The sequence below is a fragment of the Hypanus sabinus genome, chromosome 2 (genome assembly GCF_030144855.1).
Source record: "Hypanus sabinus isolate sHypSab1 chromosome 2, sHypSab1.hap1, whole genome shotgun sequence".
NCBI lineage: Eukaryota > Metazoa > Chordata > Chondrichthyes > Myliobatiformes > Dasyatidae > Hypanus > Hypanus sabinus.
This window is the reverse complement of record NC_082707.1, coordinates 146,475,230-146,962,816: the sequence shown is the minus strand read 5'-3', so window position 1 is coordinate 146,962,816 and position 487,587 is coordinate 146,475,230. Positions and strand designations below refer to the sequence as shown.

The 487,587-nt window shown below is 40.8% G+C and overlaps 3 protein-coding genes across 3 annotated transcripts; 2 read left to right on the top strand and 1 right to left on the bottom strand.

Moving 5' to 3' along the window:
• The first annotated feature begins 1,602 nt into the window (after positions 1-1,602).
• Positions 1,603-284,838, top strand: ttc6 (tetratricopeptide repeat domain 6). The gene is made up of 32 exons (XM_059956588.1): positions 1,603-1,833; positions 35,361-36,400; positions 53,394-53,525; positions 55,902-56,147; positions 62,088-62,233; positions 72,694-72,903; positions 102,655-102,814; positions 104,901-105,014; positions 117,919-118,011; positions 124,332-124,424; positions 124,977-125,461; positions 125,561-126,098; positions 131,183-131,312; positions 131,625-131,797; positions 137,065-137,201; positions 139,858-140,027; positions 147,640-147,760; positions 164,495-164,645; positions 175,835-175,917; positions 194,466-194,542; positions 202,523-202,680; positions 208,057-208,197; positions 209,835-209,984; positions 213,091-213,231; positions 220,705-220,818; positions 232,741-232,860; positions 236,799-236,872; positions 239,690-239,900; positions 248,481-248,633; positions 256,111-256,281; positions 278,292-278,517; positions 284,136-284,838. The coding sequence occupies exons 2-32, from the start codon at positions 35,384-35,386 to the stop codon at positions 284,261-284,263; spliced, it is 6,063 nt and encodes a 2,020-aa protein (XP_059812571.1). The 5' UTR covers positions 1,603-1,833; positions 35,361-35,383; the 3' UTR covers positions 284,264-284,838.
• A 95,897-nt stretch (positions 284,839-380,735) lies between these two features.
• sstr1a (somatostatin receptor 1a) lies at positions 380,736-382,627 on the top strand. Its single transcript, XM_059956573.1, has one exon. It carries the CDS (start codon positions 380,963-380,965, stop codon positions 382,055-382,057), a length of 1,095 nt encoding a protein of 364 aa, XP_059812556.1. The 5' UTR covers positions 380,736-380,962; the 3' UTR covers positions 382,058-382,627.
• A 2,324-nt stretch (positions 382,628-384,951) lies between these two features.
• On the bottom strand, positions 384,952-387,621 carry clec14a (C-type lectin domain containing 14A). Its single transcript, XM_059956563.1, has one exon. It carries the CDS (start codon positions 387,514-387,516, stop codon positions 386,191-386,193), a length of 1,326 nt encoding a protein of 441 aa, XP_059812546.1. The 5' UTR covers positions 387,517-387,621; the 3' UTR covers positions 384,952-386,190.
• Between the last annotated feature and the right edge of the window lie 99,966 nt (positions 387,622-487,587).

Here is a 487,587-nt window from a genome sequence, read left to right as displayed (position 1 = left end):
GTACTCAATAAATCCATAATAGAATAATAACCGTTATAGAGTCAATGAAAGACCACACCAATTTGGGTGTTCAGTGTGGAAAAGACAACAAACTCAGCAAATACAAAAAGTGAAGAAATAATAATAAATAAATTGTCAATAAGTATCAAGAACATGAGATGAAAAGTCCTTGAAAGTGAATCTATGGGTTGTGGGAACATTTCAATGATAGAGCAAGTGAAATTGAGTTAAGTTATTCCTTTTGGTTCGAGAGCCTGATGGATGACGGATAATAACTGTTCTTGATTCTAGCGGTGTGAGTCTTGAGGTTCCTGTACCTTCTTCCTGACAGCAGCAGCAGGAAGAGAGCATGTTCTGGATGGTGGGGTCCCTGATGATGGATGCTGCTTTCCCAAGACAATGCCTCATGTAGATATGTTCAATGGTGGGAAGGGCTTTGCCTGTATCTGGGCTGTATCCACTACTTTTTGTAGAATTTTCTGTTCAAGGGCATTGGTGTTTCCATACCAATTTGTGATGCAGCCCGTCAATAATTTCCCAATCGGGATCAATAATTTACTTTTTCTTCTTCTTATTATATACTCTCCTCCACACATCTATAGAAGTTCAGAACTAGAATCAGAATCAGATTTTATATCACCAGCATAAGTTATTAATTTGTTGTTTTTGTGACGGCAGTACAATGCAACAGAAAATGACAGTAAATATTTCTGTGCAAGCATAATAAAAAAGTAGTGAGGTTGTGTTCATGGGTTCAGTGTCCATTCAAAAATCGGATGGCAGACGTGGAGAAGGTTTTCCTCATTCGTTGAGTGTTTGCTTCCTTCCTGATGGTAGCAATAAGAAGGAGCTGTGACCTGGGTGGTGAGGGTCCGTAATGACGGATGCCGCGTTTTTGAGGCATCGCTCCATGAAGATGTCCCGGATGCTGGGGAAGCCAGTGCCCTTGATGAAGATTACTAACTTTGCCTGTCTCTGCAGCTTATTTCGATCCCGTGCAGTAGCCCCCCCCCCACCACACCCCCATACCAGCCGGTGATGCAGCCAGTTAGAATGCTCTTTGCAGTATGTGTAGACATTTTTGAGTGTCAAATCTCTTCAAACTCCTAATGAAATACAGCCGCTGTCTTGCCTCTTTGTAAGTGCATCGATATGTTGAGCCCAGGATAGATCCCTAGAGATATTAACACCCAGGGATTTGAAATTGCTCACTCTTTCCACTTCTGATCCCTCGTTTTACCCTTCCTGACGTCCGCAATTAGCGCTTTGGTCTTACTGACGTTGTGCAAGTTGAAGTGTTAGATGTCACGCCGAATCTTCGTAAACTCCTAAGGAAGTTATCCTTTTGTCCCTACGATTGATTGTCAGCATGAAGCAACAACAGCTTAATAATTCGAGCAAAAAGTTCCAAAATAAAATGTATTAATTGGCAAAATATTTTGGTTTCGGCGCAAACTGCTCATTTCACTGTATGTTTCGATGTACATGGGCTAAATAAGTATATCAGAATCTGGTTATATGAGATAGCCAATACGGATAGCTTTGGAGCCGAGTTTGAGTTCTGTGGAGAAACCTCGGAGCGCTCACTTCCGCAACCGAGGCTCCAGGCGAGGCTTTCAGCTTCCCGGTTCCTAAGCAACGGCGCCCAAGGAGCTCTCACTTCCGCAACCGAGGCTCCAGGCGCGGCCTTCAGCTTCCCGGTTCCTAAGCAACGGCGCCCCAACGGCCGCGACTAACGAGAGGCCTCGAGCCGCACGGCTGAAGGACGCGATGGGCAGTGGCAAGCAAAGCTTTTTGTGAGCAACCCCTGTCTACACAGCTTCCCACCTAAAGGTGAGAGGGAGGAATTAAAAACAAGCATCGCAACCAATTATAGACAGGTAGTTATAAGAGGAGGCAAGCGGGATATACAGCGATGAACTCGGTTCTATTTGTTTGGAAGTTGTTTGCCCCACTGTAATATTTTCATTTCCGCAGAAGACTTAACTAACTGCACCTGTGGTGTGACTTTGTATCTTGCAATCAGGGCCAGATGAGAAAATGTTTTAAATATTCGTATTTTAAGTTATGCAAAACTTTATTGATGGCAGTGTTCACAGTATGAAATTGATTGAAATTGATACTGCAAATGTGGAGGAACTCAGCAAAGTAGTTTTCTTCTCAAAGCTTATGACGATGTTGCTGCCATTTCCAAAGCGAGATCAGAGTATGAACATTGGATATGAGACAAGCTATTTCACCATACCAACCATACATAATCGTCACATCCAGTCCTTACTCGCCACTTAGATGGGCGTACCTCAACGGTATTGGGTCAATTAGAAGTAAAACTATGTGATCCAGTTGGCAGAAGTATCAAGGGCACTCCACAGTGGGAAATATCACGTCATATGTCAGTAAAAATAATCTGATTCTGAATATATTTGTGCTACTGATCATAGTGTCTGCATTAAATAAAAATGCAGAACATTTCATCTACATTTTACTTAAATTTTCTCAGCAACCAAAAATAATTGATATGTGTAAAAGGTATGGAGGGCACAAGGTTTCTAACTTTGGAATTGTTTTTATTCAGTTGCAGTTTGCTCAGGAAAGGTATGTGGGAATGTTGTTTTGTGATGCAAATGTGCATTTCCGAATTTAGCCTTTGGGAATGAATGAGCTGGATACACAGCAGTATGAGTTGAGCATTTCTGTCATGTGATCATAACTCAGTTAGATTTAGCATAGTTATAAGCAGTGGCAAAAAAAAAGAATAAATTTTTAAGTTGGGGGTGAGTAATTTTGCCTGACTAAGAAGTGATTCAGGAAAAGTGGACTGGAAGTGGCTACCTGACATTAAAATAGAGCCATGAACCTTATTTAAAATTTATAATCTTATATACCTCTGTCAAGTTGCCTTGCATCCTCCCTCACTCTAAAGAGGAAATCCTTAGGATAAACATGCTTCCAGTGCAAAAAAAAAGGTAGGGCTACATCTTACTTACAAGGAACATGAGGCCAAGAAAAAGCATTTAAAGCTCACCGGAGCTACCAAGAATTTAATAGAAAAAGCCTAGAGGAAGGTTGAGTGAGCAAAGGAGGATGTGAGGTGACTTGAAGAGGTGCAGAAGATTGTAAGGTGCATAGATAGAATGGACAGCCGGTGCCCTTATTCCAAAGCAGCAATGGCTAATAGCAGAGGATATACTTTTAATGTGCGTGGTGAAAAGACTTGGCTATATTTCCACGGCTTCCGGAAGGATCACTGGGATCCTGAAGAAATAATGGATAAATACCATCCACAAACCCATAAGGAAGCTCAAATCCCAGTGGGTCAAAGATGGCCCGGGACTCAGGGTGGCTGGCATTTACAGAGTTCCCTGTGAATGCAGAGCAGTGCATATCAGCCGGGGGGGGGGGGGGGGGGGGGGGTGGGGGGGGGGGTGAAAGGTGGAAATCCGCAGCAAGGAGCACAGGAGGTATATCTATTTGAATTACCCAGAGATATTGTATTTGCAGTGTTCTGCTACTGCCAATGACCACAGGATTGAATTCAGCGGCACAGAACTATTGTGTTGTACCAATGGCTTTTCGGACCATCTGGTGAAGAAAGCCATTGAAGTAAGACTGGAATTTCAACAAAGACAAATGTCTCACTCTAACTAAGAACTGGAATCTGACTTTAAATATGGTGGGACAGTGGAAACCTGATTGGTTGAAGACTAATCAATTAGGAGGGACGGACGACAGGAGTTCAGTATACATACCATCATACAGGACATGTCTAGGCATTATCCCTGATGAAGGTGGCAGAGCTTGTCATTGAATTGCCAGTTAAAAATCGACACTTGGACCCAGTTGGAAGCCCAGGAAAGGTTTATGCATCATATACGCGGGGAGGTATGAGGTCCTTTTTGTTTTTGTTTTAGATGTTTATTTTTTGTCTTCTGCATTAGTGTGTCAGTAGAAAAGAGCAAATTTTACATCTCCAAACAGTAATATACTGAGAAATTTTTGCATTTCATTAAAGAAAGTAACACATTAAGTCATCAGAATCAGGTTTAATATCACCAGCATATGTCATGAAATTTGTTAACTTTACAGCAGCAGTACAATGAAATACATGATAAATAAATATAGAGAAAAAAAACCTGAATTACAGTAAATATATGTATGTCTATTAAATAGTTAAGTTAAAATAAGTAGTGCAAAACAAAACAGAAATAAAAATGTAGGGAGAGAAACTTGATTAATTTGTCGGTATATAGTCCAGTGTATGATTAAACAAAGATACCAAACAGGTGCTAATGATCAATGACATAATGAGTTGAATGAACTAAACCGATTAACTGTAACAGAAATGGGTGTAGAAGGAATAAAAATGGGTGAAGGACAACCAAAATAAAAGATGAAGGTGTGGCAGATATGACATTTTAACCTTCAAATAATCAATTCTTACACTATGGCAAGAGTGAGCAAAGCAACAAGACACAAGGTGGTCATCCTACATCAGCAAGGTCTCTTCCAAGCAGAAATTTTGTAGCAGACAGGTGTTTCAAGATGTGCTTTTTAAACTCTTCTAAAGAAGCACTTAAACCAGGCAAGGTTGAGGACTAGAATGTAGTGGTTGGCCACAGAAACCTAGTGCAGCAGACAAGAGATGTATCAAATTGATGTCCTTTCTAAATTGGAAGGTCCAGTGCTCTGAATTCACAGAAACCACTGGAACCCAATTACACCTCTCTACAGTCTGGAGAAGTCTTGTCAGAAGTGGTCTTCACGAAAAAGTTGCTGCCAAAAAGCTATTCCTCTGAAGTGGAAACAAACCCAAGAGACTCACCCAAGCAGAAAAACACAAGGACTGGGGTGTTGAACAATGGCAGCAAGTGCTCTAGACTGAAGAGTCAAAATTTGAAGTTTCTGGCTCAAACAGGAGGCACTTTGTCTGTAGAAAAACTGGAGAGCGCTACATGGATAAGTGTCTACAGCCAACAGTGAAACACTGCAGGTTTGTGACTGCATTTCTGCGAATATAGTTGGTGAACTGGTTGGAATTAATGGAATCTTCAATGCTGAGAAGTACAAGCAGATTCTCCTCCATCAGGGAAAGATCTGATTGGTCCTAACTTCATTCTGCAGCAGGACAATGACTCTAAGCAGATGACCAAGGTCATAAAGAATTATCTTCAGTGAAAAGAAAACAAGGAGTTCTTCAATAATTGTATGGCCTCCACAGAGCCCTATTCTCAACATCATCGAGGCTGACTGGGATTACATGGAGAGACAGAAGCAAGCGAAACAGCTAAAGTCTGCAGAACTGTGGCAAGTACTCTAAGAATCTTGGAACAACCTACCAGCCGATTTTCTTTAAAAACTGTATGACAGAATTGATGCAGTTTTAAAGAGTGGTCACACCAAATATTGATTTGACTTAGTTTTTTTTTTACCATTTTGCTCTTTAGAGTAAATTTTTGATATTTAGAAACTTTTCATTACTTCTTAAAACATCTTCGGTTTACAGAATTTTTTTTACATGTGCCTAAGACTTTTGCACAGTACTGTGCATAAAGAACAATGGAAGTGACAAAAGAATCAAAAGGGCCAATGAGAAGTGAAATAATTGAACTAATGAGATTGCTCAATTGTCAATCATCATGGTCTTGATAGACTAAATGGTCTTGTTCTGTGTCACAGTAATGAATATTCTGAAGCTGTTTGCATAAATAAAGAGGACAATGCAGATGTAATAACTGATGTATTAGCTAAAGATGGGGAATTGTGATATTGTGTGGGATTTAAAAAAAAGTAAATAAGTACATGTCAAAATGACTATCAATTAAAGATCAATTGCTCAACAAGATGAAATATATCTAGACTATTTGAGGAAGTGAGAGAAAATATAAGGGGCTGTGTCTAAAATATATCACTCTCATCAGCTGCAGAATTGGTGCCAGAGTTTTGGAAGATTGCTGTTGTATTGTTTCAAAAGAGAGAGGAAAGTGAACTGAGTACAGCCAGTCCCCAGGTTATGACGGGATTGCATTCCTGAAAGTTGTTCACAATGCACAATGCACAACAATAAATAGAAATCAACAATAAAGAGTGTGGGAGAGGATCACAGAAGCAGCTGTGATGGAAGAGATAGCAGGCACAGTAAGAACAGACACCATCCTGTATCACTGCCTCAGTCTGCTCAGCGCGCTCTGCTCTGCTCAGCCTTATAGACGATAGGTGCAGGAGTAGGCCATTGGGTTCTTCGAGCCAGCATCGCCATTCACTGTTATCATGGCTGATCATCCACAATTAGTACCCAGTTCCTGCCTTCTCCCCATGTCCCTTGACTCCGCTATCTTTAAGAGCTCTAGCTAACTCTTCCTTGAAAGCATCCAGAGAATTGGCCTCCATTGCCTTTCTGAGGCAGAGCATTCCATACATCCACAACTCTCTGAGTGAAAAAGTTTTTCCTGAACTCTGTTCTAAATGGCCTACCCCTTACTCTTAAACTGTGGCCTCCGGTTCTGGACTCCCTCAAAATCGGGAACATGTTTCCTGCCCCTAGCGTGTCCAATGCCTTATCTAACAACTAATTGTTGCAGCTGAAATGGGGGTTGGTTGGGACAGTTGGGATAGCACGTGGAAGTGCCTTGTTCCTCGTTCCATTTCCACCTGGCAGATGATGCCTGAAGACCCACCACAATTGGCAAATACAGCATGCTAGTCTAATTGACACTTGTTTGCAGGGGGTTTTCATAAGTTGGGTGACATTGTCAAGGGAGGGTGTTTGTTTAATTTTGATAATGGATACATGGTTGAAATTGATTCCAAGAAATCCCATGACCTTGTAGCTAAGAGAGGCATAGATTAATCAGGGAGCATCAGTATGGATTTATTAAAGGATTGCCTAATTTGATAGACATTTACTGCAAAGATAATGGGAATATTGATAAGGGCAGTGAATTTGATTAAATCTATATAGATTATTAACCAAGGATTTCAACGCCCATGTTGTAGACTGATCAAAAAAGTAAAACGTCTGGAATTCAAGTGAGAGTAGGAAATTAGATCCTCCATTGCTTTACTGGCAGGAAGCAAAGGTTAATGGTTGATGGGTGTTGTCTAAGTAGTAGACTACTAGTTCTTAGGAATCAGCAGTCAATCCCTTGTTTTATGTAAAGCATATTAATGACTTGGTCCTAAAAGTAGGGTACATGATAGAGGATTGTGCAGCTGATACAAAAATACTCTGTAGTTGTAAGAAGGTAAGTTGAAGATTCCAGAAAGTTATCAATGGCCTGATCAATCATACAGTAAAATTGTGAAATAGAATTTAATACAAAGAAATTCAGATTCAGATTCAGACTCAGTTTATTGTCATTTACAAATCCCATTTCCAGAAAAGTTGGGATATTTTCCAAAATGCAATAAAAACAAAAAATTGTGATATGTTAATTCACGTGAACCTTTATTTAACTGACAAAAATACAAAGAAAAGATTTTCAATAGTTTTACTGACCAACTTAATTGTATTTTGTAATTTAGAATTTGATGGCTGCAACACACTCAACAAAAGTTGGGACAGAGGCATGTTTACCATTGTGTTACATCACCTTTCCTTTTAATAACACTTTTTAATCATTTTGGAACTGAGGATACTAATTGTAGTAGATTTGCAATTGAAAATTTTGTTCATTCTTGCTTGATATAAGACTTCAGCTGCTCAACAGTCCGTGGTCTCCATTGTCTGATTCTCCTCTTCATGATGCGCCATATATTTTCAATAGGAGATAGATCTGGACCGGCAGCAGGCCAGTCAAGCACACGTGCTCTGTATCCACAAAGCTGAGCTGTTGTAGCCCGTGCAGAATTTGGTCTGACATTGTCCTGCTGAAATAAGCATGGACATCCCGGGAAGAGACGTCACCTTGATGGCAACATATGTCTCTCTAAAATCCTAATATATGCCTCAGAGTCAATGCTACCTTCACATACATGCAACTCACCCATGCCGTGGGCACTGATGCACCCCCATACCATCACAGATGCTGGCTTTTGCACCTTTCGCTGATAACAATCAGGATGGTCGTTTTCATCTTTGGCACGGAGAACTCGACGCCTGTTTTTTCCAAAAACTAGCTGAAGTGTGGACTTATTTGACCACAGCACACAGTTCCACAGTCTTTCGGTCCATCTGAGATGAGCTCGGGCCCAGAGAACTCACCGGTGATTCTGCATAGAGTTGATGTATGGCTTCCTCCTTGCATAATACAGTTTCAAGTTGCATTTCTGGATGCAGCGACGGACTGTGTTAAGTGACAATGGTTTTCCAAAGTACTCCCGAGCCCAGGTGGCTATAATTGTCACAGTAGCATGACGGTTTCTTAGGCAGTGCAGCCTGAGGGCTCGAAGATCACGCGCATTCAACAGTGGTTTCTGACCTTGCCCTTTACGCACTGAGATGTCTCTGATTTCTCTGAATCTTTTCACAATAATATGTACTGTAGATGTTGAAATACCTAAATGCTCTGCAATCGTGTGTTGAGAAATGTTCCTTTTGAACTGACTAATAATTCTGTCACGAATTTTGGCACAAAGGGGTGAGCCACGACCTATCCTTGCTTGCAAAGACTGAGCCTTTGATGGACGCTACTTTTATACCCAGTCATGATACCTCACCTGCTACCAATCAGCCTGCTTAATGTGGAGCCTTCCAAACCGGTGTTACTTGAATATTCTGTGCACTTTTCAATCTTGTTTTAACTCTGTCCTAACTTTTGTTGAGTGTGTTGCAGCTATCAAATTCTAAATTTATGTATATTTACAAAATACAATTAACTTGGTCAGTAAGACTATTGAAAATCTTTTCTTTGTACTTTTGTCAATTAAATAAAGGTTCACATGAATTAACATATCACAGATTTTTGTCTTTATTGTATTTTGGAAAATATCCCAACTTTTCTGGAAATGGGGTTTGTAGAAACCACAAATGTAATGCAGTTAAAAAATGAGACAACATTCCTCCAGAATGATATCACAAAAGCATATGACAAAACAGACTACACCAGAAAATCCACATAATGTTTGGCAATCACCAATCCAGAGTCTGGAGAGGTTGCTGCGTATTAATATCGTGCTACCGTCTTAGCCCGTTCCCCGGAAAGGAGCTCCAAATTAGATCTAATGTAGTTGGATAAGAAAATGCATAGTTAATAGGAGGATATTGATTGGTGGGGATAAGAAAATGCATAGTTAATAGGAGGATATTGATTGGTGGGGAGGAACAAATAGATCCTGACGTGCATGCTCATTGATGCTTAAAATAGCAGCACAAAGTTAGAATGGCACATTGAATACTTTCCCTTTACTAACCAAGGCACAGAGAGCAGGGAGATTTGGTATATAATACTAATTAGGTAACTGCGTGAGTAGTCCATGCAATTCTGGTCATCAAGTTATAGTGAACTTATAATGAACTCATTGGTGAAGGTGCAGAGGAGAGCTAAAAGGACAAAAAGTTTTTAGATCCATGAACAGTTTGGTTAAATATGATTAAATTCTTTGGAACAGTAAAGCCAAAGGGGAGACTTAACTGAGATGTATGGAATTTTGATAAATTAAGGGGTCTCTTGCCCCTTAATGGAGGGATCAGAAACTGGGGGTGGGGGGGGCATAGACTTAAATAGGTACGTAAAGATTAAAGTATAATTGACAGGTCTAGGAAGAGAATTTAAGATGCTTTGAACATACTGCCAGAAAGAGTGGTCATTATTGAGACAGTCATCACATTTTACAAAAACTTGGAAGTGTACTTGAAAAGCTGTGACCAGCAGAACCTTGGGTCAAGTGCTGGAAAATGGGATCAGGATGGGCAGAATTTTTTTTGGATTGGCATGCATGCAATGGGATCAATGGCCCTCTGTATCCTACATTTTCTATATGTCTATATCATTGGTTAACTATAAAATGCAGTATCAAGAGGGCATTGCATTGTGAGAAGGTTATTTTTACTTTGCTTTGTTCTTTTAGTCTACCGATTTGTGTAGGAGCAGATGCACAGTGACATTTATATTGAAGAAATACACAGGGATGGTGTTAGATAATTTGTGGCACTCTATTGGTTTCATAGGTAAAACTACGTAAAATTGCGTAAAAGAGAACCCCATGTCATGGGAGTTTGTGGCAAAGAAATTTGCTTTAGAGAATTCACAGATCACTATCAAAACTTCTGGGATATGGAATAAAATCTTGTGAAAATTTATATGAAAAATGTAAACAAGTGCACTATTTTTTTCAACTTTCGTTTCTTGATGAATGAAGTGACTTTGTGTTATGCAAAGTATTGGTAAGGACTGTTTTCTAGGAAAGCACACTGTATCTGAGGGCTACCTTTATTAACTGAAGGTTTCTTTCGAGAGCCTTATGTCCTATTATTGTACCATTCCCTAAATTATTGGGGCACTCTTCCATCATTGTCTCCTTTCTGGTTAAGAAATTGAAGACAATTTATTTTGGAGACATTGGTGAGACAGCCTATCATTACCAGTTACATGAAAATGAAGCATTGATTCTTTGAAGCCTATATGTATACTCAGCACTTAAGAGGACTGCTTGGGACTTGGGTCATTATATTTTTGATGCTCAATGTTGTTACAGTGATGCCAGATTAACATTTTAAGTTAACATCTTATTTCATTTGTTGATTGCATTGATTGTTTGATATTGCTTCTGTGCATTGTAATAATTTGCAAAGACCTTGTGGCAAAACAGAGAATGCGGTAGCAACTTTCATTACGTCTTACAGTGCTACCTACGTGGCCAATAATTACAGTTTAATTCCAGCAGATGATATATCATTGTCCGCTTGATGAAGCAAATGTATATAGAGCCAACTGTTGTCCATCTCTTCTAAGATGTAAATTTGTATATGGGTCTTAGCTATTTTTAAACTGAGAATTAATTCCTCTTATGAGAGGATACTTTCTAGTAGGCAGTTTCAAATTTCAAAAAAAATTTATGCCAAAAAATTTGCATTGGAAATTACACCACCTTAATGTTAAGGGGCCAAAAAACACTGACAGAAATGAAGAGCAGATTAAGAACAGATGTCATGACATTGACATTGGCATTCCAATGAAGAAATTTATTATATTTTTGCAAAACTCACTCATCTTTTCCCAACCACCACTGTGATACATCCAGTCTGAAAGTGAGTAGAAATCATTCATCTATAAAATTAGCAATGTGTGGAAATAGATATAATTTCATTCAATTCTTGTAATATAGACAACATTATGTTGTGAACTGTCATTGATTTTCAAGAGTGTTTTACCTTAGTGAATTTGAGGTCCTCTCATGATATTAAGGGTTATATACCTTGCTTTAGGCATTAAGAGAAATTATGATGTGGTTCTATCCTGAATTCCAGTACTTGGTTAAGACCAATGTACTCTGGTGACAAGGAGAAAATTAGTGGAAGGAATGGTGGTAATACTGACTGAATTAGGTACCGTGGAACAAAGTATAAAAAGTAAAAGTAGAATAATGATGGTTCTGGGGCCTATGATTAGGTTTCCCAATGATTATAAGGGCTATCTGACCTAATAGACATGGGGGAGATTTTGCATAGTGGTAATTACCACTGGATCAGTAATCCAGAGACCCAGTTATACACAGGGGACATGAGCTTGAACCACACAATGGCAGAAGTTGAATTTGAATTCAATAAATATCTGATGGCTATGAAACCTTGTGAATTGTCATAAAAACTCATCTGGTTCTCTCATGTCCTTTGGGGAGAAAGCTTGCCAACCTTACCTGGTCTGGCCTCTCTGTGACTCCAGACCTACAGCAATGCAGTTGACTCTTAAATGCTATCTGAAAAGGCCCAGCAAGCCATTCAGTTGATTCCAACTACTAAAAAGAAAATACGAAGGAATGAACCCGGACAGACAACCCAGCATCAACTTAGGCACTGGAAATGACAACAGCAAAACCAGCCCTGTGATCCTGCAAAGTCCTCCTTACTAACATCTGGGAACTTGTGCTAAAGTTGAGAGAGCTGTCTCACAGGCTAGTCAAGCAACAGCCTGAAAAAGTTGTATTGACAGAATCATACCCTACAGTTAACATTCCAGACTTCACCATCACCATTCCTGGCTATGTACAGTCTCACGGGCAGGACAGATCTAGTAGAGGTGGTGGCAAGGTGGTATACAGTAGAGCGGGAGTTGCCCTGGCAACTCTCAACGTCGACTCTGGACCCCATGAAGTCTCATGGCACCAGGTTAAACATGGGCAAGGAAACCTCCTGCTGATTACTATGTCCCATCCTCCCTCAGCTGATGAATCAGTATTTCTCGATGTTGAGCAGCATTTGGAGGAGGCATTGAGGTTGGCAAAGGCACAGAAGGAACTATGGGTGGGGACTTCAGTGTCCATCACCAAGAGTGGCTCGGTAGTAGCACCAAGACCAAGCTGCTTGGGTCCTACTGGGCATAGCTACTAGACTGGAACTAGAGCAGGTGGTGTGGGAACCAACAAGAGGGAAAAACACACTTGACCTCCTTCTCACCAACCTGCCTGCCACAGAAGCATCTGTCCATGACAGCATTGGTAGAAGTGACCACTGCACAATATTTGTGGAGAATAAATCCCACCTCCAAATTGAAGAAACCCTCCACTGCATTGTGTGGCACAACCACCATGCTAAATGGGTTAGACTTCAAACAGATCTAGCAGCCCAAGTCTGGGTACCTATGAGGTACTGTGCCATCAGCAGCATCAGAATTGCACTCAATTACAATCTGTAAACTCATGGCCTGGCATATCCCCCACTCTGACATTACCACCAGGTCAGGGGATCAAACCTGATTCAATGAAGAGTGCAGGAGGGCATGCCAAGAACAACACCAGGCATACCTGAATATGAGGGGTCACCCTGGTGAAGCCACAATATAGGACTACTTGCATGCCAAACACCATAAGCAGCAAGTAATAGAGAGTTAAGTGGTCTCACATCCAACGGATCAGATCTAAGCTCTGTAGTCCTGCCACATCCAGCTGTGAATAGTGGTGGACAATCAAGCAATTCACTGGAGAAGGAGGCTCCACAAATATCCCCATCCTCAATAATAGAGGAGCCCAGCACACCTATGCAAAAGATAAGGCTGAAGCATTTGCAACAATCTTCAGTCAGAAGTGTAGAGTAGATGATATAGGTGGAGGGGCCGGTAGTGCTGAGAAAACAGAGAGTCTGCAGAGAGACTTGGATAGATTGGGGGAATGGGCAAAGAAGTGGCAAATGAATTACAATGTCGGAAAGTGTATGGTCTTGCACTTTGGTAGAAGAAATAAACAGGCAGACTATTATTTAAATGGAGAGAGAATTCAAAGTTCTGAGATGCAAAGGGACTTGGGAGTTCTTGTGCAGGATACCCTTAAGGTTAACCTCCAGGTTGAGTCAGTGGTGAAGAAGGCGAATGCAATGTTGGCATTCATTTCTAGAAGAATAGAGTATAGGAGCAGGGATGTGATGTTGAGGCTCTATAAGGCACTGGTAAGACCTCACTTGGAATACTGTGTGCAGTTTTGGGCTCCTTATTTAAGAAAGGATGTGCTGACATTGGAGAGAGTTCAGAGAAGATTCACTAGAATGATTCCGGGAATGAGAGGGTTAACATATGAGGAAAATTTGACCGCTCTTGGACTGTATTCCTTGGAGTTTAGAAGAATGAGGGGGGACCTCATAGAAACATTTCGAATGTTGAAAGGCATGGACAGAGGGGATGTGGCAAAGTTGTTTCCCATGGTGAGGGAGTCTAGTATGAGAGGACATGACTTAAGGATTGCAGGGCGCCCATTCAGAACAGAGATGCAGAAAAAATGTTTTTAACCAGAGGGTGGTGAATCTATTGAATTTGTTGCCATGGGCGGCAGTGTAGGCCAAGTCATTGGGTATATTTAAGGCAGAGATTGATAGGTATCTGAGTAGTCAGGGCATCAAAGGTTATGGTGAGAAGGCGGGGGAATGGGGCTAAAGGGGAGATTGGATCAGCTCACGATGAAATGGTGGAGCAGACTTGATGTGCTGAATGGCCGACTTCTGCTCCTTTGTCTTATGGTCTTATGATCCATCTTGTCCTTTTCCAGAAGTCCCCAGCATGCCAGATGTCAGCATGCAGCCAATCAGATTCACTCCATATGATATCAAGAAACGGCTGAAAGCACTGGATACTGCAAAGGCTATAGGCCCAGAAAAAGTCCCGGCAATAGTCCTGAAGAGTTGTGCTCCAGAACTTGCTGCACCACTAGCTAAGCTGTTCCAGTACAGCTACAACACCAGCATCTACCTGGCAATGTGGAAAATTGCCCAGGTATATAACCATATAACATATAACAATCACAGCACGGAAACAGGCCATCTCGGCCCTCCTAGTCCGTGCCGAACTCTTAATCTCACCTAGTCCCACCTACCCGCACTCAGCCCATAACCCTCCACTCCTTTCCTGTCCATATACCTATCCAATTTTACCTTAAGTGACACAACTGAACTGGCCTCTACTACTTCTACAGGAAGCTCATTCCACACAGCTATCACTCTCTGAGTAAAGAAATACCCCCTTGTGTTTCCCTTAAACTTCTGCCCCCTAACTCTCAAATCATGTCCTCTCGTTTGAATCTCCCCTACTCTCAATGGAAACAGCCTATTCACGTCAACTCTATCTATCCCTCTCAAAATTTTAAATACCTCGATCAAATCCCCCCTCAACCTTCTATGCTCCAATGAATAGAGACCTAACTTGTTCAATCTTTCTCTGTAACTTAAGTGCTGAAACCCAGGTAACATCCTAGTAAATCGTCTCTGCACTCTCTCTAATTTATTGATATCTTTCATATAATTCGGTGACCAGAACTGCACACAATATTCCAAATTTGGCCTTACCAATGCCTTGTACAATTTTAACATTACATTCCAACTTCTGTACTCAATGCTTTGATTTATAAAGGCCAGCGATCCAAAAGCCTTCTTCACCACCCTATCTACATGAGACTCCACCTTCAGGGAACTATGCACTGTTATTTCTAGATCTCTCTGTTCCTCTGCATTCCTCAATGCCCTACCATTTACCCTGTATGTTCTATTTGGATTATTCCTGCCAAAATGTAGAACCTCACACTTCTCAGCATTAAACTCCATCTGCCAACGTTCAGCCCATTCTTCTAACCGGCATAAATCTCCCTGCAAGCTTTGAAAACCCACCTCATTATCTACAACACTTCCTACCTTAGTATCATTGGCATACTTACTAATCCAATTTACCACCCCATCATCCAGATCATTTATGTATATTACAAACAACATTGGGCCCAAAACAGATCCCTGAGGCACCCCGCTAGTCACCGGCCTCCATCCCGATAAACAATTATCCACCACTACTCTCTGGCATCTCCCATCTAGCCACTGTTGAATCCATTTTATTATTCCAGCATTAATACCTAACGACTGAACCTTCTTAACTAACCTTCCATGTGGAACTTTGTCAAAGGCTTTGCTGAAGTCCATATAGACTACATCCACTGCCTTACCCTCGTCAACATTCCTCATAACTTCTTCAAAAAATTCAATAAGGTTTGTCAAACATGACCTTCCACGCACAAATCCATGCTGGCTACTCCTAATCCGATCCTGTCTATCCAGATAATTATTAATACTATCTCTAAGAATACTTTCCATTAATTTACCCACCACTGATGTCAAACTGACAGGTCTATAATTGCTAGGCTTACTTCTAGAACCCTTTTTAAACAATGGAACCACATGAGCAATACGCCAATCCTCCGGCACAATCCCTGTTTCTAATGACATCTTAAAGATCTCTGTCAGAGCTCCTGCTATTTCTACACAAACTTCCCTCAAGGTCCTGGGGAATATCCTGTCAGGACCCGGAGATTTATCCACTTTTAAATTTCTTAAAAGCGCCAGTACTTCCACCTCTTTAATTGTCATAGGTTCCATAACTTCTTTTCTTGTTTCCCACACCTTTTCTTGTTTTCTTGTTTCCCACACCTTACACAATTCAATATCCTTCTCCTTAGTGAATACCGAAGAGAAGAAATTGTTCAAAATCTCTCCCATCTCCCTCGGCTCCACACATAGCTGACCACTCTGATTCTCTAAGAGGCCAATTTTATCCCTCACTATCCTCTTGCTTTTAATATAGCTGTAGAAACCTTTCGGATTTACTTTCACCTTACTTGCCAAACCAACCTCGTATCTTCTTTTAGATTTTCTAATCTCCTTCTTAAGATTCCTTTTACATTCTTTATATTGCTCGAGCAATTCCTTTACTCCATGCTGCCTGTATCTATTGTAGACATCCCTCTTTTTCCGAACCAAATTTCTAATATCCCTTGAAAACCATGGTGCTCTCAAACCTTTAACCTTTCCTTTCAACCTAACAGGAACATAAAGATTCTGTACCCTCATAATTTCACCCTTAAATGACCTCCATTTCTCTATTACATCCTTCCCATAAAACAACTTAACCCAATCCACTCTCTCTAAATCCCTTCGCATCTCCTCAAAGTTAGCCTTCCTCCAATCAAAAATCTCAACTCTAGGTCCTGTCCTGTCCTTCTCCATAATTATATTGAAGCTAATGCTATTGTGATCACTGGACCCGAAATGCTCCCCAACACATACATCTGTCAGCTGACCTATCGCATTCCCTAACAGGAGATCCAACACTGCCCCATCTCTAGTCGGTACTTCTATGTATTGTTGCAAAAAACTATCCTGCACACATTTCACAAACTCTAAACCATCCAGCTCTTTTACAGAATGAGCTTCCTAGTCTACGTGGGAATGTGGGAACGTGTGGCACGTATATCCTGTACACAAGAAACAGGACAAGTCCAAACCAGTCAATTCCCACCCTGTTAGCCATCAACACCCTGTCTCAATCATCAGCAAAGGATTGGAAGGGTGAGAGTGACAGACACCAACATCAAGGCAGCATTTGACTGAGTATGGCGTCAAGGTGGCCTAGCTAAAATGGAGTCAATGGGAATTAGGGAGAAAACTTTCCACTGGTTAGAATTTTATCTGACACAAAGGAAGATGGTTATAGTGGTTGGAAGTCCATCATCTCATCCTCAGGACATCACTGTAGGAGTTCCTCAGGGAAGTGTCCTAGGACCAACCATCTTTAGCTGCTTCATCAACGATCTTCCTTCTATCATAAGATCAGTAGTGGAGATGTTCACAATTGACTGCATAATGTTCTTCACAACTTGTGACTCCTCAGATAGTGAAGCAGTTCATATCTAAATGCAGCAGGACCTGAACAATATCCAGGCTTGGGCTGACAAGTGGCAAGTAACATTCGAGATACGCAAGTGCCAGGCAATGACCATCTCCAGCAAGAGAAGCTCTAACCATTGTCCCTTGACATTCAGTGACATTACCATCACTGAATCCCCTACTATCAACATCCTGGGGTTTACCGTTGACAGGAAACTGAACTGGTACTAGCCATAGAAACCAGTGCAAGTCAAAGGCTAGGAATTCTGTGGCACGTAACTGACCTCCTGGCTCCCCAAAGCCTGTCCACAAAGCTTAGGTCAGGAGTGTAATGGAAAACTCGCCAGCACTCCATCAACACTCAAGAAGCTTGACATCATCCATTACAAGACAGCCCACTTGGTTGGTACACCTTCCACAAGCATCCTTTGCTTTCACCATTGACAAACAGTTGCAGCAGTGTGTACTATCTACAAGATGCACTGCAACAACACACAGAAGTTCCTAAGGCAGCACCTTCCAGACTCACGACCACTACCATCTAGGACGAGAACAGCAATTACCTGGGAATACCACCACTTGGAAATCCCCCTCCAAGTCACTCACCATCCTGACTTGGAAACATATCACCATTCCTCCATTGTCACTGGGTCAAAATCATGGAATTCCCTCCCTAACAGCACTGTGGATGTATCTACAACTCAAGAACAGCAGTGGTTCAAGAAGGCAGCTCAGCACCACCTTCTCAAGGGCAGCTAGGGATGGGTAATAACTTAGCTGGTGACACCCACATCCCATAAATGAATAAAAAACTAATATAGAAATGTAGAAACATAGAAAACCTACAGCATAATATAGGCCCTTTGGCCCTCAAAGCTGTGCCGAACATATCAGATATAAGTGTAAGTAACATTGCTGAGATAAACATAATCCATGTGGATTGTTGTTGTATGAATGAAAATGGAGCAGGTCCGTTTGTGATAAAGTAAAGACCAGGACCTTGGGTATGGAAATTTCAGGATTAGCACAGTTACTGCCTTTAATTTGGTGCAGAAGTAAACAGATCAGGGAGGTGAACTCGTTTCTATAGGAGGGATCTAGCAATGAGCAGCTCAGTCTAGAGGACACCAGTGCTTTTTCCTTAGCAGGACAGAGATGATTAGCTATTTGTAGCTGCATAGTTAGCACCAGTTGCTCTTTGATTTGAACCCCAGTGAAAGGTTACATTGGCTGTTGGAATTAATTTTAATGACTGGCGATGGGTGATTCTGTGGAGAGTGTTAAGAGTGATTTTTAGGACATGTACATTTAGCAATTGAGGTTGGCTACCTGTCTTCACATCTGAATATGTATTGTATATTTGGAGTGCAGCTGTGAACAATGTGTTCCTAAAGGCAGTGAAACACAAACCAGACAATGCTGATTAAAATTCATTTGGATATCTGTGATGTCGATGCGAATCAGGAGATGTGAAGGTTGTATGTAGTTTCAAAAAAAACATTGTCCATACATTGTAGATATGGAATTGTCCAATGATGTTTGGCACATTAAATATTAAACCTCACTTTGGGCCAGCAGACCTTTCAACCGAAAGCATCTCCATGTGATGTCTGCTGTATCTTGTTTTGTCAAATATCGAATAAAGAAGCTGCTTTGTATCTACCTGTACTTTTCTCCAGAGGCTTCATTTATGCAACACCAGAGAGGGTAGATCTAGAAACAAAAATAACACCAATAGTTTCAAGATCAGAACAGGGAAACAAATTGAATTCAGATCTCAAATGTAGAAATTCAGGAAATGGGAATTCTCAACTACAAGCAGCATGGAATTTAGCCATAATATGTAAAAAGCAACAGCAGGGCAGAGGGGTCATTTAATTTAGGGTTATTTATGAAAATAAGAGCTTTATGACTGGCGAGGTAGGAGGGGAGGACTCTAAGCCAGGCTGAAATGCCAAGGAATGAAACTCCCTCTACCCTCTGTTAGCAAATGTACAGTCACTGGAGAACAAAGTTCAAAGTATTTTTCAAAGTAAATTTATTATCAAAGTCCATACATACCATTGTATATAACCCTGAGATTCATTTTCTTAAAGGCATACTTAATAAGTTCATACTAGGAAAATAGCCATAATTGAATCAATGAAAGACTGCACCAACTTGGGTGTTTAACCAGTGTGCAAAAGACAACAAACTGTATAAATAAAAAAAAGAAATAATAAATAAGGAGTAAATATCGAGAACATGAAATGAAGAGTCCTTAAAATTGAATTCATAGCTTGTGGGAGCATTTCATTGATGGAGCCAGTGAAGTTGACTGAAGTTATCCCCTTTGGTTCAAGAGCCTGAAGGCTGAGGTGTAATAACTATCCCTGAAGCTGGTATAAATCCTGAACTGTCCTGATGAAGGGTCTCAGCCCGAAAAGCCAATGGATGCTGCCTAGTCTGTTGAGTTTCTCTAGCACTTTGTGTTTATTGCTTTCATTTCCAGCACCTGCAGATTTTCTCTTGTTTCTGAGGCTCCTGTACCTTCTTCCTGATAGCAGCAATCAGAAGAGAGCATGTCTTGGTGGTGGGGGTCCCTGATGATGGATGCTGCTTTCCTACACTTCATGTAGGTATGCTCAATGATGAGGACAGTTTTACCCATGATGAACTGGGCCATATCCACTACTTTTTATAGGATTTTCTTTGCAAGGCCATTTATGTTTCCATCCCAGGCCGTGATGCAGCCAGTCAATACACTCTCCACTACACATCTATAGAAGTTTATCAAAGTTAGAGAGGTCATGCGGAATCTTCGCAAGCTCCTAAGGAAGTAGAGGCACTGCCATTCTGATTGAGATTGAGGACATAGGGGCAAGATTATTGTATCAGCAGGAAATGAGGAATTGCTTTGATTGGTGTTTCATGAGACCTGGCTCACTCCAGACATGCTGGATATGTCAGTAAAATCCGAGGGCTTCTTGATGAACCGGATAGTCTGGTAATTCAGAGAGGCAAAAGGTGGGGTGGGGGGGGTGGTCTGTGTTTCATGATAACAACCTTGTGCTTGGATGCAGTGGCCTTGTTGCACTGTTGTTCACATAACCTGGAATATCTGATGTCTAAGTGCCATCTGTACTACATACCAAGAGATGTCCTCTGTGACTTGTTCCTGCTGAACTGGACTTATTTCTAAGTAATTTTCATTTCATGTTCTCTTATTTCTTTCTTTCTGTCTTTCTTAATTCTTTTTTCTCTGTATTTGCTCAGTGTTTTTGCACATTGGTTGTTGTCTTTCATTGATTCTATTGTGTTTCTTGTACTTACTGTGATTGGTTACAAAAAAAAAAAGAAAGTGGATCTCAGGGTTGTATATAGTGACATATATGTACTTTGATAATATTTTGAACTTGAGCTTTGAACTTTATGTTTAATGTGCAGAGTGTAAGAAATACATCGAGTCAATTAGAGGCACAAATAAAAATGGCCTTTGAAACTTGAGTACAAGTTGTTCAGAAATGAGAGTTAAATACAGATATTCTACATTTTGAGTTTTATAGAAAGGTTAGAGAAAGTGGAATTGGAGAATTTCTGTTTATTATTTAATTATAGAATTATATATACTTATATTATTATATACCAGAATATGGATAAGGGAAAACAATCCAACAGTGACTGTATGGTTGGATTAGAGAAATTAGAATAGACCTAAAAACTTAAAATTAAATAAGCGGTATGCTATATTAGTAATGTTTCATAGTTTCTGTGACCTGGAGTTTGCAATCAGTGGGGCAGCAGCAACATTTATCTCTGGATAAATCTCTGGATATCAGTGGCAAGGATTAACTTTTTCAGACATTCTCACTGTGGAAAAAAAAAGCAAAAATTATACATTTGTTTTCAGGTTTCTCAAATGTGATTTGAGTGTGCTGTGAAAGCCGCCCTCTTGTGGCCATAAATATGCTATCAATCAATGCAGAATTGAAAAAAATCTTTCAGTTGCCCTATATTTGGGCCTGATTAGTTAAAACAGAAGTTTTTGAATTGTTTATTTGCTTAACTATGATATGCCTCATAAATATGTGGATTCCAGACTTTAGTCTCAGAGTCATTGAAAAGTACAGCACAGAAACAGGCCCCTTTTTTGTGCTGAACTGTTTAAACTGCATATGAGTCAGAATCAGATTTATTATCAGTTATGAAATTTGTTTTACAGCAGTACAGTGGAAGACATAGTAATTATAATGCTACAAAAAATAAACAAATAGTGCAAAGGAGGAATAGCAAGGTAGTATTCATGGGTACAAACAAGCTGGATGAACTCAGCAGGTTGGGCAGCATCTGTTGACTGCTCCTTTCAACGGATGCTGCCTGACCTGCTGAGCTCATCCAGCTTTTGTACATGTTGATTTGACCAAACCATCTGCAGTGTACTTTGTGTTTAGTATTCATGGGTCATGCACCATTCAGAAACTTGATTGTGGAGGAGAAAAAGTTGTTCCTAAGACTTTATGTCTTCAGGCTGCTGTACCTCCAGCCTAATAGTAGTAATGAACAGAGAGCATTTCCCAGATTGTAAGGGTCTTTAATAATGGTTTTATCACACTCCTGTATGCCTCATTGCCATCTGAGATTTTCCCAAAACAGTGGTGTCATCATCAAATTTATATTTGAGTTATATGTTAATTATACCATAAGACATTGGAGCAGAATTAGACCACTCAGCCATCGAGTCTACTCCACCTTTCAATCATGACTGATTTATTATCCCTTTCAGCCCCATTCTCCTGCTTTATCCTCATAACCTTTGACACCCTGACTAACCAAGAATCTATCAACACCTGCTTTAAATATGCTCAAAGGCTTGGCCACCTCAGCTGTCTGTGGCAATGAATTCCACAGCTTCACCACCCTCTTGCAAAAGAAATTCCTTCTCATCTCGTTTCTAAATGGACATCACTCTATTCTGAGGCTGTGCTTTTTGGTCCGAGATTAATCCACTAAACGAAGCATTCTCTCCACAGCCACCCTGTCAAGACTTTTTTATATTCGATAGGTTTCAATGATGTTCCACCCCCCTCCATTGAGTAAAGGCCCAGAACTGTCAAACACTCCTCATATGTTAACCTTTTCATTCCTGGAATCATCTTATAAGCAACCTCTGGACGCTCTCCAATGCCAGCATATCTTTTCTTAGATAAGGGACCGAAAACTGCTCACAATACTTGCAAGTGCAGTTTAGTAAATGCCTTAGAAAGCCTCAGTGTCACATCCTTGTTCTTACATTCTAGCCTCCTCAAAATGAATGCTAAATTTGCCTTCTTTACGACCAATTCAACCTACAAGTTAACCTTCAGGACATCTGCACAAGGACTTCCAAGTCACTTTGCACCTCCAATTTTGAATGTTCTTCCCATTCAGAAAGGATTTCCAAGGATACCCTTGCCTCGAAGGAGTCTGCTGAAAAGGCCGAGGAGGTTGTTTCAGCTCGCAGGGTTGTGCCTTCCCTGGGTGGGAGCTGCCCAGAGAGTAACTGGGAGGATGGGGGGGGAGTTAGAATTTAAAAAAGGTACGGGTGTTGAAAGCCTGGAAGAGGCAAATGTCCTGTTTGAGTGTGTCCAAGATGGGGATGCACGTGGTGCTGAACCTGGTAACGGAGCTCAGAAGAAGTCTGAGGTAACTGATTCAGTGGAACGGGGCGGCCGTCCTTGTGGGTCAGATAGACTTGGTTCAGTGGGAAAAGGGTTAACCTTGGTAACCGGGGGAAGTGTGAGTCCCCCGGTGTTTGTACTTGAAGGTGGGTTCAAAGTTAACGCAGAATTTAAGAATGGGGGGATGAGGATTGTTATTGAAGGAAACGGAAAGTCTGTAGTTTCCAAATCGAAGGAAAAAATCTTAAACCTGGCAGATCGCTCACAGAGTGAGCCGGGGGATAGCAGGGCCCCCCACTCTATTGTTATGCCAGGATGGGGTGTGAAAAGGCTGCCTTCGACAGGCTACTTGAGCGAAGAGTTCGAATCAAACACCAATAGCCTGAAGGGGACTGATAAAAGGGCCAGCCACCTGGGTAAAATCAAAGAATTGGGTGGAAATGGTCTAAGTTTGGGGCATGGTGTTGCTAAAATAACCCCGATGAACGAGGCGGGCGGGAGTTCACCACGCAAAACTACTCAAGTTCCCCACTGGGGGGCTCGCTGAAAAAGAGGCGACGGGCATTGTTAGACAGCCAAGCAGGTTGAACGGGTTTGCGCCAAAGCCTGTGAATAATAAAGACAGCCCTTTGGAGACCTGCCGGTTAAGTTAAACGACTGAAGCAATTGGTATTTACATAAACTTTGCAAATGCACCTAAGCTAAGGTCACACCTCCTTAGTTTTGTTGCTTAGGAAAAAAAATAAATAGGTGGTTATTGAATTGAAGTCTGATGTACAGTTCAATGTTAAGATATTAAAGAAAGGGACACTGTAATCGTTAACTATTTAGATACTGACTTGAATGTATAACGGTAGTACTCTGTGAAAAGAAAAACTTGTGTATTGTGTTAAATTCAAAACTCCTGTAAGACTGTGTACCACTCTGTTTTAACCGCTGGTAAAAACGTTTTAAGAGGGGAGGTGTTATGATCCCAGCCCCCTCCTTTGTGAGAATCGCAAGAGCACCCATCGAGGGGGGGGGGGGGGGTCAGTAGACCCAGTAGGAGAGAGAGAGAGAGAGAGAAATGTGCCAAATTGCACGTTCCACCCGGGATGCAGAATAAGACGACAGCGACTATTGTCTCATGGAGACCACATGAAAAGCCCTCGGGCAACGTGGGCTGGTTGAGAGAGAGATTGCATCATCCCAACCTGATTGATACCTGCGACCCCGTGAGGAAGTATAAAGGAGAGTCTCAGGGGGACAGCCCCTTCAGACGCACCAAGAAGACATGAGAGAGTGATCCCGCAGCAGCGGGAAGCCATTCTGAAGGAAACCACGTGCGTTAGATTCCGGGATTGGAATTTGTGGCTGGAATCACAGAAAACCGCTTTTAACTAACATCGGGGAGAGGGAACCAACGCTCCCCCGATTTCACGGAAGCTTCATCAAGACCCGGCAAGTTTTTTCTCTTCTCCCCAATCTCTCTCTCTCGGTCGCCCCATGTGAAACCCAGCGATTCTCAAAAGGGCTGAGGCCTGCAGACTTCTGAGTGACTTTTATATTTCCAACGGACAATATATTATCCCCTAGACAACAGTCGAGATTACTTCTTAATGATGATTATTACTATACCCGCGCTTTAGATTGAGTATTGACGACGTGCATTATCTGAATGTTTGTATTAACCTTACTTTTGTGCCCCTTTATAAATAAAAACGTTTGAAAATAGTGACATCAGACTTCAACGGACCTCTCTATCTTTGCTGGTAAGTTATCCAGTTACGGGATATGTAACAGTCCATTCTTCCAATCTTAGTTGTTCTGCAGATTCCCTGCTTCCTCAACACTACTTGCTCCTCCACCTATCTTTGTATCATCAGCAAGTTTGGCCACAGAGCCATCAATTCTGTCATCTGTTTCGTTGATATGATGTAAAAAGAAGCAGTCCCAATACTGACCCCTAAGGAACACCACTAGTCACCAGCAGCCAACTAGAAAAAGTTCCCTTTATTCCCACTCTTTGCCTCCTGCCAATCAGCCATTTTTATATCCACGCTAGTATCTTAAGTTGGTAGCACCATGGGCTCTTACCTTCTTAAGCAGAGTCATATGTGGCATGTTGTCAAAGGCTGTCTGAAAATCCAAATAAACAACACCCACTGACTCTCCTTTGCCTATCCTACCTGTTATTTTCTCAAATAATTCCAATAGATTTGTCAGGCAAGATCTCCCCTTAAGAAAACCATGTTAACTTTGGCCTACTTTATCATGCACCTCCAAGTAGCATGAAACCTCATCCTTAATAATGGACTCCACCATCTTCACAAGCACTGAAGTCAGGCTAACTTGCCTATAATCTTTCTTTTGTCTCCTCCTTTCATTAAGAGTGGAGTGTTATTTGAAAATTTCTGGTCCTTCGGAACTATTCCAGAATCCAGTGATTTTTGAAAGATCATTACTAATCCTTACGCATTCTGTTCAGCTACATCTTTCGGAACCCTGCAGTAGTCCATCTGGTCCAGATGACTTATCTACCTTCAGTTTCCCAAACACCTTCTCCTTAGTAATAGCAATTGCACTCACTTCTGCCTCCTGTCACTCTTGAATTTCTGGCACACTCTAGTGTCTTTCATGATGAAGACTGAATCATAATACTTATAAGTTTGTCTGCCATTTCTTTGTCCCATATTGCTACATCTTTAGCATCATTTTCCAGCAGTCCAATATCCATTCTTGCCTCTCTTTTACTCTTTATATATCTGAATGAACTTTTAGACCAGGTGTCCCCCGTTTTTCAAACGTTCGCTTTATGACACCTCCCTGTTATGGAAGACCGACATTAGTTACCTGTTTTCGCTAAAAGAAGATGTTTTCACTGTTAGGAAAAAAAGGCAGCGCGTGCCCCAAGCAGTTAAGTTCCTCCCCTGGACCTGCGTTCTAGCTGGCATTGCTTAAATACGTGCCTGTGAGCATCTGTGCTTTATGTTGATTTATTTTGTGCATCCGTTAGCAAGATGAGTTCTAAGGTATCAGAAAAGCCTAAAAGAGCTCGTAAGGGTGTTACACTTAGCGTAAACCTAGACATAACTAAGCATTTTGATTGTAGTGAACGAAGTAAGGACAAAGTGAGTTTAGCTTGTGGAAGTTGACAGAGATGATGTTGAAGAGGTTTTGGCATCCCATGAACAACAACTGATAGATGAAGAGCTGATGCAATTGAAACAGGAAAGGATAACAATCAAAACCAAACACAGTAGCGAATGGACTGAAAGTGAAGTCGTCCAGGAACTGAGCGTGAAGCAACTGTGTGAGATTTTCACTGCGAAAAACAACGCTGCAATGATTGCAGAAAAGTACGACTTTAATTTTGACAGGGTATGTAGGTTTAAGGCAGATTTGCAGGATGGTTTGAGTGTTTACAAAGAACTGCATGATAGAAAATGTGCCAGGCTAAGCAGTCAAGCACGCTGTCGTTTTTCAAGCCTTCCACATCAGCCACAGCAGATGACGAACCTTGACCTTTGACATTGAGGCAGGCAGGCATAGAAGAAGGTGACCTGCCTGCCCTGATGTAAACAGACGATGATGAGATGACACCCCAGTCTCCTGTCCCTCCCACCACCCCACCCTCCGATGACTCAGCCTAACACACCACCATCAGTGTGCTCCCTGTCTTCCCAATTCTGGTAAGTGATATGACACTGTACATAACGTTATTTCTACTTTATATAGGCTGTGTATTTTTATGTGTTATTTGGTATGATTTGGCAGCTTCATAGCTTAAAGGTTACTGGAGAGCATGCTTATGTGAGAGCACTTGCGCCGTGTTTCTGCCGAGAGCACTTGTGTGAGGTTTTCACAATGATGGACAGTGCTGCAATGATGGCAGAAAAGTTATTTCTACTTTATATAGGCTGTGTATTTATCATATCATTCCTGCTTTTACTATATGTTACTGCTATTTTAGGTTTCATGTGTTATTTGGCATGATTTGGTAGATTATTTTTTTGGGTCTGTGGACACTCACAAATTTTTCCCATATAAATAAATGGTAATTGCTCCTTCACTTTATGACATTCAGGCTTATGAACCGTTTCATAGGAACGCTCTACCTTCGGATGGTGGGGGAAACCGGTATCCTCTTTGATACTTTTGGCTAGCTTACTTTCAAATTTCATCTTTTATCTCATTATAGCTTTTTTTAAGTTGTCTTCCTGTTGGTTTTAAAAGCTACATTATACAGGTGTTCCCCCCACCTTTACAAAGGTGGAGTGTTCCTATGAAACCTTTCTTAAGCCGAAATGGCGTAACGTAAAGAACCATTAATTTATATGGGAAAAATTTTTGTATAAGTGAAAATCCTCTTTGTAATGCGAAAACAGGTTACTAATGTAGGTCTTCTGTAAAAGCGAAGTGACGTAAAGCGAACATTCGTAAAGCGGGGGATACCTGTATGCCATCTCTTTTGCTTTTATGCAGTTATTGACTTCCCTTGTCACCCACAGTTGCCTCATCCTCTCCTTACAATACTTCTACATCTTTGGGATGTATCTATTCTGTACCTTCCAAATTGCCCCCAGAATCTCCAGCCATTGCTGGTCTGCTGTCATCCCTGCTAGTGTTCTTTCTAGTCTACTTTGTCTAGCTCTTCTCTCATGTCTCTGTAATTCTCTTTACTGCACTGTAGTAATGATACATCTGATTTTTATCTTCCCCTCTCAAACTGCAGGATGAATTCTATTACTGCTTCCTAAGTGTTCCTTTACCACAAGCTCTGTAATCAAATCTGGTTCATTACACTACACCTTTTTGAGAATTACCTTTCTCCCAGTGGGCTCAACTACAAGCCTCTCTTAAAAAGCCCCCTCTTAGGTATTCTGCAAATTCTCTCTCATGGGATCCAGTACCAATGTGATTTTCCCAATCTACCTGCATAATGAAATCCTCCATGACCATTGTAATTTTACCCTTGTTACATGCCCTTTGTATCTCCAATTGCAGTTAATATCCCATATCCTAGCTACCATTCAGTGGCCTGTATATAACTCCCATCAAGGTCTCTTTACCCTTTCAGTTTCTTTACTCTACCCATATGGATTCTGTTAGGGTCTCTGGTCCACGTACTCCGGACTCCGGGCCTTGCAGCCAGCCCTCCTGTCACACAAAGCCATTGGATCATCTTGGCTTAAGGAGGTACACCTGTTGCCTATTAGCGGGCAAGTGTTTATAAGGGGCTTGGGGACTGAGCCTAGTTGTGGGGTCATCCTGCTCCAAAGCTGGTTTAACCTGCTCTGTACCCGGACCACCGGCTCTGAATCCTGTCTGTAACCTGTTCTGCCCTGGTTGCCGCCCTGCTCGGAATCCAGCTCTGCCCTGGTTGCCGGCCTGTTCTGTATATGCTCAATCCGATTGGTCTTGTTCCCCTGCTTCTCTCCTGTGCACTGGTCCCACTGTTCCACCTTATTCTCCTTGCTCATGCTGCCACACTGTCGGTTGCCTTTCCCAAATTACCTGTGTATCTCAGTAGTCCTGCTGTTCACCCTGGACCCAGCTTCCTTCTGATCCCTTGCCTCCATCGGGCAGCTCCGGCTGGACTGCTGCTGCCCGGTGGGGGTTCTACCCCTTCCTACCCGTTGCCTCTGTCGGGCAGGTCCAGCCGGACTGCTGCTGCCCGGCGGGGGTTCTGCCCTTTCCACCCATCTGCCTTTTCCTACCTGTTGCCTTTGTTGGGGAGATCCGGCCGGACTGCCGCTGCCCGGTGGGGGTTCTGCCCCTTCCTATCAGCTACCTCCGTCAGGCAGGTCCGGCCGGATTGCCGCTGGCTGGCGGGGGTTTCTGCCCTTCCCACCTGTTGCTCCGTAAGGATTGTGCCCCGCACCTGCCCAGGTGTCCGTGACTGGCCCAGGCCTCTGTGTTTCCGCCTGGGAGGCAGCCCTGCCCAGGATCCATGCGGCCCGCCATGAGGTATCCTCCTGCCCTGCCTTAACACTGGGATCCTCCTGCCTGCCTCGTCTGAACTCTGGGATCCTTCTGCCTTACCCCTCACATGCCATGGCATGCCCATCCTGTCCTACCCCTAGTACTTCAGTGTCTGTGTCCTGCATTTGGGTCCAATCCTACCCCTGTTCCTGACAGGATTCTACATCTTCCAGTCCTATGTCACCTCCGTCTAAGGATTTGACTGCATTTTTATCAAACAAGCCACATCACCCTCTCTGCCTACCCGCCTGTCCTTTCGATATAATGTATTTTCTTGCATGTTAAGCTTTCAACTATGATCTTCTTTTACCCATCTCAGTGATGCCCACAATGTCAAACTGCCAACCTGTAACTGCACTACAAGAACATCTACCTTATTCCATATAATGTGTGCATACAAATATAAAATCTTCAGTCCCATATCACCTTTTTGATTTTGCCCCCATGTTACACTTTACCTCATCTGTCTAACTGAAATTTTGCCTATCACCTGTTCATCCTCCCAGTCTCACTGCACACTGCAGTGACTTGTATACCAATTATCCCATCCTCAGCCCTATCACTCCAGTTACCATCTCCCTGCCAAATTCATTTAAACCCTCCCCAGCACCTCTAACAAATCTGCTGCAAGAATAGTGCTTTGCTTCAAGTGCAATCTATCCTTTTTGTACAGGTCATCCCTTCTCCAGAAGAGATCCCAATGATTCAAAAATCTGAATCCCTGCCCCCTGCACCACTTTCTCAGCCACTCATTCATCTGTACTATCATTCTATTCCTGCCTTGACAGCACGTGGCACTGAGAGTAATCTAGAGATTACTACCCTGAAAGTCCTATTACCTAACTCGTTATATTCACTGTGTAGGACCTTTTCAAATAGATGGCTTTGTTGCCAAGTCTGCAGATGACACAAAGATTGGTGGAGGGGGGGGGGGGAGGTAGTGTTGAGGAATCAGGTGAGATGCAGAAGGACTTAGACAGATTGGGAGAATGGGCGAGAAAATGGCAAATGAAAAACAATGTTAGAAAATGCATGGTCATGCACTTCGGTAGTAGAAATAAATGTGCGGACTATTTTAAACGGGGAGAAAATTCAGGAATCTGAGATGCATAGGGACTTGGGAGTCCTTGTGCAGAACACCCTGAAGGTTAACTTGCAGGTTGAGTTGGTGGTGAGGATGGCAAGTACCATGTTAGCATTAATTTCAAGAGGTCTAGAATACAAGAGCAAGGATGTGATGCTGAGGCTTTATAAGGCACTGGTGAGGTCTCACCTTGAGTATTGTGAACAGATTTGGGCCCCTCATCTTAGAAAAGATGTGCTGGCATTGGAGAGGGTCCAGAGGAGGTTCACAAGGATGATTCCAGGAATGAATGGGTTAACATACAAGGAATGTTTGATAGCTCTGGATCTGTACTCGCTGGAGTTCAGAAGGATAAGGAGGGATCTCATTGAAACCCTTTGAATGTTGAAAGGGCCAGACGGAGTAGATGTGGAAAGGATGGTGGGAGAGTCTAGGACAAAGGGCACAGCCTCAGGATAGAGGGGCACCCTTTTAAAACAGAGATGCGGAGAAATTTCTTTAGCCAAAGGATGGTGAATTTGTTGTCACATGCAGCTGTGGAGGCCAGGTCGTTGGGTGTATTTAAGGCAGAGATTGATAGTTCTTGATTGGACATGGCTTCAAAGGTTACGGGGAGAAGGCCAGGAACTGGGGTTGAGGAGAAGATAGAAAAAAGGATCAGCCATGATTGAATGGCAGAGCAGACTTGATGGGCCAGTTGGCCTAATTCTGCTGCTATGTCTGATGGTCTTGTGATCTTTCTCCCTTTCTGCATATGCCATTGGTGCCAATGTGCACCATGGCTTTTGGATGTACACCCTCCCTTTTGAGAGTCTTCTGCAGTTGCTCTAAGACATCCTGAACCCTAGCACCTGAGAGGTAACACACTATTTTGGCTTCTCTTTCTTGGTCAAAGAATTTGTCCTCCTGATTATTGAGTATCCTATCACTGTTGCTTTGCCTGACTTTACCCTTCCTTGCTGAGCCTCAGAGCCGGCCACAGTGCCACTAGCCTGGCTGCTGCTGCTGTGCCCTGATAGGTAATCCCCTCAGCAGTATCCAAAGGAGTTTTATTTATGAGGAGAATAGCCAAAGGGGAACCCTGCAATAACTGCTTACTCCCCTTTCTTCTGATGATCACCCATTTTCTCTATGAAGCCTGCACACTGGGTGTGACCACCTCAGTAAAAGACTTATCTATGAGGTTTTCAGCCTCCTGGATGGTCCTAAGTGCATTCAGCTTCAGCTCTAGTTCTTTGTCAGTCAGAAGCTGATGTTACATGCACTTCCTGCAGATGTAATCAACGGGGAGACTGTTAGGTACCCCGATACCCATATCTTATAGGAGCACCATTCCACTGTTTGAATTACCATCCTGCCTACACTGTTTTGCCTCTAACCTTTCAAACTTAAGTTCTATCCTGCACCTGTTCTCGCCAAAGTCTGTTGATCCAAAGCCTAGCCACTCTAACATTAATCTTTATGCCTTTGTGCATATATCAGTTATTCTAGTTGAATTTGAATTTTTTTTCACTTATTTCTAGTGCAGAACCTATATATTATTTTTCCACCTCCTGAATATTCCCACTACCTTTCTTTCCATCATCTCTTTCCTCAAGACTGCACTTATGATTACCAATTCCTGTAGTGCAGAGAATCTGCTTCTAGCCCACATCAAATGAGCCACGAGGAAATTATGCAAGATGAGCCTGCTGAAGCACATGCCTAATTTATTTAGCTAGTCGGGCAGCATCTGTTGAAAGGAGCAGTCAATGTTTCGGGCCGAGACCCTTCGTCAGGACTAAAGGAGGGGGCAGGGGTCCTATAAAGAAGATGGGGGGAGGGTGGAATGTTCCAGGTGGAAAACCAATCAGAGGAATGATCAAGGGGGAGGGGAAGCAGGGAGGGGATAGGCAGGAGAGTTGAAGAAGGAATCTAAGGGGAAAGCACTATGGGTAATAGAAGAAGGCAGAATCATGAGAGAGGTGGTAGGCAGCTAGAAGAGGAGACAGAGTGAAAGTGGGATGGGGGAAGGGAGAGGGAGGGAATTACTGGAAGTAGGAGAATTCGATGTTCATACCAAGGGGCTGGAGACTACCCAGACGGTATATGAGGTGTTGCTCCTCCAACCGGAGTTTGGCCTCATCATGGCAGTAAAGGAGGCCATGTGTGGACATATCTGAATGGGAATGTGAAGCAGAGTTGAAGTGAGTGGCAACTGAGAGATCCTGTCTGTTGTGGCGGATGGAGCAGAGATGCTCGACGAAGTGGTCCCCCATTCTGTGTCAGGTCTTGTTGATGTAGAGGAGGCACTGGATGCAATAGATTAACCCAATAGACTCACAAGTGAAGTGTTGCCTCACCTGGAAGGACTGTTTGGGGCCCTGAATGGTGGTAAGTGAGGAGGTGTAGGGACAGGTGTAGCACTTACGCTTGCAGGGATAAGTACCAGGTGGGAGATCTGTGGGGAGGGACATGTGGACCAGGCAGTCGCGGAGGGAACGATCCCTGCGAAAAGCAGAGGGGGTAGAGAGGGAAAGATGTCCTTAGTGGTGGAGTCCTGTTGAAGGTGGCGGAAGTTGCGGAGGATAATATGCTGGATCCGGAGGCTGGCGGGGTGATAGGTGAGGACAAGGAGAACACAGTCCCTGTTGCGGTGACAAGAAGGATGGGGTGAGGGCCGAAGTGCAGGAAATGGAGGAGATGTGGGTGAAGGCATCATTGATGATGGCAGAAGGGAAACCACGATTCTTAAAGAAAGAGGACATTTGGGATGTTCTGGAATGGAAAGCCTCATCCTTGGAGCAGGTGCAACGGAGGAACTGGGAATAGGGAATAGCATTTTTACATTTGGCAGGGTGGGAAGAGGTATAATCAAGGTAGTTATGGGAGTCAGTGGGTTTATAGATGTCAGTGGACAGTCTATCTCCAGAGATGGAGACCCAGAGATCGAGAAAGGGGAGAGAAAATCTGAGATGGACCAAGTGAATTTGAGGGCTGGGTGAAAGGCAAAGTCAATGAAATTGACGAGCTCAGCATGGGTGCAGGAAGGTGCACCAATGTAGTCGTCAATGTATTGAACGAAAAGGACATTCCAAGTGTCCTCTTCCTTTAAGAATCGTGGTTTCCCTTCTGCCGTCATCAATGATGCCCTCACCCACATCTCCTCCATTTCCCGCACTTTGGCCCTCACCCCATCCTCCCGTCGCTGCAACAGGGACCGTGTTCCCCTTGTCCTCCCTATCACCCCACCAGCCCTTCAGATCCAGCATATTATCCTTTGCAACTTCCGCCACTTTCAACAGGACCTCACCACTAAGGACATCTTTCCCTCTCTACCCCTCTCAGCTTTTTGCAGGGATTATTCCCTCCGCAACTGCCTGGTCCACACATTCCTCCCCTCAGATCTCCCACCTGGTACTTATCCCTGCAAGTGTAAGTGCTACACCTGTCCCTACACCTCCTCACTTACCACCATTCAGGGCCCCAAACAGGCCTTCCAAGTGAGGCAACACTTCACTTGTGAGTCTGTTGGGATAATCTATTGCATCCAGTGCTCCTGGTGCTGCCTCCTCTACATTGGCGAGACCTGATGCAGATTGGGGGACCACTTCGTCGAGCACCTCTGCTCCATCCGCCACAATAGACAGGATCTCCTGGTTGCCACTCACTTCAACTCTGCTTCACATTCCCATTCAGATATGTCCATACATGGCCTCTTCTACTGCCATGATGAGGCCAAACTCAGGTTGGAGGAGCAACACCTCATATACCGTCTGGGTAGTCTCCAGTCCCTTGGTATGAACATCGAATTCTCCAACTTCTGGTAATTCCCTCCCTCTCCCTTTCCCCATCCCACTTTCACTCTGTCTCCTCTTCTCGCTGCCTATCACCTCTCTCATGATTCTACCTTCTTCTACTACCCATAGCGCTTTCCCCTTAGATTCCTTCTTCAACTCTCCTGCCTATCCCCTCCCTGCTTCCCCTCCCCTACCCCTTGATCTTTCCTCTGATTGGTTTTTCACCTGGCACATTCTACCCTCCCCCCACCTTCTTTATAGGGCCCCTGCCCCCTCCTTCTTTAGTCCTGATGAAGGGTCTCGGCCCGAAACGTTGACTGCTCCTTTCAACGGATGCTGCCCGACCTGCTGAGTTCCTCCAGCTTGTTTGTACATGTTGATTTGACCACAGCATCTGCAGTGTACTTTGTATCTAATTTACTTGTTTTTAAGGATCGTGGCTTAATCAAGCATGGGAAGTACAGTATTCTGCATTCATTGTATATCTAGATGCAATTACCTTAAAAGAACAAACCATTCATTCATTATTAGTACTATAGTAAAAATTACAGTAATGGATGTAGTTCTTGCTTTAAACAATGGTGCAATGGACTCGCATAAGGAATTGTAACTACTATTCCTTGAATTTGATATATAAAATTTATGTTACTTATTTGGTGAGTTGCAAAAATAAAACATGTTGAAATCTCTCAAATATTATCTAGGAGGGAGGAATTATTGCTTGGGGTTACAAGTGGTGCAGAACTACTGGGAACTGAACCAGAATACAAGTCATTCTATGTAAATTACAAAACAGCTCTGCTAAGCATCTCAGTGAGCAGAGGCAGCTTGAGGAATATTTTTCTTGGTTTTATTTATCCATCTACTTAGTGACATTTGATTACAAATATTTCATTGAAATATGAAATTGAAATGTGTAGTATATTTTTATCAGGTAATAGAGCTTTACTACACTTGAATACATTATTTCACCATCTATCATGGGCTAGTGATTCTGAGCTACCTGTCACAAACTTTTAAGAAAGATTCATAATAAACAAAAGAGGAAAATTTCCACCCATTTTCTGGATTAAATCTGAGATCCCTAAGCATTTGTTTAATTAAGGTTGACTTTTTGCATGTGTGAGCAAAGAAATAAAAATATTTCAAGTATTTCAAAATGTTAAAAATTTATTTTTCAATCTTGTTTAAATATTATTGAGCTAAGATCTTCAACCTGACATTTTCATTACATTTTTAAGTGAAGAGATCTTTAAGCATTTTCAAAAAAGTGGAATCAAGTAGAATGTACAATGAATTCTTATTTGCCATAGTTCATTTCAAGGTTTTGAAAAAGATAAAGATGGACTGAATAATAATGCTTGGACAAATATTTGAATGTAGTATAGAAAAAATATTTCTTGAACATTCTCTTTCTTTTTAATTTGTTGATAACACCTATGGTTTGATTTGCAAAGTAAGATCAAATAGGAATATTATTTAGGTTTGCATGTCTAGCTTGATTTTAAAGAGATCTTGCTGTAGCTCAGTCTGTGTTGTACAGTGCTTGGTACACAAATAATTTGGACAAAATGTGTGCGGTAATAGAATTAACTGTATAGCTTTTGTCCCCACAGATCAATACTGCAAGAGTCTTGAGATGTCTGAAACCCAGAAGAATTTTGTTTCACATCTCTCTGAAGATGTACAAGTGCAGGACAGTTTATACATGATGCCACAACCAGACTTTCACCATTTAAATAAGACATCATGTACTGTGCTTCCAACAGCAGGAAATCATGTACAAGAAAAGTTCAAGCAGACAACTGACAGCCCTATGCAATTATCTGAAGATACACAAATAAGCAAGACTTTAAAAAGTAATAATGAAGATGACTCCCGGCTACTAAGTCAAACAACCAAGGCAGATCCCCAACGGAAAAATAAGAGATCAGTTGTTGAAAAGGGATATCCATCTAGTAAAAAGAAATTGATAGGTTTGCAACTGCATGAAGTAGATGGTAAAAAAGAGGATGTTTTCAGGTCAGCAATAGCTCCTGTTGCAGGTACGGTTAAAGGTTTATGTATGACAAGAAGGCCTGAACCACCACCTAAACCTAGTTCTTTGAAACCCATTAGTACAAGGAAGTCTCCTACACCTGAATCATCTGCTTTTGTTTCTGAGCAAGCTGGTAAAGTTTCTGCTTCCAGCCCAAGATTACATGGTAGTAATGTTAAAGTTGACTATGACGTTAGTGAAAGAGGTAATATTCCTTCAGACACAGCTGAACAAAGTAATAAAAAGGAAAATCTCAAAAAATTCATTTCTCCAACAAAACAAACATCAGATGACGCAAGTGTCCATCTTGACAAAGAAGATGGCACTCATTCCATTCATTCCCAAGGTTTGAGGTCTGTTTCTGAACTGCTGGAAGAAGCTAAATATCTCACAATGTCAGACACACCAAAAATATATGAAAGAAACTTCCAACTGAGCAAGCCCGAGCAGTCCCTGACCGCAGCCCAACAAACATTTACAGCTAAGGCAAAATCTGTAGATGAAATCATTGCTTCACTGTGGTCTGCGAGACAAACCACCTCCCAGTCTGCTTCAGATCTAAAGATCAAAGGACTGTTGGACAGAGTGCTTGGTTACAGTTATAGCAGTAAAAGTGAGGTAAGTGAACCATAACAGACTTGTACTTGCTTTTAACTGGAAGTTGAATGTAGATTTTCAGAAGTGCAGTACTTTTGATGCAGTGTTTGAGACAAAATCCTCGAGGTGTAATATGTGATGGATCCGATGCTTTAAACTATTTAACAAAACCATACACGTCATGTAATAAGTATATTTCTTAGTTGCAGTACATAAATCTAAATGCACAAATACAGTGTGATTATCATAATGTTGAGGAAAGTAAATTGTAGTTTACTTAGTGGAATAGAATCCCATCAACATTGATTATTTCACTGGGATATGCTGACACTTTATAGAGTCAGTCTCTGCTTTAGGGGCTGGGGTGGCATGCGAAGCTGCATCTTCTGTCCAAGCATCAAGAAACACTAGTCGGGTTGGGTGGATGCAGATGAAGGTAAGGCATGATTCATACTGATTGGTAAGTTAGTTGTTAATATAAGGACAGGCAACACAAATTTATTCAAGGCAAATTGTGGTCAACTAACTTGATTTTCTCTGATAATGTAGAAAATTAATACAAGTTGATGTTGCTGTTGTTGTGAATGTTCAGAAAATTATGGATAATACATTCCTAATGGGTTTGCTAGCAAAATTACTGCCTGTGGAATTAAAAGTGTAGTGACATCATGTATATAGAATTGGCCAAGACCCAGATTGCAGCATGCAGTTGGTGAACAGTTACTTTTCAGACTGAGAGGTGCACCAAGTTGTGTCATCCAGGGACTTATACAGATAAGGGGAATGAGCAAAAAAATGGCAGATGGAATATAATGTTATGGATATGCATGTTCATGCATCTTTGTAGAACGAATAAAGACTATATTCTAAATGGGGAGAAAATTCAGGAATCAAAGGTGCAAAGGGACTTGGGAGCCTCCATACAGGATTCCCTAAAGGTTAACTTGCAGGTTCAGTTGGTGGTAGGCAAATGCAGTGTTAGCGTTCATTTTGAGAGGATTAGAATATTAAAGCAAGGACGTAATGTTTGGGTTTTATAAGGCATTAGTCCAATTGTATTTTGAGCAGTTTCGGCCTCTTATCTAATAAAAGATGTGCAGGCATTGAAGAGGTTCCAGAGGAAGTTCATGAGAATGATTCCAGGAATGAAAGGGCATGAGGTGCATTTGATGACTCTGGGCCTGTACTTGCTGGAGGATAAAACATTGGGGGTGGGGGTTCTTATTGAAACCTATTGAATATTGAAAGGCCTAGATGGAGTGGATGCAAATAAAATGTTTTCTTTAGTGGAGGAGTCTAAAACCAGAGGGTACAGCCTCAGCATAGAAAGATGAATCTTTAGAACAGAGATGAGGAGGAATTTAATTAGCCAGAGAGTGGTGAATCTATGGATGTGGCTGTGGAGGCCAAGTAATTGGGTAAATTTAAAGCTTCTCGATTAGTAGGGCCATCAAAGGCTAAAGGAAGAAGGCAGGAGAATGGGGTTGAGAAGGATAATAAATTGAAAATGTAATACAGTAGAATGGTGGAGCAGACTCGATGAGCTGATTGCCCGAATTCTGCTCCTATATCTTATGGTCTTTTGTACCACTGTTGACAGTTCTCCTATTTATATATACTATTGGCCTAGACATGTAGTCCATTTTAAAAATAATTGTAATGAACAATGAGTAGGATTGTTTTGCAGACTTTTGAAAGGCATGGACCAGTGTTTCTAAACTGATTTTAGCCTAACACCTCTCTAAAGCACATTCATACTTGCCAACACCCCTTCTGGGCATAATATACTTTATAGCTCCTCCACAGTGTAAACATATGTCGACCATATACTAACATAAGAAAAATGACTCTGCTTTAAATTGTTATTTGTCTTTAAACCTAGCTTACAAAGTACCTCTGCACTGTTCAGCAGCTTCAAAATCAATGTGATCATTAAGCTTGACAGCTCTAGCAAGTGTTGAATATCTGGTTCAAATTGTGACAGTAAGACTTAAGATCCCATGTGTAACAGTGTCCAAGCGGTTTCTGTTTTTTGTGAGTAGGTGGTTCACTTCTCTGAAGCTTCTTTCAACAAAGTTGTGGATGGAAACGAAATGAAGAGCAGTTTGGCTCTTCTCCATAGACCAGGAAACTTCATATGACATTGTAGCCACATACCACAAATGCCCACATCTTTGAAAAACATTTTTTCTTCATCATCTTTCTGAATTTTGATAATTTCATCTTGTAAGCTCTCTTCCTGTTCTTCCACCTTGCAGAGAACTGGGTTAATTACCCAGTCCAGAATTTCCATACTGTTTAAATCCTTGAATCAATTCTAAAAATCCTTCTTCAGGTGTAAGCAGTACTCTTGCAAATCACTGTCTATGAGAGGGCCATACTCTCCATGCAGGGAAACCGTAAGAACATTCTTCTTCCAATGTTTTGCTTATATATTTCCAATTTTCCAATAGAAATGGACACTGTGCTTTTTGCCTGAATTAAATTGAAATTCTCACCACGCAGTTTCATATTTAGAATGTTCATTTTGTCATTCAGATTGGCTTGGTATGCCACATCTTCATGTGGAAGTTTAATTTTGTTTCCCAAGCTCTTGTTAACTTTGAGCTTTTGCTCTACCACAGTGTCAAAAAGGTCAAAGAAATGTTTTAAGCAGCAACCTTTTGACAGCCTACACATGTCAGTGTGAAAAAGCAAGCTTTCAAACTCTTCATCATTCTCTCGGCATAGTTGGGGAAATATTCTGCTGTTTAACAGAAGAGATTTAATTTTGTTGATAGTAGAATCTGTATTACATGAGTCATGCTTGGAAAAACTTGCTGGCTGAGGTTTTTGGCTGAGAGATGCTGATGATGAATTACACAATGGATTGCAAACAGACTTGAGATTTCTTTTTTCATAAATGCCATTAGACCAGCATGGTAACCTGTCATATATAGTGCACAAGAAATCACGTTCCTAATCGGAGTACTTTTGTCCTCAATGTACATTTGGATTTCATCCTAGATTGATTCTCTGTTGATATTTGTTTTCAACCTTTTACAAAAGAAATCTCTTCATAAACTTAAACTGTTTAAGAACAGTGGTGAGCACTCAGATACAGCAGGCACTATTAATCTTCCACCAATGGTTTGAGATTTTCCACACTTTACTATCATTTTGGAAATGTTATAAGAAGCAATGAGACCACTATCAAGGTTATTTTAGCTTTCTTGCAAATGACTCAAGTGTGCAATGCTTTTAAAATGCTTCTTTCCTCTTCTGGAACTAAGTAATACCATAAGTAACCTTTTCAGAGTGTCTTTTATGGAAGTCTTTCTGTAATCGTAATGATTTCATGGCTTCATTAGACAGTACAGTATTACAAATAAGACACATGGGCATTGCTGATCTGACGGGAACAGAATAAAACCATACTCCAGGTATGTAATATTGTATTGGCACACTTTCTGTAATTTCTGGTAGGATTAGACTTCAAGGTTTCACCACCTTCAGACTCAAAGAGATCACGCTGTACCTATTTATCCATTATTAACAGGGCTAAATTAAAATTTAAAAAAACACAAACTGGAAATGCCTATTGGATGTTGATAACCGAAGCAAGTTGACACGGATGAAACGATTGTAGCAGCATGCAAAGGAACAGCAAGGTGAAACATGGAAACGTCGAAAACCTACAGTGCAATACAGGCCCTTTAGCCCACAATGCTATGCCCAACATGTACTTACTTTAGAAATTACCTTGGGTTACCCATAGCCCTCTATTTTTCTAAGACCATGGTTCTTGACCACACATATGAAGTTGAGGTCATTTTAAACACCTCAAGTGAAATCCTTGGGGTTAGCTGGTTCTCTGATTGGCTCTATTTCATCATTTTGTTTCAGCTATCACTGTATTGCAGTACAATCTGTTTTCTGTAGAGAAAGTTGAGAGAGTGTGCTTGACTTGCTAGCTGTTAAATTGCATGAACTAATTCCATCCTGTGAGTCAAGGAGAACCATTGGGCACCCTAGTTGCTAATTTGTGCACCCCCAATAATATCTGTTTGGTTGGTAAGGTTGGATGAGATTCCAAGTTTCAGATGCATTGTGACGATGAGTCATGCAGAGCTGTGGTTCTTCCTGCGTTCCAGTCTCTCATCCTTTTCTTTTGGAAGTGTCCACTCTACTAACGGTCACTCAGGTCTTGTGCCTCAAGTTAAGCTGCCGCTTACTGCCCACCCCCCTGAGGACCTTGAAACCCCCCCCCCCCCATGACTTCTATTTCCCCTAATGCTCCCTTAGGACATGTAACCACCCACACTGAGAATCACTGGCATAGACTAATAAAGCACTGGAGGATGAATTGTTGAATTTCAGAACTAAAGTTTGAGAGTAGCAGTATAAACTGAATGGTAACATTTCAAAGCATGAGTAGATCTGAAGCCTCACATTTTCAAGTCTCTAACAAGTATGTTGAGTTCTTGCTTTAGCAATAAAAACCTGGTGGGCAATATCGAGAAAGTTTTTCAATTATTGGTTAGATATCCTATAGCATATCATGTGCAACTGTGGGCAAGATACTAAATATAGGATGTCAAATGTGGAAGAGGTTCCATGAATAGTTCAGAGTCATCATGTTTCTGTAATTTTAAGAAGCAAGATTAGTAAGTTTGCAGGCAAAATAAACAATTGGTAATGTCTTAGATAGTGAAGAAAGTTTTATAAGGATACAGTGGAACAGTGACAGGTGGAATTTAATTCAGACAAGTGAGAGGGAATTCTGGAAGGCCAGGTTCTGGTGTTGTTAATGATAGGGAGCTTAGAGGTGTTGTACTGAGATATCTGGGGTGCAAGTCCATAGCTTACTGAAACTGGTGTTGCAGGTGGATATGGTAGTGCAAAAGACATCTGATAAGCTTGAGGCATTGTGTATAAGTTTCATTCCTTTGTACAAAATGTTGGGGTTAGACAGCACTTAGATTTTTGTGTACAGTGCTGATCATTACACTAAAGAAAGGATGTGGTAGTAAAAGTGACAGTGAAGCAGAGGTCCACCGGGATGCTGCCAGAAAAAATGGGCTGTAGTTATAAGGAGACATTGTACAGGCTGGGTTCATTCCCACTAGAATGTAGGTGGCTGAAGGGTAACCTTTAGTAATCTCACGTGACAAAGTTCAGAATAGAACTTCAATGTTCTTCAGTGTTGTGTGTCTGTGCAGGCATCAAGCGACTTGACCAGGTGAGCAAAGTTGGCAAAGTGTGACAAGGGCCTCAAAACTGGGAATGTTGACTTGAGAGAGAATGTTGATGCTGTTTTGCTTATGGTGAATTTGGAGGATTTTGCAGAGATAGAGTTGGTGATTTTTTTAAATGCCTTGGGATTCCAGCTGTAAATAGTCATTGGCCTCAGAATTATGTTGTAGGGGGTGGGACTGAGAGCAAATAGTCTATCGTACAGCTGTAATTTCTGCTGTCCTTTGTGCTTCTACAGGAACTCATTGGTGAGCCCACTGGTGAATCTTTGATATTCTGCCACATGACCTCTTTTGAACTTCTGCCATTCAACCACAAAGAAACTTCAAAACATACTGAAGCTTGAACAATTGATAGCCAGACTTCCCTATTGAGCCATACTTAACAGATAGCACAATTTGGCCTACTAGCAAACACTTTTATATGTAAAAGATGGTAGAAGTTTGAAACATCCTTCCACAGATGTCAGAGCAATTGTTAAATTTAAATATAAGATTGCTCACTGTTTTGGTAACCAGAGATAGTAAGAGATAAGGGCAAAATGTAATTTGGCTGGATTCCTGCTGTAATCCCATTGATTGGTGACACAGAATTGAGGGAGGAGCCTAAAGACAAACACTCAACATTTCAGGAACAGCTTCTTCCCATCCCCCATCAGATATCTGAATGAACCGTGAATCCATTTACACTGGTTATTTTTTTCTTCTTTTTTGCTCTCTTTTTGCATTACTTATTTAAATTAATTATATATTGTATATGCATTTCTTATTGTAATTTATAGTTAAAACTTATTACTATGTATTACGATGTACTGCTGCCACAAAACAACAAATTTTATGACGTATGCCAGTGATACTGAAACTGATTATGACTAAAGGATTCATTTGTGTTTATGTTCCAACCTAAAGTGCAAATATATCAGTTGTTTAGGGGAAACCAAGGTAGAGAGTTTGTTTAGATACCAATGTGATGGGTCAAAAAATTTCATCTGTGCAGTTTGATTCAATGTACATATTAATACAGATGCTATTTTTACCTTGAGCTTCTACCCTCATATGAAGACACAGAATCTTGACAAAATAACTTTTACTGGTATTGGCTGTACTCCAGTAATATGTGTGAACTGGGGCACACATGACATTCCAAGAATGACATATATGGTAATAATCAGAAAGGTATTCTGATTGGCATTGATTCCTGTTCAGCCTATTAGCTTAGGAACATGAAGTACAATATATATCTATTATCTCAGCATAAAGTAGGAACTGAAGTAATGATATTTTGGTTTGTATACTTTTTTTGTTGTATTTTGCAGAATGTTATTTAAGAGACTTTTCGGGATCCAAATTTATAAACAGGAGAAAATATGCAGATGCTGGAAATCCAAGCAACACATACAAAATGCTGGAGGAACTCAGCAGACCACGCAACATCTAGGGGAAAGAGTACAATTGACGTTTTGGGCCAAGACTCTTCAGCAGGACTGGAGAAAAACAGATGAGGAGTCAGAGTTAGAAGGTCGGGGGAAGAGGGGAAGAAACAAGGTGACAGGTCTCTGCACCCAATTTCACCTATCACTTTGCATTTCTTTCCCCTCCCCCACGTTCTTGCTCTGATTCCTCATCATTTTTTCTGCAGTCCTGCTGAAAGGTGTTGGCCCAAAATGTCAACTGTACTCTTTTCCATAGAAGCTGCTTGTCATGCAGGGATCCAAATTTCTATTTGTTTTGTCTTTGTTTTTAATTGCTGTCTGGAATGTCATCACTTCCACATGCCATTACATTTCTTCCTTTGTTTTCCAAATAGAGTTCAATGATTGTCTGCCTAAAAAGTTAGTTTCAGATTCTTACATATAATTTTCATATTAATTTGTATAGCAACCTGCTGAACTTGCATAAACGTTTGCAATTGATGCCATGCATGTAATATTGATGGAGTGACCTGAGTGTTAATTACTGGCAACAGTAAAACTAAAATTACAAGTAACTTAAAATGTATTTGGACAATATTTTATTAGTATTTCTTTCCTTGGAGAGAAGGATATCTTTCTCATTGATGGGAATTGAACTTGCAACTGTATTACCATGATAAGGCTAGAAAATTATTATATTTCTTTATAAAATTGATAGCCATTTTTGAGTATTGTTGTATGTGAGAAGATGGGCAGCGTAAAGGAGACTAAGTATAAATGGAGTGTGAGTTAGGTAGATCGATGAGCTTGTTAACTATCTGACCAAATATCATTTAATCACTATATTTCAGCTGGAAATTCCCAGCACATCAAGCAGCATCTATGGAAAGAAAGAAAAACAGTTAAATTTTCAGGTTGTAGCTACTTTGTCATAACTGAGAAAGAGAGAAAAAATTAATTCTTGGACATGGAGAGATGGAAATTGGGGAGGGGTGGGTCGAATATTGAAGGAACAAATTTAAAGAAATTGCTAGAAGAATTGGAGAGAAGTTGAGGAAGAAAACAAAGTGAATTAAAAGATGGTGAGAATCTAACTCTCAACATAGATAGGGTAATGAAGAAGGCACTTGGTACGCTGGCCTTCTTCAGTCAGCCTACTGAGTATAGGAGTTAGGAATTTGTGTTGTAATCATATAAGATGTTGATGTATATGTAATGTATAGATGCTTGGGGTATTGAGTGAAGTTTTGGTTGCCCTGTTCTGGAAAGAATGTGATTGAACTAGACAGAATGCAGACAAAATGTACCAGACAACATTTACCTTGCACTTTGGTGCCTAACTTACAAGGGTGGGGGCAAGCTTGTGCAGATTAGGATATTTTGGTTATTATTGGTTGACACCTGGACCAGATGAACTGCATCCTAGTGTTCTGAAAGAGGTCGAGTTAGAAATAGTGGAGGTGTTAGCAATGATCTTTCAATAATCATTGGACTCTGGCATGGTACCAGGGGACTGGAAAATTTCAAATTTTCCTCCACTCTTTAAGAAAGGAGGAAGGCAGCAGAAAGGAAATTTATAGATCAGTTAGCTTGACCTCAGTGGTTGGGAAGATGTTGGAGTCATTTGTTAAGATTGAGGTTACGGAGTACTTGATGACACAGGACAAGCTAGGACAAAGTCAGCATTATTTCCTTTAGGGAAAATTTTACCCGACGAACCTGTTAGGATTATTTGAGGAGATTACAAGTAGGGTAGATAAAGGGGATGCAGTGGATGTTGTATATTTGGACTTTCAAAAAGCCTTTGACAAGGTGCCACACATGAGGCTGCTTACCAAGTTAAGAACCCATGGTATTACAGGAAAGTTACTAACATTATTAGAGCATTGGCTGATTGGAAGAAGGCAGCAAGTGGGAATAAAAGGATCCTTGTCCGGTTGGCTGCCAGTGACTAATAGTGTTCATCTGGGGTCAATGTTGGGACTGCTTCTTTTTATGCTGTCTATCAATGATTTAGATGATGGAATAGATGGCTTTGTTGCCAGGTTTGCAGATGATACAAAGATTGGTGAAAGGGTAGGTAGTGTTGAGGAGACAGGTAGGCTACAGAAGGACTTGGACTGTTTAGGAGAATGGGCAAAATGGTGGCAAATGGAATGCAATGTTGAAACTAGAATGCTCATTCAATCAGATCCCTTCTCATCCTTCTAAATTCTAGTGTATACAAGCACAGTCCTCCGATCTTTCAACATATGACAGTCCCGCTATCCCGGGAATTAACCTCATGAAGCTAAGCTGCACTCCCTCAATAGCAAGAATGTCCTTCCTCAAATTTGGAGACCAAAACTGCACACAATACTCCAGGTGTGGTCTCACCAGGGCCTTGTACAACTGCAGAAGGACTTCTTTGCTCCTATACTCAACTCCCCTTGTTATGAAGGTCAACATGCCATTAGCTTTCTTAACCGCCTGCTGTACCTGCATGCTTACTTTCAGTGACTGATGAACAAGGACACCTAGATCTCGTTGTACTTCTCCTTTTCCTAACTTGACACCATTCAGATAGTAATTTGCCTTCCTGTTCTTGACACCAAAGTGGATAACCTCACATTTATCCACATTAAACTGCATCTGCCTTGCATCTGCCCACTCACCCAATCTGTCCAAGTCACCCTGCATTCTCATAACATCCTCCTCACATTTCACACTGCCACCCAGTTTTGTGTCATCTGCAAATTTGCTAATGTTACTTTTAATCCCTTCATCTAAATAGCTGCGGTCACGGCACCGAGCCTTGCGGTACCCCACTAGTCACTGTCTGCCATTCTGAAAGAGACCCGTTAATCCCTACTCTTTGTTTCCTGTCTGCCAACCAATTTTCTGTCCATGTCAGTAGCCTACCCCCAATACCATGTGCTCTAATTTTGCCCACTATTCTCCTTTGAGGGACCTTATCAAAGGCTTTCTGAAAGTCCAGGTACACTACATCCACTGGCTCTCCCTTGTCCATTTTCATAGTTACATCCTCAAAAAATTCCAGAAGATTAGTCAAGTATGATTTCCCCTTCGTAAATCCATGCTGACTTGGACCGATCCTGTTACTGCTATCCAAATGCGCCGCTATTTCATCTTTTATAATGGACTCCAACATCTTCCTCACCTCTGATGTCAGGCTAACTGATCTATAATTCCTTGTTTTCTCTCTCCCTCCTTTCTTAAAAGTGGGATAACATTAGCTACCCTCCAATCCACAGGAACTGATCCTGAATCTATAGAACATTGGAAAATGATTACCAATGCGTCCACGATTTCTAGAGCCACCTCCTTAAGTATCCTGGGATGCAGACCATCAGGCCCTGGGGATTTATCAGCCTTCAGTCCCATCAGTCTACCCAACACCATTTTCTGCCTAATGTGAATTTCCTTCAGTTCCTCCATTACCCTAGGTCCTCTGGCCACTATTACATCAAGGAGATTGTCGTATAACTTTAGCAATATTATTCCCTCAAAAATTCTGAAATTGCAAAATTCTTCAAAGAGGCAACAACATCTCTCTACAGTCAATTCCAGTAAACTATCAAGAAGTTGAGGTTCCATTCAAATGGCAGATGCAGGGCAGCTCTTATTGCATCAGAATGCTCTTCTTCATTTAGGCAAAATTTGGTATTAGTCACATCATTAAAGCCCAATTTGGCTGCTCTGATGTCAAATTAGAATTGCACACTGATTATTGTCACAATCTGTCTACACTTATATTTGTAGCAAGCATAAAATTAAATGAGCCCTGATATATGTGATAAAAATGGTGTGAGTTTTGCTAAAAATGTGCAGTTGCATGTGATCCATAGCATTTCATCCAAATCAGACCTGCTTTATCTAAGCATGACATGTGACAGAGCATAACTTTGGAGGTCTAGTTGTATTGTTTACACGGGCTTGAGTGCATTATTCTTTTCTCTTCATTATTAAAATATCATGCTTGGTGTGTACCCATCACCTGATGATTAAAGGTCCCTTGCATTATCTAGGAAATGGCTAATTTCAAGTTAGAATGCCAGTAATTACTATGGAGAAAGAAATAGAATCAGAACTTCTGATGCCAAGCTACTAAATTGAAATATCAACTCTTGTGTTTCAGTCTGCAGATGTTTGCCTACCTAATAAGTTTTTCTAATGTTTCTAGTGTTTCTCAAGATTTTCATGTTTGTTTTTTTTTTAATGCCAATAGCAATGTATTTGCCATTCTAAGAAAGTTCCCCAGCACGCTTCAGCCTTGTTTTGGAAGTCTTGCTCTTTGGGCTTCAGGGACGCTACTCAAACTGCAGTAGGAGCATCTCACTGGCGCTTAAGTGAAAGCTAGAAACTCAGTCTCCTTTTGTGCATTGAAAACACATTGCTGATAGTCCGTGTGTACCATGCTGGTAGTGCCAAAAATCCAAATATATTTGAATTCCTTCTCCATAAGTGACTTTAACTAAGATTATAGAAAAGCCATGATTTAAGATGACAGGCAATGTATTAGTTTCAGAATAAGTGGGAATTATCAACAATATTTATTGAAATATCAGTTTGAAAGTGAATTGAGAATGGATCTGATGAAGAAAAGGGTTAAAATGCACTATATGCTTGTTTTAACGCAGGGTAGCACTGTGCTGATATCAGCAAAATTGTGAATTTTGAAGCTTTAAAAGATTTAATTTTTAGATAGCGAAAATGGGGAGAGGAACAAAGTGGTAGTTCATGCGTTTAAGCAATAGGAAAGTATTATTGTCAAATGATTTATGTTCATGGTTATGGGCTAGGTTGGGCTGAAATGCAAATTGAGCTTTAGGCTACTGAGTTGATAGAATAATTAATTAAATTTATTGGAGAGGGCAGGATTATTGTTTTCAGTTGGTCATCTGCTTTCATGTAAAATAAGATACGTGACATAATTTACATGGAGATGTTTGTGTTGTGATAGTTATAGTTCCATACAGTTGTTTTTAAGTTGAAAGTTGGTGCAGATTAAGTGTCTGTACACATAATAGTATTCTAACTAAACTTGATGATAAGATTAGAAAAAAATTAGTCACTTTTTAATAGATGCCTTTACATTTTCATGTTTGCTTGAGTAAGGTTGAAAGCTTATTTTGGGGAAAGAATGAACAATGTGCTTTTCTGGCTAGACACTTGCTTCTCTGTCTGCACTACATCTGGAAATACATTAAAATAAACTGGAAACTAGATATTTCCCATGGTTAATTATTGCACATCTGCCCACGGTTTACATCTATTGACTCATTCCATATGTGTAGATCTTTAAGCTGAACTTATTCTGTGATCTAACAATATCCAGAATGGGGATGATAGCAAAAATGGTCTGATATATAAGGTTCAATTGGAACTTTCACTCTGCACTCTTAATCATACTGAATAAATAAATCATAGAAGACACAATTGGTGTGAAGTGTTTTAGGGTTAGCATGAAAATAAATGAATTTTGTAGGGATTCTATTCTGACAATTTCACTGTGTCTTGTATTGACTCTTATCTCTGGTCGAAAAAATATTCTAAAAATAAGAAAATAAAACTAAATTGCTGTTGTGTGGGCTGTCACTATCACAGGTTAAAGACTCCTAATGCCTTGCCTGTTATAACTACTGGAATATCACTGTTTATTTATCTACAAAAAAACAGTGGAATCCCAGAAGTTAGACATTCAGATGTTCTACGTGCCTTGTACGTAATGTTAGATAGTCAAAGTGGAAAACTATAAGATTATAATAGTTACCTCCTCTGCTATCAAATTTTAATTTCCTTCATCTACTTAAAGTCTGTCACTATTTTGATTCAAAACTGCTAAAAGAATCTCAAAAATATGGGCATTGGCCCTTAGAGGTAATTGGAGCACAGGTCAAAGAGTATCATTTGGTGGTGTGATTACTTCAGGTGTGACCTTAGCAGGGCAATGATACCACCAGTGTTATCCTCCTTTTGGGAGCATAATTTGTCCATGCATTGATGACAAAGCTCCCAATGAAGGAAACCATATAATAGATACAGTGCTCCATATTCTTCATTGCTGGAAGTGCAGCAGATATTGAAACCATTCTGAACACAAAGTTTTTTGGCACAGATATAGGGAATGGTAGGGAAGCAACTAGAAAGGATTCTTTGGGTTAGAATTTATGAGTATTTGTAAAACCATAGCCTAATTAAGGAGAGTCAGTATGGCCTTATGCAGGGCAGGTCATGACTTGCTAACTTACATGAGCAAGTTAGCTCATTGCCTGCCTGGATATAAGTAATCTGATTTGACAAGGTAAATTGGCTTACTATTGCTACATGTACTGAAATACTGTGGAAAAAATTGTCTTTCATGTTTTTCGTACAAAATCAATCCATTATACAGTGCACAGAGGTAGTACAAGGTAGAGCAGCACATCCAGAAGATTAAAATGCATGGGTTCATGGTGGATTGGCCATTTGGATTTAGAATTGGTTTGTTCATAGAAAACAGGGTAGTGGTTGATGGAACTTACCTGACTTTAGGTCTGTGACTTGTGTTCTACAGGGACCTCTGCTGTTTATGATATGCCCAAGGATACAGTGCAATATAGATTAGTTACAAATATGAGCAGTGAAATGACAGATGGAGTTTAATCTAGCCAAGTGTGAGGTGCTGCACCTAGGAAGATCTAATGTGAAGGGTAATGTACTGTTTATGGCAGGACACCTAACAGTGCTGATGAGCAGAAGGATCTTGAGGTGCAAGTTCATAACTCCCTGTAAGTGGGGAGGATGGTAAAGAAGGTGTATGGAATGCATGCCCTTATTAGTTGAGGAATTGAGCTTGAGTTCGGAAGTATTATTCCAAACACAAGAAGAACTGCATATGCCATCTGCTGGAAATCCAAAGTAAACTCAGCAGGTCAGGCAGCATCTATGGAAAAGAGTAAACCGTTGATGTTTCGGCTGATACACTTCTTCAGGATGTTATATTGAAGTTTTATAAAACTCTAGTTAGTCCACATTTGGAGTATTGCTTTCAACACTAGTCATTCCATTGTAGGGAGGATATGGGTGGTTTGGAGAGGATGCAGAAAAAGATTAGTCCATAAAACATAGGAACAGAATTAGGCCATTTCTCCCATCGAATCTGCTTCAACTTTCCATCATGGCTGATTTATTATCCCCCTCAACCCCATTCTCCTGCCTTCTCCCCGTAACCTTTGACACCCTGACTAATCAAGAACATATCAATCTCCGCTTTAAATATACTTAATGACTTGGCCTCTACAGCCACCTGTGGCAATGAATTCCACAGATTCACTACCCTCTGGCTAAAAAAAATTCCTCCTTATCTCCGCTATAAAGGGATGTCATTGTATTCTGAGGCTGTGCCCTCTGGTCCTGGACATAGCTACTAAACGAAACATCTTCTCCATATACACTCTATCTAGGCCTTTCAATGTTCAATAGGTTTCAGTGAGATACCCCCTTATACCAACAACCACAGGCTCAGAATCATCAAATGCTCCTCATACTTAACCCTTTCATCCCCATAACTTTTCTTGTGAACCTCCTCTGGACCCTTTCAAATGCCAGCACACCTTTTCTTAGATAAGGGACTCAAAGCTGCTCATGATACTCTCAAGTGCAGTCTCACCAATGCCCGATAAAGCCACAGCATTACATCTTGGCTCTTGTGCTCTAGTCCTCTCAAAATGAATGCTAACATTGCATTTTCCTTCCTTACTACCAACTCAATCTGCAACTTAACCTTTAGGGAAACCTGCACAAGAACTGCACAAGAACTCTTTGCATTTTGATTTTTTAAAATTTTTCTGCCAGTTTAGAAAGTAGTCTATGCCTTTATTTCTCCTCCTAAAGTGCATGACTATGCACTTTTCCACATTGTATTCCACCTGCCACTTCACTATCCATTCTTCAATCTTAAGTACTTCTGCAGATTTCCTGCTCTCTGAACGCCACCTACCCCTCTGCCTATCTTTGTATTGTATGCAAACTTGGCCACAAAGCCATCAATTCCATCATCCAAAACTTTGATATAATGTGAAAAGAAGTCATCCCAATATCAAACTCTACAGAACACCATTAGTTACTGGCAGCCAACCAGAAAAGGCCTAATTTATTTCCACTCTTAATGTCCTGCCAGTTGGTCAATCTTCTATCCATGCTAGTGTCTTTCCTCTAATACCATGGGCTCTTGTTAAGCAGCCTCATATGTGGCATCATGTCAAAGGTCTTCTGAAAATCCAAGTAAACATCATCCATTGATTCCCCTTTGTTTATTCTGCTTTTATCAGAATGCTTTCTGGATTTGAGGACATTACTATAAGTAGAGGTTGGACATACTTTGGTTGTTTTCTCTGGAATGGCAGAGAATGAGGGGAGATCTGATTGAGGTTTCTAAAACTGTAAGAGGCACAGATAGAGTAGGTGACTAGTATATTTTTTCCAGTGTCAGAATGTCTAGCATAGTGGGCATTCATTGAAGATGGGTGGGAGGTAATGCTCCTTCTAATGTGTAATGAAGTGTGTACAAAGATCTTACACTGTGCAATTTTCTGCATATGTGCACTGAATTTTTAAGTGGAAGTAAACCTGAAGCTATTCTAAGGATTATAAACTGCCAAATTCAGCTTGTTTTGGTTCATTTTATAAAAGAAAAAAATACATATCAATGAGTCTTATTTCTCATATACTGTACAATAGCATGTAATAATATAAATCTTTCCACGTTGCTAAAGTTGTTTGAAATTGTCAAAGCTTATAAAATTACGAATCTAGTTGACAAAATATTAAGATAGGTATTTTATTTGGCCATCATTGCATTTAGCACACATTTTGTAGCTTATAGATGTATTTCTTTTAACAGAAACATAGAAAACCTACAGCACAATACAGGCACTGCGGCCCACAAACTTGTGCCGAACATGTCCCTACCTTAGAAATTACTAGGCTTACCTATAGCCCTCTATTTTTGTAAGCTCCATGTACCTATCCAAAAGTCTCTTAAAAGACCCTATTGTATCTGCCTCCACCACCGTTGCTGGCAGCTCATTCCATGCACTCACCACTCTCTGAGTGAAAAACTTACCTCTGGCATCTCCTCTGTTGGCAAAACACTGTCAATAAGAACTTTGATCTGCTCTGGGTTTGATCATTTTTGCTGTCATTCATCTGCACTCTCACAAAACATATATAGCAGGCCTGTAGTGGGTAATGAAAGATTTTCTCACCAGAGTTTTTGCACACTGTCCATATGTGACTTGCTTGTTAAATGACGCTTTAAAAGGACAAATTTACAAATATCACTCCATTTCTTCCCACTTGCAATTTCTCCATCAACTTTTGCATTGTGACAATTCATGCAGGTAACACCAGTTTTTGTATTATACATAAACATTATTCGTAGCTGCATATTTCTGACCCCATGAGCTTTCGGTGTAGCAGCTTCTGCTGTTTCATTCAGCCATTCTGCTTTAAGTGAACTAGCAGTTTTTTGGTGTTTTGTGTCCTTTGTTTCTCTAGAATTCAACATAATCAATAATTTCTTCAATAAAAACAGTATAAATAAGCCAGTCCTAAAATCTGCAGACAAATCATCGCAGATTCCACATTGACAACACTGTCTGCATCAAAAATTTGAAAAAGAAATGTAATTGTGAATGATTGTGAAATATACTTAATATGCCAACGAAGTAGAGGGTGACAACCTTTTGTGCATGGTTTAAATTCCTTTGTACGTTAGTAGCAAAAGATGTGTGCACATGTACACCTTAGAAGGAACATGGTGGGGGGGGGGGTAACTTCAATGGAAGATGTGTGGGGCAACTGTTTTACATAGAGAGTGGCATGTGCCTGGACTACAATTGCCAGGGGTAGTGATGAGGGAAATATGACAGAAGTATTCAAGAGGTTCTTAGATCAGCACATGAATATACAGAGAATGGAAGGATATGGACATTGTGTAGGCAGAAGGAATTGGTTTAATCGGAGATTTAATTAATAGTTTAATTAGTTTGCCAGAACACCGTGGGCCGATGGGCCTATTCCTGTTTTGTACTCCATGTAGATATAGCTTGCTTTTGATGTGTTCAAAGATAATTAAAGTACAAACAAAAGGTGAGCATTAGTGTATTATTTTTGAACTGAAATATCCTTCATAATTTTGATACAGGATTTAAATATAAATAGGTTTGAGAATTAAATACAGGTTTCAATTGTCAATTCAAGAATGGAATTTTCTTAAAATCTAAAAGTGAATTACAAGGGCATTTCTGCCCTCTAGTGTTCAAGGAATAGAGCGCTAATGTAATATGAATATTAATGTTAAAGTAACAATACCTTATCTTAAAGGAATCTCCAGAAGTAACAACTGTGCATAAAGAAGATAATGTAATAAATTCACAATCTGAGTGTGTAGTGAAAACCACACAATCTGAAGAGGAAGTATTAATGCAAGATTTTCAGCAGATGGCTGAAAAACAGGTGAGAAAGATGTAGTTTAATCATAATGGGACTGTACCAGATAAATATAGCTGTTCGATTGGTATTTTGTTTTCGACAGAAGATGAAGAAGTAATCTATAGTTTATTTAATTTTAAATAATATGTAAAGTTCAACTGACAGCTGATTTGCAACTGCATTGCTGATCTTTATTTATGGAATTATTGGACATTGAATGTTCTTGTGACCCTGTTCTACTTAAGTTTATGTGTTAATTGGATGATCTAGTGTAACATTCACACATGAAGGACTTTTCAAGAAGGAAGGAAATTCAAAGAGCAAATTTTCATTGTATTCCTTTGGGACATTGCTGGCAGCATCGTAAGCTACATTTTTGAAGCCTGGGCCAGCCACCTCCCAATTCTTCTACTGAATTATTAAAGTTATTGCTTATATATGATCCAAGCTAAACAACTATCATTATGGGAGTACCTTCCATGCTCTTGCTAAATTTAGCAAGCTGTTTTGTTTTCAATATCCCAGTGATAATATCTACAATAATTAACATTTGAACTTTCACTAAACTGTTCTTGTGTACCTGTGCTTTCCATTATCTACTACAGATGTGTAGCATGGTCAACTGCACCTTGTAATAAAAACAAATAAATTCTGTAGATCTAACAGGAAAGGAGGACCTGTACTTTGCCGTCTCGTTTTTCTCTTAAATGAAAAATCATGGAACTATAATCATTCCTTTTTAATAGGTCTTTAGTTTTCATTTAGCTTGACTGTTAAGGTGGCAGCAACATCTTTTGTTTACTTGGAAATTGTTCATGTGGAAGGAGCTTTGTCAAAAGCTGACAGAGAGTCAATTTAATGTCTTTTGCAATTTTACCATTTGTTTTATCCTTCATGTTCTCAGATGCGTAGAGATGGATTTCAGCCAGTACTAAATTCACAATAGTGGGTTTCTATTTTAGTTATTCTACATTTTTGCTCTCTACAAACCCATTTATTTTTTACTTTTAAGTTTTTTTTTCTTGTAATAGATGAAAGATCTATAATTTCTTGGAGCAGTTTTCTCACCTTTCTTAAGTACACTTATTAAGCATATATCTCTGCTTCTATGCCTGCTAGATTTCTCAAGAGAATAAAAAGTCCTTCAGGTCGACAATTAGCACTTAAAAGTTCTTTTGACATGCTCCCCAATACCTTGGGAAAATGTGCCATTTAAACTGCAGGACTTCCTAAGTCACACTTTTTCTAGTATTTTCATCTATTCTATTAGAAGGCAGTACAGTGACCTGAGCTAAGGAGTGCCCATTGGTAAATGATTTAAAGTAGGGAATGCCTCGTTGATGGTTACACTGAATCAGGTGTGGCGAGGAGCTATTTAGCTCAGTTATGCCACTGGGAAAAACAGTTGGGCAAACAACATTTGCTTCAGATTACTGTGTATAATTTGGAAAATATTGCATTACAATGTTTGTACAACTATATTTAAGAAAAGAAGTGATTTTATTGGAAAGAGTGAAAAGGAAATTTAGGAGGATGTTGCCATGACTAGGAAACTATGGCTATGATAAAAGATTGAATAAGCTAGCATTTTTCTTTTGGAGAAAACAAGGCTGAGGAAAGACTTATGTCTTTCTACCAATGTAGTTGTTAATGTAGCAGAGCAAGAGTTGGAGTGTATTACCAGGAAAGGCTTCGAACATGGACTGTTCTACAAAGACTCACTCATTGGATGGTTGAGATCTGGAACATTCTGCACCAAAGGTGGAGAAGGCAGAAACAAACATCACATTTGGTCCCTTACCCAATTCATCAATGAACATTTTGAATGGCAGTACCCAAGTACTGATCCCTCCGATGTTCCTCTAGTTACTGCAAGCCAGCCTGAGCAAGACCTATTTATTTTCACTTTATTTCCCAACTGTCAACTAATTTTCAGTCCATGTTGGTAACTTATGCCTAACTTCATGGACTTCAATGTTGCACACTAACCACTCTGGGAGTTTTTAAAGGCCTTGTGAAAATCCACATATACCAGAATAGAGAGAATCTATAATGTCCCATACACAGCATAAACGACAAGATGTGGTATCAATCGACCTTAGCTGCCTGGAAAAAATCAGTAAGGGTGAAATGTACAGAGTGATAGTGACTTTTATCTCTACTGGTAAAGTGGTCCAGATGTGAGGACATACTTGGAGATCTGCCTACTTTCAAAATGTAAGCTGTTAGACTAAACTTTAACTCTGATTGAAGGTTCACAATGAAGAGGAAATTTTTGATTTTACATCTCTGGTGAGTGCCTTGCTTTCTGATGTTGTATTGTGCGTGGTTTTGCAAATAAGATGTTCCCTCTTTAGGACTAATTTTTTAAAAGATTAATATTGTTATTTTACTGTTTAGATTGAAGAAGAGAATATGGGATCTCTTCCAGAAATCGGTCATAAGGTCAAACTGGAAGAAGAAGCCACAAAGGATTTGGATGACACTTTATTAAATGCAGTTAGTTCTCCAGCATCCAAAGATGTAACTACATCTATTTATGAAGAGGAGGCATTTTTAAAACAGAACATCTTTGAAATTACGGAGAGTTTGCAGGATACTCTAACTAATGAAGAAGCACTAAAGATTCTTGCATTACCTACAGAGGTAGGTTTTAATTCCATTTAGAAGATGTTTGCCATTATTCAATCTTGTTGACAGTTTTGACAGTAAAGTCAAGGTATGACAATTATGGACCTTTACCTTGATTCCATTCTATCCCACTTGGTTCTGTCCCTTCCCACCTACATCTACAACACATCTCATGCTCTTGATCTCCTCAGTAAACTTAAATTTCCCTGGCCCTGTCTGCCTCATTTTCACCATGGATGTTCAGTTCCCCCATCGTGAAGGCCTCAAAACCCTCTGCTTTTTTGACAAAGGAACCAACCAATCCCCTCCATCACCATCCTCCTACATATGGCAGAACTTAACCATTTTTCCTTTGGCTTCTCCCACTTTCTCCAAACTTGAGGGGCATGGGCCCCAACTGTGCCTGTCTCTTCTTTACCATGACACTACATTGCCGCTGCTTCATGCACCTATGCTAAGCTCGTCAATTTCATCAGTTTTGCCTCTAACTTCCATCCTTGGTCCATCTCTGACACCTCCCTCTCCTTTCTCAATTTCTCTGTTACCATCTCAGGAGACAATCTGTCCATTGAACCATAGAACATTACAGCACAGAAACAGGCCTTTTGGCCCTTCTTGGCTGTGCCGAACCATTTTTCTGCCCAGTCCCACTGACCTGCACCTGGGCCATAACCCTCCAAACCCCTCTCATCCATATACCTATCCAAGTTTTTCTTAGATGTCAAAAGTGAGCCTGCATTCACCACTTCATCTGGCAGCTCATTCCACACTCCCACCACTCTGCGTGACGAAGCCCCCCCCATGTTCCCTTTAAACTTTCCCCCTTCACCTTTAACCCATGACCTCTGGGGTTTTTTCTCCCTTAGCCTCAGTAGAAAAAACCTGCTTGCATTCATCTATACCCATCATAATTTTATACGCCTCTATCAAATCACCCCTCATTCTCCTACACTCCAGGGAATAAAGTCCTAACCTATTCAACCTTTCTCTGTAACTCAGTTTCTCAAGTCCCTATAAACCTTCTCTGCACTATTTCAACCTTATTAATATCCTTCCTGTGATTAGGTGACCAAAACTGCACACAATACTCCAAATTTGGTCTCACCAATGTCTTATACAACCTCACCATTACATTCCAGCTCTTATACTCAATACTTTGATTTATAAAGGCCAGTATACCAAAAGCTCTCTTTATGACCCTATCTACTTGTGATGCCACTTTTAGGGAATTATGTATCTGTATTCCCAGATCCCTCTGTTCTACTGCACTCCTCAGTGTCCTACCATTTACCTTGTATGTTCTACCTTGGTTTGACCTTCTGAAAAGATATCAGTCAGCCGATATCTTTTATAAACCTATCAATTTCCAAGGTTAACTTGACTATATTTCTTCCTTCCTTATGTCTTGTAAAAATACTATCCCCTTTTCTCAGTTCCTTCACATCTGGCGCATCTGTTCCCAGGATACTGTTTTCTGTATCTGGACATCAGAGATGTCCTCCTTCAAAGAAAGGGGTTTCCCTCCCTCCACTATTGATGCTGCTTTCACTCGCATCTTCTCTATTTCCTGAACATCCTCACTCACCCAATCTTCTGGCCGCCTTAACAGTGATAGAATTCCTCTAGTCCTTACTTACCACCCCATCAGCCTCCACATCTAACACACCAAACACATCATCCTTTCATCCTCCACAACTTACGCCATCTCAAAGGGATCTTACCACTAGATATATTTTCATCTCTTCCCCACACCCCCCACCAACTTTCCACAGGGATCTCTCCCTTCATGATTCCTTTGTCCATTCAAACCTCCCCACTAACCTTCCTCTAGGCACTTATCGCTGCAAGCGGCCTACGTGCTACACCTGCCCATACATTTCCTCCCTCACCTCCATTCAAGGTCCCAAACAGTCCTTCCAGGTGAGGCAACACCATCTGTAAATCTTCTGGCTGTTCTCTATTGTATCCAGAGCTTCCAATGAGGCCTCTTCGACATTGGTGAGATGAGTCATAAATTGGGGGACTGCTTCATCGAGCACCTCCGCTCAATCTGCCAAAAGCAGAACTTCCTGGGCCAAACATTTTAATTTTGATTCCCATTCATGTTCTAGCATGTTCATGGTCTCCTCTTGTGCCAAAATGAGGCCACTTTCAGGGTGAAGGAGCAACACCTTATATTCCATCTAGGTAGCCTCCACAATGATGATGTGAATATCGATTTCTCCTTCATTTCTCCCTCCCCTCTTCCTCTATTCCCCACTCTGGCTTTTTCCCTCCTCACCTGCCTATCATTTCCCTCTGGGTCCCCTCCTCCTTCTCTTTCTCCTACGATTCACTCTCCTCTCCTATTAAATTCCTTCTTCTCCAGGTTTTACCTTTCTCACTCACTTGGCTTTCCCTTCTAGCTAGCTTCCTTCCTCGCCCCTCCACCACCTTTTTCTTTTAACCTCTTACCCCTTCTTTCTCAGTCCTGAAGAAGGGTCTTGGTGCAAAATGCTGCCTGACCTACTAAGTTTCTCCAGCATTTTCTTCAGCAATGATTTCCTTTAAGTCATTGATGGGGTGAAAGCTACCTTGTAGAATGGGAAAAATTCTGCACGGCTTAAGACTTTGTTGAAAGATTTAAAAACTTGTCAAGAACAAATAGCTTTATTTCAAGGGTGGCTGTTGTCAGGAGTTCACTGTAAAAAAGGAAAATGAGGCAAAAAATGATCAAATTTAAAAGATACCCAGTTGAGAACTGGAAGTTTCTAATCTACAGACCCACAGTCAAAGAACAAGAAAATGAATTTCATCAGAATTGCTCCAGTTTTGGTGAGCAGCTTGGAATTGGTTTCTCAATGACGATTGTATCTAAGGGACACTTAAAAATGCTTTTAGAAATAGGTGATGAGCTAACATGATTGCAAAAGATTGGGGCCTTGCTCTTCATATATGAGTGCTGTGAAGAATGGTGAAAATTTCACTTGTAATTATAAGGATGTTATAAACATTGTGAAGTTGTCTTTTATTTAAAATGCATTTTATACCATTCAACCGAATGGAATCTACATACAGTACAAATACAACCTATAAATGTATTATTTTTAATTTAATATTTTGTACTTATTTACCACTGAAGGAACACATTTTGTTATGAACTGTAACTTATAAAAAATGATCATTATGATTTTTTAACTCAAGATGCATTTTAATACAGATTTGATGTTTACTTCATGTTTTGGTTTCAGTTAAATAACTTCAGAGTTGATGGTGAAAAGCACAGTGATCACCAACAGAAACAATCTTATTCAGATATGCTGAAACAGTATTTTCACAGATGTCACTTTGTAAACAAGGTTTAATAAATCAGATTTAATGCAAGAAGAACACGACAGCAATCAGATGTTCCTAGGCCTGGAGAGTTTTAATTATTGGGGAAGATTGGCTAGGTTAAGGTTGTTCTCTTTCAAATAATTGAAGTTGAGGAGAGATTAAACAATATGAAAGGACTGAGTGGAGGGGAAGTAAAAAAATAAGACCTGCTTCTCAGTTTTTAAATAACAAGGTAACCTCAAATTAGGGTAATTAGTTGAAGGACCAAAGATGAGTCGAAGAAAAATATTTTTATCAGAACTCAGTGGACGTTGTCAGGGATTCACTGCTTAGTGTATTCAGTACAAAGGCTAGCAAATCAGTTTGCACTTGTATAAAACTTCTGTGAGGCTACGTATGTAGTATTATGTACAGTTCTGTTTGCTACATTACAAGAAGGGTGTGGTGACTTTGGAAAGGGTGAATAAAAGGTTCACCAAGATGTTGCATGGATTGCAGAGTATTGGCTAAAGTCAGAGATTGAACAAACCAATTTTCTCTGGACTGTTGGAAGCTGAAGGGTGACTTGATAAAATTATGAGAGACATAGGTAGGGTAGATACATAAAAAATAGGAGCAGAAGTAGACCATCTGGCCCATTGAGCCTGCCCCGCCATTCAATAGGATCATGGCTGATCTGTCTGTAACTCAGCTCCATCTACCTGCCCTTTCCCCATAACCCTTAATTCCCCTACTATGTAAAAATCTTTCTAACTGTATCTTAAATATATTTAGTGAAGAAGCCTCAACTGCTTCCCTGGGCAGAGAATTCCACAGATTCACCACTCTCTGGGAAAAACAGTTCCTCCTCATCTCTGTCCTAAATCTTCTCCCCTGGATCTTGAGGCAATGTCCCCTAGTTCTAGTCTCACCTACCAATGGAAACAACTTTCCTACTTCTATCTTATCCATACCTTTCAAAATTTGTTATGTCTCTATAAGATCCCCTCTTATTCTTCTGAATTCCAGAGAGTATAGTCCCAGGCGACTCAATCTCTCTTCATAAGTTAACCCCTTCAGCTCTGGAATAAACATGGTTAACCTCCTCTGCACTGCCTCCAAAGCCAGTATATCCTTCCTCAAGTATGGAGACCAGAACTGCACACACTGCTCCAGATGTGGTCTCACCAGTACCCCATATAGTTGCAGCATGACCTCCCTGACTTGAATTCAATCCCTTTAACAATGAAGGCACTTGCAAGCCAACTTTTTGCAATTCATGCACAAGCACCCCCAAGTCCCTCTGCACAACAGCATGCTGCAATCTTTCACCATTTAAATAATAATATGCTCTTCTATTATTCCTTTCCAAGGGGATGATCTCTCATTTACCAGCGTTGTATTCCATCTGCCAGACCTTGGCCCACTCACTTAACCTATCTGTATCCCTCTGCAGACTCTCCACATCCCCTGTACAATTTGCTTTTTCACTCAGTTTACTGTCATCAGCAAATTCTGCTATGACTACACTCCATCCCCTCTTCCAAATCATCAATGTAAATGGTAAACAGCTGCAGGCCCAGCACCGAGCCCTGAGGCACCCCACTCACCACTGACTGACAACCGGAGAAACACCATTTATACCGACTCTCTGCCTTCTATTGGTTAACCAATCCACTATCCATATCAATACACTTACTCCAACTCCATGCATCCGCATCTTATTTATAAGTCTCTTGTGTGGCACCTTATTGAATGCCTTCTGGAAATCCAATTATACGACATTCACCTGATCCCCTCTGTCCACTGCACTCATTATGTCCTCGAAGAACATGAGTAAGTTTGTCGAACAGGACCTGCCCTTTCTGAATCCAGGCTGTGTCTGTCTAATGGAACCGCTCTTTTCTAAATGTTTCGCTATTTCTTCCTTAATGACAGCTTCAAGCATTTTCCCGACTACAGATGTTAAGCTAACTGGCCTATAGTTGCCCATCTTTTTAAAAAGTGGCATTACATTTGCTGTCTTCCAATCCACTGGGACTTGCCCAGAGTCTAGAGAAATTTGGTAAATGATTACCAAAGCGTCTACTATAACCTCTGCTAATTCCCTCAGCACCCTGGGATACATCCCATCGGGACCAGGGGGACTTATCTAGCCTCAGGCTCTCTAGTTTGCTCACCACTATCTCTTTAGTGAGTGATTTTATCGAGGTCCTCACCTCCCATTTCGTCCATAACATCATTCTTTGGCATATTAGACGTGTCCTCCACCGTGCAGAACGATACAAAAGTTTAAAGTTTTCCCAATCCTCCAGTCTCCCACTACTCTTTGTGAATTTGTGCACATCTTTGTACACAGATAGTTCGAGTCGTCTTCTCTGGGTGGAAATGTCAAGTACTAAAGGTGAGGAGGAAAGTTTAAAAAAGATGTGGAAGGCAAGTCCTTTTTTTAAGACAGAGTGGTGGGTGCATAGAGAATGCTGCCAGGGACTCTGATGGAAGCAGATATAATAGCAACATTTAAGAGGCATTTTAGACAGGCAGGAAATGCAGGCATGTGAGATTATATTAAATTGACATCACAACACTGCAGGTGTCATGGCCCAAGATTCTGTTGTGATGTTGTACTATTGCATGTTCTATATTTTGTCTCATTTCTAGGTTACATATTCTGATATAGTTAATGCTAAAGGGAGTGCATTTGGATCATTGAAGAAGTCTGCTGGAGACCAGCAAATCCGTGTTGAAGAGAATGAGAATCTTCTGAAACAAACTTCAGTGCTGGCCACGTGGACTCCAAAGAATAAGTAAAATACTGTGTTTTAAGCTTCAGAATGAGTCTTGTGTAGAACTATTATGAACTAAAGTAAAAATAGTTTAAGACTCTATAACCTTGAAACTGAACTCACTTGTATTTGATCACAAACAAGAGAAAATCTGCATGTGCTTGAGAATTTCGAGCAACACACAAAATGCTGGAGGAGCTTGGCAGGTCAGGCAGCATCTGGGAAAAGGCTCTTTTCCTAGATGCTGCCTGGCCTGCTGAGTTCCTCCTGCATTTTGTATATGTAACTTGTATGTGATTTTTTTAAAATCGGTAAATTGGGCATAAAAGTAATTTTGCCCTTTTCTGAAATATTTTCATCCATTTCCTGTTGTGGTCCTGTCCTACAACAGGACAGGGCAACTGCCTATTTTCTGCTCCCCAATGCACTTTGTGTGCCTCAAGGCAGCACAAGCAAGCGTGGTTCTTAAAATAATGTCAACGTTAGAAATTTAGATTCAAAGAACTAAATAATATGAGGGGTATACTGAAAGAAGAGAACCATGCATGAATTGAAACCCCCCTTGATACATTTGTATGTTTTTTTTTTGATTTTGTTTGGCAGATAGCATATCTGTTAATTTTAAAAATGACAAGAGGTACTCATTTGTAAAGGCCAAGGCTTCTGAGTATTGCTAACTTAAACTTGCAGGTCTTTTGATTTATGAGCTCAGTCCTATCACTGATCTTTGTAATGTAGTGTGATGTTCTTTGTAGTTAGGCAGAGCCTGGCCCAAAAGATCTTACTAAAAATGTTAACTAAGGCTACGTCCACACTACACCGGATAAATCCGTAACCAAAACTTTTTCTCTTCATTTTTACCCTTCGTCCACACTAAAAAGGTGTTTTTGTCCCCCGAAACCAGAGCTTTTCAGAAATGCTCTCCAAAGTGTGTATTTTTGAAAATGCCAGATTGGCTGGATCAGTGTGGACAGGATAACCGGAGAAGTCTAAAAAATGCTGTCAGACGGTAGCACGCTATTTCATTGTTTTCTTGAACGCAACTTAACAATTTCAGAACAGATGGCAACAAGGCTGATGCCAGAAGAATTAGAAATGTACTCACCAAATACTTTGACCCATAACTTACTGAATAAATAAGTATACTCACTTTGCCCTGTTTTCTGTCCTTGCTCGTATGAAGGTGGTTTACCTATTTATGCAAGTACTTCTCTGACAATAGATGTGTAACAGCTTAATGTAACATTGTATGGAAATACAAGATAATACTGATGCAGACATGTTTTATACATTTAACAAGGTGCTTTATTAATGCAACAGAGTTAGTCAGTTTTTCAATGTTCATAGTCAGCCGGGTCAAGCTGACCGTGAACTCCCTGTCGGTTGCCTCCATACGCTCCAGTATTTGTTTTTCTTTTACTTTTAAGTTCTCCTGCACGAAAGCCAACAGCTGTCTGTCGTTTTGTTTTTCTGCTCTGTAACTACACAAATGCGCAATTTACGGCGAGATTTGACACCAAACATGTGGCTTGTTTTTGGGAGATGTGCCCTGCGCATGCACAGGAGGAGGAGATTTGCTGAAATCTCCATTTCAATGTGGATAGAGATATTTTTTTAAAACACATAGTGTGGACACCTATCGTTTTTATGCGAAACCGGCATTTTCAAAATTATCTGGTCTAGTGTGGACGTAGCCTCAGTAGGTCAACATGCAAATGAACCAAAGATCAGGTTTTAACATTTCTATTGCAAGTAAACTGTGATAATGTTTTCTTAAGGCAAGGTTATTCCAATTTCAGAATTCCTTTGCAATTACAGAATTTGTGGTAGCCATAGCACCCTACGAAGATTTAAAAAGTGAATTTTTGAGTCTTCTAACTTAATAACTCTAAGGATGAATTAGATTCCTTGCCTTTTCACTTCTCTGTATATAAGCTTTTTCACATTAATAATACATCTTAACTTACAAGCCTTACTTTGGATGCTTCAGTGTATAGATTTCAATTGCTGTAATTATTCATCTAGATACTGTTTATGCATCAGTTGGTCATGTGGTTTAAATGAAACTTTTGTTTGCTCTTTTCCAATAATACTTTTATAATTAGCAGCACTCTACAATGGCCACATCTTATTTCCTCCCAAACTTTTAAATCTTAGCTTTTGTATCCAATACACCCTGAAAGAATTTGATTGGAAAGCAGTCTTTATTTGGGTACTTACAGATCATAGATGGTCTGCACTCCCATATACATAATTCAGAATAGACTCATGGGGAAAAGATTGCTCATGAGCTGAGAAGGTGATATTCAAGTGACCATCAGGACATTGTTTAGAATAGGAAGATTTAGATTGTTACTATATGAAGTCTTATGATTAAATCCTTTTTACAGTATGATTTAATTAGGTTGAGAGTATGTCTACCTGACCAACATTTGAAAAGGTTGTATTCTATGTTGATATTCTTGCAAGCATTTGATATCAGGTTGAGTCAAGTTATGCAAGGTGGTGTTATTTATGCCACTTGACTCAATGCTTTAATCATGTAAGGAATATTTGGTTGGTACAATGGGGTATGTTTTCTTTCTTGGCCAATAGCAGCATATAAAGAAGTTTGACAAGTCATATTTTTTCAGCCTTATGCAAATAGGCTATGGGTCATGTATAGAAAATTATAAATATAATGGATTCTGGTTATTTGGGGCAGCCACTTATTTGAGGCAGTTCTTGAACAAAGATAATCCAGAAAACAGCCAGGATTCCCATTGTTTATTTGGGTCACTATGCTGCTTAAATGGGACAGGAGATTGTTGTCAAAGAGTTTCTAACTAGCATCTTTCACATGCATTTGTGTGGCTGCTAGGCACTACGTCATCCTTAGAGCAAACAAATTTTATATAGTGTCAGTTGTGTGTATTTGTGTTCAAAAAGCAGTGGTTTTTATCACATGGTTGGCGAGAAATAACCAGTAAGGTAATTACCAGTAAGGTAATTCAGAACTGTTTTGCTCACTGTGGTTTCAAGCATTCAGACTAGGAGATTCCAGAAAAGGCCAGGAGTAAAAAGAAAATGATTTCACTGCTTCAACAAATTAGGAACTATGAATAATTTGAAGGTATTGAATGCTACAGTGTTACAATGACAATGATGAATTGGAGGAAGCAGTGTATGAAGGCAGTCCATTATCTGCACTGATTTTGCTCGTGCACAATCGATCAAAAGAACGTGCAGTGTACACTGGTTGAATTCCTCTGTTGATAACTGTTAGGAATTAATATTTAGTTTTATATTGTTGTAGAAGTATTGGCAGTTTGGGCAGACTAGACTTCATTCCATGGAACCTAGGAGCCTGAGGGTGACCTTGTAGATCATTAGGGCATAAGCAGGTGAATGCATATAGTCTTTTTCCCCAGGGAAATGGAATCAAAAACTAAAGGGTGTACAATGAGAGGTGAAAAATGTAAAAAGGACCTGAGAGGCAACTTCTAGGAGGGCCAAGATGGCCTGTTTCTGTGCTGTGATTGTTATATGATTGATTGTTTGTTATATGGTTCTTCATGCAGAAAGTATAGGTATGTGGAAGGAACTATCAGAGAAAGTGCTTGAGGTAGGTACAGTACAATAACAATATTCAAAATATATGTGAACGTTTTCATAGAAAGGAAAAGTTTAGAGAGATGTAGGCTAAATGCAGACAAATGGGATGAACATAGATGAGCATCTTGGTCAGCATAGATGAGTTGGGCCAAAGGCAGTAGAACTCAACAACTATACTGAAGTTACATAGAGTCAGAGAACACTACAGCACAGAAACAGAACATTTGGCCAATCTGGTCCATGCCGAACTATTATTCTGTCTAGTCCCATTAACCTTCACCCAAATTATAGCCCTCAATACCGCTCCCATCCATGTAGTTATCTTCATTTCTCTTAAATGTTGAAATCTAACTCGCATCTACCACTTCCATTGGCAGCTCATTCCACACTCCACCATCTTCTGCGTGAAGGAGTTCCTGCTCATGTTCCCTTTGAATATTTCACCTTTAACTGTCAGCCCATGACCTCAAGCAACCTTAGTGGAAAAAGCCTGCTTGCATTACCCAATCTATCATGTATAAACAAGCTGGAGGAACTCAGCAGGTCAGGCAGCATCCGTTAAACGAGCAGTCAATGTTTCGGGCTGGGGACTGAAGAAGGAGGGGGCAGGGCCCTATAAAGAAGGTGCCAGGTGAAAAGCTAATCAGAGGAAAGACAAAGGGGTGGGGGAGGGAAAGCAGGGAGGGGATAGGTAGGAAAGGTGAACAAGGAATGTAAGGGGAAAGCACTATGGGTAGTAGAAGAAGGCAGAATCATGAGAAAGGTGATAGGCAGCTGGAAGAGGAGGCAGAGTGAAAGTGGGATGGGGGAAAGGAGCGGGAGGAGAATTACCGGAAGTTGGAGAATTCGATGTTCATACCAAGGGGCTGGAGACTACCCAGACAGTATATGAGGTGTTGCTCCTCCAATCTGAGTTTGGCTTCATCGAGGCAGTAGAGGAGGCCATGTATGGATATATCCGAATGGGAATGTGAAGCAGAGTTGAAGTGGGTGGCAACCAGGAGATCCTGTCTGTTGTGGCGGACCGAGCGGAGGTACTCAACGAAGTGGTCCCCCAATCTGCGTCAGGTCTCGTCGATGTAGAGGAGGCAGCACCGGTAGCATGGGATACAATAGACAACCCCAACAGACTCACAAGTGAAGTGTTGCCTCACCTGGAAGAACTGTTTGGGGCCCTGAATGGTGGTAAGTGAGGAGGTGTAGGGACAGGTGTAGCACTTATGCTTGCAGGGATAAGTACCATGTGGGAGATCTGTGGGGAGGGACATGTGGACCAGGCAGTCGCGGAGGGAACGATCCCTGTGAAAAGCGGAGAAGGATAGAGAGGGAAAGATGTACTTAGTGGTGGGGTCCTGTTGAAGGTGGCAGAAGTTGCGCAGGATAATGTGCTGGATCCGGAGGCTGGTGGGGTGGTAGGTGAGGACAAGGGGAACACGGTCCCTGTAGTAGTGACAGAAGGATGGGATGAGGACTGAAGTGCAGGAAGTGGGGGAGATGTGGGTGAGGGCATCATTGATGACCGCAGAAGGGAAACCACAGTTCTTTACATTTGAGATGTCCTGGAATGGAAAGCCTCACCCTGGGAGCAGATGTGACAGAGACGGAGGAACTGGGAATAGGGAATAGCATTTTTACATTTGGCAGGGTGGGAAGAGGTATAGTTGAGGTAGTTATGAGAGTCAGTGGGTTTATAGAAGATGTCAATGGACAGTCTGTCTAGAGATGGAGACCACGAGATCGAGAAAGGGGAGAGAAGTGTCTGAGATGGACCAAGTGAATTTGAGGGCTGGGTGAATTGACAACTGCATTGGTGCTGCTTCCTGTACCCATGCTGAGCTCGTCAGTTTCATCGACTGCCTCTAACTTTCACCCAGCCCTCAAATTCACTTATAATTCAGGTCCTCAAGTTCTTGTAATCTCCTTGTGAATTTTCTCTGTACTCTTTCAATCTTGCTAATATCTTTCCTTCACACAATACCCCAAATTAGGCCTCACTAATGTCTCATACAACTTTAACATGACATCCCAACTCCTGTACTCAATACTTGGGACTTATGAAGGCCAATGTGCTGAAAGCTCTCTTAATGACTCTCCATCTATGATACCGCTTTCAATGAATTACGATCTGTATTGCCAGATCACTCTGTTCTATCACACTCCACTGTGCCCTACTGCTCACCATGTAAGTCCCACCCTGATTCGTCCCTTATCCCATCCCTGACACATTTAGTTCATTTTTATCTCTCTCTGCCCATCACTCTGCCTGTTCTCCATCTCCCTCTGGTGCTTTCCCCCCCACCCCCTTTCTTTCTCCCGAGGCCTCCTGTCCCATGATCCTTTCCCTTCTCCAGCTCTGTATCACTTTTGCCAATCACCTTTCCAGCTCTTAGCTTCATCCCACCCCCTCTGGTCTTCTCCTATCACTTCGCATTTCCCCCTCCCCCTCCTACATTCAAATCTCTTAGTATCTTTCCTTTCAGTTAGTCCTGACGAAGGGTCTCGGCCCAAAACGTCGACAGCGCTTCTCCTTATAGATGCTGCCTGGCCTGCTGTGTTCCACCAGCATTTTGTGTGTGTTGTTTGAATTTCAAACATCTGCAGATTTCCTTGTGTTTAAACTTCACACTTGTCTGCATTAAATTCCATTGCCATTTTCAGCCCATTTTCCCAGCTGTTCCAGATCGTGCAGCAAGCTTTATATCTTTCCTCGCAGTTCACTATGCCCCCAATCTTGGTGTCATCTGTATATTGCTGATCCAATATTCCATATTATCATCCAGATTATTGATATAAATGACAAATAACAATGGACCCAACACCAATCGCTATGGTACACCACAATTCTTCAGACAGAGTGGAAACCATCCTCTACCACTCTCTGACTTCTGCAAAACCCCAATACCTAATCCAATTTACTATCTGATCCTGAATGCCAAGTGACTGAACCTTCTTGACCAACCTCCCATGTGGGACCTTGTCAGAGTCTTTGCTAAAGTCCATGTAGACAATCCACTTCCTTTCCTTGATCAACTTTCCTGGTAACTTTCTCAAAAAACTCTATGAGATTGACTAGATATGACCTACCATGCACAAAGCTGTGTTGACTATCCCTAATCAGTTCTCGTCTATATCACACTGCTTATATATCCAGTCCTTTAGAATACCTTCCAATAACTTACTCATTACTGATGTCAGGCCCACTGGTCTATAATTTCCTGGCTTATTCTTAGAGCCTTTCTTAAACAATGGAATAATATTAGTTATCTTCCAATCATCTGGCACCTCACCTGTGGCTAAGGACATTTTAAATACTTCTGCTGGGCTCCTACAATTTATGCACTAACCTCCCACAAGGTGCAGGGGAACACCTTGTCAGGCCCTGGGGAGTTATCCATCCTAATTTGCCTCAAAGCGAGGACCTCCACCTCTGTACTCTGTATACGGTCCGTGAACTCACTGCTCTTTTGCTTCACTTCTATAAACTCAGTGTCCATCTCCTAAGTAAATACAGATACAATCAACCCATTTAAGATCTCCCCCATCTCCTTCAGCTCCATGAATAGATGACCACTCTGATCTTTAAGGAGGCTAATTTTGTCCCTTGCTATCCTTTTGCCTTTAATATATCTGTAGAAACCCTTGGGATTCTCTTCCACCTTGTCTACTAGCACAACCTCATGCCTTCTTTAGCGCTCCTTAAGTGTTCTTGAACATTTCTTATACTCCTCAAATACCTCCTTTGTTCCTTGTTGCCTATACCTGCTATGTACTTCCTTCTTCTCCTTAACCAGGGCCTCAATATCTCTCAAAAACAAAGGTCCCTTAAACCTGTTATCCTTGCCTTCTATTCTGACAGGAACATATGAACTCTGTACTCTCAACATTTCACTTTTGAAGACCTACCACTTATCAAGTACACCATTGCCAGAAAACAACTTGTCCTAATCCACACTTGCCAGATTCTTTCTGATACATCAAAATTAACCTTTTACAAAATTTGCAATCCCAACCCAAGGATCCGTTCTATCCTTCTCCATAATTATCTTGAAGCTAATGGCATTATGATCTGTAGATTCAAAGTGTTCCCTTATACACACTTATGTCACTGTGACCTCTGATACAAAATCTCTGTTAGGAAACAGGTATCTCCTTCCTTCCTTCCCATGATATCTTCGAGTTGATAACAGCTGGCCTTGGGAATTCATCAAACTTTGGTATTCCAAACTGTCTGTAAACAACTCCCCTCCCCTAGTACTAAAATGTTCCAAACTATCAATACAACCTTCCCCAAAGTTAATATATTCCATGTTCTTCCCCATGCTGAATATACATGAGGTACTTATTTAGAACCTCACTCATATCCTTTGGCTCCACATGCAGCAAAAGTGATACTGTAGTTAATAGTGAGGAAGAAAGTTTTAGGTTACAATAAGGTATCAATGGACTGGTTAGATGAGGAAGTGTACAGAGTGGTAAATGGCATTCTCTCCAAAGTGTAAGGCAATGCATTCTGGGTTGTTTAATAATAGAAGAAAGTTAAAATTAAAGTGTAGGTTGTGGAGTAGTGTAGTGATGGAAGGATAATGAAATACATATTTCATAAACCTCTTAAGGTAGCAAAACATTACCCCCACTCTGAGCATACTATGGTTGCATTGTTTACCATGTGAAATGCATTGTAGCAACACATTGAGTTCGTAATGACATTCCCAAATCTACAACCTCTTTGATCAACAAAAGCACCATCAGTAAGCTCTACTCAAAAATTCACAACATCCCAACATTAAAATACATCACTATTCCTTCATCATTGGCTCAAAATCCTAAAACATCAATGCTTACAGCTATAAACATTTACTACCTAGATTTCAGAGTTCAAAAAGAGGGTTCACATCTACATTGTCAAGGGCAATTAGTTCTAGATAATTGATGCTGGTTTTGCCTTCTCTTCAAACTATAAATGAATAAAATAAGAACTGTGCATGAACTCTGTTGGCATTTGAGCCAGCTCTTTTTGGTAATTTTGGAATTCTGAGTTTTCTTTGCCCCCAAAACTGACACCCATTTGTCAAAATTAACCAAAGGAAACCAGGAGATGAATGTTCAGTGACCTTAGTATAGCCTCAGTAGCAGGTCAATTTCTAACCTTTTATTTCCTAACTAAGATTTGAATAAATAAAATGAAAAAGTCATTGGTAAACTTTAAAATTTTCTCCCTCAGTTTATGATGGAATAACAGATTAACATCTTGTGAACAAATAATTTAAAAAATCATGGTGGTTAACAGTTTAAATTAATTAACAATAGTTCAATGTGTGTTTGCATAAATTTACTGTTTTTCAACTGTTTCCAAATATCTCTCATACATGGAAATGGTGAAAAAGGTCTTTTTTGATAGTGCCTGCTATATAAGCACCAATGCCCTTGAACGGAAAAAACTTGCAAAACGTAGTAGATTGAGCTTAGTCCATCATGCATAAAGCCCTTCCCATCACTGTGCACATTTACAGGGAGCGTTGTTGCAGGAAAGCAGCATTCATCGTCAGAGACCGCCCCCCCCCCCCCCACTATTCAGGCCATGCTCTCCTCCCATTGCTGCCATCAGGAAGGAGGTACAGAAGCCTCAAGACCCACACTACCATGGTTCAGGAACAGTTATTACTCCTCAACTATCAGCCTCATGAACCAGAAAGGATAACAACACTCAACTTCCCACACTCCAACACTGAACGTTTCTTCAACATATGGACTCGCTTTCAAGGACTCTTCATCTCATGATCTCAATAAACAGTACATTGCTTATTTATTTATTATTTTGCTTGTGTTTTTTTGTTTCTTTATATTTGCTAAAAATTCCCACAAGCAGATTAACCTCAGGATTGTATATGGTGACATATATGTACTTCAATGATAAATTTAATTTGAACTTTGAACTTTATTGTAGCAGCTGTCAGGTGGTCATCCAGGCAGTCTTTGTGTGAACCTGAAGCTGGTTATGGCTCATGGTCAGCTTGGCTTTGCAAAACTATCCCAGTGATAATGCTCCAAAGTTGTCAAGATGATGGATGCAAAAGGGTGGTATGAGCTTAGGGCCAGCACCAAGGGACTCTGTAAGATGATGGCTGTGTTCAGTACAATTTCTTTTAACTCTGTAGTGTGTCTGCTTTAAGAGGAACCTAACAAATAAGGAAATAAAAAATGTTCCAGTGAAAAGTACATATATTGTAGATATTGTTGTATCTCTCATCCACTTCCACAGTATTCCCATTGTCTGGTTCATGGAAACCATGATTCTTGATTGATTATAAAAGATTATAAAACTGCCATTTTGGGCTAGCTGTATATGTGGCAAGGTGGTCTGAATGTTGCAGTTGTAGGTATTATAAGTAGTGTACAGTTCCACATACTCAGAAGCATTCTAGTAATGCATGCAGGAGAGTGTTGAGTTACTTCTTAAGAACAATATCTTATGAAGCTCCTGCAAGCTTTTCTAGATGTTACCAATCTCCTGGCATCTTTGTACAGTAAATATACCTTTACTTCATCCTCAGGTGTGAAGAGAACACAGTTAACTGGGTGTACATACCCCCACTCAGAAGCTTCTCTTTCTGCCATTTTCTCCCTGCATCTGCATGATTTCACAATGTTTACACTAGTTTGCCAAGCTGCATTAATTTAAATAGCATGGGTGAATCCTGCAGCACAGAATCAACACAACTCTTCAGGAACAAGTGTTATTTTTGCAAGTATTTATGCACAAGATTTTTTTTAGAAGTTAAAAGCTGCTAACAAATTTTTTTTAAACTTTAAGTATAATTTATTACATTGGTGTATTTGTGCTGTAAAATGCAAGCATTATTTTTTTATTCATGTGGATTTTTCCCTAGAGATCAAGGATATCAGACAATCCATCATCTTTGTGTTGCTGAACCTAGTCACCTACTGCCCATTGATTTGCAACATGCTTCAAGGCTTTATTTTACTCCAAGCAGACTAGGACATGGTAGTAGTAAACTTCCAGAATTCGTGCAGCAAGTGGAATCAGATATTTGTTCAGATGATGACTTTTCTTCCCTGGAGCAACAGAAGATAGCAAGGTAACCACAATTATTATATTTGGTTTTAAATTCAACGGTTTTGAAAATTCACTCTGGATACTCTTTGGCTTCAGCATAGAGATATATAATTATAAACTGCAGGATCAGCTTCTGAATATTACATTTTTCAGTGTACAGATCAAAGTTATCCACTGACAAGCATGACCATATTCCCATTTTAGAACTCTGATATATCAAAGAAACTGTAAAGTTGGGAGAGAAGAATGTGAGGATACTTCCATTCCTTTATTGTTCTTTCTACTTATTCTGATAGCTTTCTTTTCTTAAAAAAAAGGAAGGCACAATCTGAATCTTGAGCCCTTAACAGTGCCTATGAAACTCATTATCAGGAGTTGAATCTGATCTGACTACATATTGAAACAGCACACACAAAATGCTGGTGGAACACAGCAGGCCAGGCAGCATCTATGAGAAGAAGCACTGTCGATGTTGCCATGTTGTTGTAGCCATGGGCACCCGCATGGGTCCCAGTTATGCCTGCCTTTTTGTTGGCTTTGTGGAACAGTCCATGTTCCAAGTCTGTACGGGTATCCATCCCCCTCTTTTCCTTCACTACGTCGACAACTGCATTGGCGCTACCTCCTGCACGCATGCTGAGCTCGTTGACTTCATTAACTTTGCCTCCAACTTTCACACTGCCCTCAAATTTACCTGGTCCATTTCCGACACCTCCCTCCCCTTTCTTGATCTTTCTGTCTCCATCTTTGGAGACAGCTTATCTGCTGATATCTACTATAAGCCTACAGACTCTCACAGCTACCTGGACTATTCCTCTTCCCACCCTGTCTCTTGCAAAAATGCTATCCCCTTCTCCCAATTCCTCCATCTCCGCCACATCTGCTCTCAGGATGAGGCTTTCCAGGACAAAGGAGGTGTCTTCCTTTTTTAAACGAAGGGGCTTCCCTTCTTCCACCATCAACTCTGCTTTCAAATGCATCTCTCCCATTTCCCGCACATCTGCCCTCATCCCATCCGCCTGCCACCCCACTCGGGATAGGGTTCCCCTCGTCCTCACCTACCACCCCACCAACCTCCAGGTCCAATGTATAATTCTCCGTAACTTCTGCCACCTCCAACGGGATCCCACTACCAAGCACATCTCTCTCTCCCCACCTCTTCCTTGCTTTCCACAGGGATCGCTCCCTACGCGACTCCCTTATCCGCTTGTCCCCCTCAACCCTTCTCACCGATCTCCCACCTGGCACTTGTAAACGGAACAAGTGCTACACCTGCCCTTACACTTCCTCCCTTACCACCATTCAGGGCCCCAGACAGTCCTTCCAGGTGAGACGACATTTCACCTGTGAGTCAGCTGGTGTGGTATACTGCATTCGGTGCTCCTGGTGTGGCTTTTTATATATTGGTGTGACCCCACGCAGACTAGGAGACCATTTCACTGAATACCTATGCTCGGTCCGCCAGAGAAAGCAGGATCTCCCAGTGGTCACACATTTTAATTCCACGTCCCATTCCCATTCTGATATGTCTATCCATGGCCTTCTCTACTGTCAAGATGAAGCCACATTCAGGTTGGAGGAACAACACCTTATATACGGGCTGGGTAGCCTCCAACCTGATAGCATGAACATTAACTTCCGTTAATGCCCCTCCTCCCCTTCTTACCCCATCCCTGACATATTTAGTTGTTTGTTTTTTTTTCTCTCTCTGCTCATCACTCTGCCTGTTCTCCATCTCCCTCTGGTGCTTTCCCCCCCACCCCCTTTCTTTCTCCCGAGGCCTCCTGTCCCATGATCCTTTCCCTTCTCCAGCTCTGTATCACTTTTGCCAATCACCTTTCCAGCCCTTAGCTTCACCCCACCCCCTCCGATCTTCTCCTATCATTTCACATTTCCCCCTCTCCCCACTACTTTCAAATTTCTTAGTACCGTTCCTTTCAGTTAGTCCTGACGAAGGGTCTTGGCCCGATACGTCAACAGTGCTTCTGCTTATAGATGCTGCCTGGCCTGCTGTGTTCCACCAGCATTTTGTGTGTGTTGTTTGAATTTCCAGCAGCTGCAGATTTCCTCGTGACTATATATTGAGTCTCATTGAAGGGATAAGAACTTCCAGTAGACTTCTTGCTGAGCTCAGTCCTACGCCAGTAACCATGCTTGGTGGATGCTCTTGTGCAGATTTCACAGACACTGTTGAATCCCTAGTATGTGACTAGAGTTAGTCACGTCTGGGTCCAAGCCTTTTTCTGGACCAATCTGACAAACCACTGCTTCATTAAATATTACAGCAGGACTATTTCTGTCTTTCCTTCAATTGTTTTGCTTTTCTTTCTGTACATTGGCTTCTATTGTGATGATAAATTAGAGCATAAATAATTTGTATATTGGAGAAATAACCTGTGAAGAATTCTATTTTCAATTCAAATTTTACAAGTGAGTTATTATTAAGTTTACAACGATAGAGATAGGCATCAGATGGAACTGTAGAATTGTTGTTTACTTTTAAAAGGGATGGGGTCAGTCATGTTGTATTACTGGATAAATGATGTAGAAAAATGGATAAATAAATTAGAGAATGTGAATTGAACCAAACTAGAATAGTTTGAAAAATTTAGGTCAATTTAAAAAGAAATTAAAAGCTGGCTAATGCAATTGGCATAAAAAAACCAACTGATTATTACTTTGTCTGGCATATATATTATTCCAATCCCACACCAATTATAATTGGCTTTTAATTACCTTCTATAACGGCTGTACAGGATTACAGGAAATTCCAGTACAACTTCAATGCATCTGGTGATGTATGATACATGCCAGACTTGGCCAGATTCTGACAAAGAATCAGAAAAATAAACATTATTCCTGCTTTATGCTTGTATTCTCGATTTTGATCCCTTTATCATAGACTGAACTTTCAAGAATGAGGTTCGAATTTCATATCAAAGCAATATTGTTTTATTCAAGCTGGTAACTTTTATTGAGTTGGCAACTGAATTATTAACAATCAGAAGGTTAAAATTTGTTTCATTCCCTCTTTCTATTCGCCTGAACTATAAGGTTCTTCCTTATCTGGAAGTTCTGAAGACTCCAGACTAAGGTAAAAATGTGTTTAGTATGCTACAGAAGTTTAGTGCTTTCTGGCTCAGACGTGAATAAAATGTAGGTGCTGTGGGAAATTGATGGAATTTGTCTCTGAAAATTGTTCTGAGAGAATTTCCACTTCAGGGCTGTGTAATTTATAATTACACATATACCATTTGACACCTTTCACTGCATGTTTTGATATACAGGTGTCCCCAGTTTTTCGAACATTCGCTTTACAACAACTCGTTGTTATGAAAGACCTGCATTAGTACCTGTTTTCACTAACCAAAGCGGATTTTCACTTTTACGAGAAAAAGACGCCCGCTTTATATGTGTGTTTACCCCGAGAAAGTCTACAATGACTGAAGCCTTGTGTGGGCAGTTGTGTGCGCATGTGTGTACGTGCGTACGCATGTGTTTACATATGCATGTACGTACCCATGCATGTATGTGCTGATTTTTTTTCTCTAAATCGATTTTGGCTCGCTGTCTTTCCGATTTTGATAAGTGAAACTACACCATACCTACAATATTTCTACTTTATATAGGGTGTATATTTATCATATCATTCCTGCTTTTACTATATGTTATTGTTATTTTAGGTTTTATGTGTTATTTGGTATGATTTGGTAGGTTATTTTTTGGGTCTGGGAACGCTTAAAAATTTTTCCCATATAAATTAATGGTAATTGCTTCTTCGCTTTACGACATTACTGTTTAGAAATGGTTTCATAGGAACGGTCTACCTTCGGATTGTGGGGGATACCTGTCCATGTAACAAATAAAGCTTTATTTTCCCATTTGTCATCACATTTTCTGTTCCTATTTTTAGCAAGGTTTGTATTATTCAGCTACTTAACCAGAGTGCTTCTTCAATGCAAATGTGGAACATCAACAAGTTCCTTGTAAATATCCAACTGTTATCTCATTGATCACATTCATCATTGACATAGTAATAAAAGTGACAAGGCTGAAAAAATCTCCATCTATCTAACATAATTTTTTTTCTATTTTGTAGTTGATATCTGCCCTCATTCTTTTTTCCAGTTTATTAGACCTTAAATTTTTCTGCATTGAAAATAATTCACTTATTTTAAGCTAATTCTGCCAATGTCTTAATTTCTTACTTTTTTTAATTCCTCCATATCGACAATTTTCTTTGAATGGAGTCATATGCTAATTTAGAAATTGTGTCCGTATCATTAACAAAATTTGAGTACTATCATTCCAAGAATGGTTGTCATAAAATCCTATTTTTCATTTGCATGAAACAAACACATTTCCACTCTTGTTCATCATGATATATGGTTGTAATGCTCTGGAATTGAAACAATCATTTGGGATAAAATAGTTAAACCACTAAGGCAGTGTTTCCCAATCTTTTTTAGCCCAGCACCCCCCTAAAGCACTTTCATACTTGACAATGCCCCTCTTAGGCTCAATATACTTTCTGATTCTCCCATAGTGTAAAAACATGTCTACCATATGCTAACATGAGAAAAATGATTCTGCTTTAAATTTTTATTTGTCTTTAAACACTGTACCTGTGTGCAGTACGGCAGTTTCAATATCAATGTGATCCTTGGGTTTGATGGTTTTTAGCAGGAGTTGAAATACAGAGAAGGCAGAGGACTGAATGTATATCTTGCATCAGTGGAAGTTATCTGCAGTATACTGGACATTCAAGAGTGTAAGGGAAGTGAAGTACATGAAGTGAAAATTAAGACTGAGAAGGTGCTCAGGAAGCCTAATGCTCTGAGAGTTGATAAATCTCCTGGACCTGATGGAATGCACCCTTGGGTTCTGAAGGAAGTAGCTGGAGAGATTGCAGAGGCATCAACAATGATCTTTCAAGAATTGGTAGATTCTGGAATTGTACCGGATGACTGCAAAATTGCAAATGTTACTCCGCTATTTAAGAAGGATGGGAGGCAGCAGAAAGGAAACTATAGACCTGTTAGCCTGACATCAGTGGTTGGGAAGTTGTTGGAATCGATTGTTAGGGATGAGATTATGGAGTACCTGGAGGCACATGACAAGATAGACCAAAGCCAGTGTGGTTTCCTGAAAGGAAAATCCTGCCTGACTAACCTTTGAGTAAGTTACAAGCAGGGGAGATAAAGGAGATGTAGTAGATGTGGTGGAACTTGGATTTTCAGAAGGCCTTTAACAAGATGCTGCACATGAGGCTGCTTAGCAAGATTACATCCCTTGGAATTACAGGGGAGTTACATGGGTGGAGCATTGGCTGATTGGCAGAAAACAGAGAGTGAGAATAAAGGGATCCTATTCTGGCTGGTTGCCGGTCACCAGTGGAGTTCCTCAGGAGTCGGTGTTGGGACCACTGCTTTTTACAATGTATGGCAATGATTTGGACTATGGGATTAATGGATTTGTGGCTAAATTTGCCAATGATACAAAGATAGGTGGAGGAGTGGGTAGTGTTGAGGAAACAGAGAGCCTGCAGAGAGACTTAGTTTAGGTGAATGGGCAATGAAGTGGCAAATGAAATACAATGTTGGAAAGTGTATGGTTTCACTTTGGTGGAAGATATAAACAGGCAGACTTTTATTTAAATGGGAAGAGAATTCAAAATGTAGAGATGCAAAGGGACTTGGGAGGTCCTTGTGCACGATACCCTAAAGGTTAACCTCCAGGTTGAGTCTGTGGTGAAGAAGGCAAATGCAATGTTGGCATTCATCTCTAGAGGAATAAAATATAAGAGCAAGGATATGATGTTGAGGGTCTATAAGGCACTCATGAGACCACACAGAGTATTGTGTGCAGTTTCGGGCTTCTCATTTTAGAAAGGATATACTGACATTGGAGAGGATTCAGAGAAGATTCATGAGAATGATTTCAGGAATGAAAGGGTTACCATATGAAGAGCATCTGGCAGCTCTTGGGCTGTATTCCCTGGAGTGCTGGAGAATGAGGGTGGTGAGTGCGTGGAATGGGCTGCCAACAATGGTGGTGGAGGTGGATATGATAGGGTCTTTTAAGAGACTTTTGGATAGGTACATGGAGCTTAAAAAATAGAGGCCTATGGGTAAGCCTAGTAGTTTCTAAGGTCTTACAAATGAGAAACATAGGGCATTGCTAATCTGACAGAAATGGAATAAAACCATACTACAGGTATGTAACATTGTATTGACACATGCTCTGCAATTTCCATTTTTTAGCCAGATTAGAATTTAAGGCTTCACTGCCTTCAGACTCATAAAGATTGCATCGTAAGTATTTATCCATCATTAACATGGCCAAATTAAAATAAAAAAAACATAAACTGGGAATACCTATTGAATGTTGATGATGGCAGCGAGTTGACACGGATAGAATGATGGTAGTGGCTTGCAAAGGAATGGTGAGGCAAAGATGAAGACAATCATAACAGCAGAAATTACATTAACAAGGATTCAGATTGGAATCTGAAAATTAGTTAATTTTCTCCCATTGCTCAGTGGGTATAAGACAATGAAGTTCTTTTTCCCATTCCTTCTTAATTTTTTCTGATACCTCTGGCTGTATTTTCATGATCATATTATAAATGATGTCTACTAAACCCTTCTGACAAGGATTCAGAGCTAAAATTTTTTCTGTAATGTCTGATGGACATAATTTCAGAAAAGACTGTAACTCATTATTCAAAAAAGTTCTAACTTGCAAATATCTAAAAAAATGAGTTTTAGGTAAATTATATTTATTAGATAGCTATTCAAGGGACATAAAACTATTATCTAAAAATAGATCAAGAAAACATGTTATACCTTTTGCTTTCCACAAAACAAAGGCTTGATCCATAAAAGAGGGCCGATAAAAAAAGTTAGATATTACAGGACTTGATAAGATAAATTTATTCAAGCCAAAAAATTTATGAAATTGAAACCATATTCGCAATATATGTTTAACTGTAGGATTAGTTATTTGTTTATTCAATTTAGATAAAGAAAAAGGAAGTGAAAATCCTAAAATTGAAAACAATGAAAAGTCTTGTACAGATTTACATTCCAAATTTACCCATTGTGAACAAGCTGCTATAGTCGATTCTTGTGTCCAAAATATTAAATATCGTATATTAACTGCCCAATAGTAAAATCTCAGGTTTGGCAAAGCCAAACCACCCTCCTTCTTAGGCTTCTGTAAATATTTTTTGCTTAGTCTAGGATTTTTATTCTGCCACAGATAGGAAGATATTTTGGAGTCAATAATATCAAAAAAAGGTTTAGGAATAAAAATTGGTAATGCTTGAAATAAATGTAAGAATTTGGGTAATACCATTATCTTAATAGCATTAATTCGACCAACCAATGACAAAGATAATGGAGACCACCTGGTAACAAGTTGCTTAATTTGGTCAATTAAAGGTAAAAAATTAACTTTAAATAAATCTTTATGTTTTTTTGGTAATTTTAATACCCAAATAAGTAAAATAATCTGTGACAACTTTAAATGGTAAATGTTTATAAATTGGAACTTGCATATTTCGTGGAAATAATTCGCTCTTATTAAAATTCAATTTGTAACCAGAAAAGTTACTAAACTGAGCAAGCAAGGACGAAATAGCAGGAATAGATCTCTCAGGGTCGGATATGTATAGTAACAAATCATCAGCATATAATGATAACATACGTCCCTTCCCCATGAGTAATAGCCAAAATATTAGGTGATTCATGAATGGCTATAGCTAAAGGTTCCAAAGCAATGTCAAATAGTAAAGGACTTAAAGGACAGCCTCGCCTTGTACCACGGAATAACTGAAAAAAGATCTTTGATTATTGGTAAAGACCGAAGCCAAGGGTTTATAATATATTAATTTAATCCATGATATAAATTTTGAACTAAAATTAAGATGCTGCAACGTATTAAATAAATATGGCCATTCAACTCTATCAAATGCTTTTTCAGCATCTAAGGAAATGACACATTCTGGTATTTTGGGTGAAGGAGTATAAATAATATTAATTAATTTGCTAATGTTAAAAGATGAGTAGCGGTTTTTAATAAATCCAGTCTGATCTTCAGAAATAATTCGAGGTAATATATTTTCTAATCTAGTGGCCAAAATTTTACTAAAAATCTTAAAATCCGTATTCAGCAAGTATATAGGCTGATAGGATGCACATTCAGTGGTGTCTTTATCTTTTTTAAGAATTAAAGAAATAGAGGCTTCATAAAAAGATTGTGGCAATTTACCTATAGTTAACGCATCTTTAAAAATTTTACAAAGCCAAGGAGAGAGTATAGAGGAAAAGGATTTTAAAAATTCTACAGTATAACCATCCGGACCAGGAGCTTTACCGGAATTCATTGAAAAAGTAGCCTCTTTTATTTCAGTTTCCGTAATAGGTGCATCTAGGAATACACTATCCTCTGTTGTTAATTTTGGGATATTCAATTTTCTTAAAAATTCATCTATTATAGAAGAATCCTCAACAAATTCTGATTGATATAAAGAATTATAAAAATCTTGAAAGGCTTTATTTATCTTTTTATGGTCGATCGTCAGAGTGCCATCTCGTTTACGAATCCTAGTAATTTGTCGTTTAACAGGAGCAGTTTTCAATTGATTAGCCAATAATTTGCCAGACTTATCACCACATACATAAAACTGGGTTCTAGATTTAATTAACTGATTTTCAATTGAAGAAGATAATAACAAACTGTGCTCCATTTGAAGTTCAACTCTTCCTTTATAAAGTTCTTTGCTGGGGGTCACTGAATAAATCTTATCAATTGCTTTGATTTTATCAACCAATGTTAATATTTTAGAATTAGTTTGTTTCCTAACTCCAGCAGAGTGTGAAATAATCTGTCTAAAAAATAAATGCTTTAAAAGTGTCCCATAAAATTCCACTAGAGATCTCTGCTATAGAACTTGTTGAGAAAAACAAATCAATTTGTTGTTTAATAAAATTAAGAAAGTCTAAGTCTTGCAGTAAAATAGAGTTGAACCTCCAAGATTTAGCATTAGTAGACGAGTCCATTGTCTTAATAGATAGCTTCAAAGGTGCATGGCCAGAAATGGTAATGGAGTCATATTTACAGTCAATAACATCTGTAAGTAAATGGTGATCAATGAAAAAGTAATCAATTCTTGAATAATTATGACAAACATGAGAAAAGTATGAAAACTCTTTGTCATTGGGGTATAAAAAACGCCAAATTTCAAAAATTCCAGAATCAATCATAAAGGAATTAATAAGAGAAGCCAATTTATTCGGAAGAGCTTGGGTGGGCTTAGATCTATCCATGGAGGGGTTTAAACAACAGTTAAAATCCCCACCAATTATCAACATGTACTGATTCAAATTAGGAAAAGATGTAAATAGACACTTAAAAATTCAGGACAATCAATGTTTGGAGCATAAACATTAAATAAAACAACTTTTTGATTAAAAAGTAGACCAGTAATAAGCAAAAATCTACCTTATGGGTCTGAAATTGTTTCATAGTGTATAAAGGAGGTTGAAGAATCTATAAAAGTGGAAACGCCTCTTACTTTAGCTTGGGAATTCGAGTGATACTGTTGTCCTTTCCAAAACCTAAAAAAGACATTGATTATCCACCTTCATCACATGAGTCTCTTGTACAAAGATAATATTAGCATTCATTCTGTGGAATACTTTGAATATTTTTTTCCGTTTGATCGGATGATTTAAACTATTAGTATTCCAAGAAACAAAATTAATAATCTTATCCATATTGCCAATATTTATTACAATTAACACATAAGGTTAAAAATAAGATGAACTCATGAATCCAGAAGAGGGACCGGAAGTCATGACACTGCAACCATTTTTGTAGTTTCGAATCAGCCCATGAAGTAAAACTAAGCATGAAGCAAGCAAAAAGAAAAATCCCCCTCCCTCCACCCTCAAAACCCCAAGAAAAAAGCCAAAAAGAGGCAAGCAAATGATCTAATACTAAATTTACCCCCATGTCTCAAGATGGCAACTGAAACAAAAAAGTTAAATGAAAGATACCAACCACCCATATTATAAGAAAGGGTTAGTATAACAAATATTAAAGTATAAAATTAGTATTATATATATATAAAACAAAAACAATTAAAACAATATAACCCATAAATGGATAATACTGTATTAGTGTTTTAAAAGAAAGTCCTTAAACTTATTCAGACACATCAAAATGGATGTGATGCATCCAAGCACTAAGGTCTTTCGGGGAAAAGAAACAACATCTTAGAAAAGTTTTTTATTTAAAAAAATCTTAATATTTAAATGTTAAAAATATAAAAAAGTGTATATGAACTTAAAAGAAAACCCTAATGAGTTACTTTCAAAACTAACAGAATAATAATATAAAAAGAATAAACTCAGAATAAACCAAAAACGGACTTTTTCCGTGTGTAAGATATACGAGTAAGCCATCACGTAAAAAAATCATTTTATAAAAGATCCAAATCTATAAACTAATTATTACATTAGTCAACCCGTAGTAAAAAAATGTATTATTCTTCAAGGAATCTTTGAGCATCTGCTGGAGATTTGAACAGCCGATAAGTCCCATCTTTGAGAGTAACTCTCAATTGTGCTGGAAATAACAGCGCTTGCTTGTAGCCTTCCTGATGAATTTCTGACATAACCGATTTAAAAGCCATTCTTGCCCTTAAAACTTCGAGACTATAGTCTTCCATGTTACGAATGTGGAGCAACTCTGATGGGCCGAAGGGTGCAAAGTCCCCTCCCCTCCTTTTTTAGAATCGCAAGATTGCTATTATTTTGGGTCTGAGACCAAGGAAATGAGAGAGATACACATCATGTCAACAATGAGAGAGAGAGAGAGAGAGAGAGAGAGAGAGAGAGAGAGACGCAGGATCACAGCAAAGGCAGTAGTTATAGACAACGCAGAATACACAACAAGGTGGAATGTCTCCTAACAAAGCGGAACGGAACCACTGATTACTGCTATTGTCTCTTGGAGAAGGAATTGTGTATTGAGTACTGTACTATTCATTGAAACCCCTCAGGGGACAACCAGAGTGGTCTGGTTGAGGGATTGTATCATCCCAACCTGATTGACATCTGAGTGAGGATAAAAAAGGGGTCTGGGGAACACCCCTCAGACACACCAGGAGAAACGTATGAAACCAGTGGGGGGCTTGTGTGTGTGTGTGTGTGTGTGTCCATCCTTGCCTGGGTGGCGAGTCCTCCACGGAACAGTCTAGCTAAAGGACAGATACGGACCAAGATCGTACCAAGGTAAGTCAGCAAGTTATTCTTCTATCTCTCTCTCTCTCTCTCTCTCTCTCTCTCTCTCTCTCTCTCTCTCTCTCTCTCTCACTCTCTCTCTGTTGCAGCACAGCGACAAACAAATGATGGCAGCCTGTGTGAACTGAAATGAACTTTAGATTTCCATTGGACAATTCATTATCCCCTAGACAATGATAGAGCTTGTTTCTTATTGATTATTATTATAATACCCGCACTTTTAGGTTTAGTATTGACGACGTATATTATCTGTATATTGGTATTGATATTATTTTTGTGTATTTTTACTAATAAATACTGTTAAAAATAGTATCACCAGACTCTAACAGACGTCTCTATCTTTGCTGGTAAGTAACCCAGTTACGGGCTTCATAACATCCAGAATACGGAATTAAAATCTTGAAAGCTGATCATACCCTTTTTCCGGGCAGCCCAAATCAAACGTGTCAGAAGCAGTAACCAGGCTGAAGAAACAATGGCTTGTTACCAAGGTGCCTGTGAATCAATTACAGTTTGATTTAGAATGTAAAGGTGCCCCACACGCTATTGTTATTCAAGGGTGTGCTGTGAAGAGGCAGAATTTGAAATGTTGTTTGGACAAAGAAGGATCACTTGCAGATATTAAACTGAAAACTAATAGAATGAAGGGTCCTGAAGATAAAACTAATGACTTGCTTAAAAATAAAGAATCATGTGGATGTTCAGAAAATGGGCTACGTTTGGAAAACATTGTTGATAAAATAACTCCTATGAAAGGAGCATGCAAAAGCATATTCCACACAGGTAAGCAAGCTAACCATGTGGGAGTTAACTGGAAAAGGGGCGAGGGTTGACCGGATGCCACTTTAAATAACAGGATCCAGTTTTAAGGGATTTTGACAAAGCATGTAAATAATAAAGACAACACCATGGAAGATTGACTGTTAAGTTTGAAAGTAAAATAAAGATTAGTATTTGCATAAACTTTTGTAATATACACATAAGCTAAGACACAACTCTTTAGTTTTGTTTTGCTGAAGAAAAGGAATAAAAATAGGTGGTTATTAAATTGGATTCTGATGCTACAGGAATTTATTAAGGTACAAGATATTAAGATATTAAAGGAAGTGACAATGTAATCGCTAACTGTTTAGGTGCTAACTTGAATGTATAACTGTATTACTCTGTAGTGAAAACTCTTTTGTATTGTGTTAGATTCTGAAATTCTGTAAGACTCTGTATTAGTTAATTTTTACCTGTGGTAAAAATCCTTAGAAGGGTGGGGGTGGTACGAATGTGGAGTGTTACGAAATTCCCATAACTGGATCACTTACCAGCAAAGCTAGAGAGGTCCGTTGAAGTCTGATGGTACTATTTTTAAAAGTATTTATTGATAAAGGGCACAAAAAGAAGATTAATGCAAACATACAGATAATATACGTCGTCAATACTAAATCTAAGCGCGGGTATCATAATAACCCATAAGAAATAACTCTATCATTGTCTAGGGGTTACTGTATTGTCAGATGGAAAGATAAGTCACTATCAGTTCGTTCAAGCTGCAGCGTTGTTGGGTTTAAAAGTGATGCGGTTTAAACTTGCCCAAGTCTTTTATGATGTCAATCTGTTGAGTCAGGGGAGCAGGTTTCCCTGTTGTTAGCTAAAAAGCTGTTTTCCGTGGTTTCAGCCACCAATTCCAGCCACGGAATTGAATGCACGTGGCTTGGTTTCCGATGACCGTCTGCTGTTACGTGGTCGCTTAACGTTTCTTCTGGTGCATCTGAGGGGTTGTTCCTACAGCCCCTCTTTTATTCTGACTCGCAGGGTCATAGATGTCAATCAGGTTGGGGGTGATGCAATCTCTCCCTCAACCAGCCCACTTTGCCTGAGAGCATTCACGTAGCAGAGCATCTCAATCCACAAATCTGTCTCCAAGAGACAATGGCCATGTCCCGTAGCTTTACATCGCTATGGGGGGGAGAAACGTGGCATCCTGCATGTCTCCCCCTCATGTCTTGGGCCCCCTGTTTGACTCAACCCAACAGTGATCTGGCGAATCTCACAAAGGAGGGGGCTTCGGATGTAACAGGAGAAACTCTGATGGGCCAAAGGATGCAAAGACACCCCCCTCCTTTTTTGAGAATTGCAGGATTGCTATTATTTCAGGTCTGAGACTCAAGAAATGAGAGAGATACACATCATGTCAATAATGAGAGAGAGAGACACAGGATCACAGCAAAGGCAGTTGTTATAGACAACACAGAATACACAACAAGGTGGAATGTCTCCTAACAAAGCAGAACGGAATCACTGATTACTGCTATTGTCTCTTGGAGAAGGAATTGTGTATTGAGTACTGTACTATTCATTGAAACCCCTCAGGGGACAACCAGAGTGGTCTGGTTGAGGGATTGCATCATCCCAACCTGATTGACATCTGAGACCCCGTGAATGAGGATAAAAGAGGGGTCTGGGAAACACCCCTCAGACACACCAGGAGAAACGTATGAGACTGGTGGGGGGCTTGTGTGTGTGTGTGTGTGTCCATCCTTGCCTGGGTGGTGAGTCCTCCACGGAACAGTCTAGCTAAAGGACGGATACGGACCAAGATCGTACCAAGGAAAGTCGGCAAGTTATTCTTCTATTTCTCTCTCTCTCTCCAACAATTGCAACACAGCAACAAACAAAAGACAGCAGCCTGTGTGAACTGAAATGAACTTTAGATTTCCATTGGACAATTCATTATCCCCTAGACAATGATAGAGCTTGTTTCTTATTGATTATTATTATAATACCTGCACTTTTAGGTTTAGTATTGACGACGTATATTTTTTGTATATTGGTATTGATACTATTTTTGTGTATTTTTACTGATAAATACTGTTAAAAATATTATCACCAGACTCCAACGGACGTCTCTATCTTTGCTGGTAAGTAACCCAGTTACGGGGTTCGTAACATCCAGAATACGGAATTAAAATCTTGAAAGCTGATCATACCCTTTTTCCGGGCAGCCCAAATCAATCGTACTTTGGTATGAGGATAATGGATCCAGAGAATTACTTGTCGTGGTTTCAAACCTGAAGCTGATTGAAAACAAGAAATGTGATGTGCACGGTCAATTATTGGAGGGGTATCCAGTACTTCTGAGCCGAAGACATCCATTAAAAATTTGGAGAAAAGTACAGTGAGATCACCGTTCTCAAATTTTTTCCGGAATCCCAATTATCCGGAGATTTTGTCTTTGAGAGCGGTTTTCATGATCAGTGATTTTAGATTTATAACGATCCAGCAGTTGAGAAGTCGAAGCTTGCTGTTGTTGCAGAGTTTCAATTATGCGATCTCTCTGGTGAGCAGCATCTTCAAGAACTAAAATACTTGCTTGTTGTTTTTGTGAATCCAGTGTAAGTGATTGAAGTTTCGCGTCACGTGTCTTTAAAATTTCATTGAACGTAGAAGGCTTTGAGGTTAATTTATTCTCCAGTTTTTCAAGTCTGTCGTCCATAAGTTTCGCAATTGCTTCCAAAGTTAACAGTTCTTTCGTCTGTTTCAATTCCTTTGCTTTAGACATTTCAACGAGTTGAAAATGATTCAAACAATTGAAAAAGATTTCATACGTCTGAACCCCTTTAGAATAGGTATAAACAGATCAATTAGGGGGTGCTTGTAGGTGAAAAAAAAAGTAAAAGGATTGGAGCGAAGCCTAAAACCACTTCACTCCATAAGCGCCATCTTGAGACTCTCGCTAATTTATGTATCCCCAACAATGTCTCTTTGTTTGGATGAAATTGCTGAGTTTGAGATGCATTGTGATGAGTGCTCGCCGACTGCAGAGCTATAATTCTTGCTGTGTTCCAGTGCCTCATCCTTTTTTAAAACTATTTGCTCTACTAACAATCGGTGAGATCTCATTCCTCATTAGGATGCTGCTTACCGCACCCCCCCCAAGAATCTTGAATGCCCCCCAATGACTTCTGTTTCTCCTTATGGCCCCTTAGCACACATAACCGTCCCCACTGAGAATCACTACAGTAAGGGAAGCAACTAATGCTATTGAGCCAAACAGATTGCTAGATTATATCCACACCTGTACCATGATACACAGTGATGCAAATATGTATACCACATAGCTCTACATTCAATACAATAATCCCCTCAAAACTAATCAATAAGCTCCAAGACCAAGGCCTCAATGTTTTCTTGTGCAACTGAATCCTCAGTTTCTTCATTTTTGGACCTCAGTCAGTTTGAATTGGCAACAACATCTCCCCAATCTCCATCAGCACAGATATATCTAAAGGCTGTATGCTTAACTCCCTGCTCTGCTTGCTTTACACTTTGACTGTGAGGCTAAGTACAGTTCCAATGCCATATTTAAGTTTGCTGATGAGACCACTGTTTGGACCAAATTAACGGAGGTGGTGAATCAGCATATAGGAGGGAGACTGAGAATCTTGCTGAATGATGTCACAACAACAACCTCTCATTCAGTGACAGCAAAACTAAAGAGCTGATTGTCAGCTACAGGTGGAGGAAACTAGAGGTCCATAAGCCAATCCTCATCAGGGGATCAGAGGTGAAGAGAGTCAGTAATGTTAAATTCCTTGGTGCTATCAGTCCTGGGTCCAGCACGTAACTGCCATTACAAAGAAGGCATGGCAGCGCCTCTACTTTCTTAGAGGTTTGCACAGATTTGGTCTGTCATCTAACACTCTGACAAACTTCTATAGATGTGCAATGGAGAGTATACTGACTGGTTGCATCACAGCCTATCTAGAAACACCAATGCTCTTGAATGGAAAAACTTCAAAAAGTAGTGGATACCCAGTCCATCACAGGGAAAGCCATCCCCCCCATTGAGCACAGTTACAAGGAGGAGAACAGCATCCATCATCAAGGACCTCCACCATCCAGGCCATATGCTCTTCTCTCTGCTGCCATCAGGAATAAGGTACAGGAGTCTCAAGTCCCGCACCACAAGGTTATGAACAGTTAATACCCCTCAACCATCAGACTCTTGAACCAGATCACCCCAATATTGATCCGATTGCACAACCTCTGAACTCATTTTTAAGGACTGTACAACTTGTGTTCTCAATGTTTATTTATTTATTATAGTTATTATTTATGTTTATTTGCACACTGGTTGTTTGTCTGTTCTGTCTTGTGTGGTTTTCATTGTTTCTATTCCATTTCTTTCTACTTACTATGAATGTCCACAAGAAAATGAATCTCAGGGTCGTGAATAGTGACATATTTGTATTTTTATAATACATTTACTTAGAACTTTTTGAACTTTTATTGGTGCAATGTTGCACTTAACATAATTATAAGTTTTGGTTATTGGAGTAAAGTTGTTTTCTTTTTGAAATTTTGCTATTACCATAACCAGTTAATCTAATGGCAGCACAATAATATTTTGGCCTTCATTTTAAGATGAATATAGCAAAATACTTAATAAACCAAACTGCATATAATTAACATTTTCTGAATAGTAATTAAATATTTAAAATTTATTGACTTTTGTTGCATTGAAGTGATGTGTAACTGTCTGAAGGCAAGGTGCTGGTATTTTAGTTAAATCTGATCAATGGACTGTGGGTGACATTTCTAATCGTCAAAATTAGAAATCCAATAAACCTGAACAATTATAGATTTCAGAAAGTGAAATTGGGCTTCTATCATAAGATATTGAGAAATATCTAAAGTGTCCTTAAATCTAGATATATTATCATTATTTTATTAACAGAAGATCAATATATAGTATGATTATTATAATCTAAACTCTCTTTTATTCACTTAATTTAACCGCTTATTTTGAATATGGAAAATAATGATCTAGATAAAAGTGGATCAAACATAGATCTTTCTTGTTTAAACTTGTAGTCAGCCAAAGCTTAAATGGGCTTGGTTGTGATTGCTACTACAATAAATTATGTGGGTATTGCTAATAGTTATTTCAGTCAGCAAGCGTTTGCTGATACATCATCTCATCACTTTCAGTTTTATTTTCATTATAGGAAGAGGCAGATAACTGTCTTCATCTTTATTCACTGATGGGAAATAGATATCACTGGCATAGCTGTCATTTAATGCTTATCCCTAGAAGCTCTGGGAAAAGTGGGCCATTTTACCTTTAGTTTGGCAGCAAGAGACTATAAAACATAGGAGCAGAATTAGGCTATTCGGCTCACTGAGTCTGCCATGCCACTTCATCATGGCTGATTTATTATCCCTCTCAATTCCATTCTCCTGCCTTTGTAACCTTTGAATATATCAATCTCTGCTTTAAGTATACTCAATGACCTGGTCTCCGCAGCTGTCTGTGGCATAAAATGTCAGCAGATTCACCACCCTCTGACTGAGAAATTCCTCCTCATCACTGCTCTAAATGGACATCCCTCTATTCTGAGACTGTGCTCTCAGGTCCTAGGCTCACCCACTATAAGAAATATCCCCTGTTCATCCACACTATCTAGGCCTTTCAATATTCAATACATTTTAATGAGATCCACCCCCTCAGAATAATAAGCTCCACTGAGTACAGGCCTGGAGCCATCAAAAACTTCTCGTATGTTAGCCATTTCATTCCCAGAGTTCTCATGAATTTCCTCTGGACAATCTCTAATGCCAGTACATCTTTTCTTAGATAAGAGGCCTGAAACTGCTCACAATATTTCAAGTTTGATCTGACCAAAGCTTCAGTATTACATCCTTGCTTTTATATTCTAATCCTCTCAAAATGAATGTTAACATTGCCTTTTTTTCCACCAATTCAACCTACGAGTAGATCTGCAGAGCATCTTGCACAAGGACTCTCAAGTCTCTTTGTACCTCCAATTTTTTTCTCTGTTCTTCCCTGTTTAGAAAATAGTCTAAGTCTTTATTCCTTCTACCAAGTTGCATGACCATATACTTCCCTTCACTATATTCCATCTGCCACTTCTTTGTCCATTCTCCCAATCTGTCTAAATACTTCTGCAGACTCCCACCTTCCTCAATACTACCTTTCTCTTCGCTATCTTCATATCATCTGCAAACTTGGCCACAAAGCCATCAATTTTGTCATCTAAATCATTGACTCATAACGTGAAAAGAAGCAGTCCCAATACAAGTCCCTGCAGAGCACCACTTGTTACAAGCAGCCAAACAGTAAAAGTCCCCTTTATGCCTCCTACTAATTAGCCAAACTTCCATCCATGCTAGTAACTTTTCTGTAATAGCATAGGCTCTTATCCTGTTAAGGAACCTTATGCATGCACCTTGTCAAAGACATCCACTGACTCTCTTTGTCTATCCTGCCTTTTATTTCCTTAAAGAGTTCTAACAGAGTTGTGAGGCAATATTTCTCCTTAAGAAAACTATGCTGACTGACCCATTTGATCATGTGTCTTCAAATATCCCAAAACCTCCATCCAATGGATTCCAGTATCTTCCCAATTACAAAAGTCAGGCTAACTTGCCTATAATTTCCTTTATTTTGCCTCTCTGCCTTCTTACAACTGAATAGCTTATGCATGGCTTTTGGAATTGTTATGAACCCATAGGTTTCGTTTACTGTGGACTGTCGCTGTAAGTGCCTGAGTGTGGTGGGACTATGACATCAGTTGCCGGCTGAAGCAGTTTGTTTCGAATTTTTACACAGACAGAGAGAGAGAGAGAGAGAGAGAGAGAGAGAGAGAGACCTTCAGTTGTAAGAAAGGAGACTGGACAGACAAGCTGTAACTTCAGCTTGTCACTGCGATGGTTTGGAACTCTTCGGTGCCTAAAAGATTGGGTTAACATTGGCACATGGTGCACAATGAATGTGGGACTGTCACTTCATATAATCCATAGGAATGGATTTTGGGATATCAATGGGACCACTTGTGTAGCCCTTGCCTGGGTATATTGTGTGGTAACCACTGGAAGACAATATTCCTGTGACAGGTCACTTTTGGAGATATTTCATATGTGGATTTGGAATGTCACAACGGACAAGATCTACGGCGTCTGTTATCTCATTTTACCAGCGTGGAACCTGTGGAATACTTCGTACTTACCTTCTCTCTCCAGTACAACGTGGATTACAAATATCTCTCCCCCATGTTGTGGATTACTGAACTTACCTACTTTATCATCTCAAGACTCTAAGCCTTATTCCCCCAAGCTCAATAGTTTGGGAGTTATATTTACACACACATATATACACATAACACTATTAGCTTTTGTTTATCTTGTTTAAGTTACTATATTCTAAGTAGTTACTAATATAGAGAGTGGTTTTTACCATTAAAACCAGACTCCATGTGTAATCTATTGCTGCTGGTTCATTTCTAAAATGTTACATTTCATAACAGAATCAACAAGTTTGGTGTAGGAGTCTTTTTATTATTTTTAACCATACATGAGTATATTAGTACCTTTGGAACTTATGAAATGGTATTGAGTTGAGTAATTCTATGATTTTGATTGGGTGGCAAGAAATGGTGGTATTATTCCTTCAGTTAATGTAGGGCTTGAAGTTGAACTTGTAGGAGGTAGCACTTAAATGCATTTGATGAGTTGTCCTTCTTGCTGGCAATGCCTGCAAATTTTACATCAATGTAGTAGTCTCCATTTGGTGAAACTTATTAAAAATGGAGTATTGTAGTATAGATATTCCTTGGGAGAGGACTGGAATGAGACCTTGTTGAGTTAGTAGGCACAGCATAAGTATATATTGTCACAAACAAGGGAAAATTTGCAGATGATGGAAATTCAAGCAACACACGTAAAATGCTGGAGGAACTCAGCAGGACAGGCAGTATCAATGAAAAAAAGGTGTAGTTGACATTTTGGGCTGAGACCCTTTGGCAGGACTGGAGAGAAAAAGATGAGTATATTTAAAAGGTGGGGGGAGGGGAGAGAGAAGCATGAGGTGATAGGTGAAACCAGAAGGAGGGGGGATGAAGTAAGGAGCTGGGAAGTTGATCGGTGAAAGAGATGCAGGGCTGGAGAAATTGGAGTCTGATATGAGAGGACAAAAGGCCATGGAAAAATGAAAAGCGAGGAACACCAAAGGGAGGCGATGGGCAGGCAAGGAGATAAGGTGAGAGAGGGAAAAGGGAATGGTGAAGGTGGGAAGGGCATTACTGGAAGTTTGAGAAATCGATTTCATGCCATCAGGTTGGAGGCTACCCAGACAGAATGTAGGGTGTTGTTCCTCCAACCTTTATATGACCTCATCACAACCCACAATACCTTACAATAAATTGGGAAAAAGTGGGATGAGGAAATGGCAGAAAAATAAAGAATGTTATGCTTGTCTTAATGCATGAAAATATGGAAAACCTCCTGGACTTAGTGGAGGTTCAGAGAAAATGAGGAGATCCAATTGTGATTGTAATCAAAGTCACCTGAGAGACACCGAAGCTGGTGATATAGCAAGCAGGCACCATTCTGAAGACGTTCTCAGTAGAGGCTCACAAACTCGAAGTACATCACAGTTTTATACCCTTAAGATCAATGGCAACAGTAGGTGATTCAATAGAGTTTTAATAGTTTCAATGACATCATTTATTTCAATGCTTTGGGTTGACAGTGCTTCCTTTGAATAGCACATCTACAGTGGGAGACACCGCTGAATGTTCAAATACTTTTCTAATTGCAAGCTTCCCTGAAGTTAGGTACAATAGTGCAAATTACTTAAGCCCTTATTTGCCTGGATTACACAGGACAATGACTTATGTGCACTATTTTGCAAACCATATCTCTTTGTCTGTAGGCTAGCTTCTATTTACTGCTTACAATTTACAATAAGAACTGAAGATTATTTCTTCTTGAATTATTATTTGTTATACTCACATAACTCCAGAATACTCCCTAACTTACCCTCCTCTTGGCTCCCAGACAGAACTCTATGCCAGGAAGGCCGAACATTAATGAGGATCTAATTAAGTAAGGCAGCAAAACTACCCTTCTCTTGGGATCCCTTCTCCAATTACTAATCTATCAGGTCCCTATGTGTACCAACACTATCTAACATCCCTAACAGGCTATCTACAAGACTGCGCAGAGATGGCATTAAAACATTCTAGAAATTTGATCATATTCTCTTTGCCCCATCAGTATCTTAATAGGTAAAACTCAGAAGTGGCTGTCAGTAGTTACTCTGTGTAGGGACACCAGCAGGTGACTGAATCAGGTTCACAGGCAATAGTTCACATTCTGTGCCCAGAATCAGAATCAGGTTTAATATCACTGACACCACACACAAAATACTAGAGGAACTCTGTAGGCCAGGCAGCATCTATGGAAAAAAAGTACAGTTGACGTTTCGGGTCGAAACCCTTAGGTAGGTTATCAGCGGCAATGTTATGAAATTTGATGTCTTTGTGGCAGTAGTACAATGCAATACATAATAATAGAAAAGCATTTGTGAATTACAGTAAGTGTGTGTGTGTATATATATAAATAAGTAGTTCAAAAATAGAAATAAAAAATAGTCAGGTAGTGTACATGGGTTCAATGTCTATTCAGAATTTGGATGGCAGAGGGGAAGAAGCATTCCTGAATCATTTAGTGTGGGCCTTCAGGCTTCTGCACTTCCTTCTTGGTGGTAGCAATGAGAACAATGGATGACCTGGGTGATGGGGGACCTTGATGATAGATGCCACCTTTTTGAGGCATCACTCCTTGAAGATGTCCTGGATTCTACAGAGGCTAGTGCCTATGATGGAGCTGACTAAGTTTACAACTCTCTGCAGCTTATTTTGATTTAGTGCAGTAGCACCCCTGCCCCCATACCATACAGTGGTGCAGCCAGTTAGAATGCTTTCCATGGTGCATCTGTAGAAATTTGCGAGAGTCAATGGTGACATACCAAATCTTCTCAAATTCCTATTGAAATATAGCTGCTGTCATTTATTTTTTGTGGCTATATTGATATGTTGAGTTCAGGTTAGATCCTCAGAGATATTGACACCCAACAACTTGAAACTACTCACTCTTTCCGCTTCTGTTCCCTTCATGAGGACAGATGTGTGTTCCCTCGTCTTACCCTATCTGAAGTCCACAATCAGTTCTTTGGTCTTACTGAGGTTAAGGGCAAAGTTGAAGCTGCGACACCTCTGAACTAGCTGATATACCTTGCTCCTGAAAGCCTTCTTGTCACCATCTGAAATTCTGCCAACAATAGTTGTGTCATCAGCAAATTTATAAATGGCATTTGAGCTGTGCCTGGCCGCACAGTCATGGGTATAGAGAGAGTAGAGCAAGGAGCTAAGCACACATCCCTGAGGTGTGCTAGTGTTGATTGTCAATGAGATGGAGATGTTATTTCCAATCTGCACAGATTCTGGTCTTCCAGTTAGGAAATTGAGGATCCAATTGCAGCAGGAAGTATAGAGGCCCAGGTTGTGGAGCTTTTTGATATGAACTATAGGAATGATGGTGTTAAATGCTGAGCTGTAGTCAATAAACGTCATCCTGACATAGGTATTGGTATTGTCCAGGTGATCCAAGGCTGCATGAAGAGCCAATGAGATTGCATCCGCTGTAGACCTATTGTGACAAAAGGCAAATTGCAGTTGATCCAGGTCTTTGCTGAGACAGGAGTTAATTCTAGCCATAACCAATCTCTCAATGCATTTTATCACCATTGATGAGAGTGCTATTGGGTGATAGTTGTTAAGGCAGCTCACCCTGCTCTTCTTGGGCACTGGTATTATTGTTGCCCTTTTGAAGTAGGTGGGAACTTGCGACTGTAGCAATGAGAGATTGAAAATGTCTTTGAATACCCCCGTCAATTGTTTGACACAGGTTTTCAGAGCCTGAACAGGTATTCCATTGGGGCCTGTCGCCTTGCTTGGATTCACTCTCTTGAAAGACAGCCTGATGTCAACCTCCAAGACAGAGATCACTGGGTGACTGGGTGCTGCAGGGATCTTCATAGCCATGACGGAAGGTTATCAGAATAATCTGACAAGTCTCTCAGTCCCTTTGATTGATATATAAGATGGTTTGTGATGGTCTCTACTTGAATGGCTGCAAGGACCTCACCCTGTTTGCCCACCCTCCCAAAATGTCCTTTAGATAGCCTGTCTGACCTCTGAAAGTGCCCAGCTCATTTGTGTTCACTCCCATTCTAAGCTGAGTGGCTGCCTTGAGACGTTATGTGCAATTCTTCTCTTTCTCAGTCTGCCTTGCTTTCAAAGTTGTGGATCTTGATGTCTCTGCCATAACTTGGATCCCTTCCCATCTATTTTCCCTATCCTTATCTATATAATTATCATCTACCTCCCAGAACCAGCCTTCATTACAAAGTACAGTTACCATTATCCTTTAACACTTTATTCACAGTTTACTGACACACTCTGTTTGTGTGTCTGTTCTATTTTATCTGTGGGTCTACTTCCATCAGGTGTGCTCAGATGTGATGCAGTAGGCTACTGTTCATCATTTAGGTTCTTTGTAATGACACTGTTAATGGATAGACTTGATCCCTTGTTCTGTCTGTGAGGGAAACAAGACTGTTTCCACTGGCTGCCTTGCTGGGTCTGTACGCAGACAGAGTTGCCATTTGTCAGAAGCATCACCTGTGTTTCTATCCACTGGGAGCAAACCCTATCTTTGCAGGCAGCTCCCTTACCATGACTTTGTCACCTGGGTGCAGGGGACTATCTTACCTTCCTCAGTCTCTCTTTGAACAGCAATATCTTGCTGCTTTTGCTTGATCCCTCAATGGTCCTTCACATTTCCATATAATTTGACTAAATTGGCTCCCGTAGCTTTTTCCTGTACACCTTCAATTTCTGTTGACTTGTTCCTCTGTTGCTCTCTTTTCTCCATAATCTGCACTTCTATTCCCTTTCTGCATCTTTCTCTGCCCTTTCTGGTAAGCCTTTAATCGCTGCTGTCTCTGCAGGCAGCTCCACTGCTTCTAATACTTGTTGCTTGTATTTACCCCCTACCCTTGGGACTTCCTGACATAATTCACATACATTGTTGTGTATCTTGCCCCTGCTTGGGGTTGCTGCTCTGTGAATCATACATGTTTGCTGTCCCTGTCTTGCCCATGTTATGTCTCCCTTTCCTGTAAAGAATGATTAGCATCTGCCTTACTTAGAGTGTCTATCTCCAGACCTCATTGTTGGGCACACCCAAAGTTTTGTAGGAAGCTGCCCTCCCTCAATCTCAAGTAAATGAGGCTCATTTCTCTCTGCTTTCATTGTTTCATCTCCTGCACTGGTAATGTAAATTACCTCTCCAGTTTGAGCAAGGGTAGATCAAATATCAAAACTGATGATCCTGTATCCACTAACATTTCACATTGTTGACTCCCACTGCAATTTGCCTAGTGCCATAGTAGGTCTACAGTGGATGCAATCTCATTGGCTCTTAACACGGCCTTCGATCACCTGGACAATCCTAATACTTATGTCAGGATCAGGCTGCTGTTTATTGAATACAGCTGAGCATTTAAACACAATCATTCTTACAGTTGTCATCAAAAAGCTCCAGAACCTGGGCCTCTGTACCTCCTCTTGTAACTGGATTTTCGGTTTCCCCACCAGCAGACCACAGTTTGTGTGGATCAGAAAAAACATTTTTATTTTGCTGATAATCAACACTGGCACATCTCAAGGATGTGCGCTTAGGCCCACTGCTCTACTCTCTCTACACCCATGACTGTGTGGCTAGGCACAGCTCAAGTGCCTTTGATAAATCTGCTGATGACACAACTATTGTTGGCAGAATTTCAGTTGGTGATGAGAAGGTATACAGAAGCAAGATACATCAGCTAGTTGAGTGATGTTGTAGCAACAAAACCAAAGAATTGATTGTGGACTTTGAAAAGGTTAAGATGAGGGAACACATACCAGACCTCATCAAGGAATCTAATGTGGAAAGGGTGAGCAATTTCAAGTTCTTGGTGTCAACAGCTCTGAGAATCTGTACTGGGCCCAACATATTTATGGAATTACAAAGAAGGTATAACAGTGGCTATATTTCATTAGGAGTTTGAGGAGATTTGGTATGTCACCAAAGATATTTGCAAATTTTTACAGATGTACTGTGGAGAACATTCTAACTGGCTGCATCACCATCTGGTATGGGGGTCGCACTACACAGTATCGAAATAAGCTACATCACCTAGCATGTGCCCTCTTCTTATCGATACCATCAGGGTGGAGGTACAGGAGCCCGAAGGCACACACTCATGGGTCAGGAATGGATTCTTTCCCTCTGACAACAGATTTATATGTATAACATTGAATCCATGAACACTACCTGACTACTTTTTTCCCTCTCTTTTTGCACTACTTATTAAATTTAACTTAAAAATATACTTCCTACTGTAATTTACAGTTTTTTGTAATACTGTTATATTGCTGCTGCATAACAACAAATTTCATGACATATGCCAGTGGTATTAAACCTGATTCTGATTTTGATGTTAGTAAACCTCTTGTATATATCCGTGAGTGACGAGTACTGACAATGGTACTTGTTGCAAGCTATTTGACTTGGATGCTAGCTTTGTAATCTAGTCAGCAATGAAATTGAACAGTGAGGGTGCTGCTTTCATATCTGCTTGTTTTGGTGGCTGACTCTCACACCTGTCTCTCCTTTTACAACACTGTCTCAAACTATGGCCTGATAGGCTACAGCTGTAACATATCATCTCATTCTATATCTGTTTTGGCAGTTTCTTGCTAGGTGTCCCAGTTGCTAACATACAAGTCAAGGTCGACCCCACTACTAAACCCAAATCTACATCTTCCTGGTGGCCAGAGTTGAGGCCTTCCTTCAGCATTTTCAGGAAGACTGGATCATCCCTTCCTGCATTGTCCAACCCAGAGTATTTGTCAAATGCTCAATATTTACACTCTAAATAATCCCCCTACATAATCCTTCAGCTCTCTGAACCACCAATGTTATCATTCCCCAGTTACTCTCATCATCAGTCACTGTGTCACTTCCTCCTTATTACAGCTGTTCCCACTAGTTGCCCATGTACCATTCCACCCTCCCTGAGCCATATTATCTCACTAGGGCATTTTGCTTTTATTTGCACGTGAACTTCAATATTTATCTTCAAGCTTGCACCAAAATTCTGAATTCCCACAAGCAACTTTAAGTGAGGGGAGGTCAGACAAAATGCTGTGCTTCTCCCTGGGGTGAAGGGTCTGTGAATGGTGTTAATTAATGTCAAGGGTTGGATCTGGTCATCAGGATTCTCGATTCGTTGTTTGACCTCAGTAGGTATCATCCCAACAGATATAATTCCTATATTAAGCAAAATGTAAGGGATGGATAAAAAATTAATCAGTACATTTTTGAAACCACAGAGTATGCACTCTGTGCCATTGAACTCATGATATCTTTGTTGTATTCCTTTCAATATGGTACATGCACCTCTCTGGCATCCTGAACAGTGAGTCACCACCTTTCACAACTGGTGGCCATCTCACCAAGCTACTCAAAAACTGTCTGAAAGCTGGTCACTTACGCAAATACACATGCATACACATGCACTTCGTAGGCCTGAACAGATTTAAGCATGGGGTGCTACTGTTAAAAATACTAACCCCCCCCCCTAGACTGCTGAAGTTGCTGGCTACACAGTGGGTCTCAAATGTATCTCGAATGAGCCCCCAAATGTTGTGACTGTGATGGAAGTCACCAGAGGGACACTGAAACTGGTGATACAGAAGTCTTTATTCATCACACAAGCAGGCATCATTCTGGAGATACTCAGTGGAGGCTCACAAACTTATTACATGATATACCTTTAAGATCAATGGTAACAGTATGTGATTCAATACATTTTCAATTGTTCCAATGGCATTGATTACTTCTGTATTGACAATGCTTCCTTTGAATTGCACACCTACAGTGGGAGACAACCCTGAATGTTCAAGTATCTTTTCTAATTTCAAACTTGGCTGAATTTTGTAGTTACAATGGTGCAAATTACTTAAACCCATATGTGCCTGGATTGCTGCAGGTCAATTAACACAGCCTCATTGTCTGACTCATATCCAAATGTCTCATGCTCACCATTTTGCAAAGCTTAGTCTCTTAAAATGAGAAAATTTGCAGATTCTGGAAATCAAAGTAATACACACAAAATGCTGGAGATACTCAGCAGGCTAGGAAGCGTCAATGGAAAAGGAGTGAACAGTCGACATTTTGGCCCGAGACCTTTCATCAGGACTTGGAGATGGTGGATACCCTAGTAGTCTTCCAGAATTGCAGAGATGCTAGTATAGTTTCTGGATATTAGAAGACAGTAAATGAGCTCAGTGGCCACTTTATTAGATACAGAAATGTAACGTGCTGTGGTGTTTTGATACTGTAGCCCATCTGCTTCATGGTTCGTTATGTTATGCATTCAGAGATGCTGCTCTGCACATCACTGTTGTAAAGTGTGGTTATTTGAATTACTGTCACCTTCTTGTCAACTTGAACCAGTCTGGCCATTTCCTTCTCCCCTCTCATTAACAAGGCATTTCTGCCCACAGAATTTTGGTCACTGGATTTTTTTTTTTTTGCACCATTCTCTGTAAACTCTAGAGACCGTTGTTCCTATAAATCCCAGGCGATCAGCAATCTCTGAGATACTTAAATTATGGTCAAAGTCACTTAGATCACATTTCTTTCCCACTTTGATGTTTGGTCTGAACACCAACTGAACATCTTGACCATGCTTTGATGCATTCAGTTGCTGCCATGTGATTGGCTGATTAGATATTTGCATATTAACAGTAAGGGGCACGGAATGCCTTATCGTGGCCATTGAGTGTATATGCTGCTGAAAAGGCAAGTGAGAAAAAAATTGGAAATTTTAAACTTCGTAAACTAATAATACTATTGACTGTTCAATATGGATGCTTGAAAGTGAAAGAACGTTTATATAATGCATATGAGGAGAAGTTAAATTCATGCAATTTATGTTAATTAATTTTTGGAAGAATGATGTCCTGCAGAACTGACCATATTCTAAGATTCAGTGAAAATCTTTGTTTTGAATGCCTTCCAGGTGGGTTATTCCAAACATAAGTATATTGAGATAGTGCAAAAGGAAAAACTATAACAGAATGTAGAATATAGTTTACAAAAAAAATGCAGTGCCAGTTGATGGTTAAGTACAAGATCACGACAAGGTAGATTGTGAGATCAAGGCTATTTTGATTGTACAAGAGTCTTATAACAGCATGATCAAAGCTGTCCTTGAGCCTGGTGATATGAGTTTTCAGTTTTGTGTTCTCTACCCTTTGGGGGTGGGGTGGGGTGAAGAAAGTTGACTTGGGGAGAGGGTTTTTTTATTGTATTGACTTCCTTTCTGAGATAGCTGGAAATGTTGATGGTCAATGGAGGGGAGACTGGTTTTCTTGATGGATTTGCTGTGTTTACAGTCCTCAACAACTTCTTGTGGTGTTGGACAGATATAACCTCAAAAGATTGCACTGATATAACTGTAACATTGGCAGATACTTAAGAATATGTAAAGCTGACAGTTATATTCTAACCACACCAAACAGGATAAATCTAATCTCAAGTTATTGCCATAACTCTATCCTTAATTAAATGAAATGTATTTGAAGGCATCATTATCAATGCTATAGGCTAGCATTTACCAATAACAAGTTGCTAATTCTCTGTTTGGTTTCTGCCCCTTTCCTGTAAAGCTAATTTTATATGTGCTGAATATTATTCTTTGAATTTTAAAATAATTTAAATATTTTATTTTGCTTTTAAACTATTGGTTATGATATTTCATTTTCAGTATAAAATATGTCTATGGTCCAATCTTTTAAAAGGTCTCTGTTAAACAGGAAAGCTTTCTGTTTAAAAGGTCAAATTAAGAACAATTTGCACCTGATTAGTAACTGTCTGTCAGGACTCTGCAACTTGATTGACTGTTCAGCATGTTTGATCACATTATTGTCTTTGGGAGTTAAGAATTCCCTACAGAAGCAATTTGCTTCAGGAAAGGAGATGCATGTTGCAGAGCCTACTCAGTGGGAGGGTATTTGTGAATCTAGAAGCAAGTACTGTCACTTTCAATTCACTGAAATGTCTGAGCTGATATTCTGGAAAGTTTACTGCATTGCCTTGTTGCAGGATGGTAAAATTTGATATATACCTTTCATGTTAACTGTGTATTAAGTTCCTTCAGAATATTGATTGAACTTTTATGTGATCTGTTGAAGAAACAAGAAGAATGAACATCTGTCATTTCTTATTAGTTTTAACTGTAACATTTCATTGTTCAGCTCAGTATAATTTAAACTTAAAATTCAAGAAGCTGTAGTATAAATAGTGTCTGCATTAACCTGTGAAATTGCATAAGCATCGCAGAAATACCTTACTAAATATGTATTGATAACATAGAAAATACCTACTTCTATAGCATTTTGTTTTGTGTTACTTGGTTACTGTGTTTTGCTGCAAGTCTTCTTGTTCATGCTATTTTCTTAAGTTGAAACTAAAATGTTATTTCCTAATTTTAGATATGTTTATGAAGGAATTCCTGTATCAGAGGTGATTCAGGAAGATTTCCAGGATAGTATTAAGTTATTGCCACCACTTTCAGCAGAATATTTGTATGAATGGCAAAGGATTGCAGAATATTACGTGGAGAGACCTAGACTGATACTTCTGGGAAAATCGGTAGGCAATTAAAGCATTAATCTTGTTTTTTAACCTCATAAAATATAAAGTTGTAATAAATGATAAGCTTTGACTGTTTTCAGAACTGATGTAGAGTTATTTTAACATTACTGTTCAGTAAAATACCATCTTAAAAAGTTACTACACAAGAGCTCATAACATTGAGTGTAATGTGTCAACTTAGAGGATTGTCAAAAGAACAAATAATATGGAGACAATAATTAATTTCTTCTCTCACTTGTGGATCTTTATAATTCTCTACTCCAGAAAATGGAGGCTGAATGACTGAATGTATTCAAGATGAAGTTAAGACACATTTTCTTCTATATTTGTAGACATTGTTAGTGGGAAACAAACAGGTATGTGGAATTTCTAAGATAGGATCTCCTATGGTTACATTGAATGGTGAAGTTTAGCATAAGGGGACATATAGTCTATTCCCTCTCCTTTTTATAATGCTTTCGATTAAGGTTATTTATTGAAAGATAGAGGTGTTCTTTGTGTATGAAGAACTGTACAGTTATTACAGACCCAGGAACTACAGCAAAGCATAGCCTCTTATCCAAGGATCTTTGGTTCCAGCAAGCCTCTACAGACTATTCTTATAACCCACAGAGTAACTTTTATGTAGTACTGTACTAATCAAGATTATAGACTTAAAACCTCACTGCTCCTACTTTTGAAAAGACAGGAATGTCGTTTATTCATATCTAGTACAGTTGCAGATATAACCATATCATGGGTCTTCTTATGATGTTGAACCTTTGGAACAGGATTAGTGTGATTGAAGACAGAAAGAACTGAAAATTCTGGATTTTGGAGCAAAAAAAAAACATCCTGCTGAAAGACTTCAGCAGACCAGGTACCATCTGTGGAAGCAAAGGGTTAGTTGACATTTTTGGTTGAGAACATGCATCAGTTGGGCGGGTCATTTGCAGATGTCAAAGAACAGATATGTATGACAAACAAGAGAAAATCTGCAGATGCTGGAAATCCAAGCAACGCACACAAAATGCTGGAGGAACTCAGCAGGCCAGGCAGCATCTATGGAAAAGAGTAGTTCAATAGGTTCAAAAGGTACATTTAATGTCAGAGAAATGTATACAATGTACATCCTGAAATTCTTTTCCTTTGCAAGCATCTATGAAAACAGAGGAGTGCCCCAAAGGATGAACGACAGTTAAGCATTTGAACCCCAAAGAACCCCCCCAGCTCCCCCCTCACGTGCACAAGCAGCACAAAGGCAATGACCCCTTCCCCCACCTGCATAAAAGCATCAGCGCCCTCCACCGAGCACTCAAGCATGCAGCCAAAGCATCAATAAAGACACAGACTTGCAGTACCCCAAAGACTACTCGCTCAGCCAGTAATTTGACATACAACAGGCTCTCTCTCTCTCTCTTCAATAAAGGAAAAAGCGGTGTCCCCGTTTCACAGTGAGAGGGAAGGCATAACAAACAACTCACTGATTTATGGAGTTAAAAGTCTGTTGTGTCACTTTTACTGAGCTCTGCTCCGGGAGAGCTCAGGTCTCCGGATACATAGCTAGCCTGGTGCTCACGATGCCCATGATCTCCCATGATGCCTCAGTCAGGGAGACTGCCTTGAATCAGCCCAGCTCCCTGATGGCGCACGAGTCTTCCAGACTGCGTCCTTGGCATGTCAAAAAGCAGCTGGTTGTGGGGCTCGGAAGGCACGAAGAACTGAAGTCAGCGTGTAACTCCAGGTCAGGGTCTTCAAAAGAACCTTGAAAAACTGAGTGTTAGTTTTTCCAAAGTTTCATGTGTGGGTCTTGATCTGGCCCCCGTTTCCTTCTTCCATAATCTCCTTCCTCCCCTGCATTGTTCCACATTATGGCATTCATAGATGGAAGCCTGATTTGCCATCAATGTTTAGGTTTGCAGTTTGGAAATTGTAATTGATAGTGTTCAAACCACACAAGTTAAATTTAGGAGGTCAGCACTGAGTACAGGTAAATTGTTAAGTGAAGACAGAGTTTTCAACATCTTGATACATTACTGCCATTCTTTGCTTTTACAATAGTTTCTTGCATAGATATTTGACTCTTTGTATTTGTTTTGAATAGATGAAAATCCACAAAGATGCCACAAAGCTGTTTTGGACACCAGCATTTCCCAAGTTTGCAGTTCCTATTTCACGTATACAGGAAATCCTGTACCCAAAGTTGCAAATGGAATCGGTAATAAGAAAAATAATCAGATATTGTGCTTTTTTCCATTTTGTTATTCTTTATGAGAGGTTTGGATGTAAACCTTGTATTATTACTAACAGATAGATGAATTAAACAAAGATAAATGGAATTCATGATGTCTAGCTTAACCTAATCTTGAACTACCGAAAACTAATATAGATTCAGGAAGTTCAATAGTGTCTCTTTCTTCTGTGTTCTTAGATTTCTGGAAATGGCAACTAGATGCCCGGGTTCAGTTTATTAAATAATTTCTTTGGATTATTGTATGATATAGCAAAGAAAGGTGTCACTTGGGCCACATGTCTAAAAATGGAAGTAAAAACAAAATTGCAGATGCTGGAAATTTGAAGTAAAGACAGAACATACTGGGAACATCCAACATATCAGGCAGAATCTATGGAAGTAGACAGTTAACATTTCAGGTCTGAGACCTCTTCATTAGAACTAGTCATTTGCATAGAGGGTCTGGTGGAGAAAAAAAAATATCTTTAATAAGATGAGACCAAATGGGGTTTATGGCAGTTTGATGCAGATTATGTTTCTTTATTTGTGTTATGTGCTGCTAACAGCAGGGCTGTGAGATGTGCCCAGCAGTCAGGCTGCATTAATGAACAGAAAAAAAGAGCCAAATGCACATGGCAAAATTAAAATCCAAGACTAATGTAAGGTGATTTATTGGATACAAAATCTACTAGTCAGAGGATATCAGAGTGTCCTGGTACATGGATGTGTTCATCAAATTCCATATTCCAGGTTGTAGAGAAATGTACAATATTTTCTCCTAGGAGTTGTATTTGCTCCTAATTTTAATGCATCCTTTAACTAATGAAGGCCAACACACCACACACCTTTTTAACAATTCTATCAACTTGAGCTGCAACTTTGAAGGATCTATGGATGTGAACCCAAATATCCTTCTATTCCTAACCCCACACTGTCTACAACTCCACTGACCTTCATGTCATATACAAACTTACTAACACACCTTTCTACTTCCAAATCATAAACTTCACAAAGAGTAGGCATCTCAGAACAGATCCCTGTGGAACACCATTGGTCACTGACCTCCAGTCAGAATATGCTCCATCTAATATCACCACTGTCTTTTATGGGCAAACTAATTCAGTATCCACAGGGCCAAATTTCTTTAGATCGCATGCCTTTTTTCTGAATGAGCCAACCATGGGGAAGCATATCAAATGCCTTATTAAAATCCATATATACCACATCCACTGATCTGCCTTCATCAATATGTTTTTCACATCTTCAAAGAATGTAGTCAGGCTCGTGAGCTATGACCTGCCCCTCACAACACCACGCTGATGATCCCTAATTGGACAATGTTTCTGCAAATGTTCATAAATCCCGTGTCTAAGAATTCAATATTTTGCCTACCACTGAAGTAAGGCTTTCTGGTCTATAATTCCCAGGATTATTCCTACTTCCTTTCCTGAACAAAGGAATAACAATTAACATCCTCCAATCATCTGGTATTACTCCTGTGGCCAGTGAGGATGCAAAGATCATTGCCAAAGGGACAGCAATCTCTTCTCTCGCTTCCTATAGTAACCTGAGTTAAATCCTGTTCAGCTCTAGGGATTTATCTACTCTAATATTTTTCAGAAGTTCCAGCACATCCTCTTTCTTGATGTAAACATGTTCTAGCATGTCAGCCTGTGTTCCCAAATGTCAAGGTCCCTTTTACTGATGAAGACCGAAGCAAGCTCCCTAGCTCCCCCAGCTCCTCGAATCCAGGCATATGTTTTCTCCCTCAATCTAGCCATCCTACTTTTCTTCACATATGTGTAGAATGCCTTGGGGTTTTCCTTAATCCTACTTGCCGAGGCATTCTCATGCCCCCTTCTAGTTCTCCTAAGTCCATTCTTCAGCTCCTTCCTAGCTACCTTGTAATTCTCTAGAACTGTGACTGATTCTTTGCTTCCTCTTGACTAGGTGTTAAGTGTTTCTTGAGAACATGGTTCCTTCACCATAAATCCTTTCCCTGTCTCATTAGAGCCAAGCTATTCAGAACCCCATGCGAATGCTCCTTAAACAACTTGCTCAGCTTTGTGTATTTCCTTGAGTATATCCATCACCAATTTATGCTCCATTCTTGCCTAAGAGCATCATAATTCTCCCTCCACCAAATAAATACTTTGCAGTAATGTCTGCTCCTTTCCCTCTCCAAGGCTATAGTAAAGGTCAGAGAGCTGTGGTCACTGTCACTGAAGTGCTTACCCACTGACTGACACCTGACCTGGTTCATCACCTGGCACCAGATCCAGTATTGCCTCTCCTCTAGTCAGTCTGTCTACATATTCTATCTGGAATCCTTCCTGGACACACCTAACAAATTCCACCCCATCTACATGATGGGGTGCCAATCAATATGAGGAAAGTTGAAGTCTTCCATGACAACAACCCTGTTAGTTTTTGCACATTTCTAAAATTTGCCTCCCAATCTGTTCCTCAGTGTTTCTGTTGCTATTGGGAATACTCCCAATGCAGTGATTGCTCCTTTCCTGTTTCTGACCTCCACCCACACTGATTCAGTAGATAATCTCTCCATGACATCCTCCCTTTCTGTAGCTGTGATCCTATCCCTAATTATCAATGCCACTTCCTCACCTCTTTTACATCCCTCCCTCTCTCTTGAAACATCTAAATTCTGGAACATCTCACAGCCATCCTTGCATTTGCAACAGCTAAGTCTCTGTAATGACCACAACATCATAGTTCCATGTACAGCCATATACTGACCCATGCTCTGTTTATCACCCTTATTCCTGATACTTACATTAAAATAGACATATGTCACTCCATCCCCCTGTCTGCAATTTTACCTTAACAACTACCTATCCTGTCTGATAGTATCTCCACATGTTGCATTACCTGTACACCAACTGCCCCATCCTTTGACCTATCATTCTAGTTCCCTTCCCCCACCAAACTAATTTAAACCCTCCCCAACAGTTCTAGCAAATCTGCCTGTAAGAACATTTGTGCCTCTGAATTTCAGGTGCAGCCCATCCTTTTGTACAGGTCATATCTTTCTCAGAAGAGATCCCATTGAATCAGAAATCTGAAACCCTGCCCTGTGTACCAACTCCTCACCCACACATTCATCTGTCAAATCATTCTATTCTTACCTTCAGTAGTGCATGGCACAGGCAGAAATCCAGAGATTACTACTCTTGAAGTCCTGTGTCCAGTTTCCTACCTAGCATCCTGTATTCTTTCTTCAGGACCTCATCTCTTTTCCTATTTATATCATTGGTACATTGTGACATTTATATCAAATGTATACATCTTCTGGATGTTCACCCTCCCTCTTTAGAATGCTATAGTCCTGATCTGAGGCTGACTGCAGCTTTTTAATGGTAAGTTGCTCCTCCAATGATATCTAAAGAGGTAGAAACAAGAGAAAATCTGCAGATGCTCTAAAGTTGGGCATGCCCTAGTTCTCATGGGTTTAGAAGAATACCTTAATTAGACCACGGTTGTGATCTCAGGATTGCTATTCATGCCATGTGCTAATGAAGCCAGAACTAGGAAGATTATACAGTTGGGTAAGTGGCTAAAGAACAGGTGTAGGAGGGAGGGCATAAGATTTTTGGAACATTGGGCTCTCTTCTAGGGAAGGTAGGAACTGTACAGATTGGAAGGTTTCCACCTGAATTGGAGGGGAACTAATATCCTAGCAGAACAGTGTGTTAATATTGCACGGTGGGGTTTAAACTAGAGTTACAGTGGGATGGAACCAGAGTGCCAGAACAGTTATTTGAGAGGTTGTGGAAGTAGATGTTGGTAAAACCTCAGACAAGTTTAGGAGTCAAAAGGTTGAGCACAGTGTGACTTGTGTCCTGAGCTGAATATATTTCAATACAAGAAGTATCAGAGGAAAGGCAGATAATAATGCTGAAAATGAGGTAGATTGTTTTGAGGCTTAGGCAATGTGTAGTTAGGAGAGGCTATTGATAGGGCAAAACTGCAGTCAACAGGATGAGTTGCAACGTAAAAAGCCATCAAAATCAAAAAGGGTGAATACAGGAGTGAAGATTTTGCATTTGTAAGCATGCAGTATACTGAGTAAGGTAGATGAACTTGCAGCACAGTTGTAGATTTGCAGGTATGTTGTTGTAGGCATCACTGCATCATAGGTGAAAAAGGATTATATCTGGGAGCTCAATGTTCAAGGATGCACATTGTATCGAAAGGATAGGCAGGAAGGCAGAGGGGAGCAGTGTTGTTCTGTTGGTTAAAAAATGAAATTAACTCATTAGAAAGAGGTTACATAGGCTCGGTAGGTGTTGAATCATTGCGGATAGAACTAGGGAACTGCAAGGGTAAAAAAAAACTTTGATGGGAGTTGTGTACAGACTACCAAACAGTACAGTACTACTAACAGTACACCCTTACTAGGATGTGGTCTACAAATCACAACCAGGAGATAGAAAATGCATGCCAAAAGGGCAATGTTATAATAGTCATGGGGGATTTCAATATGCAGGTAGATTGGGAAAATCAGGTTAGTACTTGATTCCAAGAGAGGGAATTTCTAGAGCGCCTATGAGAGCAACTTGTGGTTGAGCCCACTGGGGGATCAGCTATACAAATTGGGTGCTGTACAATAAACCAGCATTGATTAGAGAACTTAAGGTGAAGGAACCCTGAGGGGAAAATGATCATAATATGATCAAATTCACCCAGAAATTTGAGAAGGAGAAGCTAAAGTCAGGTGTATCTGTATTACAGTGGAGTAAAGGGAATTGTGGAAGCATGAGAGAGGAGTTGACCAGAATTGATTGGAAAGGAGTACTAGCAGGGATGATGGCAGAGTAGTAATGGCTGAAATGTCTGGAAGCAATTTGGAAGGAACAGGATATATTCATCCCAAACAGGAATAAGTATTCTAAAGGCAAGTTGACATAACTGTGGCTAATAAGAGATGCCAAAGCCAACATAAAAGCTAAAGAGAGGGAATAAAATAGAGCAAAAATTAGTAGGAAGTTAGGGAATTGAGAAGATCAATAAAAAAATTATTGAGTAGGTAAAGATAGAATATGAAAGTCAGTTAGCCAGTAATATTAAAGAGGATACCAAAAGTTGCTTTAGTTACATAAAGTGTGAAAGAAAAGTGAGGGTGTATATTGGACCAGTAAAAAGCGATGCTGGACAGGTAGTAATGGGGAACAAGGAAATGATGAATGAACTGACTAAGTATTTTACATCAATCTTCCCCATGGAAGACACTAGTGTATATAGTGGAAGTTTCAGCTGTTAGGGGTAATGGAGTTTATGAAGTTACCATTACTAGAGAGAAGGTTCTTGGGACACTGAAAGATCTGAAGGTAGATAAGTCACCTGGACCAGATGGTGTACTCCCCAGAGTTCTGGAAAAGAGGACCAAAGAGATTATGGAGGCATTAGTAATGATCTTTCAAGAATCCTTAGATTCTGGAATGGTTCTGGAAGACTGGAAAATTGCAAATGTCACTCCATTCTTCATGAAGGATGAGAGGCAAAAGAAAGGAAACTATAGGCCAGTTAATCTGACCTCAGTGGGTTGGGAAGATGTTGGAGTTGATTATTAAGGATGAGGTCTCAGGGTACTTGGAGGGACATGATAAAATAGGCCATAGTCAGCATGGTTTCTGCAAGGGAAAATTCTTGCTTGACAAATCTGTTGGGATTCTTTGAAGAAATAACAAGCAGGATAAACAAAGGATAATCAGTTGATTTTATGTACTTGGATTTTCAGAAGGCCTTTGACAATGTGCAACACACGAGGCTGCTTAACAAGCTATGAATCCATGGTATTACAGGAAAGATTCTAGCATGCATAAAGTAATGGCTGATTGGTGGGAGACAAAGAGTGAGAATAAAGGGAGCTTCTTCTGGTTGGCTGCTGGTGCCTAGTAGTGTTCCACAGAGGATTGTGTTGGACCAATTCTTTTTCTGTTATATGTCAATGATTTGGATGATGGAACTGATGGCTTTGTTGCAAAGGTTGCAGACAATATGAATACAGGTGGAAGGGTAGTTTGATGTAGTAGAGGGGCTATAGAAGAACTTAGGGACATTAGGAGAAGGGGCAAAGAAATGGCAGATGCAATACAGTGTTCAGAAGTGTAGGGTCATGCTTTTTGGTAGAAGAAATGAAGGGGTTAAATATTTTTTAAATGGAGAGAACATACAAAAAACTGAGGCAGAAAAGGACTTGGGAGTCCTTGTGCAGGATTATCTACAGGTTAACTTGCAAGTTGAGTCAGTGGTGAAAAAGGGCAATGCGTTGTTAGCATTCATTTCAAGAGGACTAGAACATAAAAGCAAGGATAGACTTTATAAATCACCGGTGAGGCCTCACTTGAGGTGTGAGCAGATTTGGGCCCTATATCTTAGAAAAGATGAGCTGAAACTAGAGAGGGTTCAATGGAGGTTCATGAAAATGATTCCAGTATTGAACAGCTTGTCATATCAAAAGTCATATCATGCTCTGTGCTTGTATTCACTAGAATTCAGAAAAATGAGGGGTGACCTAATTGAAATCAATCGAATGGTGAAAGGTTTGCTCAAACCTGAGCAAATCTAAGCGCAATGAGTAGATTAATTGTATAACTTTACACTTACCTGAGTAGTTATTTGACAGAATAAATTAATATGGAATAAGTTAATGTATATATAGTAAATAGTTGATAATTTACTTAGCTTTGTTTCTTTATTTCTCATCTGTAAACTCCACAGAAATATCTATCCTTGTTTGAGCCAGATCTCTGGATTTACTGTTTATCATAATCCTGTTTAACAATTTGAGATAGCAATACCTCATCCTTATATACAGTTATTTGGTACTGATGTTTGTATGAAAGAGATTTTCCAAGGCAAAACATTTTAGACAATGTCCCCTCTGTAACAAAACAAATAATTTTGAAAATTCTCAATTGGTTTGCCAATGTCAATGGCGAGGAAATGTATTTTTTGATAATCTTTCAACTGCCTGAACAATGATATCCCACACCACGTGGAGTGATTCTCAGTCTTAACTTAAATGAGATCTAATAAAATCATCTTACCTCAGATTATCTGCTAGATATTATCTTAAGGCATTGCTATAAACTGGGAGAAGGAAACCCACATCACTGAGCAGTGAACAGTCTGGAAGATCTTTCATTGTCTGCCTCATGGATTCAAAGGTCTTAGGATTATGGGCTCTTGACTGGGTAACTTGGGTCTAAATAAACTTGAAACACTCAGCACATCTTTGGTAAGGAAAATAATCAATATTTCAGGTCCAAAACCATTCACCAGAACTGGGTAAGAGAAAAAAATAGTTTTTGATAGGAGGGCAGATGACAAAGTGATTTGCAGATCAAAGGAAATAAGTCTGATGAGATGAACCACATCTGTTAGTGGGGGCATGTAGAACATTATGCTTCTTTGTATGTATGATGAGTGATATATAGGGTACATATAGGAGATATATATAGGGTACCTCTTCTGGGGGAGGTATGATCTGTTCAAAAGAGATGGGTTACACCTGAACCTGAGGGGGACCAATATTCTTGTGGGCAGGTTTGTTAAAGCTGTTGGGGAGGGTTTAAACTAACTTGGCGGGGGGGTGGGAACTGGAGTGAAGGGAGTCAGGAAAGGACTGATGGTAAAAAAAAGTAAAGATTGTCAGGAAGGGCAGACTTAATTGTAGCCAATAGGTTGAGTATCAAATCATTAGGAATGCAGAGTCAGAAAGGACAGCAAATACACTACTCAAGGTGTTGTATCTAAATGCATGTAGTATAAGAAATAAGATGGATGACCTTGTTGCAGTTCACAGATTGCCAGGTATAATGTTGTGGCCATCACTGAATTGTGGCGAAGGATGATTGTAGCTGGGAACTGAATGTTCAAGGTTATACATTATATTGGAGGAATAGGAAGGTAGGCAGAAGAGGTGGTAAGAATGATAAAGAATAGCATCAAATCAATAGAAAGATGTGACATAGGATTGGAAGATGTTGAATCCTGGTGGGTTGACTTAAGAAACTGCAAGGGTAAAAGGACGTTAATGGCAGTGGCTGGGAGGTGGACCACAGGTTGCAATAGGAAGTAGAAAAGGTGAGTCTAAAGGGCAGTGTTATGGTAGTCATGGGAGATTTTAACATGAAGGTCGATAGAGATAATCAGGTTGATTATGAATCTCAAGAGAGTGAATTTGTTGAATGCCTATGTGATAGGTTTTTAGAACAGTTTGTCGTTGAGTATACTAGGGGATCAACTATACTGGATTGAGTGTTATGTAATGAACTGGAGGCGATTAGGGAGCTTAAAGTAAAAGAACCCTTAGGAACCAGTGATCACAATATGAATGTGTTGAACTTGAAATTTGATGGGGAGAAAGTAAAGTCTGATGTAGCAGTATTTCAGTGGAGTAAGGGAAATTAGAGTGGTACGAGAGAGGAGTTAGCCAAAGTAAATTGGAAGAAGCTGCTGGCCGGGATGTCAGCAGAGCATCAATGGCATGCATTTCTAGGAAAATTGAGGAAGGTGCAGGACATGTGTATTCCAAAAATGAAGAAATACTCATGATAAAATACTACAACCGTGGCTGAATAGGAAAGTCAAAGCTATTGTAAAAGCAAAAGAAAGGGCATAAAACAAAGCAAAAATTAGCAGGAAGATAGAGGATTGGGAAGTTTTTAAAAACCTACAGAGAGCAACTAAAAAAATTATTAGATGAAAGAAGATAAAATATGAAAGCAAGCAGCAAATAATATCAAAGTGGATAGTAAAAGCTTTTTCAAGTATGTTAAAAATAAAAAACAAATGAGAGTAGATATAGGACCGATAGAAAATGAAGCAGGAGAAATAATAATGGGGGACAAGGACATGGCTGATGAACTAAATAAGTATTTTGCATCTGTCTTCACTATGGAAGACACTAGCAGTATGTCTGATGTTGTGTGAGGGAAGAGAGGTGGGTACAGTTACTGTTATAAGAGAGAAGGTGCTCAAAAAGCTGAAAGACCTAAAGCTACATAAGTCATCTGGACCAGAGGAACTACACCCTAGGGTTCTGTAAGAGGTAGTGTTATAGATTGTGGTTGCATTAGAAATGATCTTTCAAAAAAAATCATTGGAGTCTGGCAAGGTGCCAGAGGACTGGAAAATTGCAGATGTTACTCCTGCAGGAGGAATGCAGCAGAGAGGAAATTATAGACCAGATAGCCTGATCTCAGTGGTTAGGAAGATGTTGGAGTCGATTGTTAAGGATGAGGCGATGGAGTACTTGGTGACACAGCACAAGATAGTACAAAGTCAGCATGGATTTTCAGGGAAAATCCTGTCTGCAAATCTTTCGGAGTATTTTGAGGAAATTACAAGCAGGATAGATAAAGGGAATGTAGTGGATGTTGTATACTTGGACTTTTAGAAGTTCTTTGACAAGGTCAAGTCAAGTCACTTTTATTGTCATTTCGACCATAACTGCTGGTACAGTACAAAGTAAAAATGAGACAGCGTTTTTTCAGGACCATGGTATTAAGACACAGTACAAAAACTGGACTGAACTACGTAAAAAACAACACAGAAAAAAAAACTACACTAGACTTACAGACCTACCCAGGACTGCATAAAGTGCACAAAACAGCGCAGGCATTACAATAAATAATAAACAAGACAGTAGGGCAGTAAAGTGCTAGTCCAGGCTCTGGCTATTGAGGAGTCTGATAGCTTGGGAGAAGAAACAGTTACATAACATACAAACAAGCTGGAGGAACTCAGCAGGTCAGGCAGTATCCATGGAAACAAGCAGTCAACGTTTCAAGCTGACTCGTCGTTCTTGCTGATGAGACCCACCATGGTCGTGTCATCGGCAAACTTGATGATGTGGTTCAAGCTGTGTGTTGCAGCACAGTCGTGGGTCAGCAGAGTGAACAGCAGTGGACTGAGCACACAGCCCTGGGGGATCCCCGTACTCAGTGTGATGGTGTTGGAGATGCCGCTCCCGATCCGGACTGACTGAGGTCTCCCAGTCAAGAAGTCTAGGATCCAGTTGCAGAGGGAGGTGTTCAGGCCCAGTAGGCCGAGCTTTCCAATCAGTTTCTGAGGGATGATTGTGTTGAATGCTGAACTGAATTCTATGAACAGCATTTAAATGTACGTGTCTTTTTTGTCCGGGGGGATAGGGCCAGGTGCAGGGTGATGGCAATGGCGTCATCTGTTGAGTGGGTGGGATAGTACACAAACTGCAGGGGGTCCAGTGAGGGGGGCAGCAGGGTCTTGATATGCCTTATGACGAACACTTTCTGATGATGGATGTGAGTGCAACAGGATGGTAGTCATTTAGGCAGGATGCTGAAGACTTCTTCGGTATGGGGACCGTGGTGGCAGCCTTGAAGCATGTTGGAATGGTGGCACTGCTCAGGGAGATGTTGAAGATGTCAGTGAGAACATCTGCTAGCTGGTCTGCACATCCTCTGAGCACTCTACCAGGGATGTTGTCTGATCCAGCAGCCTTCCAAGGGTTGACCCTGCACAGTGTTCTTCTCACATCGGCCATGGTGAGACACAGCACTTGGTCATTTGTAGGAGAGGTGGACTTCCTCACCGCCATGTCACTTTATGCCTCAAAACAGGCGTAGAAGTTATTCAGTGCATCTGGGAGGGAGGCATCACCTGCACAGTCAGGTGATGTTGTCCTGTAATTGGTGATGTCCTGGCTGCCCTTCCATATGCACTGCATGTCGCCGCTGTCCTGGAAGTGGCTGTGGATTCGCTGGGCATGTGCACGCTTTGCACCTCTGATAGCCCAGGACAGTTTGGCCCTTGCTTTTGTTAGGGCTGCTTTGTCGCCTGCTCTGAAGGCGGAGTCACGGGTCCTCACATGAGGCTGCTTATCAAGTTAGGAGCCAATGGTATTACAGGAAAATTGTTAACATGGTTAGAACATTGGCTGATTGCTAGGAGGCAGTGAGTGGGAATAAAAGGATTCTTGTCTGGTTTGCTGCCAGTGACCAGTGGTATTCCTCCGGGGTTGGTGTTGTGACCACTTCTTTTTATGCTGTATAGCAATGATTTAGATGATGGAATAGATGGCTTTGTTGTCAAGTTTGCAGATGATATGAGGATTTGTGGAGGGGTAGGTAGTGGTGAGGAAACAGGTAGGATGCAGAAGGGCTAGGAGAATGGGCAAGAAAATGGCTAATGAAATACAATGTTAGATAATCCGTGGTCATGTCCTTTGGTAGTAGAGATAAAAGTGCAGACTATTTTCTAAACAGAGAAAATCCAGGAATCTGAGATGCAGAAGGACATAGGAGTCCTTGTGCAGAAGGTTAACTAGCAGGTTGAGCTGGTGGTGAGAAAGGCAAATGCCATGCTAACATTCATTTCAAGAGGTCTAGAATACAAGAGCAAGGATGTGATGTTAAGACTTTATAAGGCACTAATGAGGCCTCACCTTGAGTAATGTGAACATTTTTGGGCCCCTCATCTTAGAAAAAATGTGCTGGCATTGGAGAGGTCCAGAGGTGGTTCACAATGATGATTCTAGGAATGAAAGGATTATCATACAAAGAACATTTGATGGCTCTGGGCCTGTACTCGCTGGAATTCAGAAGGATGAAGGTTGAAAGGCCTGGACAGAGTAGATGAGGTAAGAGTGGTTTCTATGGTAGGAGAGTCTAGGACAAGAGGGCATAGCCTCAGGATACAGGGGCGGCCTTTCAAAACAGAGATGTGGAGGAATTTCTTTAGCAAAGGGTGGTGATTTGTGGAATTTGTTGCCACATGCATCTGTGGAAGCCAGGTTGTTGTGTGTATTTAAAGCAGAGATTGATAGGTTCTTGATTGGACATGGCATCAAAGGTTACAGGGAGAAGGCTGGGGACTGGGGTTGAGGAGGAGATAGAAATAAAAAATCAACCATGATTGAATGGCGGAGCAGACTGGATGGGCCAGATGGCCTAATTCTGCTCCTATGTCTTATGGTTTATGGCCTTACATGGCTAACAGACCATACAAAATGAATAGGCTAAAAAAAACTGAGCAAAGTGGTTAGCCAGTTTTGAAACAGACGAAGAAAAAGTGAACAACTTGCAGTTAGGAAATTCAATATTTAATCCAGAAGGCTGTAATGTGTCCAGATGGTAGATAAGCTTGTATTGGGCCTGATTCTAACCATATATCTTTCTCTGTGGGGTATGGGATGGGGTGGTAGGGATGCACAGAGAGAAAGTACAGAGTGAGAGCAAGATAGTGAATTAAATTGGCAGCAACGAAAGCTCAGGGTCATTCCTGTGGATTAAATGTGGTGATCCATAAAGCAATTGTCCAGTCTGTGTTTGTTTACTCCCATGCAGAGAAATGCTAGTGAATTGCTGTTTTACCTAGAAGAACTATTTGGAACTTTGATGGAGGGAAGGAAAGAGGTGGAAGGATAATAAGCTCTTATATAGTTCCAAAAATGCAACAATGCTTTTTCTGCAGATCTTTAACTAGCAATCTGACTTTGCACAAATGTTGAACACTCTCAACAGCCATATCTAACCAAGATATTTTTATTTGTGCACTGTTTACATCACATGAAGTCCTGTAATCTTGCCCATCTTCATGCTGTGTACATTGGGTGTTGCAGCAGGAACATCCATACCACCACCTACCATGTCATTTTGTCCGTTAAACTTACTTTCATTATTCACAGCTTAAGCTTGAGAGTAATTGTTCAGACAAGAATAGGTTTTGATCCTAGATTTTGAAGTCAACAATGTTATGCTAGCATCACTATCAACATTCAGACCTAATATTTTATAAAGTTGATTTATGTTCTGAATTTAACATATGGACTCTAGCTGTGAGGATATAACCTTATTGAATAATCTTTATACTAAATCTATAGGATCAAGAGAATCCTTGTGACTTTCATATGAATCAGGATGATGATTATGATGTTGAAGAAGAACAGGAATATTTGGAAGATAAAGCCGCTCTGGTATGTATCGCTCCTTTTACGATTCTGATATGATCAATCAGATTTTTTTTTTGAGCTAAAAGTTGATTCTTTTTGGATGCTTGCATCCAGAAACAACCTGCTGCCAAGTGCAAAAGTTGGAAAAGTGGAATGGAGATTGACTCTGCTGGGTGACTGGGACTATTCTGTGATTTCAGGCCCTGCCTTGAAGCTTGTTCATTATCGGTCCTGATCCTTCAACAGTGACTATGCCTGTGTCAGATGTAATTAATGTCACAACACAAGAAAGAGAGTTGTTAAAGGTCACCTGGTCAGAATTCAGGTCAGATATGTTCCAGTGAAGGGGTAGAAAAGACTCCGGTGGCAAGGAAGGAAGAAATTAAACAGAGTATCTGGAAAGCCAAAAAATGCCATAACGTGCCCTTGACAAGTTAGGTTAAAGAAAATCCCAATGTGTTTTATGCATCTTTAAAAACTTATCCATAGCTAGGGAGAGGGTAGAAACAATCAAAGACAAAAGGTGGTCATTTATACTCAAACCTCAAGACCATAAGACATATAAGAAGAATTAGGCCATTCAGCTCACTGTTCCTTCATGGCTGATCCCAAATCCCACTCAACCCCATACACCTGTCTTCTCGCCATATCCTTTGATACCCTGACCAATCAGGAAATGATCAACTTTTGCCTTAAATATACCCATGGTCTGGACCTCAGACCATGTAGTCAGAGCAAGCGTTCACAGATTCATCACTCACTGGCTAAAAAAATTCCTCCTTACCTCTGTTCCAAAAGGTCACTCCTCAATTTTCAGGCTGTACCTTCTGGTTCTGGATACCCCCACCATAGGCAGCGTCTTCTCCTCATCCACCCTATCTAGTCCTTTCAATGTTTGATAGGTTTCAATGAAATCCCCATACAATCATCTAAATTCCAGTGAGTACAGGCCCAAAGCTGCCAAACGCACCTCATATGTTAATCCCTTCATTCTCGGAATCATCCTAATAAACCTCTTCTGGACTCTCGACAATGACAACAGATTCTTTCTGAGATATGGGACCCAGAACTGTTGACAATACACCAAGTGTGGCCTGACTAGTATCTTGCAAAGCTTCAGTATTATCTCCTTGTTTTTATATTCTATTCCCCTTGAAATAAATGCCAACATTGCATTTGCCTTCTTTACCACAGACTCAACCTGTACATTTATCTTCTGGGTGCTTGCATGAGGACTCCTAAGTCCCTTTACACCTCTGATGTTTGAAACTTCTCCCCATTTAGATAATAGTCCGCACTATTGTTCCTTTTACCAAAATGCATTATACATTTCCCAATACTGTATTCCATCTGCCACTTTTTTGCCCATTCTTCCAGTTTCTAAGTCCTACCTCAACAGTGCTTCCTAGTGCTTCCTCAACACTACCAGCCCCTCCACCTATCTTTGTATCTGCAGACTCTGCCAGAAAACGATCATTTCCATTATCCAAATCATTGACATTCTCCAAAGCAATGTGAAAAGTAGCAGTCCCAATACTGACCCCTGAGGAACACCACTAATCACTGGCCACCAACCAGAAAAGGCCCCCTTTAATCCCACTTCTTACCTCCTGCCTGTCAGCCATGCCTCTATCCATTGCAGTTTCTTTCCTGTAATGCCATAGGATTTTAGATTGTTAAGCAGCCTCATATGTAGCACCTTATCAAATACCTTCTGAAAATGTAAGTAAATGATGTCCACTCCCTCTCTTTTGTCCACTCTGTTTGTTACTTGCTCGAAGAACTCAGATTTGTCAGGCAATGATTCCCTTTACAGAAACCATACTGACTTTGACTTATTTTATCATTAGTCTCCAAGTACCCTGAAACTTCATCCTTAATAATAGACTGCAGCACTTTCCCAGCCACTGAGTTTAGGCTAACTGGCCTATAATTTCTTTTCTTTTGCCTTCCTCTTTCTTAAAGTGTGGAGTGACATTTGCAATCTTCCAGTCCTCCAGGACCATGCCAGAATCAAGTGATTCTTGACAGATAATGACTAATGCATCTGTTATCTCTTCAGTAACCGCTCCCAGGACTCTGGGATGTAGTCCATCTGGTTCAGGTGATTTACCTACCTTAAGACCTTTGAACTTGCCTAGCGCTTTTTCCTTTGTAATAGCAATGACCTCCCTCCTGCTTCCTGACACTCATGGACCTCTGACACACTGCTGGTGTCCTCCACAGAGAAGACAGATGCAAAATACCCATTAAGTTCTTTTGTCATTTGCCATTTCTTTATCCCCCGTAACTACCTCACCAGCATAACTTTTCAGTGGTCTCACCTCACTTTTACTCTTTATATAACTGAAAGTACTTTTAGTATCCTGCTTTACATTATTGGCTAGTTTACCCTCATATTTCATCTTTTCCCTTCTTATAGCCTTTTTAGTTGCCTCTTGTTGGATTTTAAAAGCTTCCCAATCATCCAATTTCCCACTCATTTTTGCTACCTTATATGCCCTTTCCTTGTCTTTCATGCATTCCTAAACTTCCCTTGTCAATCACGGTTGCCTCCTCTTACCATTTGAGAACTTCTTCTGTGGGACATATCTATCCTGTGCCTTGTGATCTATTCCCAGAACCTTCAGCCATCTCCGCTCTGCCGTCATCCCCGCTGGTATCCTCCTCCAATCCACCTGAGCAATGTCCTCTCTCATGCTCTGTAATTCCCTTTGTTCCAGTGTGATACTGATGCATGTGACTTGTGCTTCTCCCTCTCAAATTACAGGATGAATTCAACCGTATTATGATCACTGCCTCCTAAGAATTCCTTTACATTAAGTTCCTTAATAAGATCTGGGTTATTACACAATACCCAATCTAAGATGCCTTTTTCCCAAGTAGGCACGAGTTTGTCCACCTTATTCCGAATGCTACCTCATTTAAATACAGCATCTTCAATACTGCATTCTTCGCCCTTTTGAATTTTGCCTCTGTGGTACAATTTAACTCTTTGCTCTGTCTGCATTTATACCCAATCATTGTCCTTCCTTATGTTCATGTTACATCCATCATGTACTTGTAAACCTGCTGAGTCATCCTCAGCTCTATCATACTGGTTCCCATCCCCCTGCATTATCAGTTTAAACCACTCCCAACAGCTCTAGTAAACATGCCCGCAAGAATATTTTTCCCCCACAGATTCAAGTGTAACCCATCCCTTTTGTACTGGTCCCACCTGCCCCAGAAGAGGTCCCAATTATCCAGAAATCTGAATCCCTGCCCCCTGCTCCACACAGCCACATCTTCAGCCACGCATTTATCTGCCACCTCATTCTACTCCTATCCTCACTGTTGTGCGACACAGACAGCAATCCCGAGATTATTATCATCGATGTCCTGCTTCTCAGCTTCCTTCATTACTCCCTGTATTCTTTTTTCAGAACTTCCTCCCTTTTTCTACCTATGTTGTTGGTACCAATATTTACCACGACTTATGGCTGCTCACCCTCCCTTTTCAGGATATTGTGGACGTGTTCAAAAACATCGTGGACCCTGACACTTGGGAGGCAAACTACTAACCGTGTTTCCTTTTAGTGTCCACGGAATCGCGTATCTGACCCCCGACTATAGAGTCGCCTATCACTGCTGCCATCCTCTTCAGTTCCCTGCCCTTCTGAGCCTCAGGGCCAGATTCAGTGCTAGGGGCATAGCTGCTGTGGCTTCCCCCAGGAAGGTGCCCCCCAACAGTACTCAAAATGGAGTACTTATTGTTGAGAGGGATAGCCACAGGGGTGTTTTCCACTTTCTGACAATCTTCTTTCCCTCTCCTGACAGTCACCCATTTATCTGTCTCCTGTAGCCTTTGGGTGACTACCTCCCTGCTGCTCTGGTCTATCACTACTTCATTTTCCGTAACAAGCCGAAGGTCATCGAGCTGCAGCTCCAGTTCCTGAACGCAATTTCTAAGGAGCTGGTGCAGGTATGGCCATCAGGGAGGATGGAAGTCTTCTGGAAATCCCACATCTGTGTGGATATTCAATAATCACATTGTACCAGAAACATACAGTAGTTTTAAAACAAAAGTACTATACTTCCTAAATCATAATTCTGAGCCTGTGTTGATAAGTACTCTTACCCCATGTCTTTCTGCTTAGAAAATATTCATTAGAATTATAAAACATAAATGCCTCCAATTTTAGCTGTATCAATCCCTCCTTCCAGAAGTTCTCTAAACTCTTATATTCTATTTCTAAGCTATATGCAACAATACTACAATGTAAAATTTTATTGAATACTAACAGTTCTATTTTGCTACTTCATCTCCCTCATTGGGTTCAATTTATCACACTCCTCCATCATAACAAATGCGAGAGCAGAAATTTTCTCCAAATATACATCAGAAAGATTAAAGTGACAGCATCATCCTTTGACTACTGTTTTCATCCGTAGTGTCAATTTGAACTTGAACTGGATCATTCACCACCTTGTTAATTTGTTTGACCCATCAAGTGCTACAAGTTTTTGAGACCTAATTGTTTCATCCAATTCTTCATTCTAGATTAACACTTAATCTTATGTGAACCGTTGTCTTTGGTACTGTTACGAAATCCCGTAACTGGATCACTTACCAGCAAAGATAGAGAGGTCCGTTGAAGTCTGATGGTACTATTTTTGAAAGTATTTATTGATAAAGGGCACAAAAATAAGATTAATGCAAACATACAGATAATATACGTCATCAATACTAAATCTAAAGTGCGGGTATAATAATAACCAATAAGAAATAGCTCTATTGTTGTCCAGGGGATAATGTATTGTCCGATGGAAAGATAACAGTCACTAACAGTTCGTTCAAGCTGCAGCATTGTTGGGTTTAAGAGTGGTGCGGTTTAAACTTGCCCAGGTCTTTTATGATGCCAATCCGATGAGTCAGGGGAGCGGATACCCCCGTTGTTAGCTAAAAGCTGTTTTCCGTGGTTCCAGCCACCAATTCCTGCCAGGGAATTGAATGCACGTGGCCTCCTTCAGATGACTTCCTGCTGTTACGTGGTAGCTTAACGTTTCTTCTGGTGCATCTGAAGGGGTTGTTCCCCAAACCCTCTTTTATCCTTACTCACGGGGTCTCAGATGTCAATCAGGTTGGGATAATGCAATCCCTCAACCAGTCCACTCTGGTCATCCCCTGAGGAGCTTCAATGAATAGTACAGTACTCAATACACAACTTGGTCTTCCGGAGACAATGGCCAATAGCTTTACATCTCCGGGGAAACGAGGCATTTTGCACATCCCTCTCTCATTTCCTGGGCCCCTCTTTGACCCAACCTAGCAGTGATCTTGCGATTCTCACAAAGGAGGGGGCTACGGACGTAACAGTACCAATACCTTACATTGCCTTACCATAAACTCTGAAATCATCTCCCCATATTTAAAGTGTTGTTAAAATCAACTGGTAGATCCTTTTAAGATTCAGGCAAAAAAAACCAAATTTCCTTTATTAAACATCTGAGTATGTTTTGCCACATTTTAGGTCCTTATATAAATGCAAGTTGTTACTGTGAATAATGAATAACTGGGTAAGTGAGCAGACCATTGGCAATTGGAGTTTAATTCAGATACGTATGAAGTGTTGCATTTCTGAAGGCAAATTAGTGCAGGACATTCATAGAGAATGGCAGGGCACTGGAGACAGTTGTAGAACATAGGAACCTAGGAGTTACAAGTAGTGGTTCCATGAAAGTGGCATCACAGAGATAGACAGGATGGTGAAGAAGACTTTTGGCACACTGACCTTCATCAGTCAGAGAATTGAGTACAGCAGTTGGGATGTTATGCTGCAGTTGTAGAAGCTGTTGATTGGGCTTCATTTGGAATATTTTGTTCCGTTTTGGTCACCTTATTATTAAGAAAGATACAATTAAGCTGGAAAGAATGCAAAGAAGGTTTATGAGGATATTGCTGGGAACAAAGGAGCTGAGTTATGGATTAATGATAGGATTAATAGATAGATAGGATTAATGTGCAGTGTTTTTTTCCGGGGTTTGGGAATCAAGAACTAGAAGGCACAGGTTAGAGACAGAAGGGAGAGATTTGATAGGAACCTGACAGGCAGTGTTTTCACCTAGAGGGTGCTAAGTATATGGACTCAGCTGCCAGAGGAAGTGATTGAGGTAGGTACATTAACAACATTTAAAAGGTATTTGGACATGTACCTGTAGAGGAAAAATTTAGAAGGATAAAGGCCAAACATGGCAAATGGGATTAGCTTCGATGGGAATTTTGATCGGCATGGATGAGGTGGGCAACTGGGCCTGTGTCCATGCTGTATTACTCTATGACTCTATTTCTGTTTTTATTTCAGCTGAGAACAGTCCTGAAAAAGCATAAATCATTACTAGATCTACGACCATTTTCATTTTATTCTTCTGACACATTTAAAAATGGTGACTTTAAGGTACTTTTGATGAATTTGAAGAATAAAATTTGTGTCTTTTTTTGCTTTTCTTAACCATGTTGCTGAACTCATAGCTTTCTGGATAACAGGCAATTTTAATTCTTTCTGTCAAATATGAGAAAAATGTGCCAACTATATATACGTATATGTACAGAATTGGTTGAATGTCAAGGTTGGTGTGGTCTTTAATTTATTGTATTATGATTATTATTCTATTGTGGATTTATTGAGTATGCCCACAAGGAAGTGGATCTTTTTTTTGTATATCACGACATATATGTACTTCGATAATAAATTTATTTTAAACTCGTTACGGATGTTATTTATAAATATTGATTTCTAATGCTTTATATGGTCCCACTGTCTTTATAAAATCTACTTACAATGCATTATTTTATTCAATTGGCAAATTTGAAACCGTGTCTTTTTCATAATTAATTTACTATCTTCCTTATAAAATGCAGTAACATCTTTGTATTAACTTGGTTTTATATTTGGTACAGACAATGCAGTAAAGTAAAATAAATTCAGTTTATTTTTGTTTGTATTCAGGCAACAATTCCTGCTCATCAACTTGAAACAAGGAACAATGAATTTCTACTTACAGATTTGAACGAGACTGATGACAAACCTTTGATGCGCATTTATAAGTCTTCACCAAATCTCTGTGTTTATGATGCCGGGAAGACATTGAAAATATCTAGTCCTTTTCATCAAACCATTAAGGAGATTGAATACCAGAGAGAACACCTACTAGAGTCTTCATTGACTAGAATTCAAGAACGTACACTTTCAAAAACAAATTCAGAAGATTTGATTACAAAGGTTATTCAATTGCAGGTTTCCAAATCAAAAAGCAATATATCCTTTGAGAATAAGCAAGTTCCAACTATAAATTTTGAAAATGTTGTGGAAACAAATATTGAAAAAAAAACAACTCAAAAAGAAGTTGAAGCATATATGAGAAAACCTGTACTACCTCGGAAGTTAGCTTTTGTTTCCAATGCACTTTCAAAGCCTCCAAGCATTCTCACAAGGTTACTACAATTTATTTTAAAACAGTAAAGTTATGACATTGTATCTAAAACTAAATCATTGTATATAATGAATGCCATGTTTTAAACCCTCTTAAACAGGTCTGCATCTTTGCCATCCCGGATTTGTTTGAATGCGATCAATGGGAAAACATCTCAGCCTATTAAACTCAAGCGGAAGTACAGTCTTCCTTCCTTAATTACCTTTGAAGCATTTGTGAAAACACAAGGAGGAATTGCTGACAGAACTCCTGTTAGAGAGTGGGTCAGAAATATATGGAACAAGTGGTTTGATGAGGTTTTGCCACCTTTGAAACCACCCAGAAAAACAGTTACTGATCAAAATGATAGACCCCTGCTTTACAAAGGAAATGATTCTCAGCCTGTAATGGCCAACTTGGGAGAGATACACTTGCAGAACTTGCTGTTACCAACTGAATCAGAAAAAACAGTGGTGTATCCTTTGTATTCTGAGGTCTCTACATTTCAAAACACTCAGGCTGCCTTGCTTTCTGAAGTTAACAAACTTATAAACCTCATAAATGTAAAAGGTGGATCAACTGCTTTTAATTACTGTCGGCGAGGAGCTTTGTATAGAAAATTAGGACAGCTGCAGTTAGCCATGGAAGATTTAAATAAAGTAGGTATACAGTGAGCTTTTGATACTCGATTTTTAATAATATTGCTGGATGTTGTTCGGTATTGCCTTCCATTCAGTAAAATATAATGTAGCATTTAGTCTTTTAATGTTTGCTATTTGTTTTTATCTTAAGTGTATACCGTAAATATAGTATGTCCTTTAATAGCATGAGCTAAAATATCTGAACATATTCCAAGATAATCTCTGATACATGGGCAAATATATGAACAAAATTTTCATGCAGCATGGTCACTCAAAACAAATGATTAGTCAAATCTTGGTTTCTTAGACTAATATCTTGAGGAATGAACAAGGAAAGGGACAGTTAGTCCGTTATCATATGATAAAACTGGATTATTACTGATCTTATTGTATAAAGTCTAGTATAGTTTCAAATTTAGATTGCCATTGAAAAGTGATTTTGAAATAAAAGCATTTCAGATGCATGAAGACAGAATGGAGAGTGGAGTAGCTCGTAGAGTTCATGCATTATAGTACTTGAAACCTGATTTCAGTCTTGATCTGGGGCACTGTTTGTGTGAAGTTTGCACATTCTCCCTGTGAACATGGGTTTCCTCCACGTGCTCTGCTTTCCTTCTACCATCACAAAGATGTGGGTTATTGGATAAATAGGTCACTGTAAATTGCAAGTAGTTTGCAACTGGATGTTAGAATCTGAGGAAGGCTGATGAGAAAATAAGATTAATGTAGAATTAGTGTACATGGATGATTGATGGTCAGTACAGATTTAGTAGGCTGCAGGGTTTGTTTTTATTGCTGCATTTCTCTATGGCTCTCTGTAACTCTAAAATAGGTTAGATCAGCAGTGACAAACATCAAAGAAATATTTCATAAAGGTCACAAAAAGTATATTCTCGTGAAATGGAAAAGCTGTATGGAAGGATGCATTTGGCATGCTAACTGAAGAGATTATGGATAGCAGTAAATTAAGAGGAAAGGTGTACAATTTTGCAAGGATTTGTGGTAGATTCAAAGGATTGGCAATTTATAGAAACCAGAAAATTATGACAAGCATTATAAAGAGGGAGAAGATAGGATATGAGAATAAAGTAGTAAATTATATACAAATAATAAGTAAGAAGTGAGATATATATGAAGAGCATCCCAATAATTATAGAATAATCAAGGGATCGTAGGAAAGGAATTGAAGCAATCTCCATAATTAGAGAAAAAGTGCAAGGCAAATTAATGGGACTAAAGGAACTAAAGGCAGACAAGTCTTGACGCAAAAGCCTGTATCTTAACGTCTTAAACAAAATGGCTGTAGAGGAAGTGAATGTGAATGTTTTTATTGTGATTACTAAAGCTTCCCAAATCCCAAAGATGACCCAAAGAACAAAGTATGGTATGTTGCAAATAATAGCTTGAGAATTGCTAATAGAAAGAAAATGTGAGTAGCATCACAAATGGTTGATTTACATCAAAAATGGCCAGTTCTGACATGTACAGAGACAATGTATGTTAGAGAGTTGCATTTTATTTATTTTACTTTTAAAATTTTATCTAGAGATGCAACACTTTTGGCCCTTCAAGCCATACTGCCCCACAACTACCAGCAACCTCTGGCAACCCCAACCTAATCACAGGACTACAAGGACTACTACCTAATTACAAGGACCGGTTAACCTACATGGTGCATCTTTGGAGTGTGGGATGAAACCAGAGCACCCGGAAAAAACAAAAACATTCCACAGGGAGGACATAAAGCGACTTCACAGATGACATTGGAATTGAACTCCAAACTTCAATATCCCGAGCTGTAATAGTGTTGTGCTAACCATTGCGCCACCATGGTGCCCAGTCTAGATGGCTGTAATGTCCTATGTGATAGATGAGGTGCTCGTCCTCAAACCTGCCCTAAGCCTTTTCAGAACACTTAAGCAGGTCATAGACACGCAGGCCAGGGTTAGAACAGACTGAAGAATTAAAGTGGCAAGCAACAGGAAACTCAAGATTGCTCCTGTGTACTTAGTGCAATTGTGTTTCGCAAAGCAGTCATCCAGTCTGTGTTTGGCTTCTCAGTAGAGAGGAAACCACGCTGTAAAATACTGTACAGTAGATTGACAGAAATGCAAGTGAATTGCTACTTCACCTGGAAATACTGTTTGATTCTCTGATAATGAAAAAATAGATGGAGGGGCAGGTAGTGTTGAGGAAACAGAGAGAGAGAGCAGGACTTAGACAAATTAGGAGAATGGGCAAAGAAGTGGAAGATGGAATACAAAGTTGGGAAGTGTATGATAATACACTTCGGCAGAAGAAATAAAAGTGTAGACTATTTCTGAATGGGGAGAAAATTTAAAAATCCAAGGTGCAAAGGGACTTGGGAGTCCTTGTGCAGGATTTCCTAATGGTTAATTTGTAGTTTGACTCAGTGGTGAGGAAGGCAACTGCGATGTTAGCATTCATTTTGAGGGGATTAGAATATAAAAGCAAGGATGTAATGTTAAGACTTTGTTATGGTATTGGTGAGGACTCACTTTGAGTATTGTGAGCAGTTTTGAGCCCCTATCTAAGAAATGATGTGCTTACATTGGAGAAGGTTGAAAAGAGGTTTATGAAAATGATTCTGGGATTGAAAGGCTTATCATATGAGGAGCAGTTGATGGCTCTGCACTCGTACTCATTAAAATTCAGAAGTATGAGGGGGATATCATTGAAAACTACTGAATGTTGAAAGGCCTGATAGAGTAGATGTGGAAAGGTGGAGGCATCCAGGACTAGAGGACATAGCCTCAGAATAGAGGGATGTCCATTTAGAATGGAGATGAGGAATTTCTTTAGCCAGAGAGTGGGAAATCTGTGGAATAGCCAGATCATTGGCTATATTTAAGGAAGAGGTTGATAGGTTCTTGACCAGTCATGACATGAAGGATTACATGAAGAAGGAAGAAGACTGGTCCTTAGAGAGAAATGGATCAGCTATGATGAATTGGTGGCGCAGACTCGAAAGGCCATATAGCCTAATTCTGTTCCTGTGTCTTATGGAAAAGGGTAGAAATGAAGGGATGGATGTTGAATTTCTACACTCATATGGGAAAGTGCCGTGGAATGTAGAGCGTTTGATAGGAATTGAGATACTGGTTGGAGAGCCATAAAGGGAACTCTCCTTTGAAATGCTAAAATGGAAGGTGGGGAGTGGAGATGAATCTGATAATAGAAACTTCCTGGTAATGACATTAATTGTGAAAGATGATTTGTTGAATAGTTAGGTGGAAGGTAAAGACATGGGTAAAATGTATTCTTGGGGTTTCTGATCAGAGTGGTAATCAAGTGGTAAGCTTGTGGGAGTTGAAGGATGAACAATTAAAACTACAGGCACTTAATACATTTACTTCTAAATTTTTAAGCATTTTTTTGTTTTGAAATACTGAAATCAATTTATCTCATTGTTTACCCTTACTGTTTGCCAATCATTTAAAATCTTTTTTATTATTATTGCTCTTTGTTGGGGTAGACACTTTTGAACATCCATGATAAGTTAACCCCCACAACTGAAGAAAAAGATCCCATCTCCTTCAGTCAATTCATGTGACCTAAATATCTCAACCCTAAGCCCATTGTGCCAGTCTGTCCTCTGGCCTCTATAAATCCTTTTCCAGTCTGTCATCCATTTACTGGAAATTAATTCAGCTGACCCATGTTTTTTACTAGTTCAATATCATGTCCTTGGTTTGGTAGACTAAACAAATAGCCCACAACCCTGTATACTTTGGCCCTCTCAATTTCACGCACATACACCAAAGTTTCTATATTTTGTTTCCTCTGTAACTCTTTGCTTCATCATATATAAAATTCTGCAAATATTTATCAGATGTGTGTGTGTGTGCGTGCTAGCGAGCTAGAAAGAGAGTGAGAAAAGAAAAAAATGTTTCAGTGACTCTTTCTTGCATCATCAAAGGGCCACTAACCTGAACTACTAGCTCTGTTTCTCTCTTTTCAGGCATGCTGAATGGTCTGCTGAGTACTTCTATTATTTTTTTGTCTTTATGTAAGATTCCTAGCATCTGTATTTTTTTCATTTTCATCTCAATTCCTTTTCTTCAGACTTTCTTCTGAAATTTGTGCTCTGTTGTATCGGCCTTGTATTTATCCATTCCAGAAGATAGTCTTTATTCTCTTGAAATACTGTATATTGATATTTGCCTCGTGTCAATAAGTGTAGATAAAGGTGCATCTGAACAGGGCAACAATATGCATGTGTTTCTAATCAAAGTTGTGCTATAATAGCTGAAGGGAAAGCTGGTGTTTCTCCTCCATTTCTTCAATGTTTATAACGCCAAAACAATTTCTAATTGTCTTTTCTTTTGTGCAGATTATAATTAAATTCAGCATATAATAAAATTGAATAACTTTTATTTTCTGTTTGATAAGTATACAAATCTGTACAGTTGCAGAATATCACATTGTTTTATATAGAATATAATAGCCATCTGTTCTATTATATAGAATAGACATTTTCAGGCACCGCCTCTTTTAAGTTATCCTGGATGACAGGAAGAGTTGTTCCCGTGATGGAACTGGCTAAATCTACAACACTCTGCAGCCTTTTTCTGATCCTATATGTTAGAGGCTCTATATCAGGCAGTGATGCAACCAGTCAGAATGCTCTCTACTGTACATCAATAGAAACTTGAAAGAGTCTTTCATGGAATATTGTTGGTGACATATTACTTGGTGACATAGTTTCAATTTATGTCAAAGAACCATGAATTTATAACTTATTGCAGCAATCAAGTGATTTTGTAATATTGGAGATTCTGAACAAAGTCTATTGGTTTTTCTTAAACTTGAACTTTTTGTTTACTGTGTACATTATTATTAAAACACAAGGTTAGACTAACATTAGCAGTATGATGAATATACTTGAATGTGTTTATTGTAAGAGTATATTATATTAACAGAAATATATAAAGTCACTGTTTATATGAATTTATTCTAATGGTTTGAATACTTCATTAATTCCAAACACAGTATCAGTTTACTACTAATGCTTATCCCTATTAATTGTCAAAATTCATAACAAAAATTCAGTAATAATGCAATTGCTTTTATCTATTTAGGCCATCCAGTTAGAACCAATGCTACTTGATGCTTATTGGCACAGACATTTCATTTATCTTCTACAAATGAAAACATCTGATGCATTAGATGATCTAAATTTTGTACTTAAACACAATAAAAGTCATGCAGGTATGATAAGACACAAATTTTCTAGATTGTTGAATACAATATATTTATGACTGGAAAATGTACATTTAATGTTATAAATTCTGAATAACTAAATAAATGCATTTCCTCTTGGTTTGTTTCAAATGCCATTAATATACATTGTAGAATTAATATATGGAACATAATATGTAAAAGTAGACTAATAGTTTTAAGCAATCTTTTAGTTTGCATTTCCTGTCCTGTCCTTCAGATGTAGCAATGAGTATTTTTCAAAACAATTTTTGTTTACGTCCTGTTTAAATAATTATTTGCTATCTGTTTTTGCGTCCTTAGATGCTTACACGTCAAAGGGAGATATATATAGAAAAAAAGGGGACATTATAATGGCAATCATAAATTATTCTCAAGGACTCAAGTGCAGACCTGATGATGATGTTTATTTTCGAAGAGCTGAGATGTATGAAGCCAGTAATGATCTACTTCTGGCTATGGAAGATTATCGCTTGGTAAGTTTTCTTATATATTTTCTCAAACAAGTACAGCAGTCACATAGGATTGCAAAATTTTACATGAATGTAAATTTTCAGTGGTTTCTTCCTTTTTTCAAATGCCATAAAACAACAGAAATTCATTATCAGTTGTCTGAAAATTGTCACTAATATATAAAGTCAATTAAAATATTATATAGAATTCATTATATATTAATAATAAACTCTAAGTTATATTCTGGTTGACTTCATGTTTATATATTAATGTTTAATATAATATACAATATATAAATATAATAATAAGCTGTCTAAGAAAGGGATAACAGTGAGTTATGGCATGTTACTGAGTGATAAGCGGAGCATAGTATTTGCAAAGATTAATGCAAGCATAATTTTTATTCATTATTAACTTAATTTTAATTTCAGGATTGAAAAGTCTGATTCAGAACTAACAGATAATATTACACTGGACTGTATAGATAATACAAAGATATATATTGATAAACTTGAAAATGGATATGTTATTGAAAATGCACTTAGAAATAGAGAAATGTTAAGTAATATATTTTTGTTAGAAAAGTCCAACTAAATCTTACATAGGATTTAATAATATCAATGAGATAGAGAAGCAGAGAGCTCTTGCAGTAAAATCTATGAATCATAAAAGTAGCCCGTCACATTTTTATTCATTCAAGGTTGTTTAATGTAATTTCCAGTACACAAGTCTAAAGGAGAATGAAATAATTGTTACTCTGGATCTGATGCAGCACAAAAAATATACAAAAGATAAAGAACATAATAATAAAACACAATAAACATAACTACACGCAACAGCTTTTTACACACTCACACTCACACACACGTATTCACCCCTCTTGGAAGTTTTCATATTTTATTGTTTTACAACATTGAATCAAAGTGGATTTAATTTGGCTTTTTTGACACTGATCAATAGAAAAAGACTCTTTTGTGTCAAAGTGAGAACAGATCTCTATAAAGTGATCTAAATTAATTACAAATATAAAACAAAGTAATTGATTGATTACTATATCATCACTGTTGTGTCCAATTGGTTTTAGAGACACGTAATCAGCTAAGGTGTTGGAGTTATCTATAAACCTGTGTGCAGTCAAGGTGTTTCAATTGATTGTAGTGAAGATACATCTGTATCTGTGTAATGCCCTGGTTCATGTTTTTACTGTTATGCTGTATGTATTTTGTTTTGGCAGTTCTGTAAGAGCAGTTTGTTTGGGTTACTGTTGAAGATAAGGGATGATGTGGAATGTGTGCCATCCAATTAGCAAGTGGTTTTCTTGATGAAGGACAATAAGGTTGGGCTTGTTTTTTTTTGTGTTTGGCGGGAGATGAAGAGAGAAGATGCTGGGGAGAACAGTCGTAGTGTACGACCCAGTGGGAAACCTGTTTGAGATGGTTTGTGTGCGGCATTTGGAAGCTAGTGTGAGTCTTCATGCTGACAGGGGCCCAGCTCGTGAGTGACAGAGAAGTTCAAGATGAGCTTCAACTTGTGCATATTTGATATTTAATTAGACTGGGCCCTTTTCTTTTTGTTATTCTTTACTAACCTTTTAGTTAAGTTAAGATTTATAAATATAATTATTTTAATCGTATGTAGTGTTGTCTGTTATTTCGCGGCACCAGTTTGTAACAGGGTAGCAAATGACACAGCATCCACACAAGCTGGGGGTTTAGGGTGGGAGAGCACTTCAGTCTTACTAGTTTGGCAGGTCGGAGGTTGTTTTCCCTAGACTTACGCAGCCAAGGAAACCAGAGTGTTTCATTTCAGGATCGATTTTGTTGGATGCTGTGTGATTGTCCTGAGCATTGATCCAGTGGGTTGTATATTTAAGTCTGTGTTAAACTATTGTTCGGTAAAGTGATTACAATATGTGGTTATGGATGCTGCAGGGTTTGAGCGGTGGTTCGAATCCATGGAGTTACTGATAATGAATATGTGTGTGTATTGAGTGGGGTAGATATTAATATTCCTGACGAATTGTTAATTCGAACTCTAAATATTGTTAAAGCCATAGGAGCAGTCACGATTGTGGGGCGGAGGTTTGATAAAATGGTGGGCAAAGACTTTGCTTTAGTTTAGACTAGTGCCAATGTAATGGCGGTGTAACTGCCTGGTATTATTGGGGCTTTCGGAGAGGGGGGTGGGGGGCCGTGGGTTGTCCATACATTCCGGGAGGAGGAGAGTGTAGGATAGTGGGCTGGATTGTAAGCCGAGTCTCTCGTCGCTGGGGGCGGAGACTTCAGAGACAGGTTTCTGCGGAGCAAGGGGAAAGAGTGATCTGATTTGGAATGTCTAATGAATGCCCCAGTGAAGAATGAGATTTCTGAGTTGGTACCAGCCCTTACCACCCTGGCAAATAAGTGGCTTGATGACCAGGCAGAGGGTCCTAGCTATTGACAGCTGAGAATGTTCTCGGGTGAAGCCCAACCCTGAGGGGGAAGAGGAGTATGAGGCTTGGGCGGAGCAGACCTCTCAGTGGTTAGATGAGTGGCAGTGCTCTGATGACATAAAAAGACAGTGATTGGTTGAGAGTTTGAGGGACCGGGCTGCTGATGTTGTGACATCTGTAAAGGTCCAGAACTCCTTTGTGGCCTACATGAAAGTGCTAGAAAAGGTGTTTGGCATGATGGGAAGCTCAATGTAGCTTATGACGGGGTTTCAGAACATGTTTCAGGAGAAGGGGGAAGAAGCTTTCTGCCTACATTTTTTGGCTAGAGAGGCAGCTAAATTGTTTGTGGTGTAGGAGGGTCATTCAAACGGCTGAGATGAATCAGCCAAGGATGGAGCAAGTAGCAAAAGGCACCCACTTGCTGGATCTGATTGGTTGGGGTCTCCGAATATCTCGTAACACACACCCCCTCCTTTATTTGTTGAGCTGATCAGAGAAGTAAGAGAGGAGGAGAATGCAATGGAGGCACTGGAGGTACAGTCCTCAGTGGTGGTCCCCTTGGTTGAGGTGACCACTGATAACCCACCCTGGGTAGTGATAGAGCAGTTTGTGGCAGAGTTTAGGACTGAGATGTACCCGGTTGTTACCAGCGAGTGCAGCCCGTCCCCCATATGATAGAGCTGATAGGGAGGCGGATCCCCTAAAGGGACAGGCTACGCAGAGGGCTGCTAGGGGCTGGGGTCCTGTGAGAAGGGGAGCTGGTATTGTCTGTTATAACTGTGGTGAAGAGAGACACGTGGCAGAGTGTGATCAGTGGGAAACCCTTTGGAGAGTGAGCCCCCGGGCACCTAAACAGAATGACCCAATGAAGGAATGGCCTGGCATATCGCGAGGGAATATGTTGCCTGCAATATATCAAGGAACACCTAAAGCAAAAAACCCTATTCCTGAAGGCTCAGTGGGGCCAAGCTTCAGTGTATTGCTATGGATCGAGGGTATTTGTGCTAGAGCCATACTTGACACCAGTTCTCAGGTTACTCTGCTGTACCGTTCGTTTTACAACTGGTATTTGACCCTTGACGCCACTCAGTGCGCTAGAGATCTGGGGTCTTAGTACGAATGACTATCCATACGATGGCTACTTGTCATTGAAGCTGGAGGTTTTGGAGGCTGATGTGGGAGTAGCTGAGGTCTTTGATACATAAATATTGGCTTGTCCGGACCCGGTCGAGAGGGATGAATCTTCAATTCTCGTGGGGACGAATACTCCTATTGTGAGGAGGCTAGTGGGAGCCTGCAAGGAGAAAGTTGGAGAGAGCTTTCTGAAAGCATTGTCTATTCACCTTGTGTTCTGAGCTGCTTTTGAAGAAGAGCATGGCCACACTGGGCTGGATGATGAGCATAAGCAAGGGACTGTATGGCTCACCCAGTCAAAACCAGTCATGTTACAGCCTGGGGAAGTAGTGAGAGTGATGGAAAACCCTAAATTTCCCAGAATTCCTGAGGCCGAGGCCCTTGTGGTGGATGCTCCAGAAGACCACGAAGAGGAGTCAGGCTTACCTGCTGGGGTACTGGTGAGGCCCGAACTGCAGAAGCCCTCGGTTGTACAGGTGAACAGGATGACAGTGAGTGTCAGGAGGTCACCCTCAGGCAGGAGATGCCAGTGGCGCACCTCTTCCTGGTGACAGAGCTTGAGCAGTTTTGTAAATAAGAATGGGGAAAAATGCAGTGTCTAAACATGCAAAGCTGATAGAGACTTATCCACACAGCCTCAAGGCTGTAATTGCTGTCAAAGGTGCATCTACCAAATACTGACATAAAGTAGAAGAGTAATTATGTAATCAATTATTTTGTGTTTAATACTTAAAATAAATTTAGATGAATTTGTAAAATCTGTTTTCACTTTGACATGAAAGAGTCTTTTCTGTTGATCAGTGTCAAAAAAGCCAAATTAAATACACTGTGATTCAATGTTGTAAAACAAATAAGACATGAAAACTTCCAAGGGGTTGAATACTTTTTATAGGCACTGTATGTCAATAATGTGATGCTCGGCACAGGAGTGTCTGCACATAAGGTGACTGACAGAAAATAATAAAGTAGTGGTGGTTGGGCGCGTGGAAGGGTGAGTTAGTAGGCAGACATGTTTATCAGCCTTACTGCTTGGGGACAGTAACTGATTTTGAGTCTGGTTGTTATAGCCTCCTCCCTCATGGGAGTGGAACAAACTGTTATGGAGCAGGGTGTGTGGGATCCTTCACAATGCTACTGACCCTTTTCTGGCACCTTTTATATATGTCTTGATGGCAGGTAGGCTGGTGCCGATGATGTGTTAGGCAGTTTTGACTGATTTTTGAGCTTTCCTGCCTGCCGCAGTGTAGTTTCCATACCATGCAGTGTTGCAACAGGTTAGGATGCTTTCTGCTATGCATCTGTTGAAAGATTCGAGTATAGATGTGCTCTTCAGCCTCCTCAGAAAGTAGCGGAGTTGGTAAGCTTTCTTGATTGTGTAAAATGTTTTCTGGAACCATGAGAGTTTGTGCAAGATGTGCACTCCCAGGAGATTGAAACTGCTCACAGTGTGCACTGTTGTAAAAAGAAGTGTGAATGGTGCCAGTTCCCCTGAAGTCGATAACCATCTCCATTGTCTTGTTGTCATTGAGGAACAGATTATTATACTGCAAGGAGTAATTGTTGTGCAATTGTTTTTGGTTCCTTAAAAATTAATGTGGCCATTTTGATGTTAAACCATTAGCCAAATTTTATATTTTAATAAAATAATAAGTAGCTGATCAAAAAATGATGAAAGAGATTAATGCAGGTACTAATGTCATAATTGATACTTTTATTTAATTCTAGGCTTTTACCTTAAACCCCAAAAGAACAGATGCTATGATGAGACATGGCCAATATTATTTTAAGAATTCTAGCTGGCCTACAGCCATTAAAGATTTTACAGAATTAATTGAAGCAGAGCCTAACAATTCTCAAGCAAGGTAAGCTATGTAACTTTAAAATAATTTTAAAACATCCTTTCTATAATGCACATTTTTAAAGATAAAAGTATGTTTGCTGTATATTTCCAATCTTTTCTGTAAGCTAGTGGAATATTTAGCTAATCCTCATAAATAGTGTTAATTCTGTTTCTTCTTGATTTCCTTATGCCTTCTATCAAAATGATGGTAGTTGATTGGAAAGCCAATATGGAAATTTAAGAGTCAGTGTAAGTAATAATAATTAAGTTTATGTTCTAATATCAATACATGTTTTAAATCAGGCATCATACCAAGAATTGTGATGTAGAAAAATATTTTCAACTTTTATTTCAGTTCATTTTTGGAAATTGTTGCTGTTTTACTTCACAGCAATACAGAGTGTCACCACCTTTTCTTGACTTTCACTAGCATTACCACTATCAATATCTTTGGGATCATCATTGATCAGGATTTCAACGGGAACAGTTAAATAAGTACAATAGCTACAAGAAATAGCCAAAGGCAGGGTATTTTGCAGTGCGACTAGCCTCTTGACACCCTATGACCATTCCGCCACCTAGAGGACAGAAGTCAGGATTGTGATGGTGCTCTGCTAGAATGAAATCAGCTCTAACAACATGGAGTATTGTGTGCAATTCTGGTTGCCATGCTGTAAGAAATATATGATTAAGCTAGTGAGAGTGCAGAAAATATTCACAGAAATATTGCCTGGTCTGGAAGGCTTAAGTAATGGGGAGCCTGAGACTGTTTTTTCCTGGAGTGAAGGAGGCTGAAGAGGTTTTTTAAAATAATGAGGGGGTATAGAGAGGGTAGATTGTCACAGCCTTTTTCCCAGGATAGAGTCTGAAACTGGAAGCTGCAGGTTTAACATGAGACGGGAATATTTTTAAGTGGATCTGAGAGACAATGTTTTCATATAGAGGGTGGTGGTTATATGGAGTGAGCTGCCCATAAAAGGTAGTGGATGGAGCACATTCTGCCTGGAGGTCGATGACTACTGGTGTCAGACTCAGCGGTTCAAGCAAAGGGATGATTGGTGTTTCAGGACTGAGTGAGAGAGATTATAGCTAGTACATAGATGTGAAAGTGAGGAGGTGCAATGGACGTAGAATGGGAGCTGGTGGGGGAGAGGTGGATTAGGCAGTTGGGAATTGGTTGGGAAAGGGATGGAGTAGGAAAGATGAATCATCTGTCCATCATCCACATATGTATCACCTAGGTTGATAGGTATGTGGTTGATGGGCAGATGGAACCAGAAGGGAATTGGTAATGAGTCTAAGCATCAAATAAGAGAGGGAAGGAATGGAAAATGTGAACAAAGAGAGAGCACTGGGGTGGACAGGTAGGAATGTGAAAGGAGCATAGTGCATTGTAAGTAAGTGAACATTTATTGCATTCATTGTAAATTCGCAGCAACAAGCAAAAAGCTGGCAGACTTAGTGGATCAGGCAGTGACTATGGAGGGAAATGGACAGTTGTAATTCGGGTTAAGCCCCTTCACCTGGACTTTATTTACCTCTAGAAGATAATAATAATATGCATTTTTCTATAACCCAGTAAAATTATGAACTTTTCTGGAATGTTTTGTGAGTAAGCTATTCTTAAAGCTAATTATATCAATTTCCTTATTGATTTTAGTTAGATACAAAGAGTAAAATGAAGTTTGTTAAGAAATTAGACTGAAGGCTATTTAGTTTATACACTCTTTGATGAACTGTATGATAGACCCTTGTTTCCAATGGACAATGAAGGCCTCTGCATTGTCACCCACAGTATTATTAGCTCTTATGGGAATTGTCTCATTTTTATGTCCATTGTATGAAAAAATAATGCAGCTATACCAAAATACTGCCATATGGGACTTATTTTTGAATCTGTGTTAAGGCAGTTGAAATCTTTGACAATTATTTATGTCATGGCAAAACTTGTCCACATACTTCCTCTTATTTTCCCTCTGTTTTGACAATGGCTGCTGTATAAAAGCACAATGACAGCCAGTAGGGAAATAATCATAAGTCATAGAACAATACAGCACAGTTACAGTCTGTTTGACCCAACAAGTCCATACTACCCATGCTGCCCACCCAACTAATTTCAATTTTTCCCTATAGATCTGTGCAATGGACTGCTATTGATAAAAAATCAGTTGCGCATGAATGTAATCAAAACCTTTAATTTTCTTGAAAACAGTGTGGTAATTGACTGAGTGTATAGGATCATTGCAGTCAAGGTCATTATAGACATGATAACCTACTTTCTTCATCCATCCCAGAGCACAAAACAAGTATTAATCTTGGGGAAATGTTATTTATTTTAGAAAATGCAGTACAGTATAATTTAACAACGTTATGAATGTATGAACTGTAGACTAGTACTAATATTTCCTACTGACATCAAGAAAAGGTTGGAAAATGTAAGAGAATGCTGATACTAATTAGGAAAATGAACAATATAAATAGATTTTTGACAAGTATGCTTTGGGTGCTCCATTCACATGATTATCACAATTGATGCTTTTTATTCATTGTCAACTGACCATGATTACATTTTATTCAAGGAATAAGATTAATTGATCACCTATGCACAAGCAAAATGGGCTGAATAGGTTCCTCCTATGAATGTAATATGTATTTCTGAGATTATTTTTCTATTTTAGGAATTATCGTGGACAAGCATATGCTAAGCTAGGATTGTTCAGAGAAGCAGTTTTGGACATGTCTGTTGCTATTCATTTGAAACCTGACAACTGGGTGGCTTTCTATCACAGAGCCTGCCTATTACGAAAGGTTCATCCACATAAAGCTCTACAGGACTTCAGTGTTTCAGGTAGAGTGTATATTAAGTATACAATATAGTTAGTGGTTATACAAATAATATGAAAAGCTGATTTGTCTGCTGCAGATAAGATACTTAGAAATTGTAAACAGCCTAATAATGATGACCATGAAAACTACAGATTTTTGTTAAAAAAATCCTTCAGTTCAAGCAATCTATGATCATTATGTTGGCCCATTCCATGTGATTGAGTTTTAAAGTAACCCAGCAAGCTATGTAATTGTACTGTTATAGCTGTGTGCAAACAGAGAAAGAATAAAGCTGGACAAACTACCTAGTAAGGAGTTCTCAGTTCTGTCAAACTACCTCTCACAAATACGGTATCTAGGGAAATAGTTTCAAATACATAGAACTGTTCCATGAACTTGTTAGGCAACAGTCTGACAAAATTCTACTCTCAGTATTATGTGCTACTGGCAGAGTCCCTTGATGAAGTGTAATATGGAGGCAGCCTGGAAAAGGATGATGAATACAGGACTAAAAGCGTTTTATTTGAATGTATACAGAATAAGGTAGATGATCTTGTAGTGCAGTTAGAAATTCGAAGGTGTGGCTTTGTGGGCATCACTGAATAGTGCTGAAAGAAGATCATGGAACTTAACATCCAAAGATAAACCTTGTATTGAGAAGACAGGCAGAGGGGTAGGGGTAACTCAAAGTTCAAAAGTTCAAAGTAAATTTATTAATGTATATATCTGTCACCATATATAAGCATGAGATTTATTTTCTTGTGTGCAATCATAGTAGGTACCAGGAACACAATAGATTCAGTGAAAGACCACACCCAACAATGGACAACAAGCAATGTGCAAAATAAAACAACAGACTGTGCAAATGCAAAAAGAAAGAGAAAAATACAGGTCGACCACTGATTTTCCAGCACCCTCGGTTCCTGAGCCTTGTTGGATTAATGTTTTTGCCAAATTAAAAGAGGTCACAATATAATAATGGCAAAATAGACTGTAGAAGCTTAAAAAGAATTATTAATTAAACAAAATTAAATGTAAATGTATTAATTACTGTGCTTACAAAGAATGTTGCTTCTCGGTTATCTTTTTAAACATTTTATCCAGGTGGAGTTGTTTCATGTGTTTTGAACTCTCCCTGTGTAACTTTTCTTGCACCAAATAAAAATTCATTGGCGCTTGTTCCACCACAAAGGTATGTTTCTCTAACCCTTTGATTAAATCACCCAACAGCTCAATTAACTTGTCATTAGTAAATCTTTCAGGTTCATCTGTTTCATCACCATCCCTGCCATCATCACTTGCAGTGTTTTTATTAGCATTCAGAATACTGTCTATAATTTCCAAGTCTGTAAGGTGATATACAATAGGTATTTCATCATTGACAATCATCCACTCACGTAGATTTTCTTCATTAAGACTACTTAATATATCCTTGAAAGCAGGTCCTGTAACACTTCTTGCATACGCAAACAATCATGAACAACTACTTTTTCTTTGGTACACGAAATCCTGTAAAATTATCGGCAAGCTTTTCTTCAGGCACATTATCAAACATCAAGGCAGGTCACAGCTTATGCCAGCCATTCTTTAATGTTGAAGTTTCTACCTTCTCCCACCGCCAAGCAATGAACCAAAGAACATCCTTCATGTTAAATTATTTAATTAATGTCTGTACAGAATTGCCAGCATTCACCTCATCTAACAGACGTTTCATGAGAAGTGCGCCTTTAGAGAGCACAGTATTCCTTGGTCTTGGGGTTGGATAAGCAATGTACAGTTTAGTGGTAAATACACTGTAAAACATGATTCTTACACAAGAGTTCAGCTCTGGAGTGAGCTGAACAGTTATCCAAAAAAAGAAGAACTTTGCAATCTTCGGGTAGGCTTACGGATGGGCAATGCACTCAGGCTGCTGGCACAAAATATATTTTAAACTACTCTAACATAATATCGGTGGTAATCCAGTTATTTTTATTCGTGCAATGTGTTACTGGGTAAATTTGAACACCTTTTAAGGCCCTAAGGCATTTACTTTTTCGAACGCCAGTGGTTTACATCTGTGAGTATCTACAGTGTGGAACCACTTGTCCTTAGATTGCTTGAATCCTGTGGGATCTTTTTCATCTTCTGTTGCTAATGTTCTCCTAGCTGTGCATCGCCAGTCTCATGCAATTTCATCTGCATTATGCACCTGCTTAGGACAGAGGTTTTCGTCAGCAATGAGCTTCACAAATTTGACCACTTACTCGGTAGCTCTTTCATAGTTTGCAGACCATTTTTCTCCACACACGTTATGCATGGAAATTCCATGGTGATTCTTAAACCTTTGTCACCATCCTTCACTATAGTCACATGCATGTTCTAATTTAAGTTCTTTATGGAACAACTTGATTTGTTATCATACTGCTCAACAAATCAATTTCATCACTCCAACTCTGGTAAAACCATTCAGTCATCATTCGATCATGCTCAGTGCTCTTATCAACTTTTATAGTTTTTTAATGCTCATTTGCTTTAGTGAATCACTGATTTCTTTGGTGTTTTATATCATACACAGTTGATGAACCAATGCCAGTTTACACACCTAAACACCTTATTCCAGTTTTAAACATTTCAACCTTCTCTTGGATTGATATGTACTGATGTTTACGTTTGACACCACCACTGTTACATACACTTACCTTAAAAACCAAACCTAGGGTTAAATTTACATAAAATAAGCACAAAATATTGGGACTACTGCCAAGCACAATGTGAACAATAAAAATAGTGTGCTTTGTCAAAATGAGTCTCGCCACAGATGGTGTTGCATGTGCTACGCACAGTGCCATCTGGTGACCGGCAAGTAAACTACATCTCATAATTTCACCCAAATTAAAAGAGGTGCCAAACCATCAGTTTCCAGAAAATCAGTGGTTAACTTGTATAACAGTAATGAATGAATAAATAAGCAATAAATATCAAGAATATGAGATGAAAAAGTCCCTGAAAGTGAGTCCACAGGTTATGGGAATAATTCAGTAATGGAGTGAGAGGAGTGAAGTTATCTCCTCTGGTTCAAGAGTCTGACATCTGACGGGTGACTATTATTCCTATACCTGGTGTTGTGAGTCCTGAGGCTCCTGTACCACCTTCCTGAAGGCAGCAGTAAGAAGAGAGCATGGCTTAGATGGTGGAGGCCCTTGATGATGGATGATGCTTTCCTGTGATAATGCTCCATGAAGATGTGTTAATTGTGGGGAGGGCTTTACCCATGATGGACTGAGCTGTATCCACTAATTTTTGTAGGTTTTTCCATGCAAGTGTATTGGTATTTCCATACCAAGCCATGGTACAACCAGTCAATGTACTCTCCACTACACATCTACAGAAATTTGTCAAGGTTATAGATGACATTTCAAATATTTGCAAACTTTAAAGAAGTAGAAGTGCTGCAGTGCATTCCTTGTATTGGCACTTGCAATGCAGGACCCTCTGAAATGATAACACTGAGGAGCTGCTGACTCTCTCCACCTCTGATCTCCCAATGAGGACTGGCTCACAGACTTCCAGTTTCCTCCTCCTGAAGTCAATAATCATCTCCTTGATTTTGCTGACATTGAGTGAGAGGTTGTTGTGGCACCACTCAGTCATATTTTCAATCTCCCTCATATATGCTAATTCGTCACTGCCTTTGATTTGGCCAGTGACAGTGGTGTTGCCAAGAAACTTAAATATGGTGTTGGAGCTGTGCTTAGCCCCATAGTCATAAGTATAAAGTGAGTAGAGAAGGGGTTAAGCACAGAGCCTTGTGACACACCAGTGCTATGGAAGGTTATGGAGGAGATGATGTTGCCAATCTGAACTGACTGGGGTCTGCAGGTGAGAAAATTGAGGATCCTGTTATGCAAGGAGGTATTGAGGCCTAGGATTTGAAACTTATTCTGTGGTTATTATTAAACATAAATGCTATTAGTAAAAAATGAGTTCAAATTCTTAGAATAAAGTGAAAAAGCACCCAGAAGATGTAGAATCCTTGAGATAGATTTAAGAAACTGCAAGGGTAAAGAACCCTAATGGGAGTTATATACAGGCCCAGGATATGGGATATAACTTACAATGGGAGATAGTAGAGGCATGTAATAAGGGCACTGTTACAATACTGATGGGGGATGTCAATATGCAGGTAGATTTGGAAAATCAGATTGGTGTTGGATCCCAAGATAGGAAATCTGTATGAGATGGCTTTTTGGAGTGGCTTGTGGGTGTTGGTGTAATGAACCAGATATGATGCTGGAGCTTAGGATAAAGGAACTCCTGGAGATTGTGATCATAATATGATAGAATTTACTCTGCAGTTTTAGAAGGAGAAGCTGAAGTCAGATGTATCAGTATTACAGTGGAGTAAATGGAATTACAGCCGCACGAGAGAGGAGCTGGTCAGCATTGATTGAAGGGTACCCAATGAGGAATGATGGCAGAACAACAATGGCTGGAGTTTCTGGGAGCAATTCAGAAGGTACAGGATAAATATATCCCTAGGATGAACAAGTATTCTAACGGGAGGATGAGACAACCATGACTGTCAAGGGAAGTTATAGGCAGCATAAAAGCAAAAGGGAAGGCATAAATTATTGGGAAGTTAGTGATTGGAAGGTTTTAAAAACCAACAGAAGGCAACTAAAAAATACAAAAGGAAATAAAAGATGAACTAAGAATGTAACCTAATATAAAAGAGGATATCAAAAGTTTTTCCAGATATATAAAGAGTAAAGGAGAGGTGAAAGTAGATATTAGACTGCTGGAGAATTATGCTGAAGCTATAATAATGGGGGACAAAGAAGTGGCAGATGAACTTAATAAGTATTTTGTGTAAGACTTCACTGTGGAAGACATGAGAAGTATGCCAGAAACTTGAGAATGTCCAGTGGAAGAAGTGGGTGTAGTTGCAATTACTAAGGAGAAGGGGCTTGAGAAGCTAAAAGGTCCAAAGATAGATAAGTCACCTGAACCAGAGTTCTGAAAAAGGTATCTGAAAAGATTGTGAAGGCATTAGTAATAATCATTCAAGAATCACTAGATTCTGGAATGATTCTGAGGACTGGAAAACTGCAAATATCGCTCCACTCTTTAAGAAGGGAGGGAGGCAGAAGAAAGAAAATTACAGGCCAATTAGCTTGACTTCAGTGGTTGGGAAGGTGTTCGATTCCTTGATTACTGAGAAGGGTACTTGGATGTGTATGATAAAGTAGGCCAAAGTCAGCATGGTTTCCTTAAGGGGAAATCTTGCTTGACAAATCTGTTGGAAATCTTGAAGAAGTAACAAGAAATAACAGGCAGAATAGACAAAGGAGGTTCAGTGAATGTTCTTTACTTGGATTTTCAGAAGGCTTTGCTAAAGTGCCACACATGAGACTCCTTAACAAAGAGGCAATGGAATTGCAGGCAAGATACTAGCATGGATAGAAGATTAACTGATTGGCAAGAATCAGCGTGAATGAAACCTTTTCTGGTTGGCTGTCAATGACTAGTGGTATTCCGTAGGGTTGGGCTGGGACCTTTTCTTTTCACATTATATGTCAACAATTTGGATGACAGAATTGATAGCTCTGTGGCCAAGTTTGTGGACAATATGAAGATAGGTGAAGGAGCAGGTAGTGTTGGGGAGCAGGGATCTTCAGGAGGACTTAGTCAGGTTTGGAGAATGGGCAAAGAAGTGGCAGGTGGAATATAGTGTAAGGAAATGTATGGTCACGCATTTAAAAGCATTGACTATTTTCTAAATAGGGAGAAAATTCAAAAATCAAGGGAATCCTTGTGCAGGACTCCTGAAGGTTGTCTTGTCACCTTGAGTCAGTGGTAAGGAAGGCAAATGCAATGTTAGCATTCATTTTGAGAGGATGTGATGCTGAAGTTTTGTAAGTTATTGGTAAGACCACACTTGGAGTGTTGTGAGCAGTTTAGGGTCCCATATTATTAGAAAAGATGTGCTGACATTGGAGAAGGTCCAGAGGAGATACACTAGAATGATTCTGGGAATGAAAGGGTTAACATTTGAAGAGAATTTGATAGTTTTAGGCCTGTACCAGTAGTTTAAAAGAATGGGGGGGGGGGGATCTCTTTGAAACCTGTCTTATATTGAAAGGCCTAGATAGAGTGGATGTGGAGAGGATGTTTCCGCTACATAGTGGGTGAGTGTATGACCAGTTGGTGCAGACTCAGAATAGAGAGCAATGTCCATTTAGAACATAGATGAGAAGGCATTTGTTTTGGCATAGTGTGGTGAATCTGCGGAATTGAGTATCACGATAGCTGTGGAGGCCAAGTGTTTGAGTATATTTCAAGCGCAGGTTGATAGGTTCTTCATTAGTCAGGGTGTTAAAAATTATGGGGAGACAGCAGGAGAATTGGGTTGATATGGAATTGCAGAGCAGACTCTATGGGCTGAATGGCCTAATTCTGCTCCTATGTCTAATGATGTATTACAATTCCTGGACATGTTTTGTCCTACTTGTAGAATAGACCCACCAGAGATTGGAGCACCATGAAATATTACTCGAAAGGAGTAACCCTTAGTGTTCTCATTATGGGCTCTGAACCCCATAAGTTTCATGGTAGTAGGTCTAGTATCATGTGGATCGTGGGTAATATTAGGGTTAATATTGCCAAAATGGAGCTATCAAGAAATTGTTATGAAGGAATCGATAACAGGGTCACACAATTGATTTGTGGGATGATGGAGGTTAGATATCTGGGAGTTGCTGGCTGGGTGCTTAATGTAAAATTCGACAGATGTTATGTGATACTGTCTTTATCAGTGAGAAGCAGGACTAGTCAAGAAAAGAATAATAGCCTGTGGAGATGAGTAATATGGGGTCCTAAGGAAAGCCAGCTAAGTATTTACTTTCAGAGGATGCTATCTGAGGAGCAATCCTAGTGCTATCTTGAACCCAGCTGTGAATGAAAATAAAAAAAATGGAGATCCTGAAAATTTGAAATAAAAACAAGTTCTAGAAACACTTTGTGGATCAGCCAAAATCTGTAGAAATAAGAACAAAGTTGAAACATTTTGTTTGGGTTCATTGTTTTCTATCATTAATCTGGGTTGTGAATACCTGCTTCTGCTTGAATGACCTGTAGATGGCACCGACCAGGGATATGCTATGAAAATTACAGATACAGCATACTTGCCTTTTGGATGTTACTACTCAAGTCCCGAGCCTTCTGTGCTTTAGTGCATTTAAAACTTGGAGGATTTGCAACAAAAATGATGGGGCATACAACTAGCATAAAGTCCACAATTTTCAATAGTTTTATTTTTCTTTGAAATTAGATCACATTGTACAAACAGGTACTACACACTCCAGTACAGGTGTCTCCCCCCACCCTTTACAAAGGTAGAGCATTCCTATGAAACCTTTCTTAAGCCAAAATGGCATAAAGTGAAGAACCATTAATTTATATGGGAAAAATTTTTATAAAAGTGAAAATCTTCTTTGTAATGTGAAAACAGGTTACTAATGTAGGTCTTTTGTAAAAGCTAAGTGGTGTAAAGCGAACATTTGTAAAGTGGGGACACCTGTATTTAAATTGATACGCTGTACTTTTTGTATGCTTGTTAAACAGATTTAGGAGTTTATGTGCTTCCTTTACAGTGCTTATCAATAATGACATTGAGAATTTGAATTCATTTTTACATCGTGGAATTTTGTACACTGAGCTTAGTCAGTGGAAAGCAGCAATATGGGACTTTAACTATGTACTCAAGCTTGACAGGTACCTACTTAAATCTACTTTCACTTATATTGTAAACTTATTGGATGAGAAACTCATGTGATGTATTGTTTTGCAGAAAGATAACATTGTGACTTCTGGAATTTTCAGTCTGATGGACTGAAGTCTCAATATGTCAATAGTTTATGAGAGAAACAACCTATAGAAACAGACAATCTAAAAACAGAAAATGTTGGAAGAACTGAATAAGTCAAGCAGCATCCATGGGGAAGAAACAGACGGATTAAGGACACTTCTTCAAAATGGGAAAAGTAGAAAACAAATGTTTTAAGAAGCAGAGTGCAGCAGGGATAGAAAGAATGGAGGGAATATCTGTAGCTTTATTTATTTATTGGATAAAGGGAATTAATGCTTATGTTGCTATAGGGCTGCCAACTAAGTGAGCTGATTTGTCCCGCATATCATTGAAATTCTTCAGTACTGTCTCATTTGTACACTACCAGTTCAGTACAGGAAGTTTCATGATATTCTTAAATCTCTCTTGCTAGCTATCACTTTGGTGACTTAATACCTTCTTCTTAGGTTACATATTCAGGTGGAATTATAATTTTCCTGCTTCTGATAATGATCTGTTGCAGTTTATGGATACCAAGTAGTGAGTTGCTAGAGTCATGGAGTTATGAAGCACAGGAAACAAGCCCTTTGACTAAACTCATACATGCCAACCAAGATATCTATCCAAGCTAGTATGATTTACCCTCACATGGTCCATATTTCCTCTACACCTTTTCTATCTTTGTACCTATCTAAATGTCTTTTAAACACTGTAATTTTATCTATCTCTACAGCTTCCTAAGGCAACTCATCCATTGTCCCATCACCATGTTTGAAAGCAATACCCTTTGGGTCCCTTTCAAATATTTCTCCTTTCAATTTAAATCTATCTCTTATAACTTTAGTCACCCCTACCCTGCTAAACAGACTGTGACTCACCACCCTGCCTACAACCATCATGATTTTATATAGTGCTAGATGGTTACTGCTCACCAACCTACTTTCTAGGGAGAAAGGTCCCAGCCTCTCTCCAGTTCTGGTAACATTCTTGTGAATCTTTTCTGTACCTTTTCTAGCTGAATGATATCTTTACTCTAGCTAAGCAACCTGAACTATATATAATGCTCCAAGTGTGGTCTTACCAACAACATGCACAGTTGCAACATGATGTCCCAGCTCCTGTACTCAGTGCTGACTGATGAAGGCAAGTCTACCAAACACCTTCTTCCCCATCCATTCTCCCTATATTGCCACTTTCAAGAAACAATGTAACTGTACTCCTAGTTCTTCTGTTCTACAATACTTTCCCTACCATTTACTCATTTAGTACTGCCTTGGTTTATCTTATCAAAGTGCAACATCTACCACTTGTTCCAGTTAAATTCCTTCTGATCTATTTAGAACCTGCTCAATGTGGTATGGTGGTTTTGCCACATGACATGATAGAGAATACTCTCAAGATATAATTTCATCTCCAGGATTAGAGTAGTCACTCCTATCAATAATCTCACAGAGAAGTGCTCTATAACAAATAGGCCAATGACCACAAAGTTACTTTTTCTCTCAAACTGGTATCTGCCAATAATATCTTGTAGGACTTGAAGAGATTACTAGTAGTTCCAGACTACTGTTGCTGAGAAATATGGAAATTCCCCAACGTGAATATATTTAGTGACTGTGCTCTACCATCATGCTGTGTCCAATTAGTTTTCAACATAATGTAGAACTCGATCAATGGGTGTCTTCTTGACAGTTTTTGAGGGCATGTAATGTCATAGGATCGCAAGTCTATATTGAGAATCTCTGAGTCAGAAATGAACCTTTCTGGCTTGCCTGCAGCTGAATACCAAGATTGATATTTGTAAAGAAAATCTTGAAGATGCTTCACCAAAATAAGAAGCACCAGCAAACCATGACAAGGCTGGTAAGAATAAGTATGTGGGACAATGTGTGGGTAATGATGTGGTTTGTGGCAACCTGAACAAACTGTAATTTGTGAAGGGTCAAATGTGAGGAGGTCAATTCTTCAGCTAACAAATTATTATATTGTAGTATTAACAAATGATTGTTTTCCTACTAATACACATGTCAGTAACTAAACTTACTTGTTGATTCACTGGAAACAAGCAAACAAAAACGCTTGTGACAATTTTTGTTCTCTGGTTTTATTTCAGTACTCACGACCTGTAAGAAGGCTATTTTTAAGAAGTGTAAAATGCAGGTTATAAAATATGTACTTGTTTACAGGAGAAGCTGAATTTAATTCACCTGGATTCATATAATCCTTCAAAAAGAAACATATCATTTGTCTTATGCTGAGTATTAGCAGATGTACGCAGGGGAACAATTACATGCAAATACTAAAATCAATTAATGTCTTTTTATTGAGCTACTGGAGCAGCAGAGCTGGTTCAGGGGAATGTTAGTTGGGATCATGAAATTTTCCCCCAATTAAAATAAGCTAATTATATACTCAGTTATTATTTATCACACATAATTTATTTTCTTTTAAATTCCTGTTTAACTATAACGCTACAGATCAGGAGATCTCATATGTACAGCAATATTGTTTCAGAGGATATACCAAAGCTGTGCTGCAACAAGGTGAACAATTTTGGATTTCAAACTCCAGTCCCACAAAACCTTCAACTGCAATTTTATCAGGGCGAATCACTAAATTATCAGCCTTTCTTTTTATTAGCAGTGCTGTAACTGTAATGTCTTCACAAGGACATAATTACAAAAAAAAAGGTGCTGGAGAAAGGGAACATTTTGCATACAGCTCGCAAGAGAATCATCAGATATTCCCATTTGGAACTATTACATCTGAAATCTGTTGCCACAGATGGGCAGATAAATGGGCAGACTCAGGAATCCAGACCACCTCAGTAACAAGTATAGCAGCTGTAAACTCGGGGGTGGTATCCAATGTCTCAGAAAATACTGTTGCCAGGAAGGCCCATAAGATAATAAGATATAGAAGCAGAATTAAGCCATTTGGCCCTTTGAGTCTGCTCTGCCGTTTCATCATGGCTGATCCATTTCCCTCTCAGTCCCAAACTCTTGTTAGCAGCACTTCTCTGGAATGCATATGTGGGTATTGTCCCATCTCCTCAAAATTCTGATACAGTGGAGGGTATTTCATGATGCTATTCTACCCAGTCCTACTCACTTGTGATGTTGTCAAGGAATGACTTAACTTCTTTACTCGTCAGTGGTTCTCATGCAGTCCAGACAATTTCCTTAAGGTTTTAGGGGTTGGTGGGTGAGGGAGATGGTATGGAATCAGCGCACTTAGGAGGCTCCATTGGAGGTTGAGAGTGGAGATGGGGAACCAAACAATATTTGAAACTGGCAGAGGTGTGGGTGGTAGGCAGCACTTGATATTGGAGTATTGGCTTAGTATTACCACATGTTCCGAAAAGGACTGAAAAACTTAGTTTTCAAGCCATCCATGCAGACTATTTCAAAACAAGTGCATGGAATGGGCTGCTGGTGGTGGTGGTGGAAGCAGAAATGATAGGGTCTTTTAAGAGACTCCTAGGTAGGTATATGGAGCTTAGGAAAATAGAAGCTATGGGTAAGCCGAGGCAGTTCTAAGGTAAGGAAATGTTCAGCACAGCCTTATGGCCCAAAGGGCCTGTATTGTGCTGTAGGTTTTCTATGTTTCTTGTTTTTCTTCATATTCCGTCATGCCCTGACTAATCAAGAATCTTTCAACCTTTGCCTTAAATGTACCCAATAACTTGGCTTCCACAACTACCTGTGGCAAGGAATTTTCACCACCTTCAACAAAATTTGATCATTAAAGAAAGTTTTTCATTCTGCTGCATTACAGCATCCCAAAATGTCAACCCCTCCTCAAAACTCTGGTTTGCTTTTCTCACCCTTACCCATCCAAAAAAGGAGATGCACCACTTGTCCTTTTACCCGGTTCTTCCCACTATCCAGGGACCAAATTGTTCTTCCAAGTGAACCAACAATTCACTTGAAGTCCAGGTAAAACTGCAAGTTCCTAAGGCCACCCCTCCCTGCCATCTTCCCGACTAATGTTCAATCTGGATTATAAAACCGAAAACCTCAGATCAAGACTGCAGTACCAGAGGGGCATCAGGGATTGTTGTGTATTCTGCTTCTCAGAGATGACACACGCTCCAGGCCAAGGGCTGCTTCATCAACCACATGGAGTTGATAGCAACATCAGGTAAAGGCAGAGGCAGTGGTGTTCGCTTCATAATTAACTCACAGACGTAGCAGTTCATTCTCATTCCTGCTCCACTGACCTGGAACATCTGGCAGTCAACTGTCATATACGTTCAAGATAATCCTTGGGTTTGTGGCTTGGACTTATTTTTTTAGGTTTATAGGAATGATTTGAGGGGACAGCATGGGAAGTTAAGATAGAGATAGGATTGCGGTTTATGAGAAATCAAGGACATTAAATAAAGAGCCAGAGGTCAGAGTGCTCCACGGTCGGAGGCCAGTGATCTCCAGGTTGGAGGTTTGAGGACTGTAAGCCTCGAGAACAAGGATGGGTGATTCCTGAAGTCAGTGACTCCTGGAACCAGAGGCCTGAGGTTGGTTGGCTGATTCTGAAATCAGATTTGCATGATTGGCAATTCCTAAGTCCTCAAGTCTGAAGGTTGAAGCCCAAATATTGAGGACCTTATTCGCTGAGACCAGAGGTCTGAAGCTAATGTCTGCAAGTCCACAGTCACAGTCTGGAATTGAGGCTTGGAGGCAGCCTGTACTGGGATTGAAGTTTGGAGGTTGAAACCCCATTGTCGGTGATTTCAAAGTCATATCCTATGATTGACAAGTCAGGAGGTCAAAGCCCCTAGGTCATTGAGTCCAGAGGTCCGAGGTCTGTGAGTTCAGGTCATGGTCATGAGGTTCCCCAGAGGTGGCTTGTCTTGAGGTTGGAAGCCCGTGTGTGTTTGTGGGTAGGCCAGGGGCATGTTTTGCTGTTATTGCTTGTTGTATGTTGATTGCATGTTGTTCTGAACATTGTGGACATGCAATGTGGGCGCTGGAAATTGTGGTGTCACTTGAAGGCTGCCTGGTGCACATCCTCAGATTATATTGGTTGTTAATGCCAATAGTGCATTTCATTGTATGTCTTGATGTACATGTGATAAATAATAAATCAATCTAAAAATCTGTATCTAAAATCTACTTGCTGAGGGAGTTCTCCATCATCATTCTTTAATGGTGTACTTTCCACCCTGATGGATATTAAGCTGATACCAGAGGGGCTGAGCATTATGATCAACAGTCATGAAACTGCAACCTTGATCCATTTCTGATCTTTAGGATGTCTGCAACCTGGCTAGCTTTAAGAAGTCTCTGACCAACAACCACCAACATGTCACTTGCAGAATTAGAGGAGCTAACGTGCTCAATCACTGTTACACTGCCATCAAAAAACACGAACTATACTGCCCCATGCCTGCACTTTGGCAAGACTGATCACTTCTTCCAACAAATATCAAGTTTTACACCAAGTGAAACTCCTTTACATAGCCGTTTAGATCTACAATTTGTACTTAAGCTTGATGGCCCTGTTTCAGACATCTTGAGACTAAATAATATGGAAAACTCTTGAAAAGAAAACTACTGGATAGCACAATTACCGACTGTGCTGAAAAATGTAACACATTATTTGCACATGTATTAAAAAGTGCGAGTTGAAAAACAAGACAAAATTTGCTGCTTCTTTCACATTTTGTGTTTATTTCTTCCCCCCGCACTTACATTTCAATCCTGTAAGAGTTAATTTTATTACTATCTTGGTTTTTTGGGTTGTGATTTATGAATTCTCCAAGGGTGAATTTTCATATCTCAAATTCCTGTAACAGGGGCTCACCTGTGTGGAGCTTAGCTAATTTTTTTCTCTCAAGATAGATGGGCATTAATGCTGTAACCCCACCTGATGTACCACTGTTCACATTACAATCTTTGAAGATGATTTCAATTCATTGTCAGTTCACTGGTCAGATTCAACTCTTCAATACAGGTTCACAGACCTTTTTCAACACATATCTCTCTTTGAATTACGATGCAATTACTGCAGTTACATCAATTACATTTAACCTGTTGATCACATGTTCACTTTCAACATAAGTTTCCATGTGGTGGGAGGAACAGAGCTATTATTGCATTTGGATTGAAACTGAGTATTGAATTATATATTTGTACTACGATGGGATTGTTCATTTTGCATCCCTAGTGACACTACAGTAGCAATGCTGATTGGCAGCGTAATATCTCTGGTATTAGTTTATAATTTGCTACTAGGATAACCAATTTGCCTATTAAAAATAATGACTTTATTTATTCCAAATACCATTCCAAGTGTTTCTTTCTTGATTTGCACTGACTTTTGTGCAAAGGCAAAGTGATAGGGTTTCCTTTCTCAGTATTCAGCATTTATCATTAAGTAACTTGACACATCAGTTGTAAACCTCAATTTCAGACAGAACTGTAACAAATGATAAGAAATTCATTTCCTTAATTTTTCTTACTTCTAACTGGGGTAATCTTACACAGTGAATAGTAGAGCACTGAGGAGTGTGCTAGAACAAAGGGACCTGGGAATAGAGGTCCATAATTCATTGAACATGGTGTCACGGGTAGATAGGCTGGTAAAGAAAGCATTTGGCACATTGGCCTTCATAAATCAAATCTGTAATGAGTACAGGAGATGAGATATTATGTTGAAGTAGTTTAAGATGTGGCAAGGCTTAATTTAGAGCATTGTGTGCAATTTTGGTCACCAACCTACAGGAAAGATGGAAATAAAATTGAAAGAGTACAGTGAAAATTTACAAGGATGTTGCTGAGTCTGAAAGACCTGAATTATATGGAAAGATTGAATAGATTAGAACTTTATTCCTTAGAATGTAGAAATGTGAGAGGAAATTTGATAGAGGCATACAAAATTATGAGGGGTATAGATGAGGGGTAATTGCAAGCAGGTTTTTTTCCACTGAGGTTGGGTGGGACTGCATCTAGTGGTCGTTGGTTAAGGATGAAAGGTGAGAAGTTTAAAGGGACCATGAGTGAAACTTCTTCATTCAGAGGTTTGTGAAAGGGTAGAATGAGCTGTCTGCACAAGTGGTGCATGCAAGCTCGATTTCAATATTTAAGTGAAGTTTGAATAGGTACGTGGATAGTAGGGATATGGAGGGCTATGTTCCTGGTGCAGGTGGATGGTGTAGGCAGTTTAAATGGTTCAGCACAGACTAGATGGGCTGAAGAGCCTGTTTTCATGCTGTTCTTCACTATGCACTCTTTTGCTCCTGACTCCACATCATTTCATACCCTTTAATATTGGTGATGTAATGGTGTGAGTACCATCAAAGGTCAGGAACAAATCATGCAAACTATGGGAGCATTCCTCTGATTGGAATGAAGACACCTGCCTCTGGAAGGCTAAAGGGTGGGGAAGTATTACACTTGATCAGAGAAAAAAAATAATCATAACCTCCAATGATTAAGTTCCATGGATACTCTAGTTGAATCCCTGGGTTAGCCTACCCTATTCAATTCACATTGTATCAATAATATTCCACTGTCTCCCTTCCAGGGCCTAGAACTTTAATCTTACAACACACACAAAATGCTGGTGGAACGCAGCAGGCCAGCCAGCGCCTAAAAGAAGAAGCACAGTCGACGTTTCGGGCCGAGATTCTTCGTCAGCACTGTTTAATCTTACTATGTTTCTGGCCTAGCTATAGTTTGAAAGTGCTGAGCACCTCTGTGCATTAATCTTTAGCCACCAGGCTAACCTATTCAACTTAATATCTGGTGGATCTGAGTTGGTGTCAGATAGAATGACCCAGTACATTACTTATCTGTGATGTGGTGGGAGGCAGTGACATTGATATGCACATAGTAATGTTAAACAGTGTGGTCAAGCCATATTGAATTGAATTCAAATTTAATTATCATCCAACCATACATGAGTACCCATGAATACAGCCAAATGGGAGACCATTACTCCAGGGATAAGCTGCAAAATACAGTACCAACAGTCACATAGCACAAAGAACACATAGCACATACAACCATGCAATCAAAGAGCCCAGGCTTGAGCGATCAATGCTGCAGGAATCTGAATTCGACCACAATAGACCTTGTCTTCTCACAAACGCGAAAATCTGCAGATGCTGGAAATCTTTGTGTGAGAGCTTGTCTTTTGCCAAGCGAACACTGGAGACAGCAACGACTCCAGCCTGGATGCTGCACCACATCACCCTTGGTGGAGCGTATCAGCTCTGTTGCCTCTCCTTGCAGCTCTAAACAGGTGACACATTGGCTTGAGCCCCTGAGTCCACTGAATACCGCAAAATCTGCAGTCGACCACAATAGAGTTTGCTTCTGGCGAGCAAACACTGGAGGGTGGGGGGCTGGGGGGCAGCACGGACTCCAGCCTGGAAGCTGCACCACACTGGCCAAGCAGGAGTGCACCAACTTCACTGCCTTACTTCTGGTGGCTGTAAACAGGTGACACTGCAGCTTGAGGGCTAGAACTCACTATAACTGAGGCCATGCAGCTCCCCCACTGTCTGTCCTTGCTGTCAGCCAATAAATCAATGAATCAAACTTGCAGGATTTCACATTAACAATGTCCAAAAGGGTCTTGCAATCACAAGAAAAGCGACCCAGGTGGTCACTCTCTATTAGACTTCATGTCTCCTTCGACTCAGGCATCAGCACGATGTGCCGCTACTTCATTTTCTTCAGTAATGAGCAACTCACTGATGGGATAGACCTGCAGAACTTTAAGTTCTTAATGCATAGCAAGATCTTGTGATCATAAAAAATACATTTACAGATGCATGTAGGTAGATTTTCAGATAAATCTGTTCTGCAGAACTTCATAAGTAAGTTTGATGAAGTTATATTCAATTTTTTCCTAAAGCTGCAAGAAAGAACTCCAAGTCTAACTGCAGTTCCCTAAGCCTGTCCCTCCCTACCATCCTCCTGGCTAATGTACAATTTCTGGAGAATAAAACAGAAGACCTGAGAGCAAGAGCTATCCAGTCCATGCAGTGGATGAAGCAGCCCTTGGACTGGAGCACTATGTCCAGAGTGCTGGAGGTGAGAAATATATCTGAGAAGCATAGTACTTAACAGTCTCTGATGTCCCCCTGGTGCTGCTATTTATGGCAAGTATCTGGAAAATAATTTATTTGCCCTAAATTTCTTTGCAGCTACAGCATTCATTACTTGCCTACATAAGTCTTCATTGATCACATATGGATCATCTTACCACCATCACCAACTATTCTATCCTACCACTTGGCTGTGCTGCTGCTTTCCTGTATACAGGCAGAGACTGAAGAGCATGCCACCGGAGATGAAGATTATGAAGAGTTGGTAAAGAGATGTAGAAGAACAAATAATACAACTGCATTGAATCAGTAGACTGGGCAACAGATTTCACATCACATGCCGCTGATAATAAACCTGATTTTGATTCTGAGACCTGAATGCATCTGCCACAGTTATCACTGACATCATAAGGAACTGCATGGAAGAGTATGTACCCACAACAACTACCATTTGAGTCGGCACAGTCATGCAGCAGATTGCATGATTCTAGTGCAGCTCAGGATGTTCTGGAGTTCAGAGTTCACTTCCAATGCTGTCTTTAAGGAATTTGTATGTTCCCCCGTTACAGCAACTCATTGATCTGTAAGGGTCTTTTCTGCAAATAAACAAACAAACAAACAAACAAATAAATAGACATTTTGAGTCTCCCAACCAGAAGCCTTGGATGAACTGGGAGACTTACAGTCTGCTGAAGGCTAAACACCATATCTGCCAAGATAACCAAGGGCTTGAAGAATTCAAGGGCTTTTTCAACCTCGCCCTCTGTGGTCTGTGGTTCCCACCTGCTTCAAAAGAATATCTACTTTATCAGTGCCTAAGAAGGGCTGGTGACCACCTCAATGACCACCATATTGTAGCATTAGAATCCACCATAACAATGTGCTCCAAGAGATTGCTTATGACATGAGTGAACTCCAGATTCAGAAATGACATGGATCCTCTTCAGTTTGCCTATCACCACAACAGGTCAACAGCAGATGCCTCTTATTGTCTGCTCACTCAGATCAGAATCAACACTAAAAACTCCTCCAACCTTATCACCAATCCCCAAGACCTGCACCTCTGAATTCTTTGCAAATAAATCTTTTAATTTCTAATCAACAGATCTTAATCAGTATGGATTAGTAACAATATCAATGACCCTGATTGCCTCACAATGGATGTCCAACCCCTATAGACTTCTTTCCTCATCAGGTTCTTTCTGAACAACAAACATAACCAGTTCCCCTCCACCACCACTCTTCTACGTCTGGTGGAGCTGGTTTGCACCCTCAAGAATTTCACTTCCTTCTCCTCCCACACGGTGTAACCTTGGGCCCATGCATGCAACCCAGCTAAGGCCGCCTTTTTGTTGGCTATGTGGAATGGTCCATGTTCCAAACCTACACTGGTAAAGCCCCTCAAACTCTTTCTGGGCAACATTGGTGACTGTATTACTGCTGCTTCCTGCATCAATGCTGATCTTGTCATTCTAAGTAACATTACTTCCAATTTCCATCTTGACCTCAAATTTACTTGGTTCATCTCTCTCACCCTCTCCTGTTTCTGAATTCCTTTGCCTCTATCTCTGGAGACAGACTATCTATTGATATATTTTATAAACCTATCTTCCCATCCTGTCACCTGTAAAAATGGTATTCCTTTTTCTCAGTTCTTCTCTCTCTACTGCATCTGTCCTCAGTGTAGCCCCTTCATTCTAGAACATCTGAATTGTTTTACTTCTTCAAAAAAATGGGGTTCCTCTTCCACGGCTATTGATGCTGCCCTTACCTGCAACTCCTCCATTTCCAGCATATCTGCCCTTAGCCCATCCTCCCACTGCCATAAATGGAATAGGGGTCACCTTATCCTTAACTACCATCAGACAAGCCTCTGTATACATATATCGTTCTCTCACTAAGCACATCTTTCCCTCCACGTCCTCCCCAACCCTCTGCTTTCAGTAGTAATCACTCTCTATATGACTGCCTTGTCCACTTGACCCTCCCCACTGATCTTCCTCATGGCACTTATCCCTGTTAGTGGGACAAGTTCTACTCCTGCCCCTATACCATTTCCTTCACCACCATTCAGAGCCCCAAACAGTCCTTCCAGGTGAGGCAGCACTTCACCTGTGAGTCTGTAAGGGTCTGTATATTGTGTCCAGTGATCCCAATGTGGCTTCCTCTGTATCGGTGGCAACCTCTTGCACTGCCATGGACTTGTGTTTGATTGTTTTTTCATATACTAACATATTGCTTTTGCACATTGTTTTTCACTGGTATAATTTAATGTATGTTATATTTTGTGTGATACCCTTATCAGTATGTCTGTGCTGCTGCCCCAAGCAAGTTGATCATTGTGTCTGTCCCTTACCATGCTTGTGCACATGATAATAAACTCAATTTGATCTGACTAGTGAGAACTTCCCTGTGGAAGCTGTGCCAATCCCCTCATTGACAGACATGGCACAGCATATAACCACATAACCATATAACAATTACAGCATGGGACCAGGTCATCTTGGCCCTTCTAGTCCATGCTAAATGCTTACTCTCATCTAGTCCCACTGGCCTGCACTCAGCCCATAATCTTCCATTCCTTTCCTGTCCATATGCCTATCCAATTTTACTTTAAATGACAATACCAAACCTGCCTCTACCACATCTACTGGAAGCTCATTCCACACAGCTACCACTCTCTGAGTAAAGAAATTCCCCCTCATGTTACCCTTAAACATTTGCCCCCTAACTCTCAACTCATGTCCTCTTGTTTGAATCTCCCCTACTCTCAATGGAAAAGGCCTATCCACATCAACTCTATCTATCCCCCTCATAATTTTAAATACCTCTATCAAGACCCCCCTCAACCTTCTATGCTCCAAAGAATAAAGACCTAACTTGTTCAACCTTTTCCATGTAACTTAGCTGCTGAAACCCAGGTAACATTCTAGTAAATCTTCTCTGTACTCTATTTTGCTGATATCTTCCCTATAATTCGGTGACCAGAACTGTCCACAATACTCCAAATTTGGCCTTACCAATGCCTTGTACAATTTTAACATTACATCCCAACTCCGATTTATAAAGGCCAGCATACCAAAAGCTTTCTTCACCACTCTATCCACATGAGATTCCACCTTCAGGGAACTATGCACCATTATTCCTAGATCACTCTGTTCTACTGCATTCTTCAATGCCCTACCATTTACCATGTATGTTCTATTTGGATTATTCCTACCAAAATTTTGCACCTCACACTTACCGGCATTAAACTCCATCTGCCATCGTTCAGCCCACTCTTCTAACTGGCCTAAATCTCTCTGCAAGCTTTGAAAACCTACTTCATTATCCAGAATGCCACCTACCTTAGTATCATCTGCATACTTACTTATCCAATTTACCACCCCATCATCCAGATCATTAATGTATATGACAAACAGCATTGGACACAGTACAGATCCCTGAGGCACACCACTAGTCACTGGTCTCCAACCTGACAGTCAGTTATCCGCCACTACTCTCTGGCATCTTCCATCCAGCCACTGTTGAATCCATTTTACTACTTCAATATTAATACCTAACGATTGAACCTTCCTAACTAACCTTCCGTGTGGAACCTTGTCAAAGGCCTTACTGAAGTCCATATAGACAACATCCACTGCTTTACCCTCATCAATTTTCCTCGTAACCTCTTCAAAAAACTCAATAAGATTTGTCAAACATGACCTTCCACGCACAAATCCATGCTGACTGTTCCTAATCAGACCTTGTCTATCCAGATAATTATATATACCATCTCTAAGAATACTTTCCAATAATTTACCCACGACTGACATCAAACTGACAGGCCTATAATTGCTTAGAACCCTTTTTAAACAATGGAACCATATGAGCGATACGTCAATCCTCCGGCACCATCCCCGTTTCTAATGACATTTGAAATATTTCTGTCAGACCGCCTGCTATTTCTACACTAACTTCCCTCAAGGTCCTAGGGAATATCCTATCAGGATCCAGAGATTTATCCATTTTTATATTCCTTAAAAGTGCCAGTACTTCCTCCTCTTTAATCGTCATAGTTTTCATAACTTCCCTACTTGTTTCCCTTACCTTACACAATTCAATATCCTTCTCCTTAGTGAATACCGAAGAAAAGAAATTGTTCAAAATCTCCCCCATCTCTTTTGGCTCCACACATAGCTGTCCACTCTGATTCTCTAAAGGACCAACTTTATCCCTCACTATCCTTTTGCTATTAATATAACTGTAGAAACCCTTTGGATTTATTTTGACCTTACTTACCAAAGTAACATATCTTTTAGCTTTTCTAATTTCTTTCTTAAGATTCTTCTTACATTCTTTATATTCCTCGAGCACCTCATTTATTCCAAGCTGCCTGTATTTATTGTAGATATCTCTCATTTCCCTAACCAAGTTTCCAATATCCCTTGAAAAGTATGGCTCTCTCAAACTTTTAATCTTTCCTTTCAACCTAACAGGAACATAAAGACTCTGTACCCTTAAAATTTCACTTTTAATTGATCTCCATTTCTCTATTACATTCTTTCCATAAAACAAGTTGTCCCAATCCACTCATTCTAAATCCTTTCGCATCTCCTCATAGTTAGCCTTTCTGCACTGGCAAGGATTCATGGCATCCTTACCAGGCATTGCACATGGCTTACATTGTGGAAATTGCAACTTATATTGGGGCCAAAAGATCGGAAAAGAATAATAGTTCTTTCCCCCTGAAAAACCCATCCTTTAACCAGCAGTCATAACTACCAAGGTATCATAATAAATGCATGTGTTTATTTTGAGAATGTTTAGTTGAGCTGTTACTCTCATGTTCCTGGCTACCAATGTTTTACTATTTATCACAAGGTTTCAATACTATTTCACAAGCAATCTAAAGCATGGGAGGTGGTAAGCAGAAGGTATATGTTTTTGGTGGATAATTCATTATAGGAACTGATGTTCTAGGACCTTCCTCAATTATCTGCTTTTTATTACACCAGTATTTGAATGATAATTTAATTAAAAATGAGTGCAGCACTGAAGATGTTTAATTTCCTAGTGAAATATATGTGAAATTGGAGGTAAACGTGTTGATTGGTTCTCTATATTTGTTTTAGTAAGTGCCAATATGCTAACTATGGGTGCCAATCTTGGTATTTTTCCTATGACTCAGGTCCTTGACTCTGAAATGTACAGAGGAAAGGGTTCACTACTAATCAGCAGGCCATTGGTGATTGGTTAAAGGTTTTGTTTTTTGGACACCCTTTTCCTTAGTTAGCTCAAAATTGTAGTGGTGCATGAGGGGAATCAGTTAACCCTAAACCTGCAGAAATGGAGTGGAAGCAGGTTATCCTTGAATCCAATGGACTGCCAAGATCCTGCCAGTCAAATATAGTTTTAGAACTTTCTTTTACTCCTTCCATCTTAAATATTTGAATAAATTTATTTTGTATTTTTAATTACCATGATTCCTGATTAAATGTTTGCTGATCTTATTCTGTATTATACTGTGATAATCAACAGAGTCAACCCTTGAAAGCTGTTTGATCTTATTATGTACCTGGCCATGTGCTGATGACTGTGCGGGCCAGTTAACAGAGGTTTGAAAAAAGCATTTTCAACATCTCTCTGGAATAGTCCACTGTCCCCTCAGGCTTCACAGCAGCCATCATCATCTCCATACCCAAGAGGGTGACAGTGACCTGCCTCAACAATCACTGTCCAGTGGCACTGACCTCAACAATAAAGAAGTGCCTTTAGTGGCTGGTTATGGATCATATTAAATCTCATCTTCCTACTACATTAAGCCCTTTCCAGTTCTTTTATTGCTCAAATTGGCCCACAAACAATGCCATAACCTCTGCACTCCACTCTGTTCTGTCCCACCTGGAAAATGTTGCCTCCTATGGCAGGATGCTGTTAATCAATTTCAGATTGACAAATAATATAATCATACCTCAGAAACTGGGGGGGTAAACTGTCCTCGTTGAGTCTCATGCTTCTCTCTGTAATTGGATCCTGGACTTCTTGTCAGAAATGTTGCTGTCAGTCTGTGTTGGCAGAAACATCTCTAGCTCTATCACAGTGCTTCCTAGGGCTGTGTGCTCAGCCTGCTGCTGTTTATGTTGCTGATGTATGGCCGCACTGCTAGATCCACTTCAAACCGAATCATCAAGTTGGCAGATGAAACAACAGTGGTTAACCTCATTAACAACTATGATGAGACAGCTTACAGAGAGGAGGTGAAGTGTTTGGTAAAATGGTGTGAGCACAACAACTTGAGCCTCAGTGTAACAAGGACCAAATAGATGATCATGGACTTTAGGAAGGTGCAAACTGACCACTATTCACTGCACATGTTGGTCCTCCATGTAGAGAGTTAGGAGCACTATATGTCTTGCAGTGCACGTAGTAGACGAGCTCACCTTATCCCTCAACACCACCTCTTTGGTCAAAAACACAGTTGTGCCTCTACTTCCTGAGAAGATTGAGGTGAGTAAGGCTCCTCCCCCATTCTCCCATTGTAACCAATTTTTACAGGAGCACCATCGAGAGTGCCTTGACCAGCTGAATCACAGTCTGGTATGGGAATTGCAAGGCATCTGACTGCAAGTCCCTACAAAGGATTGTGAGGACTGCTGACAGGATTATTGAGGTCTCTCTTCTACCCATTAGAAATATTTATCAAAGGTGCTCTTAGCATTGTCAATAATCCCTCTTATCCATCCAAAAATCTCTACAATCCCTATCATCAAGCAAGAGGTACTGTAGGATTAGAATAAGATCTGTTTGTATGGGAAACAGCTTCTTCCTCCAGACTGTAAGGCACTGAACTCCCTGCCACCACCCAAGTATCGTCACGTATGAAGCTCCAGTAGCATTATACTGTTTTCTTTTTAACTTGTGTTATAAATGCATCTTATTATTTGCCAATTTATTTGTGGTAATATTACTTTATTGTTATGTGTTATGTATGTATTGTGCACCTTGGTCGAAAGAAAGGTTGTTTTGTTTGGCAGTATACAGTTGAATGACAACAAACTGAACTTGAACTTGATAATGCTGAAGTGATCTAAACTGTGTGTGCAATAAGTCAACCACTGTTCATTTTACTGAAGTTAATTATTGTTAGGATTATTATCAGGTTTATTATCATTGGCATTGTTGTTAATTTTTTGTTGTTTGTGACCACAGTACAGTGTAATAAGTAAAAAGTTACTGTGAATTACAATAAGAAATACAACAACAATCAAAAGCGTGATAGTTTGTAAAGATTTCCATGATTACAATATCTGTTGACATTAATTTTGTACATTCGTTGCTAAGAAGTGACCATATGAAACTACCTCTGACCCAACAGTATTTAGTGTCAGGGTTGTTTTTTCACTAATTGTATGCTGTTCAGTGTGCCTTAGCAAAATTCAATCATGATGATGTTGCTCAAACTCTATTGCTCTCACTATAGGTGAATATTTTCAGGTTTACCTCCAATGAATATAAATAAATGTTAATTGAATAATGAACTTAAAATTTTAGATGCTGAATATTATGAGTAAATCAAAGCTTTTCTGTATGATTAATATACTTGGTGCTTTATTTCCAGAGCCGTTTGTTTAGCTCATATAAATCTTGGGCTTATTTTCCTCTTACAAACGAATCACTATTATGAAGCAATCTGCAGATTTACAGATGCCTTAAAAGTTGAGCCAACTTCCACAAAAGCATATGTGTGTCGTGCAGAGGCACACCATAAGGTATGCATGTGCTTGAAACAAAATTGTTAAACCTGAATTTTGCTGCTCGGTTAAGTGCTTTTTAATCACTTACATTTTAATTGATAAATCACAATGATTTCCTCATCTAAAAATAATTTTATTGAAAATTAAACTGAAATACTTTCATTATGCTTGGTAATCTTGAACTGTGAGGGATAAATCAAGTGTTCATTTTGCACATTGTTTGTGCCTACTTCGAATACAAAATATTTTGTATTAGTAGGATGGCCACTTGTGATGTTTCCCATAGTTAGATAATCTACTGACTTTATGTATGCCTCTGGTTGTGCATAAACATTAGAAGCACAGTTAATTTTCAGAAGTCACACAATAAACTTTCTATTGCTGCAGTATTATGGCAAATTATGTAGTTTGCATGAGAAGGGAGTCAAGCTTGTCAATTCTAACTTCCATGAATGACTGTAATTTAAATAGATGGCATGGTTTCTAACAGGTGCAAATTGAGTCTTGTTTAAGAAACTACATCTAAGAACGAAATGTATCACATAGTATGACTTTAATCCATTGTTATATGAGCCACCATTGACATGTGTGAAGCTGTGAGTATATTACCTTAAGGAAAGTAGATAGCTCTCTCACTCTCACTCACTCTCTCTCACACTCACTCTTTATTTGCTCTTGAACCTATAGTAATGCTAAGGAGCCTACAGGAATTCGATTGGTTTGAATTTAGGAAGTTACTGCTTGAGGAAGAAGCAGGGCATTGATCCATTTCACAGCAAGTAAAGAATGGCGGTGTGAGGAAGCAGACCAGAAATTATGACAGATGAGTTAGTGAGCTAAAAAATACTAAACACAGTTAACTTGTTCTGCATATGGAACAAGTAGAGGTGTTTGTGAGGGTGTATATTATTTCTGAGATCCTGGTGGAAAATGCAGAAAGAGTAGCATGGCAGTATAAGACCAGAAGACCATAGATATAGGAGCTGAATTAGGTCATTTGGCCCATGAGTCTTCTGCTCCACCATTTCTTCATGGTTGATCTAGTTTTCCCCTGACCAGTCAAGAATCTATTGACTTCTGCCTTAAATATACATAAAGACGGCCTCAACAGCTGCCTGTGGCAAAGTGTTCCACAGATTCACCACCATCTGGCTAAAGAAATTCCTCCTTACCTCTGTTCTAAAAGGATGCCCCTCTATTCTGAGACTGTGTCCTCTGGTCTTAGACTCATACCATAGAAAACATCCTCTCCACATCCACTCTATCAAGGTGTTTCACCATTAGATAGATTTCAATGAGGTCACTCCTCATTCTTCTGATTCCCAGTGAATACAGGCCCAGAGCCATCAGATGCTCTTCATATAACAAGCCATTCAATCCTAGAATCATTTTTGTGAACCTCCTTTGAATCCTCTGCAGTTTCAGCACATTCTCTCGCAGATAAGGTGCCCAAACCTACTCACAATACTCCCAAGTGAGGCCTCACTAGTGCCTGATAAAGTCTCAGCATTACATCCTTGCTTTTATATTCTAGTCCTCTTGAAATGAATACTAACATCACATTTGCCTTCCTCACCACAGATTCAACCTGCAAATTAACCTTCAAGGAATCTTGCACAAGGACTCCCAAGTCCCTTTGAACCTCAGCACTTTTTGTATTTTCTCTCCATTTAGAAAATAGTCAACCCCTTCATTTCTCCTACCAAAGTGCATGACCATATACTTCCTGACACTGTATTCTATCTGCCATTTTTGCCCATTCTTCTAATCTGACTAAGTCCGTCTGTAGCCTCTCTACTTCCTCAAACTACCCTTCCACCTGTATTCATATTATCTACAACCTTTGCAACAAAGCCATCAATTCCATCATCCAAATCGTTGACATGTAATGTAAAAAGAATTGGTCCCAACACAGATCCCTGTGGAACACCGCTTGTCTCCGGCAGCCAGTCAGAAAAGGCTCCCTTTAATCCCACTCTTTAACCTGTCAAATCAGCCACTGCTTTTTCCATCCTGCAATACCATGGGCTTGTAGCTTGTTAAGCAGCCTCATGTGTGGCACCCTGTTAAAGGCCTTCTGAAAATCCCAGTACACAACATCAACCAATTCTCCTTTCTCTATCCTGCTTGTTACTTTTTTTAAAGAATTCCAACGGATTTATCAGGCAAGATTTTCCCTTGAGGAAACCATGCTGACTACAGCCTATTTTATCATGTACCTCCAGGTACCCCAAAGCCACATTTTCAATAACCAACTCCAACATCTTCCCAACCACTGAGGTCAGACTAACTGGCCTATACTTTCTTATCTTCTGTCTCTCTCTCTTCTTGAAGAGTGGAGCAATATTTGCAATATAACAGTCTTCCAGAACCATTCCAGAATCTAGTGATTCTTGAAAAATCATTACTAATGCCTCCACGATATCTCAGCCACATCTTTCAGAACCATTGGGTGCACACCATCTGGTCCAGGTGACTTATCGACCTTCAGACCTTTCAGTTTCCCAAGCACCTTCTTTCCAGTTAAGGTAACTTCACACAGTTCATACCCCCTGACAACTGGAACTTCCACCATATTGCTAGTCTCTTCCACAGTAAAGAATAATGCAAAATATTTATTTAATTCATTCACGATTTCCTTGCCCCCTCCCCATTACTAACTCTCCAGCATCATTTTCCAGAAGTTCAATATCCACTCTTGCCTCTCTTTTATACTTCATGTAACTGAAGAAACTTTTGGTAGCTTCTTTAACATTATTGGCTAGCTTACTTTTGTATTTCATCTTTATCTTTTTAATGTTTTTAATGTTTTCCTGTTGGTTTTTAAAAGGTTTAGAATCCTCAAACTTCCTACTAATCTTTGCTCTATTATATGCCCTCTCTTTGGCTTTTATATTGGCTTTGACTTCCCTTGTAGCCATGGTGGTGTCATCTTTCTCTTAGAATCCTTCTTACTCTTTAGGGTGAATATATCCTGTGACTTCCAGATTGGTTCCAGAAATACCAGCCATTACTGCTCTGCTACCATCCTGGCCTGTGTTCTTTTCCAATCAAGTCTGGCCAACTCCTCTCTTGTGCCTCTGTAATTCCATTTACTCCACTGTAATACTGATACCTATCAGGGATTGTCTACTGAGTCTCTGTGGGTGGAAGTTATGAACAGCTAGGGGTCAATAAATCTACTGGGTGTTTTTTTTATACACCACCCAATAGTAACAGGGACATTGAAGAGCAGATAGGGAGACAGATTCTGGAAAGATGCAATAATAACAGGGTTGTCATGGTGGGAGATTTTAATTTCCCCAATATTGATCGGCACCTCCCTGGAGCAAAAGGGTTTAGATGGGGGGTGGTGGAGTTGCTTAGGTGTATTTGGTGTGTTCACAAAGCTTTCCTGACACAATTTGTAGATAAGCCTACAAGAGGAGAGGCTGTACTTGATCTGGTATTGGGAAATGAACCTGGTCAGGTGTCAGGTCTCTCAGTGGGAGAGCATTTTGGAGATATTGATCATAATTCTATCTCCTTTACCACAACGTTGGAGAGGTATAGGAACAGATCTGTTAGGAAAGTGTTTAATTGGAGTAAAGGGAAATATAAAGCAATCAGGCAGGAACTTGGAGGCATAAATTGGGAACAGATGTTCTCATGGAAATGTACAGCAGAAATGTGGCAAATGTTCAGAGGATATTTGTGTGGAGTTCTTCATAGGTACATTCCAATGAGACAGGGACAGGATGGTAGGGTACAGGAACCATTGTGTACAAAGGCTGTTGAAAATCCAATCAAGAAGAAAAGAAAAGCTTACGAAAGGTTCAAAAAACTAGTTAATGATAGAAATCTAGAAAATTATAAGGCTAGCAGGAAGGAGTTTAATAATGAAATTAGGAGAGCCAGAAGGGGCCATGAGAAGGCCTTGGCAAGCAGGATTAAGGAAAACCCCAAGGCATTCTTTGAGTATGTGAAGAGCAAGAGGATAAGACATGAGAGAATAGGACCAATCAAGTGTGACAGTGGAAAAGTGTGTATGGAACCGGAGGAGATAACTGAGGTACTTATAAACCAGAGAGTCTTACTTCAGTGGCTGGTAAGTTGATGGAGAAGATGCTGAGATGCAGGATTTAAGAACATTTGGAGAGGCATAATATAGCATGGCTTTGTCAATGGCAGGTCATGTTTTATAAGCCTGATTAAATTTTTTGAGGATGTGACTAAACACATTGATGAAGGTAGAGCAGTAGATGTAGTGTGTTTGGATTTCTGCAAGGTATTTGATAAGGTATCCCATGTAAGGCTATTTGAGAAAATAAGGAGGCATGAGATCCAAGGGGACCTTGCTTTGTGGATCCAGAATTAGCTTGCCCACAGAAGGCAAAGAGTGGTTGTAGACAGGTCATATTCTGCATGGAGGTTGGTGACCAGTGGTGTGCCACAGGATTCTGTTCTGGGACCTCGTCTCTTTGTGATTTTTATAAATGAGCTGGATGAGGAAGTGAAAGGATAGGTTAGTAAATTTGCTGATGACACAAAGGTTTGTGGTGGTGTGGCTAGTGTGGAGGGCTGTCAGAGGTTCCAGTGGGAAATCAATAGGATGCAAAAATGGGCTGAGAAGTGGCAGATGGAGTTCAACCCAGATAAGTGTGAGGTGGACCGTTTTGGTAGGTCAAATATGATGGCAGAATATAGTATTAATGGTAAGGCTGTTGACAGTGTGCAGGATCAGAGGGATCTTGGGGTCTGAGTCCATAGGACTCTCAAAGCTGCTGCACAGGTTGACTGTGGTTAGGAAGGCATATGGTGCATTGGCCTTCATCAATCATGGGATTGAGTTTAGGAGCTGAGAGGTAATGTTGCAGCTATATAGGACCTTGGTCAGACCCCACTTGGAGTGCTGTGCTCAGTTCTGCTCACTTCACTACAAGAAGGATGTGAAAACTATAGAAAGGGTGCAGGGAAGATTTACAAGGATGTTGCCTGGATTGGGGAGCATGCCTTACGAGAATAGGTTGAGTGAACTTGGCCTTCTCTCCTTGGAGCGATAGAGGATGAGAGGTGACCTGATAGAGGTATATAAAATGATGAGAGGCATTGATTGTGTGGATAGTCAGATGCTTTTTCCCAGGGCTGAAATGTCTAATATGAGAAGGGACAGTTTTAAGGTGCTTGGAAGTAGGTACAGAGGGGATGTCAGGGGTAATTTTTTTATGCAAAGAGTGGTGAGTGCGTGGAATGGGCTGCCAGCAACTATGGTGGAGGTGGATACGATAGGGTCTTTTAAGAGGCTCCTGGATAGGTACATGGAATTTAGAAAAATAGAGGTCTATGGGTAACCCTAGGTCATTTCTAAAGTAACTACATACCAGAAATTCCCTCTCCTGAAATTCAGCACCGCCCTGATTTTCCCAATCGACCTGCATATAGAAGTCTCCCTTGACTATTGTAACATTGCCCTTTTGCCATGCATTTTCTATCTTCCACTGTAATTTGTGGGCCACATCTTTACTATTGTTTGGGGGTCTGTATACAATTCCCAGAAGGTTCTTTTTACCATTGCATTTCCTTAGCTCTATACACAATGATTCAACACCTTCCAACACTATGTCACCTCCTTCTAATAATTTGTTTTCATTTTTACCAACAAAGCTATGCTGCCCCCTCTGCCTTACATCTATCCTTTCGATACAATGTGTATGCTTGGACATTAATCACTCAGGTATGATTCAGTGATGCCTACATCATACAATGTGCAAATGCTGCAAGTTCATCTACCTTATTTTATATACTGTGCCCATTCAGATACAATGCCTTCAGTCCTGTATTCACCCTTTTTGATTTTGTCGCAACATGCTCAACCTTTTGATTCCTAACTTTGTCTGCGTTACCAATATCTGTTTCCACGACCTCTCCACTAACTGTTCTGGCACTCTGGTACCTATCCCCCCCCCCGCAACTCCAGTTTAAACCCCACCATGCGGCATTAACAAATCAAACCACTAGGGTATTAGTCCCCTTCCAGTTCAGGCACACACTGTCCCTTCTGTACAGATCCTAACTTCCCTGGAAGAGAGCCCAATGATCCCAAAATCTTATACCCTTCTTCCAACACCAGCTCCTTGGCCACGTATTAAACTGTATAATCTTCCTAATTCTACCCTCACTAGCATATAGCATGGGTAGCAATCCTGAGATCACAATCCTGGAGGTACTATCCTTTAATTTAGCACTTAACTCCCTGAGCTCCCTATGCAGAACCTCGTCATTTGTTCTACCAATGTCATTGGTACCTACATGGACTTCTGGCTGTTCACCCTCCCATTTTAGAATGCCGAGGACATGATCCGAGATATCCTGTACCCTGGCAACTGGGAGGTAACATACCATCTGGGAATCTCATTCTCACCCACAGAACCTCCTGTCCTTTCCCTTAACTAATGAATCCCCTATCACCATAGTGTGCCTCTTCTTCCCCCTTCCCATTTGAGTCACAGAGGCAAATTCAATGCTAGAGACTCGACACTGTGACTTACCTCTGTTAGGTCACCCCGCCCGACAGTATCCAAAGGGAAATGACTGCTGTTGAGGGGTACTCTGCACTGGCTCCTTAACTACTTTCCCCTTCCTGACTGTCACCCAGTTTCCTGTGTCTTGCATCTTAGATGTAACGAGCTCTCTATGTGTCCTATCTATCACCCCTTCGGCCTACTGAATGATCCGGATTTCATCCAGTTCCAGCTCCAACTTCTTAATGTGGAGTGTTAGAAGCTGCACCTGGATGCACTTCTCACAGTTGTAGTGGCCAGGGATACTGGAGGTCTCCCTGCCTTCCCACATCCCACAAGAGGAGCATTGCACTATCCTGCTTGTCATCTACTTAGCCTAGCAGATATAAAGAAGAGAAGGAAAAACTTGGGCTTTACTTTGCTTTCTCTGAGTGAAGCCTCTCTTCACTGAAGCTTCAAAGAGCGGAAGCCTTAAAGTCATCACTCTGACTGTCCACACAGACAATGAAGTGGAGTCAGTCATTGCTGGTCGTAAGGTCAGGAAATGAATGAAATTTTAGTGATTCTACTAGCAGCATAGTAGAATTCTGACAAGGGCTTATAATTTCAAGATGTTTTTTGTTGAGGCAGTGTAAAATTACTTAGTGTTTCTACTGGCAATGAGAGATCAGGTGGAGCATATAAAAAGCTAGCATGTTAAGTCCCCTTCAGAAATTAATGCACAAAGTGTCGATGAAGAGTAGCAGAGGATACATAAGGTTTACAGAGAAAAATCCATGCAACTTTTTGGCTTGCCAGTGTTATATAATGCCTCCATCTATCGGGTGTAATTACTCACATCAAAACATGAACCATTAATTGCATGTGCTTACTGTATCCTCATCTCCAGAGGAGAAAAACTGAATAAGTGCAAATGTCACGTGATTTCAGAGATTTCTGTTTGACAGATATATCACTCTAATTTCCAATCATAAGTCACTGGTAGCAATATTTAGATCACAGTTGGCAATTCCAACAATGATGGCATACCTACTATTCTCTATTGAGCACTGCACATCAGAGTAGAACTCTAGATTCACTTAGTCAGCTACCTTATGAGCCAGAAATCACTAATTTGGAGCAGGGTATTTTCAGTTACAAGGTGTTGATGATTATTTTCTAGTGATGATAGAAAAGACAAAGACCGCTCATAAGAAATGTGCCTTTTATTCAGGTGGACTGAATTGCAGCTGGCAATGAGTAAAATTGTTTTTTCTGGAGTAACTGGAATAAGACCATAGGATATAGGAGCTGAATTAGGCTATTTGGCCCATTGGGTCTGGTTCACCATTCAATCCTGGCTGATTTATCTTCCCTCTCAACACCATTCTCATGCTTTCTCTCCTTAACCTTTGACCCCTGAGGAATCAAGAGCCTAACGACCTCCACATGAAATATACCCCAAATGACCTCCACAGCTGTCTGTGGCAAACAGTTCCACAGATTCACCACCCTCTAACTAAAGATAGCTCTCTTCACCTCTGTTGTAAAGTGACGTCCTTGCATTCTGAGCTTGTGGCCTCTGTCCCAGACTTGCACACTATTGGAAACATACATTCTATATCCACTCTAGCAAGACTTTTCAATATTTGGTAGGTTTCAATCAAATGTCTCTTCTTTAAACTCCACTGAGTAACAGCCTAGAACTATCAAACACACTTCTTAGACATTAACCCTTTCATTCCTGAGATCATTCTTGTGAACTTCCTCTCCAATACCAGCATGTTCTTTCTTAGATATGGGCCCAGTGGGTGCCACAATAGTGCAGTAGTTTGCAGGACACTATTACAGTTTTGGGTGGTTCCAGAGTTCAATTACGGCGCGGAAGTACAGCACACAAGTACAGTACAGCATACAGCCTATTGGCCCATCTAGTCCATGGAGGACGATTTTAAATTGCCTCCTCCCATCCACTTGCACCAGGATCGCGGCCATCCATATCCCTACCATCCATGTACCTATCCAAACTTGCCTGAAATGTTCAAATCAAACTCATGTGCATAATTTGCACTGATAGCACTCTCCACACTCTCATGACCCTCTAAGTGAAGATGTTTCTTCTCATGTTCCCGTTAAACTTTTCACTTTTCACCATTCACCCTTAACTCATGATCTCTGGTTGAGCTCCACCAAACCTCAGTAGAAAAAGCCTACTTTCACTTACCCTATCTATACCCGTCATAATTTTGTATATTTCTATCATATATCCTCTCAATCTACTACGTTCCAAGGAATCAAGTCCTAACTTATTTAATCTTTAGAAGAATGAGAGGAGATCTTATAGAAACTTACAAAATTATGAAAGGGATAGATAAGATAGAGGCAGGAAAGTTGTTTCCACTAGTAGGTGAGACTAGAACTAGGGGACATAGGCTCAAGATTCACGGGAGTAGATTTAGGATGGAGATGAGGAGGAACTGCTTTTCTCAGAGAGTGGTGAATCTGTGGAATCCTCTGCCCAATGAAGGTTGGATATATTTTTGCATAGTAGGGGAATTAAAGGTTATGGGGAAAAGACAGGTAGTTGGAGATGCCCCTGGTCAGATCAGCCATGATCTTATTGAATGGCAGAGCAGGCTCAATGGGTCAGATGGCCTACTCCCACTCTTATTTCTTATGCTTTTATGTTTCCTTATAATTTAGATCATCCAGACCCAGGAACATCCTAGTAAATTTTCTCTGTACTCTTACAGTCTTATTTACATCTTTCTTGTATGTTGGTGACCAAAACTGTACATAATACTTTATGAAGGCTGATGCGCCGAAAGCTTGCTTTACGACCCTATCTAACTGTGACACCACTTTCAATGAATTATGGACCTGTATTCCCAGATCCCTTTGTTCTATCACACTCCTCAGTGCCCTGCTGTCCACTGTGTAAGATGTACCCTGGTTGGTCCTACCAAGGGGCAACACCTTGCAGTTGTCTGCAATAAATTCCATCTGCCAATTTTCAGCCCAGTTTTTCAGCTGGTCCACATCTCACTGCAAGCCATGATAGCCTTCCTTGCTACCCACTACACCCTCAATCTTGGTGTCATCTGCAGCTTTGCTGATTCATTTAATCATATTATCATTCAGATTGTTGATATAGATGACAAGAAACAATGGACCCAGCACCAATCCCTGCAGCACTCTACTAGACACAGGCCTCCAGTCAGACAGGCAACTATCTACAACCCTTCTCTGGTTTCTCCAACAAAGCCAATGTCTAATCCAATTTACCATCTCATTTTGAATGCCGAGCAACTGAATCTTTTTGATTGACTTTGTAAAATGCCTTGCTAAAGTCCATGTAGATAACATCCATTGCCATGCCTTCATCACCTTTCCTAGAAATGTCCTTGAAAAAACTCTATAAGATTGGTTAAACATGACCTACCATGCATGAAGCCATGCTAACTATCCATAGATATCTCCTAGTCTGTCTGTCCCTTTGAAGACTCCCTGCTTCCTTAACATTCTCTGCTCTTCCACCTACTATATCTTTGTATCATCCACTAACTTGACCAAAAAGTAATCAATTCCATAATCTAGATTATTAACATCTCATGCGAAAAGTATTCGACCCAACACCAACACCACTAGTCACCAGTGGCCAACCAGAGAAGGCTCCCTTTATTCCCACTCTTTGCCTCCTGTCCTTGCTAGTATCTTTCCTATAATACTATGGGCTCTGATCTCATTTAGCAGCTTCATGTATGGCACTTTGTAAACAATACCCACTGACTCCCCTTTGTCTAATCTGCCTTTTATTTCCTTAAAGGCAATTTCCTTAAAGACTTGTCTGGCAAGATTTCTCTTTAAGAAAACTTGCTGCCTTTAGTCTCTTTTATGATGTGTCTCCAAATACCCTGAAACCTCATCCTTAATAATGGACAACCACTGAAGTCAGGCTTGTTGACTTTTCTGTCTTTTGCCTCCCTCCATTCTTAAAGATTGGAGTGACTTTTGTTATTTTCATGATCTCTGGAACCATTCCAGAATCTTGTGATTCCTGAAAGATCACTTACTAATGCCTCCACAATCTCATCTGCTTCATTTAGAGTCTTGGGGTGTAATCCATCTTGTCCATGTGACTTCCAGACCTTTCAGCTTCCCAAGCATCTTTTTAGTAATAGTGACTACACTCATTTTTGCCCTGACACCTGAATTTCTGGCATACTGCTGATATCTTCCATAGTGAAGACTGACACAAATGATTTATTAATTTCATCCGCCATTTCTTTGCCCCCTATTACTACCTCTCTAGTGTCATTTTCCATTGGTATATTATTCACTCCACTTCTCTTTTTCTCTTTACATATCTGAAAAAACTTTTGGTATCCTCTTTTATATTTTTGGCTAGCTTACCTTCATATTTCATCTTTTTTCTCCATATTGATTGAAGGACTTGTTATAGAGTCAAGGTTGCAAGAAGTAGGTGGACATTTCAAGGGTATCCATACTCAGCTTTTGGGAGCTGTTCCCATGTGACCAGAGGCTTTGTGTGCTGGTTTGGATTGATCAGGAACATTGCAAAGTTAATGAAGTTTTGCTCCTCAGAGCTGTGTATTTTGTGATTAAATTTTTGTAAAAAATAAAAATGGCTCTTTTGTTCATCAAAATTTCAAAGAAACTAATAGAACTGATGACATATTTTATGACTGAATGTATTTGTGACAGGTACATAATCTGAGAAATGCTTTGAAAGATATAACGTGCGCCATCCACCTTCAACCTCAAACACAGAAACTGTACCTCTTAAGGTGAGAGTAAAAGATTACTTTTTTAACCTTTTCATAGATCAGAAACAGAATCAGAATCAGTTTTATTATCACCGGCATGTGACGTGAAATTTGTTAACTTAGCAGCAGCAGTTCAATGCAATACATAATCTAGCAGAGAGAGAAAAAAATAATAAATGAAATAAAACACAATAATAAATAAACAAGTAAATCAATTACATATATTGAATAGATTTTTTAAAATGTGTAAAAACAGAAATACTGTATATTAAAAAAAAGTGAGGTAGTGTCCAAAGCTTCAATGCCCGTTTAGGGGAAGAAGCTGTTCCTAAATCGCTGAGTGTGTGCATTCAGACTTCTGTATCTCCTACCTGATGTTAATAGTGAGAAAAGGGCATGCCCTGGGTGCTGGAGATCCTTAATAATGGGTGCTGCCTTTCTGAGACACCACTCCCTAAAGATGTCCTGGATATTTTGTAGGCTAGTACCCAAGATGGAGCTGATTAGATTTACAACCTTCTGCAGCTTCTTTCGGTCCTGTGCAGTAGCCCCTCCATACCGTCAGAATGCTCTCCATGGTACAACTATAGAAGTTTTTGAGTGTATTTGTTGACATGCCAGTCTCTTCAAACTCCTAATAAAATATAGCCACTGTCTTGCCTTCTTTATGACTACATCAATATGTTGGGACCAAGTTAGATCCTCAAAGATCTTGATACCCAGGAACTTGATGCTATTCAGTCTCTCCACTTCTCATCCCTCTATGCTCCTTTGTCTTACCCTTCCTGAAGTCCACAATCAGCCTTTTTGTCTTACTGATGTTGAGTGCCAGGTTGTTGCTGCGGCACCATTCCTCTAGTTGGAATATCTCTCTCCTGTACGCCCTCTGTCACCACCTGATATTCTACCAACAATGGTTTTATCATCAGCAAATTTGGAGATGGTATTTGAACTATGCCTAGCCACACAGTCATGTGTATACAGAGAGTAGAGCACGCACCCCTGAGATGCGCCACTGTTGATCGTCAGCAAGGAGGATGTTGTCACCAATCCGCACAGACTGTGGTTTTTCAGTTAAGAAGTTGAGGATCCAATTGATCATGTACTCATAACAATAGCAATAAGCATGAAACAATCATATTTAGATGCTCACTATGTTCTCAACTTTTGCAATGGGACAATACAATTGGCTGGGTAAAAATCAAACTGGAGAAGCCGTGGCATTTGGTTTCTGAGAGCTGGGCTCCAGTATCTACTTCTGAAGTGAGAACTCCTCAAAACTATGTATGGCATCTCATGATATAACATTCTGTTTATTTTCTTTCTCAAAAGTCAGGTGAAAGTAATTTAGCTGCCAATTGTGGGCCAATTAAAATTTGAGCGCATAAGGAGGCGTATTAAAGGAGAGCAAAGTTCTAAGTAAATTTATTATCAAAGTACATATATGTCACCGTATACAAGCCTGAGATTCATTTTCTTGTGGGCATGCTCAATAAAAACATAATAGAATAATAACCATAATAAAATTAATCAAAGACCCCACCAACTGGGGCATTCAATGACTGTGCAAAAGACAGCAAACTGCAAGTACATAAAGAAATAATAATAAATAAATAAGCACTAAATATCAAGAACATAAGATAAAAAGTCCTTGAAAGTGAGTCTACATGTTATGGAAACATTTAAATGATGGGGCAAGTGACGTTGAGTGAAGTTATCCCACTTGCTTCAAGAGCCTGATGATTGAAGGGTAATAACTGTTCATGAATTTGGTAGTTTGATTCCAGAGATTCCTGTACCTTCTTCGTGTTGGCAGCAGCAAGAAGAGATCAAGTTTTAGCAGGATTTTCTGTGCAAGGTCATTGGTGTTTCCATTCCAGGCTGTAATGCAGCCAGTCAATATACTCTTCACTGCACATCTATAGGAGTTTATAAAAGTTTTAGATGTTATGCCAAATCTTTGGAAACTCCGATAGGAGTTTAGGTGCTGCTGTGGTTTCTTCATAATTGCACTTCTGTGCTGGGTCCAGGACAGGTCCTCAAAAACACTGAAGAATTGATGCTCAATGATGACAGGCTCATGGACTATTGGTTTCCTCCTCCAGAATTCAGTAATCAGTTCCTTAGTCTTGCTGACATTGGAATAAGAGGTTGTTGTTATGGCACCACCTAGCCAGATTTCCAATCTTCCTACTATTTAGGCTGATTTGTCACCACCCTTGATTTAGACTACAATAATGGTGTCTTGAGCAAACTTGAATATGGCTATCGAGTTGTGATTAGCCGCACAGTTGTAAGAATAAAACAAGTAGAGCAAGGAGCTAAGCACATAGCCTTGTTGTGCACCTGTGCTCAACAACCCAAAATATTCACTCCCCTTCATATCTGTTTCTAGCTCTCTTGCAAATAACAATTCTTGAACTATGCTTTCATCTTTTATAAAGTGAACTTAACTAAGAAGCAAATATTTGTTGCATGGCAAAGTTGACTCATCCAACTGCAGAGCAAATTCTAAGCATGTTGAACAATGTGTCTTCCTCATTCTTAGAGATTTCATCAATTCATCTTTGAACAGAGATGTTGCTGAGTGGAAATGCTTGAATTACTTAGTCTGGTGACTCGTGCAAAACTGTACTTGGAAGCTTCCTTACTGTTGGCAGAATCAGTTCTTCTCCAATTGTATGGGACATTCTAGATTTAGCAATGTACAATGAAATATTGTATGAAGCATGCAAGTCATCACTGTTTCATTGTGAAGTGCTGGAAAACATGTTTTGAAATGTTTTCTGTTTCATGAAGTGACTGAAAATAAGCCAAGTTTTTGTTTGCTTTATCAGAGAGTATTCTTTTCAAATGTTCACAGAGCTGGATGGTTTGATTGCCTCATTTGAAGAAAGAAAACTTTTTCACACAACAGACACATTGGCTTCTGCTGGTTGCTTGGCACTGGGATACTGTAAATCCATATTTCAGATACTCCGCACTATACTGTCCACACTTTTTTGTTTGGTCTGCTTCTGCCATTTTCATTATGGATTATTAATCACAGTCAATTGCCCATTGTTTAAGTCCAGCTGCAAGGGCTGCAGTTAGTAAAGGGGAAAGTTACAATGTCATCATAACTTGGGCAAAGCCTGACTCTTTGCCTGAAGGTCCATAAAGTGGGACAGTGTTATCTGGGTTTGGCTAGAGAAATGTGGTCAAGACCATTTGAAGGAAGATTCTGAACTTTACCCCATTGAACATCCTTTCCTAATTCACAGGAATTGCATTGCTGCATAATTAGAATATTGGACTTGTGCTAGTTAACACTGTAGTACAGAAGTGAATGGCACTAATGTGGGAGCTGATCCCGGAAAAGGCATGATTACTTCAGTCCAGATTTCTCATGGTATACCAAATATAGAAGTGTCACATTAATTTTCAACAACTGTAACACGCTTCAAGCAAAGCCTTAAGGAAACGATGGGGTAGCAAAAGATAAGGTGATTATGTGATTATGAAGCACTAAGGATCAAATGCTTATGTAACCCCCTGGGTCGCCTCAGGCTCGCTCAGTTCGTTCTCGTCTGGGGGAGCAGCCTTCGGCCCCGCCAAACTGGGTAATCAGCTTGTGTGGATGCTGTGTGATGTCCCCGCCTCGCCAAAGAACAAACAGGACACCATATGCAATTAAATGATTACAGTTTATAAAGATTACTATAACTATGTAATTAATAATGATACAGTATACATGAAGGAAAAGAAAATAAAGAAAAGGCGCCAAACTTATCAAAGTCCAAACCACTTTGTGCACAACCGTTGGAGCTCAATTACTGAAGTCTTCTGGCCACCATTCGATCCCCTCTGAACTCCTCGACTCGCAGATCAGGACCACCTGAAGTGGTCAACCAAGCACATCTATCTTCGTCTCCTCTCCTCAGGGTACCTCCTGGCCTTGGACCCCCGCTTGGGGTCCATTCCTCACCCAGTTTACAGCATCACGTCTTCTCTGTCTCACCCCCTCGCACCGATCTCCCCAAAAGCCCGCCAACAATAGCTTACAGACTCAGAAGAAAGAACACCATTAATCCCAATCGGTTTACAAAGGAATACAATTCTCGTTATCAGTAAATTTTAACCCAAACAAGCTTCTAGCACTCTTGCAACAAAGAAGCATTCCTACTTTTAACAAAACAAAGAAGCCATTTTGATTAACATACGCAGTAACAAAGAAAAAGAAGAAACCCCCTTTACACTCTCCCCCAACCAAATAAAAGTCATATCCTCATGACTATTAAATAACTCGCACTTCCGGTTAAGATGGCAGTAGCTTAAGTCGCTAAAACTATTGCTCCGCTCCATTTCATATACCTGCATTTATTTCTTACTCTTCCTCCCACTATTGAAGTTGCTGGCTGCACAATGAGTGTATCTAAGCCTACTAAATCGGCAAAAAAAGACACTCCATTGGGAGCAACCTTGAGTGAAATTGTTTCGCTGTTAGAACAAACCCGACAAGATATGTTTTCTCAATTTAGTTCATGGGAACTGAAACTGGATAAAGTCAACTCAACACTGGAGAATCACGCTCAACGTTTATCACATGTTGAAGAAGTCATGGAGAAACTAAACCATCGTTGTAAAGACCTGGAAAGAGTTTGCTCTACCCTAAAGGAGCATTATAGCAAGTTAACTCTTAAAGTTATGGACCGTGAAAGCAGGAGTAGACACCAAAATCTTCTAATTCTCGGCTTGCCTGAGACTGTTGAAGGGGGATTTCTGGTCGAATTTTTCTCAAACTTTCTATTTGAGATTTTTGGAAGCGAAATACTTTCCAGTCCTCCAGAGATTGATCAAGTGCACCGTATCTTTACATCTCGCTCAATGGATGGCCAGAGACCACATCCAGTGATAATTCGCCTCCATCGTTACCAAATCAAGGATTTACTAATTAAAGAAGCTCGCTGATGTAAAACACTTCAATATAGAGGTCATGCTATCTGTTTAGTAGAGGACTATGCACCTGAAGTTATGAGTCAATGTGCTGAATACAGAGGAGTAATGAAAGTTCTCTACAATCATGGACTTCATCCGTCTCTCACCTATCCAGCCCGGCTCCGAATCAAGCTTAGGAACAGCGATTTTAAACGTTTCGATTCAGTTGCAGAGGCGCAGACCTTCATTGTTAGTTAGCCTATCTGCTACTTCGAGTTCCTTAGATACGATATGATATGATTTTTTTTTCTTTTCAGCCTTTTTCGTTTCTGTTTAGATAACAGTTATTTTTTTTCTAATATTCTAATCTTTATTTCTATCTTTTTCATTATCCATTTAACACAATAAATTTCGATACGATGGATTTCTATTTTTCAGTATGGGCATTTTCATTTTCCTTAAATAGAGCTGATTGTGAAACTATGTAATTAGACACCTCTTAAAGGACTTTGGAGACTTTATTTCAAAATGGAGTCGGTGTCGCATTAAAAAATTGATATCGATTCGTGAAGTGACGACGTCATTGAATGTTTTTTTGTTTTTCTTTTCAGACATCAGTCTCCAATTTTTACAAATCTTGATATTTTCTTTTTTAAATTTAAAACTGTAGCTGTTGTTGCATCTATTTAATTAGTAGCTTAATTATGTTGCATTGTCCTATTGAAGTGTTTTTTTTCCATTTTCTCAATTTTAGTTTCTATCTTACATAATTTTAGTTCTTTAAAGGTGATTTTTTTTTCTCTCCGGTTAGATTATTTTAACCTTAAGCAGCAGTTGATGCTGTACCTTTAAACTCAGTTTCGGGTTTGGATCAAATTCCTCTCAAATGGATTTTTTGTTGGTTTTTTTTCCTGTGTTTCAAGATGCAATTTGTGTTTTTTTTTTCTTATTTTTATGATTCGTTTGGATTACTTACATTGACGTTAAAGTTTTTTTTCTGTATAACTGAGTTTATAGATAATCTTTTTTTCGGTTTATCAACTCTAGCGGGAAGGTTGGGGTAAAGTTTTTTTTAGACCATTATTATACTTTAAGATTTACAAACTTTGAATGTATTGTTTTTTCTTGTTAAGGTAAATCTTTGCTTGTAACTCTTAAAGCTTTTTGGTGTTTACTTACATTGCTGTATCAACAGTTGGAGTGGAGATAATTAAGATGTTACCTAATTGGAAGTCCAGTAGGGGGTTATTTTTTCCTGGGGAGAGCTTGCTGCTTTATATTTGCAGCTTTCTTGTTGTAGGTTTAGAGGGTGTGAGTGGGAACTCCAATGCTAATATTATATATGGAATTTTGACATATTTGTACTGTACAGGATGTAATTTCATCCTGTTTTTTTTTTCTTCTATACTTTTGCCCCAGAATTCCATATAAATTTCAGATATAGTTTAATGCCTGTTATCTTTTTTTTTCTTACGTTCAATGGTTAGTCCATTGAACTTTGTCAGCTGGAATGTTAAGGGTTTGAATCATCCAGTTAAAAGGGGGAGAGTGTTCACACATCTTAAACAGCTTAGAGCAGAGATAGTCTTTTTACAAGAAACACATATTCGTCACTCAGATAATTCTCGTCTTATGGCACGATGGACAGGACAACACTTTCATTTAACTTTTCAAGCTAAGGCGAGGGGCGTTTCAATTCTTATAAACAAAAATGTTTCTTTTGAGCTTCATAATAAGATATCTGATCCTAATGGTCATTTTATTATTGTTTTGGGGAAGCTTTATAATACACGGGTGGTCTTAGCCAACCTTTATGCTCCTAACTCGGATGATGTAGGGTTTTTTGACCGTTTTTTTTCTTCATTGCCAGAACTAAGTTCATACTCTCTTATATTGGGTGGTGACTTTAACTGTTGGCTGGATCCAGTTTTGGACAGATCTCCTTCTATCCCTAGACAATTAAGTAAATCTGCTATATTTATTCAATCTTTTCTTTCTAATTATGGAATTTCTGATATTTGGCATTTCTTTCATCCACATGAAAGAGATTACTCCTTTCTCTCACAAGTTCACCATACATTTACTAGAATCGACTATTTTTTAATTGATAATCAATTGATTCTTGTGACTATAAGAGTGTATTGATTTCAGATCATGCCCCACTTACATTGTCCATAGTTCTCCCCGGCCTCCCTCAAGTAAATAAACACTGGTGTTTTAATCCGACCTTGTTGTTGGATAACGACTTTGTATAATTTATGGAGGATCAGAGAACTTTCTTTTTAAATACCAATGCACTATCTGAAACCTGTAGTCAGGTAGTTTGGGATGCAATGAAAGAATATCTAAGGGATCAAATAATTTCCTACACAGCAAATTTGAAAAGAAAGACTCACAAAGAATGTTTAGAACTGATCAATCAGATTAAAGCTATAGACCAATTATGCACCCAGGTCAAGGATCTGGAGTTAGATAAGGAAAAAATTGATCTTCAAACCAAATTTAACCTTATTTCTACTTATCCGATTGAACACCAACTTTTGGGCAGTTGGAGTAAGTTCTATATTCACAGGGATAAATCTGTTAAGTCCTTAAGTTAACCAACTGAGGCGCTCTAAAGCAAAACAACACATCACTAAAATTCGAATGAGCAATGGGAATATTAGTGTGGACCAGTCTGAAATTAATGATACATTCAGGAATTTTTACTCTCAACTTTACACCTCTGAATCCTTTAATGGTAATACTACTGTTATGCAATTTTTAGATAGTCTAAATATTCCTAAACTTTCTTCTGATCTTAAACATAAATTGAATGAGCCATTATCCTTAGAGGAAATACCCTCTGCTATTTCTGACTTACAGCCTGGTAAATCTCCTGGTCCTGATGGGTTCTCAACAGAATTTTATAAATCATTTTCCTCATTGCTCTTATCCCAACTTAGTTTAGTTTTTTCTGATTCTTTTAAACAAAATAAATTGCCTGCATCATTTGATGAGGCTTGTATCATTCTTTTAGCAATAAAAAGCAAGGATCCATTAGAATGTGCTTCATACAGGCTGATTTCTCTATTAAATATAGATGCTAAAATTTTAACTGAGGTTTTGGCCCGTAGGCTGGAGACTATTTTACCCTTAATTATCTCTGAGGATCAATCTGGCTTTATTAAAAATTGCCTTCCCTTTTTTCAATATTAGACATCTTTTTAATATTCTATATTCATCTTCATCAGGGACCCCTGAATGTGTTATCTGTCTTGATGCCGAAAAGGTGTTTGATCGAGTGGAGTGACACTATTTATTTGCGGTTTTTGAAAAATTTGATTTTGGATATAATTTTATTAAGTAGATTAAGTTACTATATTCCCATCCAATTGCATCAGTTTTGACTAATTCCCAGCAATCCCAACCATTTGCTTTTAAACATGGCACCCGACAGGGATGCCCTTTAAGCCCTCTGTTATTTGATCTGGCTATTGAGCCATTGGCAATTGCGTTTCGCAGTTGTACTGAATTGACTGGGATTTGGAGGGGCAGTTTTGAGCACAAAGTCTCTCTATACGCCGATGATTTGTTACTTTTTATATCAAACCCAACCACCTCCTTACCTTTGTTGTTTTCACTTCTCAATAAATTTAGTCAGCTATCCGGATACAAACTTAATCTACATAAGAGTGAACTTTTTCTGATAAATAAGGAAGCACAAGAATTAGAATTTCACAATCTCCCTTTTAAAGTAGTAAACAATTGTTTTACTTATCTTGGTATTATCGTAACAAGGAACTATAATTGACTGTTGGATGAGAATTTCAATAATCTTTTAAATTTTACAAAACAGATTAGCACAGTGGTACCTCTGTCCATGTCTTTAATTGGGTGAATTAATGTAGTTAAAATGAATATTCTCCATAAATTTTTATACTTATTTCAATCTTTACCTATATTTATTCCTAAAGTTTTTTCTGATTCTTTAGGTTCTATTATCTTGTCATACCTATGGAAGGATAAACAGCCCAGACGCAATAAAGCTCATCTCCAAAAGCCAAAAAGAGAAGATGGCTTGGCGTTGCCTAATTTTCGTTCATATTATTGGGCAGCCAATATTCATAATGTTGTCTTTTGGTCCTACTTTTATAATCAGTCTGTTTGTCCAACATGGGTGGCAATGGAACTAAACACTTATAAGAAATTATCTATTCCAGTTTTACTTGGATTTGTTCTTCCTTGCCAATTGCCAAAATCTATTCTGTAATCCTGTAATCAGGCATACTCTGAGAATATGGGCTCAATTTAGAAAATACCATGGTCTAACTAAGGTTTAAGAATGGTGACATATAGTGCAAAGATAGGGAGAATGATGGAGCAAAAGTTTGGAGCAGCTAAACAATTGCCATCTTCGAGTCAAAAATAGAAAATACCATGGTCTTTATAGTTTTTCCTTCTCTAGTCCTATTCTATGCAATCATTTATTTCAACTGTCTATGCAGAATTCCACATTCCAAGACTGGTGTAGGAGAGGTATCAGGCGTTTTGAAGATCTTTTTATAGACAATCGATTTGCGTCTTTGAACAGTTGTCTATAAAGTTTAATTTACCGAATACTCATTTTTTTAGATACCTTCAAATTAGACATTTTATTAGCCCTTTAATACCACATTTTCCTGAACAACCTGATAAAAATGTTGTAGACTTGTTTCTTCAAATGAACCCCTTGGGCAAAGACGTAATTTCTACTATTCCTGTTAAATTTATGATTCTCAGATGAAGAACCCCTTGTGATAAAATTAAAACTGCTTGGGAGCATGACTTAGGTTTTTCTTTGTCTGACAAGGTTTGGGATTCAATTCTTAAATCCGTCAGTTCAATCTCTTTATGTGCTCATCATTGTCTCCTGCAGTTTAAAGTTGTCCACAGGGTTCATATGTCCAAAACCAAATTGGCGAAGTTCTATCCTGATATTAGTCCCTGGTGTGACAAATGCAAAGGAGGTGAGGCCTCCCTTTTCCATTTGTATTGGGCCTGTCCTACTCCGGAAAAAAATTTGGAAAGATGTTTTTTTTAACTTTATCTTCTATATTAAATTGTCATTTGGAACCTGAACCTTTGATCGCTCTTTTTGGTATTCTTTGAGACCCTGACAAGCATTTGACCTGGACTAAACAACAAACATTGTCTTTTGCCTCTCTTCTAGCCAAACGAGCAGTACTTCTTAAATGGATAGATGTAGCTCCCCCTACCCATGCTCAATGGCTTAGGGATATTATGTCTTGTTTAGATCTCGAAAAGATTCACTACTCACTTTCTAATTCGGACATAAAGTTCCATAGGGTGTGGGGATCTTTTCTCGAATATTTTAATAACTCTCACCTAGATTGACAGGTGCTTGTTCTTTTTTCCTTTGATAATCAGACCCTACATTTCCAGCTTTTTTTTCACTTCTGTTTTTTTCTGATCAGGTAGCAGGCTGCCCCCCCATCTTTTTTAAAATTACGATATGTAGTTCTGGGGTAATAAAAGTGTATCTCATATAATGGTTGGCTTGGTGATGGATTGGGTGCTTTTCTTTCTTTTTCTCTTTTTTTCCCTTTTTTACTATGTGTGACTTGCTCATTTGTTAAGAAATGTATTATTGTTATTTTTGTTTATATGGCAAAGATCCTTCTATATATGTTAGTGATTTGCTTTTCTTCATTGTAGTTTGTAGAAAATTATAAATAAAATACTAAAAAAAATAACTCGCCACCTTTCCTGCCAACACACCCTAACCCAAGCACAAACAGTAAATTTCCTCTCCACACAGTAAACCTCACGCCCTGTTCTTCAGGTGCTATGTAGGCCAACTTATCTGGGAGTTCCCCAACCCTCTGAGATCTCCGTACCCCCTTACCTAAACCCTTCAGGCTCGGACACAACTGGGAATACCTTTGGCCCGCTACCAACTCCTCTCTCAACCTCTCACTCATGCCCCCCCACTGCACACTTTGAGCCCCCTGCTGCCCACAGCTAACCCTTCCCACTACACCTGACTCAATGGGAGAAGGGCCAAGGGTCTGTTCCTCAATCGAGGGGAAGTCAGCAAAAGGCAGCATGTACCACACATCCAGCACATCATCCGTCGAATCTGTATTCTTCCTAATTTCTGCGATCGGTAGCTGCTGTTTGATCTTCTCCAAACGGAAACATGTGGCCTGCACTGCCCCTGCAGTCTCCTCAACCTCCTGCAATCGAGAGATCAGCTTCTTCTCTGGCCCCTCCAACTCTCGCCACAGGCTCAGCAGTTGTGACTCACGCATCCCAGCCATCTCAATCTGGGACGCAGTTACTCCAACAGCTTCTTCCACCCCAACCTGAAAAGCAGCAGTTAAAGATTGGTCAGCCTCCAGTTCAGTATTCACTGCACTTATCTCCAGCTTTTTCTTCATCATGACTTCTTCCAGATAGACTTTCAGGCTTTGCACTTTATTTGAACTGTCGATGGTCATCTTCAGGTTCCCTTCAAGCATCCGCTTCCCTCTTCCGAGATTTGTCTGCAATTTCTTCACCCCCACAATCTCCCCTCTCCAGGCTCTCAGTTTGCTGTTGCCCTCAGTCAGACAACTTTCTTCATTTTCTCCAACTTGTAAGTCCTCCCACTGGTTCCAGATCACTCTCTCCAGTCTCTCTGTCTTCATTTCAAACTTGATTCTGTAGAGACAGTCACTCACAAGCTGCGACCTTCACCAGCCCTGGCACGTGTCCAGAAAACACTTTTTAACTCTGTAGTTCTCAGCCGCTCCTGCAACGACCTCACTTCATATTCTCCCGAGGCAAATCCAAATACCAGGAGGTCATCCACATCTGCCAAAACTCCAAACACCTCCACATCCCCCATGGTCTTCCACATGCCCCGCAGGAAGGTTGCAAGGGCTCCAGATATGCCTTGTGGCATCTTTTTGGCCCAGAAGAATCCTAAGGAACTTATAACGACCGTCTTCTCCTTATCGGCCCCACTTATCGGGATCTGGCAACATCCACTCCTCAGATCCAGCACCTTAAACCACTTCGCACCACTCAGATAGGCCATCGCCTCTTTGGCCCTCAGGGCTATATTCTGATCACTGACAGTGTGCCTCTTCAGCGCAATATAATCTACACACATGCTGCCTACGTCTTCCAGGGCTGTAGGGGCCAGTTGCCGCAACCTCTTTCTCACCGAGGTGACTTCAGCGGTCAACTCCCCTCCCTCGTGGTATTTCGCAGCATCCACTAAGAGGGTCTCACCCTCAGATACTTCCCCCAGGCCGTGCCACCACCGGCTCTTATTTGAATTCGGTACCGGCCCAATGCTGCTACACACGTCTGCACAAGCAGCTCAAAACTTGGCGCATCGACAATGCCTCCAAACAACACTCACCCGCCTCCTCTAGGCAGGCCCCCAAGTGCACCAGCAGGGTATTGGTTCTCTCCAGAACCAAAACGCTTCCCTTCTCAACAGTGTCCGGACACATCAGCATTAACAATTCACAAACCTCAGTCACCCCCACATTTGCCTCTAAGAATTCCATTTTCACTGACCAACAACCATCATCTAGATAATCACCGGCACTGGTACCCCAAATCTCCAGTGCCCTCAATGTCATCAAGTGTAAATGCTTCCAATAACGGTTATAAAACAAACTGTTTTATATCTCTGGATGCTTTCAAGAAAGAGCTAGATAGATATCTGATGGATAGGGGAATCAAGGGATATGGGGACAAGGCAGGGACTGGGTATTGATAGTGAATGATCAGCCATGATCTCAGAATGGCGGTGCAGACTCGAGGGGCCGAATGGTCTACTTCTGCACCTATTGTCTATTGTACAGCAACTTAACCGGCGCCCCGGTGTCGAGGATGGCTTTAACTTGGCTTCCATCCATCCGTGACGACACCTGAGTGCATGGTCCCTCTAAGCCTTCAGGAATAGGGTCTGTTCCTTTCTGGAGTTCCTTGGTACATTGCTGCTCCCCCAGAGACCCCAAGCCGTTCCCCCACTGGGCCTCCTCTAAGTTTCCTGACACCACTCAGATCAACTGAACAACTGAGGGAGGAGCTGATCCCCTTGGCAGATCCCCCTGGCACCGCAAGCAATTTATCTGCCCCCCTAGCCAAAAGGGATACCCTAAAAACTTTCCACCAATCTCCTGCCAAGGATATGGTAAGCCCCCCAGCTGCGGCATTTCCAGTTGAACCAAACACATTTTCCCACACTTTCCCAGCACTGGCAGCTGTCAGTTCAAGGTAATTGCACCCGACAGTTCTAACAACGTCACCAGCCCGACTACTCAAACTTTCAACCATTCCCTGTCGCTTTCCCTCAGCCGAGCACTGCCACTCACCCAACAACTGAGAGGTCTGCTCTGCCCTTGCCTCCGCCCCTTTAGGGTTGTTGGTTCCAACAACCAGGCAGAGCCTACCATAGCTGGAACATATCCACCAGTCCTTCCCCGCTCTCCTAACAGCATGGACAGCCCATGGCCCCACCACCATTTCGTCAACGCTAGTTGGAACTCGAACAATGCCCTCCAGGGCACCAAGAGCCACCTCACCCAACAGTCATGCAGAGATAACCAGCAATCGCACACCCGCCCTTCGCCGCCGACATAATTTAAAGAGGGCGATCACACAGATTCCACAGACGAGCACCCCACAATGTAACCCCCTGCGTCGCCTCAGGCTCGCTCAGCTTGTTCTCGTCTAGGGGGAGCAGCCTTCGACCCCACCAAACTGGGTAATCAGCTTTGTGTGGATGCTGTGTGATGTCCCCACCTCGCCAAAGAACAAACAGGTCACCATATGCGATTAAATGATTACAGTTTATAAAGATTACTATAACTAAGTAATTAATAATGATACAGAATACATGAAGGAAAAGAAAATAAAGAAAAGGCACCAAACTTATCAAAGTCCAAACCACTTTGTGCACAACCGTTGGAGCTCAATTACTGAAGTCTTCTGGCCACCATTCGATCCCCTCCGAACTCCTCGACTCGCAGCTCAGGGCCACCCAAAGTGGTCAACCAAGCACATCTATCTTTGTCTCCTCTCCTCGGGGTACCTCCTGGCCTTGGACCCCCGCTTGGGGTCCGTTCCTCGTCCAGCTTACAGCATCGCGTCCTCTCTCTCTCACCCCCACGTGCCAATCTCCCCAAAAGCCCGCCAACAATAGCTTACAGACTGAAGAAAGAACAACATTAATCCCAATTGGTTTACAATTCTCGTTATCAGTAAATTTTAACCCAAACAAGCTTCCAGCACTCTCTCGCAACAAAGAAGCATTCCTACTTTTAACAAAACAAAGAAGCCATTTTGATTAACATACACAGTAACAAAGAAAAAGAAGAAACCCCCTTTACAATTACAATAAATAAATAGTTTAATAAATTAAGCCTTGCCACCGAGCACCCCTCCACCACCTTCTTTATCTTTTTCCTCCCATTAGAAACTCCCTCTATCCTCGGGAGTGGGGGTGTGCGATAACATCCACTTGTGAGCCACCTCTTTAGAATGTACTTCTTGTGGATCAGTGGCTGGACCTGTAGATAAGACTTTAAATGATAATGTTGTTGGGAGGGTTCTGGTAACTGGAAATTTAGGAATTTAAAGCAGAAGTATGAGATAATTATACAGCACAGAAATATGCACATAACAGGGACTAATCATTTAAAAGTTATCACTTAACAGTAAAGAAAGGTTAAGATGGGGAAAATAAACAAAATACAAGGCTTTTTAACTGAACACAAAGATTTTATAACAAATATATTAAACTTGTGACATAAATAGAGGTAAATGGGTTTTAGCTGTTGGACTTAAGTACTGTAGTGTGTTTACTAAGGCACTACATGGTTAGTCCAGAAAGTTGGAACACATGGGATCCAAAATGAGTTTGCCAATCGGATACAAAATTGGCATGATAGTAAGAGACAAAGGGTGGTGATAGTTTTAATTTTCATACTGGAGACCTGTGATCAGTGGTGTGCTTCAAGGATTGGTGCTGTTGTTTGTCATTTATCTTAATGATTTGGATGAAAATGTAGGTAGCATTATAAGGAGAGGTTGCATTGGCATACTCTGATGCAGTAATTTGAATGCACAGGAATGTAAGAAGCTGCAGAGAGTGGTGGACTCTGCCCAATAGCACCATCCATCATTAAAACCCCCACCATCTAGGCCATGCTGTCTTTTTGTAACCTCCATCAGGCAAGAGCTACAGAAACCACTTCAAGAACAGCTACTTTGTCCAAAAAGGTTGAATTTTAGAACAAGACCAAGTAGAATGTAAAAAAGTACCGATTTCTTGGTTACATCGGAAACATTGATCAGATAAATTTGGGTTTAATTTATTTATTTTTTGTGGTGTAATATATAATTGATGTAAAAAGTTATATTGCACTAATCTTAACCGGACATTTATTGTATTTGTCATACTCTCAAGACATATTCTTGACCAATTTTTTTCTTCAATTTTAATATTCAAGTCACTTTCCCATTTTTGTCTTGACTTATGGACTCCTTGTTTAATTGCCTGTTTTTGAATCAAATTATATATTCAAGAAATGAATTTTTTAATCTTTCCTTTTTGAATTAAAGTTTCTATTTCATTAGATTTCGGCAATAACACTGTTTGACCTAATTTTTCTCTTAAATAAGCCCTTAGTTGAAAGTAACAAAAAAGAGTATTGTTTGATACTTTATATTTATTTTTTAATTGATCAAATGACATTAATAAACCTCCTTCAAAACAATCACCTATATATCTAATCCCTTTTTGAAACCAATTACATAAAAGTTGATTATCCATTGTAAAACGAATAGAGTTTTACTGGAACAAATTATTGGAATACAACTTCCACATAATCCAATATTATTTTTATTAGGTGTTATTGAAGGGATAAAACCGATCCCCAAATTGAATAAATATCAGAAAGAATTTATAAAAATTGTATTGGCAGTAGCCAAAAAGGCTATTGCAGTTACTTGGAAATCAGATACATATTTAAGTATAGATCGTTGGAAGAAAGAAATTTATAGCTGTATTCCACTTGAAAAAATTACTTATAATTTAAGAGATAAATATGAAACATTTTTTGAAAATTTGGCGCCCTTATTTACAAAAGACAGGATTAAATATATAGATGCTCCAAAGATGAAATAATTGGTTAATGGGGAAAGAAATAAATATATATACTAAAGTTATTACGAACTCCATGGAGCATGTGGGGATCTTCCAATATCCAGGAACTCTTTCTTACTTTTTTTTCCTTCTTTCTTTCTCTTTTTTTTCTATAAGGATGCTAGGGGGGAGGGGTTAAGGGGAGGGGGGATGGGTAATATACTTCTTTTTCTCTACTTTTATTTTGTAACTACTTGAAATACAATAAAAATAAGTTTTTAAAAAAAGAACAGCTACTTTCCTTCAACCATTTAGTTCATAAACCAACCAGCAAAACTTTAGTCACTACTTAATTGAGGTAGCATCACAGTCACATAGTATCATACAACCAGTATTTACAAGAAAAAAAGTGAACATAAATTATACACAACTTTTACAAAAACATACAATCAGAACAAAAATGTCCACTCTGATCACTTAGCACTAAGATGGACATTTTTGTTCTGATTGTATGTTTTTGTAAAAGTTGTGTATAATTTATGTTCATGTTTTTTTCTTGTAAATGCTGGTTGCATGATACTATGTGACTGTGATGCTACCTCAATTAAGTTTTTCATTGTACTTGTGCATAAGACAATAAACTGAACTTTGACTTTTGACTATTTTTCTGTAGGAAGCTGAGGGGTGACTTTATAGAGGTTTATAAAATTGTGAGGGGCACAGGTAAGGTGAATAGCCACAGTTTTGTCCCCAGAGAAAGGGAGACTAAAACTGGAGGGCATATGTTTAAAGTGAAATGGGAAAGATTTAAAATGGGTCTGAAGAGTAACTTTTTCACACACAGGATGGTGTGAATATGGAGTGAGCCGCCAGAAGAATCTGTACAGGTAGATACAATTGAAAATATATATACTTGTACAGGTATATAGACAGGAAATATTCAGAGGGATATGGGCAAAGTACAGGCAAGTGGGACTAGCTTAGTTTGGCATCTAGGTCAGCTTGGATAAGTTGGATTAAAAGGTCTATTTTCTATGCTATATAGCTCTATGACACTATATTGTTGCAAGATTACTCAGGCTGGTAAACTGAACATTCTGAGGTACTCTGCATTTCACAGTGATAGTCAGAGTAGTAGTATTAGGAATTCTGAGGGGTAGGCCTGATAGTAAAGGATGACATTAAGATTTTGTGAGAAGGAATTTGCTCAGAAAATCACAAATAGGAATCAGTTTGAGCATAGACCAACACAGCACGGGTCATTTATCCCACGATGATTTGCTGACTCTTTAACCTAGTTCAAGATGAATTTAATCCTTCCACCCAACATAGCCCTCCAATTTTGATTTCATCCAAAATGAGTCTTTTAAATTGTCCTAATGGATCTGCCTCTACCACCACTCCCAGCAGTGCTTTCTACACACCTATCACGCTGTGTACGAAAAAAAAAGCCTTCCCCTGACATTCCCCTATACCTTGCTCCCAACACCTTGAAGTTATGTCCCCTTGTATTAGCCATGTTCACCCTTGGAAAAGTGTCTGGCTGTCCACTCCATCTATGCCTCTTATCACCTTGTACACTTCTGTGAAGTTACCTGTCATCCTTCTTCTCACCAAAATGAAAAACCTTACCTCGCTCAAGCTATCTTCATAAGACACACTTTCTAATCCAGAAATCATCCCAGTAAATCTTTTCTACACCCTCTCTAAACCTTCCACATCTTTCCTATTATGAGGCAATACTCCAAGTCTAACCAGAGTTTTATAGAGCTGCAATATTACCTTGCATCTCTTGAACTCATTCCCCTGACTAATGAAGACCAACACACCATACACCTCTTAACCATCAACATTTGCATATGGATGTGGGCCCCGAGAACTCTCTGTTCCTCCACACTGTTAAGATGTGTGGAAATGATGAATAATCAGCTCAGAGCATTTTGGAGAAAGTACAGTGTGCAATTAAATTTCTCGGAATAGGAGCTTAAACTTAAATGTGAGAAACAAGTTGACTAAACTAGATTGGGAAAGCCAAAGATGTATCCGAATTTTTATTTAAATCATTTCCTCATGAATTCCAATATTGTGGCTATATTCATCACCATGATCTCATGATATCAAAGCTTGATTTTGTTTCTCATCATTGCTCTGTATTCATTCCTCTGTGCTCCTTTCAGACTTCTGCTGCTTGGTAACCAATTCTATTTTTGAGTTTTGAATTCCTGGAACTGATTGGATGTACACTTTCTGGATCATTTCCACAAGAGTTACAATTTGGAAATGGGTTGGGATCATGGTTCAGAATTTTTAGATGTCTATCGCATCCTTTTCTTGTTCAAAACCCAACTGCTTTTGTCCGTTGCAATAGTTGTATTTTTGAAATGTTAGTAGACCAAAATTATTCCATGTTGTATGTAACAATGGTAGTTCAGTGAAACAGCAAATATAGTATAAGTTGTAGCAGATTATTTTACTATAAATATAATTAATATTTGATTTTTTTATTCTTTTTGTGTTCAAGAGGACAATATCTACTTGAAATGAAAAAATTTGAACTTGCAAACTTTAGTATCCTATATACTGCTGAAATCAATCAAGGTACATATTTGTATAATGATCATGTCATCAAAATTCCTTCATTTGTGTTTAGTTAGAAGATTTGTATAACTTGGTTTGATTATTTTATTACCCGTTTGCAAACCATGATTTTGCGACAGATGCAGTTGACAAAAGATCTGAATTATTCATTTATCTGAAGTTAAATAAGTAGATGGGTGGATATAATGTGATTTTAAGATCTGTTCTAATTAATTCCATAGTATAATGCTGTTTTTTCGTATTTTTTTTGCAATAGATCTTTTTTTAGCAAAAATACAAGAGAAGTGCCTATTCCAAATGAATTTAAAACCTTATATTTATGACAGATCTGAAGGGATTAATATAGCAATATTATCAAAGGAGATCAGTAAATAGTGACAAATAATTTTAGCAATGGTAGGTTATGATGTAGAGTTCAGAATTAATTTGGGTCAAGCTTTGAGAGACTTTGAACTATATATAAGGCCATAAGACCATAAGATATAGGAGCAGAATTAGGCCAGTTGGCCTATCAAGTGTCCTGCTCCATCATTTCATCATGGCTGAATCACTTTTCCTCTCAGCCCCAATCTCCTGCCTTCTGCCCCTATATCCTTTCATGCCCTGACCAATCAAGAATCTATCAACCTTTGGTCTTAGACACTCCCACCAGAGGAAACATCCTTTCCACATCCACTCTATCAAGGCCTTTCACTATTTGGTAGGTTTCAATTACACCACCCTTCATTCTTCTAAATTCCGGTGAATACAGGCTCAGAGCCATCAAAACACTCTTCATGTGACAAGTCATTTAATCCTGGAAACATTTTCGCAAATCTCTTTTGAACCCTCTCCAGTTTCAGCACATCTTTTCTAAGATAAGGGGCCCAAAAGTGCACACCATACTCCAAGTGAGGCATCACCAGTGTTTCATAAAGTCTCAACATTATAACCTTGCTTTTATATTCTAGTCCTCTTGAAATGAATGCTAACATTGCTTTTGCCTTCCTCACCACAGATTCAACCTGAAAATTAACCTTTAGGGCATCTTGCATAAGGACTCCCAAATCTCTTTTTGCCTCAGATTTTTAATTTTCTCTCCATTTAGAAAATAGTTAACTATTTCATTTCTTCTACAAAAAAAAATGCATTACCATACACTTTCTGACGCTGTATTCCATCTGACATTTCTCTGCCTATTCTCCTAATCTGTCTTAGTCCTTCTGTAGCCTCCCTATTTCCTCAAAACTGTCTGCCTCTCCAGCTATCTTTGTATTGTCTGCAAACTTTTCAACAAAGCTATCAATTCCATCATCCAAATCATCGACATATAACATAAAAAGAATCAGTCCCAACATAGACCCCTGTAGAACACACTAGTCACTGGCAGCCAACCAGAAAAGACTCCCTTTATTCCCACTCTTTGCCTCCTGCCAATCAGCCACTGCTTTATTTGTTTTAGAATCTTTCCTATAACACCACGGACTCATAACTTGTTAAGCAGCCTTGTGTGCAGCACCTTGTTAAAGGTCTTCTGAAAATCCAAGTATGCAACATCAACCAATTTTCTTTTCTCTATCCTGCTTGTTATTTCTTCAAAGAATCCCAATAGATTTGCAAGACAAGATTTTCCCTAGAGACAACATTTTCCCATGCTAATTATTGCCTATTTTATCATGTGCCTCCAAGTACTGAGAGACCTCATCTTTAATAATGGACTCCAACATCTTCCCAACCACTGAGGTCAGACTAACTGGCCTATAGTTTCCTTTCTTCTGCCTCTCCCCCTTGTTGAAGTGTGGAGTGACATTGGCAATTTTCCAGTCTTCTGGAACCATTCCAGAATCTAGTGATTCTTGAAAGATCATCACTGATACTTCCACAATCTCTTCAGCCACCTCTTTCAGAACCCTAGGGTGTACACCAACTGATCCTGGTAACAAAGCATTCACTGCCTTGGAAGTTTTCATGTTTTATTGATTTACAATTTCGAATCATGGTAGATTTAATTTGGCTTTTTTGACACTGATCAATAGAAAAAGACTCTTCTGTGTAAAAATGAAAACAGATCTCTACAGAATGATCTAAATGAATTACAAATATAAAACATAAATTAATTGCTTACATAAGTGTTCACCCTCTTCAAGTCGGTATATAGTGGATGTACCTTTGGCAGCAATTACAGCCTTGAGTCTATGCAGATAGGTCTCTATCAGTATTGCACATCTGGACACTGCAATTTTTCCCCATTCTTCTTTACAAAACTGCTCAAGATCTGTCAGAGTGCATGGGAATCATGAGTGAACAGCCCTTTTCAAGTCCAGCCATGAATTTTCAATTGGATCGAAGTCCCTACTCTGACTTAGCCACTCCAGAGCATTAACTTTCTTGTTTTTAAGCTATTCCTCTGTAGCCTTGCCTTTATGCTTGGGGTCATTGTCTTGTCAAATCTTCTCCCATGTCTCAGTTCTCTTGCAGGCTGCATCAAGTTTTCCTCCAGGAATCCTCTGTATTTTGCTGCATTCATTTTACCATCTAGCTTCACAAGCCTTCCAGGGCCTGCTACAGTGAAGTATCACCACAGCATGGTGCAGCCATCACCATACCTCATGGTAGCAATGGTGTGTTTTTGATGATGTGCGGAGTCTGGCTTACACCAAATTTAACATTTAGTCTGATAGTCAAAAAGCTGAATTTTGGTTTCATCAGACCATAAAATCTTCTTCTAGCTGACTTCAGAATCTCCCACGTGACTTCTGGTAAACTCTAGTTGGGAATTCAGGTGAGTTTTTTCAACAATGGCTTTCTTTTTGCCACTTTCCCATAAAGCTGCAACTGGTGAAGCACCCGGGCAATAACTGTATGTGCAATTTCTCCCATCCCAGCCACTGAAGTTTGTAACTCCTCCAGAGTTGCCATAGGTCTCTTGGTAGCCTCCCTCACTAGTCCCCTGTTCGCACGGTACCTCAGTTTTTGAGGACAACTACTCTAGACAGATTTATAGCCCCTGTCATATTCTTCCCATTTCTTGATGATTGAATTAACTGTACTCCAAGGGATATTCAGTGACTCGGAAATGTTTTTGTATCCATCTCCTGACTTGTGCTTTCCACTAACCTTTTTGCAGAGTTTCTTAGAATGTTCTTTTGTCTTCATAGTGTAGTTTTTGTGAGGATACTGACTCACCAGCAGTTGGACTTTCCAGATACAGGTGTATTTTAACTTTGTTGTTTTTAAATTATTTCTGTGCAGCTTTGGCTTTATGCTTGGGGTTATCTTCTTGCTGGAAAATAAATCTCCTGAGTCGCAGTTCTCTTGCAGACTTCATCAGGTTTTCCTTCAGGATTTCCCTGTATTTTGCTGTATTCATTTTACCCTCTACCTTCACAAGCCTTCCAGGGCCTGTTGCAGTGAAGTATCCCCACAGCATGATGCAGTTACCACCATATTTCTCGGTAGGGATAGTGTGTTTTGGATGATGTGTGGCGTTTGGCTTATGCCAAACATACTGTTTAATCTGATGGACGAAAAGCTCAATTTTGGTTTCATCAAGCCATAAAACCTTCTTCCAGCTGACTTCAGAGTCTCCCACATGCCTTCTGGTAAATTCTAGGCGAGATTTCAATGTGAATTACTTTCAACAGTGGTTTTCTCTTTGCCACTCTTGTGTAAAGCTGTGACGGGTGAAGCACCCAGGCAACAGTTGTTGTATGCTCAGTCTCTCCCATCTCAACCACTGAAGCTTGTAACTCCTCCAGAGTTGTCATAGGCCTCTTGGTGGTCTCCTTTAGCAGTCCCCTTCTTGCATGGTCACTCATTTTTGAGGATGGCCTGCCCTAAGCAGATTTACAGCTGTATCATGTTCTTTCCATTTCTGGATGGTTCACTTAACTTAACTTCCAAGGGATATTGAGTGACTTGGAACTTTTCTTGTATCTATCTCCTGGCTTGTGTTTTTCAATAACCTGTTCGCAGAGTTGTGTGGTGTTTTCTTTTGTCTTCATGGTGTAGTTTCTGTCAGGATACTGACTCCCCAGCAGTTGGACCTTCCAGATACAGGTATATTTTTACTACAATCAATTGAAGCACTTTGACCACACACAGGTCGCCAAAGGCAGATCTCCATTTAACTAGTTATGTGTCTTCTAAAACCAATTGGCTGCACCAGTGATGATTAGGTGGGTCATATTAAAGGAGGGGGGGTGAGTACTTAAGTAGTCAATTATTTTGTGTTTTGTATTTGTAATTAATTTAGATCACTTTCTAGAGATTTATTTTCACTTTGACACGAGTAAGTCTTTTTCTGTTGATCAGTGTCAAAAAAGCAAAATTAAATCCACTCTGATTCAATGTTTGAAAACAATAAAACATGAAAACTTCCAAGGGGTGTGAATACTTTTTATAGGTACTTTATCTACCTTCAGACCTTACAGTTTACCAAGAATCTTCTCTCTAGTAAAGGTAACTTCACAGAATTCATGACCCATGACACATGGAGCTTCCACCATACTGTTAGTATCTTTGACAGTGAAGACTGATACTTATTCAGTTCATCCGCCATTTCCTTGTTCCCCATTACTACCTCTCCATCATCATTTTCCAGTGGTCCGATATCCACTCTCACCTCTCTTTTACGCTTTATGTATATGAAGAAACTTCTGGGATCCTCTTTAATATTATTGGCTTGCTTATTTTCATAATCTGTCTTTACCTTTTTAATGACTTTTTAGTTGCTTTCTGCTGGTATTTAAAAGCTTCCCAATCCCCTGACTTCCCATTATTTTATGCACTATTATATGTCCCTCTTTGACTTTTATGTTGGCTTTGACTTCCCTTGTCAGCCATGGTTACATGGCTTCTTCCTCTTTGGGATGGATATAACCTGTGCCTTCTGGATTGCTTCCAGAAATTCCAGTCATTGTTGCTCTGCCGTCATCCCTGACAGTGTTCTTTTTCAATCAATTCTGGCCATCTACTCTCTCATGCCTCTATAATTTCCTTTACTCCTCTGTATTACTGATACCTCTTACATTAACTTCTCCTTTTCAAATTTCAGGGTGAATTTGATCATATTATGATCACTTGCCACTAAGGGTTCTTTTACATTAAGCTATCTAATTAGTTCCAGTTCATCGCACAACACCCAATCCAGAATAGCTGATCCCCTATTGGGTTCAACCACCAGCTGTTCTAAAAAGCCATCACATAGGCATTCTAGAAATTCTACCTCTTGAAATCCTGTACAAGCCTGATTTTCCCAATCTACCTGTATATTGAAATTCTCCATGACTATTGTAACATTGCTCTTTTGGAATGCATTTTCTGTCTCCCACTGTAACTTGTAAACCACATTCTTACTACTGTGCCCACAGAATTTCACCTCTGTTCCTCTGACTTAGGAATCTCCTATCAACACTGCAGTCCTCTTCACCTTTCTGCTCTTCTGAGTCACAGCACCAAACTCAATGCCAGAAACCTGGTCACTGTTGTTTCCCCCCCAGTAGGTCATCCTCCTCAATAGTATCTAAAGTTATATACTTATTATTGAGGGGAATGGCCACAGGTATGCTCTGCACTGGTTGTGATTTTTCCCCTATTTCTCCTGACAGTCACCCAGTTACCTGTCTCCTGCAAGCTAGGGGTGACTACCTCCCTGTAGCTCCTGTCCATCACCTCCTCATTTTCCCGTATGCATTGAAGATCATCAAGCTGCAGCCCTGTTCCTTAATATGTTCTTTCAGGAGCTGCAGCTTGATTTACCTGGTGCAGATGTGTTTATCTGGGAGACTGGGTGTCTCCCAGACTTCTTGCATCCCATACACAGTTAAAAAAACACTGACCCTGGAGCCATTCTCGCTGTAGTATGCACTCATAGATGAGGAATGAAGAAATAAGAACAGAGAGAGAGTAACTTACAAGACAATCTACCTCACTCAAGCCTGATAAGCCAAAGTCACTCTAAAAACTGGCACAGTCCAAATGTATGCCCACTCCGCTTGTACTTGAACTATTCTTATTGGCCCTTTCTAATGACTCCCTCTTGCAAATTGGTCGCTCCTCAAAATCGGAAAAAAACTGCTGCAGCACTCTGCCTTCAAAATCTTGATTGCCACCATGATTTAAAAAGCTCTTTTCATGCACCTCTGGTGTAGATTGTCCAACTAAAAGGAGTATGCATCATATGGAATAAAATGGAAGATGAGTTCATGGAATCCATACAAGAAGCTTTTCTAGATTAAGATATTGAAGAGTCAAATAAAGATAAATGCTTTCTTTCGATCTTGTTTAGTGCACTGAAAATAAATGAAGCACAATTATGTTATAAAGGGGTCTTTGAGGAAGAGTAAAACATAATGATTGAATTATATATCAAGTCTGGAAGTGATGTAGTTCAATACAAATCTAGGCAAGATAAGCAATAAAATAAAGAGAATAGAATTGCTGTGGTTGATTGGAAGGGAACATTGAAAACTATAACAAAGAACAGGCAAAGGTTAATAGTCAAAGCAATTATACTTAAGTTGCAAAATGAAAATTCCTTCAAGGCACAAAAACCTAAAGCAAAAGTGATTCATCTGTGACTGACCAAGTAAAGTTATTATTCAATAAAAGCAAGACGATTACAGGAAAACTCCAAAACCCTCAGGACTGTGCCAGATTGGCAGATTCTTAGACAGACTCCAGATTCCAAACCCTTAGATGTTACTTCTAATGATAGATTCAGCTAGTTCAGTTTGTTAATATATTAATGGAAGTAATATCGAAGAGGAAAATAGTAATAAGTTAGAAAATAACAGTATAATAACATTTTCAGTGAACCAACCAGGTGTGTTTGGTGAGCTTGAGGAAAACATGGGAATAGGGCTCCATTATGTTTAAAGGGAGTATACCAACAGAGCCATGGGAGTGTGGAAACAAGATTTTGTGGAGGCAGATACCAAACAATCAGGATTTCCAAATAATGTGTTAGTGAGTCATCAGACTTTTATTGTAAATACTTTCCAGAGAACGTAATAATCTAAGGAATGTGATTATTTTAGAACTCAACAAAAGAAAGCCAACAAATTGATAATGAAAGGCAAAATAGAGTACTACTCTAGATAAGTAGAAATGTAAACACGAATTAAGAATTTTTATTAGTTCTGTTGAAAGGGAAGGATTATTGAAGGTACAAGGGGTGATTGATAAGTTTGTGGCCTAAGGTACAAGGAGTCAATTTTAGAAAACCTAGCACATTATTTTTCAACATAGTCTCCTTCTACATTACACACTTAGTCCAGCGGTCGTGGAGCATACGGATCTTGGACCTCCAGGAAGTGTCCACAGCAGTGTTGATTGATAAGTATGTGGCCTAAGGTAGAAGGAGATGAGTTATTAACTTCAAACTTACTGCGTAGTCACTCAAAGAGTTCAGCTACATGTGCATGTAACGAGAGCTGTATAACTCATCTCCTTCTACCTTAGGCCACGGACTTATCAATCTCCCACTTGTGGACACTTCCTGGAGGTCCAAGATCCGTATGCTCCACGACCGCTGGACTAAGTGTGTAATTGTAGGAGGGGACTATGTTGAAAAATAATTGTGCTAGGTTTTCTAAAGTTGACTCCTTCTACCTTAGGCCACGAACTTATCAATCATCCCTCATAAATGTGGTCCCATATAAAGAGTCAGGTGAATTTATAACAGGGAATAAAGAAATATCAAAGGAATTAAACTATTCCTTTACACCTGTCTTCATCAGATTAATTGGCAGATAATGTGGCAGATTAATTTAAAATGATCATTTTTGCTCTATTTAAAATTTGTACATATAAAAGCAAATTAATATGACATTATTTTGTCAAATTATTTGTTGCTCTACATATGAACAAGAAGATGTATGTTTGTATTGGTTGTAGTATTTCATAAAACAGAGTTCTGTAGCTAATAACTTCATCAAGGTTTTATGATATAAAGTCATATAATATTGTCCTAATAAATCTTGTTTTGGCTTTCGCTAGATAACACAGCTCTTGACACTTCACCAGTTCAACAAGCTACAGTACAAACCTTTTTAAAAAATTATGATAAAGCTGTAGATAGTCTGGAAGGACTTGAAAAATCTCCTTCAATTTTGACCTTACTTGGAAAAACTAAAATGAAAGCTGGAAAACATCAGGTAATATACATTTACTAATGTTTTCATCACTGTGACATTATCAGAAGAGGGATATGAGATTTTAATGTCATGTGACATTTTAATGTGAAATGGGTCTAGGTTGGACTATGTTTATGAAAATGCCATCTTGTTAGGAAGACATTTCTGAGCTCAAATGGAGATTCTAAGCACCATTTGAAGGAGGAATGCTTCTGGAGGTATCAAAGCTAAAACCTAGGGACAAGATACTGGAATATGGAGCAACAGAATGCTTGGGGAACTCAATGATTCAGACAACATCTATGGAGAGAAATGGACAGTTAACGTCATAGGTTCAGACTGTTCATATCCAGATGACCCACTGTGTTCTTCCAGAAGTAGTATCAAAACTATGTTGCCCTTTGTACTGGTGTTGACATTAAAAGCTGCCAAAGGATTATGCACAGTCTTTTACCCACAGTTGGGGATTCATCATCCCTTCATTATTAATCAACAAACTTCAAGACCTGGGCCTCTATACTTTCCTCTGCAATTAGATTCTTGACATCCTCATTGGGAGACCACTGTCAGTGTAATTTGGTAATAAAATCACCTCCTTGCTGACAATCAACATAGGCATACTTTAAGAATGTGTGCTTAGCCCACTGCTCTACTCTCTCTGCTCTCATGACTGTCTATCTAGGGACAACTCAAAACCATCAATGAGATCACTGCTGTTAGCGAATGTTGACAGAAGGGGCAGCATGGTAACATAGTGGTTAGCATAGCATTTTACTCGTGACTGGGGTTCAATTTCCACCACTGTCTGTAAGGAGTTTGTAGGTTCCCCCTATTATGTTTCATCCCAGTTTCCTTCCACAGTCTAAAGGTGTAACGGTTGGTTGGTTAATATTCATTGTAATTCATCCTGTGATTATGCTAGGGTTCAATCGGGAGTTGCTGGGCGGCATGGCTCAGCTCAAATGGTTGGAAAGGCCTATTCTGCGCTATATCTCCATAAATTAAAAAAAAATCTCAGGTGGTAAAGAAGAGGCATGCAGGAATAAGGTAGATTGGCTGGTTGAGTGGTGTCAAAACAACAACATTGCAGTAAACATCAGCAAGACTAAGGAATGAATTGTGGCCTTAAGGAGGAATTGGCTTTGAATTAGCTCCCCACCACCAACCCCTCTATCTATTACCTCAATCACTGGACTGTACTATAAGCACTTTAAACCAGTTTTTATAAAGCTGTTTACATTGTAAATACAAGCTGGTATTTATGTATTTTTGCACATTTATTCCATATCTATCCTTCTAACTTTATTTTTATTTAATTCTTTATAATTGTTGAATGTTGTGCCACATACAGTGGATTGTGGTTAATTGGGCCTTTGGCTAATTGTGACCTGACCTCTGTGACTTTCCCCTGCTAGGTTGCACCCCCCCCCCCCACCAACAGTATCCAAAGTGGTATAACTGTTGTTGAGGGGGATAGCTACAGGGGTACTTTGCACTAGATTTAACCTCTTTCCCCTTCCTAACTGTCACTGAGTTTCCTGTGTCCTGCACCTTGGGTGTAATTACCTCTCAGTATATCCTATCTTTCACCCCTTCAGCCTCCTGAATGATCCAGAGTTCATCCAGTTCTAGGCCCAACCCCTTAATATGGATTGCTAGGAGCTGCAGCTCGATGATGTTCTTGCAGGTGTAGTTGTCAGGGACACTGGAGGTCTCCCTGCCTTCCCACATCCCACAAAAGGAGCTTTCAACTATCCTGCCTAGCATCCCTACTTTTCCACCTGTGCAAATATAGAGAAGAAAACAATAAATAAACTGGAAGGAAAATCTAACTTCAGCTTTTTTGCCTGCTCCAGCTCCTCTCCTCACTGAAGCCTCAAAGAGCTAAAGCCTCAAAATCACTGTCCGCTCCAATGATGACTGCTCCACTTGCCCCTGCCTTATTTTAACTTGTTCATCCTAATCAATCCTGATCGCTGATTGGTCACTGCTCAAAACATCAAACAGCTGCAAGTCGCTGCCTTATGTACTCAATTGGGAAACCTGAGTGAGCTGTGTCTTCTCAAACTTAAGATCTCCGAATGGCTGCTGCTCAAAATTATAGTAAGCATTAAACTAGGAAATAGAACATAGATTAGGCACAGCCACCTGAAGTAGCCAGAGGCCGAACAGATGACTAAAACTGATCTTTAACCAACTGCCAGAGTAGTGTAGGCAGGAGTATAGCCTACAGTTGAGGCCACAGAATGTCACAGATTTCACATCAATTATTTTAATAAACCTGATCTTGCAAAGATAGCTCTAAGAGCAGTTGAAATAGAAATGTACGTCTCTGCAGAGACTGGGAGAATAGTTTTCAGTAATGAGTCTTTCTTTGGCAAATTACTTAGATTTCTTAGACATCTGGATTTGTATTGATGCCTGTGGTCCAGGACCAAGCCTCTGAGCAAAACTGCTGAAAATATCCATTGTCAGACAGGATGGATCAATACCTGTTTCAGTGGAGATTAGAAATAAGTTTTAGAATAAGCAAAGATCTTCCCACATATTTTACAGCAGAGAACAAGTAAGCATGTGGGTGGTCATTGACATAGAAAAGCAAACATCATTTTGAAAACCTTATTAGTTTGTACATGTTCAGTGATAGATGAGTTTTAGAAAATAATCACTGAGCTTCATTCTGCATAGCTGAGAGATGGCATTGCACAGGGAATAACATTATATCATTCTGCTGTAAACATCCAGTACCCACGCAAGAAAGCTGGTAAAGTGCCTGGTTGGGTGTGGTGATTGTCTTTTACTTTGAGATTGTATTTGTATTGTGCTAGATTTTTGAGAACTGCTGTCTGCTGACTCTAATTGCATTATAAATGGCTGTGAAAGTGTTCACTGTCCTTAATTTTCATTGCCCCAGATAGTTCCAATTCCCTCGTGGATATTCATTCAGTATTTCTCTGTCATGTGCTCATATGTAAAGTAGCTTATTCATGAACTGCATGACCGATAAAGATAACAGAATTGCCCTGGCATGCAATTCTGTCATCTTCATCTGTGATGATACAAGAAAATGAACAGGCTCTGGAGTTTGCACTATTAGCTTTCTAATGGAGTTGAGTACCATTGACTACAAGGGGAGAAAAATGTATGGCTGGTAATGTGTTATAGGGAAATACGAGTTCCCACATGGACCTCTTCTAAGCAGCCACTGAATAGTGCATGACTTATAAATCCACAACGTAAGAGTCATCTCTTAAGTGTTCTTATCTTTATGTTCTTATAAAAATACAAGTGTTTTTGATGGTGGATGACAGTTAAATTTAGTGGTAATTTAGCAGTGCTGACATTATAGAACATAAAACTTTGTAGCATAATACAGACCCTTCAGCCCATGATGTTGTGCTGACCTTCATCCTACTCTACGTTTCTATCATCCATATGACTATCTAAGAGTATCCCTAATATATCTGCCTCTACCACCACCCCGGCAGTGTGTTCCATCCACTCATCACTCTCTGTGTAAAAAAAATCTTACCTCTTATATCCCTCCCATACTTTTCTCCAATCACTTTAAAATTATGTCTCCTTATGTTAACTATTTCTGCCCTGGGGAAAAGTTTGACTATCTACTTGACGTATGCCTCCTATCATTTTGTACAACTCATCAAGTCACTGCTCATTCTCCTTCACTCCAAAGAGAAAAGCCCTAACTCATTCAACCTATCCTCATAAGAAATGCTCTCCAATCCAGGTAGCATCCTGGTAAATTTCTTCTGCATCCTTCTTGAAGCTTCCATAATTTTCCTGTAATGAGGTGACCAGAACTGAACATAATATTTCAAGTGTGGTCTAAACAGGGTACTATAGAGCTGCACCATTACCTCGTGGCTCTTGAACTCATTCCCCAGCTAAAGAAGACCAATAAAGCATACACCTTCATAACAACCCAATTAACTTCCATGGCAAATTTGAGTGATCTATGGACATGAACCCTGGGATAGTTCTGTTCTTGCACATTGCTAAGAATCCTGCCATTAATGCTGTATTCCTAATGTAAATTTGACCTTTGAAATGGGATCACTTTATACTTTTCCAGGTTGAACTCTGTCTGCCATCTCTCAACCCAACTCTGAGTCCTATCAATACCCCTTTGTAACCTAAGCCAACTTTCTGCATTGTCCACAACACCAACTTTTGTGTCATCTGCAGATTTACTAATCCATGTTTCCACTTCCTCATCCAAGCCATTTATAAAAATCATAAAAAGCAGGGGTCCAAGAAGATCCCTGTGGAGTAGCCTTAGTCATTGACCACCAGGCAGAATTTGCTCCATCTGTAACCATGAGCAAGCCAATTCTGAATCAACACAGCCAAGTTTCCCAGGATCCCATGCCTCCTGGCTTTCTGAATGAGCCTTTTGAAAGACCTTACTAATATCTATGTACTCCACATCCCCTGCTTTACTTTCATCAATGTGTTTTGTCACATCCCTGAAGAATTCAGTCAGGCTTGTGAGTCATGACCTGCCCCATATAAAGCCATGCTGACTATCCCTATCCAGATTATGCTTCTCTAAATGCTTGTAAATCCTGTCTTTCAGAATTGTCCCATTAATCTGCCCACTACTGTAATAAGACTCACCGATCTATAATTCCCAGGGTTATCCCTACTCTCTTTCTTGAACAAAGGAATAACATTTGCCACCTTTCAATTATCTGGTACTACTCCTGTGGCTAGTGAAGACACAAAAGTCATCACCATGGGCTCAGCAATCTCTTCCCCTGCTATCAATAGTAACTTGGAGTATATCTTACTATATATGCTGTTATAAAATATACAAATAAAATATATATTCTTTCAGCATGAATTATACTGCAAAAATTATGTTAAACAATTCAAAGTGACTGACATAATTACAAAATATAACAATTCATTCACAGAAATTAGTCATATCTGATTGGTGTAAGACCTTTTTAACTATGCCATATTTAATATCTTATAAACACTAATTTGGTTTTGATATTCCTTAGTGGGAGTTATGATTAACAGCCAGACTTTAAGCAAAACCTAACACGTTTATGCTACAACCCAGCAACAACATTTAATATCAAAATTAAGTATTTGATTATCTAGCCCACTCAGTGTGATTCAATGTAATAAGCTTGTCAAGGCAATATTGCATGTTTGTAAATTCTTTCCTATGTTTAAAGTTGTTCATTTAAAAATTTTGGAGAGATTAACAATTTCTTCTGTCATTTTGATGGCACTTATTATTCTGTCCTGTATCCCTTGTTCTCTCTAGACCTTTTTCCTACACTACAATATGTTTCTCCAAACATTCTCAAATCTTCCAATCCCAATACTGATTTTATATAATAAATATTATATTTGCAAATGTAGGAAGCCCTGATCAACTTTCAGAAAGCTTTGGATATTGAACTTGAAAGATGTGAAATACAAGTTATGAACCCATCAATGGAACTTGCAGAATTACATTATCTCATAGGTTGCTGCTGTTCTGAACTGGATAAGCTGACAAAGGTAAGAATATTTGCCTAGAAATTGAATGGTGCTTGCACAGATGTCTTACTCAATTAGTACACAGTGACTCAATGAGCCTGCCTCCAAAGAAATACGAGTCTAGGTGGTTGTGTGTGCTGTGGAGCAGGCCTTGCATTTTAAAGGTCATTCTTTTGTGGCAGCGGGTGCCAAGGAGGTAGATATCTGGGATTGTTGCCTGGTATTCAGAAAACAGAGAAGGTTGGTTGGAGCATTCAGGTTCAAAGGGGTATGGGTCGGCATGAATTTAAGGTAAAGGGGTAGGGATGATAGGCTTTGTGATGGTGGTGGTGCTAGGTTTGTTTATCTGGAATTTTACTAAAAGTGCTCAGTAGGTCCAATCAGTAGTCAGCAGTTCAATTGGCAGATCAGAGAGGAAATGGGTTAAGAGTTGTTCTTAGATGGGGTATTTGGTGCTGCCTTCCACTCACCACCAAAGGAGTGCTGCATTCAATATTTAAGTAGTATGTGAAGTAGTTCTCAGTATTAGCAGTGCTGGATACCACTGTCTATGTCCAACCCCTTTATGTTTTGTTTATTAGATGTATAGAAAATCCAAAAGGAATAACCACAGATGTGATGCTGGAGGAAATTTGCTGCTTTATAACTGAAATCTGAAAGTAATTTTTTTATTGAAATTGAATCGTATTTTTAAACTTTTGTAGCCTGGGGAAAAATACACATACGCAGGACAACAAATACTTTTTCAGGTCTTAAATTCCTTTATCTGTTTTAAATGTTTTATTGCAGAAAGAAGGTATCAGAATAAAAACACAAAATAAATTTTAAAAAACTGTTCCTGCTATTACAATCTCAGCTTTACTTCAGACCACACCCTTGTTACGTATGCAGTATGAAAATAACTAAAACGAAATATACAAAACTATACGGTAGTGGCAATTCTAACAGAAACAATACAATGTTAGAATCCCACCAACCTTGTACCTTATACACTACATTGGAAATATGAATATATACATCTCATCTTAATTAAGAGATTTACTCACATTTGGCATACACGTGTTTAACTTCCAAGCACATATAGGCTAGACCTTGAAATGAGTTCTCCTCGCTCACGCTATGTGCACAGAGATTAACACATTCACATTACTCTGTTGCATTCACATTTGGTCATGAAACAATAAAGAAAGTCAAATAAACTTTTACAATATATTGCCTTGTAGTTGAATTACCAAGACTAACCTAGTAGACCGATTAAGGAACTTTGCAATTATGCTATCCAGTGCTGATCAATTTACTTGCGAAAATCTAAAGCATCCACATGTAAAGTACAACAAATTACTGATATTCTAGATTTACAAACAAGTATAAATGAATTTCCATGGATATTATCAAATACTATTCACCTTTTCTCACCAAACTTGGGAAAAGCATTCGAGCATCGTCCTTTCTAGGACATGATAACTCTTCGTTCTATTCCACCCATGCAAAATGGCATCACTGTTTTCTCTTAAAGGTACAGGCTGCTATTTTAGCATTACAAAGATGAATACATAAGTGGACTCTAACAATAAAAAAAATGGTTACACCTGGTTACATAAATATAGTTAATGCTTGTTAATACTTCTTCCTCAGAATTACTCTTTGATACTTTTCAGGCAGTGGATTCATTTGATAAGGCACTGAAAATATACCCAAAATTTGCTAAAGCATATTATCAACGTGGCCTGTGCAGAATGAAGCTTCATGAAATTAATTGTATCTATGACTTCCACAGAGCACTTGCAATCAACCCTGGACTTTTTGAGGTATTGAAGTTTTCCTTGTAATTGCTTTGAACATAATTTATTGATAATTTAATGAATCAGTTAATAAATATTCAATTTATGACTGAGAGATGTTGATACAGAATTTATAATTTTATAACCCTCCAAAATTTATAACCGTTAACTTTTTATAGCAATAGAATATATTTGAACTTTTGGATGGGAGACCCACTGAAAGAGCCAGTCTGCAACAAACCCTAACAGTAGAGGGTAGAACTAGATAGTTTAGTTGCCAATTAATGCATCATACTATAAAACACATCAGACAATGACTTTGCCTAACAACTATATTAATTGCAATTAGTTCAAACAACTCAAAAGTGAGCTATATGGTTTTACAGCCCTTTTAGTTCCACAACTCTTTAACTTGCTTTCACAATTTCCAAAATCTACTATTTGTGTTTAGATATTGCCACTCTTGTTGAACCTGCCCAGGGTTTGATCGTGCTGATTTATTCTCTGAGTCCCTGACTCAGGGTTGTTTTTTTCAGTGGTTAATCTCCATTGTCACTGCTGCAGGTCATCCCATAAGACAACTTTTCATATACCTTCCAAACATTGTTTAATTCTTTAATGCCTCTGACTCAGAGGCTATTCTAATCCTTATTCATATAAATATACAGTATGTTTCTTTAACTTCAAATTCTTGCTAGCACGTTCCACTGTTGTGAATGTGATTTAAGTCACTGGAGAATCTGGAGAAGTCATGGAAATTAAAGTCTTTATTCACCATGACAAACAGACATTCCTCTAAAGACTCTCTCAGTAGAGTCATAAATTCAAAGGTACATCACATTTTTTATATCCTTAAGATCAATGGTAACAGTAGGTGATACAGTACAATTTCAATAGTTACAATACCATTGTATACTTCAATACTGTACTTTGGGTAAACAGATGGGTCGTTTGAGGTACATTTTTACAATGACAGTACATTGTAATTGATAAGACATTTTTAAAGATACAAACATCTTTGTTGGGAGAAACTAATTGAAACAGATATTCTGAAACTTCTGATGACAGAGTGCCAGATGTCCAATTATTGATATTTGATATGCTAAGTGATTGTATCAGTGTTGTCTGCAAGCTTCCTTGAATGTGTTTACAATGATGCAAATGACTTAAACCCATAGTTGCCTGGATGGATGCAGGCAATTAACATAACCTCATTTTCATACCATTTGGCTGTTGCTTATGGAAAGGTCTCATGGTCACCATTTTGCAAAGGTGTGCTCTTAACTTTAATTTATTGCTTGCGATTTATAACTTACAATAGGAACTGAAGACTGGTTCTTGCTTGAATTAAGATCTGCTTTATTCACAGAATACTCCTTAACACCACAATGACCTCAACCATTGTTTCCTGAGTTATTTGAGTGTCTGTGCTTTGGCAGTTTACAAGTCAGTTCCACTAAATTTCAGTTTGCAGAACATTCCCACTTGCTTGGCCTGTTCTCTGGATCATTTACAGTGGGGTAGTGCACTTGGCTATAAATCTGTCTTGAGTTACGTTCACATGCTGATAATTGACCAGGAGTTAATCGTGTAACCCACCTTCCACTGTGCTGCTTTGTTATATGGCACTCAGCATCTCATTCTGCCCAACAAAGTGGCTTCTCAGAGCCTGATGGTATATTTGACATTGCTCTGGCTGCTATAGTGTAAGTGAATCAGTCAGCTGACCAGCCAAACAAGTTACTATCTTCGCTTTTGAGTACTTGTTATTTTTTAAATAGATTAAACACTACTTGAATGGAAATTCACAATGAATGCAGAAAATTATATTTCAAGTGAGTGCAATAGAATTATAAGGAAATGTAAAACATGTTGGAGGGGAAATGAATTATCAGTACGGAAGCACTAATTTTATGTGGACGTTCAAGAATGGAAGCAAGGAAAGTTATATTTTGCAACAGATGCTAATATCCGATCAGTAATTTGCTAATTGAAGCTACTGTTTCTTCAGCCCAAAATGTTGACAGTGCTTCTCCCTATGGATGCTGTCTGGCCTGCTGTGTTCCACCAGCATTTTGTGCGTGTTGTTCCCTTTTAAATGCCATTTGGGCTACTTAATCATCAGGATATTTCATTCATGGGATATAATTTTATCTTTGATAGTTGATCTGAGAACTACAGTACTGCATTAAGATAAACCCCAAAAAAAATTCAGGAGAAACATCTATTATCAGTAAATGATTATAATGTGGAATTTATTACTATGTATACAAAGAACCGGCTGATGGTGTAGTGGCATCAGCACTGGATTTCAAAGTAGATGGTCCTGAGTTCAAACCCAGCCAGGCCCCAACCTGGGCAGCATCAATATCTGCGTAGAAAAAAGGCCTGGCAATCTACTTCTGTATCTTGCCATGAAAACCTTGTGGACTCTATGGTCCATGAGATCATGAGGAGTCGGACTTGACTTAACGACTGAACAACAAAATAAAAAGTTGAGGTGAATAATGTGAAACTTTTAAAGAGTAGTTGAATTAAATAACATGAAGATATAAGATCATGCTGAGAGGATTAGATGATTTGATTACTTCTGTGCTATACATCATATGTAGCCATTTTGTTTGTCAGGGCTCTGGCATTTAAACAACAACCAAAGTGTTCAAAGCTTGCTGGATGGTTAATGCTTCATAAATCAGAAATACTGTTTTGTTTGTATTGATCTCTGTCCACTTGTGAATTTGTTATTGATGTTAGATCAACAGAGTCTCAAATTTAGCCTTTTGCCAGGATTCTTTGTGTCCCACCAGCAGGATCCCTTCCCTGCAGGGACCATATTAGTCAAATCCATAAAAAGTAGAAGCAGGAATCAGATGTTCAATCCCTCCTGTCAGAGACCTAATTTCCTACACTTCTTGGAAAGAAGTTTGAAGAATATAAAAAAAACTTAGTGAAAAAGAAGTATAGATCAATCAATATTGTTTTCCATATTCAACAAACCTAGAAACTGTGCCTCAGAAGAAAAAGAATTGCTTTATGGCATTATATATAAAAGGTTATTTCATGTACAATGTTCCCAATAACTAAGAATTACAAAGCAATGGTCTTTTTATAATAATCTCCGTTATTTCTGTAGGTCTACCTAAGTCGAGCTGTGTACTATGCAATGCAGCGACGCTACCTTAAGGGTATTCTAAGCTGCAATGAAGCACTGAAGCTTCAGCCCCAGAGCGTAAGAGCCTTTCTTTGTAGAGGAGCACTGAAATATTGTGCTAAGGTATTGTATGTATAACCCTTTTGCTATTTATATTAGTAGTTTATAGATAAATGATTTGATGGCAGTGTAATTTAAGTTGTTGAATCAAAGATAAACTTTCAACTAAATCTGTGGAAATATTAGCTGGTTGATATGAGATACAAACATTTGTTTTCAACCATCACAAATGCAAAGACAATCAATGGTGAGGTGAAGATGCTGGTAATGGTAGAGCTAACCAAACACATAAATGAACAGAGGCAGGACATACATTACTATAAGGGGAATAATCATTTGAAAACATACATTTGCTGCATATACTAATATTCATTTTATTCTTGGATCCTGCATGGATTGTGGGTTTAAAGGCATTCAATCTGATAGTTTGGAACACCTGCTCCTCCTGACACACAGCTGTCAGCTTTATCATGCAAGAGAAACACAATGGTGATTGTCAAAGTGTTGACAGGAATATAGCTGCCATGGTAAAAAAAAATGTGTGTATGTACACATCTTCATATGCTTATGTGTATACAAATTGGAGTTCACCTTAACCTTGACCAAATGAACAAGGTTAGGGAATTCTCAGTGCAATATTTTAAATTTCTTGGGAAGTTATTCTTATCTCTGGTGGTCATCACCTAATATCACCATTTCTCAGTGTGGGTGGTTTTTCTGTACAACATACCTCTCCATTTTTCAGTCTTTCCAACTACAACACCAGGGTTGTAGTTTCATGCACTAACATGAAAGTTTGCATATATTTCATGTCTTACAGATTGCCTATACTTTTAACTGGATTTTTAATCTGGAATCTAATGCTGCAAAATAAATCTGAACAGCTGATGAGCCTATCAACACTACCTCATTATTTCTTCTGGTTTTTGCACTACTTATTTACTTTGTAAATTAGATGGTGACAATAAACCTAATTCTGAGATTGCTTGGCTATTTTTTCAGGAGCTTGGAACACAACGATTGAGCCTCTCAAAACTTACAGCTGTCCAGAAATGACTTCTAAAATGACCAAAGATCTTGGCTTCTTTGAGATAAAGTTGGATACTGCTTTGACTTACTACCTGCTTTTCAGTTACTTCTCTTACTCTCTCATTCTCCCTCTTTTTTCTTTCATTCTGTCCTCTTGCTGTTTAACCAAGTCTCTCTATCCTATCTTCTTCCCCTCTTGCTCACTTCTACTCAGCTCCATTCTCCCTTGTTTCTTCTTTCCTTGTCCACTGCTTTTCAAAGGCAAACCTTTTTTTTGATACTGTTCAAAAATATTGGTGTTCTTTTTATTTTGGAAATTCTTTGATAAGGAACCACACAAGATAGCCTTAAACAAAATAAGAGCCCATAATATTGGAGTTAACATACCAGCATTGACTGAGGATTAGTTAACAAATAGAAAACAATGGGTAGAAATACATGGGTCATTTCCAGGCTGGGAAATTTGACTGGTGGGATTTCAGAAACCTGAACTAGCGTCTTGGTTGTTTACAATCTACTTCAGCATTGTGGAATTGGGGGATTAAGTGTGATTTATCCGGTAGTGCTGATAATACAAAATTAGGTGACAGGAGTGTGAGGAGAATGCAGGGAGGCTTTGGGACAGAAAGCAAAATAAATTAATGAATGTCAAAGGCAACGCACGTAGAATATAATGTGGAAAAGGTTGAGGTCATAAACTTTGGCAAAGAGAATGAAAAAGATGAAGTAAAATTTAAAATAGTACAAGGTTAAAAGGCACCAATGTTCAGAGAGACCTGGTTCTTTATGTACATGAATCAGAATCAGACTTTAATCGCCAAGTACCTGTACACATACAAGGAATTTACTTCTGGCAGATGTTGTCTCTCTGCTCATAACAGATGATAAATATAAATGAAAATATAGATTATACATACAAGTAGTGCAATCCAAGTAATAGTTAGCCGACAGTTAACCGGCAGTTAACTGTTCAGCAAAGTGACCGCAGTAGGGAAAAAACTTCTCCAGTGCCTATTAGTCTTAGTCTGGAGGGATCTGAAGCGCCAACCATACGGAAGCAGCTCAAACAGTCCGTGCACAGGATGGGAGGAGTCCTTTATGATGTTCCTCACCCTCTTCTTCAACCTGGAAGAGTACAGGTCCACAATAGAGGGCAGGGAGGCTCCAATGATGCGCTCGGCAGTCCTCACTGTGCGCTGTAGTCTGGTTCTATCCTGCTTGGTGGCGGCTCCAAACCACACAGTGATGGAGGTGCACAGGACAGACTTAACACCAGACTCAGCAAGAAGCAAGAGAAAAGAGAAAGAGAATGTGTGCAAAGAGTGAAAAAATATTGCTTCAGTTGTACACAAACCTGGAATAATGTGTAGAAATCTGGTTCCCCTAAGACAAGGATAAGGATTGGAAGCATTAGCTATTAAGGGAATCAATGATGTGGAGTTATAGTAGGATTTAAAATGTTCAGTAATAAAAGATACCTGATGTCACAGCATAGGGGAAACAAAGTTTAGGTTACTTCTGCATATCCAGTTTATTCATCTATTTAAGGGTACAAGTGCCCTTATATGGTCAAACAGATTATCACACACAAAATACCCCCCCACACAGAAAAGGCTTTTATCATTATAATAAATACAGCATTACTTCTACTAAATAATGTTTATTTTCTTAATCCACAAAAACTTGAAAGCCATTGTTAACTTTATATTTGAGGCTATGACTGGCCACTGATTTGCTAATAGTTACTTGGATTTACTTGTTCCTGTTTAAGGATTATTTCTGTGATCCTACAACCTCATCATTTACTTAACTGTGCAAATTTGAAATACACAATATTCATACAGTGCAAGGTTCGATGAACTATCAATTTTTCACATTTGCTGTTAAAATAGATTTTGTTGGTAACAATTGGTGGCATTCTCACCTGAGTTAGAAGATTGCGGATTCAGTACACAGTCCAATAACTCAAGTTTATCATTCTGGACTGTAATGTGAAGGAAGTGGTGTGAAAGGAAATGCATTGTCAAATACATCAAACAAAGATTATTACAGCACCAGCAACCTGGGTTCAATTCAGCTGCTGTTTGTAAGGAATTTGCACATCCTTCCCATGACCTCTGGGTGCTCCAGTTTCCTTCCACTTTCCAAAGATGTTTGGGTCAGCATGTTAATTGATATATGGTATTAATTATACATGGGTATAATTCGGTGGCGAAGGTATATTTGGGACGGAAGGGCCTGTTACCCTGCTGTATCTCTAAATAAATAAAGCCCTAAATCAAAATGGTGGCACAAAGCATTTTACAACAAAGGAAACATGCACAGATCCAATATAACTACGCCAATAGTTATTGTTTGTCACTATAACAAAATAGATTGAACTAGAAATTTATCCATGTAACTCCAGAAATAATGATGTAGTGGTACTGAAGAAAAGAACAATTTTACACACATTTCTGTGTGTCATAGCAACCTTTGGAAAATTTGTTTCTTAAACTTTAAATTGGGATTTTCAATCTCCCTGGCATTTTTATTCCCAGTGCAAGGCTGCCAAATGAGGTCAACAGGATCCATAATTCCTCTGGTCTGAAAAACGTACAGTTACTATTTACTTGTTGAGTAACAAGGCTTTATTTAACTTGTTTTCCCTGAAATATTTCAAGAGCCAAATATCCAGCTGCATTATTTGCCCTGTCTTCAAGTGTCTTCAACCCTACTAAAGCAAGAAAAAGGTGAGGGAAAAAAAGAACCCATTAGGTGTTCAACCCTGGAGCCATGCGTCATACAAAAAGCTTCTAAACATAAGCATCATACCGCCAGCATATGAAAAAAAATATAAGTACCTTGACTATTTGTCCACAGATGCCAAAATAAAGTTTACTATTAACTTAAGCACCACACACAAAATGCTGGAGGAACTCAGCAGGCCAGGTAGCATCTAAGGAAAAGAGTATAGTTCACTGTACTCTTTTCCATAGATGCTGCCTGGCCTACTGAGCTCCTCCAGCATTTTGTGTGTGTTGCTTGGATTGCCAGCATCTGCAGATTTTCTATAGTTTGTGATTTTACTCTTAAAATCTTCTGGCTCAGGACCTTTGCCAGATCTCACTGTTTGCTGCTCATTACTTCAATAGTGAGACCGCTGAAGCTCCATGCCCAAGAAGGGATTTCATCTATCTTTTCTTCTGGCACAGTCAGAACATTCATTACCAGCTTCTTCAAAGTATAGGAATCAGATATTACATTTATGTCCATACAGACATTTGCCTGACAATATGCTGCCAGCAATAATTGCTCATGCTGCTGGAGTATCTGCATGACCTGCATTCACTAAAGATGTACCTCTTGCAGTCATGGTTCTTAACTTGCCTATTCAAGTCTCTCTGATACCCATTTGAGCATTCTTCCATGCCCACCCATCATTACAGTATTCATTCATTCATTCATTCATACATAATAAACAGTAGCAGAAAAAGACCATTTATCTCTTCTGTCTTTTCTGCTGTTTAGTAAGATCATTGCTAATCTTAACCCTCAGCATCAGTTGCCAGCAATAACACAATATTCCCCATTTACTTTGCTCCAAAAAGCCCTAGCTCACTTAACTGTTCCTCATAAGACACGTTCTTTAATCCAGGCAGCATCCTGGTAAATCTCCCCTGCACTCTCTAAAGCTTTCACACCCTTCCTATAACAAGGTGGCCAGAACAGAACATGATACTCCAAGTGTAGTCTAACCAGAGTTTTATACAGCTTCAACATTACCACACAGCTCTTGAAATCAGTCTTCCAACCAATGAAGGCCAAAACACCGTACACCTTACTTAACTACCCTATCATCTTGTGCTGCTACTTTGTGGGATCAGAAAGCTTGAAACCCAAGATCTCTCTGTTCCTCCACACTGCTAAGAATCTTGTCATTAACTTTGTACTTTGCCTTCAAGTTCAACCTTCCAAAGTGTATCACTTCACATTTTTGCAGATTGAACTTCATCTGTCACTTTTCTGCCCAGCTCTGCATCCTGTCAATTTCTGTTGTAACTCATGGTCTTACCCTTCCTAAAGTCCACAATCAGCTCTTTCATCTTCCTGATGTTGAGTGCCAGGTTGTTGCTGCAGCACCATTCCACTAGTTGGCATATCTCACTCCTCTATGCCCTCTCGTCACCACCTGAGATTCTACCAACAGTAGTTGTATCATCAGGAAATTTATAGATGGTATTTGAGCTATGCCTAGCCACACAGTCATGGGTATATAGGAGTAGCACACACCCCTGAGATGCACCAGTGTTGATCGTCAGTGAGAAAGAGATGTTATCCCCAATCCACATAGATTGTGGCCTTCCAGTTAAGTCAAGGATCCAATTATAGTGGAAGGTACAGAGGCCAGGTTCTGCAACTTCTCAATCAGGATTGTGGAAATGATAGTATTAAATACTGAGCTATGTCAGAACAGCATCCTGACATAGGTGTTTGTGTTTTCCAGGTGGTCTAAGCCACGTGGAGAGCCATTGAGATTGCATCTGCCGTTGACCTGTTGTGGTGAAAGGTAAATTGCAATGGGTTCAGGTTCTTGCTGTGGCAGGAGTTCAGTCTAGTCATGACCAACCTCTCAAAGGATTGCATCACTGTAGATGTGAGTGCTACCGGGCGACAGTCATTAAGGCAGCCCACATTATTCTTCTTAGGCACTGATATAATTGTTGCCTTTTTGAAGCAAGTGGGAACTTCCACCCGTAGCAGTGAGAGGTTGAAAATGTCCTTGAATACTCCTGCCAGTTAGTTGGCTCAGGTTTTCAGAGCCTTACCAGGTACTCCATCGGGACCTTCTGCCTTGCAGGGGCTCATTCTCTTTAAAGACAGCCTAACATCAGTTTCTGAGACAGAAATCACAGGATCATCAGGTGTAGCAAGGATCTTCACAGCTGTAGTTATTTTCTCCCTATGTGGACTGAATATCCGAGGTGAGAGCAGGAGGCAGCCTTGTAGGCTCCACAAACATTGATACCCTCGGTCCTAATCAACAAGCTCCAAAACCTGGACGTTTATACCTCCTTCTGCAACTGGATCTTTGACTTCCTTGCTGGGGGGGGCACAGTCAATGTGGATTGAATATAGCATCTGACAATTAACACTGACACATCTCAAGGATGTGTGCTTAATCCGCTGTTCTACTCTCTCTACATCCTCCACTATGTGGCTAGGCACAGCTCAAACACCATCTGTTGGCAGAATATTTGCTCCTGTCTGCCTCCTCGTCACCATCTGAAATTCTGCCTGAGCTGGCTGAGTTCTGTTGCAACAACAATCTTGAACTCAACATCAGTAAGACCAAGGAATTGTGGATCTCTGGAATGGGACATTTTGGGAACACACACTAGTCCTTATAGAAGGATTAGCAGTAGAAAGGGTGAGCAGTTTCAGGTTCCTGGGTGTCAATATCTCAGAGATGCTATGCTGGACCCAGCATATTGAAGCAATTATAAAGAAGGCATAGCAGAGGCTATATTTCATTAGGAGTTTGACAAGGATTAGTATGTCAACGAAGATAAGCGCAAATTTCTACTGATGTACTGTGGAGAGAATTCTAACTGGTTGCATCACCATCTGGTATGGATGGGCCACTACACAGAATTGGAAAAAGCTTCAGAAAGTTGTAAACTCAACCAGCTCCATCATGGGTTCTAGTCTCCCCAGCATCCAGGACACCTTCAAATGGCAATGCCTCAAAAAGGTGACATCCTTCATTTTTGGAACCCATCACTCAGGACATGCTTTCTTCTCAAGGACGAGGTATAGGAGGCTGAAGACACATACTCAATGGTTCAGGAACAACTTATGTCCCTCCAAAAGGAGTTTAGGCCTTCTAGATGAATGGCTGAGTCTGGAATGATGTCTGGAGCCATGTTACTGTCAGAAAAATGGTTCAAATGCAGATGCAAGTAATTTTCTAGTGAATGGATTTTAGCAAGCACAATTGTCAGGAGTGCAGGCCTGCAGGGATCCACATTAAGTTTTGCTCAAATACCAGCATAGTCTCTGAATATTTTTAAGGTAGGGGCAAGTGGACAAAACAAGACCAGCGGCAGATGGAGATGCAGAATTGAGGTTGCAGTGGAATCATCCACAATCTAATTTATTTAATGGTGCAGCAGGTTCAAGGTACCAATTGTCTTATCCCTACTTCTAATATGAATATTTGCATCCTATGCAGAGAATGCCATGCATTGTAGATGCGAGGAAGTCCCCATTAAGAAATTGGAAAGAGTTCTTGTCAACCTTTGCAAAAAATGAACATAAAATGTCATTCCTATAAGGCCTGAACAAAATAATACAATGCATCATTATCAAATCTCTGCATATTGAATTCTGTCTCTCTATTCAGTTTTGATTAGTGATTGATGTGTTATTTTCTGTGCAGAAAGGAACACTGCTTTCTTCTGATCCAATATTTCCAGTAAACATTTTGCTTAGCATTTATTAATGCACATTTACTTTTCACTGCAGGTTTATCACTTGGCAATTAATGACCTGACTACAGCAATAAACATTAATGAGACCTGCATCTTGGGTTACTTTAACAGAGCTGTTTGTTATCAACAAACAAATGATTTTCAAAAGGTAAATATGGAAAAGGCAAACAGAACTTCATGAGGCTGAATGAAATACAAATTTAAACTCTGTAGTATAACCTATATTTATCGGAAGTTCCAAGTATCCTGCATTGTTTCTCCTATTAAAAACTAAAAATTAATATTGTTAAGAAACAAGTCTTTGCAAAAAGTTCTGATATAATTGACGTTAGCCTATTTCTGACCTGCTGTATATTGCAATGCATTTCTGTTGATGTTAGCCACTTTCCATACTTCCCAGTAGGGCTTGGTTGTGTAAGCCTAACAATTAATTTGAGAACACCAGAGCTATGCTTGATCTCATCTTTCCTCAGTATACAAATGAGCATGCTTTTCTCATAGGAGTAACTGGATTATTATTAAAAATATTGGAGACATGCCTGGTCACTTCCTTGCTTGGCCTCTGCTGTACCCTCAGCTGAGAATGTAGTAATATTCAAAAGATTTTTTTTCAGTGGGGTTTGATAATGATTATTTAGCAGAATCATTATACAAAGCTGCTTCTCATTATTTTATGTTAATCCTGATGCTATCCAAAGTTCACATTTCAAATTAAATTTATTATCAAATTACATATATATCTCCATATACAACCCTGGGATTCATTTTCTTGTGGGTATACTCAATAAATCTATAGGAGATAACCATAATAGGATCAATGAAAGATCACATCAACTTGAGTGTTCAACCAGTGTGCAATAGGCAACAAACTGTGCAAATATAAAAAGAAACAAATAATAATAATAAATAAGTAAGCAATGAATATTGAGAACATGAGATGAAAATCTCTGAAAGTGACCCCATTGATTGTAGGAACATTTCAATGATAGAATAAATGCTTAGTGAAGTTATTCACTTTTGTTCAAGAGCCTGATGGTTGATGGGTAGTAACTGTTCCTGAACTTGGTAGTGTGATTCTTGAGGTTCATGTACCTTCTTTCTGATGGCACCAATGAGAAAACAGCAGAGCCTCAGTGGCAGGGGTTCCTGAAGATGCATGCTGCTTTCCTGTGACAGTGTTTGTAGATGTACTCAGTGGTGGGGAGGGCGTAACCCATGATGGACTGGGCTGTATCCACTACTCTTTAAAGCTCTTCCATTCAAGGGCACTGGTGTTTTCATACCAGGCTATGATGCCGCCAGTCAATATACTCTCCATTACACATCTATAGAATTTTATCAAAGTTTTAGATGTCATGAGAAATTTCCATAAACTCCTAAGGATGTTGAGGCACTGCTGTTCTTTCTTGGTAATTGCACATACGTGCTGGGCTTAAGACAGATTATCTGAAATAATAACACCAAGGAACTTAAAGTTGCTGAATTCTCCAATGAGGACTGACTCATGGACCTCTGGTTTCCTTCTCCTAAAGTCAATAATTAGCTCCTTGGTCTTGCTAAATTTGAGTAAGAGGTTGTTGCTATGGTACCACTTAGTCATATTTTCACCCCCTCCTACGTATATGCTGTTTCATCACTTCCTTTGATTCAGCCTATGACAGTGGCTTCATTAGCAAACTTGAATATACCAATTGGAGTGAGTAGAGCAGAGGCTAAGCACACAGCCTTGTGGTGCACCTGTTTGCAAGCGAAGAAATTGTGGATCCAATTGCATAAGGAGGTATTGAGGCCAAGGTGTAGGAACCTATTGATTTGTTCTGAGGGGATGATGGTATTGAATGCTGAGCTGTAGTCAATAAAGAGCATCCTGATATATGCACCTTTGCTATCCAGATACTCCAGGGTTGAGTGAAGAGCCAATGAGATGGCATCTGCTGTGGACTATCCCTTAGATTTAGATTTTAAAATGTGACTTAGCCTAAACATTTCATTGCAGAACTGTTTGTCCGGGCTCTAGGTGGCTTACTAATTGACAACATGACTGACAGAAAGATCATACATTAAATGCTGAATGTAAGCAGATACAGTAAATGTCAGAAACAAAATACAGTACTATAATGTGCCCATCAAACACTTTACTAATGTAAATAATGATTAATAGGGATTGTTGAGAAGAATGGAAGTATTACTACTGTTATTATATTTAAAATGTGCATATCTCTCCACTGGTAAGACAAACCTTCTAACGTGATCCGCCAATTCAGTTGCTTACACAAGATCTCATCCTGTTATTACTCTTTATGGTGCTATCACTTATGAAAGACATTGCTATTCTTATATCAGATTTCGCTTCTATTCTGGATTGCTGGTGAGTTGTCAATGTGCCGGGCTCCACCATTAAATCAAGGATAGATTTCAACACCTTCCAATAAAAATGGATAGAGGAAACCATTCTATGGAGATTAGAAAATATACTAGAGGAAGAATGGTTTGAATGGGGTATTTAACTTCCTTGTAGATCTTTAGAGAATGTTCAGGGTATTTTATTGCAATAATAGACAAAAATATTGATTTGTTTGAGTGTACACATTGGAAAACAGGCTTAGTGTAGAAAATTTAAATACACTGACAAAAAGAAACTGTACAATTACCTTGACCAAGCACCATTAAAGCAATACCCCAGGAAAGGTGGCACTGTCCACTTCACTATTTTAATTTTGTAATTACTTTTTCAGAAATAAAAACTTAAGTGAATTATGTTTTGTAACCCCAGAAACCAATTGAAAGAAAAACATGGGAGCCGGGTAACTGTTTACTTAGTTTTTAATTTCCTTTTTTTAGTGAGGCACTCACATATGACTTATGCCATTCACGTACTTCATGTAGTTGTAGGAGTTGACTTTGGGACTGCAGGAAGTGGTTCTGACAGCTCTGGATGCCTTTTTTCTCTAACAATTGTTAAGTACCCCGTAACTGGGTCACTTACCAGCAAAGATAGAGAGGTCCGTTGAAGTCTGATGGTACTATTTTTAACAGTATTTATTGGTAAAAATACACAAAAATAATATCAATGCAAACATACAGATAATATATGGCATCAATACTAACTCTAACAGTGTGGGTATGATAATAATCAATAAGAAATAAGCTCTATCGTTGTCTAGGGGATAATGTATTGTCTGATGGAAATATAAAAGTCATTAGCTCATTCAGTCTGCAGCCTTTGGTTGGAGTCAAGAGAGACAGATGTTTAAACTTGCCAGCTTTTCCTTTTTATGATGTTGATCCTTCGAGAGTTCCGTTTTTTGTAGTCGGTCCTTTTAGCTAAGCCGTGGATGCCTGCCAATTCCTAGGCCAAGGAAAAGGATGGACACACACACGAGCCCCACCGGCTGTCGCTATTAAATGCTGTCACGGGATTTCTAGCATTTCTCCGGGTGCATCTGAAGGGGCTGTTCCCCAGACTCTCTTTTATCCTGACTCACAGGGTCTCAGATGTCAATCAGGGTGGAGGGATGCCTCCCCTCAACCAGCCCACTTTTGGTCATTCCCTGAGGGCTTCAAATAAATAGCATAGTATTCAATACACAATTCTGTCTCCAAGAGAAAATGGCCGTTACCCGTCACTTTGTATCGCTGAGGGGCCAGGACATTCCAAAAGGCTCTCTCTCATTTCCTGGGTCTCCTGACCTGACTTAATAACAATCATGCAATTCTCGAAAAGGAGGGGGCTACTTTGGGACCCTTCGGCCCCTCAGAGTTGGGCACAGGCGTAACACAATTAACTCTGCTCTTCTTGTCTGATCGATTTGCCATATCCAGATGACATCAGATGCAATCTCCACTGTGTAGGAGGGTGGTCCAGTTTTGTCCTTAATCTTTCCAAGTATACACTTTTGATCATCTCTGTAGTCCCTCACCAAGAGTGCTTGTACAGGAGTGAAACATCGAATCTCCTTGTTTGAGGAGCCCTGAATTTGTCTCAGTTGCTTGTCCTGCATACTCCTTCTGAGATTGGGTTTGGCGATATCCAAGCGTGAATGCAAGGAAGGGCCCAGGAACAGAATAGCTGATGAGTTATTGGTTGTGGAGTGTGCTGCATTGTGATATGTGAGGAGGAAATTGGTGAGCTTCTGATTCAGTGTTAGTGTATTTTGTTCTGCTGACATTGCTCACAGTACATTCCTTAGACTCTGGACAAACCTTTCCGTCAAGCCATTTGTATCTGGGTGGTACAGTGCAGATGTAATATGTCTTATTCTCTTCATTTTCAGAAATGATTGAAACTGTTCCACAACAAACTGTGGTCCATTGTCACTGACTAAATGTTCTAGAGCACCAGACATTGAGAAGAGGCTTCAAGACATATCAACAGTGTGAGAGGCTGTTCGGAACACTTCTGGCCTCTTTGTAACTTTATCAAATTCTACCGTGAAATTTGTGCCATGAATGGTTTGGCAAAATCCACATGAATCCTCAGCCAGGGCAATGCAGGTCATTCCCAGGGGTAGAAAAGCACTGTTTTTGGCACCTTCTGTATGTGTTAGCATCCCAAACAGTGCATGGCAAGCTGGTTGATCTGTTGATCAATCTCAGTCTACAAGACAGCTTCAACCCAATGCTTTCATTTTGATGACACCTAGATGACTGACATGTAGCTCCTCCAATATTTCAGCTCTCAGCTTGGATGGTACAACAACTCTTAATCCCCACATAAAGAAACACCCATCAAGGGCAAGTTCATCCCAGCACTGGTAAAAATTGAGGAACTGGAATTTCTGCTGCATATTCCAGCCATTTTGGGTTGTCATGTAGACCAGAGACAGTGTGGATCTTTTCTAGTTTCACTTTGGATTATCTCTGCCATAATAGGGAGACTTTTGATTTGCATTAGGGAGAATACTTCAAGAAGATCGTCTTCTTTTGTAATTGTTTCAAGTATTTCCTTTTCCAAGGGTAAATAAGACAATCCATCAGCATTTCTATGATTAGTTGTCCTCTTGAATTCGATCTTGTGATTGCGTTCTCCAAGAAACAGATTCTATCTCTGCATTAGTGTTGCTGCTGCTGTTAGTAGGAGACACTTGTGTGGATTGAAAATGGATACTAGTGGTTGATAGTCAGTAACGAGGGTAAACTTTCTCCCACACAAGTACTGGTTGAAACATTTTACACCCCAAACCAGACTCAAGGCTTCTCTGTCAACCTGTGCGCAATTCCTCTATGTTGGGGTTGGGAATGTGATGGAAGAGCTTGAGTGTTGGAAATAATGGTTCACTTCCATCACATAACATGTGATATGGCTGCACCTATACAATAACTGTGGCACATCCTTTGGCCTTAGGGCATCCCCACACTTATGGAATGCTGTGACCGTAGTAAGTGATGCTTGATCAAAAGAATTCACACTTGTTGCATTATCTCTGAGCCCATAATCTTTTTTCTTTTTAACACTGTCTTGAGATGTTTGAGGTGTTCCTTGTCATCTCATGGGTAGCAATGATGTCATCCAGGTAATACTGAGTGCCTGGGCAGCCTTGCAGCACCTTAACAACAGCTTTTCCAGAGTGCAGATATAGATGATACTCCAAAAAATAAGCCCATTATGGCGATAAAGTCCTTTGTAAGTGTTTATGGCGAGAGACACTTTGGACTTCTGTTTCATCTCCCTCTAAGCCCACTTTGCTGAAGTGCTTCCCTCCAGAAAGGTTTCCAAAGATATCCTCAATCCTGGGCAGAGGGTATTATTCTACTTTCAGTACTCGGTTGATGGTGACTTTAAAATTACCTCAGATCCTGATAGACCCATCCTTCTTGGCTACTGGGTCTTCTGGTGTTACCCATGGGCTCCACTCAGCCTTGGAAAGAATTCATTCAGCCTCCATGCAGCCTAGCTCACTAGCTACTTTATCATGTAAGGCATAAGGAACTGGAGGGACTTTGTTGTAAAACTTGGGTGTGGCATTTTTACATAACACTATGTTACCCTTGATGTGTTTGAGTTTTCCAATGCCAATCAAGTTGTAGGTGTCTCAGCCAATCACGGCCCCACAATGCTGTTTTTACCACATACGAGCCGAATATAGCTTGTTGGTTATTGTATTTCACTGTTACAAATGTCATTCCCACAGGAGTTATCTCTTCTCCAGTACTGTATAAGTTCTTAGCAGGAGATCTTCAGTATCTTTTTTTTTGAATTGGGAGCAAGTTACAGCTTGTAATTCAGCTGGGAGCTCAGAGAATTCGACCGTGTAGGTAGGATTTAAGCCTACCTGGTCAATACCTGTGGAGGAGGGGGAACTGCGCAGGCGCGAGTGACGTCAGCGTCGAGCGCGCACTTTAAAAGGCAGGACTTCTTTTCAGAGCGGGCAGCGGAGTCCGTGGAAGCAGAGTCCTGGGCTTTGGCTAAGTGGGCTTCGGCGTAAGGGGACTTCGGTAAGCTTGTGTGATTGCTCGCTGAGGGGAAGAAGGTAAGGTCGCTAGGTGCTTTTTAGACTTATTCTATCAATCCAGTTCAGGTATGGGGGAGACAGTCAGAGCAGTGGTGTGCTCCGTATGCAGTATGTGGGAGGTCAGGGTCAACACAGTTGTCCCTGATGACCACACCTGCAAAAGGTGCGTCCAGCTGCAGCTCCTATCAGACCGAGTTAGGGAGTTGAAGCAGGAGCTGGATGAACTACGGATCATTCGGGAGGTGGAGGCAGAGATAGATAGGAGTTATCAGGAAGTAGTCACACCAAAAAACCAAGAAGTAGGCAGATGGGTGAAGGTCCAGAGAGGCAGGGGGAGCAGGCAGAGAGAGCAGAGCACCCCTGCGGCCATTCCCATTAACAATAAGTATACCGTACTGGATACTGTTGATGGGGATGACCTACCAGGAATGAGTTGTAGTGGTCCTGCCTCTGGCACAGAGGTTGAACCCTCAACTAGAAAGGGGAGGAGGGAAGAGAAGAGAGCGATAGTTTTAGGGGACTCTATAGTTAGGGGGGCAGATAGGAGATTTTGTGGGGCAGATCGGGAGTCTCGGATGGTATGTTGCCTCCCTGGTGCCAGGGTCCGGGACATCTCAGATCGGGTGCAGGCTATTCTTGAGAGTGAGGGCATGAACCCAGATGTAGTGGTCCATGTAGGGACCAATGATGTAGGTAAGGTGAGTGAGGGGGTCCTGCTTAGAGAGTTCAGGGAGTTAGGAGTGAAGCTGAAAGGCAGGACCTCCAGGGTGACAATCTCGGGATTGCTACCTGTGCCACGTGCGAGTGAGGCGAAGAATAGAATGATTATGCACATTAATACGAGGCTGAGAGCATGGTGCAGGAAGGAAGAGTTCAGGTTTTTGGATAATTGGTCTTTGTTCCAGGGACATTGGGATCTGTTTCGAAGGGATGGTCTACATCTGAACCGGAGGGGTACTAACATTCTTGCAGGAGTATTTGCCAGTGCTGCTCGGGGGGGGGGGGGGGGGTTTAAACTAGATGTGCAGGGGGCAGGGATCCAGATCCAGAGGGTTGGTCAGAAGGTGCATGGGGTTAAATGTGTACAAGGTTTGGGTGATCTTGAGAAGGTCATCAAAATTCAGGGTGCAATTTGCCCGATGGAAGTTCAAGGAGCTGGGTTAGGTACAGTAGACAGTGTTTTAAGCAAAGAGAGGAGGAATGGGCTAAGAATTCTATACTTGAATGCGTGTAGTGTCAGAAATAAGACAGATGAGCTTGAAGCTCAGATGAAAATGGGGAACTACGATATTGTTGGGATAACGGAGACATGGCTGCAAGGGGATCAGGCCTGGGAATTGAGTGTACCAGGGTATACGTGCTATCGTAGAGACAGAAATATGGGAAGAGGGGGTGGGGTGGCCCTGTTGGTGAGGAATGAGATTCAGTCCTTAGCAAGAGGTGACTTGGGAACAGGGGAAGTAGAGTCTGTGTGGATTGAGCTGAGGAACAGTAAGGGTAAAAAGACCCTAATGGGTGTTGTGTACAGGCCCCCAAACAGTAGCGTGGATATTGGGTACAAGTTGATTAGGGAGTTAACATTGGCATGTGCTAAAGGTAATGCAGTCGTTATGGGAGATTTCAACATGCAGGTGGACTGGGAGAATCAGGTAGGTGCTGGACCCCAGGATAGGGAGTTTGTGGAGTGTCTAAGGGATGTATTTTTGGAACAGCTTGTGCTTGAGCCAACCAGGAACGAGGCTATTTTGGACCTGGTGATGTGTAATGCACAGGAATTGATAAGTGATCTTGAAGTAAAGGAGCCATTAGGAAGTAGTGATCATAACATGATACGTTTTTATCTACAATTTGAGAGGGATAGGGGCAGATCAGAGGTGTCAGTGTTGCAATTAAATAAAGGAGACTACGGAGCCATGAGGGATGAGCTGGCCAAAGTTAAATGGGCAGATGCCCTGGCAGGAAAGACAGTGGATCAGCAGTGGCAGATATTCTTGGGCATAATACAAAAGATGCAAATGCAGTTCATTCCAATGAGAAGGAAGGATTCAAAGAGGGGGAAGGGGCCACAGTGGTTGACAAAGGAAGTCTGAGATTGTATAGCATTAAAGAAAAAGAAGTATGACAGGGCTAAGATGAGTGGGAATACAGATGATTGGGAAAGTTTTAAGGAACAGCAGATCTTATCTAAAAAAGCAATAGGGAGAGAAAAAATCAGGTATGAGCTCAGTCTAGCCAGGAATATAAAAGGGGATAGCAAAAGCTTTTTTAGCTATGTGAAGAGAAAGAAGATAGTTAAGAACAATGTTGGCCCCTTGAAGAATGAATTGGGAGAAATTGTTATGGGAAACAGGGAAATGGCAACAGAATTTAATGCATACTTTAGATCTGTCTTCACCAGGGAGGACACAAGCAATCTCCCAGATGTATGGATGGGCCAGGGTCATAAGATATCAGAGGAATTGAGATAGATTGACATTAGGAAAGAAACTGCGATGAGTAGACTGGTAGGACTGAAGGCTAATAAATCCCCGGGTCCAGATGGTCTGCATCCGAGGGTTCTAAAAGAGGTGGCTCAGGAAATTGCGGATGCATTGGTAATCATTTTCCAATGTTCCTTAGATTCAGGATCAGTTCCTGAAGATTGGAGAGTGGCTAATGTTGTCCCACTTTTCAAGAAGGGAGGGAAGGAGAAAACGGAGAACGTCAGTCGTGGGGAAGATGCTTGAGTCCATTATTAAGGACGAAATAGTGGCACATCTAGATGGCAGAAATAGGATTAGGCCGAGCCAGCATGGATTTACCAAGGGCAAATCATGCTTGACTAATCTGTTGGAGTTTTTTGAGGGTGTAACAAGGATGTTAGATGAGGGTAAGCCAGTAGATGTTGTGTACCTAGATTTTCAGAAGGCATTCGATAAGGTGCCACATAGGAGATTGGTGAGTAAAATCAGAGCTCATGGCATTGGGGGCAGGGTTTCAACATGGATAGAAAACTGGTTGGCAGATAGAAAGCAAAGGGTAGCAGTGAATGGGTGTTTCTCAGACTGGCTGGAGGTGACTAGTGGGGTACCACAGGGCTCTGTATTGGGACCACAGCTCTTTACGATTTATGTCAATGATTTAGATGAGGGCATTGAAAACTATATCAGCAAGTTTGCTGACGATACTAAACTGGGTGGCAGTGTGACATGCGAAGAGGACGTTAGGAGAATACAGGGAGACTTGGATAGGCTGAGTGAGTGGGCAGATACTTGGCAGATGTCATTCAATGTGAATAAATGTGAAGTTATCCACTTTGGAAGCTGGAACAAGAGGGCAGAGTATTGTCTGAACGGTGTATAGTTAGGTAAGGGAAAAATGCAAAGAGACCTAGGAGTCCTAGTTCACCAGTCAATGAAGGTGAATGAGCAAGTGCAACAGGCAGTGAAGAGGGCAAATGGAATGTTGGCCTTTGTTACAAGGGGAATTGAATACAAGAGCAAGGATGTTCTTTTGCATTTGTACAGGGCCCTTGTGAGACCACACCTGGAATATTGTGTACAGTTTTGGTCTCCAGGTTTAAGGAAGGACATTCTGGCAATTGAGGAAGTGCAGTGTAGATTCACTAGGTTGATTCCTGGGATGGCAGGGCTGTCTTACGCAGAGAGATTGGAGAGATTGGGCTTGTACACGCTGGAATTGAGGAGATTGAGAGGGGATCTGATTGAAACGTTTAAGATAATTAAAGGATTTGATAGGATTGAGGCAGGAAATATGTTCCAGATGTTGGGAGAGTCCAGTACCAGAGGGCATGGATTGAGAATAAGAGGTCAGTTATTTAAAACCGAGTTGAGGAAGAGCTTCTTCTCCCAGAGAGTTGTGGAGGTGTGGAATGCACTGCCTCGGAAGACGGTGGAGGCCAATTCTCTGGATGCTTTCAAGAAGGAACTGGATAGATATCTGATGGATAGGGGAATCAAGGGATATGGGGACAAGGCAGGGACTGGGTATTGATAGTGAATGATCAGCCATGATCTCAGAATGGCGGTGCAGACTGGAGGGGCCGAATGGTCTACTTCTGCACCTATTGTCTATTGTCTATTATCTATCTTTGAAATGCTGTGCAATAGCTGAAACAGCCGAGCCTGTGTCTAATTCCATTTTAACTAATTTGCCTTTCACTTCTGATGTAAGCCATATTGCTTGTCTCTTGTTAGTTTTCTGATTGAAAATCTCAAGGCTAGCCAGTCCTATGTCACTCTCATCATTATCAGAGCAGCAGCATGCAGATTAATGCTCTCTTTGAAGCTCCAATGTGATTGTTCTACTTTTATCTTCCCTGTGCAATCCATTTATTTTTGTCTGCCTGACAGGCCCTTTTATGTGTCCTACTTTGTGGCATCTTCTGCAAGTTTTGCCTTTAAATCTGCATTGGTCTGGTGTATGTGAGCCCCTGCCACAAATGTAACCCAATTTGTTTGGCCAGACAGGTTTCTGTTTAGATGTTACAATTCATTTATGCACTATCATTCCTGACTGCAATTCAATTTCATCTCATGCTGTTGTTTCCATTGATACAGTGATTTCAAATGTTCTTTTAAATGTGAATTGTTCAGTTAGGAGCCATTTTTGAATGCTTTCTTGTAAATTCCACAAACTAAACGATCTTCCTGTGCATCATTAAGCCTATCACTGATCTAACCATGATTGGACAATTTCTTCAATTTAGCCACATAAGCTGAAATAGATACCCCTTTGTTTTGATTCCATTTATGAAACCTGAAACATTCTGAAATCAACAATAGTTTCAGTCTAAATGTTCCTGCATTACATTGATGTTATCAGCAAAGCTCCTTTTGCTGGTTTGGTTGGAGCAGTTAAACTTCTAAGCAAACTCCATGTTTTTCTACCTGGTGCACTCAGCCACACTGAGATTCATTTTTCATTGGCTAATTTATTTGCTTCAAAATACTGCACAATTTGTTCAGTATACATTATCTAGTTATATGTTGTGCATTGAAACGTGTCTATCTTTTAGATGTTTCCAGCTATTTCTGTTTTTTTTTAAATGTATTGTTATCACTGGGGACTCACTGTTTATGAAACCATGAATTTCATACATTTTATGCTTTTTTTAAAACACGAATTCTTTTGAAGAGAAAAAACATGCTGCACCTTTTGTTTTAAATTCTAAGGTCTCTCCCTCCTTTCAAAGAAAGGTAGTTGGCTGGGATTCATTTTAAGACTTTCATGTTGCCACATTTACATTTTTTAACTCCAGAAACAAATCAAAAGAAAACCATGGGAGTCGGGAAATCGGTCCACTTTGTTTTTACTTTGCTTTTCTTTAGTGAGGTGCTCACATATGGCCTGGTGGCATAATGACGAATGCCATTTTCATACTTCCTATATATAACCTGTAATGAATTATATAAACAAACAAGAATGCTTAATCAAATAATATATTTACAATATATCTCCAATATTGCTGAAATATTAAATACACTACATGAATATTCATTGATAGGTATAATTGAAATACTCACAGACTCTATTCAAAAATGCCTATATCTGTAGCTATAATTCTTGTCCATATTTTCATTGCAAACGTGTACTCTAAATAAAGTACTTTTTTTTAGGCACTAAAGGACTATGGAATAGTGCGGCTTCTTGGGAGCAGAAAGAAATTGAATTTGAAAGTACTAATTAATCGTGGTCTCCTATATTTGAGAATGGAAGATTACTACAATGCATCACAGGTCAGTACACCAAAGAAAAGAGAAAAATATTGTAAAATTTTGGGTATTAAAAAAAAAGATTTGGTAGAATGGTTTCAATGATGAGTGTTTGTAGGACAAAGGAGGCTGAGAAGAGACATTATCGAGATGGTGGCACTTTCACTCTGCCTCCTCTTCTTGCTGCCTATCACCTCTCTCATGATTCTGCTTTCTACTACCCATAGTGCTTTCCCCTTAGATTCCTTCTTCACCTCTCCGGCCTATCCCCTCCCTGCTTCTCCTCCCCCACCCCTTGATCTTTCCTCTGATTGGCTTTTCACCTGGCACCTTCCACCCTCCCCCCACCTTCTTTATAGGGCCCCTGCCCCCTCCTTCTTCAGTCCTGATGAAGGGTCTTGGCCTGAAATATTGACTGCTCATTTCAATGGATGCTGCCCGACCTGCTGATTTCATCCTGCTTGTTTGTACGTCTTAATACTCATGAGGACACAGAACGAATATCGGGAGTGTGGTGTTATGTGTTTCACCAAGACATGGTTACACAAGCAAATCCTGGATCCCAACACTACTGTGAATGGGTTTTCAACGATACGAGCAGTCAGAGTTAATCTACAGTATGGTAAGAGGAATGGAGGTGGGCTTGCTGTGCTTGTGAACAACAGATGGTGTAATCCCAGTCACATTTCTGTGAAAGAATGAATCTACAGTCCAGACATTGAACTGCTTGCTGTGAGTTTGTGCCCGCTTTGTCTACTGTGTGAGTTCAGCCAAGCCATATTGCTCGTGATCTACATGTCCCCTTCTCGCCTCAGTGCTGATATTGTGTGTGATGTCATACACACTACCATCGCGAGACTCCAGACTCAACACCTCAATGCGTTCATTGCAGTATCAGGAGTCTTCAACCATGTTTCTCTCTCGACAACCCTACCAACTTTCGATTAGTTTGTCAAGTGTCATATAAGAGAAGATAAAACACTGGATCTCTTGTATGCAAATATTAAAGATGCATACAACTCCACAGCTCTCCCCCCACTGGAAGGTCAGATCACAACCTGGTTCGCTTCATGCTCTCATATAAGCCCAAAGTACTGCAACAGCTAGTTATCATCAAGGCAGTACAGAAATGGTCTCCAGAGACCATCGAGGCCTTGAAGGGCTTCTTTGAGGTTACTGACTGGAATGTGCTTTGTAAACCATATGAGGAGACATTAACGGACTTACTGATTGCATCAATGGCTATATCAACTTCTGTGTGGACACTGTAATACCATCAAGGACTGTTGGCTGCTTCCCTAACAACAAACCATGGGTCAGCATTCATATGAATGCTCTTCTTAACCACAAAAAGAGAGCCTTTAGATTAGGAGACAGGGAGGAATTGAAACATGTGCAGAGGGAGCTAAACGAGATCAATCAGAATCAGAATCAGGTTTATTATCACCAGTGTGTGACATGAAATTTGTTAACTTGGCAGCAGCAGTTAAAGCAATACATAATATAGAAGAAAAAAATAAGTAAATCTGTTTCAGTATACTTAATACAGTATACATATATTGAATAGATTAAAAATCATGCAAAAAACAGAAATACTATATTATTAAAGTGAGGTAGCGTTCAAGGGTTCAATGTCCATTTAGGAATCAGATGGCAGATGGGAAGAAGCTGTTCCTGAATCGCTGAGTGTGTGCCTTCAGGCTTCTGTACCTCCTACCTAATGGTAACAGTGAGAAAAGGGCATGCCCTGGGTACTGGAGGTCCTTAATTATGGACACTGCCTTTCTGAGACACCGCTCCATGAAGATGTCATTGGTACTTTGTAGGCTAGTACCCAAGATGGAGCTGACTAAACTTACAACCCTCTGCAGCTTCTTTAGGTTCTGTACTGTAGCCCCCCCCCCCCCTCCACCCACTCCCGCCCCCGTATCAAGGTGGCTGAAGAGGAAAACAGGAGAGAACTGTAGAACAAGCTTGGACAGAGTAGCACCTGGGAGATGTGGAGAGGTTTGAAGAACATCACTGGCTTCAATCAACCTAGTTGTAGAGCCTCAGAATGCAGCCATAACTTGGGTTAATAAGATAAATCAAGTCTTAAATAGGTTTGATAATTGCCCTCCTGTTCACACCACTCTCAGCAAATCAGACTAGGTGTTGAGACACCCAATGCTCCCTTAGCACCAACGTCTCCCCGCCTCCCTTCTCCGTTCAACACACAGATGAACAACGTAGGCTACCACTGCCTACATCCCTTCCTTACCCAGCCTACCATCCATACCTCCACATACCAACAGCTATCATCCCAATCTCCCCCAGCCTCCACCTTCCACCAACTTCCCAATCATCATCGATTCACCTTCATAACTGAGCAGGTGAGAAGGGCTCGGGGGAAACTTGGACCCAGCAAAGCATAAGGACCAGATGGTGTGAACCCCAAAATCCTGAAGAAGTTCTCCAGAGAATTTTCAATCAGAGTCTCAGCCTGGAATAGGTCCTGACTGTGTGGAAAACATCATGCGTGGTCCCAGTACCCAAGAAGAGCTGACCAAAAGTCTAGAATAACTACCGTCCAGTGGCCCTGACCTCACACATTATGAAGATCCTTGAGAGGCTGGTCCTGGTTCACCTCTGACCACTGGTCAGATCAGCCCTCGATCCCCTGCAGTTTTTCTACAGTCAAATGGACACACTGGAGGCTGTGGTAGAACAAAGGACTCTGTGGAAAATCCTGGCAATTCTGGACCATGTTTCTCACACTATGCATGCCATCTTGGCTGAACAGAGGAACACTTTTAGTAATAGACTAAGACAATTGTACTGCACCAAAGAACACTGTATGAGGTAATTCTTATTTATCCTTGGCCATTAGGCGCTATAATGTGTCAAACTATAGCCAGGGAAGTGATGAGCCCCTTCTTTTAGACTGCTTGAGGTAACTTTTTTTTATTCTTTCTTACTTCTAATATTTGTACATCTGTGAACTTGTAATGTTACTGTGACACTGTAATTTCCTTTAAAGTATCAATAAATAAAGTATCTATCTCTCTATCTTAATGTCAGTTTGTACCTTTAAGGGGAAAATATATTGTGAATGGTATGGATGCTGGGCACTAAGTCAATCTGAGAAATTTTAACATGGAAAAGTAAGCTCCAAAGAGGTTGAACATAGCATGATATTTCAGCCAAAAGCTTGCATTGCAGAATGAGCCTTGTCCATAACTAAACTATTTCAGCACAGTAATAATGCAAGCAGCAATCCAAATGTGTGGTAAATTTCCCAGCCACACCTTGGCAACTAAATTGGGCAAATACAATTTAGCTAACTGCTGCTGCATGAAGTATTACCTATTAAAAGCAAAAGTTTGGACACTGAGTGCAAATAGCACTTATTCATCAAGATACTTCTAACATGTAATTTTAGCTTTGCTAGTACCACTTGACTCCACCTCACTTATGTATTTCAAGGATAAAATAATTGAATTTAAGAAGGAAGGTGGGAAGAATGAGCTCTTTTTATTTAAACATGTATTTATTTAACATTTTCCTAATTTTAAAGTTTTGGAATAACAATTTTAACAGTACATTAACCTTTCAAATAGTTTCTGAATCTCTTAAGTGTTTGTAATCTTCATCTCTTTGAGAGTTTTGACAACAGGTAAACACTGCAAACAGTCAGCAAGTCAGCCGGCATCTCTGAAAAGAGACAATGAGATAAAATTTCAGGTCAAGACCATTGTCAGTTAACCATCTTTAACACTGAAGTTGCCTAACATGCATTGCTTTTGTCACTTTAGATTTCCAATATCTACAGGTATTTGGGATCCCTTTTATGGTAAGTGCAGTAAGAGGACAGACAATTAGCATTCAGTAAACAACCTGGGAAATTAAATAATCTGAAACTGAATTATTAACTCATCTTCCCATAAGATTAATTATTTGACTAAAGCTATTTTTATTTGTAGGATTTTAAAGCAGCAATTGTAGAAGATCCTAAAAATCCTCTCATTCATCATGCAGTGGCAATCTGCTATCATAAGTAAGTTACAATAAGTGTTACTGTAAGCAGCTACTTATGCAATCTTCTTGAGGTTTTTATAGAAACCTTTGAAAGTTCTATTTTCAGTTTGCAAGCAGATGAAAAATACCTTACTGTATAAAATTGTAATATGAAACAATTTAAAATTTCTCATGGAATTGGGAGAGGATAAATGAAGCTCCAATAATATTTCTTCCCAATGGTTCAGCATCTACAGTGGTGCTCGAAACTTTGTGAACCCTGTAGAATTTTCTCTATTTCTGTATAGTTATGACCTAAGATGTGATCAGTTCTTCACATATCCTAAAATTAGAAAAAGAGAATCCAGTTATAGGTCTTTATTCTTTGGAGCGTAGAAGGTTGAGGGGGGACTTGATAGAGGTATTTAAAATTATGAGGGGGATGGATAGAGTTGACGTGGATAAGCTTTTTCCATTGAGAGTATGGGAGATTCAAACAAGAGGACATGAGTTGAGAGTTAGGGTGCAAAAGTTTAAGGGTAACACGAGGGGGAATTTCTTTTCTCAGAGTGGTAGCTGTGTGGAACGAGCTTCCAGTAGAAGTGGTAGAGGCAGGTTCGGTATTGTCATTTAAAGTAAAATTGGATAGGTGTCTGGACAGGAGAGGAATGGAGTGTTATGGACTGAGTGCGGGCCAGTGGGATTAGGTGAGAGTAAGTGTTCGGCATGGACTAGAAGGGCCGAGATGGCCTGTTTCCATGCTGTAATTGTTATATGGTTATATTGTTAAATAAATGACTCCAAAAACATTATACTTGTTCATTTATTTATTGAGAAAAATGATCCAGTATTACATGTATTTGTTGAAAAAAGTATGTCTTGTTGGAAAAAAATGTGAGTCTTTGCTTTCAGTAACTGGTGTGAACCCCTTGAAACATAATAACTTCAACCAAACATTTCAGTTAACTGTTAATCAGTTCTGCACATCACCTTGGAGGAACTTTAAGCCATTCCTCCTTACAGAACTGCTTCAACTCTGGAATGTTGGTGGGCTTCCTTGCATGAACTGCTTGCTTCAGGTCCTTCCACAACATTTCTATAGGAGTAAGGTCAGGACTTTTTACTTGACCATTCCAAAACACAAATTTTCTTCTTTTTAAACCATTCTGTTGTTGATTTACTAGTCTTTTGGATCGTTGTCTTACTGTATTATCCAGCTTCTATTAAGCTTCAGGTGATGGACTGCTACCCTGACATTCTCCTGTAAAATGTCCAGGCCCTGAGGCAACAAAGCAGCCTCAACCCATGATACTCCTTCCACCATGCTTCACACTTTTTCCTCCAAACAGCAATGTGCATTTCTACAAAAAAAAAATTGTGTCTCAACTGTCCACAGGACATTGTCCCAGAAGTATTGTGAAACATTCAGGTGATGTTTTGCAAACTAGAGATGTGTAGCAATTTTTAGTTTGGAGAGCAGTGGTTTCCTCCATGGTGTCCTTCAATGAACACCATTCTTGTTCAGTGTTTTTCTTATAGTGAACACATGAACAGAGACTTTAGCAAGTTCTAGAGATTTCTGCAGGTCTTTTGCTGTTACCCTTCTGTTCTTTTTCATCACCTTCAGCATTGCATGTTGTGCTCTTGGTGTGATCTTTGCAGGATGCCCACTCCTAGGGGAGTGGCAACAGCACTGAGTTTACTGCATTTGTAGACAATTTCTCTCACTGTGGATTGATAAACATTCAGTTCTTTAGAAATACTTTTGTAGCTTTTTTCCAGCTTCATGCATCCCTATACTTGAGAAGAGCAGGCTCTGCCAGTCACTTGACTTTATGTGCCTTTTTTTATAGGGCATACCTCCAATCATTGATTAGAACACCTGACTCCAAATAGCTTTTGTAGAAGGCATTACCCCAGAGGTTCACATACTTTTTCCAACAAATGTATGTAATATTGAATCATTTTTCTCAATAAATAAATAAATTTTTTTTATGTATTTTGTGTTATTTATTTAATTGGGGTTCTCTTTATCTGGTTTTAGGACTTGCATGAAGATCTGATCCCATTTTAGGTCATATTTATGCAGGAGTAGAGAAAATTCTACAGGGTTCACAAACTTTCAAGCACCACTGTAGCACATCAGGTGATATTTGCTGTGCTCCCTTCCCATTTTGTTGGATTCATGCTTCCCACATTCCTTTTAATTTATTCAGTTCTCTGCAACTTTTTTATATTATAATAAAAATCAATTATGATTTTCTGGACTATTGTTTCCACTAATAACTTCAACTATCTTTCTTACAACCTAAATAGTGGTTTAAAAAAAGAGAACTAGATCCCTTGGTAGGATGTTGTGCCGCAAGAACCCAAAAAAGAAAGAAATGAATGTTTTTCTAATCTATCCTTAGAATCCTTCTGACTAGTTTTTTTTTATCCATAACTTTTAAACCAGTTTTCATTTTTTGTATCAGCAGTTTCATATTTTAATGTACTTTAAAGGGGAAAAATCTTTGGCTCCCATTCAAGGCATTTTGTAACCAACAAATCACAGAATTATTGTGCATTGGTCCTTGAAAAATCCGGAATCAGTGACAGTTTCAAAGAACTTTCCAGATGTAAAACCACCTTAATCAAATCAATGTGTATGAAAATATGCAGTCCTACTGGGACATAGCATAACAAACTGAAGGTAGAAAAGTTTAACAGATTTGCTCTTCTGATGTAAGGAATAAAGATCTACAGCATACTACTTCTATTTAAACAGCCTATTTCTAGCAATTATCATACTTTTGTATAGTGATAAAATAAGCCACATTGCAAAAGAATGAACAATTTATATGTAATCTGTTTGAAGAATCCATTATTTTGAAGAAGCTGTAAACTATTTCAATCAAGCTGTGAATTTGGATCCATTTTTTGTGGATGCATATTATGGACGTGGAAATGTATATATGGATTCTGGTCATCCAGCTGGAATAAAGCAAGCACAGAAAGATTTTGTTCGAGCACTTCACTTAAATCCTAAATGTGTGAAAGCCAGACTCAATCTGGGATACAATTTACAGGTATGGATTACCTTTGGAACTTATTGCAAAAAAAATTTACTATTTATGTAGAATTTTAACTTTTGCTAAAATAGGAACAAGATTATCATTTTTCTTTTGTTTTAAATTATTGCTTAGAAATTATCTTGCATTGTGTGATATTAGGTGTAAAAGCAGCTTTGTTTTCCAGAGGAGAATGTGATAATATTATTCTGTCTCAATCACACCACTGTGGTAATTCTATCAGTCTCTTCCCTTTGCACATCTCACCAGCATAAATGACTGTTTTCTAATAGGATATGCAAATGACATCATTTTCTCATGCATTGCTTGTCTGGAACACTACCATACGAAACTTCGTTAAGTTCTTCAAAAATGCATTTGCTGTTAGTCAGTCACGGGAGAACTGAGTTGACATAATGTTCTTTACTAAAGCAGCTGCATGATTTAAAGGGCCACTCAAATATTTTTTTTTAATCAGACCTGTGTTATCTATTGTAGAAGAGTTGGTTCTGAATATTGTAGACGCTGATTATTAAAAATTGTTCCTACTAACCACAATAGCTTAGGGTAGGGGCACCAGAATTTCATTCTAGAAATTTCCATACAGAGTATTTTGTTTGGGTGTGCTGCAGGAGCTAGATCTGCAGATGGCAGAGGCAGTGCAGATGTAACTGAGAATACTAAAGACTTATGCCAAGGAGGAACTATTGCTGCAGACGTTGTTCCAGGAATAACACTCTATTCCTTTAAGAAGTTGGGATCAATGATAATTATTTTGTCAATTCTGATGCACAAAACTCCAGTGATCTGCTCATGCCTGGATTTCTTACATGGCCATCAAGTTCACACTTAGTCTCTGTCCCAGCATCAAAATAATTCTAGACAATTATGGTTTATCTGTTTGCTACTCACTACGGCACCAGGATGGTTATAAATGGTCTCCATTCAAGTAAGAAGGAACATCAAGCCAAATAGGCTCATAGAAAATAGGAACCATTCAATAAGATCCTAACAAATCAGATCTTCTCTTCAGCCCATTTTCTACACAATGTTATATTTCTAGACTACAGGGGAATGAATCCCAGCTTTGAATATATTCAATGACACAAACTTCAAAATTCTCTAGGACAGATATTCCTCCCTGTCTTCATCTTTAATGATTGATCCTATATTTTGTAGGTAAATCCATGGTTTTAGATTTCCCCACGAGGTGAAGTGTCCTCTCCGCAACTATCCTGTCAAGAAAATCCTCAGAATCTCACTTATCTTAATAAGATCATTTCACCTCTTGTGCTTCTAATTTCCAATGAAAACATGATCAACCTTTTCTTAGAAGGGAATAATTTAATCTCAGACATAACCTAGTGAACCATTTCTGAATTGCCTCTCATGCAAGAATATTCCTCCCTAAATAACGAGACGAAAACTCCAGGTGGTGCTCTAGTGTGGAAGACTTCTCAGCTTTTAAACTCTTATACTCTTTACTTGAAACATTAACATTTTTTCTTTCTCCACATACTGTAGGCAGCCTGAGCTGGTAAGCAATTTCTGCAATATCTGCCTTTGCTTCGGATTTATAACCTCTACAGTTTTGCTTTGTTTTTCAAATGCTTTGGAATGTAGTGGTACTCAACTGCAGTGTAAAGAGCACTGACAGGACTCAGCAAGCACAGAAAGAAGGGAGAGCTCTTTGGTGAATGCACAAATCTCTTGCATTCTTGGACAGTTCATCTTGCCTTACTTATTTCAGGGGACAGCTTTGCCCTGAGGGCTAAATCTTAAGGGGCAAATGCTCTCTTGTCTTTTACTGACTTCTTGTCAGTGTTACTGCCACTGCAACTGAACATCATTAAAATGAAAAATACAGCTTTACCAGGTGCCTGAAAATTAAAACAGAAGGTTCTAAAATTTTAAAATAAAAGCAGTAAATGCTGAAAATACTCATCAGGTCAACTTGCATCTGAACAAAGAGAAACAGATTTAATGTCTCAGGTCAAAGACCTTTAGTTCACTCTAGATCCTTCACAGCTATCATCTGCTTTCATTAAGGAACCACTAAAATAATGGTCAGCTGTGATTGTTAAATAGCTATATCTTGTTGCTGCCTCCTGCACGCATGCTGAACTCATTGACTTCATTAACTTTGCCTCCAGTTTTCACCCTGCCCTCAAATTTACCTGGTCCATTTCTGACACCTCCCTCCCCTTTCTTGATCTTTCTGTCTCCATATCTGGTGACAGCTTATCTACTGATATCTACTATAAGCCTACAGACTCTCACAGCTACCTGGACTATTCCTCTTCCCACCCTGTATCTTGCAAAAATGCTATCCCCTTCTCGCAATTCCTCCGTTGCATCTGCTCTCAGGTTGAGGCTTTTCATTCCAGGACGAAGATGTCTTCCTTTTTTAAACAAAGGGGCTTCCCTTCTTCCACCATCAACTCTGCTCTCAAACGCATCTCTCCCATTTCCCGCACATCTGCCCTCACCCCATCCGCCCACCACCCCACTCGGGATAGGGTTCCCCTTGTTCTCACCTACCACCCCACCAGCCTCCAGGTCCAACGTATAATTCTCCATAACTTCTGCCACCTCCAACAGGATCCCACTACCAAGCACATCTTTTCCTCCCCCCCTTTCTGCTTTCCGCAGGGATCGCTCCCTACACAACTCCCTTGTCCATTCATCCCCCCAACCCTTCCCACCGATCTCCCTCCTGGCACTTACCCTTGTAAGCAGAACAAGTGCTACACCTGCCCTTACACTTCCTCACCATTTAGGGCCCCAGACGGTCCTTCCAGGTGAGGCGACACTTCACCTGTGAGTCGGCTGGTGTGGTATACTGCATCCAGTGCTCCCAGTGAAGCCTTTTATATATTGGTCAGACCCGACACAGGCTGGGAGACAGTTTCGCTGAACACCTACGCTCTGTCCACCAGAGAAAGCAGGATCTCCCAGCGGCCACACATTTTAATTCTATGTCCCATTCCCATTCTGATATGTCTATCCATGGCCTTCTCTACTGTCAAGATGAAGCCATACTCAGGTTGGAGGAACAACACCTTATATACCGGTTGGGTAGCCTCCAAACTGATGGTATGAACGTTGACTTTTCTAACTTCCGTTAATGCCCCTCCTTCCCTTCTTACCCCATCCCTGATATATTTAGTTTTCCCCCCACTCTTTTTTTCTCTCTCTCTTTTTTCTCATCACTCTGCCTGTTCTCCATCTCCCGCTGGTGTTCCCCTCCACCTTTCTGTCTCCCTAGGCCTCCTGTCCCATGATCCTTTCCCTTCTCCAGCTCTGTATCCCTTTTGCCAATCACCTTTCCAGCTCTCAGCTTCACCCCACCCCCTCCGGTCTTTTCCTATCATTTCGCATTTCCCCTCCCCCTCCTACTTCCAAATCTCTTGCTATCTTTCCTTTCGGTTAGTCCTGACGAAGGGTCTCAGCCCAAAAAGTCAACAGTGCTTCTCCCTATAGATGCTGCCTGGCCTGCTGCGTTCCACCAGCATTTTGTGTGTGTATCTTGTTAAATGTCTCTCGTCGTTTTCAGAATCATAAAATAGAAAATAAGATGGATCATGGTATTTCTTAAATTAATTCTGCTCCAACTTTTATGATTTATGTTTGTACCATTAACTTGGTATGATCTATATTGGCTACAATAATTGGATCAACTATATGTCTTTTGTCTTTGAAACCTGTGATTTATTTTGTTTTGCAAGCCTTAGAGGCCAAAAATCTAATAAACTACATCATGCAGACAAAATGCAAGTACTACCATTTGTTCATCAAGGCTCCATTCAAAAACAAAATCAACCATCACGACAGGTGATATCTGTAATATAGGTGCATCCCTGATATTGGAATTTTTCAGCATTATCAAATGATAAAGGCTAGCTAAAGATGCAGCATTTATGTGGAGCCATTAAACTGTACAGAAAAGGAATTTATTTTGTATAGAGAGGTGAGTGGGATCTGTAGAGATAGAAAAACTGGACAATAATGCCTCACCTTTGAGAATTAGTAACTTGCAGGATTAACTGTGGATTGCATTGCACTGCTGTGTTAAGTTAACAAATATCATGACATATGTTCGTGATATTAAACCTGATTCTGATTCTGCATTGGTTCCCATCTATGAACACAAATCTGCATTGGTTTTAGTTCAGTCCATCAATGTCTGTGTCGGAAATGAGCACCCCTGACTGTAACTTCATTTTTTAAAAATCAGTTCTTCAGAGCCAGGGCAAAGGTCATTTAACAAGTTTATGCTGAAAGTATTAGGAGAAAAGGCTTTGGAAATCAATAGTATATTTCCCTTTCAATGGACACAGTGGACATGTATGTTATATTATTCCTTTCAAAACTAGAACATCCAGAGGAACAGAAATTTGTCTTAACATCTAAATTCTGGGTTTCTTTTAAGGTCCTATGGTTGTTTAACAGCTTCCAATTGAAGGATCAAAACTGCATCAAGATTAACACTGAACAATTCATGAATCTGTAACTTATGAGGATTCACTAATCGTGATGTTTTCATAAAACCTTTGTAGTACACGTAACATCGACCTGATGTTTGGATGATTTAAGCACTGGGCCTGATTGAAAAGGTCAGGGTATCAGGTCCAGAGGTGAGATGAGGGTCAGTTCTGCCCAGTTCTACTCACTACTCGACAACATTTACTCAGCTCCATGCTGAACTGAGGCTGTGGCCTGCTCCAGCTGCGGTGATGCCTGGCTTCACGTCTTTCATAAAACTTCAGTTCTGAAGCTATTTGCTTACCTTTATTGTTTGCATGATTCTCTCTCTCTCTCTCACACTCACACTCATTTTTCTAAATGGGATCCTTTGTGTTTTCTTTCTTTTGTGGCTGACTGTAAGGAGACAAATCTCAGGGTTGTATAATGTTTACATACTTTGATAATAAATGTAATTTGAACTTTGAACTATGTTTTCAATTCTTGTTTACGGCACTGTATTCCCATTAAACTTGATTTCCAGCTCAGATTTACTGATCAAGTACTTTGTGGCAGTGTATCCCCATCCTGTCATAAGGTGGGCATTGAGAGCAGACCCAAATGCAATACACAGACACTGAAGTACTAGGTTCAAGACTAGGTGTGTAAAGAAAGCAAGGGAAGTGGGGAAGAAACGACGCTGGACAAGACACAGGCCCTGGATGAGACTAGGAAACAGGGCCTGGGCTAGGACTAGACTAGGAAAGCAGGACATGGATGAGGAACTAGGAACTAGGAACCTGGACAAGGACTCCAAACCAGAGACTGGACAGGGACCTGGAACCTGGGTCTTGACTCGAGCTTGGACTCCAGATCTAGTCGAGGACAAGACGTGGCAAGGCAACAGGACTGGACGCGGGACTCCAGGGCTGGATGAGGACGTGAAGCTCAGACTTGGTCTTGGTCGAGGGAGAACAAAGCAGAAGCGGGGAGAGATGTAGCTGGACACGGACACTGGCCCTGGATGAGACCAGGACTCAGGGCCTGGGCTACAACTTGGACTTAGACATGGACAGGAACCCCCTCAGAGCCTTGGACATGGACTGAAACCCCCACGGAGCCTTGGACATGGACTGAAACCCTCTTGGAGCTTTGGACATGGACAGGAACCCCCTCGGAGCCTTGGACATGGACTGACACCCCCTCGGAGCCTTGGACATGGACTGAAACCCCCTCGGAGCCTTGGACTGAAACCCCCTCGGAGCTTTGGATATGGACAGGAACCCCCACGGAGCCTTGGACATGGACTGGAACCCCCACGGAGCCTTGGACATGGACTGGAACCCCCACGGAGCCTTGGACATGGACTGGAACCCCCACGGAGCCTTGGACATGGACTGGAACCCCCACGGAGCCTTGGACATGGACTGGAACCCCCACGGAGCCTTGGACATGGACTGGAACCCCCACGGAGCCTTGGACATGGACTGGAACCCCCACGGAGCCTTGGACATGGACTGGAACCCCCACGGAGCCTTGGACATGGACTGAAACCCCCACGGAGCCTTGGACATGGACAGGAACCCCCACGGAGCTTTGGACATGGACAGGAACACAGAACACAAAGCCAGGACCCCTCCTTGGTGACAGGACATAGGGCTGGAACTCATACTCAGACACTAAACACAGGGACATAGAGACAGTTCCAAGCTCAATGACTGATAGTTACTTCTGTTGGCGTGGCAAGGCTCCGGTCTCACTCCAGCGGCTGAACTTGACAGTGATACAGGCAAGGACGTCAGCAAGGCTTCAGGCATGGGTAGCTGGCAGGGCTATAGGCCAGGCTTCAGAGGGAAGGAAGGGAACAGTCCAGCCATTACGAAACAGTCCAGCCCCAGGGTAACAGCAAAAACGGCCTAATTTACCCAACGGAGGCAAGGACAGGAAGAGACAGATCCACCCATAGGGTAATGGCAAGAACAGCCTGACAGGATACCGACAAGTGAACCACCCCCTACACGCGAACGCAGGGCCACTTACATTCCCGGCTGCAAGATGAGAATCAGGTGCCTATGATTAAGCCCAAATGAAACAAGGGACAGCCGGAAGACCCGGACTCTGGAGTCCACGGACCGGACCATGAACCAGAATGCAGACTTCACGGACTGGACCATGACACATCCTTTGTTCATCCCATTATGGAAGGAATAGTTATCCATGAAGGATACCCACAATGGACCATCATCTGACTAACATACCACCAGTGAAGCTTTGTAGCAGGTTATGGTGTATTGACCAAGAATCAGTGGTAGTAATAGACATACTGGCAAGTAGAGCAACACTTTTGTCCTTCAGAATACCAGTTTAGTACTGAAGACTGGGCAGACAATCAATTACAGATCTGTAACTCAGAGACCAGACCAAGAGCCTTCAACTCCCCGGTACTGGACCAAAATCCTACTAAACAGCTTGACAGCTCCACAATGGCAGCTGTGTTCTAAAAGTTGTTAGCCTTCTGTAAGAATAGCATGGTGATTTTGGAGTAAAAGCTACTGTCTTGCAGCTCCAGATGTGATCTTGAATTCTGTCTGTGTGGAGTTTGAATGTTTTCCTCGTAACTCTGTGGGGACTTTGCCAGTCCTTGCTCTCACCTTTTCAACCATCCACAACTTTTGCAATCCCATTTAGTTTTATCCACAAATTAGGAAGTAGTTGTCGAGGAAGAAGCACAGTTCACATTTCAACTGAAATTTGAGATCATGTAACACTATGGTCCTGAAAAAAACTTTGTCTCATTTTTACTATGTACTGTACCAGCAGTTATGGTCAAAATGACAATAAAAGTGACTTGAGATTTTAGAATGCAGAGAAAGTGGAAGTGGAGAGGACAAAACTAAAGAGAAGATCTATGATGAATGGAAAACAGAAGAGATTAAGTGAAGATGAAAGCAGTCACTTAGCATTGTTCTGTCCAATGCAGAGGAAACTAGATAATGAACAATGGCTGACTTATTTGATCACATATCAATCACTTTTACTAATAATCACTTTTTCACTTGAAAAAGACTGTTTGTGGCTCAAGTGTAGGAAGAGATCTATAGTTCCATGGGAGAGTGGTGGAATTTAAGGAGTGAGCAAGAGCTTCCTAAAGAAATTACATAGTGTGGAAGGTTCAAAATTCAAGGTTGTTTAATGTCATTTCTAGTATAGAAATGTAAAGAAGAATGAAATAAATGTTACTCCAGCTCTGTGCAGCACAAAAAAACACAATAAGACACAAGAACACAACAATAATAAAAAACACAATAAATATAAATAAATGATATCGTTTATATACTAGATTGATTGTATGTACTTAAAGTGTCACTAGAGACAGGAGTGTCTGTACATAAGGTGACAAACAGGAAATGATAAAGTAGTGATGGTTGGGGGTGTGGAGGGGTTGATCAGACTTATAGCCTGGGGAAAGTTAATGATTCTGTCAATACAAAATAAATGAGAAGATGCTTTGGAAAAAGCAGTTGCTGTAAAAGAGATGTACAGTTTGTACGTTGTGGGGAACGTGAAGAGATTGTTGATTTGGAAGCTATAAAGTATTTAAGTGTGTGCATTGTGTACATGTGCCTGTATATATATTGAAAATTCAGCCTAATATGTATAAAAAGAATGTGTAATGCAAGATAAACTCAAACACTGCCTTTGTCTATCAGTTATATTAGAGCATAGAAATTATTCATCTTTACTCTGTAATTGTTCTTGAAATTTTAAAACTACAAAATTTGAAAAGAAGGACCATGGTTATATTGATGCATTTAAAAGAAACTGTAAAAATGCTACATCATAGGAACTGTCAATGTGATGAAATCATAGAAGAATGCACTTTCTGAACCATATATATATGCCTAACTAAATCTGTTTTTTTCAACTGAAAACAAGAATTGGTGTATTATTTACAAGTGTCATATTTAGAAATGCGATTTTCAGCTATTTCTGGTAATAAAGGAGATTTTAAATGCCCAAACACTCAAAAAAAATTCTGTGATTAGCTTATATTAAATGCCACAAATTGAAAATAAATTATCTTATTTAAATAGATGTCTACCTTAAATGAAACCATTATTTTCTCCTCTTTAGGTACTGGGTAAATTTCAGAAAGCTTGGATTCACTTTGCAATCGCAATTGATGTTGATCCAAAGTTTCAGGATGCTTACGAAGGTCGAGCAGTAATCAATCTCCAAATGAATAATACATTTGGAGCATTACAGGACATCAATGCTGCATTGAAGGTATACATAATTATGCCTATAACTTAAGGCATCAAGCAACAGAATAAGATACTTCAAAATGCACATTAGTGCATGGATTCTTGCATTAGTTAGCAGAATTGTTCTAAAATCCAGAACTATTTGGTGGGGCCATTAACATCATTTTCACATGGTGCTAATAGAGCTTTTGAAAACTCCATTCTACTGGGATCTTTAACTGGGATTTTGAGGGTCTTTAACAATCAAGTTGACACATGGCCAAGTGGTTAAGGCGTTGATCTAGTGATCTGAAGGTTGCTAGTTCGAGCCTCAGCTAAGTGTCCTTGAGCAAGGCACTTAACCACACTGCGATGACTTCGGTGGCCAAACTGTATCGGCCCTTGCCCTTTTCTTGGGCAAAATTGGTGGCATGGAGAGGGGAGACTTGCAGCATGGGCAACTGCCGGTCTCCCATACAACCCTGCCCAGGAAACTTTCCAAGGCACAAATCCATCTTGAGACTAATGGATGCCTATATTAACAATCAAATGCATTATATCATTTTTAAAGTACCACATATAATACCACTGGAATTTTGACAAAGTAAGTTATTAAAGTGCATATCATTTAGTGAGGTATCGCTCAGAAAAATGTGTGCTAAAGTAAGTAAACCAGTTAATTTAAAGCATTTGGTCACTAAGGGTTGAACAGACATGCAAATAAGAACTATGTAGTCCAGAGGAAAACATTTTAGAAACAGAAAGACAGCAGTTTAGCCCTCTTTGAAGGAGGGCCAAATTACAACACAAGTATTGACAAATAAGGCATTCAACAGTGTCCAAAAATGGCAGGTTCAGACAGTGGTGAAATTTGGGTACATTATCCTAAGGCAAAAATTGCAGTGTTATAATTGGAAGTTGAGAAAAAGTGAAAACTGGTGACACAATGATAACAATTTTCCCTTCGCTCAAGCAGCCATTGGTGTTGTATTGAAGATTTATTGACTTTAAACTGATAACAGAGAAAGAAAAGAAAGTGACTAAACTGATAATATGTTTTTGCCTCTGGATAGAAGTTAAACATACTCTCAATTTTTTTTCTTCCATGTAAATTTGTAATAATTTCATTTGTTAGGAATTCTTTGGTTACAGTAAGGCGATATTATTAGATTAATACACTGAAAAAGTTCAAAACCTGTCATTGAAGTTTTTGAATTTAAATTAAGTTTATAAAAAGAATGTAGAAATATAAATCAACTAACAGTAACAATGACTCTGAAGATAGCAATAATAACTCAGATGTTTCCATGAAATTCTTTGGGGATAGAAACCAGCTACCCTTATCTGGCTTTGACTTCATTAACTTTGCCTCCAACTTTCACACTGCCCACAAATTTACCTGGTCCATTTCTGACACCTCCCTCCCCTTTCTTGATCTTCCTGTCTCCATCTCTGGAGACGGTCTATCTACTGATATCTACCATAAACCTACAGACTTTCACAGCTACCTGGACTATTCCTCTTCCCACCCTGTCTCTTGCAAAAAGGCTATCCCCTTCTCACAATTCCTCTGTCTCCGCCACATCTGCTCTCAGGATGAGGCTTTTCTTTCCAGGACGAAGGAGATGTCTTCCTTTTTTAAGCAAAGGGGCTTCCCTTCATCCACCATCAACTCTGCTGTCAAACACATCTCTCCCATTTCCCGCACATCTGTCCTCACCCCATCCACCCGCCACCCCATTCGGGATAGGGTTCCCCTTGTCCTTACCCCACCAGCCACCAGGTCCAACATATAATTCTCCGTAACTTCCGCCACCTCCAACAAGATCCCACTACCAAACACATTTTTCCCTCCCCCCCTTCTGCTTTTCGCAGGGATCGCTCCCTACGCCTTGTCCACTCTTCCTCCCCCCCATCCCTTCCCACTGATCTCCCTCCTGGCATTTATCCTTGTAAACAGAACAAGTGCTACACCTGCCCTTACACTTCCTCCCTCACCACCATTCAGGGCCCCAGACAGTCCTTCCAGGTGAGGCGACACTTCACCTGTGAGTCGGCTGGTGTGGTATACTGCGTCCAGTGCTCCCAGTGTGGGCTTTTATATATTGGCGAGACCCGATGCAGACTGGGAGACCATTTCGTGGAACACCTACGCTCGGTCCGCCAGAAAAAGCAGGATCTCCCAGTGACCAACATTTTAATTCCATGTCCCATTCCCATTCTGATATGTCTATCCATGGCCTCCTCTATTGTCAAAATGAATCCAAACTCAGGTTGGAGGAACAACACCTTATATACCGGCTGGGTAGCCTCCAACCTGATGGCATGAACATTGACTTCTCTAACTTCCGTTAATGCCCTTTCTCCCCTTCTTACCCCATCCCTGACATATTTAGTTGTTTGCCTGTTCTCCATCTCCCTCTGGTGCTTCCCCCACCCTTTCTTTCTCCTGAGGTCTTCCGTCCCATGATCCTTTCCCTTCTCCAGCTCTGTATCACTTTCGCCAATCACCTTTCCAGCTCTGAGCTTCATCCCACCCCCTCCGGTCTTCTCCTATCATTTCGCATTTCCCCCTCCCCCCTCTACTTTCAAATCTCTTACTATCTTTCCTTTCAGTTAGTCCTGACAAAGGGTCTCAGCCCGAATCATCGACATCGCTTCTCCCTATAGATGCTGCCTAGCCTGCTGTGTTCTACCAGCATTTTGTGTGTTGTTGTTGTTTGAATTTCCAGCATCTGCAGATTTCCTTGTGTTTCCCCTTATCTAGTCAGCCCACACGAATATCATCCAACATGCTTGTAGGAGATTCCTTTAATACCTTTCGCAACTGGTTCATTAAGACATACGATCATTTCAAAAGAATGCCTAATACTAGCTTTAGAAAAATACTGTAAATGATACTTAGCGGTGATGTTAACATTATGGGGAAAATAAATTGAACAGCAATTAAAGAAAAATGCGATAACAAGCTATTACAACAGTCCCATAGTGATTTATTCAAAGGTCTTGCTTTTGATTGTCGGTGCTTCGAAAAAAGCAACAGATTATAATAAATATCATTTTACTTCAAGAAATAGGAGTAGATCATTTAGTCCCTTTTGCCTTTAGTTAGTTTAGTTCATGTGCACTAATTAGTTTCACATGATTTTCTATCTAACAATCGATCTCTCCTTCTCTCTCAAGTATACTCAATAACTGATCTTCCACAACCCTTTTCAGTAGAAAATTTGAAAGATTCACTAGCCTTTGGTTGAAAAATTTGTATTTATTTCTGTCTTGAATGGCCAACCTCTTATCTTCAAGGGTTCGAAAGTTCATTTATTATTAAAGTATACTACTCTGAAATTCTTCAATTCTCCGGGCAGCTACAAAACCAAGAAAGAAAGGTAGTACAATCATCAACTACCAGATCCAACCTCCCTGCAAAAAAAATGAACAAAACGGAACAGGCACATTAACACCAAAATCTCTTCTCCCACACAAAAACTGAACAAAATGGATCAGGCCTATCAAACCACCCCTACAATCCCTCCTCCTGCACAAAAATATCTAACAAAATGTATCAGGTGCATCAACCCCCAATTCCTCCTCCCTGCAAAAAAATAATCTTTTTCACCGATTAAAGCTCCCGCTGTTCACCGATTAAACCGATGAGGGAGATTGAAGCATTGAAGTGAGTGCAAAGGGCGAGCACCGGCCACCCGTTTTTTGATCAGTTGCTCTGTACCTGAGAGGGGAGACCCTGCTGCTGCGCCCAGAGAGTGTGCCCAGGATTTTTTTTGCATTTTGGATGATGACTTTGGAGTATACTTTTCATTCTTATCGTTTTTATACTCTGTTCTTTTTCTTTTGAGACTGTGATTCCTTGTTCTAGACATCCTAGCAGACTGAAACAAAATTACTGAACCTACTCTATAAAGTTCTGAAGGTATTTTATACTTTTCAATGAAATTACCTCCTATTCATCAAGGTTTATCTGAATAGATCCAAACTGCTTAATCTCTTTTCAAACATTCAAACCTGTCATTCTAGGAATTAATGCTCAATGGGAATGCGAAGCACTGATTTTGCTGCTAAGTGTATTTTGACAAATCTTGAGTCTCCAACCGGAGGGATGTAACCATTGGTGAAATGGCGGTAACAGCACTGACTCTGTCAAATAGATATAACAATTACTGCTTCTCTTTAAAAAGTAAAGGGTTAGCAATGAAAATTATTTTCAGCTCTAACAGAAAGTAAATCATTTTACAATTGACTTGTGTTATGTACCCCATAACTGGGTCACTTACCAGCAAAGATAGAGAGGTCCGTTGAAGTCTGATGGTAATATTTATAACAGCATTTATTGATAAAAATACACAAAAATAATATCAATGCAAACATACAGATAATATATGTTGTCAATTCTAAATCTAAAAGCGCGGGTATAATAAGAATCAAGAAGAAATAGCTCTAGGGGATAATGTATTGTCCGATGGAAATATAAAAGTCACTTTAGTTCGTTCAAGCTGTAGGATGCAGCCTCTTTGGTTGGAGAGAAAGACGGAGGTTTAACTTGCTCATTCCTTTTATGATGTCAATTCTTCGAGAGTCATTGGGAGTTGGGTTCCCCGTTGGTAGCTAAAAGCCGTTCTTCCGTGGTAAAAGCCACCGGTTCCGGGGCAAGTGGAACCGAACGCACGTGGCCTCCTCCCCCACCGGCTTCCGCTATTACAGGATCGCTAGCGTTTCTTCTGGTGTGTCTGAGGGGCTGTTCCCACAGACCCTCTTTTATCCTGACTCACAGGGTCTCAGATGTCAATCAGGTTGGGGGTGATGCAATCCCTCCCTCAACCAGCCCACTTTGCCTGAGGGCTTCCACGTAGCACAGTATTGTAATTCACAAGTTCGTCTTCAAGAGACAATGACCGTTTCCCGTAGCTTTATATCGCTGGGGGAACAAGACAATCCGCATGTCTCTCTCTCATTTCCTGGGTCTCCTGACCCAAATTAATAGTGATCTTGCGATTCTCACAAAGGAGGGGGCTATCCCGCACCCTTCGGTCCCTCAGAGCTGTGGTACATTCATAACACTTGATTAATGTCATTGTCTAAATCAGGATTGACCATTAACTAATACTAAACCAGATGTATTGCTCATCTCCAATAATGATCAAAAAGGTAATGCAGAACTACCTTACCGTGCTGTTACAGAAGATATTGCCACAGTGCAAAGCAGTTTTGACACAATTCATTAGCCTTTTGCTTTTTCAGAAGACAGTTAAGAATGGTCCTTTTGATCTCAGTTGATTTGCTTCCTTGAACATTTTAATAAAATAAATGGAATCAGGATCACTATTTCAAATAAGAACTTGTTTCAGTTTCACTTAATTAAGTATCTAAATGTTTCCGTTGCTGTAATAGGTTTTTTAAGAGAGAGAGAGAAAATACATTTCAACTCATGAGAGAGCTTAGGCCATCAACTTTATGTTGTTGATACTTCTTTTACAAGGTCAAGTTGCTAGCTCGGCGCTCAAACCAGCACGGATGGAAAACGTGCACGGGAGCCAGCTGGATTCAAACTCAGGACCTTTCACCCCGAAGTCCAATGCTGATGCCACTACGCCACCAGCCAGCGTAGTCAACCGTTAGACAAGAGTCCGAGCCCTTCCTTGTACGCACAGGGGTGAGGCAGGGGTGTGTGCTAGTGCTCTTTAACATCTTCCTCTTGTGTGTTACCAAGCTTCTCCACGAGATTGAGGATAGCAGTGGTGTGACAGTGGACGTCAGATTAGATAGCAACCTCTTTAACATCAGGAGGCTCCACGCAACCACCAAACTCTGTAGAGAGCGGGTCCTTGAGCTGCAGTATGCAGATGACTGTGCTCTTGTGGCCCATACTCCGGAGGATCTTCAGATTGTCCTTGCTGTGGTGGTGAGAGCGTACAGCAGGATGGGGCTGACTGTCAATACCACCAAGACAGAAGTGGTTTGCCAGTGGAGTACCAGTGTCCCACCCACCCTACCTGCCTTCACTGTTGGTGATGAAACGCTGTCAGTAGTGCCATCTTTCAAATATCTGGGGAGCATTCTCTCCGAGGATAGCGGCATGGACAACGACAACCAGAGTCGCAGTAAACAGGCATCTGATGCCTTTGGGAGACTTTGGCGTAGAGTCTTTCAGAACAAGAGCCTTCGTCCCTCCACAAAGGTCGCTGTATACCAAGCAGTCTTTGTCACCATCCTCCTTTATAGTTGTGAAGATTGGGTAACCTACAGCTGTCACATCAAGTCACACAGCAGAGCGCTTCCACATAAGCTGCCCTCAGCACATCCTGGGAATTACCTGGCGTGAGCGGGTGCCTGACACTGAAATACTTGTAAAGACCAACTGCAGAAGTATTGAGTCCATGATCACCCAGCATCAGTTGCAGTGGCTGGGGCACATGATAAGGATGCCCCCATGTCAGCTACATCATTGTCGACGCTCAGCTGGAGGGCCGAAGAAGCACTATAAGGATCAGATGAAGAATGCTTTAAGGAAGTGCAGGATCAGACCTGAGGACCTGGAGGATGTTGCTGCTGACCATAACACTTGGCAACAACTGTGTAGGGATGGGGTTCATATATTGGAGATGGAAAGAACAACCCGAAGACAGCAGAAGAGAGCCAGGAGAAATGGAGCCATGGTTGCCATCATTACCACATATACATGTCCCACCTGCAATAGAATTTGTGGGTCCAGGATAGGACTGTATAGTCATCAAAGATCTCACCATTAAAGGAGTGGACAACGTCATCGGATTCCGATGGACAACCAAAGAGAGCGAAGAAGAAATAAGTTTTTATACTCAAGTCTCAGATTTCTCATAAAAGTTTCCATGTGCGTACATTTAACTTACAACTTTTAACCTGTAGAAACACTTTAGATCCTTGCCTGTTTAATCAAGATGATATTTTACCCTTTATTCATAAAATAATTCCAGCATCTTGTAATTCATTTCACTTTTTCTTCATATTTACTTTATTCCAATGTGTGATTGTATCTTAATGCATTTTAACTGGTCAGTGTGTTGTAGAAAAGTTTAAAACCTTTTAAACTTTTAAGATAAATAAGAAAGAAAAACAAACTTACTCAAGAAATTCTGTATTATAGGTACTTGATAGTTGGCAATGATAATGGTGGGTCCACAGGCCTGCTTCATGGGGCTTTGTCACCCCTTAACTCCTTGACTGCACTGTTCACTTGTCATGACAGTATCCTGGAGGTTTCCTCCTTCCTGTGCCTCATATTTGGATGCAGAACTTTAAAGCATTCCAGATTTATCCTCTGAACAATTGTAGCAAATGTTTACTATTGCCCTGGCTTAGATATGTTTACTCATTGTCGACTCTGAATATTGGAGTTACCATGTCTGTTGGTTTCATAAGGTTATTTTCATCTCCATTCCAGAATTATTGTTATTTACTTTATAATGCATATGTTATTATTGCTAAGTAAATTACCTCTTAAATAAATAGTTTATCAATTAATCTTTCAGATCTACAACTCTGCGAAGTTGCTTACAAATCGTGGTGTGATTAGCCAGTTTATGGGAGATCTATCCAATGCTATGAGTGACTATAAGAGAGCAATAGCTCTCAATCCAAGCTATTCACTGGCTTATTTTAATGCAGCCAATCTTTATCTCTACAACAGTCAATTTCAACAGGTATGAAATTGTATCTGCATAAGTATTTTAAACCTTAAGTACATTATATCCATATTGCCATTAATGATTAACTTCAGATCATTCTGCCACTTCTCATATAGTCATACTCATTACCTGGAATGATGCTAACTGATGGTTCGTAGTTCCCTGCAGAACTGCTGGAAAACAGCTGCTCATGCTTCAGCACCTCTCAAACTCATCTGACAACCTTATGTCACCATTAGACTCATCATTAAATCCACTGCAGGATAATATTCCTAAATAGAAGCTTAATATATTTCCCATTGAGACCAGAGATAACTGGCATAAGAATGTAAAAAGTGGGTAAATGCTTTTAGTATTTATGGTTTAAATTAATTGATAATTTAATATACCAGAGTATTTAAGTATTTTTAATGTTCCTATTTAAGTAGCTTTAAACATGTCTTCTGCTCATAAATGTGTCAGTGGATGGGGATGGAATGTTATGGTCAGCCTGTCCAGCTCTCCACATCCAGAACAGATTCAGGCACCAGAATCCTAAACAATTATTTTGAAATGGAGCCTTAAAATTGCTGCACCTTTAATGATTCATACTTTATTCCTGTATCAGAAAGTAAATTAAAAAATGTTATTACTGCATAGTTATTTTACTTCTCAATCCTTCTGAGGCATAAGTAGCTTTTCTGACTCTTAATATACTCAAAGGTAAACAAAAGCTTAACTGCCTTGCATTGGACAACTATTTTTCAGAAAATAACATTTAATCAGTGAAATCCTGTTTTCCCGTTGCTTATTTGTAGGTCCTTCATTTACTGATTTATACTTTAAGGGTCTCATTTATATGAAACAATAGACAATAGGTGCAGAAGTAGACCATTCGGCCCCTCCAGTCTGCACCGTCATTCTGAGATCATGGCTGATCATTCACTATCAATACCCAGTCCCTGCCTTGTCCCCATATCCCTTGATTCCCCTATCCATCAGATATCTATCCAGCTCCTTCTTGAAAGCATCCAGAGAATTGGCCTCCACCGTCTTCCGAGGCAGTGCATTCCACACCTCCACAACTCTCTGGGAGAAGAAGCTCTTCCTCAACTCTGTTTTAAATAACTGACCTCTTATTCTCAATCCATGCCCTCTGGTACTGGACTCTCCCAACATCTGGAACATATTTCCTGCCTCAATCCTATCAAATCCTTTAATTATCTTAAACGTTTCAGTCAGATCCCCTCTCAATCTCCTCAATTCCAGCGTGTACAAGCCCAATCTCTCCAATCTCTCTGCGTAAGACAGCCCTGCCATCCCAGGAATCAACCTAGTGAATCTACGCTGCACTTCCTCAATTGCCAGAATGTCCTTCCTTAAACCTGGAGACCAAAACTGTACACAATATTCCAGGTGTGGTCTCACCAGGGCCCCGTACAAATGCAAAAGAACATCCTTGCTCTTGTATTCAATTCCCCTTGTAACAAAGGCCAACATTCCATTTGCCCTCTTCACTGCCTGTTGCACTTGCTCATTCACCTTCATTGACTGATGAACTAGGACTCCTAGGTCTCTGCATTTCTCCCTTACCTAACTCTACACCGTTCAGACAATACTCTGCCCTCTTGTTCCAGCTTCCAAAGTGGATAACTTCACATTTATTCACATTGAATGACATCTGCCAAGTATCTGCCCACTCACTCAGCCTATCCAAGTCTCCCTGTATTCTCCTAACGTCCTCTTCGCATGTCACACTGCCACCCAGTTTAGTATCGTCAGCAAACTTGCTGATATAGTTTTCAATGCCCTCATCTAAATCATTGACATAAATCGTAAAGAGCTGTGGTCCCAATACAGAGCCCTGTGGTACCCCACTAGTCACCTCCAGCCAGTCTGAGAAACACCCATTCACTGCTACCCTTTGCTTTCTATCTGCCAACCAGTTTTCTATCCATGTTGAAACCCTGCCCCCAATGCCATGAGCTCTGATTTTACTCACCATTCTCCTATGTGGCACCTTATCGAATGCCTTCTGAAAATCTAGGTACACAACATCTACTGGCTTACCCTCGTCTAACATCCTTGTTACACCCTCAAAAAACTCCAACAGATTAGTCAAGCATGATTTGCCCTTGGTAAATCCATGCTGGCTCGGCCTAATCCTATTTCTGCCATCTAGATGTGCCACTATTTCATCCTTAATAATGGACTCAAGCATCTTCCCCACGACTGACGATAGTTCTCAGTTTTCTCCTTCCCTCCCTTCTTGAAAAGTGGGACAACATTAGCCACTCTCCAATCTTCAGGAACTGATCCTGAATCTAAGGAACATTGGAAAATGATTACCAATGCATCCGCAATTTCCTGAGCCACCTCTTTTAGAACCCTCGGATGCAGACCATCTGGACCCGGGGATTTATTAGCCTTCAGTCCTACCGGTCTACTCATCACAGTTTCTTTCCTAATGTCAATCTGTCTCAATTCCTCTGATATCTTATGACCCTGGCCCATCCATACATCTGGGAGATTGCTTGTTTCCTCCCTGGTGAAGACAGATCTAAAGTATGCATTAAATTCTGTTGCCATTTCCCTGTTTCCCATAACAATTTCTCCCAATTCATTCTTCATGCAATTAAATTTTAATTTCAATTACAAGATGATATTTCTATAAGGTCTTCACTAAATTCTGAAACAAACTCCCAAAAAAAAATACCAGGGTTCCAATTCAATATGAACTTATCTAGCTTGGATTTGAATTTTAGTGAAATTGTCAATCAACCACATCATAAAGGAAATAGAGGCTGAAATTTTCCTGTTAATTTAGTTAAATATAATTTCTGTTTCTGTGGTGACAGCCATGTTAAACAGTAAATATTATTTCTAGTATTTAAATGGCTTTTTCTATCCAAAATGTTGCATTATTCCAAATTATATTGTAAATACAGATGCATTATTAGTCTGGATTATACATGCAAAACATGCTACCTCCCTTTGGACTCCCTATAAAATCCAAATCCTGCTGAAATTAGCTACCATCTACACCCGAGTGTATGACTCATAGATCATTTGCCAGCTTAGACCTAGCCCGTGATCTGTTGGCCCATTGATTTCAAAGAATCTGTTTCCAAAGGGCAGATGAGAAGAAAGAGAAAAATCACATTATAATATTAGTTTTTAATTATAAAAAAATTCAGACATTAAAGTTTTAGCTAGTTAATATTTTTCATTTCTTTATTTGAGTTTTTATAGGTTTTAATGATTTCTCACTTTATCTCAATAATGAGCTTTTAATAGCAAGCATAAAAGAGCACTCTGAATTGCAGTTTGTATTTCCCGTCTCAAACTTGGTGCATTTACTCGGCTTCTATAACTAGTTCATGTTTGCTGGCTTCTTCAATGTTGTTTAATTGGTGAATTGTCCATTCTTGTATCAGAGTTCGCTGTAGAAAAACAGCAAAAAAATACGGATGATTATAGATCACTTTTATTCTTTTTATTTAAAGTAGTCTTTGCAACAGAATTGATCACCGGGTTGCACCAGTTTATTTCAGTATTGGTCTGAATAACGCTTACATGCATCATTTTAGCCATTCAAAATATTTTCACTAACTTTGTTAAATTCTTTCACTGCTCAAGTTTGAAGCCAGAGCCAAATTGTTAGAATCACTCAAAACTGAAGTAAAAATGAATACAGTTCTTAAAACCAAATCTAGTTGCATGCTATTTTTAGAAATCTGCAGACTTTGGGATTACCATTACAAAACATACCTGCTTTGTAGGCAATCTTTTTGCCCTTTTGTTTTTCCTTTTGATGATGGATTTCTCAATAAAATTTGAATTAAAATTAATAGAAGATTTTTGAGAATATGATCTGGATCTGGTTTTACGAGGAGCTTCAGTCTTTCCACTGAAATGCTTGAGAGAACTGGATGGTGTTGAATCATGTTCTTTAGTGACTTTAACAGTAGTAGTCTCTTCCATTCTGGATTGACAATTCTCCTCATTGTCTGATGTGGGGGTTGGAACACTCTCTTCAAATATTATTGACAGCATTGTTCCTCTAAAAGTTGTAGACTTACTTGACATACTTGTACTCCATTGGCCAGCTCCTGGTTTACAATCAGTGTCAATTATTGTGCTGGGCTGAGATTTCTCAGGATTTAGAGGCAACTTTTCCTCAAAACATTCAGCGTTTAACTGCGCAAATTTAGGTACAGGAGAAGTTGTTGACGTTGCAGATTTGGGTAAAATTGAATCATTAAACATGTTCTGCAATTCTGGGTCGTCATGTTCTATCCTGGAAAGATCAATACTTTTTTCCAAGTTCTCAGTCCTTTCAAAGTATAGTTCTTCAGGAGTGCTATATTTCTCGGAGAATTTACATTCGGCTCTCAATCTTGCCATATTTGAAAGGGAAATTTTTTTCAGTCATACCTTTATTGGTTAAGGAGAGAACAAAACAAACATAGCGTAAAATGACCTTAAGTTATGCTTTTCTTCCAAATAACTTTTTCATGGGATGATTTGGTTTATTAGTAACTAGTGGAAATAATTGTGAAGTCCATCATAACACACACGATGCAAGTGGAACTCAGCAAATCAGGCAGCATCTATAGAGAGGAGTAAATGGTAGAAGCTTTGGGCTATGATCCTTCATTGGGACTGGAAAAGGAGGAGGAAGAAAGCCAGAATAAGGTGGTGGGGGAGGGGGGAAGGAATACAAGATGGGAGGTGATAGGTGAAGCTAGAGGAGGGGAAGTGAGTGGGTAGGGAAGGGGAATGATGTAAGTAAGAAGCTGGGCGGTGCTTGGGGGAAGAGGTAAAGGGCTGAAGAAGAAAGGATTTTATAGGAGAGGAGAGTAGACCATGAAAGAAAGGGAAGGAGGAGAGACACCAGAAGGAGGTGATAGGCAGGTGAGGAGAAGTGAAGGGGTAAGAAGGAAATGAAAAAAATAGAGAAGGGTTAAGGGAAGGGAAATGACTGGAAATTAGAGACATCAATGTCATACTGTCAGGTTGGTGGTTACCCAGACAGAATATGAGGTGATGCTCCTTCAGGCTGACAGCGGCTTCATTATGGCAGCAGAGGACACATTGAAATAGGAATGGGTACCGCTTTGTTGAGCACATTTGCTCTGTCCGCAACAGGCAGGATTTGCAGATGGCCAACCATTTTAATTCCACTCCCCACTCCCATCCTGACCTTCTTATTCCAGCTTCTTCCTCTTTCCTTTCTAGTCATGATGAAAAGTCTCATGATGAGACCACACTTGGGAGTATTGTGTGCAGTTTTGGGCTCCTCATTTTAGAAAGGATATATTGACATTAGAGATTCACGAGAATGATTCCAGGAATGAAAGGGTTACCATATGAGGAACGTCTGGCAACTCTTGGACTGTATCCCCTAGAGTTCAGGAGAATCGGGGGGGGGGGGGGGGTTCTCATAGAAACATTCTGAATGTTGAAAGGCCTGAATAGATTAGATATGGCAAAGTTATTTCCCATGGTAGGGGAGTCCAAGACAAGAGGGCACGACTTCAGAATGTCCATTCAGAACAAAGATGCGGAGAAATTACTTTGGTCAGAGTGTAGTAAATCTGTGGAATTTGTTGCCATGAGCGGCTATGGAGGCCAAGTCATCATGTTCATTTAAGGCAGAGCTAGATAGGTAGAGTAGCCAGGACATCAAAGGGTATGGGGAGAAGGCAGGGGAGAGGGGATGACTGGAAGAATTGGATCAGCCCATGATTGAATGGCAGAGCAGACTCAATGGGCCAAATGGCCTACTTCTGCTCCTATATCTTATGGTCTCAGCCTGAAATGTAAACCATTTATTCCCCTCCATAGATGCTGCCTGATCTACTGAGTTACTCCAGCATTTTGTGTCTGTTACTTTGGATTTGCCAGCATCTGCAGAATCTCTTGTGTTTATGTCTGTCCAATTTTCATTCAACACAGAGAGCCATGGTTTTTCATTTTACCAGTTCAAAAACATTGGCATAGAAACAAGCCCCATTCACAAAATTTTCCCACATCACCCAAGCATATTAATCACTCTTAGGTTTCCTCTCTTTCTAGAGAGCAGTGGAAAATTTTGGCAAGCTTTCCTACAATATCTAACTCTGGTTCCCTGGGTAAAGTAAAATACATTCCATTTATATCAGGTTGACACATTCACTTTAAACATAGTCAGTTTTATTTCTACATTTTATCAGTTTCCATTTCATCCATTATTTTTGTTATCTCCATTTCAATCGAGATTTGGCAGCAGCCTCCACCTGAGTAATACCTAATGCATTTCAACAATGTCTACTGCCCCTCTGCACATTGAGCATTACTTTAATCCTCATCTTTCACCGATTATCTTCTTATTACCTGCTTGCATTTACAGGCCAGTGGAAGATGATTGGATTTTCTGAAGCTACCTGTCATTCTCTCAGACTATCATTATTCATCTTCTTCTAATTTTCCCTTTCATTTTCTATTTTTATCCTTGCTTTTCTTTTTTCCCCCTCACTTTCTCTTTCTTCTTCAGCTTTGGTTCTCTTTGTGGAATGTATAGCCTACATCTGAAACATGTGCTCATCAAAAGTCACTATTATTCAGTTACAGTTTTACTTGTCTGTGTTTGGTTTCAACTCTCTCCTAGTTTATTCCCTTCTTATTTCACCAATTAGCCCACCTCCAATTTAAGACACATATAATTTCAAAAGTTCCAGTTGCAACAATAATAAAACCACTTAAACCTCTAAGTGGAATCCCCAAATATAAGCAACACACACAAAATGCTGGTGGAATGCAGCAGGCCTGGCAGATTCTATAAGAAGAAGCACTGTTGATGTTTCGGGCCGAGACCCTTTGTCAGGACTAAATGAAAGGAAAGATAATAAGAGGTTTGAAAGTAGGCGGGGGAGGGGGAAATCCAAAATGATAGGAGAAGAGCGGAGGGGGTGGGATGAAGCTAAGAGCTGGAAAGGTGATTGGCAAAAGGGATACAGAGCAGGAGAAGGGAAAGGATCATGGGACGGAGGCCTAGGGAGAAAGAAAGGGGGAGGGGAACACCAGAGGGAGATGGAGAACAGGCAAAGAGTGATGGGCAGAGAGAGAGAAAAAAGGGGAGGGGGAAATAAAAATCAGGGATGGGATAAGAAGGAGAGGAGGGGCATTAACAGAGGTTAGTGAAATCAATGTTCATGCCATCAGATTAGACATATGGATAGACATATCAGAATGGGAATGAGATGTGGAATTAAAATGTGTGGCCACTGGGAAATCCTGCTTTCTCTGGCGGACATGGCCTCCTCTACTATCAGGATGAAGCCACACTCAGGTTGGAGGAACAACACTTTATATTCCATCTGGGTAGCCTCCAACCTGATGGCATGAACATTGATTTTTCCAACTTCCGTTAATGCCTCTCCTCCCCTTCTTACCCCATCCCTGATTTATTTCCCCCTCCCCTTTTTTTCTCTCTCTCTCTCTGCCCATCACTCTTTGCCTGTTCTCCATCTCCCTCTGGTGCTCCCCTCCCCATTTCTTTCTCCCTAGGTCTCCCGTCCCATGACCCCACCCCCTCCTGTCTTCTATAATTTTGGATTTTCCTCTCCTCCTCCTACTATCAAATCTCTTACTATCTTTCCTTTCAGTTAGTCCTGACGAAGGGTCTCAGCCCAAAACGTTGACAGTGCTTCTCCCTATAGATGCTGCCGGCCTGCTGCGTTCCACCAGCATTTTGTGCGTCTTGCTTGAATTTCTAGCATCTGCAGATTTCCTCGTGTTTGTGTCCCCAAATATAAATGTTCTTTAATTTATCATATTCAACCTTCAACTTATCCATGATAATCCCTTAGTCTATAGTGATACACAGCACTGCTCCTCATTAAGTGGTCTTTTGTAGCAATACTATTAAATCCTAAGATCACTTTCCTTTATGAATAATCTTCCACCTTTCTACATTATTCTTCCACCTGTACAACTTACAAAAATTCATACCCATCTCTATTTCTATAACATGACATAAATTATTGCTTGAGCAGAAAGACCTATTCGGCTCAGTTTACCAACACTTTCACTTAGATGTTGCTCTGTGAGGATCCATGGTTTTCCAATTCCATTCATTAATGAAGGTTCTCTATCGCTGTATAAGAAAGGTGAAATTCCTTCTTGTATCAAACTAAAATAAAAATAGAACCTATTATTTCACACAAATATTTTTTATAAAGTGGGACCCTTGTATTCAGTAGTATCTTAAGGATTAACTCTACTTATCCTTCACATGGCAGTGTTCTCTTGTACTATCCAGTTGTGAAACAATATGTTTTGTATGCTACAAAAGGTACCTTTACAGCAAATATTCAAATTAATTTTCCTTTTTTCGCACCTGTGGTCTGAGAGCACAAAATGTAGAAACATTTATTTTTGTTTTCACTGTAATTTATTTTAGATAGTGCCCAATTATTAACTGCAAATTGAGAAAGATGTAATGTTCTACATACACCATGAGCAGTGGTTTGTTTCAGAACTACTTGTAAGGCTTATAGCAAGTTTTTCTAAAAGAAACCAATAAAACAGATAGGAAAAATTAATATTCAATAAACTAAATACTTATTTTTCAAATATTCCAATTTAGTTAAACATAATAAACCATATCCTAAACAAATTTTAAGATGCTTTCAAATATTAATATATTTAATAATGGAAGTTAAATTAGCTTATTGTTAATCTCAGAATTATGATGTCATGCAACACAAAAACAGACTCAATTCAAAGTTCAAAGTAAATTTATTATCAAAGGATATATACTGAATATCAGCATATACAACCCCGAAATTCATTTTCTTGCAGGCACTGAATCCACTGTAATTATCATGCACCCATTTACACTCATTCCAAGTATGAGAAAATCTGCAGATGCTGGAAATCTAAGCAACAGACACAAAATGCTGGAGGTACTCAGCAGGCCAGGCAGCATCTGCAGTCATTTCATTTTGTTCTCCCTATATTCCATAAAATTCCCAGAGATTTAATCTTTCACCCACATATATTTAAGATTCAAGTTTATTTATCACATGTACATTGAAATATACAGTGAAATGGGTTGTTTGCATTAACAACCTACACCATCTGAGGGTATTGTTTGTTAATACTAAGTACAATTTACAAAAACCAACTAGCAACTCATTTGCCTCTGGAACATGTGAGGAGACCCACATGGTCACAGGAATAACCCATGCAAACTGGAGGCATGGAAAGAGCCAGATTGCTGGAACTGTGATACAGCAACTCTGCTCAATGTGCCACTATGTCTCCTATGCAACTCAGAAGTAGTAAACAAATTGAAACTGTATTCTGCATAATGAAGTACAACCCATGTATTTCAAAGCTTAGTTACTGAAGATTTCTTTTTCCAGTGAACAGTTACTAGTGTGAAAAATAGGTAAGTAACTGCTTTATAATTAACTTAATAGATAATCCTGAAAAAGTATTAAATCTATTTCGTTTAATTTTTGTGCCTGGATAGCAGCCCACATCAAGATATTCATTACATATTGGTATTATTTAGTAATTAAATGTCATTATATTAATAATGAGATTTTACTCTGGCTTTCTAGTACAATTTAAGTATTTGTTTCTAAAAGATTGAGCATTAGGTGTGGTTAGGTTTCATTTACCAGTTTTTTGTTAAGTATTAGGTGTTGTGTTGTGTTGTTTTGCTTATTAGTTATAATTTTGACAATTGTTTGATGTTGGTTCATGTTTTCAATTCACACGTTTATAGAAGTTATCAATTACTTTGCAAGGTCTGTTAAGTAAGAACAACTGACATTTAGACCATGCCTTTAATATAGGAAAACTTCAGTAAGTATGTCAGGGGATATTATCACACAGCCAGATAAACAGATAGATTTCAGAGCAGATGCGCAGTTGAAGTGATAAGCATTAAAGAATGACACAAAGGGGTAAAGAGGCAAAGTTGTTTCAAGTAAATTACAGAGCCTGGAGGTGAGACACTAAAGGCAGAGTCACAAGTAGTTGTCTTACATCAAGGATCAACAAATAGTTTAAAAATTGTAAGAGTCAAAATGTAACCTTTGCTTTCCTTCACTTCTCCTTTCCAAACATGTCATAATAATAATGGGAAAAATTCTTCCCCTAACTTCATTTGTTCCAAGACCAACTCTGCCTAACTTTGTAACTAAAATCCTTTATTCCAAGATTAATTCTTGTAAATATCTGCATTCTGTTAAGGACATTGATATTTGCCAAGGTACCATTGGCAAATACTCTCTCAGAATGTCTGTACCTTCAAAGACCTTAAATAATAGTTCTCTCTTTCCTGGTATACTGTTTACTGTCATTAATTTACATTGCCTCTTAGATATTTGCAAATATTTTTGAGGATGATTGGACAGGAATAGATAGTGATGGAAATGGTGAACTTGTCAGAGAGGCTTGAAAACAAGTATAATAATTTTATAACTGAGCAGTTCATTAACAGGAAGCCAAGATAGAGGAGAAGACACTGGGTGATAGGTGAATAGGACTTTGTTCCAGCTAGGATAAAGGCTGGTGAGTTGTGGATGAGCTTAAGTTTATGGAGGAAGAGAAAACAGCCTGGAATACTTTTAAATAATTAAGTTCAGAAATAACAACTGTTCCAGCAGCAGCTAAGATGAGGCAAAGTGGAATCTGGCAATTTCCAGGTGAAAATTGGTATCACAATGACCTTGCATCTGTACCCCATGCAAATAGTCAAGATCACTTTCAGAACAGTTGCCAGACTGAGGGAAGTTATTGGCAATAAAAGAATTGAATTGGTGGAACAAGCTTTTTAGCTAAAAAGAAAATTGATACTATTTCAGTACTGAATGAACAAGTAGTTGTCTAACTATATGGAGTAATTGCAGGGTTCAAGGCAAATGATGAAGGGAAGCTGAGTGTTATAGGTGGCCTTGAAATTAGAAATGCTTTTGACCTATAATCAGTCTAAATTTCAGATATGACAAAAAAATAATTCGAGCTATCTCTATTCATGGGCATACAAGTTGCAACAATGTTCCACCTATTTCCTCAGTAGAAAGTTTAGTTTATTCATTGACAATGCAAAATAGAAGGACATACTGAGGTATGCAGTATTGGAAACTGGAACAACAATGAAACAGTTAAGTTGTCTAATGTACATTTTGCTCCATTACTTCACCAGCTAATTGGCTAAACAGAAAATTTATCTCCCCACACCATCCCTATCTATTCATATCCCTGAACTAGTTATTGCCCTAGTTCTTCAGAAGGAATGCAAGATTATGCATTTCATTTTTAGCCCTACACAATTAAAACCATACGCATAAAATGTCAAATAAAACATGCTTAAATAGATGTTGTAGCGACTGCCTGAAAACAAACTAAAAGTCACTAAGAGGCTAAGTGAGGGAATATTGCACTATTTGACATGCTTCCAACTAACTGAATTCTAAATACGAACAGTCAACAAAAACCATGTGCTCCCTACTCACCCCGTCTATGCTGCCATGCAGTTCTACAGGTGACTATATTCATTTATTTCTACCACCACCCAACATTGCACACCCTTTGATAACTGCCGCCCAAACCCACATGACAAATTATACTCAAAAGTATTGCTTCCTCTGAAAGTTTTTGTAGTTATAATAGACAGCTTGAGGACGAACCAAGTATAATTTCAAACTACTTGTATCATGTAGGAATTTGGAGAAACTAGAAATTAACTTTAATTAGTCAACAAAAGCAAACATCAAATTCAGAGAGAGGGCATATAATAGAGCAAAAATCAATCGGAAGTTAGAAGATTGGGAAGCTTTTAAAAACCAACAAGAGGCAACTAAGAAGTCATTAAGAAGGTAAAGATGGAATACACAAGACCCGAAGACACAGGAGCAGAATTAGGCTATCTGGCTCATTGAGTCTATTCTGCCATTCAGTCATGGCTGATACTTTTTTTCTATCTCCTCCTCAACCCCAGTTCCTGGCCTTCACTCCGTAACCATTGATGCTATATCCAATCAGGAACCTACCAATCTCTGCCTTAAATACACCCAATGACCTGGTCTCCACAGCTACATGTGGCAACAAATGCCACAAATTCACCACCCTTTGGCTAAAGAAATTTCTTCACATCTGTTTTGAAAGGGCACCCCTCTATCCTGAGGCTGTGCCCTCTCTTACCATGGGAAACATCCTTTCCACATCTACTCTGTCTAGGCATTTCAACATTCGAAAGGTTTCACTGAGATCCCCCTCATCCTTCTGAATTTCAGTGAGTATAGACCCAGAGGAATACAAAAGTAAGCTAACCAATAATATTACAGAGGATACCAAAAGTTTCTTCAGACACATAAAGTATAAAAGCGAGGCGAGAGTGGATAAGACTGTTGGAAAATTATGCTGCAAAGGTAGTAATGTGGGACAACAAAATGGCAGATGAATTGAAGTATTTTGCATCAGTCTTCATTGTGGAAGACATTAGCAGTGTAGTAGAAGTTCCAGGTGTCAGGTAGCATGAAGTGTGTGAAGTTACCATAACTAGAGAGAAGGTTCTTGGGAAACAGAAAGGTCTGAGGGTAGATAAGTCACCTGGACCAGATGGTATACACTCCAGACTTCTGAAAGTGGTGGCTGAAGAGATTGTGGAGGCATGAGAAATGAACTTTCAAGAATAATTAGATTCTGGCATTGTACCTGATGACTGGAAAATTGCAAATGTCACTCCACTCTTCAAGAAATGAGAGGGGCAGCAGAAAGGAAACTATAGACCTGTTCGTTTGACATCAGTGGTTGGCAACATTGTTTATCAATTGTTAGGCATGAGGTTACAGAGTACCCGGAGGCACATGACAAGATAGGCCAAAGCCAGCTTGATTCCCTGAAAGGAAAATCTTGCCTGACTAACCTGTAATTTTTTGAGGAAATTACATGCAGGGTAGACAAAGGAGATAAAATGGATGTGATGTACTTGGATTTTCAGAAGGCCTTTGACAAAGTGCCACACATGAGGCTGCTTAGGTAAGATAAGAGCCCATGGAATTACAGGGAAGTTACTAGCATGTGGGGAGCATTGGCTGATCGGCAGAAAACAGAGAGTAGGAATAATTCTGATGGCCTATTCTGATGGCTGCCGGTTGCCAGTGGAGTTCCACAGGGGTTGGTGTTGGAACCGCTGCTTTTTACATCGTACGTCAATGAGTTGGACTATGGCATTAATGGATTTGTAGCTAAATTTGCCTATGATACAAAGATCGGTAGAGGATCAGGTAGCATTGTGGAAACAAAGAGCCTGCAGAGAGACTTAGATAATTTAGGGGAATGGGCAAAGAAGTGGTAAATGAAATACAATATTGGAAAGTGTACGGTTATGCACTTTGGTGGAAGATATAAAACGGGCAGACTTTTATTTAAATGGGAAGAGAATTCAAAATGCAGAGATTCAAAGGGACTTGGGAGGTCCTTGCACATGATACCCTAAAGGTTAACCTCCAGGTTGAGTCTGTGGTCAAGAAGGTGAATGCAATGTTGGCATTCACTTCTAGAGGAATAAAATATAAGAGCAAGGATATGATGTTGAGGCTCTATAAGGCACTCCTGAGACCACACTTGGAGTATTGTGTGCAGTTTTGGGCTCCTCATTTTAGAAAGGATATACTGACGTTGGAGAGGATTCAGAGAAGATTCATGAGAATGATTCCAGGAATGAAAGGGTTACTGTATGAGGAACCTCTGGCAGCTTTTGGGTTGTATTCCTTGGAGTTCAGGAGTATGGTTGGGGGGGGGGGGGGTAGATCTCGTAGAAACATTCCAAATGTTGAAAGGCCTGAACAGATTAGATATGGTAAAGTTATTTCCCATGGCAGGGGAGTACAAGACAAGAGGGCATGACTTTGGGATTGAAGGACATCCATTCAGAACAGAGAAGCGGAAAAATTACTTTAGTCAGAGGGTGGTAAATCTGTGGAATTTGTTGCCATAAGCAGCTGTGGAAGCCAAGTCACTGGGTGTATTTAAGGCAGAGATAGGTTCTTGATTAGCCAGGGCATCAAAAATATGGGGAGAAGGCTGAGGAGTGGGGATGACTGGAAAAATTGGATCAGCACATGATTGAATGGCGGAACAGACTCGATGGGCCTATATCTTATGGTTCAAATAAAGTTCATGAAAATGATTCCAGGATTGAATGAAAATGAATTCCAGGATTGGTTCTAGACCTGTATGCACCAGAATTCAGAAGGATGAGGGGTAACCCATTGAAACCTATCGAATGGTGAAAGGCCTTGATAGAGTGGATGTGGAGAGGATGTTTCCATTGAGGGAACATCCTCAGAAGAGAGGGATATCCTTTTAGAATGATGAGGAGGAATTTCTTTAGCCAGAGTGTGAAGAATCTGTGGAATTCTTTGCCACAGGCAGCTATGGAGGCCAAGTCCTTATGTATATTTAAGGAAGAGGGTGATAGATTCTTGATTGGTCAGGGCATGAAGGGATATGGGAGGAATCCAGTATTTTTAAGCACAACCTGGACAACACGTGGTTATGCCCACCATGTTCCATCTCTTGATCTACACTCCTCAGAAAGATGTCTGAGATATCGAGATTCTTTGCTGCTATAACAGGATGCTTAGATTCTTCAGGCATAGCTGATCTACTAAGTTGTCTAACAACTCTCAAGATACCACCTTCAAGTACTGAATTGAGCTTGAAAATATGGCTGTTCTTTTTCACACTTTCTCCCTTTTGCAAACTTGAGAATTCATCTGGAAATCTCTTTCTTTGGCAAAACCCAGTGATCTCCATTTCCACCTCTCTGAGCTCCTCCACTGAAAGACTGCCTCAGCCAATCTGACCTTTGGCTCTTTCCATCTCTCTCTCTGCACCCCCCCCCCCAAGAATGCCTTTGTTTTTCATACAAAGACTGAGCAAGTGTGATGTTCTATTGCTTCCTCTTCTGACTAAGAAACAAGAGCAGGTTCTTAAATTTAAGAATTTAGGCCACTGTCTTCTTCAACATGTCCAAGACAAGAAGTGAAGGTTTATATATGTTATTGCATCCACCTCTTCTTCAGTCTGCACAACACTCATTGTAACAGTCCTCTTGACTTCCAGATCATCTCCAGAACAATAAGAAATATTCCCTTTTAAGCTGAAGAAGATAATAAGGCCCTGTTACCCATGTCTTATTCTTCAGGAATGTTTCTACCTTCAACCCTCTAAAGGTCTCCTTGGCCAGATTACTTGAAGTATTTACATACCTTCATTGAGAATCCTGTAAGATCTTAAGAATTTTTGAAACCTTGTTTGCAACAAATGTTCAGAACCTAGAAGTTTTTTTCTAAATATACTTAAGTATAGAAGTAATATCAGTCCAAAAAGCTGAATAATGAAGCTGTATGTGCAACTCCTTCCACCACAATGAGTTCACTTTGTGAGTCCAAAACCAGCCTTAGCACAGATGAATACGAGGTTGTGATAGTGAGACACCACTTCTTCCCTGGAGGACATTGACACAAGGCAATTATAACATAGAAGCAATGCAAAACCTAATCGAATGTCTCTCAGCTTAACTGTTCTTTCTTTGTCTTCTGCATATTTTCTGGGGACAGAGTTGGTACAGCTTGGTGATGACATTGATCCAAACACATATGCCACTATCTAAAGTCCACCATATCTTGGGTGAGGTCACCGTCAGCCCACCTGAGAAACCTCAACAGATCTTCATCTTCCATTAGTACTTTAACCGGATGAAACATTGATTCAATATCTGCCATAATCATCCCGGCTCTTTTCTGAATCTGGTCATGACTCTAATCAGTGAGCTAGTAAGATCTGGTCCCTGTAAGAGCTGTACATAAAGTGATTTTTTTCAAGAAGTTGCTTCATAGTCCTACTCAATACGAAGTTTCCATTTTCTGGGGTGGTAAACACCATGGTGATGATACATTCGACTTTTTCATTACTGTTCCAAATTCTCCACAGGCACTCTTTTGGCATATCCTTTAAAGATGTCATCCTTCATGAAAGCTGTATGGTCAGTGTGAAATGGCAAATCCCTCTTAAACCTCTTCCTTAGATTTAAAGCACACTGCTCTGCCATGTTCCTATTATTTGATATGTGTTTCACTGCTAATGTAATGGTCCTTCTGTAGCAGCAGTGTTTGGGTAATGCTTAGAGATAACATATGCTTTGAAATGTGAGCCATTCGATCACAGTAGTGGGTTCTTTGTGTTGAGCCAGGGACACTGGGGTGAGGTGGGGTCCTGTGTGCGGCAGGAGAAGAAGAGAAAAAATGCTGGAGAGAACCGGTCATAGGATTTGATGCGGCGCAGGACTGTGATCTGAAGGAGCCAAGGAAACCAGCAGGGTTTCACATGTCAACTTCCTTCTTTCTGAAAGGCAAACTAATCTGGTAATGACCATCAACCAGTTTTGCAGAATTTGCAACCAACTCCATGAACTTGTGGTCTTCTCTGAGCCAGTTTGTTCATCTTGACTGCATTCAGGGAAGTTTGCCTGGAACTGCTGCTGCCAAAGCTCAACCAAGTTCAAAACTGAGATCCTCTTAACTGTCAGCTCTGGCTGTGCATAGTCTCTTCTATCACTATTGTCTCCTTTCAGTGATCCATTCACAGTCCAACTCAAGATTGTTTGAATTGTGTAGTGGCCATGATTAACACCGCAAATCATTGGCAATGGCTCAAATGCTTCAAGCACATTTGTTCCTGTCAGCAGCTCAATTTCTGAATCAATCTCTGGCAAATGAACATATTTCAAGTGAGACCATCCCTGGAGATTCCTCTATTGCAGAATATTCATACTTTGGACAGGCATACATACTTTGTGTACAGATGCAAGCTAGTTCACAATAATTTTCACCATCTAAGCTAACCACTTCCAATCCTGAAAGAATGTAGCTACTCAACCTTTTCTTGACCCATGGTACATAAGAAAATGCATGTCCTTTTTCCGTGCAGAAAACTGCTATAATCCCTTGATCTAAGAAAGCACGAGTAACCACTGTTATTACCCTTCTTCAACTTCACTTGTACTGGAACTATGGGAAGTTTACAATCATGATTGCCAGTCTTGTAAGGCCACTGGATCCCAGCACACTGCCCTCTGCTGTGTCTGATTCTGCTCCCCTTTCCTTTGAGTGGATGTGATGTAGGCTGGAATGTTTTAAACTGCATACCTTGCATGAAAGACGCATCCTGCAACCTTTGCTGATGTGTCATAGAGAGGTGCAGCAGAGAAACAGACCCTTCGGCCCATCTAGTCAATGCCAAAAGCATTTAAGCTGTCTACTCCCATCGACCCGCACCGGGACCATAATCCTCCATACTCCTACTATCGATATACTTCTCTTAAACATTGAAATCAAGCTTGCGGGCACCACTTGTGCTGGAAGCTTATTCCACACTCTCATGACTCTCTGAGTAAAGCAGTTTCTCCTCATGTTCCTCTCAGTTTCTTTATAACAGTCAACATATTGGCAGGCATGCGCAGCTCACACATGTACTACTCTTCTTCCATGGCATTGCAACAATCTCCAAGAAAAGGACTCATCCTGAAGAGCTTTCATGTCCTCAGATTTGATGGATACCCTTGAAAAAGCCTTTCCCATGTAAACAGATGCAATTTTGTGTTTAATACCAAAATGCTTCTGCAGTAGAGCCTTAGTGTTGACATATCCTCTCTTCGGGTTAACATGCTGGTAACTTCTAACAAGTTCCCTAGGGTGATTCTTAGTATACTAAGGGATCACTCTAGGAAATAGAGACAGTCACTATGGCTGTTAGTCTTGCATTCAAAACTGTTTTCAAAGCTCTTCCTGCAATGGATCACCGAAGATCTATCTCTCTCTTTCAGGCAAAGATTAAAGGTATTGTGCCAATAAGGTTGTTGTTTCTTTTTGCTTCCTCATATCAAAAATTCTGTTTCAGTCTCTATTGTTTGAAACAAGAGTGTTTCCATTCTGTAAGTGAATGTCCCCATTGAGCTGCTGGACATGACATAGGTTCAGGGTGCCTCAATAATGGAGGCAGAGAGTAAACACACAGAATTACCTCTTCGGGGGGGGGGGGGTTTGCTCATGTTTCTCAGTCACTTGAGGAGCAAATAAATCAGCATTGACATTGAGTTTTTGTTTTCCTTTGTGCCTTTTCAATATAGGAATCCATGCCATTGAACTGTCCTAATTGTAGCACTTTCAGCACTCGCCACACTTGAAGCACTTAGCACATTAACTTTAGCCATATGTGTAGAAATTTCTTCCTCCAACTTCAGTTGTTCCTTCTTTTTGCATAGCTGTTCCTCTTGTTCTTCCGGCACATGTTTGTCCTCCAACTTAACCTGTTCCTTCCTTTTCCATAGCTGTTCCTCTTGCTCTTCCAGTGAATGTTTGTCCTTCAATAATCGTTGACATGCCATTAACACAGCTAAATCAGCCTCTACTTTAATGTGTTCAGAGGAGGTAGTTGATACAGACGATGTTCTTCCTGTAGCAAAGCTCTGTAAGCTAGTTCTTCTGCTTTCAACATTTGACACTGTCACTTTGATTACATCATCTTGTATGCCATCTGTTATATCCAGAGTCATAACTTAAGAAACATCATCTATTGGAAGGTAAGGCATGTCTTCATTTAGTGCAGCAGCATCAGATTGAACATAGTCATCAATGTGAAATGTTTGAACCAACCATTGTTTCATATCCTCTTTGAATGTTCTGCTGTGTTTATTAATGCTTGTTAAACTATTCATTTTGTTTTCCCTGTTCATCTTTGGGAAGTAAAGGAATCACTGTGATGTAGGTTAGTGGCAGCTTCATAAAGGTTAATCAAATTTTCAAAATGAGTTTGCACCTGTGAGATATTTTCTGTATTTTTCATAAGATCCTTAATTAATAGTATTAAATCTTCAATTTTGTTCACCTTTGTTTCACATTCCTTTTGAAGGCGTTCAATTTATTCACCAAAGCTTTGGTTGTGAGTTTAACTTCTCCTTTGCCAGCCTCCATTTGGGAGCCACTAACATCAGTCCCATCTTTTGATCCACTCATGTTGCTTTCTTCATATTGCGCAATGCGCAATTCACAGCATATTTGCAAAATGCACTGGTGGTATTCGATTCAATCAACACAGGCAACAAGCAAACTATTTGCTCATCCACAGCACACCAATCAAACCAAACAGAAAGCTTTCAATTCAACTGTTAGCAACCAGGACAATACTTCAGCACTCACGAATTTTGCAAACTGCACAACGAACCAGAGTTTTGAGCTCTTCAATAAGACAGATCGACAAACCATCAGGCTGACACTACCTGATCGAGCAACTGACCATTCAAACTGTGTTCAATCCGCAAATATTCAGCACGAATCAACACAAGGCCATAGGCAGGCTTACCGCTTCAGCTGCTCACATTGCCGACGTGCCTTCTCAGTGTTGTGATGGTAGTTGTCACGGATAGCTAGCTGGCCTTTCTTTGCATTCCTTATTCGCCAGCAGGTCTGAGCAATCCTCTTCATTCAGAATGTGAAACATTATGCGAAGTGGTTTGTGCTGATGGCTTTGCCATAAACTGCTGTTTGTTTGGTATATAAAAAAATTTGTTGACAAAATGTAGCGACTACTTGAAAACAAAATAAGAGTCACTTAGAAGCTAAGAGAGGGAGTATCACAGTGTATTATGCGCTTCCAACTAACAATTCCAAGTCAATAAAATACCTTTAATCCTTTATTACAAACCAGCAATAAAATCATTTGGCTCTTCTGTATTTCATTTTTAACAAACATAAACGAGATGCGTGTAATTGAATCAAATTCAAACCAGGAAAAGTTGTCAAAGACGAACAGTCAACAAAACATATGTGCATCCTATTTAACTCTACTCTATGCTGCCATGCAGGTCAACAGTTGATGATATTCATTTATTTCTACTGCCACCCAATGCTGCACTGCCCAGTGACTGTTAGCCAAACCCTTGTGACACAAATACAACACAGGCAGACAATAAGTAGATACATGGCTCCTACAGATATGCATTGGGAAATATTACAGATGATTTTATGAATACAGTGTTCCATTTAATGTTTGGTGTATTTTATGAAAAGAATGGGACATATCACAAACAGCTTTGTCCTTTGACAAAGAAATACACTGTTTTAGTGATTACTTATGGATATGTTCTAGGTCTTGATTAATAATATGCTTTGGGTAAATTGGTTCATTATTGTCACATTTACCGAGGTACAATAAAAAGTTTAGTTTTGCATACCATCCATAAATCATTTCAGTACAATAATGCATTGAGGTAGTTAGAAGTGCAGCACAGAATAAGCCCTTTGAGCCATACCACCCAGCAATCCCTAATGTATCCAATTTCCAATGACCAATTACCTGCTAAACTGTACGACTTTGGACTGTGGAAGGAAAGCGGTGGCCTAGAGAAAACCCACACATTCCACAGGAAGGAAGTATAGACTCTTTACAGGTGACATTGAAATTGAACTCCAATGCCGTGAGCTGTAATAATGTCGAACTAACTGCTACGCCACTGTAGCACACATAGTAATATGAAGGAAGACGACAGAATGTAGAAACATGTGTTACAAGTACAGAGAAAGTGCAGTGGAGGTAGAGAATAAGATGCAAGGCCAAAATAGTCATGAGGTCAAAAATCCATCTTTTTGTATTAGGGACTGTTCAACAATCTTATAACAGCAGTGCAGAAGCTCTCCTTGAGGTGGTACATACTTTCAGGGTTTTATACCTTCTGCCCATTGGGATGAGGGAGAGAGAATGTCTAGGGTGAGGAGGGTCTTTGATTATGTTGGCTGCCTTACTGAGGCACCATGAAGTGTAGACAAGTGTGCATGGAGGGGAGACTGGTTTCTGCGATATGCTAAGCAGTGTGCACAACTCTCTGAAGTTTCTTGCAGTTGCCATACCAAACTGCTGTTCATCCTGATAGATGCTTTCTACAGTGGATTGATAAAATTGGTAAGGTGTTGACAAGTACATGTTGAATTGCTTCAGCCTCCTGGAGTAGTAGAGGTGTTAGTGAGCTTTCTTGGCCAAGGCATCTATGTAGTTGGACAGGCTATAGGTGATATTCATCTTAGGAACTTGAGCTTTCAACCCCTTCAGCCTCAGCACCATTGATATATACAGGAGCATGTACACCACACTGCCCTTCCTGAAGTTAATGACCAGCTCTTTTGTTTACCTGACATTCAGGGAAAGGCCACAATACTACACTCTTAGATTTGATCACTGTGGTTGTGTCATCTGCAAACTTTAAAGGGAATTAGAATGGAATCTGGCTGGAGTCATAAGTGTATAGGCAATAGAGTTGGAGGTTGAGGAGAGAGCCTTGTGGGGCAACAGTGTTGAAGATAATCATGACAGAGGTGATCCTGCCTATCCTTAATGATTACAGTCTATTGGTCAGGAATTCAAGGATCCAGTTGCAAAGGGAGGTGCTAAGTACCAAATCTGAGTTTGGAGATGAGTTTTCTTGGAATTATAGTAATGAAGACAGAGCTGTGGTCAACTAACAGAGTCCAACTTACATGCTTTGGAGATGTAGGGCCAGAGGAATCTGCCATGGACCTGTTTCAGCTGTAAGCAATTTCCAGTGGACTAAGATTATTTGAGAAGCTGAAGATATGTGCCATGACCAGCCTCTCAAAGGTCTTCTTGTTGGTGAATATCACAGCCGTTGGATAGTAGTTATTTGGGAATGTTACATTATTTTTCTTAGATACTGGGATGACAGTAGTTTTCTTAAATTAGGTGGTAACCTCAGATTGAAGTAGGAGAACTTAAAAATATCTGCATTTACCTCCACAGGCTGATCTGTATAGGATCTAAGAACATGGCTGGGTACACCATCCAGGCCAGATGTTTTCTGTGGGTTCACTCTGTATGAGGAAGCACTGGATAGAATTACCCAAGCTGCGCTAAGTAGAAGGATTTCCAGCGTAACAACTTTTAATTATCTCAACAAAATTACTTTGCAGGCCCATAACCACTACACTAGGGCAATTGATCTGCAACCTGGAGACGAATCTGCTTTGCTGAATCGAGCAATTTGCCGTGTTATGCTTAGGCATGTCAAAGAGGCACTGGAGGACTTTGAACAAGCTATTAACCTTAGTCCTTACTCAGCTCACATATACTTTAACAGAGCAAACCTATATGCCACGCTAAAGCAGTACCAGGAAGCTGAAAAAGATTATTCACAAGGTAAGATAAAGCATATACGTTCTTTATATGTATTTTGTAGAGTAATAAGTGCAGTAAGATCCAATGAAAAATTCTCATAAATTTTCCCTGCATAGCTATAATCAATTAAAAAGCTGAAATTAACACTGCATTCTACTGTGTCACGTGCAGATGATCAACCATACAATAGCAAAACCAAAAATAAGAATACACTATTTTAAGAGTTTCCATGGCCATTCAAATGCCTCAGTGTTTTGTCCCTCTTTGCCCGCACCTCAGTGAGTTCTGCATTTTCCATGATGCTGTACTCTTCCTCTGTCACCTTTGTCTCTGACTGAGCCCACTTCTTTGGCAAGAGTTCCCCACCCTACAGCAATGACCCTTTCTCCCATCTCCAACTCTCTTCCTCTTGTTAAGAACTTAAGAACATGAGAAATGGAAGCAGGAGTAGGTCATCGAGGACCTCGTACTACATGCTGGAGAACTCAGCAGGTCAGCCAGCATCTGTGGAAACGAGCAGTCAACGTTTCGGGCCGAGACCCTTCATCAGGACTGAAGAGGGAGGGGGCAGGGGCCCTATAAAGAAGGTGGGGGGAGGGTGGGAAGGAGAAGGCTGGTGGGTGTCAGGTTAAAAATCATAGGAAAGATCAAGGGGTGGGGGAGGGGAAGCAGGGAAGGGATAGGCAGGAAAGGTGAAGGAGGAATCTAAGGTGAAAGCATTGTGTAGTAGAAGGTGGCAGAATCATGAGAGGTGATAGGCAGCTGGAGGAGGAGGCAGACTGAAACTGGGATGGGTAAAGGGAGAGGAAGGGAATTCCCAGAAGATGGAGAATTCGATGTTCATGCCAAGGGGCTGGAGACTACCCAGATGGTATATGAGGTGTTGCTCCTCCAACCTGAGTTTGGCCTCATCATGGCAGTAGAAGAGGCCATGTATGGACATATCCGAATGGGAATGTGAAGCAGAGTTGAAGTGGGTGGCAACCGGGAGATCCTGTTTGTTGTGATGGACGGAGCAGAGATGCTCGACGAAGCGGTCCCCCAATCTGTGTTGGGTCTCACCGATGTAAAGGAGACTGCACCAGGAGCACCGGATGCAATAGATGAACCCAAGAGATTCACAAGTGAAGTGTTGCCTCACCTGGAAGGACTGTTTAGGGCCCTGAATGGTGGTAAGAGAGGAGGTGTAGGGACAGGTGTAGCATTTACGCTTGCAGGGATAAGTGCCAGTTGGGAGATCTGTGGGGAGGGACATGTGGACCAGGCAGTCGCGGAGGGAATGATCCCTGCGGAAAGCGGAGAGGGGTAGGGGGGAAAGATGTGCTGAGTGGTGGGGTCCTGTTGAAGGTGACGGAAGTTGAGGAGGATAATATGCTGGATCCTTGTCCTCACCTACTACCCCACCAGCCTCCAGATCTTCTCTTCTGTGTCACAGCACCAGACTCAGTGCCAGAGATATGGTTGTTGCAGCTCTCCCCGGTAGGTTTTCCCCCCACCCAATGGTATCCAAAGTTGTATACTTGTTGACGGGAACAGCCACAGGGGTACCCTGCAATAGCTGCTCATTTCCCTTCCTTCTATTGACAGACACCCAGTTACCTGCATCCTGCAACCAAGAGGAACCTGCTGCAGAGAGGAACCTCTCTGTAGCTCCTGTCTATCACATCCTCATTCTTCGGTATGAGCTAAAGGTCATTGAACTGCAGCACCAGTTCCTTAATAGGTTCTCTGAGGAGCAATATATCAGTGTACCTGGAGTAGATGTGGTTATCTGGAAGAGGTTGGTCTCCCAGAGTTCCCACATTTCACACACAGAAAAAAAAACACTGCCCCAGGAGCCATTCCCATTGCGCTCACTGTGCTCTAATGATGAGGAATGAAGAATAAAGTAGAAAAAAAGAAAATTACCAGATACTTACCTCACCAAAACCTGATCTTGCCTAAACCTGATGAACTAAGGCTACTCTAACACTGGCCCACTCACAACAATGGCTGCTCTGCTTGCACTTCCCTTTTTTTTTTGCCCTCTAATGAATCACACTCAGTGATTAGTCACAGTCCAACTCTGAAACATTGTTGTAAAGCACTGACTTTTAATCTTGAGTGTAAACTTAAATGAAAAAGTAGTTTTCTTCATGTACTTCCACTCAGTTTTGGGGCGCAGTTCAACTCCTAACGTCGCAGTCTCCTTCCTGATTCCACATCAGTTTCTATTCTATTTGTTTGAGAACGATCTTGGTGTGAAAACAAGAGACTAAATCTCATCCATGTCTTTCAGCTAGATGTTCATCTTTCTGATTGGCTATCCCCAAGATAATCTGTTCATAGCTGAAGTAATAAACCCAAGGTTACCACACATTTTAAAATTCAGTCATACTCCACATGTATATTAGTAGGCCCCTTCCGTTTCCCAATTCTTCTTCATGTTATGGATCCCATTGTGGAATATGACTGAATCTTCTCCATCCCTTCCCAAATTCTTCTGTACCTTGGAGGTATTGCAAGTCATCTTATCTGACCTACTAATTATTGAATCCCATATTGCTACAACTTTGGAAGAAGTCAAAGTTGCATAAAATTCTTTATATTCTTTTGCAACAATAATTTTACAGTGTAAGCTAAGAGGAACACCATGGAATACACAGAAAAGCTCTCCCGTTAATGGAATAATCTCTTCAATGTTGGGGCCTGGACCCTGTGCTTCTACCAATCTTTGCATGAATATAGCATAGAAAGAGCAGCCGGTAGTGATACTGGCAGAAATAGACAATAGACAATAGGTGCAGAAGTAGACCATTCGGCCCTTCGAGCCTGCACTGCCATTTTGAGATCATGGCTGATCAATTACTATCAATAACTGGTTCCTGCCTTGTCCCCATATCCCTTGATTCCCCTATCCATAAGATAGCTCCTGCTTGAAAGCATCCAGAGAATTGGCCTCCACTACCTTCCTAAGCAGTGCATTCCAGACCCCCACAACTCTCTGGGAGACGAAGTTTTTCCTTAACTCTGTCCTAAATGACCTACCCCTTATTCTCAAACCATGCCCTCTGGTACTGGACTCTCCCAGCATCTGGAACATATTTCCTGCCTTTATCTTGTCCAATCCCTTAATAATCTTATATGTTTCAATCAGATCCCCTCTCAATCTCCTTAATTCCAGTGTGTACAAGCCCAGTCTCTCTAACCTTTCTGCGTAAGACAGTCCAGACATCCCAGGAATTAACCTCATGAATCTACACTGCACTTCCTCTACAGCCAGGATGTCCTTCCTTAACCCTGGGGACCAAAACTGTACACAATACTCCAGGTGTGGTCTCACCAGGGCTTTGTACAAATGCAAGAGGATTTCCTTGCTCTTGTATTCAATTCCCTTTGTAATAAAGGCCAACATTCCATTAGCCTTCTTCACTGCCTGCTGCACTTGCTCATTCACCTTCAGTGACTGATGAACAAGGACTCTGAGATCTCTTTATATTTCTTCCTTACCCAACTCTACACCGTTCAGATAATAATCTGCCTTCCTGTTCTTACTCCCAGTGGATAACCTCTCACTTATTCACATTAAACGTCATTTGCCAAGTATCTGCCCACTCACCCAGCCTATCCAAGTCACCCTGAATTCTCCTAACATCCTCATCATGTCACACTGCCACCCAGCTTAGTATCATCAGAAAATTTGCTGATGTTATTTTTTTATACCTTCATCCAAATCGTTAACGTAAATGGTAAACAGCTGTGGTCCCAATACTGAGCCCTGTGGCACCCCACTAGTCACCAACTGCCATTCTGAGAAACACCCATTCACCGCTACCCTTTGCTTTCTATCTGCCAACCAGTTTTCTATCCATGTCAATGCCTTCCCCCCGATGCCCTGAGCTTAGATTTTACCCACCAATCTTCTATGTGGGACCTTATCAAATGCCTTCTGAAAATCAAGGTACACTACATCCACTGGATCTCCCCCGTCTAACTTCCTGGTTACATCCTCGAAAAACTCCAACCCTTGGTAAATCCATGCTGGCTTGTTCCAATCCTATCACTGCTATCTAGATATGCCACTATTTCATCCTTAATAATGGACTCTAGCATCTTTCCCACCACCGATGTCAGGCTGACAGGTCGATAGTTCAACGTTTTCTCCCTCCCTCCTTTTTTAAAAAGTAGGCTAACATCAGCCATTCTCCAATCCTCAGGAATGAAGTACAGACATCCAGACAAGGGCAATGAATTTGTGGTCAATCCTCCTGGGTGAGAATTATCCATCTCTTACACCATCTGGTTTTGTGTCCAGGTTGTGGGAGATTTGGTCCTTCACAATGCCAGTCAGCAATACATTAGCATATTATATTAAAATATTATAACCTTTTGAACACAACCAAAAATGAGCAAAGAGTTCACCATTTTTCCTTAAAGGTAGGTGTATAAGGATTTAGGAAACAACATGTTGATTAGAAGAAAGAACCTTTTCATAGCAGTGTCTATGAAAAAGAGTAATGTCGACAATTTGGGCTGAGACTTTACTGAAGGGTCTCAGCCCGAAATGTCGAGTGTACTCTTTTCCATAGATACTGTCTGGCCTGCTGAGTTCCTCCAGCATTTTGTGTGTGATTTTAATGTAGAATCTCATTTGTGTAATCCAGTACCAAATATATGGTTCAATTGATCTTTGAGAACTGTGCCATGTTTTGAAATTTCTTCTATCAACTCAAAGTGTGCACAAAATTATAAAATTGAAAAATTATGTTTACTATCAAAGAAAAACAGAATAGGTCATTAGCTTAATTTGTGTTACAAATTAGTTTGAGTTTAAAAAAGCAATTCTTTAGGATAATCCCAGATAAAGCAAAAGCAACTCAATATTACAATCCTCAAAATTATTTAGGCAGCATTATGACAATGTAATACTGCAATACAAATTAGATCAAACTCCAGCTCTTCATAAAGTCCAATTTATAGAATGAAACATACAACTAAAATTTTCACATCACATCTAGGAAAATGTAGAAAAATAAAATGAAACATTGAGGGAAACCCTTTTTAGTATTGTTTGGAATATCCTTATTTGGCATTTTCTGTTACTTTTCTGTTTTTTTAAAATATGGATGGTTCACTGGATTCCTACATTGTTATTTTCCTTTACTTTAAAGTGCAAACTTTTACCACTACATTGCAAGAATATTGTGTCCATAATGACAGACGAGAAAGCTCGTTGAACTCAACAATTGTTTTACTGTGATAAACACAAAACAAATTAGCCTCATGCAGACAGGAGAGGTGACCATCACACACTAGTTACAGTTAGGGTGACCCACATATACACAAGCGAATAACTGTATAACCCAAGCTATCATGTAACAATAAATGAATGAGAACTTCCCACCAGAATCCCACAAAAGCATTTTAACACAAGAACAATAAATAGTACTGGTCAGTAGAAATGCAGGGCAGGCTGTCAAGCAGGCCCCCCCCCCCACCAGAGCATCACAATATTAAATCATGTTTCCATTCTTAGTAATACTCCTAAAATAATTAAAATAATAATGAAGACAAATCTTTTCAACTTCAATTATTCTCAGAATGATTGCTAAAGTGGTATTGATTATATTTTAACATGCTTTTTAATCATACTTTTGCAGCACTACAACTAAAACCAGGTGATGCTCTATTTTACAAACTCCGTGCAGATGTCCGAGGCCATTTGGGTTTGATTGAACATGCTATTACTGATTACAAAATAGCTATAGGCATCCAAGAAGATAAGTAAACAGGGTGTCTTTTTTATGATTAGTACAAAGATACTTTATACTAAGTACTTACAAAAACAATGAATAAAAATGAATAAACTTTTTAACAGATTTCTTTTGAAGTGTACAAATGCTTTAGTTCTGATGACAGATTATAAATAAAATTAACATTATATAAGGCAACATCTGCTCTTAAGTATTTCACAGCAATGTTTGAAATTACGTTAATTGTTAGAAAGATTACATACTGTATGTCCTATTGTTAAAAAACAAATGTAAAATAATTTCTCTCATGTGGTTTCATTTTCTCACACGGATAGATACTCCTTGTGTTGCTAAATTGCTTATTTTCTTCCTTGATATGAACATAAATTATGACCAATAAAAAAATTAAGAATGAGTTTTGTGATGATGTAAGATGTAAGAAGTTCTTTAAATTAAAAAATAAAACTTCATTATGAAAATAAAGCTTCAATATTGAAGTTGTCAATATTTGTTGAATATTCATTTTGGTGTGTTCCTATATAAAATTTTGATAATATTTTGTTATCAAAACTCCAGATCTTCAAAGGACACAGTGAACAATATTGGCCGTTTTGATACAACAGTACTACTCATTAGGGATCTATCAGAATGTTAACTCAGTTTTGTTTGGAAGTTAGTTCCTGAAGGTTTTTTTGCTCATTTTTCATTATACTCTAGTTTGCCTTATGTATTTTGTAGATTATCTTTACTCTTGCTTTAAAATTGACTTATTTTTATTACTTCTTTCTGAACTCTATGATCTTAAACTGTAACTGAAATATATATCATCTGTTTAGACCCATGGCCTCAACCTTTCTCTGCACACATAATTATAAAAGAAAATCATACATTTTTCTCAGAAGCCATTATGGATCCAAATCTCATAACTGAATCCTTTAGTATCCTTATCCCATTTGTAAAATCCCTATTTTATTTAATACTTGAAATATTTCTGAACAGTTACATGATTGCACAATTGAATAGGGATCTACAGCATATTGTTAGCAGTACTGTTACATTAAACCTATTGCACTGTGACACTCACGAATACGTGACTTTCTGTGTAGAAAACGTGCAGTGCCAAGAAAAAGTATTCACCCCTTGAAGTTTTCATAGTTCATTGTTTTACAACATTGAATCACAGTGGATTTCTTTTTTTTCAATCTATTTATTGAGTTTTTCTAGACAAATACATAGAGGTCATAGTAGTACAAAGGGAGTGGGATTACCTTGTTGGCAATTAATACATGTGAGTAGAAACTATAGGTAACACCAATATAATTGACCTCCCAGACTCTTAATATAGACAATATACAAGGAAATAAAAAGATGGGAAAAAACCAAATTGAAAAACTAAAAACAAAGTGAACTAAACAAAACAGAACTAAAACTAAACAAAGCTGGGCTATTCTGTTATAACAGATAAAATCATTAATGTCATCAACTCCGCTCCTCTACTCAAATTAATAAATAATATAAAGGAATCAGAAAAGGTCAAATTACATTCTATGGAAGTATTAGATAAATGGCCTCCAAGTTTCTTCAAATTTAACCAAGGGATCAAAGGTACCACTTCTAATTTTTTCTAAGTTTAAACAGGATATGGTTTAGGAAAACCATTGAGAAGTAGTTGGAGGATTCATCTCTTTCCAATTCAATAAAATAGATCTTAGAGCTGTTACGAATGTACCACTGCTCTGAGGGGCTGAAGGGGCGGGAGCAGCCCCCTCCTTCCGGAGAATCGCAAGAGCATTATTAATTCGGGTCTCGGACCCAGGAAAATGAGAGACAATGTAACGGTTTTGGCCATTGCTCTGAGAGACACCTGTGCGAAGTGCATGACCCTGCTACGTGACAGCTACCACGGATATGGACACCCTCAGGCGATGTGGGGTGGGGATTGCATCACCCTACTTTGATGGACATCTACAACTCTGCAAGTCAAGATAAAAGGGGACTGCAGAAGGCGGTACCCCAGCGACGCACCAGAAGGACTCCATCGCTCAGCGTTCCCGTGATAGCTGGAAGCCATTCAAAAGCCACGTGTGCTCCGTAACTCCTTTGCATGGGGAGCGGGTGGCTGATGATACCGAGAAGGATTTCAAACTAATAACAGGAAAACAACGCTCCCCTGATTCAACGGAGTTGCTTCATCAAAGACCCAGGCAAGTTTTTCCGTTTCTCCTCAATCTCTCTAAAACACATGAAACCCAGCGATTCCCCAAAAAAGACTGAAGCCTGCAGACTTCTGAGTGACTTTTATATTTCCAATAGACAATATATTATCCCCTAGACAACAGTTGAGATTATTTCTTAATGATGATTATTGCTATACCGGCGCTTTAGATTGAGTTTTGCCGATGTATATGTTCTGAATGTTTGTATTAACCTTACTTTTGTGCCCCCCTTATGAATAAAAACATTCGAAAATAGTGCCAGCAGACTCCAACGGACCTCTCTATCTTTGCTGGTAAGTTATCCAGTTATGGGATACGTAACAACTTGGGTTTCTCGTCTCAGGATTTGACACCAAATTGGGAGGCCAGTGAATCGGGCTTGTAAGTCCAAAACTTGAATCTGGTTATGCGGGTAGCCAGACGGGAAACCAGCAAAGATGGACGTGGGTGAATTTATGAAAAACCCGACTGTGGGGGCGCTAGAGGCGGCCACCAAATCAGACTTGTTAAATTTGGCGAAGGGGTTGAACCTCGCAGAAGTGAGGTCGTCCATGAAAAAGCGGGAGGTGCGAAGGGCCATAACTCAGTATTACATTGGGAAGAATGTATTTGAAGATGAGGTATTGGAAGATATCCCTGAAAAGGTACCATCAAGTGGGACGGTTCAGTTAGAGGTGGAGAAATTAAGGTTGGAACATGAAATTAAGTTAAAAGAGCTGGAAGCGGCTGAGAGGCAAAGACGGCATGAAATTCAGCTAAAGGAGCTAGAAGCAGTCGAGAAAGAGAAAGAACGGGCTGAGAAAGAGAGGGAACAGGCCGAGAAAGAGAAACAGAGGCAACATGACTGGCAACATGATAAGGAACGAGCGAAGAGATCAAGGGTTAGACCGAGCGGAGCGGTTTAATGTTAGTAGGGAGTTGAGATTGGTGCCCCCTGTTCGAGGAGACAGATGTCGTTAGTTATTTCTTGCTTTTTGAAAAGGTGGCAGTAAATCAGAAGTGGCCAAAAGAGCAGTGGGTGGCATTGTTACAAAGTGTGTTAAAGGGGAAGGCCCAACGAGCATATGCGGCGTGGCCCCTGGAGGAGGGAGAAGTGGAGAATTATGCTGAAGTAAAGGAGGCCATTCTCCGGGCTTATGAATTGGTACCCGAGGCCTATAGACAAAAGTTTAGAAATTTAAGGGTGGAATCAAACGTATACCGAGCTAGCCCATGAGAAGGGGGTGCTCTTGGACCGTTGGTGCACCGCGGAAAGGGTGGACGAGGATTATGGGCGTCTCAGGGAGTTACTTTTGATTGAGGAATTTAAAAGTTGTGTTCCGGAGGAGATCCGGATATATTTGAATGAGAGGCCGACTGGGTCCGTCGCAGAATTTGCTAGGTTCGCAGATGAATATGCCCTAACTCACAAGACAAAGTTTTCCTCGACAAAAAGTTACCCGAGAGACCGTGGGAACGGTAGGGAAAGCCTGCCGGCTAAGGTAGAAACTCAGCCGGGAGCTAGCCGGAAAAGTGAGGATACCAGGCCAGAAACCTGGAGATTCCCTGGTTTGACCTGTTTTAATTGTGGAAAGGTGGGACATATTGCATCTAAGTGCCCCGCTCCGAGGAAGAAGCCAGATAAAGGGAAAGCAGCTATCCCTATAGGATGTATCACGTCGATCGGAAAATCGGCGAGAGGGCCCCCGGTAGATGGAGTACAGGAGGGGCGTGAGAAGTTTAGTTCCAAAGGAACCGTGTCCCTGGAGGAGGGAGGCCCACAAATTCCGGTACGGATCTGGAGAGACAGTGGAGCTGAGCTATCATTGATTAGCCGTAAAGTGCTAGAGTTCAGACCTCCAACGGGAGAGGTAGTCCTGAGAGGCATAGGAAAATGGACCCTTGCATAGGGTCCTTCTAGATTGTGAGTTGGTGTCGGGACCAGTGGACCTGGGGGTCCTGCCGGAGTTGCCGGGGGAAGGCGTGGATGTCCTTCTGGGGAACGACCTAGCGGGAGGGAAAATGGGAGCAGCCGTGAAGCTGACAACCCAGCCTGCGAGGATTGAGTCAAAAAAGACAGCTGAGAGAGAGAGAGAGCAGTTTAAATCTGGCCGGTTTTGATTTGGCCGACACGTTTTTACCGACTCTGTACCAGCGAGGGTTCGAGGAAGGTAAACCGGAGAGTAAGGAGGGGGGAGAGAGTAAACAGGGGGAGGTAGACCTGCCCTTAGCCAGACGAGAGTTTGTACGGGAACAGGAAAGTGACAAGGAGCTGATAGCCTTGAGAGAGTTGGTTCTTTCGGAGACCGAGGTTGAAACCGAGCCCGAAGGTTACTACCTGAAGGAGGGTGTGTTGATGAGGAAGTGGAGGCCCCCCAAGGTGTTGGTCGATGAGGACTGGGTGGTGGTACATCAGATAGTAGTCCTGAAAGCGTATCGGGACGAAATTCTGAACTTAGCTCATAAGGGACCGTTAGGTGGGCATTTGGGAATAACGAAGACAGTGGATCGGGTTCAAAGAGAGTTCTATTGGCCAAACCTGAGAAAAGAGATTACTGAATATTGTAAAAGGTGTCATACCTGCCAAATGGTGGGTAAGCCGAACCAAGTTATCCCTAAGGCACCCCTCCGACCGATCCCCGCGTGCAAGGAGCCTTTCTCCCGAATCATTGTGGATTTTGTGGGACCCCTACCTAAAACTGTGAGGGGACAGCAGTATATCATGACCATGATGTGTGTCGCTACACGATTTCTAGAGGCTGTGCCTCTGGGTAATATTAGGACCGCTGTGGTGGTGAGGGCCCTCATCAAATTCTTTACCACAGTGGGGCTGCCTAAGGAGATACAATCGGATCAGGGGAGTACCTTCACATCTAATGCATTTCGGCAGATGATGACCCAGCTAGGGGTCAAACAAATTCTAGCCTCCACGTACCACCCGGAATCCCAAGGGGCGTTGGAAAGGTTCCACGCTACACTAAAGACCATGCTTAAAACTTATTATCAGGAGAACGTTCGAGACTGGGATGAGGCTTTACCCCTTCTGTTATTTGCCGTCAGGGATACAGTCCAGTGCTCACTGGGGTTCAGTCCGTTTGAGCTCGTTTTCGGTCACAGGCCCAGGGGCCCTTGAACCCTCCTGAGAGAAAAGTGGTCTAGCCCGACCGTTCAAGTCAGCGTGATCGACTATGTTCTGAAATTCCAGGAGAGGCTGCATAAAGTACGCGCCTTGGCAAAGGAAAACCTTAAAGAATCCCAGGAAAAAATGAGCCAGTGGTATAACCCGAGAGCGAGAGAATGAGAGTTTTACGTAGGCAACAAGGTTTTGATCCTATTTCCGGTAGTTACCCATCCCCTTCAGGCGAGGTTTCAATGACCATATACAGTGCGTAAGAAAATAGACTCGCTAAATTACGTGATTGAAACCCCTGATTGGCGAAAGCCGACCCAGTTAGTTCACGTGAACATGATGAAAAGGTACCATGACACTACCCCTGCGGTGGTCGGTGCGGCCATGAAAACCGATGAGGTGGGGGGGATGGCCCAGAGGGACCAGAGCGGTTTGAAAAGATAGGTATAGTCCCCACCAGATTGGAGAACTCTATGGTATTGGCAAGCCTTGCGGATAAAGTTAGACACTTAAAGCCTGAACAGCGGGAGCAGATAATACAGCTCATTAACCGGCATGCAGACTTATGCCCAGATGTTCCCCAAAGGTGTAGTGGGACGCAATATGATGTGATAGTTACCCCAACCCAGCCCATAAAACAGGCACCTTATCGTATGAATTCTGAAAAGAGCCAGCTAGTAGGAAAGGAGATTGAACATATGCTAGCTGCTGGGATAATCTGCGAATCCTCTTCCGCCTGGGCTTCTCCTTGCGTGGTTGTCCCAAAACCGGACGGTACCATAAGATTCTGTACCGATTACCGGAAGGTCAACGCGGTCACCCAGACAGATGCTTACCCTTTTCCCCGGGTGGATGATTGCATTGACCAAGTGGGGAAGGCGAGGTACATCACAAAAGTTGACTTGCTAAAGGGGTACAGGTGCGTTCCTTTAACGGATAGGGCTCGAGAGATTTCCGCCTTTGTCACCCCATCCGGGTTGTACGAGTACAACATTATGCCGTTTGGGATGAAAAATGCACCAGGGACATTCCAGCGGATGATAGACACTGTGATAAAAGGGTTAACTCACACCAAGGCTTATCTTGACGACGTGATAGTTTGGAGTGACACCTGGGGGGAGCACCAGGAGGCTGTAGAAAGTCTGTTTACCAGAATGTCGGCAGCCCACCTTACAGTAAACCTTGCCAAGAGTGAATTTGGTCACGCCACTATCACCTATTTGGGGTATGTGGTGGGAGAGGGACAAGTGGCTCCTGTGCTGGCGAAGGTACAGGCTATTTCTGAGGTTTCTGTACCCTAAAATAAAAGGGCCCTGAGGAGGTTTTTGGCATGGTGGGATACTATCAGAAACTCTGTAAAAATTTTGCGGACATTGCACTCTCCCTTACAAAACTCCTACGGAAGGAGGAAAAATTTGAGTGGGGTCCCTCTTGTCAGAATGCTTTTGAAAAGTTAAAAGCCGTATTGTGCCATCACCCGGTGTTAAAAGCACCCGATTTGTTAGCACCCTTCTCCTTGGCAACGGACGCCACTGATGAGGCTGCAGGAGCGGTCCTCTTACAGCAAGCAGGGGATGGAGTGGAGCACCCGGTAGCATATTTCTCTCGGAAGTTCAATGTACACGAGAGGAATTACTCTACCGTAGAAAAGGAATTGTTGGCAACTTGTGTTGGCGATACAACATTTCGAAGTGTACATTTGTCCCGCGCAAAAACCCCTAGTGGTCTATACCGATCACAACCCGTTGGTATTCCTGGTCAATATGGAAAATAAAAACAGGAGGTTGTTGAGCTGGAGTCTGATGCTGCAGGAATTCGATATTAAGATACAGCACATTAAGGGGAGTGATAATGTGCTAGCGGATTGTTTATCTAGATGCTGAACTAAGTGTATAACTGTATGGCTCTGTAATTAAAAGAAAAAGCTTGGGTATTGTGTTAGATTAAAAATCCTGTAAGACTCTGTACAACTCCGTTTTTAACCGCTGGTAAAAAACGTTTTTTTTTAGAGGGGAGGTTTTATGAATGTACCACTGCTCTGAGGGGCCGAAGGGGCGGGAGCAGCCCCCTCCTTCCGGAGAATCGCAAGAGCACTATTAATTCGGGTCTCGGACCCAGGAAAATGAGAGACAATGTAACGGTTTTGGCCATTGCTCTGAGAGACACCTGTGCGAAGTGCATGACCCTGCTACGTGACAGCTACCACGGATATGGACACCCTCGGGCAATGTGGGGGTGGGGATTGCACCACCCTACTTTGATGGACATCTACAACTCTGCAAGTCAAGATAAAAGGGGACTGCAGAAGGCGGTACCCCAGCGACGCACCAGAAGGACTCCATCGATCAACGCTCCCGTGATAGCTGGAAGCCATTCAAAAGCCACGTGTGCTCCGTAACTCCTTTGCCTGGGGAGCGGGTGGCTGATGATACCGAGAAGGGCTTCGAACTAATAACAGGAAAACAACACTCCCCTGATTCAACGGAGTTGCTTCATCAAAGACCCAGGCAAGTTTTTCCGTTTCTCCTCAATCTCTCTAAAACACGTGAAACCCAGCGATTCCCCAAAAAAGACTGAAGCCTGCAGACTTCTGAGTGACTTTTATATTTCCAACGGCAATATATTATCCCCTAGACAACAGTCGAGATTATTTCTTAATGATGATTATTGCTATACCCGCACTTTAGATTGAGTTTTGCCGATGTATATGTTCTGAATGTTTGTATTAACCTTACTTTTGTGCCCCCCTTATGAATAAAAACATTCGAAAATAGTGCCATCAGACTCCAACGGACCTCTCTATCTTTGCTATCCAGTTACGGGATACGTAACAGAGCCATTAAAGTAGCAAATGCAATTATCTGCTGAGCTTAAGAGGGCAGATCAATCATCGGTAAACCAAAAATTGTAGTGATAGGGTAAGGTTGTAAATCAACATGCAAAACTCTAGAGAATGTATCAAAAATATCTTTCCAATATTTTTCCAAAAGAGGGCAAGACCAAAACATATGAGTGAAAGAGGCTGCCTTAGAATGACATCTATCACAGATCGGATTTATAAGAAAGTAAAAACGAGCTAATTTATCTTTAGACATATGAGCCCTATGCACCACTTTAAATTGAATCAACGTATGTTTAGCACAAATAGAAGAAAAGTTAACTAATTGAAAAATTTTCTCCCATTTCTCTATAGGTAAAGAAAGTTCAAGTTTCTTCTCCCATTCATTTTTAATTTTATTGGATATATCTGACTGTATTTTCATAGTCATATCATAAATGATTGCCATTAAACCCTTTTGATAAGGGTTTAAGTCTAAATTTTTTTCCATGATATCAGTTGGATATGAAATTGGAAAAGTAGGTAACATCGTATTTAAAAAATCTCTGATCTGTAAATATCTTAAAAAATGGGATCTGGGCAAATTATATTTGTTAGACAACTGTTCAAAAGACATGAAACAGTTATCCAAAAATAAATCATGAAAACATATTATACCCTTCATTTTCCATACCAAAAAGGCTTGATCCATGACAGAGGGTTGAAAGAAAAAATTAGATATAATAGGACTTGATAAAATAAATTTATTCAAGCCAAAAAATTTACAAAACTGAAACCATATTCGTAATGTATGTTTAATCGTTGGATTAACCATTTGTTTATTCAATTTAGAACAAAGGGAAGCGAAGTACCTTACTGACATTAATATCCACATCTTGTGTCCAAAATATTAAATATCAAATATTAATTGCCCAATAATAAAATGTTAAATTCAGCATTGCCAGGCCACCGTTGTTTTTGGATTTCTGCAAGTATTTTTTTTACTTAACTTAGGATTTTTATTCTGCCATATACAAGATGAAATTTTAGAGTCAATAGTATCAAAAAATAGATTTGGGAATAAAGATTGGTACCGCTTGGAAAAGATATAAAATTTAGGTAAAATAATCATCTTAATAGCATTAGTTCAACCAATCAGTGATATGGACAATGACCATTTAGTAAGCAATTTACCTGGTCTATTAAAGGTAGAAAATTGACATTAAATAAATCCTTATTTTTTTAGTAATTTTAACACCTAGATAAGTAAAGTGATCCGTAACCAATCTAAATGGTAAATGTCTGTAAATTGGAACTCACATATTTAGAGGGAAAATTTCTCTTTTATTAACATTCAGTTTGTAACCAGAAAAGTTACTAAACTGAGCGAGTAGGGATAAAATAGCAGGAATGGATTTCTCAGGATTTGAAATATATAGTAACAAATCATCTGTGTATAATGATAACTTTTGTAGCACATTCCCACGGGAAATGCCAAGTATGGTAGGTGAGTCATGAATAGCAATAGCTAAAGGTTCCAGGGCAATATCAAATAACAATGGGCTAAGAGGACATCCTTGCCTAGTGCCATAAAACAACTGGAAAAAAGATCTTATTGGTAAGTACCGAAGCCATAGGGGTATAATATATCAATTTATTCCAAGATATAAATTGTGGGCTAAAATTAAATTTCTCAAGCGTACTAAATAAGTATGGCAATTCAACTCTATCGAATGCTTTCTCAGCATCCAATGAGATAATGCATTCCAGAGTTCCAGATGAGGGAGTATAAACAATATTCATTAATCTCCTAATATTAAAGGACGAATATCGGTTTCAAATAAATCCGGTCTGATCAACCGAAATCATTTGAGGCAAAAATTCTCCAATCTAGTTGCTAATATTTAAAAGATCTTAGAATCCACATTCAATAAAGATCTAGGCCTATATGATGCGCATTCAGTGGGATCTTTATCCTTTTTAAGAATTAAGGAAATAGAGGCACCATAAAAAGATTGTGGTAATTTACCTACAAATAATGCATCCTTAAAGATTCTACATAACCAGGGAGAAAGTATAGTAGAGAAGGATTTTAAAAAATTCTACTGTATAGTCATCTGAGCTGGTTGCTTTACCTGAATTCATTGAAGAAATAGCATATTTATTTGTTGTTCTGTAATAGGAGCATCCAATACTAACTATTCATTAGGTGATAATTTTGGAACATTCAATTTCATTAAAAATTTGTGCATTATAGTGGGGTCATCAGGAAATTATGATTGACATAAGGAGGTGTAAAATTCTTGAAAAGATTTGTTTATCTCATCATGATCAATCATCATAGTTCCATCTCGATTACGAATTTTAATGATCTGGCATTTAGCCGAAGCAGATTTCAATTGACTAACCAATAGTTTACCAGATTTATCACCACATATATAAAAATTATTCCTAGACTTAATTAATTGATTTTCAATTGAGGATGTTAAAAATAAACTATGCTCCATTTGAAGTTCGACCCTCTTTTTATAAAGCTCCTGACTAGGAGCAACAGAATATTTCTTGTTGATTGCTTTAATCTTATCAACCAACATACAAATCTCTTTATTAATTTGTTTTTTCAGTCCAGCAGAATATGGGATAATCTGCCCATGGATGTATGCTTTAAAAGTATCCCATAGAACCCCGCTGGAAATTTCTTCCGTAGAGTTTGTTGAAAAGAAAAAAATCAATCTGTTCCTTAATGGAATTCACAAAGTTTGAGTCCTGTAGTAATACAGAATTGAATCACCGTTGTCCAAAGCTAGAAGGTGTATCCATTAATTTAATACAGAGTTTCAGGGAGCATGGTCAGAGATGGCAATGGAATCATAATTGCAGTCAGTGGCAGAGGGAATTAAACGAGAGTCAATAAAAAAGTAGTCAATTCTAGAATAATTGTGGTATACATGGGAAAAGAAATAAAAACTCTTTATCCTTTGCATGTAAAAACCTCCAAATTTCTGAAATTCCAAAATCAAACATAAAGGAATTAATAAAGGTAGCCAATTTATTCGGAAGTGCCTGATTAGACTTAGATCTATCCATTGAAGGATTTAAAGAGCAATTAAAATCTCCTCCCATTATCAACATATAATCAGTTAAATTGGGAAGGAATGTGAATAAGTGTTTAAAAAATCAGGATAGTCAACATTTGGAGCATAAACATTAACCATAACCACATTTTTGTTACAGTAATTAACAAAAATCTACCATTTGGATCCAAAATTGTTTCGTAAAGAACAAATTAAATTGAAGAATCTATAAAAATAGAAACTCCTTTCACTTTAGCCTGAGAATTCGAATGGTAATTTTTTTTCCAAAACCTAAAAAAAAAGCTGATTATCCTCTTTCCTCACATGAGTTCCTTGTGCAAAGATAATATGGGCATTCATTCTATGGAAGACTTTAAAAAATGTTTTCCAATTAATTAGATGGTTTAAACCATTTGTTTATATGAAACAAAATTAATAATCTTATCCATCATAGTAAAACCAGTAATATGGTACGTAAAGGGTTAACCAGAATACAAACTCATGAACACGGAAGAGGAAGAATTGTTCAAGGAGGAACCAGAAGTTATGACATATCGGACATTTCAGTAGTTTCAAAATCGCCCAGGTGAAAACATCTAATCCCAGAAAGAAATACCCCCTCCCCCCCCACAGACCCGGTAATAGGCCAAAGATTGGCCAAGAGATAAGTTAAGGCTACCCGCATCTCTCCTGATGGCAGCCCAAAAGATAAAAGTTTTTAAGGAAAAGCCACCCAAAATCCCAAAAACATACGAAGAAAATTATCAAAGAGACCAAGAAAAAAACTACCGTGATTTTGAAAAATGTTTAAATCATAAAACAGAGAAATACTAGTATTTCAAAAAAAAGGAGAAAACAAGCGCCAATTCATGTTGTTGGTTACTTTCACGCATAAACAATTGAAAATTATACTGCAAGAAAACAAGGTCTTATGGGAAGAAGAAAGTAGGCCGACATCTTAAAATGTAAAAAAAAGAGCGAATACATCTCCATTAAAAAAAATTGAACACCAAAACATCTACTAAATAGTTTCAAAAAATAAAAAAAAAGCAGAATCCCAAAAGGGAACAGAAAACTTAATCTAGAAACACTAAAAATACCTACAGTACATACCAAAAAAGAGAACCCTCGCATTCTAACTGACCAGATCAATAAGCTGGTAAATAGCTTAAAAATTTAAGTATAAGCCAAAAAAAAGCAAAACCTTAATTAGGCTGTAGCAGAGGAAGTTTGTTGGTCAAAAAATTTTTGAGCTTCGTTTAATGACTTAAAGAGACAACAGGAATTATCAGAGAGAACAATTCTCAATCAAGCTGGGAACAGGAGGAATGGTCTGAGACCCATTCGGAAGAATTACGACATCAGAGCCATTCGTTCCTTCAGCACCTCAGGGCTGAAATCTTCAATGAAGCAGAATTTGAAACCTTTAAATTCGAACATGCCTTTCCTCCGAGCAAGACACATCAAACGTTCCTTGATATGAACATAATGGAGACGAGCAATAACTGGTCATGGTTTAGAACAGTTAGAAGATTTTGGACACAGTGTGCAATGAACGCGGTCGATTAATAGAAGGGCATCCAGAACTTCTGAGCCAAACACATTGAATAAAAATTGAGAAAAGAACTTGATAGGATCACTCTCCTCAACATCTTCAGGGAGACTGATTACCTGTAGATTCTGTCTTCAAGATCGATTTTCAAGGTCGGTAACTTTAAATTTATAATGATCCAGCTGTTGAGACAGTTAGATTTTGTTCCAGAGTTGTAATCCTCCGATCTCTCTGTCGAGTTCCTTCGTCAAGCTCTGAAATCGTTGCTTGCTGTGGTTCAAATTCACGTTTGAGTGATCTAAAATTATCCTCACCTGTCTTTAAAACTCCATCAAACACAGAAAATTTTTGAGTAAGTCTATCATCTAGAAGTTTCCACATTGTTTCAAAAATAAAAGGAGGTTGCTTAGATTGTTTCGGATCACCATCTTCTTTCTCATTAGGATCCAAATCTTTCCCAGTTTTTGCTTCTCGTGATCTGGTATTCATTTCCAGCAACTTAAAGTCAAAATCTAAAAATGTCTATAACATAAGCCTTTTAGTGTAAGTATGAAACAAAATAAATAAGGGTGGTTACAGGTAATAGAAGTAAAGGGAATGGAGCGAAGCCAAGTTGAACCTCATGCCATGAGCGCCACCAGGAGACCTCTGAATCACAGTGGATTTAATTTGGCTTTTTTGACACTGATCAACAGAAAAATACTTTTGTGTCAAAGTGGAAACAGATCTCTACAAAGTGATCTAAATTAATTACAAATATAAAATACAAAATAATTGATTGCTTAAGTATTCGCCCACCCCCCTTTAATATGACACATCAAATCATCACTGGTGTAACCCACTGGTTTTAGAAGACACAAAATTAGTTAAATGGAGATCTGCTTTAAGAGATCTTTGTGCGGTCAGGGTGTTTCAAATGACTGTAGTAAAACTACACCTGTATCTTGAAGGTCCAACCGCTGGTGAGTCAGTATCCTTGCAAAACCTACACCATGAAGACAAAAGAACACAACAAGCAAATCCGCGAACATATTACTGAAAAGCACAAGCCAAGAGATTAATACAAGAAAATTTCCAAGTTGCTGAATATCCCTTGGAGTACAGTTAAGTCAATCATCAAGAAATGGAAAGAACATGACACAGCTGTAAATCTGCCTTGGGCAGGCCATCCTCAAAATGAGTGGCCATGCAAGAAGGGACTACTGAGAGAAGCCACCAAGAGGCCCATGACAACTCTGGAGGAGTTTCAAGCTTCAGTGGTTGAGATGGGAGAGACTGAGCATACAACAACTGTTGCCTAGGTGCTTCACCCGTCACAGCTTTACACAAGAGTGGCAAAGAGAAAGCCACTGTTGAAAATAATTCACATTGAAATCTCGCCTAGAATTTACCAGAAGGCATGTGGGAGACTCTGAAGTCAGCTGGAAGAAGGTTTTATGCCTTGATGAAACCAGAATTGAGCTTTTTGACAATCAGACTAAACACTATGTTTGGCATATGCCAAATACCACACATCATTAAAAACACACCATCCCTACCGTGAAGCATGGTGGTAACTGCATCATGCTGTGGGGATGCTTCACTACAGGAGGCCCTGGAAGGCTTGTGAAGGTAGAGGGTAAAATGAATGCAGCAAAATACAGGGAAGTCCTGGAGGAAAACCCGATACAGTCTGCAAGAGAACAGGGGAAACTATGGAGCCATGAGGGAGGAGCTGGCCAAAGTTGACTGGACGGATAGCCTAGCAGAAAAGACAGTGGAACAGCAATGGCAGGTGTTCTTGGGAATAATGCACAAGGTGCAAAATCAGTTCATCCCCCAGAGAAGGAAGGATTCAAAGGGAGGAAAGGGGCCACAGTGGTTGACAAAGGAAGTCAGAGATTACATAGCATTAAAAAAAAAGGAAATATGACAGAGCTAAGGTGAGTGGGAGGACAGATGATTGGGAAGTTTTTAAGGAACACCAGAACTTAACTAAAAAGACAATATGGGGAGAAAAAATGAGGTACGAATGCAAGCTAGCCAGGAATATAAAGGAAGATAGCAAAAGCTTTTTTAGGTATGTGAAGAGAAAGAAGATAGTTAAGAACAATGTTGGGCCCTTGAAGAATGAATTGGATGAAATTGTTATGGGATACAGAGAAATGACAGAAGAATTTAATGAGTACTTTAGATCTGTTTTTACTAAGGAAGACACAAGCAATCTCCCAGATGTATGGATGGGCCAAGGACATAGGGTAACAGAGGAAATGAAACAGATTGACATTAGGAAGGAAACAGTGATGAGAAGACTGATGGGACTGAAGGCTGACAAATCCCCAGGTCCAGATGGTCTGCATCCTAGGGTACTAAAGGAGGTGGCCCTGGAAATTGCGGATGCATTGGTAATCATTTTCCAATGTTCCTTAGATTCAGGATCAGTTCCTGAGGATTGGAGAATGGCTAATATTATCCCACTTTTTAAGAAAGGAGGGAGGGAGAAAACAGAGAACTATTGACCTGTCAGCCTGACATCGGTGGTGGGGAAGCTGCTAGAGTCCATTATTAAGGATGAAATAGTGGCATATCTAGATAGCAGTGATAGGATCGGGCCAAGCCAGCATGGATTTACCAAGGGTAAATCATGCTTGACTAATCCGTTGGAGTTTTTCGAGGATGTAACCAGGAAGTTAGACAAGGGAGATCCAGTGGATGTAGTGTACTTCGATTTTCAGAAGGCATTTGATAAGGTCCCACATAGGAGATTGGTGGGTAAAATCAAAGCTCAGAGCATGGGGGGAAGACATTGGCATGGATAGAAAACTGGTTGGCAGATAGAAAGCAAAGGGTAGCGGTGAATGGGTGTTTCTCGGAATGGCAGGTGGTGACTAGTGGGTTTTTGGGACCACAGCTGTTTACAATTTATGTCAACAATTTGGATGAAGGCATTGAAAATAACATCAGCAAATTTGCTGATGATACTAAGCTGGGTGGCAGTGTGACATGTGATGAGGATGTTAGGAGAATTCAGGGTGACTTGGATAGGCTGGGTGAGTGGGCAGATACTTGGTAGATGATGTTTAATGTGAATAAGTGTGAGGTTATCCACTTTGGGAGTAAGAACAGGAAGGCAGATTATTATCTGAACGGTGTAGAGTTAGGTAAGGGAGAAATACAAAGAGATCTAGGAGTCCTTGTTCATCAGTCACTGAAGGTGAATTAGCAAGTGCAGCAGGCAGTGAAGAAGGCTAATGGAATGTTGGCCTTTATTACAAAGGAAATTGAGTACGAGAGCAAGGAAATCCTCTTGCATTTGTACAGAGCCCTGGTGAGACCACACCTGGAGTATTGTGTACAGTTTTTGTCTCCAGGGTTAAGGAAGGACATCCTGGCTGTAGAGGATATGCAGCGTAGATTCACGAGGTTAATTCCTGGGATGTCTGGACTGTCTTACGCAGAGAGGATAGAGAGACTGGGCTTGTACACGCTGGAATTAAGGAGATTGAGAGGGGATCTGATTGAAACATATAAGATTATTAAGGGATTGGACAAGATAGAGGCAGGAAATATGTTCCAGATGCTGGGAGTCCAGTACCAGAGGGCATGATTTGAGAATAAGGGGTAGGTCATTTAGGACAGAGTTAAGGAAAAACTTCTTCTCCCAGAGAGTTGTGGGGGTCTGGAATGCACTGCCTCGGAAGATAGTGGAGACCAATTCTCTGGATGCTTTCAAGAAGGAGCTAGATAGGTATCTTATGGATAGGGGAATCAAGGTATATGGGGACAAGGCAGGAACCGGGTATTGATAGTAGTTGATCAGCCATGATCTCAAAATGGCGGTGCAGGCTCGAAGGGCCAAATGGTCTACTTCTGCACCTATTGTCTATTGACTCAGGAGATTTGTTTTCCAGCAAGAAAATGACCCCAAGCATAAAGCCAAAGCTACAGAGAAATAGCTAAAAAACAAGTAAGTTAACACTATCCTCGAGTGGCCAAGTCAGAGTCCAGACCTCAATCCAATTGAGAATTTGTGGCTGGACTTGAAAAGGGCTGTTCACTTGTGATCCCCATGCAATCTGACAGAGCTTCAGCAATTTTGTAAAGAAGAATGGGGAAAAATTGAAGTGTCTAGATGTGCCAACCTCAAGGCTGTAACTGCAACCAAAGATGCATCTACTAAATACTGACTTGAAGGGGGTGAATACTTACGCAATCAATTATTTTGTGTTTCATATTTGTAATTAATTTAGATCACTTTGTAGAGTTACTTTTTCACTTTGACATGAATGTATTTTTCTGTTGATCAGTGTCAAAAAAGTCAAATTAAATCCACTGATTCAATGTTGTAAAACAATAAAACATGAAAACTTCAAGGGAGTGAATACTTTTTTAAAAAAAAATCGGCTTTGTACATGTTTTCTGCACAGAAAATCATGTATTCGTGAGTTTCATAGTACAACAGGTTCAATGTTATAGAGTTCTTGAACCAAAGGGGACAACTTCACTGGCTCCATCACTGAACTGTTCCCATAACCACTTTCAAGGATTCCTCATCTCATGTTCTCGATATTTATTGCTTATTTACTTGTTCTTTTTTTTCTTTACTGTATTTTTGTATTTGCAGTTTGTTGTCATTTGCACATTGGCTGTTTGTCCTTCCTTTCATTGTCTTCCATTGATTCTATTGTGTTTCTTGTATTTACTGTGAATCTCTGCAAGAACTGAATCTAAAGGTTGTATATGATTATATATGTACTTTGATAATAAATTTACTTTAAACTTTGATATTTTGGTCTCAATAATCAAAAGTAATTGTGGTGATTGTGTGTACTGAATGAGTGAAAATAACCAATGACTCCACAATTCCAGTCTATGATAATCTGGGAGTCAAAGGATATAATAGAGTTATTCTGTAATATTTTACCAAAATTTTCTGAAAATAATGAGCAACAGGTTATTAGCTTCATACCTTGTAGGAAAAGCCTTGGACTTCTAAACAACTGAATCAGAGAATAAAAGCTCTGCTATGATCTTGAAAAAAAATATTTAAACACCTTGACCTGAAATCAAAACCTCAGTTTATAGATAAAAATTCCTGAAATAAAGCCAGTGATTTTTTCCAAAACATTCCAAACCACAACCAGTATATTTAAATTCAAAGTATGAAAGGTTAATAAGCTAACTCATTTGGAGCTCAGTGTACTGATTGCAGAATGATTTGTACATAAATGAGGACCTAATCATTTACGAACACAATTACAACAGTGGAAACCTCAAGCAGACGGTCTTGACCCTGACTTGTGCAGTTGGATCCTAGACTTCCTGTCAGGTCATCAGCTGGTTGTAAGAGTGGGTTCCCTCACCTCCAACCCTCTGACTCTCAATACAGGAGACCTCAGGGCTGCACACTGAGTCCCCTCCTTTACTCCCTGTATCCCCATGACTGTATCGCCACCCACAACTCCAATCTGCTAATTAAATTTGCCGACAACACTACATTGATTGGCCTTATCTCAAACAATAACGAGGCGGCCTACAGGGAAGAAGTCATCTCTCTTACACAGTGGTGTCAAGGAAACAACCTCTCCCTCCATGTAGCAAAACCAAAGGAGTTAGTAGTGGATTACAGGAGGAATGGAGACAGACTAACCCCTATTGACATCAATGGATCTGGCGTTGAGAGGGTAAACAGCTTCAATTTCCTCAGCATCTAAATCACCAAGGACTTCACATGATCTGTACACACCAGCTGTGTGGTGAAAAAGGCATAGCAGCACCTCTTTCACCTCAAATGGTTGAGGAAATTTGATATTGGCCCCCAAATTCTAACAACTTTCTACAGGGGCACAATTGAGAGCATCCTGACTGGCTGCATCACAGCTTGCTATGGGAACTGTACCTCCCCCAATTGCAGGACTCTGCAGAGAGTAGTGCGGACAGCCCAGCACATCTGAAATTGATTCCGGATATTTACAAGGACAAGTGTGTAAAAAAGGCCCATAGGACCATTGAGGACCTGAGTCACCCCAACCAAAAACTGGTCCAGCTGCTACCATCCAGGAAACGGTACCGCAGCATAAAAGCCAGGATCAACAGGCTCTGGGACAGCTTCTTCCATCAGGCCATTGGACTGATTAACTCACACTGACTTGAATGTACCCTATATTACATTGACTGTTCTATTTATTATAAATTACTAAGATTGCACATTCAGGTGGAGACGTAATTTTAAGATTTTTACTCCTCATGTATGTGAAGGACGTAAGAAATAAAGTCAATACAATTCAATGATGAAACTATTAAGTAGCTCACTTTCAAATCAATCCTTGGCAAAAAAGAAGAACTGACAGATTTATTAAACAGAAACAAAAGGAGCGGAAAGCAGACTGAAGGAAGGTTATGTCCGATCTGTAGACCATCTGATTAACTCACAGTGAAATTAAAGTTCCATTCTGATAAAACTATAAAAAAGTGTATTAGGAATACATAGAGGAAATGCCAAGAGTGAAATTATCAATGAAAAGGCAAAGAAATTGGAGTATCATTGCCATGAAAATGACAAGAGTCCAAAGGCAGACTAGATATCAGAAGTACATCTGCAGAGAGTGACTATGGGTGGCACTACTTAGAAAAAAAGAAATCTATCCTACAATCCAGATCAGGAAGAAAACTTACAAACAAAACCTTAAAATAAAACTGGATACAGGAGTGTGAAGGAACCTCATAATCACTCAAATTATACAAAACGATTGTCTGGAAGTATGAAATGTGATCAGAAAGATTATATCTCAAAATATAGTACTGTTCTGTTGCTGATGTGTGGAGGAGTTAACATTCTACAACTTGGAATTGCCCAAACCTTTGTGAAACACAAAGAGATGCAAGTTAACTTTATGTTCAATGTCACAGAAATTAAAAGCCAGGCATTCTGGATCTGAGGACTTATGAGAAACTGAACTTCATTTCAAATTTTAGAATGCTGCTTATTTCTTTTTGATGTGTTTCCACATTTTTCTAATATTTAGCAAACTTGTGTAAATCATATAAGACATAGGAGCAGAAGTAGGTCATAGAGTCTGCTCCACTATTCTATCTCAGCTGATTTGTTATCCCTCTCAACCCCATTCTCCTGCCTTCCCTCTGTAACCTGTAATGCCCTTACTAATCAGAATCTATCAAACTAAATATAGCCAATCACTTGGCATCCACTGCCATGTGTGGCAATGAATTCCACAAATTCATGACTCCCTGGCTAAAGAAATTCCTTTTCTCTATTCTGAAGGGACACCTTTCTAATCAGATGTTGTGCCCTCTGGTCCTATACTCCCCCAGTATATAAAACATCTTTATCATATCCACTGTCTTAGGCCTTTCAATATTCAAAAGGTTTTATTCTTTGAAACTTCAGTAAGTACAGGCCCAGAGCCATTAAACTTCATTCAATGCCAGTACATCCTTACTTAGATAAGGGGCCTAAAATTACTCACATTACTCCAAGTGTGGTTTGGCCAATGCCTTATAAAGCCTCAGCATTACATCCTTGATATTATATTCTGGTCCTCTTGAAATGAATGCAGACATTGTATTTGACTTCTTTATCACTATCCCAAGCTGAAAGTTAACCTTCAGAGAATTCTGCACAAGGACTCCCAAATGCCTTTGCACCTCTGATTTCTAAATTTGATCATACAGTTCCCTACATTGTATTCCGTCTGGCACTTTTTTGCCCATTCTCCTGATCTCTCTCAGTCCTGATTCCTCAACACAATTGGCCCCTCCATCTGTTTTTGCAACATCTGCAAACTTGGCCACAAAGCCATCAATTCCGCTATCCAAATCATTGGCATATAATGTAAAAAGAAGCGGTCCCAACACTGATCCTTGTGGAACACCACTGGTAACTATCAGTCAAACTGATAAGGTAATAATATGGGCTCTTATTTAAGAACACAACTAATAGAAACAAGAGTAGTTTTTCTAAACCTCAGAGCATACTCCACCATCCATCAGAATCATGCCTGATCTTCTACCTCAGTATCATTTTTGTCAGTGTATTTCTTGCTTCTCTTAATATTCAGAAATATATCAAGATGTGTTTTGAATAAACTTAGTAACTAAACTTCTACAACCCTTCAGAGTAAAGAATTCCAAAGATTCACCTCTCTTTCTCTTCATTCCAGTCTTAAATGGTCTCCTGCCTATCCTTGTCCAGGAATCTGAATCTCGTCCAGCCACTGAAAATATCCTTCCTGAGTCACCCTGTTAGCACTTTACAAGTTTCTGTAAGTGCTTGTATTAGGGGAAAATAATGATACTTGGAAAGCCTTGAATCATACAGAAGCCTGAAAGCACACACTCATTCAGAAATAGCTTCTTCCATTCTACCATCAGTTTTCTGAATGGATATCGAATCCATGAACACTAACTCACTATTTAATTTAATACCACACACACATGTACATAGATATGCTTACTGTAATTCACAATTTTTATTATTCTGCATTGCAATGTACTACTGCCATATAATAACAAATTTCATGACACATACAGTGATAGTAAACCTAATTCTGATTCTTTGGAAAATGTCAGGAGCTGATGCTTTTGCTAATTTATTTGAATTACTGATGGAGAGTATTAATCATTTGAATACTACTTTAAAGCATTGCCAACACAATCTGCTTTTTACGAAGTGACATATTAAGGGCTGTGAAAATCTGTCAGTTCATCTCAGCAAATCATCAACTGTAGTGTGTATCAACCTACTGTTACTTATCTATTGATTGTTATTTTGGGATCTTCACAGATCCAAAATAGCATTATCTTTAATCACTATACAAAAAAAAACTGGAATAGCTCTTCCCCAACCTTATCCTTTAGGATGGAGTAGAGAGTCACAGTTTGAAGAAATATCATACAGCATTTTCTGTCGAGCACATTTTGCCTTATATGCCTTGAATAATATCTTTCATTACAAAACATCTCTGGTTTCTTGCCAAGCAAAACCTATTCAGAGAATTTATCTCCACTCTTTATTTCCTACTAATTTAACTTGATTTTTTTTTCCTGCTAGTTCCAGGCTGATTTTTGGCTTGGTACAGAAGAGGAAATTTTCATAACTTACACTGTTTCTTCCTCTAGCTTCACACACTCATACGATCTTGATCCTTTCTCCAGTGTAGGTATGAAGAACAACAGATTATACATTGAGCTTTATTGCACCAATTGGTCAATTACATTTACATTCCTACTCACATATCAATCACCAGTATTGCAGTGCCAGCATAAATTTCCATTGGCATTTTTTCCTTCAATGTTACCTGATGTATGGAAAATTTCAATAGAAATGTACAGCATCAGCAGTCCAGATCATCACCTTCTTTGCCTTGTCTATGCATGTGCCCCTTTGCTATTATTCCCAATGAGTTTCATGCTGCTTATTAGCCTTAGTAGGGGGAAAATGGCATTTTTCTTCCCTTCTACAAAGTAATTTGCACAAAAAAAAGTTCCAGAACTTTTAACAGACTCAATGATGATCTTATAGAACTACTGAAAGAATCCAAACTGCCATTTATCATCACAAACAATCTTCAGGAAGAATTCAGCTGGTCAAACCTCAGCTGTGCGAGGAAAGGAACTGTTGATGTTCCAGGTTGAAGCCAAAACATGCTAGCCATTTTTCCTTTCCACCTCTCAGTCCTGATGCAGGGTTTCAGCCTTAAAGGTCAACCATTCTTTTTCCCCCACAGATGCTGCTCGACTCACTGAGCTCCAGATCCCAGCATCTTGTATCTGCCACATTACTACTATATAGACACCCACAGCATAGCAAATTTTAAACCGTCCCATTCAGGCCTGAAGATTTAATCATTGTGAATGTTGTGGGATAACGTCGTTCCTGACAAGGGGGATCATTCTGCTTGGTACGAGAGACCTGTGGCTGTGAAAATACCTCGGGTTCTGGGGCTTCCTCCTTTTAGGCAACTTCTGGCAAGGACAAATTCATCCTGGTGATGGTAAAAATGGGGGAACTGGGATTTCTGCTACACATTCCAGCTATTTCAGGTCAACCGGAGATGCTGTAGTGTCTTTTCTGGTTTCTCTTTGGATCATCTCTACTGTAATAGAGATACTTTAGATATAGAGTAAATGGGATAATCCATTGGCCTTTCCATGATTAGTCATTCTCCTGGAATCAAACTTGTAATTGTATCCTTCAGGAAAGAGAACCCCTATCGGCATTAGTACAGTTGTTGTTTGTGGAACAACCTTCTATGGATTGAAAATGGACACTCGTGGTTGATGATCGGTAATGACCATGAATTCTCTCCCATACAAGTACTGGTCGACACGCTTTACACCCCAAACCAGTCTCAAGGCCCCTCAGTAAATCTGTGCATAATTTTTCTTTGCAGTGGTAAGGGAATTGATGCAAAGGCTATGGGGCGTTCACTCTCATCACTCATAACATGTGACATGACTGCACCTTTCCATAAGCTGAGGCATCACCGGCAAGCTACACTGGACCATATGGACCATCGTGTGTGAGTACGGTGTCTGATGTTACCAGTTCCTTTATCATTTTGAAAGATAGCTTACACTGCTTTGTCCATTGCCATTTCTTGCTGTCTAGAGTAACGTGTTTGGGGAGGGGTGGCGGCACTGTAGCCAGGTTTGGCAGGCAGGCACCTGTTATGGTAATTGTCAAATCATAAAAAGCACCACAACTGTGACACATACTTTGGGTTTGTGGCATCCACCACTGCTTGAATTTCCTCAGCACGCTTGTGTATTTCTTGTGCGTCGATTGTGTGAAGACAGTAAGTAATGCTTGCTTTAAAGAATTCACATTTGCTACATTATGCTCTGAGCCCATAATTTTCACACCATTTTGATATTTTGGAGATATTCCTGGTCATCCTTACTGGTAACAATGGCCAGCCTTGCAACACTTGGTCCATAGCTTTTTGCCAGAGTGCAGGTACAGACGCCACTCCAAACACAAGACTAATTTAGTGATAGAGCCCTTTGTGAGTGTTTATGGTGGGAAACACTTACAACTCTTCTTCCATCTCCAGTTGTAGGTAGACCTCAGCTAAGTCTACTTTACTGAACTGTTTTCCAGGTTTATAAGGGTATCATCTATTCTTGGCAAGAGGGAATTGGGCTACTTTCCATACTGGGTTGATGGTGCCCTTAAGATCACCGCATATCCTGACAGTCCTAATCTTCTAGACTACTGAGACCACTGACATTGTCCATGGGCTCCACTTAACCTTGCAAAGAATTCCTTCAGCCTCCATGTGATCTGGATCACTGGCTACTTTATCATACATGGTATAGGGAACTGGACGGGTTTTTCACAAGTTAGATGTGGCAGATTAACTCAATTTTACCCGTTCAATTAATAGACAATAGGTGCAGAAGTAGACCATTCAGCCCTTCGAGCCTGCTCCACCATTCTGAGATCATGGCTGATCATCTACTATCAATACCTGGTTCCTGCCTTGTCCCCATATCCCTTGATTCCCCTATCCATAAGACACCTATCTAGCTCCTTCTTGAAAGCATCCAGAGAATTGGCCTCCATTGCCTTCCAAGGCAGTGCATTCCAGCCCCCCACATCTCTCTGGGAGAAGAAGTTTTTCCTTAACTCTGTCCTAAATGACCTACCCCTTATTCTCAAACCATGCCCTCTGGTACTGGACTCTCCCAGCATCTGGAACATATTTCCTCCCTTTATCTTGTCCAATCCCTTAATAATTTTATATGTTTCAATCAGATCCCCTCTCAATCTCCTTAATTCCAGCGTGTACAAGCCCAGTCTCTCTATCCTCTCTGCGTAAGACAGTCCAGACATCCCAGGAATTAACCTCGTGAATCTACGCTGCACTTCCTCTACAGCCAGGATGTCCTTCCTTAACCCTGGAGACCAAAACTGTACACAATACTCCAGGTGTGGTCTCACCAGGGCCCTATACAAATGCAAAAGGATTTCCTTGCTCTTGTACTCAATTCCCTTTGTAATAAAGGCCAACATTCCATTAGCCTTCTTCACTGCCTGCTGCACTTGCTCATTCACCTTCAGTGACTGATGAACAAGGACTCCTAGATCTCTTTGTATTTCTCCCTTACCTAACTCTACACAGTTCAGATAATAATCTGCCTTCCTGTTCTTACTCCCATAGTGGATAACCTCACACTTATTCACATTAAACGTCATCTGCCAAGTATCTGCCCACTCACCCAGCCTATCCAAGTCACCCTGAATTCTCCTAACATCCTCATCACATGTCACACTGCCACCCAGCTTAGTATCATCAGCAAACTTGCTGATGTTATTCTCAATGCCTTCATCTAAATCGATGATGTAAATCGTAAACAGCTGTGGTCCCAATTAACTCTATTTTACCCTTGATATATTTGAGTTTTCCTGTGCCATCCTTGAGCACTCCTGTGGCATCATCCACTACCTTACTTAATTTGCTTTCAGTTGACTCTTACAGTGCCTATGAAAGGTATTCAACCCCTCCCCCCAGAAGTTTTCATGTTTTATTGTTTTTTAATATTGAATCACAGTGGATTTAATTTGGCTTTTTTGACTCACATCAACAGAAAAAGACTCTTTCATGCCAAAGTGAAAACAGATCTCCATAAAGTGATCTAAAACATAAGATAATTGATTGCAGAAGTATTCACCCCCTTCAAGTCAGTATTTAGCAGATGTACCTTTGGCAGCAATTACAACCTTCAGTCTGTTGAATTGGTCGTTATCAGCTTTTCACATCTGGAAACAGTAATTTTTCCCCATTCCTCTTTACAAAACAGCTCATGCTCTAGCAAATTGCATGGGGATCGTGAGTGGACAGCCCTTTTCAAGTCCAGCCACAAATTTTCAATTGGATTGAGGTCCAGACTCTGACTTGGCCATTCCAGGACATTAACTTTGTTGTTTTTAAGCCATTCCTGTGTGGCTTTGGCTTTTTTCTTGGAGTCATTTTCTTGCTCGAAAACAAATCTTCTCCCTAGTTGCAGTTCTCTTGCAGACTGCATCAGGTTTTCCTCCAGGATTTTCCTATACTTTGCTGCATTCATTTTACCCGTAACCTTCCCAAGCCTTCCAGCACCTGCTGTAGTTAAGCACGCCCACAGCATGATGCAGCCACCACCACGCTTCACGGTAGGAATGGTGTGTTTTTGATGATGTGCCATGTTTGGCTTACCCCAAACAGTGTTTAGTCTGATGTCAAAAAGCTCAATTTTGGTTTCATCATACCATAGAACCCTCACCCAGTTGGCTTTCGAATCTTCCACATGCCGTCTGGTAAATTTCAACAGTGGCTTTCTTTTAGGTACTCTCCCATAAAGCAGCGACTGGTGAAGCACCTGGGAAACCGTTGTTGTATGCTCAGTCTCTCCCATCTCAGCCACTGAAACTTGTAACTCCTCCAGAGTTGTCATAGGTCTCTTGGTGGCCTCCCTCACTAGTCCCCTCTTGCACGGTCTTCTCAATTTTTATGGACTACCTGCTCTGGACAGACTTAGCACTGTGCCATATTCTTTCCATTCCTTCATGATTGACTTAACTGCATTCCAAGAGATATTCTGAGACTTGGAAATTTTCTGATGTCCATCTCCTGACGTGTGCTTTTCAATAACCTTTTCACAAAGTTGCTTGGTGTGTTCTTTTGTCTTTTTAGTGCAGTTTTTTGCCAAAATATTGACTCTTTTAGTGCTTTTATTACTGCTCTTTTTGAAACTGCAACTTGACTTTTTTAAAATCTTTTTCTCTTTTCTGTGCAGATTTTTGTTTGCCCGACATGTCTTTGCATGTGTCCTACTTTGTGGCTTTTTTTTTGCAAGTTTGACCTTGAAACCTGCATCGGTCCAGTGCACGTGAGCCCCTGCCACAGTGGTAACACTATTTTTTATGGCCAGGACAGTTTCTGTTTAGATGTTGCAATTTTGTTCACACTCACTTTCATTCTTAACTGCAACTTAATTGTTTCTCTGTCTGTTGTTTCCATTGCTCAACAATTTCAACTGCTCTTTTAAATGTAAGTTGTGCTTCAGTTAGGAGCCATTTTTGAAAGCTTTCTTGTAAAATTCCACAAATTAAACCACCTCTCATTAAGTCCATTGTTGAATTGAGAATGGTCAATCTCTTCAATTCAGCCACATACATTGAAAAGTACTCTCCTTCCTTTTGATTCCACTTATGAAAGCTAAAGCATCTGCAGTCAACAACATTCTAAGTGTTCCTGCATTACTTTCACAATATCAGCAAAGTTGATTTCGTCTTCTTTGTTTAGAGCAGTTAAACTTCTAGGCACTCCCCAACTTTTCCTCCGCTACATCAACAACTACATTGGTGCTGCTTCCTGCACCCATGCTGAGCTCATCAATTTCATCAACTTCGCCTCTAACTTTCACCCAGCCCTTAAATTCACTTGGTCCATCTCGGACACTTTTCTCCCCTTTCTTGATCTCTCGGTCTCCATCTCTGGAGACAGACTATCCACTGACATCTTCTACAAACCCACTGACTCCCATAACTATCTTGACTATACCTCTTCCCACCCTGACCAATGCAAAAATGCCATTCCCTATTCCCAGTTCCTCCGACTCCACCGCATCTGCTCCCAGGATGAGGATTTCCATTCCAGGACTTCTCAAATGTCCTCTTTCTTTCAGGATCGTGGTTTCCCTTCTGGCGTCATCAAAGATGCCCTCACCCGCATCTCCTCCACCTCCCACACTTCAGCCCTTAACCCATCCTCCCGTCACCACAACAGGGACAAGGTTCCCCTTGTCCTTATCTACCACCCCACCAGCCTCTGGATCCAGCATATTATCCTCCGCAACTTCTGCCACCTTCAACAGGACTCCACCACCCAGCACATCTTTCCCTCCCTACCCCTCTCAACTTTTCGCAGGGATCGTTCCCTCCGCGACTACCTGGTCCACACGTTCCTCCCCACAGAACTCCCACCTGGCACTTAACTCTGCAAGCGCAAATGCTACACCTGTCCCCACACCTCCCCCCTTACCACCATTCCGGGCCCCAGACAGTCCTTCCAGGTGAGGCAACACTTCACCTGCGAGTCTGCTGGAGTCATCTATTGCATCCGGTGCTCCCGGTGCGGCCTCCTCTACATCGGCGAGACCTGACGCAGATTGGGGGATCGCTTCATCAAGCACCTCCGCTCTGTCCGCCACAACAGACAGGACCTCCCAGTTGCCACCCACTTCAACTCTGCCTCTCATTCCCATCTAGATATGTCCATACATGGCCTCCTCTACTGCCATGATGAGGCCAAACTCAGGTTGGAGGAGCAACACCTCATCTATCATCTGGGTAGCCTCCATCCTGGTGGTATGAACATTGAATTCTCCAATTTCCGGTAATTCCCTCCCCCCCCCCCATCCTAGGTCCCTCTATGCCTCTCCCCTTTCAACTTTCTGCTTCTTTATCTCTACAGTTCTTTCATGCTTATCCCCTCCCCCCTTTATCCTTCCTCTGATTGGTTCTCCACCTGGCACCTCTAGCCCTTCCCCCTCCCCTATCTCAATTACTAGGCTTCGGCCCTCTCTTCCCCCCCCCCCACCCCGTTCCTGATGAAGGGTCTCGGCCCGATACGTTGGCTACTCTTTTTTCACAGAAGCTGCCTGACCTGCTGAGTTCTTCCAGCGTCGTGTACTTAAACTTCTAAGCAAACTGTTTCCCTTTAAATCCAACCCACTCAGCAAAACTGGTACTTGCTTCTCATTGACCATTTCATTTGCTTCAAAATACTGTTCAATCCGTTCAGTCTACAAAATCCTGTTACCTCTTGTGTTTATCTTTTCAATGTAGCCAGCAGTTTTTGCTCTTTTTAAAAAAATTATCACCTGGTACTCATTGTTTATGAACCCATGAATTCTTCTATTTTTTGCCTTTTTAAAAAAATCTCTAACATCTTTTTCCCTTGTGAAGAAAGTGTGCTGTTCTTTTTTAAAACTTGAACGTCTCACTATGTTTTTTTTAAAAACGCATGTCTCACTGGGCTTCAACAGTTAGGTAGCTGTCTTGTGTTTAGTTTAAAACCTCACCGCCACTGCTACATTTTGCAACTCCAAAGTATAAAACTAATGGGAAGAAAATCAAGAGAGTCCAGAATATGAGTCTAACTTTAGTTTTACTTTAAGAGAGGCACGTATGTATGACATCAGGTCCTGTCGAAGGGGCTCGACCCGAAACGTCAACAGCACTTCTTCCTATAGATGCTGCCTGGCCTGCTGCGTTCCACCAGCATTTTGTGTGTGATGATGATTGAAAGTTGTTTCTCATACTGGAGAAACTGTCTGGTGGTGTGTCACAGTTGTTGGTACTGGAATCTTCATTATTTGTCATTTATATAAACAATTTGAATATGAATGTAAAAGGCATGTTTGATAAGTTTGTGGATGATTCTAAAAGAGGTGGTATTGTAGATGTCACAGAAGGTTATGAAAATTTACAGGGTTATCTTGATCAGCTAGGTACAGTATGTGGGCAGGGGATTGGCAAATGTCTTTTAATACAGATAAATGAGAGAAATTGCATGTTTGGGAGATCAAATCAGGTAGGGCATTCTGCTTATCTTGAGATCACAGGATGTGGCGAGGAGCACCAGATTTAAAAAGCGAGCAGAGCACATTGAGACTTACCGCTCCAGTTGAGATTGATTGGGTTATTAGGAAATTGGCAAGAGCCAACAAAAAGTAGGCAAAGTGGCTACTTATTGAGTGAACAGAGTTAGAGTGGGGAACTGAGGCTTCGGCGAGGAGAGGCTGAGCATGGGGCCCTAGAGTGCACAAGTGTAGAGTCTGAGGTCTACTAATAGTAGTTACTTAAAAATGCACTAAATTACAACTAACTAAATAGAGGAGGGGTGCAGGATCAGGTGATGTGTTGCAGCTGCATGGTGTGGGAGCTGGTGGACCTCGTTGTGGTTCCTGGTGACCATGTTGCAGCAAACGTTGGTTGCTTGTGGAACTCGAGCTCAAAGCTGATAACTTGTATCTGAGCTTCAAACATTGCGATGCATCGAGTGGAACAGACGATGGGCTGATTGGTCTAACACTGCTCCTATATCTGAAGGTATTATATACAAGAATTGGTGTAATGATTTGTTTAACATTGAGATTGTTACATTAAAATAAAAATTGCAAAACAAGTTCAATGACTGCTATTGCATAAGATGAAAAGCAAAGCATTACGGTATGTTAAGTCATAGAACAAAGTTCAAAGTAACTGGAGAAAAGAGTCATTAAATGAGAGTAGTTATCCCCTTTTGTTCAAGAGCCTGATGGTTGAGGGGTGGTGACTGTTTTTGAACTTGGTGGTGTGAGCTCTGAGGCTGTTGTACCTTCTACAGCAGTGAGAAAAGAGCGTGGCCTGGACAGTGAGGATCTTCTGCTCCTCCAACTATGGAAACCCCTATCACGACTGCACTCCTCCCTGCTTCCCTTCGGAGCCGCACAGACCTAGTTTCCCCCATTTGGTAGTTGTCCCCCACCCCCCAACAGCATCTTCTGCATTATTGAAGCATTGAAATACAGAAGGGAACATTTTATAACATTTATGCCAGACTCCAAGCCAATTAATAAGAACGTTCCATTCAAGGATGAGCCTAGTCTGCAAATAGCAGACAATGACAATAAAAAATAACTTGATCTGCAAAAGAAGAAATTGGGTTTGAGATGAGAAAATATAAAAAGACATTTTTAAACACCATAGTTAAGATTTTAAGCAAGTTGAGGAAATTGGTAGAAAGATCTGAAGAAAAAGAACAGAGAGAAGCCAGAGCAGCAGCGACTCAGGGGCTGAGCTCTGAGGTTACAAGGAAATAATTATGCTCATTATCTTTGCTAAAAATGCTTTTTTTATGCATCACGTTGTATTTACTTAACAAGTCTGTGGCTTTAGAAACAACAGGCCTGTAACTATACGAGTTGATGCATGAAGTGATAAACCATGGAAAAAAAGACCCTTCACTTCAGCTTGCCCATGCCAACAGTGTTGCCCATTGAGCAAGCACCATCTGTCTGAGTTTAACCTGTATTTATCTAAACCACTCCTAATCGTGTACTCTCCTAGATGGCTTTTAAATGTCCCGAATGTGCCCACCTCGAGCAAAGTTTTGACAGCTCATTCCAAGTATGCACCAAATTTGTATCAGAAGATGTCTCTGATGTCACTTTTAAATCTAATCTTAATCCTGTGCCTTCTCTGGAAAAAAGACTATGTGCTTTCACCCTTTCTAAACGTGTCCGGTTTCTATACCTACTTATAATGTATCTATTAAACTTCATGTAAATACTCCAATCTGTTTTTTCAGAGGCTGATAAAGCATTAATGAAAGCATTTTCATTAAGTCAGATCTTCCATAACACCAGGAGTCCCTGTACATGCTAATCATCATTTGTTCTACAATTTGGATTAAACATTATTAGATTAAATAGTTCCTGATTGGCTTGCATTATTTGTTTTTAGCAAAATAATGTTTGTAGTTGGTTAGGATTCTGTGATCAGTTGCTCATTGCCACATACCTGGGCACAAAGAACTCCATAGCACTTTCCAGATCACTTGTTTCTTATTTACCTAGTTAGTAGAATTGTACCATTCACAGCACAGATGAAGTTATCAGGCCCAGTTTATCTAACCTACCCAAAAATAACTAGCTTGACTCCACTTCCCAGCTGCTGATCCATAGCACAACTTTTAGCTTCAGAAAGCTATGTTGAGGATTTCTGACTCCACAATCTCTTCAGGCATTGAGTTCCACACCTATCAATGAATGGAATATATTTTATTTACTTTTCTTTTATCCTGCTGTTAAGTAACTACGATTTCCAGTTACTGCTTACTCCATTTGAAATAGATAGTTCTGATATTTAAATAAAAACAAACTAATGGGAAAATTGAGCAAGTCAGGCAACATCTATAGAGAAATGGATATTAAATTTTTTTTTGTCTGAAAGAGTAGAGGGAAAATAGCCAGTAAAAAGAGATGAGGAGAAAGGATGGAGCAAGAGCAAAACTGACTAATTTTTTTTCCAGCTTTTGTTTTTGCTTTAGGTTCCAGCATCTGCAGTCTCTGGTGTCCTCATTCTAATTCACCCTCTCTAGGCCTTTGTATAATATGCAAAACAATTAAATTTCCACACTCAAAATGCTGGTGGAACACAGCAGGCCAGGCAGCGTCTATAGGAAGAAGAACAGTCGACGTTTCAGGCTAAGACCCTTCGTCAGGACTAACAAAGAAGAGATGGTAAGAGATTTGAAAGTGGGAGCGGGAGGGGGAGATCCAAAATGATAGGAGAAGACAGGAGGGGGAGGGATGAAGCTAAGAGCTGGAAAGTTGATTGGCAAAGGGATACACAGCTCGAGAAGGGAGAGGATCATGGGAAGGACTAAATGGTCTCCCAGTCTGCGTCGGGTATCTCTAAACAACTACTTTCTGTCTGTCAGGGAAAGCAGGATCTCCCAGTGGCCACATATTTTAATTCCACGTCCCATTCCCATTCTGATATGTCTATCCATGGCCTCCTCTACTGTCAAGATGAAGCCACACTCAAGTTGGAGGAACAACACCTTATATTCCGTCTGGGTAGCCTCCAACCTGATGGCATGAACATTGATTTCTCTAACTTCCATTAATGCCCCCCTCCCCTTCTTATCCCATCCCTTATTTATTTATTATTTCCTCTTTTTCTTTTCTCTCTTTTTTCTCTTTCTGTCCCTCTCACAATCACTCCTTGCCTGCTCTCCATCTCCCTCTGGTGCTCCCCCTCCCCCTTTCTTTCTCCCGAGGCCTCCCATCCCATGATCCTCTCCCTTCTCCAGCTGTGTATCCCTTTGCCAGTCAACTTCCCAGCTCTTAGCTTCATCCCTCCCCCTCCTGTCTTCTCCTATCATTTCAGATCTCCCCTTCCCCCCCCCCACTTTCAAATCTCTTACTATCTCTTCTTTCAGTTAGTCCTGACGAAGGGTCTTAGCCCAAAACGTCGACTGTACTTCTTCCTATAGATTCCCACCCTGCCAAATGCAAAAATGCTATTTCCTATTCCCAGTTCCTCTGTCTCCACTGCATCTGCTCCAAGGATGAGGCTTTCCGTTCCAGGATATCCCAAATGTCCTCTTCCTTTAAGAATCATGTTTTCCCTTCTGCCATCATCAATGATGCCCTCACCCACATCTCCTCCATTTCCTGCACTTCGGCCCTCACCCCATCCTCCCGTCACCGCAACAGGGACCATGTTCCCCTTGTCCTCACCTATCACCCCGCCAGCCTCCGGATCCAGCATATTATCCTCCACAACTTCCGCCACTTTCAACAGGACCCCACCACTAAGGACATCTTTCCCTCTCTGCTTTTCGCAGGGATCATTCCCTCCGCAACTGCCTGGACCACATGTCCCTCCCCACAGATCTCCCACCTGGCACTGATCTCTGCAAGCGTAAGTGCTACACCCGTCCCTATACCTCCCTTCTTACCACCATTCAGGCCCCCAAACAGTCCTTCCAGGTGAGGCAACACTTCACTTGTGAGTCTACTGGGGTAATCTATTTCACCTGGTGCTCCTGGTGCAGCCTCCTCTACATCAGAAAGACCCGATGCAGATTGGGGGACCGCTTCATCGAGAACCTATGCTCCATCTGTCACAACAGACAGGATCTCCCAGTTTCCACCCACTTCAACTCTCCTTCACATTCCCACTCGGATATGTCCATACATGGTGTCCTCTACTGCCATGATGAGGCCAAACTTCGGTCAGAGGAACAACACCTCATATACCATCTGGGTAATCCCCAGCCCCTTGGTATGAACATAGAATTCTCCAGCTTCTGGTAATTCCCTCCCTCTCCCTTCCCCCATCCCACTTTCACTCTGTCTCCTCTTCTAACTGCCTATCACTTCTCATGACTCCGCCTTCTACTACCCATAGTGCTTTCCCTTTAGATTCCTTCTTCACCTCTCCTGCCTATCCCCTCCCTGCTTCCCCTCCCCTACCCCTTGATCTTTCCTCTGATTGGTTTTTCATCTGAAATATTCGCCTCTCCCCACCTTCTTTATGGGGCCCCTGTCCCCTCTTTCTTTAGTCCTGACAAAGAGTCTAGACCCAAAACGTTGCTCCTTTCAACGGATGCTGCCCAACCTGCTGAGCTCCTCCAGCTTGTTTGTACATGTTGATTTGACCAAATCATCTGCAGTGTACTTTGTGTTTCCTATAGATGCTGCCTGGCCTGCTGCGTTCCACCAGCATTTTGTGTGTGTTGCTTGAATTTCCAGCATCTGCTGATTTCCTCATGTTTGTTTTTTTTAATTTCCCCACTGTCTACTTTGATCAAAAAAAAGAGCACATACTTCAATGTTTCTCCTCTTAACAAATATTCTTCAAGTTAGGCAATGTCCTTGTAACTCTCCTTCACATCCTCTTCAAAGTAATTATTTCTTACTTGTGTGATCTTTTGGGATCTATGAACATGCACTCCAAGATCTTTCGGTTCATCTATACTTCTAATCTGCCATTCATAGTATATTGCTTTACCATGTTTGCCTTCCCCAAAATGTTTTGCCTCCCATTTCTCAAGAATGAATTCCATTTGCCACTTTAAATCCATAACTAACAATTTGATCTCTTCCTGCAAACTCCAATTTACCTTCCTCACCATTATCCACGCTGCCAGTTTTGTCATTATTGGCATGTTTCCATATATGGTCACTACTTTTAATGTCCATGTATATACACATTCAACAGAAAGAAAAAGGCCTTCAGCAGAATCCCACGACATCCAGCTCTCGTCGCTGAAATGCTAGTCAATTATCCTCTGCTTTCTGCCACAGCGACAACTTTTAAGCCAATGTATGATTACCCTTGCGTCCCATGAACTTCAACTTCTTTCATGTGGATTTTGTCTGATGCTAAAACTCAGATACCTCCTTGATCTTCTTCATTCAAAAAAATTCAGTTAAGTTAAACATGGCTCTCATTAATGATTCTGTGCTGAATGGCCTATATTGATCTGTTCCACTCTAAATGCTAATTGATGCCTTTGGAATTTTTCAAGCCAAGGGTTTTGTTGTCAGGCAATCTATCACTTTGGTAATCTTTCAGCATTCTGGCACCAACCCTGGTTTCAAGCATTTCCTACTATTCTGATTCTACTGATTCATTCAGAGGGTAATTTCACCATCACTGGCCATTCTTGGAGTTAGAGATCCAAGCCTTGACCAGCAATCAAATGGTATCTGAGGACAGTAATTCTGATTCTACTTTCATGCATTCAACTGTAAGAAAATTGACACTGTAAGAAAATTGCAGTGTACAGACCAATGGCAAATATACTTCTCATGGCTGAAAATTTTGTTGTGAAAGCTGGCCTGAACATTAAGCTATGTTCTCTGTTTCTATATCAAAAGTGCTTTTAGTTATGTTCCCTAAAGGAAATAAATCTCAAACATCATGAATATCCAATTTATGGAAGCAAATTGGACCAACTGAGAGATGGTTTTGATCAGCTGCCTTTGATAATCCTTCCTAATGTTCTTTCACATAATCTGAAGTCAGGAAAATTTATTCTCTGTAATTTTATTGTGTAATTTTCTTGAGTAGTTGAATGAAGCTAATGGGAATGTACATCAAAATACATAACAGACCATTGATCTGTTATCACATATTTAACATCTCCACCAAATTTGAAAATTCAAAAAACATACTTGCCCTCCCAACCTGCTCATCTCCTCTCCCAGTTCACAACCTCTATTCCATGTTTTGTCCACTCCTATCAGATTCCACCTGGTTGCCTCATCCACCAATCACCTCCCAGCCTCTCATATCATTGCCACTTCAATCCCTCCCCCACCCACCTATCTTTCTCCCTCACAAGGATCAACTTATTATCCACCAGCTCGAGCTCCTCCCCTCCCCCACTCTGTTATTCTGGCTTCTCCCCCCACATTCTTTTCCATCCTGATAAAAAGGTCTCAGTCCAAAATGTCATCTGTTCACTTCCCTCCCATGTTCCACTAAATTTCTACAAAAAAACTAATTGATTCATGACTAATTAATTAAAATTTATGATATGCCAGGTGCCAATATATGGTAAGGAATTGAATAACATCTTGCATGCATGTAGTTTCACGATTACTTCAGGAAAATGACTAGACATCAACTGCTGTTTCTTTTCTGCCTTGGTTTCTGAACTTGTACAAGAAAACTAATTTACCAGACCATTGCATTCAACAGTCTAGGGATGCTAACCACATATACACTTAAAATTTTAAACCACCCAAAAGCAACATGAACAGAGTATAGCAATTCCAGCTTAAGTTATTTAATACATTCATTCAACTAAGTAAAAAAAAATTGCAATGGACAAATAGGAAATACAAATTACTGAAAGTAAATAATCTCAAAAATCATAGTTGCATTAGAAATTATTAATACATTACTTTACAAGATTGAACTAATCAATTGGCCTAAACAAATGAATGGGTCGTTACTTCACAGAAGTTGGCCAGATTAGGTATGATAAGCGCCTGACGATTTGGAGTATAACTGGATAAATCTTGCTGCTTGTGTCTTATGGTTCCAAGGAGAATACTTGTATTCAGAACAGAAGTGTAATTCCAGGACACACTGTGACAGATGACACTGTATATGCCAAAATATTCCGTGTCTGGAATCCAGTGGTAAATTTCAGTTTTTCTGAGCATTGCACAGGGAATATATAACTCAACTACTGCGTCAGGACCGATATGCTGCTGATTTAAATCAGCACTCTGCTGATTTAAAAGAGACATCCTGGGTGTGTGGATTAAGAGGCAAAGTGGGAGATAAATTACTTTCTAAATTATTTTATTATAGTTTAACTTTTAAGTTTTTATTTACATTCATTACAATTTTATTTTTTGATGATTTTGTATTTTTATTTATTTTTATTTCAATAACTTTTCAAGTACTCGGACATTTAAAATCAGTTTCAAGACAAGATAGAAGAACTTAATGTCAGAGCTTAAAAGTTCAAAGATTAAAGCAGGATCTTCATAATACATCCCCTGGAGACAAGCTCGCATTTGGACTTTGCCTCCTGACTTATGGGCACAGAGCAGCAACAAAGTTTGCCTTCTACCTCTGGCCCAGGTGAATATGGAAATACAGGGACCAAGGGGGGCAGTGGGCTGGGTCCAGCACATTCTCTCTAATCAGGTCTTCTGTAACTTGATGCTCTTGATGAGCTGAAAATTAGCCGCATGTCGGACACTCAAAGCTGCTGCACAGGTTGCCTCTGTGGTTAAAAAAGCATAAGGTGCATCAGCCTTCATCAGTCATGGGATTGAGTTTAGGAGTTGAGAGGTAATGTTGCAGCCACATAGGACACTGTGCTCAGTTCTGGTCACCTCACTACAGGAAGGATGTGGAAACTATACATAGGGTGCAGAAGAGATTTACAAGGATGTTGCCTGGATTGGGGAGCATGCCTTATGGGAATAAGTTGAGTGAACTCAGGCTTTTCTCCTTGGAGCGGCGGAGGATGAGAGGTGACCTGATAAAGGTGTACAAGATTATGAGAGGCATTGATCGTGTCGATAGTCAGAGGCTTTTTCCCAGGGCTGAAATGGCTAGCATGAGAGACCATAGTTTTAAGGTGCTTTAGTAGGTACAGAGGAGATGTCAGGGGTAATTTTTTTTTAATTTAAAAACGCAGAGAGTGGTGAGTGCATGGAATCGACTGCTGGCGACAGTGGTGGAGGCGGATACGATAGGGTCTTTTAAGGGACTCCTTGGATTAGTACGTGGAGCTTAGAAAAATAGAGGGCTATGGGTAAGCCTCGGTAGTTCTGAGGTAAGGACATGTTCGGCACAGCTTTGTGCTGTGGGTTTTCTATGTTTACAACCCAGATCAAAATATTATTGGTGATACCTTCTGACAATAGATATATATTTCTTGGAATTAATCCACATTTGAAGCAGGTGGTCAGGCTAACATGATGAATTATAAAATCATTCTTTCTTCACTCTGATCTGTGATAGCTGTGGTGAAAGTTTCACTCTGTATATTGGATAAGGGTAAAGTTGGAAAGAATTGAGCAGTCTAATTTGTTCACAGTGAACATGAATAAATGCAAAACAATTCTTTGGATCCATAGCTGAAGAGTGCACAGGAAAAACATAATTGTAGCTACAGTTGCAAAAGGAAGATAAAATTTTGGACTTGAGTACAACCTGCAACAGGAAAAATACTTAAAGTAACTAATATAGTCAGTCTTTCATTTTTATTGATTTTGTTTGGGACTAATTTATGTCAATACATTACTTCTAATAGAGTTCTAATTCTAATCCAGTTTTTGCCACAATTTTGAACTATCTCTGCCGTCCAAAATGAAGCCACTTCATAAATTTTACACCTCAAAGATTATAAGTGTCTTGGGTGTATTTCTGTTTATTATGTAAATCCTGAAATGATATTTACTTCAAGATGCTGTATTAATCCAATATACACTTGACTTTCATCTCATTTGAAAGCGAGGTGAAGCCAGGACAAATATTTTAGTCTTCATTTAGAGATTCCAAATGAAGCCACAAGGGCCACAATATGCGAGACAATAAAATATTTAGTATCAACAGCATAAAACATTCAGTGGGACACCACTGAGATGCATATTGAGACCTTTTTTTGAAAGCACATGCATGGGAAAGATTGTGTAATAATATAAAATGGGTGACAGTTATTTGGCTGGTGGTTACGGATCTCACTTGATTTTATACCTCCATTAGAATAAGTAAAATTTTCCTATCCAATGATTGCAAAGGATTGAGATGTTATCCCAGTGTTTTATTCCAGTTAAAAAAAATACAGCATTTCAGAGTACAACAGACTGCAGATGCGGGAATCTGCAGCAACAACCAGCTGCTGGAAGAACTCAGCAGGTCAGCCTGCATCAGCGGAGAGAAATGGACAATCCACATTTCAAATCGAGCCCCTTCATCTTGACTTAAGGCACCTTTCTGATTTCACTAGTCAAAAATAACCCCTTAAAATAAATGTTATCAACATTAAAATGGATTAACTGTTTCATCCATTTTTCCAATTTATTATTACACCATCCATAACTTGGAAATGGTTGAAATCAACACCTGATGAAGTTGTACTCCTCAAATGCAAGCAAATTATTGACATATTTCTCCGGAAGAGAAAACAATTATGATTCAGGAGTGAAATCTATAATTTCTAAAACTGACACAAAAGGTGGCAGTATTGCCAACGGTGAACAGAATATTAACAGATTGCATCACAATATCAATAAGCTGATGAAAACGACCAACACAAGGCTGAAGAGATTTAATGCAATTTGATGGGTTAAATGAGAAGATCTAATAGAATGCTGTTCTAAAAGGTTTATTTTTTTTAAAAAAAGGTTCAGAGAGACTTGGAGGTATTCATGCACAAAGCATTGACAAAGGCAGGGTAGATAAAGAAAGTGGTTAATAAGGTATATATTATTATATGGGGCTTTTTCAGCTAGGATAGTGCATAAAAAGCGGGTACGTTATAGTGACACTTTATGCTACATAGACTGGCCTCAAGTGCAATACTGTATTTATTTTGGCCACATTAGTATCACTGATATATGCTGTAAAATTTGTTACATCAAACTACCATAAGTTACAATAAGTCTATAAAGTGCAAAAAGAGAGCAAACTAGTGAGATAATGTTCATGGACCAGAGGGGAAGAAGCTTTGAGTGTGCGACACCACATCCTCCCTGATTGTAGTAATAAGAAGAAGCTCTGCCCTGAAAGGTGAAGATCCTTGATGATGAATGCTGCCTTCTTGAGGCCCCACATTTTGACCATGAACTTGATGGTGGGGAAACTGGTGCCATGTTGGAACTGGCTGAGACTACAACCCTCTATAGCTTTATTCAGTCCAGAGCATAGGAGCTCCAAACCAGGTGGTGATGCAATCAGTTAGAATGCTCTCCACAGTACCCTTGTAGAAATTTGCTGGAGTCTTTGGTGATGTACCAAATCTCCTCAAACTCCTAATGAAGTGCCTTCTTCATGATTGCATCACTACATTGAGCCCAGGATAGATCCCCTGAGATGAAGACACGCAGAAACTTGAAGCTCTTCATCTCTTCTACTGCTGACTACTTGATGAGGACGGGTGTGTGTGGGGTGTGAGAATGGGGGGGGGGGTGTGTTCTTACGACTTTCCCTCTTGAAGTCCAAAATCAATTCCTTGGTCTTACAGATGTTGAGGGCAAGGTTGTTCAGGAGGGTGTGACAGTACTAGAAAGGGTCAGCAAAGAAAAGAATAATGAGAATGGTTCCTTGTGATTAGACAACAGTTTCTAACATACATTTGAAGTGATATTTTCTTTAGAATAGAAAAGGATAATGAGAGATTTGTTAGGGGAAGGATCTGAATAGAGTGGACAGTTCCTTGTAAATGAAGTGAAAAACTGCAGGAAGTAAAGAGGGAGCAAAGTGAGAGTGACATTAAACACTGCAGCATGTTGATGGATTCTGGAATCCAATGGCCACAGATGTAATGGAGAGAGAATTGGACACACTCACTGGCCGTTTATTAAATATACTTGCTCATGAATGCAAATATCTATTCAGCCAATCATGCAGCAGCTACTCAACGCATAAAAAACATGTAAACATGGTCTAAAGCAGGGATTCCCAACCTGGGTTCAAGGACTCCTTGGTTAATGGTAGGGGTCCATGGGATTAAAAAGGTTGACAGCCCCTGGTCTAGAGGTTCAGTTGATGTTCAGTCCAAACATTAGAATGGGGAGGAAATGTTTTATAAGTGACTTTAATTGTTGATGCCAGACAGAAGTATTTCAGAAACTTTTTCCACACACAACAATGTCAGAAGATAACAGAGAATGGTGTGGAAAAAAAAAACACACCCAGTGATCAGCAGTTCTATGGCGAAAATGCATTTTTTTTAAATGAGAGGTCAGAGATGAACGGTCAGAATGGTTCAGGCTGACAGGAAGGTGACATTATCTCAACTAACCATGTGCTAGAACAGTGGTGTGCAGGAGCATCACTGAATGTACAACATTCCAAAGCTTGAAGAGGATGAGCTACAGCAGCTGCAGAACGCATCGTGTTCCACTTCCGTACTGAATGAAGTGACCGTTGTGTGCATATCCAATTGCAGAGAAAGATTTGCAAGCCAATGGAGTAGGGGCTGCTGGGATTATAGGCAGTGGCTGAACTCACAAGTTACTCTGATAAACATGAGCAAAGAAGTCTCCTTTGGGAGTTTTGGTGCACAAAGAAGCTGCTGCTTTCATTATATTACCAACACCATATCTCAAACCTGTGTATTTGGCATTTTTGTAATGTCCCAAAGGGAAAGTAACTGCACTCTCAAATACTTCTGATGACATAGGGCTAGTCAGTCAGTTTATGGAAAGACATGTTCTACAAGAGTCTATTTTGTATACTATCCCTAGAAAGGGAAAGGCACAAAAGCAAATGTGTGCTTTGACAGCTTTCAATGGGAAAGATTCTTGTACCACCAGTGATAGTTTCAAGCATTTAATTAAGAATTCAGTTAATGCCTCGCCCTTAGATATTTCACAAGCAATGGTTAGCCTGGAAGCAAGCATGGAACAGCTTCTATGAAAAGCAAAGCAATAAACAGGCAATAAACAAATGTTGGCCTTTAGCTGCACCTTGAATGATTCTGTGGAATCTTTTATGTGCACTGACAAATGGTCTGCTGTTTAACATTTAACTTCATTTGAAAGATGCCACCTTTTTTTACTTCAGTGGTTGGTAAGTTGATGTAAAATACCCTGAGAGGCAGGATTTATGAATACTTGGAGAGGCATAATAGGATTAGGAATAGTCAGCATGGCTTTGTCAAAGGCAGGTTGTGTCTTACAAGCCTGATTGAACTTTTTGGAGAATTAGTCATATTAGTCATATGTGTTTAGTCATACATTGATAAGGGTAGAGCAGTAGATGTAGTGTATATGGATTTCAGCGAGGCATTTGACAAGGTACCCCATGCAAAGCTTATTGAGAAAGTAAGGAGGCACGGGATCCATGGGGAAATTGCTTTGTGGATCCAGAATTGGCTTGCTCACAGAAGACAAAGGGTGGTTGTAGACGGGTCATATTCTGCATGGAAGTCAGTGACCAGTGGTGTGCCTCAGGGATCTGTTCTGGGACCCCTTCTCTTTGTGATTTTTATAAATGACCTGGATGAGGAAGTGGAGAGATGGGTTAGTAAATTTGCTGATGACACAAAGGTTGGGGGTGTTGTGGATAGTGAGGAGGGCTGTCAGAGGTTACAGCAGGACATTGATAGGATGCAAAACTGGACTGAGAAGTGGCAGATGGAGTTCAACCCAGCTAAGTGTGAGCTGGTTCATTTTGGTAGGTCAAATGTGATGGAAGAATATAGTATTAATGGTAAGACTCTTGGTAGTGTAGAGGATCAAAGGGATCTTGGGGTCTGAATCCATAGGACAATGCTGCTGCAGATTGACTCTGTGGTTAAGAAGGCATATGGTGCATTGACTTTCATCAACCATAGGCTTGAGTTTAAGAGCCAAGGAGTAATGTTGCAGCCCCATAGGACCCTAGTCAGACCCCACTTGGAGTACTATGCTCAATTCTGGTCACCTCACTACAGGAAGGATGTGGAAACTATAGAAAGAGTGCAGAAGAGATTTACAAGGATGTTGCCTGGATTGGGGAGCATGCCTTATGAGAATAGGTTGAGTGAAATCGACCTTTTCTCCATGGAGCAGTGGAAGATGAGAGGTGACCTGATAGAGGTGTATAAGTTAATGAGAGGCATTGATCCTGTGGAGAGTCAGAGGCTTTTTCCCAGGGCTGAAATGGCTGCCACGAGAGATGCTTGAAAGTAGGATCAGAGGGGAAGAGGAGATGTCAGGTAAGTTTGTTTGTTTTTTTTTTGACACAGAGAGTGGTGAGTGCATGGAAAAGGCTGCCAGCAAGGGTCATGGAGGCAGATATGATAGGGTCTTTTAAGAGACTCCTGGAGCCTTGAAAAATAGAGGGCTATGGGTAACCCTATACAATTTCTAAAGTAAGGACATGTTCAGCACAGCCTTGTGGGCCAAAGGACCTGTAGGTTTTCGATGTTTCTATGGTTCTATGTTTGGGGAGCACCTCCACTACATCCAGAAAACGAGGAACTTCCCGGTGGCCAAACGTCTTTAATTCACGTCCCCATTCCTGTTCTGATATGTTGGTCCATGGCCTCCTCTTGTGCCAAGATGAGGCCACCCTCGGGGTGGAGGAGCAACACCTCATTCTGTCTGGGTCGATTTCTCCTTCCAGTAAAAAAAATTTCCTCCCCCTCCCCTCTTCCTCATTTTGTCATCTTACCTCTTCTCACCTCCCCTGGGTCCCCTCCTCCTTTCCTTTCTCCCACGGTCTACCCTCCTCTCCTATCAGATTCCTTCCTCAACTGCCCTATACTTTCCCTACCCACCTGACTTCACCTATCACTTTTGATCTGCTCTCCGTCCCCTCCCCCACCTTTTTATTCTGGTATCTCTCCCTTTCCTTTCTAGCCCTGAAGAAAGGTTTTGACCTGAAATGTCGACTGCCTATTCATGCTGACTGACCAGCTGAGTTCCTCCAGCATTTTATGTGTGATTTTCTTCAGGACATGCTGATGAGTCTGTGTACGTTATGAGCTCATGCAAAGCACAAGTCCACAACCTTTTGACTCAACAGTAAACATGTTGCCAACATAGCCATTCTGGCATATAACATAATCGGAACTTAAGAAAGACTGCAATGTCTTATAGTCAGCTTCCACTGCACACATTGCATAACTGACCCTAAAATTTCATGAAGCATTTAGATGGTAATCGAGTGTTGTATATTTAGTAATCAGATATACTGGATGAATAATTAATTCATGTCTTTGCACCTTTTTTTGTCAGTTAAATAGAAAAACATGTTGATTTTGTTTACTTCATTGAAATATGTTTCATAAATATAATGGGATGTAACATGTTTTTTGGAAGTGGATTTGAATTGTGCATTGATTACTTGAAGGAAATGTAGGCCCATTATGAATGGGATGTCAAACAAGAAGTTAAATAACACTGATACAGTGAATGCATCACAACTTATTGTATTACAATATATCTTTGCAATTGAATAATTTAAAATTCTAAAATTATATACATTATAGCATTTACTATAAATAGTTAAATAAAGTCTTCTAAATTGTTGACAAAAAGCGTTAGTTCTGTGACATAAGATTCTTGTAAAGAGCATCTTTTAATAATGGTGATTCTTATATTGCATCCTGTTACATGAAATTTGTACTGTAACACTAAGGAAATTAAAATGATTGATTTGATACATTGATACCATGAGAACAAATAAGGCATCCTGGGGAGCATATGCAAAAAGTTTTTGGGAATCTGGAAAATATAAGCATTATAGAATGAAAGTGGATTTCAAACCGTGGTTCACTGGTATCCGTTTAAAGGTGACACCATTTAAAACTGCAGAATGGTTTCAACATTATTGTCAAGGTTTTATTGCTCACTGTTGATAGCCTGTTCTAAAGCCAATGTTCCGTTGAAGGACATTGACAGTGCTACCTGCAGTATTTTAATGCTCCACTGATGTCATTCATTGTCCTCTGTCATGCTGACCTGCAGTTAACCTGGGATATTGCTTAAGGCATAAGTTAAAATAAAAATGAATAAAAATGGAAATTAATATCAAATCTATCAATGAGTAAGAGGAAAAAAACAGGTTTGCAGACTTCTGCTGCGTAAAGGGGTAGCAGTCACCATGTTTTGGTGGGTGGGGGGAGTCAGATTGCACTGTCTTGCTCCACTATTTAAGTTTTGTCTGTGTTTTAGCACAAATTAGCATACAGGGCTGCAGATAGCGCATGCATAGCAACCCCTATGGCACCAAAATCTGTCCTCAATAAATGCTACTGGCTGTGTAGTGTTGTGAACTAGAAAAATGATAAACAAAGATTCTTTTTTTTGCCCAGGAGCTCCTTCCCATTATTTTCACAAGATGGGAACTTACTGCAGCTTTCTGCACCGACTGCTTAATGTAAATTTCAATTTCACTGGGGTCCTAATGATGTTGTGGGAATTCAACATTAGTACATAAAAATTACCCTTTTGGCTTTGTACAGATGTATTTGCCATCTGCTCAGTTGATTGGGAAACATCAGCTTGTGGTGCCTGCAGATCAGGTAAGTAACCTGTGTAATTTTAACTGTATCTGCCCACAGTTGGGCAGATATAGTTGAAAATAACTTCTGAGGTCATTTTCACTGATTCAAAGCAATAATTGTTAGCTTCTGGGTTTCTTAAAGGCTAGGAATGCTGGAATTAATACGTTTTTTTATACCTAATGTACAGAATTAAGTTTTCCAAGAAGCAGTACTCAAAGGGCAACTGCTGTTTATAGTGAATGTGTTTACAATTAGAGTTGTGTGCACGCCTCATGTCCAAATTGGATCCTAGAGCAATCACAGAGTCATCAAAACATGGGAGCAACACTACCCAATTTACATTCAGACCTATCTGTGAGAAAGCTGTTTAATAACGAATTACAATGGGAATGGAATGGTTTCTACCATGCTTATGAACAACATTAATCACATCAGTATAGAGATTCATTTCTGCCTTGGTTTCAAAACTTGCCAGGAAGTGAAGAGTAACATCAGCTAGGTGAAATAGCAAATTCTTATCTCCTGCCATGTAGGTGAACAACTGGAACGTTACAAAAACAGATTAGCTTGTGGAACTTTGTTTGTCTCATGTTCTGTGTACAAAATGCAATATTGAAATCCTTCTGAAGAGGTCCTAGCACTTAACTTCAAGGTAGACCTTGCACACAAAAGGAAATGAATGTGCATAAATAAATGACATAAGGATTTAAAAAACAACAAAGGGAAGTGTTTTAGAAGACCTATATCAGTATTTCTTCTCTGATACTGGAGAACAGGCCAACAATTAAAGCAACAAAGTGTATTTTAAATAAGGAACTTACAGATATTTCTCTTCTGTGTGTTTCTCCTCTTCAATCAGCCTGCTCAATGTAATAATTGAGATGTGGTGATAATTAGTCACATGGTTCAAGTCTTAAAGGGGTTCACACCCTATGTTACCACTCCTTTTGAATGCACTAAGGGTAATTGTTTTCAGAGGGGACTTGTCAAAGTGCCCCATTGCTGAAAGGACAATAGTTGATCATAAATCAACAGACAAGCAAAACATCTGTTAAGTGAAGTCATGTGGCTAAGAGAAGCTAAGAGAAGCATTGGTTCTTATTCAATAAATTCTGACAAAGGGCTATATTGGCTTTATTTAATCTTTGTACAAGAAGTTCTAACCTTGCTATTGAAATTGTACAAGAAGAAGCTTAGTGTATAACCAAAGCTCAAGGTGAAGACATGGAAATTGAAGGATTTAAGGAAAAAATAATGTTAAAACGCATATGTTAGAATGGGCGAGACAAGGACATTCACTTAAAATGTTAACAGTAATGAAATAACACGTCAAAACCAGAATTTAAAAAAATTCCATCAAATAAAGAGTGTTGAAAACCTAACGTGAACCTAACGTGTGACTGACCTAGCTGGTCTGGTCAAAGGTGACTTCCAGGATATTGGTGGTCGGGAACTTGGTGCTGGTAAAGCAATTGAATGCCAAGTCTGTATGATTGATGCTGGCTAATGTCTGATATTTGCCGAACAAATGGCAGCATTCTTTAAGGTATTAGGAGGAAAGTTTAAGGGGGAAGTCAGAGGCAGGTGTTTTTTTTAAAAACACAGGGAGTGGTGGATGCATGGAATGTGCCACCAGGGGTAGTGGTAGAGCCAGATGCATTATGGAGATTTAAGAGAGTCTTAAGTAGATATATGGAGGATAGAAAGTTTGAGGGCTATGTGGGAAGGAAGAGTTAGATTGATCTTGGACTAGGTTAAAGGATTTGGTGAACGTTGTGGGCTGAAGGGCCTGTACTGTTCTGTACTGTCATACACTATAAATGATATTAGCCACTTATCAGACCATACCTGGTTGTGATTTCTGTCTTGCTGCATGTAAGCATAGGCTGAGAAGATATGACTGGAAGGGAATAGTGTGCGATCTTCAATAGGCGTCCCCACAGCTGGCCTTATGATGCAAGGAAGATCACCAATGAAGCATCTGAAGAGCCAAGAACACTGTCCTGAGGGACACCTGCAGTAATGTCCTGTGACTGTGATGTTGGATTTCCAGCAACCACAACTTTCTTCTTTTTGTATATGTCCTAAAACTCTCCCTCCGCTGACTCCACTTTTACTAGGATTCCTTGGTGCCTCACTTGATGACTCTCACTTCCTGGAATTCACTCTGCTGTTCATGTTTGGAGCAAGGGAGTGATGAGTAGTACCGATGTAACTCAAAGCGGAACATTGGTGAGCAGCTTATAGTTAATTGTGGATTGACAACAGCTTCTATCACTTCGCTGATAATTAAAAGTTGACAGATTGAGTAATGAGCTGCGATAGATTTTTCTTGCTTTTTATAAACATGTTGCATCTGGACAGAGCTGGGTAGATTCAAGTGTAATCGTATTGGATTGCTGCTGGAGAAAAGTCTTAGGTGTTACACCCAGAGTTTTGACCTCTTAGGCTTCGCTGTATACTGTGTCTCACCTGTATCTTGGCAACATATTGAGAGATTAAATTGATTTTAAAGACCAGCTTCTTTGGTGGGGATCTCAGGTACAAGCTAAGATGAATGTAGTTATGCATCTCTCAGTTTTGTCTCTATTATTCACCTGCTGGATCCTGCTATCAATGAGATTGACATTTTTATTATGCCTTTTGCTCATGTTAAATGTTTAACTGTCTACCACCATTCTTCAGTACATACTGCAGGACTAGAGAGATTCAATCTAATTGGTTGTGAGATTGTTTAGTTCTTTCTGTTGAGTACTAATCATATTGAGATCCAGAGCAAACTTGAAGGTTCATTTGCTTTCTCCTGGTCTGCCACAATAGTCCAAGCAAAAGCATCAGCTTGAATGTCTTCCTCTCTCACATTCTTCTGGCAGCAAGTCTTTCAATGGAAGCAGGTGTGAGCATGAACATAACTTCAATAGTGGATCATTTGGTTTGGTCTCTCAAAAGAAGATCTCGCAGTCACACAACCTAGTAGCAAAAGACCAAGTGACATGCTACTGAAGGTCACGTATCATAGTTGTGTATGGAATATGGAATTCTTTTCGGAGGTGGTATATTGCAGAGCTAATCTGTGTATACATGCAGTGACATTTATATAGAGTCACTGTTGCCCTGCATCACGAACAAATCTGACATTCTTGTAATCTCATATTATTCCTCTGTGACAAGAGAGAAAGAAATAGATTCAGCTCCCTTTGATCTGGAATTGTGAATAGAAACCATACAATCTTGTATCTCTGTATCTACTCTACAAGAATTACAATGCATAAAGTCTTATCAGTGCAGTGACCTTAACAGCTGCTGGGATTGCAGTTCTCGTTATGTGTTGAGACCATAACGAGATATAGGAGCAGAATTAGGCCAATTAGCCCATTGAGTATGCTCTGCCATTCCATCATGGCTGATTTATTATCCCTCTAATCCCAATTCTTCTGCCTTCTCCCCATAACTTTTGACATCCTAACTAATTAAGAACCTAATTCTGTTTTAAATATACTCAATAACTTGGCCTCCACAGCTATCTGTGACAATAAATTCCACCAATTCATTACCCTCTGGCTAAAGAAATTCCTGCTCATCTCTGTTCTAAATGGATGTCCCTCTGTTCTGAGGCTGTGACCTTTGGTCCTAGACTCCCCTCACTCATCCTCTCCACATTCACTCTATCTATGCCTTTGAATATTCGATAGGTTCCAATGAAATTACCACTCATTCTTCTAAAGTCCAGTGAGTACAGGTCTAGAGCCATCAAAGGCTCCTCATACCTTAACCCTTTCATTCCCGGAATAAATCTTGTGAACCTCCTCCAATCCCTCTCCAATGGCAACACATCCCTACATAGGTAAGGGATCCAAAATTGTTCACAATATCAGTTGTATTCTAGTCCTCTGGAAATGAATGCTGCCTTTCCTACCAGCAACTCAGCCTGCAAGTTAACTTTTAGGGAATCATTACTAATGGCCCCACAATTTCTTTAATTCTTCACAGCCATTCCACAGATTCAGATGAAAGGGTGCCTCATCAAGCACCTAGGTAGACACATCGTATAACTGGGGGGTTTTGTTCTTCAACTCCTCCTTGCTCCTCCGCTGGGTTGTGCTGATCAGTTTGCATTCTATTCCTTCTTCGGTTTATGCAGAATCTGAGAGAGCTCACAAAACACTGGATACTGGCAGGAGGATTTCCCTGATGACTATATCTAGAACCAGGATTCTATTTAATGGACTGCAGGATAGTTCCCATTTCAAGCAGAGATGAATCATCCAGTTTTGCAGAATGGAAAAATGCCCTTCGGCCCAACTGGTCCATGCCAGCCAAGGTGTCCCATCCAAGTTAGTCCAGTTTGCATTTGGCATATAAACTACTAAACCTTTCCAATCCATGCACCTCTTTAACTGATATAGAGTCATAGAACACTACAACACAGAAAACAGGCCCTTCAGCCTGTCTAGTCTGTGCTGAACCATTAATCTGCCTAGTCCCATTGACCTCCTCCAGGACCATAGCCCTCCATTCCCGTCATCCATGTACTGATCCAAATTTCTCTTAAATTTTGAAATCAACTCCACATCAACCACTTGCGCTGGCAGTACATTTCACACATGCAACTATTTCTGAGTAAAGAAGCTCCCCCTTATGTTCCCCATAAACAGTTCACCCTTCACCCTTAACCCCTGATCTCTAGTTGCAGTCTCACCCAGCCTTGGTGGGAAAAAGCCTGCTTGCATTTGCTCTATCTACACCCATCATAATTTTGTATAACTCTATCAAATCTCTCTTCTATGTTCTACATTCTAGGGAGTAAAGGTCTAACCTATTCAACCTTTCCCTATGACTCAGGACCTTAAGTTGTGGCAACATCCTTGTAAATTTTCTTTGCACTCTTTCAATCTTATTTACAGCTTTCTCATAGATAGGGAATGAAACTGCACATAATACTCCAAATAAGACCTCAGCAATGTCTTATACAATTTTAACATAACATCCCAATGCCTGTACTCAATACATTGATTTACGAAGGCCAATGTGCTAAAGCCTTCTTTGTGACCCTTCCTACCTGTGATGCCACTTTCAGGAATTATGGGTCAGTATTCCAGATCCCTTTGTTCTACCGCACTTACTCCTCAGTACCCTTCCACTCATCATGTAAGACCTACACTGGTTGGTCCTCTGAAAGTGCATCACCTCACACTCATTTGCTTAAAATTCCATCAGCCCATTTCACCAGCTAGTCCCGATACTGCTTCAAGCTTTGATAGTCTTCTTGGCTGTCCACTACACCCCCAATCATGGTGTCATCTGCAAATGTGTCAATCCAGTTTACCACATTAGTATCCATATCATTGACATGGATGACAAACAACAGCTGATCCAGCACCAATCTCTGCACACACCATGAATCAAAAGTCTCCATTCAGAGAGGCAGCCATCTGCAACCACTCTGGCTTCTTCCAATCTTTATTATCTCATCTTGAATGCCAAAACGACCTGAACTTCTTGACCAACCTCTTATGCAAGACTTTGTCAAAGGCCTTGCTAAAGTCCAGGTAGACAACATCCACTGCCTTGCTTTCATCAACATTCCTGGTAACGTCCTCAAAAAACTCTCTAAGATTGGTTAGACACGACCTACCACGCAAAAAGCTATGTTGTCTATCCCCAATCAGACCCTGCCTGTCTAAACACTCATTTATCTGGTCCCTTAGAAAACTTTCCAATACCTTTCCCATTACCAATGTTGTGTCGACTGGCCTATAACTTCCTGGCTTAATTTAGAGCCTTTCTTAAACAACAGTACAATATTAGCTATCCTCCAATCCTCCAGCACCTCACACATGACTAAGGATGTTTTAACTATCCCTTCCAGGGGCCTCTCTGATTTCAGCATGTCTCCCATAAGGTCTGAGTGAACACCTTATCAGGCCCTGAGGATTTATACAGTCTAATTTGCCTCAAAACAGCAAACATTCCTTCTCCATCATCTGTACAGTGTCCACAACCTTACTACAGAATTTGATGCTGTTTAGGTCTTGATTCTATCCAGCTTAGATCCCAGGGTCTCCCTTTGGCTGCATCCTATCCAGCAATGAACTGGAATAAAAAATAGAAAACATCATTGATTCACTGTGTATGGTTTTGCATGGTCCTTCGTACATGCAGAATGGATTTGATGCTGTTTAGGTCTTGATTTGATCCAGCTTAGATCCTGGTGTTAGGCCTTTTAGGCTAAATTTTCTAGAGCTTATTTCCAGAGGCATATACCATGCACAAGTTGAGATGGTAGCAGAAGAGCCATTGCAGAGCGAAGGGAATTTTCAAATGATTGGTTACTCTGAAGTATGGAAATGAAAGTGGTGCTCTGTAGAGTGTGAAAATGTAAAAAATTGGATGAAGTTAGTGAAGTTACAGGATTGGTCAAAGTTCTGAACTGGCTTTAAAGTGATTTGGGACAGCCTGAAAGGAAGGAGAAAACTGAATAAATGTAACTGGTTAGAGTATTTGGGGAAAATATGTAGGCAGGGCTGCCTCCGAGTTACTTTTTGAATGCTGCATTGAAGTGGAAGATTAGTAATATTTAATTAGGTAGTTTTGACAAAACCTGCTGGTGGAAGAAACAGATACAGCTCCTTTAATCTGCGTTACGATCATGGCGGAACCAATCCTGGCCCCATCACCACTTTTCTGCTCTTTGCCCATGACCCTTGACTCACTTAGCAGTGATTCCTGATCAGCATTTGAATACCTTAGTATCCATAAGTCTCAATTACATAATCAACAGTCCACTATTTCAGAATCAGAATCAAGTTTATTATCACTGGCATGTGATGTGAAATTTGTTAACCTAGCAGCAGCAGTTTAATGAAATACATAATATAGAAGAAAATAAATAAAAATAATAATAATGAATAAATAAATCAATTACAGGATAAGTATATTGAATAGATTAAAAATCGTGGTCAATAATGCCCACCATGTGGGAATGGTGGGAGAAACTGCTGCAGATACTCAGCAGGTTAGGCAACATCTGTGGAGAGCGGAAACAAATTCAAGGTTCAAGTCAATGATCCTTTATCAGAACTAATTAAATATGTAATGTTGATGTTTACTGGTAATTACTTTTAAACGTTAGACAAAGATGTTGTTCAGTGCAGTTTTTGATATATCCCCTCCGTGTTTGCACATCTTAAATGCAAATCAAACAACAATATTATAGACTTGGTTTGGTAACCAGGATAAGGACACTTATGCCTTCATCTGATATGTATATTATCCCAAACATTCACAGTATTCAGAATCAAAATCAGTTTTATTATCACTGAGATATGTCATGTAATTTGTTGTTCTGCAGTAGCAGTGCAGTACAATACATAAAAAATACTACAAATTGCAATAAGAATATGTAAAAAATGCAAAAAGAGAGAAAATAGAAGCAGTGTTCATGGGGTCATGGAGCATTCAGAAATCTGAGAAGGGAGGGAAAGAATTTTTCCTAAAATGAAGAGTGTGTGCCTTTCGGCCCCTGTATCTTTCCCCCCCTCATGCAGACCACCCAGATAGTGAGTGCAATTTCCCTTTAAGAAAGTGAGGCTACCAGGCTTCCCTTAAGGAAACCATGTTGACTTTGGCCTCCAAATACCCTGAAACATCATCCTTAATAATGGACTCTAACATCTTCACAACCACTCACATCAGGTTAACTGATCTTTATTTTCTTGTCTTTTTCTCCACTTCTTAAAATAACATCTGTGATTTTCCATTCCTCTGGAACCATTCCTGATTCTACTAATTCTTGAAAGATCACTGGTGATCCTTCCACAATATCTTTAGCTACCTGCTTCAGAACCCTGGGATGTTGTCTACTTAGTCCAGGTGACTTATCCACCTTCTGACGTTTCAGCTTCCCAAACACCTTCTCTTTAGTACAAATGGCTACACTCACTTCTAGCATGTTGTTGATGTGCTCCACAGCAAAGGGTGATGCAAAATTCTTCTTCGGTTCATTTTCTATTTCTTTGTTCCCAACATCATTTTCCAGATGTCTGATATCCACCCCTGTCTCTCTTTCACACTGTATAGATCTGAAAAAAAATCTTTTTGTATCCTCTTTTATATTATTGGTTAGCTTACCTTCAGGCCTTACCTTCAGCTTATCTTCAGTAGTGTAGCAGTTAGCATAATGCTATTACTCCTCCAGTGACCTGGTTCAATACAGCTGCTGTCTCTAAGGAGAATGCACATTCTCTCCGTGACTGTGTGAGTTTCCTCCAGCTGCTCTGGTTTCCACCCACATTCCAAATGCAGGTTATAGAGTCATAGAACACCACAGCATAGAAACAGGCCATTCACCCCTTCTAGTCTGTGCTGAACCATTAAACTACCTAGTCCCATTGACTTGCATGTGGACCATAACCCTCCATACCCCTCCCATCCATATACCTAACCAAATTTCATTTAAAAGTTGAAATTGTCTCTGCATCCACCATTTGCGCTGTCAGCTCATTCCACAATCTAACCTCCATTTGAGTGAAGAAGTTCACTCTCATGTTTCCCTTAAACATTTCACCTTTCACCCTTAACACATGACTTCTAGTTGTAGTTTCACCCAATCTCAGTGGAAAAATCTCCTTTTACCCTAACTATCCCCTTATAATTCAAATCTCCCCTCAGTCTTCTATATTCTAGGGAATAAAATCGTAACTCATTCAACCTTTCTCTATAACTCAGTCCCTCAAGTTGCAGCAACATCCTTGTAAGTTTTCTCTGGGCTCTTTCAATCTTATTTACACCTTTCCTGTAGGTAGGTGATCAAAATACTCCAAATTAGGCCTCATCAACATCTTACACAATTTCATCATAACATCCCAACTCCTGTAGTCAATATTTTGATTTATAAAGGCCAATATGCCAACAGCTTTCTTTACAACACTATGGCGGCGCTTTCAAGGAATTGTGGATCTGTATTCTCAATTCTGTCTGTCTACCAGACTTCACAGTGCCCTAGCAATCACTGTGTAAGGCCTATCCTGGTTGGTCCTCCCAAAGTGCAAAACTTCACACTTGTCTGCATCAAATTTCATCCGCCAGTTTTCAGCCCATTTCACCAGCTGGTCCAGATCCTGCTACAAGCTTTGATAGTATTCTTTGTTGTCCAGTCTTGGTGTCATCCGCAAATTTGTTGATTCAGTTTACTACATGAGTATTCAGATCATTGATATAGGTAGCAATGGACCCAGCACTGACCCCTGTGGCACACTGCTAGTCACAGGCCTCCAGTCAGAGAGGCAACCATCTACTACCATTCTCTGGCTTCTTCCGTGAAACCAATGTCTAATACAATTTACTACCTTATTTTGAATACCAAGTGATCAAAACGTCTTGACCAATCTCCCATGTGGGGTCTTGTTAAAGTCCATGCAATTTAACTATCCACTGCTTTGCCTTCATTAACCTTCCTGGTAATTTCTCGAAAAACTTATGTTGGTTAGACATAACCTAACATGCACAAACCATGTTGACTATTCCTAATCAGTCCCTATCATCAAAATACTTGTGTATTTCGTCCCATAGAAAACCTTCCAATAACTTTCCCACTACCGATGTCAGGTTCACCAGCCTATAATTTCCTGATTTATTCCGAGAGCTTTTCTTAAACAATGGAACAAAATTAGCTATCCTCCAATCTTCACCCGTGGTTGAGGATCCCTTAAATATCTCTGCCAGGGCCCTTGCAATTTTTGCACTTGTGTCCCGCAGGATTCGAAGGAACACCTTGTCAGGTGCTGGGGATTTGTCCATCCACCTTAATTTGCCTCAAGACAGCAAGCACCTCCTCCTCTGTAATCTGTATAGGTCCATGACCTCGCTGCTGCTTTGTTTCTATAGGCTCCGTGTCCAAGTAAATACAGATGCAAGACACTCCTTCTCCTTTGGCTTCATGCATAGATTAACACTCAGATCCAGAGGACAAATTTTGTCTCTTGCCATCCTTTTGCTCTGGATATACCTGTAGAAGCCCTGTGGATTATCTTTTACCGTGTCTGCTAGGGTAACCTCGTGTCTTCTTTTAGCCCTCCTGATTCCCTTCTTAAATGCTCTCTTGCTTTTCTTCGATGCCTCAACCTCATTGTTGTTGCCTGGCTATTCCTGCTATACCCTTTTAGAAAGCCAAGCTTCCCTAAACCTATTATCCTTGCCTCTTATTCTGATGGGAACATACAAACTCTGTACTTTCAAAATTCCACTTACCAACCACACCTTTGCTTGGAATCAACCTGTTCCAACGCACACTGGTACAATTAAAATTGTCCTTTCTCCAGTTTAGAATCTCAACCCGACAACCAGGCTTACCCTTTTCCATAATTACCTTGAAATTAGTGGCATTATGATCACTAGATGCAAAGTGTTCTCCTCCACAAACTTCTGTCACCTGTCTTGTCTCATTCCCTAACAGGAGATCTAATGTTGCACTCTCCTTAATCAGTACATAGAAGTCCCAACCAGAGAAAGTTTTCTGAACACATTTGACAAACACTTGCCCATTCAGCCCTTTTACAGTGTGTGAGTCCCAGTCAATATGTGTAAAGTTAAAATCACCTACTATCACAACCTTGTATTTCTTGGAATAGTCTGCAACTGCCCTACAAATCTGCTCCTCTAAATCTCACAGACTCCTGGGTGGTCTATAATATAATCCCAATAACGTGGTCATACCTTTCTTGTTCCTCAGTTCTACCCATGAAGCCTCACTGGACAAGTTCTGAAGTCTGTCCTGGTGGAAAACAGTGTGACATTTTCCCTGACTAATAATGCCACCTCTCCTCCTTTAATCCACCGCTCTATCACATCTAAACCAATGGAACCCCAGAACACTGAGCTGCCAAACCTGCTCCTCCTGCAGCTAAATCTCTCTAATGGTTCCAATCTCATAATTCCATGTGGTGATCCATGTCCTGAGCTCACTTGCCTTTCCTCCAATGCTCCTTATACATAGTATGTATACATATATACATAAATATACATAGTTCAGGACGTTATTTCCACCATGCTCAACCTTTTGATTCCTGACTTTGTATGTAGGCTTAAAAATGTCACTCTCCACAACCACTCCACCATCTGTTCTGCTCCCCACCCCCTCTCCCATGCAGCATCAGCGAACCTTTCTTCTAGTATATTGGTCCTCCTTCAGTTCTGGTGCAAACCTTCCCTTCTGTACAAGACCTGCCTTTGCTGGAAGAGAGCCATATGATCCAAAAATCTGAAGCCTTCCTTCCTGCACCAACTCTTTAGCCACGTGTTAAACTTTATGATCTGTTATGGTTTTTCTATTTCTGGTATCAGAAGCACGTGGCAGTCCTGCGATCACAACACTGTCCTTTAATTTAGTACCTAACTCCCTGAACTCATTTTGCAGGACCTCGTCACCCTCCCTACTCGTCATTGGTACCAACATGGACCACAACCTCAGGCTGCTCACCCTCCCACTTAAGAATCCTGTGGACTTGTAATCCCTGACTCTGGGAGGCAACCAACCATCCGGGAACCTCATTCTTGTCCACAGAGCCTTCTTTCTGTTTCCCTAACCAATGAATCCCTTATCACTACAACCTGCTTCTTCTACCCTTTCCCTTCTGAGCCACAGTGCCAGCGACCTGATTGCTGTGGCTTTCCTCTGCTAGATCATCCTCCCCACCCAACGGTATTCCTGTTGTTGAGGGAAATGGCCACAGGAATTCTCACCCCTTGCTGATTAATCCCCTTTTTCCCTCCTGACAATCACCCAGTTGGGTACAACTAGCTCCCTGTATGTCCTGCCTATCACCTCCTGATTCCAAATTCATCCAGTTCCAGCTTTGACAGCTTAACATGGTCTGTTGGAAGGCGCAGAAAGGATGCACTTATGGGTCTAGTTGTCAGAGACATTAGAGGTCTCCCTGCCATTCTACAATCTGCGAGAGTAGCATTCCACTGTCCTGCCAGACATCCCCACTGCTCTAAATGTGCAATAAGAAAGAAATAAAGAATAATTAATGGAAAAAAATTACCTAAGGCCTATGCCTCTCCTCATCAAAGCCTCAATGAGCCAAATCCTCAACTCCCCACTCTAACACTGGCCCACTCACACAATGACAGCTCCTGTTACGAACCCCGTAACTGGGTCACTTACCAACAAAGATGGAGAGGTCCGTTGAAGTCTGATGATACTATTTTTAACAGTATTTATTAGTAAAAATACACAAAATAATATCAATGCAAATATACAGATAACATACATCGTCAATACTAAATTTAAAAGTGCGGGTTTAATAATAATCAATAAGAAATAAGCTCTATCGTTGTCTAGGGGATAATGAATTGTCCGATGGAAATATACAGTTCACTGCAGTTCCACAAGCTGCCGTCTTTTGGTTGTCGCTGTGTTGCACTTTGTTGGAGAGAGAGAGAAATAAGAATAGAATGGGAACAGTTACCGCTACGGGTTTTCCAACCTTTATGATTTCGATCCTTCGAGAGTTCCGTTGGTGTGGCTGTTCACTTGTGGCCTCTCCTTTAGCTAAGTCGTTCTTCCGTGGTGAGCCCGCCACCCAGGCAAGGGAGGACGCACACGAGCCCCCACCGCTGTCACTATTAAACGCTGTCACAGGATTTCTAGCGTTTCTCCTGGTGCGTCTAAAGGGGTTGTTCCCCAGACCCTCTTTTATCCTTACTCACGGGGTCTCAGATGTCAATCAGGTTGGGATGATGCAATCCCTCAACCAGCCTACTTTGGTCATCCTCGAGGGCTTCAATGAATAGTACAGTACTCAATACACAATTCCGTCTCCAAGAGACAATAGCCGTTATCAATGGTTTTGTTTTGCTAAGGCCAGGACACATTCCAAACCTTGTGGATTCTGCGTGTCTCTCTCTCATTTACTGGGTCCCAGACCCGAATTATTAGCGATCTTACGATTCTCAAAAAGGAGGGGGCGACATTGTACCCTGTTGCTGCACATTCATAACACTCCATTTCAACCTAACTTCTTTTAATTTGTTTATCAGTTCTTGGCAATCTAATTATGTGCAATCCGATGTCTCCTCAGGAATTATGATGTGCAAAATGTTCCAACTGCTCCTGCTCACTTCTTATAAATTCTTTCTCCCTCTACGCAACCCAGTGTCTCCTCGAGACTGTGGTATGGAAAAATCTTTTAAAAGTTTCTATTCTTAGAGTACTGTGGAGGCAGAGACTGACAGACTTTGAACTGCAAAGGAGTTGAGGGGCATGAGGACGATAGTGGTGTTGAGGCCGAGGTTGATAAAGTAGTAGAGTGGGCTCAGGGCTGGTTGGCCTACTCTTGTGTTGAGTTCATAGCAGGAATGCCACATGTGTGAGGAACTGATTGGAATGGAAATATCCTCAGCACCTACACTAGTACACCCTCTTGATTTTAATAGCTTTGCAAAGTTTAGCTTTTATTTCTTTAGAAGCATAGCAACAGTCTGTAGAAAGTAATTAGCAACCGATTTGCATGTAATTGATGACTCCTATAACTGGGAGAGGGTGCTGGAAATAGCTGTGTGGCATACAACCTTTTGGGACAGAATTTTATCAGTAGATTTAATCACATTTTTCAGATGACAGATGGTCAGGGTGGGGAAGAGACATTATCTTCCTGAATTCATTAAAATAATTGAATACTGCAGCTGCAGCATAATGTTTTTGAAACTATGACCTACCTACAAAAATTATTCTGTTAATGAGTAGTGACTTGCACGGCATGTGTTCAATTCCATGCTTCACTAACTTGCTAGTTCTGGTCTTGCATCCAATTGTTTATAGTTTACTCAAAGTTCAAATCTGTGTCCCCACGTTCTGTGGTGTCGTTTTATTGTGAATAAACATTGATACTGCTAATCAATTGAAATGGACAATATACGTTTTGGTTTACACAATTCCTTGTTGATTATTGTGCCATTCACGTGGAACAAATCTAAACAGATTAAGGTATGTAATCAACACCTCGTGGGGAGGAGCCAGCAGAAATTTATCACATACTGTTTTATTTATTAGTTTCCTAGGATGCATTTGGAACCTACAACCAAAAGAAAAATTCCATTCTGTGGCCATTTCCTGATTAAACACAAATAAACTGAAAACCAGAAATAAAGTTAGTTCCTGGAAATGCACAGCAATGGAAGTGCATCGTAATAACATCAGGACCCTACTTGCATCAGAACATTAAGCGATCTGCTGTGCCGACCGAGCACTGCACGGTTTTAAACAGAATTGATATTTAATACATAAAGTAGATTATCTGTTTTACATTAATTTCAAAGGTATAGAATATTCTTAACTGGATCTGTTCCCAAGCTTATGAAGAGTCTCGGCGTGAAATGTTGACGGTTTATTCCCCTCCATATAGGTGCTGCCTAACTTGCTGAATGCCTCCAGCATTTTGTGTGTATTGCTCACAATTTGCAGCATCTGCAGTATCTTGGGTTTGTTGTCCTCCGGGAGGCACTGTGAGAAGTGAGGAGGGCAGTAACTAACTTTGAGAAAACCTTAACAAGCCGTTAGAATAGTTAGATTCAGGTGACTTTTGGTATGGAAAAGTGCAAAGTGTTTGGTTTATTTATAAAGAAAGAAGGGCAAAATAACCTAACAGATGCACCTTTAAAAGGAGGAGAGGAACTGAAAGATCTGATGATTTATGCAGAAGGTAGTTAGTAAAAGTAGTGAACAAGACACCTGACGAAGGGTCTCGGCCCGAAACGTCGACAGTGCTTCTCCCTATAGATGCTGCCTGGCCTGCTGTGTTCCACCAGCATTTTGTGTGTGTTGTTGTTTGAATTTCCAGCATCTGCAGATTTCCTCGTGTTTGAACAAGACACCTGACACTTAAAAATTAGATAGAGTAGAAATGCTAGTCAAATGAACCTCCATAATTACTGAAGAATTGAGTCAATTATAGGCACTACAATTTAGGAAAAATCTGAAGGTCTTGGAAAAGATGCAGATTATTCACACAACTTCAGTTATGTGCAGAAACTAGAAATGTTAAGGTTGTTCTGTTTGAACAGAACAGGTTGAGAGGGCATCTCACAATCTCACACTGCACTCCATTCTGATATAGACTCAATACTTCTGCACACGTATTGAAATAGGTTAAATGAGAGATTGTTCCCATTGACGGAAGGATCAGAACTAAAGGATTTAAACAAAGGTGATTGGTAAGAGAACAGAAGAAAATGAGACGTTTTTAGGCTGGGTGTAGAATGTACTGCCAAGGGTGATGGTGTGGCAGATTCAATGTACTGTTCAATCACAATAAGTATATGGATGGAAAGGATTTGAAGAGTTGTAGTGCAAGGGTGGAGCAAATGGGACTAATTCCATTGCTCTTGTGTTGAATTGCTATGGACCCTGTAGCCTAATTACATCCCGTGTTATAAAAATTCTATGATGATGTGTAAGTAGACTGTAGGAATAACTTGCCATAATTTACTCTGCAAAAAGTTTTTCTTGCATGAAATGTAATGATAAATGTTTAATTCACAAAAACACACATGGACAGCTTGAAATTGCTGGCATGGTCAGGTTTATCAGCAGTAATAGACAGCAATGGTAGCAGCAGCAGACATCTTTGCCTATCTGCAGATAACATACTGTATATTTAATTGCCCTTTAAAAGGCTCTGTCCTTACTGCATTAAATTAAATTATGTCAGAGACACAGCAGGAATTTTTGACTCAGCTACCCACTGCTGTTCCAAAAGCAATTTGTGTTGCCTGGTATTAATTTCAAATTGACTGTCATGAAACTGACATTTACTGTAATGCATTCTTGTTGAGATTCAGCTGCTATGTCATCTGTAAACTCTGGTTCATCTCTGAATTTCAATAACCTACCTTAAAGAATCCAGCTTCATATCTGTGTCAACTTTCACGTTACAGTTTTACTGAGGCAAACAGAAACAACCTCATCTAGGAATAAATGTGTGCACTTCACTAGACAGGAATAGGTATTGAAATGGGTTAAATGATCCATCGTTTAAAAAAATCTCCCTTGACAGATTAATGAAAAGAGCATGTTACTTTCAAACAATGAGATTTAAAAAGGCACAGCAACTTTTTTTAATGATTTTACAATATTGGTGGTGGGGGGCACTTCTTAATTACTGAAGAATTTTTTTTAATGTAATGATGACAACATGTTGCATGTCCTTTGTATGCAGGACTGTAGGGTAATCATGACTGACAGTGTCGGAATAAAGGATTGGATAGAATAGATGCCAGTGGTCTGAGAGGTGCATCTGCTGAAGTTCACTCTGGTCCCTGAAACCACTTTGAACTGATCACTAATGCACATCAATCTGTGAATCAACAGTAGTTCTAGGCAAAATCAGCATTCATCCATGTACATACAGTTAAATGCAGAAATAAAAGCTGCAGCCAAGGATTCACTGCTTCTCCACAGGGTGTACTGATTTTCACCTTAACAGTCACCACCATCCTTTGAGGCGACTAAGGCAGGTTCTCGCCTAGTTAACTCCTGATGGTTCTGGTTGTTCACTGCCTGGTTTGGCAAGAAAGGAAAGATTGAAAAGCTGACAGAGCCTGGAGGCTGGAGTGGGGGCTGCAGCAGTGTCTGTGAATACAGAAAGTGAATGTTAAATATCAGTGCTGAGCGATAGATACTGCTGGTAGGTCAGTCTTAGGACTGTAATCCATTGAGTAGGGTGCTGGCATGTTGTGTATGTGGAAGGATATGGCATTTGGGAATGTAGTTACCAGCATTTCTGTGACATGACAACTTTTGTATCTGGATTCTCAGCTCCATTTCCTGGCATGATCCTCCTCGACTTCCTATCTACTCTCATTGCGTGAGTGAAGAGGATATTCGGATATTTATAGGCTCAGGATATTTCTCCTGCTTTGTATCTTCTCCATTAAGAGTTCCAATGCAGCTTCTAAGATATTGTCAGACATCCTGCAATGTTTCCTGAGCCGGATTCACTTTATTACTATGGTCGCAGTAGGAGGTGATTCTTAAGAGGTGCTTTCTCACTTTGAGCAGAGCCTGCTAGCTTTAACTGGAGTTGGTCCCCATGCTATTGACTCTTTGTCAATTCATCTCAATAGAGTTGGAGTTGATGGAACATCAATATTGAACAATAACATTGAAAAAATAATAAAATGTTTGAAAGCTATCTACACTGTAATGTAAAGGAAACACAATAAAACTGCAGGTGCTGTAAATGTGAAGTAATACTTTTATTTTTTTAGATTCTCTATATATCATCATTTTCCTGAGCCACCACCATAACTACTTATCTGGTCTCCCCTGACCCCCATCAATCACAATTATTCCCTTGGTTCTCTTCATGAACTTTGTTTCACCTCCCACTTCCCTGTGACATGAAACATACTTAATTTCTGACTAATCCAAGTTCTGACACAAGGACATTGACCTTACCCCCCCCCCTTACCCCCCCCCCCCCCCCACTTAGCTGCTGCTTGGCCTATTGAGTTTTAGCGTTCTCTACTTTTATTTCAATCATCCACTACAATTGCCACTACATTTTCAGGGGCTACTGAATTTACCCTCAAGGATATTTTGATCTACTTCATCATTAAGTAGCTACAAGGTGCATTTATTTCAACAATTTCATGGACTGACAATGGTAAACAAATTCAAATTAGAAGTTAATAATCATAGATTCATAGAACACCACTGCTCAGAAATAGGCCCTTCAGCCCATGTCAAGCCATTTATCTGCCTAGTCCCATTGACTTGCATCTGGACCATAGCCCTTCATGATCTCTAGTTGTAGTTTCATCCAACCTCAGGGGAAAAAGTGTGCTTGCATTTTCCCTATCTATACTTCTCATAATTTTATGTACATTTTCCAAATCTCCCCTCAATCTTCTACATTATAGGGACTAAAGTCCTAATCTGCAGTATTCAATCTTTCTTTATAACAGAGCTTCTCCAATCCTGCAAACATCCTTATAGATATTCTCAGCGGTCTTTCCATCTTATTTACACCTTTCCTTTAGGTAGGTGACCAAAACTGAACACTAAGGTCCAAAAGTTTCTTCAAATATGTGACGTGTAAAAGAGATATCGGATTGTTGGAAAATGATGCTGAAGAGGTAGTAATAAGGGACAAAGAAATGGTGGACAAACTGAATAAGTATTTTGCATTCATCTTCACTAGCAGTAGACACTAGAAGTATGCCAGAAGTTTGAGATTGTCAGGGGGCAGAAGTGTGTGAAGTTACCATTACCAGGTTGAAGGTTCTTGGAAAACTGAAAGATCTGAAGGTAGGAAAATCACCTGAAACAGATGGTCTACAGCCCAGGGTGCTGAAAGAGGTGGCTGGAGAGATTGTGGAGGCATTAGTTATGATCTTTCAAGAATCAATTGATTCTGGCTAGGTTCTGAGGAATGGAAAATTGCAGATCTCCCTCCACTCTTCAAGAATGAAGAGTGGCAGAAGAAAGGGAATTATAGGCCAGTTAGTCAGTGTTTGGGCAGATGTTGGAGATGATTGCTAAGGATGCATTTTTGGGGTATTTGGAGGCATGTGATAAAACAGGCCAGAATGGTTTCCTTCAGGGAAAAACTTGCCTGACCAATCTGTTGGAAATCTTGAAGAATTAACAAGCAGAATAGACAAAAGAGAACTGCTGGATATTGTGCACTTGGATTTTCAGAAGGCCTTTGACAATATGCCACACATGAGGTTGCTAAACAAGTTAAGAGTCTATAGTATTAAAGGAAAGATACTGGCATGATAAAACAGTGGCTGATTGTCAGGAGGCAAAGATTGGGAATAAATTGAGTCTTTTCTGGTTGGCTGCTGGTGACTAGTGGTGTCTCACAAGGTCTGTGTTGGAACTGCTTCTTCTTCATTAATATCAATGATTTGGAGGATAGAATTGATGGCTTTCTGGCCAAGTTTGCAGACGATATGAAGATAGGTGGAGGGGCAGGAAGCTTGGAGAAAGTAGAGAGGCTACAGAAGAACTTAAACAGATTAGGAGAATAGGTAAAGAAGTAGCAGATGGAATTCAGTGTCTGTGATAAGGAAGGCTAATGCGATGTTAGGACAAGAATATAAAAGCAAAGATGTAATGTTGAGGCCTTATAAAGCACTGGTGAGGCCTCGCTTGGAGTATTGTGAGCAGTTTTGTGCTCTTTATTTAAGAAGAGGGTTCATAGGAGATTCATGAAAAAGATTCTAGGATTGAAAAACTTAAACTTCTAATTTGTAATGACCAGTGTGCACAAAACTCCTGTGCTGTGTAATTTTTTTCATGTGTGCACTGAATTTTTAAATTGGAGTAAACCTGAAGCTATTCTGAGGATTTTTAACTACCAAGTCCAGTTGTTGTTCATTGTTTAAAAGAAATCAAATAATACACATCAGTGAGTCTTATTTCACATACTGTGTAATAATATCAATCTTTTCACATTTTTATTAAAGTTGTTTGAAATTGTCAAATAAAACTTATAAAATTACAAAGCTGGTTACAAAATCTGTACTCTTTACAAAACATACATCGCAGACCTATAGCAGGTAATGAAATATTTTCTCCCTGGTGCTTTTGCACACCATCCTTATGTGATTTGCTTGTTAAATGATGCTTTAAAAAGTCAAGTTTCCAAATATCACTCCATTTCTTCCCACTTGCAAATTCTCCAGCAACTTTAGCATTGCAACAATACATGCAGGTAACTCCAATTTCTGTATTGCATCCTTGTAGCTGCATCTCCCTGACCTCATGAGCTTTCAGTATAGCAGTTTCTACTGTTTCATTAAGCAATTCTGCTTTAAATAAACTAGCAGGTCTTTTGCACTTCATGCCGTTTGCTTCTTTGGAATTCAACATAGTGAATCAATAATTTCTTCAATGAAAACAGTATAAATAATCCAGTCCTGAAATCTGCAGACAAATCATCACAAATTCTATGTTGTCAACACTGACCACTTCAGAAACTGGAAACTGAAATGTGATTGTGAACGATTGTGAACGATTGTGAAATATACCTAACATACCAACGAGGTAGAGCGTGACAACCTTTCTGTGCACAGTTTAAATTCCTTTGTGTGCTAGTAGCAAGAGTTATGTGTGCACGCACATCTTAGACCTTTAAAGGATTGTCATAGGAATGTTTAATGGCTCTGGGCCTCTACTCACTGGAATACAGAAGAATGAAGGGTGACCTCATGGAAACCTATTGAATGTTGAGAGACCTCAATAGAATGGAGGTAGGGAGGAGGAGTCTAAGACCAGAGGACACAGCCTCAAAGGGGTGTCCTTTTAGAACGCAGATGAGAAGAGTCTTCTTCAGTCAGAGAGTGCTGAATCTCTGGAATTTGTTGCCACAGGCAACCGTGGTGGCCAAGTCTTTATGCATATTTAAAGCATAGGTTGATAAATTTTTGATTAGTCAGGGCATGAAGCGATATGGGACTGAGAGGGAAAATGGATTAGTCATGATGAACTGGTGGAGTAGGCTCAATCAGCTAAATGGTCTAATTCTATTCCTATATCTTATGGACCTATGCAATGTCTTATACAATTTCAACATAACATCCCGACTCCGGTACTCAGCACATTGATTTATGAAAGGCAATGTGCCAAAGCCTTTTTTTTATGATCCTATCTATCTGTGATGCCACTTTCAGGAATTATGGATTTGTATTCCCAGATCCCTTTGTTCTACTGCACTCACTCCTCAATAGACAATAGACAATAGACAGTAGGTGCAGGAGTAGGCCATTCGGCCCTTCTAGCCAGCACCGCCATTCACTGTGATCATGGCTGATCATACACAATCAGTACCCCGTTCCTGCCCTCTCCCCATATCTCTTGACCCTGCTATCTATAAAAGCTCTATCCAACTCTCTCTTGAATGCATCCAGAGACTTGGCCTCCACTGCCTTCTGGGGCAGAGCATTCCACATATCCACCACTCTCTGGGTGAAAAAGTTTTTCCACATCTCTGTTCTAAATGGCCTACCCCTTATTCTTAAACTGTGGCCTCTAGTTCTGGACTCACCCATCAGCGGGAACATGCTTCCTGCTTCCAGCGTGTCCAATTCCTTAATAATCTTATATGTTTCAATCAGATCCCCTCTCATTCTTCTGAATTCCAGTGTATAGAAGCCCAGTCGCTCCAATCTTTCAACATAAGACAGTCCCACCATTCCGGGAATTAACCTTGTGAACCTACGCTGCACTCCCTCAATAGCAAGAATGTCCTTCCTCAAATTTGGAGACCAAAACTGCACACAATACTCCAGGTGGGGTCTCACCAGGGCCGTGTAAAGTTGCAGAAGGACCTCTTTACTCCTATACTCAATTCCTCTTGTTATAAAGGCCAGCATGCCATTAGCTTTCTTCACTGCCTGCTGTACCAACATGCTTGCTTTCATTGACTGATGTACAAGAACACCTAGATCTCGTTGTACTTCCCCTTTTCCTAACTTGACTCCATTTAGATAGTAATCTGCCTTCCTGTTCTTGCCACCAAAGTGGATAACCTCACATTTATCCACATTAAACTGCATCTGCCAAACATTTGCCCACTCACCCAACCTGTCCAAGTCACCCTGCATTCTCATAACATCCTCCTGACATTTCACACTGCCACCCAGCTTTGTGTCATCAGCAAATTTGCTAATGTTACTTTAATCCCTTCATCTAAATCATTAATGTATATTGTAAACAGCTGCGGTCACAGCACTGAACCTTGCGGTACCCCACTGGTCACAGCCTGCCATTCCGAAAGGGACCCGTTAATCACTACTCTTTGTTTCCTGTCAGCCAGCCAATTTTCAATCCATGTCAGTACCCTTCCCCCAATGCCATGTGCCCTAATTTTGCCCACTAATTTCCTATGTGGGACTTTATCAAAAGCTTTCTGGAAGTCCAGGTACACTACATCCACTGGCTCTCCCTTGTCCATTTTCATAGTTACATCCCCAAAAAACTCCAGAAGATTAGTCAAGCATGATTTTCCCTTCATAAATCCATGCTGACTCGGACTGATCCTTCTACTGCCATCCAAATGTGTCGTAATTTCCTCTTTTATAATTGACTCCAGCATCTTTCCCACCACCGATGTCAGGCTATAATTCCTTGTTTTCTCTCTCCCTTCTTTCTTGAAAAGTGGATCAGCAGGAACTGTTCCTGAATCTATAGAACATTAGAAAATGATTACCAATGCATCCACGATTTCTAGAGTCACCTCTTTAAGTACCCTGGGATGCAGATCATCAGGTCCCGGGGACTTACCAGCCTTCAGACTCAACAGTCTATCCAACACCGTTTCTTGCCTAATATAAATTTCCTTCAGTTCATCCTTTACCCTAGTTCCTTTGGCCACTATTATATCTGGGAGATTGTTTGTGTCTTCCCTAGTGAAGACAGATCCAAAGTACCTGTTCAATTCGTCTGCCATTTCCTTGTTCCCCATAATAAATTCACCTGTTTCTGCCTTCAATGGCCCAATTTTGGTCTTAACTATTTTTTTGCTATCCACATACCTAAAGAAGCTTTTACTATCCTCCTTTATATTCTTGGCTAGTTTACCTTCGAACCTCATTTTTTCTTGGCGTACTGCCTTTTTTGTTATCTTCTGTTGCTCTTTAAAAGCTTCCCAGTCCTTAGTGCCCTTCCACTCACCTACACTGGTTGGTCCTCTGAAAGTGCATCACCTCACACTCGTCTGCATTAAATTCCATCAGCCATTTCTCAGCCCATTTCACCAGCTGGTCCAGATCCTGCTGCAAGCTTTGATCATCGTCCTCTGCTAGGGCCCCTGCAATTTCTGCACTTGCCTCCCACGGGGTCCGAGGGACCACCTTGTCAGACTCTGGGGACTTATCCACATTAATATGTCTCAGTACAGCAAACACCTCCTCCTCTGTAATCTGTATAGGGTCCATAACCTCATATTGCCTCACATCTATAGAAACTGTATCCATCACCCGGGTAAATACAGATACAAAAATCCATTTAAGATCTCCCCCATCTCTTTTTGCTCCACACAGAGATTACTATCCTGATCTTTCAGATGACCAATTTTGTCCCTTACTATCTTTTTGCTCTTAATATATTTGTAGAAGCCCTTAAAATTCTCCTTCACCCTGTCTGCTAGAGCAACCCCATGTCTTCTTTTAGCCCCCGATTTCCTTCTTAAGTATTCTCTTGCATTTCTTATACTCCTCAAGTACCTCATTTGTTCCTACCTGCCTATACCTGTTATGAACCTCCTTTTTCTTAACCAGGGCCTCAATATCTCTTGAAAACCAAAGTTCCCTGAACTTGCTGTCCTTGCCTTTTATTCTGAAGGGAACATACAAACTCTGTGCTTTTGAAGGTCTCCCGCCTACCTTTGCCAGAAAACAACCTGTCCAAATCCACATTTGCCAGATCCTTCCTGATACAATCACAATTAGCCTTTCTCCCACTTAGAATCTCAACCCAAAGACCTGACTTGCCCTTTTTCATAACTACCTTGAAATTAGTGGTGTTTTGAACACTAAATGCAAAGTGTTCCCCTACAGAAACTTCTGTCATCTGACCTTTCTCATTCTCTAATAGGAGATCCAGTACCACACTTTCTCTAGTTGGGACTTCTATGTACTCATGGAAACTTTCCTGACACATTTGACAAACATTTTCCCATCCAGCCCTCTTACAGTATGGCAGTCCCAGTCAATATGTGGAAAGTTAAAATCAATGTCTATTACAACCTTATGTATCTTGCACAACAGTCTACAACCACTCTACAAAATTGCTCCTCTAAATCCCATGGACTGTTGGGTAGTCTATAATATATTCCAATAATGTTTTCATATCTTTCTTATTCCCTAGTTCTACCCATAAAGCTTCACTAGACAACTTCTCCAGACTGTCCTGACTGAGCACTGATAACATTTTCCATGATGTGTAATGTCACTCATCTCCCTTTAATCCCTCCTGCTCTATCATGTTTTAAGCAACAGAATCCCAGAACATTAAGCTGCCAGTCCTTCCCCTTCTGCAACCAAGTCTCACTACTGGCTACAATGTCATAATTCCACGTGCTGATCTGTGCCCTAAGCTCATCCCCCTTTCCTACAATGCTCCTTGCATTGAACTATATAGACACCTCAGAACATTAGTCCCACTGCACTTGATCTTTCGATTCCTGGCAATGTATGTAGACTTAACAATATCTTTCTCCACAGTCACTCCACTAAGTGTTCCAGTGCACTGGCTCCCGTCCCTGCATCTCTAGTTTAAACTGCCCCCCTGCCCCTGCAGCACTAGCAAACCTTACTGCTGGGATATTAGTCCCTCCTAGTTCAGGTGCAAAATATTCCTTCTGTACAATGTCCACTCTCCGTGACCTGACCATTTTCAAGAGGCATTTAAAACCAGGGAGCTGCCATTCAATTCATTTCTAAGATTCACCTCCTTCACATCGTAATTCAGTAAAAACTGAGAACATCATGTTCTCATCAGAGTTCAGGCAGCCTATCAAAAACTGTAAAAAAAAAACAAGACTAGTTTGCTGCTCATGTCATGACAGGTCTCAAGATTTAAGTAACATGGGATCCGATCTGGCAACACGCTCCTTATTTTGATTCTAACTCAAATCAAGTCTCAATGCAGTTATCTGTCTCTCCTGATCCAATAAATTTAGTGGGAAGGTTGTGACTTACAAATATATTTAAAGCCTAGTTTATGTAGGTATTGGACTGGAGTGCTGTTCAACATCCTTCCTTCATGTAATAATGGCCATCACCTCACTGGTATTGTCTCTAGGATATTAATGTGCATGGCAGACACTAAGTGCTTGCAGTGCTTCTAATTCATCCTGCTGAGCTTGTAGGGTAGTCTGCAAGACCTGCTGCTCCTCCTGTGGGAAATTAAGTCCTGAAGATGTGACCTGATATTAAAACCAAAGATTACAATTTTGGTCTCCATAGGCATACCAAGTGAAACCAAGTTAAAAGTAAACAAAGCTATATTTGCATGACCTTGAATTTTTGGATATATTTTCAATTTTATTAGGGAATTTTAATTGTGGGTTTATCTGGACTCAAGAAGAACAATGCGAAGATTCACAAAATTGTATTAACAAGTGATACTCATTTTCCAATTTTCAGCTTATCATGAAATTCTCTGAAATAATTCCTCACTTTTTAGCCTGCCAAGCTAAATTTGATGAAAATCTATTCTCGGTTTCTTAAAAAATGTATGGGCATCTGGAGTAGTAACAGCGCCAACATACAAATAATGCCAGGTGCAGTTTGATTATTCACTGAACAGTATTCATCTTTACAGCCTGGGTGTAACTGGATAACAAAATTTACTATAAAAGCATGTCCTTTTTCAATCATTTTATGATTGATTTAGGTGTTAACATAGAACTATGCAAAAGATAAAGTCTTCTCCAACACAATAATGAAAAGCTACTTGAGAGTATGTTGTAATTCAAAGTCATCTTTTAGCTGAAATGAAAGTATCATGTATAGAAAATATGAATTATGTGCATCTAACCAATAAATGTCTTTTGCTGTGAAAATGTAACCATGCATTTTTGACTTTAAGATTAACCTGTCAATGGGTATGAATTACTGACCAAAATTATTATTTGTTTCTTTCCTCTTACAGCATGTATTTTAGGTTTAATCTTTGTTTAATTTGGAGAACAGATTTCTAAAGCAGTTTCTAGTAAGTCATAGAGTCATAGGAAACTACAGGACAGAAACAGACCCTTCTGCCCATCCTGTCCATGCTGAACAATTTAACCTGCCTAGTCCCATCACCCTGCACCCAGACTGTAGCCCTCCATACCCCTCCCACCCATGTACCTATCCAAGGTGTTTTACCCAGCTTTAGATAACGAGCAATGTTGCTATCAGAGTCAATTAGCTTTGTCTAAGGAGGAGTTTGGCAAGTTGATTCAGATTCTGTTTTATTATTGCATGGAATTTGTTTCACAGCAGTAGTACAGTACAATACTCTAAAATTGCTATAAATTACAATAAGAATATTTCAAAACTAAATGGTGCAAAAAGAGATCAAAATAGTGAGGTAGAGTTCATGGACAATTCAGAAATCTAATGGAGGAGAGGAAGAACCTGTTCCTAAAACGTTGAGTGTGAGTCTTCAGGCTCCTGTACCACTTCCCTGGTGGTAGTAATGAGAAGTGAGTATTCCTTTGGTAAGGGACTTTCCATGATGGAGGTGACTACCTTTTGCAGCCTTTTCCGAACCTGTGCAGTGGTCCCTTTGTACCAGATGGCAATGCCAAGAGTCAGAGTCCTCTCCACGGTACATCTGTGGAAATTACTGGACTCTTTGGTGACATACCAAATCTCCTCAAAGTTCTAATGAATTATAGCCGTCAGCATGTCTTCATAATTGCATCAACATGTTGGGCCCGGGATAGGTCTTCACAGATGTTCCTAGACACCTAGGAACGTGAAGCTACTCACCCTTTCCACTGCGGACCCCTCAATGACAGCTGCTGTGCCTATTCCCAATTTCCCTTCCCAAAGGCTGCAGTCAATTTCTTGGTGGTCTTACAGGTGTTGTGTACAAGGTCGTTGTTGTGACACCACTCAACCAGCCATTCTATCTCACTCCTGTATTGTCAGCAAAGTTATAGATGCCGTTTGAGCTATACCTGGCCACACAGTCATGAGTGTAGAGAGAGAAGCAGAGTGGGCTACGCAAGCATCCTTGATGTGTGCCAGTGTTGATTGTCAGTGGGGAGGAAATGTTATTTTCAATCCACACTGTTGCAGAAGCCCAGATTTTGAAGCCTGGTGATTAGTACTGAGCGTAAGATGGCATTGAGCAATGAGTTGTAATCAATAAACAGAAGGCTGACATAGGCATTGCTATTGTCCAGGGGGTCCAAGGCTGTGGACCACCAGTGAAGGTGCATCCACTGTAGACCTGTTGTGGCGGTAGGCAAATGCAGTGGGTCCAGGTCCTCGCTCAGGCAAAAGTTAATTCTAGCCAAGACCAACCTCTCAAGCATTTCATTGTATTAGAGTGAAACTGGTTAATAGTTACTGAGTCAGCACACCAGGCTCGTCTTGGGCAGAGGTATGACTGATGTCCTTTTGAAACAGGAGGAATTTTGAACTGCTGGTGAGCGGGTGAAGATGTCCTTGAACACTCCAGTGAGTTAGTTGGCACAGGTTTTCAGTGCCGTGCCAGATACACTATCAGAGCCTGATGCCCTGCTATGGTTACACTCTTGAAATATATTCTGACATGGACACCTGACACAGATATCACAGGGTCACTAGACACTACAGGGATCTGCACAGATATAGACGATAGTGTTTTTCTTCCTTTCAAGGCATGCATAAAATGTTGAATTTACCCATCCAGTGAGGGGTTTATTATTACAGCATATCTCATATTCAGAATCTATTTGTGAAATGTGGATGCTGTTCATATGCATGGTATTTAATGACCATCCTGAATTTGCTCTGAAAATCAAAACTGCAAAAGCCGAAAATCTGAAACAAAGGCAGAAAATTCTGGTCAGGTAGCATCAGTGGAAGGAAAAACATTTAGTGTTTTAGGTACAAGCCCCTTCATTGGAACTGGTCTGCAATATGAACCGTTTCTCTTTCCAAACACACTGCCTGGCCTGTTGAGTGCTTCCAGCATTTTGTGCTTTTATTTATAAATTGTCTCCATTAGGGTAGGGACTTGCTGCCAAATTAAATTCCCTGCAGTCCAGTGCTGAAGCTGTCGCCACAAAGTTGTTATGCAGAAAGTGCTGGGGTTATCTTCCACTGTTCAAGGAATAGCAATGTATTACAAATAAGGTGGAATGATGAGACGATGCTTATGTTGGGGAATAATTTGAAGGTAATGGAATTTCCACATTCCTCTTGCCCATATACCTGTTAATTACCTGCTGTTGAAGAAGTCTGTGGCTGCACCGAAACAAGATCAAGCACAATGAGACCAAAACATATAGGAGCAGAATTAGGCCATTTGGCCCGTCAAATCTGCTATGCCATTTCATCATGGCTGATCCATTTTTCCAAACTCCTGCCTTATCCCCATTTCTCTTCATGCCCTGACTAATCAAGAATCAGTCAATCCCTGCCTTAAATATACCCAGTGATTTGGCCTCCACAGCCGCCCGTGGTAATGGATTCCACAGATTCACCACTCTCTTTCTAAAGGATGTCCCTCTATTATAGCCAAGGCATTCCTAGTGTTGGAGAGGATGATGGATGGGACGTTTGTCAAGTCGACTGCTTTATGCTAATGCTGAAAATGATGACTATCTGAAAATGATGGAGGAGATTTTACCTTGGCTTTCAGATTTTATTTCCTTGCTACAAGGAAGGAGGTAATTTAGCCCAAAGAGGTTATACCAGCTGTCCATCTATACCTGATTCTCTTATCACCCTGTTACACTGCAGGTCACTTACAGTATTCATTTAATCTACTACCTGCCCTGTAGGTGCTGAATAAATTTTTGAGGTCCAATGATGAGTTGCTCACTGCAGAACACGTAGAACCTTACCTGTTCTTGTAGAGCTGATGGTCCATATTTTGTAGTGTGTGTCCATTGCCTGTCTACTTCTCAGACAGCCAGCTAACCCACATGTACCCATGTTCAACCCAGACTGTCAAACCTGTGGTGAGGGCTGGTGTGGCTTTGGACCTTGGTTACCTAGGGAGCACTCAGCCCAAAATCAGGCACTGCTGATGGAAACAGCAAGTCAATTTTGGGCAGAATGAGCAAGTATATAGACTGACACTGGGGCACTGAAGAAATGCCCTGGCCAACAGCAGGGACAATGCTGGGGACAGCACAGAGGGAGAACCTGGGCTGAAACTGTGGCAGCACTATAGGAGCACCTGGGCCAACATCAGCACAATGCTGTGGAGCTGCATGGAGTACACCTGCCACTTCCTGTGTACTTGACCAGCCAGTATTCTCCATGGATATTGGATAGCAAAGCTTTTATTGTAATCGGGCCACATGAAAGCTCATGAATCTGCCCACAAACCCAGCATTGATGGCAAAGCAACGTCACAAAGGTGCTAGAGCTTTTGGAATCCTTCTCAGCATTAATGACACTGAGAATCATTTTGTTTAAATTGACATGATATTTTTATAGGTAACTTAATAAATGAGGTAATCAAGAAACTCCTTTAAATATTCACAAACTTCATACCATGCCAAAGAATGAGCACAAGTTTGAGTTATTTTCCCATTTTTGATGTCATCCAAGGTGCATGAGCTTGCAAATGGTGCATCAGTTTTAACCTTTCACAGATCCTTGAGCAGATTCAATAGCCAGCACATTTCTCTCAGCAAGTTTGAGATTTTGATGTTTGAGAGCCTGTGTGCGAAGGACCAATCTTGCTGCTCTTTACATGAGTAAATATTAGCTGTTCACTGCAGACATTTACCAGCAATATTCAGCACAGTATTTATTGCAAAAAAAAAGAGCCAAACACTATGGATGCTGGACTTCCAAAATAAAATTAGAAAACGTTCAGAATTCTCAGCATTGCTGTCTGCTATGCCTAGTACTTCTCATTTCAGTCCAGACATGAGTGTTGTCCAAGTCTTGCTGCATTATTTGAGAGATCGAACAGAACTCAGCAATCACCTCCTCAAAGAACTGTGATGGAAGGAAAGGTATTATCAGCAGCTAAAGTTGTTTGAGAATTCATGCTGTGATATCCTAGGGCCAGGTATATTGGTCTCCAACGGTTTTTGTCATCTTCATTTGTGCAAGGTACAGTGAAGCCAGTAGAATCATTCACTTTAATTTTAATTGTTCGATCAATCAAGTCATTAATTTGCCATCATGTCCTGTTCACACCATATGTGATACTCAAATGGCAAAGAAAGACTTTGCCATCATGTTTGTTTCGAGCATATGTGATACCTGTGTGCCTCTGTTGCTGGGTCTTTCTTTATTGTGGTATTGGGATTGTAAATATAGAATGGGCTTGATACATCCAATGGCAGTACGTAATCTTGTGCAGTGCAGTTGAATTTTTATGTATCATCGTGTAACTACTATCTTGAAGATTGAGGTAAACACCAGATGGGTACATTGTTAAATATCACATTGGGCCCTTGTCATTCAGCTAGTTTGAATGCTTCTCACTTTAAATATTAAAAGAATAAATGGAGTTTGGGTGATAACAACATCAACCTTAAGGCGTGGCACAGTAACGTGGAAGTTAACCTAACACTATAACACCAACAACCAGGGTTCGGTCCTGCCGCTGTTTGTAAGGAGTTTGTACGTTCTCCCCATTACCGCATGGATATCCTCAGGGTGCTCCAGCTTCCTGTCGCATGCCCTAACTCATTCCAGATTCACATTAACTCACCCTTCCCTGTGTCTCTCAGCCGGCTAGATCCCAATTAACTAACCAGCTGCAGATACACTGAGCCCTGTCTCTCTCCGGGTCTCCAACACTTTACCATGTACACGTTTGTAAGTTAATTGATCACATGAGTATAATTGAGCAGCTCGGGTTTATTGGGTCAGAAGGGCCTGTTACTGGGCTGGATCTCTAAATAACAAAAATAAAATTGGCCTACCCTGTAATTTTCTATCGTGGGGAAACAATTTCATTGGTTTCTTACCTGACAACTCTAACGTATTTCTAATTACTGTACCACTGAGCCAGGGACAGAAATGATGGATTGTCACTGAGAGAAACTGGTAAGATATATTGTGGGAGTCTGCAAGTCAAGCCAAGAAGGGTGTAATATTTGCAGTGTGGTTACTAGTGTTCACCTAGTATTTTTGTCAGGAACCCTAGGCCATTTTTTTGGTCCTTAGAGAGCTTTGTGGGCACAGTTTGTAATTCACCGACATTTTACTTAGTACATAACCACTTCCTGCAATCAGCTGGTGAATTTAATGTTTTATTTATTCCAGTGTTGATTTCTCACTCTTTAAACAATGATCGATCAGTTTACATTTTAAGTGATGATGCTTATTTTGTAGTATTTGGAAATTTGGTGCCATTATATTCACAAATAGCAGGCCCAACATCAGCATTATCACTAACTGGGAACTGCCTGGCTCTGATTAGCATTACTTCAATTCTCTATTTCCGATTTGTATCAAGACATCAAAAAATCTAGCATGAGACATACTGTCTGTTGGCCAGGAGACTGAAAAGCAGGTAGCTAAATTGAAACTATAGATGTGCATTCCCCCAGCAGTTAAGAACACTTAAATGCTTGCAATTTGGATTTTTCTAGACAAGGTGAAAAGGTCTCATTTAAAGGATACAATTAAAAGGTTTGGAATTGTTTCATGTTAGCTTCATTTGGGCATATCTCCAAACAGTTATTTAGATATAACGGGGCAATAGCAGTGAAAGTGGCGGGAGGAGGGCTGAATTACATCACGTTACAAGCAATTATGCAGTAAAAACTGCTTCTGAGTAAGAACTATATAATTTTCTCTAAATATAATGACAAAGTGTTCCATTCATTCTGCTGTCACCCTGATCAAAAAGCTAACATAAACATTCTTAAATTCTAAGCCTGACTGCAAAAGGAGTCTGATTTATTTAAGAATCCTTTAATCAGAATATCAAATGATAGAATACATGTCCTTACTTGATTACACTTTTGATATTAATACTCAGATATCAAGGAAAGATTAAAGTGCTGTTTGATGTGGATGATTTACACAATTTAGAAAGAAATCTAATTAATTGTCATGTACATAACTTATCAAAGCTACAGATTTCCTTAGTACCAAAGCAGGCAATTAGTGCTTAAACATGCCTCATGGGAAAATAACAATGCGTCTCACTCCCCAACATATACCTCTCCTGTGGACAGGTGGGAATCTAATTCATTCACTTTCAATAATAATTACTCACCCCTGCTCTCTTGCATTCCCTAGTTGCATAGCAGCAGCTAGTAATTTCTAAAGGGGTGCTCTATTTGTGTGGGAGCCATATGAAAATTAAATCTGACTTGGGAATATTTTAAGAGGGAAGGGAGCAGGTTCCAAAGATTTTGGAAGATGTTGTAGGAGGACCATTGAAAGGGATGCAAGGTGAGAAAGCTGCCCTCTATTGGCAGGAATAGTGCCTCAAGAGGCACTCCAAACACAGGTCAGAAGATGGTCGTAGGCTTGTACAATTGAGATACAGTTTATAAGTACAGTGTACTCCAGTTAATTGGGCCATCGGTTAATCAGGGCAACTAGTTACTTGGGACAACTCTTCAGGAACAAAAGCTAATCAAGAAAATAGCTAGGATTCCATTTGTTTATTTGGGACACTATGTCATTTAATTGGGACAGGGAACCGTTGCTGAACATTTTCTAACTAACATCAGTCACGTGCACAGATGGCCATTATACATTATCTTGTGCTCAGAACGAACACCTTTTTCAATAATGCCAGCTGCTTGTGTTTTATGTAGAATAAGCAGTTTTTTCCCACTGATAGGTGGTGAGAAATAAGCAGTAAGACAACTCAGAACTGTTTTTTTTTCTCGCTGTGGTTTTGAGCATTCAGGCTTAGGGATGCCAGAAATAGCCATGCGTGAAAATGAAATAATTTCAATACTCCAACAAGTTAGGAACTACAGAGAATTTGAATGTTACAATGAAAACTATAATTTGGAGGATCCAAATATCTAAAGCATTGTATGTAGGCAGTCAATTATCTGCACCAGCTGTTTGCGCCGATCTTGTTCACTTATAGTCAGTCAAAAGAACATGGCAGTGTACGCTGGCTGTATTCCTCTGCCTATAACTATTAGGAACTAATACAGTTTTATAGTACTATAGTGGTATTAGTAATGTTCTAACTTGTTCTGTATTTCACTTAACTACATAATTTGTTACTCAGTTAAAAAGTCTTTTTTTAAAAAAAAACTTATTAACTTTTGCCATGAAACTTCAGCTAATTGGGTCAGCTGCTTAATTAGGCCAAAATGTGCTGGTCCCGATGTGTCCCAACTACCAGGAATCCACAGTACTTCGGTGTCCTCACAGCAGTAGTTACGGTCAATGAAAGTGTAAACACTGTTTTCCCATACCTTTTCTTCCAAGGAAAATACTACCTTCTGCACCCAGATATGGGAGCAGTTATTTGTTCAGAAGCTTAAAATTAGCACAACGTTCTTCAGTACCTATCACTCATGAAAACTTTTGAAAATAAAATGAGCCAAATACCCTAAACTGTATTTATTAGTCACGGTATTGCATTTCATTTTATCCTGCATTACAAATATTTCACAGATGTTTAAATGATGGCATTTTTCTGCCGCTTCTGTACTCCTGTGGCAAAATTGCATTAACTTTATGAACATGTTACAACCTGACTTCTGATTCGGATTGAGTATAGATCCGTTTACAAGCGGGTTACAGGAAGCTTACGGATCTAAGTATAAGAGCTTCCTGTAGCACAATTGCACAAAAATTGAATGATTTGATATTCAAAACCTCTGTGATATGTCCTACATATATTTCCACATATTGACTGGGACTCTCATATTGTAAAATGAGACGGGATAGAGTTTGTTATACATGCTCAGGAATGTTTCCTAAATCAATATACAGAGGTCCCAGCTAGAGAGAGTGCCATACAGGATCGCCTATTAGGGAATAAGACAGGGTAACTGCGTTTAGGGAAACACTTTTGACCTACTGATCATAGTTCTGTGAGTTTCGAGATAGTTATGGAGAAGGCTAATGAGTCTTATCTGCCCAGGTTTGGAATCAGTTTTCCTTCTCCTAGGCTGGTTGCCAGCCAAGGCTGATGAGCCCTGCCCACCCACCCAGGTATACCACTAGGCATTTGGTTGTGCCATGACATAGCAAACTCAGTAAGAACAGGAACACCATGCGAAGGTGTTGCCTATGAGCACAGCAGTGTAGGAGTGGCCACATGTGAGTCACCTCCTGCATGGTAAGCCAAACAGTGGTCCTGCGACAATCACTACACCCGGAAAGGAGAGGATGTGAAAGACACTTCACCTTCCCTAAGTGAGCAGGACGTCCAGCCCAGGATTCATCCAACATTTATGCCAGGCGGTCCAGCTAGGAGAAGGAACGCTCCTATACTCAACCTACAGCCTTGCGGTTGCCGCAGTTGTTGCAGCTCTCCATGCCATTGTGGAATGTCCCCCGGCCTAAGGAGTGGAATTGGTCCATGCACACCCATCCTCACTATAAACCTGTGCATTTCAGGTGGGGGGAAAAGTCCAACAGTGATGGAGAAGAGGCAAAACAACAGGTGTTAGATGGCACTAGCAATCACAGTCTCATCTCCTCTATGGTCATGCTGTTGCTCCTGAGGACTCTTATTCCCTCCTGATCTTCACAAGCGAAGAACCAGTCATCATCATCAGGGAGAAGGATAGGACTAGTCCTCTGGTTGAGATTCTAAATTGTACAAAGGCCTATTTTGTTGGCATCAGAACGAATCTGGCAAGGGTGGATTGGGACAGGTTGTTTTCTGGCAAAGGGTTGCTTGGTAAGTGAAAGGCCTTCAAAAATAAAGTTTTGAGAGTACAGAGTTTGTGTGTTCCCTGTTAGAATAAAAGGCAAGGAAAACAGGTTCAGCTTAGTTTTTGAAGAATATTAAGGCTGTGGTTAAAAAAATGTGTAGCAGGTTAAGGCACCGAGGAACAAATGAGGTGCTTGAGGAGTACGAGAAATGCATGAGAACACTTAAGAGAGGAATCAAGAGGACTAAAATAAGGCATTTGGTTACTCTAGCAGACAAGGTGAAGAAGAATCCCAAGGGATTAAGAGCAAAAGGATACCAAAGGACAAAATTGATCCACTTGAAGATCAGTAGGGTCATCTATGCATGGAGCTGAAAGAGAGGAGAGAGATCTTAAATGAATTTTTTGCATCTGTATTTACTTGGGAGATAGACAGTCAATAGGACTTGAGAGCAGAGTAGTCATGGACCCTATACAGATTATAGAGGAGGAAGTGTTTGACAACTTGAGGCATATTAGGGTGGATAACTCCCCAGAGCCTGGCAGGTTGTCTCCTCAGACCTTGCGGGGGACTAGTTCAGAAGTTGTAGGGGCCATGGCAGAGGTATACAAAAAGTCTTTAGCCGTGGGTGAAGTGCCAGAGAACTGGGAGGTAGCTAATGTTGTTTTGCTGTTCAATAAATGCTTCAAGAATAAGCCTGGATCAATATTAATATTCAAATCCATTTCCCATTTTTGTCTTGACTTATGGATTCCTTGTTTAAGTGTCTGTTTTTGAATCAGATTTTAAAAGAAGTAAATTTTTTAATTTTTCCTTTTTGATGTTCCAATAAAACTCTTAAATTTATCCAAAAAGGTTGAATTTTGAAACAAGGCCAAGTAGAATATAAGAAAGTACCAATTTCTTGATTACATCGAAAACATTGATCAGGTAAGTTTGGGTTAAATTTATTTATTTTTTGAGGTATAATATATAATTGATGTAAAAAATTATATTGTACTAATCTGAGTTGAACATTTATTGTATTTGCCATGCTGTCAAGACATAGTCTTGACCAAATTGTTTCATCAATATTAATATTCAACATTTATATTAATATTGATGAAAAAAATTGGTCAAGACTATGTCTTGACAGTATGACAAATACAATAAATGTTCGACTCAGATTAGTACAATATAATTCTTTACATCAATTATATATTACACCGCAAAAAAAAGATTAAACCCAAACTTACCTGATCAATGTTTTTGATGTAATCAAGAAATTGGTACTTTCTTACATTCTACTCGGTCTTGTTTCAAAATTCAACCTTTTTGGATAAATTTAAGAGTTTTATTGGAACAAATTATTGGAACACAACTTCCACACAACCCAATATTATTTTTATTAGGTGACATTGAAGGGATAAAACCGTAACTTAAATTGAATAAATATCAGAAAGAATTTATAAAAATTGTATTGGCAGTAGCCAAAAAGGCTATTGCAGTTACTTGGAAATTGGATTCGTATTTAAGTATGGATCGTTGGAATAATGAAATGTTTAGCTGTATTCCACTCGAAAAAATTATTTTATAATTTAAGAGATAAACATGATACATTTTTGAGTATTTGGCACCCTTATTTACAAAAGATAGGATTGTATATATAGGTGCTCTGATGATAAAGATGTTGGTCCCTTGGGGGAAGAAATAAATACATATATTAAATTTATTTTGAATCCCATGGAGCATGTAGAGACCTTCCGATAGCCAGGCAGTCTTTCTTTCTTCTTTCTTTTTTTTCTGTTTTTTTTAGGTAGGGGTATGTTACGGAGGGAAGGGTTAAGGGGAGGGGGAAGGATAGATATTATTCTATGTAATTAAATTTGAAAATTGAATACAAAAATTTCTTTAAAAAGAATAAGCCTGGAAATTATAGGCTAGTGAACCTGACATTAGTAGTGGGAAAATTATTGGAATATATTTTAAAGGACCAGATATATAAGTATTTGGATAGATTGGGGCTTATTGGGGGTTAGTCAACATGGCTTTGTGCATAGTAGGCCATATCTAACCAATCTTTTAGAGAAATAAGGTTGCATGGGAGCTTTGGTCCAGAATACTTGGTCACATAGCATTCAGAATGAGGTAGTAGATTGGATTCAACATTGGCCTTACCAGAGAAGGCAGAGAGTGGTAGTAGATGGTTACCTCTGACTGGAGGCCTGTGACTATGGTGTGCCACAGGTATTGGTGTTGGGTTTATTGTTGTTTGACTTGTATATCAACAATCTGTTTACTAATGTGGTAAACTGGATCAGCAAATTTGTGGATGAAACCAAGATTGGGGATGTAGTGGACAGCAAAGAAGATCATCAAAGCTTGCAAAGGGATCTGGGCCAGCTGTAAAATGGCAGATGGAATTTAACGCAGACAAGTGTGAGGTGTTGCAGTTTGGAAAGATGAACCAAGTTAGATTTTACATGGCACTGAGGAATGTATTAGAACAGAAGGAACTGCAAATACAGATCCATAATTTCTTGCAAGTGGCATCACAGGTAGATAAGGTTATAAAGCAAGCTTTTGGCACATTGGCTTTAATAATTTGATTTGTGAAATCTAGGAGTTGAAATGTTACATTGAAGTTGCAGAAGACATTGGTGGGGTCAAGTTTGGAGAGTTGAGTGCAATTCTGGTCACCTACCTACAATAAAAATATGAATGAGATTGAAAGAGTACAGTGAATATTTACAAGGATGTTGCCAGCACTTGAGAACCTGAGTTACAGTTAAGGGTTAGAAGTACAGATATGGTAAATGCAAATGGGCTTTTTGGGTGAGACTAGAATGTGAGGTCATAGACTAAGGGTGAAAGGTAAACTATTTAAGGGGAATCTGAGGGTGACATCATCCAGAGGGTGATGCAAGTGTAGAAGGAGCTGCCATTGGAAGTGGTGTATGCAGGTTCGATTGTAGCATTTAAGAGAAGTTTGTTCAAGTATGTGGATGGGAGTGGTATGGAGGGCTTTGGTCCTGGTGTGGATCAATGGGTTTAGGCAGAATATCAGTTTAGGATAGGCCAGAGGGGCTGAATGGCCTGTTTCAGTGCTGTACAGCTCTATGATTCTGTTATCCTTTTATGTTTGATTGTTACAACCCTTTGCTGTAACAATGATGAGTGAAGGTGGCCATCTCTAATGATCAAGATGAGACCTGGTGATGTTACTGATCTAACAAATGACCCCTGGGTCTCCCTGGGATGAACCAGTAATGCAGATTGAAAGCTGTCTTGCCCAGTCAGAACTCTTGAATGCTGTGGACAAGGATATGGGTCATTGAGAAATCCATTGAAGAGAGCACCTCCAATGGTTCAGGGTTGGTGTGGTCTTTTTGGGCTAAGCTCCCAAGAAAGTTTCAGAAATTGATCCAGCACTATACCATCTCCTGAAGGTCTTGGCTATTAGACAAGCAGTCACAGCACCTCATTGATTGCCAGACATCCAAGAAGAGCAGAAACATCTTTCAACTAACAGTTGAGAATACTGAATTTCTTTTAAGACCTTCACCACTGATTCCTTCCCTACATTTGATAATTTTCAGAATTTGAGCTAGGATGTTCACAATCTTGGTGTTTGGAGGTTTGGCCCCCAAATCCGGCCTATCACTAAAACTGGTCCTTCCCCCTCCACACCATTGCCGGCACTGCCTGACTCAAGTCAACTGCTGTTGAAGCTGTTATCCACTTGCACATTTTGTATTCCAGTGGACTGCTGGTCACCTCTGTTGTTGTGATTAATGTAGACCTGAAAAAAGCCCACGTTCAGTTGTTGTGTATTACGTTACACCAAACCTGGCAACCGTATTCCATATAACTATATAACCATATAACAATTACAGCATGGAAACAGGCCATCTTGGCCCTTCTAGTCCATGCCAAACACTTACTCTCACCTAGTCCCACCTACCTGCACTCAGCCCATAACCCTCCATTCCTTTCCTGTTCATATACCTATCCAATTTTTTTTTTTAATGACAAAATCGAACCTGCCTCTACCACTTCTACTGGAAACTCGTTCCACACAGCTACCACTCTCTGAGTAAAGAAGTTCCCCCTCGTGTTACCCCTAAATTTTTGCCCTTTAACTCTCAACTCATGTCCTCTAATTTGAATCTCCCCTACTGTCAATGGAAAAAACCTATCCACGTCAACTCTACCTATCCCTCTCATAATTTTAAATACCTCTATCAAGTCCCCCCTCAACTTTCTATGTTCCAAAGAATAAAGACCTAACCTGTTCAACCTTTCTCTGTATATTCTCTGTATTCACCCTCACTACTTCACAATTCAGCAAAGCTTCAATTAAAAAGGCTTATTCTTATTTTCAAAGTGATCTAAATTAATTACAAATATAAAACGTAAAATAATTGATTACATAAGTATTCAACCCTTCAAGTCAATATTTAGTAGATACACCTTTGGCAGCAATTACAGCCTTGAGTCTGTGTGGATAGGTCTCTATCAGCTTTGTACATCTGAACACTGCAATTTTTCCCCATTCTTCTTTACAAAACTGCTCAAGCTCAGTCAGTTTGCAGGGGGATCATGAGTGAACAGCCCTTTTCAAGTCCAACCACAAATTCTCAATTGGATTGGGGTCCGGACTCCGACTTGGCCATTCTAGGACATTGACTTTGTAGTTTTTAAGCCATTCCTGTGTAGCTTTGGCTTTATGCTTGGGGTCATTGACTTGTTGGAAAACTAATCTTCCAAGTCGCAGATCTCTTGAAGATCACATCAGGTTTACCTCCAGGATTTCCTGTATTTCCCTCTTACCTTCACAACCCTTCCTGGGCCTGTTGCAGTGAAGCATCCCCACAGCATGATACAGCCACCACCATGCTTCGTGGTAGAGATGGTGCGTTTTTGATGATATCTGGTGTTTGGCTTATGCCAAACATAGAGTTTAGTCTGATGGCCAAAAATCTCAATTTTGGTTTCATTGAATGATAAAACCTTCTTCCAGCTGACTTCCGAGTCTCCCACATATCTTCTAGCAAATTCTAGCTAAGCTTTCATGCAAGCTTTATTCAACAGTGGCTTTCTCTTTGCCACTCTCCAATAAGGCTGTGACTGGTGAAGCACCTGGGCAACAGTTGTTGTATGTGCAGTCCCTCCCATTCAGCCACTAAAGCTTGCAACTCCTCCAGAGTTGTCATAGATTGCTAGGTGGCCTCTCTCACTAGCCCCTTCCAGCATGATCACTCAGACTTTGAGGACAGTCTGTTCTAGGCAGATTTATTGCTCTGTTGCATTCTTTCCAATTCTTAATGTTTGACTGAACTGTACACCAGGGAATATTCAGTGATTTGGAAATTTTCTTGTATCCATCTCCTGACTTGTGCTGTTCAATAACCTTTTCATGGAGTTGCTAGGAGTGTTCTTTTGCCTTTATGGTGTAGTTTTTGGCAGGATACTGACTCACCAGCAGTTGGACCATAAGACCATAGGACAATAAGACATAGGAGCAAAATTAGGCCATACAGCCTATCGAGTCTGCTCTGCCATTCCATCATAGCTGATCCCAGATCCCACTCAACCCCCTGCACCTGCTTTCTTGTCATATCCTTTGATGCTCTGACCAATCAGCAAATGATCAACTTTCACCTTAAACGTACCCACAGACTTGGCCTCCACCACAGCCTGTGGCAGAGCATTCCACAGATTAACTACTCTCTGGCTAAAAAATTCCTCCTTACCTCTGTTCTAAACAAGGCAGTAGTTCATTGAAAAGCAACAGAAAATAAAAAAGCTAGCTTCAGTTGACTATTTCACCCATCTAATTGAGAGCTACTATGTTTCATGAACAAATTAAACGTGAAGAATTGATGGTCTGTATTTTAAGCATGAAAGATTTATTGTTACTTTCTCCAGTTTAAGAATGAGTACTAAACTGGAGAAAGATGCAGATGATCAATTTTTCTGCTTGTAATAATACTCTCTGGTTTGATTTATCCTGGTTTTTTAGGGTGGGATAAAAGCTGCCTCTCTGCAATACCTTCAAAAGGAAAGAGAAGATGCTAATCCAATCAGAAAATTGGCTAATTTTCAAGTGATCTTGTACATTTGACTGCATGGTCTAACTGATGGCCCATCCCAAAAAAGTTGCTAAAGGCACCAACTATTTTCATTGTTGGCTTAAAAGAAATAAAGTCGGAAATCTGCCAGGACTGAATGGGCAATGGTAGGCAACCTCCTGACTGTTAAATATGTCTGGTAAATCTATCCATTCATGATGCAGTGAGATCATATTAACGAGATTTAATTCCTTCAGCTGGTAAAAGGGAGAGTTCAATTGTGAATTTAATATTGTCTGTGTGGATCTTAGAAAAGTTATTAATAAGGTCTCATAAAAGTGGACTGATCAAAAAAATTAAACACCAGGGGATCCAAAACAGATTAACAAATTAGAACTAAGGCAGGTTTGTGAAAGGCAATGGTTGACAGGCGTTCTTATAGTAAGAAGTGGTGAGTTTCACGGGTCTCTTTTTCTAATAACTGCTAATGATATAGGGCTAAATATAGCAGCATTATAACAGTCTGCACATAACCTAGAGAAGTGTGAGGTAAAGCATTTGGGAAGTGTGGCAATTAAAGGGATGTATAGTAAATGGGAGATGGATATTGAATGATTTGGAGTGTATGCCCACAGATCCAAAAAAAAAATGCAGCACAAATGAATGATGTAGACAACGAGGCATTCAGGATGCAGCAATTTATTAGCCTGGGTGTATAAGATAAAGGAGATATATGCAGTTCCAGTATAAATACTAATTGTTCACAACTTGACCATCACACACAGTTCTGGCCGTTACTCCTTGGCATATCCTCTATTGCCATAGCTGCATGTCAAAATTTTGAAATATATTATCATTGCAATGAACGTTTCTGACAACCAAAACATATCAAAACTGTTTAAGAATACTCACAGGTTGAAATGTTTTAAAGTTACAATACTGTGCAAAAGTCTTAGGCACATATATATAGCTAGGCTGCCTAAGACTTTTGCACTGTACTGTATTTGTCAACATGGAGCTGAGGGCAAGCTTATAAATCTGGCAGGAGCAAAGGAAGCTGGGAATGGCAAGGGTGGAGCGTCAGGGGAGAGGTGTGGAACAAACGGCAGAGGAGGAGAGCCATGGTGGAGAGTGGAATAGGTGCGGACACACCAGGCCCTGAGACACCAGGCAAGGTCGTTCAATTCCAAACCGTTGGTTTATTGATCATTACAGTATGTCTCTGTAATGCTTCCCACACCTTCTCCTCTCCCTTCCTGTTTTCCCAAACATGATTCGCTTTTCCCTGCCCCCTTCCCACTCTCACCCACAACAGAGACTCATATCAGAGTCAAGTTTATCATCACTCACATTTGTCATGAAATGTGTTGTTTTTTATTTACAGCATCAGCACTCTACTGGAAGGTAATGAAAGAAGTGAAAACTACATATACCAAAAGAATTGTACTTGAAGCTTTAGAAATCTATGATTGTTCTTTATGGTGTTTCTATTCTGTTACTCAACAAATAATACTAGTCCTAGAAGAACTGTATACTGTACTGTATTCGGTGCTCCCGATGTGGCCATTTATACATTGGGGAGACCCGCCGCAGACTGGGAGACCGTTTCGCCGAACACCGACGCTCAGTTCTCCAGCAGTGGCGGGATCTCCCTGTGGCCACACACTTCAATTCCACAGACCACTCCCACTCTGACATGTCTGTCCATGGCCTCCTCTACCGTCAAGATGAGGCCACACGCAGGTCAATGGAGCAATACCTTATCTCCCACCTAGGTAGCCTCCTACCTGCCGGCATGAACATCCAACTCACAGACCTCCGTTGATACCCCTACCCCACCTTACCCCCATCCCTATCTATAATTTCAGTCTGGTTCTCTTTTTCTCTCTTTTCCCCCCTCACTATAATCTCCCCCCAGCCCTACCTTTCTTTCTCTTTTATTTCCCATAATTCTCCACCTTCCCCCTAGCCCACTTCCCTCCAGCCTATCACTTCCCAGCTCTCTACTTCATCCCTCCCCCCACTTCTTATCCCCCCTCGACCATTCCATGTTACTTCACTCCTGATGAAGGGTTTCGGCCCGAAACGTCGTCACTACCTCCTCCCATAGATGCTGTCTGGCCTGCTGAGTTCCGCCAGCATTTTGTGTTTTTATTTAGTCCTAAAAGATGATATTTTTCTTTGCAACAAGAAACAAGTTACAAAGTACAAAACTGCAATGCATGAAATCAAAAATAAAATGTATAATTCTGAAAACACTTCACAAATCAGGTAGATTTTTATTTCACATTTATGACACTTTGGTGGACCCCTGCCACTTTCAGAAATAAATGTTTTGAGATGTAATATTCTCACTGGTCAGAATTGCAGGCTCTGCACAGTCTGCCAACTACTCGTGAGGATCACCTTTAAAATTTAAAATTAGGGCAGTTTTTGCAGCCCTGTCTCACATTTAGCACTACACCCTATGAAGGTCTGGTAACAAAAAAAAATAACACTGGGAAATTTTATGTCAGATCATTTCCATACTTAGAATATGCTTTCATTTTTGTAGAAAGCAATGGATTTGAACTCTGCTCCCATATGTCATTATGTCAATGCCCTCTAAGTATTTGGATTCATTCTGACAATACTGTTTTGAAAAAAATGGAGTAGTTTTTTTCCCTGTTCAAGACAATAGTTACCTCTCAAGACACAACATGTTGGAGGAACTTAGCAGGTCAGGCAGAAACAATGGAAGGAAGTAAACAGTTTACATTTTGGGCTGAGACCATTCAATTGTCCAGATGAAGGGTAATAGCCCAAAAAGCTGACTGTTTATTTCCCTTCATAGATGCTGCCTATTCTTCTCAGTTCCTCCAGTATTTTGTGAGTGTTGCTGAAGCTTTCCAGCATCTGCAGAAGCTCGTTCGTCTCCAATGGTTGCCTCTCAACAAGTAGTACAGAAGATTCCAGCACCTATGCAACCCTGCTATTGTAAATCTTTTCTTCCTATGACACTTCAAAGCTAGTTTTCTAAAAAAAAAATCAATTTGGGATGGGCAGAAATCATAAAGGCAATAATATAAATATATGACTTGCTATTAAATGGTGAGGGGTTAGTGTTGGCCCACCAAATATCTAAACCTATTATGATCCAAATGTTTTAAAGCTTTACAAATTTTAGATCCTAACAAGTCTTAGAATTTAAGATCTCTAGTGTAATATTGCTGCAAGACATAAATATTTGTTTTCAATTATATCAGCTTTTTATTATTCTAATAAACAATGTAAGTATGTTAACTTCTTGTAGAGGCCAAGTCATTGGATAGATTTAAAGAGGATATTGATAGGTTCTTGATTAGCTAGGGCATCAAAAGTTACAGAGAGAAAGCAGGAGAATGGGTTTGTGAGGGAAGATAAATCAGTCATGATTGAAAGCCAGAGAGCAGCCTCGATGGATTGAATAGCCTAATTCTGTTCCTCTGGTCTTATGATCCATTCAACTGTGCAAATGATCATCAATGTTTGAAAATCTGTGTTCCTAGAGGATTAAAAATTGTTGATGTATTGGATGTTTAGTCTTAAGACATGCAAACCAGTTCTATCTATCTCTGCTACATTATTTCCTCCTCTAGAATAATGAGTCAATCAGAGTTTCCAGCTCAAAGTATACTTGTACCCAATAATCACTCCTAATGAAATTCCATCTGGACAGTTCCTGAATCATACCTCTTCCTTAATGCTTCTTTGTTCCCTGTCATGTTATCACCATACCATCCTAGAAGGTGAAAGAATAATCTGGAACACAATTTGACTGCATCACTGGCATTGCGAAAATCAACAAGTCTTTGCAGGAATGTATAATTGACCTCTTTGTTTAATATCCTATTTCTGTAATATTTCTATTGGAAACGGGATAAACTAACCTATGTTCACGTTATCAGAGATATTGGAAATTTCTTGAGTGTTGTTAGAGTAAGTGGCGAGTTTTACAGTATATTGTACTCTGACTTGTATTCTTTTAGGTAGTGGAAAAGCTTTTGAGGAGGCTAAAAGTGAGTTTTTCTCTAAGTATGGCCAGGCTTGGATATGGGCTCATTAATATCCATGTACATCAACCACTGAAAGTTGGCATGCAGGTCTAACTAGCAATTAGAAAGGAAAATGGTACGAGTACACTAATAGAAGGGGGATCTGGGGGAAAGAGTAAAGAAGACTTACTCCAATTACATAGCGTCCTGTAGTGACTACATATGGGATATAATGCTGAGGTGCCTTTTCACTTACAAAAGTATTATCCGCTTGTAACAGAGGGAATCAAAGGTTTGCCAAATCAATTCCTAGGATGGCAGGTTGCCATATGCAGAGAGACCATACAAATTGGGTCTATGTACTGTTGAGTTTAGAAGTGTGCGAGGTAATTTCATTGAGATATACAATCTTCTTACAGGGTTTTACAGCTAAATTGCAGAATTGATATGTCCCCCAGCTTGGTGCTTAAAATAATTGTTCATAGTCGTAAAAAAAATGAGTCACCCATTCAGAAGGGTAAGAATTTTTTTTCATACAAAGACATTAATCTTTTGCAGTTCCTTATCCTAATTTTCAGTAGAGGCTTAGTCACTGGGTATGTCCAAGATAGCAATTAAATTATTTTTGAGTATTTAAGGAGATCTAATGAGATAATGGATCAGGAAGAAAGGGCAGTTGAGTCTACAGATGCTTCCATTTCTTGTTTTGATTCCTGCATAACTGGGAAAGGAGAGGGCAGAACAGTGCCTGGAAAAGGAAGATTAGAGGAACCACATCCACCTTCATATTCAGAGAGTAAATCTTCGAAGTGATGCTTTGCAAGCACCAGAAAGTGAGATTTCTGTGTTTTAGAGAGGGTGTTTTTAGTGAAAGGTGCCATCTATTGCAGCCACACTTGCATTCTCCAGTGTGCTGGAGAGACATGGAGATGTAACTATTCAGGTCAGTTCTCTGTTGTTCTGTAACTATAACACCGAGAGAGATGGAGAGAACAAACTACATTTCACGTTCTATTGCCAAAGCTAAAAATTTGGAGAGACTGTGGGGCCCAGCCGGATTGTGGAACATTTTACAACTAAGCGTGCTGTTTTTTTGCATGCAGATGCAGAATTTGGTTTATTATAACTGACATATGCAATGAAATATATTGTTTTGCAGTATGGCACAGTGCAAGGCATAAAACTTACTGTTCCAAAAATAAACGGTGGACAGTAATGATGTGTGCTCTTCACCATGCAGGAGCTAGGTGCCGAATCTGCTTTGGCTATGAAATCAAAACTGTTTCCATTGCCTCAGGCTCTAACCTGTGTGCGGTGTGCACTCACAGTCAGTTAATATCTCACACACCGTGTCAGAATTTGTGTTAAGAGGTGGTCTGTCTGTGGGTGCTTACCGTTCACACACCCCACCCAGCACCCTAACAAAAGTCCCGCTGTGAGATCCAGTGCTGTGAGCGGGACTTGAAGGGGCAAGGATCGCAGGGCCGTGTGTGGGGTGTTGGTGACTGGGGCACCCAGAGAAAGTAAGCACCTATAGCTGAGCCCCTCAGCAATGTCTGACTTGCTGAATGTGCTTGAATATTTCAGACAGTTGCAAACATTTAAAAAAGAAATCACAAACTATTTTTAACTTGTTAAAACTATCAACGAAAAATATGAAAAGCCAAAAAAAAATGATTAATAAATAGTTACCAATGTCATCCATGGCCACTCGAACTTATTGTGACATTGGGATGGCTGCTCACTGCACCTCTTTTACGCTGGTACCGGAACTCCAGATGGGAGGAGTTTTGAAGTGGAATATAGTTCGTGTCCACCAATAAAGGGCTGATAAGAAGCAAAAGTTGGAAGTAGGTACGTGGGGTAATATCCATAAACCCAATAGATTGGCAGCATTTCTCTGTTAGCTGGAACCTGAGGACATAGGATATGGGTGTGTTGGAACACATGAAAACTGAGTATGAGCGTGATTGATAGCAATGATCTGTAGGTAAGTAACGTGAGTGTGGTGAATTGAGTGGAGTCTGAAGTTGTTTTTGTTAGTGACCTATGACATTTTTAAATGCATCACCTAGCTTGATTACTAATGTAACTGCATCACAACTCCAGACCTGGCACTGACTACCGTATCTTCTGATTGTCCTGCCTTCCAAATATTTACCTAGAAGGACAATGACATCCAACATCCCTTCCCCCACTACCAACTTACCAGAGTACAGAACATCTCTCTTTTCCATCTTCTCTTGCAAAACCTCTTGTACAATGTCCACTGTCCCATCGATGCTATTTTTCAGCGGTTCCTAGATCTGGAGGGTACTCCAGTGCCCTCTACCTCCTCCCCCGAGAAAGCATATTCCCTTTAGCACTGCACTCTAACTTTAAGCATCTTGGTCTGACTTTAATGGAGTGAGGCATACACTGCGATATCCTAAGGTTGGAACACCAGTCGTACTGCAGTGTGGTTGCTGCCAAGCTGGATGTTGAAGCTGTTAAGTGAGCAGTGTGCTGGTGTGCTGCCTGCATTGTAATCAATGGGCACTAGTCATTGTATACCATGAGCCTCACAACTATTTTGAAGTTATGTAATTTAGAGCCCCCGATCCCCACCCCACCAGTCACAAACACCACTCATCTCCAGACAAAATCTGTATAATACAACTCCAATGAACAGAAATGCTTGAAATTAGCTTTTTATTAACCACATAATTATATCATAAGTTTTAAAAACAATGGGTCAGATATTGTTCTGAGAAGCAAATGACATCTCACAGACACATTCCATGGGGTTTTGCACTGTAAATTGCACTAATTGGGAATCCATTCTGTACACTGCCCTTTCTAAGAACCTTGGGAGTTCTGTAATCAATTAATGAATTAGATCAAGATAACTTACATGAGGTGAGCAGTCAAAATGCGGAGAGTTAATTTGAATGTCTAATGCTCAAAAACTGAAATAACGAGGAAGAATAATGGGATTAAGAAAAAGCAATAAATTTTTTAATTATTTTGTAGAGTATCAAATAATTAACAGCTGTAGGAATGAGATTTCACACTTGACAAGTGAATTAAAGTTAATTTTCAGATGTTTTAGCAGTATTACAAATTTAACAAGCATTTCAAACTAGTTCCACTTAAGTAGACAGGTTTTAATGTTTCTGGTGTGTTTGATGATTTTCTAATAGGAAATATACCCCATGAATTGCATTTCACAGCTATCTCCACAGTGTCCTGTCAGAAGGAATTTCTGGAGTGCAGAGCAATTTTGACAGGAAGTTATTGTTCTTGTGTTTGATGAGCAAGTCATCTTTATACAGGTTACATTTTAATAAATGTGCTGTAAGAGTCATCTTTATTTTTTTACAAAATAACATTGACTAGCCACGACTGTACTAAAACATTTAACTACATTCCATTGATTGAGAAAACAGAATTGCTTATATATGTACTACTGTACCATTTCCATTCGTAATTAATCTTCAAATCCAGTACTATTTAATTTGCTGCCAATCTTTGACAATATGTTGAATCTCCAAAATTAAACATCAAAGAAATTGGGCCTTTCCATTTCTTCATCCATTCCAACCATGATACCTAACAACGCTCATCTCATTTGCCTGCAATTTGCTTATATCCCCCATGCCTTTCCTATCCAAGTGCCCTTTAAAGTTTGTAATTACATCTGCCTCCACTATCTCCTCTGGTTGTTCACTCCAGATTTGCATCACCCTCTGTGTTTAAACCTACCCCTCTGATCTCCTTAAACTTTCTTCCCTCTCACTTGTGCTCTCTAATTGTAGATTCTCCTGTGAAAATTATTCTATCTATCCTATCGATGACCTTCATAATTTTTTAACCCTCGATAAGGTCACTCCTTAGCTGCATACATTCAAGTGAAGGTAAGTGCAGCCTGCCCAGTCTCTCCTTAGAAATACAACACAGCATCCCAGACAACAATGCTGGTGAATCACTTCTGCATTCTATCACTACCACAGTGCAGAGAGCAAAATTGGACAAATTCTCTAAGTGGTGGTTTTGGCAATGTTTTGTACAACTGCAACATGAACTCCCAATCTTTTACTCAATGCTTCACACAATGAAACAAAGAATTTTGAATCCTATAGCCAAACACCATTACTGTTTGAATGTTGTTATTCACTTTTAAAAGTTGTTAAGGTACCATATCATTGAAAACTTTAAAATCTTCTATTACTTAGTGAGTTAAATGCTGCGTAATTTTGTATGGACAAATCCTTATGGCAGAGGCAATGCTTTTATTTTAAACTAGGTTTGGTAATAAAGTAACTGGAATATCTATCTATCTAATCTATTTTATCTGTCTATCTGATAAAACAGGAAAAAGGCCCTTCCAGCCCTCCAAGCTGCACCACCCAGCAATCCCCTAATTTAATCCCAGCCCAGTCACCGGACAATTTACATGAACAATTAGCCTACCAACCAGTAGGTCTTCGGACAGTGGGAGAAAATCCAGCTAGTCACGGGGTGAACTTATTAACTTCTTCCAGGCAGTGGCGGAAATTGAACCCTAGTCATTGGTACTGTGAAGCCTTGTGCTAACCGGGACGCTGCCTCCCTTATACTTTGTTCATTATAAAATTATGGGAATTTGCAGTTATTATTATATTAGTTAATATTTACATCGATATTTGTAATAAAATTAGATTGGACAAATGCTAAATTCAGGTGACTGTTTATATGTTTGTTAACACGGATTCGAATTGGTCTGCGAGACAAAGTGAGGCGTGCACAGTAAATAGCCGAGTTTCTATTTTGCGGCTGAGTTGAGACGCCTGGACTGGCCGCCAGTAGGGCCAGCACTGCAGTAAAGAAGGTTCCACACGTTCTCAAAATATTGATTGCTGGCGAATCCCTGCCCTCAACTTCCCCCGGCTGAGAAAGCTTTAAGATTTTTAAATGCTGCAGAATGTCCCCAAAACTTTTATACTCACTAAAGTTTAACAAACATAAAGAAAAACCGATCCCCCTTTTTTTCATAGTTTGACAATCCCTCTAAGTTCAAAGGGGTTACGGATCCTTCGGCAACTTTAAATGTTAATGAATCCTGGTTGAGCTGTGCTCTACAGGAAGACAGGAGCAGCACGAACTCACCGATTTCCTATTACGGGTGTGCCGGCAGGAAAAAAACTGGGAGATCCCGTATGGTAACCTGAGCACAAAATCCCGGACTTGCAATTATTTAAACAGGTAAGTGCCGGTAGTTCCATGTGGCAAAATCATTAAAATATATTTCTTATGCATTAACTAACAAAGAAGGTCTTGCCAGTTTCTTTATAATCGATCGCAGTGTAAATTAAAGACATTGTTTACATGTGTAATACAGCATTTCGCTCACTGAGCAACAGGATATTTTAAAGTTTCCAATAATGCAGCAGAACTACTACTTTCAAAAGTGAGTAATACTTCGAGGGAAAAAATGCATATAGCAGATGCATATAAACAGCGTGTTCATTTGTTCCTACTACAGTGATTTTTGGAGTTTAATCATTCAACTTATTAAAACAATATGAAAATTATCCACATTTAAATATATGAAGTTCTTACAAAGTAGTTTCTAGGGATTGTGGTTCCCCTGGCTGTAGTAAAAGTGTTACTTTAAGGGATAGTCCATCCTTAGCTGACATGAAAAGAGATTTCTTCATCCACAGACTAGCGAATCATTTGGATTCTCAAAAGGGGGGGCTGTGGTGGCTAAGTATATCAAGAATATGTTTTAAGAGTTTAGGGAAATCAAATGATATGCGATTAATGCAGGAAAGTGACAGTGAGGTAAAAGACGTACGTTGGGACGATCGCGAGGAAGCGAATGGCCGGATCCTTCCGTTTCCTGTTCTTCTGTTCTTATTTAATTGAATCCAAAATACCCAAACCCCGGCCAATATCGTTATCTTTTTTAGCAAGTAAAGGTGAAGTTGATATAAATAAATTTCTGAGTGAAAGAGCATGTTTGGTAAGGCACATCCAAATGTCAATCTGCGGTTCCCGCCGTGTAACAGCGAAGATAAGGTATAAATGCCATTCTGATCAAAGTCTGGTGATTGTAACAACATTTTTATGAAAATTAAACACATTGCTAGATTAATGACACGGAAACGGGAAAGAGCGCACCCGGCGATCGATTACAGTTTGAACATTTGAGTCAGAAATTAAATTAGTCATGAAATCAAATGTTGTGCACCGTACTCACAAATACAGCTCTGCAAACAGTAGTCATGGGTGATTACTGGTATTTGTTTTAAGAAATTGCCTCCTATGGAGGCGGTTGCTTCTGGTTTCACTTTCACAGGGCTATCAAAGCATTGCGAATTTCATCGCTCACTTGTTCAGACGAGGTTGCAAAACGCAGAAATGATGGGGCTAAAATAAAATCATTGCGAACGGATCGAAGCCCCTCGTATCCTGCTAAATATGGAATCCAGAGAAAAATAATCAGATATATTAATGACCGGCTTTGGTTCAGGTGACAGCCTCAATTTACACAGTTAGTCTGAAATAGGCTGCCATGCAATAAGTTATTCTGATTGTACAGTTCATCTTGTTTAATTGTGAGCCCGTAGGTTTCCCACAGCACTGTCTTTCTCGCATCTAACTTTTACAGTGCACAGCCGAACGCCGGTCTATGTGCATTGCTCAGTTATCGCGCATTGTATGACAAGCTGGACACGTGACTCGCAATTTGCACCAATACCTGAAGAAATCGGAGAGTTGGCTTTCGTGATTGATTGTTTGCATAAAGCTGCGATCCGCGTAGCTCATACAAAGTCAGCTGCGCACCCACCTTACGGGCATTGGATCCACTGCACGATCTCAGGTCTCCGAAAGCGGCGTTGTGCCTTGCGGCGGACAACCACGCCACCTCTAGCCGCAGTACAATAGTGAGAGCTGCCAGGCTGCCATTGCTGATGTTTGCCTGTTAATCATTGACCTGTTAAATATACAGCAGCTTGTCTGCGAGAGAGGATCGGGCATCGTCTCCAGACTTTTGCTGGAGCGTCCGACACTTGAGAAGTCGGAATGGTCGGAACGGATAAAAGCAAAGAGGAGATGTCGTACGCATTGCAGGCGAGAAACGGGCAAGCGAGGATTTGAGAAGGAAAGCCTTTACGATAGTTTCTGAGGATACAGTATGTTGTCCAATGTCTCTGCCAACCCAGACGATGTCATGAACGGTGCCAATTTTACGCACAATGGGACTACAAGCGGCGCGTCTAGTCGCGCTATCTTCATCTCATTCATCTACTCCGTCGTCTGCTTTGTTGGATTGTGTGGGAATTCCTTGGTCATATACGTGATCCTAAAGTATGCCAAAATGAAGACGGCAACTAACATCTACATCTTGAACCTGGCCATCGCCGACGAGCTGCTCATGTTAAGCGTGCCATTCCTGGTAACATCCACCTTGCTGAACCACTGGCCCTTCGGCTCGTTGCTCTGCCGCCTGGTCCTCAGCGTGGATGCGGTCAACATGTTCACCAGCATCTACTGTCTCACTGTTCTCAGTGTGGACAGGTACATCGCGGTGGTGCACCCCATCAAAGCTGCCAGTTACAGAAGACCCACCATAGCTAAAATAGTCAACCTGGCCGTGTGGCTCCTGTCCATACTGGTGATCCTGCCCATTGTCATCTTTGCAGACACGGCCCCCAGCTCTGACGGCTCGATCATCTGCAATATGCAGATGCCAAAGCCTGACAGGCAGTGGCTTGAGGTGTTCGTGGTCTACACATTCCTAATGGGGTTTCTCATCCCCGTTGTTGCCATCTGCCTATGCTATATTCTCATCATTGTCAAAATGAGAGTGGTTGCCCTTAAAGCAGGGTGGCAACAGCGCAAGAAGTCGGAGAGGAAGATCACCTTGATGGTGATGATGGTGGTGACTGTGTTTGTGATGTGCTGGATGCCATTTTACATAGTTCAGTTAGTGAAGATATTTCTGGGACGACAGAATCTGACCGTCAGCCAGCTCGTGGTCGTCTTGGGTTACGCCAACAGCTGCGCCAACCCCATTCTTTACGGCTTTCTCTCGGACAACTTCAAGCGGTCGTTCCAGAGAATCTTGTGTCTCCGGTGGCTGGACAATGTGGTGGAGGAGCCCATAGATTACTATGCCACGGCCCTCAAAAGCAGGGCGTACAGCGTGGAGGAGTTCCAGCAAGATCAACTGGAATCAGAGAGTGTCTATCGCAATGGCACGTGTACCTCAAGAACAACCACCCTCTGAGGAATCGCGGGGCAGCGAGGAGAACCCAACAAAGGTGCTCTCCTTTGGCTCGATAACTCGATTAGTGGGACAGATTTCTGCCTCTCTGTTCTGTTTTCTGGTCGCGTCCCCTGCTGTAATGCTTTAGGTTGTGAAGAAATATAACAGGTTTAGTAAGGCCGCGATCTCTCGCCTATTTGAACTGTTCAGTCGCTTTTATATGCAATACATAATATGAAATTTCTCTCTAATTCATCTTAAGCTTAATTCAGATAAGAATTGTCGCGTTTAAACCATGCTGGAAACTTTGTGTTGATGTTGGCTAGAATCGTTTAAAAATGTTGCTATGTGCGGACTTCTTCGGTGTGTCAATGATGTAGTATTTCAAAACTGATTAAATTAAAGTTCCCCCCCCCCATTAATTTCTCACCGCCTTGCTACACGATGGCCAATGACTCCTTAAAACTAGACAGTGAGAGGTAGTTTGTAATATTTGTTTGACTGATGCTACAGGATTTCTGCCTTCTTTCATCAAAGGACTCTTATCTTTCATCGCCCATAAAATTACGCTCTTTAGGCAATTAACTGTTTTTCTTTAATGGCGCTCTCCATAAAAAAAACTAATTGGCAAAATGACGTTTGGTACGTAAGAACTCACTTGAGCCTTAAAGCCAAACAATACGATGTTATTACTGTTCTGCGCTTTATTCAAGTGGGAAGCCATTCTGGGAGAATAACTTTGGCCCATCCAGATTGTGAGCAGTTTCGCTTTGGGTCGCCCTTTAATACCCGCCCCACCCCCATCAGGTTGCGGCAGCGTTAAATACGCAAACACGAGGAAATCTGCAGATGCTGGAAATCCAAGCAACACACACAATGTACAGGAAATGTACAAGAAGTACAGTCGACTGTGCTTCTCCCTATAGATGCTGCCTGGCCTGCTGCGTTCCACCAGCACTTTGTGTGCGCGGCATTAAATACAGGGGTTTTTAAAAATTTAGTTAGGGAAATTAATTTGCTAAGGAAATTCAATTAAAGTTGATTGCAAGTAAATTAAACACGGACTTCGAAGTAAAGAGAGCTTTATTCACGATATCGTAGGGACTGGAACTCCAAATAATACAGAGAGCACTGCTCCTTTTATAGATGTACAAATCGATTGCAAAAGCAAAGGTTGTTTGATTAACACTGTGAATTACAAAATATAAGCTAGGTTCACACGCAGTTCTCTTGTGATAAGCGATACCCATAGCAACAGCCCTTTTTAAAAAAAAAAATCAGTCCTGTATGCAACTTTGTATTAACAGTTTGTCTCGTTTCCTTACAGGGTAAGTATCTGCAAGCATTTATTCTAAGACTGGTTCTGCTAAAATATAAAGCCATATCTCCCACAAACTAAGCCGGAAACTGGTTTCCTAATTCGAAAACTAATATTAACCCTTTGTCTATCAAAATCTTTAACTCACACAATTTTCCTTCACATTTACAATATTAAGATCTAAAACGTCCGTGCTTTTCCGTCAATACCTGATGATTCATCTTTGACCGAGTGAACAAACAGATATACATTCCTAACTCTCACTACATTGAAGCCTCAAATAGTCAGCAGACAACTAATTTATGGTTCGGACGGATCATTTGACTGTGAATTGATAACTCCCCCCCCCCCCCCCAATGCTGCTTTCTTACTACAAACGCCACGTATGCCCCCCCCCCATTGCGTTTAGGAAGACTACTGCTGAACTAATAAATTGATAAACATCCTCCCTGAATTACTTAGCTCTGAGAAACTCCGGGCTTTGGCCGAATTCTTGCAACGTTCCTCTAGTTAGTAAGTATGAAAAGGCACAATCAAATTCATGCTAAGATTTACCGGAGAGAATGCGTAATCTCTTTTCCCATCTCTGACACTTTCCCCCCATCTCTGGACGTCTTTACCAACCTTCTGAACTTCACAGTTATCTTGACCGTACCTCTTCCCACCTTGCCACTTATAAAACTGATATTCCCTGCTCTCAGCTCCTCCGTCTTCGCCACATCTGTTCTCATGCTGACGCTTTCCATTCCAGAACATCTGAGATGTCCTTTTTTCCAAAACACGGGGTTTCCTTTCCACCACCTTCGATACTGCCCGCGTCTTTTCCACTTCTCGCTCATCTGCCCTCACCCCATTCTGCCGCCGTCACAACAGGGATGGAGTTCCACTTGTCTTAGTGCCGCACCAACTTCTGTGTCTAGCACAACACGCTGCGTAATATCCGCGATCTGCAACCGATGCTATCAGAAAGCACAACAACCCCCCCCCCCACCCCGCGCTTTTCAGAGGAATCGCACTCTATGCGACTCCCTGTCCACTCTCCCCTCCCCACTTATTCCTCTCCTGACACTTATCTTTCAGGCGGAGCCAGTGCTATGCCTGCCCCTGCATCCCCCTCCCTCTGTCGGTATCCGGTGCTGCTGGTGCGGCCTCTTCCACAACGGCGAGATCGGACGCAGACTGGGGGACGGATTGTGAAGTACCTTTGTTCTGCTAAAGACTGGACTTTACAGTGGCCACCCAACTCATTTCGACTTCCCATTCCCTCCGCTGCCATGATGAGGCCAAACTCAGGTCGGAGGAGCACACCAATTTAATGTAAAGTCCGTCTTGGTAGCTTGCAACCTCGCGTCATGAACATCCCCGCCCTTTTTTCAATTTCCCATTCGGGTTACCCTCTCACTCTTACTCTTTTCCTCACCTGCCCACCACCTCCTTCCGATTCCCTTCCTCCCTCCCTTTTTTCGGAGGTCCACTATCCCCGTCTATTAGACCTCTTCTTTGGCCCTTTATCACGTTCACCTATCACCTCCCAGCTTCCTACTTCATTCCCCTCCCCACCCACTTACTTTCCTCCCTTCACCTATCACCTGCTAGCTCACCCCCCCCCCCCCCTCCCATCTTCTTATTCTGCCTTCTGCTCTCTTCTTTTCCAGTCGTGATAAAGTGTCTGCCCGGAACATTATTTCCTGCCATCGACTCTGCCCGACCGGCTGCCTTTCCCCAGTATTCCGTGTGTGTTGCTCAGCATTACCACGATCTCTAGAATCTCTCGTGTTAATATCTGTCGTTCATTTTCATGAGGAAACAAGGCAGTAAATCCTTCGGCATGGAACACACTAGTGATTCATATCCAAGCTGCAATCTCCTTGATGGTCACTGATGTAATATTGCCTGGCAGGGCCTCTCAGGAAAATCTTGTTTAAAGAATGTGTTCGCTTCAAAACCGATGCTGTGTGGGTTTTTATTTTGCCACAATGTGCCCTGCGAATGTTGACCACTAGACTGGATCGATCCATTCTCTGACTAATATAAATAGTACGTTTATGTTCCGCGGAGATCGTCGTTAACTTCTTTAACATTTAAATTCAAATACACATATCCATTTAATATAAACTCGCAATAAATTTGGGGTGCATCCCTTTCCTCTGGTGTGGAGTGTTCGTATTTTAACAGCATCCGTGCAGCCGCGTGTTTCCTGGAAACGAGATTTACTCATCAGATCAATGTCAACAGAACTACGTGGTTTGTGTTGCCTATTGAATTCTCGCGCCTGTTGGCATATTTGCACAGCTAGTAACTAAATGACCACGTTTTCTGTATGTCCCAGTCACTGTAATGTTTATACAAATCTACTGGAAGCATCCAAGTCAGCCAGAGGATTACAGAGTAATTCACACAATTTCAGTCGGCGCGCCGAACCATTCCGCTTGAGCAATGGACAGTCGTCGTTTTGGACTGAGACCCTTCAGCAGGACTGAGACGTCAACTGTTTGTTTCTCTCTATGAGTGCCGCCTGATCTGGAGTTCCTCCGCCGATTTGCGTGTGTTGCTACAGATCTCCAGCAACTGCTCTCTCTCTCTCTCGTATCTCCATTTGAAATACCTAGGCATATATATGATTCAACATACAATGGATAAGTAACACAGGCACCATTTCTGTCGTCCAGCCTTTTAGAACTGTCTAGTATTACTTGAGTTTCCTTTACAGGAAAGGTGCTGGCCACTTTGACTGACCATTGCACTTTAAAGAAAGATCTAACGCACATTTAAGTGAACTTGGACACTGGGCCAGTTATGGGTCACAGCGTTAGACAGAGCACCTCCGTGTGGTTCCTCACTGTGCTACCGAAACACTTATTTCACCATTTTCCTTGGGCAAGTTAAACTCTTTTTCACTCGCCGGAGGTGTCTCCATGTAATGGTTTTCATTTGTAATATTTATGGTGGTATTCTCTGGGGCGTTTTCGTCTTCTCGGAGCGCAGAATCCGCATTTTTGATTTCCATTCGAAATGCCTGAAGTTGCTTTTCCTGAGCACCCTTGTTCTCCCGCTTCATGATAATTATAACCGCAACTGCAACCAGCAGCATCAGAGCTAGGACCCCAATAAAAACTTGGTAGAGCAGGAAGGGCGCGTTAGAGCGGGCCTCGCTCTCTAAGCCTCTGACATCTGAACGAAAGGTGGTCGTAGAATTGTCAGCATGGCCGGGCAAAGTTATTGATGAAGTGGGCGCTGATATTGAGGTAGCAGGGGAAATGGGGTTGGCAACTGGGATCTCAACTTTCAGGAAAGTCCCGTACGACGCGTTGAAACTGTTTTCCAAGTCTGCCTCGGAAACGCATCTGTACAGATGAAGATTCGCTGAGAAACCCTTGTCACAGAAACAGAAGTCCTCCTCGGCCGTCCGAAAACATCTATTTTGACAAAAGTCATTTTTTGTAATTTCCCCACAGCTGTTGCATAGAGATTCCAAGTTTCCCGAATATAACCATTTAATTTGCCCCCGCTGTAGCCCACATCTCACAGCAACTGACTTGCCATTGCTGCAAGTAATGAGTGCAGCCGAATCTCTGGGAACACGAGGGAAGAACTGGCTGCGAGTGTGTAAAGGAAGGCTGTAAGCGACCGTTCCCACATCAGCACTTAGGCTTTCGCACAACTGATACTTACAGATGAAACCTTCGCAACTTTTGGCGTTACACGCTAAAGCATTCCACTTGAGTTGTACTCGTGTTGTGAAGTTTGCCACAAGTGCCACGCATCTGTCGTGAGTGCAGGTTTGCAGCGGTTCCTCGATCCAGGGGTTGTAGGTGGAACTGTCATTCCCGCTGATCCATGTAAATCCTCGCAGGGGCTGTTCAGCGATGTAACACTGTTTGACCTTCAGGTGAAGTCCAATCCACAGGTAATGGGGCTGGAGCGAGGCATTCGCATTTCTTGCTAAAAGCTGCCGAATGTTCTCTGCTTCGCGCTCACTCTCCATGGAGGTAAGAACTCCTTTGTTAGCTTCACACCTCTCCTTTGCCCGGGCAAAGGAACCTCCATCCCAGTGCAAACTGTAACACGTCCCGCCGTTGCAAAACGTTTGTGTTTGGGAGAGAACACCAGACCTTTCCAAGTAGTTCTGGAGCCAAAGCAAAACGAAGAACGAACGAAGCATGTCAGCTCTCCCCGAAGCTGTTTGCTTTCGCACAACTTTCTCAAATCCAAAGTAAAAAAAAGCTGGCTTGACTACACTTGATGCGGACTTCCCGCTGGTCGCAGATCTAGCTGAAGTACGCCCCAGCTCCAAGGGGAAATCTGATAAACGTAGTTCAAATTGTGTATCCGGTGGCCTGACGACAGGAAATAGGAACTTTTGGTAGGCACACTTTAAAGGGACACTCAGCAAAAAAAAACCTGCAGACATGGAGGCAATGTTTTGCTAGTCACTGGAAGCTAAATGGGCTGAACTGGACATAAGAGAAGATAGAATAGATTTTTCTTATATTAAGGAACCAAGGGAATCAATGCAGGATATCACAAATACTTAAAATGGCCAGGGTTGTTAGCGGACAGAGTAAGGCAGATAATAAATGATCCGGCGTTCATACAAATTGGTGCAAATATGAACTGATGGCAACTGCACAATACTGTGTGAGAGCGGCCAGTCAAGGGGCCGATATAACTGACTGTTACAGGAAGGTGTATAGTTCCAGTCAAGTTTTTATTTCAGAAATTATAAATAGACGAATGAATCAATCAGATAAGCAACAATAATGGAAAGTCTGGATTGCTGATGTTCTTGAACCTTTTTTAGTATTCAACAGATTAAAGTGTGGATATGCTTAATAAGATAAAAGTCTATGGTATTACAGGAAAGTTACTAACATTGATGGGAGCATTGGCTGATGGGCAGGAGGCAGAGTGGGAATAAAGGTAACCTTTTCTGATTGGCTGCCCTGACGTGTGGTGTCCTGCAGGGGTCAATGTTTGGGACTGCTTTTTATTACTTTGTATGTCAATGATTTGGATTATGGAATTGCTGGCCAAGTTTGCAGATGCCATGAAGATAGGTGGAGGAGCAGGTAGTGTTGAGGAAGCTGTGAGGCTGTAGAAGGACTTGGGCAGATTAGGAGAATGAGCAAAGAAATGGCAGATGGAATACAGTGTTGGGAAGTATATGATGATGCAGTTTGGTAGAAGCAATAAAAGCATAGACTATTTTATAAATGGGGTGAAAATTCAAAAATTTGAGGTGCAAAGGGACTTGGGAGGAAGACAAATACAAAGTTAGCACTCATTTCGAGAGGACTGGAATATAAAGCAAGGATGTAATGCTGAGGTTTTATGAGGCATTAGTCAGACTGTTGTGAAAGCATTGTGAACAGTTTAGAGCCCCATATCTAAGTAAGGATGTGCTGATATTGGAGAGGGTCCAGAGGAGGTTTACAGGAATGATACCAGGAATAAAAGGGTTAATATATAAGGAGCATTTTATGGCTCTGGGCCTGTACTATCTGGAAGTTAGAAGGAAGAGGGATAATCTCATTGGAACCTATCAAATATTGAAAGGACTTGATAGCGTGGATATAGAGAGCAAGTTTCATCAGTGGGAGAGTTGTGGACCAAAGGACTTAGCCTCAGAATAGAAGGACGTCCCTTTAGAACAAAGATGAAGAGGAATATCTTTTGCCAGAGAGTAGTGAATCTGTGAAATTCATTGCCACAGATGACTGTGGAAGCCAAGTCATTGGATATATTTAAAGTAGAAGATCAGAGTTAAAAGTAAATTTATTATCAAAGTACAAATGTTTGTACATATATGTCACCATATACAACCATAAGATTTATTTTCTTGCGGGCATACTGAAAAAATCCATAAAAGAATAATAACCATAATAGAATCAATGAAGGATGGCACCAACTTGGGCATTCAACTAGTGTGCCAAAGACAACAAACTGGGCAACAGCAAAAAGAAAGAAATAATAATAATAATAATAATAAGCTATAAATATTGAGAACATGAGATGAAGGGTCCTTGAAAGTGAGTCCATAGGTTGTGGGAACACTTCAATGATGGGGCAAGTGAAGTTGAGTGAAGTTATCACCTTTGATTCAAGAGCCTGATGGTTGAGTGGTAAGGACTGTCCCTGAACCTAGTATTGTGAGTCCTGAGGCTCCTGTACCTTACTCCTGATGGCAAGAGTGAGAAGAGAGGATGGCCAGGGTGGTAGGGATCCCTGATGATGGATGCTGCTTTCCTGTGACAATGCTTTGGGTGATGTGCTCAATGGTGGGGAGAGCTTTACCCCTGATGGACTGGGCCATATCCACTACTTTTTTTTTAGGATTTTCCATTCAAGGGCATTGGTGTTTCCATACCAGGCTGTGATGCAGCCAGTCAACATACCGTCCAATAAACATCTATAGAAGTTTCTCAAAAATTCAGATGTCATGCCAAATCTTCGCAAACTCTTAAGGAAGTAGTGGCGCTGCCATGCTTACTTTGAAATTGCACTTGTGCTGGGCCCAGGACAAATCCTCTAAAATGATAACACAGAGGAATTTAAAGTTTCTGATCCTCTCCATTTCTGATTCTCTAATGAGGAGTACCTCATGTACCTCTGGTTTCCTCATCCTGAATCTCCTTGGTCTTGCTGACTTTGAGTAAGTGGTTGTTGCTGTGGCACCACTCAGCCAGGTTTTCAGTCCCCCCTCCTGTATGCTGATTCATCACCAATTCGGTCTATGACGGTGGTGTCATTAGCAACCTTAATATGGCATTTGAGCTGTGCTTAGCCACACAGTCATAAGAGTAAAGTGAGTAGAGCAGGGTGCTAAACACCCAGTCTTGTGATGCACTTTTGCTGATGGAGATTGTGGAGGAGATGTTGCTGATCCAAACTGACTGGGATCTGCAAGTGAGGAAATTGTGGATCCAGTTGTACAAGGAGGTACTGAGACCAAGGTCTTGAAGTTTATTGATTAGATTTGAAGGGATGATGGTATCGAATGCCAAGCTGTAGTCAATATAGAGCATCCTGATGTATTCATCTTTGCTGTCCAGATGTTCCAGTGCTGAGTGAATAGCCAATGAGATGGCATCTGCTGTAAACCTGTTGTGTCTCTAGGCAAATTGGAGCAGATCCAAGTTGATTCTCAGGCAGGACTTGACCAACCTCACAAAACACTTCATCACTGTGGGTAAGTGCTACTTGATAATAAGTCATTGAAGCCGGTTACTATGTTCTTCTTAGGCAGCGGTATAAGTGAAGCCTGCTTGAAGCCAGTGGGTCTGACAGAATGCCAAAGCGAGAGGTTAACAATCTCAGTGAATACTCCAGCCCAGACTTTCTCAGCCTTTTTGACCTTTGAAATAATTTTCAGGTCTCAGGGAATCCCTGTATAAAAATTATGATATTGACAGTTCACAGTACATTGTAGCGTGATCAGTAAGTTGTAGATATAATAATCCAAAAATAATTGTCAAAGCTCTTTTGAGTAGAGAATGAACTTTCAACCAACCTTTCTTGAAAAAAGAACAGGTAGTTAAGCTTAGCTTATCTTTCTTCAATTTAATCTCTTTCTTTTCCATTTGTAAATTTTATAAACTCATAAGGCAAATATAATAAGGTAAATAACTGGCTTAAACCAAAATAAGATTTAATTTTTCTAAAGGTAGACTTTGTAGATTTAATTTAAAGAAAGGTTGTAAATTGATTTTAATTATTTACAACATGAATATTTATTGACAATGTTGAATAGTAACTTTTTAGTAAAAAACCATAAGCCAAAGCAGTATGAATAAAAGTATAGCCTAAGACAATTTTATACAAGACTTTTCAAAAACATTTTCTTACTACATGACATGATCAGGCTTAAATACAGGTCTACCATGTGAAACCTGTGCTTGTGTTTATTTTTGCTGCACAAATATTCAATTCTGGTTCAAACTTGAGGTAAGGACACATGGATTTCACTTTCAACTGAAACGAGATGATTTCTATCCTCAAAGCTTGCTCACACATGTAAGAAGTTGAAAACTGCAGCAAAATGTTCATTGCTTTCCTATGAATGACAGGATACTCTTCTTTCACAGAAATCCAGAACTTGTCCAAGGGCAGGTCAGTAAATATCAGACTGCAGCTCACAAGATTCTTCCTCTTCCCTCAGAATTTCCCTCGGGATCATTAAAGTATGTCTGTCTGTCTTTTCTCAAAGTCAAATTCTTAGGCTGAGTAGGAGATTCAGAGAAAGGGTCCCTCACATAGTCATACACTTGTATTGAAAGGGAGGAAAAATACTGTTCAATTTTGCTCTGCAGTTCTTCCAGGTGGCTTTCAAGAAAATTCGAGACTTTCTGATAACCTTCCTCACTCTCAAGCCCAAGCAGCAGTGAAAATGAAATTTCTGCTAAGTAGGCTAGCTTCTGCAGCCATTCTTCATCTTCAAAGCACTCAGCAAAATCTGGCCCACTAATTTTTGTTTTGGAAGTGCTCCTGCAATTCACCTTTCAGTTCAAACACACTATTGAGAATTGTCCTCTGCTAAGCCACTAGATTTCTGTATGTTGCAGGAAACTGGTGTGCTCTTTGTCCAGGTTTTCACACAGGTTTTTAAGCATTCTTAAGTGAACTTGTCTCGTTTTATAAAGTTAACCATTTTTGTAGCATCATCCAGAACTTTTTTAAAAATTTCATCTCCAAGAGTTTTTGATGTCAGCACTGCTCTGTGAAGAAAGCAGTGTTGTGACAGTGTCAGGATTTTCTTTTTTTACAAGAGAAATGAAAACTCTTATGGAGCTAACCATCAATGGGCAACCATCAGTACAGATGCCGACACAGTTCCTCTAAGACAGACCTTTTGTTTCCAGATATGAGGACAAAATATTAAATATATCTTGACTTTTGCTTGTTTCAGGCAGCTCTTTGCAACAGAAAAAGTTTTCTTGAATTTCACCATCATTTACAAATCTTACAAATGCTACAAAATGACATTTATTGGTGAAATCTCTTGACTCATCAACCTGGATAGAGAAGTTGTTTTTTTCAATTTATTGCACAAAATCTTAATTGCCTGAAGTTCAAAAAATTGTTTATTTTTTATATATCACAACCTCTCACGGAACCCCTAACAATTTCTCAGAGAACCCCGGTTGAGAAACCCTGCTCCAGCCAGTAGATCAGCACAGGTCTTTAGTACTTGGCTATTTACTCTGTCTGGGCCAGATGCTTTTTGTGGGTTCACCCTCTTGAAGGCTGCTCACACATTGACCTCAGAGACTGAAATCACAGGATTATTGGGAGCTGTGGAGTTTGTGATGGTTTCTCCATGTTTCAACGGTCAAAGCGAGCATAGAATGCATTAAGAACATCTGGAAGCGAAGCCCTGTTGTCACCTATGTTGGTTGATTTTACTGTATAAGAGGCGTCAGCATTCAAAACCTGCCATAACCGTTGAGCATCCTTCGTTTATTCAAGTTTTGTCCACAATTACAGCTTCACCTGGAAAATGGCTTTCCATAAATTGTACCTGGACATCTTTTAACTTTCTTGGTCACATGACTTCAATGCCTCTGATCTGTCCTCAGCAGACTGTAGATCTCATGGTTAATCCAGTGCTTCTGGTTGGAGGAAACTGAATGATTTTGTAGGGACATACTTGTGTCAACTGCTTTTATAAAGTCTGTGACAACCATGGTGTATTCATTCAAATCCATTGATGAATTCTTAAATAAGGTCCATTCCACTGACTCAAGCAATCCCATAGCCATTCCCACAGCCACCTCCTGTTGTACCCATCTCGGGAGCTTTGATCTTTAGCCTCTGCCTCTGTGCAGGTAGGAGAAGGACAGCCAAGTGATCAGATTTCTGGAAATGTGCTCTGGGCATGGAACAGTTGGCATTCCTTATCTTAGTATAACACTCATCTAGTGTGTTAGGACCTTTGCTGTTACAGGTTATATGCTAATGGTTATAGGTCAGGGATTTCTTCAAACACACCTGGTTGCAGTCCCCGACTATGATTTGAGATGTGTCAGGATGGACTATTTCTTGTTTGGAGGAGGTATCATGCTGTGTGTCCGGCATCTGATTATAGTCGATGGCTGGTAGTATGTAAACTCTGGTGAGGATCATGGATGTAAATTCCTAGGGTAAAGAGATAGATTCTTGATTAGTAAGGGCATCAAAGGTTATGGGGGAAAGTTTGCTAATAAAGTTAGATAAGGATGTGAATAGGGAGGAGGATGTTAAGAGGTTTCAATTGAGAATATGGACAAACTAAATGCGTGATCAACAGAAAGATAGATATGGGGAAAAGGTTGAGGTTAACTGCTTTGAACAAAACATAAAGAATAGAGTATTTGCTGAAAGGCGAGAGACTGGGTAGTGTTGATGTTTATAGGGACCCACATTGCTTGAACACAGGTCTCTGAAGGCCAACATGTAGGTACTTCAGGCAGAGCAGCAATAACCTCCCTGCTCACTGACAATCAATACAGGTGCACCTTTAGAACCTGTGCTTACGCCACTGCTCTACTCTTGCTGCACTCATGACTGTGTAGCTAAGCACAGCTCACATAGCATCTATAACTTGCTAATGACACCACTGTTGTTTGCAGAATTTAGGTGAGTGGTATTGCAACACAACCTTGCACTCAACATCAGCAAGTAGAAGAAAATTGATCGTGGGTATTAGGAAGGGGAAATTGGGAGAACACACACCAATTCTCATTGATGTGCCAGTAGTGTAAAGGGTAAGCAACTTTGAATTCCTGGGTGTCAACATCTCAAGGATCTATTCTGGGCCCATGTCAACGATACAATCACAAAGCAGGCATACCAGTGGCTCTATTTTATTAGCCTGTTGAAGAGATCAGGTATGTCACCGAAGACTTGTACAAATTTCTACAAATGTACCATGGAGAGCATTTTGACTGGTTGCATCACAGCCTGGCATGGAGCCTCTAATGCACAGGATCACAAGGAACTGCGGAAAGCTGCAGCTCAGCTAGCTCCGTCTCAAGCACAACAGTCCCCGTCTTCAAGGAGCCTTGTCTCAAGAAAGTGGAATCTATCAATAAGGACATTCACCTTCCGGGACAAGCCCTCTTCATATTACTACCACGGGGGAAGAGGTTCAGGAGCCTGAAGAGCCACCTTCAACATTTCAAGGACAGCTTCTTTCCCTCCTCTACTATCAGGTTTGTGAATGGACCATGAACCCATGAACATTACGTCATTAATTGTCTTTTACACCGTTAGTTATGTTTGTAATTTTCATGTACTGCTGGTGCAAAACAACAAATTTCACAACTTATGTCAGTGATAATAAACTGGATTCTGATTCAAATGACATATTATCCATTATAATGAGAGGGTCTGATTATAGAGATCAGGAGCCTTAATGTATTGTAAGGGGCCTTCCTGAAAGAGGGTGTTGTGTACATTTTTGTTTCTGCACTTACATAAGGGAGTACTGGCCACGTAAGAGGAGCAGAACAGATCCGATGCTGCATCTTGACCTGAAATGTCAATCATCCCTTTGCCTCCCAAGATGCTGCTGACCCGTTGAGTTCTTCCAGCAAAGATTCACTGTATCTATTTCAGGATGGCACATTTGCCACATCAGAATGTTAGGAGAGATTGAATAGACTTTGATAATGTCCCCTAGGGTTTAGGAGAATGAGAGGAGATTTTATCATAACTTACAAAATCGTTAAAAGGCTCAACTAGCAACATGAAGGGTGGATGCTTCCCATTGACTGAGGGGTGTAGAACCAGGGAGTACATTTTGGGAAGGGAAGGAGTAGGCTAATTAGGAAGAATTGAGCCACTTAAGGATAACAGCAGGTAAAGTGCTCATTTCTGGTATTCTGTGCTAAAGAGAGATGTCAAAGGTATTTCATTAGAATTATTTAAAGAGGGCTCTGATCAGTTTTTGAAAGATTGGAGGATTCAGGTTTATGTGATCTGGCACAAGAAAGGGCTGAGGCCTGGAATAGATCAACCTTGACCATATTGAATGATAGAGCAGACTTAAGTGGCCAGGTGACTTACTCATAGAGCCTTACAGCATGGAAGCCAGCCTCTTGGCCATACTTGCCTATGCCAACTGTGTTATCTAGTGAGCTAGTCCCATGTTTGGCCTATAGTCCTCAAAAACTCTACTATCCATGTACTGAACTGGATGGCTTTTAGATGTTGCTAATGTGCTTGCCTCAACTATCTCTGGCAGCTCATCTCAAATACGTATCATCTATTGCATGCTGCCATGATGTTCTTTTTAAATCTTTTCCTCTGACCTTAAGCCGATGGTCTCTCATTTTTAGCACTGCCTCCCTGGAAAAGATACTGTGCTTTCATTCTGTCTGTTCCCCTCATGATCAGGTCACTTCCAATCTCCTACATTCCAGGGAATAAAGTTCTAGTCTATGCATACACTCCTGCAAATCAGGCAACATCCTGGTGAAATTTCCTGCACTCTTTCTAGCTTAATAACAATTTTCCTATAAAAGGGTGACCGAACTGTGCGCAATGAAGTGAGGCCTCATCTACATCCTATATAACAGCAAAACAACTTCACAACTCCCTCACCCTGTACACTGACTGATGAAGGCCAGCATGCCAAATGGCTTCTACTCCACCCTCTCTATCCAAGACCTCTCTATCTAGCTCCCTCTGTTCCATTCTCCTACTCCTGTTCTCTTGTATTCTTGTGAATGAGGTAAGGCACTTGAATAATGGTGAGACTTTGCGATTCTCTGTCCAGATGGCTTTGTGGGCTCAGTCATTGTGTTAATTTGAAACAGAATGATGGTTTTTTGGATCTTCGGTGAATCAAAGGATGTGATGATAGGGATGGAAAATGGCACTGAGGTTGAAGATCAGCTGTGATTTTATTGAATGGCGGAGTGCGTTTGAAAGGCCAGGTAGTCCACTCTTATCTTATTCCCTATGGTATCTTTATACAGCTCTATATGCTTTGGAATAAGTTTGACAGCAGCTGTAATTTTATATATCTAGAATAATTTAAATGAAGGGTCATTTAACAAGTGATGAGCAGTAGCTTCTAAAAATATGCTTTAACCAATCACACTTCATCTACTGATATTAACTTACACAACTATGTTGCTATGTGACAAATGATCTTGGTACATTTATTGTTGCCACCTAATTCGCATCATGACTCTATTCCATTCAAATTGTTAATTTCTTTGAATGTTCACTGTTAAAACCTCATACCTAGCCACTTGAAATTCAGATCTAGGCTTGAGTGCATAATCTTCCTGGCTGACACTAACTTCTGGTGTCGGTCTGGACTGAGGGAATGTGCTGTGGATACTGGGTCAGGAAGTTTGAGGTGAAATCTATGTGGTGGGAATACTACATTATTGAAAGTGCTTTCCTAGTGATGACTCCTGAGAGGATTTTAACCAAGTGTGTTGTGTTTTGAAAAAGGGAATGCCATACTCCACTCATGTTATTGATTTGCTGTTTAGTTGTTGCATATCTGGAGATGAATTGATATGTAAACTTTAGTACGTCATAGTTCTTTGAAGACCAGCTCTTTGACCAGTGCAAGGAGATAATTGAGAACCATTGTTTCATATTTCATGTCTGATAGAAAGTTACCTCTGATAATCTTCACCATTTATCAACTTCCTAATGTATCCCTCATATCTGAAAGGTAAAGACACATTTTCTGCAGAGAACCAAGATCTTTTTCTGCAGAGCTAACTTTACAAGAAGATCATGACTAATTCATCAGTACAAATACTTCAAAGGCACCATCACAGTAATTTCCATAAATAAATGACAATTCACTGAACATGACATGCTAAGGTTGCCTTCTGATGACTCTTCTGAGGAAAGTTCATTGACCTGGCACGTTAACTTTTCTTCTCTCCACAGATGCTGCCTGTCATGCTGTGAATTTCAAGCTTTCACCATTTTCATGTAGGGTTAACTTCAGCCCCTGTTTATTGATGGCCCTTTTGTGAGCTCAGAGAGGAATCATGGGACCCACATAGTCAATACTCTTGGTGATTATAATACCAAAGGTAAGTTAGCAGAACTAATACGGGTTCAGTCTTTGGACTTCGGTGTCCAAACTTGGAGGAATGCTTTTCTTCATCCAGTGATTTTGTCATTGTCATTTCTTAATGAACAGACCCAGACTTAGAGTCATGGGTGTTACTTACCTGCCTGATGAAAGTCCAATTATAGACCCAGGGTTCAACAAATATCCAGCCAACTAGTTTGAATAGAGCAAATATTATTATTTGCTTTGGTGTGGGGTGGTTACATAACCAAGTTAATAATCTAGATGCCTGAACTAACAAACTGGTGCTGTACATTCAAATCCCATTATGACAGATTAATTTTAAAAACAGTAATTAATTTTTATAACAGCCTCAGTAATGATAAAGTTATTGACATAAAGCCTCTGATTCATTAATGTCATTCAGGATAAGAAATGTGCATCCAACTCTAATAACTATGAACGTTCATCTGAAATGACCTAGTAAGGCTATTCAGCTGCATCATAACCTCTATGACACACCGCTTCCTGCAGCTGTTTGGAAAGATGTGATAGGAAGAAGAGAGAGTCACAGCACAGGACCAAGCCCTACAGCCCAACTCATCCATGCCAACCGAGGAGTCCATATCTCTTTAACTCTTTGCCATCTATGTGCCTGTTCAAATTATTTTAAACATTTTATTATACCTGCCTCAACCACTTCCTCTAGCAGCTTGTTCCATATATGCACCACCCTCTATGTAAGAAATTGTCCCCTTGAGGTCCTTTTTAAATTGCTCCCCTCTAGATTTTGATTTCCTTTCCTTGTGAAAAAGAGTTTGTGCATTCACTCTGTCTGTGCCCCTCATGATTTTATACACCTCCATAAAGTCACCTCTCAGTCTCTGATATTACAAGGAATAAAGCCTTAGCCTGTATAACCTCTCCCTATAATTCAGGCCCCTGAGTCGTGGCAACAATCTCATAAATTTTCATTGCACCCTTTCCAACTTAATGGCACCATTCCTATAACAAGGTAACCAAAACTGTACCTAAGTAACTGTACCAAGATCCCTGTAATTTTTGAGACTTCTGTTGTTGGATTCAGAAGAGCAAACCAGAGTTCTTGGTAGTGATAGTTCCTTAAGAATGTTAAAAGGGGAGGGTACAGTGATTTCTGGAGGTGTCATCAAGCCAAGGTATGAAGATTAGTTCAGTGAAGATCAGTGAAGGCTCAGATGAGCATGCAAGGAGAGGCACCAGATGTCCTGGAGAATGAAGTCAACATGCATGTAAATCAGCAAAAATAATGTGGAGCAGACAGAGCTAAGTTATCCCACAACCAGCAGATCAAATCAAAATTTTAGGGGCACAAGAGATTCTGCCGACACTGGAAATCTTGAGCAACACACACAAAATGCTGGAGGAGCTTAGCAGGTCAGGCAGCATCTATGGTGGGAAATAAGTGACATTTTGAGCCAAGACCCTTAGGTCTCAGCTCAAAACATCCGCTGTTTATTTCACTCCATAGATGCTGCCTGACCTGCTGACCTCCTTCAGCATTTTATTGATATGTGTGTTGCTTAAATCAAAACCTTACAGTCTTGACACATCTCATCATACTTTAGAGAACAGTTAAACACCAAAGAAGAGCAGGATGCTCCAATAACATCTACATCCCCAGCTTTGACAGGACCCAGCAATGAGTATCCACGGAACACAAGTGATATTCAGTAATGATATATAATTCCATTTGTAACTCCTCAGCAAATGAAGTGGTTCATGTACCTAGGTCTAGACAATTATTCAGACGTGGCCAATAAATGTCAAATAAAATTTATGCCACAGCCAAGGCCCCACCGTCAGCATCTTGAGGGACATCCTTGACCAGAAACTCAGCAGATATAGCACTTAATGCGAGTCAGAGACTGGTGGACACACCAATTGGTACACTAAAGCAGTTCTACCATCCACAACTTTCACAACATATACCAGCAATATGGAACCTAATTCTGATTCTGAAAATCAAAAGTGACAGCTTACTCTCCTCTTGTCTTGTAATCTCCAGCAGTCCTCAACAAGTTTGACACCCTCCAGAACACAGCAACCCACTTGGCTGGCATCCCATCAACCATTATAAATACTCATTCCATCCATTGTCTTTAAAAGTCCTTAAGATACATTAGCTCTCCTCAGTTTGGTCATTCCATTGCAATGTCAGGCTATTTCCATTTATCATTTGTATTCCATTCATTGAAGAAATGACCGACCACACACTTTATAGGTCTGGTTTGATCGGTGTCTGTCATCAGCCAAATTAATCTTTCAGCCTTTGAGCAAAGCTGGATGCTCATATTGGGGAAGAGCTTTACATACATGATGCCAAACTTTTAAATGTTTCATGAATGAGAGAGAGAGAGAGAGAGAGAGAGAGAGAGAGAGAGAGAGAGCGAGAGAGAGAGCGAGAGAGAGAGCGAGAGAGAGAGAGAGAGAGAGAGAGAGAGAGAGATTATCATTACTTGGCACATGGTCAAGTGGTTAAGGCTTTGGGCTGGCAATCTGAAGGTTGTTAGTTCAAGCCTCAACTGAGGCAGCGTGTGTGTCCTTGAGCAAGGCACTTAACCACACACTGCTCCTGCACGTTTATAGCCCAGTGATGGTGGTTGGTATAGTATGGACAAGACAAGACTGACGAGGTTCTGTCCACCTTCCCCTTAATGCTGGGGCCCCTGTTTCACATCAGAACAGAGTCAATCTGATATCATCAAGGACAAATATCATTCAAAACATTTTGTGGCAGCTGCTGAACTGCATCACAGGTGCTCAGCATTGTGTTAGTACTCTGTAATACTTAAGCATGGGAATTTGCTGCACCGGATTCCAGGGACCAGTGTTTTTTACAGACAGGCAGAGTTTCCCGGGGAAAACACATTTCAAATAGCAGGAAACTACAATGGAGTATGTTAAAAGGTTGGAGCTGTTGGCAATTTGCCTTGTCCTAGACCTAGACCAAGGAAACAAATATCCTTTGGGTGGATAAAATAGCAGAGGAAAGGCCAAATAGCTGGTTGGAGATGCTAACTTGATCACATCAGAAATATTTTAATACTAAAACTGAAATGATTTCTTTAAGGGTGCTCCTAGTAAGCATGCATTTTATTTATTGCTCCTGTAAAACAGGAGATGGAGCATGAAGGGTGGATGGTTTTCAAGGACATGGAATATTTCATTTTGAAAATAATCCCAGGTCACTTGTAAATCAATAATCATTTAATGAAACAAAGCAGTGGTTACAATAATATTTTTAAAACTATTTCAGTACCTGGATGTTTGTCTGTACTGGAATTTTTTGCCCATTATTTATTGACTTAGAGAACACAAGACATTAAGAGTAGGAGTAAGCTACCTAACTCCTCAAGCCTGGCCTAGCATTCAATGTGATCATGGCAAATTTACACTGGCCTTAACTTCTCTGTCAGCTCGCATATCTCTCAATTCTTCAATCTTCCAAAAATACACTAGGTGACAACTTTATTGGGCACACCTGCTATTAATGCAATTATCAGCCAATCATGTGGCAGCAGCTCAACGCATAAAAACATGCAGACATGGTCAAGTGGTTCAATTGTTGTTCAGACCAAACACCAGGATGGTGAAGAAATGTGATCTAAGTAACTTCAATTGGGGAATGATTGTTGGTACTAGACATGGTGGTTTGATTATCTCAAAAACTGCTGATCTTCTGGAATTTTCACACTCAAGTCTCTGGAGTTTATTACAGAGAACGGTGTGAAAAATTTTAAAAAAACATCCAGTGAGCAGCAAATCCATGGGCAAAAATACAAATGTGTGGCTGTTGGATACTACACCATGTTTAGAGCAAATAGTTTTTAAATAGCATCAGCTGTGTGCACTTGCGTTTAAAAAACAGTGATTTTTGTCACTGATAGTTCGCAAGAAATAAATTGTAGACAATTCGGAAATGTTTTGCTCACTGTGGTTTCAAGCATTCAGGCATGGAGATGCCAGAAATGGCCAGGAATGAAAATGAAACAATTTTACTACTTCAACAAGTTAGGAACTATGAAGAATTTGAACAGTCTATCATCTTAATTGTTACCATGAAAGTGAAGATCTGGAGGATGCAATCAGTCAGTCCATTATCTGCACTAGGTGTCTGTGTTGATTTTGTTCATTTACAGTCAATCAAAAGAACGTGGCAGCAGACACAATATGAATTCCTCCCTCAGTAATTATTAAGAACAAATACACATTTTTATCTGTAGTTCTGGAGCAGTACTGATGGTATTATAATTTGTTCTGTATTTCATTTAAATACATAATTTGTCACTCAGTTAATCATTAGCTTGTCTTGCCTATTTTTGCATTTTTACCTATTTCCATAAAACTTTGGCTGCTTAACTGGGCCAAAATACACTGGTCCTGATTTTTGTCTCACTTAACCAGAATTCTCTGTATAAGAAAAGTAGAGTTCAAGTTCAAGTTTAATTGTAATTCATGCATACATGAATACCCATGAATTCAGCCAAACAAAACAATGTTACATCAGGGCCAAGCTGTTAAACACAGTGCCGACAGTCATACACAACACAAGGCACACATATGATGGGAGTAAAACACAGTACAAAAAAAATAGTCCAAGTCCCTGTGTCCATGAATGTTGCAGCAGTCTGCATTTGAACACAATACATCTTGTTTTCTGCTGAGCAAACACTGGAGAGCAGCACTGACTCCAGCCCGTATGCCATGCCACACTGCCTCCGGCACTCTAGTGGAGCAGACGGATTCTGACGCCTCTCTTCCTGATTGGCTGCAAATCTGCTACACCGCGGCTTGAGGTCTGGTCCTCACTACAAACTGAGGCCACACAGCTCCCCCGCCACTCACCAATAAAGCAGTTAATCAAGGCCTATAGTACTTTAAGTTGTTAATGTTTAGCAGGATGTTGTGATCATAAAAAAATACATTTTAAAAAGACTATTACACCTTTGGTTTTGTTAGAAGCTGCTGTGTCTGAACACACCATACAAACATTACCAGAAGTTACTATACCATTCAGTAAAGTGTTGAGATCAAAGGCCTTCTCACCCTTGTAGGCAAAATAAATACTTCCCATTGGACCTGAATGCACATTCCTGCGAATGATTCAAAGTTCAAAGAAAATTTATTATCAAAGTACTTGTATGTCACTATATATTATCCTGACATTCATTTCTTGCAGGCATTCACAGTAGAACAAAGAAATGCAATAGAATCAATGAAAAACTACACACAACGACTGACAAGCAGGCAGTGTGCAAAAGAAAGCAAACCGTGTAAATACAAAAGAAAGAAATATATAAATAACACTGAGAGCATGAGTTGCCGAGTCCCAAATGCGTGGTTCTGTTTGAAGTATCTTCTCTTTGTCCATGTACTAATTTGATAAGGTAACAAAAAAATCTGGAATAGCATTTCTTAGATTAGCATCCATGTATTACACGTGGTAAGTAATATTAAATATTGATAATTTTTAGAATGTTAATTTTTGATATTTTCTTTCATATGGTTAGTTTTTCTTGCATTTCCTGTCTTTCTTAAAGTCTTTTCTTGCTACAAATAGCTGTATATCTCAAACCAATCCCTTCTGAAAAAATTCTGCTGAAAAATAAGAATGTTATTTAATTTGAGACATCGTTGGATACAATGCTAATCTTTTTCAGGAAACCTTTCTTTGTGTTTGTGAGGAATTGCAGGAAGTCTATCATGCCTCTCGGAATTAGCTTTCAAGTTTCTTTTGTTTAACAATTCATGGGATGAGGGACGCTTTAGCTCAGAGTAAGGAGTACAGGAATCACATTTTAAGGTTGTGTATATAACCAAGAACAATTTAAGGAATACAGATCAGTAAGCATATTTCTAAATCAAATGTTTTAACATCTAAATGTTCTACTTAGGAAAACAGCAAATGAAAAACATGAAGTTTGTTTAGATGGGAACACATTTTGAATGTTACTTGAGAAGTTCATGTTAGCCTCTTGCTTTGCAAAGTCACTGTGCTTTACTTATTTACATACAATAATGCACAAAAAAGCATCATGTTCACATCAGCTCTAAGCAGAGCAATTCCATCTGTCCTGTTTCTCTTCTCCTAGTTCTTTATACCCCTACAACTTTACCTACTCTGGCCAGTCAAGCACCAGCATGTCTTTAACATGTGCAGGCAGGAAACCAGAACTCTTGGGAAAACCCATGCCATCACAGGGATAGATTTTCTCTTTGGGATGGTGCAAACACCCCACACGTAGCCTCTCAGGTAAGGATGGAACCTGGGTACTCACACCTGTGAGGGAGCACACATATGCTTACCACATTTCCTGTCTGCTTCTTGGCTGAGGCTATGCTACTTGCTTCCTTCCCAGCAAGGAAGCAGCCGGACAAACTAGCTGTCAGTCAGACAACAACCTGGTCAAACAATTTAACTAACCCCTGCGGGACTTCAGGAAACCTATACTTACAGGTTTCCATCCAGAGAATGCTGTTACAGTAATATTGGGGAATTATAAAAATAGTGTAAACTGCATTTCTGCTGGTTTAATGCTCTTTTCCTGCTCGATTCAAATGCACAGCTCCAATGCCATATTTAAGTTTGCTCATGACACCACTGTCGTTGGCCAAATCAAAAGTGGCATATAGGAAGGAGATTGAAAATCTAGCCAAGTGGTGCCACATCAACAACCTGTCACTCAGTGTCAGCAAGACCAAGAAGCTGATTATTAGCTTCAGGAGGGGAAAACTGAAGGGCCATGAGCCAGAGAGGGTCAGCAACTTTAAATTCTTCGGTGTTATCATTTCTGATCATTTGTTCTTGGCCCGGCACATAAGTGCAATTATGTAGAGAGTATGGCAGTACCTCTACTTACTGAGAAGTTTGTGATTTGGCATGTAATCTAAAACTTTGACAAACCTTTATAGATGTGTAATGGAGAGTACATTGACTGGTTGCATCATGGCCTGGTATGGGAACATCAATGCCCTTGAATGGAAAATCCTACCAAAAGTAGTGGACACCATCTAATCCATCACTGGTGAAGCCCTCCCCCAACGTTGTGCATATCTACACACAGCATTGTTGCAGGAAAACAGCTTCCATCATCAAGGACATCCATCACCCTGCCCATGCTCTCTTCACGCTGCTGACACCAGAAAGGTGGTACAGGAGCCTCAGGACCCACACCACCAGGTTTGGGGACAGTTATTAACCCTCAGTCATCAGCATCTTGAACCAGAGGGGATAATTTCACTCAACTTCATCTGACCTATCACTGTTCCCACAACTTATCAAAGTTCCAAGTAAATTTATTATTAAAGTACATATATGTCACCATATACAACACTGAGATTCATTTTCTTGTGGGCATACACAATAAATCTAGAGAATAATAACCATAACAGAATCAATGAAAGGCACTTAACATGGGCGTTCAACCAGAAGATAACAAACTGCAAATACAAAAACAAAGAAACAAAATAAATAAATAAATAATACCTATTGAGAACCTGAGATGAAGGGACTTGAAAGTGAATCTTTTGGTTGTGGAAACATTTCAATAATTGGGCAAGTGAAGTTGAGTGAAGTTATCCCCTTTGATTCAAGAGCCTGATGGTTGAGGGGTAGTAACTGTTCCTGAACCTGATGGTGTGAGGCTCCTGGACCTTCTTCCTGATGACAGCAATGAGAAGAGTGCATGTCCTGGATAGTGGGGTCCCTGATAATGGATGCTGCATTCCCATGACAGCTTTTCATGTGAATGTGCTCAATGGTTATGAGAGCTTTACTGTGATATCTGCTTTATCCTCCTCCTACATGCTGATTCATCACCACCTTTGATTCACCCTACAACAGTGGTGTCATCAGAAAACTTGAATATGGTATTGGAGCTGTGTTTAGCCACACAGTCATATGTGTTAAGTGAGCAGAGCGGGGAGCAAATCACACAGCCCTGCGGTACACCTGTGCTGATGGAGATCGTGAAGGAGATTTTATTGCCAATCCAAATTGACTGAGGTCTGCAAGTGAGGAAATCCAGGATCCAGTTTTTACAAGGAGGTACTGAGACCAAGGTACTGAGAATGAATCTGCCAGAACAAGCGCGATCTCCCAGTGGCCACCCATTTTAATTCCACTTCCCATTCGTGATAAGGCCACACACAGGTTGGAGGAACAACTCCTTACATTCTGTCTGGGTAGCCTCCAACCTGATGGCATGAACATTGAGTTCTTGAACTTCCGTTAATGCCTCTCCTTCACCATTTCCCATCCCCTTTTCCCTCTCTCACCTTATCTCCTTGCCTACCCATCACCCCTATTAGATTGCCCCTTCTCCAGCCCTGTATTTCTTTCACCAATCAACTTTCCAGCTTGTTACTTCACACCCCCCTTCCGGTTTTACCTATCACCTCATGCTTCTCCCTTTTAAATCTACTCCCCACCTTTTTAATCTACTCATTTTTTTCTCTCCTCCTGCTGAAGGGTCTCATCATGAAATGCCGGCTGGACTGTTTTCCATAGACACTGTCTGGTCTGCTGAGTTCCTCCAGCATTTTTCGTGTGTCTTTTGAAGCTTATTGATTAATTTTGTGAGGATAATGGTATTGAATGCTGAGCTGTGGTTGATAAAAAACATCTTTGTTGTCCAAATGTTCCAGTATGGAGATGTGAAAATATAGACTCACTTTCAAGGACTCCTCATCTCGTTTTCTTGATGTTTATTGTGTATTTATTTATTATTATTAATATTTTAATTTATTTCCTTTTGTAGTTTCACAGTTTGTTGTATTTTGCACACTGGTGCTTGTCCGTCCTGTTGGGTACAGTCTATCATTGATTCTATTACGTTTCTTGGATTTTCTAAGCCTGCAAGAAAATAAATATCAGGGTTGTATATGGTGAACATATGTACTTTGATAACAAATTTACTTTGAACTTTGAATTTCAAAATTTTATGATTTTGACTTTTATAAAATTGATGTTCCTATTACAAATTGAAATGCCAGGGTCTGAATCAGGCAAATTCAGTCAAATGAGAAAACTGTAGATGCACATTCCTACACCTTAACCATTGCATCCTGATATCATTTCTACAGGAATTTTGTGAACAAACCTGTTATCCACCTCTGTATCTGATCCTGGGGCATTCCTTGGAACAACCAAACCAACAATGAAGAAACAAACATGCATGTTTTGAAAATTCAAATTATTATCTGGTAATATTGCAAAAAAAAACAAATGTGTGATCCTGAGGTGAGATTTAAATATTTGATGTAAATAAAAGACTTGAATTTCAGCATTCATGTTGCAAATGCAGATGAATCACAAAGCCAGTGATATGCATTCCAATCTTGTAAATAAGCCAAGAGTAGACTATCGCCTGTATAACTAGATATGCTCAGTGTGTAATGACACAAGATAAAACTGTCAGAAATAAAATACTGCTAATATAAAGCCTGAATTAGCAGAGATTGCTTTTATCCACAGCCGACCTTTATCGTAGACTGTTGCACATGAACCAAATTGAGCTGCCACAGGAAAGGACAGGTCAGTGCTGCCTGAAGTGTGAATAAGTCAAGCAGCAAAAGCAATAATTGTATTAATCTGAACTGTCACAATATATTTCTGGATCAATTTCCCAGAGGAAACAGTCCCATAATGTAAACAAAAGGAGCTAAGATGCAGCTCTCTTTAAGGAGAAAATAAACATTTTAAACTAGAAATGCAGGCAAAGTAATGGTAGATGGAAATTGACTCTGACAAATGCAAAGAGATGTACTTTGAGAATTTAAACCAGGACTGGACATACATAGTGAATGCCAGGTCCTGTGGAGGATTGTAGAATACACAAACCCAAGGGTACAAATATCCTTGAAAATGAAAACACTGGTGAAGAAGGCATGCTTGCCTTCATTGGACAAAACACTGAGTAACATCATGTTACAGCTGGTGAGACCGCACCTGAAGTATTGTAAGCAGTTTTATTGTCATACTTGAAGAAGGATGTGATTAAGCTAGTGAGGGTGCAGAAAATATTCAAGAGGACTTTGCTGGGACTGGAAGGCTTGAGTTACAAGCAGAGGCTGGATAGGCTAGGATTATATTCCCTGGAGTGAACTATGCTGAGGGGTGAGCTTATAGAACTCTATAAAATCAAGAGGAGCATTGATAAAGTGGGTAACCACAGTCTTTTTATTTCTAGGGTAATAGAACTTTCAACTAAAGCTCACAGATTTCAGACGAGAAGGGAAAGATTTAAAGACTTAAAGGGCCAAATTTTTCATGTGGAGGTTGGGGGATATATTGAATGAGCTGCCAGAGGAAGTGGTTGAAATAGGAACAATTATAAATCTAGGAGACATATGGACACGTTCATGGATTGGGAGAACTTTGAAGTATATAGGGCATGCAGGTGAATGGGACCAGCTCAGGAATACAGCATGCATGCAAGAGTTGGAAAGCTTGTTAGCATACTGTATACTGTAAGTAAATGACCCTATGGAACACTGCAGGGTACCTTTAACAAGAACCATGAGTGAATCAGCTGTGGGTAGGTAAATGGAATGGTAACTTCCATTCCATTAAACACTGGACTATGTATTGTTTGCCCTTTGAATCAAGGCAAAGGAAGCTGGAGTGGCTTGAGTTTTACAGTGTGATGCACCATCAATAACTCACACTGAGACGTAGGCGAGATATCGGCTTTTATTGACTGGAAGAAGGAACCAGGAGTGAGTGTCTATCATACAAGGTCTTGGAGACTGAGGCCGAGCATCAGGCCTCAGATCGCCTTTATACAGGGGCCTGTGGGAGGAGCCACAGGAGCAGTCAGCAGGGGCGTGTCCCGACAGGCACATAGTTCACCACACAGTGCAGGGTCAGCTTCTCTTGATTCTATACATAGATCTGCCTCTATTGCTGAAGGCATCTACATAGCCATACTTACTAAGGCATCTCTCAAAGAGTTCTTCCCTCAACTTTTCGTGTCCAATTCCAGTGCAGCTTAAGTTGTGAAATCAGTTTATGAGGCTCAAGCTACATGATTTTGAGTTCCTTCCCTTGAAATTCCAACTTGCTTCACTGCTGCACTATTTTTGAAATAACTTATACACAGCAAGGTTTTGTGGTTTTGGCTCAAAGAAAGGTAAGGAAACCATTTGCTGAATACTATCAAAGAGCCTTCTCACCCTCCACAACTAAAAAAAAATTGGTGTTCTTACACTTTGAAATTGACTCATTAACAATAGTGATAAATCAAGGGCACGGAATACAATCAGTCCAGTGGATCTCAAACATACAACAGTGGTCGTAGAGCTACTGAATAACCTGGGCTGCATACTAATATACTCATCTTTAAAATCATAATATAGGGAAGCAGCATTTTGCATTTCCTTTGTTTAAGATTGAAGCACAAGAGAAAAGATGGTTCATGGATGTGGTTAGGCCAGAAGTAGTGTATTGTAATAAAAATGGAAAATACTGTATCTTCTGTTTCTAATTCAGATTTTTAGGTCTGCAGTATGATTTACTTTTAATTTACTGGGTGCAATCTAGAATACCCTACTCCAGAAAGGGCATTAAGATCCTAAGTATCAAGCCACATGAATTTACCATGTTGTCAGTTGTTATAAGGAGGATAGATTTCAAATACTGTGACTATTTCTAGTGCCTCACAGAAGGAACGAAGATTTATTTGAATATGCCTTGTCTGATAAATTGGACATAATTAACTAACCTCCAACCTTTCTGTAAGGTAAAAATTTGCTTAGACGCAATGATTTTCAAATAAATTGCAGGAAGTGCACTGGTGACATGAAAGGTATTAACACTTCAAATAAGGTTATAAATGGAGATAGATCGGGCGTCCCACAACACACCCATTGATAAATTGTAATCTTCCAATAATGAACTTGACTTATAAAGTAAAGATGCTTATTTTCTTTTTTATCATGATTAGGCTTACTCTCCAATTGCAAATTCTTCTTAAAGAACCTACTGAGAACCTACAGGTTCAACTTCAATATAATTTGATTGCTATTATTCACTGCAAATAATTCTAAGACAGAAGGTTTGTTGGGAACATTCACCCTTACTTAACTGCGCTAAATATTTAAGTCTAGCTGAAGAAGTGACTTCAATTAAAAAAGGAACTGGAGGCAGAATATACAATGCTGATAAGATTACTAACCAGAGATGAATTTCTAGGCAACTGTACTTATAAAATAGAAATTAAACCTGTGCAAGCAGCTTTGTCATTATGGAACAGCAAGCAAGGATCAAGCATTCGGGCTTAGATCCATTTCACCAGATTCCTGCTCAAGGTGCACATTATAAACAGTTTAACCAGTGTACCTGTGTCTCACAGCTCTCTCAATGAAGTGGTATTCCCCTTTAAATAAACTCAAGCGCAATCTTTTAGCATATAAACAGAAGATGTTGGAAATATTCAGTGAATAAGACAGCTTCTGCAGAAAGAGAATTAAGGTTAACATTTCTGTTTGATGGCCCATCATCAGCTCTGTCACCCTAAATTTGGCACGTGCATAATTATATGTTAAGATATCACCTCAAAAACATTTACACTTCTCAATATTACAAATTATTAGATGTTATATAATGTATTGAAATTCTTTTGTAAACAAGTTCCAATAGCCGGGTAAGTCACTCTGGAGCCCATGCCTGGATTCATCATGCAGTGTGCCAGTTTGGCTGCACAAGCCTTTTTTAGTTGGAAAATCATAGACACAACAGATTCTGCAGATGCTAGAAATCCAGAGTAACGCACTCAAAATACTGGAGAAACTCAGCAGGTCAGGCAGCAGAAGAATAAACAAAGTTTTAGACCATAAACCATGACATAGAAGCAGAAATAAGCCATTTACTCCACCATTCAATAATGGCTGATCCTTTATCCCCTCCTCAGCCTTCTCCCAACAATCTTTGGTGCCCTGTCCAATCAAGAACCTGCCTTAAATGCACCCAATGGCCTGGCCTCCACAGCTGCCTATGATACAAATTCTACAAATTCACCACCCTCTGGTTAAAGAAATTTATCTGCATGTCTGTTTTAAATGGATGCCCCTCTATCCTGACGGAGTGCCCTCTTGTCCTAGACTCTCCCACCATGGAAAACATCCTTTCCACTTTGGTCTTTGGGCCAAAACCCTTCACCAGGACTAGAAAGGAAGGGGGAAGAAGCCAGAATGAGAAGATTTGTGTGGGGAAGGAGTACAAGCTAGCAGGTGATAGGTGAGACCAGGTGTAGTGGAAGTTGGGTGGGTGGAAGAGAGGGGGGGTTGTGGAAGAGAGGGGTGTGTGTGGGAGTGGGTGGAAGAGAGGGGAGTGGGTGGAAGAGAGGGGTGTGTGTGGGAGTGGGTGGAAGAGAGGGGGTGGGTGGAAGAGAGGGGAGTGGGTGGAAGAGAGGGGAGTGGGTGGAAGAGATGGGGTGGGTGGAAGAAATGGGAGTGGGTGGAAGAGAGGGGAGTGGGTGGAAGAGTGGGGAGTAAGTGGAAGAGAGGGGAGTGGGTGGAAGAGAGGAGAGTGGGTGGAAGAGAGGGGGGTGGGTGGAAGAGAGGGGGTGGGTGGAAGAAAGGGGAGTGGGTGGAAGAGAGGGGGGTGGGTGGAAGAGAGGAGAGTGGGTGGAAGAGATGGGGTGGGTGGAAGAGAGGGGAGTGGATGGAAGAGAGGAGTGTGGGTGGAAGAGAGGGGAGTGGGTGGAAGAGAGGAGAGTGGGTGGAAGAGAGGGTTGGTTGGAAGAGAGGGGTGTGGGTGGAAGAGAGGAGTGGGTGGGTGGGTGGAGGAGAGGGGTGTGGGTGGGAGTGGGTGGAAGAGATGGGGTGGGTGGAAGAGAGCTGAGTGGGTGAAAGAGATGGGGTGGGTGGATGAGAGGGGGGTGGGTGGAAGAGAGGGGAGTGGGTGGAAGAGAATGGGGAGTGAGTGGAAGAGAGGGGTGGGTGGAAGAGAGGGGAGTGGGTGGAAGAGAATGGGGAGTGAGTGGAAGAGAGGGGTGGGTGGAAGAGAGGGGAGTGGGTGGAAGAGAGGGGTGTGGGTGGAAGAGAGAGGAGTGGGTGGAAGAGAGGGTTGGTTGGAAGAGAGGGGTGTGGGTGGAAGAGAGGGTTGGTTGGAAGAGAGGGGTGAGGGTGGAAGAGAGAGGAGTGGGTGGAAGAGAGGGGTGGGTGGAGGAGAGGGGAGTGGGTGGAAGAGAGGGTTGGTTGGAAGAGAGGGGTGAGGGTGGAAGAGAGAGGAGTGGGTGGAAGAGAGGGGTGGGTGGAGGAGAGGGGAGTGGGTGGAAGAGAGAGGTGTGGGTGGAAGAGAGAGGAGTGGGTGGAAGAGAGGGGTGGGTGGAGGAGAGGGGAGTGGGTGGAAGAGAGAGGAATGGGTGGAAGAGAGGGTTGGTTGGAAGAGAGGGGTGTGGGTGGAAGAGAGAGGAATGGGTGGAAGAGAGGGTTGGTTGGAAGAGAGGGGTTGGTTAAGTAAGAAGCTAGGAGGTGATAGATGGAAGAAGTAAAGGACTGAAGAATGAAGAATCTGATAGGAGAGGAGAGTGGATCATGAGGGAAACAGAAGGAGGGGTACCAGAGGGAGGTGAGAAGAAGAGAAAGGGTATGTGAAAAGCCAGAATGGGGAATGGAAAAAGAGAGAAGGGAGAGGGGGAGAAATTACTGAAGTTTAAACAATTGATGTTCATGCCATCATGGTGGAGGCTACCTAGACGGAATATGAGGAGTTCAAAGTAAAATTTATTATCAGAGCACATACATGTCACCATATACATCTCTGAGATTGTGGACATGCTTAGCAAATCCATAGGACAGTAACTGTAAACAGGATCAATGCAGAACAAACTGTGCAAATGCAATATAACTAAATCGCAATAAATAATGACAGCATGAAATAACATGATAAAGCATCCTTAAAGTGAGACCATTGGTTGTGGGAATACCAGAAACAAGATGAGTGTAGCTATCCCCTTTTGTTCAAGAGCCTGATGATTGAGGGGTAGTAACTATTCTTGAAGCTGGTGGTGCGAATCCTGAGGCTCCTGTACCTTCTACCTGAAGGCAGCAGCAAGGAAAGAGCATGGCCTGGGTGGTGGGGATGTCTGATGATTGATACTGCTTTTCTACAGCAACATTTCATGTGGATGTGCTCAGTTGTTGGGAGGGCTTTACCTGTGATGTACTGGGCTGAATCCATTACCTTTTGTAGGATTTTCTACTCAAAGGTATTTGTGTTCCCATTCAAGGCTGTAATGTTACCAGTAAGCACACTTTCCACCACAGATCAATAGAAGCTTGGCAAGGTTTATGATAACGTGCAAAATCTATGCAGATTTGTGAGGAAATAGAAGCACTGTTGTGCTTTCTTTTCAGTTATATTTATATAATGTGTTCGGTAAAGGTGGTCTGAGGTGGTGAAACACAGGAATTTAAAGTTACTGACCCTCTCCACCACAGATCCTTTGATAAGTACTTGTTCATGGACCACTGAAAACTGCCCTCCTGAAGTCTACAATCAGTTCCTTGGTCTTGTTGACACTGAGAAATTGTTTTTATGACACCACTCAGCCAAATTTTCATCACCACCTCTGATGCATCACAACAATGGTGTCATTGGCAAACTCGTGTCTGACATTGGAGCTGTAATTTGCCACACAGTCATATGCGTAAAGCGAGTAGATAGGGGGGAAAGCACACATCCCTGTGGTGTACCTGTGCTGATAGAGATTGTGGAGGAAATTGTTTTTTTTGCCAGTCCAAACTGACTGGGGTCTGCAACTCCCGGATCCAGTTGTACAAGGGGATATTGGACAAGGGTCTTGCTCCTCCAACCTGAGAGTGCTCTTATTGTGGCAGTAGAGGAGGCTATGGACTGACATGACTGACAGGCTATGGACTATGGAATGGAAATGGGAAGTAGAATCAAAATGGGTGACAGTCAGGTCTCACTGATGTAGAGGAGGCCACACTAGGAACACTGGATGAAGTAGATAAAACCAAACACTTGCAGGTGAAGTGTTAGGCCATAAGACATTAAAGCAAAATTAGGCCATTCAGCCCATTGAGCCGGCTCCACCATTTGATTATGGCTGACCTATTTCCCTCTCAACTCCATTCGCCCCATAAAATTTCATACCCTGACTGATCAAGAATTTATCAAACTTTAAATACACTCAATGACTTGGTCTCCACAGACACTTGCAGCAATGAATTCCACAGATTCAGCAACCTCTAACTAAAGAAATAATTCTTCATCTCCTTTTGAAATGGACATCCCTCTATTCCGACATTGTGCCCTTTGGACCTCGACTTCCCTATGATGGGAAACAACCTCTCCACATCCACTCCATCTAGGCATTTCAACAAGTGATAGGTTTCAATGAGATCCACCTGCATTTTTCTAAATTCCAGCAAGCACGGGCACAGAGATAATCAAATGCTCCCCATTTAACAAGCCTTTCAAAAAACCTCCTTTGAACCCTCTCCAATGTCAGCACATATCTCTTAGATAAGGGTCCAAAACTGCTCACAATACCCAAGGTGAGGCCTCACCAATGCCTTATAAAGCCTCAGCATTAGATCCTTGTTTTTTTTTCTATTCTAGTCCTCTCAGTAGGAATGCTAACATTGGTGGGGTGGGGGATGGGGGTAGAAGTGTTTCACTTATAAGTGCCAGAAGGGAGATCAGTGGGGAGGAACAAGTGCACACAGGGGAGTCACATTGAGAGTGATCCCTGCAGAAGGTGGAGAGTGGAGAGTGTTGAGGGTGAGTGGTGAGAGAGAAAGATGTTTTGAGTGTCAGAATCCGGTTGAAGATGGTGGACGTTATGGAGAATGATATGCTGGATGTGCTGGCTCATGGGGTGGACAGGCATTGATGAGTGGAATTCTATCCCTGTTATGTCAGCAGGAATATGGGGTGAGGACAGATGTATGGAAAAAGAAGATGGAGAGGACTGAACAAACAGAATCTCTTCCCCAAGCATCATTGCACAAGACAGTGTTGGCTCCAACACAGGATTCGGCTTCAGGTCAAGGCCTTCAAAATATTTTCAATGTCCTAAACAGTAAGATACCATATATTCTAAGACCATTCAGAAAGATTTCAAAACTTTAAGCAAAAATTAAGCTTTATGAAAATACCATAAAATACTTACAAATAAACAAGAACATTAAAATACAGTAAAATAATTCTACTGTTTCAGCAAGCAGGCTCGAATGAATGAGGTTGCTAACTGTATGTCCTTGGCATAAGGCCCAGATTCAAAGCACACCTCAGCACCTCTAAGTTTTACCATTGGGCTCAGTGGTGGGTCCATCTGCTGACTTTAACAGGCTCCACTGACTGGGCTGTTAAATTTGGTGACAAGCAGAATGTATTATATTCTGTCCTTCAACAATCCAAAGAGAAGCCGAAAACTTTCCACCAGGGTGGTAATCAAAAATGATCATTGGTGTTGAAATGCACTAGTATAATTGCCAAAGAAGATAGATTATTTTAAATAATACTTATATTTGTGTTACATAAGTATATGATGAAGTAAGTAAATTGGAAAATTGGCTTATTATTGTCACATGTACAGTGAAAACCTGCCTTGCATGCTGTTCATACAGGTGAATTCACTGCAACAATGCAGTGAGATAGTACAGAGTTAAACAGTAACAGAATGATATAATGCAGAATAAAATCTTACACTGACAGAGAAAATACAGCACAGATAAACAATAACATGGACGTCATAGTGAGGTAGATTGTAAGGTCAGGGGTCCATCTTATTTTCCTAAGAAACCATTCAGTTAGAAGCCGGATAGAAGCCTAGAGGTTCAAGCTTCAGAAATCAGTCAGGTTTCATATCACTGGCATATGCATGAAATTTATTGCATTGTGGCAGCAGTACATTACAGTACACTGTACTCTATAAATTACAGATAATTTACACATAAATAAAGTGCACATATTAAATATTGTAGGGTACAGAACAGATTAACCAGTGACACTTTGAATATGATGCAGCAGGGAGTTCAGAACCCTAATGGCCTGAGGGAAGAAACTGTTTCCCACTCTGACTGTTCTTGTTTTATGCATCGGATTCTCCTGACTGATGGTAGAAAGTCAAAGGGGATGCTGGATGGACGGTGGGATCCTTGATAAAACTAAGGACCTCGTGTATGCAGCACTCCTGATAAACGTCCTCAATGGAGGTGGGGAGACCCCCATGATCCTCTGAGGTATTCTCACAGTCCTTTGTAGGGACATCGGGTCCGATACTCTGCTGCTCCCATACCAGATGGAGATGCAATTTGTCAGGATGCTCTCAATAGAGCTCCTGTAAAATTAATTTAAGATGGGGTAGGGGGTTGCAGGGGAGCCTCACTTGCCCCAATTTCCTTAGGAAGTGGAGGCACTGCTGTGTGTCTTCTTGTTCAGGGAGGTGATGTTGAGGGACCAGGTAAGATTATCCTTGATGTGAACACCCAGGAACTTGGTACACTTAACTCTCTCTACGTAGGAGCCATGTATTCGCAGTGGGACATGTTTCATCTGCTCTTTCCTGAATTCCACGATAATTTCATTGGTCTTCATGTTCAGACTTACGTTGTTCTTCTCACACCAATCCACCATCCGCTCCTCTTCCACTCTGTACAACTCATCATCGTTGTTGACGGGGCCAACCACTGCTGTGTCATCCACAAACTTGATAACACGGTTTGAGCCGAATCCTGCAACACAGTCATGCATCAGCCATGTGGGCAGAGCACACAGCCCTATCCTAATGAAACGTAGCTGCTGTCATGCCTTCTTTGTGGTTGTTCCTCAGAGATGTTGACACCTAGGAACTTGAAACCACTCATTTTTCCACTTCAGATCTCTCAATGTGGACTTGTGTGTGTTCCCTTGACTCATCCTTCCTGAAGTCAACAATCAATTACTTGGTCTTACTGACATTGACTCCAAGGTTGCTACTATGACACCACTCAACCAGCTAATTTGTTTTGCTGCTGTAGGATAGATGCCATTTGAGCTGTGCCTAGCCACACAGTCATGGGTATAGAGAGAGTAGAGCAGTGGGATGAACATTCTCTCTACTGAGTCTAGAGAGAAAAGAGCGGTGGGTTAAGAAGGCATCCTTGAGGTGTGTCTGTGTTGATTGTCAGCGAGGAAGAGATGTTATTTCTGAAAAGCTTTCAGGCTTTTGTATCTTCTCCCTGATGGGAGGGGGAGAAGAGAGAATGTCTGGAGTGAGTGGTGTCTTTGTGTTGGCTGCTTTACCAAGGCAGTGAGAAGTGTGGATAGAGTCCGTGGAGGGGTTCAAGATCAAGTTTAATTATCATTCAACCATACATGAATACAGCCAAGTGAAACAGAGTACATCCAGGGCCAAGGTGCAAAGCACTTTACCAACAGCACAGCACAAATAGCACATATGGTCACAATATCAGAAAAACAGCCACAAAGAAAAAAGTATATATAGCCCAAGTCTTTGAATGGCATGACTGTAGAATTGGTGGTAAGTTGTCCTGGTCCAGCTTATTCTTCCACTGATTGAACACTGAGCGAACATCAGAGAGCAGCATCGATCAAACGGTGGCGGGCAGCTTCAAGCAAACATTCGAGGGCAGCGTCACCTGAAGGGGCCAGCCCCCCCAACCCAAGTATGGATTTCAGCGCGCCCGCCAGGGTCTCACCCATACTACCTCAGCTTCCCTTCTCCTGGAAGCTGCGGCAAGTGTCCCCGCGACCTCAGCCTAGACCTTATCACAAGTGAGGCAACAGAGCTCCCCCGCCAATGACCCAGAGAACGGGACTTGCAGTATTCTACGTTACCGATGTCCAACAGGGTCTGGTGATCACAATAAAATTGTCCAAGATAATCACTCTTGCTGTGCACCGTCCAACAGTGCAGGACAAGTCTAGGTGGCAACACAACAACAGGATGCTGTAAGTCCAGCCCCATCGCTTTCGAGCATCTCACTGATGGAATAGTCCTGATGATCTTTGTATCCAGCAGCAGCATGTGATCATGAGAAGGACATACAAGATGAACAAATACACCTTTGGGTGTATTCAGAGTGGCTGATGAGTCTGAGTGCTTGGAATTCCATGATGTGCTGGGCCGTCTCCACAACCCTCTGCAGTTTCTTGCAGTCACGGGCAGAGCGTTTCCCATACCAACTTGTGATGCATCCAGATAAAGTGCAATAAAAATTAACAAAGTCAAAAGGAACATGCCAAATGTCTACTGTGGAAGTAGAGGTGCTTGTGAGATTTCTTCGCTGAGACACCAATTTGGTTAGACCTAGAATAGGTATTGGTGAAGTTCATCCACATAAACTTGAAGCTCGCAATTTCTAGACTGTTAATGTTAATGGAAGAGGGCCACCATCCCCCTTCCTGGAGTTAATGACCAGCTCTTTTGTTTGGCTGACATTGAGGGAAAAGATGTGGCCATGTCATGATGATACTAGGCTCCCTATCTCTGTCCCGTACTCCAACTCATCTTTATTGGAGGTACAGCACACTATCTTCTGCAAAACTGCAGGTTGTGTTTGAGCAAAATCTGGCTACACAGGCATGGTGTACGGGGAGTAGAGTCAGAGACTGAGGACACAGCCTTGTAGGACTCGAGTGTTTATCATGGCGGAGGTGTTGCTGCTGATGCTTACTGATTGCGGTCAGGTTGGCAGGAAGTCACAGACTGCTCTGGGCTTCTGGATGAACTAAAATGAAACTTAACTTTCAAACTCATCATCAAGATTCAGATTGATCTAGAATCAAAAAATAATGCTCTTTTACTGTGTTCATCTCACCAAACATTCTTAAAGAATTAATTTACAGAACTTCAGAAACAAGAATATATAAAAGTTAAGTACGAGACTCTCCACTTTTCAAAATAAAAAAGAATAGTTTTCGTGGAAAGTTTATAAAGATATATTAAAAATCAGGTACCATATGTCTAATTTCATAATCAGCCCACAAAGTAGATTACTAAGATTGGAAATGTGTGGGTGCTAAATATTTGGCTTGAAGTTTTTACTGTAGTAGCAACCTAACATCATATCATTCATCTTACTTTTAAGTACAGTGGTTTCCAGTTAATTGGGCCTGCAGTTAATCAGGGCAGCTGCTTATTTAAGACAATTCTTAAAGAACAGAAACTAATCGAGAAAATAACTGAGATGTCCTTTGTTTATTTGGGACACTATGCCACTTAATTGGGACTATTCCCATGAAACTTCAGCTAATTGGGACAGCCACATAATTGGGCCAAAAGTGTGCTGGTCCCAAAGTGTCCCAATCACCTGGAATCCACTGTATCTGTGTTTGCATCTTTACCTTGATAACTACCAGTGGGTTATATTTCTACACATTGCAGTCACTCTTATTATGTTTTTCCATCAGATTGTTGATTGTGACCTTAGACAGTCTGAAATAATTGTTTCATATTCATGTATTACACAGGCCTGTTGTGGAACTGGCAAATATGTGTGATCATTAGGGGTGAAGCCTTGTGGTGGCTGGCGGTCGGCAGGTTGGATAGAGACCAGGGGTTACAATCTCAAAACAAGGGGTTGTCCTTTCAAGACAGAAATGAGATGTAACGTATTCATGCAGATGGCTGTGTGGATCCTCAGCATTCTCTACCTAAGAGGTCTGTGGATACGCACTTCAAAACAGAGATTTATAAATACTGAGCAAATGAGTGTGAAGAAAATGTCACAATAACAATCTCGTGGAAAGGCAGAGGAGGCACAGGGAACTAAAAGGCTATCTCCTATTTTCCTTTCTGATGCTCCTAGATTCTAGGGCAGGCATTTTGGCGATAAGGGTTCAGAAACATATTGAAGTGCAAAATGTAAAGACAATGAGAACCGTCTTTGAGGTAGCACTTAGTGATTGGTCATCTGAAGCTGATAGATCTTTCTTAACCAATGCTACTGAAACTGGCTTATTTTGTCACGTGTACTGAAATATAATGAAAAACTTTTGTTTGAATGCCATCCAGACCGATCATTCCATACGTAAGCACCTCAAAGTAGTAAAACGGGAGGCAGAATGAGAATATAGTGTCACAGTTACAGAAAAGGGGTAATGCAAGTGAAGTACAGGGAACACAACAAAGTAGATTGGGAGATCAAGAGTTCCCCTTTTAATATATCAGAGGTTCATTCAAGAGTCTTGTTACAGTGGGATAGAAGCTGTCCGTAAGCCCAGTGTTAATGACATTGAAGGCTAACACAGTGACTTCACATCTTTATGGCAACATCTTATGCCGCAAATTATGATCACAAACCCATAACAAATAAGATTAAATTGTAAATGTACCTTTTAGTGCTAACCATTGAACTGTTCAATATGAAATTCAAGGAATTTATGTATGTTGCCTTATTGCAAAGCATCCATTTAGGAGCAACAAAGTGAAATTGCTCTATTTTCTAAATTAAATGTAATACTTTACTTCACTTGGATTTGCGATTGAAATCGAATAACCTTCCAAGAGAGAGAAAGGAAAGGAGCAAAGTCCTGCACAGAAACAAGCTGTAGATTCGTCGGAAGCAATGCAATTGTCATGCTCTACTGAACTTTTCAAATGACATGGCTCAAAAAAGGTAGTAATTCCACAGCAAGTATTGCATAGAGAAATTGATAAAGATAACTAGGTGCATTAAAAAGCTTTACATATAAAACCCTAGAAAATGGCTTGTATACAAAATCACAGCTATGAACTTGAATCATGAAGTTTGAAAGACAAAGCATTTTTTTTAAAAAGTCTGCAGAATTTTGTGGCAGAGTTCGGTTGGTGACAACACCTTCCATTACTGCTGCTGGAGAACAGGTTAGTGGGATAATTGTTAGCCAAATTAGATTAATGTGAATAGGTCACACCAAGTTAATTAATTTTCTACTTAATTAGGTAGATCCCTTATTTCTAATTACTGGAATAGTGCAGTGGCTGAAGGTCTGATCTCAAGAGTAATTTCACCTTAGCACACTCTCATTGATAGTGAAAATACATTTTGTAACATCTAACTCCTTAAGAGACCAGGACTCTATTTGCAGTTTCTTGCTTAGGGCCAGTACTTCACATATAAGGACTTTAAGATTCTCCCTATAATTCTACCAGTACCCATTTAGAAATGGAATAGAATAACTAGGAAAATGTGGGAATTAACCAGGATTAGAATTGATCCTATCCCAAAAATAGGCTTTATTAGTGTTGGTGGAATATTGATAGAACCTCTGGTAGTATCACAGTGAGATATTTGTTGAACCTTATTTCCTTTAAATTATGATAGAAAGGTTTCATTATAAAATTGCCAGTTTAGCTGAAAATAAGATAGATACATTGCATATTTTTAATTTTTAATGTTTTCTTAGTGTGTTTAATTATTTTGTTACGAACCCCGTAACTGGGTCACTTACCAGCAAAGATAGAGAGGTCCATTGAAGTCTGATGATACTATTTTTAACAGTATTTATTAGTAAAAATACACAGAAATAATATCAATGCAAATATACAGATAATATACGTCGTCAATACTAAATCTAAAAGTGCGGGTATAATAATAATCAATAAGAAATAAGCTCTATTGTTGTCTAGGGGATAATGTATTGTCCGATGGAAATATATAGTTCACTCAGTTCATGCAGGCTGCAGCCGTTGGGGACCGCTGTGTTGCAATGGTTGGAGAGAGAGAGAGATTTGAAGAAAAACTTGTCGGCTTTCCTTTTATGATTTCGATCCGTCAGAGGCTCATTGGTGTGGCCGTTCACTTGTGGCCTCTCCTTTAGCTAAACCATTCTTCCGTGGTGAGCCCGCCACCCCAGGCAAGGGAGGACGCACACGAGCCCCCACCGGCGTTCGCTATAAAACGCTGTCCCTGGATCTCTAGCGTTTCTCCTGGTGCGTCTAAAGGGGTTGTTCCCCAGACCCCTCTTTTATCCTTACTCACGGGGTCTCAGATGTCAATCAGGTTGGGATGATGCAATCCCTCAACCAGACTACTCTGGTTGTCCCCTGAGGGTTTTCAATGAATAGTACAGTAGTCTATACACAATTCCGTCTCCAAGAGACAATGGCCATTATCAGTGGTTCCTTTCCACTGAGCCAGGACACATTCGAAACCTTGTGTATTCTGCGTGTCTCCCTCTCATTTCCTGGGTCCTAGACCCGAATTAATAGTGATCTTGTGATTCTCAAAAAGGAGGGGGCGACTTTGTACCCTTCGGCCCCTCAGAGTTGCTTCACATTCATAACAATTTAAAGCGAGATAAGTGGTTTGAGTGTTGATTATTTTTTAAATGTTTACGTAAATTATTTCATTCCCAATATTTTAAAAATCTGGTTAGTTTTGACAGACTCGAAGATGGTGCAGGGAGGTTTCCCAGAGTTTTACGGGCAGAATTTGTCTTCCTGCTCACATCACTGCCAAATGTTTGTGGTCCTGCTTCCAATCAGGGAATCTTCTCTGACCTCAACACTGCAAGGATAAACAAGGATTTAGCTAAGTCCAGGGGAGGGCAAAGACAGTCAGCAAGAATGATGGAGGATCCATACCAGTAAAATATGGGCCAGTGTTTATCCTAATGGACTCCAACTTCTTCAGCAATGCACATGTGATAACTTCCTGGCACTTGGATTCAGAATGCTGTTAATGGCACTCAATAGCCTGTTACTTTTAGAATAGAGCCATCTAGTGTGTGGGGGGCTACTCAGTATAAGAACTGAGTAACCCTCCTAAGATCCAAGATGGCTGCTCACATAGTCTGCAAATGTTGAACCACCTCATGATGTTTTAGGACTTTACTTGTTTAGAATCACAATAGGTAAATACAAAACCTATAGAATATGAATAGAATTTCAGCTTTTGCAAAAATGGCAGATTTTATTTAATTGGCCAAGAGAATTTTTAAAAGCACCTGTGTATGTCATCAGCAAAATACATAACAGGGAAGAATGCCGTGGGACATCACTTTCTGGTGGTCAGTGTAACTATCTCAGCTGTGGCTCAGTGACTCTTGCCTCTGAGTGTGAAAGTCGTGTGTTCAAGTCTCAGTCTGGAGGCTTCAGCACTTAGGAGCTACTGTGTTTATGAAAGTGAGATGCTAGGAGCTGGAATATTTTTCACCCCTGATTGCAGCGATATATGCAATGGTTTAAATTTGACCACTATTGGAGGAATATGTCAAACAGTCAAATTTTATCATGAGTGCACATGTCTTTAACATTAGATGATATTTCTGGTGCCCAGTTCTGATACCCAAAGAAATTGCAATGAATTATCTGATCTTTATCATATTAAATTGTGTGAGAGCTTTGCTGTGGGGACTTTGGCTAATATGTTTTTTTTTGTTCATTGGAACAGTAGGTCTCTGATTATAATGCTCTTGAGGAAAGGGACATACGGTACCACAGAAATACACATCTTATTAATTGCAGTTCACACAGTGAATTCTGTTTACTTTGAATATTCTCCCTCAAGCTGTTATTTTTTTAAGTCCTTTTCCTTTTGGATTATTGTAGAGCCAGGGCATTTTCTTGTATTGCTGTATGTCTTAGGCTGTGCACATACATACGGCTTAATTTAATTTTATTTTGAAATGGTGATAAATTATCTGAATCACATAAAAGATACCTTTTATATAACTGAGATTATTGAAATGTATGGTGCCAGTACATTCATTTGGCCTTTATATTATGAAGAATTCAACCTGGTCAATTAACAGTTTATTATCATTTCACCGCATGGATTTTTCTTACCGTGCCTCTCTCTAATTTTATGTTATATTTGGTTGACTTAAGTGTAATTGGAAGGATCGAAACTGTTTTCTTCATTTCCTTGTTCACAGCTCTACTGGCACCAAGAATAGGAATGAAAGCAAAGCACAAATTCTGTCAACCAAGTCATTGAAAGAACCATGCTGATAGCAAGCATAGAGGGCACACATAAAGCACTCAAAACAAAATTTAAATTGCTAGAAATTTTATACTATTAACTCGACACAAAACTCAGATCATGGCAGTAACATCAGTGACTGGAGCATTCATCTTTTAGCTGGTCACCTACAAAATATTAAGGCTATTTTCCTTTTATTTCTTGGCCCATCATGTCAGCTCAATGTTCAGCTGAATGAGTTTTATTAGTCTTAATTCAGATCAAATGAGGGAAAAAAGCATTCTGTGCTAAATATCAAGAAGAGGAAAGGGAAAATGACATGCTGTCAAGGTCCTCAACAACCTTCAATTCCCTAGCCCTGTTCGCCTCACTTTCACCATGGATGTCCAGTCCGTATACACTTCTATCATCCATCAAGAAGGCCTTAAAACTCTCCCTGCTTTCTTGACAACAGACCCGGCTAGTTCCCCTCCACCACCACCACCCTCCATCTAGCTAAACTGGCCCTCACAGTCAACAATATCTCTTTTGGCTCCTCTCAATTTGAGAGCTCTCCTCTCAACCTTAAGGTGCAGCCATGGGCACCTGCGTGGGCCCCAAATATGTCTGCCTTTTTGTTGGCTACATGAACCAATCCATGTTCCAAGCCTTCTGTGGTACTTCTCCTGGACTTTATCTGTGCTACAGTGAAAACTGCATTGGTGCTGTTTCTTGCACCCATCCTGTGTTTGCCAATTTCATCAACTTTGCTTCTAACTTCCACCTACCCTTAAATTTACTTGGTCCATTTCTGACCCCTCTCTCCTTTTTCTCAATCTCCCCATCTCCATCTCTGGAGACAAACTGCCTACAACATGTTTTATAAACTTACTGATTCCAACGGCTATCTTGACTATACCTCTTCCCACCGTGTCTCCTTAAAAGTGCCAGTCCCTTTTCTCAGGTCCTTCAACTCAATCTGCATGTCTCCCAGACTAGGCTTTCCTTTCCAGGGCAACAGAGACATCCTCCTTCAGAAAAAGGCAGTTTCCCTTCCTCCAACATTGATGTTGCCCTCACCCACTTCTCCTCCATTTCCCAGACATCTCTCCCACCTCATTTTCCTGCAGCCTTAATAGAACAGATTTCCTCTTGTCCTCACCTGGGTATCACATCTCCTGGGGCCTCTCCTCCTTCCCATTCTCCCATGGTCCACTCTCCTCTGCTATCAGATTCCATCTTCTCCTGCCCTTTACCTTTTCCACCTATCACCTCCTAGCTTCGTACCACCCACCCACCTGGCTTCACCTATCATCTTATAGCTTGTAGTCCTTCCCCTCTCCTCACCTACTCATTCTGACTTCTTTCCCCTTCCTTTCCAGTCCTGTTGTAGGGTCACAGCCCAAAATGCCAACCGTTTATCCATTTTATAGATGCTGTCTGACCTGTTGAGTTCCTCCAGCATTTTGTGTGTGTGTATGTGTGTTGCAAGGGAAAACAACATTGACCACGTCTGCACACAATCTAAAGCAATTTCACCAAATATCAATTTCCAATTTAACAGTCATAGACATGCTAGCACCTTAACTCCGGAGCTTGTTGGAGATCAAGTTTCGAATTTAGGCTATTTATTACAGAAGGCACCTGACCTCAGCCTGATAGTGCTGACTTGAAACGCTGGTAAATGGCAAATTGGTTTATTATTGTCACATACAATGACAACTTTTGCTTTGCATTCCATCATTGACACCCCCAAATATATCTCCCTACCCAATATATTGTGATATACACTCAGTGACCACTTTACTAGCTACCTCCTGTACCTAATAAAGTGGCCACTGTGTGTATGTTTGTGGTTTTCTGCTGCTATAGCCCATCCGCTTTATGGTTCAATGTGTTGTGCTTTCCTGCAGACCACTGTTGTAATGCTTGGTTATTTGAGTTACCGTCAACTTCCTGTTAGCTTGAACCAGTTTGGCCATTCTCCTCTGACCTCCTTCATTAACCAGGCGATTTCACCCACAGAACTGTCGCTCACTGCACCATTCTCTGTTAAACCCTTTTTTACTGGGTGTCTCTGGAAATGCGGCTCGTTAGCCCCTTGCTAACAGCCTTTGGATTCTGCGGTAATAAGCCCACCTTTCATATGTTTAAGCTTCATATGTTTAAGTATATGACTTTAGTCCCGCCAATCCATGAGATTGGGATGTCTCGCCCATCCAGACTCCAGTCTGTGTGAATGCTGTGTGATATGCTGCCCTGCAACAGCCAGTCAGCATGAAGTAACAGATCGCACACTGCATACAGTTATAAAGTATATTTGTGAATGTTAAACAAGGAGTTAGTAAAGAAAAGAAAGAAGAAAAACAAAAGGGCCCATTGTATTTAAACAGTCAAACGTGCACAGATTGGAGTTCACATCTTCTAAAAGCCATATTCACTGATCCTCGGTAGACCTTCGCACCTGGGCTCCATCAAATCGCATTTTCCCACTGGATCAAATCCTACGATTGGTTCTCTCCAGCGTGTATTCTGATATGTCTATCCATGGCCTCCTCTACTGTCGAGATGAAGCCACACTCAGGTTGGAGGAACAAAACCTTATATACCGGCTGGGTAGCCTCCAACCTGATGGCATGAACATTGACTTCTCTAACTTCCGTTAATGCCTCTCCTCCCCTTCTTACCCCATCCCTGACATATTTAGTTGTTTGTTTTTATTCTCTCTCTCTGCCCATCACTCTGCTCTCCATCTCCCTCTGGTGCTCCCCTCCCCCTTTCTTTCTCCCGAGGTCTCCCGTCCCATGATCCTTTCCCTTCTCCAGCTCTGTATCACTTTCACCAATCATCTTTCCAGCTCTTAGCTTCATCCCACCCCCTCCGGTCTTCTCCTTTTATTTCGCATTTCCCCCTCCCCCCACTACTTTCAAGTCTCTTAGTATCTTTCCTTTCAGTTAGTCCTGACGAAGGGTCTTGGCCCGAAGTGTCAACAGTGCTTCTGCTTATAGATGCTGCCTGGCCTGCTGTGTCCAACCAGCATTTTGTGTGTGTTGTTTGAATTTCCAGCATCTGCAGATTTCCTCGTGTTTGCTCTCTCCAGCATATTCTCAGTTCATCTCCTGCTTGAAAAAAGACAAAGACCCATCACCAGTGACAGTCACAAAACCGCTCCCCCAGCCTTCTCTAGAACCTTCTCCCCATTCCACTCTCCTGATTGGATGGCCAACATTCCCAAGCATCCCTTATCTCCAACAGTAACCCAAACATTGCTTCTACAGAAATACATTACATGAAATACCCTACAACATTAGCAGTAAAACCTTTAGCAGGGTGTTACATCTGTAAACTCTAGAGACTGTTGTGTGTGAAAATCCCAGAAGATCAGCAGTTTCTGAGATACTCAAATCACCCTGACTGGCACCAGCAATCACTCCATGGTCAAAGTCACTTAGATCACATTTCTTCCCCCATTCTGATGTTTTGTCTGAACAACAACTGAAATTCTTGACTACGTCTGCATGCTTTTGTGCACTGAGTTGCTGCCACGTGATTAGCTGATTAGATATTTGCATTAACAAGCAGATATTTAGGTGTACCTAATAAAGTGACCACTGTTGTATATTACTGCTGTGCTTGTCCAGTAGTGAATTGGCCACAAGGAGATAGAACAGTCATTCAACCATTAAAGTTATTCCAGGGTGGTTTACATTTGAAGGGTTACGATTATCTGAGGAAAGTGTATTTGGTGCAGAGCTCTCATTTGCTACAGAGATGTAGAAATCCATTTAAACAATTGGGAACAGGGATTCATTCACTGAAGTTTCATTACCTGCTGAATATGGGAGGATCTACAAAGAGTTGTGATGAAAAATAAGCATCATCTGATTTTTCCTGGCTGATTATTGGTGATAACAATTGGAGTGTGAAGAGGGTCGCTTGGTTTACATTGATCACACATGAAATGTCGTGCATCATGGTGACTTTAGACTTAGAAAAACCTGAAATTTATCATCAGAGATGTGATCCGGACCTCAAGACCAAGTTGTAGGCCCATTGCTTTTGTCTTCTATCCTAATTTCCTCGGTGGCCAGATGCTTGGGTTTATAACTACCCCTTGAATGCCTCGCTCAGCAACTACATTCTGGAAAAGTTGGTCAATCTTAGCTTTAGCATGATCAGGAGTTTGGCCACATGCCCATTTAGGTCTCCCTTTCTCAAAATGACGAACGGTAACAAGCAAGCAAATGTTGTCCGGACACTCTTCACAGAACATAGAAACATAGAACATAGAACAGTACAGTACAGCACAGTACAGGCCCTTCAGCCCACAGTTGTGCTGACCCTTAAACCCTGCCTCCATATATCCCCCACCTTAAATTCCTCCATATACCTGTCTAGTAGTCTCTTAAATTTCACTAGTGTATCTGCCTCCACCACTGACAAAGGCAGCGCATTCCACGTACTGGTGGTCATTGCGTTGTGCTTTGAGCTGTAGGGTTATGTTGGTATGGGCAGAAGCATGTGTTAAATAAATAATATCACCACTAGTTGAATACCTGACAGAAGAAAATGTGTGCTTTGAATCTCACACCTATCTCACATGCATAAATGCCCTGTTTATTTCTGTAAATGGTATGACTTTATCTAAAAATTATCACTGCTATGACTTCCTCCAGATAAAATTCATTTTAGATCACAGAGCACCTAAAAAGCCAGTGCTACCCAAATCAGATTTAGGTCATTTTAATCATGTGAGAAATCAGAAAATCTGCTTTCAAAAATCTATTTGTTAATTGTTGAAGAAAAAACAAAACAGCTCTAAGTAACGGTGATACAGGCAAAGGAGTTCAGAACTCTGTAATTTGAATGGTTGATGGAGGGAGGATGAGGCTTCAAGAACATCCCTATCCCCAGTGAGGCCAGGTGCCAGCAGATGATTTCTAAGGAAAGTCTGAAGCATGTGTTCAGATGAAAATATTAAATGAATGATGCATCTCAGCCTCCTCCTGAAATCTCACCTTCACAGAAGTCAGATCCCAACCAATTTGATTCATTTCAATTCTCAAGGTATGACTGAGAGCATTGGATAGGACAAAGACCACAGGATTAGACAACATGCCAACTGGAGTAAATTCTGGAAAGAGCTACACCTCTAGCTGAGCAGTTACAACACTTGCATTTACCCAGTGGAGTAGAAAATTGCCCAGGAAAACCCCATAGCAATAATAAGAACAAATCCATTCAGGCCGAATACCATCCATTCAGTCTGCTTAAAATCTTCAGTAAAGTGATTAAAATAATCATCAACTGTCCCATTAGATGGTTCAATTCAGATCAAAGGAAATCAAAGGGAAAACTCCTAGTGACTGGAATCACACTGCCCAAAGGAAGATGCTTTATTAAAAACCTTGATTCCGTTATATAGGGTAAAGTGGCTCTTGAACCGACTGGTCCTGGGAAAATGTTAACTGAGTGGTGAGTAGATGCCACTTCATGAAATTGTCACTATGGCTTCCATTAATTGGTTTCTGATTGAAAGTAGACTGATTGGTCATTAGTGTCATTAGTTAGGTTGGATTTCTCCTGCTTTTTGTGAGCAAAATAGTGCACAATATGAGGTCAATGCCAATATTGTATATTTACAAAACAGTAATATCTTGGCTAGAGAGCTGTTTCTGGAATGGGGTATTCAGTATCAGAGCTGAGATGTTGACTAGTCCCATAGTGTTTTTGTCTCTGAACCCGGCACTTTCAGCCATCATCAGGGGAACTGAATCAAAATGGCTGGGAAGTGGCTTCTGTAATGGTGAGTATATCAGAAGGAAGTCAATTGCATCTAACAATAGTATTAGCTTCCAATATTCTTCTATAACTTAGAAGAATACCACTTCTGTTAATCTATTTATTCGATTTATATTGTTGTAATCCAGAGCAAGTGTGGAAGCTTAATCCAAATAAATATTGATAATACAGAGACAATCTTATTTTATCTTAGATTCCCATAAAAAAAATCTGTCCCTTAATAACTAGCACTAACTTTCTCCCTGGCAACTGTCTGAAACTGATGCAGACTCTATGCAGCCAGGATAAGCTTGTACCACATACAGTATTGCCTGACGTTGTCCAGTTTATTCACTACAGAAGCACTCCTCTACATCATTAATATCTCCATATTTCATTACTGATCATCCTGGCCTGCTCAGTCTTCTGCAAAATACAAGTCTTTTGCAATGTGGCAGCATCTCTGGAAAGAGAAACAGTTAACGTTTCTACACTAAGGCCCATGTAGCAGATTACACAGATGTGCAATGAAGAATCATCTAGTGCCTCCAATCATGGAAACCCAGCACTTTGTTGGATCTGCTGAGAATGCTTAGTGTTTGCCTCAGTCAAGTGCTGTCTTGGTGTTGAAGTAGTCACTCTCAGCTCACCTCCAGCCCTCAGCTCTTCTTGGGCAAAGGCTCCAAGTCTGCCCAGGAGTGGAAATGAAGATGCTGAAAATCTGAAACTAAAAAAAGAAACAGTAAATATTGGCAAATCTTTATTAGACGGGCAGTATCTATGGAAAGAGGAACGATTAAGTTGTCGAAACGAAGGACAATATGCCTATCTCTAGAAATCTCCCAACCAACACTTACAGATATACAAACTTTTAAAATATAATCCATTAAATTATTAGTTGATCACAGAAGTATAACTGTCTTTCAGGGCTATTATAGAGAAAAGGAGGGGTGGTGCTGGATTCTGATGACTTTACCACCTCTACTTATCACTATAATCATCGCAAGACTGTCAGCAATTAACTCCATCAGGTCAGTCTTTAAAATCAATTGCTCCATTGTTTGTAGCTGTGCCTTCGGATACTCAAGATCCCTAAACCCCATTTTTATTGTTACTCTTCAAAATCTATCTCTTTTACAAGTTTGTTCACCTGCCCTGATGTGCCTTTTCGTGCATCCATGTTCAAATTTCTTTCATGTTATTGTGAAATCCTTGGATGTGTTGCTGAGTTAGAGACACTACATAATGTGTTGCAGGACATTAAAGTCAACAGCATAGAAGATAAAGTAACACCTTTGGGCATTGTACATAAACACCAAACACTGGCAAATACAGCAAAATCGTTATTCCAACAAAAGCAGGAAAGGATCCTATCTAATTAACAGAATCAGGTTCAGATTTATTATCATTGACATATGACATGATGATTGTTTGGTGGCAGAAGTAAAGAAAAATCTACAAATTATAATCAAATCAAATGAAGTTTGGTTGTCATTCAAACCATACATGGATACAGCTGAATGAGACAGCATTCCTCTGGGGCCAAGGTGCAAAAACATACACATGCATTCAAAATAATGAGAAAGGGTAAAAAAGAACATAGAAGTCCCTGAGCGACAAATCCCACAAATTGATGGGTCCTGGCAGTCCAGCCTGTAATGCCATCGATCTAACACTGGAGGGCTCCACTGACATGTGAGGCCACCCCTAGATGAGCCTGGACGCCAGGATACAACGCAAGCCCAGGGACTGAGGCCTAGTCCTAGCTACAATGGAGGTGACATTACTGTCTCTCCAGCAAACAGAGGAAGCAGGCCTGCAGCAATCAATGTCCAACGGGGTCTTGTGATCACAAAAGATATATCCAAAGCAGTCACTCATGTTTTCACCACATGCCGCTTTTGTGCCAACTCAAAGGCACCAACTCCAGTGCCTCCTAGTAGCATGCGAACCCAATTCGACTCAACCTCTCTGGCCCAATGGCTGGTTCTTATGAATCCACAGCCAGCTACTCCAAACAATGAGCAACTCACTGATGCAGTGGACCTGCTGCACAGGTAGTTACCAGAGACAAGAATAGACGTATTATGTATAAAAACACATTTACAAGGTAAAAAGCACCTGAGAGACATGATGCCATCTTAGAGGAAATAAAGAGTGCAAAATTAGTGATAGTGTTCGTGGATTCAAGAACCATTCAGAAGCTTGTTCCTAAATTATTGAGTGTGGGCATTCATCTTCCTATACTTCCTGCCTGATGGTAGCAATGGGAAGAGGGCATTTCCCAGATGATAAGAGTCCTTAATGATGGATACCTTCTTTAGGCACTGCCTCTTGAAGATGTCCTTGATTATAGGGATGTTTGTGTCTGTAATGGAGTCTATATGTCCTGCAGCCTCTTGTGATCTGATGCACTAGAGCCTGCATATCAGGCTCTGATGCAACCTGTCAAAATGCTGTCCACCATACATCCATATCAGAACCCAGAATCAGGTTTAATATCAGCGACATACATCACAACGTTTGTTGTTTCATGGCAGCAGTACATTGTGAAACGTAGCAATAAAAACTATTAATTACAATTTGTATGTATTAAAAATAAATAAGTTGCCATAAAAGAGAGGGAGAAAATACTGAAGAAGTGTTCATGGGTTCATTATTCATTCAGATATCTCCTTAATGGTAGCAATGAGAAGAGGACATGTCCTGGATGATGAGGGTTCTTAATGATATATTCCACTTTGTGAGGCATCGCCTTTTGAGGGTGTCCTGCTGGGGAGGCTGGTGCCCATAATAGAACTGGCTGAGTTTATAACTTTCTGCAGCTTTTTTTCTGATCCTGTGTCATGACCCCTTCTTACAAACAATTTTGCAATCATTTTGAGTGCTCTCCATGGTACATCTGTAGAAATTTACAAGTGTCTTTGGTGACATACCAATTCTCCCGCATGGGTGAGGCTCAATGCTCAATCATGATTGGCTGGATCTGAATTGTCTATCCCTGACTGGTTAGTTTGAATTGGCCTTGTTCTAATTGGATGATTTTTTAGACCATGCCTCTTTAGGAATGTGTGGTCCCAGACTGGAGCTATCTCTACACTCTTAGAGCCTATATTTAGGTCCTCCACATGCTCCAACTCTAGTGATTCCCTAATTTTTCTATTGTAAACATTCTCTTCCTTGCCAAGGATGTTGGCCTAATCAAACCTTGGTTTACATGAGCACGATAGGCATTGTTTAGTGATCCTATTTCATTCTGCTCTCCAGTTTTTAAGAAACTCTTATGTTCTGCTATCCTGGTCTTCAATGGCCTTCCAGTCTCACCAATATATACTTTTTGGCATGGTGACACAACTCCCTGACACAATTTCTTTGGTCTTCTAGATGCCACTTTGCTTAGCCTTTTTCTAATTGTGTCCTCATTTTTTGCTATTAACTGGTCATCATACTTTTGACAAATTTGTCTTAGCTGCCACTGTATGGCACAACACCCATTCAATCTGGAGGCTGTCTTTGTTGTGATGTTGTATTACACTTTATTCCTTTCTCATTACATGCATAGGGTAGCTATTTTTCTTGAATGTTTCTCTGATTTTCTTGCACTCTTCCTCCTTCGCAGCATGGCACTAAAAGCAAATACCTTGTGCACAACTAGAACTGCAAAGGAGGAAGATTAGGGAATCACTAGTCATGGAGGATCTAAATGTAGGTTCTGAAAGTGTAGAGATAGCTGCAGTCTAGGATCACACATTCCTAAAGAGCATTTGGCCTAAAAAATCAACCAATCAGAAGAGAGCCAATTCCAACTAACCTACCAGGAATAAGGAATTCAGTTCCAGCCAATCAGGGTCGAGCATTAAGCCCCTCCAATGCCCTGCTTCCTCAAGAGGATATAAAACAAGGTGTTTCTATGGGTACTTGTCATTTGGAGCATGAGGAGAGTGGTTGGGTTTACCATTGAAACATTACAATCAGTATCTGCAAGAATCTTAATTTTTTAGGCCAATGGGTAGTATGGATAGACTTGATAACCAGTCACAAAGCTTCCATAGTCAGTTCCCTTTCATTGGTCTTGGTTGAAGTTACTTCCATTATAGGAAATGATTCTTCATCATTGACCAACACCAGCATTTAAACAAGAATGTTTTTTTTCTCATTTCTCCCCTCTCTTCTCTGTCTCAACCTTTGATCTTGTCACCATTACATTAAACTTGTGTTGCTTCATCTTTGAACTGTATTTGGATTGGGTAAATATTGTCAGACAGTTAATACCAATTAATTGAGTTTCTTCTCAATCTTTGCACCAAGGAGAACAAATTCAAGTTTCCAGCATAGTTTGAGATCCATCATCCTAAAATAATTCTAATAAATGGTTAATGTATACATGCACATATGCTCAGGGACCACTTTATTAAGCGCAGCTGTACATCTGCTTGGCAATGCAAATGTCTAATCAGCCAATCATGTAGCATCAACTCAATATATAAAAGCATGCAGACATGATCAAGAAGTTCAATTGTTATCCAGACCAAACATCAGAATGGGAAGAAAATGTGATCTACATAATTTTAATTGTCGAATGATTATAGGTGCCAGACTGGGAGGTTTAAGTATCTCAGAAACTGCTGATCTCCTGGGATTTTAGGCACAACAGTCTCCAGAGTTTACAAAGAATGATGCAAAAAACAAAAAAATCATCCAATGAGTGGCAGTTCAGTAAGTAAAATAGCCTTGTTCCAAGGAGAATGGCCAGACTAGTTCAAGCTGATGCAAAGGCAACAGTAACTCAAATAACCACACATTACAACAGTGGTGTGCCTAAGCACATCTCTGAACGTGCGTGTTGAACCTTGAAGTGGATTGGCTACAGCAACAGGTGACACCTTCATCCCCTCAGTCGAGAAATAAAAAGCTCTGAATCAACAAGCTCTGCACCTCCCTCTGCAACTTCGCTTGGCTTCCTCATCGGGAGATCATAGTCAGTGCAGATCGGAAATAAACAGCTTCTTGCTGTGTTACATACCCCGTGGGTATCTTGTGACTGTCTTACAGGATGTAATTGAGCATCTGGCGAGCATGATGTAATGGTCTTGTGATGGTTGGGTGATATAATTTCCCGCCAGTGTGAGGTCACACGATGTAATTTTCCCACCAGTGGGAGGTCATGTGATGGCCTGTTCCAACAGGTATAAAATGAGAAAGCCTTGCTGTGATGCAGATTAGTTTGTTGCTTAATTTGTCAGTTACTCCGTTATGCTGCGTATTCATCTCATGATGCAGTTTTCTTTTAAAATGGAGTTTTACTTTCTGTCTTAAGTTTCAAAGGTTATTGCCGGCAGTTTCACCAAACATTGCCAGTTGTGGTTTGGTTTTTGCCTTCGCAATTCAGTTGGAGAGTGAAGAATTTACACGTACGGGAACCAGAAGGATCGAGTAAAGTTGGTGTCGTCCGCGGTAATACAGGATCAACCTTATTAGATCTTCGTTCAAAGAAATAGTAACCTGCATCTGAGATAGCCCCTGTATTGTGAAAGCAGAAAGGGTTGGGTGCACCGTTATTCGACAAGGGAAAGGTCAGTTCCTTAAAGCCATTTTTATTTCCTTCATCATAAATCCTTCGGGCAAGGCATATTTCAGCTGGGATCAGCAGTAACATCAAGTCGTCGAGGAATTTGTTACTTCAGGAAAGTCTCTCCTAATTGACTGTATAAATCACTTGGACTTTCGTAGTTACCACTTTAAGAAATGTGTTCGCATTTATTGCTTTAAGAACTGTTCGAGTTGCTGTATAGCAGTTAACTTCCGGTTAAGTTAGTCATTTGTTTATTTTTCATTTTTATTGAGCAGAGTTTAAATAAATGTTTATTTGTTTATACAAAACCTGTCTCAATTCTATAACAGCTGAAAAGCAACACTGGCGCACCTCAAGGATGTGTACTTTACCCACAGCTCTACTCTTTCTACACTGACGACTGTGGAGCTAGACACAATTCAAATGCCATCAATAAGATTGCTGATGATGCAAGCTGTAGTTGGCAGAATTTGAGGTGGTGACAAGGAGGCATAAAGGAGTGAGATAGATCAGTTGGTTGAGTGATGTCGTATTAACAATATTGTGTATTTAATATATCAGTAACATTTGAGTAATATTGTAAACGTATTGTTTGGTTAAGCATTCTTGCTCATTTAAATAATTTGTTACGGGTTATATATAAATGTACATGAATGGCATACATAATTACGCCAATACATCATATGTGCATTCCTCGCTTAAAGTAAAAACAAATATAAGATGATCTCCTGGGCTCCCACCTTTGTCTTGCAATTAGTTTTATGTTTTGGGTTACAAAACAGCAGTGGCAATGAGAAAGTTTTAAGTGAACCCAAGTCAAACTTCTACCTGGGGAAGCACAGCAAGACATTCAGGTTAAAAACAAAAATGCAGTGAGATATTTGCATTCTTTTTAAAAAAAAAAAGCAGTGCAACATATATTCTTCAGAAGGGACCGACATGGTTGAGTTTTTAAAAAGGCAGAAAAGGGGCAAATTCATGGTTCATAAATAGTGAGTACTGAGTAATAATAATCTTAATTTTTAAAAAAAAAAAGCAGAAATGGATGGCTAGGTCAGGAAGATAGACATGTTTGATTGCATAAGGGGATAACTGGATGTTGTATACTTAATGGATTGAGGAGTATTTTGAAACAAATTAAATAGTCAGTAAGAAGAAAGTACCAGTTATGTTGAGTGCATTGGATTTAAAGACATACGGTTTCCTTGGAATTTTAACAGTTCTAACCAAACCAGCTGAAATGATCTTTACTGATATCATGAAAGTAATGTAAGAAAATTTAGAACCAAACCTGTTGCTGATTGCAAAACACTTCAGGTTTCATAAGTGGAATCAAAAGGAAGAGAAATCCATTTCAGAGTATGTGGCTGAATTGAAGAAATTGATTGAACATTTTCAGTTCAGTGATGGACTTAATGATGCATGAGAGATTACTTAGATTGTGGAATGTTACAGGAATGTATTGAAAAATAGCTCCTAACTCAGGGGTCAGCAACCTTTACCACTGAAAGAGCCACTTGGACCCGTTTCCCACAGAAAAGAAAACACTGGGAGCCGCAAAACCCGTTTGACATTTAAAATGAAATAACACTGCATACAACGTTTTTTTTGCCTTTATGCTATGTATAAACAAACTATAATGTGTTGCATTTGTGAAATTGATGAACTCCTGCAGAGAAAACGAAATTACATTTCTGCATGCAACAAAAACATTTTGAACTCCGAAAAAAAGACGTTGGGTTGAAAGTTACTTTTAAGTAAAATATTCAATGTCTATTTGAGTCCTTCTTGTATTTATGAAAAACGCCGAACTTAAATTTTCCGCCAGCAGCAAACCAAAAATAACGTCAGCCAGCTGTCATCCTGAAAAATGAAAGGACTATTTCACTGAACAATGAAAAAATATGAATATAAGTAAAATAATAGGCAATTAAAATATTTATCATACTTGGTTAATGGGATTTCTGCTCCTGGACCTCAGCGCACAGCGTCTGCACATCAGGGCTGTATGATGTCACCTTCATCTTTACACAGGATCGCAAGCTGTCATCTGTGAGGTTTTCAATATCACTCCATTTGTGTTTCTGAGCAAGAACGGCCTTCTGACGGGCAACATCTTCAAGGTCTGCTGTCAAGCGTCTAAACTTGGACACCCATATGTCTTTGTCGGCTATGTCGGCCAGTTCCATCTCAAGATCAGGTTGACTCACACCTGCCAATGCAGTCGTATTCAGTAGGGAAGGATCGATGCTTAAGGGAGTGACCGGGAAGGATAATGTGTTTTTTTCCTCTCTGAACTCACAGAAGCGTTTCCCAAACGATGTTTGCATTGCGATGATTGCAGAATGTAAATACTCCGAAATTATCATGTCGTGACCTTGTTTGAACTCTCTCAAATTGGGGAAGTGAGACAAAGTGCCTTTCTGTAAATCTCTGGCAAGCACTGTCAACTTGCGCTCGAATGCCAAAACATCCTCCAACATGTGCAGGGCTGTACGTCCTTTCCCCTGAAGAGCTGTGTTCAGCGTGTTCAGGTGCGCTGTCATGTCTACCATGAAGTGTAGCTTTTCCAGCCACTCTGGCTGTTCCAGCTCAGGAAAGGTGAGCCCTTTGCTGCCCAGGAAAGTTTTCACTTCTTCCAGACACGCGACAAAGCGTTTCAGCACCTTCCGTCTGGACAGCCAGCGATAAAAACACGTTGTAGCGGTGTCAGTAAACTGCAGTCAAAGATAGCTTTATTCGAACTAAACAGCCTTGCTTTTCAGCTTCCCTCAACCCAGCCCCCATGGACGCAGATGCTGCAAAAGACGCGTACTCACAAACCCCCGTAGGCTATCTCCCTTAGCCGGAATGCTGGCTAATTGTGAGCCGTTTCGGATGTGGCAGGAAATGTGTCGCTACACTTAGGTTGTACAAGATCACCATAATTACATTTCAAAAGCTAACAAACTAACATAAAATACATTTTAATTAAATACTGACCAATTATTTCCCAAAGCCACAGGGAGCCGCAGCACAGAGGTGAAAGAGCCACAAATGGCTCGGGAGCCGCAGGTTGCCGACCCCCGTCCTAACTGAAGCACAGTATACATTTAAAGGACCAGTTAGAATTTCTGTGTCAATGGAAATAGCAGTTAGAGATACAAATGAGTTGTGAACAAAGTGAGTGTGAACAAAATTACAATGCCTAAACAGAAACCTGACTGGCCAAACAAATTGTGTTAATATTGTGGCGGGAGAAAAACTTGCAGAAAACACAACAATGTAAAACACATGCAAAGAGCATGTGGGGCAGACAGAAGTAAATGGACTGAACAGGGAAGAGAAAATAATTAAAGTCAAGTTACGGTTTCAAAAAGAGTACTAGTCTGCATGCTGTTGATGACAATTCTGATAATGATGAGAGGAACACAGGACTGAGTAACCTTGAGATTTACAATGTGAAAGCTAATAATAGACAAGCATTATGTCTTACACCAGAAGTGAATGGCAAATTAACTAAAATGGGTTTGGACACTGGTTCAGCTGTTTCAGTCATTCCACAAAATGAGTTTGATTTGCATTTCAAAGATACCGAACTGAAGCCTGCAGATATCCAACAAAGAGCTTATACTGGAGAAGAGGTAACTCCTGTGGGAATGATATTCATAGCAGGGAAATTCAATGACCAACAAGCCACATTGAGTTTGCATGGGGTAAAAACAAGAGGGCCAGCATTGTGGGTTTGAGTGGCTGAGACAACTACAACTTGGTTAGAGATGCATTCACCAACTGCATGCCACATCTCCTGCAAAAGAGTCCATTAATTAAGAAAGGTATTGGATGGTGCCACAGCAGTTTTTAAGGATAGCATTGGAAAACTCAAACATATCAAGGGTGAAGTTGTGGTAGATGAAAATGCCATACCCAAGTATTGCAAAGCGCACTCTGGTTCCTTATTTCATCTGTGATAAAGTAGCTAGTGAGCTAGATTGCATGGAGGCTGAAGGGATTCTTTTCCAGGTTGACTGGAGCCCAAGGGCGACACCAGCGGTCCCAGTAGCCAAAAAGAATGGGTTTGTCGGGATCTGTGGTGATTTTAAGATCAACCCAGTGCTGAAAGTAGATTAAAACCCTCTGCTGAGAATAAAGGATATGTTTACAAGACTTTCTGGAGGGAAACACTTTAGCAACGTGTAATTAGCTGAGACCTACTTACAGATGGAGATGGAAGAAGAGTCCAAAGTGTTTCTCACCATGAACACTCACAAAGGGTTTCATTGCTTGTCATTGGAGTAGCATCTACACCTGCACTCTGGCTATGAACCAGGTGCTGCAAGGCTGCTCAGGCACTCACTGTTTTCTGGATAACATCATTGTTACTGGTAAAAATCATAAGGAGCATCTCTAAAATCTCAAGACAGTACTAAAAAGATTAGAAGATTATGGGCTCAGAGCACGAGACAACATTTGTGAATTCTTTAAACTAGGCATCACTTACTGTGATCACGCCATTAACGCATAAGAATTACACAAGTGTGCTGAGAAAATTCAAGCGGTGGAGAATGGCCCAAGGACAAAGGACATGTCATAGCTGTGGTCCTTTTTAGGATTTGTCAATTACTATAACAGGTTTCTGCCAAACCTGGCCACTGTGCTCCACCCCTTGAAGTCATTACTACAGATCAGGAAGAAATAGCAATGAACAAAGCAGTGTGATGTGGCTTTCAGAAATGTATAGGAAATGGTAACATCAGACACTGTACTCACATATTATAACCCACATCATCCAGTGAAGCTTATCATGAACTGTTGGGGATGCCAACATGCAAGGAAAGGTGCCTAGATCTGTCAGAACCACTGCCTGAAGTCCCAGAGTCAACTCCTACAACCACCGTGGAGGAGGCAGTAGAACCTGAGATTGTTTCTCAGCCAAGTCTCACCTGCCAGAGTGCCCTCTTGTCAGGAAAGACAAGAGTAAGAAATCCTCCACAGGGATTGGAACAGTTTAAAATTTACAATGCTGTGGCCGTCTATATAGTAGCTGTATTACATACATTGAGATGTATTCTGTATTGATTTGGAGCTTATAGCTAAACAGGGAGGAATGTTGTGTATTTAATATTTAAGTAATATTGTAAATACATTGTTTGATTAGTTGCTATTTTGAGCAACTTTGAATCAGGGCGGCCTGCAGATAAATACACTAAATGTGCCTGGATTCTTTTGATTTTGTGTATTATATTCCATGTTTTTTTGCTTTTTTTGTTGCCATTTGCATTATTTGTTTTGCATGTGGAAAGGGATTAATGATTTTCTTTGAATAGATTCTATGGTTTTCTTTGTTTCGTGGCTGTCTGTGGGGTAGGCAAATCTCAGGGTTGTATACTGCATACATACTTTGATAATGAAAGTACTTTGAATCTTTGAAATCATGAACATGACCCAGGACCACTCAATGTTGAAAAGGCCTACAGAGCAGAAATTGTAAAGATGGACAGAATTTGACTGGGATCCAAAGCACTGGTGGTGTGATGTTATTCTATGAGCACAGGCGATCAGATCGGGTTATAGAGTGATCATACCTCCTACTCTGTGAGGAGGTTAAACCAAACTTGAAGACAATGGCAAGAAGCTTGTTTTTTCTGGCTTATCAGAAAAGTGTTCTTAAGCCATGGCATGCAGATATGGACCTCCAATCAGTTTTGTACATTCAACTTGGGGTGCATTAACCCGTATGTTTCACTTGAATCACTTTGTGTCAGTACAAGGAAATGTTCATTCCCTATTTCACAAGCATCCACATGCATGCTCAGAAAAGGCCATAACCATGCCTGCAAATGACATTTTTGTAAGTAGATCCTTTTTTTTTAATTTTTTTATTGGTTTTTCAAAACATTTTACAAATTAAAAACCCCAAATCCCAATGAGGAACATTAAAACTGTGCAAAATTGAGCATACAATAACAATATGCTACAAAGGAAGAGAATTTAGCAAAAAAAAAATCACCTAAAGTCAAGTAAGCTTAGTGTCCTCCCCAAGCCCCACAACACAAGAAAAAATAACAGCAACTCCAGACCAACCACAACACAATATAGAGAGTATAAGTCAGGACAGCCGAGCTCCCAGACTGTGAATACACTCAGCAACTGAGGATAATAATGCCTTCTACCAGAAAACAAAAGGAGCTGAAAGCAAGGGATCGAAAAGAAAAAAAACCCTAGTCAAGAGGAAGGTTATGAAAGTACTCGATAAAAGGTCCCCAGACCTTATGGAACTTTAGATCCGAATTGAGAACTGAATAATGAATTTTTTCGAGGTCCAAACAGGCCATGATGTTGTTAAGCCATTGAGCATGAGTGGGCGGGGCAACATCTCTCCATCTGAGGAGGATCAAGCGTCTAGCCAGAAGGGAGGCAAAGGATAATATTCGGCATTTGGTCGGACCCAGACATAAATCTGTCTCGCCCCAAAAACCGAATGGAGCAATTAAGGGGTTTGGTTCTAGGTGCTGATTCAGAATACACGATAACGTAGTGAAGACATCTTTCCAGAATTTCTCCAAGCTAGGACAGAACCAGTACATATGAATGAGAGAGGCCACGCCCCTCTTGCATTTATCACAGAGTGGGCTAATGCTAGGGTAGAATCGAGAGATTTAGACATATGGGCTCTATGAACAATCTTAAACTGTAAAAGGCAGTGGCGAGCACAAAGAGAGGTTGAGTTAACCGATTTGAGAACTGAATCCCAGCTCTCCTCAGATAAGGAGATGTTTAAATCCTGCTCCCAGGCCAGATCCATTTGTTTACCAGTAATTTTGTCACTGCTCAATGGGCCAGTGCACAGCAGATAAAACTTAGATCCTTTATCTCTTCTGGATGAACTCTCAGCTGATCTATTTTAAGTCAGGTGTTAGGAAGGAATGAGTGCACATTTGATACCACAACATGTCCTGCAGTTTGCAAACCAGGCAAGCTCTAAGTTTCAATTTGCTCTGTCAGCAAATTTCATGAAAAGAAATAGCATTAAATCTTCCTTCATATCATCAAGTACAGACTTCAGGAAGAGATGCACCAAACCTAAGCAAGATCAGCAAAGAATCAGAATCCTTTTTCAGTTTGGTTCAAAACTGAATATTGCAAAGTTTGGTTTGATAATAAAATTTATAGGGGGAACAAAAAAGCTCTAGGGAAACTGCAGATGCCGGGATCTGCAGCAAAAGCCAAGCTGATGTAGCAAATCAGCAGGTCAGGCAGCATCTGTTGAGACAAAGTATAGTCGATGATCTGAAAAAAAATTACTACATTCTGGCAACACACTTTCTGCGCAGGCGAACTGGCTCACAAATAGCCAGACTTTGGAGAGACTTTGGTAATGCACCTCCGATGTCATTTCTGCCCAGAGAGGGCGGGCGCTAGGGATTTAAATACCAGCACCGCTAAGTTTGAATAAACTAGTCTCGAAACGACTTACCGACTGCGTGTCGTTATTTCAACGCTGTGTGTAGCAAGCACATCGCTACATTGGTGACTCCGACGGTCCAAACAGGATTTGGACCAAAGATGACTGATTTTTCATCTGTTCACGCAGTTTCGCTGAAACTGCCGACTTTCTGGACACTGTGGCCACGCGTGTGGTTTAGCCAAGCAGAAGCCCAGTTCCAGATTCGGCAGATATCCTCTGATTCCATGCGTTACTACCAAGTGGTGAGCGCCCTTGACCAGGAGACGGCCACCCAGGTTGCAGATTTCATACAGTCACCCCCGGAATAAGGCAAATATGAAGCATTCAAAGCGCTGCTCATTGGGACCTTTGGCCTCTCATGGCGTGAGCGAGGTGCCCGCCTGCTTCACCTGGACGGTTTGGGATTGATGCACCATCAATAACTCACACTGAGACGTAGGCGAGATATCGGCTTTTATTGACTGGAAGAAGGAACCAGGAGTGAGTGTCTATCATACAAGGTCCTGGAGACTGAGCCCGATCTTCAGGCCGCAGGTCTCCTTTATACAGGGGCCTGTGGGAGGAGCCACAGGAGCAGTCAGCAGGGGCGTGTCCCGACAGGCACATAGTTCACCACATTCACCCCCCCTTCGTTTGAAAAAGTCCTCATGTAGCGAAGGTTCTTACAAGTCAAGCCGATCAGGCGGTCGAATCTGTCGCTGCGATCTACGTAGCACCGGCTGTGACCGCATAGGTGCCGGCAACATTGGCGATTGCACAGGGGACGGGGGTTGCGCGTGTTCTTGCCCACTAGGCGCCGGTGATCCCTCATGCATGTGCGAGGCGCCAGGTATAAATGCGTACGAAACGCCCGGTATACAAGTGTCATGAGGAGTCTGTGTAGGGCCTGGTGAGTACGGTGTCACCTCTGGTGCAGGGTTCACAGTTACCGGAGAGCCTTCAGGGTAGTGGTCTGCTGCACCTGCGGGTGCCAGGTCGCGGATGGAGACCGTGTCCTCCCGCCCATCAGGTAAGACCACGTAAGCATACTGGGGGTTCGCATGGAGAAGGTGAACCCTCTCCACCAGCGGGGAGTATTTATTGCTCCTCACATGTTTCCGGAGCAGCACTGGCCCCGGGGACGTCAGCCAAACTGGTAGGGTGGTCCCAGTGACAGACTTCCTGGGAAAAGAGAATAGGCGTTCGTGAGGGGTGGCATTGGTGGACGTACATAACAGAGAGCGGATAGAGTGCAGTGCCTCAGGGAGGACCTCCTGCCATCGAGAGACCGGCAACCCTTTGGACTTAAGGGCTAAAAGTGTGGCCTTCCACACTGTGGAATTCTCCCGCTCCACCTGGCCATTACCCCGGGGATTATAACTCGTGGTCCGACTGGTAGCAATGCCCCTAGCTAGCAAGTACTGGCGCAGCTCCTCACTCATAAAGGAGGACCCTCTATCACTGTGGATATAGCAGGGATACCCGAACAGAGTGAAGAGCTGGCGCAGGGCTTTTATGACGGACGTGGCAGTGGTGTCGGGGCAGGGGATGGCAAAGGGGAACCGTGAGAACTCGTCAATAACACTGAGAAAATAGACATTGCGGTCAGTGGAGGGAAGGGGGCCCTTAAAGTCAACACTCAGGCGTTCAAAAGGGCGGGTGGCCTTGACAAGTTGTGCCGTGTCAGGACAGTAGAAGTGCGGTTTGCACTCGGCACAAATTTGGCAGTCCCTGGTCATCGTCCTGATGTCCTCCAGGGAGTACGGCAGGTTCCGAGCTTTCACAAAATGGTAAAATCGGGTGACCCCCGGATGGCAAAGTTGTGCATGAAGGGCGTACAGCTGGTCGAGCTGTGTGCTAGCACATGTTCCCCGGGATAGGGCATCAGGGGGCTCATTGAGTCTGCCAGGCCGGTACAGGATATCATAGGTGTAGGTGGAGAGTTCTATCCTCCACCGCAAAATCTTATCATTTTTGATCTTGCCCCGCTGTTGGTTGCTGAACAGGAACGCAACCGAGCGCTGGTCGGTCAGCACAGTGAATCTTTTGCCAGCAAGATAGTGCCTCCAGTGCCTAACAGCCTCCACTATGGCCTGGGCTTCTTTCTCCACCGCGGAGTGCCGAATTTCAGAGCCTTGGAGGGTGCGAGAAAAGAATGCTACTGGTCTGCCTTCCTGATTAAGGGTAGCAGCCAGAGCGAAATCGGAGGCATCACACTCCACTTGGAAGGGAGCGGTCTCGTCCACTGCATGCATCGTAGCTTTGGCAATGTCCGCTTTAATGCAGTTGAAGGCCGCGCAGGCCTCAGCAGAGAGGGGAAACGAGGTAGACTTGACCAGGGGGCGAGCCTTGTCTGCGTAATGGGGGACCCATTGGGCGTAATAGGAAAAAAACCCCAGGCACCGTCTGAGGGTCTTGAGAGTGGTGGGAAGAGGGAGCTCTAACAGGGGGCGCATACGTTCGGGATCAGGCCCAATAACCCCGTTTTCCACGACATACCCAAGTATAGCAAGGCGGGTGGTACCAAAAACACACTTGTCCCTGTTATAAGTAAGGTTCAGAGCTGCGGCCACTTGGAGAAACCGTTGGAGGTTGGCGTCGTGATCTGGCCTGTCATGACCACAGATGGTGATGTTATCCAGATAGGGAAATGTGGCCTGCAGTTGGTACTGGTCCACCATCCGGTCCATTTCCCTCTGGAAGACAGAGACACCATTCGTGACACCGAAAGGGACGCGCAGGAAGTGATAGAGCCGGCCGCCCGCCTCGAAGGCGGTGTAGGGGCGGTCCTCTGGGCAGATGGGGAGCTGGTGATAAGCAGATTTCAGATCTATTGTCGAGTACACCTTATACTGAGCAATCTGGTTGACCATATCCGCGATGCGGGGTAGGGGGTATGCGTCAAGCTGCGTAAACCTATTGATGGTTTGACTATAGTCCACCACCATCCTATTTTTCTGCCCAGTCCGAACAACAACCACCTGGGCCCTCCAAGGGCTTGTGCTCGGCTCAATGATCCCCTCCCTGAGCAGCCGCTGCACCTCCGACCGAATGAAGGCCCGGTCCCCCGCGCTGTACCTCCTGCTTTTGGTTGCCACAGGTTTACAGTCGGGGGTCAGGTTGGCGAACAGCGGTGGGGGAGGGATCTTGAGAGTGGAGAGGCTGCAAGTGTCGGTAGCGCAGCTGTTGGCCTGGTTCTGGATGGGATGTGTGTGTCCGTGTGTGTGTGTGGTCAGTAGCGGGGTATGTGAAGAAGTCCCACAAAACTGAGGATTCTTGACAGTGAGTGGTGGGAGGGGCCCGTCGTATACCATAGTCACACTTTCGAGATGGCTCTGGAAGTCCAGCCCCAATAGCACAGGTGCGCACAGATTAGGCATGACCAGCAGTTCAAAGTCCCGATATTCTGTGCCTTGCACCACCAAAGTCGCTACACAACCCGCCCGGATGTCTGCGGACTGCGACCCAGAGGCCAAATGGAACCTCCGACTGACCGGCCGCGTTGCAAGTCCGCAGCGTTGCACTGTGTCCGGGTGAATAAAACTCCCAGTGCTGCCCGTGTCAAACAGGCATCCAGTCCAGTGCCCCTCCACCTGGATGTCCATCATGGATCTTGCAAGCTGGTGTGGGGCGCTTTGGTCGAGAGTCACAGTGGCCAGAGTTGGATCGTCGGGGTACCCGGTCAGCATCGGAGGGTCGGGGGCGGGGCATGCTGACGCCGACAAAGATGGCCGCTCACATCCGGGGCACCCGGTCAGCATCCGAGGATCGGGGGCGGGGCGTGCTGACGTCGACAAAGATGGCCGCCCACATCCCGGCATGCAAGATGGCGGCCCCCACGTTTCACCCGCAGCGCTGCACTCCGCTCGAGGTTGAGACTTACAGAACTTGGCGAAATGGCCCCGCTTTCCGCAGCTGGAGCAGGTCGCTTCTCGCGCTGGACAGCGTCGTCGAGGATGTTTCTTTTGGCCACAGAAATAACAAAGCACGAGTTTCTTACGGGCCACAGCCGTGGTCTGGGTCGGGGAGCTCGTGGAATGGCGACTGGCGGCGGCGTTGGCGAATTCGCTCCCGGGAGCCGGCGGTGGCGGGGTCTGAGGCGTCCACGAAACCGGCGGGGAATCACGCGACTGGACAGCGTCGGCGTTATGCAAAGCAGCTTCTAGAGCGTTGGCCTTCTCTATCGCCGAGCTTAAGGTAAGATCCGAGTTCTCCAGCAGTCGCTGGCGCATGTACACTGACCTCAGTCCCGTCACAAAGGCGTCTCGCACCAGCAGCTCCGCATGCTGTTCTGCCGTGAGCGTCTTGCAGTCGCAAGGTCGGACGAGTGTCTGTAGTGCTCGGAGAAACTCAGCACACGATTCGCCAGGCCGCTGTTGCCGGGTAGCTAAGCGATGTCTTGCGTAGACGGTGTTCACCGGCCGCAGGTACTGTCGTTTGAGGGCGTCCAGTGCCCCTTCGTAGGTCGGCAGGTCCCGGATAAAGGAGTAAACTTTGGAGGAGACCCTCGAGAGTAGGATTCTGTGCATAACGGCGGGTTCAGTCGCACGAAGCTCCGCCAAGTACGATTGGAAGCATGCAAGCCAGTGTTCAAAAGCGAGAGCTGCGTCAGGGTCTTGAGGGTCCAAATCCAACCGGTCCGGACGCAAAACGGGTTCCATGTTTTAAAACTTCCAGTCAATAAAATTGATGCACCATCAATAACTCACACTGAGACGTAGGCGAGATATCAGCTTTTATTGACTGGAAGAAGGAACCAGGAGTGAGTGTCTATCATACAAGGTCCTGGAGACTGAGCCCGATCTTCAGGCCGCAGGTCTCCTTTATACAGGGGCCTGTGGGAGGAGCCACAGGAGCAGTCAGCAGGGGCGTGTCCCGACAGGCACATAGTTCACCACAGGGAGACAGGCTGCCGTCAGCATTGATGAACGAGATGCTGTCCCTGGCTGACGGACACGAGCCCTGACTCATGTTTGAGCAAGCGTTCCTAGAGCAACTGCCCGAGGACATACATCTGCTGCTGGCCGACGCAGATTTCAGTGACCCCCGGAAGGTGGCGGCCTGGGCAGACATGCTGTGGAAAGCCAAGAGGGAGAGCGTGGCATCCGTCGGTCAAATTACCACACCACGCGCCCAACAGCAGACCAGACCAGGCCCGGCAGGGGGGCGCACGCAACACAGAGGCAGGAGTGAGGAGGCCAGTGAACGGGGTGTTTCTACCACCAGCAGTGGGGCACAGAAGCCCACCGTTGTCACCCACCCTGCAAGGGCCAGGGCCAGGGCCAGGGCCAGCTGGTACTAAAGACTATGGCGGCTGGCCACCAGGACAGCCTCTTGTACATCTAGGACAAACAGTCGGGATGTCGCTTCTTGGTCGATACCAGAGCGGAGATCAGCGTCTTGCCCCCTACGGGGTACGACACCCACATCAGGAAGCCAGGACCCACCCTGAGGGCTGCAAATGGCAGCACGATACGGACCTACAGCACCCGCACAGTGCAGCTGCAGTTCGGTGCCAGCCGGTTCACGTGGAACTTCACACTGGCCACAGTGCCCAACCACTCCTGGGGGCGGACTTCTTGCGAGCTCACAGCCTACTGGTCGACTTGCAAGGGAAAAGACTGGTACATGCCGAGACTTTCCAGACGTTCTCCCTGGGTGAAGCCAAGTTGCCGGCCCCACACCTGGACTCCATCACGCTGTCGGACAACGAATTCACCAGAATCCCGGCGGACTTTCCATCGATTCTGGCACCGCAGTTCACGGCAGCCATGCCCAGACACGGGGTACAGCACCACATTCCGACCCAGGGACCATCCCTCCACGCCTGCGCACGAAGGCTCCCCCCGGAAAAGCTCCGCATGGCGAAGGAGGAGTTCAAGATGGAGGAATTGGGGATCGTACAGAGGTCCGACAGCCCATGGGCCTCCCCCCTGCACATGGTGCCCAAAGCAGCCGGGGGTTGGAGACCATGCGGCGAATACCGCAGACTGAATGAGGCTACCATTCCAGACCGCTACCCCGTGCCGCACATACAGGACTTTGCAGCAAACCTGCACGGGGCAAGAACCTTTTCCAAAGTAGACCTCGTCCGGGGATACCATCAAATCCCGGTGCACCCTGAAGACATCCCCAAAACAGCACTCATCACCCCATTCGGCCTGTTCGAGTTCCTCCGAATGCCGTTCGGCCTGAAGAATGCCGCACAGACATTCCAGTGGCTAATGGATGCAGTGGGACGCGACCTGGACTTTGCGTTCATCTATTTGGACGACATCCTTATAACCAGCAGTAGTCATCAGGAGCATCTGTCCCACCTCTGCCAGCTCTACTCCCGCCTGGGTGATTTCGGCCTCACGATCAACCCAGCCAAATGCCAGTTCGGTCTCGATACCATTGACTTCCTGGGCCACAGGATTACCAAAGACGGGGCAACACTTCTGCCCGCCAAGGTAGACGCGATCCACCACTTTGCCCGGCCCAACACGATCAAAGGCCTGCAGGAGTTCGTTGGTATGGTGAACTTCTACCACCGTTTCCTCCCCTCAGCAGCCCGTATCATGCGCCCTTTGTACACCCTGATGTCGGGTAAAGGCAGGGGTAAAGTTGTACCAACATCACGGCCACTTTCGTTAAAGCCACGGAAGCCTTGGCAGATGCCGCGATGCTGGTGCACCCCAAAACGGACGTTCCAACCACCCTCATGGTGGACGCATCCGACACAGCAGTCTGTGGGGTGCTGGAGCAGCTCATCGAGGGGCGCTGGCAACCCCTGGCGTTCTTCAGCAAGCACCTACGACCACCCGAACTCAAGTACAGTGCTTTCGACCGGGAGCTGTTGGCACTGTATCTGGCAATCCGGCATTTCAGGTACTTCTTAGAAGGCAGGCCGTTCACCGCATTCATGGACCACAAACCATTGACCTTCGCATTCACGAAGGTGTCCGATCCCTGGTCAGCTCACCAGCAGTGACATCTGTCTTACATCTCCGAGTACACGACAGACATCCGGCATGTCTCAGGAAAGGACAACATCGTGTCAGACGCACTCTCCAGACCAGCTATCCAGGCCCTGTCCCTGGGGGTGGACTATGCAGCACTGGCGGAGGCGCAGCAGGCAGACGACGAGATGCCCAGCTACAGGACCGCAGTCTCGGGTTTGCAGCTGCAGGACTTTCTCGTAGGCCCAGTTGAGAGGACCCTCCTGTGTGACGTGGCTACCGGCCAACCTCGCCCCACCGTCCCGGCAGCCTGGCGGTAGCGAGTTTTCGACTCCATACACGGTTTGGCACACCCATCTATCAGGACAACCGTCCGGCTGGTCTCCAGCAAGTTTGCGTGGCACGGACTTCGCAAGCGGGTCAGTGAATGGGCCAGAACGTGTGCGCAGTGCCAAACAGCCAAGGTGCAGCGGCTCACTAAAGCCCCGCCGCAGCAGCTCGAACCCACCCACTGGAGGTTCGACCACATTCATGTGGATATCGTGGGCCCCCTACCAGTGTCCCGAGGAGCGCGGTACCTCCTAACTATGGTAGACCGGTTCACGAGGTGTCCAGAGGCGGTCCTGCTCACCGACACATCTGTCGATTCCTGCGCCCGAGCACTGATTGCAACCTGGGTAGCACACTTCCGGGTACCAGCCCACATTACCTCCAACAGAGGTGCCCAGTTCACCTCCAGCCTGTGGTCAGCTGTGGCCAGCCTGTTGGGAATGCAGCTACACCGCACAACTGCCTACCATTCACAGTCGAACGGACTGGTGGAACGCTTCCACCGTCACTTGAAGTCGGCTCTCATGGCCCGCCTGAGAGGATCTAACTGGGTGGACGAGCTTCCCTGGGTCCTGCTTGGAATTCGCACAGTATCCAAAGAGGATCTGCACGCTTTGTCGGCCAAGTTGGTGTACGGCGCACCCTTGGTCGTCCCGGGAGAGTTCATACCAGCCCCAAGGGGGCAAGAGGAAGAACCCGCAGCAGTCCTGGACAGGCTACGTGAAAGGCTCGGCAACCTGGCCCCCGTACCAGCTTCACAGCACGGACTGACCCCGACCCATGTACCCAAAGACCAGCAGAACTGTAAGTTTGTGTTTGTACGAAGGGGCGGACACCGGGCACCGCTACAGTGGCCGTACGAGGGGCCGTTCAAGGTGATCAACAACGACGGGTCCACGTACGTTCTGGACATTGGGGGGAAAGAGGAGGTTTTCACAGCGGACCGACTCAAACCAGCTCATGTGGACTTGGCGCAACCGGTTGAGGTTCAGGCACCGCGGCGCAGAGGCTGACCTCCCAAACAGAGGCTGATCCAGACTGTGGACATTGGGGGGTGTATCGCCGGTTCTGGGGGGGGGGGTGGGTTATGTGGCGACCCACCTTCTGCACAGGCGAACCGGCTCACAAATAGCCAGCGCGCGGGGGGAGACTTTGGTAATGCACCTCCGATGTCTTTTCCGCCTGGAGAGGGCGGGCGCTAGGGATTTAAATACCAGCACCGCAAAGTTTGAATAAACTAGTCTGGAAATGACTTACCAACTGTGTGTAGCACATCGCTACAACATTAGATTTATAGTTGGTGTACATTTAAATGGAAAACAATTATAACTATATGAATGATATAATTAATGATACTTGCACTTTGAAAATGTGAATTGGCTATAGACAAAATAATTTTATTTTTACTTTAATGAAGTTATTGAATATGTATGTTTGGACCATGCAGTTCTCTGTATTGTAGGAGTCCTAGTTCACCAGTCAATGAAGGTGAATGAGCAAGTGCAACAGGCAGTGAAGAGGGCAAATGGAATGTTGGCCTTTATTACAAGGGGAATTGAGTACAAGAGCAAGGATGTCCTTTTGCATTTGTACAGGGTCCTGGTGAGACCACACCTGGAATATTGTGTACAGTTTTGGTCTCCAGGTTTAAGGAAGGACATTCTGGCAATTGAGGAAGTGCAGCGTAGATTCACTAGGTTGATTCCTGGGATGGCAGGGCTGTCTTACGCAGAGAGATTGGAGAGATTGGGCTTGTACACGCTGGAATTGAGGAGATTGAGAGGAGATCTGATTGAAGCGTTTAAGATAATTAAAGGATTTGATAGGATTGAGGCAGGAAATATGTTCCAGATGTTGGGAGAGTCCAGTACCAGAGGGCATGGATTGAGAATAAGAGGTCAGTTATTTAAAACAGAGTTGAGGAAGAGCTTCTTCTCCCAGAGAGTTGTGGGGGTCTGGAATGCACTGCCTCGGAAGACGGTGGAGGCCAATTCTCTGGATGCTTTCAAGAAGGAGCTAGATAGATATCTGATGGATAGGGGAATCAAGGGATATGGGGACAAGGCAGGGACTGGGTATTGATAGTGAATGATTAGCTATGATCTCAGAATGGCAGTGCAGACTCGAGGGGCCGAATGGTCTACTTCTGCACCTATTGTCTATTGTCTATTGTTGGACAGGAGAGTTACGCAGAATGTCTGCTGTGTAACTTGGAAACAATGACACAGGCTGCAACAAGAGTCTGAAGAATTCACAGATTGTATTTAATGATTTACAGATTAAGACTTGTGTCTTGCAAATCAACACAGCCTTTTTTGCATACTATGTCTACTCTTGTGTCTTGATGAATTAGTGAAGATAATGCTGCACTCCAGCGCTGTACACACGCCTGGGAACAACTGGTCTGAGCAGATATCGGAAGTCAAAACGAAGTTCATCAGCACATCATTCCCTAAAGCAGGTGTTCCCAACCTTTCTTATGCAAGGTGTCTGTGGGCCCCAGGTTGGGAACCCCTGCCCTAGAGAACTTAGCAGCAAACATTTAAATTATAGTGACTGCCAGGAGAAAACAATCTGCTACTAAATAGCAAGTAGATCCATTAAATACACCTGGTTGTAGTAGTTCTTACAGCTGTTTACCACTACACTTCTCAACAACTGGCACCACATCCTGTTATTCTGTGTACTTCCGGCAGATTTTGGCTGTGAACATGCAATTATCCTGACCAATGTACATTCAATGGCCACTGTATTGGGTTCAGGGGTGGACTCTGGTATGGTCAGAATCAGAATCAGGTTTAATATCAATGGCATGTGTTGTGAAATTTGCTATTCTGCAGCAGCGGTACATTGCAGTACATAATAAAAAAAACTAACTTACGATAAGAAATATATGAAACAGTAGTGCAAAAAAGGAACAAAAAGTGAAAAAAAGTGTGGTAGTGTACATGGGTTCAATGGCCATTCAGAATTCTGATGGTGGAGGGGAAGAAGCTGTTACTGAAACATTAAGAGTGAGTCATCAGGCTCCTGTACCACCTCCTTGATGTTAGCTATTAGGAAAGGGCACGTCCGGGTTGATGGGAGTCCATAATGATGGATATTTCCTTTTTGAGGCGTCACCTCTTGAAGTTGTCCTCGACACTGGGGAGGATAGTGCTCGTGATAGAGCTGGCTCAGTTTGCAGCTTTTTCCGCTCCTGAGCAGTGGCCCCACCAGTGATGCGACCAGTTGGAACGCTCTCCATGATGTATCTGTAGAAATCTGCAAGTCTGGTGATATACCAGGTCTCCTCAAACTCCTAATGAAATATAGTTGCTCTCCTGCCTTCTTTGTAACTGCATCGATATGTTGGACCCAGGATAGATCCTCAGAGATGCTGACACCCAGGAACTTGAAACTTGCATTCAACAAAGAAGCGCAAAGTAATTAAACAAAACATTGGTTTTCTGTTCTCAGAGACTGAAGAAAATTCGAATTAGAAGAGAAATTGATTCGATTTAGGCTGATTAATCCTTAGTTTGCATCCTATGATAGAAGAGAAAGTAGCCCTGGGAATAATGCATGGATATTCTTGTGAATTTCTGGCCGCTGGATCAGCTTCTATGATTTGCACAATAGCTAATGTTACCCACTGCTTAGATAAAGGAGCAAGTAAACAAGGAGTTATACAATAATTAGGTTGACACTGGTAATTGGGAAAATGCTGGATTTAATGACATTATATTTTATTCATGGCGTTCAAGTGGAAAATGTGGAAAACGATGACAGGGATAGTCAAAGTCGACGTGGATTTAATAAAAGGAAATTATGCTTGACAAATATACTGGAATCTTTTGAGGATGTAAGTTAGTGTATGAAGGAGGATATGGTGCATTTGGACTTTTTAAAAGCTCTGATAAGGTCTTGTACAAAAGAGATGAGTGTGAAAACCACAACTGTGGCATTGATGATAATGTTCTATAAGGATAGAGGGCTGTTGTCAGATCGCAAGCAGAGAGGACAAGCCCTTTTGAGAGGCAAGTAATGGCTTGTGCAGTATCACAGGGTTTAGTGCTGGGACCCCAGTTAGTCACAAAATGTGATAACGATATGGATGTAATATCTCCGAGTTTGTGGACAGCCCAATGCTGGGTAGGAGTCCGAACAGTGAGGAGAAAGCAAAGTGGTGTCGCTGTGATTTAGACAAGTGGAGTGAGTAACAAAATGGAGATGATGTGGGTAAATGTGAAATTATCCACAATGGAGAAAACAGGAAGGCAGATTATTATATGAAAGGCAAGAACTAGGAAAGAGAGAGATTCAGCAAGGTGTAGGATGAGCACTAGTCGATAAAGATAGGCATATTGTTGCAGAAAGGCAAATAATATGTTGGTTTTCATAGTGCGAGGAATTAAGTATAAAAGCTGAAATGTCTCATACAGGGCCTGGTGAGATTACTATAAAATTCAATCTAATGAAGGATATTCTTGTTATGGTTCATCAAACTGATTCCTAAGATGACAAGATTAATGTATGAAAACAGGTTGGGAATTGAGCTCGTATCCATGAAAGTTTAAAAGAATGAGGGGGAACCTTTCCCTGATGAATTGGACAGATTATGTACAGGAAAGAATTTCTGATTATGGTAGGTCCAGAACCAGTGATCACAGCCTAAGGAAATTTGGTAGGCCACTTCTAGTTGAGCTGAGAAGAAATGTCCTCATCTAGAATGGTGAACCTGTCCAATTCTCCCATCAAAATGTCAGCTGTGGTTTTGGATAATTAAATGCATTCAAGAATAAATTATGTTTCTGATTGCTAAAGATGTCAAGGGGTAAGGGAAGGGAATATGAACAGAACATGAAATTGAACAATTATAATCATATTGAATGGTGGAGCAGACTCAACGGGTAAAAGTGTTTCTTTCTGCTCCTAATTGCTAAGTTTCCTTGTCAAATGCAGAGCTTTGCTCCATAGAAGAAGGATTCATTCTATTTCTGAGATAGTGAGTTTGCTGCACGAGAGATTTCAGTGCCAGATCTGTATTTTATAGGCATTAGAAGGACGAGAAATGATCTCAAAGGAACTTACAAAATTCCTGCTAGGTTCAACAAGGCAGATATGGTGAGGCATTTGCCCTAACTGAGAAGCCTAGAACTAGGGGCCCCTTCCTCAGTATAAAGACTAAGAGGAGAAATTTCTTCATGAGAGGAGGAGAAATGTTCCCACACAGAGTTTGATGAACAAGGAGATAGTGAAGAAAACTGGTGCTGATCTAGTAGATCAACAATGATCATAGAGTAAGCCAGAATGGTCTGCTGACTTTCCCCTGATCTTGTTCTTGCATTGCCTGTAATTTTAAAACTGAAGCAATCTAAGTTTTAAGTTATTTATTGCTTCATTGATTTTATTATGTTCCTGCATCATTGCATTAACAATTATTTTTCTACTGTTCGTACATACCTTGTAGAGTGGGAAAATAACTTTTTCCACAGATGCCAACAATTAATGGCAAACGTCCTCACTTCTGACCATGAAAGAAGGAAGATTATTGAAGAAAAACGGAAAATAGTTGAGATTAGGAAATCGCCATGAGGAACTTTCACATCAATGTCCCTGAGTAGAGATGATGGCTTCCATTGACAGTTGTCATCATCCAATGTGCCACACATTGCAGAATGTTTCTTGTTCACTTCAGTTCTGTTCAAGTAGAGTCATTATCACCTCAAGAATTCAGCTCTTCTGTTCGGTTATGGAGTGGAGTGAGGTGAACCAATGGGGTTTGAGCTGAACATCACAGCTTATTTGTCAGTAGATGTTCCTTGATATTGGTGACTCTATTTTTGCCTTAATGAATTTTATTCTCTTGCCCGACCTTAAATATAAATATAAATACACTTCCAGCAAACACTGAACAAGTGGTGATTATGAAAAGCATGAATGTTCCCAAATGTTATATTACAAATGTTAGGATCGTCACTGCATTTATATTACACCGATGTATGTCTGTGGTATAGTTATTCTAATTAGATTACTTAGGTGAAGGCAGGAGGAAGGTGCCTAAAATATCTTCTGTCTGGTAGGATGTTGGTTTTTGAAGCTAAGCACAAGAGATTCTGCAAGTGCTGGAAATCCAGAGCAACACACACAAAATGCTGCAGGAACTCAGCAGGCCAGACTGCATGAATAATGAGTTGACGTTTCTGGCTGAAACGCTTCATAAGGGCCGGAACCCTCTCCAGAGCTGACGAAGGTTCTCAGTACAAAACGTCGACCGTTTATTCATTTCCACAGATGCTGCCTGACCTGCCGAGTTCCTCCAGCATTTTTGTGTGTGTTGCTTTAAAATAAATTACTTGTTTGCAACATTACCTTATTCAAACAGAAAGTGCTGGAAATATTCAGCAGATCAGGCAGCAAATCCATTCCGTGCAGAATACCATTTACAATCAAATAGCAAGGAAGCATCTGCTAGTTTTACAAATTTCCTTTTGTTTACAAGAGAATGTGAACAACGTCTGAAATTAAACAACAATAATATTGAATGGTTTGAGTCATTCCAGGAAGCACTTCTATTAAAATACAACACGATGGTGTTGCATTGTGTGCTGTTTTCAGTAATATCTAGGACACAATCTGAAGATTATTGTAAAATGTGCCACCACTGCTTGCTTTGTATCTGACTCAGTGTAATGCAGCACCTCAAGATCCCTGCTGGCAGATTCAGTTGTAAAATTTTAATTACTTTTTAACTATTAATCGGCTAAAATGGGATTTATTATTTTCTTCAGTTCTCTGAATGGATTTATTTATGTAGAGCTCTATGACCCAGCAAGATTTGACATCCATCTGTGCTCAGTTAGCTGAACTTTAAAAGTAGAGTTAGGGCATTAAACTTGGCTCAGTACCCACATTGTGCAAGGGGAGGGGGAGAAATTAATCATGGAAGCCATTTCTGTTCCCTGTGAGCAAAAGCTTCTAAAGTGCAAATGTTGACAGAGGATGTGACTGTAGTCAGCTGTGCTGCTTTCCACAGTAACAAAAACTTGCCAATGTAGAGTCTGGGCTGAGACATGAAGGTTTCAATACAGAACTGTGGTTATATCAAACCAATGATCTCAAAGAAAATATGAATTCCATCATTGAAGATTAATTAATATGAGTGTATTTTTTTAAAGTGGAGTAAATCTAGTAGCAGCAATGGACATTAAAATAACTAGACTTTAATATTCTGGGATGGCACAGCACAGCACAACACGGTACAGTACCAGTAAGCTGGATTCAATGGCTGCTGCTGCCTGTAAGGATCTTGTACATTCTTGCCGTGAAGACATGGGTTTCCTCTGGGTGCTCTGGTTTCCTCCCACAGTCCAAAGAAGTACTGGTTGGTAGGTTAATTGGTCATTGTAAATTGTCCAGTGATTAGGCTAGGGTTAAATTGAGAGATGCTGAGCAGCCTGGCTCGAAGGACAGGATGGGCCTGTTCTGTGCTGTATCTCAATAAATAAATAATATAATATCATATAAATAATTCCATATGCATACATATACTGCACTAATTGGGCCATCAGTGAATTGGGCCAACCATTTGGGACAATATTAAAAGAACAAAAACTAATCAAGAAAATAGCCACGGTTCCTTTTGTCTATTTGGGACATTATACCATTTAATTGGGACAGAAATTTATTGCCAAACAGTTTCTAACTAGCATCAGTCATATGCACTTGCATGGCCATTGGGCACTACACTTGCTAAGAACCATAGAACCATAGAAAATTACAGCACGGAATCAGGCCTTTTGGCCCTTCTTGGCTGTGCAGAACCATTTTTCTGACCTGCACATCCATGTTCCTTCCAAGTTTTTCTTAAATGTTGAAAGTGAGCCCGCATTTACCACTTCATCTGGCAGCTCATTCCACACTCCCGCCACTCTCTGTGTGGAGAAGCCCCCCCCTCCACCATGTTCCCTTTAAACTTTTCCTCCTTCACCCTTAACCCATGTCCTCTGGTTTTTTTCTCCCCTAACCTCAGCGGAAAAAGCCTGCTTGCATTCACTCTATCTATACCCTATCTATCTATTTATACCAACATAATTTTATATACCTCTATCAAGTCACCCCTCATTCTCCTACGCTTCAGGGAATAAAGTCCTAACCTATTCAACCTTCCTCTGTAACTCAGTTTCTCAAGTCCCAGCAACGTCCTTGTAAACCTTCTCTGCACTCTTTAATATCCTTCCTGTAATTCAGAGACCAAAAAAGAGCAAAAAGATTTTAAATAGTGTCAGTTGCGTGTGTTTGTATTCAAAAAGCAGTGGTTTTTGTCTCTGACAGTTTGTGAAAAGTAAGCAGTGAGGCAATTCAGAACTGTTTTGCTGACTGTAGCTTCAAGTATTCAGGCTTGGAGATGTCAGAAATGACCACTAGACATTATGGAGTTTTAAAATTGCATCAGTTGCATGTGCTTGTGTCATGTCATTTATTTGGGTAGACAAACAGGACTTTATTCCCTGGAGCATAGAAGAATGAGGGGAGACTTGATAGAAGTGTATAAAATTATGATGGGCATAGATAGATGGGCCAGGTGCAGGTCAGTGGGACTAGGCAGAAAAATGGTTCGGCACAGCTAAGAAGGGCCAAAAGGCCTGTTTCTGTGCTGCAGTGTTCTATGGTTCTATGATTCTAAATGCCAATTCAAAAAGCAGTGATTTTTAATAATTTTGTTTTTTTGTGACTTTATGCAAAAAGGTAATGAGGGTAATCCATCAGCTGCACTAGATGTCTCTGATAATTTTGTTTATTTACAGGCAATCAAAAGAAATGGTAGCGGTGATTCTTCTCTCAATAACTATCAGAAACTAATAGTTTTATAGTACTGTCGTAGCATTGATAGTGTTCAAATTTGTTCTGTATTTTATTTAAATATATAAATTGTTACTCAGTTAAACAGTTGTTTGGCTTTTTCATGCCTTTTAAATTTCATGTCTTATCCATGAAACTTCGGATAATTGGGGCAGCTGCTGAATTGGACCAAAATGTACTGGTCCCGATGTGTCCCAGTTAACCAGAATCTAAGGGCAAATGACCAGCTCAGTATTCAAGATCATAACATTTTAAAAGTAAGTCACATATTAAAATCACTATCCCAAAATTGCAAGCTGTGAAGTTGAGACAATTAATGTCAATAACCAGGGCACCAACGAAGAGAGATAAAATAAACATTTTGAACCAAATATTAAGCTCTTGTAAAGAGGATAGTGAAACTGCACACCTTAAAGCTCTCGACAAATTTCCTGTCATATGACAGAACAATTTCAAAATTTAAATGGTTTTAAAAATAGTCTATGAATTATTTTTACATTATTCAGAACAATTAAGTGTGTGCATAAATATAGCTATTAAACATTACAAAGATCATGGCATTATAAACGGGAAATACTTAAAAAGAACTTCAATCAAGAAATCACTTTCATTCTCTCATCCAGTAAGAGCTGAAGAACTGGGTTTGGCTTAACTTTGTTTGCTTATCATAAAAAGCAGTGGGATCATTGCTGTCAAAGGCCTTTGAACTTTTAAATACAAATTCTTTAAAAAGCAAAGAATGTTGTACAGTCCAGAACAAGAATGGGCTCTTTGGCCTATAATGTCTGTTCCAAACACGGTACCAAGTTAAGCTAAATTTCTTCTTAGGCCTTGCATATTCATGTGTCTGTCTAAAAGCTTATTAAACATCACAATCGTATCTGCTTCCACCACTAACCCTGGCAGCTCATTACAGACAGCCACCACATTTTCTGTGAGAGGAAGAAAAACCTTGCCCCATACATCTCTTTTAAATTTTCCCCTCTCTCACCTTAAATGCCCTCTATTTCTTGACACTTCTACCCCAGGAGGAAGATTTTAAGTTGTCCATACCTCATAATTTTCTAACCTTGTATTATATTTCCCCTTTAGATGCAGAGAAAATAACACAATTTTGTCCAATTTCTCCTTACGCTTCATTCCCCCTAATCCAGCAAACATAGTAACTCTGTTCTGCGCTCTTCCCAAAGCCTCCACATTCTTTCATGAAATCAAGTTTGCCGTTCACTTTCTTTATCACCATATCTACTGTGTGGCCACTTGCAGAGAACAACAGAATTGGACTCTAAGATCCATCTCCACATCAATTCTCTCGAGGGTCCTCCTAATAACAGTATACATTTGTCCTCCCAGAGTGCACACCTCACTTGCTCAGATTGAACTCCATCTGCTATCTTTCCACCCATACCTGCATATCTGTAACTGATCTATATTCTGTTGTGTCCTGTGACAGCCCTCTACATTTTCCACAGCTCCGTCAATCTCAGTGCCATCTGCAAACATACTACTCCACCCACCTACATTTTCATCCAAGTCATATATATATGATATATATATATCACAAAAGTATAGGCTCCAGCACCGATTCCTGTGGAAAACCAATTATGCCAGGCAGTGCAGTTACCCAGTACGCTGTATGAAAAAAAACTTGCCCCTCATATCTCCTTTGAAATAACCCCCTCTCAGCTTAAATGCATGCTCTTTGGTATCAGTCATTCCAACCCTGGGGGAAAAGATTTATTTATTTATTTAGAGATACGATGATCCCTGTGGATGACATTTACTGCCCTACCCTCATCAATAACTTTGTCACCTCCTCAAAAAAATTCCTTTAAGTTTATAAGATATAGCCTCCTCAGCTCAAAGACACACAGACCATCCCTAAGCAGGTCACGTTTTTTCCCAAATGCCTGTGAATTCTATCCCTAAGGACCCTCTCCAATAGCTTCCTACCATTGACATGAGATCCATCAGCCTATAATTCCTTTGATTATCCCTATTTTCCTTCTTTAACAACATTAACTACCCTCCAATCCTTAAGGACCTCACCTGTTGCTAGTCAGGATAGAAAAATACCATTGAAACCTACCACATGTTGAAATGCCTCCATAGAATGCACATGGAGAGGATGTTTCCCATCGTGAGGGAGACTACCAGAAGGCACAGCATCAGAGTACAAGGACGTCCCTTCAGAAAAGAGATGAGGAAGAATTTATTTAGCCACAGGATGGTAAATCTGTGGAATTTCTTGCCATAGACAGTTCAGGAGGACAAGTGATTGAGTATGTTTAAAGTGAAGATTGATGGGCATTTTATTAGGAAGGGCATCAAAGGTTACAGGGCAGGAGAATGTGGTTGAGAGGGGAAAGATATCAGCCATGGCAGAGCAGACTTGATGGGCTGAATGGCCTAATTACGCTCCTATGTCTTTTGGCCTTATAAGATCAAGGTATGAATGTGCAGGCACAAGGACAGCAGCGTGTAAGTCAGGTGGGATGAATTGAAAAGATCATTTTCTTGCCCAGCGGTTTGATGGAGGCATGACCGCGCAGGCACAAGGACATCAGCGAGTTAGACTAATGGGAAAAATTTAAAAAGAAGACAGCTTTATAGAGCGGGCGTTAGAGTAGAGGGCTTTGGCTCAATGGGGCTTCAGCATTAACAGATTGAGCCGAGGTAAGTTACTTATGAAGAATAGGAACAGGAAGTATGTCTGTGAGGCCGGTGTTCCGTACTGGGTTTCGGTTGTGGGATGTCTGGGAAACTCCCAGCCTCCCGGAAGGCCACATCTGTGCCAGGTGCATCGAGCTGCAGCTCCTTAGGGACCGAGTTAGGGAACTGGGGATGCAGCTCGATGACCTTCGTCTGGTCAGGGAGAGTGAGGAGGTGATAGAGAGGAGCTATAGGCAAGTAGTCACACTGGGGCCTCAGGAGACAGACAAGTGGGTAACAGTCAGGAGAGGGAAGGGCAGGAGTCAAATACTAGATAGTACCCCTGTGGCTCCTGTTTGAGTATTGTTGGGAGGGGGAGCGGCCTACCTGGGGAAAGCAACAGTGGCCACAGGGAAAGGAAGAGGATGGCAGCAGTGACAGGGGACTCTATAGTTAAACAGACTCCAGTGACCTAGAAAGGAAGTTGAGAAGCAGGACCTCAAAGGTGGTAATCTAGGGATTACTAATCTAGGGAGGTGGAGAATAAATGCAGGGCTGAGGGATTGGAGCAGGGGGCAGGGATTCATATTTCTGGATCATTGGGACCTCTTTTGGGGCAGGTGTGACCTGTACAAAAAGGATAGGTTGCACCTGAATCCGAGGGGGACCGATATCCTGGCCGGGAGGTTTGCTATGGCTATTGGGGAGAGTTTAAACTAGAATTGCTGGGGGTGGAACCAAACTGAAGAGACAGAGAAAGGGGTGGTTGGCACACAAGAGAGAAAGCTTGGAGACAATGTGTGAGAGAGGATAAGCAGGTGATTGAGAAGGTTCTGCTCAGACCGATGGTTTGAGATGTGTCTTTTTTAATGCAAGGAGTATCATGAACAAAGCGGATGAACTTAGAGCATGTATCAGTACTTGGAACTATGATGTTGTGGCCATTACAGAGACTTGGATGGCCTAGGACGGGGGTCAGCAACCCGCGGCTCTTTCATCTCTGTGCTGCGGCTCCCTGTGGCTTTGGAAAATAAATGGTGAGTATTTAATTAAAATGTATTTTATGTTAGTTTGTTAGTTTTTGAAATGTAATTCTAAATTTGAAGATTATGGTGATCTTGTACAATCTAAATAAAACGTTGTGGTGACCCATTTCCTGGCACATCCGAACCGGCTCACAATTAGCCAGCATTCTGGCTAAGGGAGATCGTCTACGGGGGTTTGTGAGTACGTGTCTTTTGGAGCATCCGCGCCCATGGGGGGCGGGTTGAGAGAGGCTTAAAAGCAAGGCTGTTTCGTTCGAATAAAGTTATCTTTGACTGCAGTTTACTGACTGCGTGTAGCACACCGCTACAACGTGTTTTTATCGCTATTAATATACGTCACCACTGCCAATGCCTGACACCCGCCAGTGCCCAATTTCTTTAATTTTTCGATCCAAGGTAGGCTAACTATGGAGAATTCTAAAAAAAGAAAAGTGACTGAAGAAAACAGAACGTTTAATGATACGTGGACAGATTCATTTGCTTTCACTGTTGACGAGATTGGTTTATCGGTATGCTTAGTATGCAATGAGAAACTAGCAAACAACAAAAAGTCAAATGTCGTAAGACATTTCCAGAATAAACACGCAGCCTTTGCTCAAAAATATCCGGATGGAGATGAGAGAAAAAAAGCCGTTTCAGAACTGATGCGGAAGGTTGATCTGAGCAAAAATCATTTCAAGAAGTGGATGAAATCTGGAAAATCAACTACATACGCTAGTTATGTTGCCGCTCAGGAAATAGTCAGGCATGGGAAGCAGTTTACAGATGGTGAATATATAAAAGAATCCTTCATTAAGATTTCAGAACATCTATTCACGGACTTTAAAAACGAGTGAAATTCTGCAGAAAATCAGGGATATGCCCCTCTCTGCAAAGACTGTCAAAGACAGAACCATAAAAATGGCAGAAGACATCACAAGACAGCAAATTAAAGACATCAATTCAGCTGTGGCCTACTCGATTGCCTGTGACAAGTCTAAAGACAAAGGTGATATTGAACAAATAGCGCTGTTCTGCCGGTATGTAAACTCTGCCGGGCCACAGGAAGAAATGATTGAGTTGATACCTCTAAAAGGCCAAACACGGGGGGAGGACATCTGTGAGGCTGTCTTGAATTGTTTAAGAGCCAAAGGAATAAAGACCACCCACCTGGTGTCAGTAGCTACTGATGGGGCACCAAGTATGACAGGAGCGCACAAGGGATTTGTGGCTTTACTGCAGAAGTTGCTGGACAGAAAGCTGCTGACTTTTCACTGCGTCTTGCACCAAGAGGCACTGTGCGCTCAAACATTTCCTCCGGAATGCACAGAAGGAATGGATGTTGTCATTCAGATTGTCAATAAAATAATGGCAAAAAGTTTAAATCACCGTCAATTCCGTTTGTTACTGGATGAGCTGGAAAGCGCATATTCTGATCTCCTGCTGCACAACAAAGTCCGGTGGCTGTCCAGAGGGGAGGTGCTGAAACGCTTTGTCGCGTGTCTGGAAGAAGTGAAAACTTTCCTGGGCAGCAAAGGGCTCACCTTTCCTGAGCTGGAACAGCCAGAGTGGCTTGAAAAGCTACACTTCATGGCATGACATGACAGCGCACCTGAACACGCTGAACACAGCTCTTCAGGGGAAAGGACGTACAGCCCTACACATGTTGGAGGATGTTTTGGCATTCGAGCGCAAGTTAACAGTGCTTGCCAGAGATTTACAGAAAGGCACATTGTCTCACTTCCCCAATTTGAGAAAGTTCAAACAAGGTCACGACATGATAAATTCGGAGTATTTACATTCTGCAATCATCGCAATGCAAGCATTGTTTGGGAAATGCTTCTGTGAGTTCAGAGAGGTAAAAAACACATTATCCTTCCCGGTCACTCCCCTAAGCATCGATCCATCCCTACTGAATACGACTGCATTGGCAGGTGTGAGTCAACCTGATCTTGAGATGGAACTGGCCGACATAGCCGACAAAGACATATGGGTGTCCAAGTTTAGACGCTTGACAGCAGACCTTGAAGATGTTGCCCGTCAGAAGGCCGTTCTTGCTCAGAATCACAAATGGAGTGATATTGAAAACCTCCCAAAACCAGACAAACTTGTGTTCGAAACATGGAATGCTATCCCTGACATTTATGTAAACATTAAAAAGTATGCGCTTGGAGTCCTGTCGATCTTTGGATCCACATATGTATGTGAGCAGGTGTTCTCCAATATGAACTTTATTAAAAACAAACATCGTGCACGCCTCACAGATGACAGCTTGCGATCCTGTGTAAAGATGAAGGTGATGTCATACAGCCCTGATGTGCAGACGCTGTGCGTTGAGGTCCAGGAGCAGAAATCCCATTAACCAAGTATGATAAATATTTTAATTGCCTATTATTTTACGTATATTCATATTTTTCATTGTTCAGTGAAATAGTCCTTTTATTTTTCAGGTTGACAGCTGGCTGACGTTATTTTTGGTCTGCTGCTGACGGAAAATTTAAGTTCGGCGTTTTTCATAAATACAAGATGGACTCAAATAGACATTGAGTATTTTACTTAAAAGTAACCTTCAACCCAACGTCTTTTTTTCGGAGTTCAAAATGTTTTTGTTGCATGCAGAAATGTAATTTCGTTTTCTCTGCAGGAGTTCATCGATTTCATCAATGCAACACATTATAGTTTGTTTATACATAGCATGAAGGCAAAAAAAACATTGTATGCAGTGTTATTTCATTTTAAATGTCAAACGGGTTTTGTGGCTCCCAGTGTTTTCTTTTCTGTGGGAAACGGGTCCAAATGGCTCTTTCAGTGGTAAAGGTTGCTGACCCCCTGGCCTAGGGGCAGAAATGGCTACTTCGAGTGCCAGGCTTTAGATGTCTCAGAAAGGACAGGGAGGGAGGCAAAAGAGGTGGGGGCATGGCATTGTTAATCAGAGAAAGTGTTACGGCTGCAGAAAAGGAGGAAGTCATGGAGGGATTAACAACTGAGTCTCTGTGGTGGAAGTCAGGAACAGGAAGGGATCAATAACTACTGTGTGTGTTTTTATAGACCACCCAATAGTAGCAGGTACATCAAGGAGTAGATAGGGAGCCAGATCCTGGGAAGGTGTAATGATAACAAGGTTGTTGTGGTGGGAGATTTTAATTTCTCAAAGTATCAATTGGCATTTCCTTAGAGTGAGGAGTGTAGATGGGATGTAGTTTGTTAGATGTTCAGGAAGGTTTTCTGACACAATATGTAGATAAGCCTACAAGAGGAGAGGCTGTACTTGATCTGGTGTCAGGTCTCTCAGTGGGACAGCATTTTGGAGATGGTGATCACAACTCTTTCTCCTTCATCATAGCTCTGGAAAGGGATGGGAACAGACAAGTTAGGGAAGCGTTTAATTGGAGTGAAGGGAAATATGAAGCTATCAGGCAGGAACTTGTAAGCATAAATTGGAAACAGATGTTCTCAGGGAAATGTATGGCAGAAATGTGGCAAATGCTCAGGAGATATTTGTGTGGGGTTCTGAATAGGTACATTACAGTGAGACAGGAAAAGGATGGTAGGGTACAGGAACCGTGGTGTACAAAGGCTGTAATAAATCTAGTCAAGAAGAAAAGAAAAGCTTAAAAAACGTTCAAAAAACTAGGTAATGATGGAGATCTAGATAATTATAAGGTTAGCAGGAAGGAGTTTAAGCATGAAATTAGGAGAGCCAGAAGGGGCCATGAGACTGCCTTGGGGGACAGGATTAAGGAAAACCCCAAGGCATTCTACAAGTATGTGAAGAGCAAGAGGATAAAACATGAGAGAATAGGACCAATCAAGTGTGACCATGGAAAAGTGTTTGGAATCGGAGGAGATAGCAGAGATACTTAATGAGTACTTTGCTTCAGTATTCGCTATGGAAAAGGACTTTGACAATTGTAGGGATGACTTACAGTGGACTAAAAAGCTTGAGCATATAGGCATTAAGGAAGAGGATGTGCTGAGCTTTTGGAAAGCACCAACTTGGATACGTCACCGGGACCGGACGAGATATACTTCAGGCTACTGTGGGAGGTGAGGGAGGAGATTGTTGAGCCGCTGGCAATGAACTTTGCATCATCAGAGGGGACGGGAAAGGTTCTAGAGGATTGGCGGGTTGCAGATATTGTTCCCTTATTCAAGAAAGGAAGTAGAGATACCCAGGAAATTATAGACCAGTGAGTCTTACTTCAGTGGTTGGTAAGTTGATGGAGAAGATCCTGAGAGGCAGGATTTATGAACATTTGGAGAGGCATAATATGATTAAGAATAGTCAACATGGCTTTGTCAAAGGCAGGTCGAGCCTTACGAGCCTAATTGATTTTTTTGTGGATGTGACTAAACACATTAATGAAGGAAGAGCAATAGATGTAGTTGTGGTAAACCATGTCTATCTGTCTGGACATGCCTGGACATGTCCCTCTGCTGACTGCTCCTGTGGCTCCTCCCACAGACCCCTGAATAAAGGTGATTGTGTCACTGCTCCTCCCACTGTCCAGGAGGGACATACATCATGGACGTGGATCCATTTTGTTGTTAATAAAAGCCTTTCAGTATTTACTCTACTTCCTGTCTTTTGGAGTAATTGATAGTGCATCAGTAGTGTATATGGATTTCAGCAAGGCATTTGATAAGGCACCCCATGCAAGGCTTATTGAGAAAATAAGGAGGCATGGGATCCAAGGGGACCTTGTTTTGTGGATCCAGAATTGGCTTGCCCACAGAAGGCAAAGAATGGTTGTAGATGGGTCATTGATGCACCATCAATAACTCTCGGAGATGGGAGGTGAACAATAGGCTTTTATTTGCAGCAAAAGGGACCACAACATCTTGGAGACTGAGAGAGGAGCAGTGCCTCCAATCGCCTTTATACAGGGGTCTGTAGGAGGAGCCACAGGAGCAGAGGGGCATGTCCAGACAGGTATACATGGTTTACCACATTCACCCCCCCTCCCTTTGTTTTAAAAGAGAGTCCCCACGGGGCGAAGTTTCTTACAAGTATATTTACAGGTTAAGTCTATCAGGTGGTCGAGTCTGTCGCCGCGATCTACGTAGCACCGGAGGTGATTGCTTCAGTGATGGTGGTTGTGCTGGCTCCGGCCTCACTTGAGGTGCCAGCCCGTTAGGCGTCAGTAATCCCTCATGAGTGTGCATGGCGCCCGGTATGGGAGTGTCGTGAGGAGTCTGTGTAGGGCTTCGTGTGCGTGGTGTCTCGTGGGTATATACATCGGTGGGTACGGGGTTCATAGTCACCGTGGAATGTTCGGGATAGGGATCTGGTGCTCCTGCAGGTGCCAGGTTGTAGGACGGAGACCGTGTCCTCACGCCCATCAGGTAGGACCACGTAGGCATACTGGGGGTTCGCATGAAGTAGGTGAACCCTCTCAACTATCAGGGAGTATTTATTGCTCCTCGCATGTTTCTGGAGCAGCACTGGCCCTGGGGACGTCAGCCAAGCTGGTAGGGTGGTCCCAGTGGCAGACTTCCTGGGAAAAGAAAAGAGTCGCTCATGAGGGGTGGCATTGGTGGATGTGCATAACAGGGAGCAGATGGAGTGGAGTGCATGGAGGTTTGTGACCAGTGGTGTGCCTCAGGAATCTGTCCTGGGACCCCTACTCTTCATGATTTTTATAAATGACCTGGATGAGGAAGTGGAGGGATGGGTTAATAAATTTGCTGATGACTCAAAGGTTGGGAGTGTTGTGGATTTGTGGAGGGCTGTCAAAAGTTACAGTGAGACATCGATAGGATGCAAAACTGGTTTGAGAAGTGGCAGATGGAGCTCAACCCAGATAAGTGTGAGGTGGCTCATTTTGGTAGGTCAAATATGATGGCTGAATATAGTATTAATGGTTAGACCCTTAGCAGTGTGAGGATCAGAGGGATCTTGGGATCCATGTCCATAGGACACTCAAAGCTGCTGCACAAGGTGACTGTGTGGTTAAGAAGGCATATGGTGCATTGGCCTTCATCAACCATGGGATCGATAAAGCTATATAGGACCCTGGTCAGACCCCACTTGGAGTTCTGTGCTCAGTTCTGATTGCCTCACTACAGGAAGGATGTGGAAATGATATCAAGTGTGCAGAGGAGGTTTACAAGGACATTGCCTGGATTGGGGAGCATGCCTTATGAGAATAGGTTGAGTGAACTAGCCTTTTCTCCTTGGAGCAACAGAGGATGAGAGGCGACCTGATAGAGGTGTATAAGATAACGAGAGGCATTGATCGTCTGTATCGTCATAGGCTTTTTCCCAGGACTGAAATGGCTAGCACGAGAAGGCACAGTTTTAAAGTGCTTGGAAGTAGGTACAGAGGAGATGTCAGGGGTAAGTTTTTTTATGTAGAGAGTGGTAAGTGTGTGGAACAGGCTGCCAGTGGTGGAGGCAAATACAATAGGGTCTTTTAAAAGACTCCTTGATAGGTACACAGGGCTTAGAAAAATAGAGAGCTATGTGTAACCCTAGGTAATTTCTAAAGTAAGTACATGTTCGGCACAGCATTGTGGGCCGAAGGGTCTGTATTGTGCTGTAGGTTTTCTATTTTTCTAGTTGCTCTATGTCGCTACCTTTTCATGTCTGCAACAAATTTACATTTTCAATTGTGAAGTCCAATTTATTATCATCAGATGTTTTCCATGTAATTATAACTGGGTTTCCCTTTTAAAATACTATAACTGTGCATACAACATTGTTGGCTGGAACCTTGCTTGTTCTTTTTATAGATTTTTGGCAATCAGTCTGCTTTTACAATGTTTTCTTCTAGATTTGAACTTGGAAAAGGTTCAATTGCTTAACTTGTTTACATGTTCAGTCTTTAAACCTGTGCTACAGATTCCACGTTGTGTCGTTATTACCGTTACAAAACAGACCCACTTGCCCTACCAACAGGATCGCAACACAATCCACTGAAAACAGTGTCTCCTTACATATGCTACAGCCTTAGTTTTAACCACCTTAAATAGCCAAAGAGGACTGGAGAGGAGGGTTCAAGCAGCCAGGCTGTGTTTGATTAAGCTCAATGTGCAGCATTGTTAATCAATGTGATCTCCACCAAAGGCACCGAATTAATTTGCCAGTATTGCAGACAAATCATCTTTGGTGTCTCAGCTTGGGGTGTAAAGAGATCGGAGGCCTATGTGGTGCACCTCTCAGCAGTAATCTGAGGCAGGAGGTGTCAATGGCCCAGTGCTAAGAATCAGCTCTAATCAGTCAACCAGAATAAAGAGAAATGCTTTCCTCTTACCCACAATGAAGTTCTTCATTTGCCCAGCTTTGACACTGCACACAGTGAGAATGTGAAAAGGGTAAGGGGTACGTGTAGAGGGGGTGGGTGAGGGGTAAGTGTAGCAAAATATGTAGACGGGACAAGAGAGGGGTACATCATTGGGGAAGTATAATAGGTAGCGAAAATAAGGTGCCAGGCCAGACGTGGACCACAAGGAAAAGGGAACCTGCGACCACAAGACAATGTGTTTGGCAAAGTATTTTGAGCTGTATACCTATTTCGAGTGTTTTGCTTGCGTCCATACCCATTCCAAGTATTAACGCTTGCGCCTTTGCTTTTCCGAGTATTTTGTGTGCTTAGCTATGCAATAGCCAATCAATTGATGAATTTGAATCGGTAACCATATTTGCGAATGTAGTACCCTGCTTTTGGGTATAAGTATGACCTTTGTAAACCAACAAATTGGGAGTTGGCTACCTTTAGCCTGAAGTGTGTGGGGCTGCGAACTCCTCTCTGAATAAAAACCGTTTCAGAGGTAATTTTGTGTCTCTGGTGTTTTTCCTCAACTGAGCAGGTAACAGTTACAGGTTGACAACAGCACCAAGGAAAAATAACTGGAGAAACAATTGTAAAGATTTGTGTTAAAAAGAAAACCAGAAGTAATTGAATTATTCATATTCAATTCTCATTGGATCTTTCCTTTCCTGCCTCCCTTTCCTGAACCTTGAATAGATTTTTATCTCTGAATTTTCCCAGTTATGATGAAAGCTAAGCAAACTAAAATGCGAACAGATCACCCTTACTAAAGTGTGTGCTTGACTTGTTGAGACAGTACAGCAACGTCTCTTTTTACTTCCCATTCTAGTGAGGATTCTGGGAAGTCAAACAGGGATAGAATACAGTCGATGGTAGTGTACTAAGATAGCTAATGAACAGAATGACCCGGGGTCCAACTCCATCATTTCCTGAAAGTGGCAACACAAGTTAATGGGATGTTGATATGACAGCCTGCTTTCAATGGTCAGGATATGAAATATAAGAATTTGGATATGTATTATGTTTCAAATTTATTTAACATTTGTAAGACCACGCTTGGATTATTGCTCTATAGGATTGTGCTGGAGAGAGTGCAAATGAGATTGATTCATCAGGGTGTTACCTGAATTGGAAAACTTTTATTATTGGAGATATTGGATAGGTTGGGTCTGTTTTCCCCAGAGCTAAGGAGGCTGCGGAGTGGCCTGATAAAAATATATAAAATTACGAGAGCACCAATAGGTTTATAGTCTAAACCTTTCTCCCTGATGTGGGTATCAAAAGCAAGAGGACATAGGTGTAGTGTTTGTGAGATATTTAAATAAACACTTATGTAGTCAAGCCAAAGGAGGTTACAATCCAATTACACGCAAATGGGATTAGTTTAGATGGACTAAAGGGCTGGCGTAAGTGTAGTGGATACAAGGGCCCTTTCTGAGCTGGAGGACTTTATAATACCGTATCAGAGTAGCCTTGGCTTTAAAGCAAGGAAAAATAATCTTTCTCGCCTTCTATTATGTGCTTTTCCTGGAGCATCTCTTGGTTCCTGACCTTAATTTGCACATGTTTGACTGCTGCCACACAGGATATGTATAAGACACACGGAAGCTACATAGTGGAGCAGCATACGCCTGGAAATGCTTCTGTCTAGTCTGAGAATATTTTTATCCTGACTAGAACAATGTAGAAAACTTTGAGATTTGTTAGGCTCCTGGAGTGTGAGAAATTGGAGCAGGCATAACATATCAGCCCTTTGAAGGAGCTCCATTACTCAATATTGTATATTCACAGCTAATCTTCACTTTCATTTATGCTTCTCTTATATTCCTTAATTTTTTTACAATATAGTTATGAAGGCTTATAGGATGCCTGCCTTTATGAGTCAGGGCATCAACTAACTATCCCCTCTACCATCCAATTTCTCACTGGACATTGAAACCATGAACTCTATTTTAATTTCTTTAAATTATTTTTACATTTGCACAACTTAATGTAACTATTTGATATATATATATATACTGTAATTCATGTTTTTTTTCTCTATTATTACGTATTGCAGTATACTGTTGCTGGAAAGACAACAAATTTCACAACATATGCTGTTAAAAGCCCTTGTCAGGATATTGTTCATTAATTCAGCGTTTAACTCCATTCTTCCTATAGTCCTGATCGAAAAGCTACAGTACCTTGGCTTCTATACCTTCCTCTGCAAATGGATCCTCAACTTCCTAACCCGAAGACCACAATTGGTAATAACATCTCCACCTCGCTGATGATCAACTCTGGCACTCCTCAGGGATGTGTGTTTAGCCCACTGCTATCCTCCCTCTACACCCATGACAGTGTGGCTCAAATGCCATCTATGAATTTGCTGATGATACAACCCTTGTTGGCTGAATCTCAGATGGTGATGAGAGGATGTATAGGAGCAAGATGTACCAGCTAGTTCAGTGTTGTCGCAGCAACAATCTGGCACTCAACATCAGTAAGACCAAAAGGCTGATTGTGGATTTCAGGAAGGGTGAGACGAGGGAACATGAACCAACCCTCATAGAGGGATCAGAAGTGGAGAGAGTGAGTAATTTCAAATTCCTGGGTGTCAATATCTCTGACAACATAGCTAGTCCCAATATGCCAATGCAGCTATAAAGGCAAGACAGTGGCTATATTACATCAGGAGTTTCAAGAGACTTGCTTTGTCACCTAAAACCCTCAAACTTCTACAGATGTACAATGAAGAACATTTTGACTAGCTGCATCACTGTCTGGTAAGGAGTGGGGGGCTACTGCATAGGGTCAAAGTAAGCTGCAGCAAGTTATAAGGTTAGTCAGTTCCATCATGGGTACCAGCCTCCATAGTATGCAAGACGTCCTCAAGGAGCAGTGCCTCAGAAAAGTGGCTTCCATTATCAAGGACCCCCATCACCCAGGACATGCCCTCTTCACAGTTACTGTCGGGAAGGAAGTACTGAATCCTGAAGGCACATACTCAGCAATTCAGGAACAGATTCTTCCCTTCTGCCATCCTATTTCCAAATGGGCATTGAACCCTTGATCATTACCTCACTACTTTTTTATTTCTGTCATTTTGCACTACTTATTTTAACATAACTATTTAATAGACGTATATACTTAATGTAACTTTGTTTTCTCTCTATATTTATTTATCATGTATTTCATTGTACTGCTGCCATAAAGTTAGCAAATTTCATGTCAAATGCCATGATATTAAATCTGATTCTGATTTCTGTTGTCCATTTCCCCGAGAAGATCTGTTCCCAAATTATGCTCCCAAGTTCCTGCCTGATAACATCACATTTAATTCTCCCACAATTAAATACTATCCATACCATCTGCTCCTATCCCTGTCCAAGGCAATGCTAAAGTTCAGTGCACCGTGGACATAGTCTCCAGAATGCTCATTCACCGAGCAGTCTGTCACCTGACCAGCTTCATTGCCTGGCACTAGATTCTGTATGGCCTCTCCGCTGTCCACATATTGTGTCAAGAATTCTTCCTGGGCACACCTATCAAATTCCACCCTATTTAAACCTCTTCCACAAAGGAGGTGCCAATCAATGTTAGGGAAGTTAAAGACAACATCCTACTAGAGGAAGTAACATACTGGACTTGGGTTTTGTGTCAAATCCAGCTTTAGTTGTAAATCACCATGTCCCTGCAGGGATTAGTGATCATGATGTTGTTGTTGTAAATGCAAAGCTTATAGTGAAATTAATTAACCCCCCTCCCATTAAAAGGAAAATATTTTTGTACAGGAAAGCAGATTTTAGTGGAATTGCAAAACTTGTTAGTTTCGACCAGTCACTAGCTAAGGAATATCTAGCATCAGTCAGTATTAATATTCTTTGGTCTAACTTCCAAGAGGTACTTCAAGCAGCAATTGACAGGTATGTCCCCTCTAAAATGAGCGCTTCCAGGTTCAGCTTACCATGAGTAAACCAGTCCTCCCAGCGTGTGATACGTAGAAAACAAAGACTATAATAAAGCTAGGAAATCCAGTCATAGTGAAGACTGGCAAAATTTCAAATCCTCACGCTGACGTATTGATGGAAGCATCAGGAAAGCTCACCATCAGAGTGTTAATGAGTAATAGATGAGAGCTTAAAGAGTGACAACACCAAACCATGCTAGAGTTTTATTAAATCTACAAGGCAAGAAGTTTTTGGAATTTCTTCACTCTCATCCAGGGGCCGCATTGTATCTCTTGCTGCAGACAAAGCACGAGCACTTAACCAGCAGTTTTGCTCTGTGTTGACAAGGGAAAACTTGAATGAACTCCCCACTTTAGACCCCAGCAGTATCCCAGACTTGCTTCATCTCATTATAACTGTTACAGGGGTTAAGAAGCTTCTTGAGGAATTACAGCCTAAGAAAGCACCAGCCATGATTCTGAAGAGTTGTGCTTCCAGTCTAGCTCCCGTTTTGCAAAGGATATTCCAGAAGTCTATTGATACTGGGACATTACCAGACGATTGGTTGAAAGCGAATGCCGTTCCAATTTATCAGAAGGGCGAGCGCACAAATCCGGGAAATTACTGATCGGTTTCACTCACTTGTAAATTCTTGAGCATGTTATTCCCCGTCACATTATGGCATCTAGACAAACACAATGTTCTTTCTCACCACCAACATGGATTCCGACAGGGCAGATCTTGTGACATGCAACTTGTAGGGCTGGTCAACGACTTAGCAAAGACCCTTGACAACAGAAGCCAAGCAGACTTGATTACACTTGACTTCAGCAAGGCATTTGACACAGTCCCCCACCAGAGATTGCTACGTAAGCTTGAACATGTGGGCATTAACAACAGCCTTCTACATTGGTTAAACATGTTCCTTACCAACAGACAGCAACGTGTGCTTCTCGAAGGGGCAGAGTACCCTGAATCTCCAATAAAATCCAGAGTTCCCCAGGGGACCATGTTGGGACCTTTACTTTTTCTTATTTACATCAACGACTTGCCAAATATAGTCAAGTCCAAGGTCAGACTCTTTGCAGATGATGGCATAATCTACTGTGAGATAAAAAATGACCAAGATGCTCAGCTGCTGCAAAACAATGTTGATTCATTATGTCAATGGGAGTCTCAATGGCAAATGTCCTTCAACTCATCTAAATGTTATGCTATGCATGTCAGTCACAAAGTTAAACCAATCAACACGACATATAACATGAAAGGAAAGATTCTTGAACCAGTCACCCACCACCCGTATCTTGGTGTTGACATTAGCAAGGATCTCAACTGGGCATGCCACATCAATCAGATTACAGCCAAAGCAAACATAATGCTGGGTGTCCTGCGAAGAAACTTACACTCATGTAGTAAATCCGCCAAGGTCATGGCATGCAAGACACTCATCTGTCCAAAGCTTGAGTATTGTGCAGCTATATGGGATCCCCATCAAGCTAACAATAAGAAGTCCATTGAAAAAATCCAATGCCGTGCTGCTTGCTTTGTGCTAAATGATTACAGCAGGAAATCCAGTGTCACCAACATGCTCTCTAACCTTCAATGGGAACCATTTGAAAACCGACGTACTAAATTACGGTTAGTGTCCATTTTCAAAGAAGTTCACAACATCACTCCATCAAACATCCAAATTTATCACAGGGTCAGTTCAACTTGACAATAAACTGGACCTTACATACTGGAAACCCCTCCATTCAACAAGATTTGCTACCAGTACTCCCTCTACCCAAGATCAACAAGAGAGTGGAATCTTCTGCTGTCAGACCTGCTCAGTATTTCTGACATAAATATTTTTAAAGATAGACTCTATCAAATCAACGTAGGGGATCTAGTCAAAAAAGCTGACGTTACAATTTAACTCTCACGCCATTCACACCGACTGTGCGTTATAACAGCCATCAGGTAGTGCCTGCACAGTACCAAGCAGAAGCAGAAGAACAACCCTGTTATTTTTGCACCTTTCCAAAATCTGCCTTCCAAACTGCTCCTCTGTTGCTGTTGCTATCAGGGGTATACTCTCAAAGAAAGATTGTTCCCTTTCTGTTCCTGACTCCCACCCACACTGACTCAATAGACAATCCCTCCATGATGTTCTCCCTTTCTGAAGCTGTGATACTGAAGAGATCCTTTGAAATTATAACACTGAGGAATGAAAGGTTATTAATAGGAGACAATAGACAATAATAGACAATAGACAGTAGGTGCAGGAGTAAGCCATTCGGCCCTTCTAGCCAGCACCACCATTCACTGTGATCATGGCTGATCATACACAATCAGTACCCTGTTCCTGCCCTCTCCCCATATCCCTTGACCCCACTATCTATAAGAGCTCTATCTAACTCTCTCTTGAATGCATCCAGAGACTTGGCCTCCACTGCCTTCTGGGGCAGAGCATTCCACATATCCACCACTCTCTGGGTGAAAAAGTTTTTCTGTATCTCTGTTCTAAATGGCCTACCCCTTATTCTTAAACTGTGGCCTCTAGTTCTGGACTCACCCATCAGCAGGAACATGCTTCCTGACTCCAGTGTGTCCAATCCCTTAATAATCTTATATGTTTCAATCAGATCCCCTCTCATCCTTCTAAATTCCAGTGTATACAAGACCAGTCGCTCCAATCTTTCAACATATGACAGTCCTGCCATTCCGGGAATTAACCTTGTGAACCTACGCTGCACTCCCTCAATAGCAAGAATGTCCTTCCTCAAATTTGGAGACCAAAACTGCACACAATACTCCAGGTGGGGTCTCACCAGGGCCCTGTACAGCTGCAGAAGGACCTCTTTACTCCTATACTCAATTCCTCTTGTTATAAAAGCCAGCATGCCATTAGTTTTGTTCATTGCCTGCTGTACCTGCATGCTTGCTTTCATTGACTGACGTACAAGAACACCTAGATCTCGTTGTACTTCTTCTTTTCCTAACTTGATTCCATTTAGATAGTAATCTGCCTTCCTGTTCTTGCCAACAAAGTGGATAACCTCAAATTTATCCACATTAAACTGCATCTGCCATACATTTGCCCACTCACCCAACCTGTCCAAGTCACCCTGCATTCTCATAACATCCTCCTGACATTTCACACTGCCACCCAGCTTTGTGTCATCAGCAAATTTGCTAATGTTACTTTTAATCCCTTCATCTAAATCATTAATGTATATTGTAAACAGCTGCGGTCCCAGCACCGAACCTTGCGGTACCCCACAGGTCACAGCCTGCCATTCGGAAAGGGACCCATTAATCGCTACTCTTTGTTTCCTGTCAGCCAACCAATTTTCAATCCATGTCAGTACTTTGCCCCCAATACCATGTGCCCTAATCTCCTTTGTGGGACTCTGTTTCCTCTGTTTCTCTCCCCATTGATGCTGCCTGGTTTGAATATTTTCAGCACTTCTCTGTTTTTATTTGACTCATATTGTTTTCTTGTGGTTAAAGCTAACCCAGACCTGTTGCTTGATCATAATAAGTAAGCAGAAGAATTAGCAATCTTCGTGTGTCAGGTTTACTTTGCCATCCCGTTGACAGCTGATTTCAAACTCCACAGAAACTGTTCTAATTTTGTATAAAGGCGTAAAATTTGGCATCCTGTTTTTTTCTCTTCCTCCCAGTTATTACTTCCATTAACTTCAACAGAAATATAACCTAGGATTGATGTGAAATCAACAGTGATTCATTATCCTACCACCCTCCACACACCTATTTTGTAATACACCACAAAGTTAAAGTCACCCTCTTCCATTTTAATAGTTTCTCTGATTTATATTCCCAACTTATTTTTGAAGAAATTTTCATGTTTTCTTTATACTCAGCATTATATTCCTCTGCGTGCTTATTCTGTTTTAAAAGGAAAGTTTTATTTTAACTGTTTTATAATATAACCAGAGAGATGCCACCGAGATTAAAATCTGAGGTGACGATCATTCTTTGAAACATTCTTTAAGTCTGCTAATCCCCCAGCTTCCAAATGGAGATGACTGATGCTTCAGAATTACTCCAAGTATGACCATAGGACCATCAGACACAGGAGCAGAATTAGGCCATTCAGCCCATTAAGTCTGCTCCACCATTCCATCATGGCTCATTTATTATCCCTCTCAACCCCATATCCTTTGACGAGTTATGAACCTGTGGAATTGTCAGCCACAAAACATGATGCTTTTGAGGAAGATTGCAACATTTAAATGGCATTCAGATAGGAAACTGGGCAACTCTTTGGGAAAGGATGGAGAAGTATTAAATAAAATTGGGATTGATTTAAAAATACTGTTTCTTATCACAACAGTATCTGCTCTGTAATCAAGTTTCTCATTTGGCACTGAAATTATCAAGTCATCTTTAGAATCAGTATTTAGAACAAGACGGAAGCACATTAAGAACTTCCTCAATTGAGCACCGTCAATCATTTCCTATTGTGTGCACAGTGTTTAAATAACGGCTGCCTTTTCCTGATTCTGCTTGCTACCTGGACTCCAGCCCATTTTCAGGTTCTGCCATAGTTAGGTATTTATGGAAGAATACCAGCAGGATGGGACACTAAGGATCAAAGAGCAGCCAATGCCATTAGGAAAGGGCTTGGAGACAAAGCAGTCCGATCCCCAATTTATGTACATTAGGTCATTCCTTCTGGTCTGTGAGCCAAGTTGCTACTCCCAAGAGGAAACATAGTCAGAGATACGATTGAAATAGCAGAGGTCGTTGTCGCCGTCATCTGAACCCTTAGTGCCTAGGTGGCACATGGGGCCTCCACAAGGGTCTTCCATTTCTGCCAGCCTTTCACTCTGCTGCTCGCTGTTACCCAGTTCATGCCAACTTCTTTCAGTTCTGCTTCCACAGATCTCTGCCACGTCATTTTGCACCTGCCCCTCCTTCGCTTTCCCTGTGGTGTCCACATTAGTGCTACTTTTGCTAGCTGATCATTTGGCATTCTCATTACATGACCCAGCCATCTCCATTGTCTCCTTTTCACACAAACTGAGACTGATTCCATATTGCAAGATGTAAGCAAATCTTGGTTGCTGATTTTCTCAGGCCAGAAGATCTTCTTGATATGTCACAGACATTTTGTCTGGAATGTGTCAAGTTTCTTACAGATGTCTTTCATCATCTTCCAACATTCACTTCCATAAAGTAGCATGCTTAGGACATTGCTTTTAAAAATTCTGATCTTGGTGTTAAGTTTGAGTTGTGTGGTTTTCCAAACAGTATTGAAGCTGCCAAAAGCTTGATTTGCTTTAGATAGTCTTGCTAATACGTCCTTACCACTATCTCCATCAGTGCTGACTTTACTCCCAAGGTACGTGAACTCATCTATCTCTTCCACTTGCTGATTATTGATTACTGGTTGGAGGTTGGAAGCTTTCATCTTCATGATCTTTGTTTTTCTCACTTGAATGTTCATCCCAACTTGCGATGCATATGATATAAGTCTGTCTGATTTCTCCTGAATGTCACAATGACGACTTGCTATCAGATTGATATCGTCAGCAAAAACTGGAACTTCAAATGTTGAGGTAAGTGTCCATTGAACACCCCATTTCTTTTCTGTGATTGTTTCCCTCATAAGCCAATCCTTTGCTAAAATGAAGAGCAAAGTTTAACTCCTGTGCATACCCTGAAGCTTTCTGTCAGTTGCTTTCCACAACTCACCTTGCACTGGAAGTCGCTGTACATCATTTGGATAATGTTTACAAATTTTTGGGGAAATCTGTATCTTCTTAAATATGGGAGGAGAGCAGAGGTACCAGTGGAAAATGGTTCCTGACAGTAAGATGGTGGGGTGCTCAGACACAGTGACCTCTCTGCGTCCAGCTGAAGATGTTTTGTTTGGATTGCAAGATACTACTGGATATTAAGAATTTCAGGTACTGCAGATCTACCCCATCAGTGAGTTTCTCGGTAGCAGAAGAGTGGAGGAGCTGGGCTTGGTGCAGACCGTGTCACTGCCTGCTACAGAAAGACATCTATGGCAGTGTGCAGTCTGACAGTCAGTGATCGTCTTGGATGTTTCTCATGTGATTGCAAGACCCTGTCGGACATTGGCAATGTAGAATACTGCAAGTTCGGTTTACTGGTGAGACCGACTGGGGGGGGGGGGGGGTTGGGGGGGCAGATGCATGGCCTCGGTTGTGCGCGGACTAGGCCCCTCATGCCGTGGGGTTGTATGTTGCAGCCGCCCAGGAGGGGAGACATCGAGGGCAGTGTGGCACCAAGTCCATGCTGGATTGGGGGCTGGCTCCTCCCATCAGTACTACTCTCCAGCGCTGACTCGGTAGAAGACAAGCTGGAGTACTTTCGTCTGCAGACTGCTGCAGGCTTGTTCTTGCTGCTGATATCCATGCACCATCAATCTACAGGACATGACGCTCAGGGACTTGGGCTACATTATATTTTTTTGTGTGACTGTATGTTTGCTGCTATTCTATATGCGTTTTGTGCTGTGTATGACTGTTGGTACTGTGTTTTGTTTGGCTGTATTCATGGCTATTCATGTATGGTTGAATGACAATTAAATTTGAACTTGAACTTGTGTTAATAACCCCAGCAGTAAGGATGATAATCTAGATAATTCTTATATCCTGAACTTGGTGGATAATTCCTCAGGCTAGTTTCACTGCTTGTAAACATCTCACATTTTCTAATGTGAAATGGCTACTTTGGTGATGGTGTAGGAACGACATGAAACAATTTGTTCTTGTGTTGAGTTTTCAGTCAGTGAATGGGGTGAATGAACGTTATTTGACTGGGCTTTAATTCATGACTTTAGGATGCCTGAAATAAGACCGTAAACATAGGAGCAGAATTTGGCAACTGGGCCCATTGAATCTAGTCCACCATTCCATCATGGCTAATTTATTATCCCTCTCAATGCTTCTCCCCATAACTTTTGATGCCCAAACTAACCAAGAACCAATCTAGATCCGCTTTAAATATACTCAATGACTTGGCTTTCACAGCCATTCACGACAATGAATTCCACAGATTTACCACTTTATGGCTAAAGAGGTTCTTTCTCATCTCTCTCCTAAATGTACATTCTTCTATTCTGAGGATGTGCCTTCTTGTTCTAGATTCCCCTACTATAGGAGACATCCGCTCCACACCCACTCTATCTAAGCCATTCTGCAGACTCTCTCCCTTGACTTGCAACACTCTTGCCCCTCCACCTGTCTTTCTATCATCTCAAACTTGGTCACAATGCCATCAATTCCAAATAGACCTCATATTGTGTAAGAAGATTTTTAAGATGACCTTTGCACTTCCTGCCTAGAAAGCATTCTGAAGGCAGGTGCAATGATGTTAGAGGATCCTCATTTCAATTTGTTTATTGAACTTTAACATTACTGAGAACCAATACTATCCAATTTAATTTTTATCAATACCTGCAAAGGTAGCTTTCTGAAATGAACATGGTCAGTTTTATTATGTACGTGCTGAAAAAGAGATGAGAGAAGTCATTGTGAAGCCATGCGGGAAGTATTGTGCACATTTCTGGGTGCCCAGCTATCTTTAAGAAAGAAAGGGTGCAGAAAAGATTCATGAGATTCATCAGATTACTGGGTTTGAGTCATATGAAGTGGCTGTACAGACTGTAATTTCTCCCCCTGGAAAGTACGAGGGTGAGCAGTGGCCTTAAGAGGTTTATAAGATGACAAGAGGTGTAGATAAGGCACTGTGAATTAATGGCTAGTGCAATGCATTACTGCGTCAGTTATCACCATTCGGGTTTCGAATTCCAGTTGCTGTCTGTATGGAGGATATATGTTCTTCCCATGACCACGTGTGTTTCCTCCAGATGCTCCGGTTCCAACGACGTACAAGCTAGGGTTTGAAAGTTGTGGCAAGCTATGTTGGCATCAGAAGCATGCTGACACTTGCGACACATCCTCAGACTACGCTGGTCACTGATGCAAACAATGCATTCCACTGTATGTTACAATGTGCATGTGCCAAATAAAGCCAATCTTTTATCTTTAAGATAAGGTCATAGTCTTTTTCCCACGTTGGAGGAATCTAAAATAGTGGGGAATAAGATTAAGATTAAATGGGAAAGGAGTTAATAGAGACATGAGGGAAATCTTTTCATACACAGTGTGGTGGGAGAAAAGAATGAACTGCCAGATGAAATGGTAGAGGCAGATAAAATTACAATGTTTAAGCGACATTTAGGCAGATACCTAGACAGAAAAAGGTTTAGAAGGATATGAGACAGCTCGAATAGACATACTGTTCAGCAAGGACAAGTTGGGCCAAAGGACTTATTTCTGAGCTCTGTAACTCTCTGTGTTAAAAACAATGCCGTACACTACACCCTCCCTCAAACCACCTAGTTAAAAAAAAGACAAGCTCATCATTTTCTATTGCTTCCAAGCGGGCTTCAACGGATTAGGCATACTCAGGTTGAAAATGGGAAAATTGATACTTGTCATCCACTTCAAAGTAAATTGTTACTCCTTCTAGACATGCTTTAATAGGCCCGTTATTTCTCTGGTGCTGGATATGTCATGATCAATCGCAGAAAACTTTGCAGAGACTGTTGCATTCATGGAGACACTATGGTACAATTTAGCTTTAGTACACTTCTGGAAGCACGAATATATGTGTTAAAAACAAAAGGCCGAACATTGTGATAATCATCCTGTTTTCTAACTGCTTTAAAAATATTTTCCTTGCAGCATTTTGAGAGCATTTTCCTTGCATGTTTGAAATATGTATCACAAAGGATACGGTTACTGCAATTTTACAAAAGTTTTGTTTGAAGAGAAATTTTCTGGAGTGGGCATTGGTCCACCAAGAACTACTGGGTGTAAGGACTTCCTTCCTTTTTAATGTGAGGATATCCTCAAATTCGAATTCCAAACTTCTCACAATTTTAGAGTTATAAACTACTTAACCAGCAGTGATCCATTGCTGACAGAGATTTCTTTTGACTTAGCTGCTTCTTGCATTGAAATACATTCGAAATAAGTTTTGTGTGTTGCTTTATTAGTCATGCTGAGAAAACAATGAACAAAATAAACAGCTGAGCAGTTGCCTATTTAAAGCTTCTCACATCTGCTTTGCCATTGCATCATCTTTCATCACCTAGACTGTAGACCCACCAAATCTGTGATTTTATAGCTGATGGTCAGTAAATCTGAAACAATATTCAAAGCTATACAGCAATGTTTTTGCTTTATGGAGATCAATTTCAATTTGGGAATTGGAGTTGGTTTGTTACTATTACATGTCCCCATATACAGTGAAAATCTTGTCTTACACATTGGTCTAACAGCAAATCATAACACAATACACTGCGGGAGAAAAAGGTAAAGCAATAACAGGATGCAGAATAACGTACAACAAATGCTGAGAAAGTATAGTGCAGATAGACAATAAGGTGCAAGGTAGATTGTGAAGTCTATGTTAAACTAGGAATCATGCAAAACCCAAAGCCCTTCCGCCTTAGAGAGCACTGTTAATTTCAGGAAGGTAGCTTACACTAACTGATGTTTAGGTTAAACTTAAACTTAGCTAACAGATGTCCACATTACATAAGTGAATAAAAAAAGTTATTCTAAGTTAGCAAGTGGTCACATATTCAATCCACCTACAGCACCTGCGCACAACTCTCAATTATCAACTCTCCCTTCCCCACGATAGATAGAAGAGGGTACGAGGTGGTAGAAATGCCTGGACCCAATTTATTTTTTCTTTAATTGCAACAGGATTTGGTGCCTGACAACTGCCCCCTGAAGAGATGGGGATAATACTTAACATATGGGATAACAGATTATAGTACTGGTTAGGGTGCAGGTGGAAGGCAGAGATGGCTGCATTCACACAACTAACTACTTTCTGAGATATTTCTAAGAAATGGTTTGCTGAAAGGGTATTTTGAAAGGATTAATTTTGCATGTTGGAGATGTTTGCACTCACATTGGTTTGTATCATAGGTTGCTTGTACTGGACTACAGATTTGGAAGGAAGTCAGCATTTGTATAGCAGAGGCATTCCAAGGAAAGACATGTACATGAACAGCAAAAGAGGGGAAGAGTTTCCATGAGGTATTTCCTAAATAACATGTGGAGGTGGGATTCAGTTGCTTTGACATGCTTTTGGGGGATGAGATCAAATATTTGCAGATACTTGCAGCGTTCTTGAAGAAAAGGATCTGTATTGTGCTGCAGATTTTCTACATATCTATTTCTATTAAATCCCATTTCTGACTGGAGCAACAAACAACATGCTGGAGGAACTCAGCTGGTCGAAACCCTTCATCAGTGCGCTGGTTTTGGGACAAAGGTTTTGACCAACAATTCCTCCCCCTCTGCGGGTGCTGCTCGACCCGCTGAGTTCCTCTGGTAGATGTTTCTCCAGCTTCCAACACCTGCAATCTCTCATGACTCCAGTTTGGAATGGAATGAATGGCCGGGAGGTATACAGTGAGCTTGCAATCGGGAGCACTTTATTTCACAACACTGCTGGGTGAATTGTTCATCAAGCCTTTTAGTCCCTTGTGATGAACATTGTAAGAATGCACTTAGATCTGGATTCCAACTGCCTTCCCATAGGTACAGGATGTCATCAATTGTGAACTTCCTGAGCAACTATTAATCAACCACATGGAATTCCTTTGCACAAATGTTCATCTTGGTGTACTGACCCTGGACACAGCTTTAGGGTGTGTTCTAGGGAGCCTTATCTGCTGCAACTTCTGAGGAATTCGGTCAACAAACTCCAAAAAAGAGTGACAGCTATGTTGCAACCAGATTACCATCAAGCAAGCCAGCAGCATGTTTACAATTCAGTTCGAGTGCAGTCGGGACACGGTACTCAGTATTCAGTCAGAGTCTCAAGGGTAATTGTTCGCCTGTGCAGAATTCAGAACACGGGAGCAAGGACCAAAGGCAGAGGAAAGGCAAGAAACTTATCTTTCAAACCTGACTAGAACCGTAATGTAGAGGAGGAGCAGATTGAAGATAAGGTAGGGAAATACCAGACCAGGCATTTACTTTGCTGCTCAGAATATTAAAATAACTCAAAGATCCAGTTAGTCTTTTACACTATTTCACTTAGTTCCCTTGGCCATTTCCAGCACCTCCTCCTTTCTCACCCCCAAACAGCCTCACTGACAAAGCAGGTCTGTAACTAATGATTCTCTCATTACATTTCGCCAACCTGTTCCAGTACTTCATGTCTTCCTATTCATCACCATCTTATAATGGTGAGCTAGCACTCGTCTGGCAGTGGTGGTTGGTATGGAAACAAGGCCAAAGTAATAATTTTGTTGATGGGATGCTGGACTTACGTATAAACCTAGCACTTCTGAAGAACCCCATCCACAAACTCAGAAAACAGCAGCGATGTGACAACTAGATTATCATCCGGCAAGCCATCAACCTCCATAAGATGCCGTTCAGGTGCACAAAATCATAGTTTTATCCAGGTTAGGTTACATTGGTGATTATTGATGGTGAAGATGGCACCAGTAAGTGCATTCAGCTCTAAAGGGAATCATCAAATATTCTCATTTAGGACTTACAGCTCAAATCCACAGTCACAGTCAAGGTACTTCAGTAAGCAACATCATTTTAAGACATTTTAAAAATCTATCAATGCTCAAATCTACTGATATTGACAGATTTCAGATTGCGGACTCCGGTCACAAGTCCGATTCCCCTTTAAGAAAACAGAAGCAGGCACGGTGCATTGGTTTACAGGTATAAATTAAATGCTGCAGCCTCAGAACTCCCACTCCCAACTATCCTGCTGGCCAATACACACACTCTGGAAAATAAAACTGAAGACCTCAGAGCAAGATTGCAGTACCAGAAGACATCAGGGATTGCTGTGAACTTTGCTTCACGGAAGTGTAACTCACTTCCACCATTTCTGGGCAGCACTGCAGCTCGATGGCTTCACCATTCTCTGTAAAGACAGGACAGCTAAAAATGTTTAAAGGTAGAGCAGGCAGAGTATGCTTTATGATTATCTCCTCACAGTGCACAGATGTGGTGTTCAGTCCTGCTCACCTGAACTGAAACATCTAGCAGTCAAGTGTCACCCATTTTATTTGCTAAAGGAGCTTTCCACCATCATCCAGGTAGTGTGCGTTCCACCCCAGGCCTATGTCAGGCATAAGGAGCTTTCCGCCATCATCCGGGGAGTGTGCGTTCCACCCCAGGCCTATGTCAGGTCTAAGGAGCTTTCCGCCATCATCCGGGGAGTGTGCGTTCCACCCCAGGCCTATGTCAGGCCTAAGGAGCTTTCCGCCATCATCCGGGGAGTGTGCGTTCCACCCCAGGCCTATGTCAGGCCTAAGGAGCTTTCCGCCATCATCCGGGGAGTGTGCGTTCCACCCCAGGCCTATGTCAGGCCTAAGGAGCTTTCCGCCATCATCCGGGGAGTGTGCGTTCCACCCCAGGCCTATGTCAGGCCTAAGGAGCTTTCCGCCATCATCCGGGGAGTGTGCGTTCCACCCCAGGCCTATGTCAGGCCTAAGGAGCTTTCCGCCATCATCCGGGGAGTGTGCGTTCCACCCCAGGCCTATGTCAGGCCTAAGGAGCTTTCCGCCATCAACCGGGGAGTGTGCGTTCCACCCCAGGCCTATGTCAGGCAGGCATTGGAAGAGCTGAACACCATTATCAGCGGGCATGAAACAGTCCACAGGGATACCTTCCCTATTATTATGGGGGATTTCAACAAGACCAGCTTGAAGTCTCTGAACAGCTACCACCAACATATCGCCGGAGGAACCAGAAGAGCCAACAGACTTGACTGCTGTTACACCGCCTTCAAGAATAGTTACCATGCCATCCCACACCCACACTTGGACAAGTCCAATTACTTGGCTGTACTTCTACTCCCAGCATTTGTGCAGAGACCAAAGACCGCAGCACCGATGGTGAGGACCAAGATGGTATGATCAAGGGAAGCAGAAGAGTTCTTTGAGGACTACTTTGAGTTGGTGGACTGGACAAAATTCAGTAACCCATCTTTGAATCTGAATGAATATGTCACAGTTGTCACTGACTTCATCAAAGTTCCAAGCACATTTATTATCAAAGTATGTATGTTATATTCAACCTTGAGATTCATCTCCTTACAAAACAAAGAAACTCTATAGAACCCATTCAATAAAGAAGTCTTTCAAGCATGCAATGAGCAAAAAAATTGTGCAAACAATAAAAATTAAGCAAATAAGATTCAGAATTTAGGATCACAAAAGTGAGTTCACAACTATCCAGCATCTGCAGATTTTCTCTTGTCCGCAACTGTAAAGCCTGTTATCACTACAGCTGGTCCAGGAGTTTGTTAGCTGCAGGCCACAGCCTCAGTTTAGCACAAAGTTGAGTAAACCTCACTTAGCAGCAAACTGAACTCCACCGGCCTATCCCTCACCTCCAGCCCCAACGTCCTGTTCTTTTCATTCTGGCCCTGCACTTAAATCAGCTAAACCTTGGGTCGTTACTTATTCCAAGACCTGGGCCCTTCCTCTTTGATACACTCTTGGTCCAGGCACCATCACCTCAATTTGGCCTGTACCAAACCTTTTCAATCTGGCCTGGCACTTAAGTTGGTCAAATAGCAGCTTGTTCCTCATTCTTGGGCCTGGGCCCTACAGCCTTGACTCTGCCCCGCCCTGACTCTGCCTCAGCTAGGATCTGTTCCTTCAAGTCAGCTCCAAGCCCACTCCTGCAATGTTCAAACATTGGCTCGCTTTCAGGCCCGGGCCCCGCCACCTCAATTCAGCCCTCACATGCCACGCCACAACTGTCTTGCACCTTCAAGGCTGCAGATCACATGGCAAAAATGTCAGGCCGTACAGGCAGTTCAAAAGCTCAACTCTAAAAGGGAAGTTACAGGCTACTGATTGCAGTGATCTTTTTCCAGAATTAATAGTCGGTAGCTTTATTCGCTACTAGCGAGACCTCACTGTGCTTCACCAGTGCCACTTTAAACCTGTGTGGATGAGTGTGTACCTTCAAGAACACACCAATTATATCCAAACCGAAACCTGTGGATGAATCAAGTGATTTGTAGACTGTTGAAGGCAAGATCTATGGCATTCTAGACTGGTGATCCAGAACTATACAGAAAGTCCAGGTAGGACCTATGGAAGACTATTTTAAGAATCAGAATCAGTTTTATTATCACCAGCATGTGTCATGAAATTTGTTAACTTACCAGCAGCTATACAATGCAATACATCATAATATAGAAAGATAAGATAAATAAATTAATTACTGTAAGTATATATGCATATTGAATGGATTAAAATAGTGCAAAAACAGAACTAATATATATTTAATAAGTTGGGTAGTGTTCATAGGTTCAATGTCCATTTAAGAACCATATGGCAAAGGGGAAGAGACTGTTCCTAAATCACTGAGTGTGTGCCTTTAGGCTTCTGTACTTCCTTCCTGATGGTAACCATGAGAAGAGGGCATGTGATGGGTGATGGGGGTCCTCAATAATGGACA

Excerpts from the sequence above, each read along its gene's own strand:
- sstr1a (XM_059956573.1), top strand. The coding sequence starts at position 380,963 with ATGTTGTCCAATGTCTCTGCCAACCCAGACGATGTCATGAACGGTGCC.
- ttc6 (XM_059956588.1), top strand. The coding sequence starts at position 35,384 with ATGTCTGAAACCCAGAAGAATTTTGTTTCACATCTCTCTGAAGATGTA. Across the intron at positions 118,012-124,331 it reads TGGAAGATAAAGCCGCTCTG|CTGAGAACAGTCCTGAAAAA; the intron begins GTATGTATCGCT and ends TTTTTATTTCAG. Across the intron at positions 220,819-232,740 it reads AAACAAATGATTTTCAAAAG|GCACTAAAGGACTATGGAAT; the intron begins GTAAATATGGAA and ends ACTTTTTTTTAG.
- clec14a (XM_059956563.1), bottom strand. The coding sequence starts at position 387,516 with ATGCTTCGTTCGTTCTTCGTTTTGCTTTGGCTCCAGAACTACTTGGAA.